Source organism: Microcaecilia unicolor, chromosome 5 (assembly GCF_901765095.1).
Source record: "Microcaecilia unicolor chromosome 5, aMicUni1.1, whole genome shotgun sequence".
Lineage (NCBI taxonomy): Eukaryota > Metazoa > Chordata > Amphibia > Gymnophiona > Siphonopidae > Microcaecilia > Microcaecilia unicolor.
In genome coordinates this window covers 237,588,767-238,010,565 of record NC_044035.1, presented here as the reverse complement: position 1 = coordinate 238,010,565, position 421,799 = coordinate 237,588,767, and the positions used below count along the sequence as shown (strand labels likewise).

The 421,799-nt window shown below is 45.9% G+C and overlaps 2 protein-coding genes across 3 annotated transcripts; one reads left to right on the top strand and one right to left on the bottom strand.

Annotated features, from left to right (window-relative positions):
* Positions 1-18,383: 18,383 nt before the first annotated feature.
* On the bottom strand, positions 18,384-251,460 carry ATP6V1A (ATPase H+ transporting V1 subunit A). 2 transcript variants are annotated; one of them, XM_030203914.1, is made up of 16 exons: positions 251,368-251,460; positions 204,050-204,137; positions 183,164-183,250; positions 154,250-154,378; positions 129,058-129,272; positions 116,301-116,438; positions 97,633-97,784; positions 95,240-95,402; positions 90,793-90,901; positions 83,263-83,385; positions 75,823-75,937; positions 73,925-73,988; positions 58,975-59,178; positions 54,541-54,635; positions 31,283-31,454; positions 18,384-19,930 (listed from the first exon to the last, which is right to left on the bottom strand). In XM_030203914.1, exons 3-16 carry the CDS (start codon positions 183,243-183,245, stop codon positions 19,838-19,840), a joined length of 1,854 nt encoding a protein of 617 aa, XP_030059774.1. In that variant the 5' UTR covers positions 183,246-183,250; positions 204,050-204,137; positions 251,368-251,460; the 3' UTR covers positions 18,384-19,837. The 2 variants fall into 2 exon arrangements, with proteins under 2 accessions (XP_030059774.1, XP_030059775.1); XM_030203915.1 differs by lacking the exon at positions 251,368-251,460 and adding an exon at positions 206,855-206,955.
* A 945-nt stretch (positions 251,461-252,405) lies between these two features.
* NAA50 (N(alpha)-acetyltransferase 50, NatE catalytic subunit) lies at positions 252,406-340,865 on the top strand. The gene is given in 6 exon segments (XM_030203916.1): positions 252,406-252,742; positions 304,816-304,952; positions 321,485-321,604; positions 332,219-332,232; positions 332,234-332,286; positions 339,723-340,865. Coding segments are annotated over 6 exon segments (513 nt in total). The 5' UTR covers positions 252,406-252,734; the 3' UTR covers positions 339,904-340,865.
* The last annotated feature ends 80,934 nt before the right edge of the window (positions 340,866-421,799 follow it).

Genomic DNA, 421,799 nt, shown 5'->3' with positions numbered 1-421,799 from the left:
TATTGGTAACAGTGAGAGATAGCACATCACAAATTAAATCCGGAAAATCACATTGTGGAAAGTATATGAATTTATTTGCATTCTGCAGAGGGAAATAAGTATTTAATCCCTCTGGCAAACAAGACCTAATACTTGGTGGCAAAACCCTTGTTGGCAAGCACAGCGGTCAGACGTCTTCTGTAGTTGATGATGAGGTTTGCACACATGTCAGGAGGAATTTTGGTCCACTCCTCTTTGCAGATCATCTCTAAATCATTAAGAGTTCTGGGCTGTCGCTTGGCAACTCGCAGCTTCAGCTCCCTCCATAAGTTTTCAATGGGATTAAGGTCTGGTGACTGGCTAGGCCACTCCATGACCCTAATGTGCTTCTTCCTGAGCCACTCCTTTGTTGCCTTGGCTGTATGTTTTGGGTCATTGTCGTGCTGGAAGACCCAGCCACGACCCATTTTTAAGGCCCTGGCGGAGGGAAGGAGGTTGTCACTCAGAATTGTATGGTACATGGCCCCATCCATTCTCCCATTGATGCGGTGAAGTAGTCCTGTGCCCTTAGCAGAGAAACACCCCCAAAACATAACATTTCCACCTCCATGCTTGACAGTGGGGACGGTGTTCTTTGGGTCATAGGCAGCATTTCTCTTCCTCCAAACACGGCGAGTTGAGTTCATGCCAAAGAGCTCAATTTTTGTCTCATCTGACCACAGCACCTTCTCCCAATCACTCTCGGCATCATCCAGGTGTTCACTGGCAAACTTCAGACGGGCCGTCACATGTGCCTTCCGGAGCAGGGGGACCTTGCGGGCACTGCAGGATTGCAATCCGTTATGTCGTAATGTGTTACCAATGGTTTTCGTGGTGACAGTGGTCCCAGCTGCCTTGAGATCATTGACAAGTTCCCCCCTTGTAGTTGTAGGCTGATTTCTAACCTTCCTCATGATCAAGGATACCCCACGAGGTGAGATTTTGCGTGGAGCCCCAGATCTTTGTCGATTGACAGTCATTTTGTACTTCTTCCATTTTCTTACTATGGCACCAACAGTTGTCTCCTTCTCGCCCAGCGTCTTACTGATGGTTTTGTAGCCCATTCCAGCCTTGTGCAGGTGTATGATCTTGTCCCTGACATCCTTAGACAGCTCCTTGCTCTTGGCCATTTTGTAGAGGTTAGAGTCTGACTGATTCACTGAGTCTGTGGACAGGTGTCTTTCATACAGGTGACCATTGCCGACAGCTGTCTGTCATGCAGGTAACGAGTTGATTTGGAGCATCTACCTGGTCTGTAGGGGCAAGATCTCTTACTGGTTGGTGGGGGATCAAATACTTATTTCCCTCTGCAGAATGCAAATAAATTCATATACTTTCCACAATGTGATTTTCCGGATTTAATTTGTGATGTGCTATCTCTCACTGTTACCAATAACCTACCCTTCAATTATGGGCTGCTCATGTCTTTGTCAGTGGGCAAACTTACAAAATCAGCAAGGGATCAAATACTTATTTCCACCACTGTATGTTCCGTATATGGCCCAAATGATCCATCCCCACACATACACACACTCTCTCTCTCACACACACACACACACACACATTGTTACAGTGTTTAACACACACACACTCCATCTCTCACAATCCCCCCCCCCTCCGAGTCTGGCCCCGCCGATCCCCCTACGTGCATGTCGACCCACCCCCCTCCAAAATCGTCACGCCTGCCCCTACCCCTCTGTCGCACACACACACAATGTCTGTCACAGACGCATACAAACTTCCTTGAGATGCCTACACCATGCTGCTGCCCTCCCCACCCCTGACTGGCCCCGCCCCCCTCCTCAAAAATCACCTACCCCTCACCCCACCCTCTCTCTGTCTCACAGACACATTCTCTGACACACAAACACACACGCTCTGTCGGTATCTCACACACACAGTGAATCACTCTCTCTCTGTCTCACACACACACTCACACATTCACTCTCTCTCTCTCACACACACAGTCACTGTCAAACACACTCTGTCAAACATACACACTCAAAGGAAAACCTTGCTAGCACCCGTTTCATTTCTTACAGAAACGGGCCTTTTTTACTAGTAATAATAATAATGATAATACTTATAACACCTCTGGATTATGCAGCATTGTACAGTGGTGATAAATATTCAAGTGAAATATGTCCCTTCACAAGAGCTTGAAATTGACTTCCTCATGGTTACAAACAGTGGCCCCCTTTACTAAGGTGCGCTCATGTTTTTAGTGCACTCTAAAATTGTGGGCGCGCTAAACGTTAGAGACGCCCATAGGAATGCACTGGCGTCTCTAACGTTTAGCATGCCCACAATTTTAGCTCACGCTAAAAACTTAAGCGCACCTTAGTAAAAGGGGGCCAGTGTCAAGTAATTTGTAGCAGTACATTACAGGACCCTGGTAGGTGTTAATCTGCCAAATAAGGAACATGCTTCCTTATTGGTAGACATACAACTGGTGGTGTATCCTGCCACACCGCTAAGGGTCAGGCCCTGCCATTTTGGAAAATGGAGGCAGGGGGTAGAGGGCAGTATTAGGGGCTGTGTGGGGTCTCATTGTGCTGGGTTCCTGGGCCAGGGCTGTATTCAGCCAGATAGCCTGAAGTCTTGACTCATGGCTTAAGATCAGTACTTCCATTTTCCAAAATGTTGGTGCCTGAAGTCAGGAACAAGTGGCCATTGCTCCTACTTCCCAACCCCAAAGGTGGCAGGAGAGAGTCATGAAGGGTCTCTAGGAGTCTGGGACCTACTGTACCACAAGGGAAGAGTTGTTGGATGGAGGGGTCGGAGTCCATTAGGCCACCAGGAATATTTTTTCATGGGCTAATTTTTTTTTTAATTTCCAGTCAGCATGAATCAATCCCTGCTCATGCACTTACAGGAACTGAATCACTTTACACCTGATGGCCTAAACAATAGCATACGACGAAAAGGAGTAGGATGGTGTGGCCTTCACAAAAACCAAGGGAGATGTATAGACAATTCAGTCTTTATTAGGAAAATATCACAAGACTCGACACAGCAGCTGTGTTTCGGCGCCTGTGTTCCTGCATCAGGAGTCTTAAAATGTCCCAAGGTTGTAAAAATGGGCATAAAATTTTCCTATATGATCAGGCTATTAAATTTCAAATCCAAATAATGCCAGTCTAATGACTTTGCGTTCTTCACCAGCAGTGTTAGCGGGAAGTGCCCATTTTTACAACCTTGGGACATTTTAAGACTCCTGATGCAGGCGCACAGGTGCCGAAACACAGCTGCTGTGTTGAGTCTTGTGATATTTTCCTAATAAAGATTGAATTGTCTATACGTCTCCCTTGGTTTTTGTGAAGGCCAGACCATCCTACTCCTTTTCGTTGTATTTGACGTAGGAATTGTGGATCCCTCCACCTTCTGTGGCCGTTCCTTGCTAAACAATAGCATGTAATCAAGATGGTGTGTGTTTATATTTTCTTGCTATCGACACCCATTTTTTAAATCCTGCAGTAATTTGCATGGCATTAATTTACTACATTTTCAGTATTTTGTTTTCAGCAGGTGCGTTTCAATACAGTATTCATCCTGAAACCGATACCTGTTTGCCAGTTATTAATGCTGCCCAGGTGTGAGGTCACACAACCCTCCCCTCTGCTAATCTGATTGCAGTTATGAGTAAACAGTGCCAAAAAGCAAATGATCATTGTAAGAGAAATTTTCCAAGCCATTTGTTTACATAAATCGGTCATATGAAAAATACTGCAAACAACATATATTTACCACATTTAGAAGGGGTAAATATCTTTAGTTACAAAGTTTCAAAGCACAAGTATGGATACCCTCACTTTCAAAATTGGTGCAAAAGCCACATAACAAAAAATACCTACAATTTGAAAACTGGTGGACAACAACTTTGCCACTCTATTGATGTTTTAATTCTGCCATTGGTTCCATCAAATTAAACAATGACAGCAGTAGCAGCAGCAAACTCTGAAGACTTCTGGAGTGCAGTGGTACAGGATTTTCAAACTTCTAGGAGGGTTTTCAGAAATGCATTTAAAGGAGGGAGTTTAAGACTGGATTTCTCCTTTGAGAAGCCTACATGGAAATTATCTTAAATTGTTGCTGGACAGATTCTGCTTTCTAAGTTAACCCCCTCTTCAAGCAGTAGGAAGCAAAGGATTTACACAGTTTCTCTCTATATATTATTAAAAAAAATGTTTTTAATGCATTTAGACACAATTCAAGTAAATGCAGCCAAACTTGGCAGGGAATACCTTTTCATCCAGAAGGTAAGGTAGGACTACTTTTCAGCAAGAAGGGAGTAATTTTATAAACCATTTCTCACATGTAAACAGTGTTGTGCTTGTTACTTCTTGGTTTAAAGTAATTAGTTACAGTAATGAAATGACTAATTTAGGAAAGTAATAGAGTACTGATTACAGTTACCTGCTTAAAGTAACTAATTGCTTTTCTTTTATCGATACTACATCTAAGACTGGTACATGAAGAGGTAAAATATCCATCTTATACACCACCCCAATGTGAATATTGCATAACTTCATCCCTTGATGCTTATTTCAAGGAGGTTTTACCAACTCATGCCAATCACATCCTCTGTCATGTCATGTTGTGCTAGTTACTCTTCAAAAGTAGCTAATTAGAGTTACTGGGATAGTGAATAAGTCAGTGGTGTAGCCAGATCTGACATTTTGGGTGGGCACTATGTATGAGTAGTGTTTCTTGGGATACTACCATCTTAAGTAGAGGAGTGTGGTAGCCGTGTTAGTCCACTCTTAAGGTTATCAATAGAAATCAAACAAAATAAAACATGGAAAAGAAAATAAGATGATACCTTTTTTATTGGACATAACTTAATACATTTCTTGATTAGCTTTCGAAGGTTGCCCTTCTTCGTCAGATCGGAAATAAGCAAATGTGCTAGCTGACAGTGTATATAAGTGAAAACCCTCAAGCATTACTATGACAGTCTGACAGGGTGGGAGGATGGGGGTGGGTCGGAGGTATGCATGGGGACATCAAAGCATATCATTGATATTCTAACAGGATGGGTGTGGATAGGTGAGGGGTGGGGTGATCAACAGAGACATACAGCTTTATGGTTTATAATGGGCTAGGAACCCCAGGTCCTTGTTAAGTCCTTTCTGTTGGGTGTTAAAATATTCTTCAAATATACTTCAAAGGTCTTGCCTCCTCTCTCAAAACACCCAGGGAGAATCTGCTACAGTACAAGGAGAAAAAATCCACAGACAGAATTCCCCTTGTAGTGACATACAATCCAGAGCTGGAAAAACTGAGGAAAATCATAAGAGATCTACAACCTATACTCCAGGAGGATGAATTACTGAAAGAGATATTCCCATCCCCACCAGTACTGGCCTTCCGACAACCACCCAACTTAAAACACAAGCTAATCAGAAGTAAACTTCCATCACAGACTGAAAAGGAACAGAAGGGCACACGTCCCTGTAATGTATCCAGTTGCAAACTATGCCAAAATATTTCACAGGACCCCACAGTTACCCACAAAGGAAAGATATTCAACATAAAGGGATCTTTCACTTGCTCATCTTCCAATGTGGTATATATCATTCAGTGTAAAAAATGTAATGAAGGATGCTATATTGGAGAAACAGGCCAGATGCTTAAGACAAGATTCAATTTACTTAGACATCATATGAACAATACAGCCAGTAGGGCCCCCACCCCGGTGGGACAGCACTTCACAGAACCAGGACACTGTACCAGTGATTTCACAGTGAGAATCCTGAAAAGTAACTTTAAAACCATACAAGAACGTAAGACCTTTGAAGTCAGAATGATTGAATATTTTAACACCCAACAGAAAGGACTTAACAAGGACCTGGGGTTCCTAGCCCATTATAAACCATAAAGCTGTATGTCTCTGTTGATCACCCCACCCCTCACCTATCCACACCTATCCTGTTAGAATATCAATGATATGCTTTGATGTCCCCATGCAAACCTCCGACCCACCCCCATCCTCCCACCCTGTCAGACTGTCATAGTAATGCTTGAAGGTTTTCACTTATATACGCTGTCAGCTAGCACATTTGCTTATTTCTGATCTGACGAAGAAGGGCAACCTTCGAAAGCTAATCAAGAAATGTATTAAGTTATGTCCAATAAAAAAGGTATCATCTTATTTTCTTTTCCATGTTTTATTTTGTTTGATTTCTATTGATAACCTTGGGATACTACAAAATAATGCCTTAGAGTGCACTTAATGATGGATTTCTAAGTAGTCTGCCCAACACCTGCACTGTATCAACATAAACCATATACATACTTAATATAAAGAAAAAGCAGAGCCATCATTTTGATTACTTACAAGAGTAATCAAAATGCTGGTTGGCGGTGGGCTTCTGGGTGGGGGTGGGTTCTTCACTGCCTAGGGCATATACCTTTTTGCCCTAAGCAGTGAAGTGCTTACCCCACCCAGAAGCCCACCACCACCAGGCAGCATTTTTGAGTACAATTACACATTAAAAAAATATGTTTATTTATTACCTGGCTCCTGTAGCTGTGTTGTGGGGCTACGGGGGAGTGCTGCTGCTGCTGTGACTGTGATTAACTCGGGAACTGCCAACCACTGAAAATTATAGACCCCACCGCAGGCATAGGCAGGCACAATGTGGACTGAGGAGCTGTGCCTGTGTCACAACACATTCAGGGCAGGCCGGCAGCCTTCCCATGCAGCACTGCGTGCAGCGCCATCTTGACATGCGCATGGTGGGCTGGGCCTTGGCTGGGGGGAGGGGTTGAGTGTGCAGTAGTACATCAGCATGGTGCATGCAACTGAGATTAACAACAGAGCAGCCGTGAGACTTTAGTGCGCCGCGAGATTACAAGAGCAGCACGGCTTGGGGGATCATGACAATGCAGTGCTGGCCGTGGAGCAGAGGACCGTGACTGTCTAGATCTAGAACAAGTTAGAAGGGCTGCCGTCTGCCAGTGAGAGTGCCGACTGCCCAAAAAAAAAACAACAGGTGGGAGGTGGAGCGGGCTGCCACAGTACAAAAAACTAAGACTCTGGCAGCTGAGCTGGTGTGCACTTTTGGCGTTTAAAACTGGGTGGGCCTAAGCCGAGATTGGGTGGGCCTGGGCCCACCCAGGCCCAACTATAGCTATGCCCCTGGAATAAGTAGTTAACTACTTTATTGTTTACTGTAAGAAAGTAAATTAAGTACAGTAACTAATTACTAGTAACTCAATATCACATAACACAGCACATAAAGCATGTTTTACAGAAAGAAAAAGGTTCTAAAATTGTACAGATGCCAACAACAGCAAGCTTCATTAGTGGTGGGGATGTCTCTTGATTGGCAATGAAAAAATGTTTGCAAATACATAATCTATAAGCAAGCATACTTTTACATGACCTGTGCTTATTTTATTTATTACGATTTATTTACAGCCTTTTTGAAGGAATTCACTCAAGACTGGATACAGCAAAAACAACTCAAACATAAGCTATAGTCAATTACAGCAGTAAAAATATTCAAACAACAATACAAAGTATGCCATAGTATGCTACATTATAATGCCAATACAATACCCAATAAAACATTTTAATAGACAGCATAGGGTGTAAGCAAAGATGGAACATAAATATAGATAAGACAGAGTAACAGGAGTAAGAACATAAGGGACTAATTTAAAGAAAGTTGCAAACGAGGTCAAAAAGGTGCTCAAACATTACCTTAGCTACTGTAGGAGTGGATAAACATATTCTGTAATAATATGTGCAGCTGGTGTCGTTCCTTGTGTTTGTGTGTGACTAGCAGGTTACTTACTTCTTCCATTAAAGGCCTGGTTGAAGATCCAAGCTTTCACCTGCTTCCTGAAGTAGAGATAGTCTTATATTAAGCAAAGTCTTTCAGGGAGTGCATTGCAGAGTGTAGGGGCTACTCTGGAGAAGGTTCGCTTGTGGGTATCACATTGTGTGATGTCCTTTGAAGAGATTGTGGTTAGGTATACTCTTTGGGAGGACCTTAGTGATCTTGGAGGTGCATAGAGGGAGATCCTGTTCTTCAAGTACTCTGGGCCATTTCCATTAAGGATCTTGAAGGTTAAGCATAGAGTTTTTAATTTGGCCCTTTATTGTACTGGTAGCCAGTGAAGGTTTTGCAAAAATGGTGTGATGTGATCACATCACTTACAACCTTCTATTAATCTTGCTGCAGCATTCTGAATCAATTGGACCTGGTGCAGATCCTTTGTAGTCAGACCAGTGTAGAGTGCATTACAGTAATCTAGCCTTTATGTTATCATGGCATGCACAACTGAGACAAGGCTTTCCTCCTCAGTGTATGGAGACAGATAGAAGCTGCTTTTGAAAGTTGCTTGGATTTGGGGGTTAGTGTAAGTGTTGAATCGAGCTGTATTCCAAAGTTCCTGACTTGTGATTTGAGGGAGGAGTTTATATTTCCCAAAAGAGATTTTGATGTCTTGTGTTAGGGACCCATAGAAGCTCAGTTTTACTTAGTTCAGGCAAAGTTTGATGTTTTTAACCCATTCTTGAATTGATGTTAGGTAGTCAGTTTATTCAGGGCTGTTCATAGATGTACAATTGAGTGACCTTTGACTGAATCAGCTTGGCTAGTGGCTTGAGGTAGATATTGAACAGAATAAGTGACAGTATCGATCCTTGTGGTACCCTACACATGGTGGCGATGAAGTGCTGCTGAACACTATTTACTGTTGCTTGTCTGATAGGATCTGAACCAGGCAAGTACTGTTCCACTGATGTTGTGCTAGCATAATATTGTGGTCCACAGTGTCAAAAGCTGCGGAGAAATCTAGCAGTACTAACACCGAGGCAAATCCCCTGTCTCAGTTTCTGTGAAGATAATCTAGTAGGGATACAAGGACTGTTTCTGTTCCATAACCAAGTCTAAATTCAGAGTGACATGAATCTAGCCAGTTCTGCTCTTCTAGCCAATCACTGAGTTGATGACAGACTGTTCTATAAGTTTTCCTAAAAATGGGATGTTGGATACTGGCTGATTACTTTCAAGCTTGTTCTGGTCAAGGTTGTTCTTCTTTAGCAAAGGATGCACCACTGCCATTTTTAATGCTATTGCCCATTAGAAAGAGAGGCGTTCACAATTTTTGTGGCACCTTCTATGAGGTCCCTGCTGCACTATCTTTGATAGGCAGGGATTGTGGGAACAGGTAGTTGCTTACATGGTCCTGGGGGCAGTTTGTGCAAAGCTGTGATTTATGTATGAACTGTATAAAAATACACATAAAATATGTACACACAGACTACATGTACACACTTACAACCTGCCTTGGATCATACCTTTATTTTTCCCTTTGAAAATATGCTAAAAGATACACATTTAATCTGTCTCTTTTAAAGACAGTCTACAATTATGACAACAAATATCTGAGAGGCTTGCTGATAAATGATCATTTGGTCCAGAATAAGCCTGGATTTTACTGAAGACTGTTAAAGGATTTTATGCACCTTTTTTTTTTTTTTAAAGCAATGATAGAGATTTGGTAATGGTTGAGGTTTGTTATATTTTGGAGGCACTATAGAATATTAAATCCTGGATGGAAAGAAAAAGAGGGAATAAGGTAGCCTTAATAATACAAGATTTATGGCAAGGATAGCAAATTCTTGTTAGTACAATTTAATTTTCATTTTAGATTAGAGGTATTATGGATATATCAACCCCAAGGCCATTTGGTGTGGGAATTAAATTGTATGTATGATTTTTATTACCAATATAGCTTTAAGGTTTTAATTGTTTATTATTATTACTTTGGATTGACATATTTATATAGATGTGCTCTGTACTGGTGTAGCCCAGAATTTTCAAAATGCAATGCTGGAAATTGATCTGATGAAGATTATAGTTGGTCTAACCCATTACAGGGTTCATACCACTGATTTGATTTTTGAATCACAATTAGGGTCAGGAAATGGAATTTTGAATTGTTATTTCTAATCAGTGGCGTAGCCAGACAGCTAATTTTGGATGGGCCTGAGCCCAAAGTGGGTGGGGCACAATATTTTCTCTGCCCTGCCCTACCGCAAAATATAAATACATTAGCTAATAAGGATCCTCAAGCTCTGTCAGCTGAAGACTTTCTTTGAAGGTGGCCAGAACTCCCTTTTACCAAACTTGTCAGGCAGCAGCAACATCCGTAAGCCACTGATGCCAGCACCCTATGCGTGCTTAGCTGTCGGTGACTCAAGCATGCTGTCACCGACTGCAGAGCTTGGTAGAAGGACGTTCTGGCCGTCTTCTGAGGAGGTCCTCCGCTGGGGAGGCTTGGGATCCCTATACAGCAAGGGTCAGAACTGGTGTTAGACATGCTAGGGCCCCCTCCCTGGTCCCCTCCGATTTCCCCACCTGCCATTACTGTCACACCAACAGACCCTCACCAAATACAGAACAAGGGATCATGTATCAGAAATAAAAATAGACAAAAATTGAACTCGGAACCCCAAAAAGTTAAACTTAGCATGTACTTCAACACTGGAGAAACAAAAACAGAAATGCATTTCCTTTCTCTTGAACATGATACAAACACATTTGCTATGTAGATTTCCCAAAGCCAACACATTCCATTTAAAACATTCAAAATACATTGCTTTTTTCTACCTTTGTGGTCTGGACATTGTATTTTTCCATCATGTTGATTGCAGTTTCTTTTCTGCTTTCCTGTCTGTCGTCTTCTAATTCTCTTTCAAGCGGCTGCTGTCCATTTGTCTTCTTTTACCTTCACTACACCTGCTTCTGACATATTGACTGTTTTTATTTTTAGCTCTTTCCTCTCTTTTTTCTTCTTTCTGCCTTGCTGTCAACTCAAATTTCACCCTCTCACTGTTCTCCTCCTTTTTAGTTTACAGCTACCTATCAGATTTTCATCTTTTTCTCTCATCCACTAGCTTTTCCATTTCCCCATCTCACTCCTTCCTCAGCCCTCCATTCCCTTTCATTACCATATTTCTATCCTCTGTAATCATTATCTTTTTATTTATTCATTTCCTTGCCACCCTCTTCCTCTCCCTCCTGGCCTCTCTCACATGGTTCCACCATCTTCCTTCCCTCCTAGCCCAGCATCTGCTCCCTCTTTCTCCCCACCCCATTCTTGTAGCAGTGGCGTAGCTATGTGGGGCCTGAGGGGACCTGGGCCCTTGTAGATTCCAGCCTGGACCCCCCCTCCTGGCGAACCTGCCCCCGCTGCCACCTACCTTCGCTTTTGCTGGCGGGGGACCCCAATCCCCGCCAGCCGATGTCCTCTCCGTCCTGCTGCAGTGAAAAAAGTCTTCTTCTTCCTGCTGTTGCATGCTGACGTCCTGTACATTGTACGTGCAGGACGTCAGACTCAGAGAACAACTCTGTTCTCTGAGTCTACAGTATCTCTTCCTGCCCTCCACCATCATGTCCAATTTTTCACCATCTATCTTCCCCTCCTCACCACCCCCTGTCCAACATTTACCATCTCTCCCTCCCCACTACCCATGTCCAACATTTCTCCCTCTCTTGTCCCTCTCCCCTCTCTATGCAACACGTCCCTCTCCCCTCCCCATGCAAGATTTTTTCCTTTCTTACCCCTCTCTACCGTATGTCCCACAATTCTCTCTTTTGCCCCTCTCCACCTCATGCCCCCCATGCAGCATCTGTCTTTTGAAAGGAGACCTCCCCCCAACTCTTCCTCTCTTCAATGGGGCACCACCCTTAACAGCCCCAGTATTGGAGGAAGCAGGCTGAGCTCCGATCCTGCATCTGCCTCCCTCTTTCTCACAGCAGCGCTTCCCAGACGCAGCCTACTGCCGCCGCAATCCTGCATCTACCTCCCTCTGTCTCAGCAGCAGTGATAACGATTCATACATGCTGCCTCCGGCTTCGTTCTAACCCGGAAGCGTCTCCTCTGCCGCGCGCCCTGCCCCAGCAGAAACAGGAAGTTGTAATAATGGGGGCGGGACGCGGCAGAGAAGATGCTTCCGGGTTAGAAGCAGGAGCCAGCATGAATCGCTACCGCTGCTACTGTGACGGAGGTAGATGCAGGACCGTGGCGGCGGTAGGCAGCATCTGGGAAGCACTGCCGTGAGAGAGAGGGAGGCACATGCAGGATCGGAGGTCAGCCTGCTCCCTCCGCTACCGTTCTGATGAAGGTGCTCCACTGCTGGGTGGGCCTGAACCCAAACTGGGTGGGCCAGGCCCACCCGTAGCTACGCTCTCCCTGTTCTTACCAACGGGCCTGGCAAATGTAGCTGGGGATAATCTGATGGACGGACAGTGAGGGGGGGGGGGATAGAGGAGGGAAGGGGACAGGGGCTGTTTTTGTCAAAGGGAGGGGGGGTGTTTGTTTTACTTTGGGAGGGGGGAAGAAATTTAAAAAGTTATGGAGACAATGGGCAAACTTAGTTTGCATTTGTACAGTGCTTTGTTGTTTGACAGGCCTTGCAATGTAGCAGAAGTGTTTTATTGCGTTTGTTTCCATACACTAATAAAGATATTTAAAAAAACAAAGAAGTGGTGCAAAAAAAAAGCTACAAAAAAGGTATGGGATCTGCGTTACAGGACGTATGAGGATAGACTTGTGGACCTGAACATGTATACCCTGGAGGAAAGGAGAATCAGGGGTGATATGATACAGATATTCAAATATTTGAAAGGTATTAATCCGCAAACCTGTTCCGGAGATGGAAAGGCGGTAGAAGTAGAGGACATGAAATGAGATTGAAGGGGGGCAGACTCAAGAAAAATGTCAGGGAGTATTTTTTTCACAGAGAGACTGGTGGATGCTTGGAATGCCCTCCCGCAGGAGGTGGTGGAGATGAAAATGGTAACGGAATTCAAAAATGAGTGGGATAAACAAAGGAATCCTGCTCAGAAGGAATGAATCCTCAGAAGCTTAGAGGAGATTGGGTGGCAGAGCCGGTGGGGGGAGGCGGGGCTAGTGCTGGGCAGACTTCTATGGTCTGTGCCCTGAAAATGGCAGATACAAATCAAAGGTATACACATAAAGTAGCGCATATGAGTTTATCTTGTTGGGCAGACTGGATGGACCGTACAGGTCTTTCTCTGCCGTCATCTACTATGTTACTAGAACCCCTTCCAGATATGGTTACTGATATAGGACACAGACATGCTTTTCAGGAAGTACAGTGCTCTAACCTGGACCTGGAAGCCCTGAGGCAGAGGGCTGATCAACCAGTGAGACTTGTAAAGATCGTAGCCTGCCTATGGAAAGGGGGCTTGTTGTACAGAGAGACTGATACTGCTGATCCTAATAGGCCCTGGACAGCAGAGGAGCAGCTTATAGTGCCCAGGGAATACAGAGAATAATTCTTATAGATTGCACATGATAATCCACTAGCAGAACATCAGGGGGTGACACGTACGCACACTAGATTGCACAGAACTTCTATTGGCCGGGGGTATCTCGAGCCATAGCTGTTGTCGAACCTGTGATGCGTGCCAAAGAATGAGTAAGACCTAAGATCACCCCCGAGCTCCCCTGAAACCTTTACCCATTATCAGTGAGCCTTTTGAGAGAATAGCTGTGGATGTAGTGGCGTCCCTAGCCAGACTGGGAAAAGATATATGTATATATATATATTGAGAGTGGTGGACTTTGCTACTAGATATCCTGAAGCGGTAGACTTATCCTCCATAGAATCAGAGAAAATTGCCACTACCCTGCTGGAAATGTTTTACCGGGTAAGATATCCACAAGAAATACTGTCAGACCAAGGGGCACAATTCATGTCTGAGTTGATCCAGAATCTGTGAGCACACTGTGGCATGAAATCTGTACATACCACCTCATATCAGCCTGAAACTAATGGGTTGGGGGAGAGATTTAATGGTACATTAAAGCAAATGTAAAAAACTTTTGTAGAAACAGGGGACCCATGACTGGGAAAAATGCTTACCCTACCTACTGTTTACATACAGAGAAGTACCTCAGGAGCCTACAGGGTTCTCACAATTTGAGCTGCTTTATGGCTGGAGGGTGAGAGGGCCCCTCGACCTAATAAGTGAATATTGGGAGGGGAATGTTGATACCTCCGACACCCCTGTAATTGAATATGTAGTTAATATGCAACAGAGATTAGAACTTGTGGGCTGTCAGATATAACTTACAGGCAAGCCCAAACTAAGCAAAAGACCTGGTATGATTGTAAGGCCTGAAATAGTTTTATGAGGGCCAGCAGGTGGCCCTCATAAAACTATTTATAGGTGGGTACCTATAAATGTATTCACTCTGCTGCTCCCCAGTATCTCTCCACACTCGTCCTTCCCTACACCCCTTCCCGTGCACTCCGCACCATGGATAAATCCTTCTTATCTGTTCCCTTCTCCACTACTGCCAACTCCAGACTTTGCGCCTTCTGTCTCGCTGCACCCTACGCCTGGAATAAACTTCCTGAGCCCCTACGTCTTGCCCCATCCTTGGCCACCTTTAAATCTAGACTGAAAGCCCACCTCTTTAACATTGCTTTTGACTCGTAACCACTTGTAACCACTCGCCTCCACCTACCCTCCTCTCTTCCTTCCCGTTCACATTAATTGATTTGATTTGCTTACTTTATTTATTTTTTGTCTATTAGATTGTAAGCTCTTTGAGCAGGGACTGTCTTTCTTCTATGTTTGTGCAGCGCTGCTTATGCCTTGTAGCGCTATAGAAATGCTAAATAGTAGTAGTAGTAGTAGTAGCAGGTGCTTGTTTTAGTCCCAGTATGTCAGAATAAACTTCAAGCTAATTGGGCAGGACCTTACAACGTCATAAGACACCTGAATGATACAAACTATGTTATATCTATGGACTCTCAAGACAGAAAACAGCATACCTTTCATGTAAATATGTTAAAGACCTATGCAAATCGCACAGCTATGGTTTTAGCTCTATGCAGCCTACCAGAAGGGTGTAAGGATAGTGAGTCCATACCTGATCTCTTAGTAGAGACATTACCAGACTGATCTGACACTGAAGAGAGACCATCTAAATGTACAGACTGTGAAAAACCTTTCAGTCAAAAGGGAGAACTAGAAGAACAGGAATCATGTATAAAAGAGACACATTTTAAATGCTCTGAGAAAGATTTCAGTATGAAGAAAGAGCTAATGCAGCACCTGAAAAATAATAAAGAATCTGGAATATATGCAAGTATAGAATATGGGAAAAGCTGTATCAATAAAGTAGACATTACAGAATATCAGAAAAACACTGAACTTCATGACCTGGTTATGACAGTAGCTTTGACTATGAAGAAAGCTCTACAAGAAATGCAAAATTTCACCCAGGAGACAGACCAGTTTCAAGTACGGAGTGTAAGAAAAATTTCAGTCACTGGAAATTATTGTCAAAGCAGCATAGAATCCATTCAGGGAAGAAACTGTTTATATGCACTTAATGAAGAAAAAGCTTTACTCATAAATCACAGCTAACAAAACACCAGAGAATAGACTCAGGAGTAAAATCATTCACATGTGCTGAGTGTGGTAAAAGCTTCTGTCAGAAGATACGCCTCACTATTCACAAAATGAAGCATACAGGATTAAAACTGTTAGTATGTACTGAGTGTATTGAAAACTTCTGTTGTAAACACTGGAAGGACAATGAATGTGGTAAAGCTGATGGCCTCTCCAGGAAGCCAGAACCACCCTGACACTGGATTATCGAGACCCGATCAGCAGTCTGTAGAGGCTGCAGTCCGAGGTCTCTCTCTTGAGGAGGGAGGGGTGACAGTACAGTGTGTTTTAAGCCTGTAAAATTGCCTTTATTAAATCTTGAAGTGTATTTCTCTAGTTTGGCCAGCAGGTGGTGCATGTTATATTTTAAGCTGTTATAAAGAACTGACCTTTCCCTTCTTTAGTTAACACAGATAAATGAAATGCCTCTAGTGATGTAACCAGCGTTTTAAAAATGTTGTTCACTGGGCTCTGATTGGCCCAGAAGCTTTTTTCATTTGAATTAGTGGCTTTTGCCCCAGTTTCAGCCCGGGAGAAGAGAGAGAGAGAAAGCTATTTGATGAAGCCCTGTAATTGGTGAGTAGCTATATGTCCTGATCTCCCCAGGAACTTTCTAGGAAGTAAACAAATGTCTAGTTAGTGTTACAATTGATCCGTATTTCAGTTACCTGTTATTGTTTGCTCACTGCACATTTTCTGTCCACTGTTCAAGTTCTGAGAATAAACACATTTGTTTGCCCTGCCTGTCTGGACTGAGAAAGAATCCTGGTGGTTTGTGTGTTGGGTCTGTGAGTGCTTTCTAGGTACTGTGGGACCACTGGGAGTGTTGCTCCAGTAATTTAGAAATTACTGGGGATAATTTGAGAGTGGGAGACTTGCCCAGAGGTGGTCGTTATCCAGTTGGTGGGAGGAAGGTGCTAATGTAGAGCACAAGTAGCAGGCGGACCTGAGCTGTGCTGGGGATAGACCCTGTAAGTGGCCACAGGGTAACCCCAGGTGGGTGGGTAGGCATTTTGTGACATCCCCCATCTTGGCAAAGTTATCTCTTTTGAAGTCTAGAACCTTCAATCTTGAATAAGCCCTCTCCTCATGTTGTTTTAATACTGAACCATCTGGTGATCGCTATATGCCAAATCATCATCCAACGTAACATCAGAAACACTCTCCCTGTTTGTAAGCACCAGGTTCAGAATAGCTTTGTTCTGCAAAGGTTCCGTTATCAACAACTGGGACAGTTCTTCCTGTAGAGAATCCAAGATACGCTTGCATCTAGCCGACCCTGCAGCAGGGGCACCCCAACCAATGTCTGGCTTAAAATCACCTATCAGTAGTACTTCACCTTTCATAGCTAGCCTGTGAATTAAACCTCTGTCCATTTCTTCTGTTTATGAGGGAGGCCTGTATATCACACCAATGTAAATACTTTTTCCATTCTCTCTTCTTTACCCCACATGTCCTGCAATTCTGTCACTTTGATATTATTCCCAACATATAATGCCACTCCTCCACCCTTTTTTCCTACCCTTTCCTGAATAGATTATAGCCCTCCAAAACCCACCAAAAACCTACTGTGCCCAAGTGTACACCACTAAATTAGCCCTTATGCCTGTCACCTATACGTGGGTACAGTAGATTTTTGGTGGGTTTTGGAGGTCTCACACTTTCCACCACAAGTGTAACAGTACAGTGGGATATTGGCATGGGTACCCTTCTCTACAGTGCACTGCACCGACTACTAGGCTACTCCAGGGACTGCTTGCTGCACTAATAGGACTTGCCATAACATCTGAAGCTGTCATAGAGCATGGTATGTACTACTTCTTTTACATCTCTGGGGGGGGGGGGGGGGACCACTGGGGGAGTAAGAGGGGGTCATGCCCTAATTCCTCCAATGGTCATTTGGGGCAACTTTTTGTGACAGTCTAGCCCAAAATGTCTAGGTTTTAGCCTTGCAGTAACAAAAGAGAGGGTAATACAGAGTACAAATATACAGCACAGACAAAAAAGCACCACTGGGCCTTCAAGAAAGGGATAATAGCCGTCCTTTTATTGTGAAAAAGACCCGACACGGGCCGTGTTTCGGCGCACAAGCGCCTGCCTCAGGGATCAAGGTGTATCTTCACAATGTATAAGCAGAAATCCTAAGTGAATTGCCAGCTACCGCTGGACGTACTTTCAATCACGCTGAGAGCTGGCTAGTATCCATCCAAAACAGCTCAGGATGTATGTGCCAATTATGATGAAATTGCAGGTGGCTCATAGGGATCTATGGGACCAAAAAAGTATAAAAGGTCTGCTACCTAAGCAGTGCCTTGGAGAAGCCAGTAGCCTGTGAAGGCATATGCCATGTGTCACGATGTGCTGCTCTCCAAACAGCTGAATGCCTGTACTGCAATGTCTTTCTGTGTAAAGCTTGCCTTTCTAAACTTATAAATCTATCCCAGTGTGTCCTTCTGATTATGGAGCTCGAGGTCAGAGTAATTAATGGGAACACGCTAATTATTTACAGGACGCACTTCAGACGAACTTCTCTAATGTGTTTCGAAAATAGTGATTTGAACATTTTTGCAAGAAAAAGGTCCATCTGCCACTTTGTGCTGTTTTTTGTACTTTGTTTCAAAAAATGAGCCCCATAATGGTTCAGTGTTACCTGTATTTTTGTTTTATAAAAATAATTAAAAAATTGAACAAAAAAAGAAAAAGAGCCCTCACAGTCTAAGGATAGCAAAACTATACATTCACCAGCCACTGGTGAACAAACAATTCTGTTTGAAAATTGGCCTTTTTATTTCCTCTTTTGTAGGATGGAGATTTTGTAGACCCGAGAATGCTTCTAGAATCCTCAAGCAATGAATAATCTTTGCTCATTAATCATCACAGACAAGGAATCAGTACATGAAGAAAAACAAGTATTTTAAATCTATATTTTATTCTTTCATGAGCTTAGGACGTTTACACTATTTTCAGGTCATGAAATTAAACCAGGAAATGCCTTTTTGTTCCTTGTTTTAACCTCTTCCACATGCAGGGATGAGGAGAGGAAGGGCACAGTGAAAATCAGAACTTCAACAATGAAAACAAAAACAGAAAATTCAAAACAGAGTATTTCCAAAGACGTGGAGACTGGCTGAATTACACCAGGCTAATCCATGACAAAATAAATAGAAAACCCATCCTCAAAACATGACTTGTAAAGTTTAATACACCATCTCTAAAGAAGTAAAACCAGTGATATTCTAAATCTTAAACTCTGCATCACAAGGTACCATGGTACAAGGTAATGTCCAGGAGTGCAACTAAAAGGGAAAGAGTTCACGAGGTCTCTCCCGTTCATGAACTAGTTTTCTTCAAATGAGAAGCATATGCAGATTACACCAATGAGCTAGGTATTAAAAGTCCACAGCCACTTTCTGTCCATTGGAAAGATAAGTGGAGGCCAATATTCAAAGAAGAGTGCTTGATCTAAACACTTCAATTTAGGTGGCAGTTTTAGTTAAACTTAGAGGCTTACTTTTAGACCTTCTGTTGATTTCTAACTTTAGACACCTGTGCTAGGCATCTAGTACTGGACATCAATGCTAAGCACCTTACTTCCCCTGGACCTACCTACTATTTGGCACCTGGTAAAAATAGGTGCCTAAATTTAGGTACTCAGAAGAGGTAGATTTTCATTTATGCAGATCTAGGCATTCTCAGGTGCCTAGATCTTTTGAGAATCTGCCTCTATGAGCCTTAAGTGACCTGAAAATTCCTGGAAACCATTTTTAAAGGTTATTTAAAAAAATGGTATTGCTTGTGTGCAATCCAGAAATGTCCTCAGACTACATCCCAAGTAACTTATTCTTGTTCTAGATGCAAAGGGAGCTCAGCATAAACCTTTTAAATATTTGTCAAGTTATCTTAAGTAAAGTTTTAAAATAATATTTCTAGAATTTATCTCACCTATGATTGCCATATGTCACAGACTGCAAATCTAAAACTCTTGGTTTCCAATGTGAATTGTTTGGTTGGATAAACTCAGGAGTGGCATCACTGTTTAAATCCTAGTGGAAGATTCTGTTCCCAGGACTTTATAATTAGCAGGTGTTATATTGCCAGCATGGGCTTCTCATTATTCTATCAAACACACACATACACATTAATTACACACTCACCACTTCTTGACAGACAGATACAGTGATACTCTCAAAATACTGGAATGCACAGGAACAGTTGGTTCCTTTTGATTTGAGGACCTACTGAGTGGGAAAGGGCACACGACTGAGTTACTGTATTATAAATATGTGAGTACACCTGTATGGATGTAGAACAGTGAGAACACAGGTAGTTTGAGATGATCCACTGAAAAATGGGAAGGAGATGATCTAATCCTCAAGACTACGGAAGGCATTCTGCATGTCCTCAAAGAGCTGGCTGTAGTCTGCCTTGATCTTAGCTTCTCCTTCTTTTGCTGGGTCCTGAAATTTAAAAAAAGGAAAGAAAATCTCTGGTCTTGAATGTAGAAAAAAAAGTTATTTTCACGATAAAGAAACCAATAACGAGTAAACACGTTAATATCACATCTAGTTTAACTGTGGATACATGTATTTTTTTGTTTGTCAAGTTTGTATTATTATCTACTTAAGTATGCTGAACGAGTAAGGTCATTTTAGAAGTTTGTATGGCAATTACACATGAAAACAGTGGCATTTACAAGAGTAGAAGGCACACAAAACGAGAACCACCAAAAAAAGTCCCACAAGTCACAAAAGCAAAAAACAAAACCAAATGAACAAAGGTAGGTAATCCAGCACAAAAATGTTCTTTATTGTGTTAAATCACATAAATCTCTGATGGTTAGGTATATGCGTACTCGACACGGGCTGTGTTTTGGCAATATCACCTGCATCAGGAGTCCATGAGTGCTGAAAAAGTATAAATAGAATAAAACATATGCAATCTTCCTATACAGTAATGTGGTGTGTCTTTGTAGTATAAAGGAAAAGTAAATCTCAACAAATGATTCTAAAAGCTTGATAGACACTCCTCTCAGGAGCCATCTGCATTTTTTTTTTTTGCAAAAGCAGAAGACATTCATATATGTAAATGCCAATTTCCAATACTGTTTATTAATCAACTAATTGAATAATACCTTTTGCAAATTGGATGTTTGTTCTGTCACCATTTTTAAGGCTATGAGAGATTCCATTGCGGGAATAATTAGTGAGTTATTAAATAGGTTGCTGGCTGAGGGAGTTGTGCCTTTGGCCTTGAAAAGGGCGTCAGTTACTAAGTAATAAGTTGGATGTGCAGATACTAATTAATTACCGTCCATTGTCTTCGATTCCATTTTTGGCAAAGGTGTTATAAAAGGTGCTGTTTCACCAGTTGCAGATTTATATTGAGTCTCATAATCTTTTGGATGTTTATCAATTTGGATCCAGGCCAAAGTGTAGTAGTACAGAAACTTTGCTAGTATCAACTCTTGATGTGATTAAAATGGATTTTGATGAGGAAGAGGTGACGTCACGGGACTGAATGGCCGCCTAAACCCGGAGCTCCGTTCTTCCCTCCTGCTTTAAAGTACCACTCACCACAAATAATCCTCTCGCAGCTCCTGCAAGAATTGCGAAGTGTTGCTGACTCTCCCAGGCTAAAGAGGATGAGTAAAAAAAGCGGCGCGCTGCATCGGGAGAGCGAGCGCTTGTCTGCGAAGCAGACGGATCGTGGCCTAGCTTGTCCCGCCTCCCCTAAGGTATGCAGAATCTCGGAGTCGAGCCAAAATCCATCCCGTGAGGAGCGCCACGAACCCGCCTCCAATCAGGCTCTTGCACAGAATTTGACCAAAAGCTTAGAGGCGCTTAGAGCCGAAATTGTGGCGTCCAAGGAAGAAATTCTTGAGCACGTGGACGCCCTGAGCGTTGATCTGAGAGAGCTTGGGGGAAGGGTAGAAGCTCTGGAGGAGCGCGCGGACGAGCTGGGAGAGAGACACGAAGAGACGGACAGGCGCCTGCAAAAACTGACGGAACAGACAGAAGACCTGCAGTTCAAATTGGACGATCTTGAAAACCGGGGACGACGACAAAATCTCCGGTTTCGAGGTGTCCAGGAGAATGGCAATAAAGAGGATGTCCCGACGGTTGTGCGTGCTATATGTGCACAGCTGATGGGCCCAGAGTTTGATGTTAGCGAGATCACTATGGACAGAGCACATAGAGCGTTGGGGCCCGCAAGGGACAACAGGCCGAGAGATATCGTGGTGCGATTCTCCACCTATGCCTGCAAAGATCAAATATGGCAAAAGGCTCGCCAGTCCTCTAACCTTGAATTTAATGGAGCCCGCGTGGCGATTTATCAAGACCTATCCTTGTTTACGCTGAGCTTAAGGAGGTCCATGAAGCCGGTCATAGAGATTTTAACCAAGGAGAAGATCTTCTATAGATGGGCATTCCCATTTGCTATTTGCTTTGACCTCAAGGGAGAGAAGCTCCGCTGCCAGTCTGTGGGTGCGGCGTGGAAGAGCTTACATGAAGCGGGCTTAGCTCCCACGGAAAGCCTGCCGATGGGGATGGCCCCTTCAACAAAAGCGCGTCTGCAGAGATGGAAGAGAGTCGAGAAAGGGGCAAAGAGCTCAAGACATCCGACCTGAGATGCAGAAGCTGGACTGTCTGGGGAGAACTCAGTTCCAAAGTTCTAAACCCCAAAGGGGGTAGGGTCGAGAAAATGTTCTAGCGAGAGTGATTTAAAAGATAACATGACGAATGGTAGTGGATGATAATGTGATTTTGTGGGTGAATGGAGGGGGGGGGGGGACGAATGTGGGGTGGGGGGATTGGGGGGAACTGTTTATACTTGACTAATAAGTTGGTTAATATAATCTGAGGTTTGGTCAGTGGGGTTTCTTCCTCCAAGTCCCAGGCAGTGCCGTATGGTGCTGGTTGGTGGGTTAAGGACAGGGGGAGGAAGGGAGGGAACAAGGGGAAGAGAGGGGGATAGGGTGGGCGGGCTAGGTGATCTTTGGGTTTGGGGGGATGGGGACAATTTGGGAGGGGGGAATTTAGCCTTAGGTTTAAGTCTTCCCTGGTCAACATGTTATTTTTCTTTTTCTAACGAAGCTTAAATGGTAGACTTTAGGATCTGCACATATAACATAAAGGGGCTGAATTCGCCATATAAGAGACACGCATTGGTGTGTGAGCTAAACTTGATGAAGCCGCAGGTAGTCTTTCTACAAGAAACCCATTTCTTACAAAAGCATGAGGGTCTTTTGTTATCTAAACAATACCGGCAGGTTTACTGTGCCTCAGATGTCACTGGTACAAAGAAACGGGGGGTGGCCATAATGTTCCATAAAGATACCCAGGTACAGATATTGCACTCCAGAAAGGACAGGGAGGGCAGATTCCTGTTCTTACATGTGTTATTGGAGTAGGAGGAATGTACACTGGCCAGTGTATATGCCCCAAATGAGATGCAGGATAATTTTTTCCTGCACTTGAGGAGGGAATTGCAGACCTTTGCTAAGGGTAAACTAATAGTGGCTGGTGATTTCAATGCCACTGTGCAGCCAGGATTGGACAGGTCAGCTCCTCCTGCTCTGATTGATTGCAGACTTTCTCGTGCTTTGAAATGTTTGGTTGATGAGATGGGGTTATATGATGTGTGGAGACTGGCAAACACTAGAGGGAGGGAGTATACCTTTTACTCAACAGTGCACCTCTCCTACTCCAGAATTGACTATATTTTCCTGGATAAGACGTTGTCGGTTGGGGTAGGGGGGGCCACTATAGGTCATATTACCATATCTGATCATGCCCCAGTCTGGGCCAATATCTCATCCTTGCAAGATGAAAAGCGGGATAAGAGATGGACGCTTAACAACTCTTTGCTACAAGACCCGGAGCTGGTGGCGAGATTTCTTCCAGTTTTGAAAGAGTATTTTGATGTCAATATGGACTCTTGTCCGTCACTGGGGATAGTATGGGATGCCTTTAAGGCAGTAGCGAGAGGGTATTTTATTAAGCAAGCTGGTCAGAGGTCCCGAGCCCAAAGGGAACGTTTGTCTCAGTGTATGGGCACACTGGGAGATCTGGAGATTAAATATAGGGAGTCCGGATCGGTGTCTGACTACCGAAAGCTTCAAGCAATGAGATTGGAAATAGCTACCTTGCAAAGAGGAGTATTTTCAAAGCACTTAGACTTACAAAGTTCCATAGTAACCTATGGAACTTTGTAAGTCTAAGTGCTTTGAAAATGAGCCCTGTAGTTACTTACACAGTAATAAAATATATCATAAACCTCATATCAAAAAACAAAACAAATCACAATTAACAAAAATTGTTTCCATAGCCATGTACTTGCCCCTCCACCTCATAAACCCGTGAAACCTCCCACTTCCTCAAACACTTTTGAAAATAAAAATGTTTTGGCTGCTTTCTAAAGCTAAGCAAAGTTTCAGCTTTACGCATTTCCACTGGCAAGGTATTCTACAGCTTAGGCCACGCAATTTGAAAAGTCATAGCCCGAAGACCTAATAAGCTAACAGATCGAAAACTTGGGACATAAAACAAACACTTATTCTCAGACCTTAAAGAACGAGTAGGCCTGTACCTTGTGAGATCTGATGCCAGCCAAGGGGAACCTGCATTACTTTGTGCTTTAAAAACAAAGGTAAATGCCTTAAATTCAATCCTGTACACAATTGGTAACCAGCGTAGAGATGCTAAAGTAGCTGTAATATTCTTCCTAATTGATTTACCTACAAGCACCTGCACCACCACATTTTGAGCAACCTGGAGTGCCGTCATCAAAATGTGGAAAAATCATGGCTTTCAAAACTGACTGAAAATTCCCAGATGAAAGCAAATCCCGCAGCTTACATAATAATCTCATTTTGAAAAATACCATCTTAATAATAGCCAATATGACTCTTCATGAACAGTGTAGTGTCCAAGCAAACTCCCAGATGCTTAATTTCATTCAAAATAGAAATCATACAGCCATCAACCTGAAAATTCAGAGGATAATTTGTCACCCCCCAGCCTTGACAGCAATAAAACTTTTGGTTTACTAATATTTAATTGCAATCTATTTGCTGTCATCCATTTCTGAATCAATTTAATTACATTGATAGGTGGACCAGAGCGTATACAATAGTGCTTTCAACCTGGAAGAAAAATTGCAAGTCATCTGCATAAAGTCTGTAATGCAATCCAAGACCACCTAACACTTTACAAATAGGTGTCGTATATAAATTAAACAACTCTGGAGATAAAGCTGAACCTTGGGGTACGCTTGACAAAACTGCTTTCCAAGCTGAAGTATCGAATTTTGTCTTAACCTGAAACACTCTGTTCTTCAGGAACGACTAGAACCAGCTTAACACCACTTTTCTCAACCTCTTAAGCAGCACTTGATGGTCAATAGTATCAAATGCCGCTGAATCTAACATGACCATAAAATACTGCTTTCCATCATCAAAATCAAATTTTTTTTAATTTATAGAAGTCTTTATTGAACATTGTTAATCAAACATAAACATTACACATCTCTGCATAGTACAACTGGAATATATAGTTCTGCTACCCCCTCAGATCCAATGGAGATTGTGTACCAAACTGTTCAGCCAACAATATAACAATAGCATGTCCAAAACTTAGTATACTTCAAACATTTTTAGTTTTACATATTAACATTCCCCTTCTATTAATCCTAATCCCCTCCCCTTATCGAACTCTTCACCTCCCTCCCGTCTTCCCAGTCTGCCATCCAATACATTTTTTTCTTTTTATTCTAAACACTTATTCAAAAAGGGGTCCCAAATTCTCTGCCATTTAGGCAGTGTTTTTCTCTTCAGAGCCGTCAATCTCTCCATTTCACAAATGTATCTGAGCTTCGTTATCCATCTCACCATTGGAGGAATCAACGGGGATTTCCAGCTTTGCGCTAGGTTCACTTGGGCAGCGTTCAGAGAGGCGCGCACAAGAAGCCACTGATCTGACGTAAGACTCTCTGGTCGCCCACCCAAAAGGAAGATCGAGGGATGCCACTGCACAGACCTACCAATCCATACCTGAAGACGTGCCCGAACACCCCTCCAGTAGGCTTGCGCTTTTGGACAAGTCCACCAAATGTGACCCGCTGTTCCTACTTTGCCACAATTTCGCTGACAGCTCTGGGATATTTGGGCACTCATATGGTGTAGCCTAGCCGGTGTCAAGTACCATCTATAAAATACCTTAACAGCGTTTTCTTGCAAAGCCACCGCCAATGAAGATTTCCGAATCTGCTTCTCAAGTGTCAACCAACTAGCCTCTGGTAGAGTAAATTGTAGCTCTTGCTCCCACTGCTGTCTATGTAGTATGGATGGTTTTGCGCACCTCATTTGACAATCGTACAGAAAAGATATCAATCCACGCGTGCGCCTAGTATCTACACACACCTCCTCCATCGGGTGAGTATCTCGCTTTAAGCAGCTTCCATAGACAGGCCCCTTCAGAAAATGGTGGAGCTGCAAATAGGCATAACGGTCACCAGACCTAAGTCCATAGTCCTCCACCAGATTCCCAAAGGGCAAAATCGTCTCTCCTACGTGCAATTGCCCCAACAAATCCAAGCCTAATCCACCAAGAACACAGGATTGTGCAGAATAGAAATTTGAAATAAATAAATAAAATAATTGCCACAGGGTGCACAGATTCAAAAAGAGCATGTTTTAGGAATGCTTGTGGTGGTCCAAAAATGTATACACATACTGGATTCTGGGAATACATGTATATTTTAAAAAATGTCCCCCAAGGAACACAATAAGTGACAGCAAAATGCTCTTTTAGTCAGGGTTTTAGAAGAGTGATTGAGGGGCAATTATGCTTAGCCCTCTGGTATTATAAATTACTTTTAATTGGCTATTCTTATTCATGTTGTTTTGAATGTAGCTCTTTTATAAGTAGTGAGAAAATGAAGTTACTCACCTGTAACAAGTGTTCTTCAAGGACAGGAGGACACATATTGCCACATATAGGTGACATCATCCGACAGAGCCTGGCATGGATGTTATCCAGTGTTCTATTATTAGAAGCTTTTAGCAGCTCCAACCATGAAGGCACATGTACCTTTGGGCTCAGCTCACTCAAACAGGACCAGAGAGTTGGATAGAAAAGCTTAGAGAATACAACCCCAAGGGGAGGAAGAGAGGGTATATGGTAATATGTGTCCTGCTGCCCTCAGAAAACATCTGTTACAGGTGAGTAACTTCGCTTTCTCCGAGACATGCAGGACATCAACTGCCACAAATGGTAATCCCTAGCTACCAGGCTCACTGAAAACAACAAACAATGGACAATATGGACTTGCAACAGGCAGACAAACCAGAAGCTAATTAAACTAAACTCTTACGTACCCTATTGTGTAGGTACAGCCTAGAACAGAAAATGGGCCTAGGAAGGTGGACCCCAAACAAATTCTGCAGGACTGTCTCACCAAACTGGCTATCATGTCAGGAATCCTGATCAAGGCAGTCTTCAGTCTGCGCATTCACATCTTACTACTATGTTGCAGCTTTGCAAATCCCCTCAATGGAGGCTGATCTTACGTGGGCTACTAATGCAGCCATGGCTCTGACATCATGAGCAGTGATATGACCAACCAGAGTCAGCCCAGCATGGATATAAGTGAAGAAGATGCGATCTGCTAGCCAGTTGGTAAAGTGCATTTACTGATGGCTATCCCCCATCCTGTTAGGGTCAAAAGTAACAAAAAGCTAGGTGGTGTGTTTATAGGCTTTAGTCAGCTCCAGACAAAAGGCTAAGGCTCGCTTGAAGTCTAAGGTGTGCAGTGCACTTTCACCAGGACGGGCATGAGGCTTTGGGAAAAATGTTGGCAGGACAACTGACTAAGATGAAATTCTAACCTGACCTTAGGAAGGAACATAGGATGTGTGCGGAAACATGATGGATCAGCTACTAGGCCTGAAGCTCGCTGATCCTGCACGCTGAAGTGGCCACCAACAAAAACAAAACGTTCCAGATACTTCAGGTGGAACGTGTCAAGCAGCTCAAAAGGCTTTCATTAGCTGGGTGAGGATGATGTTGAGGTCCCATGACACCGAAAGGAGGTTTGTTAGGGGCTTCGTCAAAAGCAAACCTCTCATGAATTGAGCAATTAAAGGCTGTACAGGGATGGGCTTTCTTTTCACATGGCGATAGTAAGAACCAACTGCACTGAGGTAAACACAGAGTTGGCTTTCAGACCAGACTCAGATAGAAGGTAGAAGGTATTCAAACTGTTTTTGTATACAGCAGGAGAAATGATCTAGGACCTGACCCTCACACCAGACGGTAAACCTCCATTTAAAATTATAAGACCTCTTAGTGGAATGTTTCCTGGAAATGAGCAGAACCAGGGAAACACCCTCATGCAGTTGAAGGGATGCAAGTTCTAAGCTCTCAAACAGCAAACAGGGTGGAGGAATGTCCTAAAGAATGAACAGAAGTCAGATATCTTCCAATAAATTTATTCTCCTTAAAAAAATCACTTGAGTCATCTGGATCCAACACCCTCCACCCTGTTTGCTGTTTGATTTTTGTGGAAGGACTTTCCCCATTACTTTTGCTTTTGTTTGTGACCCTTGTAGTTCTAGGCTCTCAATATACAAGCCATGAGGGTCAGGGATTCAAGGCTGGGATGCAGAAGAAGCCCCGTCATTCCGAGTGATGAGGGTCATCAAACGCTCCAGTTTCCATGGATCTTTGGAAAGTAACTCCAGAAGTAGAGGAAACCATATCTGTCTCAGCCAGTAAAGCAGCAAAGCATGGTTCCTCAGTCCTGCTAGAGTTTCAGCAAATTCTTCTCCATAAGAGATATGGGAGAATAAGAAGACAGAAGGTCTTTCCCCAGTTGAAAAGAAAGGCATCCGGCAGTAGTCTTCTGTGTGACCTGAGTCTGGAGCAGAACAAAAGAACTTTACTGTTGAGATGAGTGGCAAAGAGGTCCACTGAGAAAGTGCCCCATGCTCGGAAGATCTACTGGGCAATGCCCATATTGAGAGACCACTCGTGTGGTTCCATCACCCTGCTCAGTCTGTCCAGCAGACTGTTGTTTTTGCCTGTCAGGTATGTGGCTCTGAATGCCATGGCTAAATGCCCACCTGTTACATTCCAACAACTTCCTGGCATGCCTTCTGCTGGACTACTAGCTGAAGGAGTCAGCAGCCTGCTCTAGGACTAGAGTGTCTGCGAACTCCGGCACACTGTGCACCAAGTTCTTCAAGTGAAGGCTCATGTAGAGCTGGTAGGACTGTATGTGGGAAATGAGCAAAGTGCCCTAAAAAACCTACCTCCCAAAAGACTCCAGAGTCCAAGCTTCCTTCACTGGAGACACCAAGGCCCTGGAACTTCTGGCCCTTTTGAGGGCAGATTCGACCACCACTGAATGGTGAGGAAGCTGCTGCTTCTCGAATCCAGGAGCCTTTTGGACTATATACATAGATTCAGCCTTCTTGTTGATAAGGCTATACGGAGAGAGGTGTCTCCCAATTCCTCATCTGCACTGCCTAAAGGACAGGCACTGTCACAGCTTCCTTAGCAGGGGCTTCATAATCAAAGATGTCCAACATCTGGGTCTTGGGCTCATCCTCGATCTTTAACTGAAATAGGATGGACTCAACCATCTTCCTCAAAAAAGTGACAAAGGAGAGTTCCTCTGGGGGGAGACTTCCTCCTCTCCTGAGGTGGGGAGGAGTCTGAGGGTAGACCCAGGGACCCCTCTTCCAAGGGGTTCTCTGGCTCCAAGTCAGATACCCAACAGTGGACCAAATCAGACACAGCAAAGTACTCCTCTCAGGGAGGTGTGAGTCTGTGCCCATCTTGGACCACTGGACTCATGGCCAGACTGTGTGCTGGAGTGCCAAGGGATTGGACCTCTTCTGGACTCCAAGAGGGCTTCCTCCCCTGATGGGCTGGAAAGAAGCACCATCTCAGCCTATACTGGCTCAGATGCCCAGCGGGGCACTAGTATCAATGAATGGCTGACAGGTAGGGAGCATGGGCCTCTAGGATTGGCTGGGGTGGTACCATGGCCAACACCAATACCCTTAATGTCTTGACATCACATCGATCCAAGATCGGCTGCAGTTCCTCCTGTAGCAAGACTTCCCCATCGGTAAAGATGGGGCCAGTATCAGTACAGGGACAGTCTGAGAAGAAGATGGGGCCAGATCAGAGGCCTGGACATGGATCTTGGGAGGCTGAGTAAGTATCTATGCCAATGCCCTGGAGCTCCTGGCACAATGCTTCAAGGAGGTTCAATGTTGCTGTTTCTTCATCTCCGTTTGATGCTTGACATTGCGATCCCTCAGGACCAGAGCTTGAGAGACAGAAGGGAAGCGCGCCGAGTGAAGACCACGCTTTTCGTTGCCGCTGCCACTGCTGCCTTAACCCGGCACGCTTTTTCAATTTCAGAGGAGGAGGAGGGGGAGGGGGGCCCTAGTGCTGGGAGGGAGGGGGGGAGGACAAGCGGCGTGGTGCTTGGTGGGAGGAAGGGAGGGAGGCCGGCCTGGTACTGGGTGGGAGGGAGGTAGGCCTGGTGCTGGGTGCTGCTGGGTGGGAGGGAGGCCTGATGCTGGCTGGTGCTGCTGCGTGGTGGGAGGGAGGCTTGATGCTGCGTGCTGCTGGGTGGGTGGGTGGGAGGGAGGGAGGCCTGGTGCTGGGTGGGAGGGAGGCCTAGTGCTGGGTGGGAAGGAGGGAGGCCTGATACTGGGTGCTGGGTGGGAGGGCTGGCGGCCTGATGCTGGGTGCTGGGAGGGTGGCTGGAGAGGAAGGTGGCTGGACATTTGTGGCTGGAGGGGAGAAGAGGGTTGCTGGACATGGATGGAGGGCAAGAAATGAAGAAGAAAGGAGGAAAGTAAAAACATAAATGGAGGTAAGAAATGAAGAAGAAAGGAGGAAAGTAAAGAAACAAATGGAAAGGAAGCCCTGGAAACGGAGTTAAGAGAACAGATAGAGAGCAGCAGAATCAGCGACTAGGACCAATATGGATAGAAAAACAAAATCACCAGACAACAAAGGTAGAAAAAATCATTTTATTTTCATTTTAGTGTTTGGAATATGTCCAATTTGAGAATTTACATCTGCTGTCTTATTTTGCACTAGGTATACTGGAGCTGTAACAACTTACAGAAATGATTTATAATGAAAGAAAATCATGTTATTTTTTTTTCTCCTATACTAGTATAATATTTTCAATGATGTCTGTTTATATGCGCCATGGCTGGTGTAAGGGGGTGTGGCTATCATAGGGGTGGAGTCATATGTGGTGACCCCGCCCATTATGAGTACCGGCACTTCGCGATAAATAATTAGATTTTGGGTTGCTGTTTGGGCACTCGGTCTCTGAAAGGTTCGCCATCACTGCCCTAGGCCCTGAATCTGGCAATTTGTTGTCAGTCCTTAAGTAATGACCATAATTTCCTCCTCTCCCCCAGGAGTTGTGAATGCTACCTCTGTAGTATCCCCAGCCCCAGCCGACCTAGAAAGCACAAAACCTAACTTGGGAATCACACTGGGAATCATCTTCAAGGTAGTGCACAGCAACCAAATTAGCCAGTGGTTTATTTATTTTGATTTTTAATTCCTGCAAAGAGATGTGGTCTCTCTGCTTCTCTTGCTCCAGGGCACCTAGAGATGGGGGAGTTTTCTTCCCTTTGTATCCCAGGGATCTGCAGTAATGTGATGAGCAAGATGAAATTCTGCCTACTCAGTGTTATAGGGCTGAACATTGCTTCAGAGATGTATAAGACAGCTTGCTTTGTCTTTTCTTAATTGTTGTACACATACCTTGAACTTCATAGAAGATAATCTATACAGAATCTCGCCCATATGCTCTCGGATAATGGCCCATGTGATCTTATTGTCACTTTGAGCAGTAGTCTCAACAGCGCGACGAGCCATGTCATAGAAAGATATCATGTTGGACAGAATACCCACTGTCTTGTAGAAAGGACAGAACCTAAAGAACCAGAAAATATGGCATAAAATTACTGTACCATTCTGGGGCCACAAAAAATAATTTATTATTTTAATAAAACTTGTTGAGCACCTATTCAACAAAGTTCAAGACGATGTACAGAGCACACAACAAAAACATATCCACAGTATAACAAAATATATGAAAAATATGGAATAAACATGCTAAAACAGTTAAATAATGCAACAAGTATCGCAATTACCACACACAAATTGCTATACCTGAGGAAAACAATGCAAATGTTTTCTGTAGGCAAGGCTAGTGCTAGGGTTTCTGACCCCTAACCCCCATGCAACCAATAAATCAACACCCTCCTCCCTCTTTCTTTCTCACCAACCGCCCCCAACCTAATGCAGCACCTCTTTCCATACATTCCCGCTACAAACCTACCTGTCCTGTCCAGCATCTCCCCTCTATTCCCCTTTCCCTATCCTCCCTTGTCCCATGTTCAGCATATGCTCTGTGTCCCCATCCCTTCCCTATACAGTATTACCCCTCTGTGTTCCTATTCCTCCCCCTGTCCACCACCCCCTCAGGGAACCATCTCTCTTTCTCCTCTGCCCCCTCTCCCAAGTCCTAACATCTTTCTCTTTACTCCTCCCTCCTTCTGTGGATCCAATGTCCCTAACCCTCCTAGTCCAGCACCCCTCCACACAATCCAGCACCTCTCTCCCTCTCGCCTCACCTGAGTCCAGCACCATTCTCTGTCTCTCCACATCCTGCACAATCTAGCCTCTCTTTCCCTTCTCTCATCCCCCTTCAGTGTTAGCCTGGGTTGCCATCAGGATCAGCAGATTCCCTGCATTTGGCACTAAGAGCCTTCCTACAATCGCATCCCTCACGGAAACAGGAAGTTACATCAGAAGAAGCTTGCGCTGCTGACAGTGACCCAGGCAAGTTTACAGACCTCCAGATGGGGAGAAGGGAAAGGAGAGAGAGGCTGGAGAAAGGTGCCAGTCTGGGGGTGGGAGGGGGGGTTGGGAAGAGAGAGGAAGAGACACTAGGTCCATGCATGGAAGGGGGAGAGAGGTGTCAGACTGCACTTGGGAGGAGGGTATAAGGAATGAGAAGGCAAGATGCGATGCAAGACTGCAAAGGGGGAGAGTTGCCATACCTGTGGGAGCTTGTGAAAGGAAGGGAAGGGAGAGAGTAGCCTGGTGCAATAGGTAACACGGTTTGCAGTGGCTTTTGGCACCCCCGAGAGGTCAGTGTCTCCTGTCACGCTTATGGGTTGCACCAACCCTGGATGTAGACAGCAGCACAGATCAAGCACACAAGTGTAAAGTTCTGAGTATGTGTAGCTATTCCTGTATTTGGCACTCTTTTCTGCCAAATTAACTCCTTAGCTCAAGAAAGCGAAGATACATATCTGTAGCAGGTATTCTCTGAGGACAGCAGGCTGATTGTTCTCACTGATGGGTGACGTCCACGGCAGCCCTGAGGTCCGGAAATCTACCTAGCAACAAAAGTTTGCTAGAGCCTTCAGTCGCGCACATGCGCGGCCATCTTCTCGCCCTTCGCGCGGGGACACCAGTTAGATCAAAAAGCAAAGATGAAAAGAAGGAACAACTCCAAAGGGGAGGAGGGCGGGTTTGTGAGAACAATCAGCCTGCTGTCCTCACTGATGGGGTATCCCTAGCCCCCAGGCTCACTCAAAACAACAAAGAAAGGTCAATTGGGCCTCGCAACGGCGAGGACGTAACAAGGATTGACCTACGAAGAAAACAACTAACTGAGAGTGCAGCCTGGAACAGAACAAAATGGGCCTAGAGGGGTGGAGTTGGATCCTAAGTCCCAAACAGATTCTGCAGCACCGACTGCCCAAACCGACTGTCGCGTTGGGTATCCTGCTGAAGGCAGTAATGAGATGTGAAAGTGTGGACTGAAGACCATGTCGCAGCCTTGCAAATCTTTTCAATAGTGGCTGACTTCAAGTGGGCCACTGACGCTGCCATGGCTCGAACACTATGAGCTGTGACATGATCCTCAAGAGTCAGCCCAGCCTGGGCATAAGTAAAGGAAATGCAATCTGCTAGCCAATTGGAAATGGTGCGTTTCCCGACAGAGACTCCCCTCCTATTGGGATCAAATGATACAAACATTTGGGCGGACTGTCTGAAGGGGCTTGTCCGCTCCACATAGGCCAATGCTCTCTTGCAATCCAATGTATGCAACTGATGTTCAGCAGGGCGGGTATGAGGACGGGGAAAAAATGTTGGCAAGACAATTGACTGGATCAGATGGAACTCCGACACCACCTTCGGCAAGAACTTAGGGTGAGTGCGGAGGACTACTCTGTTATGATGAAATTTAGTATAGGAAGCATGGGCTACCAAGGCTTGAAGCTCACTGACTCTACGAGCTGAAGTAACAGCCACCAAGAAAATGACCTTCCAGGTCAAGTACTTCAGATGGCAGGAATTCAGTGACTCAAAAGGAGGCTTCATCAGCTGGGTGAGAACGACGTTGAGATCCCATGACACTGTTGGAGGTTTGACAGGGGGCTTTAACAAAAGCAAACCTCATGAAGCGAACAACTAAAGGCTGTCCAGAAATAGGCTGACCATCTACACGTTGATGGTAAGGACTAATTGCACTAAGATGAACCCTTACGGAGTTGGTCTTGAGACCAGACTCTGACAAATGTAGAAGGTACTCAAGCAGGGTCTGTGTAGGACAAGAGCGAGGATCTAGGGCCTTGCTGTCACACCAGACAGCAAACCTCCTCCATTTGAAAGAATAACTCCTCTTAGTGGAATCTTTCCTGGAAGCACGCAAGACTCGGGAGACACCCTCAGAAAGACCCAAAGAGGCAAACTCTATGCCCTCAACACCCAGGCCGTGAGAGCCAGACTGAAGGTTGGGATGCAGAAGCGCCCCTTTGTTCTGAGGGTCGGAAAACACTCCAATCTCCACGGTTCTTCGGAGGATAATTTCAGAAGAAGAGAGAACAAAATCTGACACGGCCAGAAAGGAGCAATCAGAATCATGGTTCCCCGGTCTTGCTTGAGTTTTAGCAGAGTCTTCCCCACAAGAGGTATGGGAGGATATGCATACAGAAGACCCTTCCCCCAATGAAGGAGAAAAGCATCTGACGCTAGTGTGTCGTGGGCCTGTAGTCTAGAACAGAACTGAGGGACCTTGTGATTGAGCTGAGTGACAAAAAGAACCACCAAGAGGGTGCCCCACGCTCAGAAGATCTTCCGCACCATACGCGAATTGAGCGCCCACTCGTGAGGTTGCATGATCCTGCTCAATCTGTCGGCCAGACTGTTGTTTATGCCTGCCAGACACATGGCTTGGAGAAACATGCCGTAACGACGAGCCCAAAGCCATATCTGGTCGGCCTCCTGACACAAGGGGCGAGATCCGGTGCGCCCCGGCTTGTTGACGTAGTACATGGCAACCTGGTTGTCTGTCTGAATTTGGATAATTTGGTTTGCAGATTGCTCGCAACTCCAGGAGATTGATCTGGAGACCTGATTCCTGGAGGGACCAAGGTCCTTGAGTGTGAAGCCCATCTACATGCGCTCCCCATCCCAGGAGAGATGCATCCGTTGTCAGCACTTTCTGTGGCTGAGGAATTTGGAATGGGTGTCCCAAGGTCAAATTGGATCGAATGGTCCACCACCGAAGAGAGTTGCGAAACCCGATGGACAATTGGATCACATCCTCTAGATTCCCTGCAGTTTGATACCACTGGGAAGCTAGGGTCCACTAAGCTGATCTCACATGAAGGCGTGCCATGGGAGTCACATGAACTGTGGAGGCCATGTGGCCGAGAAGTCTCAACATCTGCCAAGCCGTGATCTGTTGAGACGCTCTGACCACAGAAACGAGAGACAAAAGATTGTCTGCCCTCGTCTCGGGAAGATAGGCCTGAGCTGTCGTTCAGTCCAACAGAGCTCCTATGAATTCTAGTCTTAGAACTGGAAGGAGATGGGACTTTGGGTAATTTAAAACAAACCCGAGTAGCTCCAGGAGTTGAATAGTCATCTGCATGGACTGTAGACCTCCTGCCTCCGAGGTGCTCTTCACCAGCCAATCATCGAGGTAAGGGAACACATTCACTCCCAGTCTGCGTAGCGATGCTGTGACCACCGCCAGGCATTTTGTAAAGACCCGGGGTGCCGAGGCCAGGCCAAAAGGCAGTACACAATACTGGAAGTGTTGCGTTCCGAAACAAAATCAAAGATACTTCCTGTGAGCTGGAAGTATCGGAATGTGGGTGTAAGCATCCTTTAAGTCCAGAGCGCATAGCCAATCGTCTTTCTGACTCATGGGAAGAAGGGTGCCCAGGGAAAGAATCCTGAACTTTTCTCGGACCAGGAATTTGTTCAAGGCCCTTAGGTCTAGGATGGGACGCATCCCCCCTGTTTTCTTTTGCACAAGGAAGTACCTGGAATAGAATCCCAGCCCTTCTTGCCCGGGTGGAACGGGCTCGACCGCATTGGCGCTGAGAAGGGCGGAGAGTTCCTTTGCATGTACCTGCCTGTGCTGGGAGCTGAATGACTTGAGCTCCTGGTGGGCAATTTGGAGGTGTAGAAGTCAAATTGAGGGTGTATCCTAACCAGACTATTTGAAGAACCCACTGGTCGGAGGTTATGAAAGGCCACCTTTGGTGAAAAAATGTTAACCTCTCCCCCAACTGGTAAGTCGTCCGATACAGACACGTTTACTGCGGCTATGCTTATCCAGAGCCAGTCAAAAGCCCGTCCCTTGCTTTTGCTGGGGAGCTGCAGGGGCCCGTTTAGGCGCACGCTGTTGACGAGAACGAGTGCGCTGGGACTGAGCCTGAGAAGTCTGTCGGTCAGGTGGAGTGTACCTACGCTTATTATAAGAGTAGGGAGCACTCCTCCTGCCCCTGAAAAAACGTCTACCAGTTGAGGTAGATGCTGAAGGCACCCGGTGGGAGAGGTTGTCGAGGGCGGTGAACCGCTGATTGAGCTGTTCTACAACCTGCTCGACCTTCTCGCAAAAAATGTTATCCCCCCAGCAAGGTACATCCGCAAGCCGCTGCTGGGTCCTACTTTCCAGGTCAGAGGCATGCAGCCATGAGAGTCTGCGCATCACTATACCTTGAGCAGCAGACATGGATGCAACATCAAAAGTGTCATAAGCACCCCTGGACAGGAATTTACAACACACCTTCAGCTGCCTGACCACCTCCTGAAAAGGCCTGGCATGCTCCACAGGGAGCTTATCTACCAGGTCCGCCAGTTGCTTCACATTGTTCCACATATGGATGCTCGTGTAGAGCTGGTACGACTGAATCCTGGACACAAGCATGCAGGACTGGTAGGCCTTCCTCCCAAAGGAGTCGAGAGTTCTAGATTCCCGCCCCAGGGGCGCCGAGGCAAAAAATCTAGAACTGCCAGCTCTCTTCAGGGCAGAGTCACAACCATAGAGTCATGAGGTAACTGGGTCCTCATCAACTCAGGTTCTCCTTGGACCCTATACTGGGACTCAATCTTCTTAGGGATGGTGGGATTAGTTAAGGGTTTCGTCCAGTTCCTAAGCAACGTCTCCTTGAGAACCTTATGCAAAGGAGCCGTGGACGACTCCTTAGGTGGTGAAGGATAGTCGAAGACCTCGAGCATCTCAGTCCTGGGCTCATCCTCACTAACCACCAGGAAGAGAATGCTCACAGACATTTCCCGGACAAAACAGGAGAAAGAAAGACTCTCCGGTGGAGAAAGCTTTCTTTCAGGAGAGGGAGTGGGGTCAGAAGGAAGACAACAAGACTCCTCGGATGAGAAATACCTGGGATCCTCTTCCTCCCCCCACAAGGCCTCCTCCTCGGTTTCAGACAAAAGCTCTCGAACAGCAGTCCGAAACCGGGCCCGTCTCGACTCCGAGGAACGATGTCCTCGATGGTGTCGTTGAGAAGTCGACTCCCTTGGCGGCGGTGAAGAAGTTCCCTCTAACAACTTCAACGGGGAGTCGACCTGGGTGGCAGCCAAAGCTGATGCCACAAGCGGTACCAGTGTCGGGGACCTCACCACAGGCAAGGAGCCAGACGACGCTTTTGCCAACGGTACTGTCAGTGCCAGTACAGACTGGTGCATTAGCCCTTCCAGGAGACCCGGAAGAACGGCTCAAAGGCGCTCATCCAGAGTCTCTACCAGGAAAGGCAGGGAAGACGGTGCAGGAGTCAGAGGCAGAACCTGTAAAGGACGAGGAGGTGGTATCGGACTGTCCATCAACTGACGCATCGACACCTACTGAATAGAGGGGGAGCGGTCCTCCCGGCGTCGACGCTTCTCGGGTGCTGATTCCCTCGACACCCTGGAGCTCCCAGTACCATGTCGAGAAGGAGACTGGTGCCGATGCTTCTTGGCCTTCGCCCGAGGCACGGCATCAGTACCTTTCGGTACTGACGAAGAGGACGTCAAATCCAAATGCCTCCTCTGGGTCGGGTCCGAAGATGGTTGGTCCCGATGGGCCTGCGAAGCAGGAGCCTTCAAAACAGGTGGAGACCCACTCGACGGCTCACTACTTCCAGCGTGCAGCGGTATGCGGACAGCCATTACCTGCACTCCTGAGGTCGATGCTTGCTCCGGTGCCGACATCGACACCGCGGAGCTCGGTACCTCTGTCGACGTCGAAGTACCGGGCAAAGCTCCAAACAGATGGTCCCAATGAGCTTGTCTCGATGCTTGTGTCCGCTTCTTGAGACTGAGACACAATTTACAGGCAGCTGGGCAATGTTCGGGCCCAAGGCACTGAATACACCACGCGTATGGATCAGAACCCGAGATTGCCCGGTTGCAGCGACCGCACATCTTGAAGACGCTGGGAATCCTCGATGTCATGGATGGAAAAATAGCGGCAGTGAAGTCAAAGTCGTCCATGGTGCCAAAAAGAAAGGCACAAAAAAGAGAACAAACCCCAAATGGGCGGCCTAAGATGGTCGCAACGGCGGCGAAACGAAACTTAGCCGGCCCAAACTAAGAGTCTAAGGAAAACTACTTTTTTTTTTAAACAACAGCTCAACGGAGCCAAAGAAGAAGAAAAGGAAAGGAAAGAAAGGGAGAAGAAAAACGTGAAAATCGTGATGAAAAAAACCGAAGGCTTCTCAGGGTGCGCTGAGAGGGACCAAAACACAGTCTCTCTCAATCGCGGACAAAAAGAAACTGGCGTCCCCGCGCGATGGGCGGGAAGATGGCCGCGCCTGCGCGCGACCGAAGGCTCTAGGCAAATTTTTGTTGCTTGGTAGATTTCTGGACCTCAGGGCTGCCGTGGACGTCACCCATCAGCCTGCTTGTCCTCGGAGAAATAATGCAACTCTTATTGAGAGAGGAACTGTGTGCTTGATTAATCTTGTTATCTACAGAGCTCACCTGCAATAATGTTTTTTTCAGTCAACAAACAGGAACGAGTCAAGCACATAAGTAGGTGCCGCCTATGCTTAGGGTGCTCTTACCTCTTATTCTATGTGCACTGTTTAGGACAATCCTGCACAGCACTAAATTTTGTTTGCAGAGTGCAAGACGGATTCCAACAAATTGGTGATGAAGTCTGAATTAGGCAAATTATTTGTTCCTGATGGTTAGAGCCAGGTTTTTTGAGGAAGCAGCCAGGAGCTGGTCATCAAGATATGGAACAACTAGGTGACCTTGGTCATGAAAACGTGCAGCTACCTCCATGAGGCATTTCATGACGATTCCATGGACTGATGACAGGCTGAAAGGGAGGACCTTGAAACTGAAAGGAAGCTCTGGAATGAGGGGGCATAGGATGAAAGTAAAGGGGATAGACTCAGAAGTAACCTGAGGAAATACTTCTTCATGGAAAGGGTGCTGAATTTGTGGAATGGCCTCCCTGTGAAAGCGGTGGAGACGAAGATAGTATCTGAATTCAAGAGAGATTGGGACGTGCATAAGATCTCTAAGGGAGTGATAGGGAGAATAGATGGCATGGATGGTCATACTGGATAGGCCATATAGTCTTTATCTGCCTACATTTTCCATGTTTCTATGATAATAGTCCATATGAAGAATGAACTGAAAATATTTTTTGCAATGCAGATGGAGCACAATGTGTGTGTAAGCATCTCTAAGATCCAGTACACATAGCCAGTCTCCCTTTATCAAGGGGGCGAATAGAGAGAAGAGTGTTCATTTTGAATGTCTCCTTTCAGAGAAAACGTCTGAGATTGCTAGGGTCCAAGATAGGGCATAAGCCTTATGGTCTTCTTGGGATCAGGAAGTACATGCAGTAAAAGCCCTGATTCTTTTCCTGTGATGGAACCAACTATTGAATAGGAGTGCAGAAGGAGTCTGGCCTCTTCCTGAAGCTGATGGATGTGGATCTGGGATGGGTGAGATGACTGTAAAGGTTGATCTCATGGCTAAGCGATGAGCCTTAACTAGTAATTGTCTATTATACTGAGGACCCAGGAAGCTGTGATAATTTGTTCCCACTGCTGAAGAGAATAGTGAACTCAATCCAGTACAGGTATGGCAGGGTGTAGTCAACAAACTAATTTTTTTTTTTAAGCAGAGAAGGTGTGGCCTGCACTGTTTGACCTCTCTCAGCTGGCAGTGCTTAGAGAAGACAGGATGCTGCAGTTGTTGAGTAGTTATTTGAAAAGGGAGGAAGGTTCATCTAAGATATTAGTAACTCCTCTAGCTTTGGGATGCACTCATTTGTCCAGAGTAGCAGTTCTCAATAGTCCTTGAGTACAACTAGCCTGTCAAGTTTTCAGGATACCCACAATGAAAGTGAATGAGATAGATTTGCATAACATAGAGGTGGTGAAGAGAGCACTACTACTCGGAGCACCTTGCCCAAATGGTCCAAGAGCCTAGTATCTTTGCCTGGAGGTGTATTCAAGAACACTGCACATTTTCACTTTCTTCAAGGCTGCCCTAACTATGACAGAGGAGTAGGCGTGTAGAACTTTAATGAAACCAGGTGACAGTTGTATCTTGTATTTCGTGTCCATCTTTTTGAAAGCAAGCTTAAATAAGTGAAATTTGCCACATGAGAAGCTGTTCCTCTTGTAGAAGACCATGGATTGGTAAAGCAGCAGTCTTTGGTGCCTCTGTAAACTAAAAAAGATCAAAGATATCTTGCTCATTGTTCTCCTTCCTGCTGAAGTGAGAACAGTACTTCTTCTGCTATGTTTTTAATGAATCTCAGGTAAGAGATGTCTTCCTAACAAGACTCTTATTGAGCTTGAGGGGTGAAAGGATCGGACCAAATCCCTGTAGAGTAGTTCTTTTTTTTATTTTATTGTGTTTGATATACCACTGTTCACATTACAAATACAGCAAAACAGTTCATAATTTAAAATGGTCCAGAGGGACCTAAGGAGGTTAGAAAATTAAAAATGAAAGAAGAGAAAAGAGCGAAATACATCTTGGGGGGTATGCAAATGTAGTTTTGCATGTTTTATCAAGTCGCAAATATGAAGATAGTAGTAGCTGTAAGAAGGCTAGCTGGGATGAGCAAAGGGTGTGAGAAGACACGTAGGCAGGAGGTTAGAAATGTAAACTGGAGCAGAAGGTTTCAAACATCTATTTCGTAGGAGGATTCCAGAGGATAGAAATCCAAATCTAGGAAGCCCTCCAAAGCACTTTGACAAATAGTGTGTGGGGAGGAGAGTGGCAATGAATGGCCTCCATGAGGCAATGAGTGAAGTAGATAGGAGAGACACTACTGGATCTTGGGAAGGATGCATAGGAGTTACACCAGTTGACTGAGATGACACTGCACTGGGTTATTTATTTATATTTATTTGTTACATTTGTATCCCACATTTTCCCACCTATTTGCAGGCTCAATATGACTTACATAGTATCGTAAAAGCGTTCGCCAAGTCCAGTAGAGAAACAAATACAAGGTGATGTTGTGGTCGGATAAAGGTTCATGTGTTTCAAGTACCATGGGGATCGAAGAGAAGAAAGGTTATATAGTGTCCATTATGAACTTTGGTTTTGCTGTGTTGCAGAGTGTAGGCATTTATGTTGGGTCGGTGGGGTATGCCTTTTTGAACAGGTTGGTTTTTAGTAATTTCCTGAAGTTTAGTGGTCGTAGGTTGTTTTCACAGCTTTTGGCAGTGTGTTCCATGGTTGTGTGCTTGTGTAGGAGAAGCTGGATGCATAGGTTGCTTTGTGTCTGAGTCCTTTGCAGTTTGGGTAGTGGAGGTTTAGATATGTTCGAGATGATCTGGTTATGTTTCTGTGAGGTAGGTCTATGAGGTCTGCAATGTATCCTGGGACTTCACTGTACATAATTTTGTGGACCAGGGTGCAGATTTTCAAGGTAATACGTTCTCTGATTGGAAACCAGTGCAGTTTTTCTTGGAGGGGTTTGGCACTTTCGAATCGCGTTTTTCCAAATATCAGCCTGACTGCTGTGTTTTGAGCGGTTTGGAGTTTCTTTGTAGCTGTTCTTTACATCCCGCATAGATTCCGCTGCAGTAGTCTGCATGGCTTAGTGCCATTGATTGTATTAGGTTACGAAATATTTCCCTCGGGAAGAAAGGTTTTACTCGTTTAAGTTTCCACATTGAGTGGAACATTTTCTTTGTTGTGGAGTTCACTTGGCTCTCGAGTGTGAAGTTGCAGTCGATTGTAACGCCGAGTATTTTCAGACTATCTGAGATAGGGAGGATGTGGTCTGGGGTGATTATGGTTGTGGGTTTGTACGTGTTGTGTTGAGATGATAGGATGAGGCAATGTGTTTTTTCAGTGTTCAGTTTCAGTTGAAAAGAATTTGCCCATGAGTCCATGGTGTGCAAACCGAGCTTGATTTCATTGATGATTCCTGTCAGATCATGTCTGAAGGGAATGTATATTGTGACATCGTCTGCGTAGATGAACGGGTTGAGGCCTTGCTTTGATAAGAACTTGGCCAGTGGGATCATTATTATGTTGAAAAGTATTGGTGATAGTGGTGATCCTTGAGGTACTCCGCAGTCTACTTTCCACGGTGGTGATATGTTTGGATTTGATTTCACTTGGTATGTTCTGGTGGTTAGAAAACCCTTGATCCAGCTAAGTATATTTCCACCAATCCCGAAGTAGTCTTAGTAGTATATTGTGGTTTACCATGTCAAATGTGCTCAACATATCGAATTGGAGAAGTATGCTTTTGCCTATAGTTATTTCCTGCTTGAATTTGGCCAGGACAGTGACTAGCACGGTTTCGGTACTATGGAGGGGGCGAAATCCCGATTGTGATTCATGTAGTATTGAGAACTTGTCCATGTAGTCAGTAAGCTGTTTGGTCACCATGGTCTCCATCAGTTTGACTGCTAGTGGGATAGATGCAACTGGGCGGTAGTTGGCAAGTTTGTTTGTTTTTTTCTTGGTATCTTTTGGGATAGGGATGAGTAGGATGTTGCCATATTCCCAGGGAAGAGACCTTGTTGAAGCATGAAGTTTAGGTGGGATGTAAGGTCTGTTATGAAACAGTCAGGGGCGGATTTTAGTAGGTAGCTGGGGCAGGTATCCAGTTTATAGTGGGTGCTGGAGAACCTTTTGATCGCCTGTGCGACTGTTTCGATGGTGAGTAGCGTTAAGTTTGACCAAGTGTGGTCAGCTGGGTATACGCGGTCAGCTGGGTATACTCCAGGGTTTGGGTCCATGCTATCGATGACGTTTTCGGTGTCGGTATTGTCCTGAGGTCATGTTGCGTAGGTTTGTAATTTTTTCATTGAAGTATTTAGTGAGTTTGTAAGCAGATGGGATGTTTGTGTTGGTTACAGTGACCGCTGTGGTGTCTAGTAATTTGTTCACGAGTTGGTATAGTTTCTTCGTGTCTTTGTAGTCAGGCCCTATTTTAGTTTTCTAGTATGTCCTTTTGGTTTGTCTTATAGCGTATTTGTATTTTCTTTGTATCTGTTTCCATGCATTGAGTGTGTGTTCATCTTTTATTTTTTTCCATGCTCGTTCGAGTTTCCTGGAATGTGTTTTTAATTTTTTCAGTTCATCGTTGAACCATGGTATAGAGTTATGCCTACGTGAGGTTCTTGTTCGTTAAGGACACTATTTTGTCTAGTATGCTTCTGCATCTTTTATCCCATTCTGTGAGATAGTGAGTGGAGTCCGTTTGTGTTGTCCATTCGTTATTCTATATCTGTGGCTAGAATGTTTCCGGGTCTATTTGGCCTCTGGTGCTGTAGGTTGTGTGTTCTTGTGTGTGGTATAAGCCATTCTTCCACCATTTTAGTGATAGGTTTAGTTTGTAATGATCAGTCCATGGTGTTTCTGTCCATTTAATATCTATTATTAGGTTCTGGTCTGTTGGTAGTTTGTGTGAGATGAGGTCCAGTGTATGCCCTTTGACATGGGTTGCTTACATTTGTGGCCTTGTGAGATCCCATGAGTGGAGGAATTCCTTACATTCTCGTGCGTTAGTGGAGTTTGGGTCTTCTAGGTGAAGGTTGATGTCTCCTAGTATTAGTATATTGGCATTGGTCACACATGTGTTTGAGATGAAATCGGTGAAGATAGTTTGGCCTTCGTTCCAATTTCCTGGTGGTCCATAAAACAGGACACAGTTCAGGTGATCAAGCAGTGGTTTCAATGGTAAACTGGGATTGATAGATTAATGTTATGCCTCCGCCTCTCTTTTCCTTTCTGGTCCAGTGGACGATTTTATAACCTGGGGGGCAAAGATCTAGGATTATGGGGTCCTTTTGGTCATGGATCCAGGTTTCATTGATGAAGAGTAGATCAAGGTTTTCTGACATGATCCAGTCTGTTACTAGTGTTGTTTTGTTTACTACGGATCTGGCGTTGATGTAGCCTATTTGAACTTTTTGGTATGGATCAGCTATGTTTGGTGTTATGTGGATTTTTGTTAGTTGTCGTTTCTTTGTTATTATGGGTTTATTGTGGTGGTTCTTTCCCTTCTGTTGGGGTTGTCCACATGTTGATGTTCTTCCTTTGTTTTGGTTGTTATCGGTTTGATGAGACGCGGTGTGTCTGGTCAGTCTTTGGGGATTATGTAGTATGGGGATGATGTTACTTTCTGCGAATGGGGTAGTTAGTGTTAGGTGGATCAGTGATAAGGAGTAAATTATTAGGAGTAATTTGATAGTGTTCATTTTGGTGATAGTTCAGTTTGGGCTCCTGGTAGGTCGCGTTCTATAGGGTGTGTGATGAGACTTGGATCTTTGGATTTTTTTTTTAGATGAATATAGATAATTTACTCACAGTCAGGTGAATTAGGAGTGTTAGGAGCTGGGGATGGAGGCAATAGCCTCGGGCCGCGCCGCCACGCATCTGATCCCGGGCAGACGGCATCTGGAGTTCATCGCCGTGTTGCCTCCGAGTGCTTGGCCATCACCGCCGCTCTGATCGCTCAGGTATGAGGTGCCGCCGGTCGGGCTCTCGGCAGTTCCGTCTGCCTGCCCTGGAGCACCCACGCATCCTCCCTATCTCCGCTTCCCACTGTGGGCACGCTGGGTCTGGTGTCTTGCTCCAGCTGCCCTCCTGAGTCGGCAGATGAGTTGCTAGGTGGCAGGGCCGGGCACACGGTCGGAGGTCGCACGACCATGTGGTCCCAGGTGTGGGGGCTCGGTCGCCTCCCGTTGTGCTCGGTGGGAAGAAGGGCGGGCAGGAGACAAGGCTGGATACGCGAGCCCCGTCGCACAGGCCTCGCGTGGTTCCCCTGGGGAGAGGATCAGCTGCCTCTCCCTGCACCAGGGGCAGTGGCGGTTTCGCTTGCCGCCTCCGCTCGGGCCTGTCCGTTCTGCTCGCCATTTGGCGCTCCCCTTCCCGGTGCCGCTTTCACCGGAGATTGGAGCTTACATCGAAGCCCAGAGCTTACATGGAGGCGCCATCTTGATACTGATATTGAATGTTGGCAAGTTCTTGCAAATACTCCTTACATTTCTTTGAAGGGGTGAACAGACGTGGATACAGGTGAGCCGGTTGATATTGTGTATCTAAATTTACAAAAGGCATTTGACAAAGTACCTCATGAAAGACTCCAGAGGAAACTGGAGAGTCATGGGATAGGAGGTAGTGGCCTATTGTGGATTAAAAACTGGTTAAAAGATAGAAAACAGAGAGTAAAGATAAATGGTCAGTATTCTCAATGGAGAAGGGTAGATAGTGGGGATACCCAGAGGTCTGTGGCTGGGACCGTTGCTTTTTAACATATTTATAAATGATCTAGAGATGGGAGTAACTAGTGTGGTAATTAAATTTGCTGACGACACAAAGTTATTCAAAGTTGTTAAATCGCAAGAGGATTGTGAAAAATTACAAGAGGATCTTATAAGACTGGGAGACTGGGCATCTAAATGGCAGATGCCATTTTATGTGAGCAACTGCAAAGTGATGCATGTGGGAAAGAGGAACCCGAATTACAGCTACGTAATGCAAGGTTCTACATTAGGAGTCGCCAACCAGGAAAGGGATCTAGGCATCATCGTTGATGATACATTGAAACCCTCTGCTCAGTGTGCAGCGTCGGTGGCTAAGAAAGCAAATAGAATGTTAGGTATTATTAGAAAAGGAATGGAAAACAAAAATGAGGACATTATAATGCCTTTGTATCGCTCCATAATGCGACTGCTCCTCAAATATTGTGTTCAATTCTGGTCACCGCATCTCAAAAAAGATGTGGAGGGGCATAATCGAACAGGGCGCCAAGTTTTCCTGAGGGCGTCCTCGCAGGACGTACCCGCGAAGGGGCGGGGAAACCCGTATTATCGAAACAAGATGGGCAGCCATCTTTCATTTCGATAATACGGTCGGGGATGCCCAAATCTCAACATTTAGGTTGACCTTAGAGATGGTCGTCCCCGATTCTCAGCCATAATGGAAATCGAGGACGCCCATCTCAGAAACGACCAAATCCAAGCCATTTGGTCATGGGAGAAGCCAGCATTTGTAGTGCACTGGTCCCCCTCACATGCCAGGACACCAACCAGGCACCCTAGGGGGCACTGCAGTGGACTTCAGGAAAAGCTCCCAGGTGCATAGCTCCCTTACCTTGTGTGCTGAGCCCCCCAAAACCCACTCCTCACAACTGTACACCACTACCATAGCCCTTAGCGATGAAGGGTTGGGCACCTAGATGTAGGTACAGTGGGTTTGTGGTGAGTTTTGGAGGGCTCACATTTACCACCATGTTTAACAGGTAGGGGGGGTGGGCCTGGGTCTGCCTGCCTGAAGTGCACTGCAGTACCCACTAAAACTGCCATAATGGAAATCGAGGACGCCCATCTCAGAAACGACCAAATCCAAGCCATTTGGTCATGGGAGAAGCCAGCATTTGTAGTGCACTGGTCCCCCTCACATGCCAGGACACCAACCAGGCACCCTAGGGGGCACTGCAGTGGACTTCATGAAAAGCTCCCAGGTGCATAGCTCCCTTACCTTGTGTGCTGAGCCCCCCAAAACCCACTCCTCACAACTGTACACCACTACCATAGCCCTTAGCGATGAAGGGTTGGGCACCTAGATGTAGGTACAGTGGGTTTGTGGTGAGTTTTGGAGGGCTCACATTTACCACCATGTTTAACAGGTAGGGGGGGTGGGCCTGGGTCTGCCTGCCTGAAGTGCACTGCAGTACCCACTAAAACTGCTCCAGGGACCTGCATACTGCTGTCATGGAGCTGGGTATGATATCTGAGGCTGGCATAGAGGCTGGAAAAAATATTAAATTTTTTTTAGGGTGGGAGGGGGATAGTGACCACTGGGGGAGTAGGGGGAGGTCATTCCCGATTCCCTCCGGTGGTCACCTGGTCATTTAGGGCACATTTTTGTGGCTTGGTCGTAAAAAAAAAGAACCAAGTAAAGTCGGCCAAGTGTTCATCAGGGACGCCCTTTTTTTTTCCATTATTGGCCAAGGACGCCCATATGTTAAGCACACCCCAGTCCCACCTTTGCTATGCTTCCAACACGCTCCCGTGAACTTTGGTCGTCCCCACGACGGAAAGCAGTTGAGGACGCCCAAAATCAGCTTTCAATTATGCCGATTTGGGCAACCCTGGGAGAAGGATGCCCATCTTCCGATTTGTGTCGAAGGATGGGTGCCCTTCTCTTTCGAAAATAAGCCTGATAGTGGAACTAGAAAAGGTACAGAGAAGTTCCGTACTGCGGTAGATGTGCTCTATCCGCCACTTGGTGCAAGCTGCCGTCAAGCAATGCCTCCCCGCCTCCACCATCCTGCAGAGTTATTCCTCAGGGCAGCCTCCCCTCCCAGCTGCGCTCTCCCAGCCCAGTTCACTGCTCCAACACTGAGGGGGGATGGGATAGACGCACTTACCACCAACAACCTGAATCTGCATTTCCAGGAGATAAACTAGAGTGCTCCCAATGCAGATAGGTACGAGCTGAGGGTGAGACCAGAGCCAAGGCTGTGGGAGAAAGTTCAGGTCACCTGAATTGGGGGTCCACGATCGGGGTCCCTGGAGCTCAACTTGTAGCAGCCATCTTGGCCGACAGCTCCACTGGAAGTCCACCCCTGTCCATTAATAACATGATATCCAAAGCCCCCCCCCCCCCAATCACTCACAATAATCCTCACAACCCTCCCCCCAAAACAACAAAAAAAAACCCACACAAGAACAATCACCTGTAGAGTGCCCCATTGTTCCTTCAAGACACCCCACTAAAAGAATCCCATGCCCCCTTCCCTCCAAACCTCCAACCCCTCTCATCTAAACCTAACAATTCTAAAATCCTGTACCCAGACCCTCCTACATCAAATCAGATAGGCAGTCACTAAGTCTATCCCAGTCTCCCTTGTGAGGTAGATAGCTGTCAATCTTTCCATATAGAACAATAAGTGAAGACGCTGGATCCAATCTTCCAAAGAAGGTGATGTGGTACTCTTCCAACTGGAGGCAATCAAACATTTAGCCACCGCTAAGCCACAATGTAACAGTTTACCCTCCCACCAGATATGACGATCTTTGTACAATTTTAGTAAGCATGCTGCAGGAGTACAAGGCAGAGAAGCCTGGAGACCCTTCGCTAAAGCTTGCATGACCGTCAACCAGAACAGGGATATCAGAACACACCCCCACCAAATATGAAGGAACATCCCCACCCCATTCATACAGCACCAACACACATCTGAACACAGTAGGAAACATCCTCTTTAAACTATCAGGAGTGTAATACCATATGGTACATAAGCACATAAGTATTGCCATACTGGGAAAGACCAAAGGTCCATCGAGCCCAGCATCCTGTTTCCAACAGTGGCCAATCCAGGTCACAAATACCCGGCAAGATCCCAAAATGTACAAAACATTTTATACTGCTTATCCCAGAAATAGTGGATTTTCCCCAAGTCCATTTAACAACTGTCTATGGACTTTATATGCATTTTCTTGAACCAGGACAGAGACTGAAGCCTTCTGCACCTGTGTACACATGGCATCCCACTCCTGAGTTGAAAAACTACAATGTAGGTCCGCTTCCCAGCTCAGCATAAATTTATGCTTAGAAAAATCCCACTCTTTCACATATTTATACAGCACCAAAGTGGGGCAAGGAGCCTTTCTTAAAAGTATCCATAAATTCTCCAAATATTCTGTCCCGCGAGGGTCCTGCCGCAGCCAGCCCCGCTCACCAATGTAATTGTATAGTTGCATATAAGGTTAAAAAATCCCCCAGCGGCAATGCATATTTATCTCCCACCAATACATCATGAAAACTAACCAAACCCTGTTTTTCCCACCAAGCAAAAGCCCCACCCTTGCAACCTGCTCAAAAATTGGGCACCCACCTCATTACAACCAAAGAGGGAACTCTATGCATCTGACCCCATCGTTTACAGGCCTCCTCCCAAATCTCAAACAGATGACGTACAAAAAGGTTCAGTACGTCAGTACCAGCCCGGCTCCCATGGTGTCCACAAAAAGAAGCACAACTGACAGCCTGGAAAATATGATTACTCCAACTGCACAGCCGATTTGCCCTTTCCCACTTCCCTATCCAATGCCAAATGCAACTGTACTGCCATATAGTACCAATCCAAATTAGGGATTGTCCTACCTCCCTGAGCCAGGGCTCCCCATAAAACCTGTTCAGACAACCGCGGATGTTTTCTATCCCAAATAAAATGGATTAAAACAGCTTGCATCTGATGAAAAAGCTTTAGAGAAACAGGTATCAGAAGAGACTGGAATAAAAACAGCAATCTTGGCAAAATATTCATCTTTACCACTGCAATGCGACCCCACCAAGAAAGCCATAATCCTTTCCACCAGCTTAAATTCTGACGAATGCAAATTCAAATCTTATCATAATTTAGGGCATATAACCGTTGGAGGTCGCGCAGCACCTGAACATCCAGACAGCGAAACTTATGCGCTGCACGGCGAAAAGGAAAAGCTTCACGTAAACGATCCTCCTCCTCACGGGACGTCTAGGTATCCAATAATTCACTCATCGATATTAATCTTCAATCCCGCTATATTCTCATATTCCCTAAACACCTGCAGGTCATGGACGTATATCATTGGCAAAAAGAGCAATACGACGGTCAACCTCCCCCACCTGTACACCCCTATTATCTAGATGCAACCAGATCCAAATTGCTAAGGGTTCCATATAAAGTGCAAATAAAAGAGGCGAGAGGGGGCACTCTTGTTGCTTCCCCAACAAATAGAAAAGAAAGGAGTATAAGAAAATTTATACGAAGACATGTCAAAAACATTTTGAATATAACCCTCCCCCCTTCACAGATCCCGTTGAAAACTCTCCAAACCCCCAAACTCCCCTTACATCCGCCTCCCCTGATCCCCTCCTAACAGAGAGAATGCAAAACCTAGGTGCTTTAATAAAACAATATAAGCCTCATAAGTTTGCTATTGTTTTCAATAGCATTTGCTATTGTTTTGGACAAACCAATATGGCAGCAAGCCCCGCCCACTGGCTTCAGCCCAGATAATGGGCCAGATAAGTTCATGCCGCCTCCTGTCCTTAAATCTCCTATCTCAGGACTGCACAGGACTTAATAAAGTGGTGCCACTAGTAGTTCTCAGTCTCCCCATCTGCTGGTAGGGCAAATACTGCTCATTAGGAACGGTCTGGAGCAGATAAGGAAGTATATGTATGTAGTTTATAGAATATGTACATGTACCAATTCTGTCCCCAGGAATGACTATACATTATCATATAAATGTAGGCACTAGGGAGTAATTTTATAAAGGTATTATCCCATATATATGCTTCTGAGCAGGTGTAAATGTCTGTGGCTCTATTTTAGCTGCAATTTCTGCAGCTTTTCTGGAGGAATTTTATAAAAACAAGGAGAACCTATGTATCTTTATAAAATAGGCAACAAATAGGTATCTTCCTAGGTGACCTGTTATAAAAATTATCCTATATGTGTCTGTGCAAGTATGAAAGTTTACTCCTGGGTTCCACATAGTCAAGTCCCTTATAAAAAAACTTTGGTATCATGAAATAAATGGTGATAGTACAGTAAGTTAACAAGTAGCTAATTTTAATTTGTGGTGTCATGAGGAGTATAAAGTTCACCACTTCTGTTGGAGAAGGAACCAAGTACCATTATTCTCAGTGTGATATCTCCTGGATGGCCTAAAAGCAACACAAATGGCAACTCTATAAAGAACCTTCTGCTCAGTTGGTGACAGGCAATGAGAACGAAGGTCATATATAAACATCTCTTTCGTTTTCATTAGCTTAGAAAACTCATTGAAAATATCTTCTTGAAATAATTAAAAAGAGTACAGCTGATCCAAGATGGCCGCACACATCTAAGAGTAGCTGCAGTCCTCTTTCTCCTGCTATTCATTATGCCTAAAAGACGAGGCAGGGCAACAGCCCAAGCCCCCCCCCCCTCCCCCCCGCTGCCAGCCCCATTATCTGTTGGTCCGATGGATCGTTTTTTGAGAACTCATGGGCCTAGACAGGCGGTCTGGAGTGGTCCCATAATCGACGCCGGCACGATGGAGGAACATTCGGTGTCCCTCAGGCTAGAAACAATGCTGAGCCCCGACAGTAGAGCTCCACCCCCGCAACAGCAGAGAACTAGCTCTCTCCTCTAGGGATCGACGGGGCTGCCACCAGGGAGCGGTTCAGGCCCAGATTCCAGTGGGTCTCTATCACATTGTAATGAGAGGGATGTTGAGGGGCTGTTGATACCCTCTGGAGAGAGCGACTCTGCAAGTTTGGAAACAGGTGTACAAGGCACAGAACAGAAGAAGGTTCCTGAATCAACGGTGATAATTCCCCCAGAATTGTTTGCAAAACCGGCAGAGATAACTTTAGATTCATTGTGGGACTTAGTTTCCCAATTAAGACAAACTTTTCTTTTGCAAACCAATAACGTCTCTCAGAGAATTTCCTTGGTTGAACAGAGAATGGATAAAAAAGATATTGAAATTAAATCTTTGACTGAATGATTTGAAAAGGTTGAAAAGAATTTAATGAATATAGAAAATATACAAACTTTAATGGTTAAAGATATTTCTAATCTAAGGTACAAATCTGAAATCTTTGAAAATTACATGAGAAGCCATAATCTTCGATTTATAAATTTTCCAAGGGTCACAATGGTGAAACCATTGGAAATGTTAAAACGCTATTTGCAAGAAATATTAGGAATACCTGAAGTGAATTTGCCTCCTTTTACTCAAGTATACTATGTGCTGAGGAAAATACCAGATCAACAACAACAACAAAATCCTATTAATGTCTCTGCTTTGCTGGACACTTCGGAATCTGAATTAGCCATGGCGGCTACATTGGTGGCTACCATGGCTTTATTACCTGACAAGTAGTGGTTATTCCGCATGTTCTTTAAGAATAGAGAGAAATTATTTTGGGGTTTAAAAATCCTTCTATTTCCTGATGTTTTGAGGGAAACTCAGCGAAAGCGGAAACAATTTCTGATTTTGAAACCTGCTGTTTTACAAATAGAGGGTACATTCTTTTTAAGATTCCCCTGTAAATGCATAATAAGATATAATGAACTTAAATACATGTTTATGGAATCTTCTCATTTATCATCTTTTGTTGCGTCTAAAAGATCTTTAGGAGGTTAACTAGAATCACTAAATAATTACCAGTCCCTTCTTAGGTACAAATTTGCCTTAAAGTTTTGCTTTATATTCCTCTTTTTGCATTAATCTTGGATTCCAATAATGTGGACTTGAGTGTTTAGTTGTGTATATTATTATTTAATATCTTATATACAGTGGTGGAAATAAGTATTTGATCCCTTGCTGATTTTGTAAGTTTGCCCACTGACAAAGACATGAGCAGCCCATAATTGAAGGGTAGGTTATTGGTAACAGTGAGAGATAGCACATCACAAATTAAATCCGGAAAATCACATTGTGGAAAGTATATGAATTTATTTGCATTCTGCAGAGGGAAATAAGTATTTGATCCCCCACCAACCAGTAAGAGATCTGGCCCCTACAGACCAGGTAGATGCTCCAAATGAACTCGTTACCTGCATGACAGACAGCTGTCGGCAATGGTCACCTGTATGAAAGACACCTGTCCACAGACTCAGTGAATCAGTCAGACTCTAACCTCTACAAAATGGCCAAGAGCAAGGAGCTGTCTAAGGATGTCAGGGACAAGATCATACACCTGCACAAGGCTGGAATGGGCTACAAAACCATCAGTAAGACGCTGGGCGAGAAGGAGACAACTGTTGGTGCCATAGTAAGAAAATGGAAGAAGTACAAAATGACTGTCAATCGACAAAGATCTGGGGCTCCACGCAAAATCTCACCTCGTGGGGTATCCTTGATCATGAGGAAGGTTAGAAATCAGCCTACAACTACAAGGGGGGAACTTGTCAATGATCTCAAGGCAGCTGGGACCACTGTCACCACGAAAACCATTGGTAACACATTACGACATAACGGATTGCAATCCTGCAGTGCCCGCAAGGTCCCCCTGCTCCGGAAGGCACATGTGACGGCCCGTCTGAAGTTTGCCAGTGAACACCTGGATGATGCCGAGAGTGATTGGGAGAAGGTGCTGTGGTCAGATGAGACAAAAATTGAGCTCTTTGGCATGAACTCAACTCGCCGTGTTTGGAGGAAGAGAAATGCTGCCTATGACCCAAAGAACACCGTCCCCACTGTCAAGCATGGAGGTGGAAATGTTATGTTTTGGGGGTGTTTCTCTGCTAAGGGCACAGGACTACTTCACCGCATCAATGGGAGAATGGATGGGGCCATGTACCGTACAATTCTGAGTGACAACCTCCTTCCCTCCGCCAGGGCCTTAAAAATGGGTCGTGGCTGGGTCTTCCAGCACGACAATGACCCAAACATACAGCCAAGGCAACAAAGGAGTGGCTCAGGAAGAAGCACATTAGGGTCATGGAGTGGCCTAGCCAGTCACCAGACCTTAATCCCATTGAAAACTTATGGAGGGAGCTGAAGCTGCGAGTTGCCAAGCGACAGCCCAGAACTCTTAATGATTTAGAGATGATCTGCAAAGAGGAGTGGACCAAAATTCCTCCTGACATGTGTGCAAACCTCATCATCAACTACAGAAGACGTCTGACCGCTGTGCTTGCCAACAAGGGTTTTGCCACCAAGTATTAGGTCTTGTTTGCCAGAGGGATTAAATACTTATTTCCCTCTGCAGAATGCAAATAAATTCATATACTTTCCACAATGTGATTTTCCGGATTTAATTTGTGATGTGCTATCTCTCACTGTTACCAATAACCTACCCTTCAATTATGGGCTGCTCATGTCTTTGTCAGTGGGCAAACTTACAAAATCAGCAAGGGATCAAATACTTATTTCCACCACTGTATATATATATTTTTTTGATTGTTATAACACTTTTCTCTACAAATGTAAATCCTTGACTTAATGTTTTAAATTTATAAATAGATTTAAAAAAAAGAGTAAAAAAGAAAAGAAAATATTCTTCTTATTGGCTAATACCATTTGTGTCAAGTCACGATACCTCATGAGAGCCAGAAGGGAGAGGAGTAAATAACGAAGAAGTAATGCCAAGGCCTGTTGCCATGTAAAATTTAAACCCTATCCCTTTCATATTTCATAAGTTTTCATTGTGTCCTTACCCAGGACAACATACAGCAAAACATATGAATGTGAAGAACCAGTTACCCTCACCTGTCATAAGGTGTATATCCATTTTGCTGCAGGAAATCATCTTTAATCAATTTTGCTACTTCCAGTGTAATTTTGTCTGTTTCTGCCAATGATGCCTAGGAAGCAAATTAATTAATTAATGATTATTTTTTTTGCACATTTTTATACCAATTGAATCATAGCGGTTTACAAGAAAACACACAAAGTAATAAAACATACAGCAATAAAATAATTAAAAATACATAATTCAAATTTAAGAACCGTTTTCACTCTTAGATTATACTTGTCTGCAAATACTTTCAGTTATAAGGCTGGCTACATTCTGACTCCCAATTTTGTTTTAAACTGTATATAATTTAAATTAAAAACAATATACAAAATGGCCCCAAAACATACAAACGAAAAGCTGGGAGTCAGTGATGGGGAGAGAAAGGTTATCCTAAAACAGATAGAGTCAGTGTTTACATTTAAAAAAGGCAAGTGGAAAATAGCAGGTTAAAAACAGCTTGGGTTTTTTTTGGTCTAGGGTTGAGCTTGTCCTGGGTAGGGTAGATTGAAGCGGTAGATTGAACCAGTATTGCGGTTCCTACTGGTGTTCTGGAGCGATTGCAACAACAACTCTCTCGCTTTATCTGGGCAGATTGGCGCATGCATGTCACTCGAGCGGTTTAAGTTTTGGATGTTATGAGGGGGGTTTGGAGGTCCCAGATTTGCACAAGTACTTTCAGGTGGTGCAGCTGAGGGTTATTTTGGCCTTGCAGACACAGGAAGTGAAGGAGTGGGTCAAGCTGGAGCAGGAGGGAGTTGAGGACACAGGTTTAATACATCTTCCCTGGCAGCCATGAGGCAGCCAAATGGGGAAGGGAGGAGACAGGCCTTACACGACTTTACACTGTGTGTGTAGAGGGGGGTGAGAGACAAGTTGTTGGAGAGTAAACATTATTCCTGGTACATGCCTCTCTGACGGAATATGGAGTTCTGCCTGGGAAGGGATCTATAGGTGGGAGGAGGGCAGGCTCCATTAGATTGTAAGCTCCTTTGAGCAGGGACCGTCCTTCTTTGTTAAACTGTACAGCGCTGTGTAACCCTAGTAGCGCTTTAGAAATGTTAAGTAGTAGTAGTAGGCTAGTATGTGTGGTCCAGTTTTGGGATGATACACAAGGAGGGAGAGTGAGGTTTTTTAAGGAGATGAGGCAACATTATGGCCTGGAGCCTAGAGATATTTTTCTTATTTGCAGGTGAGGCATTATATGAGTAAACCCCATATGATCCTTGACCTGAAGCAGGGGATGAGTGCTTTTGAAAAGCATTTGGGTTCAGTGGTCCAGTGAGGGGCAATTTCGCAAATTTATAAATGTTTGAATAAACAGGGGACCCAGAAGCTCCAGAGTATGGAAGTTTGGGAGACGGATTTGGGGAGAGTACTGAGCCAGCTAGAGTGGGAGGAAGTCTGGCAGCGAACTAAGGGTTTAGGTGTCTCATCCCTTATAGTGGAAAATGGCTATAAAAGGTTCTACTGCATTGGTACTACACTCCTGTCTCTTTGAAGAAAATGCATGGGTTGGCTTCCGATTTATACTGGCAGGGGTGTGGCAGGCAGAATGTTTTCTCATATATTCTGTAAAGAGATCCTCCCAGAGATGGATGTAGCCTTATTGAATTGCAAGATTCTAGTTCTGGAGGAGTCGGAAGATTTACTTTTTTGTTTGTGGGTGATGGCAGTGAGGATTGTGCTGGCTGTATATTGGAAGCACTGTCATCCCCCACACAGGGCTCTAATGGTGCAGAAGATGGACCAATAGTATGACGTGTACAGAATTTCTGCCCTACACCATTTTAAACTGGGACAACAGGACAGACAGTGGCGTTGTTTCCAACTTTGGAAGTTGCATCATTTGGGGTAGGAGGGGGCAGAGAGGTTGGGTAGGTGGTGTTAGATTCCATATCTGTTAAGTGTGAATATGCTGAAGAACCTATGGTGCATTTACTACATTTTTGATTTCTATTTATGTTGAAAATGTTTAATAAAGGTTAATTAAAAAAAAAAAGAATGCATCTCAAACTTCTTAGACTGAACAAGATGACAAAACAGAGCTCAGAACACTGTTGGCAAGGATATGGTGAGAATGGGAGCTACCTACAAATCATAGAGAGTTATTGCAAGAAATAAGTAAAGGTTAAAATCAGAGAGAATCCTAATATCTTTCAACTTAACATATAGCCAGTGGGGACTGAGGATCATGAGGATAAATTAATTAGTATGGGGGACACAATGGCTAGAATGGAGGTAGCATTAATATGGAAAGAGTCCTATCTGCCACACATGCCAGCTACAGGGTGGAAATTGATGATCATTCAAAATGTGAGTGAAACAGCAGTATATAAGCAACAATGGATGCATGTGCTTTGAAAGATTTGGTTATCCTTTCAGACATTAATGAAATTTAGAAGACACGCATAAGGTGGCCGGTATAGGATAATATGGGAGTAAGGAGTTTAGAGGGAAGGGAAGAGGATTGTGATGGGTGTTTATTTACTTAACAAAAGAATACAATTATATGTATAAGCAGTGTGAGATGTTCATAGATATGAATGTTGACTATTGTAATATGCAAAACTGTGTAATGTATATTGGAAGATAAATATTTAAGTTTAAAAAAAAGGTCTGGTCAGACTAAAAGGTAGCATTCCACTGTATTTGGTCTTGATTTTTGCACCGGGTTTGCATCCACCTAGCAGTTCTACTCAAGTTCTATGTGCAGATAAAATCTACTGGTTTTCAATATCCACAGCTAAGTAAATCCCAAGTTTCTATCCTGCTCCCCCTCTCCAACTGTATATATGTAGGGCCCAATACTAAACATATTTTCCCATTTTGTGTTAAGAAAAATGCTTAGAACACAGGGACCATGGTTTTTATATATAACTAGTATAAAAGGCCCGTTTCGGTAGGCAATGAAACGGGCGCTAGCAAGGTAATCCCCCCCCCCCCCCGCAGCGTCCTTCCTGTCTCCCCTGCCCCCCCTGCAGCCACCCATCTGGTCTCAGGACCCCCTCCCCACCAACCGTCCTCTGCCCCTGCAGCCACGCATGTGCAGCGGCCCTCCTCTCTCCCCTGCTCCCCCTGCAGCTACCCATGTCCAGTGACTCTCCTCTCCCCCTGCCCCCCCTGCAGCCACCCATGTCCAGCAACCCTCCTCTCCCCCTGCAGCTACCCATGTCCAGCGACCCTCCTCTCCCCTGCCCCCCTGCAGCCACCCATGTCCAACGACCCTCCTCTCCTTTCCCCTTACCCCCCCTGTAGCCACCCATGTCCAGCGACCCTCCTCTCCCCCTGCCCCCCCTGCTGCGTCCCTTCTGTCTCCCCTGTCCTCCCCTGCAGCCACCCATCTGGTCTCAGGACCCCCTCCCCACCTCCCTCTTCCCTGTCCCCCCCCCCCCCCCGCAGCCATCCATGTCCAGCAACCCTCCTTTCCCCCTGCTGCCACCCATGTCCAGCGACCCTCCCCTCCCCCCCTCGGCGCATCACCCAAACCCCTACCCCCCCCCCAGGGCATCACCCAAGCCCCTACCCCCCCCTTCGGGCACATCAACCCCCTCGCCACCCGCAGCCGCCAATACTAACGCTGTCCGGCCGCTGCTGTGTCTCCTGTTGAGCAGCAGCGACCGGTACAAAAAGAAAAAAGCCAAAAAAAGATTTTAAACCTGAAACACGGCTCCGTAGACAGCCATCTGGCATTGGCTGTCATCTCTGCAGCCACTCCTCCTCTCCCCTCTGACGTCGCTGCGCTCCTCCAGGGTCTTCCTGCAGGGGCAGTGACATGGAGGGGAGAGGAGGAGTGGCTGCAGTGACGACAGCCAATGCCAGATGGTCTACGGAGCCGCGTTTCAGGTTAAAAATCTTTTTTTGGCTTTTTTCTTTTTGTACCGGCCGTTGCTGCTCCACAGGAGAAGCAGCAGCGGCCGGACAGCGTTAGTATAGGCGGTTGCGGGTGGCGAGGGAGTTGATGTGCCCGAGGGGGGGGGGGTAGGGGCTTTGATGATGAGGGTCGGGTGATGCGTTGAGGGGGGGGGGGGGTAGGGGCTTGGGTGCTGCGCCGGAGCGGAGGGGCTTGGGTGTTGCGCCGAGGGGGGGCACTGAGAGCTGATTGGTAGGCAGGGGGTTTTGCAGGGCAGAGGCTTTGGTGTTGCGCAGGAGGGGGGGCACTGACAGCTGTTTCCCAGGCAGGGGGAGGAGTAGGTACTCCTCCCCTTGCCTTGGAATCAGCTGTCAGTGACATCACTGACGTCAATGCATTCTAAACTGCCTAGCAGACCACCTCCAAGGGAGCCACGGTACCAGGCACATTAGAACGTTGGAGGTGAGAATTATTATATAGGATGTCCTGTGCAGCATGTCTTTTACAATAAATATACAATAAATTCAACAATAGAGAAATTTATATAAAAATCCACCTTTCCCACAAGCTGCACAATCTCAGCTAAGTCTTCCTCCTCCTGCAGGATCTCCTTGGCTTTGGTCCGCAACGGGACAAACTCAGGGAAGTGCTTGTCATAGTATTCATCCAGGGCACGTGTATATTTGCTGTAGCTAATCAGCCAGTTAACCGAGGGGAAATGCTTGCGTTGAGCCAGCTTTTTATCCAGACCCCAAAACACCTGGAATACATAGGTCACATGTTAGCAAGGTATTCAGCTCTTCTACTAGTAAGAAACTCACATAGCATACCTTGAAATATAAATGCATACTTGTGGACAGGAGGCAAGAAGTTCAATCACTACTGTCGGTCAAACATTCCAAGCCAGTTATACATTTACCAGTGGCTGGTAAATGTATAATAAGCTCGTCTATACATTTTCAGAATGTATACAGATAGTATTGGGTCAAAATTCTGTCTCAATTGCTTGATGCTGTCTGTTAAGTAAAAGGGCAGAGGGATGGCAGAGTAAGTGCAGGCTTTCAAATTATTTAGATAGCAATGATATTTAGTTGCTATCCAGATAACTTATATCAGGGCTTCCCAAAATTATTATTATTATTACACTTGTATCCCACATTATCCCACCTTTTTGCAGGCTCAATGTGGCTTACAATTCATCGTGGATACTGGAAAATATGGGTTGTGACCCCCAAAGGGGTTACGAAACCCATATTTGGGGTCGTGACCTGGGTAGGGACCTCCATCAAGACATCATTGGCCCATGCCTCCAGAGGGACTTGTGCAGTTTTTGTGGCTCTGTGAATGGGATCATGATCACAGAAAGATTGATAAGCACATGGTGACTGCACTATTTGGATATTCATTGCTGCTACCTATATGGATAGCTGAACTGAACACCTGGACCAAGTTAAACAGCACCAGTTTTTAACTTCACTTAATCAGAATCTGTCCCTGTTTTGGTTTGCTGTTGTTAAGCTTGTTCTTTGTTACTGTTTCCTTTTAATTATGCCCCGATTTCTATAATCAAATAATCTTACTGCATTATAAATTTTAAAAATTCCTAAATAAAAAAAGAATCTGCTCCTATATTCAGGACGGACAGCAGTGAGTCTGTGGAACAGTCTAGCTAACAAGCCACAAGAACACATGCAGGCCAACTGGGATTCAAAAACAAATACAACTTCAGTTTTAGCTGGCTTGCACTGCAACTAATTTAAGAGTTCACAGCACAGTTTGCAGTATTGATGAACATTTATGTCAAGTGAAAACTTCAGACATTGCACTGCAGCATATATGTAGCACTACAGTAGAAATCAACAATAACATCATGCTTTTATCTCCCTTGGATGTTAAAGTGTATATATTATTGAACAGGCTCAGGAGACAATATGATTGTGGAGTTTCTTTGTTGATGAGCACTCATTCTGTAAAGATCTTAATCTATATTGGGAAATTTTTTTCTATATGCTCCGAGGACAGCGCGATAACACTGTCTGTAGCTGAATTTGATTTACGCAATGAAGACAAGAACATACTCTGCCCTGTCTATGTCTTCTAGCTTCTATAAAATGTCCTCCGCCAGAGAACCCTAGCTACAGAAATCAGGCTGATCTTCCAGTAACCCACACACCTTGGAATCTGAAACAGTCTATATCAACTTCTATCAAATCTTCACCAAACAATAAACTTCCTTTCAAAGGCAACTTACTAAGTCTAGCCTTACATGCAACATCCACTGACCAATTCCAGAGCAACAGACAACGGTGAATTGCAACCAGATGCGCGATAATATTGGCCGAGGCTCTAATTAAGTTTGGCAAATAGGACGTGACCAAATCCAAAAAGGTTGGAAGCAGAAGATCCTTAGGCAAGGTGTGTTCCAAAATCTGATCCAGCTGCCTAGCTCACCTGAAAAAGCACGAGCTATATAACTGCCACACTACCGTCTGAAACCCTAGACCAGAGACTTTGAAGGCTTGCTTCAACAAATATTCCATTCTATGGTCCTGAGGGTCCTTCAGTGCAGCATCACCTTCCACTGCTATAGTAGTGTTCATTGTCACAGCTCAAATCACTGCATCAACCAGAGGTAGCTTAAACTGATCTGCAGGGTGAGATTCCACCAGATAAAGTCAAATCGCTTAACCCTAAAATTCACGTCAGGAATTTCCCATTCAGCAGTAACAATATCATCCATTGCCTGATGCAAAAGGAAACCTTTAGATGACTTATGGATCCTTACCGGCAAGGGGTCCTGAGAAGAGGAAGAGATGGGTGGGCACTATATCCTCAGCAAGTAGGTGAAAGCCGAGCTCTTCTTCCAAGCCTTTAATACATAGAGTGACTGACTTTACACTCATTCTAAACCTGGAATAGCGAAGTTACTTACCTGTAGCAGGTATTCTCCGAGGACAGCAGGCTGATTGTTCTCACTGATGGGTTGACGTCCGTCAGCAGCCCCAGGAACGGAATTCTACCTAGCAACAATGCTTGCTAGCCCTCGTGCGCACATGCGCGCACCGCGCATGCACGACTGTCTTCCCGCCCGCAGCGCGAGCGTGCCCCTCAGTCAAGTAGAAAGCAAAGACAAGGGAAGACACAACTCCAAAGCGGAGGTGGGCGGGTTGGTGAGAACAATCAGCCTGCTGTCCTCGAAGAATACCTGCTACAGGTAAGTAACTTCGCTTTCTCCGAGGACAAGCAGACTGCTTGTTCTCACTGATGGGGTATCCCTAGCCCCCAGGCTCACTCAAAACAACAACAGTGGTCAATTGGGCCTCGCAATGGCGAGGACATAACTGAGATTGACCTAAAAACAGAACAACTAACTGAGAGTGCAGCCTGGAACAGAACAAAAATGGGCCTAGGAGGGTGGAGTTGGATCCTAAGTCCCAAACAGATTCTGCAGCACCGACTGCCCAAACCGACTGTCACGTCGGGTATCCTGCTGAAGGCAGTAATGAGATGTGAATGTGTGGACTGATGACCACGTCGCAGCCTTGCAAATCTCTTCAATAGAGGCTGACTTCAAGTGGGCCACCGACGCTGCCATGGCTCTAACACTGTGAGCCGTGACATGACCCTCAAGAGTCAGCCCAGCTTGGGTGTACGTGAAGGAAATGCAATCTGCAATTGGAAATGGTGCGTTTCCCGACAGCCACTCCCCTTCTGTTGGGATCGAAAAAAACAAACACCTGGGCAGACTGTCTGAATGGGCCTGTCTGCTCCACATAGAAGGCCAATGCTCGCTTGCAGTCCAACGTGCGCAACTAACGTTCAGCAGGGCGGGTATGAGGACGGGGAAAAAATGTTGGCAAGACAATTGACTAGTTCAGATGGAACTCCAACACCACCTTTGGCAGGAACTTAGGGTGAGAAGGACTACTCTGTTATGATGAAATTTAGTATATGGAGCGTGAGCTACCAAGGCTTGGAGCTCACTGACCCTACGAGCTGAAGTAACAGACACCAAGAAAATGACCTTCCAGGTCAAGTACTTCAGATGACAGGAATCAGTGGCTCAAAAGGAGGTTTCATCAGCTGGGTGAGAACAACATTGAGATCCCATGACACCGTAGGAGGTTTGATAGGGGGTATTGACAAAAGCAAACTTCTCATGAATCGAACAACTAAAGGCTGTCCAGAGATAGGCTTACCCTCTACACGGTAATGATAAGCACTGATTGCACTAAGGTGAACCCTTATGGAGTTGGTCTTAAGACCAGACTCGGACAAGTGCAGAAGGTATTCAAGCAGGGTCTGTGTAGGACAAGAACGAGGATCTAGGGCCTTGCTGTGACACCAGACAGCAAACCTCTTCCATCTGAAAGAATAACACCTCTTCGTGGAATCTTTTCTGTAAGCAAGCAAGACTCAGGAGACACCCTCAGAAAGACCCAAGGAGGCAAAGTCTAAGCTCTCAACATCCAGGGCATGAGAGCCAGGGACTGGAGGTTGGGATGCAGAAGTGCCCCCTCGTTCTGAGTAATGAGGGTCGGAAAACACTCCAATCTCCACGGTGCTTCGGAGGACAACTCCAGAAGCAGAGGGAACCAGATCTGACGTGGCCAAAAAGGAGCAATCAGAATCATGGTTCTGCGATCCTGCTTGAGTTTCAGCAAAGTCTTCCCCACCAGGGGTGTGGGAGGATACGCATTGAGTAGGCCCTTCCCCCAATAAAGGAGAAAGGCATCTGACGCTAGCCTGTCGTGGGCCTGACGTCTGTAGCAGAACTGAGGGACCTTGTGATTGGTCTGAGTAGCAAAGAGATCGACCAAGGAGGTGCCCCACACTTGGAAGATCTGGCGAACCACCCTTGAGTTGAGGAACCAGTCGTGAGGTTGCATTATCCTACTCAATCTATCGGCCAGACTGTTGTTTATGCCTGCCAGGTACATGGGCTGTAGAAACATGCTGTGCCAGCGAGCCCAAAACCACATCCTGATGGCTTCCTGACAGAGGGTGCGAGATCCGGTGCCCTCCTGCTTGTTGATGTAGTACATGGCAACCTGATTGTCTGAATTTGAATAATTTGATTGGACAGCCGATCCTGGAAAGCCTTTAGCGCGTTCCAGACCGCTCTCAACTCCAGAAGATTGATTTGAAATCCCGTTTCCTGGAGGGACCAACATCCTTGAGTATGAAACCCATCAACAAGGGCCCCCCACCCCAAGAGAGACGCATCTGTAGTCAACACTTTTTGAGGCTGACGAATTCAAAAGGGACGTCCCAAGGTCAAATTGGGTCAAATTGTCCACCAAGGTAGGGATTTGAGAAATCCTGTGGACAGCTGGATTACATCCTCTAGATCCCCTGTAGCTTGACACCACTGGGAAGCTAGGGTCCATTGAGCCAATCTCATGTGAAGGCGGGCCATGGAAGTCACGTGAGCTGTGAGCTGTGATCTGCTGAGACGCTCGGACCCAGGAGACAAGAGACAGAAGAATGTCTGATCTCGCCTCGGAGAGGTAGGCATGAGCTGTCTGGGAGTCCAGCAGAGCTCCTATGAATTCTAGTCTTTGAACTGGAAGAAGGTGGGACTTTGGATAATTTATCACAAACCCTAGTAGCTCTAGGAATCGAATAGTCATCTGCATGGACTGTAGAGTTCCTGCCGCCGAGGTGTTCTTCACCAGCCAATCGTCGAGGTAAGGGAAAACATGCAATCCCAATCTGTGCAGCGCAGCCGCTACAACAGCCAGGCATTTTGTAAACACTCTGGGCGCAGAGGCGAGACCAAAGGGTAGCACACAATACTGAAAATGCCGTGTTCCCAGATGGAATCGAAGATACTGCCTGTGAGCTGGCAATATCGGGATGTGAGTATAAGCGTCCTTAAAGTCCAGAGAGCATAGCCAATCGTTTTTCTGAATCATGGGAAGAAGGGTGCCCAGGGAAAGAATCCTGAACTTTTCTCGGACCAGATATTTGTTCAGGGCCCTTAGGTCTAGGATGGGACGCATCCCCCCTGTTTTCTTTTGCACAAGAAAGTACCTGGAATAGAATCCCAGCCCTTCCTGCCCCGGTGGCATGGGCTCGACCGCATTGGTGCTGAGAAGGGCAGAGAATTCCTCTGCAAGTACCTGCCTGTGCTGGAAGCTGAAGGACTGAGCTTCCGGTAGGCAATTTGGAGGTTTGGAGATCAAATTGAGGGAGTATCCTAGCCAGACTATTTGAAGAACCCACCTGTCGGAGGTTACAAGAGGCCACCTTTGGTGAAAAAACTTTAGCCTCCCCCCGACTGGTAGATCATCCGGCACAGAAAGTGTTATATCGGCTATGCTCAGTCAAAAGCCCGCCCCTTGCTTTTGCTGGGGAGCTGCAGGGGCCTGTTGAGGCGCACGCTGTTGATGTGAACGAGTGCGCTGGGGCTTAGCCTGAGCAGGCTGTCGGGAAGGTGGATTGTACCTATGCCTATTAGAAGCATAGGGAGCATTCCTCCTTCCCCTATAAAAACGTCTACCTGATGAGGTAGATGCTGAAGGCGTCCGGTGGGAGAATTTGTCGAAGGCGGTGTCCCGCTGGTGGAGCTGCTGTACCACCTGTTCGACCTTTTCACCAAAAATATTATCCCCCCGGCAAGGAGCATCCGCTATCCACTGCTGGACTCTATTCTCCAGGTCAGAGGCACGCAGCCATGAGAGTCTGCGCATCACTATACCTTGATCAGCGGCCCTGGACGCAACATCAAAAGTGTCGTAAGCACCCCTGGACAGGAATTTGTGACACACCTTCAGCTGCCTGACCACCTCCTGAAAAGGCATGGCCTGCTCCGACGGGAGCTTATCGACCAAGTCCGCCAGCTGCCGCACATTGTTCCGCAAGTGGATGCTTGTGTAGAGCTGGTACGACTGAATCTTGGACACGAGCACAGCAGAATGGTAGGCCTTCCTCCCAAAAGAGTCCAGAGTTCTAGACTCCCACCCCAGGGGCGCCGAGGCGTAATCCCGAGAACTCTTGGCCCTCTTGAGAGCGGAGTCCACAACGCCAGAGTCATGAGGCAACTGGGTCTTCATCAACTCTGGGTCCCCGTGGATCTGATACTGGGACTCAATCTTTTTGAGGATGGAGGGGCTAGTTAATGGTTTCGCCCAGTTCGTCAGCAATGTCTGTTTCAGGACATTATGCAGAGGAACAGTGGACGATTCCTTAGGTGGCGAAGGATAGTCCAGGACCTCAAACATCTCGGCCCTGGGCTCATCCTCATTAACCACAGGGAAGGGAATGGCCGTAGACATTTCCCAGGAAGAGAAAGACAAACTCTCTGGAGAAGAATGCTTTCTCTCTGGCGAAGGAGTGGGATCAGAAGGGACACCACAAAACTCCTCGTCTGAGAAATATCTTGGGTCTTCCTCTGCCTCCCACAATGCCTCCCCTTCGGTATCGGACACGGGTTCTCTGACTTCAGTCCGAAGCCGGGCCCGTCTCAACGCTGAGAAACCATGTTCACGATGGCGATGCCGAGGACTCCCGTGCCGCTGGCGACGAAGCTTCCTCCAGCGACGTCAATGGGGAGTCCACTTGGGTGGCAGCCGAAGCCGATGCTGCAAGCGGTACCGGCGTCACAGTCCGCACCACAGGCAGGGAGCCAACCGCCGCATCTCTGGACGGTACCGACGGCGCAAACATCTCTGGCACCGGAACAGATGGTCGCAGCAGCCCCTCCAGAAACCCTGGAAGGGTGGCTCGGAGGCGCTCGTCTAGAGTGTCTGTCGAGCAAGGCTGTGGGGCCGGTACACGCGACGAAGTCAGAATCTGCCTGGGGTGCAGAGGCGGTACCGGGCTGTCCTGAGAAGCACACATCGACATCTCCTGAATGGAGGGTGAGCGATCCTCCGAGCGTTGACACTTCACGGGTGCCGAATTCTTCGGCGTCCCGGAGCTCTCGGTACCGTGGCGGGAAGGTAAGTGATGACGATGCTTCTTTGCCTTCGCTCGAAGCATGCCACCGGTACCTCCCGGTACCGATGAGGAAGACGTGGAATCCACACGCTTCCTCGGGGCCGGAAGAGGTCGGTCCCGGTGGGCCTGTACCGCAGGAGTCCTCGAGGCAGGTGGAGACCCACTCGATGGCTCACTTCTGCCAGCATGAGATGGTCTCTGGACAGCCATCACCTGCACTCTGGACGTCGATGCACCCTCTGGTGCTGACATCGATACCGTCTCCGACGATCTCGGTACCGCTACCGACGTCAACGCCGAAGGACCGGGCACGGCTTGGAACAGGCGCTCCCACTGAGCCAATCTCGATGCTTGTGTCCGCTTTTTTAAGAGATGACCAGCCCCAAGACACTGAAGACACGAAGCGTGTGGATCAGTGACTGAGATGGCCCAGCTGCACCGCGTGCACTTCTTGAAGCCGCTGGCGATCTTCGAGGTCATGGACGGAACAATTGCAGCAGCAAAGTCAAAAACCGCGATGGTGGCAAAAGAAGGGCACAAAAAAAGGAAAAACCCGTACGGCCGGCCAAAATGGCCACTCGCGACAACGAGAAGAAACTTACGGGGATAAACTAAGAAATAAAGGAAACTTTTAAACTTTTTTTTTTTTAAAGAAACGAAAAAACACAAACGAACTCGCACAGAAAAAAGCTGAAAAAGCGGCAAAACGCTGCGAGGGCTCTCTCTGGGGCACAAAACAGCCAAAAACAGCCGTAATGAGCCGCAGAAAAAAAAGAGACTGAGGGGCACGCTCACACTGCGGGCGGGAAGACAGTCACACATGCGCGGTGCGTGCATGTGCATGCGAGGGCTAGCAAGCTTTGTTGCTAGGTAGAATTCTGTTCCTGGGGCTGCCGACAGCGAATGATACATACCTGTAGCAGGTGTTCTCCGAGGACAGCAGGCTGATTGTTCTCACGACTGGGTTGACGTCCACGGCAGCCCCCACCAACCGGAACAAAACTTTGCGGGCGGTCCCGCACGCAGGGCACGCCCACCGCGCATGCGCGGCCGTCTTCCCGCCTGTGCGCGACCGTTCCCGCTCAGTTGAATGACAAGCAAATTAATGAGTAAAATGCAACTCCAAGGGGAGGAGGGAGGGTAGGTGAGAACAATCAGCCTGCTGTCCTCGGAGAACACCTGCTACAGGTATGTATCATTCGCTTTCTCCGAGGACAAGCAGGCTGCTTGTTCTCACGACTGGGGTATCCCTAGCTCTCAGGCTCACTCAAAACAAGAACCCAGGTCAATTGAACCTCGCAACGGCGAGGGCATAACAGAAATTAACCTACGAAGAACAACTAACTGAGAGTGCAGCCTGACCAGAATAAATTTGGGTCCTGGAGGGTGGAGTTGGATTTAAACCCCAAACAGATTCTGCAGCACCGACTGCCCGAACCGACTGTTGCGCCGGGTGTCCTGCTGCAGGCAGTAATGAGATGTGAATGTGTGGACAGATGACCACGTCGCAGCTTTGCAAATCTCTTCAATAGTGGATGACTTCAAGTGGGCCACCGACGCTGCCATGGCTCTGACATTATGAGCCGTGACATGACCCTCAAGAGTCAGCCCAGCCTGGGCGTAAGTGAAGGAAATGCAATCTGCTAGCCAATTGGAGATGGTGCGTTTCCCGACAGCGACCCCTTTCCTATTGGGGCCGAAGGAAATAAACAATTGGGCGGACTGTCTGTGGGGCTGTGTCCGCTCCAGATAGAAGGCCAAAGCTCGCTTGCAGTCCAATATGTGCAACTGACGTTCAGCAGGGCGGGTATGCGGTCTGGGAAAGAATGTTGGCAAGACAATTGACTGGTTAAGATGGAACTCCGACACCACCTTTGGCAGAAACTTGGGGTGAGTGCGGAGTACTACCCTATTATGATGAAATTTTGTATAAGGAGCATGAGCTACCAGGGCTTGAAGCTCACTGACTCTACGAGCTGAAGTAACTGCCACCAAGAAAATGACCTTCCAGGTCAAGTACTTCAGATGGCATGAATTCAGTGGCTCAAAAGGAGGTTTCATCAGCTGGGTGAGGACTACGTTGAGATCCCATGACACTGCAGGAGGCTTGACAGGGGGCTTTGACAAGAGCAAGCCTCTCATAAATCGGACGACTAAAGGCTCTCCAGAGATGGCTTTACCCTCTACACGATGATGGTAAGCACTAATCGCACTAAGGTGATTCCTTACTGAGTTGGTCTTGAGGCCAGACTCTGATAAGTGCAGAAGGTATTCAAGCAGGTTCTGTGTAGGACAAGAACGAGGTTCTAGGGCCTTGCTCTCACACCAAACGACAAACCTCCTCCACTTGAAAAAGTAACTCTTTTTAGTGGAATCCTTCCTAGAGGCAAGCAAGACGCGGGAGACACCCTCCGACAGACCCAACGAAGCAAAGTCTACGCCCTCAACATCCAGGCCGTGAGAGCCAGAGACTGAAGGTTGAGGTGCAGAAGCGCTCCGTCGTTCTGCGAAATGAGAGTCGGAAAACACTCCAATCTCCACGGTTCTTCGGAGGACAACTCCAGAAGTAGAGGGAACCAGATCTGACGGGGCCAAAAAGGCGCTATCAGAATCATGGTACCGTGGTCTTGCTTGAGCTTCAGTAAGGTCTTCCCCACCAAAGGAATGGGAGGATAAGCATACAGGAGGCCGGTCCCCCAATGGAGGAGAAAGGCATCCAACGCTAGTCTGCCGTGTGCCTGTAGTCTGGAACAGAACAGAGGCAGCTTGTGGTTGGTCTGAGAGGCGAAAAGGTCCACCGAGGGGGTGCCCCACTCTCGGAAGATCTTGCGTACCACTCTGGAATGGAGCGACCACTCGTGCGGTTGCATGACTCTGCTCAGTCTGTCGGCCAGACTGTTGTTTACGCCTGCCAGGTATGTGGCTTGAAGAAGCATGCCGAACTGGCAGGCCCAACGCCACATTCCGACGGCTTCCTGACACAGGGGGCGAGATCTGGTGCCCCCCTGCTTGTTGATGTAATACATTGCAACCTGATTGTCTGTCCGAATTTGGATAATTTGACAGGACAGCTGATCTCTGAAGGCCTTCAGTGCGTTCCAGACCGCTCGGAGCTCCAGGAGGTTGATCTGAAGATCCTGTTCCTGGAGTGACCATAGTCCCTGGGTGTGAAGCCCATCGACATGAGCTCCCCACCCCAGGCGAGATGCATCCGTCGTCAGCACTTTCGTGGGCTGCGGAATTTGGAATGGATGTCCCAGGGTCAAATTGGTCCGAATGGTCCTCCAGTGCAGTGAATTGCGGCAACTGATGGAGAGGCGGACGACATCTTCTAGATTCCCGGTGGCTTGACACCACTGGGAAGCTAGGGTCCATTGAGCAGGTCTCATGTGAAGGCGAGCCATGGGAGTCACATGAACTGTGGAGGCCATGTGACCCAGGAGTCTCAACATGTGCCGAGCCGTGACCTGCTGAGACGCTCTGGTCTGGGAAGCAAGGGACAGAAGGTTCTGCGCCCTTGCTTCGGGAAGAAAGGCCTGAGCCGTCTGAGAATTCAGCAGCGCTCCTATGAATTCCAGAGATTGGACCGGCTGGAGATGGGACTTCGGGTAATTTAGCACAAACCCCAGCAGCTCCAGAAGGTGGATAGTGCACTGCATGGACCGAAGGGCTCCTGCCTCTGAGGTGTTCTTGACCAGCCAATCGTCGAGGTACGGGAACACGTGCACTCCCAGCTTGCGCAAGTACGCCGCCACCACCACGAGGCACTTTGTGAACACTCGATGCGCAGAGGCGAGCCCAAATGGCAGCACACAGTACTGAAAGTGCCGTGTTCCCAAACGGAATCTGAGATACTGTCTGTGAGCTGGCAGTATCAGGATGTGAGTGTATGCGTCCTTTAAATCCAGGGAACATAGCCAATCGTCTTTCTGAATCATTGGTAGAAGGGTGCCCAAGGAAAGCATCCTGAACTTCTCTTTGACCAGGTATTTGTTCAGGCCTCTCAGGTCTAGGATGGGGCGCATCCCCCCTGTTTTCTTTTCCACAAGGAAGTACCTGGAATAGAATCCCTGCCCTTCCTGCCCGGGTGGCACGGGCTCGACCGCATTGGCGCTGAGAAGGGCGGAGAGTTCCTCTGCAAGTACCTGCTTGTGATGGGAGCTGAAGGATTGGGCTCCCGGAGGACAATTTGGTGGAGTGGAGGCCAAATTCAGGGCGTATCCGCACCGCACTATTTGGAGAACCCACTGGTCGGAGGTTATTAGAGGCCACCTTTGGTGAAAAACTTTCAACCTCCCCCCGACTGGCAGATCGTCCGGTATGGACACTTTGATGGCGGCTATGTTCCCATGGATCCAGTCAAAAACCCGTCCCCGGTTTTTGCTGTGGAGGCGCAGGGGGCTGCTTAGGCGCACGCTGTTGACGGGAACGAGTGCGCTGGGACTGTCCCTGTGCCTGATGAGGCCTTCGGGCCGGCTGGGTGTACCTACGCTTGTTGTAGGCTTAGGGCGCAGCCTGCCGGGCCCGGGAAAAACGTCCACCTGCAGAGGTGGATGCTGAAGGCGCCCGGTGGGAGAGCTTGAGGGCGGTTTCCCGCTGATGTAGTTGGTCCACCAACTGCTCGACCTTCTCGCTGAAAATATTATCCCCCCGGCAAGGGACATCAGCCAGCCGCTGCTGGGTGCGGTTGTCCAGGTCAGAGGCACACAGCCATGAGAGTCTGCGCATCACTATACCTTGGGCCGCAGCTCGAGATGCCACATCACAGGTGTCATAAATACCCCTGGACAGGAACTTTCTGCACACCTTCAGCTGCCTGACCACCTCCTGAAAAGGCCTGGACTGCTCCGGGGGGAGCTTGTCGGCCAGGTCCTCCAGTTGCTTCACATTATTCCGCATGTGTATGCTCGTGTAGAGCTGGTAGGATTGGATGCGGGTCACGAGCATTGAAGATTGGTAGGCCTTCCTCCCAAACGAGTCCAGAGTGCGAGACTCCCGCCCCGGGAGCGCCAAAGCGGTATCCCTCGAACTCCGTGCCCTCTTGAGAGCAGAGTCCACGACTGCCGAGTCATGAGGCAATTGAGGCCGCATTAACTCTGGGTCTGAGTGGATCCTGTATTGGGACTCCGCTTTCTTGGGGATGGTGGGATTAGATAAAGGTCTCAACCAGTTCCGAAGCAGTGTCTCTTTGAGGACATTGTGCAATGGTACCGTGGAGGACTCTCTAGGTGGTGATGGATAGTCGAGGACCTCGAGCATCTCGGCCCTCGGCTCATCCACAGAGACCACGGGAAAGGGAATGCAGATAGACATATCCCTGACGAAGGAGGCAAAGGAGAGGCTCTCAGGTGGCGAGAGCTTCCTCTCCGGTGAAGGAGTGGGGTCGGAGGGAAGGCCCACAGACTCCTCTGAGGAGAAATATCTGGGGTCCTCCTCCTTCCCCCACGAGGCCTCTTCCTCGGTGTCGGACATGAGCTCCCGTAGCTCAGACCTCAACCGGGCCCGGCTCGACTTCGAGGGGCACTGAGTCCTCGGTGGCGTCGTCGAGCGGTGGACTCCCGCGCCGGCGGGGATGAAGCTCCCTCCATCGATGTCGACGGGGACTCCACTTGCGTGGCGGTCGAGACCGGCGCCGCAAGCGGTGTCGGCGTCGAAGGCCTCGGCACCGGGCTAGAGCACGCCGGCGCCTCCATCAACGACGCCAGGGGCGCAAGCACCCCCGGCGCCGGCACAGTCTGGCGCATCAGCCTTTCCAGGATCCCCGGAAGGATGGCTCGTTGGCACTCGTCAAGGCCCACTGTCGGGAAAGGCGAGGGGGCCGGTGGAGGTGCCGGTGCCAGAATCTGCTCGGTTCCAGGAGACGGCACCGAAGTGCTCGTGCCCTGACTTAGCGATACCTCTACCACCAAGGGGGAACGCTCCTCCCGGCGCTGCCGCTTCCTCGGCGTCGAGTCATCTCTGGAGCCGGTAGCCACATGCGCCGTGGGCGACCGATGACGGTGCTCTTTAGCTTTCTTCCGGTGCCCGTCATCGGCGCTCAGCGGTACCGAAGAGGAGGAGGAAGATCCCCCTCGGCCTCGAGGTATTGGGTCCGACAGGGTTCGGTCCCAATGGCCCTGGGTAGAGGAAGTGACCGGGGCCGATTGCCCGCGCAGCCGCTCACCCCTGCCATCTCCGGAAGACCGGCGGCCAACGGAACCTGTGCTCCTGGGGTCGGTGCCGTTGGTGCCGAATTCGTGGACATCGGTACCGAAGATCCGGCCGTCGACACCGATGCCGTCGAAGTCGAGGGGCCGGCGCAAGTTCCAAAAAGATGGTCCCGAAGAACTTGCCTCGCCACCTGTGTCCGTTTCCGTAAACCGAGACACAAGGTGCACGTCTTGGTATCGTGCTCCGGCCCGAGGCACTGGAGGCACCAAGCATGAGTGTTGGTCTGCGAGATATGCCAGCCGCACCGACCACACTTCTTAAATCCACTCGGGACCTTCGAGGACATCGACGGAAAAATCGTGTCGGCGAAGTCAAAGTCGTCGATGGTGGCGGTAAAAAGCACACCCAAAAAAGAAATCGACCGCGCGGCCACAAGGCCGCAATGAGGCGCCCCCCGCTAAAAGTATGAGGGGAGTAAAACAAAGTTTTTTCTCTCTCTTTTTTTTTTTTTTTTAAAAAGAAAAACAGAACAAAGAAAAAACAAACGAAGAAAAACTCGCGTCTAAGGCGCGGTCCGGTTTCCGGGGCTGACAGAGAGAGAGACGAACACGGCCCTCTCCAGCGCGGAAAAGAAAAGACTGAGCGGGAACGGTTGCGCACGGGCGGGAAGACGGCCGCGCATGCGCGGTGGGCGTGCCCTGCGTGCGGAACCGCCCGCAAAGTTTTGTTCCGGTTGGTGGGGGCTGCCGTGGACGTCAACCCAGTCGTGAGAACAAGCAGCCTGCTTGTCCTCGGAGAAGGACATCAACCCATCAGTGAGAACAAGCAGCCTGCTTGTCCTCGGAGAAAGCTTGCTACACACACTGTAACTTAGATCAGTTCCTTATATCTTGTTTAACTGTACAAAAAACTTGCCTTGAGTTTAGCCACCCATCTATTTACTTCAACTGACTCTGTACCATGCATCTTGTCCCCATCTATATATCTGCACTTGGCCTCTCAGCTATTTGGTGTCCTCGGTTTCCATTATCGCCGAAAACTGGGGATGCCCATCTCAAAAACAACCTAAGGACGACCATCTCTAAGGTCGACCTAAATTTCATGATTTGTGCGTCCCCAACCGTATTATCGAAACGAAAGATGAATACCCATCTTGTTTCAATAATAAGGTTGCCCCGCCCCTTTATGGGGCCGTCCTGTGAGGACGCCCTCATGAAAACTTGGGCACCCCATTCGATTATGCCCCTCTACGGCACCTAAATGTCAGTATTCTGTATATTTAGGCACACAGTTGGGGCATAAATATAAGCAACTTGTTACATAATTGCTCTTATAATTGTGTTCTAAACGGTCAAGTCCATTATAAAATTACCCTCTTATTGATGAAAAGAATATGTCAGAATAAACCATACCTGAACAATACCAAGGGTGGCTGATGTCACAGGGTCAGAGAAATCACCACCAGGGGGAGACACCCTGAGAAAGACAAGCATCATTCAGCAATCAAAACTTTTAAAAACCAATCGGTCAATTTTCAAATACTGCAGTTGTTTGTTTTTTTTTAACCTTCTATTTTGAGGTCTAATGAGCTCAGGTGCACAGCGATTTTTTTAATTGTTAAGTTTCTTTATAATCTTTACATTGCGTATGGTGTATGATTGAGCTTTATTTCCACTGTGGTGTTTATAGCTGTATATTTTTGCAAGCTTCATAAATAATTTAAAAATCCCAAATAATCTTTTTAAGGTCAATTTTTAATCTGACCATCACCAAAAAGTTATCTATTTAATTTTATGTGGATTTTCCAAAAAGCTATCTCCATTTAAGTGGTGCTACTGAAAATTCACATATACAGTTAAACCAGGGGCATAGCCAGACCTCGGCGGGAGGGGGGTCCAGAGCCCGAGGTGGGGGGGCACTGTTTAGCCCGCCTCCCCCAGCCACCAACCCCCCTCCCCTACCGCCGCCAAGTACCTTTGCTGGCGGGGGACCCCAACCCCCGCCAGCCGAAGAGTCTTCTTCAGCACCGGTCGACTCTGGCGCCTTCACTGATGATCTCTTTCTGACTCCTTACATCCTGCATGGGGCTACATACAGGACGTGCATGCAGGATGTAAGGAGTCAGAAAGAGATCATCAGCGAAGGCGCCGGAGTCAACCGGCGCTGAAGAACACTCTTCAGCTGGTGAGGGTTGGGGACCCCTGCCAGCAAAGGTACCTGGCAGCGGCGATGGGGGAGGGTCGGCGGCAGCTGGGGGGGGGTCAAATATAGAGGGGGCCAGGGCTCAATCTGTGGGGGTCCATGCCCCCGTGGCCCCACCTAGCTAAGCCCCTGAGTTAAATAAATAAAACATCTGTGTAGCACCATTTAAAAGGATAAGTTATCTAAGGGCTGGCCAAAAAAGTTATCCATTGAAGTATCTAAACAGATAATTGGCCATTTAGGGATTCACATATTAACAGTTTATGCATTCTATCTGCTATAGGGCCTAGAGGAATAAAATGGACCCTGTGACAGATAGCTTGCATTAATGCATAGGGCGTTAGTATATGACCCTCTTACGGGGCAATTCTACAACTAGGCGTCTCCAGTTAGGTGTATCAGTGCCATATGCTGAGCACCAATTCTATAACAGCATCTGTGCACCAAAATGCTGTTATAGAATACTACTATAAACCCAAATTGGCATACCTACAATTAGGCCCAATCATTTACATCAAATTAATGGCAGGCGCAAAGGCATGCCTAAGTATGCCATGAGCAATAACTTTTAGAATTCTATAAGTTACATGCATAAGTTGGACACAAGCCAGTGCCCCTCCCATTCTCTGCTCACATGTAAGCCCCCCTTGCAGATACGCACTAAGGCACTTACATGCTACCTTATAGAATACCATATAACATTTACGCATGTTAACTGCAGGCGCCCAGTTATAGAATTGTTCTTCGTGAGGCTAAAATAGCCAAAATTAGCTGTATAAGTGGGGCACATTTTTAAAAATACCACACTGGTATTGACCAAATATATGTACGTGAACACTGACCTTTTTTCCGCATGTTTCAAATATAAGAATGGACAAAGCTCTTCAGTTTAAGAAATACACTTAAAGAATAAATTTATCTTGCACATGGTGTAAAAAATTATTATTTATGTCTGAATGAGTTACACAATGGTAACAAAAACTGTCAGCTGCTGTTGTCCAGAACACATCCTATTCCTTTTTCTGATATTACATCATAGAAGCAGATCAGGAGAGACCAAACAAGGATGAATGGCAATCTGAAGGATATAAAACATATCTGCACTTACGCCCCAACAATGCTGACACTTCCCTCCCTTTCAGGGTTCCCCAGACACTTCACTCGACCAGCTCGCTCGTAGAAAGAGGCCAGTCGTGCTCCGAGGTATGCTGGGTAACCACTATCTGTATACAAAGATAGGAAAGGGGCAAGATCAGCAAAATGTTATAATTAGGGCTGCATTTCTTAAGTAAGCTGTGAAAACTGTAAGGCTATTTCTAGCTTTGCCGCATGCTGTTGTGATTCTTTAATTTCTAATTTGTCAATTTGTATTTATTATCTTTTCATTACTTTTTATTCTTTAATTTATTTAGCGCTGCATTTTCATAAAAATTTTTAATTGTGATAAACATATATATATATATATATTTTTTCCTACTGCAGCAACTAGTGACTCTAGGCAATGGAGGGCTATGTGACTTTCTCAGAATCACAAGGAGCTGCAGAGGGAAAGAAAATAAATAAATAATATAACTTTATCATAATCATAACACACTGAGGCCCCTGTTTACAAAGCTAGTACCACTGTGTTGGCAATGCTGCGCGGCTGTGTAAACAAGGAGTGAGAGTCACTTTTTATCACTAAGCCACTAAGGAACACCGATAATCTAGATTATTAAAATTAGAGATAATCTAGACTATTAAAATTAGAGGTGATCCGATCATGATCTAAAATTAAAATTATTTTCACACCATCTCACCTCTTTTCTGGGTATTTCGTGTAGCATTTAACTTTAAAAAAGGAGACTATGATAAAATGAGAAGAACGGTGAAAAGGAAACGTAGAGGAGCGATTGCGAGGGTCAAAAATTTACATCAGGCGTGGATGCTGTTCAAAAACACCATCCTGGAAGGCCAGGCCAAATATATTCCGCGTATTAAAAAAGGAGGATGGAAGACCAAATGACAGCCGGCGTGGTTAACTAGTGAGGTGAAGGAAGCTATTAAAGCTAAAAGAAAATCCTTCAGAAAATGGAAGAAGGAACCGACTGAAAATAATAAGAAACGGCATAAGGAATGTCAAGTCAAATGCAAAGCGCTGATAAGGAAACCTAAGAGGGACTTCGAAAAAAAGAGTGTGTTGGAGGCAAAAACACATAGTAAAACTTTTTTTAGGTATATTAAAAGCGGGAAGCCGGCAAAAGAATCAGTTGGACCACTAGATGACTGAGGAGTAAAAGGGGCAATCAGGGAAGACAAAGCTGTAGCGGAAAATTAAATGAATTCTTTGCTTCGGTCTTCACCGAGGAAGATTTGGGTAGGATACCGGTACCGGAAATGGTATTCGAAGCCGACGAGTCAGAGAAACTTAATGAATTCTCTGTAAACCTGGAGGATGTAATGGGGCAGTTGTACAAACTGAAGAGTAGTAAATCTCATGGACCGGATGGTATTCATCCCAGAGTACTGATAGAACTGAAAAATGAGCTTGCGGAGCTATTATTAGTAATATGTAATTTATCCTTAAAATCAAGCGTGGTACCGGAAGATTGGAGGGTGGCCAATGTAACGCCAAATTTTAAAAAAGGTTCCAGAGGAGGTCCGGGAAATTATAGACCAGTGAGTCTGACGTCGGTGCCGGGCAACATGGTAGAGACTATTATTAAGAAAAAAATTACAGAGCATATTCAAAAGCATGGATTAATGAGACAAAGTCAACATGGATTTAGTGAAGGGAAATCTTGCCTCACCAATCTACTACATTTCTTTGAAGGGGTGAACAAACATGTAGATAAAGGTGAGCTGGTTGATATTGTGTATCTGGATTTTCAGAGGGCATTTGACAAAGTACCTTATGAAAGACTCCAGAGAAAATTGGAGAGTCATGGGATAGGAGGTAGTGTTCTATTGTGGATTAAAAACTGGTTAAAAGATAGAAAACAGAGAGCAGGATTAAATGGTCAGAATTCTCAATGGAGAAGGGTAGTTAGTGGGGTTCCCCAGGGCTCTGTGCTGGGACCGATGCTTTTTAACATATTTATAAATGACCTAGAGATGGGAGTAACTAGTGAGGTAATTAAATTTGCTGATGACATAAAGTTATTCAAAGACGTTAAATCGCGGGAGGATTGTGAAAAATTACAAGAGGAACTTACGAGACTGAGAGACTGGGCGTCTAAATGGCAGATGACGTTTAATGTGAGCAAGTGCAAAGTGATGCATGTGGGAAAGAGGAGCCCGAATTATAGCTATGTCATGCAAGGTTCCACGTTAGGAGTCACGGACCAAGAAAGGGTTCTAGGTGTCGTTGTTGAAGATACGTTGAAACCTTCTGCTCAGTGTGCTGCTGCGGCTAAGAAAGCAAATAGAATGTTAGGTATTATTAGGAAAGGAATGGAAAACAAAAATGAGGATGTTATAATGCCTTTGTTTCGCTCTATGGTGTGACCGCACCTTGAATATTGTGTTCAATTCTGGTTGCCGCATCTCAAAAAAGATATAGTGGAATTAGAAAAGGTGCAGAGAAGGGCTGCGAAAATGATAAAGGGGATGGGACGACTTCCCTATGAGGAAAGGCTAAAGCGGCTAGGGCTCTTTAGCTTGGAGAAAAGGCGGCTGAGGGGAGATATGATAGAGGTCTATAAAATAATGAGTGGAGTTGAACGGGTAGATGTGACGCTTCTGTTCACGTTTTCCAAAAATACTAGGGGGCATGCAATGAAGCTACAATGTAGTAAATTTAAAACGAATCAGAGAAAATGTTTCTTCACTCAACGTGTAATTAAACTCTGGAATTCGTTGCCAGAGAATGTGGTAAAGGCGGTTAGCTTAGCGGAGTTTAAAAAAAAGGTTTGGACGGCTTCCTAAAGGAAAAGTCCATAGACCGTTATTAAATGGCCTTGGGGAAAATCCACTATTTCTGGGATAAGCAGTATAAAATGTTTTGTACATTTTTGGGATCTTGCCGGGTATTTGTGACCTGGATTGGCCACTGTTGGAAACAGGATCCTGGGCTTGATAGACCTTTGGTCTTTCCCAGTATGGCAATACTTATTTACTTATGTAGATGTGGTTTAACTGACGGGGATGGAAAATTTGAAAAATAAAGAACCTGAAAGGTGCAAGTCCAAAACTGAATCATGAGGTTAGGCATTTAGGTCCAGATTTTTATAACAGGGTACCATGCAGAAGTCCAAAAATACACCTATTGAAACCTATTTTATAAAGGCAACATAGGCACTTACAGATTTTGATAAGACAGACTCCCTAAGCCATCTCCAATAGCATGCAAATGCCAATGCACACATTTACACCAGCTCTGAAACTGATGTAAAAGTGTGCACTCTATGGGGAAGATTCTGTATACAGTTCTACACTAATTGTCTTTACAGAATTGTAGCTTAAGTCATTTTTGCACTGAAATTTAGGTACAAGCATTTATGCCTGCCAAAAGCTAGTATAAATGCATGCATCTAACAACAGTCAGTTAGGCATGAAAAATGGAAGTATTCTATAACTCTGCGCTTAAATCCTGAGAATGCCCATGCTCCTCCTTTGGCCATGCCCCTTTTGGAGTTGCACATGAGATGAATTAGGCATGCAGGTTATAGATCAGGGACGCAGAGCAGATAGGCATGTAACTGGTAATTAATGACAATTACATTTAAGACTAATTATTATCACCAATTTAGCCAATTACTTTAATCCAATTCAGTCCAAATCAATTCTTGTATAACACTAATATCCCCTTTCCAGGGTTCAGTGCGGTTTACAATCTAGGTGAGACAAAAGCAGATAGTGTTAGTGTGAGGTATGAGAAAATTAGCTATCATTGATGTAATGTATGAGATCAAAAATGTTATAAGAAAGGATCGTGGGTGGTAGTAGGAGGTAGAAGTCATAATGGATTATTATGAAGCAGTCTTTGGGAAGAGAAAGGATTTTAGCCTCTTCCTGAAGCTGTTATCTGCTCTGATGGCAATAGGTAGAGTGTTCTATATTTTAACTCCAAGTACAGGGAATAGAGAGCTGTACATCTTCTGATATCAAGTTGTCTTTTGAAACGGTGACGCTAACCAGGGGCGTAGCCAGACTTCAACGGTAGGGGGGGTCCAGAGCCAAGGGGCACATTTTAGCCCCACCCCCGCCCACCCGCCCGCCATTGCTGACACCGACAACCCCCCGCCCCGCCCGCCATTGCCGACACCTCCAACAACTTTGACCCCCCCCCCCCCCCCCGAAGACCCTCTCGACCCCCCGCCTGCAGTCGCCTACCTTTGCTGGCGGGGGACCCCAACCCCCGCCAGCCGAAGTCTTCTTCATTCGTTTGGTTTCTGACTCTGACGTCCTGCACATACAACGTGCAGGACGTCAGACTCACAGAAACAGAACGAAGCCTTGCGATCTGCAGGGCTTCGTTCTGTTTCTGTAAGTCTGACGTCCTGCATGTTCTACGTGCAGGACGTCAGAGTCAGAAACCAAACGAAGGAAGAAGACTTCGGCTGGCGGGGGTTGGGGTCCCCCGCCAGCAAAGGTAGCAGGCGGCGGGTTGGCGGCGGGAGGGGGGTTGAGAGGGTCGCCGGCAGGGGGGTCCAGGGCCAAATCTACGGGGGCCCAGGCCCCCGTGGCCCCATAGCAGCTACGCCCCTGACGCTAATATCAGTTGTTCTTTCAGTCTGTTAGACTGGACCAGAAGTAGCGAAGCGGTCTTAGCAGTTCAGAGGTGAAACTCTGTAGGATTTGAAAAACTAAACAAACAGCTTTGAACCGGAGTCTTTCTGCTATGGGAAGCAAGTGCAGCTTGTTGAGATGAGTTAAAACACTGGTATATCTATTTAATGTATATATTAGTCTAGCAGCTGTATTCTGTATGATTTGCAGTTTTTTTCTGATATTAATACTTAATACCAAGAAATAGAACGTTACAGTAATCCAAGTGAGGTAGGACTAACATTTGGACTAGTAATGCGAAGGTTTTTTGATTGAAGAATGATCTGACTAGATGTAGCTGTCTCATTTTGAATAGTGTTTTTTTCCACAGCTGGTTAATATGGGATGAGAAGGTGGGTGGAGAATCGAGCAAGACTCCTAGAATTGGTTTCAGACTCAACTGTAAAGCTTTGACCACTGGAGAAAGATATTGATAATAGGACCTCAACTCCCTGATTTCGGAATCATAGGACCTTGTTTTTTTGTGCATTCAATTTCAGCTTATTGTCAGGGCTCAGGTGCTGACAGCAGCCATGCCATTCTCTACTGACTGAGTTGGATCTTTGTTTGATGCTGTCAATGGTAAGAGGAGCAGGATGTCATCCACGTAGGACAATAGTAGTTCATTAAGACCCAGGTGTACTGAGGTAAGAGATCACATAAAAAGATTGAACAGGGTAGGCGAGAGGGGAGATCCCTGCGGGACCCCACAGTTAGGATACCAGTAGTTGGTTGTTTTGCTTGACAGAATAGCTTCGATTTGAAAGGAATTCACAGAAACATTTGATTACAGTCCCTTTTATTCCTATCTGATTCAGGCGTTCGAGTAGCAATGTGTGATATACTGCATCGAATGCCGCCGATATATCGAATTGGAGAAGAACTACCTGATCGCCTTTGCATAGGTGTTGTTTGACATGTGTAGTTAGAACTAGCAGTAATGTTCTGTAGTATTGATGATCAGATCAAATATAACATACTTTGACCTGAGTAAATGGCTACTTAATGGTGGCATTGCAAAACAAAAACATATCAGTGTTGTAGAGCACAATTTTCTCTTTCAGATGATACTGTTCACAAGTTGATTCAGGCAGACTCTTTTTTAATAATTGGCTTTGAACTTTGGTACATTTACCATTTGCGCTGACAGTGCCAACTTTGAAGAGATCCTGCAGGGCGGTTATAGATGCTGGTTAGTTGCAAATCTGGCAGTATTATGTCCAGCACAAGCATAATGCTTGTTCAAAATTTCAAGTCCGTATCTTTGTTTGCATGGAAGTTGTTGCGGTCTGAATATTGGTCCAAATATGTTCCGATGAGTCGCGACCAATTTTGATGCCCACTTTGAGTCATAGTAACATAGTAGATGACGGCAGAAAAAGACCTGCATGGTCCATCCAGTCTGCCCAAAACAAACTCATATGTGTATACCTTACCTTGAATTTGTACCTGTCCTTTTCAGGGCACAGACCATATAAGTCTGCCCAGCAGTATTTCCTGCCTCCCAACCACCAGTCCCGCCTCCCATCACCGGCTCTGGTACAGACCGTATAAGTCTGCCCTCCCCTATCCTCGCCTCCCAACCACCACCCCCTCTTCCCCCCAACTGCTCCGCCACCCAATTTCAACTTGTTTGACTGGATTTTGCATCCATAATGTTAAAATGTTCATCGGAATTAGCATCAAAAACTGTACAGGATTTTAATTTTTTAGCCATTCTTATAAATGTGTTTGGATTTTATTAGAACCCAAAAATGGCATTTTGGTAAATGTTGCACGCTCATGGACTGACAACCTTTCAGAAAAGGGGGTCTAGATCTGCAACTATTGCAGTTAGAGACCTCAAATTTTGGGAAACTTCGTTTAACACCTGACTCACGCAACAGATAAAATTTGAACAAAATTGGAGACATGATGGTGGGAAGGTTTAGACCACTTGGCATGGAATGACCCAAGAGCCATCTAGGCACAGGTTCCTGTCAACCTAAATAGACTGATGTCTTTTTTTTTTTTTTGTGAGGAAGGCAAGAGCAGTACAGCCACAAACCCAATGGGAGTATCCTGGAGTAAAGGGAAGTTGTGGGGTAAGGCAGGGGACCTGACAAGCAAGTATGCCTTTTAAGCTGGCACCACTAGCCACCCCCCCCCCCCCCTCCAGGCTCAACTGGCCAAAATGGCCCAGGAGCCTTCCCCAATAGATGAATTCAGGAGCTGGAGAAAATTCGTCCATCACCTGCTGGAGACAGAGATATACTGAAGGAATGAGGGGCTGGACGTCCAGGGTCACTGCCTTCTTTTAGTGTTCTCTATCTCCACCTGCTGGTAGATGGATACAACCCACCAGTTTCTGGATTCATCTGCTGCTGACACTATGGAACAACATTTATGCATGTAGCATACAGAATAATATAAGATATACGCTGAAATGCCACATTTAGGCATATATATTTACGACTGCTATTGACATGTCTTAAGTGGCTGTGACTAATTGTAGGAATGTAGATGACTTACGCTAGTATTCTGTAACAGAATCTTGGTGTTCAGATGCAACATGCTGAGCGCAAATTCTATAGCAGCAACTGGTGCCCAGTTACAGAATTCTGCCCCCCCCCCCATATAGACTCTTTGAAAATTGCTTTCTAAATTACAGTGAAGTTAACATTTCTGTTGAATATTTGCTCACATAAGAGGATTCTGACAATCTGATAATGAAATCCTATTCTAGCAGTGCAGCTCTTTCTACCCTTGATCCTACAGAAAAGATATCCTTGTCCATAATACACCAACCCAAGAGACTCACCGGCAGGCATTTCAGCCAGACGGCCTGATATTTCTCGCAGAGCCTCAGCCCATCTGGAGGTAGAGTCAGCCATCATACTGACATGATAGCCCATGTCACGGAAGTACTCTGACAGGGTAATTCCTGCATCAAAAGCAAAAGACAGAAAGTCAGGTTCTAAGAATTCTCCGATGCAAAGAAATTCAGACCCATTTCTGAGAGGCAAAGTGTGCCCTTCAGACACAGAATGAAGTTGGGAACACTCGAGTGAGGGTCAATCAACGGATTCTATTCAGAACCTCTATAATTGCACACAATTGTTCATTTGGTTACAGCAATTAAAAAACAAAATCAACCTCATCTTCATTTTCATGTCTCTTACTCTATGAGGTATATTTTCAAAGCACTTAGACTTACAAAGTTACGTGGAGGGGCATAATCGAAAGGGGCGCCCAAGTTTTCCTGAGGACGTCCTCGCAGGACGTCCCGGCGAAGGGGCGGGGAAACCCATATTATCGAACCAAGATGGGCGTCCATCTTTCGTTTTGATAATACGGTCAGGGATGCCCAAATCACAAAATTTAGGTCGACCTTAGAGATTGTCATCCTTAGAGATGGTCGGCCCAAATTTTCAGCAATAATGGAAACTGAGGACGCCCATCTCAGAAACGACCAAATGCAAGCCATTTGGTCGTGGGAGGAGCCAGCAGTCGTAGTGCAGTGGTCCCCCTCACATGCCAAGACACCAACCGGGCACCCTAGGGGGCACTGCAGTGGACTTCATAAATTGCTCCCAGGTGCATAGCTCCCTTACTTTGGGTGCTGAGCCCCCCAAAACCCATTCCCCACAACTGTACAACACTACCATAGCCCCTAAGGGATGAAGGGGGGCACATACATGTGGGTACAGTGGGTTTCTGGTGGGTTTTGAAGGGCTCACTTTTACCACCACAAGTGTAACAGGTAGGGGGGGGATGGGCCTGGGTCCGCCTGCCTGAAGTGCACTGCACCCACTAAAACTGCTCCAGGGACCTGCATACTGCTGTCAGGGAGCTAGGTATGACATTTGAGGCTGGCAAAAAATATTTTTAAAGTTTTTTTTTTAGGGTGGGAGGGGGTTAGTGACCACTGGGGGAGTAAGGGGAGGTCATCCCCGATTCCCTACGGTAGTCATCTGGTCAGTTCGGGCACCTTTTTGAGGCTTGGTCGTAAGAAAAAATGGACCAAGTAAAGTCGCCCAAGTGCTCGTCAGGGACGCCCTTCTTTTTTCCATTATCGGTCGAGGACGTCCATGTGTTAGGCACGCCCCAGTCCCGCCTTCGCTATGCTTCCGACACGCCCCTGTGAACTTTGGTCATCCCCGCGATGAAAAGCAGTTGAGGACGCCCAAAATTGGCTTTCCATTATGCCGATTTGGCCAACCCTGGGAGAAGGACACCCATCTCCCGATTTGTGTCGAATGATGGGCGCCCTTCTGTTTTGAAAATAAGCCTGATAGTAACCTTTAGAACTTTGTAAGTCTAAGAGGCCCCTTTACAAAGCGGCAATAAGCCCACCATGGGCTTACTGCGCGCCAATCTGGAGAATCTGCCAGCCCATTGCGGGCACTGGCGGTAGTTCCACCCCTAGCACATGGCATTTCCGGCGCTAGTGGAAATATTCAAAAAATATTTCCGCAGGCGCTAACCTGGCGGAAATCGGGCAGTGCAATGGGTGGCAGTAAGTGCTCTCCCCCCCCCCCCCCCCCCCCCCCCACATGGCCATGCTGTGAGTGAAATCTTACTGCATGGCCATTTCTTTTTTCGGCCTTTTTACCCGCTGTGGTAAAAAGGGCCTTACGCATGGCAAAAATGGCCCCCGCCACCAGCACAAGCCCCTTTTACCGCAGCTTGGTAAAAGGACCCCTTAGTGCTTTGAAAATGAGCCCCTAGATGTTCAGCACATATAATGTAAGTAAAAAGTAACCCCAAAAATATTCATTCATAAGATACAAAATACAAATAAACAAAATACTTATATGTGCATACTATAAATACATTAACAAACTATGGGGTTCATTTTTAATTTTCTAAGCAATAAAAGTTTTTAAAAAATGTAATAAGGTGGTAGATGGATGTTTTTCTCTCAAAAACGTCAAGCTGTGATTTTCAACACTAGATGTTTTTCTCCACAGTTTGTCCAAATTTTAAGGAGGCATGCTTTGGGCGGGACCTGGATGGCACCAAAGATAGAAGTTTTGCTGCAATAATTTCTCCCTCCAACTTGACCACCCTGCCTAAGATTGCTTCTCCTAATAAAAAATAAAATAGCTTGGTCGTCTAATGGCCCCCCCAAACCTGACGTTTTCAGCATCGGCCCCAACCAGACCCCCACTAGACACCAGCAATATGTTTGCGGGGGTTGGGGGGTGGGAAGAGGTGTTGGGTTGAAAGTAAAGGGTTGATGCATGCCACACAACATGCTTGTTTGTTTGTTTTTTTACTCAATTTTTCTGTTAGTGCCTGAGCCAATCACTGTTCAGGCACTGACAGGAAAGTTGACATTTTTCACTAAGGAGCAGATTACTGCCACGATTTTAATGTGTAATTAATTTGCATGCTCATTACTTTGAGAATGCCGCAGCAATTTCACAGTGCTAGTTTCGCAGTAGAGTTTCACTCTATTGTGAATCTTTGCACATTGGTCACTCAGATTGTAAGTGCTCTAGGGACAGGGAAGTACCTCCTGAATGTATCTTACCTTGTGCTACTACTAAGAAAGGAGTAAGCTAAATCAAATCTCCTTTCCTATAAAATCAGAGGGGAGAGGGCAAAGCATGAGCATGTTTGGGATCCATTCTTACTGTTCTAAAAAATACAATAGTTTTCTTCTGAATTGAGACTGGGTTAATGGTATGTAAGCTGTACTCTCTTTCTTTGTGGAAAGATTTGTTATGTCTCAATTCCATTGATTTTGGCCTCTTTTGCATTGCTAAGATTGATTTTCTATTGTCTAATCATGTTGCACTGTCATGTTTCCTAAGGCTGTACTTACAGTGGATTTGTTTTAACTGTTTGTTTATACATCTCCCATGTCAAACATCCAGCAAAGAGATCTAGTCAATTTTCTGAAGGTCAAAAACTCTACTAAACAAATAGGCATGCCCATGTGGCTCACAAAGTATTTGTTTTAAGAAAGGAACTGACTAGATCTCATAGCTGGATGTTTGAAATTCTGACAATGAAATTTGAGTTTCCCTATTAAGGTAACATCATATGACCCTGAAGCAGGCACAAATCAAAACATGACTGTATTGGGCAGTAACCATGTCTGTTTTATCATTCCTACCTTAAGTAATTCCCTTATTTGTCCTCTTTATCTGTCTTAATTAGATTGTAAGATCTGTTGAGAAGGGACTGTCTCTTAGATGTTTAGTGTACAGCTTTGTATGTCTAGTAGTGCTATAGAAATGATAAGTAGTAGTAGGTGACTTTTGTACCAGCAAATGAATTATACATCAAAGACTTTTTACCATACTGCTTTGTTTTCTTGATTTTTTCCAACTGTATTTTCTGAATGTGGACTACAAACATGCAGTAACGATCGTAGGTCGGCTGCCACCCCGGGCAGATCGCCGATGCGCACCCCCCCTCCCGGGTGCAGCACGACCCCCCCCCCCCCCCGGCGCATCAACCCCCCCGGGGGCATCTTTAGCTGCGGGGAGCAGCCGCACGGCTCTCGGCTCCGCTGGCTCCCTCTGCCCCGGAACAGGAAGTAACCTGTTCCGGGGCAGAGGGAGCAGGGAACCAGCAGAGCCGACAGGCACGCGGCACCCCCCCCTGCCCCCCCCCCAGTAGCGTGCACCCAGGGTGGACCTCCCCCACCGCCCCGCCCTTGGTACGCCGCAGCAAACATGCTGTATATCACACTTCCTGGCAGACAATTCTAACTACTTAAAGGCAATAAGGGCAATTGAATAACTGGGCACAGAGGGGATAATTTGCTACAACTCGCCTAAAGTTGGGCACCAGGATGACACACGCTGAGTGCAAACTCTGTATCGGAAATTATGTATACCACAGCAGCTATAGAATACTAGACTAAATCCACAGTTATGCGCCTAACTTTAGGCATGAGCACTAACGCTATCTAAATGGCTGGCATAAATGCTCGCGCCTAAGTGTAGGCAATTAGGTACACAACTGCAAGTATTCTATAAGATGTGCGCTTAAGTGCCATGCATGCCCCCAACCTCCTTGTGGTTGCATCTTATAGAAATTGCATACATATTTTGTAGAATACTAAGGGCAGTTACACATGTAGCTGCTAATTAGTACCAATTATCGGTTGTTAAAGGCAATTAGCCTCTAATTATTTAATTAAATTACATGCATAACTGACATTCTACAACTTGGGAGTGCAACTTGCATGCTAAGTGTCAAGTCTGGCGCACAAGATTATAGAGTGAGGAGGCTAATGTTAGGTGCCAAGTGAAGCACATATGATAAAGAATAACAGCACTTCTGTACACAGGAGGAGCCAATAACTGGCAGTTATGTGGGTAAGTGCTAGGTATTATTCTATAACATACATGCCAAAGTCACTTAGAATGTACCTGTGAGGTGGCATACTCATGGCGGGTCATGGGCATATCACCAAACAACATGTGCAACTTTTGCACTAACTTACACCAGCCATTGACCTGTAATAAGTGGGTGTGCCTATATTTCAGTGCACCCTGAAGTCATTACAGAATTGGAGTGGAGTGGAGGAGTGGCCTAGTGGTTAGGGTGGAGGACTCTGGTCCTGGGGAACTGAGGAACTGAGTTTGATTCCCACTTCAGGCACAGGCAGCTCCTTGTGTCTCTGGGCAAATCACTTAACCCTCCATTGCCCCAGGTACAAATAAGTACCTGTATACAATATGTAAGCCGCATTGAGCCTGCCATGAGTGGGAAAGCGCGGGGTACAAATGTAACAAAAAAAAAAAATTGGCACTAAATGTGCCCCCTATGTGGTGACTAGATCTTGGCAATGAGGAAAAATAAAATAAATAGCTAAAAGTAGCATAGGATTAATCAACTAACTAATTAGTATAACAGAAATAAGTAGAAACAAGAACTGTAGGATAATATAAGTAGATTAGAGGTTAGGCCAGACACAGAACAAAAGACAGGATCTGCAATTAAATACTGCAGACCCAACCCCTCTGCTCAAAATAAAATGAGAAAGTAAGGGCTTGCCAAACCCCAAGACCTACAGATGACCTGAGGCCCTCCCTGGGTGGGGAACACAGACGGCCCCAGGCCCCAACTGGGTGGGGAGCAAGTCCTAACAACCCCTAAAAAGATGTGCACTGTTAAGATAACAGAATAACTCAAGCTAGGGCAAGCTAAAAGACAAGGATCAATCATGTGTGTCAGTTAGGTGACCAGGCATCTACTATAATAAAACTCACCCTCAACGTTCTGAAGACAACGTTCTGAAGTCACTCAGTCACTCACTGAAGGGTTCATGGATTCATGGTGGTGAAGCCACAACACTGACCATGTCTCTCTGCCCCGCCATCGCATGACGGACCAATCAGAAAAAACACCCTCAACATTCTGAAACACAAAGGACCATCACAACACCGTTCCCAGGCAACACTAGGCAATGTAAGACGGACCAATCAGAGGAAACTACGTGACAATAAGGGAGGAGCATTCCCCAGCAGAATGGCTCATTATCTGTGCAGCACGGAGAGCACAGAACCACCGCTGGAACGAGAGAAGAATATTCCTGCTGTGGGTATGTGCAAAAATAGACCGGCACAGCACATCCCACAACCCCCAAGCAAAAAACAAAACAAAAAAAAGACACACATCAACAACCTGCACACACACCGCACCCTCACACACACACAAAATAACTCTGTGACACATACACACACACACACACACAAAAAAAGCCACATGCTAGCGCCCGTTTCATTGGTTTCGGAAACGGGCCTTTTTTACTAGTATTTTTATAATGCAGGGAGAAACTTGTATTCATCAGAAGTAGGTTTGATCTGTCAGACTGCTTCTCTTTTTATTTATTTATTGTGAACACTTATACCCCACAAAATCCCACTGAGGCAGGCTCCATGTGGCTTACAACATTCAAGGAAAAAGAGTAACATAGTAATTCTAGGACAACAGCGAATAAGGCAATAAGGGGAAGGAGGGAAACAATAGGATAAAGGGATGAGGGATTACAGGAGGTCAAGCAACAGAAGAGTATGATCCATCACATAGGTAGGTCTTTAGGGACTTCTTGAACAGGCTGTGATCAGATAGCTCTCTTAACGATAATGGTAATGCTTTCCAATAATGGGGACTCATAAAGATAAAAGAGGAGGCAAACAGTAGCTTCTATCTTAAGTTTCTGCAGTTTGCTGGATCCACATCCTAATTCATGAATTAAATCATCCCTCATTCTGGTATCTTGAAAATTACTTGCATTACCGTATTTTTCGGACTATAAGACGCACTTTTTTCCCCCAAAATTTGGGAGGAAAATGGGGGGTGCGTCTTATAGTCCGAAGGTAGCGATTCCGGATCGCCCTCCCCCCGAGTTCGGGATCGCCCTCCCCTACTCACGTCAGCGATGTTCCCTGGTGGTCTAATGACGTCGGGGCAGGAAAGAGCCCCCTCTTTCCTGCCCAGCGCGCTGCTCTACGTCCTCCTCCGTCCTCCTGTATGCTGCCTGACGGTCTCGGCGATATTCAAAATGGCCGCCGAGACATTTTGAATCTCACCGAGACCGTCAGGCAGCATACAGGAGGACGGAGGAGGACGTAGAGCAGCGCGCTGGGCAGGAAAGAGGGGGCTCTTTCCTGCCCCGACGTCACTAGACCACCAGGGAACATCGCTGACGTGAGTAGGGGAGGGCGATCCCGAACTCGGACAAGACGCACCGGAGCACCTAGGTTTTAGAGGAGGGAAAAAGGAAAAATTTTTTTTTCCTATTTCCCTCCTCTAAAACCTAGGTGCGTCTTATGGTCCGGTGCGTCTTATAGTCCGAAAAATACGGTATATTGAATTTGTAGTAGGGTTCCAGCATGTCATTGAAGTAATGTGTTCAGCCCCCTCCCCCCCAAGGTATGGATCACTACCTGGCTTTACTGGTTTCAATGGCATCGATAATTTGCCTCTGGGAAGACAGGGCTCTACCTCAAGATAACTTAGTATTTCCATTATTTACAATGTATTGTAAGCCACACTGAGCCCGTAAATAGGTGGGAAAATGTGGGATACAAATGCAATAAATAAAATAAAAAAAATAGTCTAGAAAACGACCTCCATGATTCACCAGAAAGAGGCAGAGAAAGAGAGCAATAAACAAAACGTAACAATATACCGAGTGCACCAGTGAAAATACCAATAAAATTTGCATAATCTGTAAGGTGATCTGTGAAGATGCTCCTGTATTTATTTATTTGCTACATTTGTACCCCACATTTTCCCACCTATTTGCAGGCTCAATGTGGCTTACATTATATTGCAAAAGATATAGTTATGAACAGAGTATCATTTCACCAGCTCTTACCAGTATAGATGGAGGCTTCTCTGGCAGCCACAGGCATGTTGGAAGTATTGGCTACCAGGGATGTGCGCTTCATAATGCTCTCAATTTTGCCATCCACTTCCATGGTGAGCTATAAGAAAAACAAGGGCTAGTCACTTTCTGCTAGTTCAGGGAATATTTTCACATATCCAGTTACTGGTTCAGCTGAAGCCATTGGAATCAGATGTTAAATAGGAATGAAATCTCTCTCTTGTTCTGTTCTTGTTATTGCATTGCCTACTTTGTGGCTCTTTTTACAAAACAGTATAATCTCTGTCACATAGGTACAGAAAACTGGAAGCGACAAAGCTAAAATTAAGTTATTCAAACCTCCCCTTTGTCACCAGGTGAATCCTTTTTTTATTGGACATAACTTAATACATTTCTTGATTAGCTTTCAAAGGTTGCCCTTCTTCGTCAGATCGGAAATAAGCAAACGTGTTAGCAGATAGTATATATAAGAGAAACATCAAAGCATTACTTTGACAGTCTGACAGAGTGGGAGGGTGGGGGTATGCATGGGGACATCAAAGCATTTCATTGATATTCTAACAGGATGGGTGTTGGTAGGTGAGAGGAGGGTAATAAACGGAGAAATAAACAGAGAAATACAGCTTTATGGTTTATAATGGGTTAGAAAACCCAGATCCTTATTAAGTCCTGTTTGTTGGGTGTCAAAATATTCAATCATTCTTATTTCAAAGGTCTTACGTTCCTGTATTGTTTTAAAATTACCTTTCATTATTCTTACTGTGAAATCACTGGTGCAGTGTTCTGGTCTTGTGAAGTGTTGGCCCACAGGGGTGGGGGCTTGACTGGCACCGGCTATTTTCATGTGATGTCTGTGCAGATTGAATCTTGTCTTAAGCATCTGGCCTGTTTCTCCAATATAGCATCCTTCGTTACATTTTTACACTGAATGATATATACCACATTGGAAGATGAGCATGTAAAATAGTCCTTTATGTTGAATATTTTTCCTTTGTGAATGACTGTGGGGTCTTGTGAAATGTTTTGGCATAGTTTGCAGCCGGCTGTGTTACAGGGAAACGTGCCCTTTTCTTTTTCCGTCTGTGTTGGAAGTTTACTTCTGATCAGCTTGTGTTTTAAATTTGGTGGCTGTCGGAAGGCCAGCACTGGTGGGGATGGGAATATCTCTTTCAGTAATTCATCTTCCTGGAGTAGTGGCTGTAGGTCTCTTATGATTTTCCTCAGTTTCTCCAGCTCTGGGTTGTATGTCGCTACAAGGGGAATTCTGTATGTGGCTTTTTTTTCTTTGTACTGTAGCAGATTTTCCCTGGGTGTTTTGAGGGAGGAGGCAATATTCTTGGAGATTATTTTGGGGTTGTAGCCTTTCTGTTTGAAGGATGCAGTCAGGGTTTCAAGGTGTCTGTCTCTATCTTGTGGCTTGGCTGTAAATAATGGATCTTTTTGTATGTGAAGGGTGGAAGCCAAGCCACAAAATACCACCGTATCTGCTCGGACCCAGAGGATAGAGACAGACACCTTGAAACCCTGACTGCATCCTTCAAACAGAAAGGCTACAACCCCAAAAAATAATCTCCAAGAATATTGCCTCCTCCCTCAAAACACCCAGGGAAAATCTGCTACACTACAAAGAAAAAAAAAGCCACAGACAGAATTCCCCTTGTAGCGACATACAACCCAGAGCTGGAGAAACTGAGGAAAATCATAAGAGACCTACAGCCACTACTCCAGGAAGATGAATTACTGAAAGAGATATTCCCATCCCCACCAGTGCTGGCCTTCCGACAGCCACCAAATTTAAAACACAAGCTGATCAGAAGTAAACTTCCAACACAGACGGAAAAAGAAAAGGGCACGTTTCCCTGTAACACAGCCAGCTGCAAACTATGCCAAAACATTTCACAAGACCCCACAGTCATTCACAAAGAAAAAATATTCAACATAAAGGACTATTTTACATGCTCATCTTCCAATGTGGTATATATCATTCAGTGTAAAAAATGTAACGAAGGATGCTATATTGGAGAAACAGGCCAGATGCTTAAGACAAGATTCAATCTGCACAGACATCACATGAAAATAGCCGGTGCCAGTCAAGCCCCCACCCCTGTGGGCCAACACTTCACAAGACCAGAACACTGCACCAGTGATTTCACAGTAAGAATAATGAAAGGTAATTTTAAAACAATACAGGAACGTAAGACCTTTGAAATAAGAATGATTGAATATTTTGACACCCAACAAACAGGACTTAATAAGGATCTGGGTTTTCTAACCCATTATAAACCATAAAGCTGTATTTCTCTGTTTATTTCTCCGTTTATTACCCTCCTCTCACCTACCAACACCCATCCTGTTAGAATATCAATGAAATGCTTTGATGTCCCCATGCATACCCCCACCCTCCCACTCTGTCAGACTGTCAAAGTAATGCTTTGATGTTTCTCTTATATATACTATCTGCTAACACATTTGCTTATTTCCTATCTGACGAAGAAGGGCAACCTTCGAAAGCTAATCAAGAAATGTATTAAGTTATGTCCAATAAAAAAGGTATCATCTTATTTTCTTTTCCATGTTTTATTTTGTTTGATTTCTATTGATAACCTTTAAGAGTAGACTAACACGGCTATCACACCTCTCTACTCACCAGGTGAAGAAAGCACATTGCAAACAGACCTGCTTCATCTGACCTTTCATACAGAATTTACAAGGGAAAGATACAGTAATTCTGTTTTATAACTAATCAGCTGGGAGCTAACACATGGCTTTGTCAAGACAACCAAAGGAAACCTATGGAGTCCCAAAATTATATCAACATTATATCTGAAGACTTTTGTTGGTCCAGTAAAATATATCAAAGTGCAGAGATTTCAGTTTTCTCTAGAACCAACATAGTGACTACAGAATATAAATGCATCATAGCAGACAACTTTTCAAAATGATTGTGGGTGTTAAACTTAAAATAAATTACCCCTTTCTGCACACAGTGGAGTTTATTCAATACTGAAAGCGTGCAAGCACCCACAGTAGCCACAGAGCTGGTACCTATGAACTGCATAACGGCAGGCACAACTGCATTAAGTTAAATTCAAAGCAGACCAAAAAGAGACCAAAGCTGGTACCTATGAACTGCATAACGGCAGGCACAACTGCATCAAATTAATTTCAAAGCAGACCAAAAAGAGACCAAATTTGGCAACTCAAAAGGATTACTTTAGCAAACAGCTTGTCTTCTTTAAATGCCAAATAGAATACATGGTTTCTCTTATGAAATAAAGCAAAATGAGTTCAGGGCATGACATACAGGAGATAGAATTAGCTCCAGTGAACAACGGAAAATCTGCAAAAGACATCAACATCACCCGATGATCATACAAAGATTTCTGCACAGAAGAAACTGATTCAGAAGTCATGTTGTGTTGTTTTCCTGCCACTAACTGTGGCCCTGTACAAAACAGATGAATTATATAAAGACCTCAGTTACAACAAATCACCCAACATGGACCACCACTTTTTGTTCTACTATTTACATTCAATGTAATTCAATTAAGCAAACCTCATATTACAACAAACATCATCTTCTTGTGGACCATAACGTGGCTCCATATGACCCTGGGAAAGACACTTAAACCCATCACTGCTCCAGGTACAAAACCTTACACTGTGAGCCCACTAGAAACAGAGAAAGTACCTGAATGTAATATGTAAACTGCTTTGATTGTATTACAAGAAGGGGGTATATCAAGAATCTAATAATTGTTTCAATGGACATGTCACCAAAGATCAGATCTAAGTGCCCCAGGAATGTTTGGGCATCTTTTACAATTTCTTTCTGCAAGTTTTTTTCCTACTGCCGAATTTATACTTCAAGAAAATCCTGTGCAAGCTTAGAATTAAACACCACAAAAATGCTTTGCTTCAGTCTTGCAAATGTTTTGTAAAATGTCTGTCCTTTGGATAGTGTCAGGATCTGTATCAGTTTTCTGGGTAAATCTAATTTATTTTTTTATTTTATTTTTGTTACATTTGTACCCCGCACTTTTTCCCACTCATGGCAGGCTCAATGCGGCAGGCAATGGAGGGTTAAGCGACTTGCCCAGAGTCACAAGGAGCTGCCTGTGCCGGGAATCAAACTCAGTTCCTCAGGACCAAAGTCCACCACCCTAACCACTAGGCCACTCCTCCACTCCAATTTGTAGTTCAGTCTTTAAACCTGGGCCTCCCCTGCATTTTATTTTATAGTTTGGTTGTAAGTGGAAAACATTTCAAACGCATTTTAGATATACGTCAAATCAATTATCTGTTTGATCTTTCTTTCAGACACTATGGGGTAGAACACAGGCTAGTCAGGAAATGGCTTTCTGACTGAGTGGCAATCAGGTGTCACACTACAGTAATCTTTTTCTTGGTGTTCTGTTAGTAGGTGCTGTGTTCTGACCTCAGGAAAGTCTCGTAGCACTTCTGACATCTCATTTCCACGCTCTCCACAGCCAACATAGATGATGACATCACTGTTGGAATATTTGGACAATGATTGAGAGATGACTGTTTTTCCACAACCAAAAGCACCTGGAATGGCGGTGGTACCACCCTGGACACAGCTGAGTATAGGAAAGGAAAATTAAGTCACGTTACATCATTATCCAAGCAATAATTTTACAAGTTCAATCCTAAAACTTTCCATTATGGATACTTAAAACCACAAAGATGTAAGAACTTCATCTCCTCCCCTCAATACCAAAGTTCAGATATCACTAGTGGAGAATAGCATTTCATCAGACTTTCACTGCATTTTTTATTAAAGTCATTTGTGAAAAAAGAAAAATAGATGACAATAGACTCAATAAACTAAAAACATTTTTGTTCTTTTAGTATTTAAGAAGGCAATTTAAAAGTTATTCCTATGGGTAAAATAATGCATTATCCACAGAAATGGACTTTATTAAAATAAGAACATAAGAGTTGCAATACTGGGACACACTGAAGGTCCATCAAGATCAGTATCCTGTTTCTCCACAGTGGCCAATCCAGGTTACAAGTACCTGGCAAGATCCCAGAACAGTAAAGCAGATTTTATGCTGCTTCACCTAGAAATAAGCAGTGGATTTTCACAAGTCTACCTAACGCTCGAAACTCACGCTAACAACACAACTAAAAAGATGCTTTACAGCATGTGGAAACTGAAAAGGATAAGACCATACTTCCCAAGATCCGTCTTTCGCAGCCTAGTGCAATCCCTCGTGCTCAGCCATCTGGATTACTGCAACTCACTATACGCAGGTTGCAAAGAACAAACACTGAGGAAACTTCAAACAGCCCAGAATACGGCAGCCAGACTCATCTTTGGAAAGCCAAAATATGAAAGTGCAAAACCATTACGAGAGAAACTGCACTGGCTTCCACTCAAGGTACGCGTCACTTTTAAAGTATGCACATTAGTCCACAAAATCATTCACGGCGAAGCCCCAGCCTACATGTCTGAGTTAATAGACTTACCACCCAGAAACGCCAAAAGATCATCCCGAACCTTCCTTAACCTCCACTTCCCCAATTGCAAGGGCTTGAAATACAAAGCGCTACACGCGCCAACCTTTTCTCACATGAGCACGCAGTTTTGGAATACACTGCCGTGCAACTTAAGAACAATCAACGAGCAAGCTTCCTTCCGCAGATTATTGAAGACCCATCTTTTTGAAAAAAATTTACGGAAAGAAACAAAACACATAAAGTCCACACTTACTGTTCACTAATGCATCATACATTCACCTCTGAACTCTCATTCCTGTAATATCACATCACTCATACCTTTACGCATAGAAAAATATATACCATATGACTTCATGCCTTTTTATCGCCGTCTAAGCTCCCATTGTTTCCTTCCAAAGTTTCAATGTTTGTGTTCCATTGTTACATTCCTCAACGACACCTCAATTGTTTTGCATAACTCTGCACAATATAATCCATAACCAATCTGTAACAAATTGTATTTCCAACATTTAACTCATATTGTAAGCCACACTGAACCCGCAAAAAGGTGGAAAAATGTGGGATACAAATGCAATAAATAAATAAATAAAATAAAATGTCATTCTTATATGCAGATAAAAGTATGCACGTAGTTTACCTGCTGTAAAGTTTTAAATCAGTATTTTTCTCAATGTTTTTATAAGTCAACCTGAGTTTGTGATAGTTTGTTATTGAAATTCTTTGTTTTTAAAAATCTTTGATTCAAGAATCAACTAGGCTCTATGTTCATTTTTCAAGCAGTTGCTATTTAGAATAATTAGCAGGGCACAATTTGAACAATTCAAAATGATATGCTCTTATGTAAGATGCTGAAAACGTTTTTATTTGATAGCTGTGATGGTTAAAAAATTTTTTTTATTACATTATCATTATGTAAATTCCTCATCTTTGATTGAGTTTCTTTTTATGTAAACCGCCTGGAACATCCTGTTGTGATACAGCGGTATATAAAACGTATTAGATTACATTATATTAGAGAAGCATTCAAATGAAAGTATTTGTGTACTTTTCCAGATTTTCAGAGTAAATGTACGCAGGTTGTAAAGTATCTTCATGCTTTTTGTCCAAGCAGGCATTATAAAAATGTATTCTAAATAACAATTATAATTTGAAGTTACACAGTTCCTTTGAGCCAAACAAGCTTCATGTGCACCATACGATTTAATACATCAGTAGTGCATATGTAAGTCACCTTTGGGGTGGATAAGTCTAATGAGTATACTTCATGAAAGAAGTGTGTGAACAAAGGATTAAAAGTGCCACAAAATGGTATTTGGCCTTGAAGAAAGGATAAACGTTACTCACGGAAAGAGCGCATCTAGGACTCTCTGGCCAGTTAGTAGTGGATGATTGGCTGGAAGCTTCTCTGTGACAGGACGGATTTGACGGACTGGCCAAACCTGGACCATGGTGAATTTTTCCTTCACACCTTCAAATTCAAGTTCCAATACAACATCCTAATAGGAAGCAACCCAAATCCAGAGTCAATACAGCAGAATCTCCAAGACAGAGTCACTAGCAATGTTCAATACTACTGCATCAAGGACTGCAGATGTGCACACTGAGAAGGCCAACATTTTTAAGCTGAAGTCAAAGTATAATTACAAAGATTCAGAATTTATTTGTGGTGGCTTCACTGTTAAAGTCACTGCTCAGAATATTAACAAACAGGTTGCAAAAAATCAAACATTCTGATTTCTATTCAATTCTTTGCATCTGTACCCTGCTTTTTCAGTCAGTAGACTGCTCAAAATGGCTAAAAACATTCAGTGCATAAAAGTGAAGATACTTACCTGTAGCAGGTATTCTCTGAGGACAGCAGGCTGATTGTTCTCACATGTGGGTCAACGTCTGCGTTGGCCCGGGAACCGGCAAATTTTTGCAAGCAAAAAAGTACAGTTTTGCCAGAGTCTACTGGCGTGCGAACAGCGCGCACGACTTCCCGCCCGTCGTGCGAGAATGCCCCTTCAGTTAAATCAAAAAGCAGAGAAATAAACTAATAACTCCAAAGGGGAGGTGGGCGGGTTTGTGAGAACAATCAGCCTGCTGTCCTCGGAGAATACCTGCTACAGGTAAGTATCTTCGCTTTCTCTGAGGACAAGCAGGCTGCTTGTTCTCACATACGGGGTATCCCTAACAACCAGGCACACTCAAAACAATGAACACTGGCCAATTGGGCCTCGCAACGGCAAGAATATAACACAGATTGACCTGAAACAACAAACAACTAACTGAAAGTGCAGCCTGGAACAGAACAAAAATGGGTCTAGGGGGGTGGAGTTGGATTCTAAACCCCGAACAGATTCTGCAGCACCGACTGCCCAAACCGACTGTCACGTTGAGTATCCTGCTGAAGGCAGTAGTGAGATGTGAATGTGTGGACTGAAGACTACGTTGCAGCCTTGAAAATCTCTTCAATGGAAGTGAGTCAATGATGCAGCCATGGCTCTAACATTATGAGCCGTGACACGGCCCTCAAGAGTCAGCCCAGCTTGGCCGTAAGTGAAGAAAATGCAATCTGCTAGCCAATTGGAGATAGTGCATTTTCCAATGGCGACTCCCCTCCTGTTGGGATCAAAAGAAACAAACAACTGACTGGTTCAACTAGAACTCCGACACCACCTTCAGCAGGAACTTAGGGTGCGTGCGGAGGACTACTCTGTTGTGATGAAACTTGGTATAAGGTGCATGCACTACTAAGGCCTGAAGCTCACTGACCCTACAAGCTGAAGTAACAGCCACCAAGAAAATGACCTTCCAGGTCAAGTACTTCAGATGGCAGGAATTCAGTGGCTCAAAAGGAGATTTCATCAGCTGGGTGAGAACGACGTTGAGATCCCATGACACTGGTGGAGGTTTGACTGGGGGCTTTGACAAAAACAAACCTCTCATGAAGCAAACAACTAAAGGCTGTCCAGAGATAGGCTTACCCTCTACACACCGATGATAAGCACTAATTGCACTGAGGTGAACCCTTAAGGAGCTGGTCTTCAGACCAGACTCTGACAAGTGTAGAAGGTATTCAAGCAGGATCTGTGTAGGACAAGAAAGAGGATCTAGGGCCTTGCTGTCACACCAGACATCAAACCTACTCCATTTGAAAGAGTAACACCTCTTCGTGGAATCTTTCCTGGAAGCAAGCAAGACTCGGGAGACACCCTCTGAAAGACCCAAGGAGGCGAATTCTAAGCTTTCAACATCCAAGCCGTGAGAGCCAGAGACTGGAGGTTGGGATGTAGAAGCAACCCCTCGTTCTGGGTGATGACGGTTGGAAAACACTCCAATCTCCATGGTTCCTTGAAGGACAACTCCAGAAGAAGAGGGAACCAAATTTGACATGGCCAGAAGGAAGCAATGAGAATCATGGTTCCGCAGTCTTGCTTGAGTTTCAGCAAAGTCTTCCCTACTAGAGGTATAGGACGATATGCATACAAAAGGCCTGTTCCCCAATGTAGGAGAAAGGCATCTGACGCTAGTCTGTCGTGGGCCGGAAGCCTGGAACAGAACTGAGGGACCTTGTGATTGATTTGAGTTGCAAAAAGATCCACCAAGGGGGTGCCCCACTCTCGGAAGATCTTGCAGCCTATGCCCATGATCAGAGACGACTCGTGAAGTTGCATTATCCTGCTCAACCTGTCGGCCAGACTGTTGTTTACGCCTGCCAGATAAGTGGCTTGGAGAAACATGCCGTGACGACGAGCCCAAAGCCACATTTGGACGGCTTCCTCACACAGAGGACAAGATCCGGTACCCCCGTTTGTTGGTGTAATACATGGCAACCTGATTGTCTGCTTCAATCAAGATGATTTGAATGGACAGTCGATCTCTGAAAGCCTTTAGAGCGTTCCAGATCGCTCGTAACTCAAGGAGGTTGATCTGAAGACCTTTTTCCTGAAAGGACCAGACCCCTTGAGTGTGAAGCCCATCTACATGAGCTCCCCAACACAGGAGGGATGCATCCGTCGTCAGCACTTTTTGTGGCTGAGGAATTTGGAATACACGTCCCAAGGTCAAATTGGATCGAATTGTCCACTAGTGAAGAGAATTCCGGAAGTCGATGGACAGCTGGATCACATCCTCTAGATCCCCTGCAGCTTGATATCACTGGGAAGCTAGGGTCCACTGAGCTGATCTCATACGTAGACGTGCCATGGGAGTTACATGAACTGTGGAGGCCATGTGCCCCAGGAGTTTCAACATCTGCCAAGCTGTGATCTGTTGAGATTCTCGAACTGTGGACACCAGGGACAGAAGGTTGTTTACCCTTGCCTCGGGAAGATAAGCTCAAGCTGTCTTCGTGTTCAACAGAGCTCCAATGAATTCCAACTTTTGAACTGGGGTGTGATGGGACTTGGAATAAATGATCACGAACCCCAGTAACTCTAGCCCCTTAATAGTCATTCGCATGGACTGTAGAGCGCCTGCCTCCGATGTGCTCTTCACCAGCCAATTGTCACGATAAGGGAACACATGCACTCACAGTCTGCGTAGTGACACTGCGACTAACACTAGGCACTTTGTAAACACTGTGGGCGCAGATGCCAGACCAAAGGGCAGTACACGGTACTGAAAGTGCCTTGTTCCCAGCCAAAATCAAAGATACCTCCTGTGAGCTGGAAGTATCGAGAAGTGTGTGTAAGCATCCTTTAAGTCCAGAGAGCATAACCAGTCGTTTTCCTGAATCATGGGAAGAAGGGTGCCCAGGAAAACCATCCTGAACTTTTCTTGGACAAGAAATTTGTTCAAGGCCCTTAGGTCTAGGATGGGGCGCATCCCCTCTGTCTTGCTCTGCACAAGGAAGTACCTGGAATAGAATCCCAGCCCTTCTTCCCCTGGTGGAACGGGTTTGACCGCTTGGGCCTTTAAAAGGGCGGAGAGTTCCTCTGCAAGTACCTGTTTGCAAGTAGCTCCCAGCAGCTAAGAATGCACCGGGGGCGGGGGAGGGGGGGGGAGTTGATGCACTGCGGGGTGTCACTGCGCTGGGGGGGGGGGGGGGGGTCATGCTGCAACTGGGGGGGGAGGGTGCGCATCGGCAATCCGCCCCGGGTGGCAGCCGACCTAGGAACGTCACTGACTCTACTTTCTCTCCAAACAGGTTGTCCCCCCCCCCCCCCCCCCCCCTCTCCGGCAAGGAACATCCGCCATTCTCTGCTGGACTGAATGATCCAGGTCAGAGACACGCAGCCATGAGAGTATGTGCATCACTATACCTTGAGCAGCAATCCTGGGTGCTACATCAAAAGTGTCGAAAGTAGCCCTGGCCAGGAATTTTTGACACGCCTTCTGCTGCCTGACCACCTGGCGAAAAGGACCGGCTTGCTCCGGAGGGAGTGAAACAATCAAGCTAGACAGTTGCCTCACTGAGTTCTGCAAGTGTATGCTCGTGAAGAGCTGGTATGATTGAATTTTGGTGGCTAGCAAAGCGGCCTGATACGTCTTCCTCCCAAGAGAATCAAGAGTCCTAGCTTCTCTGCCTGGGGGCGCCGAAGCATAGTCCTTAGTACTCCAGGCTCTCTTGAGGGCGGAGTCCACCACCATAGAATTATGGGGTAACTGAGACCCCATCAATCCAGGTTCACCATGGATCCGATACTGGGATTCAGTTTTCTTCAGGATCATGGGGCCAGACAGAGGGACCGACCAGTTCCGCATAAGGACTTCCTTCAGTACCTTATGCAGAGGAACTGTTACAGCTTCTTTAGGTGGAGAAGAATAGTCCAGGACTGAGAGCATCCCAGCCATGGGCTCATCCTCAACTTCCACAGGGAAGAGAATAGCCATTTCCCGGACAAAAGAGGAAAAAGATAGACTCTCTGATGGAGATAGTCTCCTCTCAGCTGGAGGGGAAGGTTCAGAGGGAATCTCATAGGACTCAGCAGAAGAAAAGCACCTGGGATCTTCCTCTGACTCCCACGAATGCTCCTGTTCAGTACTGGATAAGACCTCTCTTAAGGTACTCCGAGACTGAGCCTGCCTCGACGTCGAGGAATGACATCCTCGATGGTGATGTCGAGAGGCCAACGCCCGCTCGGACTGCAGCGAAGCTTCCTCCACCGACGTCGAAGGGGAGTTGACCTGGGTGGCAGCCGACGTCAATGCCGTAGGCAGCACCGGGACCGGGGACTTCACCGCAGGAGAAGGGCGAGACGCCACTGCAGCAGATGGTACACAAGCACCCCCGACACTGAAGCTGACTGACGTAGCAGTCCCTCCAGAAGTTCTGGAAACAAGGCCCGGATGCGCTCGTCGAGAGCCGCCATTGAAGACGGTGGGGCCGGTGGAGTAGGCGGTGTCAGAATCTGTTGAGGCTCGGGAGCAGGTACTAGGCTGCTAGAAGACCGATGCATCAGCATCTCCTGTATAGAGGGGGAGTGGTCCTCTCGGCGCCAACGCTTCTTGGGTGCCAAATCCTTCGACGCCCCGGAGCTCCCAGCACCGTGTGTCGAAGGAGAACGATGATGGTGCTTCTTCACCTTCGCTCGACACTCGTCGAGACTCCTCGGTACCGATGGGGAGGACATAGAATCCTCACATCTCCTCTGGACCGGGTCCGATGAAGGTCGGTCCCGGGGGGCCTGCATAACAGGAGGCCTCGAGGCAGATGGAGACCCTCTCGACACCTCACTGCTCCCAGCGCGAGACGGTCTCTCAGCAGCTATTACCTTAGCTTCCGACGTCGATGCTCCTCTCGATGTTGACACCAACGCCCTCGGTACCGATGTCGGGGGACTGGACCAAGCCCCAAAAAGCTTTTCTCATTGGGCTTCTCGAGACGCTTGGGTCCACTTCTTCATACGAAGACACAGACTACAAGCGGCTGGGCTATGTTCAGGTCCAAGGCACTAGATACACCAGGTGTGGATATCGGTACCTGAGATGGTCCGGTTGCACCAAGTACAACGTTTGAAGCCGCTGGGTGTCTTTGATGACATGGAAGGAAAAATGGCTTTGGCAAAATCAAAAGACGCGATTGTTTCTATTATAAGAAAAAGGGCACAAAAGAAATGGAGAACTGACCGCGCGACTGTCGAAAAAGAAAGTAAACTTCAAAAGGGGGCTAAACTAAGAGTTAGCTACGGATTTTTTTTAAGGAAAAAATGAGCAAAAAAGAAAAATAAAGAAAAATAGAATTAAAGTCGTCAGACTCGTTTCCTGGGCCTTACGAGGAGCACAGAAAAAAACCCTACCACCTCGTCTGCGGAGAAGAAAAAACTGAAGGGGCACGCTCGCGCAACAGGTGGGAAGTCGTCTGCGCATATGCAGTGCGAACTGTTCGCGTGCCAAAAGACTCTAGCAAAACTTTACTTTTTTGCTTGCAAAAATTTGCCGCTTCCTGGCCCGACGCGGATGTCGACCCACATGTGAGAACAAGCAGCCTGCTTATCCTCGGAGAACAATAGTTTCACATTTATTAAATGATATGTGTCAAAATCCTCCGTGTAGTCACTCAGTATGTCATCAGGCTCTGATCAACTGAAAAACAGCATTAAAGTCACAATGGGAGCAAATGTCAATAAACTACATAGTGACAGAGTACATTGGCACATTTTTTGTCATGCATTTTCAACTAAAAAAAACTTGGGTACTACTGAGACTGCTTACTTTCTCCTTATTTATGCAGCTAGGACTCCCAAACAAAAATGATGTGTTTAATTGAAAAGTAAATTAGATGTGAATACTTCCCTCTCCCCAGTCACAACCCAAAAGCTACTAGGAAGGTACAATTATGTCTTATCTGATAATTTTATTTCCTTTAACGCAGATGAATCCAGGAACTAGTGGGTTAAGTCCGCCTACTAGCAGGTGGAGATAGAGATAAACAAACTAAAGGCAGTGATGCCAGACGGCCAGCTCCTTCCTCAGTTAGTATGTCATTCGTAAGCATTTGCCAAGGCCAAAAATATGAAACCAATAAAAACCAGAAACCATCCTCACTATGAAAAACAGAGAATCAAATAAGAACTTCGAAATAACTGCAACTTGATCCAGAAATCGGAATACTTTCCGTGTTCCCGTATCTGTCTGAACTCTGCAAAAGAGAACCCGAAAGGAAAAAACAGCCACACTGCGCGGAAAATGAAAACACCTTTGGCTGAATTAGGGAGGGATCCTGGATTCATCTGCTGCGTTAAAGGAAAGAAAATTATCAAGTAAGACATAATTTTACCTTCTTTGTCACTCGCAGCAGATGAATCCAGGAACTAGTGGGATGTACCAAAGCATTCCTTAAGTAAGGTGGGAAGCCGATGCTTCCCGCGCCAACACTCCCGCCCCAAAACTCGCATCCTCCCGAGCAGACACATCTAGCCTGTAACGCTTCGCAAAAGTATGACAGGACGCCTAAGTAGCCACCCAACAAATCTCTTCCAGAGATAAGGCCGACTCCTCCGCCCAAGAAGCCACCTGTGCCCGAGTAGAATGCGCCTTCAGGGCCACTGGAGACACCCGCCCTTGTAGCAGATACATCGCTCCAATGGCTTCCCTAATCCAGCGAGCAATGGAAGCCACCTCACCTCTTTTCGATCCTGACAAGAGCACAAAGAGACGATCCGAGCGTCGAAACTTGTTAGAGATCTGCAAGTACCGAAACAAAGCTCTCCGCACGTCCAGGAAACGTAGCGAGGCAAACTCCTCTCTTCGAAAAGGGGGAAGATAAACCGCCTGATTGACATGGAAAGCTGAAACCACTTTAGGTAGAAACGACGGCACCGTCCGGATCGACACCCCTGCTTCCGAAAACTGCCAAAAAGGATCTCTACAAGACAAAGCCTGAATTTCAGAAATCCTCCTAGCCGAAGCAATGGCCACCAAAAACATTGTTAAGTGTTAGATCCTTCTCACAAATCTTATTCAATGGCTCAAACGGTGGGGCCTGAAGGGCTCACAGTACCACATTCAAATGCCACGTGGTGCACGGTTGCCGCATAGGAGGCTGAAGTCGAAGAGCCCCGTGTAGGAAACGGACATCTGAGAGAGCTGCTAAAGAGGAACCGTCCAGTTTGCCCCTAAAACAAGCTAGCGCGGCCACCTGCACTCGAAGGGAATTATATGCCAATTCCTTTTGAAGACCATCCTGAAGGAACTCCAGAATAACCAGAATGTCCGCCCGAAAAGGTGATTCAGCACACAAAGCACTCCACGCCGAGAAAGCTTTCCACACTCGTGCGTACGCTGCTGAAGTATACTGCTTCTGTGCCCCCAAAAGAGTGGCAATGACTGGTCCTGAAAATCCCTTCTTCCTCAGCTGCCGCCTCTCAATAGCCAGGCCGTAAGACCAAAGCGGGAGGGATTTTCCATCTGAACTGGCCTTTGATGCAGCACATCGGGAGTCACTGGAAGTCACAATGGTGGCTCTGAGAGTGCTTGAACGAGATCCGTATACCACGGCCGTCGGAGCCCATCTGTGGCACTAGAATGACCGGCCCCCGATGCCGCCCTATGCGGCAAAGAACTCTCCCTATCAGAGGCCACGGAGGAAAAACATACAGTAGCCGTTGTTCCGGCCACGGCTGGAGAAGAGCGTCCAATCCTGCGGATCCTGGCTGCTGTTTGTGGCTGAAGAACTGAGGAACTTTGGCATTGCAAGCCATGGCCATGAGATCCATTACTGGTCTTCTCCAACGTTGACAGATCAGCCAAAAAGCCGAGTCCGACAACGTCCATTCCGCTGTGTCCAAAAGAGTCCAGCTGAGAAAATCCGCTTGAACATTGTCTTGACCCGCAATGTGCGCTGCCGACAGACTCTGAACATGCGCTTCCGCCCATACTAGAAGACGAGACGCTTCCACTGCCAAGGGAAGACTGCGAGTGCCCCCCTGCCGATTGATGTAGGCCACCGTAGTGGTGTTGTCTGAGAATACACGAACTGCCTGACCCTGCAGAAGGTCCTGAAAACTCCGTGGCGCATTCATGACTGCTTGCAACTCCAGACGATTTATCGGCCAAGTAGCTTTGAGAGGGGTCCACGATCCCTGGGCTACTCGATGAAGACAATGGGCACCCCAGCCCACAAGGCTGGCATCCGTCACAACTACCACCCAATTGGAAGATGCCAGAGAAACACCCTTCTGCAAATTGTCTGACCAGAGCCACCACGCGAGACTGTCCCTGGCCCGGCTCAACCAAGGAAGGCGTCGTTGATAATCCAGTGACGTCGGCGACCATCTGTTCAAAAGGAAATTCTGAAGAGGCCGCATGTGAGCCCTTGCCCATAGAATGACCTCCAAGGTCGCCGTCATGGAACCGAGGACCTGAACATAGTCCCACACTCGGGGAGCACGACGACTCAATAAGGTTCGTACCTGAGAAAGCAATTTGATCCTTCGCCCCTCAGGGAGAAACACCTTCCCCCGCTTTGTATCGAATTGCACTCCAAGATACTCCAGACTCTGAGTAGGAACCAGATGACTCTTGTCCATATTGACCACCCAACCTAAGGATTGCAACACCGCAATCAGTCGGCCGGTGACCACTCGACTCCCCTCTGCTGTCGTTGCCCGAATCAGCCAGTTGTCAAGATATGGATGCACTCGAATCCCCTCCTTCCGCAGGAAAGCCGCCACCACCACCATGACCTTGGAAAAAGTGCGTGGGGCAGTGGCCATTCTAAAAGGAAGGGCCCAAAACTGGAAGTGCTGACCCAGCACCGCAAATCTGAGAAATCTTTGATGGGGCTGCCAAATGGGAACGTGCAGGTAAGCTTCCCTCAAATCGAGAGCCGTCAAAAACTCACCTGGTTGAACAGCAGCAATAACTGCCTTTAATGTCTCCATGCGGAAGTGACGAACCCGCAAAAACTGGTTTAATTTTCTAAGATCGAGAATAGGCCGAAAAGCCCCTCCCTTCTTTGGAACCACAAAGAAGATGGAGTACCGACCTGTGCGCCTTTCGAGAGGAGGAACAGGCACGATAGCCCCTATCCGTAGCAGGTCTCGCAAACACTGCAGAACCGCTGTCCTCTTGGCCCGCGATACACAGCGGGACTCCAGAAAAAAATCTGTAAGGGGAGAGAAGAATTCTAGCTTGTAACCTTCTCGCACCACATCGAGGACCCACTGGTCCGAAGTAATTCTGGCCCACTCTGGAAGAAACAGAGAAAACCGACCACAGATCTGCTCTCCTCCGGAGTGGACCTGCACCCCATCATTGGGAGGCCTGAGGAGTCCCCCTGACGAGAGGGGAGTCCAGCCGGACGCTTCTCGTTGTGAAAGGAAGAACGCTGCCCAAAACGAGGATGCTAAAAGGCTGCATTAGACCACCCCGGGCGATACCGTCGTGTCTCTCTGAAACGTGACCTTGAGGCTCCCTGCCTGGAAGTGGGCTTGGGTCTATCCTCCAGAAGACGCAGAGAGGAAACGGTCAAGGCCATGAGTTTGGCCGAAGCACGGACCAAATCATACAAGGCATCCGCCAAGTACGCCAGCCCAATATCCATCAGCAACATCTGAGCAGTTCCCGGCATATCAGACTCCGAAATCAAATCCATGACAGAATATAGCCAACTGAGACAAGCTCTAGCCGCATAAGAACTACAAACAGAAGCTTGAAGTTTCAAAGCGGCCCCCTCAAAGGCACGTTTTAAAGAGGCCTCTAGCCGTCTGTCTAGCATATCCTTAAGTGCCACACCACCTTCCACTGGAAGAGTAGTCTTCTTAGTGACCGCCGTCACCAGGGTATCCACCCTAGGTAGAGCAAACTGCTCTAACAGTCCGCTGAAACCGGATACAGCCTGGCCATAGCCCTGGCTACTTTCAGCCCCCCATCCGGATCTGCCCACTGGGCCGAAATCAACTCTTCAATAGCTTCATGTTCCGGAAAGGCCTTAGAAGGTCGTCTGATACTAGCTATCTTGGTGTTGAGTGCCTGAGAAGCCGCAACCTCAGGGTCCTCTATATTCAGGGCTTCCAGAGCCTAAGAGTTAAAGGAGGACAACTCCTCCTTATGGAAAATCCTCACGGCGGAAGAGTCATCCGGTTGGTTAGTGAGAACACCGTCCTCCACGTCCTCTACCCCCGTCTGCTCCAAGAGAGCCACCACGGAGGAAGCTGCAGGCGACTGTATGCAGGACCCCTCCTCAGACCCCAAAGAAAGCCTAGGCTTTTTAAGGGAGGAGAAATCCTCTGGGGAAAACCCCAAAATCTCTTGGTTACCCCCAGACCCCCTGAGAGAATCAAAGGCCGAAGCTGTCGCAGCTGCGTGAGTGGGGGGCAAGGCCCTTTTCAACAAAAACGCCTGATGGAGTAGCAAAATAAACTCTGGCGAAAACCCCTCCCTCGCAATGGAGGTTGCAGCCATGGCACCTGCACCACCGCCCACAGTGCCTGACGCCCCCCCCCCCCCGACTCCCCTACCAGGGTAGAAGAAGCTTTGCCCAAAACCGCTACCGGAGCCGGCTCCGCGATCGATCGCAAAATGGCGCAAGAATCGCCAGGCTCTGGGCAGGAAAGCACGCTCTTGGGGGGGGGGGGGGGGGAGCCACCGCTCCATTGAGTCCTGCCAAATCAGTGCACCCCGCGCTGCAAAGGCCCACCGCTGAACACCATTTCCCGCATCGGGAACAGCGTTTTACCGCCTCCACTGCCGAACAGGAACCCAGCAGGACTTACCCCAGACCGGGAAAGCGTGGGAACTGACAGCTGAGCCGAAGAAAAAAAAACCTCTCCGACTCCACTTCAAGGCAGGCTCAGACAAGCAGGCAACAGAAAACAGGACTCAGACAGCAGTAACACAAACCTGCTCTCAGCAAAAACACAGTTCCCTGTGCTTCTCTGTTTCTCTTTTAAATAAATTCTATGATTCTCTCTTTTTTTTTTTTTTTAGTGAGGAGGCAGAAACGAACAGGGAAGGAAAGGCACAGAAGAAGCCTGTTCAGAGGGAATTGAAGGCGCAGCCGGAACCCAGCAATTGCGTATGTTGCCAAAGGGGACAGGGGACACCACCAGTTCGCCACCCCCCGTTCAAACTGGCCACCGGCCCAGGAGCACCCTCAGAGGCTTTGGGCCCAGGAGCTAGAGAAAAAGCTGTCCACCACCTGCTGAGATAGAGACATACTAACTGAGGAAGGAGCTGGCCGTCTGGTATCACTGCCTTTAGTTTGTTTATCTCTATCTCCACCTGCTGGTAGGCGGACTTAACCCACTAGTTCCTGGATTCATCTGCTGCAAGTGACAAGGAATTACTAATTTAATTACAGATAAACAATCATGTTGTGAAACTACATAGTTATATTTAGCTGCTGTACCTAGGGCAAATTTCAAACCCAGTGTTTTAGACACCTAACTCCATGATTTTACACTTACATCCCTTTGAAAATTGTCTTCAATGTGCTCCACCTCAATAAAATCTCAGGGCCTGATATTCAGCAGGTCTTAGTTGGGTAGACAAACTTTTAGCTGTGCTGCCCCTCCCCCAAGGTAGCTCAAGGCCCTTCCCTATCTCCCACTACACCTGTAGTATTGCATCTCCCCTTCCCTATTCCAACCCTTACTGTAGTATCCAGAATCTCCCCATACTCACTCCATGGTGGTTAGTGGCTTCCCTTCCTTACACCCTCTGCAGTGGTACTGGCATGTCAGTCAGATTGCCGACAAGAGTTGACATGCCTGGTGTGGGATCTTGAGCTTCCGTGCATGCTCCAGACCTGATGGTTCTCGCCCCTTCTCAAAACAGAAAGATCAGAGGTTGTGAACTGTTGGGCTTTGAACATGCACAGATGCTCAACGCCTTGCACTGGGCACAACAATAGTTGTGGCGGCAAGCTGACTAAAATACTGGTGCTGCCATAGAGGGGGTAAAGAAGGTAAGCCACTGAACCCATTGGAGGGAGGATGGGGAAATTCTGGACCCTACAGCTGACAAAAAGTATTTCTGAACTGTCAGGGCTACTATGCATTGTTAATTTTACAGAGGTTTGCTTATTTCTGTTCTCCAGCTCAACAACTGCAGCAATACGTCCTGGAATTTTATTTACTGTTCCTCTCAATTGTACCACGTTTTCTCAGCTTCAGTTACATTGGCCCAGCTGCTGGATAAGGCCCTCATTCTAACACGTCAGACCATGCTATAATTTGTATGTTCAAACTGAAACTGCTTTTACAAAGAGAAGAAATTAGAAAAACTCCAGTTGCAGATTTGCATCACTTTGCGACAAAAGGTTCTGCAAGCCCATCATTGAGTACTATCCCTCTGAAATCTTCACAGATTAAAGCAATGATATCTACATTAGCACATGGAAAACACTTGAGGATACAGGGCCATTTTCAGTTTCCCTTGCATCAGCAGTTCATATGGAAGAACTTACTGAATTAGAAGTGTTGAGTTTTGCAAGTGGCTGTTCCAGATGTTTTAAAATATTGAGAGCGATTGATATTTTGACCAGAAAATGAAGTTACTTACCTATATCAGGTGTTCTTCGAGGACAGCAGGTCAATCATTCTTACAAGTGGGTGACACCATCCATGGAGCGTGGTGCAGAAATGCTGTCTAGCATATTATTCCTTTAAGAGTTTGAAGCAGTCTCATGTGCATGCATGGGTGCCTTCCTCCCAGCTCGTAAGCGCGGGACCAGCAGTGCAATAACTTAGCTAAAAATTAAACTCAGCTCCTAGGGCAGGTGGGAGGGATTGTGAGAATAATTGGCCTGCTGTCCTTCGAGAACACCTGCTACAATTAAATAACCGCTTTTTCTGAGGACAAGTAGACCATATAATTCTCACATGTGGGAATCCCTAGCTACCAAGCTCACTGAAAATGTTAGGATGACAGGGGCTCGCAACAGTGAGGCCAAGTAGATCAATCATCCTGAAACTTTGTACATACTGGTTGTGAAGGTACAGAACAGAATAAAATTGGCCTAGGAGTGTGGAGATGAATTTTAGACCCCAAACAAATTCTGCAGGACTGTCTGACCAAAACGACTGTAGCATTGGGTGTTCTGCTCAAGGCAGTAGTGAGATGTGAATATGTGGACTGAAGACCATGTTGCAGCATTGCAAATCTCTTCAATGGACGCTGATCTCAAATGGGTTACCGATGCAGCCATAGCTCTGACATGAATCGTGGCATGACCCCTCAGATTTAGCCCAGCCTGGGTATAAGCAAGAGATGCAGTCTGAAAGCCAATTAGAAAGAGTGTATTTACCAATGGCTACCCCCCCCCCCCATCCTATTGGGATAAAAAAGAAAAAAAAAGCTGAGTGGACTGTCTTAGGGCCTAGTCCGCTCCAGGTAGAAGGCCAAGGCTTGCTTGCAGTCCAAGGTGTGCAGTGCACTTTTGCCAAGATGGGCATGAGGTCTTGGAAAGAATGTTGGCAGGACAACTGACTGGTTAAGATGGAATTCAGACACCACCTTAGGAAGGAACTTAGGGTGGGTGCGGAGAACTACTCTGTTGTGATGAAATTTCGTGTAAGGTGGATCTGCTACTAGGGCCTTAAGCTCACTGACCCTGTGAGTTGAAGTAACTGCCACCAAAAACAAGATCTTCCAGGTAAAATACTTCAAAGAACAGGAATCTAGAGGCTCGATAGGAGCTTGGATCATCTGGGCAGCACAACGTTGAGGTCCCACGACACAGGTAGAGATTTGATAGGGGGCTTTGTCAAAAGCAAACCTCTCATGAATCGAAGTACTAGAGGCTGTCCAGAGATGGACGTACCTTCTACATGGTGATGGTGATGATTAATTGCACTGAGGTGAACCCATATTGAGTTAGTCTTAAGACCAGACTCGGAAAGGTGCAGAAGGTATAAAAGCAGGTTCTATGTAGGGCAAGAAAGAGGATCTGGGGCCTTGCCATCACACCAGAAGGCAAATCTCCTACATTTGAAAGTAGAATTTTTTCTGGAAGCCAGTAAGACTCTGGAGACACCATCTGGGAGCTTCAAGGAGACAAATTCTATGTTCTCAACATCCAGGCTCTGAGGGCCAGAGACTGGAATTTGGGATACAGAAGAAACCCCTCTTTATGCACGATGAGGGTCAGAAAACAGTCCAATATCCATGGTTCTTCAGAAGATAATTCCAAAAGAAGCGGGAACCATATCTGTCTGGAACAATATGGAACAATTAGGATTATGGTCTACCAGTCTTGCTTGAGTTTCAGCAAAGTCTTCCCTACAAGAGGAATGGAAGGATATGCATACAGAAGACCTATCCCCCAATGAAGGAGGAAGGTATCTGATGCTAGTCTGTTGGGCGACCTGAACCTGGAGCAATACTGAGGAAACTTGTGATTGTATTGAGTAGCAAGGGGGTGCCCCACTCTTGGAAAATCTTGAAGGCAATGCCCATGCTGAGAGACCACTCGAGAGGTTGCATCGCCCTGCTCAGTCTGTCAGCCAGGGTTGCATTTTCCCACCAGGTATGTGGATCTGAGAACCATTCTGAGTTCGATGGCCCAGTTTCACATCTTGACAGCCTCCTGACAGAGAGTGCAGGGAACCCTACCCCCTTGCTTTATGACATAATACATTGCAACTTGATTGATTGAATAAGCACGATTTGGTTGGACAGTTGATCTCTGAAAGCCTTTAGAATGTTCCAAATTGCCCGGAGCTCCAAGAGGTTGATCTGAAAATCCATCTCCTGGGCTGCCCATGGACCTTAAGTGTGAAGCCAGTCTAAATGAGTTCCCCACCACAGGTTGGATACATCCGTTGTTAGCACCTTCTGAGGTTGAGGAATTTGGAATGGTAGTCCCATGGTCAAATTGGACCAAACTGTCCACCAGAGGAGAGACTGAGTCAGCTGTGAGGTGATTTTGATAACACCTGCTAGATTCCCCATAGCCTGAGACCAATGGGAAGCTAGGGAGCATTGGGCAGATCTCATATGGAGACACTCCATGGGAGTGACATATACAGTGGAGGCCATATGGCCTAACAACCTCAACATTTGCCAAGTAATGACCTGATGGTTGCTGCAAGCCTGAGAAGCAATGGCAACAAGAATGTATGGCAGTGCCAAAGGGAGAAAGGATTGCACTTGAACTGTATCTAGCAGGGCTCCTATAAACTCCAATTGCTGAACTGGTGGTCGATGGGACTTGGGGTAGTTGATGACGAACCCTAGTAGGTCCAACACATGAATGGACTCCTGAGCATGCTCCTTCAATGTGCTCTTGACCAACCAGTCGACCAGGAGGGGAAACACATGAACTCCTAGTCCACTTAGTGACACTGCGACTACTGCTAGACACTGGGTAAACACCCTCGGAGCTGACACAAGGCCAAACAGCAGAATGCGGTACTGGGTGTTTCCCACATGATATCTTAGATACTTCCTGTGACGGGGAATTATTAGGATATAAGTATAAGCATCCTATAAGTCCAGAGAGCACAGCCAGTCTTGTTCCTGAATCATGGGAATAAGGGAGCCCAGGAAACGATCCTGAACTTTTCTTTGACCAGGTATTTGTTCAGAGCCCTTAAATCTAAGATAGGACGCATCTCTCCCATCGGCTTTGGCACATGGAAGTACCTGGAATAGAATCCTCTCTCCTCTTCCCCTAGTGGAACAGGATCGACCACATAGGCCTTGAGAAGGTTGGAGAGTTTCTCTATAAGTACCTCCCTGTGCAGAAAGCCGAGGTAAAACGCTCTCAGTGGGCAATTTGGTGGCTTCTTTCGCTCTTGTAGAGCGTAACTTTGATGGACTATCTGAAGAACTTACCAGTTGGAGGTTACAAGGGGCCACCTTTCCTGGCAAAAACTCAACCTCCCCCCTACAGAAAGGTTGTCCAAGACAGTTACTTTGATGGCAGCTATGCTCTCCTGGAGCCAGTCAAAAGCTCGACCCTAGCTTCAATTGGGAAGCCAGTTGGGCCTTTTGCATATGCTGTTGACGAGAGTGAGCACACTGGGGCTGAGCTGGTTGAGCAGGGCAAGAAGAAGTGTAACTACACCTTTAAGAGTAATACGTACATTGCTCTGACCTGCCAGAAAATCTCCTGGAGGACAAGGTCGCAGAAAGTGTCCACTAGGAGAGGGTATCGATGTTATCAGTGTGTTTCTTGATAAGGTCAGTGATCTCCTTCCACCTTCTTCCCAAAAAAGTTGTCTCCTTGGCAAGTAGCATCTTCCAATCTACGCTGAACCGCTGGGTTCAAGTCTGAGACATGCAGCCACGAGAGTCTATGCATCGCTATATTCTGGGCAGATATCCTGGATGCTATATCAAAAGTGTCAAAAGCACCCCTGGCTAGAAATTTATGACAGGCCTTCTGCTTTTTGGCCAAATGGTGAAATGGCTTGGCCTGCTCCGGAGGCAAAAGTGTCTGCCAAGTCAGACAGACTGCGCACCAAGAACTGCAAGGATTGTGCAGAGCTCGTATGACTGTATATGGGAAATGAGCATTGAGGCCTGATACATCTTACACCCAACCTAATCCAATTACCGGGCATCTCTGCCTGGGGGAGCCGAGGCAAAATACCTGGAACTCTTGGCTTGCTTGAGTGTGGATTCAACCACCAAGAAATGACGAGGCACCTGTAGCCTATCAAATTCCAGTGTGCTTTGAATCCAGTACATGGTTTCAATTTTCTTAGGAGAAACTAGGACATACTGAGGGGACTCCAAATTCTTCACCAGAATGTCTTGTAGGATACTGTGAAAAGGGACAGTCACAGCCTTTCTTGGTGGAGAATCATAGTCCAGAACCTTGAACATCTCAGCTCTGGGCTTGTCCTCCAAATTAATAGGAGAATTAGAGAAGAGGTAATGAATACTCTTCTTCAGAATTTGACAATGACAAATTTGAGCAGCTTCCATAACACAGGGTAAATTGTATCTTGAGAGATATTTGAGGTAACGAGGAGTTTTGTTAGGAGGCATAGCATCAACTAGAGATAGTGATGGCCCAGTATTTCCTACCTTAGTCATTCAGTTTGAGCAGTTAAAGGAAGATTTTAACTCCATTGTTTCCACTGAAAGAAGGTGAACCAACCAGATTTAATAATCTCACAGAACAAGTGAGAATTCTAAAAAAAACAACAACAACCCAGTGACATTATAGTTCCAAAGGGGTTCAGTATAAAGATATTTCTCATGATTCATAGGGTATTTCACATAGATCTTATCTTGCTGATCTTCTTGACCCTCACAATACTGGTCAACTAATATGTTCACAATGTCAACCAACGCTTGATTCTTTCCTTGGTTGAAATCAGGTTGGATTTTACCAGTTTAATAGTATTTAGAAGTGTTGCACTGTCTTTGTGGAGCAATGTGCCCCATTTAAAAGTGATCTTAAAATGTTCATTTCTGAGCAAGCATTTGGGGAATATGTTTCATCATGCAGGGGTTAAGGGGGTGTTATTAGATTGCTAATGATTTTTATTATTTCTTCTGTTTTTATTTTTTATATATATCTTGTAAACTGCTTATATATTTTTTCATGAAAGGCAGTATTCAATAACTCTATGTACAGCACTATATTTATAATAGCACCTGATTTATATATATACATTTAAAAGCACTCAGCTGTCTGGCATGACACCAAAATGCTTTTACAAGACTACATGAAGCACAAAACTATTTTCGTTCTCATCTTCTCCCAATTTTATAGAGTTTAATGCCTTTCTCCTTTATCAGGGACAAGCAGTAACTCCAGATGGTCTATTAATTAGGTTCTATATCAAATAAAACTAAAACTTGAAAATGTGTTACCAATTGTGCATGATCAGTAACAAAGACCTAAATCTTTAACATTTGTTTGCAGTTTGAATATTAATTTGCTTTTGGGGTTTGTTTGTTTGTTTGTTTTCAACTTGAAATTAATCAAAAATCTAGCCAATTTCATCCTAAAAAAACCTACTTTTTAAACTAGGACACAGGGCACAAGATGCTCAAATGTATAGCACAAATAAATATATATCAAAAGAAGAACATGGATGTCTTGCCAGGGCATAGGGCTGTATGCAGTTCCATGGAATCCAGGAATGGCACACATGCCATGGTATAGGTGGTATACTTACAGAAGTATCATAGTGGCCAGGAGGGGCCACATAAGTTACTGTCCCCCTGTTCCGTGGCGGTAGCATGATTTTGTGTCGAATAAGTGAGTTCTCAAGCACTACACCATAAATATCTCCTCCAGTGATGTGACTGCCAACCTGGAAGTAAAGACAGCATAAACACACTGTTTGATTCCCACTAAATCTCTTTTACATAACACCTTCACATTGTGTGCAACTGAATACTACTCCAGCTAACTTTGTTTATGTACTATGGTTATAATTACACTCATCTATATAATGCTATTACCATATACAATAATTCAAGGATAAACCACATTTGCTTCAAAGTCCCTCTTCTACCAGGTTTCAAATTCAAATCTGAGAGTGAGGGATTAAGTGATTTAAGGGGCAGGACTATGTTTAAAGAATTTTATTAGAGACATTCCAAGCACACCAATTATGCAAGAGAACAAACTGACCTTTTAACATGAATGCCCCAATTTTCCAACAATTCAAACCCCACTCCCTTCCTCTCCCCCACCCATAAAACCAACCCAAAACTAGTGCTAAATCTGGAGGAACTAAGCATTTAGAATCCTACTACGAGCCACTGGGGTCTGGGAATCACCAACTCCCCTGCGTTCCAACAAACAAAAGAGAATCATGGCAGAACGCCACTGTTGTAAGGAGGGGGCATCCGCTAACAACCAATGTTGCAAAATAACCCTTTTGGCAATAATAACTACCTATTTTAAAAAAGGTCTCATCCCCTTGGGCAAAAAATGGGGAAATAGTAAAAAGGTCAAATAGTTGGTGGAGGTTTGGATGCCAAGTTACCCTCCAAATTGATGACACATGGGCGCACACTCGCCTCCAAAATTCCAAAATAGGAGCACAAGACCAAAGCATATGGCCCAGGTCCGCAGGGGAGATGGAACACTTCGAACATACATCATCGGCTCGTAATGAAGCTCTGAAGGCCCTGTGTGGATATATATACATTAGCATGATAAACCTGTAATGAATTTCTCTATACATCACACTTTCCATAAATTTCTGGATATCCAAAGGCAGGTTTTCAATTTATGCCCCTGGAGAGTAATGAACAGTTCTCTGCCCCATTTACTACCGGTAGCTAAGGTTTCATAATCAAACTCCCCTAAATTATCCCGAAGCCTAGCATGATGGTATTTAAATGAGGTAGATAATTCAGCAACCAGTCCCAGGATGGCGAGAAATTTTTCCCAAATCTCGGGAGTTACAAATTGGAAGGGAGCAATCTAATATACTGACGTACCTGAAAAAAAGAAAAGTAATCGCTCTTCCCCAAACTATATTCTTTTTGTAAACATTCTAGGGACTTAAGCAAGCCATCTTTTGTATATAACTGGTGTATATATAATAGCCCCCTGGTCGCCCAATCCACAAAATTCTGGGAAGTGGAGCCTACCGGGAAATCTACATTCCCATGCAAAGGCAGTAAAGGAGAAGACACTGCCAAAAGACCATAAGTGCGACAAACCCAATGCCAGACCCACCTTAAAGGTAACAAAAACGCTGCAAATGAGGCCGGTGTGTGCACCCGACCAGGTGGCGAGTGGAGCCAAGAACTAAAGTGAAAGGGCGAAAGCAGACATGTCTCCACCTCTGTACACGAGAAATATGAGGTATTTCGAAACCAATCCGTAAGATGTCACATGCCACTAGCTACTGAGAATAGTTTAACATTCAACAACCCCATCCTGCCCTTAAGTCTAGGAAGAAAAAGTTGAGAAGCTGGTATTCTAGCGCGTTTACCCTGCCACACATAACACGTAAGCAGATGAGTCGGCAACCTTTCATCTCTATACTTGAGAAAAATAGGTAGCATTTCCAATACATACATCCACTTCAGGACCAACACCATATTATATAGCGCTATTCAACCAGAGATAGACAACAGCAGAAACTGCCACGTCTGAAGCGTTTGCCTGGTTAAGGAACGCAAAGGATCAATATTCAACTCATTCAGATGGGTTAAATCTGAAGAGCTAAGAACACCCAAATACTTTAACGGTCCAGACATTCATGTAAGCAGAAAGTCTCCCACCCAAGACTCCCGAATCGTGGGTTGAATAGGAAAGGCCACGGATTTATGCAAATTCACTGTAAAACCAGAAATGAAACTGAATTCCTCTGTTGCATTAAGTAAACTAAAAAGGGAGTGTTGAGGATTTGTTAAAACCAGCAGGATATCGTCCGCGAATGCTAGGGTTTTAATTGAAAGGGAAAATAAAGTAATACCCATTATATCCACGTCCTGTTGGATAGTATGAAGTAAGGGCTCCAAGTAGAGGAGAAACAATAAAGGAGACAACGGGCAACCCTGTCGTGTGCCCCTATCTACCGAAAATGAAGAGATGCGTATTCCATTTACAATTAGAGATGCCCTTAGACTAGAGTAAAGTGATTGAATAGCCTGTAAAAAAAACAGCCCTCGATGCCCACATATTACAACAAAGAAAAAAGGTAATCTCAGCGTACCTTGTCAAAAGCTTTCTCTGCATCCAAGTTCACAAGAGTATCTGGGATCTCCCTCTGACTCCCACGAACACTCCTCTTCAGTATCAGATAATACCTCTATCAGGAAACTCTGAGACTGAGCCTGCCTTGACGCCAAGGATCGACATCCTCGATGGCAATGTCAAGAGGCTGACGCCCACATGGACTGTGGCGAAGCTTCCTCCACTGACGTCGAAGGGGAGTCAACCTGGGTGGCAGCCGACACCAGTGCCGGGGACTTCACCGCAGGTGAAGGGCCAGACACTGCTGCAGCAAATGGTACGGAAGGTGCAATCACCTCCAACACTGCAGCAGACTAACGCAGCAGTCCTTCTAGAAGCTCTGGAAGCAGAACCCGGATGCGTTCGTCGAGAGCCGCCATCGGAGAAGGCTGCAGGGTCAGTGGAACAGCCGGTGGCAGAATCTGCTGAGGTACAGGAGCAGGTACTGGGCTGCTAGGATACCGACGCATTGGTACCTCCTGTATAGAGGGGGATTGGTCCTCTTGGCGTGATGCTTCTCGGGTGCGAAATCCCTCAATGCCCCAGAGCTCCCAGCACCACATGTAGAAGGAGATCGATGACGGTGCTTCTTCGCCTTTGCTCGAAGCCCGTCATCAAGACTCCTCGGTACCGATGAGGACGACGTGGAATCCTCACGTCTCCTTGGGGTCAGATCCAATAATGGTTGGTCCCAGGGGCCTGCATAGCAGGAGGCCTCGAGACAGGTGAAGACCCACTCAATGCCTCACTGCTCCCAGCGCGACTTGGTCTCTCAGCAGCCATTACCTCTGCTCCTGACGTTGATGTCTCCCTCGATGTCGACACCGACATCAAAGGACTGGACTGAGGCCCAAAAGGTTTCTCTGGCTGGGCTTCTCGAGCCACTTGGGTCCGTTTCTTCATATGAAGACACAGACTACAAGCAGCTGGGCTGTGGTGGGGCCCAAGGCACTGGATACACCAGAAATGGGTATTGGTACCTGAGATGGTCCGGTTGCATCAAGTACAACGTTTGAAACCACTGGGTGTCTTCGATGACATGGAAGAAAAATGGCCTCGGCAAAATCAAAAGACGCAATTGTGCCAAAAAGTAAGGGCACACACAAAAAAGGGAAGAAACCCGAACACGCGGCCTAAAGGCCGGCCGCGTCAAGAAAACAAAGAAAACTTAAAATCAGAAAGAAAAGGGAACTAAGAAGAAAACTAAGGGTAAAATCACCTCTTACACAACCTACCCAACATCTAAATCCCCTTCTACCCCAGCTTTTGATCAACTGTATTTAAATCATGTATTGACTTTATCATAACCTTACTCTGTAAGCCACATTGAGCCTGCAAAAAGGTGGGAAAATGTGGGGTACAAATGCAATAAATAAATAAATAAAACTTCTTTTTTTTTTTTTTTAACAAAGCAAGGGGAAAAAGTGAAAAAAACTTGCGAAAACAAGAAGATTCTTTTCCCGGGCCTCAATGAGGAGCACAGGAGAAACCTGCCGCACCTCGTCGCGGAGAAAGAAAAACTGAGGTGCATGCTACAAGCACGCCAAAAGACTCTGGCAAAACTTTTTTTATTTTTGCTGTTGCAAAATGCCAATTCCCGGGCCAATGCGGACGTCGACCTGTAGGAGTGGACAACTGTAATGTAGCATCTACGGGACTGCCAAGACAACCTCTGCCCTTGTGCATAAAGCGAATGCTACATACCTGTAGAAGGTATTCTCCGAGGACAGCAGGCTGATTGTTCTCACTGATGGGTGACGTCCGCGGCAGCCCCTCCAATCAGAATCTTCACTAGTAAAGGCCTTTGCTAGCCCTCGCGCGCCGATGCGCACCGCGCATGCGCGGCCGTCTTCCCGCCCGAAACCGGCTTGTGCCGGCCAGTCTCATGTGTAGCAAGACAAAGACAAGGGAAGACACAACTCCAAAGGGGAGGCGGGCGGGTTTGTGAGAACAATCAGCCTGCTGTCCTCGGAGAATACCTTCTACAGGTATGTAGCATTCGCTTTCTCCGAGGACAAGCAGGCTGCTTGTTCTCACTGATGGGGTATCCCTAGCCCCCAGGCTCACTCAAAACAACAACCATGGTCAATTGGGCCTCGCAACGGCGAGGACATAACTGAGATTGACCTAAAAAATTTACCAACTAACTGAGAGTGCAGCCTGGAACAGAACAAACAGGGCCCTCGGGGGGTGGAGTTGGATCCTAAAGCCCAAACAGGTTCTGAAGAACTGACTGCCCGAACCGACTGTCGCGTCGGGTATCCTGCTGCAGGCAGTAATGAGATGTAAATGTGTGGACAGATGACCACGTCGCAGCTTTGCAAATTTCTTCAATAGAGGCTGACTTCAAGTGGGCTACCGACGCAGCCATGGCTCTAACATTATGAGCCGTGACATGACCCTCAAGAGCCAGCCCCGCCTGGGCGTAAGTGAAGGAAATGCAATCTGCTAGCCAATTGGATATGGTGCGTTTCCCCACAGCCACTCCCCTCCTATTGGGATCAAAAGAAACAAACAATTGGGCGGACTGTCTGTTGGGCTGTGTCCGCTCCAAATAGAAGGCCAATGCTCTCTTGCAGTCCAATGTGTGCAGCTGACGTTCAGCAGGGCAGGAATGAGGACGGGGAAAGAATGTTGGCAAGACAATTGACTGGTTCAGATGGAACTCCGACACGACCTTTGGCAAGAACTTAGGGTGAGTGCGGAGGACTACTCTGTTATGATGAAATTTGGTGTAAGGGGCCTGGGCTACCAGGGCCTGAAGCTCACTGACTCTACGAGCTGAAGTAACTGCCACCAAGAAAATGACCTTCCAGGTCAAGTACTTCAGATGGCAGGAATTCAGTGGCTCAAAAGGAGGTTTCATCAGCTGGGTGAGAACGACATTGAGATCCCATGACACTGTAGGAGGCTTGACAGGGGGCTTTGACAAAAGCAAACCTCTCATGAAGCGAACAACTAAAGGCTGTCCTGAGATCGGCTTACCTTCCACACGGTAATGGTATGCACTGATTGCACTAAGGTGAACCCTTACAGAGTTGGTCTTGAGACCAGACTCAGACAAGTGCAGAAGGTATTCAAGCAGGGTCTGTGTAGGACAAGAGCGAGGATCTAGGGCCTTGCTGTCACACCAGACGGCAAACCTCCTCCATAGAAAGAAGTAACTCCTCTTAGTGGAATCTTTTCTGGAAGCAAGCAAGATACGGGAGACACCCTCTGACAGACCCAAAGAGGCAAAGTCTACGCTCTCAACATCCAGGCCGTGAGAGCTAGGGACCGGAGGTTGGGATGCAGAAGCGCCCCTTCGTCCTGCGTGATGAGGGTCGGAAAACACTCCAATCTCCACGGTTCTTCGGAGGACAACTCCAGAAGAAGAGGGAACCAGATCTGACGCGGCCAAAAAGGAGCAATCAGAATCATGGTGCCTCGGTCTTGCTTGAGTTTCAACAAAGTCTTCCCCACCAGAGGTATGGGAGGATAAGCATACAGCAGACCCTCCCCCCAATCCAGGAGGAAGGCATCCGATGCCAGCCTGCCGTGGGCCTGAAGCCTGGAACAGAACTGAGGGACTTTGTGGTTGGCTCGAGATGCGAAGAGGTCTACCAAGGGGGTGCCCCACACCTGGAAGATCTGTCGCACTACACGGGAATTGAGCGACCACTCGTGAGGTTGCATAATCCTGCTCAACCTGTCGGCCAGACTGTTGTTTACGCCTGCCAGATATGTGACTTGGAGCACCATGCCGTGACGGCAAGCCCAGAGCCAAATGCTGACGGCTTCCTGACACAGGGGGCGAGATCCGGTGCCCCCCTGCTTGTTGACGTAGTACATGGCAACCTGGTTGTCTGTCTGAATTTGGATAATTTGGTGGGACAGCCGATCTCTGAAAGCCTTCAGAGCGTTCCAGATCGCTCGTAACTCCAGAAGATTGATCTGTAGATCGCGTTCCTGGAGGGACCAGCTTCCTTGGGTGTGAAGCCCATCGACATGAGCTCCCCACCCCAGGAGAGACGCATCCGTGGTCAGCACTTTTTGTGGCTGAGGAATTTGGAAAGGACGTCCCAGAGTCAGATTGGACCAAATCGTCCACCAATACAGGGATTCGAGAAAACTCGAGGACAGGTGGATCACGTCTTCTAGATCCCCAGCAGCCTGAAACCACTGGGAAGCTAGGGTCCATTGAGCAGATCTCATGTGAAGGCGGGCCATGGGAGTCACATGAACTGTGGAGGCCATGTGGCCCAGCAATCTCAACATCTGCCGAGCTGTGATCTGCTGGGACGCTCGCACCCGCGAGACGAGGGACAACAAGTTGTTGGCTCTCGCCTCTGGGAGATAGGCGCGAGCCGTCCGAGAATCCAGCAGAGCTCCTATGAATTCGAGTCTCTGCGCCGGGAGAAGATGGGACTTTGGGTAATTTATCACAAACCCCAGTAGCTCCAGGAGGCGAATAGTCATCTGCATGGACTGCAGGGCTCCTGCCTCGGACGTGTTCTTCACCAGCCAATCGTCGAGATATGGGAACACGTGCACCCCCAGCCTGCGAAGTGCTGCTGCTACTACAGCCAAGCACTTTGTGAACACCCTGGGCGCAGAGGCGAGCCCAAAGGGTAGCACACAGTACTGGAAGTGACGTGTGCCCAGCTGAAATCGCAGATACTGTCTGTGAGCTGGCAGTATCGGGATGTGTGTGTAGGCATCCTTCAAGTCCAGAGAGCATAGCCAATCGTTTTCCTGAATCATGGGAAGTAGGGTGCCCAGGGAAAGCATCCTGAACTTTTCTTTGACCAGATATTTGTTCAGGGCCCTTAGGTCTAGGATGGGACGCATCCCCCCTGTTTTCTTTTCCACAAGGAAGTACCTGGAATAGAATCCCAGCCCTTCTTGCCTGGATGGCACGGGCTCGACCGCATTGGCGCTGAGAAGGGCGGAGAGTTCCTCTGCAAGTACCTGCTTGTGCTGGAAGCTGTAAGACTGAGCTCCCGGTGGACAATTTGGAGGTTTTGACGCCAAATTGAGGGTGTATCCTTGCCGGACTATTTGGAGAACCCACTGATCGGAGGTTATGAGAGGCCACCTTTGGTGAAAAGCTTTCAACCTCCCTCCGACTGGCAGGTCACCCGGCACTGACACTTGGATGTCGGCTATGCTCTGCTGGAGCCAGTGAAAAGCTCGTCCCTTGCTTTTGCTGGGGAGCCGAGGGGCCTTGCTGAGGCGCACGCTGCTGACGAGAGCGAGCGCACTGGGGCTTAGCCTGGGCCGCAGGCTGTCGAGAAGGAGGATTGTACCTACGCTTGCCAGAAGAGTAGGGAACAGTCTTCCTTCCCCCAAAAAATCTTCTACCTGTAGAGGTAGAGGCTGAAGGCTGCCGGCGGGAGAACTTGTCGAATGCGGTGTCCCACTGGTGGAGCTGCTCTACCACCTATTCGACTTTCTCTCCAAAAATGTTATCCGCACGGCAAGGCGAGTCCGCAATCCGCTGCTGGATTCTATTCTCCAGGTCGGAGGCACGCAGCCATGAGAGCCTGCGCATCACCACACCTTGAGCAGCGGCCCTGGACGCAACATCAAAGGTGTCATACACCCCTCTGGCCAGGAATTTTCTGCACGCCTTCAGCTGCCTGACCACCTCCTGAAATGGCTTGGCTTGCTCAGGGGGGAGCGCATCAACCAAGCCCGCCAACTGCCGCACATTGTTCCGCATGTGTATGCTCGTGTAGAGCTGGTAAGACTGAATTTTGGCCACGAGCATAGAAGAATGGTAGGCCTTCCTCCCAAAGGAGTCTAAGGTTCTAGAGTCCTTGCCCGGGGGCGCCGAAGCATGCTCCCTAGAACTCTTAGCCTTCTTTAGGGCCAGATCCACAACTCCAGAATCATGAGGCAACTGAGTGCGCATCAGATCTGGGTCCCCATGGATCCGGTACTGGGACTCGATCTTCTTGGGGATGTGGGGATTAGTTAAAGGCTTGGTCCAGTTCGCAAGCAATGTCTTTTTTAGGACATGGTGCAAGGGAACAGTGGACGCTTCCTTAGGTGGAGAAGGATAGTCCAGGAGCTCAAACATTTCAGCCCTGGGCTCGTCCTCCACAACCACCGGGAAGGGGATGGCCGTAGACATCTCCCGGACAAAGGAAGCAAAAGACAGACTCTCAGGAGGGGAAAGCTGTCTTTCAGGAGAGGGAGTGGGATCGGAAGGAAGACCCTCAGACTCCTCGTCAGAGAAATATCTGGGGTCTTCTTCCTCTTCCCACGAGGCCTCACCCTCGGTGTCAGACACAAGTTCACGGACCTGTGTCTGCAACCGTGCCTGACTCGACTCCGTGGAGCCACGTCCACGATGGGGGCGTCGAGAGGTAGACTCCCTCGCCCGCATCGGCGAAGCTCCCTCCGCCGACGTAGTCGGGGAGCCCTCCTGGGAGGCGACGGCAGCCGGTACCGCACGCGGCACCGACGCCGGAGACCTCACCTCGGGCGATGGGCCAGCCGGCGCCACGCTCGACGGTACCGGTGGCGCAAGCACCGCCGGTACCGGAGGGGTAGGGAGCAGCAGCTCTCCCAGAATCTCTGGGAGAACGGCCCGGAGGCTCTCGTTCAGAGCGGCTGCAGAGAAAGGCATGGAGGTCGATGCAGGCGTCGACGTCAGAACCTGTTCCGGGCGTAGAGGCTGTTCCGGGCTGTCCATAGTGGAGCGCATCGACACCTCCTGAACAGAGGGTGAGCGGTCCTCTCGGCGCCGATGCCTGCTAGGTGCCGACTCCTTCGGCGACCCAGAGCTCTCGGTACCGACATGGGAAGGGGACCGGTGACGATGCTTCTTCGACTTCTTGGGACGAAGCATGTCACCGGAGCTTCCCGGTACCGACGAGGAGGACGTAGAATCCAGCCGTCGCTTCCTCGGGGCCGAGACCGAAGAAGGTCGGTCTCAGGGGGGCTGTACCGCAGGAGCCCTCAGGGTAGGGGGAGACCCACCCGAAGGCTCACCGCCACCAGCAGGGGAATGGACAGCCCTCACCTGCACTCCAGACGAAGCACCACCGTCCGATGACATCAGCAGACGAGGTCCCGGTACCACCGACGTCGATGCAGCTGTCCGATGTCTCGGCGCCGATGCAGAGGGCCGATGCCTCGATGCACTCGATGTACTGGCCGCCGAGGTTGAAGGTCTGGACGCTGAAGACGCCGATGCACTCGATACCCCCGGTGCCGATGCAGACGAAGAGCCCGAGAACAAAATGTCCCACTGGGCTAACCTCGCTACCTGAGTCCGCCTTTGCAAAAGGGAACACAGACTACAGGCCTGAGGGCGGTGCCCAGCCCCCAGACACTGAAGACACGACGCGTGCCTGTCAGTGAGCGAGATTACCCGGGCGCACTGGGTGCACTTCTTGAAGCCGCTGGAAGGCTTCGATGTCATGGGCGGAAAAATCACGCCGGCGAAATCGAAAGACGAAATGGCGAAATTTGGCACAAAAAAAAGGGAAATTTCGACCGGGGCCTAAGTAAGGCCTACCCCGACGACGAAAGAAAACTTAACGGGGCGAAAAAAACTCGAAGAAGAGGAAGGAAAAACCAAACGTGGTTAATCCAAATAATTTCTGGAATTTCTCACAGAAAGTAGTCGAAAACGACGCGCGAGGTCGACTTTTCGGGGCACGAACGGTAAAACACAACCGTACCGAGCGCGGAGAAAAGAAGACTGGCCGGCACAAGCCGGTTTCGGGCGGGAAGACGGCCGCGCATGCGCGGTGCGCATCGGCGCGCGAGGGCTAGCAAAGGCCTTTGCTAGTGAAGATTCCGATTGGAGGGGCTGCCGCGGACGTCACCCATCAGTGAGAACAAGCAGCCTGCTTGTCCTCGGAGAACACTTATGAACTTTTGCCTTACCTGTGGCATGCTCCACATTTGAATAACTACTGGACTTTTGTGAGCTTTTGCACTAACAGGATTTTAACAGGATTTTCTATTTGGACTTTGCCTTCACACTTGCACCTTTGCTTTGTACCAAAACCCCAGCTTTCATATAATGAGCATAGACTAAGACCTAGACCTGTGCAGTTTGGACTTTTACTAGTAGTATGTATTTGTTAACCAGCAGCTAAGATAACAAGTTGTAGTAGTCAGCAATTTAGGTTTGTAGAGAAGGCAGCAGGCTCTGCCAATGCAGTCTCGTGATCTATACATAGAGACTGTATTGTGTGAACGTGCTGAACACTGCAATAAGTTACATTTTCTTGCAAAGTAACAATTTCTGTGAAAGCTATGAAACTGACGTATCTTTTCTCTGTGAGAACTACAGAACTACTAATGTATTGCGCATGTGCAATTACTGCGCATGTGTATGTGTGACGTATGGTGTGTTTTATGCGCATGATCACTAATTTGTATAAGACCAAATGTCAGATGACGCTCAGGAGGCAGTATCCTGAGACTGAACTCAGTACTGTTCATTGCTAGCAATAAAGGTGTCCTGCTTTCGGAATCATTTGCCTCTTGTCTCCTGATTTACTAGCCGAGGGCCTGTTTCAGACCCACATGTGAGAATAAGCAGCCTGTTTGTCCTCAGAGAAAACATCATTACCCTGAATTTGTCAAGCATGGCATCAGCAAGTTATTTGCTATTTTAAACAATTTAAATTTAGATATCTATATTTATATCTATTTATATAGAGAGATATTTCTGTCTATAGATAGATAGATAGATAGATAGACAGATAGATAAATATGTAGATGTAGAAGTGTAATAAGGGAATAACTTTTCATAGGTAGAGTAGTAATTTGTTAGACATTGTACTCAGTGTGTCATTTGGAGGGGCTGGTTATAGGGACACCCTAGCACTGTTATATTTGTGCAGAGATTTTCTTTCTCTGAAGGTAAAGGGCCTCTAAAACAGACATCATGCTATGAGAATCAGGTGTTCAACATTTATATCCCACATTTACTAAAATCTCACTCTCAAAAATCGGGACCCCTTGGCAAATCTGCTATGTATCCTTACCAACTTTCCAAAGAAACTAATGCCACACATTCTTGCACAGTCATTCAGACCTACTTCTTGCTATGCAATATCAGCACAAAGGAAGTGTCATCTGTGAGTTTGAACAAGCTTGCTGTGCTAGAAAGGAGTAGCCTGAGACAGGGATGTTCTTAGTGCTGCAGATATAGGCAACAATGATGGAAGGAACCAGCATGAATTGGAAGGCCCAGCTGGTTTAAGACTGCAGAACTAACTTTCAAGCTTCTCTCTCTACCCCTCCTCCCCCAGCACAGAAGAAAGAGAGAGAGAGGCAAAATGGGGGTGAATGACTGCTAAGGAAGGACAAATGGTAAAGGGGGGATAGCAAGCAGATAAGAGAGAGAATATATTTATTAAAAATTTTATATATATTGTTAATCTCACCATTCTAAGTGGTTTTTGACATTAAAATACTGATATTCTATGATGTCCCTCGACAGACAGAAATACACATCACTACCCATTTCCTCCCAAATCCTGCCACACATCTTTACATACAGAGCCAGCCATCCATGACGGCCTGCAAGACACACATATGAAAGTCATGGAGTTGTAAAGTGAGATTAATCAAGAATGCCCTGATAAAAGTGGTGGATATTAAATAGAGATGTAACTTGAGAAGGGGTAGGCACATTAGTTTGGTGTAACAAAATCGACAGAGGCAGGTGGCATCTTATAGACTAACCAATGTATTAAGAAATTAGATTTTGAGAACCATTTGCCAAACCTAACTACTTATCACATAGTCACTTTATAAAAGAATGGAACTTGATAATTTTATGTTTGTAACTTAGTAATATGCTTTCTATTGGGTGAATCTCTTCATAAAAGTGGTCAATAAATCCCAATAAATAAATAAGTAAATATTATCATGCCTCTTATATGATCCTACTCACATATGTTATGTTGAATGTTTTGTTATTATTGAACAAATAATTTTAATAAAAACATTTTGGGGGGAAAAATACTGTCATGAGCAAAATATTGACCAGGTAGTATCTATACAACTCTTAATGAAGGTTTTATTTTCTATTTAAGGCGTTGCTGCTACTGAAGTGCCATCCAGGCTTTGCTGCTACAGCAGTGCCTTAACTCCACTTACCAGTTCTTCCTGCACACACACATAATCAGTGATATCTAAATAATACTTTCTGCCCTCAAGTCCTACCTTCCAGCCCCTCTTTTACTTTTAGATGATTTAGAGCACACACAACGAACCCGTATATTCTTAGAAGGTGTAAACTCCCATTTGATGTCTTTGGTCAGAGCAGACACGTTGATTCCTCTGGGAATATAGATACTCTGGGTTGAATCGCTGATATCCTTCAATGGTCGCTGGATACCATCAAAAATGGAGCCCATTATGCCAGGTCCTAGTTCCACGGAGAGAGGTTTCCCAGTGCGAAGTACAGGATCACCTACCGATACACCAGCTGCAAAGTGACATTAAGGACTACAAACTAAGATTGTAACAAGAGAGAACCAGATCTGGACTGTTGGCACACTTATATGAGTGAATTCCAGACCCAAGAAACCCTCAAATTGGTCCATATTGAATACTTCTCAAACATCTCTGCATATATATGGTAGAACAATAGTAAATTCACAAATTTTGGTTAGCTAGAAAATCAAACTTGTTGATGAGCCTTGAAGTAGGGAGTTGAGATCTACTGAGTTATGCAAAATATAGAAGGTAATCCTTACTAAGTAAGGGATGTTTCAGGTTTCAGCTGTACACTGAAAAAATATTTGCTCCTAAAAAACTCAAAGAAAATATGAAATCCTGAAATGGCCTACAGGTGGCAGTGACTAATACTGTGGTAGATGAGAGACAGATGTACAGAGCACTAGTGTGAGGGAAGGGAATAGGTTTGAAAGGTCAGGTGAAGACACAGAAAATAAGGAGATGGTGTTGGTTTGCAGTTTTTACGCTCATCTACATAGAGTGGAAGAAAACCAGAGGAGAGTCCTTAAATGGGCAGATTGGATGGACTCACAGGTCTTTTCATTACTTAATCAACTAACATGGATCTTTGAAAATATGGAACTCTAGCAACTGGGCAACAACCCCCTCCCTCCTGGTTAGTGCATAAAGCAACGAATATTCTCTGCACTTTATGAAGTGGAAAACATTTAATTTATTCTCAGGTTAAGCACTAACTAGTTTGGAATAATCAGTGCTGTAAAACAGATAATAATTTATAATGAAAAGACTTGTTGCTTACCTGTAAAGAGAAGTTACTCACCTGTGGCAGATATTCTCTTAAGACAGCAGGATGAATATCTACTGTGATGGCTGATGTTATCTGACTGAACTCTGTGCAGGAACCACTTTCCAACAACTTTGAGAAGTGTTTGAGGACAGCATATCACATATGCCTTCCTGCTTGCTACTGTCATACGGACCAAGCCAGTCTAATACTATAGCTAACAGAACACAACACCAACGGGAGGAGGGCAGGATAATGTGGATATTCATCCTACTGTCCCTGGAGAAAGCGAAGATACTTATCTGTAGCAGGTATTCTCCGAGGACAGCAGGCTTCTTATTCTCACGGCTGGGTAGGCGCCATCCCAGGTTGCCCAGTTCGGCAAATATGCCGAAGAAAAATCGAAAGTTTTTTGGAGCACAAGCAGCGCTCCATCGTGCATGTGTGAGTGCCTTCCTGCCCACAGTGCAAACACGCTGGTTCAGTTTAATACAAAAGCAAAATATACCAATTAGAAATATAAAAGGACAACTCCTAGAGGGGTTGGTGGGCGGGATTGTGAGAATAAGAAGCCTGCTGTCCTCAGAGAATACCTGCTACAGGTAAGTATCTTCACTTTCTCTGAGGACAAGCAGGCTTGCTTCTGCTCACAGCTGGGGAATCCCTAGCATTCAGGCTCATGCAAAACAACAAACATTGGTCAATTGGGCCTCGCAAACTATGAGGACTTAACATAGATTAACCTGAAACTATATACAAACTAGATGAGAGTACAGCATGGAACAGAATAAAACGGGCCTAGGAGGGTGGACTTGTATTCTAGATCCCAAACAGATTCTGCAACACTGACTGCCCAAACCGACTGTTGCGTCGGGTATACTGCTCAAGGCAGTAGTGAGATGTGAATGTATGGATGGAAGACCACATCACAGCCTTGCAAATCTCTTCAATGGAGGCTGACTTCAAGTGGGCTACCAACGCAGCCAAGGCTCTAACATTATGAGCCGTGACATGACCCTCCAAAGTCAGCCCAGCCTAGGCATAAGTGAAAGAGATGCAATCTGCTAGCCAATTGGATACGGTGCGTTTCCCAATGGCCACCCCCATCCTGTTGGGATCAAATGAAACAAAAAGCTGGGCGGACTGTCTGAAGGGCTTTGCCTGCTCCATGTAAAAGGCCAACGCTTTCTTGCAGTCCAAGGTGTGCAAGCTGCTTTGGCCAGGATGGACATGAGGTCAGGCAAAGAATGTTGACAAGACGATCGACTGGTTCAGATGGGATTCCGACACCACCTTCAGCAGGAACTTAGGGTGCATGCAGAGGACTACTCTATTAAGATGAAACTTAGTATAAGGTGCATCCACTACTAAGGCCTGAAGCTCACTGACCATACGAGCTGAAGTAACAGCCACCAAGAAAACAACCTTCCAGTTCAAGTACTTCAAGATGGCAGGAATTCAATGGCTCAAAAGCAGCTTTCATCAGCTGGGTGAGAACGACGTTGAGATCCCATGACACTAGTGGAGGTCTAACCAGGGGCTTTGACAAAAGCAAACCTCTCATGAAGCGAACAACTAAAGGCTGTCCAGAGATAGGCGCATCTTCTACACATTGTTGATAAGCACTAATTACACTAAGATGAACCCTTACGGAGCTGGTCTTGAGACCAGACTCTGATAAGTGTAGAAGGTATTCAAGCAGGGTCTGTGTAAGACAAGAAAGGGGATCTAAGGCCTTGCTGTCACACCAGATGGGAAACCTCTTCCATTTAAAAGAATAACACCTCATAGTGGAATATTTCCTGGAAGCCAGCAAGACTCGGGAGACACCCTCTGAAAGACCCAAGGAAACAAATTCTAGGCTCTCAACATCCAGGCCGCGAGAGCCAGAGACTGGAGGTTGGGATGTAGAAGCGATCCCTCGTTCTGTGTGATGAGGGTCAGAAAACACTCCAATCTCCACAGTTCTTCGGAGGACAATTCCAGAAGAAGAGAGAACCACATCTGCCACAGCTAGTAGGGTGTGATCAGAATCATGGTTCCGCAGTCTTGCTTGAGTTTCAACAAAGTCTTTCCCACTAGATGTATGGGAGGATACGCATACAGAAGGCCCCAATGAAGAAGGAAGGCATCTGATGCTAGTCTGTCATGTGCCCAAAGCCTGGAACAGAACTGAGGGAACTTGTGGTTGATTTGAGTGGCCAAAAGATCTACCGAGTGGGTACCTCACACTCGGAAGATCTTGTGGGCTACGTCCATATTTAGAGACCACTCATGAGGTTGCATTATTCTGCTCAGTCTGTTGGCCAGGTCGTTCTTTACGTCCGCCAGTGGCTTGGAGGAGCATGCCGTGCTGGTAAGCCCAATGTCACAGAAGGCAAGATCCGGTGCCCCCCTGCTTGTTGGTGTAATACACTGCAACCTGATTGTCTGTTTGAATGAGAATAACTTGATGGGACAGCCAATCTCTGAAAGACTTTAGAGCATTTCAGATCACTTGAAGCTCCAGAAGATTGATCTAAAGATTTGTTTCCTGGCGGGACCAAGCCCATCTAGATGAGCTCCCCATCCCAGGAGAGATGCATCCATGGTCAGCACTTTTTGAGGCTAAGGAATTTGGAATGGAAGTCCCAAGGACAAATAGGACCGAACTGCCCACCATCGAAGAGAGCACATAAGCTCCGGGGACACTTGGATGACATCCTCCAGAATTTCCGTGGCTTGGTACCACTGAGCAGATCTCATTTGCAGGCGTGCCATGGGTGTAACGTACACTGTGGAAGCCATGTGGCCCAACAATCTCAACATCTGTGCTGCAATGTCTGAACCTTGGACGCTAGGGAAAGAAGGTCGTCCGCACACGTCTCTGGGAGGTAGACTCGGACAGTCTTTGTATTAAGCAGGGTTCCTATGAACTCCAATTGTTGAACCGGATGGAGATGGGACTTGGGGTAGTTGATAACGAACTCTAGTAGTTCCAGCACCTGCATAGTCATCCGCATGGACTCCCAAGCACCGTCCTCCGAGGTGCTCTTCACCAGCCGTCGAGATAAGGGAACACATGAACTCCCAGTCTGCGTAGCGATGCTGCGACTACTGCTAGACACTTTGTAAAGACCTTGGGAGCTGACGCGAGGCAAAAAGGCATCCCCCCTGTATTTTTCTGCACAAAGAAGTACCTGGAGGGGGCGTGTCAAGATGGCGCCGTGAGCGGAGGTGTTGGAAGCGAGCTCCTGCCTACTACTTGCTGAATTTTGAATTATTTACCTGTTTTTTCTAAATGCCGCATACCAAGCGTAAGGGGACGACTCGGGGGACTTCCCTTCATCCCACGACGTCCACACCGGCAAGCGGAGGTTTGGAACGCTTCTTCCCCACATTGTCCCGAAGAAGCGGAGCGGAGTCCTTAGCAGGAGGGATCGGTGAAGCAAGCCCCCCGCAGGAAATAGAAGTTTCTCTCTCCCCGCCTTTCTCTACGACGCCTCCTTGCCCTGCAACTGCCTTGAGCGGGACGGGGTTTCTCTCAGAACCCGGAAAGGGTTATTCCGAGGAGCTCAGAGGGGAGTCCAACTCTGTAAAGATATCTGCAGCTGCAGGAGAGACGGAGGTGAGCCTGGGTAAGATCTGGCTGAAGTTATTGGAAATAGAAAAAACCCTGAGACAATCATCGGATGAGGTAAAGACTTTGAATTTGAATGTACAGGAAGTGAAAAACTCCCTAGATATGGCAAAACAAGATTTTTCTTCTAAGATCGAGGCCTTAGAGAGAGAGACAAAGCAAACTGAGGATTTTAAAATGGCTGTGGTAAAAGATAATATGGAACTCAGAAGAAAACTGGAACAAGTAGAGAATTTTAATAGGAGATTAAATCTCCGAATATTGAATTTTCCTAGAATATTGGGAGAATCTCCAAAAGATATGTTCCAGAGATATCTAAAAGAAAATTTAAATTTTCCCCAAGAAGTTTTTCCCCCTTTGAATAAGATCTATTACATACCAAGCACGATGAAAAAAGTTGGAACAGAGAACACTATAGACTTACAAAATGTCACAGCCATTTTGGAGCAAACAATTGAAGAATCACCTGAAAGGGGGACGTTGATAATTTCCTTTGTATTCCAACAGGATTTAAATGCAGTAATGCGTCTTTATTTTAAATCAACTAACCGTATTTTTGCTGGCCAAAAGATTTGGCTTTATCCGGATGTGACTAAATCTACACAAGAAAAACGAAAAAAGTTTCTCTCAATGAGGTCAAAAGTATTGGAATTGGGAGGTTCTTTCCTCCTGGCTTACCCCTGTAAATGTGTCATCAGGTTAAATCAAGTTAAATACATATATTATATGCCTGATCAGCTTCAGACTTTCCTAGACAATAAACAACGATAGAGTCGAGATATATATGGGACTAACGGAACCAAATTTTTCATTTATATGTTATGACTGTGTTATCTTCACTAATTCCTACCCCCCCTTTATTGGGGTCTAAGGAAGCCAATATTTTGTCTTTGTTTAGGACAATTTGCTTAATTATTATTTCTTCTTACTAATTACTTAAAGGCTGTATTACACTTTTGCAGTATGATAATTTCTGTAATAAGTATATAAAAATTAATAAAAATTATGAAACATAAGAAGTACCTGGAATAGAATACCTGCCCTTCTTCCCATGGTGGAACAGATTCGACTGCGTGGGACTTTAGAATGGCGGAGAGTTCTTCTGCAAGTACCTGCTTCTGTTGAGAGCTGAAAGAATGGGCTCTCAGTGGACAATTTGGAGGTTTTTGAAAGCAAATTGAGGGTATATCCGAGCCAGACTATTTGAAGAACCCACTAGTTGGAGGTTATGAGAGGCCACCTTTGGTGAAAAAACATTAACCTCCCCCAACTGGCAAGTCATCCAGGACGGACACTTTAATTACGACTATGCTCTGTTGGAGCCAGTCAAAAGCTTGTCCCTTGATTTTGTTGGGGAGCAGCAGGAGCCTTGGGCGCACGCTGTTGACGAGAACGAGCACGCTGGGGCTGAGCCTGAGCAGGCTGGCGAGCCGCAGGAGTGTCGTTAGTGCCCCTGGCCAAGAACTTGCAACATACCTTCTGCTGCTTGATCACATGGCAAAACGGCTCAGTCTGCTCCAGAGGGAGTACATCAACCAAATCTGACAGCTGCCGAACTGAGTTCCTCAAGTACATGCTTGTGAAGAGCTGGTATGATTGGATACGGGCAATGAGCATAGAGGCCTGATACATTTTTCTCCCAAGAGTCCAGAGTCTGCCTGGAGGAGCCGAGGCATAGTCCCTAGCACTCCTGGCTCTCTTGAGAGCGGCATCCAGCACCATGGAATCGTGAGGTAACTGAGACCTTACCAAACCAGTTTCCCCGTGGATCCGATACTGGGTGTGAATCTTCTTGGGAACCACAGGGACAGATAGAAGGGATGCCCAGTTCCTAACGAGGACTTCCTTGAGTACCTCGTGGAGAGGAGTCATCACTGCCTCCTTTGGAGCAGAGGTGTAGTCCAGGACCTCGAGCATCTTGGCCCTGGGTTCATCCTCCACTTCTACGGGAATGGAATGGCCTCAGCCATTTCCTGTACAAAAGAGGTGAAAGAGAGGCTCTAAGGTGGAGACAGTCTCCTATCAGGTGGTGGGGAGGGCTCAGAAAGAATCCCATAGAACTCGTCGGAGGAAAAGTACCTGGGATTCTCTTCCGATTACCATGAGCGCTCCTCCTTGGTGTTGGAAAGCACCTCCCTCAGGGATGTCCAAGACCGAGCCCGCCTCAATGCCGAGGACCCATATCCTCGAGAGCGGCATTGAGAAGCCAGTTCCCATCTCGACACTGGCGAAAATTCCTCCACCGATGTCGAAGGGTTGCTGGCCTCAGTGGTAGTCAACACCGGGGCTGCAAGTGGCGCTGGCATTGGAGGCTACACCGCGGGCTGAGGAATAGGCTGGGCCGCAGCAGGCGGTATAGCAGGTGCAAGCACCCCTGATACCAACACACATCGCTGCATAAGGCCATCCAGAAGCTAAGAGCAAGGCCTGGATGCGCTCATTGAGGGCCACCATTGGGAAAGACTACAGGGCTGGCTTGGGAGCAGGCTGCAGAGTCTGCGGGGCTGATGAGGAAGCAGGATCTCGGCTGCTTGGAGACGCATGCATCAGCACCTCTAGTATAGAGGGGACGCGGTCCTCCTAGCACTGACGCTTCTTGGGTGCTGAATCCCTCAGCATACCAGAGCGTCGATGGAGATCAGCAACGGTGCTTCTTGGCCTTCGCCCGATGCATATCACCCAGGCTCCTCAGTGCTGACTAGAACGACATCGAATCCTCATGTCGCCTTGGGGTCGTGTCCGACGATGGATGGTCTCATGGTGCCTGCATAGCAGGAGGCCTCGAGGCACGTGGAGACCCACTTGACACCTCACTGCTTCCAGTGTCTCGGGGTCTCTAAGCAGCCATTCCAACCATGACTCCCGATGCTGGCGCAACACTCGATGTCGACACCTCCGACCTTGATGCCAATGCCGAAGAACCGGACCTGACTCCAAAAATCTCATGTTGAGCCTCTCGGGAAACCAGGGTCCTTTTCTTCATACAAAGACAAAGTACACAGTTGGCAGGGCTATGGTCGGACCCGAGGAACTGAAGACATCAAGATGGTCTGGTTGCACTGGGTACAACGCTTGAAGCCACTGGGAGTCTTTGTGGACATGGAAGGAAAAATGGCTTTGGCTAAATTAAAAGTTGTGATTTTACCTAAAAAGGGGGAAGAAGGCACAAAAAGGAGACCTGACTGAGCCACTGGGAGTCTTCGTGGACATGAAAGGAAAAATGGCTTTGGCTAAATTAAGAGTCGTGATTTTGACTAAAAAAGGGGGAAGAAGGCACAAAAAAGGAGACAAGACTAAGCAGACCTAAGGATGGCCCGTGACGAAAAAGAAAAGAAACTTAGACATGAGCAAAAGGCTCAAGAGTCTAAGGGGTTTTTTTTTTTTTGGGGGGGGGGGGGGAGGGGAGGTTAGACAGAACAAAAGAAAAAGAGGAGCGGGTAGCAAAAACTGCCGAAAGGCACTGAAAAAACAGCTCTCTACCAGACGTCTACCTGCTCCTCTGATCCTATTCCCACCCATCTACTTAACACTATCTCTCCTACTGTCATCCCTTTTATTTGTCATATCCTCAATCTTTCACTTTCCACTGTGACTGTTCCTGATACCTTCAAACATGCCGTAGTCACACCACTCCTTAAAAAACCTTCATTGGACCCTACCTGTACTTCCAACTATCGCCCCATCTCCCTCCTCCCTTTCCTATCCAAGATACTTGAACGTGCTGTTCACCGCCGTTGCCTTGAGTGTGGTAGCCATGTTAGTCCACTCTTAAGGTTATAAATAGAAATCAAACAAAATAAAACATGGAAAAGAAAATAAGATGATACCTTTTTTATTGGACATAACTTAATACATTTCTTGATTAGCTTTCGAAGGTTGCCCTTCTTCGTCAGATCGGAAATAAGCAAATGTGCTAGCTGACAGTGTATATAAGTGAAAACATTCAAGCATTACTATGACAGTCTGACGCGGTGGGAGGATGGGGGTGGGTAGGAGGTATGCATGGGGACATCAAAACATATCATTGATATTCTAACAGGATGGGTGTGGATAGGTGAGGGGTGGGGTGATCAACAGAGACATACAGCTTTATGGTTTCATCTCAAGCTATTCTTGATCCACTTCAATCTGGCTTTCGCCCCCTTCATTCAACTGAAACAGCGCTTGCTAAAGTCTCCAATGATCTGTTCCTGGCCAGATCCAAAGGTCTCTATTCTATCCTCATCCTTCTTGATCTATCTGTTGCTTTTGACACTGTTGATCACAGCCTACTCCTTGATACGCCGTCCTCACTTGGATTTCAGGACTCTGTTCTTTCCTGGTTTTCTTCTTATCTCTCCCAGTGTACCTTTAGTGTATACTCTAGTGGATCCTCCTTTACTTCTAGCCCACTGTCAGTTGGTGTACCTCAGGGATCTGTCCTGGGACCTCTTCTTTTCTCCATCTGTACTTCTTCCCTTGGTACTCTGATCTCATCCCATGGTTTTCAGTATCATCTTTACGCTGATGACTCCGATCTACCTCTCACACCAGAAATCTCAGCTGAAATCCAGGCCAAAGTATCAGCCTACCTGTCTGACATTGCTGCTTGGATGTCTCAGCGCCATCTGAAACTAAACATGGCCAACTCTGAGCTTCTTATCTTTTCCCCTAAACCAACCTCTCCTCCTCCCCCATTCTCTATTTCTGTGGATAACACTCTCATCTTTCCTGTCTCATCAGCTCATAACCTTGGGGTCATCTTCGACTCCTCCCTCTCCTTCTCTGCATATATTCAGCAGATTGCTAAAACCTGTCGTTTCTTTCTCTATAATATCACCAAAATTTGCCCTTTCCTTTCTGAGCACACTACCAGAACCCTCATCCACACTCTTATCACTTCTCGCTTAGACTATTGCAACTTGCTTCTCACAGGTCTCCCACTTAGCCATCTCTCTCCTCTTTAATCTGTTCAAAATTCTGCTGCACGACTAATATTCCGCCAGTGTCGTTACGCTCATATTAGCCCTCTCCTCAAGTCACTTCACTGGCTTCCTATCCGTTTCTGCATACAGTTCAAACTCCTCTTATTGATTTATAAGTGCATTCATTCTGCAGCTCCTCAGTACCTCTCCACTCTCATCTCTCCCTACATTCCTCCCCGAGAACTCCGTTCACTGGGTAAATCTCTCTTATCTGCACCCTTCTCCACCGCTAACTCCAGACTCCGTTCCTTTTATCTTGCTGCACCATATGCCTAGAATAGACTTCCTGAGCCGGTACGTCAAGCTCCATCTCTGACCGCCTTCAAATCTAAGCTAAAAGCCCACCTTTTTGATGCTGCTTTTAACTCCTAACCCTTATTCACTTGTTCAGAACACTTATTTTATCATCCTCACTTTAATATTCCCTTCTTGTTTGTCCTGTTTGTCTGTCCTAATTAGATTGTAAGCTCTGTCGAGCAGGGACTGTCTCTTCATGTTCAGGTGAACAGCGCTGCGTACGTCTAGTAGCACTATAGAAATAATGAGTAGTAGTAGTAGTAGACGTGTGAGGAGCAAGCAAAAAAAGCCGCTGCTTCTCACGTTGAGAAAATGAAACTGAACCGGCACATTCACGCTGCGAGCGGGAAGGTACTCACGCATGTGCACTGGAGCGCTGCCTGCGCGCCAAAAAGCTCTTGATTTTTCTATGGCATACTTGCAGAACCAGGCGATGTGGGATGGTATCTACTCTGCTGTGAGAAGAAGCAAGCCTGCTTGTCCTCAGAGAAAGTGACGCTACTTACCATTAGCAAGTGTTCTCAGAGGACAGCAGGCCAATTATTTTCAAAACTGGGTTATGTCAGTGGGGCTCCACTGAATGACACCACCCAGTTGTGAGAATATTATGGCCTACTTATACTTCGAGAAAGCAGTTACAGAGCCTGGATGACGTCAACCAGTTGTGAGAATATTATGACTGGCTTGTCCTCAGAGAACACCTGCTACAGCTGAGTAACTGCTTTCTCCGAGGACAAGCAGAATGAAAGATCCACACTGAGAAGGATCCCTAGCTACCAGGCGGTCTGAAATAAAAAGGAGAAATTGGGTCTTACCAAATTTTCTTTCCCTTAGTTTGGCGTTTCCCAAACTGTAAGCTGTGGTACCTGGTGCACCGCAGCAAACTCTCAGGGGTGCCGTGGCACATCTTGACCTCCCTCCTGCTGCCCATAATCCAGCATCACTACCTACTTTCCCCTCCCGCAGGTCTGGAATCTGCCGCTTCCTGGTTTTTCCGCCGCCACTGCAGTGCTTTTGTGCCATTCGCAATTTACACAGGCACTCTGGGGACTTCCCTCTGCCGCGTCCGGCCCTCACAACAGGAAGATGCATCAGAGAGGGCTGGGCGTTTCAGACTGGGATGGCCCCAGAGTGCCTGCTTGTGTGAATCGCGGACAGCTCGAAAATGTAAGCTGCAAGCACTGCAGCGGCGGCGGGGGAAGGAGAAGGAAGTAGCAGTGATCCTGAACCTGCAGGAAGGAAGGTAGCTAGTGATAAAAGATTTGGGGAAGGTACAGGTGTGCTGGATTTATGGGAGGAGAGGGTTTGCAGGGAATGGTGTGCTGGACTCATGTGGTCTGGGGGGGGGGGGGGGTGCTGCGAAAAATTGTTTGGAAACTAAGGGTGCCATGAACCGAAAAAGTTTGAGAACCCCTGCCTTAGTTCCACTAGGCCAGTCAAGAACCTGTTAGTTCTGCAGGTGTTCTCCAAGGACAACAGGATGCATCTTCATACTAATGGTTGATGTCATCAATGGGGGTGGGACCCTGGTGCAGAGATGCTACCCAGCATTATTTTCCTGAAGCTTTTGGAAGTGTGCTATCTCACATGCACACGTCTTCCCACCCACCATCATCGTGCAGGACCAAGCCAGTCTAATACTAAAGCTGGATGGTATTCAACTCCAAGGGATGTTGGGCGGTGCAGTGTGAATATGCATCCTGCTCTCCTCAGGGAACACCTGCTACAGGTGAGTAACCACTTTCTCCAAGGACAAGCAGTATGCTATATTCACAATGATAAGAATCCCTAGCTACCAGGCTGTCTGAAACAAAAAGCGATAAAACAGAAGGACCTACACAAACAAGGCATAACCAACTGTTTTTGGGGTTTTTTGGACAGCCTGGGGGGTGGCGTTAGATTTTAAAGCTTAAAAAGTTTTTGAAGGACTGTCTGATCAAACAGCTGTTTAATCAGAAGTCTTGTTCTAGACAATAATGAGATGTGAATGTGTATAGGCTGATGACTACAATAATGCCCTACAAATCTATAGAGGCTGATCTCAGGGGGGCTACTGACATACTGTAGCTATAGCTCTAACTTTGTGAGTTACAGGAAAATGGAATACTGAACAATGAAAGTAACAGCTTTTCTGGTTTTCCCGAGAATTCTCCCTACCTAGAAGATGTTGTACAGAACTCTTTGATTCAGGGACCACTTGTGTAGTTGAAGAATTCTACTGAACCTGTCAAATACCTGGTTCTGAATGCCATGTTGACAAGCAGCTTGTACTTGGATGAATGCCAGTGACAAAGTCCCAAATCTTTGTTGCTTCCTGGCAAGGAAGAAGGGACGCAATCCCTGTTTGCTGACATAAAACAAGGCAACATGGCTGTCCATTTGAATTGATACTAAGCTGTCTTGGAAAAAACTCAAAGGGCACAAAATATGGCTCAAATCACTGATATGGATAACTGTTTCAGACTTTACCACATGTCTTGAGGCCATTATGAAGCCACGTGCTGCAATTAAAAAGTTGCTTAATTACTGAGTGCATGACTTGAGCTAGGGGATTTCTGTCAGGTAGCCGGCCTACTTAGCTATCCATCCACTTCCTGTTGGTAAATGAGTACCCAACCTTAGTTGAGAAATAATGATAACTAGGAAGGCGATGGAAAACCACCCTGCTGCTACGAAACTGTCATGCAAGTCATTCACAACATACTCGCATACAGGGCAGTACCTTTATCGCATACAGAGCACTACCTTTGTCTTTTTAAACTTTGGATAAGATGCAAATCCAAGTGAGTTCCCCACCGAGTGTTGGAAGTAAATGTTAGGACAGACTGATATTCCAGCATAGTAAAAGGGACACCTAGATGCAGATTTGGTATGAACGTCCACCACTGAAGCATAGTTCTGCTGTATCTTACCCTATCTGAGGGGGGCTAGAAATCCAAATGGGGAAGGACAGATCCCGAGTTGCTTCTTTCCTGCTGGAATCTTATTTTAAAATGCAACTGGCTGGTGACTTCCTTTCATTTGTATTATTATTATTTTTTGTTTTAAGGAAAATCTTTGGTTCCCTTTTTTCTTTATAAAAATTATTTTAACACTAAAGAAAGATAATCAGAATGGTACAAAGTGTTTCATACACATAGCATACATTATAACAAATTCCAAAATACAGTTTTACCTTTTCTCCCCCTCATAGCAGCTAATAACCTCCCCTCTAATCCTATTAACCTGTCACGAAACCCGGGATGGTGAGCCCTTGGGCTGCAGCCAGGCTGCAGCAGACAAGTCCTTTGGGGAGGCGCAGTGCAGAGGCGAACCAGGCACTGAATACAAACAAGATACCAGACATGGCAAAATAGACACAGCGCACTCAAGACAAGCAACAAGCACCACCAAAAAAGGTAGATAAACCACTCAGGCGGGCCGCAAGGCCGATCTGGAACCCACTTGTAGAGTTCAAGCGTATGGGCCTCACGGCCGAACTAGAACCGAATCATACCAGAGGGAAGGGAAAAGAAACAGAACGGAATCTCTTGAGCAAGTACTACTCAAGCAGTGCACACACACTGCACTAAACAGAGCCACAAACAAGGGGTCAAAAGACCCTACACACAGGCACAAAGAAACTGAAGGGGAAAAGACAACCCCACTTAGACTCACATGGTAGAAACCACAAACAAAAGATAAGAAAACCACACAGGAAGGCAGCACAGGACTGGGATTAGACCCACAGCTATAAATGAATAGTCCTAACCAAGTCAAACAGACATCACACAGAGAGGTAGCTCAAGGCTGAGCTAGTAGTCCCAGCTAAATGGAAGAGCTGTCCACTCGTGTCACACAGAGAGGCAGCTCAAGGTTGAGCTAGTAGTCACAGCTAAATGGAAGAGCTGTCCACTCGTGCCACACAGAGAGGCAGCTCAAGGTTGAGCTAGTAGTCACAGCTAACAGGAAGAGCAACCCACTCAAACGCAAAGCAGAAACCTCACAGAAAGGATTGAAACAGAAATCACACAGGGAAAACTCAAGACAAGGCCACAGGGCCAAAGAAAAGGAACACTCATGGCTATGCCACACAGCACTCAAGGAAAAAAGGAAGCCATTCATAGGAACACTCTAAGCTGTACCATACAGCACTCAGGGAAAAGGGAAGCCACTCAAAGGAATACTCAAGGGTGTGCCACCAGGCAGTCAAAGAAAAAGGGACGCCACTCAAAGGAATACTGAAGGGTGTGCAACCAGGCACTCAAGGAAAAAGGGAAGCCACTCATAGGAATACACAAGGCTGTGCCACATGGCACTCAAGGGTAAAGGGAAGCCACTCATAGAAATACACAAGGCTGGCCACACAGCACTCAAGGGTAAAGGGAAGCCACTTATAAGAATACACAAGGCTGTGCCACAGAGTCAAATAACAGACACTATAAACAAAGGGAAAAGCAAGCAAACAGGGAAAGTTGCCTTTATATACACAAATCAGGTAAGGAGCAATACTCACAAGAATCAGGAGACAAAGACAGTAGACAAATAGTTAAAGCAGGCTAAAGGGAAAGGCTGCTTCTAATACACAAGTCAGAAAGAAGCAGGGCTTACACTGCAGTCAATGGTTTAAAGCAAACAAAGGGAAAAACAAATAATGTTACCAGAAATCAGCCAGCACACACAGCCAGGTAGGAAAAGGAAAGGCAGGCAGAGACACACACACACAGCTGCACGGAAGCAAGGTAATCAAGGAAAGCAGCTAGGCTGGCAACAACCGGCTCTCTGAACAGTGAAAGGTAACAAGGGAAACCACACAAGGAAACAGGGACGTCCTTCGGCGGTTCTATGAGAAAGACGTACTTATTACTATACCTTGGACTTCTTTGATGTACCTGGTTGTTCCGTAAGTACAGTGCATGTAGTTGCGGACAGCCAGATGCAGAAAATATAAAGAACATTCATAAGTGTAAAATACAGGAACAAGGACATGTGTCTCAGAGAACTGCCGAAGGATATCCATCTTGCAAGGGCCACCGAAGGACAGCGGGCCTGTCTTTCGGCAGCTGAGGGAAATATAAGGAACATACATATTTTATTGTGTATATATGAAGAGGTTTGCACACTTGATAATGATTCAGATAAGAAAGACTCCGCACAGGTGAACACGTACTCATACAAATAAGGCCCCGAACGCATGACAACGGTCCATGCAAGTCATGGACATCCATATGACATGGTTGTCCACGTGCTGACTCATCGTCCATATATGGGATGGTCTTCCATATATGGAAGTGTGTATGCAAGGACGTCCATCATGCATGGGCGTCCATATAAGGCGATGCACACTTTCCAATGCTTGTTCACTGAGAAACATGGCGCTGCAAAGAGAGCCAAATTTCAGCGAGGCTGAAACTTTGTGATTGGGGCAGCTGTGCATCAAGCACAGAAGAATTCTGTTTAGGCACCACCACCACATGCCCCCAGGACTTTCTCCATCTAAGCCTGGAGTGAAATAAGGGACAGGTTGGAAAGGTAAGTGTTTGCTTCCCCCACTTCCTGGGCTATCAGGGCCCCTTCCTGTAGCTACACATATAAGAGTTCCCTCAGCAATGTAAGCACAAACTGTAGTCTGCATTCAAGGGTAATCAGTGATATGTGCACATGCACATTCATTAATAGAATCTAGGTACTAGAAAGGAAAAACATTCCCACATTCCTACAATACTGCACACAAACGGTACTCTCTGTCCTCATGTCCACCTCAATGACATCACCTGTACCAATGTAATGCCCCCCCCCCCCAATCAGTGCTGTGAGTCTCTCCTATTTGATTTCCAAATGAATTTGTGTGCTGAAGGCAAGAAGGGCCATCCCCTGACTCCTGGTTCACAAACTTATATCTTGCAGAAGATTTGGCATTCGGAGGGACCTTGAGTCCCTCCGGCGAAGGTTACGCAGAATCAAGCAGGAGAGCCCTGACATGATCAGAGCAGTGAGACGGCGCCTCAGGGCTCGACCTAAGTATTATAAACAGGGCACCTGTACCCATTTGTAAATGTATTTATTTAATAATGCAAATGTTGTGTACAATATCAGTTTCCATGAGGCTAATAGGTAACTAGTAAGTCATAACACCTCTGACCCAGATCAAGGCCTGAGGTTGCAGCTACCCTCCCATAAGTGTGGCTGTAACTTCCAACTAATCTCCTCTGAGATGAATGAGATGACATGCCTCACTTCTGTATCCCCCTTCCTGGGGTGGATATAGTTTCATGGTATTCTTGCCTGATATCCTGCTCTTAGTGGATGCCATAGCATGATTTGAAAGTAATGTAAAGAAATAGTGCTTCCACCCCCCTCCCCCCCCCCCCCCCCCCCCAAACAAAATGGCCATCCTACCATAGTCACAACTCAAAATGCTAACATGCTGCTGAGGAATGAGTGTTCCCTGCCAACACATCTTATAGTGTATTCCTTTTTCAGACCAGCTTCCAGGGCTCCCTGTCATGTCATCTCATGCATCTCACACCTCATGTGTCTAGCCCAGGGCTCACCACTGACCCCACCTTTGCCCATTCCTGCCTTATGCCAGCCAGCCAGCTCCTGCACTATGCAAGCCATGTTGAATGTGCTGATCTCAAGGACAATTCTTTTACATACACAGGGCGCCAGCAGCAGCAGCAGCAGCAGGAGGAGGAGGAGAAGGAAGCTGAGGCACCACCAGTGGTGGAAGAGGAGGAGGAGGTGGAGGAGGCAGAGGCAGCAACAAGCCAAGCGCCAGACCCCTGGCATGACATGCCTCCCCTTGAGGGGGATGAGGGCCCAACACCGCCCGTCCTCTCCACCCCCAGCCTCAGCCCCGTGCCTCCTGCAGCAACTGGTGAATAGCCAAAACCAGTTGCTGCAGGAAGTGTCAGCAATCAGGCTGGAGATTGCGGCAATGCGGCAGGCTAACGAGCAGCACTTCAGGGAGCAGAGGTTGCTCCTGGTGCTGCTTGTTAGTCTGCTGCACAACACCTTGCATAGACAAAGACATGGCCTCCATTAAAAGACTTTGGGGGGGGGGAAACAGAAAATCTGTAAATAGTTATATTTTTTTCATTTACCTAAATACACAATTTTATATTTTTCATATAACAGGGTGTGTGTCTCTACTTTGTGCACTACATATTATCAAATGCTGGGGTTGATTTGAGAGGAGGCAGCAATCTGGGTTACATGACAGGTGAACTGTGACAGAGAAACTTTGGTACATATGTGTGATAAGTGTGACCATACAGAAGGCCACCTGTTCCTTCCAAACTGCATGGCTGTATGGTAAAGGGGAGGAGGCTGGGTGGGCATTTCTGTTGAGGAACACAAATGCCCATCCAGCATCTCCTCCCTTTACCATAGAGCCCCACAGCGCAGAGTTGTGTAAATAATAGGTATGTTGTCTAGCACTAGTGATCTGCCAAGTAGAAACTTGTAGATAACCATAGGTAGTAGCACATAGACAATGTTTGCTCTCTGATCACCAGACACCCTTACCCACAACCAAACCACATTGGTGAGGACGAGGAAGGAGCTACAAACAGCTGGGTCATCTTTTCACATTGAATGTATCAGCAATGGTATATAGTGCTGAGGAGAAAAGGGAAAACGGTAAAAGCATTAGATGGATGTTTACTTCATCACAATTGCAATATAATACATCAGGTACAGAAGGGCACAGGCTAGGGGAATTATATAGGCACCGGGCTGTAGCCACCTGCAGGTAATTTAGAACAGCAACTGTAACCAGAACCCCTCTCCCTCACCATGACTTAAGGGCTCAAGGCCATGGTTGGCACGCACCTGTGGCCATCTTGAAAATAGTTTGCAGGATAGAATTTTGAAATGTTGTTCCATAACTATGGAGGATTGTAAGACTGTGTTGAATAATGTGGAAAAGACATTCAGTGCATATATGCTTCCCCCTCCCCACCCCCAACAACCTTCAGAATGGGTGGGCACTTCATAAAAGGGGGCTGGGGTTCACAACATAAAGAAGGATGGAACCTACCGGGGACCAGTACAGCAGCTCCAACGGCTGGACCACAGTATTGAGGGCCTACGGCGTGACCTGAAAGCACACAGTACAGCCCTGATGCAACAACAAGTGGCGTCTCCTTCCACCACTGCACAGCAACCACCGGCAAACCTGGTGAAAATACAGGTAAGATTTAAATGCAGAGAACATACAGAGAATGGGGAGCCCTTGACCATGAGGGATGTACACATCCATTCTCAGGGCCTCTCCCCCCTTCCCCACCCCACAGACAGCCACAACTGAGTGCACCAATAGAGAACAAGACATCTGTACAATGAACTGGATAGAAACAATCATGGCTCTCTGAGTGCAGTGTATTACTTGACCAGCTGTCCTGCAAGATGCAAGAACTGTTTGTTTAGCACCTACATAGCAGAAAGGGAAGAGGTGGCTGAGAGGTATGAGCTTACCTTGAACTTGTGGTAAAAGATTCTTTGCATCGCATTGGTACAATGGCCCCAAAGCAACCACCCACCGGCAAGGGTAATTTCAGCGACCCTGAAATTGAACTGCTGGTTCAGGAAATACAGAGGAGGCACATGCATATCTTTGCTCCCATGGGCCAGAGGCTGGCTGCTACAACGAAGCAGAGAGAAAGGGAGGCAATAAGGGACCGGCTCAACCGGTCTTCCACTGTGGCAGGGATGTGGAAGACTGCAAACGGAAATGGCGGTGATGTCAGGAGGAAGGGTGGCGCCAAACTCCCAGCAGATGAGACAACCCCCCTCCAAAAAAAAAAAACTAACAAACAGGTGTACAAAAGCATACAGTGGCAAAAACAAGGTTTACTATAACTGAAGCTAAAACGCTTAGAAATACCACCCCATTAAAAAATAAAACCTCTAAAGTGCAAGCACAGAGAAAGCCGTTTTAAAGAGGCGCCAATAAAGGGAATGCAAACTTCCAAATGGGAAGAGCAGCTGCAGATGTTTATCATTATCACCCTTAATCGAAATGAGGACACCCAAAACACAGAGCAGCTGGGGACACCCATAGTTCCCTACCTATAATCGAAATTAGGACGCCCAAATCGCGAAGCAGCTGGGGACGTTTAGAGATTTTGTCGATAATCAAAATTAGGACGCCCATCTCATTCTCACATGGGCATCCCTGAGAGAGTATTTAAGCGTCTTTCTCTGTATTTTCGATTCTTTGCATCACATTGGTACAATGGCACCAAAGCAACCACCCACTCGCAAGGCTAATTTCACCGACGCAGAAGTTGAACTGCTGGTTCAAGAAATCCAGAGGAGGCACGTGCATCTCTTTGCTCCCATGGGCCAGAGGCTAGCTGCTACAACGAAGCAAAGAGAATTGTAGGCAGTAAGGGCTCAGCGCGGTCTTCAACTGTGGCAGGGATGTGGAAGACTGCAAACGAAAGTGGCGCCGGCTGAGGCATGATGTCAGCAAGAAGGCTGGTGCCAACCCCCCAGCAGATGACACCACTAACTTCACCCCCATCGAGCGCATCATTCATGGGCTCTTGCCCCAGGAGGGGATCCATGGCATTGGGTTCCTTGACACATCAGCACAGCCTGAGGGCTCAGGTAGGTTGACCATTAGGAAGCTGGGGTATCTGTTGTGCTGTACTACACTCTGTTTTACACAAGTGGGGGACAGTGTGGTGCTCCTCAGTAGGGAAAGGGGGAAGAACACCACATGCAATGCAAATCACTATTCATTACAGACCATGACACAGGGAGTAGGAGGGGGGAGGGGGAGAGTGGAGGGGGAGGGTTTCCAGCAATGTGTGTGTAGGTTACCACTGTTTCACAGCTTTGGGGACCTTCCTCATCACCAAACTCTGCATATCTCCTTCCCACACCTCTGTGCTGTAGCCACTATGTCCTCTGCACTCCTTCCACAGTTCTGTCTACCCACCTGCCTGTGTGGCTCTCTTGCACATCAGTCTCTGTAGTACACTGCGCTCCTTGTCTCCAGCTCTGTACCATGTACAATGACATCTGTGCCTTGCCTGAAAATCCCATTCCTCACCATCTCTTTGCTGGGTCTTTGCCTGTGAGGCTATGTATATGAATGCTGAAAAACCAAAGTGGGTTATTTTGACCAACACACTTCCTCCCCTTTTGCTATGCAGGTGATGACAGCCAGTCGGAGGAAGAAGCTGGCTCTAGTGGCCACCAGCCCCAGCACACAGAGCAGCAAACCAGTAGGCCTGCACAAGAAACCACACAGGACCATGTGGTGGAACCACAGGACCCAGCAGCAGCAGCAGCGCCGACTCTCCCTTCACCACTTGCAGCAGAGGCTCTCCCTCCACCACCCGCAGCGTTTGCTGAAGGTGACACTGAAGAAGAAGCTGAAGATGCAGAAGGGAGGGCACCTCCTCAGCAGAGGCCATCCAGCCAGAGGAGGCAGCTACTGCGCCTTGCCACAAAATTGCTGGGCCAGAATGTGCAGATGGAAGACTACCAGCGCCAGAAATTGCAGCTGCAACGGGAAGCGCTCCAGGTGCAACGGGAATCGGTACAGGCCCAACGTGAAGTGGTACAGCAGCTCCAATGGCTGGAACACAGCATCAAGGGCCTACGCTGTAACCTGAAAGCAGCTAATACAGCCCTGATGCACCAACAACAACTGGCGTCGACTTCCACCACTGCACAGCAACCACCTGCTAAGAGGAGGAGCTTGAGATCCTCAGCATCCCCAACCACTGGTCCAGCAGCCACCACACCAGCTCCCCTTCTGGGTCCTGTGCCCAGGTTGCAGGGCAAGCCACAGAGCAGAAGATGGCCGGATTTCCACAGGGCAGCCAAGGCAGCAGGCTGCCTTGTAGACACAGAGGAGGAGAGTGGGAGCTCATCAGAGGACTCTCAACAGAGTTCCCCTGAAGCACCAGCTGCAAAGGAACACGGTGGGAGGGGTAGGAGGGGCGGGGCCAGGGGACGGGGCGTGGAAAGTGATGGGACATGCTGGGGGGTGGGGGGTGAGGGTTGGAGGGAGGGGAATATGCACAGAGCGGGTGATGGTGGTGGGAGGGGGGGTGTTGGTGTGTAAATACAGAGTGATAGAAATAAATGCCAAGTTACTCTCACACAAAACTTGTCTCGATCAGTCTTTGCCTGGCGCTGACCCCCAGCTGGTGTGTACTCTGCTCTGCTCTGTGGGCGGGAGGTGGAGGGGGCTCCTCATCCTGTTCACCTGGCGCCTGCTGCTGTGGTGGCTGTGGCTCTTCTGGGAGGGCCTGTCCTCTGCGCATTGCCAAATTATGTAGCATGCAGTAGGCCAGGAATATCTATGCCACCTTTTGGGGGCTGTACAGGAGCGCCCCTCCAGAACGGTCCAGACATCGGAACCTGTTCTTAAGTTGTCCGAAGGTGCGCTTGATGATGCCATGGGTGGTCCAATGTCTACTGTTTTAGTTCTCCTCTGACCCTATTTGTGAGTGCACTATGGGGGTCATGAGCCAACTCTGCTGTGGGTAGCCTCTGTCACCTTTGGGGAGAAGCAGGTTGAGAAAGATGAGTGTGTATTGTTTGGAGCGGGTAACTTGTGGAGGTTGGGGGGGGGGGATATTGGTTTGTGGAGTGAGTGGGAGGGAGACAGTGCTGAGGGCTGCCTGTTAGAGGAGGTATAGTTTGGGCAGATCCATGCTGCACTTACCTAGGAGCCAGCCGCCGGTGATCTCCCCTCGCTCAAACCTGCGGAAGATTCCTGAGTGCTGCAATATATAGGTGTCATGGGTGGAACCTGGGTATCGGGCACATACGTCTATAATCTCCCCCTGGGCGTCACACACAATTTGAATATTGAGTGAGTGAAATGCTTTCCTGTTCCTATAAGTGGCCTCTCATGCCCGGGGGGGGTGGGGGGTGTCTGAGTGCGACATGTGTACAGTCAATGGCGCCTATGACCAAGGGGAAGCGAGCAACGGCATAGAAGTCAGTCATGTTGTTCTGCAGGGCCTGGGGGGGGGGGGAGGTGATGTACTCAGAGGTGTGGGTAAGGAAGGCATCAAGGAACTGGGTGAGGCAGTCAGAAATGGAAGCCTGGGTGAGACCCGTGTTCACAGCTAGGGCAGACTGGAAACTCCCAGTGGCCAGAAAATATAGAGAAGCAGTGATCTTTAGGTGCACAGGGATGGGGTTGTTCCTATGGGTCTTGGGCTGCAGGAGGGGTTGGAGCTGGTCACAAATGTGCTGAATGGCAGCCCTATCAAAGCGATACCTAGTGAGACACTGCAGGTCAGTGAGGTCTAGGAAACTGCTACGGGGCCTGAAATCTCTGGGGCGTGAGTACCTCCTGCGGTGCCTCCCCTCTTCCTCCAACATGTAAGCCACCTGTACATTTAGTGCCTCCATTTTCCCACACTACAGGTGCAATGCAGTGCCACCAGTGCTCACCTCTCCCTACCAACTTAGTGAAACACAGCAGCAACAAACAGAAGCTGACACTCACTCTCCCACCACCGACAAACACCCACTACAAACTCTCCTGCCACACCCTCTAGCCACTCACTCTCCAAGCAGCAAACGACAGTCTTCACAAACACGCTGCAGCAGTACACAAGACAAAGAGACAAACAGAGACTACAAACAGGAAAGGGAATGAAATATGAACTTGGGGATAGTAAATGGAGAGGGAGAGGGGATGGGGGAGATAGAGGAAGGAGTAGTGGTGTCTGGGTTTGGGGGCTAGAAGGGGTAGGGAAAGCTGAAAAGGTAAAACACAAATTAGGCAGGTGAGGGTGAAAACGTTCCGACTACGGCACACAGACAAAGGCAACAAGTACTCAACAAACTCTCAGCTTTCTCTTCCAACAAAGCTCTCGCCACTCTCCAACTGCACAAAATTGCTAATGGGTATAAAGACGACTTCCCCCTTAGACTGGTCGCTTTTATTTCAGGTCTAACTAAGAACGCCCATGTTCCAACCCATGTGAAACCATTTCAGAAGCTGTTATACGCTGGGGGCGCCCATCTCGTAATGCCACCCATAACACGCCCCCTGTGGGGATGACCATAGATGGGCATCCTCACACTAAGGACGCCCTTATGGCCCGGTTTTGATTATTGGATTTGGGCGACCTTCTTTCACGGGGACGCCCATGTGCCTTTTGTGTCGCTTTTTGGGCACACTTTTCTTTCGAAAATGCCCCTGATAGTGTCCCATACTCAACTATCTGGGAATACCACCGCATCAGGTCAGCTGACCAGCAGACTTCTGGCGTTCCAGCCTCTTATTTCCTTTCGACACCCGCTGCCACCTCGGGTGTGCCGACATAGAGACAGGTCTAGTTTTGCCTGACATCACTGAGGATTTATCTATGTCTCCATCTGGCAATATTTCACGTGCCTCGGCCACAGACTTAATTTGATCCATGCGGCCATCTTTGTAGAATGCTAGAGCAAATGGGTGTCTTCACCGGTATCTGATGCCCAATTCATGCAAAATCTCACAGTAACCGGCTTCAGGTCTGCTCTCCTTTTTAGAGTTAACTGAAGCTAAGTCTTGGAACACTGCTATCTGATAGGAATCCCACTTGAAGTTGTCAATCTTTTGACTCACTTGTAGCATTCGCTCTCTGAGCTTGAAGTCTTGAAAGCAAGCAATTATATCTTTAGGCTGGTTATTTCTCGCCATGCCCAAGGCTCTATGGGACCGCTCCAAGAGAACCTCCTTTGGATCAATAGCCGAACCTGCCTCTTTTAGCAAGGCACTCACCATTTTCTGCACCACATCTTCAAAATCTATGTAAGCTGGAGATTCAGGCAAACCTCTAAAGCGGAGATTGCGTCTCCGGCTTCTGTTTTGCAAGTCCTCCAACTTATCTGTGAGTTGCTGAAATCCTGTGTGCATCTCCCCCATCTGTCGATCTAGGGCATTTATCCCTCTCTCCTGCTCTTCTACTCGGCCTTCCAGCTCTTCCAGATGGCTACCCAGGTCACGGATTTCTCCTTGCAGGTCCGCCCCCAAAGCCGCTAAATCTGTGCAGACCGCTTTAAGATCTGTCCATATCTCCATAAGCCAGTCTCTAAGCTCTGGAAACTTTATAGACTCCGAATCCTCATGGTCTTGTTCTGATAAAAACATATCTTGGGATGTGAATCCTTCGGCGCAGTGCGCTGGGTCCAGAGCCGCCAGTTCCATACCAGCCACGTGCTTCACCGCCGAGCTGCGAGGTTCACGGGTGTGCTCATCCTCCTTCTGCTTCCACTGAACTTTCTGAGTCCTGGGTACCCGAGTCACGCTATGAGTTATACAACAGGATGGGGCAACATCAGAAAACTTAGTGCGGGGAAGCAGAAGCCCTCGCTTCAAGCGACCATTTTGCCCGGTGACGTCACTTCCTCCGATCGTCAGCTGCTTTTTAGAGGAGACAGTGAGCTTCACATGCAGTTGCTCTCCTTGTATTGAAACTCACAAACAACTTGAATCTTTGACTTCCAACGCAGGAACTCATGCCGAAACACGGCCATGTCGAGTCTTGTTCTTCAATTGCGAGTCTCATTGTAGAGCCTGTTGGACACATGGACTGTTCCTTATGTGTTGAATTAAATGAAGCAACAATTCTAAATTTATAGGACACCTTGTTTTTTGTTGATTGGACCTCACTATACTTCGACATGCATCTATTTTTGAAGACCATCTTCTCTTTCATTTCAGAAAACAGCATTTCTTCAATTCTGACCAAATTTGAATGAGACTAACATTGATCTAGCTTGGTAATACATAAATGACTGCTCTGAGTGAAATAAAATGGCACCTACCTTTCCCTTCAGGCCTTCATGATCACAGACTATGTGAAAAGAGTGATGTTTGTCTCCCTGCCCAACCCTCCCACCCTAATTTTAGTGCCCCAGGCGGTCGCCCTTCTTGCCCACTCCTTCAGACAGCAGGGCAGTTCCAGATCTCAGCAGAACTGAAAATGTTCCAAAAAGTGAAAAATTCAACTGGCAGATCAATGAAATACTGAACATTTCTTTGTGAATAATAATATGATCACAAGTTTGTTCTTGGCATGTTTCTAAAAGGCAATGCAAGGCCATATCCAGAAGAATTTTACAAGTGGCTGCCTCCCCCCCCTCACACACACACATTGCTTCAGTGGTGGGACTGTTCAGGGAGGAAGGAAGTTAGTGAAGACTGCAGCACTGCAGGCAGGATTTTAAGGTGGGGCAGGGCAGGGACTGATAAGGGGTACGAACGCTACTGACAAACTTGGTTTAAATACACCACTGAGGCAATGTTTGCTTTACCTTTTCAGTAGAGTCCAATGATTCACTAAGCAGTACAATGAAAAGGATACAGGTTTCCTCATAGACTTGAATGGTGGCCATGTCCCCCTCTAGTCGAATAATCTCTCCTACCAGCTCACAGTGCCCCACTCGCACCAGTTCATACATAGCTGCACCTGCCATACTGGAAGCAGTGACCACTGTAGAGGAAAAGGATGAAGGAACCCCATCAAGAACTAGAGTACAACAGTAATAAATACCACTTAAGACTGTTGATGCTCACTAATCAGCAGAAAGAAGGAAGATGACAGATGATTTATCAACCTTATTAATATTTTAAATTGTATATTTATTGAATTTTAAAGAATAAGCCAAGCAATACACTTGTACAGAAAATATTTTATTCAAGACCAATTGATCTACATCAAAATATAGTTTTTTATATTACACAGTAATAATGAATTTTAATCTTACCTGTTTATTTCCTTTCCTTTGGTCCTGCCAGGCCAATCTGACCAAGTAGTGTCCCTGCTAGCAGATCAAGACAGAGAGAAAAAGCCTCACAGCTGAATTCATTCACTAATGCTGTCTTCATTATGCCTAAGTTAAAAGCTAAGAACCCATATTGTGGAGTGGAGGAGTGGCCTAATGGTTAGAGCACCAGTCTTGCAATCCATTGTCTTAGGTACAAACTTAGATTGTGAGCCCTCCTGGGACAGAAAAATATCCAGTGTACCTGAATGTAACTCACCTTGAGCTACTACTAAAAAAGGTGTGAGCAAAATCTAAATAAATAAATATTAGAAGCCCATCAGAATAGGCATAACACACTCTCTCATCTTTTCTGAACTTGCCAGTCTGAATTCTTAACTGTGAAAAATTGCAGGAACACCTTAGGATACTGGAAGACTGGGCATCCAAATGGCAGATGAAATCTAATGTGGACAAATATAAAGTGATGAACATTGAGAAGGATAATCGGAAGGTGAAGACTCTCCCAGCTTGTACACCCAAGCTTAAGTCTCTATCCTGCCATTATCTTCTAGAAAAAGATTCAAACTCTGCTTACAAGGAATCCTGCACTGTCATGAAGGAGCTCACTGGCCCTCTGGTACCTTAAAACTCTTGTTAGTGCAGGACTGAGGCAGTTGCCTACTTGATTCCTTCAAAATCAAGCCCTTAGAGACTGCCAGTCATTTTCAGGACCCATCTATAGTCAAAGTAACCCACCCAAATTTGGAAGGAACTGAGAAACAGGAAGCCTAAGCCTAAATTGAGAATGATGGCTCCTGCTCTGGTCTGCCTCATATGACTTTCCTACAGTCAAAAGTGATGAGTCTGAATTCAAACGGAAGAGGGATGCTGCCTTCTGAAAACAAATTTATGGAAATAGTATCCTACAAAGTCCAAGGGAAAGCTTGGTCAGAGACCTCAGGACTAAAATTTCAGGTTTCAAAAAGACCACCTGAAGCAGGAATCTTGCTTGATTTCCTCTTCTGAGGAAAATATTCCCTCAGAGTAGTAATATTCCCTCTGGCCAAGTCCCTTGGAAAAAGCAAGATTAGACTCTGTTCCTTATGAGAAGTATGGGTTATGCAGTCATCCAGTCTTTTCTGCACAGAAAAGCACAAAAGGAAAGATAATGGGGGGGCGAGGGGGGAGAAAGGGTAGTTAGGGACTGGGTTCTTAATAAAGGATGTACTAAGCCCTGTGAGTGTGAGTCATTTCCTTAGAGGTGGCTGGATTGGGGTTAGGAGAATCCGGCACTATTGGAAGGGAGGGAAGGGAGGGGGAGGGCGGTCGAGGGAAAAAGAGGGGGGGAGAGGGAGGGAGAGTATGAAAAAGGGGAAATCTTTGGTGGTTGGTACATGGAACGTGAATGGATTAAATAATCATGGGAAGCAGAGTAGAGTGTTTAAGGAACTGGAGAGATTGAAATGGGAAATTACATTTTTACAGAAGACTCATCTCCGACCAATGGATACCCATATGCTTTGTCGCAGGCAGTTTCAAGAAGTGGTGGCACACCAGGGTGGGGAGGTGAAGAGGGTGGGGAGACTTGCTATCTTAATTAGGCAAAATTGTGGGTTTGTCATAAACAAGGTGTTTAAGGATAAGGAAGGGAGGTGTGTGGCCCTTAGAGGTTGGTTAGAAGGTAAGGAACTTACGCTGATTAATATTTATGCTCCAAATGTGAATCAGGGGAAATTTTTTCGGAAGCTTAAGGAGGAATTGTTGGGTTTTGTGGGAGGTCATATAGTGGTGGGGGGGGGGGCGATTTTAATGTGGGCCAGGATGCTAGACTGGATCACTCTAAAGGGGGAGGTTTTCACAGTGGGCCAGGGAAGAAAGCCTTGGGGCAATTTATGAAAGGGTTGGAGGTGGTGGATTGTTGGAGACTGTTACATGGTTTACAACAAGACTACACCTTTTATACGCATGCAGTGAAGTCATATTCCAGGTTGGATGGGGTATGGGTTCACCGTAATGCCTGGCACTGGGTGGAAGAGGCGGAAATAGAAACAATTAGTGTTTCGGATCATGCGCCAAGCTGGGTTAAATTACAGGGCATGGGATTGGAGGGTCGCAGAGGGATTTGGAGATTGAATGAAACTTTATTGGGTAATGAGGAAATTAGAGAGGATGTAAAAAAGGCAATTCTGGAATACCGGCGGTTTAATGATACTGGGGAAGTGTCTGATGGTACTCTTTGGGATGCTTTAAAGGTGGTGGTGCGGGGGGGTTTTGATAAAGTGGTGGGCTAGAAGGAAACAAGAGCGGGGTAGGAGATCTCTGGATTTGAGGCAGCAGTTGATCTATTTGGAGCAGTTGCACAAGAGGTCCGGTGAGGAGCGAGTGTGGGAGGAATTAAGGGAGGTGAGGGACCAATTGATGCAAATGCAGATGGAGGAGGTGGAGTTTATGAGATATAAATTAAAGCAACAATTTTTTGAATTCGCAAATAAGTCTAGTAAAATCTTAGCTCGATATTTGAAGGCCAGAAAGGGGCGTTCTAATATACAAAAAATTCAAGGGGAGGCGGGGGGTTGGAAGTATACGGATAGGGAGATAGGGGAATGTTTTTTGAAATATTATGGAAATTTGTATAATGCAGAAGAGGAGGCTGGAGAGGAGAGTTGGGCCCAGTATTTGGACAAGATTCCTCTGCAGCAGTTAACTGAAGCTGAGCAAGCTAGGACTGGGGAACCCATTCACTTGCAAGAGGTGCAGGGAGTGATCAAGAGGTTGCCAAATGGGAAAGCCCCAGGATTAGATGGATACACAGGGCACTTTTATAAATGCTATGTACAGGAAGTGGGTGATTTATTGGTGAGGGTGGGAAATGGGGTTTTGGAGGGGGAAGGGTTTCCCAGATCTATGTCAGAGGCGGGGGGGGGGGGGGTGTTATTCCTAAGCCTGGGAAGGATCCAGGGAATTGTGGTTCGTATAGGCCTATTTTGCTACTAAATGTAGATGCGAAGATTGTGGCGAAAGTATTGGCAAATAGATTGGCTAGAGTGCTACCCAAGCTAGTTAATGTGGATCAGGCGGGATTTATTCCAGGAAGGCAGGTTGGGGATAATGTTAGGCGAACTTTGAAATTGATATGGGAAGCATAGAGGGGAGGTAGGGAGATGATTTTGTTGGTCACTGATGCGGAAAAGGCTTTTGATAGGGTCAGCTGAGGTTTTTTGTGGGGGGTGTTAGAGCAGATGGGCTTGGGGGGGTAATTTTTGTAAGTGGCTGGCGGCTTTTTATGATGCACCGAGAGCTTGTATTCCCATAAATGGGGAATATACAAAATTTTTTCCTGTGGAGAGAGGGACTAGGCAGGGGTGCCCGCTTTCTCCTCTTTTGTTTGCAATGTATATGGAGCCATTGGCAGAAGTCCTGCGCCAGCACCCAGACTTGAGAGAAATTAGGGTTGGGGGAGGGAGCATAGAATAGCCTTATTTGCTGACGATGTGTTAATGTATGTGGTCAATCCAGAGCAAACGTTGCCTAAGATATTGGAGATTCTGGAGGAATTTCAGGAATATGCGGGTTTTAAGGTCAATATGGACAAAAGTGAGATATTGGACGTATCATTACCCCCAGGGGCAGTAGGTAGAATGGGTGGGACATTTCCCTTTAAATGGGCTAAAGGTCAGTTTAGATATTTGGGGATTCAAATCCCGAGGGATCTAGATCGGGTGAGCAACATTAATTACGGCAAGATGCCCGGTCACGTGATGCTGAGGGAGCAGTAGCCACGCTTTTGCACTGCTCCGCGATCCCTGCCCGATTCCCGCCCGATATCGCCGGCAAATAGCCCCGAAACTGACTGACCTGGTTCACCACGGCTGGCTGGGAGTGCATGGACCAATATCTAGTGTCCATGTTGCCGGGAACAACAAGAAAGAGCGCAAAGCCAGAGAAAGACAAAACGGCTGGCACTAGCGGCGAATCCAAGATGGCGCCCGGAACGCCGAGAAGCGAAGCAGAGTTTTCGGCCCGCCAATTGTCGCAGCTGGTAGCGGCGGTGGAAACGGTGCTGGAACCCAGGTTTACATCGCTGAATGACCGCCTGGGAAAGGTGGATGGGCTGATGGCAACGCTAGTGAGCCGCGCAACGGAGGTGGAAACGAGGGTGTCTGCACTGGAGGACGCATGGCAGCAGTGTGACCCGGAGATGAAGAGCCTTAAAGACAAGCTACACCAGCAGGCGGAGAAGCTGGATGAGCTAGAAAATCGGGCTAGACGGAGTAATCTCCGGTTAGTGGGATTGCCAGAAACTATCCCGGAGAAAAACTTGAGCACAGTTCTGGAGGAATGGCTCGTGAAAGAATTTGCCTTGTCGGACAGTCGTGGGCCGCTTTGTTTAGAGAGAGCGCACAGGATCGGGAGACAACATCAGAATAACCAGCGCCCCAGAGTCGTCATCATAAAAGTACTGAACTATATTCATAAAGAAGAGATTCTTAGGGGCTATCGCCTGAAAAGGGAATCCCTGACATATGCTGGAGCACAAATAAGAATCTTTCAGGATTATTCAACTAGCTTACAAGAGAGGAGACGGAAGTTTCATCCAGTCTGCACCTCACTAGTGGAAAGAAATCAGCGTTTCATGTTGCTGTATCCAGCTACTCTAAAGATCCAACATGAAGGGAAATGGATCCCTTTTGTATCAGACCAAGCAGCCATGCAGTTTATTAATAGAGACCTGAACTCAGCTGGGACATCTACTTGAAAGAAAACACTGGTCTGGTGGGTCAGTCGGACATGAAAGTTATTATGTAACTGCAGAATGCAGGGGCAAGTATGCAATGTTTTGCAAGTTTGTGTTCAAGAAATTTTACTTGGTTAAAAATTGCGGTTGAAGGGTGGGGGTGGGGTGGGGATCGCAGCATGTTGTGACTCAGGTGTCATGGGAGTTCTTCAGTTGTGGGTTAATGAAGGGGGAGAGAAAGTAGGGGGGGGAAGGAGGGTGGGTAGATAAAGAGGGGTCTCTTTGGGGAACAAGGATGATGAGAATGTGGCACTGGAATTTGAACTTGGGGGAAGGGAAAACTACGCACTATGTGGAGTGGTCAGGAGGGGATGGTTCCGGGGTGGGAGCTGGGCACCCAGGGGCCTTAAAAGTATCATTGCATTTGAAGGGAGCAGAGAGGGAGTCCTGTGATCCGGGTTAGATGCATTCGGCTAGATTAATATCGTGGAATGTGGCTGGGATTGGATCGCCAATAAAAAGAGCAAAAATTTTAACTGCCTTGCAACGTCACAAAGCTTCCATAGCATGTTTACAGGAGACAAAATTGTCTGAGGAGGAAAGTCAAAAGCTCAAGCAAAGGTGGGTGGGGGAATGTTTTTTCTCACCAGCAAGAGGCCGAAGAGGGGGCGTGGCAATCCTGATCCACAAATCTTTACAATGCAAGGCCCGAGTTGTAGCCCGGGATGCTCAGGGGAGGTATATCCTTATACACTTGAACATAATGGGTCAAGAAGTATTCTTGCTTAATATTTATGGCCCAAATGTACATGATCCTACATTTTTTCAGCACATAATTCATTTGGGTCTGCAACATACAACTGCCCCCTGGCTCTTAGCGGGCGATTTCAACCAGGTGATGGACGGGCAATTAGATCGGTCAGCGCCTTCAGCGGGATAGCATTGGGTAGAGGTAGGGGTATACAACACCTGTGTAGGGCACTGAACTTAGTCGACCTATGGCGCTTGGTCAATCCCACTGCGCGCGATTATACTCACCTCTCCCGAGCACACGGTACGTGGTCTAGGTTAGACTATATTTTAGCTGAGGGTACTCTGTTCCCACAGATCGTGAAAGCAGAGGTGGGGCCAATGGAGATTTCAGATCACGCTATGATATGGGTGGATATGGAGCTAGGAGCGGGTAGACTTAGAGGACACCAGTGGAAATTTCCATCACATCTAGTGGGGGGAAGTACATTTTCAAGAACATTTTAGACAGAGATGGCAGTTGTTTGCGGACACTAACGCACAGCATGAGGATGATGCCCTTCTCTATTGGGAAACATCAAAAGCAGTTATGAGGGGGGAGGTCATCTCCTATATGTGTGCCCGGGCAAAGAGGTTAGCACAGGGTATTGTCCAGCTGGAGCATAAATTCCAGGTAGCAAAACGCAAACATTTAGCGGCCCCCTCACCCAGAAGTAGGGAAGAGATGCTGTCGTCGCTTGCGGCACTGAATTCTCTTATCCATGAACGTACTAAAAAACAACTGTTCCACCGATCATTCACTTTCCATAGATTCGGCAATAAATCAGGGAAATTGCTGGCAAGAGTAGTAAGGAATTGGGGGGGGGGGGGGGGTAATAGGTTCATCCCATCTTTGATAAAACCAGATGGCTCACGTGAAACCCGGCCTGAGGGGATAGTACAGATTATACATGATTTTTATGCATCCCTTTATAGTAACCCAGGCGAGAGGAGTGGACCCGATTTGGCAGACTACTTAGAAGATTCGGGTATCCCACAACTAACAGCGGAGGTGAGAGATCGGTTGAACTCCCCTTTGAGCGCTAAGGAAATTCAGAAAGTAGTCAAAGCGTTGAAAAGGGGTACGGCCCCGGGACCCGATGGGTACACGGCAGAATACTACCAGTGTATGTTGCCGCAACTGTGTGGCGCCCTGGTTTCCTTTTTTGAAGCCTCGGTGGAGAGAGGTGGGGTTCCGCCAAACTCCAATGAGGCGTGGATCTCTTTGATACCGAAGCCGGGGAAAGACCCAGAACGTCCGGAATCATACAGACCGATCTCTCTTATTAATGTTAATCTCAAAATTTTAGCTAGGGTGTTGGCGGAGAGGCTAAGCCCGCACATGGCCACATTGGTGGGAGAGGGACAGGTGGGATTTGTGAGGGGTAGGCATTCCTCTATTAACGTCCGTAAAGTTTGCATGGCTGTAGCCTATAGCCAAATGTCACAAGATCCTTTGCTTTTGGTGAGCCTTGACGCCGAGAAGGAGTTCGACAAAGTACGCTGGGATTACTTGTTTGGAGTTCTAGACTACGTGGGTTTAAGGGGCTGGTTTGCACGTGCGATTGCTGCCTTGTATTCTCACCCCCAGGCCGCTATATTAGTAAATGGAGCCCGTTCTGCCACGTTTCCGATAGCGAAGGGAACAAGGCAGGGATGCCCGCTTTCCCCGTTGTTGTTTCTGCTTTACTTGGAACCCTTATTGCGCACGATTCAAAGAGACCCTGGGGTTGCGGGAGTTGAGATGTCCCTCCCTATCAGTAAAAACCTTGGCATTCGCGGACGATATTCTGCTGACTCTGACAAGCCCCTGCAGGTCGTTACCGTGCCTCCTGGATATTATTGGAGAATTTAGCTTTTTTTCGGGGTTTACCCTTAACATACAGTAATCAGTGGCGTTTCCAGTGCAGAGCTCGATTAGAGAGACATGGGAGGGAGAATTTCCCCTTACCTGGTCTAAGGGGCCCTTAAAATATCTGGGAGTACTAATCCCTGCGGATTTATCTGATTTGTATAATGTGAATGTTGAACCGCTTCGGCACAACACACGGCACACACTGCGGAGCTGGCACTCGCTTCCGTTGTCCCTTATGGGAAGAATTGCACTATATAACATGATATTGGTGCCTAAGTGGACCTATGTGCTACAAATGGTGCCGTTGTGTCTGTCGCAAAAGGACGACCAGTTGGTAACGAAGTCTATATGGCAGGGTAAGAAATCGCGTATGCGAGCGACTCAGCTCTTTTTACCAAGAACAGGGGGGGGGGGGGGGGGGGGGGGGGGGGCTGGGGCTGCTGAGTATTAGACTCTTTTCAATTGCCAGTAACATGCGTCATCTCACGGATTGGTTCCGGGGATCATCCTACTTTTCATGTACTGGGGCCGAGACGAAGCTGTTTGCCCTGGAGCACTTTAGTGCCTGGTTGCATGCGACGCCGGGGAGACTTCGGACACCTCCGGCTTTTGCACCAATACTTATGCCTCTGAGGAAAGCTTGGAGGTGGGCCTGTAGGTTTTATGGTTTGTCCGCGGAGTCCTCTCCGCTACTGCCAATCCAGGGTAACAGGGATTTCATGCCGGGTACCAGCTCGGAGGAGTTTGCCAGGTGGGGCACTAAAAACTTACAGTATCTATATCAGTTATATAATGCGGAGGGCACTCTGAAAACTTCTGAGGAACTGCAGTTGGAGTATGGGGTTAAGGGACTAAATTTCTTTTCTATGTTCCAGCTACGTCACTATCTGAGATCCCTGCCGGCTTCCACTATGACAACGCAGGTGTGGGAACAATTAGTTACCATATTGGGGTTAGATGCACAATTAAGGGTCCCTCTCAAATACTATCATGCTTCATTGCGGGAACATTTGGGAGAGGTGGAATATGGTAAATTGACCAATTGCTGGAATAAAGAGCTGGCGATACACCTCCAGATGGAAACAGTAAAGGTTTGTCTTTTGGGAACCCAAAGGCTGACGGAGAATGTGACGTTGCAAGAAACACATTATAAATTTGTGATGAGGATGTATATTTCACCTCATAGAGCATATAGGGCAACAATGGGGACGGAGGATAGATGCAAAAAGTGCGCTCAATCCCCAGCTGACCTAGGACATATGTTTTGGAGGTGTCCGAGGATCCTTGGGTTTTGGCGCCAAGTTAGTCAGCATGTGTCTGGGCTCTGGGGGGTAGTTTGGAAACCAACTCCATCTCAACTATTTGAGGTGTTCAGAGTGTCACCGTTGGCTCCTCGGGGCCTTAAATGCTTCTTGAAAAAAACAGTCTTGGTTGGAAAGAAATCGATTCTCCAACAGTGGATAACCGGTGACCCGCCTACACTGCAACACTGGCGATCTAATATGATACACCTCTGCGCCTTGGAGCGTAGGGGAATAGAAGACCTATCCTCGCCAAAAGGAGACAGGCTTTGCCAAGTCTGGTCCCCTTTCTGGGACTCATTGACTGCAGTAGCGCGTAGTAGAATTTTGAATTCTTAAGTGCGACATAGAGTGGAGGGTTTGGAGGGGGGGGTCGGGGAGAGTTGAGTTGTTCAAGGGGGAGGGGAAGGGGATGGGGGTAAGGTGGGAGGGGGGGGGGAAAATTAAAATGTATTTGCACTGAATTGTATTCTACCATCATGAGAAGACTTTAGTGGTGTATGGAGGATCTCTCCAAGGGCAGTATTGTGTTTGTTTATCATTGCACCAATAAATATATTTAAACATAATTACGGCAAGATAGTGGGCCAAATTAAATCTGAATTGTCTAGTTGGAAGGGGTTGTGGTTGTCTTGGTGGGGGCGCATGGCCGTGATTAAGATGAATGTTTTGCCATGGCTGCTGTTTCTGTTTTAAGCTTTGCCGATAGAATTACCTTGAGGATCTATTAAACAGATACAAAGCTTGGTAACGCAGTTTATTTGGAATGGGAGACATCCTAGATTAGGAAGCCGTGTGTTGTGGGGGGCGCCTGAGAGGGGGGGAAGGGCGGTTCCTAATATTGAATGGTATTATTATGCGGCACAGGTGCGGATGATTATGGATTGGGAGGGTGAGAACAAGAAGTCTGGAAGTCAGGTGGAAAGTGTTGCGTTTTCGAGGGCCTTGGCATTCTGTCAGGTCCTCGAGGCAGGACTGGAGTTTGTGAGCCCTTGGGCCACTGCCGAGGAGCGGCAGCGGCAGGCAAGACCACCTCAGGACTGGAAACACAGACGAGCAGTACTTGAACTATGGACTGGAGTAGTACAAGACAGGCAACTAGATCAGATGAGACAGGAACAGCTTCACCTGCACCTAGCCACCGTTTCTCCGGAGTTGAGCTCCGAAGTGCAGGCGGCCGGCAGGACTTGCAGGATAAGGCAGGAACTGAAGATCCAGAGGACCCACCCTGGGTCTGGGATACACGAGGGCGACAGGGCACGGAACTAGACTCAGACAAGTGTGCTGCTGCACAGCCACTAGCAAGACCCAGAAGACAGACCAAGAAACACAAGGCGTACAGAAGCTAGCAGGAGCAAGGACTAGGGCAACAACACACTAGGCAGAACGGGGATCCGGGAATACCCACAGGGTAAACCCTCTAACTAGGTGGAGACAGGATACAGGAATAATCACCCAGGAAATACACACTAGCTAGACAGATACAGGATTCAGGATATACAAGCAGGGTTCAGGATATGCACACAGGATATACAAGCAGGGTAGGCACACAGCTGGGTAAGGCATGGTTCAGGGTAAAGAGAGCAAACCAGGAGTAACAGGCCAAGGGTCTTGGGCAGGCAGCACAGCAAACAGAGTAACCAGGAAGAACAGGCCAAGGGTCTGAAGCCACAGCCGTTCCACACACTGACTGGGGAACCCACAAAGGCTGAGGCTTTGCATACAGACAGAGAACAAACCCGGACAAAGGCTTCACCCCAACCCAGGGTAAGCCAGGAACAGAGGCTTCACCCCAACACAGGGTAAGCCTGGAGCAGAGGCTTCACCCCAAACACAGGGTAAGCCAGGAACACAGGCTTCACCCAAACACAGGGTAAGCCAGGAAGGACCCGCAGTCCACAGACAGACAGTGGCAGGGAAGACCCCCCACGGAAGGACAACAGAGACACAGACACAGAAAGAAACTGGGCTGGAACCCAGAGAGAGGCTAAGCAGTAGTGCAGCAGACACTTACTAACCTGACCTGGCCTAAGAGCATAACACTTATGCAAAGGCCCTGACTGCAAGCACAGCACTTCCTTATGAAGGCTCTCACTGATGAGTCACCAGCAGTAGGGCAGAAGCAGGAAGTACACAGACCCCAAAGAGAGGCTTGACACACATAGGAAGTGAGCCCACAGGAAAGACAAGCAGGAGCCATCTTGGAAGCTGGCACAGAGCCGGTGGCAGCCATCTTAGATGCTGGCTCCCTAGAGAGGCATAGCCCACACAGGTGAGGTCTAGTGAAGCAATCAGCCCAGAGACTAGAGACAAGACAAACACAAACACAGACAGAAGCCAGCAGAGCTGCTGACCCCCCAGAAAGAAGGTAAGGCTGAGGGTGGTCACGGCCACAGACGTGACAGAAAGGTCTTATAGCCCTGGTAGAGAGCTTAGCTCTTACTTATGGACCACGGAATGGGAGGGTGGGCTCCCGGTAGGGCTGTCTAATCCATATGTGAAGCATTTGTTGGGAGTGTGGAGGGTGGTTAGGAAGAGATGGGGACAGGAGGGAGGGGTTTCTACATTGGCGCCCCTGCGGTGGGAACCGAAATTTGGGGCGGGCAGGGAAAATGCTAGATTTGGGTGTTGGGAAAGTAAGAGACTGATAAATTTTAGGGCCGTTTTGCAGGGAGGAACATTACTGAACTTTGCGACATTATGTTCTAGATATGATCTACAAGAAGGTGATCAGTTTGCTTATGTGCAGGTTCAACACTTTGTGGGGAATATGGGGTGGAGGGGAACAAATATTCAAGAGAAGGAATGTTTAGAAAATTTGTGGTTATTTTTTAGGCGGGTTCCCAGACCTATATCTGTGATCTATAGATTTTTCCTGGGTACTGATGAATATTTGTTTTTGACTCCTGAGGCAGGCGTTACTGAGTACCGAAGCACGGCCCGTGTCAGGTCCATCTCATTAAAGATTGTACCACTGTTCCAATTCTGAAAGCCCTTTTGTGCTTTTCTGTGCTGCTTTGCGTACTCTTGGACCCTCTCTTTTTTGCTATCCAGTCTTCTGACAGAAGAACCAGACTGACAGAAGGGAACTCATAAGGGGAAATACTGTATCCCCCACAAATCTGAGCCCACAGAGGTTCCAAAATCTAATCTAGGCCACTATGTGAACCTCTGTGCCAACCAAGCTGGTAAACATTAGCATATAGAAGATCCCATATGGAAGACTGACCCTCTAAGTGGCCAAGGTCATAAGACAGAACGGTGAAGGATTTTCCAAAATCTCTATGGGGAAAGTGAAGGAGATTCTCTGCTTGTAGCTTCCCTCTTTGGCCAAAAAACTTGTTCCTTTGCATTTTGCTGGGTTGACTCGAGATCCACTCCAGAAGGTGCTCCATCTGACACCTAGAGGGGTAAAGGATGTTTCTGCTAGTTCTCATATTTCAGGGTGCAAATAGTTTGGATCCAACAAAATTCCACTGCATCCTGACATTTCGGGCTAAGTGGACTATGTTCTATAAGGCTGGTTTACTTCCCTCAGTACCTGAAAACTAGAAGGGCTCCCCAGTAGTAAAAGTCTCTGTCTCTGGCCTGGTTAAGGACCTAATGATTCCCTCACTAAGGCCACTACTCTTCATCAGCTGTCCCAAACAAGGACCATTCCCGTCTTTCATCAAACAAGAGTTGCATCTGAGAAGAGAATTAACTACAGAGAGTCCCCTGTTCTGTTCTGTTCAGATCACTCAAAAGAAGAGTGACATGTGGAAGATGTTTATGTGCCCATGCCCAAGGTGTTACATCCAAAGCTGTGCCCTGGAGCCTACATTCCAGAGAAAGGAGTATGCTCAGAGTGGACATGGAAAAATGGGAGAGAGAACCTGAACTTCTTTCTTCAAGGTCCCAGAACCTTACTTTCTTTAGGAGATGAAGGATACTCCACAGATTACGATGAAATAAAATCACTCTCCCAAAACTCACTCAGCCACTCCAGTGCATCTAGCAACTGAAAAGCCCCCAGAATGTAACCAACTCCCTTCTTCTGACCTGTCCTATAAAGCCAGTTGACTGAATAGGGAAAGACCAAGGATACGTTCCTGGGTAGGGAAGCCACTGTTACCATTCTGTTGGATAAAGAGGAGAGCCTGAAGCTGTCAGAGACCCAGGAAAGTGCTTCTCATAACCATTTGGAGGTAATCTCTGAAGGAAACAAGAGAATACTCCAAACAAGATGAGGACCATTACAATTCATCAGCTTCATCTTTATTTGATATATTGCAAAATCAACAGTGCATCTAAGCAGTTCACAATATAAGGCAAACAAAGAATGAAAGACAAAACACACGACAAAAAACATGAGGTACTAGAATACAATAAAATGCAAATTCAGGGTAAGTTAATTCTAAGAAGACACGTAAAGGTGAGGGAAGGCACAAAATAAACCAAATCAGAGGAATGAGGTCTAAAGTACCTGCCACAGAGAGTACAGAAATAGAGGGCAACAGAATTTTGGTTTCAGAATGGAAACTGGCCCAGAACCCTTTTTCTGCCTGTTTTCGGTTTTGGAGGAAAGGTTATTTTAATTTTCAGCCACGTTTTCAGTTTCAGCCAAAAATGACCATGTGTTTCTGATACAAGCCAAAAAGTTCTGCTTTGTCCTGTTTGTCTACCTCCCTTCAACCAAGCAGGAGTTGCTCTTCCTCCCAGACACCCTCCAGTGGCTCCCCCTCCAGGCCTATCTTCCAATCCCTAATAGTCTAGAGGTGTAGTGGGATAGGAGTGATCCCTAGTTATTCCTGCCCATTCTGGTTCTGCTCTTAAAATGGCTGCCATGATTGGGGCATCACTCCTGCCCTGACTAGACCACTTGACCACCAGGGAATGTAAGGTAGTCCGGGGGGGGGGGGGGCAGGGATACTCTTTGTGTCCTTTTTTTTTTGGTACTGCAATTGCAAGTAATGCAGTTATGCTCTTGATCATTAGTTTATATGCTTTTTATACAAAATTTTAGAAGGAATTCAAGTCTGTAAATTTAGGGTGATAAGCTTCTTAGGAATTAGCTTCCCTGTGAAATTATGATGTCAGCTGTAACTCTGAGTGTGGCGCAAAGTCAGCCACTGTAAAAGCACTGTGGCTTTTACTTTCAGTTTTCATTAGCTGTGGTCCATGTTAGTGGAAGCTATTTTGCTTGGAGGTAAAATACATTATTTCATTATTTACATGAAGGGCATTTTCAAAAGAACATCCAAGTCAAAATATGGATGTTGTGGTTTCACACAGGGTGTGGCGCGGTCCGTGTCACCAGGTCTGCCCATTCTTACACTTCCTTTTGAAGAAATTAGGAAAAAATACAAATACAAATCTGACTCAGGTCTGGGATTTATGTGAATTCTAGGACTTAACATACCACCTTATTCCAACAAGTGGGTCAAGGTGGATTACAATTTTAATAAAAACTTGCTAGAAAAGAACACCAATGTATCAGATAAGAAAGTGACAACCAATCACATCACAGAAGAAAACAAATGAGTGCAGGCGGTGCCAGACAGTCAGCTCAACACAAACTAGACATTGTGGAAAGCCAGACCAAAACAAATAAGTTATAAGGGATTGCTTAAATTTCTGAAGGGATTGTTCAGCACGTATGCAAGGTGAGAATCTCCTCATAAGGCGACATAGTGAAGATACTTACCTGTATCCCTTATCTCTTATTTGTTCTGTTTGTCTGTCCTAATTAGATTGTAAGCTCTGTCGAGCAGGGACTGTATCTTCATGTTCAAGTGCGCTGCGTACGTCTTATAGCTCTATAGAAATAAGTAGTAGTAGTAGTAGCAGGTATTCTCCAAGGACAGCAGGCCTTATTTATTTATTTATTTGCATTTGTATCCCACATTTTCCCACCTATTTGCGGGCTCAGTGTGGCTTACAATACTTTGAGAATGATGGAAGTTCAATTGGTTACAGTACGATTATGGATTACATTATGATGAGTTATAGAAGACAGAGTAAATTCAAGATATCATTTGGGAATAGAACATCAGAAGATAACAGTGGTGAGTTGAGAGGGGGACAAACAATATCGAGGGAACATAAAGGTCTAACATTTTTATTTGTGGGTAGGGTTTTAAGAGTGGTGAGCATACGGGAGAAGAGACTTCAGGATAGAGTGTTTTGGTGCGTATCTATTAGTTTGTATGGACTTCATGTGTTTTGATCCTTGCCGTAGATTTTCTCAAAGAGATAGGTTTTCAGTAGTTTGCGGAAGTCGGTCAGTTTATAGATCGTTTTCAGATTGCGTGGTAGTGTATTCCAGAGTTGTGTGCTCATGTATGCGAAGGTCGATCCGTGCAATGCTTTGAATTTTATTCCTTTGCACTTAGGGAAATGGAGATTGAGGAAGGTTCGGGAAGATCTTTTAGCGTTTCTGGGTGGTAGGTCTATTAAATCAGACATGTATGCAGGGGCTTCACCGTGAATGATTTTATGGACTAAGGTGCATACTTTGAAAGTGATGCGTTCCTTGAGTGGTAGCCAGTGTAGTTTCTCCCGTAAGGGTTTAGCACTTTCGTATTTTGGTTTTCCGAAGATGAGTCTGGCTGCTGTATTCTGGGCTGTTTGAAGTTTCCTCAGTATTTGTTCCTTGCATCCTGCGTATAATGAGTTGCAATAATCCAGGTGACTGAGTACGAGTGATTGCACTAGACTGCGGAAGACAGATCTTGGAAAGAATGGTCTAATTCTTTTCAGTTTCCACATGGAGTAGAACATTTTTTTTTGTTGTGTTGTTCGCATGAGTCTCGAGTGTTAGGTGGCGGTCAATAGTGACTCCAAGGATTTTTAAGGTTTCTGAGATTGGCAGATTTAGTTTAGGTGTGTTAATGGCGGTAAACATATTCGTGTTGTATTGGGAGGTAAGTATGAGGCATTGAGTTTTTTCTGCGTTCAGTTTCAGTCGGAATGCATCTGCCCAGGTGTTCATGATGTGTAGACTTTGGTTGATTTCGTTAGAGATTTCATTAATGTCTTTTTTGAATGGAATGTATATCGTTACATCATCGGCATATATGTATGGGTTAAGGTTCTGGTTTGATAGAAGTTTTGCCAGGGGGGTCATCATTAGATTGAAAATAGTTGGAGAGAGGGGGGATCCTTGCGGTACTCCACGATCAGGTGTCCATGCAGCAGACGTAGTTGAGTTTGATGTGACTTGCTATGAGCGTAAGGTTAAGAACCCCTTGAACCAGTTTAGGACATTGCCTCCGATGCCAAAATATTCGAGAATGTATAATAGGATTCCGTGATCTACCATATCAAAGGCACTTAACATGTCAAATTGTAAGAGGAGTATATTGGTGCCGGTTGCAATCATTTGTTTAAATTTGGTCATTAGGGTAATTAATACTGTTTCTGTGCTGTGATTTGACCGGAATCCTGATTGAGAGTCATGTAGTATGGAGAACTTGTTGAGGTAGTTTGTGAGTTGTTTGGTAACCATCCCTTCGGTTATTTTGGTTATTAGTGGTATAGATGCTACTGGTCTGTAGTTAGTTATTTCGCTTGTGTTTTTCTTTGTGTCCTTGGGTATTGGTGTGAGTAAAATGTTTCCTTTTTCTTTTGGGAAAAGTCCGTTTTGTAGCATGAAATTCAAGTGGTTAGTTAGGTCTATTGTGAATTGTTGAGGGGCTGATTTCATGAGGTTGTTTGGGCAGATATCTAGTTTGCATAGGGATTTGGCGAATCTTTTGAGCGTTTTAGAGATGAGGTCTTCTGATTAGTTCGAATTCGGTCCAGATTCTGTCTGCTGGGTATATTCCGTCTTCTGGGTCAAGACAGTTTAGGAGTGTTGTGTATTCAGTAGGGCTGGTGGGTATTTTAAGTCATAGTTGTATGATTTTTTCCTTGAAGTATTTCGCGAGGTCGTCGACCCCTGGTGTGTCTTTGCTGTTGTTTGTTACTGGTGTGGTGTCTAGCAATTTGTTTACAAGGTAGAAGAGTTTGTGTGTGTCTTTGTAGTTTGGTCCAATCATTGTTTTATAGTGTAGTCTTTTAGTCTGTTTGATGGTATATTTGTATTTCCTCCGGAGTGATTTCCAGGCATTCAGTGTATGTTCGTCTTTCTTTTTGTTCCATGTGCGTTCTAGTTTTCTGACTTGTGTTCTGAGTATTTTCAACTTCTCAGTGAACCATGAATTTGTTTTTTTCCTGTGTGATGTTCTAGTTTGGATTGGGGCGATTGTGTCTAATGTTGTCTTGCATATGTCGTCCCATTCTTGGAGGAATTGAATGGTGTCTGTATTTGTTGACCATTCGTTTTGGTAGACCTGTTGCCAGAATGTTGTGGGGTCTATTTTTCCTCTCATGGTGTATGTTGTTCGTTCATGTTTGTTTATTTCGTTTCTGTGTATTTTTCGCCAGTGGAGGGAGATCATCGCTTTGTGGTGGTCTGTCCATGGTGTAGGTGTCCATCTTGTATCTGTAAGTAGGAGAGTTGAGTCTGGGTCGAATTTGTGTGTAATGATGTCCAGTGTGTGTCCTTTTTCGTGTGTTGGTTGATTGTTAGGTGCGTGTAGATCCCAGAGTTTTAAGAAGTCTTTGCATTCTTGTGTGCCTGTTGAGGTGTCGTCCTCAAGGTGTAGGTTAATATCTCCTATTATGAGGATGTTAGAGGCAGAGACACATGTGTTGGAGATAAAGTCCATGAGTTGTGTTTGGGAGTCTTTCCATTTTCCTGGTGGCCTGTAGAATATTATTGTGTTGAGGTGTCCTTGTAGGTTTGGATGAGTGATTCTTGTTGAGGCAATCTCGAGTTGTGGTGAGGTGGATTCGCCAGTAGTTGTTATGGTAAACTCAGATTTGTAAATTATGGCTATTCCGCCACCTCTTTTTCCATTTCTTGCCCAGTGGGTGATTTTGTGTTCTGGTGGGCATGTCTCTGTGATGGCGGGGTCTGTAGGGTCGTGGAACCATGTTTCCGTGATAAACAGAAGGTCTAAATTCTCTGTGGTAATCCAGTCTAGTATGTCTATTGAGTTGCTTACTGCTGATCTTGCATTGATGTATCCTATTCGGATGAAGCGGTATGGTTCTGTAGGGAGGTTAGATGTATTTATTTTTATTAGTTGTCTGTTTCCTCGGTGATTGAATTTGTCTTTGTTGGGTTTTTTTTTCTCTTTCTGTTGGTGAGGTTTGTATGTGGAGATTTTTCCTTTAGGTTGGTTGGAAAAATCTCAACATACGAACCTCACCAACAGAAAGAGAAAAAAAAAACAACAAAGACAAATTCAATCACCGAGGAAACAGACAACTAATAAAAATAAATACATCTAACCTCCCTACAGAACCATACCGCTTCATCCGAATAGGATACATCAATACAAGATCAGCAGTAAGCAACTCAATAGACATACTAGACTGGATTACCACAGAGAATTTAGACCTTCTGTTTATGTTATAATCTCACATGTGGATAACGTAACCTGCACTGCCCAGTCCAGACCTTATATCAAGATGCAACGAACTCTGTGGAGCAAGAGACTCATTCCAGTGCGCATGCACGAGTGCCTTCTGCCTTCCTGCCCACCGCGAGAGGGTGGGACCACCACTCCAATACTACAGCATATGAAAAAAAGAGGAGACAACTCCTAGGGGGGGTGGGAGGGTTTGTGAGACTATAAGGCCTACTATCCTCAGAGAATACCTGCTACAGATAAGTATCTTCGCTTTCTCCAAGGACAAGCAGGCCTATTATTCTCACATGCGAGGAATCCCTAGCAATCAGGCTCACCAAAAACAATATCCAGTGGCAACTGGGCCTCGCAACGGTGAGGACAGAACACATCAACCAGAAACTATATACAAACTGAGTGAGAGTGAGCCTGGAACAGAACAAAATGGGCCTAGGGGATGGAATTGGATTCTAGACCCCAAACAGATTCTGCAGTACTGTCTGTCCAAAACGACTGTCGTGTTGGGTATGCTGCTCAAGGCAGTAGTGTGATGTGAATGTATGGACTGAAGACCATGTTGCAGCCTTGCAAATTTCTTCAATGCAGGCTGACCTCAGATGGGCTAATGACACAGCCATAGCTCTGACATTATGAGCCTTGACATGACCCTCTAGGGCAAGACCAGCCTAGGCATAAGTAAAAGAAATGCAATCTTAGAGATTGTGTGTTTCCTGATGGCAAACCCCATCCTGTTGGGATCAAAAGAAAGAAAAAGTTGGGTGGACTGTCTGTGGGGCGTAGTCCGCTCCAAGTAAAAGGCGAATGTTCGTTTGCAGTCTGATGTGTGCAAGGTGCTCTCACCAGGATGGGCATGAGGTCGAGGAAAGAATGTTGGCAAGACAATCCACTGGTTCAGATGGAATTCCGACACAACCTTAGGCAGGAACTTAGGATACATGTGGAGGACTACTCTGTTGTGATGAAACCTAGTATAAGGTGCATCCACCACTAAGGGCTGAAGCTCACTGACCCAGTGAGCTGAATTAACAGCCATCAAGAGAATGACCTTCCAGGTCAGGTACTTCAGATGACAGGAATCCAGTAGTTCGAAAGACACTTATCAGCTGGGTGAGAATGATGTTGAGGTCCCATGACACAGGTGGAGGTTTGACTGGGGGTTTTGACAAAAGCAAACCTCTCATGAAGCAAAACCCTTACGGAGTTGGTCTTGCCAGACTCAGGAAGGTGTAGAAGGTATTCAAGCAGGGTCTGTTTAGGGCAAGAAATAGAATCTAGAGCCCTACTCTTACACCAGATGACAAACCTCCTCCATTTAAAAGAGTAACACCTCTTAGTGGAATCATTCCTGGAAGCCAACAAGACCCAGGTGACACCTTCAGGAAAATGCAAAGAAGCAAATTCTAAGCTCTCAAGATCCAGGCTATGAGGGCCAGAGACTGAAGGTTGGGATGCAGAAGAGATCCCTTGTTCTGTGTGATGAGGGTCAGAAAACACTCCAATCTCCACGGTTCTTTGGAGGATAACTTCAGAAGAGGAAGGAACCAGATCTGTCAGGGCCAGTAAGGAGTGATCAGAATCATGGTCCCACGCTTGCTTGAGTTTCAGCAAAGTCTTCCCTCCAAGGGGTATGGGAGGATATGCATACAGAAGACCCTGGCCCCAACACAGGAGGAATGCGTCTGATGCTGGTCTGTCATGGGCCTGAAGCCTGGAACAGAACTGAGGGACTTTGTGATTGAGCTGAGTGGCAAAGATATCCACTGAAGGGGTGCCCCACGCACAGAAGATCTTCCGGGCAACACCCACGTTGAGAGACCACCCATGTGTTTGCATGACCCAGCTCAGTCTCTCAGTCAGGCTGCTGGCTTTGCCCGCCAGATAAGTGGTATGAAGGAACATACCATGCTGGACAGCCCAATGACACATCTGAATGGCCTCCTGACATAGAGGGCATGATGCAGTGCCTCCCTGCTTATTGATGTAACATATCACAACCCAATTGTCTGTTTGAATGAGTACAATTCGGTGAGATAGCTAATCTCTGAAAGCCTTTAGAGCTTTCCAAATAGCCTGAAGCTCCAGGAGACTGATGGGCTGACCAAGCACCTCGAGTGTGAAGCCCATTTACATGAACTCCTCACCCTAGGCAAGATGCATCCGTTGTCAGCACTTTTTCGTGCCTGGGGAATATGGAATGAGAGTCCTAGAGTCAATCTGGATTGAATGATCCACCACAACAGGGAGCGAGCAAGCTCCAGGGACACTCAGATGACATCCTCCAGATACCCAGTCTCTTGGTACCACTGAGAAGCTAGGGTCCATTGGGCAGTTCTCATGTGAAGATGTGTCATGGGTGTCACATAGACTGTGCGGTTGCCATGTGGCCCAATAACCTCAACATCTGCCAAGCCGTGACCTGCTGAGAGGATCAAACCTGAAAAGCCAGTGTGACTAGAGAGTCTGCTCTTGACCCCAGAAGGAAGGCCCGAACCTTCTGCTTATCAAGTAGAACTCCAATGAATTCCAATTGCTGGAGAGGGTGCAGATGGGACTTGGGGTAGTTTAAAGCCATAGTAGCTCAAGCACCTAAATAGACCTCTGCATTGAATCCCGAGCCCTGTCCTGCGACAAGGTCTTCACCAGCCAATCATCCAGATAAGGGAACACATGAACTCCCAGTATGTGTAGTGATGCTGTGACTACCGCTAAACATTTGGAAAAAACCCTGGGAACTGACGCAAGGCCAAAAGGCAACATGCAGTACTGGAAGTGTTCTTCCCAGCCGAAATCGCAGATACTTCCTGTGAGCTAGAAGTATCAGGATGTGTGTGTAAGTATCCTTCAAGTCCAGAGAGCATAGCCAATCATTTTACTGAATCATGGGGAGAAGGGTACACAGGGAAACCAACCTGAACTTTTCTTGACCAGGAATTTGCTCAGGGCGCTTAGGTCTAGGATGAGATGCATCCCCCCCCCCCCCCCCCCCATCTTCTTTTGCACTAGGAAATACCTGGGATGGAATCCCCGCCCTTCCTCCCCTGGTGGAATGGGCTTGACCGCATGGGCTTTCAGAAGGGCTGAGAGTTCCTCTTCAAGTACTTGCTCATGCTGAGAGCTGAAGTAATGAGCTTTCGGTGAGCAATTTGGTGGTCTTTGTTGCCAATGCAGGGCATAACTGAGATGGACTATTTGAAGAAAGAACCCACCAGTTGGAGATTACCAGGAGCCACCTTTCATGTAATAACTTTAGCCTCTCCCCAACTGGCAAGTCATCCGGTATGGTCACTGTTACTGCGGCTATTCTCTGTTAGAGCCAGTCAAAAGCTTGCCCCTTGGTTCAACTGGGGAACTACTGGGGGCCTAAGGCGCATGCTGTTCACATGAAAGAGTGCGCTGCGGTTGAGCCTGTTGAGACAGGTGAGAGAAGGCAGCGTATCTACATCTCTGCGAGAAGTAGGAACCCTTCTTTGACTTACCAAAAAACCTCCTAGAAGAGGAAGCAGATGCATAAGTACATAAGTATTGCCTTACTGGGACAGACCAAAGGTCTATCAAGCTCTGCATCCTGTTTCCAACAGTGGCCAATCCAGGTCACAAATACCTAGCAAGATCCCAAAAAAGTACAAAACATTTTATACTGCTTATCCCAGAAACAGTGGATTTTCCCCAAGTCGAATTTAATAATGGTCTATGGATTTTTCCTTTAGGAAGCCGTCCAAACCTTTTTAAAACTCTGCTATGCTAATCGCTTGTAATAAAAAGGATTTTAGAGATTGCTTTTCAACTCTGAGTGACCGGCAGTGCACTCGCTCATTAAAATGATTGTTTAACTTTGATTGTGTGAAAATAAGTTGGAATGTAGAAGATAAGACACAGCTCTAATTAATTTGGTATGTGAAGAGGGAGGTGGAGCCTGTTTCGAGTTCAGATTGGCCACCTGGACTGAGAAACATGTGACCACATTCCCACAGTATGGCTTGTTTACCTAAACAGAGAAACTCTCAAGTATTCTGTAATTTTGCTTAGCTCTGAACATGAGTTCTAAGCCTAATAATAAAGGAGGGCCTCTTACAGTGAAACCAGAAGCTCATCTATAGATAGATGCAGTGAATAGAACCAGACTCCTGGTCATGAGACTCTAGCTTCGCTGAAAAAGGGGCTTCTCTCAGCTGATGTAAAAAGCCTGGATGATGTAAGGACCAGTGATGTATGTATAGTGTATGTATACTGCATTTCCTGGTCAAGAAACTCCTAGTATTGCTTGGATGTAGGGACCAGTGATGTAATGATTGTTTATAGGTATTGTTTCTTTTCAGTTATATGGCTTAATTATTGTATATATCTTAATCATTGTGTATCTTAGAACCTCTAATAAAACTCTACCTAATACGAATCCAAAAGAATCCACAGTAATTACTGAGTAGTCTGTGTCAGTGAGGCAGGCTGTAAAACCAGGTCAGAACACCGCCTTTACCACATTCTCTGGAAACGAATTCCAGAGTTTAATTACACGTTGAGTGAAGAAAAATTTTCTCGGATTCATTTAAATTTACTACTGTAGCTTCATTGCATTCCCCCTAGTCCTAGCATTTTTGGAAAGCGTAAACAGATGCTTCACACCTACCCGCTCAATTCCACTCATCATTTTATAGACCTCTATCATATCTCTCCTGAGTCGCCTTTTCTCCAAGCTGAAGAGTCCTAGCCGCTTTAGCCTTTCCTCATAGGGAAGTCGTCCAATCCTCTTTATTATTTCAATCGCCCTTCTCTGCACCTTTTCTAATTCCACTATATCTTTTTTGAGATGTGGTGACCAGAATTGAACACAATGTTAGAGATGCGGTCAAACCATGGAGCGATACAAAGGCATTATAACGTCCTCATTTTTGTTTTCCATTCCTTTCCTAATAAAACCTAACATTCTATTTGCTTTCTTAGTCGCAGCAGCACATTGAGCAGAAGGTTTCAACGTATCATCAACGACAACACCCTTTCTTGGTCAGTGACTCCTAATGTGGAACCATGCATGATGAAGCTATAATTCAGGTTCCTCTTTCCCACATGCATCACTTTGCACATGCTCACATTAAACGTCATCTGCCATTTAGACGCCCAGTCTCCCAGTCTCGTAAGTTCCTCTTGTAATGTTTCACAATCCTCCCGCGATTTAACGACTTTGAATAACTTTGAGGCGTATTTTCAAAGCATTAGCCTTACAAAGTTCCATAGGTTACTAAGTGCTTTGAAAATGAGTCCCTTTGTGTCATCAGCAAATTTAATTATCTCACTAGTTACTCCCTCCTCTAGGTCATTTATAAATATGTTAAAAAGCAGCGGTCTGAGCACAGACCCCTGGGGAACTTCACTAACTACCCTTCTCCATTGAGAATACTGACCATTTAACCCTACTCTCTGTTTTCTATCTTTTAACCAGTTTTTAATCCACAATAGAACACTACCCCCTATCTCATGACTCTCCAATTTCCTCTGGAGTCTTTCAAGAGGTACTTTGTCAAACACCTTCTGAAAATCCAGATACATAATATCAACTGGCTCACCTTTAGCCACATGTTTGCTCCCTTCACTAAATCCATGTTGGCTTTGTCTCATTAATCCATGCTTTTGAATATGCTCTGTAATGTTGTTCTTTATAATAGTCTCTACCATTTTGCCCAGCAGGAGTTCGGCAGGAGAGAGAATGGATGGTATCAGTATGTTTCTTGATTTGCTCATTGACCTCCTTCACCTTCTGTACAAAAAGGTTATCCCCCCAGCATGGGGTATCCGCCAACCTCTACTGAACCACCGGTTCCAAGTCAGAGACATCCAGCCATGAGAGCCTGCACATCGCTTTACTTTGGGCAGAGATTCTGGAAGCCAGATCAAAAGTGTCATAGGTGCCCCTGGTCAAAAACATATGACACGCCTTTTGCTGCTTTGTAAACTAGTGAAGCGATTTGGCCTGCTCCAAAGGGACAGTCTCTGCCAAATCTAGCAGGTGGAGACCCACTCGATGCACAACTCCTCCCAGTGTCTACAGATCTAGCAGCTATATGGACCGATGCTCCCAATGCAATACCGAACGCCGATGCTGTTGATGCTGACACTGATGTCGAAAATTCGGTCCAGGCTCCAAAAGTCTTCTCTTGTTGAGCTTCTCTAGCCAACTGAGTCCTTTTCTTCATGCGAAGACACAGTACACAGTTGTAAGGGCTATGATCGGGCCCCAAAAACTGAACACACCAAGAATGGGTGTCCTTACCAGAGATGGTCCTATTGCATTGGGAACAGCACTAAAAGCCACTGGGAACCGAAAAAACTTCTGTGGCCAAATCAAATGACTTGATGGTACCGAAAAGGGACAAAGCACCAGAGAAAAAATAAAGGGAGAACCCAATCTAAGTCAAGGCCTAAATGCAGCCAAGAGACACAGAAAAAGAAAAGAAACTTTAAAGAAGGGAAAAAAAACTAAAAAAATAAGGAAAGGGAAAAGTGAGTGAAACCACAGTGAAAAACGCCACAAAACACTCAAAAAAGGTCTTTCTGAATCAGGCTGTGAGGAGCAGAGAAAAATGGCGCCCATTCCCCACTGCAGTAAAAAAAAGAACTGATGGTCCCGCACTCTTGAAGTGGGTGGGAAGACACTCGCACATATGCAGTGGAGCAAGTCTCTCGCTCCACAAAGCTCTTTTCAGCATGATATACACTCCCAACTGGGAAACACGGGTCGGATTACCCATATGCAGTGCGTTTTTTATAGCAAAAAAGGTGCCAGTACTCAAATGCCAGGCCACACTTCAGGGGTGGGGTGATCACTGAGGGACCCACCCCACAATGGCCAGGCCCCCTGCAACCAGTCACACAATCTATGTCAAGGTAGAATTGGTGTGTAGTGCCTGAGCTCTTTCATTATAACTTGGGGACCATGGGTCAATTTTAGCAGACAATGGAAAGGTGCTGGTACTCAGTACCTCCAAAAAAGCCTTGCCCATATGTGAATATAAGGTCTGCTTGTCCTCGGAGAAAGTAAGCAATAAACATTAAACACAGCTTAGAAAAAGAGCCCCTCAAATCGTTAAATGGACAGATTTTCTGTATAACTGTGGGCCAGGTAACGGAGATGAGTGGAGATGGCACAATTTTCCATTTAGTGGCAATATTCAGTACTAGACATATATAAGTTATCTGCTAGTTTGCTGAACTGCATACCTAAACTAAATGAACAATCCAAGGGCTGTCACCATGCTATACAGAGATTACTCCTGCCAGAATTCTGTGCCAGAAAAAAAAAAATCAAAATTCTGTACAACAAAATTCAAAATTCTGCACAAAAATTTGCTAATACTGCAAGTTTGTTTTCATAATGTGAACAATACTACCACCCCCATCCCTGCACTCACCCATACCATCCATTATTTTTCTCCAGCCTCCCATGCACCCACACATACCTACCATTATTTTTTCCAACCCCCCCCCAAACACACACACACCCGCACATACCATCGCACACCCACATGTACCATCTACTATTTCTTCCAGACCCCATACTCACCAGTGAGCTACAATAAGAGCAGCTGCATTAGGAGTACCTCTTCGGGGCAGGAAAGAGCCCCACTTTTTCCTATCTGCTTGAGCTTCTCTGTGCCGCTACCACCACTTCTTCCAAATGACCGCCAAGACTTCCAGCAGCAGCCTCTCGAGATTATCACATGAAGTCTCAGCGGCCATTTTGAAGTGGAGCACTGACACAGACAGCAGCGGGAGGGTGCAGGAAAGAGGGGTTCTTTCCTGCTCCCCAAAGAGGTCACTAGACCACCAGGATGTGTTAAGGTAGGCCTGGGGAGGGCCCACCAAGGTGAGGGGCAGGGTCGGATGGGCTGGCCAGCTAGCCAGCACCACTAAAGAGTAACAGCTAAAAAAAACTAGACCCTGTTGATGTTCCTGCAGTGATCAACAGATTCTGTGCAGCTGCAGAAATCTGTGTTGTGCAGAATTCTGTCAGGAGTAACACATTGAGTACCACAACCGACATGGATAGCTGCGCCGACTATATTATATGTTAAGGAGCTATGCTGGTAGTTAACTAACTACAGTGACGGCACCAGCTGAAAACTGACCCTACTGATAGATAGGAAGATATGACATTTTTAAAACATTAGTCATCTGGAAATAACTGCTGAAAGTATACAATACTAAAATCTTAGAACTGTACTGTCTAGTGGAAGAAAATAAGTTATCTTGTCTGAGGCTGTAATCCTAGCTTCCAAGTGGTGGGCATTTAGCTATTGCTAATCCCCTCAGAGACCATCAGAATCATTGTAGTTGGTGGCTTCCTGAAAGGCTGCATTCAGGATTACAATACTGACAAGGAGGGCTACAGTATCACAAAGGAAAACATTTTGTAAAAATGTATTTCCCCACTAGAGGGCAAAGAGTGACTACATAATCTTGGGAGCATTTCAACTTTGAATTTTTCAGTAGATAAAGATAAAATTCCACCTTTTTAACAGTGCTAGCAGTTCAAAAAGAGGGTATACTACAAATTTTTTGAAATCTCCACTTGGAAACAAATCCTAAATGATCTGTGCACTTGCTGGAATGCAATATCCAAGTGCTCACATTAGTGTAGAATTTCAAACATGTTCACAAGCTGGAGAGAAAAAAAGAGAGAGAGAAACAACTAACCTTGTATTTCAGCTTGATCAGGGTAAGATAAAATCTGAGACTCTTCTTTTCACAAGAAATGCCAAGCAGTATTCTCAAAGCAACTGTCAAGGGCCTCATTCTGAGTCACATTCTACCTCTATTACGTCAATGTAAAACTAGGCAGGTATTAAACATGGTGGGCCTCAAAGCCCATCTGCAGGTACAGCCTGCTTCAGGCTTGGGATCCTTTGCATCATCAGGGTCCAGGACAACCACTATGGTTGTGCCTGCTTAATGCTGGCCCTGAACATGAAGTGGATCACAACATGCATCAACTGAGGTAAAACAGGTCAATCCCAACTACACTGGCAGATGAGGTATAGGGATAAATATTCAGCCAGCGGTGGTGAAAGTTTTACTGACCACCGCCGGCATTATGCCTGGATATTCAATGTTGGACTATGTCCAGGCTTCAGCACTGAATATCCAGTTTATGTGGCACCCGAATTATAGTTATGTAATGCAAGGTTCCACATTAGGAGTCACCAACTGGGAAAGGGATCTAGGCATCATCATTGATGATACATTGAAACCCTCTGTTCAGGCTAAGAAAGCAAATAGAATGTTAGGTATTATTAAGAAAGGAATGGAAAACAAAAATGAGGACATTATCATGCCTTTGTATCGCTCCATGGTGCGACTGCACCTTGAATACTGTGTTCAATTCTGGTCACCGCATCTCAAAAAAGATATAGTGGAATTAGAAAAGGTACAGAGAAGGGCAATGAAAATGATAAAGGGGATGGGACGACTTCCTTATGAGGAAAGGCTAAAGCGGATAGGGCTCTGCAGCATGGAGAAAAGATGGCTGAGGGGAGATATGATAGAGATCTATAAAATAATGAGTGGAATAGGTAGACGTGAATCATTTGTTTACTCTTTCCAAAAATACTAAGGAATGGATCCTCAGAAGCTTAGTGGAGATTGGGTGGCAGCACTGGTGGTTGGGAGGCGGGGCAAGTACTGGGCAGACTTCTTTGGTCTGTGCCCTGAAAATGGTAGATGCAATTAAATTCTGGAATTAATTTCCAGAGAATGTAGTAAAAGCAGTTAGCTTAGCAGGGTTTAAAAAAGGTTTGGATGGCTTCCTCAAGGAAAAGTCCATAAACCATTATTAAACTGGACTTGGGGAAAATCCACTGCTTATTTCTAAAATAAGCAGCATAAAATGTGTTGTACTGTTTTGGGATCTTGCCAGGTACTTGTGACCTGGATTGGCCACTGTTGGAAACAGGATGCTAGGCTTGATGGACCTTCAGTCTGTCCCAGAATGGCAATACTTATGTACTTATAGCCAATTAAGTCAATATTCAAAACTTAACTGGCCACGGATTGCCGTATAAAGATAGGATTGTGTTTTATCCAGTCCCATTTATGCAGTTACTCTGGCCGGTTAAGTGCTGAATATTGGCACTTAACCGGCAAAGTGCTGACTGCCCCCCCCCCCCCCCCAGGAACCTTCCCAAAATAGCTGGCTTTCACTTAGGCGCTAACCACTAATTTTTAGCAGTGATAACCTGTTAAGTGCTGCTAAAAATTACTGGATAGCGGCAAACGAGCAATTTAACCTGTCAGCAGCCGTTTCTAGCCAGTTAAATCATTTTGAATATTAACCAGATAATGTCTACCATTTTCAATTACATTTTCAAATAGCTTCCACCTACCAGGTCCTGACACCCCATGGACATATCCAAACTTGCTCTCTCTCTCTTCATCACGGATTTTGGATAACTTGGAGAAATCCATCTTATCTGTCCAAAAATAAAATAAGTTTATATTTAGCTCATGCAGGAAAAGTGAAGACACAGATTTACCACAGTATGAGAAGCCTCAACAATTCCTTGTTATGTTATGCAGAGTATATTATTTACAGAACAACCAGGCACAAGGGAATACCACAATACAATTCAGAGAGAAACAAAAGATTAGCAGAGACAGTCAAATAAGAAATCTCATCCAGAACTAATCCAGACTACTTTCTGGAACACATGCACACACATATACATCCATGGTCTGCAAAAGTATAATTCAAAACACATCACAGATTCTTCATGCCCCCGTCCAAATCATATGTTAACAGGAAAACAAACAGAAAAGTTACGGGGGGGGGGGGGGGGGGGGGGGTGCAAACACATGCCGACAAGGTACAAACAGGACTAAAAATAATAGGCCATAGAGACCAAAAAGGGTGATGGAGTGGCAAAAGGAAAAAGAAAATCAGGTTTGCAAATGGCAGGTGATTCATACTGGCAATTTACATAGAGGAAGCACTAATCAGTGCATATTTATAATGGAATTTGTTTAATGTTTTACAATAACTAGAGGAAAAAGGGATGAAAATGTGTTTTTGAATAAGTAGCATATCAATCTTCTAAAGTCTTAAATATCAACAAAAAAACAGTAAACAAAAAACAAATACTTAAGAACAAGACTGTCATATAAGTTCCATTTATTGTATCAGCTACCCTAGAAAGCAGGTGCCCACACTTATCCCTGTTCCCAATTTCATGTGCATCTGCATGTATTTTATATTATACATACCTAAGTGCTAACTCCACCAAAACTCCACATCCTCTCCCCAAGAAAACTTGTGCTTATTCCTGGTTAAAGATGTATTACTAATACAGCACTGATCAATATCTTTTCCATTTCTCTCAATTCATAGTATAGCAGATAAGTCTTCACATATCAACCTAGAGTAGACATCAATGATAACTCATTTCTCATAGGAATCACATCCTGTGACTTACCAGTTTGCCATCAGTCTTACTCAACGTTTATTCAAATCTATTTTATTATTCTTTTTTGTATTTATATGAATTCTATTTTTTATCATTTACACCAAACTTTAAGTAGAGGAGTGTGGTAGCCGTGTTAGTCCACTCTTAAGGTTATCAATAGAAATCAAACAAAATAAAACATGGAAAAGAAAATAAGATGATACCTTTTTTATTGGACATAACTTAATACATTTCTTGATTAGCTTTCGAAGGTTGCCCTTCTTCGTCAGATCGGAAATAAGCAAATGTGCTAGCTGACAGTCTGAAAGCGAATGCTACATACCTGTAGAAGGTATTCTCCGAGGACAGCAGGCTGATTGTTCTCACTGATGGGTGACGTCCACGGCAGCCCCCTCCAACCGGAAACTTCACTAGCAAAGGCCTTTGCTAGTCCTCGCGCGCCCATGCGCACCGCGTATGCGCGGCCGTCTTCCCGCCCGAACCGGCTCGTGTTCGTCAGTCCCGTATGTAGCAAGACAAAGACAAGGGAAGACACAACTCCAAAGGGGAGGCGGGCGGGTTTGTGAGAACAATCAGCCTGCTGTCCTCGGAGAATACCTTCTACAGGTATGTAGCATTCGCTTTCTCCGAGGACAAGCAGGCTGCTTGTTCTCACTGATGGGGTATCCCTAGCCCCTAGGCTCACTCAAAACAACAAACATGGTCAATTGGGTCTCGCAACGGCGAGGACATAACTGAGATTGACCTAAGAACTTATCCAACTAACTGAGAGTGTAGCCTGGAACAGAATAAACATGGGCCTAGGGGGGTGGAGTTGGATTCTAAACCCCGAACAGATTCTGAAGCACTGACTGCCCGAACCGACTGTCGCGTCGGGTATCCCGCTGCAAGCAGTAATAAGATGTGAATGTGTGGACAGATGACCACGTCGCAGCTTTGCAAATCTCTTCAATAGTGGCTGACTTCAAGTGGGCCACTGACGCTGCCATGGCTCTAACATTGTGAGCCGTGACATGACCCTCAAGAGCCAGCCCAGCCTGAACGTAAGTGAAGGAAATGCAATCTGCTAGCCAATTGGCTATGGTGCGTTTCCCCACAGCCACTCCCCTCCTGTTGGGATCAAAAGAAACAAACATTTGGGCGGACTGTCTGTTGGGCTGTGTCCGCTCCAGATAGAAGGCCAATGCTCTTTTGCAGTCCAATGTGTGCAGCTGACGTTCAGCAGGGCAGGAATGAGGACGGGGAAAGAATGTTGGCAAGACAATTGACTGGTTCAGATGGAACTCCGACACCACCTTTGGCAAGAACCTAGGGTGAGTGCGGAGGACTACTCTGTTATGATGAAATTTGGTGTAAGGGGCCTGGGCTACCAGGGCATGAAGCTCACTGACTCTACGAGCTGAAGTAATTGCCACCAAGAAAATGACCTTCCAGGTCAAGTACTTCAGATGGCAGGAATTCAGTGGCTCAAAAGGAGGTTTCATCAGCTGGGTGAGAACGACATTGAGATCCCATGACACTGTAGGAGGTTTGACGGGGGGCTTTGACAAAAGCAAACCTCTCATGAAGCGAACAACTAAAGGCTGTCCTGAGATCGGCTTACCTTCCACATGGTAATGGTATGCACTGATTGCGCTAAGGTGAACCCTTACAGAGTTGGTCTTGAGACCAGACTCAGACAAGTGCAGAAGGTATTCAAGCAGGGTCTGTGTAGGACAGGAGCGAGGATCTAAGGCCTTGCTGTCACACCAGATGGCAAACCTCCTCCATAAAAAGAAGTAACTCCTCTTAGTGGAATCTTTTCTGGAAGCAAGCAAGACACGGGAGACACCCTCTGACAGACCCAAAGAGGCAAAGTCTACGCTCTCAACATCCAGGCCGTGAGAACCAGAGACTGGAGGTTGGGATGCAGAAGCGCCCCTTCGTCCTGTGTGATGAGGGTCGGAAAACACTCCAATCTCCACGGTTCTTCGGAGGACAACTCCAGAAGAAGAGGGAACCAGATTTGACGCGGCCAAAAAGGAGCAATCAGAATCATGGTGCTTCGGTCTTGCTTGAGTTTCAATAAAGTCTTCCCCACCAGAGGTATGGGAGGATAAGCATACAGCAGGCCTTCCCCCAATCCAGGAGGAAGGCATCCGAAGCCAGTCTGCCGTGGGCCTGAAGTCTGGAACAGAACTGAGGGACCTTGTGGTTGGCTCGAGATGCAAAGAGATCTACCAAGGGGGTGCCCCACACCTGGAAGATCCGGCGCACTACTCTGGAGTTGAGCGACCACTCGTGAGGTTGCATAATCCTGCTCAACCTGTCGGCCAGACTGTTGTTTACGCCTGCCAGATATGTGGCTTGGAGCAACATTCCGTAACGGCGAGCCCACAGCCACATGCTGACGGCTTCCTGACAGAGGGGGCGAGATCGGGTGCCCCCCTGCTTGTTGATGTAATACATAGCAACCTGGTTGTCTGTCTGAATTTGGATAATTTGGTGGGACAGCCGATCTCTGAAAGCCTTCAGAGCGTTCCAGACCGCTCGTAACTCCAGGAGATTGATCTGCAGATCGCGTTCCTGGAGGGACCAGCTTCCCTAGGTGTGAAGCCCATCGACATGAGCTCCCCACCCCAGAAGATACGCATCCGTAGTCAGCACTTTTTGTGGCTGAGGAATTTGGAAAGGGCGTCCCAGAGTCAAATTGGACCAAATCGTCCACCAATGCAGGGATTTGAGAAAACTCGTGGACAGGTGGATCACGTCCTCTAGATCCCCAGCAGCCTGAAACCACTGGGAAGCTAGGGTCCATTGAGCAGATCGCATGTGAAGACGGGCCATGGGAGTCACATGAACTGTGGAGGCCATGTGGCCAAGCAATCTCAACATCTGCTGAGCTGTGATCTGCTGGGACGCTCGTACCCGGGAGACGAGGGACAACAGATTGTTGGCCCTGGTCTCCGGAAGATAGGCACGAGCCGTCCGAGAATCCAGCAGAGCTCCTATGAATTCAAGTCTCTGTACTGGGAGAAGATGGGACATTGGATAATTTATCACAAACCCCAGTAGCTCCAGGAGTCGAATAATCATCTGCATGGACTGTAGAGCTCCTGCCTCGGATGTGTTCTTCACCAGCCAATCATCGAGATAAGGGAACACGTGCACTCCCAGCCTGCGAAGCGCTGCTGCTACTACAGCCAGGCACTTCATGAACACCCTGGGCGCAGAGGCGAGCCCAAAGGGTAGCACACAGTACTGAAAGTGACGTGTGCACAGCTGAAATCGCAGATACTGCCTGTGAGCTGGCAATATCGGGATGTGTGTGTAGGCGTCCTTCAAGTCCAGAGAGCATAGCCAATCGTTTTCCTGAATCATGGGAAGAAGGGTGCCCAGGGAAAGCATCCTGAACTTTTCCTTGACCAGATGTTTGTTCAGGGCCCTTAGGTCTAGGATGGGACGCATCCCCCCTGTTTTCTTTTCCACAAGGAAGTACCTGGAATAGAATCCTAGCCCTTCTTGCCCGGATGGCACGGGCTCGACCGCATTGGCGCTGAGAAGGGCGGAGAGTTCCTCTGCAAGTACCTGCTTGTGCTGGAAGCTGTAAGACTGAGCTCCCGGTGGGCAATTTGGAGGCTTCGAGGCCAAATTGAGGGTGTATCCTTGCCGGACTATTTGAAGAACCCAACGGTCGGAGGTTATAAGAGGCCACCTTTGGTGAAAAACTTTCAACCTCCCCCCGACCGGTAGATCGCCCGGCACGGACACTTTGATGTCGGCTATGCTCTGCTGGAGCCAGTCAAAAGCTCGTCCCCTGCTTTTGCTGGGGAGCCGTGGGGCCTTGCTGAGGCGCACGTTGCTGACGAGAGCGAGCGCGCTGGGGCTTAGCCTGGGCCGCAGGTTGGCGAGGGGGAGGATTGTACCTACGCTTACCAGAAGAGTAGGGAACAGCCCTCCTTCCCCCATAAAAACGTCTACCTGACGAGGTAGATGCTGAAGGCTGCCGGCGGGAGAATTTGTCGAAAGCGTTATCCCGCTGGTGGAGCTGTTCTACCACCTGTTCGACTTTTTCTCCAAAAATGTAGTCCGCTCGGCAAGGGGAGTCCGCAATCCGCTGCTGGATCCTATTCTCCAGGTCGGAGGCACGCAGCCATGAGAGTCTGCGCATCACCACACCTTGAGCAGCGGCCCTGGACGCAACATCAAAGGTATCATATACCCCTCTGGCCAGGAATTTTCTGCACGCCTTCAGCTGCCTGACCACCTCCTGAAACAGCTTGGCTTGCTCAGAAGGAAGCTTGTCCACCAAGTCCGCCAACTGTCGCACATTGTTCCGCATATGGATGCTCGTGTAGAGCTGGTAGGACTGAATCTTGGCCACGAGCATAGAGGAATGATAGGCCTTCCTCCCAAAGGAGTCTAAGGTTCTGGAGTCTCTGCCCGGAAATGCCGAAGCATGCTCTCTAGAACTCTTAGCCTTCTTTAGGGCCAGATCCACCACACCAGAGTCGTGAGGCAACTGAGTGCGCATCAACTCTGGGTCCCCATGGATCCGATACTGGGATTCGATCTTCTTGGGAATGTGGGGATTAGATAGTGGCTTGGTCCAGTTCGCCAGCAATGTCTTTTTTAGGACATGATGCATGGGTACTGTGGATGCTTCCTTAGGTGGAGAAGGATAGTCCAAGAGCTCAAATATTTCAGCCCTGGGCTCGTCCTCCACAACCACCGGGAAGGGGATGGCCGTAGACATCTCCCGGACAAAGGCCGCGAAAGACAGACTCTCGGGAGGAGAAAGCTGCCTTTCAGGGGAGGGAGTGGGATCAGAAGGAAGGCCATCAGACTCCTCGTCAGAGAAATATCTGATGTCCTCCTCTTCCTCCCACGAGGCCTCACCATCGGTATCAGACACAAGTTCACGAACCTGCGTCTGAAGCTGTGCCCGACTCGACTCCGTGGAAACACGGCCACGGTAGGAGCGTCGAGAGGTGGACTCTCTCGCCAGCATCGGCAAAGCTCCCTCCGCCGACGTCGTCGGGGAGTCTGCCTGGGAGGCGGCCGTAGCTGGTACCGCAAGCGGTACCGATACTGGAGACCTCACCTCGGGCATGGGGCCAGCCGGCGCCTCACTCGACGGTACTGGTGGCGCAAGCACCCCCAGTACCGGAGGGGAAGGGCACAACAGCTCTCCCAGAATCTCTGGAAGAACAGCCCGGAGACTCTCGTGCAGAGCGGCTGTGGAGAAAGACTGAGAAGCCGATGCAGGCGTCGATGTCAGAGTCTGTTCCGGGCGTGGAGGCGGTTCCGGGCTGTCCAAGGGAGAGCGCATCGACACCTCCTGAACAGAGGGTGAGCGGTCCTCCCGGTGCCGATGCCTACTGGGTGCTGACTGCCTCGGCGACCCAGAGCCCGAGACGGGAAGGAGACCGGTGTCGATGCTTCTTTGACTTCTTCAAGCGAAGCATGTCACCGGAGCTTCCCGGTACTGACGAGGAGGACGTAGAATCCAACCGTCGCTTCCTCGGTGCCGAAGCCGAAGAAGGTCGATCTCGGGAGGGGGGGGGGGGCTGTACCGCAGGAGCCCTCAGGGCAGGGGGAGACCCACCCGAAGGCTCACCGCCATCAGCAGGGGAATGGACAGCCCTCACCTGCACTCCAGACGAAGCACCACCGTCCGACGACATCAGCAATAGCGGAGGTCCCGGTACCACCGACGTCGACGCAGCCTTTCGATACCTCGGTACCGACGATGCAGGAGGTAGAGGCCTCGATGCAGTCGATGCCAATGACTTCGATGCTGTCGACGTCGATGCACTCAATGCCCGTGCTGTTGTCGTCAAAGAGCCTGAGAACAACGCGTTCCACTGGGCCAATCTCGCTACCTGAGTCCTCTTTTTCAAAAGGGCACAAAGACTGCAGGCCTGCGGGCGGTGCCCAGCCCTCAGACACTGAAGACACGAAGCGTGCCTATCAGTGAGCGAGATTACCCGGGCGCACTGGGTGCACTTCTTGAAGCCGCTGGAAGACTTCGATGACATGGGCGGAAAAATCACGCCGGTGAAATCAAAATTCGCGATGATGACGAAAGGCACCAAAAATAAGGGAGAGAAAACCCGTACCGAGGCCAAAAAGGCCGGTCCCGAAAGCGAAAGGAAACTTACGCGGGGAAAAAACTGGAAACACGGAAAAAGGGTAAAGACCGGAAAGGTCTTTTTTTTTTTTTTAGCGAAAATCGCGAAGACGTGCGAGGTCAACTTGAGGGGCACGAAACGGCGGCAAAACACGACCGTCCCGAGTGCGGACAAAAGAAGACTGATGAACACGAGCCTGTTCGGGCGGGAAGACGGCCGTGCATGCGCGGTGCGCATCGGCGCGCGAGGACTAGCAAAGGCCTTTGCTAGTGAAGTTTCCGGTTGGAGGGGGCTGCCGTGGACGTCACCCATCAGTGAGAACAAGCAGCCTGCTTGTCCTCGGTGAAACAATTTTATTCTGCCTTCAATACATACCATCCTACAATCAGATTCAAAATTGACTACTCCCCAGAAAAAGTCAATTTTTTGGACACCACGGTCTCAATCAGTGACGGCTGTATACAAACATCTATATACAAGAAACCCACAGACAAATGCAGCTACCTCCACAACTCCAGCTTCCATCCTTCACATACAAAAAGATCCATCATTTACAGCCAAGCCACAAGATACCACCGTATCTGCTCTGACCCAGGGGACAGAGACAGACACCTTAAAAGCCTGACTGCATCCTTCAAACAGAAAGGCTACAACCCCAAAATAATCTCCAAGAATATTGCCTCCTCCCTCAAAACACCCAGGAAGAATCTGCTACAGTAGAAGGAGAAAAAATCCACAGACAGAATCCCCCTTGTAGTGACATACAATCCAGAGCTGGAAAAACTGAGGAAAATCATAAGAGATCTACAACCTATACTCCAGGAGGATGAATTACTGAAAGAGATATTCCCATCCCCACCAGTACTGGCCTTCCGACAGCCACCCAACTTAAAACACAAGCTAATCAGGAGTAAACTTCCATCACAGACTGAAAAGGAACAGAAGGGCACACTTCCCTGTAATTTATCCAGTTTCAAACTATGCCAAAATATTTCACAGGACCCCACAGTCATCCACAAAGGAAAGATATTCAACATAAAGGAATCTTTCACTTGCTCATCTTCCAATGTGGTATATATCATTCAGTGTAAAAAATGTAACGACGGATGCTATACTGGAGAAACAGGCCAGATGCTTAAGACAAGTTTCAATTTACATAGACATCACATGAACAATACTGGTGCCAGCAGGGCTCCCACCCCTGTTGGTCAGCATTTTACAGGACCAGGACACTGTACCAGTGACTTCACAGTGAGAATACTGAAAGGTAACTTTAAAACCATACAAGAACATAAGACCTTTGAAGTCAGAATGATTGAATATTTTAACACCCAACAGAAAGGACTTAACAAGGATCTGGGGTTCCTAGCCCATTATAAACCATAAAGCTGTATTTCTCTGTTGATCACCCCACCCCTCACCTATCCACACCCATCCTGTTAGAATATCAATGATATGCTTTGATGTCCCCATGCATACCTCCTACCCACCCCCATCCTCCCACCCTGTCAGACTGTCATAGTAATGCTTGAATGTTTTTACTTATATACACTGTCAGCTAGCACATTTGTTTATTTCCGATCTGACGAAGAAGGGCAACCTTCGAAAGCTAATCAAGAAATGTATTAAGTTATGTCCAATAAAAAAGGTATCATCTTATTTTCTTTTCCATGTTTTATTTTGTTTGATTTCTATTGATAACACCAAACTTAAAAAATTTAACACAGACCCACAACCAATATGAATCACGTTTCACCAGTTGGGCCACATCAGGTCTTCTGACTCAGAATTAACATTCCTCTGCATTTTTCAAGACAATTCCAAGGGGAGGTGGGAGGGTATGTGAGAATGAATGGCCTGCCGTCCTCAGACAATACCTGCTACAGTAAGTATCTTTGCTATCTCTGAGAACAAGCAGGCCAGTTAATTTTCACATGTGGGAATCCCTAGCAGATGAGATGAGCTTACCTTCCAAATGGTGATGGTAGGCATGAATTGTACTGAGGTGAACCTTTACAGACGGTCTTAAGACCAGACTCAGAGAGGTGTAGAGGGTATTCAAGCAGGGTCTGTGTAGGGTACTAAAGAGGATCTAGGGCCTTTCCCTCATATCAGATGGCAAACAACCTCCATTTGAAAGAATGCCTCTTAGTGGAACCTTTCCTGGAGGCCAGCAAGACATTGGAGACAATGTCAGGAAGATGCAAGGATGCAAATTCTCAATATCCAGGCTATGAGAGCCAGAGACTGGAATGTAGAAGAGATCCTTTGTTCTGCATTCTGAGGCTCAGAAAACAATCCAATCTCCAAGGTTTTTTGGAGGATAACTCCAGAAGAAGATGGAACCAGATCTGTCTGGGTCAATATGGGGTGATTAGGGTCATGGTTCCCTGGTCATGCCTGAGTTTCAGCAAAGCTTTCTCCATGAGAGGGATTGAAGGCTATGCATACAGAAGGCCGTTTTCCCAATGGAGGAGGAAGGCATCTGACGCTAGTCTGTAGTGTGACCTGAGCCTGGACAGTACTGAGGGACTTTATGGTTATAAGGAGTGGCAAAGAGAGAAGCTCCTCTCTCAGAAAATCTTGCACGCAATGCCAATCCATATTAACAGTAACCACTTGTGCAGTTGCATTATCCTGCTAAGTCTGTCAGCCATGCTATTGGATTTTCCTGCCAGGCATGTGGCTCTGAGAACTATCCCCTTCTGAACAGCCTCCTGACACAGAGGGTATGATACCGTACCCCCTGCTTGTTGGTGTAGTACATTGCAAACTGATTGCCTGTTTGAATAAGCACAATTTAGTTGAAGAACCAATCTCTGAAAACCTTTACAGCATTCAAGATTGCCCAGAGTGCCAGAAGTTTAATGTGAAGACCTGAGCTAACCAAGCACCTTGAGTGTGAAGCCCATCCAAGTGAGCCTCCCCCCACTACACACACACCCCTGGCGGGATGCATCTGTCGTCAGCAGCTTCTAGGGCTGAGGAATTTGGAATGAAAGTCCAATGGTCAAATTGGATCGAATTGTCCAGCAGAGTAGGGAGTGAACCAAACCTGGGGTCACCAGATGACATCCGCTAGGTTCCTCAAGGCTTGAGACTACTGGGAATCTAGGGTCCACTGGGTGGCTCTCATATGAAGACTTGGCAAGCGAACGACATGCACAGTGGAGGCAATGTGGCCTGGTAACATCAACATCTGCTGAGTCATGACCTGCTGGCTGACTCAAAGCTAAGTGACAAGAGCGACTAGTGTCTGCCCTCAGTACTGGGAGAAAAGCTTGCATCTGCCGCATATCTAGCAGGGCTCCAATGAACCCCAATTAAGTACAAAAGTACACAAGTATTGCCACACTGGGACAGACCAAAGGTCCATCAAGCCCAGCATCCTGTTTCCAACAGTGGCCAATCCAGGTCACAAATACCTGGCAAGATCCCCAAAAGTTCAATACATGCTGCTTATCCCAGAAATAAGCAGTGGATTTTCCTCAAGTCATTTTAATAATGGTCTATGGACTTTTCCTTTAGAAATCTGTCCAAATCCTTTTTAAACCCCACTAAGCTAACCACCTTTACCACATTCTCTGGCAACAAAGTCCAGAGTTTAATTACACATTGAGTGAAGAAACCTTTTCTCTGATTAGTTTTAAATGTACTACTTTGTAGCTTCATTGAAAGCCCCTTGTCCTAGTATTTTTGGAAAGAGTAAACAAATGATTCACGTCTACTCGCTCTACTCCACTCATTATTTTATAGACCTCTATCATATCTCCCCTCAGATGTCTTTTCTCCAAGCTAAAGAGCCCTAGCCACTTCAGCCTTTCCTCATAGCGAAGTTGTCCAATCCCCTATATCATTTTCGTCACCCTTCTCTGTACCTTTTCTAATTCCACTATATCATTTTTGACCAGAACTGAACACAATATTTAAGGTGCGGTCGAACCATGGACCAATACAAAGGCATTATAACGTCCTCATTATTGTTTTCCATTCCTTTCATAATAATACTTAACATTCTATTTGCTTTCTTAGTTGCTGCAGTACACTGAGCAGAGGGTTTCAATGTATCATAAACGAAAATGCCTAGATCACTTTCTTGGTCAGTGACTTCTAACGTGGAACCTTGCATTACGTAGCTATAATTCAGGTTCCTCTTTCCCACATGCATCACTTTGCACTTGCTTACATTAAATGTCATCTGCCATTTAGACGCCCAGTCTCTCAGTCTCGTAAGGTCCTCTTGCAATTTTTCACAATCCTGCGATTTAACAACTTTGAATAACTTTGTGTCGTCAGCAAATTTAATTACCTCACTAGTTACTCCCATCTCTAGATCATTTATAAATATGTTAAAAAGCAGCAGTCCCAGCACAGACCCCTGGGGAACCCCACTAACTACCCTTCTCCATTGAGAATACTGACCATTTAACCCTTCTCTCTGTTTTCTATCTTTTAACCAGTTTTAAATCCACAATAGGACACTACCTCCTATCCCATGACTCTCCAATTTCCTCTGGAGTCTTTCATGAGGTACTTTGCCAAACGCCTTCTGAAAATTCAGATACACAGTATCAACTGGCTCACCTTTATCTACATGTGTTCACCCCTTCAAAGAAATGCAATAGATTGGTGAGGCAAGATTCCGTTCACTAAATCCATGTTGGCTTTGTCTCATTAATCCATGCTTTTGAATATGCTCTGTAATTTTGTTCTTTATAATAGTTTCTACCATTTTGCCCAGCACCAACGTCAGGCTCATTGGTCTATAATTTCCCGGATCTCCTCTGAAACCTTTTTTAAAAATCAGCGTTACATTGGCCACCCTCCAATCTTCCGGTACCAAGTTCGATTTTAAAGATAAATTACATATTACTAACAATAGTTCTGCAAGTTCACTTTTCAATTCTTCCCCATTACACCCTCCAGGTTTACAGAGATTTCATTCAGTTTCTCCAGCTCATCAGCTTTGAATACCATTTTTGGCACTGGTATCTCTCCCAAATCTTCCTCGGTGAAGACCAAAGCAAAGAATTCACTTCACTGGCTTCCGATCAGATACCGCATTCAATTCAAGCTTCTCCTTCTTACCTACAAATGCACTCAGTCTGCTGCCCCTCACTATCTTTCTACCCTCATCTCCCCTTACGTTCCCGCCCGTAACCTCCGTTCACAGGATAAATCCCTCCTCTCAGTATCCTTCTCCACCACCGCCAACTCCAGGCTCCGCTCATTCTGCCTCGCCTCACCCTATGCTTGGAACAACCTTCCTGAACCCTTACGCCAAGCCCCCTCCCTGCCCGTCTTCAAGTCTGTGCTTAAAGCCCACCTCTTCAATGCTGCGTTCGGCACCTAACCCTTGCCGTTCACTGAATCCAGACTGCCCCAATCAAACCGACCGTTCACTTGTCTATTAGATTGTAAGCTCTTTGAGCAGGAACTGTCTCTCTTTGTTAAATTGTACAGCGCTGCATAACCCTAGTAGCGCTCTAGTAATGTTAAGTAGTAGTAGTAATTCCCTGATTGCCTCTTTTACCCCTCGGTCATCTAGCGGTCCAACCAATTCTTTTGCTGGCTTCTTGCTTTTAATATACCTAAAAAAAATTTTACTATGTGTTTTTGCCTCCAATGCAATCTTTTTTTCAAAGTTCTTCTTTGCTTTCCTTATCAGCAATTTGCATTTGACTTGACATTCCTTATGCTGTTTCTTATTATTTTCAGTCGGATTCTTATTCCATTTTCTGAAGGATTTTCTTTTAGCTCTAATAGTTTAAAATGAACCCTCATAGCTCTAGCACCTGAACAGTTTCTCCGCATAGACTTCTGAGCATCGTCCTTCGATGTGCTCTTCACCAGCCAATCATCCAGATAGGGAAACACATGGACACCCTGTCTGCATAGCGACGTTGCGACTACCGCTAGACATTTTGTGAAAACCATGGGAGCTGATGCAAGGCCAAATGGCAGGACATGGTACTGAAAGTGATGTGTTCCCACTCAAAATCCGAGATATCTCTTGTGCCCTGGAAGTATCGGGACACGCATGTAGGCTTCCTTTAATTCCAAAGAGCATAGCCAATCTTGTTCCTGAATCATTGGGAGAAGGGTGCCCAGGGAAACCATCCTGAACCTTTCTTTGACCAGGAATTTGTTCAGGACCCTGAGGTCTAGGATATGACGTATCCCCTTTTGTTTTCTTTGACACAAGGAAGTACTTGGAATAGAATCCTTTCCCTTCTTCCCCTGGTGGAATGGGTTTGACCATATGGGCCTTTAGAAGGGCAGAGAGCTCCTCTGCGAGTACCTCTTTGTCAAAAGAGCTGAAGAAAGATGCTCTCAGGGGACAATTTGGTGGTCTCCATTGCCAATGCAGGGCGTAACTGAGATGGACTATTTGAACAACCCACCAGTCAGAGTTTACAAGGGGCCACCTTTCTTGGAAAAAACTCTGTTTCCTTCCCACCGGTAGATTGTCCGGGACAGTTATTTTGACTGCAGCTATGTTCTGCTGCAGCCTGTGACAAACTCATCCCTTGTTTTGACTGGGGAACTGGTGGGCCTTAAAACGCATGCTGTTGATGAGAACGAGCAGAGCATGCTGGGGCTGAGCTTCCTGAGGTGAGAAAAAGGAATGTACCTACACCTTTGTGAGTAGCAGGGACCTCTCTTCGATTTGCCCAAAAACCTGCTAGGAGTGCAGAAGGCACTCGCTGGGAGAGAGTGTTAATGGTATCAATGTCTGAGACCTCCTCCATCTTTTTTCCAAAAACGTTATCTCCACAGCAAGTGGTATCTGCCAACCTCTGCTAGACCACTGAATCCAAGTCAGAGACATGTAGCCATAGAGTCTGCGCATCGCTATACTTTGAGCAGAAATCCTGGATGCCACATGAAAAATATCATATGTGCCCCTGGCCAGGAACTTGCAACTAGCTGTCTGCTGTTTGGCCAGCTGGCAAAGATTCGACCTGCTGTAGTGGGAGAGAATCTGCCAAATCAGTCATACTGAACACAAGGTTCCAAAAGTAAAGGTTTGAGTAGAGCTGGTAGACTGGATTTGGGATATGAGTACTGAGGTCTGATACATCTTACGCCCAAATAAGTCCAGAGTTCTAGCTTCTCTGTCTGGGGGCAACAAAGCAAAGTCTCTGGAACTTCTGGCCTGTTTGAATGCAGATTCCATCACCAGAGAATGATGAGGTAACTATGGCTTATCAAATCCAGATGAACTCTGAATCTGATACAAGGTGTCAATCTTTTTGGGGAGGACAGGGAAAGACAGATGGGAAACCCAATTCTTCACCTGAACATCATATGAGATCTTGTGAAGCAGAACAGTCACAGCCTCTCTAGGTGGAAAGTCGTAGTCCAGGACCTCGAGTATCTTAGCCCTGACCTTGTCCTTCGTCTCCAACTGAATTGGGATGGCAGCCACCATCTCCTTCACAAAAACAGGGAAGGAAATACTCTGGTGGACAATTTCGCCTCTCCTCTGGCGGGGAGGGGTCTGATGGAATACCATAGAACCTTTCTTCCAAGAAGTACCTTGGATCATCACCAGATGCCCATGAGTGGTCCATATTGGAATCAGCAAAAAAACTCCTCATGGGAGGGCTGAGACCTTGCCTGTCTCGGGTAGGAGGAACCATGTCCCTGCCTGGAATGGTGTTGAGATGCAGGCTCCATTCTTGAGTCTGGTGAAGCTCCCTTCACCAATGTCGAGGGAGTACCTGCATGGGCAGCTGTCAATGGTGATAACAAGAGGCACCAGAGTCGGTGACCACACGACAGGCTGAGGGCCCTGCAAGGCAAATGGTAGAGGCATGGCTGGTGCAAGCACCCCTGATGTCAATGCACTCTATTGCAGAAGCCCGCCATGTGCTCTTGGAGCATGGCCTGGATCTGTACATCAAGTATTGACATCGTGAAAGGCTGGGGCGTCGGGTCACAGACAGCTTGCTGAACCGTCGGTGTCGACTTGGGTACTTGGTCCCAGCTACATGGAGACTCCATGCAGGCACCTCTTCAAAGGGAGGGGAGCACTCCTCCCGGTGCCTATGCTTCTCAAGTACACTATGCATCAAGGGGGATCGATACTTATGCTTCTTGGCCTTTGTCCGATGCCGAGTACTGGCAACCCTCGGTGCTGATGAAGATGTCGTCGAATCCTCCCATCTCCTTGGTGTTCAGTCAGATACTGACCGGTCCTGAGGGCCTTGCACAGTGATCGGCGTCGAGGCAGGTGGAGACCTACTCAAAGCAGGTATAGGTCTAATAGCCGTGTGGACCGATGTACCTGATGCTGGTGCAAGCACCGATGTCAATGTTGATGTCAACATCAACAATTGGACCTGGCTCAAAGAATATAGTTAGTAGAGTTATGGTTTGGCCCCAAACACTGGATACACAGAGATGGTCCAATTGCACTAAGCACAGCGCTTAAAGCCATGGAAACCTTCGATAACATGGAAGGGAAAACAGCCGTGGCTAAATGAAACAAATTTATGGTGATGAAAAAGGGGGTGATCACCAAAAAAGTAAGTGATAGCACCCAGCCGACATTCAGATCTAAGAAGACCTTGTCAGCCCGAGAAAAATAAAGGAAATTTAAGAGAGGGCAAAACACACTAAAAATATAAAAGAGAGGAGTAAAATAAATCCCGAAAAAGTAAAAAGGCAATGCTAGCCAAAAAAAAAGCACCAGGGAAGGCACCAAAATAGTAAGTTGAAAAAATGACGCTGATGGACCCACGAAGAACGTGTCTTCCCCTCACTATAGATGAAAAAAATACTTCTGGCCCCACACTTGCAAGTTGGGCAGGAAGTCACCTATGCATGAGCGGTGGGAGCGCTGCTGAAGCTCTTAAAGCTATAGTACGCTGGGCAGCATTTCTATACCAGGTGCCATGGATGACACTCACTGGCCTGCTTGTCCTCTGAGAAAAAAAATCTTTCTAAAATTTGTTTTTGGTCATTATTATCATGGAGCATTCTTTTGTTTTTGTGTTGTTTTACAAGTTAAACAGCTGTTCCCTATTTAACCGTTCCACCTCACTCATCATTTTATAAATTTCTATCATATCCCCTTCTCAGTCATCTTTTCTCCAAGCTGAAAAGCCCTAAACTATAAATAAGGGAAGTGTTCCATCCTCTTGATCATTTTGTCACTAGTCTCTGAACACTTTCTAGTTGAACATCTTTTTGAGATGGGGCAACCAAAGACCACCTTCACCTGGAGACCATTCCACGCCTCCACCACACTTTCTGTGAAATAATACTTCCTTAGGTTACTCCTAACTTAGGAGTCCTAAGCCTATTCCCTCTTAACTTTGTCATATACCCCCTCATTCCAGAGCTCTCCTTCATTTGAAAAAGGCTCTCCTCCTGTACATAAATGCCCTTGAGATATTTAAACGTTTCTATCATGTCTCCTCTCTCCCTCCTCTCTTCCAGCGTATACATGTTGAGGTTCATAAGCCTGTCCCTATAATTTTTGCATTCAAGACCGCTTACTAATTTCGTAGCCGCCATCTGGACCAACCCCATCCTGTTTATATCTTTCAAGGCAAACGCAGGCAGTAGAGGCCAATAGCACAATACTAGCATGCGCGTTTGCTCCCACTCGATGATCAGAGCTGGTGAGCATGTGTAACAATGTGCACGTGCTCACTGGCTCTGAACACAATGAGCATGGAAATGCATGCTAAACAAGGCATTACGTATTCCTCCCCTATGCTCAGCGGGCAGCGGGCCAAACAAGAGCGCTGCTCCCACGGCAAACCCTACACCAGCTTGCAGCAGGTGTTCGCATTTGCAGAGCATTGGGGAGGAATGGAGAGCCCCGTCCAGCATGCATCTGCATGCTAGCTGGCCTCCCCATTCCATCCCGGACAGACGACCCGATACCCTGCCCCTAAAACACCCCTGGTGGTCTAGCATCCAACTCCCCCCCGACACAGCAACCCCCAACCACCCGATAGAGGCAAACCCAACCCCCTCCCCCCAGTGGTCTAGCATCCCCCGAGCCTCCCACCCATGTACCTCACAATGACGGAGGAGGGTGTAGCACTCCCTCCTCCTTCCAGCGCCCCCTCCAAAATGGCAATGCCTTGCCCAGTGAATCCTGGGATACGCTGGGCGGGACTTCCCTACCCAGGATGTACAGGGCAGGGCACCGCCATTTTGGAGGGGGCGCTGGAAGGAGGAGGGAGTGCTACTCCATCCTCTACTATTGCGAAGTACATCAAGGGGGTGTTCCGGAGGGCACTAGACCATCGGGGGGGGGGGGGGGTCTTGATCCCTCTCTGTCCGGGGGGGGGGGGGGGTTGCCTCTGTTGGGGAGGTTGGGGGTTGCTGTCAGGGAGGGGAGTTGAGGAGCTGGAGGTCTCATGTCTGGAGTGGGACGGGGGCCTCCAGCCCTGTTTGACAGGCCCACGCTTTTTTTGACAGTCTGGACCTATCAAATAACTCCTGCGGAAGGATTATGCATTGGCAAGCATAATCCTCCCGCAGGATGATCAAAATTAATAGCGCGCATAAATTTGCATGAGATTAGTTTTGATCATGAGGGTTTTAATTCCCCACACTGTTCTGGCACTAATTCTTCAGCGCTGTTCAGAACAGAGGGGGGAATTTGATTATCGGGGCATAATAGCTTTCAGCGTTCCTGTTAATACAGTTTCCATTCTTCAGTTTATTAAGCAGATATGTGATCATATGGATAAAAGACTTCCAAACCACAAAGTGCAAGAATGGTTTGTTTTTAATAAAGAATGCTTTGCTTCTCCATCAAACACAGATAATTTTACCTTTAGACATCAACTGAATAAAGTGCATTATCGTTAACCAAAGATGAAACTTCTTTTGGAGTGAAACTCTGTTAATAATATTCAGAATTTAAAGTCTTTTATTAAGCTGCATTAGGCACTAACATGCACCTAAAGCAGCAAAAATGGCCTACCTTGGACATGCTAAAGCGTTTCATATTCGTTTTTCCATTTGATGCTCTAAGCAAATATTAACTGCTTTCCAAATGATGGGGGGGAGGGGAGTATTAAGATACAATAAAATCAGTACCTCTCAACATGTAATAACAAAAAGTTTAAAAATCAAAATGAAATGATAAACTGGAAAATAATTTCAGAATAAAGTGATTTGGACTCTGGTACAATTAGGGTTGGGGGAAATTATCAAGCTACTTTAAGCGCTTTTAGTCACATTATTTGCCTCTTAATGTATCTTAAAGGGCACTAATGCAGCTTGACTGTAGTTATATTTAAGTGGCCATGGGTTACATAGTAATGAGATGCAAATGCATATAAAGCAGGATTTTTTTTACTATGTAAATACCAGAATGTGACTCTGCCTCAATAACACAATTGTTATTTTTTCTTGCCCACAGGGCATCATGGACCACTATGAAAAGTGCTAAAGCACAGAAACAAGCTGATGGGGCAGTGCTGGCTCATATGACATTTCAATGTGAAAATCTTAATCCTTTTGGGACTCTATTTGCAATGACATACAAAATTATTACTCTCAAATCTCTTGCTATCTCAAACTCACTACCAAAATAGATATTACTATTCTGTACCTTTCATATGGACAGTGCAGATATTTATCTGCCATCATCTACTATGTTACTATGTTGTTATATTTATAAAAATCTCCTAGGTTTATCTAGCAAATATAGAAAGGTGATGGATTAAAAAAGGGTTGCTTAAAAATTTACATATAAACCTGGAGCTTCCTTGACAAAATGTATAAAGACACAATGAGATTATATTCTTATTTTTATATTAATCTGTAATAAAACCTGGATGCTTTAGTCATGTTATATTCAATATACTAATTGATTCCGATGTTTTGTATAATTTTGGTTATAATATTTTTGTGACTGAACAAAACTTCATTGAAAATTATTTGAACTAAAAAAAAATCCATTCAATTTATTTATTTGATATATTGGCATTCACATCAAGTATCAGGTGGTTTATATTCATGAATTATATAGTACAATTTGGATGTGTATGAACAGTAGAATAAGACATTAAGATTTAGAAATAGTCTCAAAAAAATGTAGGCTTTTAGGTTGGATTTGAATAAGGACAGACAAGGAGCATGATGCACCAACCCAGGAAATCTATTCTAGACAGACAAAACAAGGTGGAAAGAACAAGATTCTGGAACTGGCAGAGAAAAAAGGGCATTCCTCAGCACTGAATATCTGATTTACCCAATCTTCTAAGGAGAGTGTCCAAGGAATGGAACAGTACTAACCCAAAGCCACCCTCTGCTCTTTGTTATGAAGAAAGAAGTGAAACCATGCAAACTAGAAATTAGGTATGACATGTTCGACTGCTAAAATTTGGTCTCTGGTGATTCTAAATATTTAGAATCTTGTCGTTCTCTGTAATTTGCTGTCAGACTATACTACTTTGTTACGCAAACTTTTCTCTAGTTAAGTTTTCTTGAGGCGTCAAATTCTTGTATTTTTAAGCTTTTTTGTATTTCCATTACATTGTTCTTGCTATTTCTGTTATTTGTGAATTTTAAAATTTGCAAGAAAATTCATGGACTCAAAAAAAAACCAAAAAAAAAAACCATGCAAACCATACCCATAGTCCCAACTATTTTGATTTAACAGAAAAGAGTAATTAATTATATCATAGTCTGTTGACATATCAAGTAAGATAAGGCCAGCAGCACCTCTCTCATCAAGTTCACAATGAAAACTATCTGACTGGGTAACCAAGACCATCTTGATAGTCTTTAAGGCAGAACCCAGATTGGAGGTCATTAAGAAAATTAAGGGGGAGGGAGCTATCAACATAGGCTACTGTTAAGATGGGTTATTTTGCTGTTAACCCAGGTTATTAGTAACTAGGTCTCATTGCATAAAATGGGATTTGTGCGAAAATATCATGACTTAGTGGTAAAACAACCCATCTTAACAGTATCCCACATTGATTACTGATTTATTGAATGATATTAAAGAGGAAGGGTAGTTTAATTGATCATTTTTCCCAGATGAGAAATTGCAGAAATGAGCTCAAAATTCTCCTTAAGGCTGGTATCCAAGGTCAGCTTTCCAAAGCAGGATTTGAATAAACCTGGACTCGGAGACCTAACTATCCACGATAGACAGGGACCAAGATTCCAGGTAGTAGTTCTCAACTTCCTTAGAAGAGCTGTCACCTGGTCCAAATCTAGGATAGTAAATGATTCTCAACATTAAATTAGATTGCTAAGCTGAGAATTAGAAATCTAGAAATCTATTTTCCCAGACCTGCTGTGTCTCTTCACATGGAGGGGTTTTCCTGGTTTTATGCTTACTGCTTCTCTTAAGGCAGCGGGGGTACTAGCAGCTGCTAAAGGCTAGCTCCCTAGCACTCTTTCTGCTCTTCACTTCCGCTTTCCTTTGTGTCCCTACTTCTGCCACTTCATGGTAACAACCGTGGCAGAGGGTGTTCCCTATAGCGCTCCTCTGCCTTGTTACTGCCTCCCACCAATGACATTTCTTTAGGGTGGCAGTAGTGTTTGCTTGTTCTGCTGTCTGCCGTCTGCTCCTGCCAACATGTTCTCACTGGCAATTAAAATCAACTTGCCTGAAGAAATTTGGCAAATGAATTTTTTTAATCAGGATTTTACAAAGTAAAAGATACACAGATAAGATAAATATGCAATGATGTGGTGTTACCTTAATTAAATGAAGTTGTTTGTTGCTTATTTGGTTGTCTTAGGCTACAACAAAGACTACAATCCCAGGAAGAAGGCTTCAGTTTCAGCTGCAAGTAGAAAACAAATGGTTTTTTTTTTTTGTGAAACAGACAGCAATCCTTCAGTTTTCAAATACACATAAGAACAAACAAGTTTAAGTATTAATTTATCAAGCTGTTCTGCATACCTTGCAGTTCCTTTTCATACCTTTGGTAATACATCACTGTGAATGAATGGAAATCCTTAGCCACCTAAACTTTTTACATGATTCCAATGGCAAATCAATTTCAGAATCATACCATTAATGAGACTCCTCAAAAAACATCAGCTTTTCAAATAAACTAATGGCAAAAGAATTTGAGGGATTTTAACCTGCATCACAGAACCAATGGTTCATTTGATGAGGCATGAGTATAAAGCGAAGGTACTCATCTGTAGCAGCTGTTCTCCAAGGAAAGCAGAATAAGTAGGACAAGTATTCTCAAATGTGGGTGACGTCGTCGATGGATAAATTCTAGAAGCCTTAAGCAGGCCCCCACCATGCATGCATGAGTGTCTTCCTGCCTGCCCAAGTCGCATGGGTCCTGCAGTTGGTTAAAAAAGCATAAAGAATGCAACTCCTTGGGGAAGTAGAAGGGTATGTGAGCATACTTGCCTTGCTTCCCTCGGAGAATACCTGCTACAATTGAGTAACTTCACTTTCTTCAAGAATGAGCAGGACAAGTTTCTCACATGTAGGAATCCCTAGCTACCAGGCTCATCAAAAAAGCAAAGATACTTACCTGTGCTGAGACTATTGAGAATGCCCATGCCCAACAGCGAGCTCCTGTTTCGCTCTATGCTTCATTAGGAGCCGGACCTCACGTCTTCTCACAGCAACTTCCAGAGCCACAAACTGTGTGCTGTGAGAAGACGTGAGGTCCGGCTCCTAATGAAGCATAGAGCGAAACAGGAGCTCGCTGTTGGGCGTGGGCATTCTCAATAGTCTCAGCACAGACCACAGCTAAGTACCTATGTTGTACCTTTTTTGCACAGTATAAATAATCAAGTATAAGTTACCAATACAGTGCCATAGAGGTTTTTGGACTAATGAGGATTCTCGCCAGCGTGAGCTCTAAATTTAGCCCACGCAGAGCAAAGTGGTCAGCTGTTTCATTCAACCAATATCAGCTGTTATCGAGTTTCTGAAGTCTTTTCCTCTATATCCCTAAAGATTATAAGTGTAATAGAGAGTTTATCTTGCCTTAGGTGGAAATTTTGGTTTATCTTTTTAGGCAATGTTTGAAAAAAACGCACAAAATTAAGCTATTAGGATGTAGAAGGAGCCAGCATTTTAGTACACTGGTCCCCCAGACATCCCAGGAGAGCAATGAGGCACCCTAGGGGCCACTGCTCTGGACTTTGTATAAATGTTCCCAGATATACATCTCACACATTGCTCCCTTATCTTGTCTGCTGAGCCCTCCAAAACCCACTACACCCAACCGTACACCACTACAATAGCCCTTATGGATGAAGGGGGCACCTTTATGTGGGTACAGTGGGTTTCTGATGAGTTTTGGAAGACTCACAGTTTCCACCACAAGTGTAACAGGTAGGGGGAGATATGGGCCTGGGTCCACCTGTCTACAGTGCACTACACCCACCACTAAACTACTCCAGGGAACTGCATGCAACTCTAATGGACTTGGCTATAATATCCGAGGCTGTCACAGAGGCCGGTGAGTATTATTTTTATTCACATTTTTTGGTGGTGAGAGGTGGTCAGTGACCACTGGGGGAGTAGGAGGATGTCATCCATGAATTCCTCTACTGGTCATTTGGTCATTTAGGGCATCTTTTGGTATCTTATTCGTTAGAAAAACAGGTCTAGACCAAAACATTGAAGTTTTCACCTCAGACATTTTTGTTTTGTTCCATTATGACTGTAAAACATTCAAATGTTAGGCACACCCTAAATCCACCTTTGAAATGACCAACATGTCCCCTTGTGATTTGGATGCACTGCAGATGAAATGCATAGACCGACGGCTGCAGAACATGTTTTGAAAATACCGATTTGGATGTTTTGAGAAGAAATCAGTCCAAATGGTGCTTTATGACACTTTTTGAACACTTTTCTCTTTCAAAAATGAGCCCCCACAGTAACCTATGGAACTCTGTAAATCTAAGTGCTTTGAAAATGAGCCCCATAATGTAAAACAAAACACCCCAGATGTAAAAAAATTAAAACAGGTGTTTATTGGATAAATCAGAAAACCAACACCTTCCCTAGTACTCTCACCTCACCCCTAGCTTGTCTCCTACCCTTTCTATTCAGTTTGTGCGTCTTTTCTGCCCTGATAACTCTGAAGTAACTCAAATAACAAATTTGATTCCACTCAAAAGGTACCCTGTAATAGTATCAGTGCCACAAAAACAGATGAACATTGATTTTTTTGTTGCTCAAAAAAAATCCTAATTATCTGGAAAGCAAACACCTAAATTTACAATTTATCAACACACAAGCACAGAAGCCCTAATTCTAATACATAAAGTAGAAACAGTCACAAAAAAATATATTGCACGCACGCATGCACACACACATACATACATGAAAAGGAAATTCTTTTAAAGTCAATTTTGCCCAATGTGAATTGAAAAGTCTCATAGAAGATACCTTTTTTTAGCCACAGCAGTTTAAATTATATAAGAACACTTTGAAAGTGAGAAATAAGTCTACACAATACTCATACCTGAATTAGAAAGCAAATCAATTTCTCACAGATGCAAAACTGTACCTTACCTTGCTTTATGGGAGGGAAGGAAAACAGCACAAGACAAGGAAAAATGAAGAGAATTATAAAACCGCTTCTTCACAAATGCCTCTTCATTACCCTATGTGTGCTGTAGTAAATGAGGAAAATTCCATCTGTCAGCTGAGAAGCATGAATCATCCACTAGTTTGCCATCAATGAGGAACTAAGACACAAGCCAGGAAGCTCTTTTTTGCCACTTCCTTCCCTGATTCCAGGCACAGTTCACCATGTTCAGTAATTAGAAGACCAAAACCCCTATAATGTTAGAACACTCATCAATATCAATACAAACCTGATGCATAATTAAAGTTTGCCCACCAATCACATAAAACTCTTGGCAGCCCAATCAGAGCTATATGTAACCTCTTTTGTTTATCTGTATCACTAATAAATCTAGGTTTTGCTGTACTGTAAAAGCTACCTCAATTTTGTACTGATTGTTCTCACTGAAAAATCTAAAACTGTTTTTGTGGGATAACAAGATGTAACAGTAAGGAAAATATACAGTATTTGCTGTATGTATTTTTCCCCTTGTTGTTCCCTAATAGTGAATCAGTGTCTGTATCTAGCTGATGGCTGGAAGCCTTCTTTTCTCGTAATTTCTAGAAGGGAACCTGGAAGGAGAAGGTGGACATTCTGAAGGGGTGTTGCTAGTGACAGTAGTACACTCCCCTGAAGAAGATTTTAAACTCTTGACTTTGCCACCAAAACCTGTCTTTGGAACATCTCCCGCCACTGACCAGAGAGAGAATTAGCCCATCTATACCCAGCCGGTTAGACATTAACGGCACTTACAAGAGCAAGGATTCAAAGGCTACTTGGGCCCGGGTAGGCTGATGATGTTCAGATAGGTTTTCTTTTACAAAGCCATGCTAGAGATTCTTGATGCGGTAAATGAGAGGAAGCACATTCAATTCCTATGGGCTTCCTCTCATTTTCCACACGGGGCAAGTGACAGGTCAGAAACCCAGTGCTGGCTTGCTATAGTGAGAAGGTGTGGGGACCCTTCCCATCCCATTCAGTCTCATTGAGGAAGGAGTAAGGAGAACCTTGGGATGCTCAGCCCTACCATCCAGGCAGCCCATAAACCACTTCCATGAGACCCTACATATGGCAGAGTAGAGAAAATTTAAGGGTAAAACCTTTTATTGTACCAGGCTACAGCAGCAAAGATATCTGTTAATGTGTGTGACCGTCAGCTTGTTCAAGTGTGACATCTTACTGAACTATGCTAATAATTATGGGCTTCTTTTACAAAGTCGTGCTAGCAATTCCCGTGCGGTAAAATAAAAGGAAACCCACAGGAATTGAATGGGCTTCCTCTCATTTGCCACACCAAGAATTGCTAGAACGGCTTTGTAAAAGAAGCCAATCTGATCACAGCCTACCTGGACCTGAGTAGCCTTGAATTTTAAGAAGAGTGAGTAGGAGAGAAGGATATCCACTGCATATAAGTTGCTGTTTGAATTAACTGTGACTTTTCAGCTGTGCTTCATCAATCCCTTTTCCCTATAGTTTTAAACTGAAAATTTGGCTAGAGGTAGCAACGTAACAGCCAAAAGTATAAAAAGGATAGAAGCTGGTCTTGAACTGTTCTAAAAGATAGTTATTCTCTGCTCTTGCCTGCTGGAGAGGTAGCACAGCAGTTGACATGAATCAGGTGTGAATTAAGGTGTGAGGAAGAACAGTTGCTAAGATTACTAATGGCAATTTGATTACTGCTTCAAAGGCTTTGTTTGAAATAGTCTCCTTAGAATCCAAACTATACAGATAGGAAAGGTCCCACTCAACTTTCTTTCTTAGAGGTTCTGAGAGAAGAGGACATCTCTGTGGGTAAGTGACATTATTCTATTCTGACCTTGGTAACATAAAGATAAGGGTTTAAAAGAGGAATTGTACGATATTGATAAACACAGTAGGGAAATCTTGACTCATCAATCTATTCCATTTCTTTGAAGGGGTGAACAAACATGTGGATAAAGGTGAGCCAGTTGATATTGTGTAGCTGCATTTTCAAAAGGCGTTTGACAGAGTACCTCAAGAAAGATTCCAGAAGAAACTGGAGAGTCATGGGATAGGAGGTAGTGTCCTATTGTGGATTAAAAACTGGTTAAAAGATAGAAAACAGAGAGAAGGGTTAAATGGTCAGTATTCTCAATGGAGAAGGGTAAATAGTGGGGTTCCCCAGGTGTCTGTGCTGGGACCGCTGTTTTTTAACATATTTATAAATGATCTAGAGATGGGAGTAACTAGTGAGGTAATTAAATTTGTTGATGACACAAAGATATTCAAAGTTGTTAAATCGCGAGGGCATGAGGACCTTACGAGACTGGGCATCTAAATGGAAGATGACGTTTAATGTGAACAAGTGCAAAGTGATGCATGTGGGAAAGAGGAACCCGAACTATAGCTACGTAATGCAAGGGTACACGTTAGGAGTCATCAACCAAGAAAGGGATCTCAGCGTCGTTGTTGATGATACGTTGAAACCTTCTGCTCAGTGTGCTGCAGCAGCTAAGAAAACAAATAGAATGTTAGGTATTATTAGGAAAGGAATGGAAAACAAAAATGAGGATGTTATAATGGCTTTGGATCAGTTCATGGTACGACCACACCTCGAATATTGTGTTCAATTCTGGTAGTCGCAACTCAAAAAAGATATAGTGGAATTAGAAAAGGTACAGAGAAGGGCGACGAAAATGATAAAGGGGATGGGACAACTTCCCTATGAGGAAAGGCTAAAGCGTCTAGGACTCTTCAGCTTGGAGAAAAGAAGGCTGAGGGGAAGTATGATAGAGGTCTATAAAATAATGAGTGGAGTGGAACGGGTAGACATTAATCTTTTGTTTACCCTTTCCAAAAATACTAGGACTAGGGGGCATGCGATTAAGCTACAAAGTAGTAAATTTAATACGAATTGGAGAAAATGTTTCTTCACTCAACATGTAATTAAACTCTGGAATTCTTTGCCAGAGAACGTGGTAAAGGCAGTTAGCTTAGTGGGGTTTAAAAAAAAGGTCTGGACTGCTTCCTAAAGGAAAAGTCCATAGACCATTATTAAATTGACTTGGGGAAAATCCACTGCTATTTCTGGGATAAGCAGCAGAAAATGTATTGAACTTTTTTGGGATCTTGCTAGGTATTTGTGACCTGGATTGGCCACTGTTGGAAACAGGATGCTGGGCTTGATGGATCTTTGGTCTGTCACAGTGTGGCAATACTTATGTACTTATGACTCCATTTTTCTTTGCAGAGGCTGGTGCATCATAACATTGATCAAACCACTTCCCAGATAATCTGTTGGCTTCCTCCAAACTTAAATGTGATTCTTATAGAAAACAGATTTCAGAGTTGGGCCCCTTTAAGTAAAGAAGGATCTTCTTCCTTTTTATAGAATTAGAGATATCTTTAACATTTAAAAGGTTAACCTTTATCATAATAAAAGCAGTTAAAACTGATGACTGCTACAATTTGAAAAAGCATCATTATGAAAAAAAACAGACCCATGTAAGTGAAATAACAGAGGAACTTAAGAACAATAAAACAAGGAAAAAAGAGATGTTCAGGTTCATGTGCAACCAGCAGGAGCAAATAGGAACTCCTTTGCCAGAAGTCTAAAAAATGTCAATAAAGTTTGTCAGCCAATAGCAGAGTATGCAGTATTTCTACAAAGAAGGCTTAAGACATCAGACCTGAATGGTTATTTATAAATTTTTGCAGTGCAACAGGATCATCAAAAGTTTTTGTAGCACTGCAGAGTGTAACCCGCATCCTGGTAGAATAAAATAAGCAATATTGGGTTCCCAATACCTTCAATTTGGAGTGCAGATCCATGAAAAGCTTACGCTTTTTTTGTGGTTTGTCTTTTATACATCAGGGACAAAAATCAAATTATAGCCATTGTATTATAAATCTTTCTTTGCTTTTGCAGCTTGCAATATTTGAAGCGCATATGTATAGCTCTCAGAGGTCGGAGTCTCTGTGCCCTGGGCAACGCTTCTGATCACCAAACCATGAGTAGAGTGCCTATTATATATCAAGATATTGACACTTTACAACTGACAAGGCTTGAAAGGCCTGACAGTAAAAACCAAAGTAAAAACTGAATAATTGCTAGTGAGCTGAAGACACTTTCAGCAGGACGGGTGTGCCTGTGAAGGAGCCTTCAGCACTGCATTTGATCAACCAGCAAAGTTAGGCTTGTGAGGAGAGCAGATTGGTGTAAGCTGATCAAACCAGAAAGGAAAAATTAATCTTGTAACTTTGACTGAATCAGCCTGGACATTAACTGGTCTGCATACAAACAAGCTTTTTTAACTAAGAAAGCAATATCTGAGACTACTGAAGTGTATATATTAGAAGAGATGCTTGAGAAATGTAAAGATTTTGTGGAAGTCCAAACCCAGGCCCAGATGCATCAACCAAACGTAAAAAAATCAAAATCGTAAAAGTACTTAGCGAATTTAAAAAAACGAAGAATGCATTAAAAAAACAGCTCAGAAATGTTCGGTGCGGTATTGAAAAGTACAAGGTATCATACGTCCATAATCCCCGTCGGTAAAAGGCCCCTAAAGCATGCGCAGAGCAGCCAAGCGTTATGCTGGCTGCTCTGTGCATGCCACTGTCAAAACAAAAAAAAACAAATACGTGGCTCCCAAAATAAAAACAAAACTCAAAAAAGGACCGGGAGGGGGCAAAGGCGCTCGTCAAGAGCGTCCTGTTTGAACGGCCTTCCCCCCCCCCCACCCGAGGTCGCCGCTGCTCCCCGCATTATAAATTTAAAAAGCAAAACGAAGAAATCCTTACTTTAGAAGCCCCAGCCGGCCCCCCTCCATTCCTCTGTACTCTTCTGTCAACAGCTCCGCCTCCTGACTGACACCCTCCGCCCTGTGCCCCGCCTCCTCCACGGGTCCTCGCCGCAATTCTCCCCCTCCATCGGGCCCCCTCCCTCTTACCGGGCCCGTGCAGCGCCTTCACATAGAGATGAGAGGCGCTGCACGGGCCCGGTAAGAGGGAGGGGGGCCCGATGGAGGGGGGCATGGCGGCGAGGACCTGCGGAGGAGGCGGGGCACAGGGCGGAGGGTGTCAGTCAGGAGGCAGAGCTGTTGACAGAAGAGAACAGAGGAATGGAGGGGGGCCGGCCGGGGCTTCTAAAGTAAGGATTTCTTCGTTTTGCTTTTTAAATTTATAATGCGGGGAGCAGCGGTGACCTTGAACGGGGTGGGGGGGCAAGGCCGTTCAAACAGGACGCTCCTGACGAGCGTCTTTGCCCCCTCCCGGTCCTTTACTTTTTAACTTCTGGATTGCTTGCAGAGGGAGCGGGGAGCAACGGCGACCTGGGGCGTCAATAAAGGATGCCCCTGGCGCGTGTTTTCACCCCCCTTGTTCTTTTTTTTTTTTAGTTCTACATTAGAGTTTTTAGCCGGAGAGCCCTAACGAGAGGTACAGACCTCTCGTTAGATTTCTTGGCGTTTTCCTTCGTTAAACCAATCGGAAAACGTTAGTGCATGTCATTTCAAAAGGGTTTCTACACTAATTGCTCATCTGCATTCCATTTTCGTTAGCTGCTACGGTCCTCGAAAAATGGGCTTTAGTACATGAAACGGTTGGCAATTTCTTCAATAAAGGGTGGTTAAAGGGTTGTTAAAGTTTTGTGCATCTGGGCCCCAGTGTTCAAGCGCCAGCATTCATCGCTCTCCACATTCCAAAGAGCAACTCAGCCAGGTACCCTACCATTGTCTTGCAAGTACCTTTCCCTGATTACGAGCAACCTCCCCCCTCTGGGCCAACCTGCCAACTACCAAAGACAGCCAGTTGCATATGTGACACCTCCCTGTTAACTACCTTGAAAGTGCTCCGAAATTCCCCCCTCCCTCTGCCTCTCCTCTGTCTCTAGCCAAAGCCAGAAAAAGGAGCCTGTTGATACTCTCAGCAAGGAGAGTGAGAAGCAATTAGTTGCTATGAGACAGATTAAAGGAGGACCCTGATTCGAAGCTACTCTCCCCCCTCCAATCTCCTCTGCTCACTAACTTATCATCGAAACTGGACCCAATACTGATCTCAACAGCTGAAAGGCAAGCTAAACTAACACAAAAGACCAGAACACCAGATCCCACACCAAAAACCAAAGCCCTATCAAGCATTCAATCATCAGAACACAGTCCTAATATTAGCCACAGGGAACGTATACCATAATGAATACCCTCAAACTACTCCTAATAATCTACTCCTTAACACTGATCCACATAACACTAACCACCCCACTTGCAGAAAGCAACATCATACCCATACTACACAATCATCATAGGTTGATCAAATACACCACACCTAATCAAACTGACAACAACTTAAACAAAGGAAGAACTCTTACATGCGAACAACCACAACAGAAGGGAAAGAAGGGCTCAAACAAACTCACCTTAACAAAGAAACGACAACTAACAAAAGTCCACACAACACCAAACACAGAAGACCCACTCCAAACAATCCACGTGGGCTACGTCAACACCAGATCCGCTGTAAATAAAACAGCAATACTAACAGACTGGATCATGTCAGAAAACCTTGACCCACTCTTTCTCAATGAAACTTGGATCTATGACCAAAAGGACCCTATAATCCTAGACTTGGGCCCTCCAGGAAACAAAATCACACACTGGACCAGAAAAGAAAAGAGAGGTGGAGGCATAGCACTAATCTATCAATCCCACTTTACAACCGAAACCACTGCCGAGTCCATAACACCTCAACTTGAAATTGCCTCAATCAGAATCCACAACAAAACCCTATGCGATCATTTAAATTGTGTCTTGTTTCACAGACCTTCAAGTAATTGGAACGAAGGCCAGACTAACGTCATGGAATTCATTTCAAACACACGTGTAACCAACTCCAATATACTAGTATTAGGAGACATCAACCTTCACTTAGAAGACCTGACCTCTATCAACGCACAAGAACGTAAGGAATTCCTCCGTTTATGGGATCTCAAATGGCCACAAATGCAAGCAACCCAAGTCAAAGGACACACACTTGATCTCATCTCACACAAACTTTCAACAGACCAGAACCTAACAATAACAGATACTAAATGGACAGAAACACCCTGGACCGACCACTACAAACTAAACTTATCCCTACATTGGCGGAAGAAGGGCTTACTGTTGGAATGTATTGTATTTTTACATGCATTGCCTGTCACCTATTATTTCTCTGTGATTACTCTGTGACCTCTGATGTGAATTACTTAGAGAGGTCACACAGCTATGCAACTTCCTGTGGGGGTTCAGACACAGCAGATGCAGCACATGGAGCACATGGAGCTCATGATCTCTCCTAACCTGAGAGGATCTATGGTGGTGTGAGCATCCATTACCATCTAAGCACATGGAAGGAGCTGATAATACAAATGTATAGTAATATGTATATATAAGCCTGTCTGATTATAATCTAACTGCAAACTGTGAGTAAACAGATGTTTTGTTACTTCAACTTTAAAGTGACTCAGCAGTGAATTATTCAGGGGTGAATGAGAGAGAGATGAAGAAAGAAATTAACATTTCTAAAGCTGAAGCTGTGTGTACTAAAATCTGCTAATTATTTACTACAAATAATCCAACAAAAAGGGTTATGGGCCCAGGGCTCAGGAATTGAAAAAGAAGAGAAATATTACCAGGCAGAAAAAAAGGCCACATTTTTCTCTTAAGTTTTAAAGGAAAGATTCAGTCTGTCTCTCTCTCCCCCCACACAGCAGACAGAAGGCTAAGAAAATGGCTGAGGGAAGAAATTCACCATTTTTCTATTCTCTCAAGGTGCCTAAATTAACTGAGTTTAATTATCAGCAGTGGGAACTAAGATTCATATGTCTCCTTCGAGCAAAAAGATTAGATATATGCTTAGACCAAGACAGAACAGCTGAAAATATGGCTGAATGGGACAATGCAAACTATTATGTGAAGTGCATGCTTTTGGAAGCTCTCTCAGAGAAACAAGCCATATTAGTGGAGGGAAAAGATACACCAAAGGACATTTTATATAAACTGAGAACTATGTATGCAACTACATATGCAAAGCAGCAACCAATTTGGTTGGCAGAGTTGAATGAAACCAAATTAAGGGATAAAAGTAAATGTAATGATCACATTATGCATCTTATGTCTTCATTTCAAAAGCTAGAACTTTCTGGAATTCCCATGTGTGATGCATTGAAAAGAGCATTTCTTTTTACCTCACTATCAAAGAAGTTTGATGTTTTTAGGTCTGTAAATGAGGCCATTGAAGGGCAATCTTTTGAACAGGCAACATCAAAACTAAGGCAGGAATGCATAATAAATGATTCTGAGGAGATGTGTTCTCAAAGTCAGTCAGAGAGAAATGAAACAAATTTCTTGGCAAAGAACAGAGGAAGGCGGAGCTATGGGAAAACTCCACCCAAGGGCAAGCTGATTTGCTACTCATGTGGAAAGGAGGGACATGTATCTAAATGGTGTAAGGAAACACAAAACACTCCCTCTAGCTCACCTAAGCCAATGGAACTAAAGAATTCTCAAACCAGGAAATGTATGAAGGACAAAGATAAACACAAGGGCTTTCTAATGGCAGAAAAATCTTTGACTATGGTAAATAATAATTCAAATGAAAGTACTTGGATTTTGGATTCAGGGAGCACATGCCATTTAACCAATTGTAAGGATTTCTTTCAGGAAATGTGTCCAGAGGAAGGTATTCTTAAAACTGCAAACGCAGGGACTGCTAAGATCCAAGCAAAAGGTATTGGATTCTTAAAATGCAAAGTGTCTAATGAAGTTAAAGAAATTCCTGTAAGTGATGTCTTGTATATTCCCCAAGCAGTTTGCAATATGCTTAGTGTATCTACATTAGATAAGAAGGGATTTGCGATTCATTTTGAAAACAGTAAGTGCACAATCTCTAAAAATGATGAAGTGTATGCTGAAGCTTTTATGCATAATGATGTTTATAAGCTGAACATTTCAGGTGAAGCCTCACATATGGCGCAAGTAAGGAAGAATGATGGTAAATGTAGTCTGGAAATCTGGCACCGCCGCCTGGGACATCGTGATTCTAAGGTGATCCAGGATCTTTACAGTAAGCAACTGGCCACCGGCATTCAGATAAGTGCAGATGCTGGTAAAATGGAGAAATGCATAGACTGTGTTACTCAAAAAGGTGTGAGACCCTCATTTCCTGCATACACAGGAAATAGGAGTAATAAAGTACTGGACTTAATACACAGTGACTTATGTGGACCGTTTAATATCCCATCATTGGGAAATAACAGATTTGTGCTAATATTCTTGGATGATTTCTCTAGATACTGTGTGGCCTATTTGCTGAAAGAGAAAAGTCAAGTCACAGACATGCTGAAGAAATACGTAGCCATGGTGAGCAATAAATTTGAAAGAAAACCAAAGGTTCTTCAGACTGACAATGGTGGTGAGTTCATTTCACAAAGCATGCGCACATTTCTAGAACAAGAAGGCATTCAACATATCACAACAGTAGCTTATACACCAGAGCAAAATTCTGTTGCAGAGAGAAAATTTAGGTCACTTGTGGAAATGACCAGATGTATGCTGTCAGATAGCAATCTCCCTAAAAGACTATGGGGGGAAGCCATTCTCACAGCAGTGTACCTACAAAACAGAATGCCAACTAAAGGCGCTGAGCGCACACCACATGAGACATGGCATGGTAGGAAGCCAAACCTGTCACACATAAGAACATTTGGAAGTACAGCATATGCTCATGTACCAAAGCAAAGAAGGCATAAGCTGGATTCCACAACAGAAAGGGGCATTTTAGTTGGCTATGCTCCAGGACACAAAGGATATAGAATTTTGAATCTGAAAACTGGCATTGTTGGCATAAGACATGTTACATATTTTGATGAAAACAAAAGGGTTGATAAAGGCTGGATTATCCCAGATGAGCCTTATCATCCAGAATATGAAACTAGAACCATAATAGACATGCCAGTGTATATAAATGCCATACCAAGGCAGATGTCTGAAAGCAACTCACCTGTATCTAACGAGGAACAGGCAGAGGAAACAGACACAGAAAGGATCATTGAAGAAGACAGTACAGTTGGAGAAGGGGAATCAATTGGAGAAGAACTCTCAGATTTAGAGGATGCGGAAAGGTCAGACCAACTTGTTGTCAGACGCTCATCCAGGGAAAACAAAGGTGTTCCACCCCCAAGACTGTCTTACCTAACAAAGTCAGCAGAAGCTCAAGAGCCCTTAACATGGGATGAGATTGAGAAAATGCCAGCAGAAGAAGCTGCTGAATGGCATAAAGCTGCACAAGAAGAAATTGATGCATTGGATAAAAATAATACTTGGATTCTTACAAAATTACCTCCTGGCAAGAAAGCTATAGGATGCAAATGGGTATTCAAGTTAAAAAGGAATGCACAAGGAAAAGTGGAAAGGTATAAAGCCAGATTAGTGGCAAAGGGATATCTTCAAAAATATGGAGAAGATTTTGATGAAGTGTTTGCACCTGTAGTGAAACACACGACAATAAGAACACTTCTGAGCATTGCAGTCTCAAAAGGCATGCAAGTCAAACACATTGATGTGAAAACAGCGTTTCTTCACGGAGATATAACTGAAGACTTGTACATGGAACAGCCAACAGGTTTCATAAATACAAAACAAAGACAGCTAGTGTGTAAATTAAACAAAGGTCTTTATGGATTAAAGCAAAGTGCAAAATGTTGGAATGATAAATTGCATGAAATATTGACAAATTTAGGATTTAAGCAAGGTGAAGCAGATAAATGCTTGTACACTAGGTGCACAAATGGACAATATGCATACATTTTAGCTTTTGTTGATGATCTGCTCATTGCAAGCAAAAGTGAGCAAGAGTACAAGGACATTGTAAAATATTTAAACCTCAATGTTGAGATAAAAGAACTGGGTAATGTGTCATACTATCTTGGTATAGAAATTGAGAAACAAAATGATGGTTCTTATCTTCTAAGCCAGAAGCAGAAAATAAATGAGCTTATTGAAAGTTTAGGTATGCAAGATGCCCAAGTTGTAAGCACTCCCATGATCACTGATTTTCTGAAGGATGAAACAGTAAGAGAACCTTTACCAGATAACATCCAATATAGATCAGCCATAGGTAAGCTTTTATATCTAGCTACCACATACAGGGCTGATATAGCAAATGCAGTAGGAATTTTGAGCAGAAGGGTCAGCTCACCTACCAAATCAGATTGGACTGCAGTTAAAAGGATGGTAAGGTATTTAAAGGGTACCATTGATTGTAAATTAAAGATTTCAGCCAATAGTAATCCAAAACTAATATGTTACTGTGATTCAGATTGGGCAGGGGATCATTCTGATTATAAATCCACAAGTGGATATGTGTTTATGTATGGAAATGTACAAATTTCATGGGCCAGTCATAAACAAAGTATTGTGAGTTTGTCTTCTACAGAAGCTGAATATGTGGCTGCATCGGAAGCGTGCAGAGAACTGATGTGGATTGAAAAACTTTTACTGGATTTCGGAATAGCTGAAAAGAGACCAATCCAGATAATGGAAGATAATCAGAGCTGCATCCGACTGTCACAGAATGACAAGGTTCAGTCACGCACCAAGCACATCGCAACGAAATACCACAACGTGCGAGAGTTGGCGAAAGAAGGGGTCATCAGTCTACAATATTGTCACACCAGTGAGATGACAGCTGACATCATGACCAAACCGTTACCCAGAGAACATTTTGTGAATCTGCGTATAAAGCTTGGACTTTGTATGAATAAATAATTGCATGACAGTTATGCATGAGAAGGGGTTTGTTGGAATGTATTGTATTTTTACATGCATTGCCTGTCACCTATTATTTCTCTGTGATTACTCTGTGACCTCTGATGTGAATTACTTAGAGAGGTCACACAGCTATGCAACTTCCTGTGGGGGTTCAGACACAGCAGATGCAGCACATGGAGCACATGGAGCTCATGATCTCTCCTAACCTGAGAGGATCTATGGTGGTGTGAGCATCCATTACCATCTAAGCACATGGAAGGAGCTGATAATACAAATGTATAGTAATATGTATATATAAGCCTGTCTGATTATAATCTAACTGCAAACTGTGAGTAAACAGATGTTTTGTTACTTCAACTTTAAAGTGACTCAGCAGTGAATTATTCAGGGGTGAATGAGAGAGAGATGAAGAAAGAAATTAACATTTCTAAAGCTGAAGCTGTGTGTACTAAAATCTGCTAATTATTTACTACAAATAATCCAACACTTACAACGAACAGAAGAGCACACATCCTACAGCACAAGAGGTCAAGTAGACACGAAAACATTCTGGCAACTGATAAACAATAACGAATGGACAGCACAAATAGACTCCATATACTACCTCATAGATTGGGATAAAAGATGCAAAAGCATACTAGATGAAATTGCACCCTTACGAACAAGAACCTCACGAAAGCATAACTCGACACCATGGTTCAACGATGAACTGAAAAAGCTAAAAACACAAACCAGGAAACTCGAACGAGCATGGAGTAAAACAAAAGATGAACATACACTCAGCACATGGAAACAAACACAAAGAAAATACAAATACGCAATAAGACAGACCAAAAAATCATACTATAAAACCAAAATAGGGACAAAGACAAGAAGAAATTATACCAACTCGTGAACAAACTCCTAGACACCAACTTGGTCACTACCACGAATACAGACATCCCATCTGCAGATAAACTTGCGAAGTATTTCAATGAAAAAATTGTAAACCTACGCAACACGCTACCTCAGAACAACACCGACATTGAAAACTTCCTTAATGAGTTGGACCCAACTATTGGACAATACCCGGCAGACCGGACCTGGTTAAATTTCGCCCTCTTTACCATCGAAACAGTTACCCAGGTGATTAGTAGGTTTTCCAACACTCACTGTAAACTAGATACCTGTCCCAGCTACCTAATGAAATCCGCCCCTGACCGCTTCATAGCAGCCCTCACATCCCACCTAAATTACATGCTTCAGCAAGGCCTCTTCCCTAAGGAAAATGGCAATATCCTACTCACCCCAATACCAAAAGATACCATGAAAAAAAACACAAATGAAATCACTAACTACCATCCAGTAGCATCTATCCCGTTGGTGGTCAAACTGATGGAAAGCATGGTAACCAAACAACTTACAGATTATATAAACAAATTCTCAATATTACACGAATCAGTCAGGTTTTCGCCCCCTCCATAGCACTGAAACAGTGTTGCTCACTCTTCTAGCCAAATTCAAGCAGGAAACAGCAACAGGCAAAAACATCCTTCTCCTCCAATTCAACATATCTAGTGCATTCGACATGGTAAACCATAATATATTAATACGATTACTAGATAAGTTCGGGATTGGTGGAAACATACTTAACTGGATCAAGGGATTCCGAACTACACGAACATTATCAAGTAAAATCAAATTCAAACATATCATCACTGTGGAAAGCAGACTGTGGAGTACCACAAGGATCACCGCTATCACCGATCCTATTCAACTTAATAATGACCCCACTTGCCAAATCCTTATCCAACCAAGGCCTTAACCCTTTCATATATGCAGACGATGTCACAATATACATTCCTTACAAAACCAAACTGACAGAAATCACCAACGAAATCAAGCTCAGCCTGAACATCATGGACTCATGGGCAAATGCATGTCAACTAAACCTCAATAAAGAAAAAACGCATTGTCTCATCCTCTCATCCCAACACAACGCGGACAACCCCACAAGTATCAACACCCCAGATCACACCCTTCCTATCTCAGACAGCCTGAAAATCCTCAGCGTTACAATGGACCGTAAGTTAACACTAGAGAACCAAGTGGCATCCACAACAAAGAAAATGTTCCACTCAATGTGGAAACTCAAAACGCATGAAACAATTCTTCCCAAGGGAAACATTTTGCAACCTGATACAATCAATGGTACTAAGCCATGTAGATTACTGCAATGGAATTTATTTGGGATGTAAAGGTAAAACCTTAAAGAAACTTCAGACTGCTCAAAACACGGCAGCTAGGCTTATATTTGGTAAAACGCGATTTGAAAGCGCAAAACCCCTCTGCGAAAAACTACACTGGCTCCCAATCAAAGAACGCATCGCCTTCAAAATCTGCACCTTGGTTCACAAAATCATCTACGGCGAAGCCCCGAGATACATGACAGACTTGATCGACTTACCAATTAGAAACACATCCGAGACTTCCGGTGACGTCATGACCGAGAGAGGTTGAGCAGAGCGATCTCTCTAGCTACTATCCTCTCTCTGAAGCCTTTAAACCATAAAAATAAAACCCCAACTTGTATCTATCAGCGCATAAGAGAATCCATGGACTGGTGCCTGATTTTCTACACTCCCTGGACACGCTATGGCGATGAAAAGTGCCCAAAAAGACAAGCTCCATTCCAGGGCGGGAGACAAGAAAATGGCGCCATCTGCAAGCCCGCCCAGACCGACGGTCTCATCATCATGGATCGCGGAGATTACAGCTGAGATGTCGACAGTGATGGATGACCTATTAGACCGACGGCTGGCCCCAATAGACACTAAACTCGAACGGGTGCAGACTCAACTTACAGACCTTTCAAAAGACTGTGCAGCATTCCAAACGAGGGTCAGCGAAGTTGAAGATCGCGTCAAGGAAATCGAAGGCACGCAGAAACAACTGCAAGATAAGGTGCAGGCATTTGAAGATAAAGTTGAGGACCTCGAGAACAGGTCCAGAAGAAACAATATTCGCATGGTAGGCCTGCCGGAGAGCATACAAGAACGGGGCCTGGAGTCTTTTTTTGGCAAAATGGATCGCCAAGGAACTACATCTCCCAGAAGCCCTGGGGACATTACGCATTGAAAGGGCTCATCGACTGGGTCACAAGGGCACAGGCTCCAATAAGCCTAGAGTAGTCATTTTACGCTTTCTGGACTATGGACAAAAACAAGAAATTTTACAACAGTTGCGTGCTGGGAAAGCTCTGTAATTTGAGGGGACACCAGTCCGGTGTTTTCAGGACTACTCTGCCAGAGTGGCAGCAAAACGGCGCTTATTCTCGGGGATTTGCTCCAGATTATTTCAGAAAAAAATCCGTTTTGCGCTGCAGTACCCGGCAAAACTACGCATTACGCACAATGGAGCAACTAAAATCTACGAAACAGCAAGCGCAGCACAGGAATTTTTGCAGCAACTAGACGCAGCCACTCCAAATGACCGCTGAGAGGGGGAAACAGACACCACACGCTGAAGGAAGTCCGGAGGGTGGAGGGACAAGGCGCTGGAGAGATGGTATATGAGCATGTCTTGGCATATTGCACGGATATCGTTACAGAGGTTAAGCTGTGGGTAGAAAACAGCGAAGAGACTGCTAACATGTTAAAGTTAAAGGTTACTGTTTAAGTAGTTCAAAGGCCCAATGGAAAGACAGAGTTGAAGTTGGACTGCAGGGCCTATAATGGAGTGGGTTTGGACTCTGAGAGACATTTGTCTAGATCTGTTGGGATTTTACAATGGCTTTAGGAGGGAGGAGGGAGGGAAGTAGGAAGTGATGGTCCCTATTAGTGGGTCCGGATATAAGGGGCAGGGGTGGGGTAAGGGGAGGGAGAAGGGGGGATTTGGGTTAAAGGGGAGGGGCGGGGCGGGTGGGAGGCGGATGGTCAAGGGCGCAGGTTCAGGCTCAACGCCTCACAATAGGTACGGGGAAGCGAGTTGGGGGGGGAGACAGTGGCTGGGATGTCCCCCTCCATTACTATTTCAGTTTCTTGGGGTGCTGAATATTTCACTAAAATCAGTATTATGGTAAACATTATATCATGCAACGTAGGCGGAATGAATTCACCTATAAAAAGGTCTAAGATCTTGCAACAATTGAATAGACAACACACTGATATTGCTCTTCTACAGGAGACGCATCTGTCTCAGGTAGAACATGCCAAACTCAGCACCTGGTGGGTAGGAGAGTGTATAGCGGCGCAGGTGCAGGGGAAAAAGGGAGGTGTGGCAATACTGTTCCGAAAGGAACTCGCTACGGCGATAAGCCCATTTTTAGTGGACACCATGGGACGCTACGTTATATTGGAGGCCACAGTGGGCAGGCAAAAATTGTTAATATGCAATATCTATGCTCCCAATAATTATGACAGAAAGTTTTTTCAAACAGTGATAAATTTCCTCCTTAATCAACCACACACAGAGATTATAGTGGGGGTGGGGGGGGGGGGGGGGACTTCAATGCTGTCTGGGACCCATCCCTGGACAAGTCAATTTCTGGCAACTCTAAGACCTACTATAACAATAAAGGCCTGTTACAATTGAGCCAGCTGTTAGATTTGACGGATGTCTGGAGGGTATTTCACCCGGGAACGAAAGACTATACCTACCTTTCAAGGGCCCATTCGACACAATCCCGTATTGATTATGTCTTAACTTCACGTCAGATGTTTGGGGAAATTATAGCGGCAGAGATTGGACCTTATGCGATATCTGATCATGCGTGGGTTAAGTTGGAATGGCAGCCACGGGGTCAGGGCAAAAGGGATAAAAGGTGGCAATTTCCTGTAGAGCTTTATACAGACCCCATATTAAAGGGTCGCTTGCAGGCCAGTTGGGAGACATACGTAGCACATAACCAGGAACATTTGAACGACCCTGTTTTGTTCTGGGAGGCAGCTAAGGCAGTGCTCCGTGGGGAAATTGTAAGCCATGCACATTATGTCCGGGCCTCGAGGGACCAAGAAATTTTAAGACTGAGCAAACAACTTTGTCATGCGAGGAAACGGTTTGGTGAGACACATGTGGCAAGTCATAAACAGCAGGTGTTGGGTCTGCAATCAACGCTGAATGAACTCTTACATGGGCGCGCTCGTAAATCGCAGATTTACTATCATTACATGCTTAATAAACACGGGAACAAAGCGGGCAAATTAATGGCCAAGTTAATTAAACCAAAGGGAGGAAACAGGAACATTCTTACAATTCGGGGGAAGGGGGGAAGACTTAAGAACTCGGACAAAGATATTTGCGACACATTTCAAGCTTTTTATAAAAACTTATATGCCCCCCCCAGAAGATAAAGGTCTCAATAATCAGATGTATCTAAATAACCTTAATCTCCCTAGGCTCACACAACGAGAACGGGATCGTCTTAATCAACCACTCACAGAAGAAGAAGTGACCTTGGTAATAGCGCGGAGCCCATTGCTGAAGGCCCCGGGGCCAGATGGTATGCGTGCCGAATTTTACAAATTGATGGGAGCAGGCATTATACCAAATTTAACTAAATTCCTAAACCAGGTGATACAGTCAAAGGCCGTGCCACCTGAACTGAACAGGGCGCAAATAATAGTGTTGTTAAAACCGGGGAGGGACCCAATGGAACTGACATCATACCGACCCATATCTCTGTTGAATTATGACACTAAGCTGTTGGCAAAAATTCTAGCCAACAGACTGGCAAGACTGCTGCCCTGTCTAATACATGAAAGTCAGGTGGGCTTTGTGGGAGGCCGGGCAGTAAGCAAGAACCTGAGGGCCATTTTAACATCCTTAGAATACTGCTCACACAATGGCCTGGCGTCACTGTTAATCAGCTTTGACGCCGAAAAAGCCTTTCATAATGTGCATTGGGCTTTTCTTTTTGACACACTGGAAGGCTATGGCTTCTCTGGTAGGTTTGTAGAGGCAATTCAAGCTCTCTATGCCAACCCTAGCGCAATGATGTGGGTTAATGGGGTGGAATCATCAAGTTTTCAAATTAAGAAAGGGACCCGACAGAGCTGCCCTCTATCCCCACTTCTTTAGGTTTTGGTGCTTGACCCGTTTATTAGAGATATTATGGAAAATCCCTTGATCCAAGGAGTGAGCATGGGCACACAAACATTTAAGATTGCAGCTTTCGCGGACGATCTATTGGTACACCTCACATCCCCGAAAGAATCGTTAGAAACGTTGTTAGAGACATTTCACGACTACGGCGATTATGCGGGCTTTCGGATTAACTTGGACAAGTCCGAGGCCTTGGCTTCCCTGGTAGTGGATAGAGAGGAATGGGGAAGCAACTTCCCTTTACGATGGGCACAACAGTCCTTTTTAATACCTTGGAATTAGGCTTACAATTAGGCGGATATACATCAATTAAATGTCAAGGTTCTCTTAGAATACACCAGACATAAGTTAGATTCCTGGAAAGGGTTGCCATTGTCCTTAATGGGGCGGGTTCACCTGATTCATATGGTGATTTTTCCACGCTGGCTGTATGCCTTACAGACACTGCCCATCCACTTGTTGAAGAGAGATTTGAAGTGTGTAAATCGGCTGTGCTGCCAGTTTTGCTGGGCAGGGAAGAGGGCAAGGCTAAGACAGGACTTGTTAATGGGAGGTTGGAGAGAGGGTGGCATAGGCTTCCCCGATTTATTTTTATATAATCAAGCGTGCCTACTTAGGCATGTGAGGGATTGGCTCCATGCAAAGCACTACTACACGCCTATATCATTTGAACGGGCCTTCTTCGCTCCTCATGACATAATTGCCCTATTCCATCTCCCATGGCATAAGATACCTCCTCGCTTCAAACAAAGCGTATTGCTCCACCCCCTTCGAGCGGCGTGGCAGTGGTGGGTTAGACAATTGGGGGGACATCCGAATGTTTTCGATCAAATCCCGATCCGGGGCAATCTAATGTTCGAAGTCTGAATTGATAACCCGACATATAGGAACTGGGGACAGAAAGGCGTCAGAAAGTTGGAACACCTGTTGCAAGAGAACGGAGCACTGCTACCATATGAGGCCTTACAGGGCAAGATAGGGTCCGACTGGGGGAATAGGTTTGCATATATACAAATCAAACATTATATGCAGACGTTGAATCAAGACGCTTTGGGAGGGCGTTTGGGAGGAAAGTTACGGGAGTTTTTCGCTAAATTGGCGGTAGAGAGACACGCGATTTCCGACTTATATGGGGCCCTGGTCCGAGACAGACCGTCAAAACAATATGATGGCATAAAACTTAAATGGGAACAGGATCTTGGTTTCTCATTGGCGTCCTGGGACGTGGCTGCAACACTGAGGGGGATACGACAGTTAGTTATGAATGAAAGACTGAGAGAGTGCGGATATAGGATGATCTTACGTGGATACATGACTAAAACACAGCTGGCTCATATGTTGGGGTCGGAGAGTGCCAATTGTTCCAAATGAGATGGCGGTCCAGGCTCGTTCTACATTGCTGTATGGCAATGCCCAAAGGTGAGGGCATTTTGGCAACGAGTTCGTGCATTTTTGATAAGGCTAGGCAATAAAATCCATGGAACTGAAAGACAATCCTTGTTAGACCAACCTAGGGCCTTTACTCCCTTAAAGGCGCCTGCGGCTCTTCTATGTAGGAAGCTGAGTTTGGTGGCTCACAAATGTATTACGCAATACTGGACCTCCACAGAGGCACCTGCCTACTGGCACTGGAGGAATCAAGTACATCTTCTGGCCTCGTGGGAAGCCCGAGATGCAAAAAAGTCAGCCAAACGTAAAAAGCAATTCCTCCAGGTTTGGGCCCCGTACATACGAATGCTGAGCCCTAGAGGGAGAAGTTTGCTTGTTAACACCTGTTAAGTACTGCGGAGATCTATCAGAGGCTATTGAGGATACTCCCAGTTTAGCTTTGTTTATTAAAAAGGGAGAGTGGGAGGAAGGGGGAACAATAAGATTAAAAAAGGAATTTACAGTCTAATGGGTGCAGGGAAGGTAAGACTGGATCAGATGCACTATGCGTTTACAAAAGTGTCCTTAACAGAGGGTCTATTGGTGAAGGGCTATCAGACACAAGGCCCTTTACCGCTTGCGATGCATTATATTGAATTGTAGTATGACTCCTGTAATAGGTTATCATTTGGATTGTCGTTGCACCCACTTTATATCTTGACAAGTTTATTACATAGATTCAATCACAAGGGAAATAAAATACGGGGGAGGAGGGGGGGTTAAAACTAAAATGTTTGAGGACTGTCAGTAATACTATATATCTGTTTATTTTTGCCATGTTCCAGCCTTGAAATAATAAGATTGTTTTGTAATTGTTGTGCAGAGGAGAAATTGTGATGTATGACTTGTCATCAATAAAAAACGTTGAAACATAGAAACACATCCGAATCAACACAAACTTATCAAAATCTGCACTACCCAAGCTGCAAAGGACTTAAATACAAATCAACTTACGCATTCAGTTTTTCCTACATAAGCATACAACTGTAGAACGCATTACCAAAAGCCTTGAAAATGACGTACAATCACCTAAATTTCCGGAAATCACTCAAAACTAACCTGTTTAAAAAGGCATACCCTACTGATCCAACGTATCTGAAACACAACCAAACTAAAGCACGTAATAGACATAATACAACTCTTCCGTTCTACAATTTCCTAATGTGGCTGTGCCACATGAACTTTATCATACCACAACATCACTTTGTATTTGTTCACACCGGAGTCTGCAAACGCCTCTCCGGTACTATGTAAGCCACAATGAGCCTACAAATAGGTGGGAAAATGTGGGATACAAATGTAACAAATAAATAAATAAATAAATATCTCAACATTTTAATAACAATTGTCCTAAGATATTGTTTACCCATCAGGGGCCTAGAAGGTACTCGATGCGCACAATCCACCTCTAGTGGAGGGTCAAATTTTATCCAGAAGCTGAGGAAGCAAAATTTGCAGAAAAGAAATCATGTTTGTACCTTCAGAATATTCCACTAGACAAGTATTATTTCTTCTCATTCTGTTCACGATGTCCTCCAGTTCACTCTGAAGTATATTGAATGTCTTCAGTCATCTTTGGAACTCCGTGGCTCATGATATTATTTGACCTTACAATTTCCTTCGCCATTAAGGATTAAATACAAATCTATATTAGAAGCTTCTTTTATTTATCAAGCTGCTAAATAGTGGAATAAACTATCAAATGTCATCAGCCATCAGTTTAACTATGGTATTTTATTTCAAAGTTAGCACTAACTTGACATTTATGTATTACTAGTGGAAAAGGCCCGTTTCGAAAACAAATGAAACGGGCGCTAGCATGTAGTTTGTTTTTCTGTTATTTTTGTCTCTTGATATTAAGGAATATAAGTGTTTTTAAAAAAGACATTTTTTTTGTAAAAAGTTGTATTTGTATTGTAATTCTTTGTAACATTTTTTACATTTCATTGTAAACAATATGTTTTGTATAATGTTTGTTACAATCATGTAAGCAGTGCAATGATTAGTAGACGGTGAAACGTATTGTGAAAATGGCGGGTGAAATACCGGGAAAGCAGCAAAGAGGAAGGAAGTGAATGAAATGAATGAGTGCAGATGAGTAGAAGCAGAGGAAAGCAGTATGTTCGTTTGGTGGACGCTTTATTCTGAATTGCGGACACAGAAAGCAGCAAGAGGGTGAATTGCGGACACAGAAAAAAATGTCCCAGCATAGCAGCGGGGGAAATTTGGACACAGAAAGCAGGAAGAAGCAGAGGGGGAATTGCGGTCACAGAAAAGAGCAAGAAGTCGGTAATACGTTGTTTTAATTTTTGAAAAGTAAGTCCGTGTAGATGAGTAGAAGCAGAGGAAAGCAGTATTTTCGTTCGGTGGACGCTTTATTCTGGGTACTAATGTCCCGGCATAGCAGAGGGGGAATTGCGGACAGAGAAAGCAGCAAGAAGTAGAGGGTGAATTGCGGACAGAGAAAATAATGTTCCGGCATAGCAGAGGGGGAATTGCGGACACAGAAAACAGGAAGAAGTTGGTAATATGTTTTTGAAAAGTAAGTTCGCGTTACCTTTGTTCGAAGAAAGTAAAGGAAAGCAATGTTGTTTTTCCAGCGTTGTTCGGCTCGTGTTACCCAGAGGAGTGACCCCTTTTGCGTGTAATGCTACTCCTTTCTTGTGTAGCAGTTGGCTGTGATAGGTCTATCATCCGTCCTTGCATTCCGTTGCTTGGCAACGATGGAGGCGCACGTAATGAGTGAGCCGTTCGCGTGTAAGCCCCCCCCCCCCTTCTTTTGTTTGAGTTGTTTGATAGGTGCATGAGGCGTGATTGCATTCCGTTGCGTGGCAACGGCGACTGACGCCTTCGCCTCAGACTCTCCTCCCTTGTTCTATTCCTATTGGTGTGACGCTCATCCGTGTGTGTCGCAGCTGTGACGCTCGTCCAGGTCATGGCGGCGCACAGATGTACTGTGCTTAAAAGTGGTTACAGAGCTTCGAACATACGAACTATAGAAGCCTCAGAGTGTGGTTCAGAACGTTCAGGGTGCTTTTTATGTCCAGTTGGGGCGTGGCGTAGGTCGCAGATGGGGCTTGGCTGAGGGCGGTGGTGAGTAGTCCGAATAGCCTTCCCTACCAGGAGGACTACAGCAGTTCAGGGCTTCACTGCCACAGTTGGAGGGAGCTTCAGAACGTTCAAGGTGGGATTTATTTATATAGATGTGTATTTAAGTCTATATCTGATTAGGTTAATGCTGATTGATATTGTTAGGACACAATTTCTTTTTAAGGTTTTAAATAGTTATAATTCTATGATTATGTCCTATTTCTTTATTGTTAGCCACATTGATTCATTGTTTGGTTATTTATAGCATATAAATATTAGATGTAGATGATCACGTGGTGCTATGAGCTAAGCAGCAGTCGGTTGCTTGGGCTCCGGAACCCTCACCCGCAATTTGCATAAATTAATGATTGCAGTCGAAATATCTTTTCACAGCGAAACGTGTGAACCCCACATGGATAGATATCTTCGCAGCACACCCGCGATAAAGGCTCCGAAGACCGCTAAAAAAGAGAAAATCAAAGTCGCGGTCGGCGAAAACAAAATGGCGGACGGAGCACACGAGGCTCCGGTGGTGTTCTCGGAGGTGCAGCTAGAACAACTCACCTCCGCAATGACAAGAGCGTGGGAGCCGAAATGGGCAGCGCTTGACAGAAAGCTGGAAGGGATCCAAACCGCGCTGGCAGGTCTGCAAACCCGCGTGAGCGACGCCGAAGTGCGAATAGCGGCGATGGAGGATGAGGCGCGTGCATACGGGCCGGATATAACCAGTTTACAGCAGCAGATGGAAACGCATGCCTCTAAGTTGGAAGATCTGGAGAATCGCTCCCGCAGAAATAATATACGTCTGGTGGGACTCCCTGAATCGCTCCCGGAACGTAATCTGGAGGTATGGCTGGAGACGTGGCTATCGAAAGAACTGGCCTTAACAGATTCTATGGGGCCAGTGGTGGTGGAGCGGGCCCACCGAGTGGGGAGAAAGATGGAGACGCAGGGAAGACCCCGAGTGGTGGTAGCGAAGCTGTTAAACTACAGGCACAAACAAGAAATCTTACAGGGCTTTCGCATGAAGAGAGAGACTTTCAAGTATAACGGGAGGAACGTTTTAATATTCCAAGATTTCTCAGCTGAGGTGCAAGCAAAGCGTAAGCAGTTCCACCCACTGTGCACTGCGTTAATTAACAAAAAAATCCGTTTTGCACTACAATATCCAGCACAATTAAAGGTGCAGCTACAGGACCAATGGCATACATTTCCGACAGTGGAGGCCGCACGGAAATTCCTCCGGGACAAAGATATCACGGGAACAGGACAAGAACACGATAACAGGCCTTAAAACAGAGGGGGCACAAAGTTTGGACTGTACGTGAGTAGAGAGAAAAGCAATCTACATATATTTGAACATGGCGGGTGGGGGTCACTAGCCGAAAAGCGTGATTCAGTTCCATAGCTAGGTGAGGCCTAGAATATGGAAAGGGTGGTAGATAAAAGGGAGCATGGGAGGGTGGGTTCGGGTGGGGGGAAGGGCAGTTGGAATGGGAGGTTATTAAATATCACCAGATTAAACGTGCAAAGAAGATGGAGATATATGGAGTTAGTTGATGCAGGTACACACACTGGAGCTCAGGGGTTGGTCGCGGAGGCAGTTTTAGAAACATCATGCCAGCACGGATAATAACGTGGAACGTGGGGGGGATTAGCACCCCCACAAAACGTTACAAGATCTTGCAAGCGCTGCGAAGGCATAAAGCAGATATAGCTTGTCTACAGGAAACGCGACTGAATGGCCAGGAGCATACCAAATTGAAAAAGACCTGGGTGGGAGAATGTTATGCAGTAGATGCGCAGGGGAGGAGAGGGGGCCTGGCGGTCTTGATTAGGAAAGGGCTCTCGTGTAAAGTAGATGTGTTAGCTCAGGGCGGACAGGGGAGGTATCTTATTTTGAAGATCTGGATACAAGGAGTGGAGTTTATATTGGTAAATGTATATGGCCCTAATGGGTATGTACCCGGTTTCTATGCGGCCCTGGGAAGCGCCTGTTTGCAGTATAAAACGGCAAAATTGATGGTGGTTGGGGATTTGAATATGGCCTCAGACCCTGAGATGGATACCTCGAGCCCCACCTCTCCACATTATCAAGGACAAAGGCGTAAAGATTTCAGTGCCTTCCGGAGGATGTTGGGGTTGGTGGATGCCTGGAGGATCCTACACCCTGGGGATAGAGAATACACTCATAGATCACGGGCGCATGGCACATTAGCCCGTTTGGATTACATACTGTTGGAGTCCACCATGTTTCCCTGGGTGCAGGCCGCAGAGGTGGGTCCCGAGGAAGTCTCGGACCATGCGCTGATGTGGCTGGATATGGCTGCCCCGGCGGATAGGGAAGGGGGTAAGGGATGGCGGTTCCCGGCATATTTGCAAGGAGATGTGCGATTTCAGACATATCTACAAGAGAAATGGGACACATATTTTACTAATAACGGGGTTCATACAGAAACACAACCGGTGCTGTTTTGGAATGCTTCCAAGGCAGTGATACGGGGAGATATTATCGCGTACTGTAGTGCCCGGCGCAAGCGACAACAAGCTAGTATTTTACATTTAGAGAAACAATTCCAGAGGGCTAGACGCACACACATGCGCAAGCTCACTCCTGAGTCATTAGAAAGATTGAGGGCGGTTCAGGTGGCGTTGAACACCCTTCTGCATGAACGAGAGACACGATCTGCTATATACTATAAATATAAATTAAGTAGATTTGGGAATAAAGCAGGTCCCTTGTTAGTAAGAGTAATTAAGACCTGGGGGGGATCTAGGGCCATTGTAGCGGTAAAAAATCAGGCGGGGTCATTGGTTAATTCTAGGGAAGAGATTGCACAGATATTTGATGAGCACTATGCCAAGCTATATGCAGTCGGGCCAACAAGCGAAGTACAAAGAATAGAGCAATATTTGAGGAAAGCTGGCTTGGATAGGTTGACCGAAGAAGAGCAAGAGGGATTAAATGCTCCTTTGACCTTAGAGGAATTGAAAAGAACGATTAAGGGGTTAAAGCTTAGATCGGCCCCGGGCCCAGATGGTTATACAGGGGAATATTATAAAATGCTGGCTCCGGAAGCGTTGGTTTCCTTGTTGGAATATTATGAGGGTGTAATAGATGCGGCCAGTTCCCTCCATATGCAAATCAGGCTTTGATTACATTAATTCCCAAGCCGGGTAGGTCACCAGACAGAGCAGATGCATACCGGCCGATATCATTACTTAACGTAGATATTAAAATCTTAGCCAAAGTGATGGCCGAAAGACTAGCTGATTGCCTACCTCGCTTAATAGGTACTGAAGAAGTAGGGTTTGTGAGAGGTCGACAATCTACCCAAAATGTTCGCAGATTACTTATGGCAATGGCAGTGTGCATAGAGAAAGCTGAGCCGGCTTGGATACTAAGCCTAGACGCGGAAAAAGCGTTTGATCGGGTACAATGGGGTTACCTGTTTCAGGCGCTTGAACATATGGGTATTACTAGCAAATTTCTAGAAATAATTAAGGTTCTTTACTGTCACCCCACGGCGCGAGTGCTGGTAAATGGCATGAAAGGTAGTGAATTTGAAATAGAGCGGGGCACGAGGCAAGGTTGCCCCCTCTCTCCCCTGCTGTTCATCCTGGCATTAGAGCCTCTGCTGCGCACGCTGAAAGCAGAACAAACAGTTGAAGGGGTCCAGGTGGGGGAGCAGTCAATAAAAGTGCTGGCATATGCGGACGATTTGCTGCTAACGTTGACCAACCCACAAAGATCTACAGAGGTCCTATTAGAACATATTAGGCAGTATGGTCATATATCAGGATTTAAGTTAAATTTATCAAAATCAGTGGTACTGCAGATAGGGAATGCGGGGGAGGGGGGAGTAAAGGGAGGGCAGATACCTTTCCAGATAGCTCAAGGTAAATTCAAATATTTGGGAGTCCTGGTTTCCGCAGAGAGGAGGGAACTCTATGATCTTAACATACAAAGACTGCTAACGGATACAAGAAATAGTCTACAAGCGTGGACAACACTGCCTCTCTCTTTGTTGGGCAGAATAGCCTTATACAACATGATAATTGCCCCGAGGTGGCTATATGTCCTACAAACAATGCCATTATACCTGAATAAGAAAGACGAGAAAAAACTGGACAGAATGATACAGCATTACTTGTGGCGGGGCAAATAAGCTCGACTGCCGATGAAGGTACTATGCGTACCAGTGGAATATGGAGGATTGGGACTATTGAGTGTGCGGTACTTTAATGTGGCCTGTGGAATGAGACATATAAACGATTGGTTCCGAGGACTAAGCGACTTCTCAGATACTACTGTGGAACTGAGTTTTACTTTGGGGACCCATTTTAGCAATTATCTGCACTCGACTGGGGCACCCGTACCGCAGGTCTTACAACAAGCCTTGATTATGAGAACAGCGGCAGCAACCTGGAAATGGGTTAGTAGGATGCATCATTTTTCAACAAAGGTCTCGCCATACTTACCCATTTGTGACAATCTGGCCTTTGTACCAGGTAGTATGTATGGGACATTTAGGAAATGGAAAAAACGGGGATTGGAGTACCTGCTGCAGGTGCTAACCCGGGAAGGGCACATGAAATCGTTTGAGGCCCTGAAAACAGAATACGGCCTTCTTGAGGGAGAGCGATTTCATTATGAGCAGTTAAAACATTATGTGACATCTCTGCCCTGGGAGCACCTAGCGGAGGATGTTCAGGAGGAACTTGCGTTGGCTTTCTCCCTGGAGGCCCAACATAAAGTGCCACTCTCTCATCACCACAGGCACATAAAGGATACTATGCCAGAACCAGATTATAAAACTTTATCCCGACAGTGGACGACGGACCTGGGGACAGACATTGCACCAGCGTTGGTGCGGTCTCACGTACTATCAATCAGAAGGGTGACATATCAGTCTACACACTGGGAATTACAGTACAAATTTGTTTTTCGGCTGCATATTCCCCCTAGAAGAGCGTTTTACATGGGTCTGTCGTCCTGGGGGGAATGCCCGAAGTGTGGAACAGAGGGCGCCAATTTGGGACACATGTTTTGGACATGCAAAAGCATAGAAGGATTCTGGAAGGCCACTATTAACTATGTTAATAAAATTTGGCACCAGCGTTGGAGTTATGATCCGGCTCTACTGTTTGGCCAACCCCAGCTGCGGCAGCCACTGGCGAGGGGCTTTACAGCATTCGTAGCAAGAACTGTGATAGTTGGCAAACAGATTATTCTAACGGAGTGGTTGACTACTAAAGCGCCCTCCCTCCAACAATGGCGGTTGAAAATGTTGTTAATGATGCGGATAGAGAGGGTGGAGATTGTTGACTTTGAATCACGGGCAGGGGAAAAATTTCAGCAATTGTGGGCACCTTTCTGGAATACATTAACTCCATCAGCACGAAGTTATTTACTGAATGTATGAATAAAGTGATATTAGTACAAGGGAGGGGGGAAGGGGGGGTGGAGTAGGGGGGGGGAAAGGGAGAAATGTAAAAACTCCATTTCTGTAACAAAATAGTTCTGTTACTGTGTATTTGGTTTTAATAAATATGATTTAAACATAAATATTAGATGTAATATATCGTGCCCCAACATGCACTCCTTGAATAACGGCAACCTTGCATTTAATTGGGTAAGTTGCTGCTATATCTGATTTAATATCAGAAGTATTTTAAAGGTTTTGTTGCATGAGATCTTTCAGAAGTTTTAATCCTCTGTGATTATCGCTCTTGTCAGATGGAAGTGTGGCTCAAGGCCTTCTCCAGAGTAGGCGGTTCGTGCTTTGAATGTTTCATTGCGGAGTGCGCAGAAAATAAAGCATCATTTTAGATTTATTAGACATTGCAATCTGGAAGTAAAGAAAATCAAATTTGTGCAACAAAATGTGCGATTAGTGGTTGACAGATAATGATTTTGTGAATTGCTAAGCGACCATACCAGAAATGATCACATGACTCCCCATCTAAATTTCATCCCATTCTGTTATATTTTCAGAGTTATTTTGATCCGAATAGACAGACATTCTCTATCCCTTGTGTATAATGATTTCCTACTTTTGTTGGGTTTAGAAAAGAATAAAAACACCACACATAGTTGTCTTTGAAAAATGTCAGCAAGATCTTTAGCTCTGCACTTAGACAAGCTATTTACAATTGCCCACACTATGGCTGTGCTCGCTTCCCCCCAGAGTTCCAGATTTAAAAATACTATAAGCACAGGGGGGAGAAGCACAGGTAGAAGAAGGCAAACGGGAGCATGGACAGGGAGGGACATCCTCCCTGCAGACCCATCTCAGATGCCCCGTTCCATTGCACCACTGATACCCTCACCCTATTGCCCCAGATTCATTCTCAGACTAGTCCCCTCTCATGCCCTCATTGTGCATCCACACCCTTCTCCTTCATTCCTGACACATAAAAATAGATAGATATGGATATACACATAGATACACACACACTGTGATGAGGCACTGCAATCCTAGCGCTTCAGAGCAGTTTGGATCTTGCCCCACTTGCAAGTTTGTAGGAGACCAGGCTGTTTAACTAGCCCTTCAGTGCCGTAGACAGGACATGACCTCCAAGCAAATGCTTGAGCCCATCTGCCCCTTTAGCTCACATCAGAATCAGTAGACCCTCTTTCATATACTACTTATCACTTCTATAGCGCTACAAGGCATACGCAGCGCTGTACACATACATGAAAAGACAGTCCTTGCTCAAAGAGCTCACAATCTAAATTGGACAGGCAAACAGACAGAACAACTAAGAGGTAAGGGAATTAAAGAGGTGGGGATAAAAGGGTACAGGGGAAGTGAGTAGTGGTTAGGAGTCAAAAGTAGCATTAAAGAGGTGGGCTTTTAGCCTGGATTTGAAAACGTCCAAAGATGTATACACTGTCCAGTCAGGGTACGGTTCTCTCCTCCACCCTCTGGACTCTTCTTGCACCCGCAACTTCTGCTCCTACATGGAGACAACCAGCACTCTTGTTGCTCCAAGTCTCTGATGCTTCATCAGGCAAAGGTACACCAAAGAGGCTATTCTTAAATTCTTGAGCTTAAGCAAATTGATCCATTCAAACTCCACCTCTTAGGTAAACTGCCTTTTTTCCCCAGAAAAAAAAAACTGTTCAACATACCAAACTCCTAGCCCTTCCAACACTCCAAACCCCAATATCCACCCACATACACTCTCCACTCCAGACATCTCTCAATTTCTACACATACCGCAAACACCTCCCTTCCATTCACCAACTGCAGCTCTGAAGGAGACCCTCCAAGGTGGCTCTGTATGTGAGAGACATTATCAGAAAAGCTAGACAAGGATCTCATAGAAGATATTCAAAAGATTGGTATGAAAGGGGAGGTGCTACTGTTGGGAGATTTCAATTTGTCTGATGTGGTTTGGTCATATTGACGACCCAGCCTAGAGATTGAAGTACTGAGACCACTCTGGCTGTAGCTTGAAAGCTCTCTGTTGCAGAGTCTGTTCTGATGAGCCAGTCATCTAGGTACGGGTGAACCCTGATACCTTCTCGCCTGAGCAAAGCAGCTACTACCACCATTACCTTCGAAAAGGTTCGGGAAGCTGTGGCGAGGCCAAAAGGCAAGGCCCGGAACTGGAAATGTTTTCCCAACGCCGCAAACCTCAGAAACTTCTGGTGCAGGGGCCAAATTGGTATGTGCAAGTAAGCTTCTTTCAGGTCTAGAGACGTGAGAAACTCTCCTGGCTGTACCACAGCAATGACGGTTTCCATGTGGAAATGCCGCACTCTCAGGGACTTGTTTAATTCTTTTAAGTCCAGAATAAGGCGAAAAGACCCACCTTTTCGCGGCACCACAAAGTAGATGGAGTATCGGCTGTAGCCGTGTTTGGCAGGAGGTACCGGGGACACGACCCCTAACTGAATCAGACCTTGCGAAGTCTCCTCTACCGCCGCCCATTTGGCGGCAGAACCACATCGGGACTCCACAAACACGTCTCTTACTGGGGCGTTGAATTCTATTCTGTAGCCATCTCTGATCAGGTCCAGAACCCACTGATCTGAGGAAATATTGGCCCACTCCTCGGCAAAGAGGGAAAGACGTCCTCCGATGACAGGAAGCGAGGAGGGGGCCGGCACATCATCATTGAGAGGGTCGCCCCTGAACGCCAGGCCTAGAGCCGGTGGCTGCGGAACGCTTGTCCGAGCGAAAGGAGTTCCTCTGCTGAAAAACGGGCACGAGAAGTGAACCCAGCAGAACGCCCCAGGTGGTACCTTCTAGCTTCACGGAAGCGAGGTCTATAAGAGGAGTGGACCGCCTGGCCCTTGGAGGAAGGCCTCGGCCTATCTTCGGGCAAGCGCTGGGGTTTAGCATCTCCCTGGCCTTTAACAATTTTTTTTCCAACTCCTCACCAAATAGGAGAAGGCCTTGAAAGGGCAACTTCACCAACCTTTGCTTAGAGGCCATGTCCGCTGCCCAATGTCGTACCCAAATAAGACGGTGAGCCGCCACTGCTACTGCCATTTGTTTAGCCGAAGCTCTGACAACATCATAAAGGGCATCAGCCAAAAAGGACAAGGCCGACTCCAGCCGCGGCGCCACATCCGAGAAGGGCTCCGCTCCATCTCCGGGCTGTTCCACTGCCTATTGCAACCACGCCAGGCAGGCTCTAGCAGCATAACAACTGCATGCAGATGCCCGAACAGTAAGACCTGCAATTTCAAAGGACCGTTTAAGTGCTGCTTCCAGCCTACGGTCTTGTATATCCTTCAGGGCAACTCCTCCTTTCACAGGGAGGGTAGTTCTCTTTGTCACCGCAGTGACTAGGGCATCTACTTTAGGCATTGCAAAGCGAGCCAAATGCTCCTCACGCAGAGGGTATAATTGCCCCATAGCCCTGGAAACTTTCAAAGGTCCCTCGGGGTCAGCCCATTGAGCAGAAATAAGCTCTTGGTTGAAGTCATGCAAAGGAAAGGCTCGAGCAGGCTTTTTGGTACTAGCCATCCTAGGATTCACAGAGGAGGCCGTGCCACTGTCAGGCTCTTCAATAGAAAGGACCTGTAGGGCATCTGAAATAAGCGCTGGCAGCTCATCACGGTGGAAAATCCTCACCGTGGAGGGATCATCCAGATCCTGTGGTAATTCTGCACCTGACTCTGGCTCCTCAGACCACGAAGGCCTGCCAGAACTTTCCGAATCCTCACATCCCGACCACGGGGGGGGGGGGGGGGGGGGGGAGGGGGAAGGAGGTGCACCACAATTTGAAGGGGAATTAGCCCTTCTACGCTTTTCTTTATGCCAATTATCAGGGAAAATAGCCTCAGCAGGCAGTCCCAGGCCAGAATCCACCGGGGGGGGGGGGGGGGGGGACAATAGAAGGGCCTCAGACGACCCTTGAGGGAGAGCTCTTTTCAGCATGTATGCTTTATGCAATAACAACACAAAATCAGGGGAGAAAAACTCGCCCTGGGCACCCAGATCCCGTCCGGGGCTAGCCGCTCCCTGAATAGCCTCAATTCGAGGTCCCCCCCCCCTGGGCTCAGGGCTCTCCATCTCTATGGAGGCCGCACCATGCAGAGAATTCAAAATGGCGTCCGCTGCCAGCTCTGAGCGGGAAGAATCATCGCTCGCCATGCTCGGGCCAGCTCTTACACCTGTACAGCACGATTTACAGAGCCCCGCTGCTGATTTGCGCTTGCCACACCGGGAACAGCGCTTTACATTCTCTGCAGCCATCGCCGAAAACGGCGGGAAAATTCAAAATGGCGGTTTCACGCCAAAAACACCCCGATCGCGGGCCCACCCCGGAGGAGTTAGAAAACACTCTTACCTCACCGGACCGAGTATCACAGCTCCGGTCCCATAGAAGAATCAAAGGAAAACCTCTGTTCCACTTTTTTTTTTATAACGCTGTGAGGAAAGCAGAGGTAATAAGAACTCCGGAGGCTCAGATGAGTGGGAAAGGCAGGGAAAGGCGAACCAATGTGCCTGCATCCACTGAGTGGGAAAGGACAGGGAAAAGCAAGCTACTATGTCCACATCCACGGGGGCATGGGTAAGGCAGGGAAAAGGCTAACCTATGTGCCTTCAAAGTGAAGCTGCTATAGCCTCTAACACCCCGGCTAACAACTGGCAAGCCAGAAGCCACCCCCAGGCAGATTTTTGATGGAGCTCGAAGAAGCTGCAGCCATCCTGCTTGGGGAGATAACTGAAGAGACAGTGGAGCTGGCTGGCCATGAGGCACTGTGAAAAGTTGAGTGCTCTCTATCTCCCCCTGCTGGTTGATGGACACAACCCATACGTAATGGCTTCATCTGCTTGATGACAAGGAATTCAATATTTTTTTATAACAACAAAAGGAAGAATATCGTGGTTTTAAAGCACCAATAAAACACTGAGTCACAGTTTGTCACTTCGCCAGCAGCAGCACAAGATAGAAAACTGGACTGGATCTAACCCCTTATTAAGATAAGTGACTTTGAATAATCTGTCAATGCTGAATTAAAATTGACTAGTTGAAAAATCAAGCTGAATTTAATCAGCCAATCAGGAAAGTTAGGCAGGTCTGGTGCTATGATGGTATAAGGACTAATGGCACTCTTGGTCCAAGGGGCACGAAAGCGTAGTGCTAGGCTGTTATCCTGTAACATGTAAGAAGATGTGGAGGAGTGAGGGAAATCTGTCAGCTCTAGGATTCTGCTGTATAGACAGGGGACATGTTGTGGTATTGGAGCCGGGGGGGGGGGGGGGGGCTGATGACCACATCCCTCTTGCACTTTTTGTGTGTCTCTTATGACTGAACTCTCTTTGCTACTCTGGTATTTCTTGCTGGTGCTGTCCGGGAGCCCTTTTTCTTGCTTCTCAGGGATGAAAGGCAAAACCCAAGACTAAAATAAGCAGAGGCAGAGGAAAAAAGCTACACACGGCTTTCATACACTCAGTTTTATATGCGTGTATGAAAGCCTTGTGTAGCTATTTCCACCTCTGTAATTTTTACTGATGTTGAAATAGTGAGCAGTTCTTTCCGGGAACTTTTGTACATCAGCCCCTGAGACAGCACAAGTCAGTGACTGGCATAAAAACATAAGAGTAGTCATATTGGGTCAGACAAGTGGTCAATATAGCCCAGTATCCTGTTTCCAGCAGTGGCCAATCCAGGTCATAAGTACCTGGCAGAAACCCCAAAAGTAGCAACCTTCCATGCTATCAATCCCAGGGCAAGCAGTTGCTTCTCATATCTGTCTCAATAGCAGACTATGGACTTGTCCAAATCTTTTTTTAAATCCAGATATACTAACCGCTGTTACCACATCCTCTGGTTTTTTACTATGTAAGCAGCTATGCTTATCACAGTTTATAATATTCCTCTCACGTTTGTAATGCTTTTTATTTTACTATGTAAGCCGCATTGAGCCTGCTGTATGTGGGAAAGCGCGCGGTACAAATGTAATAAATAAATAAATAAATAAAGAGTTCAAGAGCTTAACTATTCATTGAGTGAAAAAATATTCCTTCTATTTGTTTTAAAGGTATTTCTATGTAACTTCCTTGAATATCCCCTAGTCTTTTGGAACAAGTAAAAAATTGTTTTACTTCTACTCGTTCTACATCATTCAGTTCCATCCCCTTTATCATTTTGATCACTCTTCTTTGAACCTTTTCTAATTCCATTATCCTATATAATAAAAAGCACCTCCAACATTCTGAAGCTGACTCTGTAGCACTGTAGGGTTCGTAAGTCTGTAGTTCAGCATTTCATTGGCTCTCACTGTCCCCGCCCTTACCAATCAGACAGAACGGAACTTGGAGGAGGGAAGTGGAGTGGATTGAATCTCTAACAAACAATCATATACAGGGAGGTACGAACATCAGTGGAGGCAAGTGCACAGAACGGAAGGGAAGACAAACATTTAATCACTTTGTCACTCACACACATCACATACACACACACACACTCAATCACTCTGTGTATCTCTCTCTTACACTGTCTGTAAAACACACTGTCTGTAAAACACACTGTCACTCTCAGTCTCTCACATGGGCAACTGTATGTTGCATTCTCACGAGTAAGGAGCTCTTCTGATGTGATTGTTAAACTGATTGAAGGGCCTGAACAAGGAAAACTTTTACCACATTGTAACACAGTTTACACAAAAAATATTGTATATAAAGAAATCTTACACATGTCAACAACAATTATATTCAGAATACAACCGTGGAAACATTAATGGCAGGAACTCATTACATTGCTAGCGCCCGTTTCATTGCGTTAAGAAACGGGCCTTTTTTACTAGTATCTTAATAAACTAAGGTGCAGTATAGGCATCTTAGTAACCACCCCTCCAAGTCTACTACAGCAAAATCTCCTATTTGTTTTTTCTCATGTGAAAACCTAAAAAAAAAGTGTTTCTATCGTTCATACTTTCAACCACCTTCCAACAAAAACTGAGGGCCTCTTTTACAAAGCCACACTACCCATTCTCGGTGCGGCAAATGAGAGGCAGCCCGTTCAATTCCTATGGGCTTCCTTTCTTTTGCCACATGAAAATCGCTAGCACGGTTTCGTAAAAGAAGCCCTGAAAGAGGTAAACATACAGAACAAAAATCACAGATTAGGAATTTGATTGTAAACTGCTTACATGAGATATTGATAACCAGTATTCACAAAAGAAAACTTTAAACTGTTTCTACTTAATTTTCTCTTCTATCATTGTCTTCCTCTCTGAACTTTACCACCTTCATCTTGTCTTCTTAGTATCTGGGGGCTTAAATTATTGGCATGATTATTTATCTAATGTTCCAGATTAGAATATATATTTGTTTTAAATTTTATTCTGTACTATTTTGGCTTACCAATGTTCCTGAGCTAATTATTTTGAGTATGTTATTTGTTTGTCAATTATAAATACAAAACCATAACAAAAGCTTGACACGCTATATATAATACTAAACAAAAATGCAAGTAATGTAAATAAAAAAATAACCATGAAACACACAGAAGGTACAGACCACCAATAACCTAGAAGAACACTAACAGACTGTCCAGTGCATTGGGATTTATATTTAACTGTCCATGACACCAATAAAGTGTATAAAATGGTTTATCTGAATGGGAAACATCTTCGTGCAGGGCTGAAAAAACTGGGAAACTGAAATTTGGTACCTACTGCCAGATAGAGAAGCCAGAGTCAGGAAAGTGAGGAGAAACAATGGCCACCAGCCAAGAGGAACAACTCTGTTGGTGAATGCACCAGCGGCTGATCGTATCACATGAATGGTTATTTTGGAAGGCAGAATGTCTTTTCAATTATAATTTTATTGATTTTTCACATATCTGACCAAGACTCAGCAGTTCACTCCTGATGAAGGCTCGTTTAGCCGAAACACAGACTGTGTAGAGTCTACGTGTCTGTGACTTGCTTTATTAAAATCACGTTTTCAGCACTCTGGAGTGTCTTGATATATTCTTTCCTTCCACCCTTGCGGTTGTTCAGTTTGATTGTCTGTGGAAGATGTTTAGTTTTCTCTTTGGGATTTGGACTCCAGCTGAGAGGACCAGTGGTAGGCCAGGGTTGAAAAGTACAGCAGCTGATAGGCTGACAAAAAGGACAGGGAGGGGAGAGGAGGTGTCTTGAATCCAGAAGCAAGCAAGCAATAGCTGTCAAGTGGCATGGAAACTAGCAACAGCAGCTGCTGAGGTAGGGACAAGCACTAGGGTCCTGGTCCCTCCTAGAAGGAAAAGCAAGATGCTGTGGCAGCCCTAGACTGAGAAGAGGGGAGGGCATGGAATCTGCAAAACAAGTTAAGTTTTTACTGCTGTAATTGTCTATTGCTCATGTTTGATTTATTCTTATTGTACACTGCCTTGAGTGAATTCCATAAAAAGGTGGCAAATAAATAAATAAAATAATTAATTTCTCCTCTTCCCATTTCAATATCTACAAAATTTGGCTGACCCTCAAATTTTCTTAAAAATGTTTCCATCTCCAACTTCTTGTGCTGTATACTGTTTCTCTATGTCTCAAACCTGCTTTGTTGTGTTTCCTCTGCACTGTATAATTTGAGCCTAACAAATATACATGGCTAATGTTCATTACAATTTGGGCCAATTCTGGAATGGGCCCATTGGCCTTAGCAATAGATTTTTCAAGCAATAAGGATGAAGCTCATAAGCTTGACACAGTCAGTCCCACAGAAAGTTGCTTTCCATCTCAAGTGGAAACATTACCTATTACTCAGTGAAGAATCTTCAGTTTTTCCAAGTTAGTGAAAAACAATTCATTTGTCATAAGTTAAGAAAAAAATTATTTTAGTTCTTCCCCATTTCCCCGAACACTGAATTTGTGCTTCATGGACACTGTAGGCATTTCTGATTCATATCTTATGACACTGGCTGGGAAGGCAATATTTAAAAGCTTTAAAGAAGCATAGCAGACTTTAGTTCATTCCATCTGCTGATACTACAACAATATAAATAAATCAATACTACTCTGTATGCATACTACTAATAATTTGAAGGACCATCAGAAAAAAAAAGTTAGCTAAAGCAGCAACTTCATCTGTGCTGTCCACAATCAGCTAACATTTTCAGTCCATCAATCCCTTTTAAAGCATGTACTGAAACCAATACAATCAGAAAAATATAAGCATTAAATACTATACTTTTTATAATTTTTTTTCATTGCTGGACTTCATCTATTAATATTTTTTTTTAGTTTTTCTTATGCAAACTAAGATGCCAGCACATTGCTGCAAGTAACTCTCTCTGTACACACTAAACTCTGACAGATAATGCTTAAATCAGCAAAGTTGTATTTATCTCAGAGACGATCCTGATTATCACTCCATGTCTGCCCAACAGACCTGACTCAATGTCGAGTTTCATTGAATTACTGCTTCAGGGTCTAAAGACTTTCTATTCTGTGGTGAAACCGTTGAAAATATCAACATGTTCCGCCAAACTGCTAGCATCTGCTGAGCTACATAATATTTTATGTAAACGCCCTTTTTTTTATTGAAAAAAAGCAGGAGTGATGTATGTCACAAAGTAAAACAACTTTATTAATTCAAATACTGAGCAAAAACTATTCTTACTTGAGTACTAGAACACAAAATAATTATGATTGTAACGGGGTTTAGGGAACACTGCCCCTCACTCTTAAGAAAAGTCCCTCTCTATCTAGCCTGGGCCACCTTAAGAGCACTGACCCCACCCCGGGAGGAAGTGAGCCAGGAAGGGCAGAGTCAATACCTGGGAGTTTAAAAGACAGGACCAGGCTGGGGTTAAGGAGGCCCGGGGGAAGAAGAACTGAAGCCTAAGTCTACGCTGTTATAGAATACATTTAGCTGCTGTAATCTGGCTGAGGTAAGCTAACGTTTGCTTCTTGTTAAGACTTGCAAGCCTTGCTGAGGTCTGGCTGGGGCCAGACCTGAGTCTCAGAAGACCTGAGAATTTACAGGCTGTGTTTGGGGCAGGGTAGCCTCACCAGCCACAGATTGCTTGGCCTACTAGCCAGAGGCCTACTCAAGGACTGTTACTAACCCAGAGAAACTGTTGCATCTGAGAATCCTGGCTTGTGATGTAACAGGTCCCAGGAACCAGGTGAATAAAATTTTCATATTTATATACCTTGTCAAGCATAGTTATTCCCAAGGCCACCCCCATATCCCTAGCCCAGGGTCTCATAGTGATATAGAATGAATAATTAAAATTTACAAATGGTTTATAAATTTTCTGATTTATTGAATTTAGGAAGTTTTTTTTTTTAATTGTTACATTTTTAAAGCAGCACCCATGTCCACCTTCATGCCAAGATGGTCTTTCCACTGTGGCTCCTTGAGAACCTAGGCAAGTCACTTACCCCTCCATTGCCCCAGGTACAAAACTTAAGATTCTGAGCCCACTAAGGACAGAAAAAGCAAATTTACTCACCTGCAGCAGGTGTTCTCTCAGGACAGAAGAACTCATTCTCACATGTGGGTGAAATCATCCGATGGAGCCCAGTGCAAATGCACTTCCCAGATTCTGATAATAGAAGCTTTTGAAAGAAACACACTTGCATGCATCTTCCTGCCTGTATGTGCCACTTGGGACCAAAGCAGTCTAATACAAAAGCTGAGAGAATACAACTCCTAGAGGAGCAAGACAGGTATGTGAGAATGAGTGTTGTGCTGTCCACGGAGAACACTTGCTACAGGTCAGTACCTTTGCTTTCTCCGAGGACAAGCAGGACATCTTATCTTCACATGAGGGAATCCCTAGCTACCAGGCTGACTGAAATAAATGAGGCTTACAACCTTTTTTTAATTTCTTTGATCAGCCTGGAACAAAAGCAGAATGGGCCTATGAGGGTGCAGTTGGATTCTAGACTAAACCGGCTGTCGCATCAGGAATTTTGTTCAAGAACAGTGAAATGTTTGCAGCATTACAGATCTCCTCAATGGAGGCTAATCTTAAGTGGGCTACCGACCTTCTAGATTTCACCATCACCTTTTCTAGCTGTTTGGCCTTAAGATCATCACATATGATCACAACCAAGTCCCACTCCTCTCATGCACAAAAGATATTCACCCCTAAACTGTATCGTTCCCTCAGGTTTTTCCAGCCCAAATAAATGACCCTGCATATTTTAACATTAAATCTTAGTTGCCAAATTCCAGACCATTCTTCAAGCTTTGCTAGATCCTATTCCTCATGTTATCCACGTCATCAGGGGTGTCTACCCTATTGCACATTTTGGTAACACCCGCAAAAAAGCCAAACCTTACAAGACAGCCCTGCAGCAAGATCACTTACAAAAATGTTAAAAATAACTAGTCCAAGAACTGAACCTTGCAGCATACGACTGGTAACATCTCTTTCCTCAGAGTGAGCTCTATTTACCACTACCTCTGTCGCCTTCAACTCAACCAGTTCTTAACCCCGTCAGTCAATTTAGGACTCATACCGAGGGCACTCAGTTTAGTTATTATTCGTCTATGCAGAAACATGTCAAAGGCTTTGCTAAAATCTAAATACACCACATCTAGCACTTTTCCTCGATCCAACTCTCTAGTCACCCAGTCTGACAAAACCTGCCTCTAGTGAAATCTTGTTGCCTTGGTCCTGTAATGCATTGAATTCCAAAAACTTCATTATTCTATTTTAAAAGTGTTTCTATTACTTTATTTCCCACAACTCAGACTTACAACTCCGTAGTTCCCAACCTCTTCCTTACTTCCAGTTGTGGAGAGGGACCACACGTGCCCTTCTCCAGTCCTCCAGGACCACTCCTGACTCTTTTCTATTCATTCAAAAATGTCAGCCAGCAGAGTCAACAGAACTTTCCTAAATTCCTTCTATACATTCAGATATATGCCATCTGGCCCCGTCACTTTGTCCACCTTTAGTTTAGCTAGTGCCTCACGAACACAGTCCTTTGAAAATCATTCAGGGACTACCACACCTCCATTCTTATTTATATTTGTCTTCTGCAGTCCTGCTCCCAGCCCTTCAGCTGTGAACACAGAACAGACATATTTATTAAGAAATTCTGCCTTATCTTTATCAGATTCTACATACTCCTCCCCTTCACCTTTGAATCTTGCAATGCCATTTTTGCACTTCCTCCTATTTTTAACAAATATAAAAAATGTCTTGTTCCCCTCGTTTTACTATATAGGCTATTTCTTCTTCTATTTGCATCTTTGTTTTCCTGACTACTCTACCAGCTTTTCCAGATATTGTTGCCTGTCTTCCTCTTTCTCTGATCACTTGTAGATAAAGGCTAACCTCTTTTACCTTACCTTTTCAGCTACTACTTTTAAGGACCAAAGCAGCCTTCTTTTCCTTTTATTTTTATATACTTTCCTTACAAAAGGTTTGATGCCCTTACAATAGCTCCTTTCAGTTTTGCCCACTGATTTTCTATTTCAAGATGTCCCCATCCAGACAAGAATCTCCACTTTTGAATGAACCCTCTTCACACCTATCTTAATATTAAACCACACCATCCGGTGGTCACTGGATGCAGATGATCACCCACTATAACATTAGAAACACTCTCTCCATTCGTAATCACTAAGTCCAGTATTCCATTACTAACTGCTAGAATAGTTCTCCCTGTAGAGAATTAAGGGGGAAGAGAGTAGGTTTTCCTATGTTCTAATTGTACATTCTTGTTTAGTTGAGCCCCTGAAGACGATACAAGCGAAACGCATTAGAATGCGTAGGTTTTGACTTGGACTGAGCACGGGAACACTACAGACTGTTCAGTAGCATTGGAGAGAAAGGAAATGTCTACAGATTTATTTACGAGTACAGAGAAATGCAGCAGGAAGAGGAGAACTGCAGTTAAACAAGCATATATTACAAAATTGCTTCAAGATAAGTGATTTGAAAACCAGTATTGAACTGCTAGAGTCAAGGTCCTGACAAGTGATGCGACAGAATCCATCACAAATAATTGTGATAAGAGACGATTTGGTTATCTATAAGGTCAAAGATCTATAAAAGGAAAGAAAAACTTCATATAATCCATTTGAGGACAGCAGGGAGGCAATTTCATTGCAGTTTAATGTGTAAAAAAATCTCTGTATCTCGTTATAGAGCTAAGTTGTGACAGTTATGCTGTGTAGTATGAATGAGAGTGTATGAGTGAAGAGATAATAGGAAAGCTGAGTAAAATGCAGTAGGCATTTACGTGGAAAAAAACAATATTGATTAAAAAGGAAGTTTGATATGAATAAATCAAGGTTTTGATACATATATGTAGTTACTGTGTTAAGGAATTGTATTGGTAGTAACTAGATTGAAAATTTGAAATCTCACAGAAGCAGAGTTGATTATACATATGTAGAGAATCCAGGATCTCACTATTTCTAGAAGGCCTTGCAACAGGGAAACCTCAAATCAACATTTGGCATATTAAAATAACCTATTAGTAGTAAGCCCCCTTTCACAGCTATAGTTAGAATGTCTTCAATTAAACCTTTGTTCATTTCTTTCATCTGTGAATGCAGCCTGTATAATCACACAATGTAAATACACTTTCCATTCTCTCTTTCCAGATTGACCCACAGTGCCTCTTCCTTACCCTGTAGATCCTGCAATTGTGTAGCTTTAATATTATCGTTAACATATAATACCACTCCCCCTCTTTATCAGCCAATTATCTAGATAGGGAAACTCATGCACTCTCCATCTGCATAGCCATGCTGCAATGACAGCCAGGCATTTTGTGAAAACCCTGGGAGATCTTGCAAGGCCAAAGGCCAAGACACAGCACACACAATGGTGCTTCCCTACTCGAAATCTGAGAGACATCCTGTGGCTGAGAGGTATCTAGATGTGAGTGTAAGCATCATTTAAGTCCAGACAGCATAATCAATCATTTTCTAAATCATGGGGCTTAAGGTGCCAGGAAAACCAACCTGAACTTTTCTTTTATTAGATACTTGTTCAGAGCCCTTAGATCTAGGCCTTAAACACTGGAGACACCAGCAGGGGGAGATAAAGAGCACTCAACTTTTCACAGTGCCTCATGGCCAGCTAGCTCCACTGCCTCTTCAGTATTTGAAGCTTCCAAAGCAGTATGGCAAACCGCAATGGGAATAACATGAACTTTCCTCACAGCGAACGATGGCCCCTTAACAAGGGCATGAACTCAAAAAAGGAGGGAATGAACTCATCCTCCTAGAGGGAATAAACTCGTCCTCCACTTTGTATAAACGGAGGGAATACTTGCATCCTCCTGGAGGGAATAAACTCATCCTCCCAAAACATGAACTGGAGGGAATGAACTCATCCTCCTATAACTGTAACAAGAACCCTGAAGACTGTTTTCCAACTCCCCAAGGAAGGAATATAACTTCAGGAAACAAGAACAGCACCTAAAATCAGAATCACTGCAATACAGACAATCATACAGGGAGGGCTCATGGCTTCATCTGCTATGACTAAAGGAAAGAAAATTATCATGGTAAGAACCTAATTTTCCCTTCCTTGTCATCAAGCAGATGAAGCCATTACGTATGGGATGTAACAAAGCAATCCCTAGATAGGGTGGGAACAAGCCACACCACGCGCTAGCACCTGTGCTCCAACACGCACATCCCTCTTGGCAGCCACATCCAGCCTGTAATGTCGGGCGAAAGAGAGCTCAGAAGCCCATGTTGCAGCACTGCAAATCTCATGAAGAGATAGTGCTCCAGTTTCCGCCCAGGAAGAGGAAATCGCTCTTGTGGAATGTGCCTTAAATGCTTCAGGCGGAGCCCGGCCAGACAGCAGATATGCTGAAAAGATAGCTTCTTTGAGCCAATGGGCAATAGTGGCTTTAGATGCTGAAGACCCTCTGCGAGGACCTGCAAACAGCACAAAAAGATGATCAGAGTTCCTGAAAGAATTTGCAATTCGCAGATACTGCAACAGAGTCCTGCGCACATCCAAAAGGTGCAACTGCCCAAATGAATCTGGAAACTCCTCCTCAACAAAGGAGGGAAGAAAAACAGGCTGGTTTAGGTGAAACGCTGAAACCACCTTAGGCATGAAGGCAGGCACAGTCCGAACTCTGAGTTGGGCGCTTCAGTCTTTGGTCTAACAAGATGAGTGCCTCCACCTCTTTTGAACCTACATTCCTGTAGCCACTGATGCTGATAACACTGCACCAATGCATCTGCACTGCTGAAACACTTACTGCATAGTAAAGAGCTCTTCTGTGTGGTAACTGTATATATAGTAACATGTATGTAACATTCCCAACAGTTAGCACATAGGCTCGGCACTTATGACATGCTAAGTGCAAAACCTGACAGCATTTTAGTAAAAGGACCCCTAACTTTTTATTAAAATGGAGCACAGAAAAATAAAAAAATAAACAGAACCAAAGACAGGAACATTGATTGCCAGGTCCAACCCCCCCCCCCCCCCCCCCCCCCCCAAAAACAACAACCCTGTAAAATAAACACCCATTTTAAGTCTCCCATTCACACAGTTTGATGGTAGAGCCTTACAGGCAATATGTTTCAACACAAATTCTCATTTAGTAGTCACTGTTTATAGCAGCATTCCTCATACTATGGGGTGCAACCCCAAATAGGAAAGTCCTCATCTCATGCCTGGTATTGAGCCTGTGCTATATCTAGATCTGTACTGGCTAAACAGGAGGCAGGGGAACACAGCAGCATCTCAGCTGACGCTACAGGATGACCAAGAGCATTGGCACAGACAGTAAGGTATAGGGCTGGAGAGTGTGTGTTCCACTGTGGCAGCTAAAATAAGGTCATGATCACAGAGACGTTTGATAATTGGTGCCTTACAGTGATCAGTCAACTGCAGAGTGAATGTTTACTTTTTATAAACTCTATCTAAATACATCTATTTATTGGACACTGGAGTAGTAAGATAACTTTAAAAAAAATCTGGACTCCTAACAGAATTCCACTGTGTTGCTCACCAAAATATGATAAAGCATTGGGTAGATTAAGGAAACAGATATAAAATTCTCTAAAACGATTTCATTATTCAGCTTCTTTACTTGGCAGTTAAATTGATGGAATAGATTCTCTTATTTTTAATATCTGCAGTGCTGATATATATCTAATTTTTATTAAAATTTCATTAAACAGGCAACCAACTAACAAAAACCGCTAGCAAAAATCTGCCCAAGATTACAAACATTTTCTCTTTAATATGAGTAAAAATGGTGTAGGGAAAAGCAGTTCCCACCCCCGAAAAATGGTGCAAGCAAAAGCAGTGGAAAGTATGCCTAATCCCATCCCCTATAAGGATTTCCAGCAGTCACACTGCAGACCTTAGAAAATTATGAGTGAGCTTCCAAAACCCACAGAACAAGTCACGGATGACATCTGAACAGACCTAGGTGTGGGCAGCTCATGCACAGTTTTTTTTGTTTTTTGAATGCAGAACAATAACCTACATAACAGGCCACAAGAGAATCCTGTGTACATCAGACACCAGCCCTCAGCAGAACCCCAGTATGAGTCTTCCTGACAAGCTAGAGCAGCCTCCAATCTCCTCCTGAGAAGCTAACTCCAACCAATGGCCAAACGTCCAAGACTCTATACTCCAGTACAAGACGGTATCTAAATACGTGAAATACCTGTACTTACCGGCACGGTTTACTGGACCACAGTGGCTGTCAGACTCCCGTTCTTCTCCCCTTCCCCCTCCCTCACCACCCAGCCCAGGGCCGCAATCAGCTGACACTACCTGCACCGCCTCCTTCATTGCGCCACACGTCCTTCCCAAAATGTAAATACTAAATTAAAAAAATAAACGTTCTAAATAAAGTTTATTTTTGACTCCTTCTACTCATTTAAAAGCTTTCTATATTTAATGTTTGTTATTATAATTTACATGGAACAGGAATGACGTTGTAAAGGATATGACGTCATCCTTGACTGTCGCGAGTTCTATATATCCCGCCAATTTACCTTTTTTTCAGAAGCAAAGTAGAGGAGTGTGGTAGCGGTGTTAGTCCACTCTTAATCAAAATAAAACATGGAAAAGAAAATAAGATGATACCTTTTTTATTGGACATAATCAAGAAATGTATTATGTCCAATAAAAAAGGTATCATCTTATTTTCTTTTCCATGTTTTATTTTGTTTGATTTCTATTGATAACTTTCAGAAGCAAGAAAGGCGGCTTAGGCTAGGCTTCTCTTCTGAATTGTTGTGACTATGTGAAGTATATCTAGGTCGGAGCTGATTGGTTTTCTTTTTAAAATTCTGAACAGAACAGTTTAGAAAAGAAGGCAGTTCCTTACAACTCCACCACAAAATATGTTTAACTTAGTGAAATCACTTTACTCTTCATTATTACAAATCAAATAGCATCCCACGCCAAATTCGAAAATGTGAGAAAATAGGTTGTCACACAAATCCTATAAATATTTTTTATATAATTCTTAGACAATTTATAGGCTTATTGGAAAGACGCATATTTATTTCTCTAAAATACAATTTTATCGAGCTGGAGGTCAAAGGTTAAAGATGCTTGCTGGAAAGTGAAGCTATAACTACGGGCGTGATATGCAGGTGGGAAGCTTACTGTAGGGCCCTTGGAATGAGGTGAGGAAGGGAGTATGACACGACGAGCTGGAGGTGCGATCCAGGCCGAACAGACGTAACGGCGGGGAGCGCGCGCGTATACGCAAGCCCAGGGCGTGAGAGACTCAAGGCTAGAGTGAGAGCCTGAGCTTGTGTGTCGCGAAGAGGGGGGAGGCGTTGAAGCCGTAGCAGTAGTACTGCCACACCGTATATACCCTTAGCACCACCGCATGTAGAGGAAAGGATTGGGGAGATAGGCCACCCATCACTCCTCCCCCTTTTATATTGGTGGTGGTCACTCATAACCTCGCCAGTTATCAACCGAGGTGTTCGTTCCCTGGAGCAGAGTCGCCGCCGTCGCCTTTTCTTCAGATCTTTCTCTTTGCGGTGGGGGGGAGGGAAGGAGCTGAGCTCCGGCGCACAAAATGAAAGGGTGAGTTCCAAGTTTTGCTTCATCCTTTTCTATACTCCCTCTCCATTTCCTTACGGGCACTCGGGTAGCGGAGGAAAATTTTCTGTTTTCTTGTGTTTCTTACTGTGTTCCTCCGAAATCTTCTCGCGGGGCCAGTGGCGGTCTCCGGGGAGAGAGGGGGGGGGGGTGGATCTGTTGCCGAAAACTTGTGAATTCTCCGTGGTGCTGTTGTACTGGAAAGTGCTTTACTTCCTATGTCTTTGAAGATTGTAGAGAGCAACTTTATGATTTTATCAAAACGTATATTTTTGTTGGACGAGTGAATGAGGATTTTAGCGTTTGTTTTGCTGTGCAAACTTTATGGCTGAAAGATTGTGTGAGGGTTGGGAGGTCGTTTTGAAATCGTTTAAAATGATTATCTTTTTATTAAAGAGACTTGGAATATAAATTAAGGGCGGGGAACGTTGACGTTTCTTGATGGTTTCTTCAACTGTTGAATGTAGGGAAAGGAGTTTGAACTAGGGTAGGGGCCTACAAGTCGTTTTTTAAAAATTGAACTTCTGCTCTATTCGAAGGGGTTAATGGAAGAGAAAAAACGCAAGCAGAGTTCTATTTTTAGTTGTAGCGGTGCTTTCAGACTTTTTTTTTTTTGGGTGCACTTTTTTTTTTCTATTTGTGGTTGTAGGGTAGGTGGGACACCGGAAGGCTCTTTTTATAGCTTATCCAATCCCACGTGTAAAGAGAAATCTGTGGATCTCGCTGAAACTATGCATGGGTTCCCCGAAATGGAGCTAAACCTGGCTCCGGCTTTATTTAATTGGGAGCTACCTGACGCTCCCGAGTAGCTCTTATGGCCCATTTTAATCCTCTTTCCCACAGTACTGAGTGGATTATAATTAAAACATAAGAATAAGGTACACTGTAATTTGAGATAATAAAACTATGAAATAATTCAAGTACAGCAATTTATTTTATGGCGTGAGAAACTTTTTTGAAAGAAATGAGTTGCTTTGCTGATAAACTTCCACATACCTTTTGATCTCTGTCGTATTGTTATAGTAGGCTCTATATGAATTACAAAATGGATACATCAAGTTGAGATTTTTTTTTGTATCTAATCTGGTTTGGGGGGGGGGGGGGTCCATGAGGAGCTTAGTAAACGCTACACTGTACATCAGTGATTTCCAAACTACTTTCCTTGCACTCTGTTCAGGGGTAAGGGTACCTGCAGCAGTTAGGTTATAAAATCTGTTTGAACATTCTAAATTGAGGGTTCCTCGTTGTATGGAAAAATATTTAGGGATTATCACAATAAGTAGTTTGGGAAACACTGCTGTACATCCTGTATTGGTGTTATGTGAGTTTGCAGGGTTGACATAGGTATTTGAAAAAAAAGATATTGGCAGTTTCATACCCACAGCAGAGGGGACTTCAGTTTAGCATAGTATGTTGATACTGATACCTTAATTTTAGACTGTGCTGTTAGTCCACTTTCTTGAAGAAGAGGGGTAAAACTATGCTTTCTTGTCTTCCCCCCCCCCCCCTTTTCAAGGTGCACATAGCGAGGGAGTGCAGCTCAGAGCTTCCCAAACTCTGGATCAGTATCCCAAAATCTGCTTTTCAGAGGTGCATCATTCTGCACCTTGGGAAGAAGGGGTCACAATTTTATTTGACTGCAATCATGGGATCATAGCCACAAAGACTGATAAGCACTGCTGGGAAGTGGTACTACTACTACTATTTAGCATTTCTATAGTGCTACAAGGCTTACGCAGCGCTGCACAAACATAGAAGAAAGACAGTCCCTGCTCAAAGAGCTTACAATCTAATAGACAATAAATAAAGTAATCAAATCAATTAATGTGAATGGGAAGGAAGAGAGGAAGGTAGGTGGAGGCGAGTGGTTACGAGTCAAAAGCAATGTTAAAGAGGTGGGCTTTCAGTCTAGATTTAAAGGTGGCCAAGGATGGGACAAGACGTAGGGGCTCAAGAAGTTTATTCCAGGCGTCGGGTGCAGCGAGACAGAAGGCGCGAAGTCTGGAGTTGGCAGTAGTGGAGAAGGGAACAGATAAGAAGGATTTATCCATGGAGCGGAGTGCACGGGGTGGGGTGTAGGGAAAGAAGAGGGTGGAGAGATACTGGGGAGCAGCAGAGTGAGTACATTATAGGTTAGTAGAAGAAGTTTGAACAGGATGCAAAAACGGATAGGGAGCCAGTGAAGGGTCTTGAGGAGAGGGGTAGTATGAGTAAAGCGACCCTGGCGGAAGAGGAGACGGGCAGCAGAGTTTTGAACCGACTGGAGAGGGGAGAGGTGACTAAGTGGGAGGCCAGCAAGAAGCAGATTGCAGTAGTCTAAACGAGAGGTGACAAGGGTGTGGATGAGGGTTTTGGTAGAGTGCTCGGAAAGAAAGGGGCGGATTTTACGGATGTTGTAAAGAAAGAAACGACAGGTCTTGGCAATCTGCTGGATATGAGCAGAGAAGGAGAGAGAAGAGTCAAAGATGACCCCAAGGTTTCGAGCTGAGGAGACAGGGAGAATGAGAGAGCCATCGACAGAAATAGAAAACGGGGGGAGCGGGGAGGTGGGTTTGGGGGGGAAATGAGAAGCTCGGTTTTGGTCATATTTAATTTCAGGTGGCGTTGAGACATCCAGACAGCAATGTCAGACGAGTACAAAGCTCTGTGGGGTCAATCAGGAAGAGCAGAATTCTCTTGTGGCATAATAGCTAGTCACCTGTTAATGCTATGAATTTTTTAAAAAGTAAAAACATTAAAATACCACGATACAAAAGCTATTAAAATATAAATACCCTTTATCAGATTTGGGCAATGTTTTTCAGCAAAGTACCAAAAACAGTGCAACTACCCCCTTGGGAGGATGTTGGGGGAGAAGGGAGCTCACAAAGTGCTGCCATTCTAGTTAGGAGTGGTATGCTAGGCATGAGGTTCTTATGCACTTGTGACATTGCTGACCCTCTGCTCTATATTTTCACATGTTTTATGAGTTCTGATGAGCAATTTTTTTCCAGTACAGATGTACTAAAGCTTTATTTTCTTATTTTACCAGGCTCATAGTAATATATGCTAATTGTAAGTACCAGTTGGTCCACCCAGTCTGTTCAGCTTTATCTACCTACATTTTATTTATTTAGATTTTGCTCACACCTTTTTCAGTAGTAGCTCAAGGTGAGTTATATTCAGGTACACTCGATTTTTCTCTGTCCCAGGAGGGCTCACAATCTAAGTTTGTACTTTTGGCAATGGAGGGTTAAGTGACTTGCCCAAGATCACAAGGAGCAGCAGTGGGATTTGAACTGTCCACCTCTGGACTGCAAGACCAGTGCTCTAACCACTAGGCCATTCCTCCACACATTGCTTTAGACATCTACCTCCCTGAGACATTTTTTTCTCAAGGCCAACTTTTTTTTACTTTTAATCTTACAGTTCCAGGTAAATGAGAATGTTTCCTTGTCAAAAACAATGCTTAGGCCAGTGGTTCCCAAATGTGGTCCTGGGGGCACCCCAGCCATTCAGATTTTCAGGCTACCCATAATGAATTCATGAGATAGATTTGCATGCAGTGGAGGCACTGCATTCAAATCTCTCTCTCTCTCTCTCATGAATATTTATTGTGGGTATCCTGACAACCTGAATGGCTGGGGTGCCTCTAGGACCAGGTTGGTTTAGGTACTCTATTTCTGTTAACCTAATCTTTCCTCATCTGTGACCGTGCAAAGTATAGAGTTACTAGGACATATATTTCATCCATCCCCGCCTATCCCCAATGGACTGTAGCCCATACCCGCTAAGATCCTTTCCATCTCCTCCATCCCCACTTGTACTTGCAGGAGTCTATGCTATTATGTACTTGCTTACAGCTCGCCGTTTCCTTCCAACCCCAACAGCATACGTGATTTTATTTATTTATTTTGGATGGTGTTCCAAGCATCATTCTGGTGCTGTAGTTGCTCCTCGGTGTACTCCAAGCCTTATTCTGGGGTCACCAGAGATTGACTACACACCCACAGGAATACCATGGTAACTTCTTCCATCCCCATTCCTGTGCACTCTAGTGTGAAGCATGCTTAAATTCTGTCAGTTTTTGTTATTACTACCTCTACTGATAAGCTATTCCAGCCATCTTTTTCCTTTCTAATAAAGAAATATTTTTTGGACTTCACACTTAGTTTTACTGTGGAAAATTAATGCTTCACTTTAGTCATGACCCTCATTTAACAGTTGGAATGTTTTGTGTGTAAGTATTGCTTTACTTATCTGCTATGGTGGGGCAAAAGGTAAGGTCTTATTGGCAGTGAAAGGAGAGGGATCATTTCAGCATTAGTACCTGAAACATGGAGGGGGGAGATACTGCCCACCCATGTTCACTCCAAATTATGTACATAGGTTTTAGCTCCTTTTGTGTTGAAGTGCCTGTCATTTTTGGGAGCCCTTGTCTCAATTGCATCAGTCTTCCGTCCCTACAAAAGTAGGGATTTACATAAGCACCGCCATACTGGGAACAGACCAAGGGTCCATCAAGCCCAGTATCCTGTCTCCGACAACGGCCAATCCAGGCTTCAAGAACCTGGCAAAACCAAATATATATATATATATAATAATGTTCAATGGACTTTTCCTTCAGGAATCTGTCCAAACCCCCCTTAAACTCCGTAAGGCCAGCTGCTGTCATTATATTCTCCGGTAACGAGTTCAAGAGTCCCTACACACTGAGTAAAGAAAAACTTTCTCCTATTTTAAATCTACCGTAATCTAGCTTCATCTTGTGTCCCCTGGTTCTATTATTTTTTGAAAGTGTAAACAAACGCTTCACATCTGTCTGCTCTACTCCGCTCATCTTGTAGACTTCTATCATATCACCCCTCAGCCACCTTTTCTCCAAGCTGAAGAGCCCTAACCGTCTTATCCTTTCCTCATAGGGAAGTCGTTCCATCCCTTTTATCATTTTCGTCGCCCTTCTCTGCACCTTCTCCAATTCTTTTATATCTTTTTTTGAGATGCGGCGACCAGAATTGGACACAATATTTGAGGTGCGGTTGCACCATGGAGCGATACAACAGCATTATAACATCCTCATGTTTGTTTTCCACACAGCAGAAGTTTCAAGAACTAGCACAATATTATAGTTCATAAGTCCTCCTTCCTACAGGTAATACTGTTCTTATGCACTGAAGCATACTATTAGCTTTTCCAGCTGTTTAATTTTACTGATACTTCAGGTCATTTGTTTATCATTATCACTTATTAGGTTTTGATATACCGTCTTGATTGCATAACAAGCCAAAGCGGTTCATGTAAAAATCAAATCTTAAAAGAAAAATGAACTCCATAAAATGACACACCCAAGCATAAACAACATTGCAGTTCTGAGACCCAGAGCAGTATCTTCAAGGCTGCTGCTACCATTGGGCCGACAAAAGGGATAGGGGCCGGCAACAAGATTAGTTATTGGTCAATTCAAATTCCAACTCAAAAAATGTGTTGAGCTTTGATCTGAAAATCTTTTAAGGGTTTTCAGCATGCAGTGATGATAATTTGACAGTGCAGGTGCCAGAAACAAGAAAGCACTATGCCTAGTGGATTCCCACATGCTATGGATAGGCCAGGAATAATTGGTCTATGGTCATCTATTGAGCAGAGGAAATGGGGAAGTACATATGGGATTGTGAGGGATGCTAAATAGTTTTCCTGAGTATAAATCTTTGCAGGTTAGAGTGAGGATCTTTAACTCTGAACCCTATTGGAAGACAATGAAGGTGAAAGAACAAGTGGATAATATCAGTGTTTTACGCAGCAGAGTACATGACCAGCTCTATTTTGTAGTATCTGAAATCTTTTAATTCATATTTTGAGACACCTGCATAAACTGTGTTGCAGTAATAGTAGCAAGAAGCAATGAAAGCATGGAAGAGAGGGTATATAATGAGGTTTCATCTAGGTAAGGGTGGATTGATCTTGGTGCAGTCTGAAGAAACACCATTGCATCACTGATGAGGTTTGTTGCAAGAAAGAGTTTCCTTGTCACTTGCAGCAGGTGAATCCAGAAACTAGTGGGTTAAGTCCGCCTAGCAGCAGGTGGAGATAGAGATAAACAGACCAAAGGCAGTGATGCCAGACGGCCAGCTCCTTCCTCAGTTAGTATGTATCTATCTCAGTAGGTGGTGGACGGCTTTTTCTCCAGCTCCTGGGCCGGTGGCCAGTTTGAGCCGGGGGTGGCGGATTGGTGGTGTCTCCTTTGGCAGCATACGCAGTTGCTGGGTCCTTACTGCACCTCAAATTCCCTGTTCCTTTCCTTTAATAAAAAAAAAAAAAAATCATAGAATTTGTTTAACAGAGAAGCACAGGGAAGTGTGTTTTTGCTGAGAGCAGGTTTGTGTTACTGCTGTCCAAGTCCTGTTTTCTGTTGCCTGCTTGTCTGAGCCTGCCTCGAAGCGGAGTTGGAGAGGTTTTTTTTTTTCTTCGGCTCAGTTGTCAGTTCCCGCGCTTTCCCGGTCTGCTGGGTTCCTGTTCAGGGGCGGGCAATGGCAGCGGAGGCGGTAAAACGCTGTTCCCAAGGCGGGAACTGACATTCGACGGCGGGCCTTTGCAGCACGGGGTACGCTGATTTTGCGGGACTCGACGGAACGGTGCCCTCCAGAGAGCGTGGTTTCCAGCCCGGAGCATGGCGATTCTCACACCATTTTGCGATCGGTCGCAGAGCCGGCTCTGGTAGCAGTTTTGGGCAAAGCTTCTCCGCTGGTCGGGGGGGGGGGGCATCAGGCACTGTGGGCGGTGGTTCAACTGCCATGGCTGCGACATCCGTTGCGGGGGAGGGGTTTTCGCCAGAGTTTTTTTTTTTTTGCTACTCTGGGTGTTTTTGTTGAAAAGGGCCTTGCCCCCCCCCCCCCCTCACGCAGCTGTGACAGCTTCGACCTTTGATCCTCTCAGGGGGGGGGTCTGGGGATAAACCAAGAGATTTGGGGGTTTTCCCCAGAGGATTTCTCCTCCCTTAAAAAGCCTAGGCTTTCTTTGGGGTCTGAGGAGGGGTCCTGTATACAGTCGCCTGCAGCTTCCTCCGTGGTGGCTCTTGCGGAGCAGACGGGGGTAGAGGACTTGGAGGACAGTGTCCTCACTGCCCAACTGGAGGACTCTTCTGGCGTGAGGATTTTCCATAAGGAGGAGTTGTCCTCCTTTATCTCTCAGGCGCTGGAAGCCCTGAATATAGAGGACCCTGAGGTTGCGGCTTCTCAGGCAGTCAACCCCAAGATGGCTAGTACCAGATGACCTTCTAAGGTCTTTCCGGTACATGAAGCTATTGAAGAGTTGATTTCGGCCCAGTGGGGGAATCCGGATGGGGGGCTGAAAGTGGCCAGGGCTATGGCCCGGCTGTATCCGGTTTCAGCGGATCGTTCAGAGAAGTTTGCTCTACCTAGGGTGGATGCTCTGGTGACGGCGGTCACTAAGAAGGCTACTCTTCCAGTGGAAGGTGATGTGGCACTCAAGGATATGCAAGACAGACGGCTGGAGGCCTTTTTGAAATGTGCCTTTCAGGTGGCCACTTTGACACTTCAAGCTTCTGTTTGTAATTCTTACGCGGCTAGAGCTTGTCTCAGTTGGCTACATTCTGTCATGGATTCGTTTTCGGAGTCTTATGTCGGACGCTCCTCAATTGCCCCTGATGGATATTGGGCTGGCATACTTGGCGGATGCCTTTGTATGATTTGGTCCGTGCTTCGGCCAAACTCATGGCCTTGACCGTTTCCTTTCGACGTCTTCTGTGGCTCTGTCATTGGGCCGCAGATATGGCCTCTAAGCAGCGACTTATTAAATTGCTTTTCCGAGGGAAATTGCGTTTTGGGGAAGACCTAGAAAAGATTGTTAAAGATTGAGGGATTCCAAATCTCACTGTCTCCCAGAGGATAGAACCAAGTCTGCGCCCAGGCATGGAGCTTGGAGGTCATGGTTCAGGGAGTCGCGATGGTATCGCCCTGGGCGCTCCAACGCAGCCTTCCAGCATTATCGTTTTGGGCAGCGTTCTTCCTTTCACAACAAGAAGCGTCCAGCTGGACCCCCCCCCTCCTCACGTCACGGGGCTCTGGCTCGATCCTCCCAATGATGGGGCGCAGGTCCACTCGGGAAAGAGCAGATTGGTGGTCGGCTTTCTCTTTCTTCCAGGGTGAGCCAGAATTACTTTGGATCAATGGGTCCTCGATGTAGTGCGAGACGGCTACAAGTTAGAATTCTTCTCTCCCGTCACAGACTTCTTTCTGGAGTCCCGCTGTTTATCGCGGGCCAAGAGGACAGTGGTTCTGCAGTGTTTGCGAGACCTGCTAAGGATAGGGGCTATCGTGCCTGTTCCTCCTCTCAAAAGGCGCACAGGTCGGTGCTCCATCTTCTTTGTGGTGCCAAAGAAAGGAGGGGCTTTTCAGCCTATTCTCGATCTCAGAAAAGTAAACCAGTTTTTGCGGGTAAATGAGAGCGTTCGTTTCCTTGTCAAAAACAATGCTTAGGCCAGTGGTTCCCAAATGTGGACCTGGGGGCACCCCAGCCATTCAGATTTTCAGGCTACCCATAATGAATTAATGAGATAGATTTGCATGCAGTGGCATTCAAATCTCTCTCTCGTGAATATTTATTGTGGGTATCCTGAAAACCTGAATGGCTGGGGTGCCTCTAGGACCAGGTTGGTTTAGGTACTCTATTTCTGTTAACCTAATCTTTCCTCATCTGTGACCGTGCAAAGTAGAGAGTTACTAGGACATATATTTCATCCATTCCCGCCTATCCCCAATGGACTGTAGCCCATACCCACTAAGATCCTTTCCATCTCCTCCATCCCCAAGACAATGTTCAAGCGGATTTTCTTAGCCAGACTCTTTTGGACGCAGTGGAATGGACGCTTTCGGACTCAGATTTTCGGCTGATCTGTCAACGTTGGGGAAGACCAGTAATGGATCTTATGGCCATGGCTTGCAATGCCAAAGTTTCCCAGTTCTTCAGACGCAAACGGCAGCCAGGATCCGCAGGATTGGCCGCAACAACAGCTACTGTATGTTTTTCCTCCATGGCCTCTGATAGGGAGAGTTCTTTGCCGCATTGGGGGCCGGTTGTTCTAGTGGCCCCAGATGGGATCCGATGGCCGTGGTATGCGGATCTCGTTCGAGCACTCTGAGAGCCACCATTGCGACTTCCGGTGACTCCCGATCTGCTGCATCAAGGGCCAGTTCAGATGGAAAATCCCTCCCGCTTTGGTCTTACGGCGGCTATTGAGAGGCGGCAGTTGAGGAAAAAGGGATTTTCAGGAGCAAGGAGCAATCATTGCCACTCTTTTGGGGGCACATAAGCAGTCTATTTCAGCAGCGTACGCACGAGTGTGGAAAGCTTTCTCGGCGTGGTTTGCTTTGCGTGCTGAATCGCCTTTTCGGGCGGACATTCCGGTTATTCTGGAGTTCCTTCAGGATGGTCTTCAAAAGGGATTGGCATATAATTCCCTTCAAGTGCAGGTGGCCGTGCTAGCTTGTTTTAGGGGCAAACTGGACTGTTCCTCTTTAGCAGCTCACTCTGATATCCGTTTCCTACGCGGGTCTCTTCGATTTCAGCCTCCTCTGCGGAATCCGTGCCCAGCATGGCATTTGAATGTGGTACTGCGAGCCCTCCAGGCCCACTGTTTGAGCCGTTGAATAAGGTTTGTGAGAAGGATCTAACACTTAAGACAGTGTTTTTGGTGGCCAATTGCTTCGGCTAGGAGGATTTCTGAAATTCAGGCTTCATCTTGCAGAGATCCTTTTTTTTGCAGTTTTCAGGAGCAGGGGTGTCGATTCGGACGGTGCCGTCGTTTCTACCTAAAGTGGTTTCGGCTTTCCATGTCAATCAGGTGGTTTATCTTCCGTCTTTTCGAAGAGAGGATTATCTGGGGGAGTTTGCCTCGCTACGTTTCCTGAACGTGCGGAGAGCCTTGTTTCGGTACTTGCAGATCTCTAACGAGTTTTGACGCTCGGATCATCTCTTTGTGCTGTTGTCAGGATCGAAAAGAGATAAGGCGGCTTCTAAGGCTTCCATTGCTCGCTGGATTAGGGAAACCATTGGAACGACGTATCTGCTACAAGGGCGGGCGTCTCCAGTGGCCCTGAAGGCGCATTCTGCTTGGGCACAGGCGGCTTCTTGGGCGGAGGAATCGGAAGAGATTTGTCGGGCGGCTACTTGGGCGTCCCGTCATACTTTTGCGAAGCATTACAAGCTAAACGTGTCTGCTCAGGAGGATGCGAGTTTTGGGGCGGGAGTGTTGTTACGGGGAGCGTCGGCTTCCCACCCTACTTAAGGAATGCTTTGGTACATCCCACTAGTTCCTGGATTCATCTTCTGCAAGTGACAAGGAAGGTAAAATTGTCTTACCTGATAATTTTCTTTCCTTTAACGCAGCAGATGAATCCAGGATCCCTCCCTAGCTCAGCCGCTGTGTTTTTTTTTTTCATTTCTGCGTAGTGTGGCTATTTTTTCCCTTTCGGGTTGTCTTTTCCAGAGTTCAGACAGATATGGGAACACAGAAAGTATTCCGATTTCTGTATCAAGTTGCAGTTATTTCGAAGTTCTTATTTGGTTCTCTGTTTTTCATAGTGAGGATGGTTTCTGGTTGTCGTTGGTTTCATATTTTTGGCCTTGGCAAATGCTTACGAATGACATACTAACTGAGAAAGGAGCTGTCTGTCTGGCATCACTGCCTTTAGTTTATCTCTATCTCCACCTGCTGGTAGGCGGACCTAACCCACTAGTTCCTGGATTCATCTGCTGCATTAAAGGAAAGAAATTTATCAGGTAAGACATAAATTTACCTTAGAATCCAGGATTACCAAACAGAGATATCTTTCAAACAGGCCTGTAGTAGCATAGGAAGAGAATATCATCTGCGTAATAAGCACTAATCCTATGGGTTTGAACTAAAGTGGCTTCACAGGGCCTTTTCTCTACCCGCCTCTCGACAGTGCTGCTTATGCTATAGTATTTATATATTGGTACACTCAGAGCCAGTAACAGCAGAGATGCTGTAGCCCTGGGCCAAGAGAGGCCAGGACAGTCAGACAAGACCTGCTTGCATCTGTCATGTGGTAGAGCAGGCTGGCAGGACACAGCCAGCTGCTGAGCAGGGATCATTTTATAGAGTGTAAATGTGGACTTATGTTGGTCTTTTTCTCTGTGTGCACTTAGTAAAAATTAGAGACTCGCAAATAGCGAAGGATGCACAAAAGGGATCTCATGAAAATGAACTGCACGGATCCCCCTTTGTGCATCACTTGCTGTTTGCAAGGCGCAGTTGTCAAATGCATTTGACACTTCTGGAACCCTCCCGACCCACCCATGACATACCTGCTGCTCACCCCCCCCCCCCCCCCCCCCCCCCACTCACACACACACACACACACACACACACACACATATTAATCCCTTTGTGTGTGTGTTAATTTCCCTAGTGGTCCAGTGAACTGGACCCCTTCCCCTCACCCCCTCCCTTTCCCTTTACAATAGCTCCTACTTCGGGCCTGCCCAGAACAAAATGGTGGCACCAAGGCCCTGCCCACACTATATAAGTGTTTGTTTTGTTTGGGGTTTTTTTTTCCTTTTATGGTGCTTAGCTTTGGCCAGTACAAAATTCACTGGCCAGGGTCTAGGCGTTGCCATTTTGTTGCAGGAGGGAGGAGCTGTTGCTCCTGTCCTGTCTCCACCTCTTGTAAAGGTGCGGGGGGGGGGGGGGGGGATCAGGAGGGGGATTTGCAGGGAAGGGATCCAGTTCACTGGACCACCGGGAAAAAAAAAAAAAAAAAAAATCATGGGGGGTGTTGGGATCCACTGCACCACCAGGAAAAATAAATTTGTTTGTTAAATTATGGCTGCTGTGGAGCTGTGCATCCCCCCCCCCCCCCCCCCCCCCAGAATACATTTACATGGGGTTCTTAGTGGCTGCTAACGGCACATGTTAGAGCCACTGAACACCCCATTTGTGCGTTACTAGCTACATAAACGTTTGCTTTAGACTGGGTAGCACCAGTCTAAAGCAAAATGGCACGGTAAGCTTTGTGTGTCTGGCAGTTAGAATCCTCATTTCTTTTTAACTTCTCTCAGACTGGGAGGACAAATCTCTTTTCATGTAATGGGCTTTCTCCAAGGATAAGCAGGTTTGTAGATTCCCAAACGTGGGTGACATTGACCGCGCTACTTGGTCCGGGATCTCTCAAATTATAAATAGAGCTTTGTGGAGTTCAAGACACATTCCAACATGCATGAGCCTTCCTGCTCACCGTGTGAACACAGTCTCAGTTCTTTTTCTACTGCGGTGATTTGGGCATGCTTTTTTACTGTCTCTTCACATCGCTTGGTCCTAAAGAGCCTTTTTGTGCCTTTCAGCTATTTTTCATAATTATTTTTTCTTACATTATTGTGTTCCTGTTGTGGAACCTCCTTTCTTTGTTTTCCTTTGTTTTTGTTTTTATTTTTATTTGTTTTATTTTCTATGGGTTTTAAGTTTCCTTTCTTTTTTGTCGTTAGGCCACTTTTAGGCCTCGACTTTGGCCAGGGACTTTACCTTTTTTTGTTGTGCCTTGCCCCTTTTTCAGGCACCATCGCTTCGTTTAATTTAGCTGAGCAAGCTTTTCCTTCCATGTCCACGAAGGTTTCCAGTGGCTTTAAGTGCTGTACCCAGTGCATTCTTGGTGTCTGCAGTATTTTGGGCCTGACTATAGTCCCATTAACTGTGTTTTCTGTCTTCGCATGAAGAAGAGAACCTAGATTTCCAGACAGGCTCAACGTGAGAAAATCTTTGGAGCCAAGTCCGGTTCCTCGATGTTGAGCGTCGCACCAGGAGCATCAGTAAGCATGGCTGCTGTTAGACCCTTAGACATTGGGAGCAGTGAAGCATCAAGTGGGTTTCCACCTGCTTCAAGGCCTCCTGCAGTGCAGGGCACCCGGGACTGTCCATTGTCGGACCTGACCCCGAGGCGACGTGGCTTCAATGGCGGCACTGAGGAGCCTCAGTGACACGCTTCAGATGAAGGCCAAGAAGCATCATCATCAGTCGCCCTCGACGCATGGTGACTGTGCCAGTCTCGCAACAGCCAAGACCCTGCTTCCGCATCGACACCAGGGGTTCTGCAACTTGCACCTGAACCGGCACCCCAGCCTTTCTCGGTGTGGACCCTCGATGAGCGCCAGGACCTTGCTCCTTGAGCTGCTGGATGGCCTGATGCAACGGGTTGGATCGGGGGTGCTTATGCCTATCTTGTCTTCTGTTGTGGCCCGCTTGGCCCTCAAACTTCGGTGCAGGCTCCGGTGTCACCCAAGCCGGCACTCCCTCAACATCTGTGGAGGAAGCTTTGCCGAAGTTGAGGTGCGAACCGACTTCTCAACGACGTTCTCGAGGGCATGGTGTTTCTGCATGTGAGGCAGGTTCTTTGTTGACACTCCCATCAGTAGGTATTGTCTGACACTGAAAAGGAGCACTCATGGGATTCAGAGGAGGATCTAAGGTACTTCTCGTGGATGAGTCGTATGGAATTCCCTCTGAACCCTCCACTCCATCTGAAAAGAAAAAGTTTTCTCTGGAGAGCCTTTCATTCTCTTCTTTTGTAAGGAAATGGCTGATGAGCTATTTCCTTTCCTTTTGGAAGTTGAAGACGAGCCTAGGGCCAAGATACTCGAGGTCCTGGACTACATGTCTCCTCCTAGGGAGGCTGTGAGTGTTCCTCTCCACGAGATACTCCAGGAAGTCCTAGTCAGGAGCTGTGGGTCTCCTCTGTCGGTCCCGGTCATACCCAAGAAGATAGACACCTAGTATCAGATCCACAGCACACCTGGCTTTGATAAACCTCACTTATTGCCTCACAATTCCATGGTGGTGGAATCCACTCTCAAAAGAGCCAGGAGTTCAGGGACTATGTCTCTGATACCCCATGCTGGGGGTGGATAACTTTTTTGGAGAGAAGGTTGAAGTCACTGAACAAATCAAAAAAAACATACTTATACCATCTCTTTCTAGACTTAACTATAGCTCGTTTACTGCCTGATGGCTCTTCAGCAGGACTCCCTTGGGCTGCTGTTATATAAGGGTCCCTGGGGACTTCCGGTGACGTCATGAGCTAGGGAGCAGCGTGCTGTCGAAGCTCTCAGACCCCTGACTCCACTACAATCTAAATTTCGCAAAATAAAACCTATGGAGCGACTTCATTGTATGGAAAAATATTACAAAGTGCTTCCGAAAGACATGGATCAAAAATCCGCGAAAAAAGACAAACCTAAAACAGGTAGCGGGGATGCCAAGATGGCGGAGGAACCCGCGATTGTGGGACCTGCGTTTACTGAAAATCAACTCCTGCAGCTTACCCAGGCGATCGCGAAAGCATGGGAGCCGAAATGGGAAGCAATGAATACCAAAATAGAAGCTTACCAGACCACATTAGACAGGATGGGAATCCGGGTAGGAGATCTGGAGGCGAGAATTTCAGCCGTTGAAGACGATACCCGTGGATTTAGCCCAGATATTATAAATCTACGACGCCAGCTCACAGACCAAAGAAACTTGTTGGATGACTTTGAAAATCGAGCACGTTGAAATAATATACGGATTGTCGGGCTAGACAAGGCGCTCCCAGAAAGAAACCTTGACACGTGGCTGGAAACATGGCTCTCAAAAGAGTTAGCGATCACGGATACGATGGGACCGCTTGTTGTAGAAAGAGCACACCGCGTGGGCCGCCGAACAGAGGATCGCCAAAATAACCGCCCACGCGTGGTTGTCGCGAAAATACTAAATTATCGCCATAAATTAGAAATTCTTCAAGGATTCAAGCACAAAAGAGACGCTGAAATACAATAAAAAGAATGTGTTGATTTTTCAAGATTTTTCTACTCTAGTTCAAGAGAAGCGGAGGCAATATCATGCGATTTGTTCAGCCTTGGTACTCAAGAAAATCCGCTTTGTATTACAATACCCAGCCCAATTAAAAGTGTTTATACAGGACCAGTGGAAAATATTCCCTACAGTATCAGATGCGAAAAAATACCTCGCAGAAAATAACATCATTGATGCTGTTTGAACATAAGTTTATTTCCACTGTGCAGGAGCGTTCTGTGGGAGTTGCAATGTATTGAACCTTAAGAGTAAATGTATGTATGCATATTTGGTTAATCTGTGGAGTTTGGGGTCTCTAATGTTCACTGAGGTCTTTATTTCAACACCTGACTAGTTTAGGTGGATGAAGAAGGGTATATGTGGGGTTGATGGGAAGGGGGAATAGATTGGGGAAAAATCTTTGGCAGATGGTCAGTAAGAAATGTTTGTTTAGAAACCTGTCAATAGAATATTTATGTGCACAGACTATGAGAATTCTGACAAATTAAAATATGTGCTCAATGAACATGGGGGTGCCCTTATGTGGTGGTGATGGTGGGAATACTAGTATTACTTTCATGGTATGCCAATTAGAATAATATCCTGTAATGTGGGGGGTATAACGTCCCCTATAAAGCGGAATAAAATTTTAACGGCCTTAAAAAGATACAAGGCTGATATAGTATGCCTTCAGGAAACAAGACTTAATGATGTGGAACATGCAAAATACAAAGATCATGGGTGAGGGAATGCTATGCAGTAGCAGCCAAAGGGCGCCGAGGTGGAGTGGCGGTATTAATCAGAAAAGGACTAGCATGTAAAATATCGGTAGTGGAGAAAGGGAAGCACGGGCGTACCCTCCTTTTAAAGGTATGGATGCAGGGCACTGAATTTTTATTAGTAGGGGTGTATGGCCCTAACGAATATGATCCAGGGTTTTTCCGATCACTAGAAAATAGTTGTATCCAACATAAAATAAATAAATTGTTAGTATTGGGTGACTTTAATTTAGTATCTAATCCAAGAGAAGATACCTCAAATCCCACTTCATCGCATTACTTAGGACAGAGGTCGAACGGATTGAAAATGTTCACAAAAACTCTAAACTTAGTAGATACCTGGAGAGTGATGCATCCTGGGGAAAAAGATACACACATAGATCCAGGGCACATGGCACCTTAGCGAGGCTAGATTACATATTCATAGAAAGATCTATGTTTTCCCAGATAAAGGCAACCCATATAGGACCGGAAGAAATATCAGACCATGCATCAGTGTGGTTAGATCTTGAGGTCACAGGCAGGGGTGCTGGAGAAGCAGGATGGCGATACCCAGCATATTTACATAATGACCCCCTGTTTCAGAAATACTTGGCAAATAAGTGGGGTGACTACGCCTTTAATAATAGGGAACATGCACAAACAGACCCATCTTTGTTTTGGTCTGCCTCGAAAGCAGTCTTGAGAGGTGACCTCATAGCCCATTGTAATATTAGAGGAAAGCGTCGGGTGGCAAACATTCTGCGCCTAGAAAAACAACTAGCGAAAGCTAAGAGAATATATGCACATAAACATACGTTAACTGCTTTAGAGAATATGAAAGCAATCCAAATAACTCTAAACACCTTATTGCATGAAAATGAGACCAGATCCTCGATTTATTATAAATTGCAATGTTTTGGTAATAGAACAGGGAGGTTATTAACTAGCGTTATCAAAAATTGGGGTGCACCTCGAGTGGTGGCTGCGTTAAAGGATGATACAGATAAAATTATAGTCACGCAAAAAGAAATCGGGCAAGCTTTTACTAAACATTTCACCTCGCTTTATTCGGCCAGCGCTCCACCAGAACCAAGCTTGGTACACAAATACTTAGACAAGGCGGGGCTCACAAAGTTGACGAGTGAAGAATTGACTGTGCTAAATGCACCATTGACCCTGGGAGAACTGCAACAGGCGATTAAGAAATTTAAATTGCGCAAGGCACCAGGACCCAATGGGTACTCCGGGGAATATTACAAAAGCTTACCCCTAGAAGCACAACTTGCATTACTAGAATATTTTGAGGAGGTGATAGATAGGAGGGGCTTCCCCCGCTATGCCAACTCAGTTTTAATCACATTAATACCAAAACCGGGAAGACCACATAATAGAGCAGAAGATTTCCGACCAATATCTCTGTTGAACGTAGACACAAAATTGTTGGCAGGAATGCTGGCGGAAAGACTTGCAAAATATCTGCCCAAATTAATTGGAATGGAACAAGTTGGCTTTGTTCGAAACAGGCAAGCCACACATAATGTCCACCGCCTATTATTGGCGATGGCATCCAGCCAAGAGGGGAAGATCCCATCAGTAGTAGTGAGCCTAGATGCTGATAAAGCATTTGACAGGGTAGGGTGGGAATACTTATTCCATACTATGGAAGCTATGGGGATTACAGGCTGGTTTCTGCGGGTGACTCAGACTCTTTACTGCAAACCAGGAGCACAAGTGTTAGTTAATGGATTACGAGGAAGAGTTTGAGATTATGAGGGGTACTAGACAGGGTTGCCCTCTTTCACCTTCCCTGTTTGTGATATCATTAGAACCACTTATACGTACACTCATGAAACAAAGGAACATTACAGGAATCTCGGTGGCAGGACGGCAGGTGAAGGTATTGGCTTTCGCTGATGACTTGCTGTTGACTGTCACTGATCCATCTAGATCAATGCGAGTCCTATTAACTGAAATAAATAGATATGGGCAACTATCGGGTCTTAAACTACATTTGTCTAAATCGTCAGCGTTAGAGGTAGTTAAGGGAGATAACCAAGATTGGAAGAATAATTTTCCCCTTACTTGGGAGAAGAGATTTATTAAATATTTGGGAATCCGCATTCCAGATCAGTTGTCACAGCTATATGAACTTAACTTACAAAAATTGCTTACAGACACAAAATTAAGTTTACAAACTTGGAGTGCACTCCCGGTATCGTTACTAGGGAGAATAGCATTATTTAATATGATTATAGCCCCCAGATGGATTTATTATTTTCAAACTATCCCACTGTATTTGAGGAGAAAAGACGAACAGATTTTGAATCAGCAGCTACAGACATTTCTTTGGAAAGGGAAAAAGGCCCGTTTATCTGTTACTACTTTAAGTATACCAGTGGAATATGGAGGGTTGGGACTCTTAAATCTCAGCTATCTTAATGTTGCTAGCGGAATGAGGCATATAAATGACTGGTATAGGAATACCAGTGACTACACAAATACAGCCCTAGAATTGAGCCTTACCCCGAAGTTACATTTTAGTAATTACTTACATGCTACAGGCGCACCCATGCCATATACCTTAAAATACTCTGGGATTATGACAACAGCTAGAGCAGTATGGAGATGGGTGTGCCGATTACACCACTTTGATATAAAAGTGACACCGTACTTACAAATCTGTGATAACTTTGCTTTTGTACCAGGTCAAATGTACTCTGTATTTCAAAAGTGGAAACAAAAAGGAATAGTATATTTGTTACAAGTGGTGACTAGAGAAGGCTATATCCGAACATTTCCAGACTTGCAAAACGAATATACACTATTGGACAGTGATAAATTTTACTATGGACAGTTGAGCCACTATGTCTCTTCATTACCATGGACATTGATGACAGAAGATGTTCAAGAAGAACTCTCTTCAGCTTTTACCTTGGAGTCACAGCAGAGAGTACCGATGTCGTATCATCACAGACATATACGGGATACAACCCCAGAACTGGAATATCGCAGATTGCACACTTATGGACTGGGGGACTTGCAGATAACAGTCTTGGAACAGCAGTTGAAATCTCATGTCCTGCAGATAAGACGAATCACAGATTTTGCGACCCACTGGGAATTACAATACAAAACAGCTCTACGCTTGCACATCCCACCAAAACGGGCATTCTATATGGAGTTATCGCCCTGGGGAGACTGTGCAAAATGTGGTGCCCCAGGAGCTACTCTAGGCCATATGTTTTGGACTTGCGTTGGTATACAGAAATTTTGGAAACAAATCATAGCCTGTGTCACCAGGATGTAGAGACAATCATGGCATTATGAACCACTGCTGCTATTTGGACATACAAACTTGGGGGTGTCCTCAAAAAAAAAAAAAAAGGATATGCTGCATTTATACAGAGAGCGATAATTGTTGGTAATCAAGCGATCCTGGCGGAATGGCTATCTTATAAGTACCCTACATGGCAGCAGTGGCATACTCGTATGGTGTCTCTATTACGTATGGAGCGCATGGATATAAGGGACTTGGAGTCAAAGATTGGAGTAAAATTCCAACAGCGTTGGAGTCCGTTTTGGGACTCAATGACAACGGCAGCACGCAGCCACATACTGAACTATTGACTAATCTGCTATGATTCAAAGGAACGGGGGGGGGGGGAGGGGGTTAGAATGGGAGGGAGAGGGGAGATAAAAGTTTTCAAAAGGATAAAAGATAACCAAATTCAGATATATAGTGACTGCTGTCAATACAGATGTTCTTGTTATTAAAGTTTAAGAGAAAAGGCGATAGCACTCGCTCATAATATGTACAACCATATGATGAAGTTTTGCTAAATACCTGTTTTAAATATATATTGAAGAATTGTGTAAAATGTGATGTAGACTATGACTACCATTCAATAAAATAGAATTAAACATATAAGGGTCCCTGGTGGCCAACAGCCTACACCACTGGCTCCCTGCCAGTGCTAACCAGAACTTTGCCTATAAGAAAGGGCTCAGAGACAGTGCTCCACTATAAGTAGCTAATGCAGTCAGAGTCAAGGTTAGGGTTCCTCTTTAACCTTAAGGTGACAGTTGTCCACCTCCAGTTCTTCACTCCCCACTCCTCTGGGAAGATCTTTCAAGGATTATATAAAAGTTCTGGTACCTCTCCTCGGTCGTCAGGTTTCTTTCATTCACTTTAACCACTGGTTATCAGGCTGAAGTTAATATGCAAATTAGGTGGTTCTTAGACTCTTAACAATATCCAAATTTGCTTCCTCTAGCCTTTTATATCCACTTTGTGGGGGAATGTCGTCTTGACACTAATAAGTCATCAAACACTCTACAACTGAGTTCTCTTTAGGAAGAATTGGAGTCTGTTAAACAGCCTCCTCCCCCGGACAGGACTTTTAACTTCCTCCATAACTTTACAGTCCTGTTCATCACTGCCTGGCTGTTAAGTCAGTTCTTAAGTCCATGGGCCCAGTGTTGTCTCACACTGGGATGCCCAACTAATTACAGATTTCTTTAAAACAACTTTAGGGTAACTTCTTTGGTCCAGTTGGACTAGCTTCTTCTTTGGGGTCCTTGCCCCAAGATTCTCGGCCCGCTTCAGTCAGCTTCTCCTCCAACTGCAGAGTCTGGGCCCCTTCTCCAATCTTCCTCCTGGGAAGTGCGTTTTTATGGGGCTGTTAATATCTTCCACACCCTTTCCTGGCCCCTCCTACATCGAGAAGGGCCTAGAACCTTCTTAACGAGGTCCACCATTTAAAGGGGAAATTGCCTCTTTTTACCTCTGGGACGGGGCCTCCCTCTTGCCTTTTAATCCTAAAAAGGAGCAGACCATTTCCCTTCAGCCTACTGTCTTTTGGCTGTCAGATGGCACTCCCTCTAGTGTCCATGCCTGGTCATTACATCAGCATTTTACTGGGAGAACTCCCTCTGGTGGCTGCTTCAGGGTAGGGCATGACCTAACGTTATCACAACAGACCCTGCTTGAATATCTTCTATACCTATCAGAGTCTGCTCTCAAGACCAACTTGTAAGGGTTCACCTGAGTGCAATTAGTGCTTATCATTGTGTAGAAGATAAGCCCATCTCTGAACAGCCTCTAGTTGCTTCATAAGAGGTTTGCTTTTGTCAAAGCCCTCTGCCAAATCACCAGTGTCATGGAATCTCAACATCGTTCTCACTCAGCTGTTTATAGCTCCTTTTGAGCCACTGAATTCATGGCATCTGAAGTACTTGACCTGGAAGACTGTTTTTTTGGTGGCTGTTATTTCAGCTCGTAGAATCAGTGAGCTTCAGGCTCTAGTGGTGGATGCACCTTGAGCTAAATTTCATCGCAACAGAGTAGTCCTCCACACTCGCCCTAAGTTCCTAACGAAAGTGGTGTCTGAGTTCCATCTGAACCATTCGACTGTCTTGCCAACATTCTTTCCCTGACCTCATGCCCATCCTGGCGAAAGCAGCTTGCATACCTTGGATTTCAAGAGAGCATTGGCCTACTACATGGAGCGGACAAGGCCCCACAGACAGTCTGCCCAGCTTTTTATCTTTTGGTCCCAACAGGATGGGGGTCGCCATAGGGAAATACACCATTTCAATTTGGCTAGCAGATTGCATTTCCTTCACTTATTCCCAGGCTGGGATGGCCTTGGAGGGTCATGCGACGGTAGCCCACTTGAGGTCAGCCTCCATTGAAGAAATTTGCAAGGCTGCGATGTGGTCTTCAGTCTGCACATCACAGTACTGCCTTGAGCAGAATACCTGATGCGACAGTTCGGACAGACAGTGTTACAGAATTTGTTTGGGGTTTAGAATCCAATTCCACCCTCCTAGGCCTATTTTATTCTGTTCCAGACTGCAGTCTCATTCAGATTGTATTTGTTTTCAAGTTAATCTGTGTTATGTCCTTACTGTTGCGAGGCCCAGTTGAACGATGTTTGTTGTTTTTGGTGAGCCTGGATGCTAGGGTTTCCCCAGTTGTGAGACTGTAGAAGCCAGCTTGTCCTTGGTGAAAGCGAAGATACTTGACCTGTAGCAGGTATTCTCTGAGGACAACAGGCTTCATATTCTCACAATCCCTCCCACCTCCCCTTGTAGTTTTCTTGATTGTTTTTTTACTTTATTTTTGCTATAGTATTAAACTGAGGAGACCGCGTTTTTGCGGCTGGCAGGAAGGCAGTCGTGCATGCGCGGTGGAGCATAGCTCGCGCTCCACAATGCTTTTAGCTTTGGCAAAATGCTAGACCGGATGATGTGGATTGGCGTTCCCCACTTGTGAGAACAAGAGGTCTGCTGTCCTTGGAGAATACCTGCTACAGGTAAGTATCTTCGCTATATGGAGTGTTGCATTCCTTCTGTAAATCAGGCTCTGTATCCTGTTTTGAGGGGGGTGGGGTCTTCTAAGTAGCCACAGACTTCTTTTAAGTGCTACCTATGCCCTAAACTAGTGTTAATGGTAAACTCTAAAATGGCAACTTTTAAATACTAAACTAATCTCCTAACTACTTTTGCTAAATAAGCAAAATAACTTTAATTCTCCAAGGACAAGCAGAACTTACATTTTTCACATATGGGTGACGTCTCTGGAGCCCTGGTGTGAATGCTGTAAAGTGTTCCTACAGCTTTTGTAAGCCTTTAGCAGACCCACCAGTGCATGTGCGTGCCTGACTTCCATGGGACTCGGTTTAGTCTTCTCAGCAGAGCTCTACAGATGCTTTTTACTCGTCCTGTTGCATGTTTTTATCCAGTGACTTTTTTTTGGGGGGGGGGGGGATGTTCTGGCCTTTCTACTCTCCTGTTCATGTAAGTAGTAAAGAACCTTTATTTTGTTTTTACTTCTGTTCCCTTTTTGTAGCACTTTTAAAGTTTTCCTTCTTTTCCGCTGCTGGTGGCATCAGTTGTGGGAAAATTTAAATTCAACAAACTTTTTTTTTTCAATCATTGAGCCACTTTATTCATTTCAGCTGTTTTTCCGAATATGTTCAAGAAACCTTCCAGTGTATTTAAAAAGTGTATGAGGTGCGGTAGAACCGTGACTGGCACTCACAACTGGTGCCTGCTCTGCTTCAGTCCTAATCACCAGCCCTCACTATAAACTCTTATCAAATACAGAAAAGAACACAAATGTAGAGATGCCTAGCATAAGATCTTTTGGCATGCTGGAGGGGTGCTATCCAGTCTTTTGCATTGAGTGTCACATGTATGATTATCTCCCAGTTGGTGAGATGTCATGTGTATGTGCCCGATGCAAAGAGCTCCTAGCTCTCGGAGAACGTGTCAGGTGCCTAAGAAATAAGATGAGAGAGTTAGAATATATTGCACTAAATGAAAAATTAGATATAATAGGTATCTCTGAGATCTGGTGGAAGGAGGATAACCAGTGGGACACTGTCACACCGGGATACAAATTATATTGTAGTGATAGGGTGGATCGAATTGGTGGAGGGGTAGCATTGTATATTAAGGAGAGCCTTGAATCAAATAGATTAAAAACTTCTGCATGAAACAAAACACTTCTTGGAATCACTGTGGATTGAAATTCCATGTGTAAAGGGGAAAGGGATAGTGATAGGAGTGCACTATCGTCCACCTGGTCAGGATGAACAGACGGATGTAGAAATGTTAAAGGAAATTAGGGACGCAAACAAACTGGGCAGCACAATAATGGGTGATTTCAATTACCCTGATATTGACTGGGTAAATGTAAAATTGGGGCACGCTGGGGAGATAAAATTCCTTGATGAAATCAAGGACAGCTTTATGGAGCAGCTGGTACAGGAACCGATGAGAGAAGGAAAAATTCTAGACCTAGTCCTTAGTGGAGGGCATGATCTGGTGTGGAGGAAATGGTGCCGGGTCCGCTTGATAACAGTGATCATAATATGATCAGATTTGATATTAGCTTTGAAGTAAGTATACATAGGAAATCAAATACGTTAGCGTTTAACTTTAAAAAGGAGACTATGATAAATTGAGAAGAACTTGAGCAACTTCGAGGGTCAAAAATTTACATTAGGCGTGGATGATGTCAAATACACCATCCTGGAAGCCCAGGCCAAATATATTCCGAATATAAGAAAGGAAGACTGAAGACCAAACGACAGCCGGCATGGTTAAAAAGTGAGGTAAAGGAAGCTATTAGAACTAAAAGAAAATCCTTCAGAAAATGGAAGAACGAACCGACTGAAAATAAACAGCATAAGGAATGTCAAGTCAAATGCAAAGCGCTGATAAGGAAGGCTAAGAGGGACTTCGAAAAAAAGATTGCGTTGGAGGCAAAAACACACATAGGTAAAAAAAAAGTTTTAGGTATATAAAAAGCAGGAAGCTGGCAAAAGAGTTGGTTGGACCGCTAGATGACCGAGGAATAAAAGAGGCAATCAGAGAAGACAAAGCCGTAGCGGAGAGATTAAATGAATTCTTTGCTTCGGTCTTCACCGAGGAAGATTTTGGTGGGATACCAGTGCCAGAAATGGTATTCGAAGCTGACGAGTCAGAGAAACTTAATGAATTCTCTGTAAACCTGGAGGATGTAATGGGGCAGTTCTACAAATTGAAGAGTAGCAAATCTCCTGGACCGGATGGTATTCATCCCAGAGTACTGATAGAACTGAAAAATGAACTTGCGGAGCTATTGTTAGTAATATGTAATTTATCCTTAAAATCGAGCGTGGTACTGGAAGATTGGAGGTGGCCAATGTAACGCCGATTTTTTTTTTAAAAAGGTTCCATAGGAGATCCAGGAAATTATAAACTGGTGAGTCTGACATCGGTGCTGGGCAAAATGGTAGAGACTACTATTAAGAACAAAATTACAGAGCATATTCAAAAGCATGGCTAATGAGACAACGGCAGAAAGACAAAGCAGGGTTCACACTTTCCACAGCAATCGAACACAACAAAAAAAATGGGGTGGAGAGGGCCCAATATCAAGAGATCAGTCGCCACACACAAGGGTAAGATGCTCCAGAAAACCCCAGTTTGAAACCGCAACGCGAACTGGCACGACGCACGGGAGAGATTGAGCAGCGCATGTCAGACTTAGAGGATTCCTCTGCCCGGACGCCCCCGATACTCAAACAACTGCAGGAGACGGTGGAATAGCTGACAGCCAAGGTGGACGACCTCGAAAACAGGTCTAGAAGAGCTAACCTAAGGCTGATCGGTATCCCGGAAACGGTAGGCGATAAAATCCTGGCGTCTGAGTTGGAAACCTGGCTTAAACAAGAATTTGCTTTATCTGACCACGCGGGGCCTCTATCCCTGGAGCGGGCGCATAGACTGGGACTTGTGCGCGAAGGGAACAACGCTCCGCGTGCGGTGATCGTGAAGGTTCACAACTAACTGCACAAAGTAGAAATTATGAACGGACTAGTAAAAGAAACCCGTTTCTGATGCAAATGAAACGGGGGCTAGCAAGGTTTTCTTCAGAGTGTGCATGTAGGAGTGTGTGTGTCCCTGCCCTCTCTCCCTCCCCCTCCCCCCTCCGAGTCCAGTCCTTCAGTGTTGGTTCCTGCTATTCTGTGTTTTTGTTACAGAAAGAGTGAGGGCATCTCTCTCCCCTCCCCCCTCTGAGTCCTTCACAGTTTCGTGGGATTTCCTGCTGTGCTGTTTTCCTTCACTCATGGGGAAACCGGATATCTCTGGCGCTTCACACTTCCGGCTGGAGGCTTCAGTGGTGCCTTTTATATATATAGATATCGCCTGAAAAAGGAAACCACAAATTACAAAGGAAATCTGGTGAGGATCTACCAGGATTATTCAAGCTCGCTACAGGAAAAGAGTAAATATTCACGCCATTGTGTAGCCGCTTACACCACCTAAAGATCCAATTCATGATGATCTACCCTGCCACATTAAAAATCAAGCAAAACGGGACTTGGCGCTCTTTTACATCGGAAAAAGCAGCCAGTGACTATGTCAGTGGATTGGAGAAAACCGAGAACAACGCCAACACTGGCTGACCGACAGGTCCTGGACATTAGGAACCAATAACCTGGCTACAGGATGGTGGTCATTTGCAGGTTTGAATGATAGTGTGAAGGTTATATGCAGCATATAAATTGTTGGAATTCTGGAGGGGCTCAGGGGCCTTAACATTTTGGTGACTCCGATATGTTTGTAAGGGGTAAGGGGAGAGAGGGGGGAAATTCGTGGAGGGGGCTGGGAGGGGTTAGACATAGGGAGTAGATCAGTAGGTGGGGGGGAGAAATTACTAATGCTCGCGACGGGTGGAAGAGTGATTAAGGGTGTAAAAAGATCTCCCAAGCAGCTTATCAACTCTCTGAGGGGGGGGGGGGCTGGGCCTCCAGGGAGCTTACAATAAATGTTCCTTTTCCTTTGAAAACATTAACAGGGAAGCGGAGGTATTAGTCGCCCGGGTGTAAAGATCCTATCATGGAATGTATCGGGCATCACATCACCCGTGAAACGCTGTAAGATCCTGGCCCAGTTGCACAGACAGGGTGCAGATATTGCATGCCTGCAGGAAACTAAATTGACCGATGCAGAGCATGAGAAGCTATGCCAGATGTGGGTGGGTGAAAGCCACTTCTCGGGCAATAGAAAGAGTGGGGTTGCAATACTAGTAAAAAAAGGGGTTACCTTGCACAACCAAATTAGTATATAAAGACACGGAAGGCCGCATCGTGCTACTACAGGTTAATTACCAAGGCCAGAGATTTTATCTCTGTACAATATACAGCCCAAATTCCTATATCCCTGGCTTTTTTCAGTCCCTCATAGCACTGGGGTCGCAATATACTGACCTCCCCTGGGTATGGCCGGGTGATTTTAATCAGGTATTAGAGCCAGCCTTGGCTAGATCATCGCCCACAGCCATCCAGGGGACGGGAAGAGGAAAGGGGATACCAGCGCTCTGTAAACATCTTCACTTAATTGACCCGTGGCGGACCTTTCACCCCACTACAAAGAATTATACACACCAGTCTAAAGTTCACCACTCCTGGTCTAGAATTGAGTATATATTAATATCGCAATCCTGGTTCTTTAAAGTTCATTGGGCTAGTATTGGCCCCATGGAGATTTCAGACCACAACATGATCTGGGTGGAACTGGATCTAGGGGGGGAGGTAAGGTGGGTAGTTGGTGGAGATTCCCCGTTTACTTGTATCGGGATAAGCAACTCCTAGAGCACCTATTGGAGAAGTGGCAAATGTATGTGGACACGAATCTAGCTCAGTGTGCCTCACCAGTGGTGTTCTGGGAGGCCTCTAAAGTGGTTATGAGAGGGGAAGTGATAGAGTTTCAAAGCGCTAGGAAAAAACGTCTAGCAGCGGGTATATTGAGGCTGGAAGCAGCATATGCGAAGGCAAAGAGGAACTATTTGCGTAGCCCAACAGTGATCAACAGGGACTCAATGTCCGTGGCCTTAGTAGCACTTAATTCTCTTATCCACGAGCAGGCCAAGAAAACACCTAGTAACACGTCACCTAAACTTGCAGCAATTTGGGAACAAGTCGGGTAAATTGTTAGCTGGGGTAGCTAGAGCATCTGCTCCCAAGCGATTTATCCCTGTAATTGAGAATTCTAGAGGTGATAGACTCACCTAGCTGCAAGATATAGTAGAAACATTCCATGAGCACTTCCTAAACGTGTATGCTTCCCAGGTCAGATTCCAAGGCCCATTGACTAGAGATTACTTAGAAGATTCAAAAATGCCTCAGTTGTCAGAGGCGGCCCGTCGAACGCTTTTGGCGCCGCTCCAACTGCAGGAAGTGCTTAAGGTACTGAAGGCCTTGCAGCTGGGCTCAGCCCCAGGTCTGGATGACTTCTCCAATGAATACTATAAAATGCTGACGCCACAGATCTGTGGGGCCCTGGTAGATTACTTTGACGCAGTAGTGGCAAGGGGAAGCTTTTCGCCAAGGGAGAATGAGGCACTGATTATGGTAATCCCCAAGCTGGGTAAGCCTAAAGATCAAGTAGATTCATACAGACCCATCTCACTACTTAACGTGGACATCAAAATTTTGTCCCGTGTATTGGCGAACAGATTGGTGGCGCACATCCCAGAATTGATTGGAGAACATCAAGTGGGGTTCATTAAGGGCCGTCAAGCAGGTGCGGAAAGCCCTCCTGGCAATGGCGTATGGGCAGGCTACGGGTGACCCCCTTTTATTGGTCAGTTTAGACGCGGCCAAAGCTTTCGATAGTCAATTGGGATTACTTGTTTCAAGTACTCGAATACATTGGGCTGGGCGGCTGGTTTTTGGAGGCGACGTGTGTGATTTACAAAAACACAACCGCACAATTACTGATAATGGCACTGAATCCATCCCTTTTAGAGTAGAGCGTGGCACTAGGCAGGGCTGCCCACTATCCCCCCTTTTGTTTCTCCTATACCTAGAGCCTCCCCTGACATACAGGGGATTCCTCTACAAGGAAGTTTGCTAAAAGTGCTAGCCTTTGTTGATGACATGTTTCTTACTCTTACCCAACCAAAGACCTCAGTGTCACGACTTCTAGAAGCCATAGATGAGTTTGGATTTTTTTCAGGTTTGCAGTTAAACCTGCAGAAGTCATTGGCTCTTCCGATACAGGAGGCGGTAAACTTGGAGTGGGGAGGTTCGTTTCCATTCCAATGGGCTACAGGGGCACTTAAATATCTAGGGGTCTATATCCCGAGAGACCTAGCGAAAACATGAAGCCCCTAAAGAAATGTACACAGGAGGTTTTGCAGGGATGGCAGGCCCTACCATTATCATTGAGGGGGAGAATCACTATGTATAATATGTTTATCTTCCCTAGATGGACATAGTCTTCCAGATGATACCCGCTACACTGGGGTTTAGGGAGGAGAGGTGACTACACAAAACCCTCATTGTCTTTCTCTGGCAGGGCAAGAGGGCGTGAATCGGTTTAAAGAAAATCACAAGATCCTGTTTAAAGGGGGGGTTGGGACTGCTTGATGTAAAACTTATGGCAACTGCATGCTGCCTGCGCAACCTGTCCGATTGGTTTCGTTCGAGAGAGTTTTTTTCTTGCTCTGGGGTGGAGACCTCCCTGATGGCCCCAATGGGGTTTGCTTACTGGCTTCATGCCCCGTCTGAGGAACTACCAGCACTGGGACTGTATGGATTTATTTTGAACCCCTTACGCAAAACATGGAAATGGCTGGGTAGGACTTATGGGTGGAATGGAGCGGTTTCCCCATTGCTTCCTATCAAAGGAAATTTAGCATTTCCAGGTGGGGGGGGGGAGGGGTAAATCTGCTTTGTTTAAGAAGTGGGATACCTGGATACCTGTGGTATTAAATATTTGTTCCAGGTGGTGTCCAATGCGGGGACCATCAAAACTTTCCAGGACTTGTGTGAAGAGTTTGGGCTAGGGCAGAAAGACCTTTTCCAATATATGCAGCTGAGCCACAACATTAAGACACTGCCTGTGTCAGATCTCACGCAGAAAACGTGGGACTCTGAGTGATCTATTAGGACTGGAAGCCCAGTTAAAAGTGCTGCTTCGGTACTTTCACTGCCACCTTGGAGATCTGCAGGAACCTTTGGATTATACACAAGTGTCGCACCAGTGGCACCAAGAGCTGCGGTGGAAACCTGATCCAGAACAGATCAAACTTTGCTTGAATAGTGTGTATCAGGTGACAGAGAACGTGACATGGCAGGAAATGCAATACAAATTTGTCATGAGACTATACATTTCACCACATAGGGCTTACAGAGCGACCCTGAGGACCACGGATGATTGCCCAAAATGTGGTCAGGCGGGTGCCTCCCTAGGACATATGTTCTATTTTTGTACAGTGGTGACCGCATTCTGGACAGAACTGGGACAACAAATATCACAAATGTGGAAAGTGAAATGGCAACCAGCACCGGGACAGCTGTTTGATGTTTACAATGTTTGCGGCAAACCGCAGAAGGGCCTTAAAGCCTTTTTGAAACGAGCAGTCCTGATGGGTAAAAGGAGTATACTACAATTGTGGCTGAAACCAGAACCACCTGGAATACCACAGTGGCGAGGAATTATGATGCAATGTTGTATGCTGGAAAAGAAGACAGTGGGAGACCTGGCTTCAAGGAGGGGAGATCAATTCTGCAAAATTTGGCTACCTTTTTGGGACACCCTAATCCCCGTTGCGAGAAGCAAGATTTTGAACTGTTAAAGGACTGTCTCGGGGGGGGGGGGGGGGGAGATAGAGTGGGAGGGGAGTAGGGGAGGAAAATGTTGTAAAATCGATGACATTCCTTTTGTGGTGTTCCTCAAATGCCGTGTAACATGTGATATGGTATATTGTTTGTATTGCAAACAAATGTCATCAATAAAATAGTTATGAAAAAGAGGGAATTGAGTCAAATAAAACAAAACATTCCACATGAAACAGATAAGCAGCATGGAGTCATTTTGGATAGAAATTCCATGTGAGAAGGGAAGGAGTATTCTTGTAGGGCTGTACTGCCGTCCGCTAGTACAGAAAGAATAGACGGATGAAGAAATGTTTATAGAGATTAGTAAAGTTGGCAGAGTGGGCAACGCTATAATGGGTGATTTCAATTACCCCAATATTGACTGGATAAATGTTACATCAGGGAGTGCCAGGGAGATAAAATTTCTAGATGTAATAAACGACTGCTTCTTGTAGCAACTGGTCCAGGAACCGACGAGAGGAGAAGCCAGTTTGGTTCTGTTCCTTGGTGGAGTGCAGGGCATAGTTTGAGTAGCTGGCAATGTTGGGTCCCCAGGGAAACAATGATCATAACATGAAGAAGTTTAAGCTACTATCTGGTATGAACCCGCAAAGGAAATCTACTGTAGCTGCATTTAATTTGTGAAAGGGCGACTATAATAAAATGAGGAAAATTGTTAAGAAACTAAAAGGATCGGCTGCTTAGGTTGGGACACTAAATCAGGCGTGGAAATTATTCAAAAATACCATCTTGATAGCCCAGTTTAGATGCATTCCGTGTATTTGCAAAGGTGGAAAGAAGGGAAAAAGACAGACAGCATGGTTAAAAGGTGAAGTAAAAGGGGCTATTACAGCCAAAAGATTGTCCTTCAGAGAAAGGAAATAGAACCCAAATGAAGAAAATAAGAAGTAACATAAGCACTGGCAAGTCGGATGCAAAGCATTAATAGAGAAGGCTAAAAGAGAATATGAAGAGAGACTTGCCGCAGAGGCTAAAACTCACAGTAACAACTCCTTTCAGGTACATCAGAAGCAGAAAGCCTGTGAGGGAATCTGTGGGACTGTTAGATCATGGAGGAGGACAAGGCTATAGCGGAGAAACTGAATTTATTCTTTGCGTCTGTCTTTACAGAAGAAGATGTAAGAGATTTGCCTGTACTTGAAATGGTTTTCAAGTGTGATGATGCGGAGGAACTGAAAGAATTCTCGATGAATCTGGAAAATGTGCTGAGCCAAACTGACAAATTAAAGAGTAGTAAATCACCTGGACCAGATGGTATACATCCAAGGGTACTCAAAGAACTCAAGCATGAAATTGCTGAGCTTCTGTTAATAATATGTAACCTGTTGAAATTGTCCATAGTATCTGAAGATTGAAGGGTGACCAGCATAATGCTGACTTTTAAAAAGGGTTCTAGGAGTGATCTGGGAAATTTATAGACCAGTATGACTGATGTCAGTGCTGGGCAAAACAGTGGAAACTATTATAAAGAATAAAATTACAAAACATGTAGACAAACATGGTTTAATGGGACAGAGTCAGCATGGATTCAACCAAAGGAAGTCTTCTCTCACCAATTTGCTTCATTTCTTTGAAGGCGTGAATAAACATTTGGATAAAGTTGAGCCAGTTGATGTAGTGTATCTAGATTTTCAGAAAGCTTTTGGTAAAGTTCCTCATGAGACACTCCTGAGAAAATTATAGTCATGGGATAGGAGGCAAGGTTCTGGTGTGGATTAGGAATTGGTTATTGGACCAAAAACAGAGGGTAAGTTTAAATGATCATTTCCCTCAATGGAGGAGGGTGAACAGTAGAGTACCACAGGGATCGGTACTGGGACTGGTGCTGTTTAACATATTTATAAATGATATGGAAATCGGAAAGTCGAGTGAGGTGATTACATTTGCAGATGACACAAAACTATTCAAGGTTATTAAAACACATGCGGACTGTGAAATATTGCAAGAAGACCTTAGGAAACTGGAAATCTAAGCAGCTAAGTGGCAGATGAAATTTAATGTGGACAAATGCAAAGTGATTCACATTCGGATTATTTTTTCCAATCATAGTTATTTGATGCTAGGATCCACCTTGGGGGTCAGCACTCAAGAAAAAGATCTAGGTATCATCGTAGATAATATGCTGAAATCTTCTGCTCAGTGTGTGGCGGCGACCAAAAAAGCAAAGCAAACAGGATGGTAGGGATTTTTAGGAAAGGGATGGTAAACAAGACCAAAAATTCTAGAATGCCTCTATTGCTCCATGGTATGACCGCACCTTGAGTATTGCATTCAGTTCTGGTTGCCGTATCTCAAAAAGATATGGCAGAATTAGAAAAGTCTAAAGAGGTTAGGGCTCTTCAGCTTGGAAAAGAGACGGATGAGGGGATATCCTGAGTGGTGTAGAACGAGTAGAAGCAATTTGGGGTGTGGTTCCCCCCCTCCCCCCCATTCCAAAAGTACAAAGACTAGGGAACACTTGAAGTTGCACAGAAATATTTTTTCACAATGAATAGTTAAGCTCTGAAACTCTTTGCTGGAGGATGTGGTAATAGCAGTTAACGTATCTGGGCTTAAAAAAGGTTTGGACAAGTTCCTGAGGGAAAATTCCATAGTTTGGTTTTGAGACGGACATGGGGAGGCAACTGCTTGCCCCAGGATTGGTAGCATGGAACGTTGCTAATGGGTTTCTGCCAGGTACTTGTGACCTGACTTGGCCACTGTTTGGAAAATAGATGCTGGGTTAGATGGACCATTGCTCTGACCCAGTATGGCTACTCTTATGTTCTTATGTAAAGGGCCCATACTTCAGTCCTATCACCCAGAACGTGTTCAAGGGTCCAGTGGTCCAAGGCAGGCACACATTAAGACAACTGATGGGGAGTACTTTGCTAATACAGACTGCTCTTGAGTCATTCCGTGTCAAGTGGACCAGGGGTCCCCACCTCACCATCTCAGATTTTGATGAAATTTGGTACATAGTTTCTTTATGATAAAAAAACTAAGCTGTACAAAATTTTAGTTCAAAAGACTAAAAATTGGAGGTTCTAGGGAACCTCAAGTAAAGGGTTGCAAAATGTCGCCTGAGCAAAAATGACATTTTGGGCCAACTTCCAGAAGCTGTAAAACTGGTAGTAGTACAAGGGGTATATTTGGAGAACCTGCACTACTTTTAGGGCTTAATGAACTGGCAAAACCCCATGTTCCTAGTTCTCTTACATTTTGAATGGTTTAGGCTCAAACTTTGCCAAAAAAAACGGCAAAAATCAATTTACAGCGATGTTGAGGCTGCTGTAGTTTCTAAACTAGTTGGCCTTTCAGGTTGATTTTTGGTAGGTGTACTAAATGCACGGCTGTAATGAGGCATTCCAATTTGCAGCACTTTCCTTCAAGTGGTTGAAAAATTATAAGCGTTCAAAGTTGGTATAAAAAGCATTTTTGCCCATTTTGGGCTATATTTGATGCCCTTGATCTCCAGTGGGACAGCTTCAATATTCTTTCTTTTAGCACCATTAGAGCAGATTTCCTTCTATCAGAATATGTAGTTTTCATTTTGGAGTCTCTTCATATAAGGATTGCAAAAATGCCCTCAAATGTTAGCGGGCAGCAGCCTGTGATTTCTTCACTACACCCTTGATACAAGTGTAGTAAAAGTGATTCTTCTTTCAAAAAGCACCAATTTTTTAAAATAAAGAACACATTGTTATAAAACTGTATTCAAGAAAACTAAAAAACAGGAATGTTTTTTAGGATGTGGAAGGATGAGGCCAGGTTTCATAACAGGTTTAAAGAAAACTGCAGTCAGTTAGGATGACCGACTTGGCCAATTATGATTGGTGAACCCTGTTGCAAGGCGTCTGAGTGTCTGTTGCTGGTGTTTCTTCACCCTTGCTACAGTTTGACCTCTTAGTGAACTGTAGGCATCAAAGTAAGCCTAGCAACAGACACTCAGGAGCCAGGAGGTACCAGAAGCATACAATTGGGCAATGAAACAAACAATTCTGCCTTGCAACAGGGTTCACCAATCATAATTGGCCAAGTCTAACTGGCTAAAGAAGTTTTCTTTAAACATGTTATAAAACAGTGTTCAAGTAAACTAAAAAACAGGGTGGAAACCATTGTATACATATTTCTTGTTGAAGAAACTCGCACCTGCACCGACAGGCTCATTTATATTGAATTAAATGCCACAAATGAAGATATTAATCACTTTAGACTGAAGTAAAATTTTACCCATTGAAAACCTGATTGCAAGAATAAATGCGTTTGTTGAACTGACGCTAATGGTTATCAATGGATCCAGAAAGATCAGATGAATTTCCACTTTGCTCAGTTGGCTGTTCAAGTACATCAGAATGTCATTTACTGACATACAATAAAAATAAAGGTTTGAAATTAATTGAAGAGCTTCTGCCTGATCAACAGAAGTTGTTACAAGAGCGTTCTGGTCAACTTTTCGATGCTGGATCAACTATTTGCCTTCATCATGAATCCTTACTGTTGAAAAAGTTTGAATTTTTGCAAAGAACCTGCTGTAACCCATTTTCCAAAGGTGGTCATAATGCAAAAAGGGGCTTAAGAGTGCTGGATGACACACTAGCAGCCCAGCTAAAGGCCTTAACAAGCAAAATATTTGTGCCGGGTCAGAAACTGTCCATCTTGTCGAAAAGACGTCAGTAACAGAGCTGCTGATTCTTTATCATCATCAACAACAGCAGATGATGAACACAGTGACATTTCTGGCAAGTTGAACACAAGTTTGACATCTCTTGGTATTTCTCCATTAAAGTTCAAAAAAGTCAGCAAGCGTGATGTACGAGGCTACACCAAGCGCAAAATCAGGCGAGTGCAAAATACTTTGAGTCATCATCTTGCAGTTGCTGGTGGCTTAGACCTAAATGAGTTTGAAACTCAACCTTCTACCAGTCAGAAATGTGACAAATGTTCTGATTATGATGACCTGCTAAACGAGTTGAAAAACAAAGTCCAAGTTTCAGCAAATCATGCAGAAAAACTGCAAATACTAACTTTAGCACCAAACAGCTGGTCTATTGAAAGAACTGCCTCAGAATTCATGGTTTCAACTAGAATGGTTAAAAAAGCAAGAAATCTGAAATCAGTTTGTGGAATTCTGGCAAAACCAGACAAGAAGAAAGGTAAAGTTTTACCAGAAGAAACAGAAAAAAAAATTCTTGGCTTTTTTGAAGATGATGAATTCAGTAGACTGTGCCCAGGGAAAAAAAGATTTTGTCTCTGTCAGAACTGGCACTGAAAAAAATTCAAATGCAAAAGCGCTTGCTGCTTAGCAATCTAAAAGAAATGTATGTTGCATATCGTACTCGAAATGGGCCAGAAGTGGGTTTTTCCAAATTTTATGAGCTAAGGCCAAAATGGTGTGTTACTGTTGGCTCATCTGGTATGCATTCAGTGTGTGTTTGTGTCATTCATCAAAATGTGAAGCTTATGCTTGCTGGAAGCCATCTGCTGAACGAAGATTACAAAGCACTGATGGCTAAAACTGTGTGCAATTTGGAATGCAAAGAATGCATGCTTCACAGGTGTGAAATATGTCCAGGTAAAGATGTGCTTGAAAATTACCTGACAGAAGTGTTCAGTGATGCTGACCCAGGTGAAACAATCGAGTTTAAGCAGTGGGTTCATACAGATCGCACCACACTGGAGACCAAACAGATGTATGTTGATGATTTTGTATCTGAGCTTGCATTGAAAGTTTCAAACCTGTCAATTCACCATTACATTTCCAAACATCAGACACAATACTTAAAAACTGTTAAAGAAAACCTAAATCCTTGTGAAATTGTTGTTCTCTTGGACTTTGCTGAAAACTACTCCTTTATTGTCCAAGATGCTGTTCAAGGTTTCCACTGGGAAAACAGTCAAGGTACACTGCATCCATTTGTTGTGTACTTCCGTGATGCTTCAAGTGAAATTCAGTGCATAAGTGTTTGCATAATAAGTGACAGCTTGCGGCATGATGCAGTTGCTGTACATGCATTCTTGGAAAAATTAATCGCGTTCTTGAAAAGCAAAATTGGATAAAATATGTAACATACTTTCCATATCATCATGCTGATCAATCCATAGACTGGTGGGTTGTGTCCATCTACCAGCAGGTGGAGATAGAGAGCAATCCTTTTGCCTCCCTATATGTGGTCATGTGCTGCCGGAAACTCCCCAGTATGTTCTCTATCTCAGCAGGTGGTGGTCACACACAGCAGCAGCTCTGGCTAGGTCTCCAAGCTTAATTTTTAGGTTTTGTTGAGTACCTGGGGTTGAGGGCTCTTCTTGAGCAAGTGCAAACCTGGTGGCGCCAGGTCCCTCCTTTTCTCCCCCCTCCCGCTGCCTCCGTTAAAAAAAAAAAAAAAAATTTGGATGTCCTTAAGGGCGTTTATTTCAACGTTTATTTAAACGTTTATTGCAGCTACTCACTGGGACACCAGTTCGTTACAGCTCGGAGCGAGAAGCAGGTAATTTTTACCTTTTTATAGCGGGCAGGGCGTTCCCCGATCGATCTCCACGTGGCCTATGGCGTCGGAGGGCGAGGGCGCGAAGAATCGCTCCCCGGACCGCGTGTGCGCTTCTAGCGGGGATGCGGGGGTCTTAAAGTCTGATTCGCCCTTGTTGGGTGTCAGTTTGGAGACCGGTCAGTGTCCCGGTTCTTCCTCCGGTGTGGCAGTTTTTCCCGCCATAAACGCCCATCCCCCGCTGCTCGCCTCCGCCATCTTGGCCGGCCACCCTGCTCGGACGGCTTCTTCTTGGGCCGCCCTTGAGCTGGGAGACGTTAATGCCATAGCCGCCCTTGATTTGGGCGACGGCAAAAAAGCGGCTAAAGTTAAGCGTTGTTCTTCCCGCGTGGCTCCTTCGCGGAGTGTCGCGCCGGACACCATCTTGGATGCGCAGCATGTTTCTCCCCCGCTCTTGCGAGCGCCGGTTGAGGGTGCGTCTAGGGCTGTGGCCCAGGCTGCTGAAGTGCACAGTCTGGGGGGGGTTTCTCCCCCGAGTTTATTTTGCTGCTGCATCAGGCCTTCCTTATGCAAAACGCTGCCCCTGCTCCCTTGGCCGATAAAGGGGTTGAGGCCCCCGGAAGTAAACTCCCTCGGGTGGATTCCCAGGCCTTAGAGGACTCTGTCTCCTCTGATGTAGATGAGGGCAGCGTATCTGAGTTCTCCCAACGGTCCTTTGGGGATTCCTTGGAGGAGACGGATTCCCGCTCGGATGGAGCGGATGACCCCTCTGCAGCGTGGATCTTTCGCTCAGAGGATTTGACCAACCTGTTAGTGCAGGCCATGAGCATTTTGAAGATTTCCTCTCCAGAGGACGTCTCTCCCTCAGCCCCTGTTGGCTCCGCCATTATGCTGGGGACGAAGCGCCCGCCTAGAACCTTCCACGTGCATGATGCCATGCGCACTTTAATTTCGGCTCAATGGGATGTCCCGGAAGCGAGCCTCAAAGTGGCTAGGGCTATGTCCCGCCTCTATCCTTTGCCTGAAAGTGAACGGGAGGCCTTTCTTTGGCCTACCGTGGATTCTTTAATCACTGCGGTGACTAAGAAAACGGCGTTGCCAGTGGAAGGTGGCACGGCCCTAAAGGACGCCCAAGACAGAAGATTGGAGGTGGCCTTAAGGTCGTCCTTCGAGGCAGCTGCCTTAAGTTTGCAGGCCTCAGTTTGCGGCTCCTATGTGGCCAGGGCGTGCCTGACGATGGTGCAGCGGGCTTCCCCCTCGGATCCTTCCTTGAGGGCTGATTGGCCGGCCCTGGAATCGGGCTTGGCTTATTTGGCAGACTTACTGTATGATGTCTTGAGAGCCTCGGCTAAAGGTATGGCTCAGACAGTCTCTGCGCGGCAGTGGCTTTGGCTGAAGCATTGGTCTGCTGACCACGCCTCTAAGTCCCGCCTGGCCAAGTTGCCTTTTAAAGGCAAGCTGCTCTTTGGGGTCGAGCTGGACAAAATTGTGACCGATCTCGGCACGTCTAAGGGAAAGAGGTTACCAGAGGTCAGGGCTCGGGCCAGTGCTCGCCCCGGTAACTCCAGAGGATGGTTTCAGGAAGCCCGTCGGTACCGCCCGGGCAAGTCAGGCTCCTCTGCCCCCTCTTCCTTCAAGAGGAACTTCTCCTCCAAGCAGCATTCCTTTCGCAGAGGTACGCCCTCCGGTCCTCCCCCAGGGTCTCGTACCCAATGACGGGGTCCTGGTCCATGGCCCAGTGCAGATTGGAGGACGCCTGTCCTCGTTTCTGGGCGAGTGGACCAGGGTAACTTCAGACGCTTGAGTGCTGGAAGTCATCAGAGACGGCTACAAGCTAGAGTTCTGCCGACCCTTAAGAGACGGGTTTGTACTCTCTCCCTGCAAGTCTCCGGTCAAAGCTGTGGCAGTGCAGCAGACCTTGGACAATCTGATCCGCCTGGGTGCGGTCGTTCCGGTGCCAGAAAATCAGCTTGGCAAGGGACGTTACTCCATTTACTTTGTGGTACCAAAGAAAGGAGGTTCTGTCCGGCCTATCCTCGACCTCAAAGGGGTCAATCGGGCCTTGAAAGTTCGGCACTTTTGCATGGAGACTCTCCGCTCTGTTATAGCAGCAGTGAAGGCAGGGGAGTTCCTGGCATCCTTGGACATCAAGGAAGCGTACTTGCATATTCCCATCTGGCCTCCTCATCCTCTGTGTTTTGCAGTCCTGGGCCGACACTTCCAGTTCAGAGCCCTCCCGTTCGGGTTGGCTACTGCTCCGTGGACCTTCTTCAAAGTAATGGTGGTCATCGCGGCCTTCCTGCGAAAGGAAGGAGTACAAGTCCATCCTTATCTGGACGACTGGTTGATCCGAGCCCCCTCTTATGCAGAGTGCGGCAAAGCTGTGGACCGGGTGATTGCTCTTTTGAGCTCCCTGGGGTGGATCATCAACTGGGAGAAAAGCCAGCTGCGCCCGACTCAGTCCCTGGAGTATCTGGGAGTTCGATTCGACACCCAAGTGGGCAGAGTGTTCCTGCCAGACAATTGGATTGTCAAACTTCAGGCTCAGGTGGACCAGTTCCTAGTAGGCTCTCCGCTTCGGGCTTGGGACTATGTGCAGCTGTTGGGCTCTATGACGGCCACGATGGAAGTAGTGCCCTGGGCCAGGGCTCATATGAGACCACTACAACACTCTCTGCTGCAGCGCTGGACTCCGGTGTCGGAGGATTATGCTGTGCGCCTTCCCTTGGACCCAGCAGTGCGCAAGGTGCTGAGCTGGTGGCTGAAGACAGACAAGTTGTCTGCGGGGATGCCTCTTGTGACCCCGGAGTGGATTGTCGTCACGACGGACGCCTCTTTGACGGGCTGGGGAGCCCACTGCTTGGGAAGGACAGCGCAGGGGCTCTGGTCTCCTGCAGAGGCAAAGTGGTCTATCAACCTCCTGGAACTCAGAGCCATTCGGTTGGCGCTTTTGGAGTTCCTCCCGGTACTGGCGTTGAAGCCAGTACGGGTCCTGTCGGACAATGCCACGGCTGTGGCCTATGTCAACCGCCAGGGAGGTACCAAGAGCGCCCCTCTAGCCAAGGAAGCCATGAATCTATGCCAGTGGGCGGAAGCGAACCTGGAACAGCTGTCAGCGGCCCACATTGCCGGAGTCATGAATGTCAAGGCGGACTTTCTCAGTCGCCATACCTTGGATCCCGGAGAGTGGCAGTTATCGGCTCAGGCGTTCTTGGACATCATGAAGCGCTGGGGCCAGCCGAGCCTAGATCTGATGGCGTCATCGGCCAATTGCCAAGTGCCGCGCTTTTTCAGCAGAGGACGGGACCCTCGATCTCTGGGAGTAGATGCTCTTCTCCAAAAGTGGCCGACACAAGAGCTTCTCTATGTGTTCCCGCCCTGGCCCATGTTGGGCAGGGTACTAGACCGGGTGGCAAAGCATCCGGGCCGGATAATCCTGGTGGGTCCGGACTGGCCCAGACGTCCCTGGTATGCGGACTTGATCAGGGTCTCAGTGGACGACTTTCTGCGGCTGCCAGTGGAGCAGGACCTGTTGCATCAGGGTCCCGTGGTGATGGAGGATCCCTCCCCCTTTGGTCTTACGGCCTGGCTATTGAGCGTCTGAGGAAGAAGGGCTTCTCAGACAAGGTCATCGCCACTATGCTGAGAGCGAGGAAGCGCTCTACTTCTACTGCTTACGCCAGGGTTTGGCGTACCTTTGCAGCGTGGTGTGAAGCAGGCTCACTTTCTCCCTTCACTGCTCCAATTTCTTCAGTGCTGGCGTTCCTGCAAGAAGGTCTGGAGAAAGGCCTGTCGCTCAGTTCCCTTAAAGTCCAGGTAGCGGCTCTGGCTTGCTTCAGGGGCCGCCTGAAGGGTGCTTCCCTGGCTTCGCAGCCAGATGTAGTACGTTTTCTCAAGGGAGTTAATCACCTGCGCCCTCCTCTGCACTCAGTGGTGCCTGCGTGGAATCTCAACCTGGTGCTAAGAGCCTTGCAGAAGCCGCCTTTTGAACCCTTGTCGAGGGCATCTCTGAAAGACCTGACGTTGAAAGCAGTCTTTTTGGTGGCTATCACTTCAGCCAGAAGAGTTTCCGAGCTCCAGGCACTCTCATGTCGAGAGCCTTTTCTGCAGTTCACTGAGGCAGGAGTGACTATTCGCACAGTGCCTTCCTTCCTGCCCAAGATTGTTTCTAGCTTCCATGTGAATCAGCACCTCTGTCTCCCTGCCTTTCGTAGGGAGGACTACCCAGAGGAATACTCTGCTCTCAAATATCTGGATGTGAGACGAGTCATCATCAGATACTTGGAAGTGACCAATGATTTCCGGAAATCGGATCATCTGTTTGTCCTGTTTGCAGGTCCTCGTAAGGGTCTGCAGGCTGCTAAGCCTACAGTGGCAAGATGGGTCAAGGAAGCCATTGCAGCGGCTTATGTGGCCGCAGGGAAGGTGCCGCCTATCCAGCTGAAGGCTCACTCCACTAGAGCTCAGGCGGCCTCGATGGCAGAGGCCGGGTCCATCTCCTTGGAAGAGATATGCAAGGCGGCAACTTGGGCATCGGCCCATACATTCTCCAAGCATTACCGCTTGACTGTGGCGGCACGGGCGGAGGCCCGGTTTGGAGCTTCAGTGTTGCGGTCAGGGATTTCAATGTCCCGCCCTGGGTGAGTACTGCTTCGGTACATCCCACCAGTCTATGGATTGATCAGCATGATGATATGGAAGGTAAAATTATGTATCATACCTGATAATTTTCTTTCCATTAATCATAGCTGATCAATCCATAGCCCCTCCCAGATATCTGTACTGTTTATATTCTGGTTGCATTTCAGGTTCAAGTTTAGTCTTCAGTTCCTGTTCAGGAGGACTTCGTGTTCAAGTTTTTTCAATTGGATTCTTCAAGAGTTGAGACGAGTTTGTGTTACAGTGAGCTGCTGCATTCCTCTCCCCTCCGTTTTACGGGGCTGGATTGAGACATAAATTCTGCCGGCGCTCCCTCCCGCTTCGTGCGGCTGTAGGGCAGCTTTGTACCCCTCCCGCTTCAGCGGTGTTAGGGTCAGTCAGCTCCTCCCGCGGTTGCGGTTGCAGGATAAGCCAGATCCCCCCCCCACATCGGCGGGGTGGTGTCCCTCCCCCGCTCCGCGGGGATGAGCTGGACGGATTCCCCTCCCCTACTTGTGTGGGGATGAGCTGGGTTAATTCCCCTCCCCCGTTTCGGCGGTGGTGAGCTGGGCAGAGTGTCCCTTTGTGGGTGTAATTCTCTAAGTGCTGAGTCCTGCGGATGGAGCTTGGATATCGACATACTGAGGAGTTTCCGGCAGCACATGACCACATATAGGGAGGCAAAAGGATTGCTCTCTATCTCCACCTGCTGGTAGATGGACACAACCCACCAGTCTATGGATTGATCAGCTATGATTAATGGAAAGAAAATTATCAGGTATGATACATAATTTTACCTTAGTGATGGCTCAGCTGCACAATACAAGAACTTCAAAAACTTTGCCAACTTGTGCTATCATCAAACAGAATTTGGAATAAGTGCACAGTGGAATTTCTTTGGCACAAGCCATGGCAAGTCACCATGTGATGCCATAGGTGGTACAACAAAGCGACTAGCTGCTCAGGCTAGTTTGCAGCGACCTAAAAATAGCCAAATTCTCACAGCACAAGGCTTGTTTGAATTTTGTGATCAAAAAATAAATAAAATCAAGTTCATTTTTGTTTTCAAGGATGAAATTGAATCTTCAAGATCCGCACAAGAGGAAAGATTCAGTAAAGCTTCCACAGTTGCTGGAACTCGTGAAAATCACCAGTTTATTCCCATTGACTTGAACCAAATTTCAGTCAGTAGAGTGTCAAATGATTCCTCCTCATTTGTTGTCAAACTTTGTCAGTCAGATGACCCAGTGAGTGTACCTGGCATAAATGTGTCTCAACTTCAGCCTGGGCAGTATGTTGCCTGTGTTTATGTCAACAAATGGTGGATTGGCAATGTCTATGACATCATTTGAAGAACATGATGCCTTGGTCAACTTTATGCATCCATGTGGGCCTGCACGATCATTTCATTGGCCTAGCAGAAGAGATTCTTGCTGGATTTCTGAACAGCATATTCTAGCAGTTCTTCCAGTACCCGCAACTACAGCACTTGGACGACAGTATACATTTCCAGAAATAGCAGTGAAACTTATCAGTGAAAAATTCTTGTCACTTCAGCACTGAGGTTTTACTTGGGAACCATTAAGACACCCCCATTAGGCTTGAGAAACTAGGCAAAGACAACCAAATGAGGCTTGGGAACCTCAAGTAAGATGCCAACCTTCAGGCTTGGGAACTTGTGCCAAGTGGCTGGACTTGCCTGGCTATCGGGCGTGACCTCTTGGCGATGAGGTTGCCACTTCCTATTGAATTGGTAGTGGCATAGCCACCATGGACCAACGCATGCTTAAAGCAACTGCGTGACTTATACAGCAATTAGAAACATCGATGGGCCCTATATCCGTTTCATCTATCATTCAACAATACTGGCCAAAAAACACTTTTTTTGCAATCCTTATATGGAGAGACTCCAAATTGAAAACTACATATTCTGATAGAAGGAAATCTGCTCTTTCTAATAGTGCTAAAAGAAAGAATATTGAAGCTGTCCCACTGGAGATCAAGGGCATCAAAGATAGCCCAAAATGGGCAAAAATGCTTTTTATACCAACTTTGAACGCTTATAATTTTTCAACCACTTGAAGGAAAGTGCTGCAAATTGAAATGCCTCATTACAGCCGTGCATTTAGTACACCTACCAAAACCAACCTGAAAGGCCAACTAGTTTAGAAACTACAGCAGCCTCAACATCGCTGTAAATTGATTTTTGCCGTTTTTTTGGCAAAGTTTGAGCCTACATAAGTAATGCCATACTGGGAAAAGACCAAGGGTCCATCGAGCCCAGCATCCTGTCCACGACAGCGGCCAATCCAGGCCAAGGGCACCTAGCAAGCTTCCCAAACGTACAAACATTCTATACATGTTATTCCTGGAATTTTGGAGTTTTCCAAGTCCGTTTAGTAGCGGTTTATGGACTTGTCCTTTAGGAAACCGTCCAACCCCTTTTTAAACTCTGCTAAGCTAACCGCCTTCACCACTTTCTCCGGCAACGAATTCCAGAGTTTAATTACACGTTGGGTGAAGAAAAATTTTCTCCGATTTGTTTTAAATTTACTACACTGTAGTTTCATCGGTATGCCCCCTAGTCCTAGTATTTTTGGAAAGCGTGAACAGACGCTTCACATCCACCTGTTCCACTCCACTCATTATTTTATATACCTCTATCATGTCTCCCCTCAGCCGTCTCTTCTCCAAGCTGAAAAGCCCTAGCCTCCTTAGTCTTTCTTCATAGGGAAGTCGTCCCATCCCCGCTATCATTTTAGTCGCCCTTCGCTGCACCTTTTCCAATTCTATATCTTTCTTGAGATGCGGCGACCAGAATTGAACACAATACTCAAGGTGCGGTCGCACCATGGAGCGATACAACGGCATTATAACATCCTCACACCTGTTTTCCATACCTTTCCTGATAATACCCAACATTCTATTCGCTTTCTTAGCCGCAGCAGCACACTGAGCAGAAGGTTTCAGTGTGTTATCGACGACGACACCCAGATCCCTTTCTTGGTCCGTAACTCCTAACGTGGAACCTTGCATGACGTAGCTATAATTCGGGTTCTTTTTTCCCACATGCATCACCTTGCACTTGCTGACATTAAACATCATCTGCCATTTAGCCTCCCAGTCTCGTAAGGTCCTCTTGTAATTTTTCACAATCCTGTTGCGATTTAACGACTTTGAATAACTTTGTGTCATCAGCAAATTTAATTACCTCGCTAGTTACTCCCATCTCTAAATCATTTATAAATATATTAAAAAGCAGCGGTCCTAGCACAGACCCCTGAGGAACCCCACTAACTACCCTTCTCCATTGTGAATACTGCCCATTTAACCCCACTCTCTGTTTCCTATCCTTCAACCAGTTTTTAATCCACAATAGGACATTTCCTCCTATCCCATGACCCTCCAATTTCCTCTGTAGCCTTTCATGAGGTACCTTGTCAAGCGCCTTTTGAAAATCCAGATACACAATATCAACCGACTCCCCTTTGTCCACATGTTTGTTCACTCCTTCAAAGAATTGAAGTAAATTGGTCAGGCAAGATTTCCCCACACAAAATCCATGTCCTCGGATGTGCTCTGTAATTTTGTTTTTGATAATAGCCTCTACCATTTTCCCCGGCACCGACGTCGGACTCACCGGTCTATAATTTCCCAGATCTCCCCTGGAGCCTTTTTTAAACCTAAACCATTCAAAAAGTAAGAGGACTAGGAACAGGGGTTTTGCCAGTTCATTAAGCCCTAAAAGTAGTGCAGGTTCTATCCCTCTTGTACTACTAAAACTTCCAGTTTTACAGCTTCTGGAAGTTTGCCCAAAATGTCATTTTTGCTCAGGCGACATTTTGCAACCCTTTACTTGAGGTCCCCTAGAACCTCCAATTTTTAGTCTTTTGAACTAAACTTTTGCACAGCTTAGTTTTTTATCATAAAGAAACTATATACCAAATTTCATCAAACTCTGAGATGGTGAGGTGGGGACGACCTTTAAAATTGGTCCACTTGACACGGAATGACTCTCTTGGGAAACTGACAAGGAACCAAAAGAATCCTCAAAGGAGGGTTCTCTTTGCCTTCATACCTTCTGCACCCCAAGAAAGGAGACAGTCTTTCTTCAGAGGAGCTATTGTCATTTTTTAGGGCAATAGCAAAGGCCATTCCATTTAAGTTGAAGATTGGGGATGAGTCCAGGGTGAGGTGTTGGACATCCTTGATTTGACACCCCCTCCCCCTTCAAGAAGCTGTTACAGTGCCTATTCACAACATCCTTATAAGTCCTCATAGATGAAGAATTAGGAGACCCCTTCTCAATCTGAAGGTAGTCCAGATGGCTCCCAAATTCAAGAAACCGCATCTTCCACATCATTTCATGGAGGTCAAATCTGCTTTCAAAAGAGCCATAAAATCAAGGATCTATGCTTTAGCTCCCCCAGACAGGGATGTTCATACTCTGGAGCCTTTGGGAGGAATGTATTTGAGGGCTCCCTCATTTCTCACATCTAGTCTTACCACCTCTACACAAGTGTTTACTTAAAGAACTTGGTGTGCAGATCATTCGAGTTTGCGGACACTCCCCACAAAGCTTTGCCAGCTTGCAAATAAAACAGAAGCACATAGCTTGAGCAACATTTGATACTTTTGACGTGAAGACTAGGTTTTCTGCTGTAGGTATTGACACATGTAGATTCTCATGTATCTGTGTCTCTGACCTCAAACCAGATGTTCATGAAACGGTGGCCAGTGTCCCTTGCCGAGGAGAGAATCAAAGATGGAAGATTTCTCTTCTTTATAAAAAAAAAGTGTCACAATACCATCAAGTCCCCTGTCTTGGCCCATTCTTCCTAGAGCCTCCATTTTTTTTCTAGAGGTTTTTAGGTGGAAGTCAAAAGAGTGCCCACTACTCTAATTTCACTCCCTTGCCCCTTCCTCTTCAGCAGACCCAGGCTCCATGCTCCCACCCTTGGCAGCAGCAGACCCCAAAGTTCCAGCCAGCAAATCAGTCTAAGCAGGGGATGAGGTTTTGTCTAGCTCCAGCAGTGTGTATCAAACATATAAAAGGCAAGTGACCGTACTCACTTGCAAATGCGCAGTAGAGACTTCCCTTTCTGTCCCGCCCCTGCGTCAAGACGTGATGATGGGGCGAGGGGGGCGGGACAGAGAGGGAAACTGCGTGGAAGGGGAGGGAGGGAACCGCTGACGTCGCCACCAACCCCCTTCACCCGGCCCGGGCCCTCTCTTCGTTATTCAACTTACAGCAGCGCCGAAACAGCAGCAAGCAGCTCAGCTTCAGCTCCCGTCGGCCTTCCTTCCCTGCCTGTGCCCCGCCCTCGCCGACGTGACGTCACACGAGGGCGAGGCACAGGCAGTGAAGGAAGGCCAACGGGAGCTGCAGCTTGTTGCTGTTTTGGCGCTGCTGTAAGTTAAATAACGAGAGGGCTCGGGCCGGGTGAAGGGGGGGAGGGGGCGACTCCGGGGTGGGGGGGGCGGTAGCGGCTACCTTGGGGGGGGGGACATGGGAGGTCTCAGAAGGAGGGGGGGGGGACCTTGGAGCTGGGAGGGCTGGACTGAAGGGGGCCTTCCAGCTGGCTGGGAAGAAGGCACGGAGGGGGGGGGGGGCAAGGGGCCTTGGAACTGGGAGGGAGGGAATGGGGCCCCTTACAGTTGTGAGGGAGAGCAGGGGGCCTTGGAACTGGGAGGGAGGGAAGGGGGCCTTGGGAGCTGGGGGGGGGAGGACCTGGGGCCTTGGAACTGGGAGGGAGGGCGGGCAGGGGGCCTTGCAGCTGGGAAGGGGGGAGGACTGGAGCCTTGGAGCTGGGATGGAGGGACAGAGGGGGCCTTGCAGCTGGCAGGGAAGGAGGATGGCAGGGGGCCTTGCAGCTGCAACGGGAGGGGGGCCTTGGGAAAAAAAACATTCCAATACGCGCCCGTTTTAACGGGCTTAACGGCTAGTCTAACATAAATGTACCCAACTCGGACGACCTACCAGTTGGAAGGAGATTGAATTTTATTTCCAAGAAAGGAGGCCCCTGGTAACATCAGACTGGTGGGTACCTCAAAATAGTCCGGTGGGTTACACCCTCAGTTGTTATCAACTCCCTCCAAATAGCCCACCAAGGGTGTCAAAACTCAGCTCGCAGCATCAGGGAATGTCCACAGAGAAACTGTCTCTCCTTTTAAAAGCCTACGCAGTCTAGCCCATTCCACCAGAGAAAGCGTGGAAGGGATCTATTTCAAGTAGTATTTGTGCCAGAAAAGATGGGGTAGATTTTGTCCCATACTAGATCTAAAGGCCTTGAACAAATATTTGGTCAAAAAAAAAAAAGTTCAGGATTTCCCTGAACATGTTTTCATGATTAAGGAAAATAAATTGGCCTTGCTCTCTTGCCTTAAAAAGGTTGTTTGCACACACATGTAGATAAGATCTAATCACAGGAAGTATCTAAGATTAAAAGTAGAGAAACGCCACTACCAGTATCATGTTCTTCCTTTTGGCCTCACATCTGTCCCAAGAGTATTTACAAAATGTCTTGCTGTAGTTTCATCATCGGTACACAGACTGGGATTGCACATGTGTCCTTGTTTCCCTATCTTGATGATGATTGGTTTGTAAAGAAGCACATCAAGGGAAGGTGCTCATGAATCAGTGCAGAGAACGATTTGAGTTTTGGAGCTACCAGGGATTTGTAATCAACTGTCAAAATACCATCTCCTAGTACTACAGTTGGAGTACATTGGAGCCCTGCTGGACTTGGTTCAGACTTGAGTCTACCTTCCTCGAGTTAGGGTAGATGCACTCACTTGCATTGCTCATCAGGTTTGCAGCAACCAGCAGGTCATAGCTCTGTAGTTGTTGAGGTGGGTAGGCCATATGGCCTCCACTGTGCATGTCACACCCATGGCACACTTCCATTTGCAAAGCGCTTAGTGGACCCAGTGTTCAAGCCACAAGGAATCTGAAGGATGCCATCTTGATCACTCCAGAGTTGTAGCAATCCTTCATCTAGTGTGTAACTTGGAGCAATTTGACTTTGGGACTTTCATTCCAAATTCCTCCTCCCAAAAAAATCCTGATTACAGATGTATCCATCCTGGGACGGGGGTGCTCATGTAGATAGGCTTCACACCCAGAGTCACGGGTTCCCCCAGGAGATCCAACTTCACATCAGTCTAGAGCTGTGGGTGATTTGGAATGCTCTAAAGGCTTTCAGAGATCCGCTGTTCAACCAAATTGTTCTCATTCAGACAGTCAGACTACCATGTACTACATAAACAAGCTGGGAGAGGGGAGGGATCTTATCCCTTGTATCAGAAAGCAGGATGTGGCAGTGGGCCCCCACTTACGGCATGGTGCTCAGAGCCACATATCTGGCAGGAATAGGCAACAGACTGAGCAGGGTGATGCAACTACACGAGTGGTCTCAGTCTGTAAGATCTTCTGAGTGGGGCACCCCCTCAGTGGATCTCTGCCACTGATCTCAACAAAGACCCTCGGTACTGCTCCAGACTCGGATCAAATGGCAGGCTAGCATTGGATGCCTTCTGTATATGTATCCTGCAATCCTTCTAATAGGAAAGATGCTCTACTGAAACTCAAGCAGGACCAGGAAACCATGATTCTCATTGTGCCTTATTGACCGCAGTAGATTTGGTTCCCTCCTCTTTTGGAGTTGTCCTCCAAAGAGCCTTTTGAGTTTTGAGTGTTTTCTGATTATGCAAAACGAGGGCTCTTCTACATCCTAACCTCCAATCCCTCACCCTTGCAGCTTGAATGTTGAGAGCATAGAATTTGTCTCCCTTCAGTTGCCTGAGGGTGTTTCCAAGGTCCTGCTGGCTTCGAGGAAAGACTTCACTAAAAGTGTTTTACTTTGAAATGGAGGTTTGCCATTTGTTGTGAGGCCAACACCCTAGATCCTTTCACTTGCTCTACACAAACTGCTTAGTATTTTCTACACCTCTCTTTGTTTGGGTTGAAAACCAACTTTGTTAGGGTTCATCTTAGTGCAATTAGCACTTACCATTACTGTGTGAAAGGTAAACCCATCTTTGTACAGCCCTCTAGCTTGTTTTATGTGAGGCGTGCTTCTGACAAATCTCCCCCTCACCACAATCAGACCTCCAACAGTGTCTTAGGACCTCAACATTGTCCTCACCCTGCTGATGAAAGCTCCTTTTGAGCCACTTGATTCCTGTCATCTGAAGTACTTGACCTGGAAGATCTTGTTTTTAGTGACAGTCACCCAGCTTGCAAAGTCAATGAGCTGTAGGATCCACTTCAGAGCCGCAAGGTTTCATCATAATAGTATCAGTGCAGACAACTTCCTTCCTAAGATGGTGTCTGAGTTCCATCTTAACTAGTCGGCCTGCCAACTTTTTCAAACCTCATGCCCATTCTGGCGAAAGCGCACTGCACACCTTGGACTGCAAGCAAGCTTTAGTTTTTTATTTAAAGCCCATAGATGGTCCATCCAGATTGCTGCCCCCATCCTGTTTAGGTCAAAAGAAACAATCCGTAAACACACCTTGAGGCATATTTTCAAAGCACTTAGCCTCCCAAAGTTCCATAGAAACCTATGGAACTTAGCCTCCCAAAGTGCTTTGAAAATATGCCTCCTTGTCTGTTTGGTTAGTAGACTGCAGCTTTCATTTATACCCAGGCTGGGTTGACTTTGGAGGGTCATGTCACAGCTCAAAATGTCAGGGCTGTGGCTGCATTGGTAGACTACTTGAGGTCAGCCTCCATTGAAAAGGTTTGCAAAGCTGAAACATGGTCTTCAGCCCATGCATTCACTTCTCATTATTAGCTTGAGCAAAATACCGGATGCAAAGCCAGTTTGGTTTGGTTTGGCGTCTAGAATCCAACTCCACCTTCCTAGGCACATTCTCGGTTGCACCTTCACAACAGAGCTGTGTTTTCCTGTTAGTAGTACTAGTTCTGATTGGCCTTCCTGTTGAAAGTTTCTTTTTAGTGTTTGGTTTTTGGTGAGCCTGGTAGCTATAGATTCCCACATGTGAGAATACTATGTCCTGCTTGTCCTCACTAGGAGTTGCGTTCTTTATGCGTTTTATCCAGCTGCGGGTCCTGTGCGAAGTTACAGACTGCTGGGCAGTGTCCGCACCAAGGGTGTCGGTGACATTGCCCTCATGCAAGAATACTTGTTCTGCTGTCCTCTGAGAACATCTGCTACAGGTGAGTAACTTTGCTTTTGTGTGCTGTTAGTCCTCAGCAGCTCTCCTCAGTTTTACTTTCTGTTCTGTTTTCTGAATGGCTCAGATGTTACTGAGAAATTACACGTCAGTTCTTAGACATTTAATGGTGTTACTTAGATGTTAATCATCTTACTGTTAGTGCCATGTCGGAACTGTATGATAAAATTATAAGCACTGGAAACAGCCTCTGATTGGATGAGCAGGTCACACTGATTCCAACAGGGCCAATCGGACAATGGCTATCACATGTCATATGAACCATGGTCTCAGATATGAGGTCATGTCAGTCAGAGCTGTTATGCGACAGTGTTGCATTTTAAGACCTTCCAAGGCTAATTTTAGCTTGGAAAGGCCCTAGCAGTCATGTATATAGCAAATACATTATAGAGAACAATTAGCGCTTACCATTACTGTGTGGAAGGTAAACCCATCTTTGTACAGCCCTCTAGTTCGTTTTATGTGAGGCATGCAATGGATCTATTCACTCTGGTAGTGTGGGTTTGGCTATAGTCACAGTCCAGAGTGCACTGCAGGAGGAAACAATGGCAGTTTGGTTTATAGTGGTTTAATTCACACCTCGGGTGCACAAAAAAGGTATGGACAGATGTTAACGCCTGAGGATACCTGCAAGGTGCACTTGGTTGTTGCTGTATTCTTTTTTTGAAGCAGTGTAAGACTGATATGCTGTCTAGAGGCTATGCAGCCTTTGCAGAGCTGTTTTGCAGGGTGCCTTGTCTTGCCTTGGTCAGTAAGGTTGTATTTTTGTACATCCCATTCATCTGAACTGGTCTAGTAGGATGAAAAGAAAGGTGAAACATTTGTACCTGTTAATTTTCTTTTCCTTTGAGTCCTGCTAGACCAGACCAGTCCAGTTCTTGCTGGAAAACGACAGCACGAAAAGTAATTCTGTGATTTGCCTGCTCTGTTCTGTGTGTTTTGTATATAGGTGTTTCATGTTTTTGTTGAAGTGTGTTTCAATGGTTCTCAGTGGGGTGCAAAGTTTCCTGTTCTGCTTAAATTTGCATTGAGTCGGTGAACTCTGGAGTGATTGCAGGTGGACTTACTATTTTGGGGGACTGCTCCTAAAGAAGAAACTATTCAAAATAAGTTCTGCCCAGCAGCTACCCTGCTATTTAAGATAAGTGCTAGCTTGAATTTTTTTGCTTTCAGCATTTGAATATTTTATGGTATTCCCCCCCCCCCCCCCCCCCCCCCCCAAAAAAAAAAATAAATTTTTTTTTGTTGCTAATTTTTGTTTTTAAGTTATATAGGGCCTAAACTGCGCTAGTGATTTCCCAGCGTAGCAAATGAGAGGAAGCCTCTTTCTGCACAAGCATTGCTAGCGTGGCTTAGTAATAGAAGCCCATAGTTTGAGCACTTGCACATATCATTTTTGTTGTATGATTTAAAATGCACGCCTTGTGGAGAGTTATGATGTAAGCAGTTCATGCCTTTCTGGAACCATAGAAATGAAGGTTAACAAACAAATACATTTTGAATGATATTAACTCCAATATATTATCACCTACAGAATGCATATTGACCTGTTAGTCTACATGGAACCATAGAAATAAATGTGGCAGCCTTGTTGCTTTTCATGAAACCCTTGGAAATCTCAGTCATGTATCTTACAGTGAATGTTACTTCCATTGTAAGGGTCAGACTGAAATTGTAGATTTTCTTAATCCCATAGTGGTACTTCTTAAATTTTGGGATTTCCTTAAGTTTTAAAAACCATTCCCATATCTTCTGCATTCTTTCCCTCTCACCCTTTCTGCCATGGAGTTTGAAGTATCAAATTGACAAAGCTTGGCTTGGGTCCATAGTCTATGTTGTGTTCCAAAAAATGTATGGCATTTAATTTGCAACCAAGGACCTTGTGCTGTATCTGAAACAAACTTTCCAGGCAGTAACTGATAACTTATTCTATTTTGAGCTATAAGGGTATTAAGCATGTTTTGCTTTGTTCCAGTAGCCGGATTGAACTGGGAGACGTGACGCCTCACAATATAAAACAGCTGAAGAGGTTAAACCAAGTCATCTTTCCAGTCAGCTACAATGACAAGTTCTACAAAGACGTATTGGAAGTTGGGGAGCTAGCAAAACTTGGTACCTTTTTTTTTTTATTATAGTAATATTTAAGTGTATCTGCATGAGCCTATGTAGCATGTTAAATTTCAGCAGAGATGATCTAGAGCTAAGATTACCATTGGGTTCATAGGGAGAGCCTGTTTAGGATTTTTGGCCAGCATCTAGTTGGCTTACCTCTTAACATAGTTAAGGAGAATTGAGGTGAGCAGAAAAGCATGGAAATAAATTCATGTGATTTAGAAAAAACCTATCCTGAGCAGATTCATCTTAGCAGTTCTGAGACTTTTTTTTTTTTTTTTTTTTTTTTGCTGAATATACCCATATATGCAGCTTAGTGCCTTCAGGGTTTTACAGAGGAAAGGCTGACAAATGGGGTTATGAGTGAGTCTGACATTTCTTGCCTATTTCTTGTCTGTATGTGTGTGTTTTCATTTAATGTGAAATTTGTTGCTAGAAAATGTCAAAACAGGATAGCTCAGTTGGACAGGTTCTTGGAGAAAAAGTCCATAAACCTATTGGGAATGTATATTTCAAAAAGTCGCCTATTGTCCTCTGGGTGCAAGCAACAAGGATTGGGTCTGTTGCTTAGGATCCCGATCAGCCACTGTCAGACAGGATACCGGGCTCGATGGACTTCTGATCTGACCCAATGTGGCATATTTTATATTCTTCACATATTAATCAGAGTTTAGGCCTGTAACTCGTTACTACATAAAAGCTTTCCAGAGGAAGAGGGGAGAGAGAATATTTATTGCGCATTTAGATAAAATACTTTTAACTAAGCTGTGTCCAAGATGCTGTGTCCAAGACATCTGAGCTGTAATTCGTTTCTCCCAGTAATCCTTGGGCATTTCTCTGGGCCTTGAGGAGAAGATGAATTATACAGCATCAAAGGCAAGTAGGAAATTGTCTTGTAAAAGAGACTTGTGTTCACATTATGTAGGTACCCGCCATCACAGTGATATTCAAGACAAGTAATTTGAATTTCTTGAGTATATGGAAATATAAAGTTATAAAAGTCATATGAATTTAAGAAAATTATTTTAAAAACTCATACGGAAAAAGAAGATCGGACTGATGATGATTTAAGGTGTTCCACCTACTTTCACAATTGGGGCTTGTCCCCCTGTGGAAGATAACCTCTGGTCTGTTAAATTAAAGATTGTGAATGGTTAAATTGGTTAAAGTTGTGCAGTGACAGTATTTTGAGTGGCTTTTAAAAGAGACTGACACTCCCTTATTAAACACTCCCTGATTAATTATATCATAGTTGTTGATATTGTGCTTACATATTGGAAAAATTCACAAGGAATCCTTCAGAAAATGGAAGAAGGAACCGAATGAAGAAAATAAGAAGCTGCATAAGGAATGTCAAGTCAGATGCAGTCATTAAGTGAACGCAATACACGAGGTGGTACATAGAATACTGTTAAGCGTGCTAGATAATCCGCAGTACCCTCATGCAGGGCCTTGAATGCTGGTGTAAGGATTTTAAACTGGATCCAGTAAAATACTGGAAGCCAATGAAGTTTATGGAATAGTGGCGTAAAATGATCTCTGCGAGAAGCTTTGCAAAGAAATCTAGCCACTGTTTCTTCAGCGTCAGTAGAAGATGAATCCAGAGACTTTTGGTTGTGTCCATCTACCAGCAGGTGGAGATAAGTGCTGAACTGCACTGCCTTATAGGATGGAATGCTCCCTGGTCAGTCAGTATTCTCTGTCTCCAGCAGGCGGATGGATGGTCTCTCACAAACTCCTGGTCTCATCTGTTGGTGACTCCTGTTCTAGGTATCCCAGTTTAGTAGAGCTTAGGGCAGCCATTCCCAACCCAGTCCTCAGGACACACCTAGACCCATTGGGTTTTTAGGATATCCACAATGAATGTATGTAATAGATTTGCATTCTCTGCCTGAATTACATGCAGATCTAACTCATGAATATTTACTGTGGATATCCTGAAAACCCGATGGGACTAGGTGTGCCCCGACGACTGAGTTGGGATTGGCTGGCTTAGGGTGTCCAGCTAAGCGGTTCTGGCTTTATGGGGTACACATGTTCACCCCAGGTCCCTCTCCCAACCCCCCCCCCCCCCCCCCCCTCCAGCCCTTTCCTTGATTCTCCTTTCTTGCATTCTTTAAAAAAAAAAAAAAAAAGAGGAGGAACAGTGGCTTTCTACTAGTTTTGCTTCAGCTATGGCTGTTTCTTGTAGAGGCTGAGTTTGCTCTTTCTAGCACCTGGGTGCTTCAGCAGCCGCCATTGCTCAGACACGAGTGGGCTTCAGACAAACTGGCCTGCCGGGATACTAGTTTCCTCAGTATTGGGGTGAGTGTGGCCATAAATTTACTTTAATTTCAAGTGGTGTTTTTTGGAGAACTGCATCGGAGCAGTGCCTTGTGGTTTTCTGGCACTGGGGCGCCTGTTATTCTACTTAGTCTGCGCAGGAAACTGGGGCGAGGTTTCCCTCTGAGTCTCTGTATACGTGTGTGTCTTCAGCCTGCCTTGGCCATTTTGTTTGGGCTGCTGTAATTCCCGTGTTTAGACTGCTGTGGCAGTTATGTCAGCAGGCATTGTGGGCATTCTGTCAGCCCTTTCCCCTGAGCATTGCTTTCGGTGTGCTGGATCGCGGGGTCAAGCCCTGTTGTGGTGGTGTATGTTCAACCATGGGGTCTGCCTGGTTTCTGACGGCAGTAAGCCTCTATGAGAATCTTTATCTTGTGTGGTGGTAAGCCTGAGGTGCGGGTTCCCCCTCTCCTTCCTTAGCGAGAGACAGTACTCCCAGTTGCGCTTCAAGCGTTTACGGGTCTCAGGGACTGTTTCAGGAGGTGCTTGTATCACAGTTGTTACCTCCCATGGTGGGCTTCTTTTGTGCTCCTTTTTTGCTTCTAGAGTCTGTTTCCAGAAATCTGGCATCTGTCTTTCTGTCCTGTTAGATGTTGCAGAGGTGTTGTATTTTGAGAGCCTCTTGTCAGTCTTCTATGCCCGGGACTGTCCACCATTTCTGTTGCCACCTGTGAGGCGTCCTGCAGAAGGGGGAGGATTCTCACTTACTGGAGTGGTGTTCTTCGCTCTCCGTTTGACACTTTGTTCCTGGTCATGGGTGACCAGCGAGGTTGTTCAGCCTTTTTGTGGGCTTCTCCATGAAGTGCAGTGTGGCCAAGTGCAATTCTTTGCTGGCGGCTAAAGCCGAGTCTTCCACCTTGCTGTGGACCGGCGACATAGTTCTGCCAAAGGTACAGGGCAAGAGTCTCGCCCGCCTTCCCTAGCAGTTTCCCACCTTCTCTTGGAGTTTATATTTTTCCTCCTTGGGCAGTACAAGTGTCCTGTGTGCATTCATTTCTATCAGATTGAAGTTAGTAGTGTATTTCGGATGTTTGGCTCCAGGTCTCTATAGGTTAGAGCATGTTTTCCTGCACTCTCCTGGCCTCCTTCGGGGCAAGGGGAGAGGGAGCCTTTCCTCTGCTTTGCAGAGATATCTTTTTTGTGTGGCCAGGTCTCTCTCTCTCTAGTTTTTATGGTGCTCGCCTCTATTTCCACTGGGGAATCTCCTGCTTCTATTTCTTGTCCTCAGACAATAAGTATAGCTATAATGGGTCAGAACAATGGTCCCTGTAGCCCAGTGTTCTGTTTCCAACAGCGGCCAAGCCTGGTCAAGTACTTAGCAGAAACCTATTTAGTGACAACTTTACATGCTACCTATTCTAGGACAAGCAGTAGCTTCCCCAGTTCCAGTTCCCTGGTCAGTTGTTTTCATGCCTGGGACAGATTACTCTGTGCTACAGGGCTCAAGTTTGGCACAGTGGTGCTGCTTCCTGGTATTACTCACTGCCACGGCCATGTTATTAAATACTGGCACTGGCCTCTGCTCTGGCTGCAGGGTTGCTGGTTCTGTGTCTTTGTCGTTTAACTGCTTCTATTGCAGTTGCACATCTTTTGTTTGTATTGGCCTGCTACTGTTTTTCGTTTTGCAGGGCTACCTCAATGCAGAGGCATGGGATTATAAGAACCATGCCTCTACGTGGGATACTGGGTCAGATCAGTGGTCCGCCCACTATCCCGTTTCCAAACAATAGCCAAGTCAAGTCACAAGTACGTGGCAGAAACCCTCTGCTTTCCTCACAGCGTTAAAAAAAAAAAAAAAAAAGGAAGAGGTTTTTCCTTGCCTTTTTCTGTGGGACCGGAGCTGTGATACTCGGTCCAGTGAGGTAAGAGTGTTTTCTGACTCCTCCGGGGTGGGCCTGCGATCGGGGTGATTGTGGCGCGAACCGCCATTTTGAATTTTACCGCCGTTTTCGGCGATGGCTGCAGAGAATATAAAGCGCTGTTCCAAGTGTGGCAAGCGCAGATCAGCAGCGGGGCTCTGTAAATCGTGCTGTACAGACGTTAGAGCCGGCCCGAGCATGGCGAGCGACGATTCTTCGCGCTCTGAGCTGGCAGCTGACGCCATTTTGAATTTACCACATGGCGCGACCTCCGCTGAGACGGAGAGTCCTGAGCCCGGGGGCAGGCCTCGGAGTGAGACTGATATGAGAGCTACTAGCCTCGGCAGATATCCGGGTGCCCAGGTTGAGTGTTTCTCCCCTGATTTTGTCTTATTAATGCATAAAGCATACATGCTTAAAAGAGCTCTCCCACAAAGCCCTGCAGGGGCCTTTTGTAATGCCCCCCCCCCCCCCCCCCCCCCCGGTGGATTCTAGCCTGGATATGCCCTCTGAGGCGTTATTCCCTGATAATTGGCAGAATATGAAGCGCAGAATGGCTCATAACCTTCAGAGAGTGCTGCACCTCCATTCCCCCCCCCCCCCACGTGGTCGGGCTGTGAGGATTCGGAGGACTCTGGCAGGCCTTCATGGTCTGAGGAGCCAGAGTCTGGTGCAGAAGTGACTCAGGATCTAGACGATCCCTCCGCGGTGAGGATTTTCCACCGTGATGAGCTGCCAGCGCTTATTTTTGATACCCTGCAGGCTCTCTCTATTGAGGACCCTGACAGTGGCTCAGCCTCCTCTGTGAATCCTAGGATGGCTAGTACCAAAAAGTCTGCTCGAGCCTTTCCTTTGCATGACTCCATCCAAGAGCTTATTTCGGCTGAATGGGCTGACCCCGAGGGACCGTTGAAAGTTTCCAGGGCTATGGGGCAATTATACCCTCTGAGTGAGGAGCATATGCCTCGCTTTGCTATGCCTAAAGTGGATGCCCTAGTCACAGCTGTGACAAAGAGAACTACCTTCCCTGTTGAAGGAGGTGTTGCCCTGAAGGATATTCAAGACCGTAGACTGGAATCAGCACTTAAACAGTCATTTGAACTTGCAGGTCTCACTATTCGGGCGTCTGCATGCAGTTGTTATGCTGCTAGAGCCTGCCTGGCTTGGTTGCAACAAGCAGTGGAACAGCCTGGTGATGGCTCCTTGGCTGGAGTCGGCCTTGTCCTTTCTTGCTGACGCCCTTTATGATATTGTCAGAGCTTCGGCTAAACACATGGCAGTAGCAGTGGCGGCTCACCGTCTTCTTTGGCTACGGCATTGGGCAGCGGACATGGCCTCTAAGCAAAGGTTGGTGAAGTTGCCCTTTCAAGGCCTTCTCCTGTTTGGTGAGGAGTTGGAGAAAATTGTGAAGGGCCTGGGTGAGGCTAAACCCCAGCACTTGCCTGAAGATAGGCCTCGGCCTTCCTCTAAGGGTGCGGCGGTCAACTCCTCTTACAGACCTCGCTTCCGTGAAGCTCGAAGGTACCGCCCGGGGCGTTCTGCTGGGTTCACTTCTCGTGCCCGTTTTCAGCAGAGGAACTCCTTTCGCTCAGACAAACGTTCCGCAGCTGCTGGCTCAAGGCCTGGAGTTCAGGGGCGACCCTCTCAATGATGGTGCGCCGGCCCTCTCCTCGAGTCCTGTCATCGGAGGACGTCTTTGCCGAGGAGTGGACCAACATTTCCTCAGATCAGTGGGTCTTGGACCTGATCAGAGACTTTTACAGAACAGAATTCCACGCCCCTGTAAGAGACGTGTTTGTGGAGTCCCGATGCGGTTCTGCTGCCAAATGGGCGGCGGTAGAGGAGACTTTGCAAGGTCTGATTCAGATAGGGGCCTTGTCCCCAGTACCTCCCGCCAAACACGGCTGCAGCCGCTACTCCATCTACTTTGTGGTGCCGCGAAAAGGAGGGTCTTTTCGCCCTATTCTGGACTTAAAAGAATTAAACAAGTCCCTGAGAGTGCGGCATTTTCACATGGAAACCCTGTGCTCCGTCATTGAGGCGGTACAGCCAGGAGAGTTTCTCACGTCTCTGGACCTGAAAGAAGCTTACTTGCACATTCCAATTTGGCCCCCACACCAGAAGTTTCTGAGGTTTGCAGTGATGGGGAAGCATTTCCAGTACTGGGCCTTGCCTTTTGGCTTCGCCACAGCTCCCCGCACCTTTTCGAAGGTTATGGTAGTAGTAGCTGCCTTTCTAAGGCGAGAGGGTATTCGGGTCCACCCGTACCTGGACGACTGGCTCATTCGAGCAAACTCTGCTGCAGAGAGTTGGCATGTCACAGCCAGAGTGGTCTTAGTACTTCAATCTCTGGGCTGGGTCGTCAATTTGGCCAAAAATCACCTGACCCCCTCGCAGTCTCTAGAATATTTGGGGGCCAGGTTCGACACAGCCATGGGGTATGTGTACCTACCCGAGCAAAGGCGGTGCAAGCTTCATAAACAGGTCCGTCTGCTCCGGAGGATGCCCCACCCGCGAGCTTGGGACATTGTCCAGCTGCTTGAATTGATGACGGCCACCATGGAACTGGTGCCCTGGGCGAGAGCGCACCTGAGACCTCTACAGTATGCTCTACTCCAAGGATGGTCTCCAGTATCTCAGGATTATCAATGCAGACTCTCTTGGCTCCCTGCGGCCCGACTCAGCATGGAGTGGTGGCTCTCAGACAGCATGCTGCGGCAAGGAATGCCGCTGGCGCTCCCCGATTGGTGCCTAGTAGTGACAGATGCCAGCCTGAAAGGCTGGGGTGCACATTGCCAAGGGAAGTATGCCCAGGGTCTATGGACACCCGAGGAGTCGGAGTGGTCCATCAACCACCTAGAGTTGAAAGCGGTGTTTCAGGCGCTTCTGGCCTTTCAAGTGACCCTGGAAGGATTGGCTGTCAGAGTGATGTCGGACAACACGACAGCAGTGGCCTACATAAATCGACAAGGCAGCACTCAGTGCAGAGCTCTAGCCGCGCAGGCCGAACAAATTTGCCACTGGGCCGAGCTGCATCTACAGTTTCTGGCAGCAGCTCACATTGCAGGTCAGAGCAACGTGCATGCCGATTATCTAAGCAGGCATCAGATCGATCCAGCGGAGTGGGAACTTGCAGACGAAGTATTCCTGCAGATATGTGCCAAGTGGGGCAAGCCCGTGATGGATCTAATGGCGACAAGCACCAATGCCAAAGTCCCGTGCTTCTTCAGCAGACGGAGAGATCCTCACTCGGCGGAGTTGGATGCCTTGGCTCAACCCTGGCCTCCAGGCCTACTGTATGTGTTCCCTCCGTGGCCCTTGATAGGGCAAGTGCTCCTGCGGATTCGGCTGCATCCAGGAGAAGTGGTTCTCATCGCCCCGGATTGGCCCGGGAGGCCTTAGTATGCGGATCTCCGACAGATCCCCTTCAGTTACCTCTGGTTCCTAACCTGTTGTCACAGGGTCCAGTGACCATGGAGGACGCCGGCCGATTTGGTCTTATGGCCTGGCGATTGAGAGGGCGCAATTGAGAGACAAAGGCTATTCCAATAAAGTAATTACCACTCTCTCCTGCAAGCCCGCAAGCGTTCCACTTCCGTGGCTTATGCCAGGATTTGGCGCAAGTTTGAAGTCTGGTGTGCTTCTAAAGAGATCACACCCCTGCGGGCTCCTGTCTCGCCGATTCTGGACTTTTTGCAGGATGGTGTACAAAAAGGCTTGGCCTATAATTCCCTGCGGGTGCAAGTGGCAGCGTTGGCCTCCCTGCGTGGCAAGGTTGAAGGCGTGTCTTTAGCTGCTCATCCAGATGTGGCACGGTTTCTTAGAGGGGTGCTTCGGCTCTGTCCTCCCGTGTGTGCACCTTGTCCAGCGTGGAACCTGAGGCTAGTGCTGAAAGCCCTTCAGGGTGCTCCCTTTGAACCGCTTCAGCGTGCTTCAGAGAAAGATTTGACACTGAAGGCCGTCTTTTTAGTGGCCATTACTTCGGTGAGACGGGTGTCAGAGCTCCAGGCGCTGTCCTGTAGAGACCCTTTTCTGCAGTTTTCGGAGTCCGGGGTCACGGTTCAGACCGTGCCTTCCTTCTTGCCTAAGGTGGTTTCAGCGTTTCACTTAAACCAACCTATTTTCTTGCCCTCCTTTGTCAAGGAGTTTCCAGAATTTTTTGGGCAATTGCACCTGTTGGACGTGCGCGGGACTCTGCTGCAGTATCTGCGAATTACTAACTCTTTCAGGACCTCTGATCATCTGTTTGTTTTGCTATCAGGGCCTCGCAGAGGGTCTCCAGCATCTAAAGCCACTATTGCCCGCTGGCTTAAAGAATCTATCGTTTCAGCTTATTTGCTTGCTGGACGGCCTCCACCAGATGCCTTTAAGGCGCATTCCACTAGAGGAATTTCCTCTTCTTGGGCTGAAACTGGAGCACTCTCTCTTCAAGAGATTTGTAGTGCAGCAACATGGGCTTCTAAGCTCTCTTTTGCCCGACATTACAGGCTGGATGTGGCTGCCAGGAGGGACGCACATTTTGGAGTGCTGGCGGGTGGTGTGGCTTGTTCCCGCCCTATCTAGGGATTGCTGTGATACATCCCATCTGTAATGGCTGCATCTGCTTGATGACAAGGAAGGGAAAATTAGGTTCTTACCGTGATAATTTTCTTTCCTTTAGTCATAGCAGATGCAGCCATGATCCCTCCCTGTCTGATTGCTATCTACTGTATATCTATTTCAGGTTCTGTTTATGTTTCCTGGAGATTCCGTCCTTGGGAGAAAGTCGGAAACAGTCTTCAGGATTCTTGTTCAATTAAAGGAGGATTACTTAATTCCCTCCAGTTTCATGTTTTGGAGGATGAGTTTATTCCCTCCAGTTATGTCTCAGTGGAGGATGAGTTTATGCCCTCCGGGAGGATGTTTCATTCCCTCCATTCTGAGTTAATGCCCTTTGTTGTAGGGCCATCGTTCGCTGTGAGGAAAGCTCATGTTATTCCCATTGCGGTTTGCTATACTGCTTTGGAAGCTTCAATTACTGAAGGAGAGGCAGTGGAGCAAAGCTGTTATGAGGCACTGAAAAAAGTGTGCTCTCTATCTCCCTCTGCTGGTTGATGGACACAACCCATCTGTAATGGCTGCACCTGCTATGACTAAAGGAAAGAAAATTATCACGGTAAGAACCTAATTTTCCTTTTATTATTAAGTTGCATATTTGCTTTTTATACATATTTATTTATGGTTTTATTAATAGACCCCGGAGGCAGACATTGCTTGTGCCGAAACACGACCCTTCTTGGGTCTTATCACAATAAAGGACTACTGTTGTCTGTCTTGAAGGCCCAGTTGTGCTCTTTTCTTTGTATGCTTTTCGTGTATACTGTATTACCCTCTCTAGTTTTATGTCTGAAAAGCTCCAGCGGTGTTCAGTGTGCCTGCGGCGGATGATCGCGGCTTCAGGGGTATGTAAATATTGCACAAGCCGACAAAACTGATGGGGAGGTCGGTCCGTCGAGATCTATTCCTCCGGCGGCCACCACAGTTATCAGAGATTCGGACGGACGGTTCAGAGTTGCCGCCTGCTTCTGTGTTGGCAGGAAGCACCACCATTTTACCTTGCGTGTTGCCGACGGAGTGGCCTCCTGCACTGCAGTCTGCGATTTTAGAACAAGCAAAGGTGGCTTTCTGTGCCTCAGGGGAGGGGGGGTTCCCGCCGGAGTTTGTTTCATAGACGTATAGGACCTTTTTACTGCACAAGACCAGTCCTCAGTCTACTCCCTTAGAACAGGCATTGGAAACAGGCACATTGCCTACAAAAGCGTCCCAGGGAAGCCTGGGACTTAGAGAAGAATCTGATTTCTGATCATGACAGGAAATGACAGCTTTGGAAGATGCTGACTTATTTGGGAGAAGGTATGATCTCTGATGAGACTGGTCTGATGGAACAGGGTGAGGAATCCCTTCTCCCAGGAGAGGGGACCCGTCTGTGGTCTGGATTTTTCACATGGAGGATTTGCAGGAGCTGATTTCTTTGGTGGCTACTATCTTGCATTTTGAGGAAGAACAGCCTACAGCCGTGGAGGGCCGTAAGGTAGATCTTCTGGTGAAAGGTATTCGAAAGCCAGATAAGACCTTTCCTATGCATCGGGATATAAGGGATATTATTCAGGTTCAGCGGGATGTCCCGGATTCCCCATTTAGGCTTGCTAGGTCTATGGTTTGCCTCTATCCAGTTCCAGATGCTGACAAGTCCCTTCTTAGGTCTCTTGTGGTTGACACGGTGGTCTCGGTGGTTACTAAGAGAAATACAGTCCCCGTGAATGGAGGCATGGCTCTTAAGGATGTTCAAGATAGGTGTATAGAAGCTTTCTTAAAGAGCAGTTTTGATGTCTTCGCCTTAGCAGTTCAGGCGGTTATCTGTGGTTCCCTGGTGGCTAGAGCATGTTTCTGGTGGTCTGAGTGGGTACTGGATGATAGGGCAGTGGTAGATGCTGAGGTAGCAAAAATTGAGATGGGCTCCGTGTTTTTGGCAGGTTCTTTGTAAGATTTGCTCAGAGCCTCGTCCAAATCTATGGCTTTAAGTGTAGCTGATAAGCGCTCGCTGTGGTTGCACGGTTGGTCCACGGATGCAGTGTCTTAAGTCTAAGTTGAGTAAGTTTCCATTCCTTGGATCCTTTATCTTTGAAGATGATTTGGACAAATTAGTCCGTAGTCTGGGTGATACTAAGGTGCCTCAGCTCCCTGAGGATAGGCCCTGGGGGTCGAGTTGTACCCCGCTGTGTAGCAGAGGGCAAGGGCGTGATTTTCGTCGGTATAGGCCAGGGAGAGTAACTCTGGCTCAGTGGTCCCAGTTTTTTCAGAGGGGTCAGTCCTTTCATGGGACTTGCAGAGGAGGTCGTGAGTCTAGAGCCTCCTTGCAGTCTTCCTCCCATCCTTCCCAATGAAGGTGTCTGGGTCCAACCTCTAGTTCCTGTGGGAGCTCGGCTAACACAGTTTTATTGGAGGTGGGCCCTGATTACCACCGATCAGTGGGTGCTAGAGGTTATTTGAGATGGGTATGCCTTAGAATTCTCGCAGCATCTTCCAGATGCCTTTGTCGAGTCTCCCTGTCGCTCCCGGCTCAAGGTGAGCACCATGCTGGAGACTCTGGAAAGGCTTGACTTACGAGCTATTTGTCCGGTTCCCGCCTCGGAGGTCAAACAAGGTCATTATTCCCTTAAATTTGTCGTTCCAAAGAAGGAACTTTCCGACCAATTTTGGATCTCAAGACTGTCCTTCAGGCCCTCAGTCTCCTCCTTTGTATGGAGACTCTTCGGTCAGTAATAGTGGCAATCAGGTCCTGGGAGTTTTTGACGGCATTGGATCTGGCAGAAGCATATTTGCATATTCCAGTTCAGCCCCTGCACCAGCATTTCCTCCATTTGCGGTTTTGGGCAAGCATTACCAGTTTCAGGCTCTTTGGTTTAGCTACAACGCCTCACAAATTCACGAAGGTGATGGTTGTGGTGGCTGCGCCTCTCAAGAAAGCGAGCATTTTGGTTCATCTGTACCTGGATGATTGGTTTGATCAGAGAAAAATCATATCAGGAGAGCTTGCAGATCACTGATCCGAGTGGATCAGTTTCTGCAATCCCTTGGTTGGGTGGTCAGCTGGTTCCGTCGCAGACCCTCGATTACATAGGGTGTCCTTCGAATACGGCTCGGGGGCGAGTATATCTTCCCCAGTCCCAGATTCAGGCTTTCTTGCACAAGGAGGTGCCCCAGTCAAGGGATTATTTTCAAGAGTTGGGGTCTATGGCGGCAATGATAGAAGTAGTTCCGTGGGCCAGGGCACGCATATGAGGCCCCTTTAAAGATCACTTTTATCCAGATGGTCTCCACAGTGGGATGCCCTATTGATGAAATTGCCTGTGAGGGTCTGGGAACGCGCCACCCTTTGGTGGTCGCTTTGGACGCTCAACCTGACCAAGGGATTATCTCTGGATCCTCCCCAGTGGATAACGGTCACAATGGATGCCAGCCTCAAAGGTTGGGAGCTCACTGTCAGGGTCAGTATGTGCAGGGCCTGTGGTCTCGGACGGAGGCTTCCTGCTCGATCAATTTCTTCGAAGCCAGGGCAATTCGATCAGCGTTGGAAGCATTTTGCCCTCTGCTGCTGAGCAAACCAGTTCGCATCTTATCGGACAATGCCATGGCAATGGCGTATGTCAACCGGCAGGGGGGAACAAAGAGTCTTCTATTGGAAAGAAAAGCAGCTCTGCTCATGAGTTGGGCAGAGAGCCATCTGTCCGCTATCTCGGCAGCTAACGTAGCAGGAGCAGTAAATGTTCAGGCAGATTTCCTAAGCCGTCACACTCTGGACCCGTGGAAATAGGCTCTCCGTCCAACAGCTTTTCAAGCGGTGGTGAATCACTGGGGCCTTCCCGTCATGAATCTTCTGGCTTCAAATCTCAACGCAAAGGTTCCTCAATACTTCAGTCGACGCAAGAACTTCAAAGCAGGCGGAGTAGGTGCTCTGCTCCAGCCCTGGCCGTCAGGGCTTCTGTATGCCTTTCCTCCATGGCCTGGTTCATCTAATTCAAAGGATAGAAGCCGCACAGGGGTAGGGTAATCTTGATAGCTCCGGATTGGCCTTGCAGGCTGTGGTATGCCGATCTAGTGTGCCTTCACTAGGCCCTCCGCTCAGGTTGCCGGAGTCTCCCGGCCTGTTAACACAGGGATCGGTAGTTCGTCCAGACCCGGCTCGATTTTGTCTTACGGTTTGGCTCTTGAGTGGGCTAGGCTGACAAAAAGAGGTTACTCTGCCAATGAAGTTGCCACGATGCTTGGGTCATATTGTCGTTCTACTTCTCTTAATTACATTAGGACTTGGCTGCTGTTTGATCGCGACATTGCTCCGTTTCGGGCTTCGGTTTCTGAAGTCTTGGATTTTTTACAGCATGGTTTTGAAAAGAGTTTGGCTCTTTCTTCTCTTAAGGTTCAATTAGTGGCAGCATCTTGTTTTCGAGGGCGTGTTCAAGGTAAGGCTTTATCTAGCCATCCGGATGTCTGTCGGTTCCTTCGGGTAACGAGTCGTCGTCTTCCTTCTAGGGCTCTCTTCTGCTTGGGATTTGAATCTCATCTCAGTTCTTACTAAGCCTCTGTTTGAGCCCTTGGCCTCCTGTTCTCTTAAGGACTTGACTCTGAAAACAGTAGCCGTTGCCTCGGCTAGGAGACTTTTGGAGTTGCAGGCCTTTTCTCGTCTGTCTGCATTCTTGGAGTTCTCTAAGGAGCGGGTAGTTTTACACCCAGTTCATTCTTTTCTCCCTAAAGTATTGTCACGTTCTCATTTGTCTGTCTGTAGTTTTCCGGTTTTGGGTTCTTCCTCTGGTTCAGAGGATCAACGTTGCTTGAGGTGTCTGGATATCAGAAGAGTTTTGAAGCACTATTTGAAGACAACTGAGGAATTTCACCACTCAGATCAGTTCCTGCTAATTGGGAGCTCCAGGAAAGGTTTAGCAGTACCTAAACCTACCATTTCTTTTCATCTAGAAATGGTACAGGAGATAATTGCATCCGCTTACCTTCTTTCCGGGAGGACTATCCCGAATGGAGTTAAAGCTCCTTCTATCAGAGGTCAAGCTGGGTCATGGGCAGAGCGTTTCCTGGTACCTCCCTTGGGGATTTGTAAAGCAGCTACATTGTTGTCTTTGCATTCATTCTCGCAACATTATTGATTGGATGTGCAGTGTCATCGGGAAGCTGTGTTTTGCACTCATGTTCTCATGGGATTGCTCGGAAAGAGAAGGGATTGCGTGTCCTTCGTGATTGGTTTGTTTTGGAGAATTATCCATTCAAGCATTTGATATGCTTTTGGAAGACTCCTGAAGAAGGTGCTACGGCGCCGAAACATGCTGTGTTGCACAAGGACTCTGAAGGGAGGCATGGTGGTCTATCAGACGTCTGGAACTTCAGGTAGTTTGTTTAGCCTTGCTGGCATGTCTCCCTTTGGTGGAGGACAAGCTGATTTGGGTGTTCTCCAACAACGTAATTATGGTGGCTTACATCCTTACATCAACAGGCAAAGGGGCACACGCAGCTTGGATCTGGTGCACGAATCACAGCTTCTCCTTCAGTGGGCAGATTCCAACTTACAGCTGCTGTCAGCAACTCACATTGCGGGATCTCTGAATGTTCAGGTGGACTATCTCAGCAGACATACCTTGGACCTCGCAGAATGGGATCTGGTGGAGTCGACTTTTCAGGAAATCATGCTCAATTGGGGTCGCAGGTTGTGGATCTCATGGCGACTTGGCGTAATACCAATGCCCTTTGGTTCTTCAGCAGATGGAGGGAGTTTGGAAGGAAGGAATCAATGCTCTTACTCAGCTTTGGCCCACAGAGGTACTCCTTTATGTATTCCCCCTCCCCCTCTCCCCCCCCCCCCCCCCCCCCCAGTCCATGATAGGCCAGGTGCTCTATCGAATTTGGTTCCACCAAATACAGGTGATTCTGATGGATCTGGATTGGCCACATCACCCATGGTATTCAGACTTAATTCGATTGCTAGTGGATGATCGTCTTCCTCTGCCAGATCTACCTGGGCTGTTAGTTCAAAGTCCAGTTCAGATGGAGGATCCCCTCCCGCTTTGGTCTTTTGGCCTGGCTGTTGAGCAAGTGAAACTGAGAAAGAAAGGTTTATTCTCCACAGGTTACTGCTATTCTTCAGACAAGTGGTGTATCTCGACTGCTTATTCTCTGGTGTGGCAAATCTTTGAAGCTTGGTGTGAGAAGTGTGCAGGATGGCCGTACGTGTGGTTTGGCATACAGTTCACTACAGGTTCAGGTTGCTTCATTGGCATGTTATCAGGGCCGCCTTTTGCATTCTTCTTTGTGGCTCACCCAGATGTGGTGTGCTTTCTGAAAAGAGTAAATTGGCTTAAACCTCAGATTCCATTCTGGGCACAGAGATCGAACCGAGATGGTATTGCGGGCCCTTAAAGCACCGTTTGAACCTTTGCACCGGGCTACTTTAAAGGTTCTCACGCTGAAGACTGTTTTTGTTGTTGCCATTGCATCGGTGCGATGAGTTTTCAAGGTCCAGTCATTGTGTCAGGAACCCTTCCTCCATTTTTCCCTGGAGGGAGTGATGATACATACTGCTCCCTCCTTTCTGCCTAAAGTGATTTCATCTTGTCATCTGAATCAGCTGTTTTACTGGCTTTAGGGAAGAGGCTCTCGAGAACTTGCTTCCTTGCGTCTTTTGGATGTTCGCAGAGTTCTGCGTTATTTAGAGGTCACCAACAAAATCCACCAGTCAGACCATTTGTTCTTCTGGCAGATCCCCGCAAAGGGAGGGTGGGGTGGCGTCAGAAGCCACAGTTGACCGTTGGATCAAGGAAGCTATTGCTTCAGCTTATTTATTAGAGGGTAAACCTGTTCCGAGTCATTTTGGTGGGCAATATACTAGAGCAGTTGTGTCCTCTTGGGCAGAGGCCCAGATGATCCCATTATCTGACATTTGCAGACGGTGACATAACTGTCGCTCCACATCTTTTCCAGGCGTTACTGTTTGGATGTGGCAATACGCGCAGATGCGGACTTTGGAGCAACAGTGATTTGTTAGTGAGCTTCGAGTTCCCACCTTACTTAAGGTATGCTTTTTTACATCCCACACGTCTCTGGATTCATCTACTGCTGATGCTAAGGAACAAAAAATTGTCTAATTTTCTTTTGTTTAGGTGCAGCAGATGAATCCAGAGGCCCTCCCTGTCTCATCAGTTCTGCAAAGTTATATTCTTTGTTTGGGGGTTTCTGCTGTTGATTTCTGTTATGAAGTTAGGTGGTGGTCAATATAATTTGATGTAAACACAAAAGAACACAAGTCTTCATGCACTCAAAATCACAAAGGACACAACAAAGATATGGTATGGTCTCTAGACGATGCTTAGAGTCCACATTTATTATGTAGCTTAAAAGACTCGACACAGCCTCTCAAGAATGTCTGGAAAAACCATAAATCTGTCAATATAATATCAAATCAAAAACCTGGTATATTAACACCCAGTGCTTGAAGTCCAGAGCTATACACAGTCAACAGTCCCATTTGTCTGGATTGGTCTAGCAGGATTCAAGGAAAGGAAATTAACAGATATTGATACACTTCACTATAGTTCTTCATGTGCTGTCTGTGCCCTTTAGTCAGAAATACTTTTGGTTTTGATATTTGTTTTTGCAAGGGTGAGCTATTCAAAGTTAATGCTAGCTATAGATAAATTTTTCAAGTTTCAGTACTGTCTTAACCATGTTCCCACCAGCAGTTTTGAAAATTCACATTTTGGTAGATCTGCAAAAGCTGCGCTTACTTGTTTTGTTGTTTCATCCTCTTTGCAGCTTATTTCAATGACATTGCAGTAGGTGCAGTATGCTGTAGGGTTGATCATTCCCAGAATCAGAAGAGACTCTACATTATGACACTGGGATGCCTGGCACCATACCGGAGGCTAGGAATAGGTGAGAGATTCTGCAGCTGCCTGTTCTACAATTGTATTATACTGATCTAGCTGAAATTTCTCTTTTGCTACATCTTTAAAGTACTGTATAGCTGAGTATTTTGTCTTAAGACTTGTTTTATGCTTTTTGTGATTGAAAAGTGCTTTTCTTTATTTTTTTTTTTTTTTGGGGGGGGGGGGAGGGTATATAAATTGCTTCTCAGGCTGGCATTGTAAGGTATTGATTAGATTGTACAGCCATGATTACTGGAAATTGTAAAATCCCTACTTCTCAATATATGAGCTTGCAACTTGTCAATATGCAGTTCCTTGTTGAACTTAGTATTTGGGTCAAAAAATGTATTACTGACCATTGTCAGAAGCATAAAGAGTGGCCTGCTTGAAAAGGTGAGGGTTTAGATACATAGACTAAAATTGTAAGGGCCGGCCCAATATAGAGAGCCTAGATCTGATTCCTGACTTAAGATCTTTTGCTTCCTGGATAGGGTGGGGCTGGCATTGCTACCAAGAATTCACACTCATAAAGGGAGGAAATCCCACTTTTGTCACCAAACAGGCTGAATCGGTTACTCAAGAGGTGTTGAGACAGAGCAGAGCTGTCAGAGCTTAGACCCTAGTTCAAAAGGTTCACAGCCCAGAGGGTATAGTAAGGGGAAGGCAGTATCTGAGGCAGTGGAGAATTAAATGACTTGTCTAAGATCTCAAGGAGCAGCAGTGGGATCTGAATCCTGACTTTCCTGGGTCTCAGCCTCCTGGCTCTAACTATTAGGGACAGATAATACATATTCCAAACTAGTTTGATAACTCAACAATAAACTAAAAGGCTAGCAGAGCTGAAGCCTGGTTGCTATTTGGCAACCTACCAAAAATATTCATGGGTAAATCATTTTATGGTTGCCACTAACCTTAGGATTTGTGTTATAGTGCCAATGACTATCACTATTCATGCAGCCAACATGAAGATCCTAGACTGGGAATTAAGAGCTGACTGGGACCAAGTGTTAAAGTACCTGCATAAATAAGCGTTGGAATGGGGGGGTGGAGAGAAGCCACAAATGCCATGGCACCCTCAAAATGTTTCCACCCTGCCTCTCTCACTGAGAGGTATTTAATCCCTTACCTTGCTCCCCTAGGGCAGCAATTCTGTCATCTTGCATAAGAGGAAACGTGTGGTTGGACGGCTTTACGGCATCGGCTGCCACCCAGGTCGACTCCCCGTCGACATCATTGCAGGGAGCTTCATTGCCACCAGCACGGGCGTCGACCACTTTCTATTCATTTGTCCGGGAAATGTCTGTGGGCATTCCCTTCCCTGTGGTGTCTATGGATGAGCCCAGGACTGAGATGCTCCAGGCCTTTTCAGGAGGTGGTCAGGCAGCTGAAGGCGTGTCGTAAATTCCTGTCCAGGGGTGCTTACGACACTTTTGATGTTGCATCCAGATCCGCTGCTCAAGGTATAGTGATGCACAGACTTTCATGGCTGCGTGCCTCTGACCTGGACAATCAAGCCCAGAAGAGGCTTGCGGATGTTCCTTGCCAGGGGGATAATATTTTTGCGAGGAAGTCGAGCAGGTGGTAGAGCAGCTCCACCAGCGGGAAACCGCCCTCGACAAGCTCTCCCACCAGGCGCCTTCAGCATCTACCTCAACAGGTAGACATTTTTTCCAGGGAAGGAGGAATGCTCCCTATGTTTATAATAAGCGTAGGTACAATCCACCTTCCCGATAACCTTCTCAGGCTCAGCCCCAGCGCGCTCGTTCGCCTCAACAGCGTGCGCCCAGACAGGCCCCTGCAGCTCCTCAGCAAAAGCAGGGAAGGGCTTTTGACTGGCTTCAGCTGAGCATAGCCGCTCTAAAAGTACCTGTGTCGGATGATCTACCGGTCGGGGGGAGGTTAAAATTTTTTCCGCAAAGGTGGCCTGTCATAACCTCCGATCGGTGGGTTCTTCAAATAGTCCGGTTAGGGTACTCCCTCAATTTGGTCTCCAGACCTCCAAATTGCCCACCGAAAGCTCAGTCCTTCAGCTTCCAGCACAGGCAGGTACTTGCAGAGGAACTCTCCGCCCTTCTCAGCGCCAATGCGGTCGAGCCTGTTCCACCCGGGCAAGAAGGGCTGGGATTCTATTCCAGGTACTTCCTTGTGCAAAAGAAAACAGGAGGGATGCATCCCATCCTAGACCTAAGGGTCCTGAACAAATTCCTTGTCCAAGAAAAGTTCAGGATGCTTTCCCTGGGCACCCTTCTTCCCATGATTCAGGAAAACGATTGGCTATGCTCTCTGGACTTAAAGGATGCTTATAAACACATCCCGATACTTCCTGCTCACAGGAAGTACCTTCGATTCCGTCTGGGAACACAGCACTTCCAGTATTGTGTGCTGCCCTTTGGTCTCTCGTCTGCGCCCAGGGTGTTTACAAAATGCCTTGCAGTGGTTGCAGCGTCGCTACGCAGACTGGGAGTGCATGTGTTCCCTTACCTCGACGATTGGCTGGTAAAGAACACCTCCGAGACAGGAGCTCTATAGTTCATGCAGATGACTATTCAACTCCTGGAACTACTAGGGTTTGTTCTAAATTATCCAAAGTCCCATTTTCTTCCAGTTCAAAAACTAGAATTCATAGGAGCTCTGCTGGACTCACAGGTGGCTCATGCCTATCTCCCCGAGGCGAGGGCAGACAACCTTCTGTCTCTTTTTTCCATGGCCAGAGCGTCTCAGCAGATCACAGCTCAACAGATGTTGAGGCTTCTAGGCCATATGGCCTCCACAGTTCATGTAACTCCCATGGCTTGTCTTCATATGAGATCGACTCAATGGACACTAGCTTCCCAGTGCTATCAAGCTGCAGGGAATCTAGAGGATCTGATCCAGCTGTCCACAAACTTTCACAATTCCCTTCGGTGGTGGACGATTCGATCCAGTTTGACCTTGGGACGTCCTTTTCAAATTCCTCAGCCACAAAAAGTGCTGACAACGGATGCATCCCTCCGGGGTGGGGAGCACATGTAGATGGGCTTCACACCCAGGGAGCTTGGTCCCTCCAGGAATCGGGTCTTCAGGTCAGTCTCCTGGAGTTGCGAGCGGTCTGGAATGCTCTAAAGGCTTTCAGAGATCGGCTGTCCAATCAAATTATTCAAATTCGGACAGACAATCAGGTTGCCATGTACTACATCAACAAGCAGGGGGGCACCGGATCTCGCCCCCTGTGTCGGGAAGCCGTCCAGATGTGGCTTTGGCCGCGCCAGCACAGCATGCTTCTCCAAGCCATGTATCTGGCAGGCGTAAACAACAGTCTGGCCGACAGATTGAGCAGGATAATGCAACCTCACGAGTGGTCGCTCAACTCGGACATAGTCTACAAGATCTTCCGAGCGTGGGGCACCCCCTCAGTGGATCGGACAGCCTTTAGTTGTTCGCTTCATGAGAGGTTTGCTTTTGTCAAAGCCCCCTGTCAAACCTCCACCAGTGTCATGGGATCTCAATGTCGTTCTCACCCAGCTGATGAAACCTCCTTTTGAGCCACTGAATTCCTGCCATCTGAAGTACTTGACCTGGAAGGTCATTTTTTTGGTGGCTGTTACTTCAGCTCGTAGAGTCAGTGAGCTTTCAAGCCTTGGTAACCCATGCTCCCTATACTAAGTTTCATCATAATAGAGTAGTCCTCCGCACGCACCCTAAGTTCTTGCCGAAGGTGGTGTCTGAGTTCCATCTGAACCAGTCAATTGTCTTGCCAACATTTTTTCCCCCGTCCTCATACCTGCCCTGCTGAACATCAGTTGCACATATTGGATTGCAAGAGAGCATTGGCCTTCTATGTGGAGTGGACAAGCCCCTTCAGACAGTCCGCTCAAATGTTTGTTTCTTTTGATCCCAACAGAAGGGGAGTTGCTGTCGGGGAAACACACTGTTTCCAATTGGCTAGCGGATTGCATTTCCTTCACTTACGCCCAGGCTGGGCTGACTCTTGTCGCGAGGCCGCCATTTTATTTCTATATTTCCGTCTGGTCAGGCGATGGCTGCTGAAACAGTTAAGCGCTGCTCCCGCTGTGGTAAAAGCAAGTCAGCAGCGGGCTTTGCAGTACGTGCTCCTTGTACGCTCGTGCTAGTACGGGCATGGCGAGTGGTGATTCTTCCCACTCGATGGAACTGGCAGCGGGTGCCATTTTGGAAACGCCGTGTGGCTCAACCCTCGCTGTTGTGGAGGTGTCTGAGTGCGGGGGGGATGCCTCGTTCCGAGGCTGCTAGAGGAGCTCCTTCCCCCGCTTCTCCTAATTTGGTGGCAGAGGGCCAGGGTGTGAGTTTTTCTCCCCTGAGTTTGTGCTGTTTATGCATAAAGTCTTTATGTTAAAAAGAACGTCTGACACTACGATGTTGTTGGCTGCGGAGCTTACTTCTTCCCCTGAGCATTGGACCGACACTTAACGTAGACGGGTAAATTCCCCGTCTGAGAGTGGCGCATCTCCCTTTTCCCCCCTGTGGTCAGGATGTGGGGAGTCTGACGGGTCTGGCAGGCCCTCATGGACGGATGATCCAGGTGAGGGTACCTGTTTGCCACAGGACTTGGATGACTCTAAAGCGGTACGGATTTTTCACCGCGATGAGCTGCCAGCTCTCATTTCTGACGCCTTGCAGGCCCTTTATTGAAGATCCTGCCGAGGGCGAGGCCTCCTCTGTTAATCCTAGGATGGCTAGTACTAAGAAGCCTTCTAGGGCTTTTCCTTTGCATGACTCCATCCAAGAGCTTATTTCAGCTCAATGGTCTGACCCTGATGGGCCTCTGAAGGTAGCCAGGGCTATGGGTCACCTTTATCTTCTGAGTGAGGATCACGGCCCTGTTTGGGATGCCTAAAGTGGATGCGTTGGTCATGGCCGTGACTAAAAAGACCACTCTCCCGGTGGATGGAAGGGTCGCATTGAAGGATATGCAGGACCGGCGGCTAGAATCAGATCTGAAGCGGTCCTTTTAAATCTCTGGCCTTTCCTTAAGGGCGGCTATTTGCAGTTCTATGCAGCTAGGGCTTGCCTGTCCTGGTTACAGCAGGCGGTTTGATCAGCCCGAGGATGGTGCGGGTGCCCTCTCTGAGGTTGGCCCGCATATGGAGTCTGCCCTGTCCTTTTGGCTGATGCCCTTTATGATCTGGTCCGAGCTTCGGCTAAGCAGATGTCTGTGGTGGTTTCTGCCCGCCGTCTTCTTTGGCTGCGGCATTGGGCAGCTGACATGGCCTCTAAGCAAAGGCTGGTGAGGTTACCCTTTCGGGGCCTTCAGTTATTTGGAGAGGAATTGGAGAAGATTGTTAAAGACCTAGGGGACTCTAAATCCCAACGGTTACCTGAGGATAGGCCGCGGCCTTCTTCCAAAAGTCCTGTTTTTCCCTCCTCTTGCAGGCCACGTTTCCGCGAAGCTCGCCGCTATCGCCCGGGGCGCTCTGCTGCGTTTTCTCAACGTGCCCGTTTTCAGCAGAGGAACTCCTTTCGCTAGGACAAACGTTCCGCAGCGGCCGGCCAATGGCCAGGAGTTCAGGGGCATTCTCAGCAATGACGGGACGCCGGTCCACTCGTAGATTCCTGCAGTAGGGGGTCGTCTTTCCCTCTTCTTCGAGGAGTGGACCAAGATTTCTTCGGATCAGTGGTCCTAGACCTGATCAGAGAAGGCTACGGATTGGAATTCGTTGCCCCAGTGAGAGACGCTTTTATAGAGTCCCGATGCGGCGCTGCCGTCAAACGGGCGGCGGTAGAGGAGGCCTTTCAAGTCTTGCTGCAACTCGGAGCGGTGGTTCCGGTGCCTCCGCCGAACGCAGCTGCAGTCGCTAACTCTATTACTTTGTGGTCCCTTGAAAAGGCAGGTCTTTCAGACCAATCCTCGACTTGAGTCAACGAGGCCCTAAGTACGACACTTTCGCATGGAAACCCTGCGCTCAGTCATTGTGACGGTTCAGCCAGGAGAATTTCTCACATCTCTGGACCTCAAGGAAGCTACTTTGCACATTCCTATCTGGCCCCCGCATCAGCGGTTTTCTCGGTTTGCGGTGTTGGGCCAACATTTCCAGTTTCGGGGCCTTGCCTTTCTACCTAGCCACAGCTCCCATACCTTTTCCAAGGTGATGGTGGTGGTAGCTGCCTTTCTCAGGCGAGAGGGTATCGGTTTCACCCATATCTAGACGACTGGCTCATCAGGACGGATTCAGCAGACGAGAGCCGACTCGCCACGACCAGAGTTATAACGGTTCTTCAGACTCTGGGCTGGGTGATCAATTTGCCCAAAAGTCACCTGACCCCCTCTGTCTCTCGAGTATTTGGGGGTCCGTTCGTCTTTCTCCCGACCAACAGGCGATGCAAGCCTTCAGAATCAGGTCCATGTGCTCCTGCGGATGCCTCGCCCTTGAGCTTGGGACTTTTTTTCAGCTCCTGGGGTCGATGACGGCCACCATGGAGGTGGTTCCCTGGGCGAGAGCTCACATGAAGCCGCTGCAGAGTGCTCTGCTGCAGCAATGGGCGCCAATCTCCCAGGAATACCAACGCAGACTAATGGGGCTTCCTGTGGCCCGGCACAGTATGGATTGGTGGCTCTCCGACAGGATGCTGCGACAGGGAATGCCGTTCGCGCTCCGCTCTTGGTGCCTGGTGATAACGGATGGCAGCCTTTTGGGCTGGGGAGCTCATTGCCAGGGCAGCTCTGCTCAGGGTCAGTGGATGCCCGTGGAAGCGGAGTGGTCCATCAATTGCTTGGAACTGAGAGCGATATTCCAGGCTCTTCTGGCCTTTCACAAGACTCTGAAGGGACTTCCTGCCCGAGTTCTGTCAGACAACATGACAGTGGTGGCCTACATCAATCGTTAGGGCAGCACGCAGTGCAGGGCCCTGGCCACAGAAGCCACTCAGATTTTCCTCTGGGCCAAGCTCCACTTGCCTCTGCTGTCCGCAGCTCAAATAGCAGGTCAGAGCAACATGCAAGTCGATTTCCTCAGCAGACATCAAATCGACCCGGCAGAATGGGAACTGGCAGAAGTTTTTCTTCAGATTTGTTCCAAATGGGGGACTCCTGGATTGGATCTATTGGCATCAAGTTCAAATGCCAAAGTACCTCGCTTTTTCAGCAGAAGAGATCCTCGCTCGGTGGGGTTGGATGCACTGGCTCAACCCTGGCCCTCAGGCCTCCTGTATGTGTTTCCTCCTTGGCCCTTGATAGGGCGAGTCCTACTGCGGATTCAACTGCACCGAGGATTGGTGATTCTCATCGCTCCGGATTGGCCAAGGTGTCTGTGGTACGCGGATCTCCGTCGGATGCTGGTGGAGGCTCCACTTCCTTTGCCTCTGGTGCCGAACCTCCTGGTTCAGGGTCTGGTGACTATGGAGGATCCCTGCCGATTTTGGTCTTACGGCCTGGTTGTTGCTGCATACATTTGCTGGGCTTGTCGGGTGGATATTGTGGACATTCGGGAGCGGAGGAGTATGTTCAGCACATCGATTTTCCAGGTGACAGAGCCAGTGTCCCACCGTGTTTAGGGATTGCTTTTGTATATCCCGCATATCCTGAAATAGTGGGAAGTAATGTATTAGGAGAAATTAGAACTTACCTGTTAATTTTCTTTCCGTTAGTTCTTAACACTATTCCAGGAGCTCACCCTTTTACCTGTTTCTGGAGCAGGTATTTCTGACTTGTGCACAGGCTGTAGCACGGTTGTCTCTCTCCAGGGACTCCGGGAACCTTCCAGGAGTCCAGTGGTTTGGTCCTTTTAAAGTTGTTGAAGAGGTTTTTTTTTGTGGTATTCCTTCTGCTTGTTTAGGTAAATTCTGGAGGACTGGGACAGCTGAGTTTTCCATCTCCACCTACTGGTCATCAATAGATATAATTTTCTTTCCATTAGTTCATCACACTATTCTAGGACATGTGGGATAGTTATGAGGTAAGCCCTAATTTCTCAATTTTCCCCATAATTCTCTTAGGGTCATGATCCCAGTAGTGTGTGTGTGTGGGGGGGGGGGGGGGGTTCATACAGTGATGATATTCTTACGAAATTTCCAATGAATGAGACACATCACCAGTTTTACCTTAGGGTTTCTTTTTATTTTCTGCGGCCCACTAGGTCATCTTAGACCTCAGGCACCCAGTCAGGTAAACCTTTTTTCAAGATCGAGCTGTTTGACTTTGCTGCTTTTTTCAGACATAAATATCCCAGAAAACTTCCAGTGTCTTTAATTATACCTGGTGCAACCGGGACCATGTCCATCAGGGACACTCATAATTGGTGCCTGCAGTGATTTCTCCTCTTGTAAACTCAGTTTGCGAATGTGAAGGAAAGGCATCACTAATTATGAAAAGCAGCATAAAAAGATTTTTGGTGCCAAGAAGTTTGGTCCATCAGCATTGGAGCCTGTGGCTCCAAAAGCTGCATTGGATGCTGGGGTTGCCGTACATTAGAGGTTCTCAACCCAGTCCCCAGGACACACCTAGTCAGGTTTTCAGGATACCTACAAATAATATTCATGACTTAGATTTGTATGCAGTGCCTCCATTGTATGCAAATCTCTCGCTGATAATAGTCATTGTGGAATATCATGAAAAACCTGACTGTGTCCTGAGGACTGGGTTGAGAATCCCTGATTTACACTTGGGGAGTCTCAACCTTCCTTAACATAATGCATGAGATACCATTGATTGGGCATCCTCTGATCCTTCCCTTGAAGAGCAGTAAGAATTCATCCTTGTCTGTACCCAGGAATGGTGATGAGGTGCATTGGGTAGAGGCTAAGAAGCATCTATATCTGTCCCCTTCAAAGTGCCCCCAACTTTTAAGGGCAGCTCGCCCTCCATATCATCATACAGGGTGTGACAGCTTCAAACTGATTACGTCAAGCATGACTAAGTCCACCTTCATAGGCTGTTACCCGCTTTGGGTTAAAGAGGGATAGAAATGTAAAAATAAAGAATCAGAGACTGAGCTACAAGAGGGCCTGGCATGGCCAAAATGCTTAGGAATTCTTAAAGGTGCCCTGATGACAGCACCACACTGAGACCAGCTGCTCCAATGGGAATACCAAAGATCTAGGCCTTCTTTAATCTGTGTTCTTGGTACTTCTCTCTCCAAAGAACATCACAGTGCTTGGCAGTTCTTAAAGGTGCCCTGAGGTTCGTGAAATGCCAAGACCATCCACTCCAATAGAAGCTCTAAATGTCCAATCCTCTCAACAGAATTCTTTGTGCCGCTTGCACACGCTTTCATAGGCGAGTAATTTTAAATTTGCTTCTACAGCAAGTCTTTTTTTTTTTCTCTCTCTTGGCCTAATTTTATGTTGAAAGAAGATGTATTACCAAGAGAGAACCTGAGAGACCAAATATATATATATGGCAGAAAGATACAGAAATAGCTTCTGTTGTAGTGATTTAAAAGAAAATCCATGTACACCTGTACATGTTACACCCTACGAACTCCAGAACAAGCGCTTTTGCACAGTTCAAGTATTAAGATGACAGACAGTAAATTTAAAGGATTGAGACTATATTCAACTAATGTAGTGAGATTAAATCCTACACTGATAAACAAGGAAGGAATCCTATGGAGAAAGTACTGCCCAAAGAACTAGGTAAGGAACGTAGGCCAACCAAACACGTGGGATTCCAGAGGAACATAATGTACAGTACTTGGTGTTGGAGCACAGTAAAGCTCTGAGACTGAATAGCCTTATTTATAAGAAGGGCCAAAATACATAGTGAAGGGGAATAGAGGAGTAGTCTAATGGTTAGAACAGTGGGCTGAGAACCAGGGGAACCTGTTTCAAATCCCACTGCAGTTCCTTGAGATCTTGGGTAAGTCACTTAACCCTCCACTGCCTCTGGTACAAACCTAAATTGTGAGTCCTCCAGGCTCAGAAAAATACCTACTGTATCTTAATATATGCTGCTTCAGTAGCTTTCAGGTTTGCAGGCAATATAAGAAAAAAATAGTGTTTGTGAACTATACCACAGAACAGTGGTTCTCAGCCCAGTCTGCCTAGTTTTTCCATTGGTCTGATTAAGTAGCCAAGTGGTTGGAGCACCAGTCTGACTTCCAGAGGAGCCGGCTCAAATCCCACTAGTGTTCCTTGTGATCTTGGTCAAGTCACTTAACCCTCCATTGCCTCAGGTACAAAATTAGATTGCATGTCCTCCAGGGACAGGGAAATACTTGGTGTACCTGAATGTAACTCACCTTGAACTACTACTGAAAAAGGTGTGAGCAAAACCCAAATATGAGAGTAGCATGTTTTGCCTATGTTGTGCACAAATTTCTCTCTTTTTTTTTTTTTTTTTTTTTTTTTGGGGGGGGGGGGGGGGGGCGGGCGTTATTCTGAAAATCAGATTGGCTGGGTGTGCCTTTCTGTTCTTTTTGGCTACCAACATTTATATACATGTTTTTCAACATCCTTGTTGAAAATTGTATGCTTACATCTGCTTCATAGGGTGAGAGAAGAATAATAAACTAGTGAAAGAGTGAAAAATGTGCTATTGCAAGGCAGTTCAGTACCTGTTCAATGATCAGTTTTCTTTTTCAAAGATTGGATTTGATTCTCTTTTCTCATGGTTGTTTTTGAGAGGATGGCAAATGTGACTTCTGCTCATGATGTGTTTCTTCTTTGGTAGGAACAAAAATGTTGTAATCATGTCTTAAACATCTGTGAAAAAGATGGCAGTTTTGACAACATCTATCTGTGAGTTCAAATTACTTACTTTTTTTTATATTCATACTCTTCATTAGTTTTTAGAACTGAAGTTAAAATGCCAGAAACAGCAGCAGAACTTGAAGCAGAAAGTGCTAGTGTAGCTGCAATTCATTTCATTTATTTTGAAAGAATTGCAAACCTATTCTGCTTTTTACGTAGTATTGTACCTGTTCTATATACTTGGAGGCTTGGGAGCTGTTCAAGTAGCTGGGAAAAACATTTCATATTCACTGTTGTGGAAGGCATTGCAAGATTAAAGAAATGGTAGCTGACAACACATCTTCACACAGTATACAAATCCTCTACAGCAGATCGGCTGACTCGAGATGTATACGTTCAACCTGTTTCCTTACTGGGAGGTATTAGGCACAAGATCTGGCTCAGTTGAAATGGAAGCTGACATAGTGACTAGGTTATAAGACAATAGTCAAACTAGGTTGATGCATACTGGATTTAGAGCAATTACATTTACAACGCACAACAGTCTACCTTTTTCCTGAGGTCCTGTAGGTAGCTGGAAGTTGACCATTGTAAAGCCAAACTATGTCACTTTCCTTTTCTCCATCAATTATTTTGATTTGCAAAAAATTTTAGGTTTAGGTTTTTCGCCAGTTTGATATGAATTCCTCCCATCACCCTCTCCCCCCCACCCGCCCGGCCCCTTGGCAATTGGCACATCTTAGTCCGCGCAAACCAGGAACAGGAAATTGAAGTCGGGGGCAAATGGCGGCACAACAGAGCTGGTACAATGGATTATGATGCACATGTAGTATAGTGGAGTTTGGTTGGGTTTTTAAAAAGCTTTTTTAAGATGTTTGTTGTGTTTATGTGATATAGCAAGGCATGGGCAGGGGCTTCCTCACATGCCTTGTCAGGCTTGAGTAAAACAATCCAGCAAACATACAGTTTACAGTTTTTTTTTTCCCAACAGAATTAATTAAATCAGACTCCCTAAACAGAACTCACTGTTTTCCTTCTCTCCATACTTTTCCTCACTCCTGTTCAAACACAGCATTCCATTCAGACAGACAATAATCAAATATCAGTGTATACCTAAGATTAATAAAGAACACAATCAACATTACAGCTGTGATTTGTCACTGATAGAACTCCTACCCTATGGGACAAGAAATATCAGTATTCCTTTCATATAGCTGGAATGTTTGCCATCTATCTGGAACATCCCCTTTTTTCCTCTATCGCCAAAATGAGCAATAATACTTTCCTTAACTTAATTGGTAGGGGGGAGGGGTGCAGGATCACCATCAAACGAGAATGTGCGTTTGCGCTAGAAGGAATTGCTGCCTAAGAAAAAATAAATAATATTTTTAAAAAAACTTTTGTCCCTAGTTTGTAGAAGGGCCAGCCCCACTGTGTGAAACCAAATGACATTTCCATCATTGTTTCCTGTGCTGTATGCCCTGCTTCCAAAACTGTTCATTGTGCAGGCACGTCCCAAAGAGATGCCCCAGCGAGGCTGATTCTTGAACACATTTTCAGGCATATAGCATCAGCCATACTTTATTAAGCATGCTGGTACATAAGTAGTGCCATACTGGGAAAGACCAACGGTCCACTCTAGCCCAGCATCCTGTCACCGACAGTGGCCAATCCAGGTCAAGGGCACCTGGCACGCTCCCCAAACGTAAAAACATTCCAGACAAGTTATACCTAAAAATGCGGAATTTTTCCCAGTCCATTTAATAGCGGTTCTATGGACTTGTCCTTTAAGGAATCTATCTAACCCCCTTTTTAAACTCCGTCAAGCTAACCGCCCGTACCACGTTCTCCGGCACACGAATTCCAGAGTCTAATTACACGTTGGGTGAAGAAAAATTTTCTCCGATTCGTTTTAAATTACCACACTGCTATCTTCAACTCATGCCCTCTAGTCCTAGTATTTTGGATAGCGTGAACAGTCGCTTCACATCTCACCGATCCATTCCACTCATTATTTTATACACTTCTATCATATCTCCCCTCAGCCGTCTCTTCTCCAAGCTGAAAAGCCCTAGCCCTTCTCAGCCTCTCTTCATAGGAAAGTAGTCCCCCATCTCCCAACTACTCATTTTCGTCGCCCTTCGCTGTACCTTTTCCAATTCTACTATATCTTTTTTGAGATACGGAGACCCGTACTGAACACAATACGTCAGGTGCTGCTCGCCCCATGGAGCGACTACAAAGGCATTATAACATCCCGCACACCTGGACTCCATACCCCTTCCTAATAACACCCAACATCTCTATTCGCTTTCCTAGCCGCAGCAGCACACTGAGCAGAAGGTTTCAGCGTTATCATCGGCGACGACACCCAGATCCCTTTCTGATCCGTAACTCCTAACGCCGGAACCTTGCAAGACGTAGCTATAATTCGGGTTCCTCTTACCCACATGCCTCAGAGCTACATAAATCCACATCATAAATTTATACTCTTTCCTGATGCTTTATTTTTATCTAAGAAGTTACCGAACCTAAATCCCTCTGCCACCTATGGAGGAAAATGCAAAATCCCATTTTAGTTTACTGTGACTAGGCCAGCTATAGTAATCAGCCAGTCCGACTCTTTTTATGTCACATCTGAAAATATACCTCAGTTCTCAACCGCCTCCTCAACATTTCTTCCAAATTCAAAGATCAAATATAATGTCACAACTGAAACATCAAAGAATTCATTTTGAGGAATTTGGAATTTCTCCTTTAATGAAGCAAGCTAACAGTATCACCTCTTCACCCAGCATGTCCTTCACCAGTTTACTGCCACCTCAAGCGCCCCCCGTTTAAAGGGATAAGATTTTATCCCATTTAACTTGTATTGGTAGAAAAGGTACCCCTACCCTTCCCCATGTCAACATCTTTACTAATAATTATCATACTGTCCTCCCCACTCGGAGCACTGCAAATTTTTTAATGGAGTACTGCTAGAAAAATCATTCTGGAGGATAAATCCCAAGCTCCATGGATGAACCAATTGCTGCTCAAGCTTCAGTGTTGTAAATTATAAGGTTTGACCAAGCCACAATATTTGTTAAGCCAATGGCTATATCTATACAGTCTTAAATCAGCAGGGCCGGTCTTAGACCGAGGCGGCCGCATAGGGCCCCGCGCTTAGGAGGGCCCCGCGCGGCGCGCCTCAGTCAGCCTTGACCTAGTTCACCCGGGGATCGCCGCCGCTCGTCCAAACTGCCCGCCCTCTTCTCTCCCCCACGATCGATCACCGATCCCTTTCCTTTTTCGCTTTTAAATTTACCTCCAGTCCGGCAGCGTCAGTGAAAGCGCTCCCAGCCAGTAAAAGCGCTTCTCTTCGCTGTGTCCCGCCTTCTTCTGACGTCATGACGTCAGAAGAAAGCGGGACACAGCGAAGAGAAGCGCTTTTACTGGCTGGCTTTCACTGACGCTGCCGGACTGGAGGTAAATTTAAAGGCGAAAAAGGAAAGGGATCGATGATAGATCGCGCATCGTGGGGGAGAGAAGAGGGCAGGCAGGGGAAAGAGAGACGTGGATGGGATGGCAGGGCTCAGGGAGAGAGGGGAATTGCTGGATACATGGGTGAATGGAGGGGGCCAGGGGAGAGAGGAACAGATGGGAGGCAGGGCCCAGGGAGAGGAGAAATTGCTGGAAATGGAGGGGAAGGGAGAGGGGACAATTACTGGATGTGGATGGAGGAGGGCAGGGCCAGAGAGGGCCAAGGATGGACTTGGATGGGATGGCAGGGCCCAGGGAGAGAGGGGAATTGCTGGATACATGGGTGAATGGAGGGGGGCAGGGGAGAGAGGAACAGATGGGATGGCAGGGCCCAGAGAGAGGAGAAATTGCTGGAAATGGAGGGGAGGGGAGAGAGGAGAAATGCTGGATGTGTATGGAGGGCAAATTGTTGAATTTAAGGGCTGGATCGGAACACTTGAAGGCAGATGCTGAAACTGGAGAAAGGATAGGGACGGGGGCTACAGATGGTAGACAGAACACATAAGGACACAGGAGGATGGTGGACACGGTGAGAGAAAAAATATCAAACGGAAAGAAGACACTGCTAAAACAGAGAACACTGGGACCAAAGCGAATAGAAAAACTAAATGATCAGACAACAAAGGTAGAAAAAAAGTATTTTATTCAGAATTTATTAATTGGAATATGTCAGCTTTTAGAAATGTGCATCTGTGATATTTTGCATGTAAGTTTCAATTTTTCTAGTATTGCTGCATGCTGAGTCTGACTTCTTGAGGTAATTTTCCATTCAGTATTTTGCCTTCATATTTGTTGTCATGTGTTTTTCATGTGTGATCAAGGTACAGTATCCTGCTAGCGTGTAGTATTTGCAGCCCTTTTTTTTTTCACAAGGTAGTGTATTGGTGTTATAGAGCCTGGTGTAATTACAGTTCTGCCTTTCCATGCATAAGGTTGTAGCTCGTCCTGTCCTTGGAATTAGTGCTGTTATGGTTTGGTAAGGTTCTGACTGTGTTTTTGCACAAGTTTGTGTATAGTGTTTTGCAGTGGAGAGATTGTGTGTCCGCACCTCTGACCCCCCCGGGGTTATGAGATTTGAACTACTAATTGTGGACTTGAATAATTTCTTGGGAGGGGGGGGTTTCATGATAGCATTGTGCTTATTATTTCAATCAGTTTTTCTGTACAAGTTTAGCTTCATTTGTCTTTATTTGAAATTTCATAAATAAAAAAATTTTCTGAAAACTGAATAATCTTATCAATGGGTGGGGGCGGGGCTAGGATGGGGCCCCACCAAATTGGTCTGCATAGGGCCCCGCACTTGCTAAGACCAGCCCTGTAAATCAGGTGTTGTTGATCTACCTTTAATCATTGGTAACATCAAGAGCTTTACTGGAATATGTGTGTTCTTCCCTTGCTACAAAAATCTATCTAGTCCTGCTTGAGTAGCTCCTAAATCTATCATAGTACAAAATATAGGAAATAGTAGCAACATATAAACCCATTGTGGAATAGTGATGATTCTATATATACACACCCATCCATCCCATCAAGGAAAGTGAAAGGTAGGGTTACCATATGGCTCTAGAAAAAGGAGGACAGATTGAGCCAGTCTGGGTTTTACTTCCATTGCTTTCAATGGAAGCAAAACCCGGACTGGATCAATGTCCTCCTTTTTCTGGAGCCATATGGTAACCCTAGTGAAAGGGCTTCCCATCTCTCAAAAATTGTAACATTAACTTTATATAAAAGGCAATATACGAAAGGAACATAAATACTTGAAAATGCCCTTTGTTCGTTTAAGGAGAGACTAGCCTTGCCATTCCGGTGCCTCAGTTTTTATAGGCACTGCTTCTAATTTCAGAAGATTCCGTCTTAGTCCAGCATAAGAGCTACATTAATGGAACATGTTTAACACCACTGGTAGCATTGTTATCTGACAATGTTATTACAAATGACATTATGTTGCTACTATGACCTTTTCCAATCTCCCTTCTTATTCCTAGTCTTTAACTGATAAGCCTCTAAGATTCAGGTATCATGGGGTGCTTTCCAAGCATGGAATTCAGTGTGATCATTGTTTTGTTAATCTTTTCTGGGAAATGACCATCTTCAGTCGTAGTAGAAAAGTAACATAGAAAAGTAAAGGCAAATAAAGACCATATGGCTTATCTAGTCTGCACATCATGCCATCTATTCTCCCTATCACTCCCTTAGACATCCTGTGTACTTTTCCCAAGCTCTCTTGAATTCAGTTACTGGTTTCATCTCCACCACTTCATGGACCAGCCTCCTGGTGGAATTACCTTCCTTTCCGTGAAGAAGCATTTCCTCAAGTTACTTTGAGCCCTATCCCTTTCACCTTCATCCTGATCCCCCTCGTTCCAGAACTTCCTTTCAATAGAAAGAGACTCTCTACCTGTGCATTTATGCCGTGTATGTATTTAAATGTCTCTATCATATCTCCCCTCTCCTGCCTTTCTTCCAAAGTATGCATATTGAGATCTTTGTCCCCCATATGCTTTATGACGAAGACCACTGACCATTTTTGTAGCCGCCCTCTGGACTGACTCCATCCCATTTATATTTTTTGAAGGTGTGGTCTCCAGACATACACAGTATTCTAAATGAGGTCTTGCCAGAGTATTATACAGGGGCGTCATCACCATCTTTTTCCTACTGGCCATTTCTCTCCCTGTGCATCCAAGCATCCTTCTAGCTTTTGCTGTTGACTCTTCTTGTTTGGCCACCGTAAGATCATCTCTTATGATCACATCCAAGTCCCACTCCTCATCGGAGCACAAAAGTTCTTCACTCCCTAAACTGTACCATTACCTTGGGGTTTTTGCAGCCCAAATACATGACCCTGCATTTTCTAGAAGGGAGAGGATTATTTATCGTCGCTATTTAATGAGCCACATACTGAAGAGCTACAGTATGCCCTTTGCTGTTATGAGGATTTGTTTTATTAGTGTAATCTTCCTGATCCTTTGCCCCTTGGAAAGACTCTTCAGCCCTTGGAGATAAACTTCTTTGGCTGGAATAAGAGAGATAAATCTGACTGGAGATAAGGTGTGCACTGTTCCAAACATCTTAACTTGGGTTGCTCTAAGAATGTCCACATGTTACTCAGATTGTTCTGGGAACCCTAGCTCCTCACTTATTCGAGGAACTCTGAGGGCTCTGGCTCCGCAGTGATTGAAAGCCATCATGTCCTTGGTACATATTCTGGGTAAGAAGGTTCTGATGTAACACTAGTCAGGAGTGCCTGCCAAGGAGCAAATTCAGGCTTAAGTTTGTTCTGCTTCAAGTCACTGTCCATAGAACAAATTGTAGGAGGTTAAGCTCTGTATTATAGCTATATAGGCAGGGGGTCTAACCCTTACATTGGATAGGTGATGTTTCCAAGATGCACACACTTAATGGCTGCCATAGATGCAAGGTACTGGTGTGTTCTTGCTGAGTATGTAAAGCACTCTTAGAGCTACTTCAGAGAAGTTTAGCACTAATTACCAGGTATCATACTTACTCCCTCACGGTTTCTATCTTTTAATTGTTTCTCTTTGTGCCTTTAACCCCATGATTGCAGCCAGATAAAATTGTGACCCCTGGAGATGCAGAATAATGATACACCCATGGAGAGCTCACCTAGTTTGTGACCTCAAAGACAGGTTTTGTGACCCTATTTTGGGGTCCTGACTACACAAGTTTGGAAAGTGCTGGACTAGAGTATAAAGGATGTAGAAAATGTTTTTGGAATTAATTTCTGTGGTCTTTTTGCAGCATGCAGTGTGCACTGTAAATTCTTTATGGGAGCAGTGAAGGTCAACCTCTCTGATAAAAGATAATCGCATTCTGTTTTGTTTTTTTGAGGGGGGGGTTAATATCTTATCTACATTTTACAGAATAATGTAACTAAAACATCTGCCCAACCCAGGCCTCATTCAGTTCCTGCCTAACTAAATTCTCCTCTTCAATCTCAGGCATGTCCAGATCAGCAATGAGTCAGCAATTGACTTCTACAGAAAGTTTGGTTTTGAGATCATTGAGACAAAGAAGAACTATTACAAGAGGATAGAGCCAGCAGATGCTCATGTGCTGCAGAAAAACCTTAAATGTCCTTCACTTGGCCAGAATACAGATGTGCAAAAGACCGAAAATTAAAAACAATAACAGTGAACACTTTTTCTTGCACTTGCTTGTCGCCAAATAAGGAAAAGAGGCCGGTTGAAATTTTTTTTTTTCTCCTCCTTTATTGTATACTTTTCATTTTTGCTGTTCTTCCTCACTCCCTGCCCTCTTGCACATAAGCAAAATGTTACTACTTCCCTGAACTGTTTAAATCAATCATGTACATTTTAGTTGGATTTTTAAATGTGGTTTTATTTGCTTACAGGGTGGAGGTAAGTGGTCTGGTTTTTTTCTGTTTTGTTTTTCATTTTTGGGTGGGGAGTGCTAAGTAAACCTGAAAATTCATATCATAATACACTTATAATTTTTCAGGTGTCATTTTTATAAGTAATTATTTTTGCTGCTTTCACATTGAAGGGCAGAAATTAAACAATCTATATTAAAAAAGAATATTGCAATATTTAGACCTTTAGATTCACAGAGCAGTACATTTTAGGGCTTGGGCGTTTGTGCGTGTGTGTGTTGACTAGCTGGGTATGCAGATGTATTTGGGATGCATTGCCTTTCATTCCACTTTTCAGCATCTGCGTACCACCTTAGGACCTGAATATTTCAACACATTAAAATGATTGTTTTTGGCTCTGGTTTCTTGTTCGTGGTTTCCCATGTTCATTATTCTCTACCGGTTAATACCACTTGACAGTTCTATTTGGCATTGTGACCTTTCAGAGAAAAGAAGGCTTAAACTGCATGTTTCTCTTTCACAGAAGAGCATATAATGTGTTTTGAAAAGTAATCCACAGAAAATAACCAGTTGCTATTACTTTATATCTGAAAGATGGAACAGAGTAATAGTATTGCAGCTGTTCTACCTAAATTGTTAAGAATATCAAATTTATTTGGTTTCTTGTTTGCAGATATCGTTTATTCTTGATCTTTACATTTTCTTTCTTGTATTTTACACTTTTGGAATAAAAAGTGTGTACTTTACAGTCGCACGTGGCTTTAGTTAAAATTCTTTTTTCCTGATAATGACTTACAGCCATTCATGGGTTACATGTGTCAATGTAACAACTGCATTGGACTCTAAAGGTAGTACAGCAATTTCCAGACCTTGCATATGTCATTTTGAGAGAGGGAGGAAAGACTTAAGAACTCTCTTGTCCTTTAAAAGAGAAAAATACACATTTTCAAATTGTAGTTTGAACTATTCAATAAAATGTTCACCAGTATTGTAGCTTTAAAATCACATTCTTGCTTGCCTTCATTTTCAAAGGAAGTCTAATCAGCTAGACTTCTTTTCAAAAATCTCATATTGTTGTGCTTCTGATTTTAAGTGGCTCATACCAGCACTCTTTCAATTTAACCAGTTGCTCACATATGTCTTCTAAAAATAATTTAATAAGGGAACTCATGCCTTCTAGTGTGTTGCTGATCCTTCACTTAGAATTTATTGTGATTAGATATTTCACTGTCCCTACTCCTCCTTTTCTCATATAAAGAAAACTTGTTCTGTACATGGAAAGGCAGTGTTTTGACTCCCCCCCCCCCCCCCCCCCCCCCCATTTTGTACAAATGCATAGCTTGGTATACTAGTGTTACATGAAGGCATGTGCCATTTTTGTTTCAGCTCCATTTCATGGATTGAAAATTGTTTGTTACAGGACTTATAACACTGCCTTAAATAGTCACCCAGGTACCATAATTTGTGACAGGTTGAATGTTGCCCTACAATAACTCGTGAAATGCTTCTAGAGATGTACTATTATCTACTATGGATCAATTTTCTGCTGTGCTGCAGGTGGACTTTATAGACTTGTCATCTCTTTCAGTCTTTCAGAAAGAGGTGCATTGATGTAGTTTGCCAAGAAAAGCAGGAGTGAAACTGGAATGAGGGAGCCGTCATATATGACATTCACTTGGAGACTATTATGGATTTTAGAATTATTTAGAATAGACCAAAGCAAAATAGCTGCAAGACCTGGTCAGGATTTCTGTTGGACCTTAAGAGTGATGTTTAAAGTATCAATTTTCCCTAAAGAGACTTTTATATACATATCTTCTAAATTTTATATATGTAAAAACTCTTCAATTTCTAAAGGATGGATATATTAAGTCCCCCCCCCCCCCCCCCCCTTCCAAAGGAGTCATGTACTTGAAACTTTTCCTTCATTGCTAATTTGCTGATATCTGTATGCAGGGGTGTTTTCCTTTCTAATGGAATTCAGCATTGCTACCAGTACTGAATACTGATATTAGAGAATAAATCTGTCTGCAGTGTGTCTTTAGGTTGCATAGAAGTGCACAGAAGTTGCTGATGGAAATTTAAAAAAAAATGTTTTTAAATGCTTCTAGTGAATGAAATATGGAATATATTGTGTAGTTTTTAGCTTGTGTTAGGGTTCTATTTTTTGCTAATTTTTAAACTTGCACAGTCTTTTGAACCTTAAAAAGAGGGGAGGGGTACTCTAGAACTGTGATTCTCGGCCTGGTGCTTGGGACTGGCTGGCCAGTCTGATTTTCAGGATATCCACAAAGAATATGCATATAAGAACTGTATAAAATAGGGACAGTAAGTATAGATCTCTCATATGCAAATTTATATTGCCTGTCAGTCTGGTTTTCAGGATGTTTACAGGGGCTGGGTTGAGTATCACTGTTGTAGATTTGTCAGCTTCCTAGTTTGATTCTTTTTCCTCTCAATATTATAACTAGGTCTTCTATCCTCCTTTTCTCGCCCTGTTGTGATTTTTTTTTTCCTGAATAAAAGGAGTTTTATTACCATGCTTTAATAAAACCACAGCTTTTGATGTTTGTGCTCCACAGTGCATTTGTAACTTCGCCATAGGAGTCTATGAGTCTACGCAGCAGCACTCTGTTTTCATGTAACTAAAATAGTGGGGTGTGAATAAGGATATCATGAAACCTTGCCACAGAAATTTATGTAGGTCCTATAGGAAAAGGGTTTTAATGGTTTAAGGTGCCCCCTTAAATTTTTCTATTACTGCTGCTGTGAAAAGTGATAGAGGTTTGGTACACCAGGTCATCTCTACATTCTAGAAAATATCTTCAGACCAAACAGGATCTGATCACAAAGCTAGAGTCTGTGGAAAGAAAATTAATATGGTGTGAAAGATGTGAGTGAAAGTTACAGTAGTATTAAAATGGGGAGATGAGCCTTCTCAGTAGATCCAATTTGTCAGAGTTCCTAGAGCAGGCTGTCTAAGTTAAGTCCTTGAGGACTGCAAACAGGCCAGGTTTTCAGGATATCCTTGATGAATAAGTGTGCATGAGAGAGATTTGCATGCCCACTAAATCGATTGTATGCAGGTATTTCAGTATGTTCTCTAATGATATCCTGAAAACCTGGTCTGCTTGCAGCCCTCGTGAACAAGCCTGCCCTAGAGCAATAGTATTCATTCCCAGTCCTCAAGGGCCACAAGAATCATGTTTCCCTAATGACTGTGTGAGTGGAGAAGTAGCCTAACGGGTTAGTGCAGTGGACTGAAATCTTGGGGAACCGGGTTTGATTCTTATTGCAGCGCCTTGTGACCCTGGACAAATCACTTAGGGGCACTTTTACAAAACATTATCGTGCACTAAATGCTAAGAATCCCATAGATATAAAATTGGCTGCTTAGTATTTAGTGCACACTAACCTAAGGGCCCCTTGATTCTCCATTGCCCCAGATACAAAAAATAAAAAGATTGTGAGCCCAGTAGGGACAGAAAGTGCCTTCATGTAACGTGTACAATCTGCGTGTGTCTAGTAGTTTTGTAGAAATGAATAGTAGTAGAGACATATTGTAATACCTGTTATCTCTGTTGTGTGCAGTATAATGCATATTAGGGATGGCCTTCAAACCGGACCTGTTTTGTGGTCTTTGAGGGCTGGGAGTAAATACCACTACTCTAAAAAGGATTCATTTGTTATTGTAAAATAGGAAAACATGCACGTTCCTGAAGAATTTTCATCCAGTCAACTGGCTTCATAAATTAAAAGAACTCTCTGTCCCTAATGGCTGTGGAAGACTTGTCTCATAATGGCTGTGGTGTGTTAAATGTGGCCTTGCAATTGTACCATTGTTTTAGTTTAAATTAGACACTGAGCTAACCATGCCCCATAGCAGGCTGCATCTTATTGTGAGAGATGTCGCTTCATAATTTTGGAGCAAAAGGTTTGGTGTTGCAAACATTCTTTACACCAGTCTACCAATGGATCTAATTTCACAGAAATACCATTTTACTTTATCCTTTGAGTGTTTGCTGCACATTTGATTTTTTTTTTACTCTTGGTTTTGAAAAATAGAGTGCATTTGGTTTACAATAAACTTGAACATATGTTGATTGGTCACTAATAAAATTGTAGGGAATTACCTACTGGATGGTGTGATCAGATGTGGAAAATCCACTGTCTGGAGTATTGCACGAGACTAGGACAATTCTTCCATGAAGTATGGTGTGCCATGATGGAAATGCTAGGGTATCTGAGCAGTGAGGTAGACACAGTGGTTTGTAATGCAGATTGGGAATATAGTCATAATCTTTATCCACAAATTTTCAGGTGGGAATGTCATCTGTGTGACACAATACTTTTCAATAAGCATTAACGGGAAAATGATTATTTGGAGTATATTCTTAAATTTTGTTGGAGTTTTTTTTTTGTCCCGATAGTTACAACTGTTGAAAGTTGGCTTTCCTTTTATTCAGTTGCAAGATTAGTGGTGTGATGTCCATCTTTGGCAGAAATAGTACAGCCACAGGTGCCATTGACTGACTGTGGGTTGGTATATAATGTGCACACTGCTGAAAAGTAACTGTTCAAAACTAACTGGTATCTTCTTTAGCACAAGAATACAGTTATTCTTGAAATGTAGAGTGCAAAATATTTGAACCTTATTGTGTATTAAACATTTGTTTCCTTTTCTACAGTATGAAATGTTTTTGTCAGCACATCAGACGTGACATCTTGGGCTTTGCTGGACAATGTACAGCCTTGACCTAGCACTTGCCAAACATTTTAAAATGTTGAAAAACTTGAATTATTTTGCCATCTTACTAGACCAGGCCAGACCAGTAGATTGGTATCCCCAGCTATCAGATGGAGACAGAGAACACTGAGCTTTAGCTGGCATCACTCTTATAAGGATTGGTGCTTACCTAGATCTTATCAGCAAGTTGTGATACCAAGCAAGTAGAGGGTTGTAGTCTGGGTACCAGAGGAGTGATTTTGGCCTAGCTTCCCATGACTCAGCCTATGGTCCTGGTCCCTGTAGTGTATGGTGGTGGTGGGGGGGTCTTAGGTACGTCTCCTACGATTTGGTCTGAGGGCCTTTTCCTAGTTTCGTGGAGTTGCCCAACAGCCAGGAGCTATGAGGCCTGTGCCAAAGATGAGTTCCTGCATCACAATTAGGTGGTATTTGTTCCTTCCCCTTTCCCTTGTTCTCTGTGATCTGATCCTTGTTTTCCCCTTCTCTACCCCCCCCCCCCAACCCCTAAATTGGGTAGTTTAAAAACAAAAAGAGGCTAGATGGCTCTTGCAGCACTCTGTGCGGCAATGACATCACTAGCAGTGAGGGGTAGGAATGGGACTTGCCTCTGTAGCCATGATGTGCGATAGGGGCTGCTGTGCTTGCTAAGTTAATACTGCAGCAGGATCTTTTCTGACTTGACTTGCAGTCAAGCTGAGTCATCACAATCAACAAAGAAGTCTGAAATATATTGTGAGAACTGCATTGTCCATTGGTCTTAAAAAGATCTCAGTAATTAAAAAAAAGCTCTCTTTATGTAATAAAATACTGACCCCCCCCCCCCTAGTTAGCTTAATTTAATCATTGTTCATTAAAAAAAAAAAAACTCCATCTTAATTTACAAATGTTTTCCAAAACTTTTATGTCTGTGTTCTAGTAAAACCCACAATATTATCCAATTTAAATATCATTCACAAATCCCCTCCTCTCTGCAATCAAATGACAAAATGATAGTATCCAAAATATCTACAAAAAAAAGCACATATTTATAGAAGCACTTTCAAAAGCATTGTAGAGGCCTTACCAACAGGGATGCCTGTTTTGCCTTCCAGCTGTGTTGGGGGATTTTCAACCTTTAATGATTAAGGTTCCAAGATGGCTGCAGAGGGCTACATATGCCAACAGCAATCTCTCTGGGGCAGGATCAAGTGATGTCATCAAAGTAATTCAAACATTTCTTTAAAAATACAGTTCATGTCACTAAAATATTTATAAAAAAATTTTAAAACTCCTTCCATTCTACAGCTGTATTTAATGCACATACACACACACACAGTTAATGTGGCACATTATGGGGTGCTTTCAGAGGGTGCTTAGCTCCCTGCCTCTCTGGGCAGCCAGGTGCCATTCCCTGCAGAATAAGGGTTGTCTAGGACAGGGAATGGTGCCAATGTGGGGATTCAGGAGCCCTAAAGCCTGCCAATGTAGTGGGCAAGGACTGATTTAGAGGAAGTAGAAAAGGGAAACTTCTCCCAGGGCGGGAAATGGGTCCCTTGTCACATGTTTTAGGTGTGAGGAGCTAGGGTTATTTGTAGCATGGGTGGTTTTCCCCACATTGCACAGGTATTGATGCAGGTAGCGTCAGATGGGGACCTAATTTTGGAAGGCCTCACAAGGCTGCAGAGGTCTTTTTTTCCAGCTTAGAGCTCTGCGCCAAATGGTGCTTTGAGTGGAATCACCACAGGCAGCTCTGGAAAGCTGAGATGACACTACCCTCTGCCTCAGGTGGAAGTGGAGCAGTTGTTTTGCCTACTCTGTGTGGATGCCCTGATGACAGTGGTGAACACTGAAAATCACTATACCAGTGGAGGGCAGCCTAATCTTAAAGGAAGCTCATGACTTACCAGTGGAGATCTTCTGAAGCATGCCTTGTCTCATTTACACAGGGGCGGTGCAAGCAGCAGTTTACGGTGACTATGTGGCATAATCCCTATGATGATTTCAGCAGTTCCCAGTGATGGAGAAGGTGTAACGTGTTTTGAATCAGCAGTGGCCTTTTTGACAGACATGTTGTATGATTTAGTGTAGATAGAGGCCAAGTTGGTAGCTTCACATTAAGGTATGTAGGGAGAGTCTGGCTCTGCCATTGATCTGTGGATGCAGCCTCCTTGTCTTTGCGAGCACCTCTTTCGAGGGGAACTGCTTTTTGGAGAGGATCTCCACTAACCAAGATCCTCTCCAAAAAGCAGTTCCCCTTGAAAGAGGTGCTTGCAAAGGTTAGTGAAGGATCTGGGTGAGATGAAGCCCCAGGGCCTTCCCAATGATTGCACACAGAGCTCTGGGAGAAGTTCAGGGCTCAGATACCACTCTAAGGATTGGTAAGTGTTTAATTCAACCAGTTAATCATTCTCTTTCCCAGCCTATGGGTCAACATGTTTTAAGAAGAGCAAGTCCTCTTTTGGGCTGCCCAAAACAACTCTAGGACCCTAATCTCTACAGCCAAGGGTACTTAATGAGGATCTGCAGACTTGGCCTGAGACACAACAAGTCTGTGGTGATGTCTTTTATCTCTCCGGGGTTCATATCACATCAGACTGTTCTGTCCTTGAGATGATTCAACATGACTGCACTCTTTGACTTTCAGAACCACTACCTGATGCCTCTTTAGTTTCCTGCTGTGGCTCTCTACAAGAGAGCTTGACAGTAATCGAGACACTGGCCCATCTTCTGCTGCTGTGAGTGATTCCAGTACAACTGGAGGAGTAATGCTGAGTTGCTATTCCGTTTAATTTGTAGTCCCCAAGAAGTCAGAAGCAATTTGGCCAGGTTGGCTGTACAGATTTCTAGTTGAATGGAAACACTCCATTCACCCCATCTGACTGCTGTTTTGATTAAGTTTCTCTCGATCTGTCTGAGACATATCTTCACGTGGAATGCTCACCAAACTTTTCTACGGTTCTACATATTAGGAGAGCACTACCAGTTCAAGGCTCTTCTGTTTAGTTTTGTCACAACTCCAAGGATGGTGGCTATAGCAGCCTTTGTCAGGGGCGTAGCCAGACAACAGATTTTGGGTGGGCCTAAGCAAGAAGTGGGTGGGCACCAAATGTTCTCCCCCCCCCCCCCCCCCCCGAAAGATATCTTAGCTGGCAGGAAAATGCTTCTTTCCACCTTGGCAGACTGTAGCAGGCATGAGCTGAAAACGGAACATGCGCAGGTGCCAGTATCATGGAGAGTAGCGTTTTCATTACAATCGGGGGGAAATCTTCAGCTGGTAGAGCTTGGGATCTCCACTAGCTACCGCTAAACATGTGCTACTGTTGGGTGGACCTGAGCCCTAAGTGGATGGGCCCTGGCCCACCTGTGGCTACGCCACTGCTTTATGTGCAGAAATGGCATACGAGTACACCCTTATATTGGATAACTGATCTGAGGTGAGGCTCGGGAAGCAGTGCAGGCTATGCACAGAGGAGTCCACATGTTGGATGGTGAGCTATGCCTAGAGCTCTTGTGTTCTCTGCTTCCTGGAGTACCTCTAAGCTCATTTTTAACATGTCAGGGGGAAGGGTTTTCTGACCAAGAGGTATGGAGGAAGCACAGAGGACCTGGGATGATCTTCAACTCCTAGGTTCCATGGCAGTGGTGACATTAGACCTAGTACCCTGGGCAAGAGTTCACATGAGACCTGTGCAGAGGTTACTTTTGTCAAGATGGTCTCCTTGGTCACATAGTCTTCATATGACCCTTACACTGTCAGTTTGAATGGAGCTGATGTGGTGAAGGGTGCTGACTAAACTTGCTCAGGAGTGTGGATTTGAGACAGCTTTCCTAAGTGATGATCATGACAGATGCTAGTACAGTTGAGCATGTTGTCAAGGCCTGATGGCACAAGGACAGTGGTCAAATCAGGAAATGGCCTAGACAGTCAATTGCTTGGAGACCAGGGCAGTTCCTTACCTTGTTTTTATGGATAGTGGTTTCTTCCTTGCATCTAAACTACTAATCGGTTTGTCTCCTGGCTTTCTCCGAGGACAAGCAGGCTGCTTGTTCTCACGACTGGGTGACGTCCGCGGCAGCCCCCACCAACCGGAAAGAAGCTTCGCGGGACGGTCGGCACGCAGGGCACGCCCACCGCGCATGCGCGGCCGTCTTCCCGCCCGTGCGCGACCGCTCCCGCCAGTTCCTTTTTTTCCGCGCCTGGAGAGAGTCGTGTTTTGCGCTCTCTCTATTCAGCCGCCGGATCGTTCGATCGCGTATACGCTGATCGTGTTTTTTTCTAACTTTGTTTTTCGGTTTTAGTTACCGCCCGGTTTCCTTTTAAAAAAAAAAGAAACCCTGCGCGTGTGGGACACGCGCTCCCTTTTTTCCCTCGCTTCCAGCGGGGACGCCACATTGCGGCCTAGTGGCCGCTCGGTCGTTTGTTTTTCGTGGTGTGATTTTAGCCACCATTGACGACTTTGACTTCGCCGACGCGATTTTTCCGTCGATGTCCTCGAAGGTCCCGAGTGGATTTAAAAAGTGTGGTCGCTGCGGCCGGCCGATCTCGCAGACCGACACCCACGCTTGGTGCCTCCAGTGCCTCGGGCCGGAGCACAATCTCAAGTCGTGTTCTTTGTGTCTCGGTCTCCGGAAACGGACCCAGGTTGCGAGGCAAGTTCTGCGGGACCGTCTTTTTGGAACTTGCGCCGGCCCCTCGACGTCGACCTCGAAGGCATCGGTATCGACGCCCGGCCCTTCGGTACCGGTATCGATGCCCGAGACATCGGCACCGATGGCAGCGACCCCAGGAGAACAGGTCCCGTCGGCCCGCCGGTCTTCCGGTGAGAGTGGGGGTGAGAGGCCGCGTGGGCAGTCGGCCCCGGTCACGCCCTCAGCTCGTGGGCCGCGGGACCGAACCCTGTCTGAACCCGGTACCTCGAGACCGAGGGGGATCGACCTCCTCCTCCTCCATGCCCTCCGGCGCCGGTGACGTGCATCGGAAGAAAGACAAGAAGCGTCGTCACCGGTCGCCTTCGGTGCATCCCGATGTCGGAGAGGAGACGACGCCGAAGCGTCATCGTCGTGAGGAGAGGTCTCCGTCGGTTGTGGAGGTACCGACGCGTCGGGGTTCCGGCACCTCGGTGCCGTCTCCTGGCCCCCAGCAGCTTCCGGCACCGACACCCTTACCGGCCCCACCGCCTTTCCCGGCAGCGGGCCTGGACGAGTGCCTCAGAGCCATCCTTCCGGGGATCCTGGAAGGGCTGATGCGCCAGGCTGTGCCGGCGCCGGGGGTGCTTGCGCCCTCGGCGCCGATGACTGTGGCGCCGGTGAGCTCTAGCCCGGCGCCGGGGCCGTTGACACCGCCGCCGCTTGCGGTGCCGGTCTCGACCGCCACGCAGGTGGAGTCCCCGTCGACGTCGATGGAGGGAGCTCCGTCCCCGCCGGCGCGGGAGTCCACCGCTCGACGACACCGAGACCTCGGTGCCTCGACGTCGAGCCGGGCCCGGTACAGGACTCAGCTACATGAGCTAATGTCCGATACCGAGGATGAGGACTCGTGGGGGGAAGAGGAGGACCCTAGATATTTCTCCTCAGAGGAGTCTACGGGCCTTCCCTCGGACCCCACGCCTTCACCGGAGAGGAAGCTCTCACCTCCTGAGAGTCTCTCCTTTGCCTCCTTTGTGCGGGATATGTCTATCAGCATTCCCTTCCCCGTGGTCTCTGTGGAAGAGCCGAGGGCCGAGATGCTCGAGGTCCTCGACTATCCATCACCACCTAGAGAGTCCTCCACGGTGCCGCTGCACAATGTCCTGAAGGAGACGCTGCTCCGGAACTGGGTGCGACCATTAACTAACCCCACCATTCCCAAGAAAGCAGAGTCCCAGTACAGGATCCACTCTGACCCAGAGCTCATGCGGCCCCAATTGCCCCATGACTCAGCGGTCGTGGATTCTGCTCTCAAGAGGGCACGGAGTTCGAGGGATACCGCCTCGGCGCCCCCGGGGCGGGAGTCTCGCACTCTGGACTCGTTTGGGAGGAAGGCCTACCAATCCTCCATGCTCGTGACCCGCATCCAGTCATACCTGCTCTATATGAGCATTCACATGCGGACCTATGTGCAACAACTGGCGGACCTGGTCGAGAAGCTCCCGCCGGAGCAGTCCAGGCCTTATCAGGAGGTGGTCAGGCAGCTGAAGGCGTGCAGAAAGTTCCTGTCCAGGGGTATTTTTGACACCTGTGACGTGGCATCTCGTGCTGCGGCCCAAGGTATAGTGATGCGCAGGCTCTCATGGCTGCGTGCCTCTGACCTGGACAACCGCACCCAGCAGAGACTGGCTGACGTCCCTTGCCGGGGGGATAACATTTTCGGTGAGAAGGTCGAGCAGATGGTGGACCAACTGCATCAGCGGGAACCGCTCTCGACAAGCTCTCCCACCGGGCGCCTTCAGCATCCACCTCCACAGGTGGACGTTTTTCCCGGGCCCGGCAGGCTGCACCCTATTCTTTTGCGAAGCGTAGGTACAACCAGCCGGCCCGAAGGCCTCGTCAGGCACAGGGACAGCCCCAGCGCGCTCGTTCTCGTCAACAGCGTGCGCCTAAGCAGCCCCCTGCGCCTCCACAGCAAAAGCCGGGGACGGGCTTTTGACTGGATCCACGGGAACATAGCCGCCCTACAAGTGTCCGTACCGGACGATCTGCCGGTCGGAGGGAGGTTAAAATTCTTTCACCAAAGGTGGCCTCTCATAACCTCCGACCAGTGGGTTCTCCAAATAGTGCGGTGCGGATACGCCCTGAATTTGGCCTCCCTGCCTCCAAATTGTCCCCCGGGAGCTCAGTCTTTCAGCTCCCATCACAAGCAGGTACTTGCAGAGGAACTCTCCGCCCTTCTCAGCGCCAATGCGGTCGAGCCCGTACCACCCGGGCAGGAAGGGCAGGGATTCTATTCCAGGTACTTCCTTGTGGAAAAGAAAACAGGGGGGATGCGTCCCATCCTAGACCTGAGAGGCCTGAACAAATTCCTGGTCAAAGAAAAGTTCAGGATGCTTTCCTTGGGCACCCTTCTGCCAATGATTCAGAAAAACGATTGGCTATGTTCCCTGGATTTAAAGGACGCATATACTCACATACCGATACTGCCAGCTCACAGACAGTATCTCAGATTCCGCCTGGGCGCACGGCACTTTCAGTATTGTGTGCTGCCCTTTGGGCTCGCCTCTGCCCCACGAGTGTTTACCAAGTGCCTCGTGGTGGTAGCGGCCTACCTACGCAAGCTGGGAGTGCACGTGTTCCCATATCTCGACGATTGGCTGGTCAAGAACACCTCGGAGGCAGGAGCCCTCCGGTCCATGCAGTGCACTATTCAACTTCTGGAGCTGCTGGGGTTTGTGATAAATTACCCAAAGTCCCATCTCCAGCCATCCCAGTCTCTGGAATTCATAGGAGCGCTGCTGAATACCCAGACGGCTCAGGCCTACCTTCCCGAAGCGCGGGCCACCAATCTCCTGGCCCTGGCTTCGCAGACCAGAGCGTCTCAGCAGGTCACAGCTCGGCAGATGTTGAGACTTCTGGGTCATATGGCCTCCACAGTTCATGTGACTCCCATGGCTCGTCTTCACATGAGATCTGCTCAATGGACCCTAGCTTCCCAGTGGTTCCAAGCCACAGGGAATCTAGAAGATGTCATCCGCCTCTCCACCAGTTGCCGCACTTCACTGCTCTGGTGGACCATCCGGACCAATTTGACCCTGGGACGTCCATTCCAAATTCCGCAGCCCTCGAAAGTGCTGACGACGGATGCATCTCGCCTGGGGTGGGGAGCTCACGTCGATGGGCTTCACACCCAGGGTCTGTGGTCCCTCCAGGAAAAGGATCTACAGATCAACCTCCTGGAGCTCCGAGCGATCTGGAACGCACTGAAGGCTTTCAGAGATCGGCTGTCCTACCAAATTATCCAAATTCGGACAGACAATCAGGTTGCAATGTATTACGTCAACAAGCAGGGGGGCACCGGATCTCTCCCCCTGTGTCAGGAAGCCGTCGGGATGTGGCGTTGGGCGTGCCGGTTCGGCATGCTCCTCCAAGCCACATACCTGGCAGGCGTAAACAACAGTCTGGCCGACAGACTGAGCAGAGTCATGCAACCGCACGAGTGGTCGCTCCATTCCAGAGTGGTACGCAAGATCTTCCGAGAGTGGGGCACCCCCTCGGTGGATCTTTTCGCCTCTCAGACCAACCACAAGCTGCCTCTGTTCTGTTCCAGACTTCAGACACACGGCAGGCTAGCGTCAGATGCCTTTCTCCTTCATTGGGGGACCGGCCTCCTGTATGCTTATCCTCCCATACCTTTGGTGGGGAAGACCTTACTGAAGCTCAAGCAAGACCGCGGCACCATGATTCTGATAGCGCCCTTTTGGCCCCGTCAGATCTGGTTCCCTCTTCTTCTGGAGTTGTCCTCAGAAGAACCGTGGAGATTGGAGTGTTTTCCGACTCTCATTTCGCAGAACGACGGAGCGTTGCTGCACCCCAACCTTCAATCCCTGGCTCTCACGGCCTGGATGTTGAGGGCGTAGACTTCGCTGCGTTGGGTCTGTCTGAGGGTGTCTCCCGGGTCTTGCTTGCCTCTAGGAAGGATTCCACTAAAAAGAGTTACTTTTTCAAGTGGAGGAGGTTTGTCGTTTGGTGTGAGAGCAAGGCCCTAGAACCTCGTTCTTGCCCTGCACAGAACCTGCTTGAATACCTTCTGCACTTATCAGAGTCTGGCCTCAAGACCAACTCAGTAAGGAATCACCTTAGTGCGATTAGTGCTTACCATTATCGTGTGGAAGGTAAAGCCATCTCTGGAGAGCCTTTAGTCGTTCGATTCATGAGAGGCTTGCTTTTGTCAAAGCCCCCTATCAAGCCTCCTACTGTGTCATGGGATCTCAACGTCGTCCTCACCCAGCTGATGAAACCTCCTTTTGAGCCACTGAATACCTGCCATCTGAAGTACTTGACCTGGAAGGTCATTTCTTGGTGGCAGTTACTTCAGCTCGTAGGGTCAGTGAGCTTCAAGCCCTAGTAGCTCATGCTCCATATACCAAATTTCATCACAACAGAGTAGTGCTCCGCACCCACCCAAAGTTCCTGCCGAAGGTGGTGTCGGAGTTCCATCTTAACCAGTCAATTGTCTTGCCAACATTCTTCCCCAGGCCGCATACCCGCCCTGCTGAACGTCAGTTGCACACATTGGACTGCAAGAGAGCATTGGCCTTCTACTTGGAGCGGACACAGCCCACCAGACAGTCCGCCCAATTGTTTATTTCTTTCGACCCTAACAGGCTAGGGGTCGCTGTCGGGAAACGCACCATCTCTAATTGGCTAGCAGATTGCATTTCCTTCACTTACGCCCAGGCTGGGCTGACTCTTGAGGGTCATGTCACGGCTCATAGTGTTAGAGCCATGGCAGCGTCAGTGGCCCACTTGAAGTCAGCCACTATTGAAGAGATTTGCAAGGCTGCGACGTGGTCATCTGTCCACACATTCACATCACATTACTGCCTCCAGCAGGATACCCGACGCGACAGTCGGTTCGGGCAGTCGGTGCTGCAGAATCTGTTTGGGGTGTAAATCCAACTCCACCCTCCAGGACCCGAATTTATTCTGGTCAGGCTGCACTCTCAGTTAGTTGTTCTTCGTAGGTCAATTTCTGTTGTACCCTCGCCGTTGCGAGGTTCAATTGACCTGGGTTCTTGTTTTGAGTGAGCCTGAGAGCTAGGGATACCCCAGTCGTGAGAACAAGCAGCCTGCTTGTCCTCGGAGAAAGTGAATGATACATACCTGTAGCAGGTGTTCTCCGAGGACAGCAGGCTGATTGTTCTCACCTACCCTCCCTCCTCCCCTTTGGAGTTGTGTGTTTCATCTTTTGCTAGTCATTCAACTGGCGGGAGCGGTCGCGCACGGGCGGGAAGACGGCCGCGCATGCGCGGTGGGCGTGCCCTGCGTGCCGACCGTCCCGCGAAGCTTCTTTCCGGTTGGTGGGGGCTGCCGCGGACGTCACCCAGTCGTGAGAACAATCAGCCTGCTGTCCTCGGAGAACACCTGCTACAGGTATGTATCATTCACTTTTTCCAAGGATGGAGATGGTTGGGAGGTGCTGCGCACTCTTTTGGGCACATGTTCCTATGTTAACTGAAAGTGTCGAACCATTTTGGAAGTCGGTTTGTCTTTTCATACTGCACAGGGGTTTGTGCAGGTAGAACTAGATTTCACCTTTCAGCTCAATCCTCTTCTCTATCAAAATAATTTTTAAAGAGATTGTCCCTTACTACCAACTTGATTGGCACAAACTTGGATTTATCTTCCATTAAATTCGTTTTTACTTGGGATATCTACAATGTTGGTCAGATCTATAGTACAGCTTTCTACAACAGAACTTTTAATTCAAAGTTGGTTGTTTTGTTTGTGTTTTGTTTTGGGGGGGGGGGGGGTTTAAGTGCTCGTTTGCTTAAGGATTGCAGTTTGGTTCACAGCACTCTTGTGTTGATTGAGCTGTGTGGTTACCTGTGATTTATTTCTGGAATCTGTCTCAGTACACTAACTGGCTCATTTTCGAAAGAGAAGGACACCCATCTTTCGACAAAAATCAGAAGATGGACGTCCTCATAGAAACGTCCAAATTGGTATAATCAAAAGCCTTTTTTGGCCGTCCCAACTGCACTCCGTCGCAGGGACGGCCAAAGTTCAAGGGGGCATGTCTGAGGCGTAGTGAAGGCAGGACTTCGGCGTGCCTAACACTTGGATGTCCTTGACCCGTAATGGAAAAAATGAAGGATGTCCCTGATGAGCACTTGGACGTTTTCACTCTGACCTATTTTTCTTACGACTAAGGCACAAAAAGGTGCCCGAAATGACCAGATGACCACCGTAGAGAATCGGGGATGACCTCCCCTTACTCTCCCAGTGTGTCTCTAACCCCCTCCCACCCTCTAAAAACATCTTTCAAAATATTTTGTGCCAGCCTCAGATGTCATACTCAGGTCCGTGACAGCAGTATGCAGGTACCTGGAGCAGTTTTAGTGGGTGCAATGCACTTCAGACAGGCGGACCCAGCCCCATCACCCCCACCCCACCTGTTACGTTTGTGGAGGAAACAGCAAGCCCTCCAAAACCCACCAGAAACCCACTGTACCCACATCTAGGTGCCCCCTTCACCCGTAAGGGCTATGGTAGTGGTGTACAGTTGTGGGTAGTGGGTTTTGGGGGGGGTGGGGGCTCAGCACACAAGGTAAGGGAGCTATGTTCCAGGGAGCAATTTATGAAGTTCACTGCAATGCCTCCTGGGGTGCCCGGTTGGTGTCCTGGCATGTCAGGGGGACCAGTGCACTAGAAATGGATGTTTCTGAGATGGATGTCCTTGGTTTCGACAATCGCAAAAAATCAGAAACGTCCATGTCTAGGGATGACCAAATCTAGGGACAACCAAATTTAAGGATGTGGACGTCCCTGATGGTATTTTCGAAACGAAAGATGGATATCCATCTTGTTTCGAAAATACGGGTTTCCCCGCCCCTGGATCGGGACGTTTTGCGAGGACGTTCAAATTAAAACTTGGACGTCCCTTTCGAAAATGCCCCTCCACACCTTTTTTCCAGGAACTCTACTTGATGTAAATTGAACACATTGCTCTGACATTCAGATATTTCTGTATACATTTTTTTTTCAATGTAAAGCAGGTAAAGGAGAAGACTGGCAACCAGGTGTTGCGAGCATTATTCTTTATAAGCTCTACCTTGACATGCCAATGCCAGTAACAAGAACATTTGGTTTTCTTTTGTGAGAATGCATTTGTCATTTATATTCATCATAAAGTTTACTTTCTTTTAAATCACTTCAGCTTGATTCTGTAGTATATATTGATTGCATGTGAGTTCGTAAGAATGGAGAAGCAAGCAAAAATCTATGCAACACCTGCTGTGTTTACTCTTTCCATTGTAGTACTTAAATGCAGGTGGCTCTCAAATTTTGCAGACAGTGTCAATTTTCCCATTTGGGTTTAAGATGCAGTGTTCCCATTCAGAGTAGGTTTTCAGTAAAAAAAAAAAAAAAATTTAGCTAACCCATCTGCAATGCAGGGAGTTGGTAGAAATGTATATACATGCATATACATGCCTTTATATGTAGGGGAAGGAGGTACTTCAGTGTCCACTGAAATAGTGTTTGAAAGTGGTTTCTTTTTATTGAGGGGGGGGGGAGTAATTTCTTGATATTTGAAGTACTGGTTATGTAGTAAATCTTTTTGTTTTGGGGGGGGGGGGTTGCCACATACATGCTTCAACATTGCAACTATGCACAGTTTTAGTAGTTTCTTATGTATTTGCTGTGTTCTTGATCACACGGCTGGGGAAAATGCCTTGAACTGAAAGTGGCTGTAATGTATGACTTCACAATAAAACCAGAATTGTGGGCATGCTAGTCTACATTGTATTGTACATTTTACTGCTGCGTTTATACATTCAGAAAATTGTCTTTTGTTAGGGTTGGGTGATCTTTTACAATAAGTTTATATCTAGATTGTTGTGCAGTGGGAGCATGTTTTGATCTTTTTTTTTTCATTGTTAAAACAAAACAAGTACAGTTCCAGAATAAAAAAAAATGTACTATTTGAGCTATGTCAGAAGTGGCGTGTATAATTTGTGACTTGTTTTAATTTCAGATGTTGGCAGTTACAAATATTCCCCACCCAATTTTAAATGGAAGCAAAGAGTTGAGACCAACAGCTTAGAAAAGACAGTGGATTTTTATTAATGGCTGTAGCAGTAAGTCATACCAAAACATTCCAAAAGATTCATTATACAGATGCATGCACGCAATTCCATACTCCCTTCGCATCAGCAGCGGATGAATCCAGAAGTTAGTGGGTTGTGTCCGTCTACCAACAGGTGAAGATAGAGATCACAGACTTGAATCCAGTGTTCTCCGAGGACGAGCAGGCTGCTTGTTCTCACGACTGGGTTGACGTCCACGGCAGCCCCCACCAACCGGAACAAAAACTTCGCGGGCGGTCCCGCATGCAGGGCATGCCCACCGCACATGCGCAACCGTTCCCGCTCAGTTTTTTTTGATTCCGCGCTGAGGAGAGACGTGCTACCGTCTCTCTCTTGGTCAGCTCCAGAAACCGGATTGCAGCCTAGCCGCGTTCTTTTCTTTTCTTATCTCAAAAAGAAAATGTCCCCTCGTCGTCTTAGCGCGGGGGCGCTTCGTTGCGGCCTTGTGGCCGCTCGGTCATTTCTTTTTCAGGTGTGCTTTTCACCGCCACCATCGACGACTTTGACTTCGCCGACGCGATTTTTCCGTCGATGTCCTCGAAGGTCCCGAGTGGATTCAAGAAGTGTGGTCGGTGCTGCCAGCACATCTCGCAAACCGATACTCAAGCTTGGTGTCTCCAGTGCCTTGGCCCGGAGCATAATACCAAGACGTGCACCTTGTGTTTTGGATTGCGAAAGCGGACACAGGTGGCGAGGCAAGTTCGTCGGGACCAACTTTTTGGAACTTGCACCAGCCCTTCGAGGTCGACGGCCGGGTCTTCGATACCGATGTCGACGAAATCGACACCGACGATGGCATCGATCCCAGGAGCACAGGTACCGTTGGCCCGCCGGACCTCTGGTGGGGGTGAGCGGCCGCGCAGGCAGTCGGCCCCGGCCACTCCCTCTACCCAGGGCCATCGGGACCGAACCCTGTCAGACCCGATCCCTCGAGGCCGGGGGGGTTCTACCTCCTCTTCATCTCTGCCACCGAGCGTTGATGATGGGCACCGAAAGAAAACAAAGAAGCATCGGCATCGGTCGCCCATGGCTCACGGGACTGCTAGTTCCGGCGCCTCCAGAGATGAATCGACACCGAGGAAACGGCAGTGCCGAGAGGAGCGTTCCCCCTCGGACGAAGAGGTGTCGCTGCGTCAGTCCATGGGTGCTTCGGTACCGTCTCCTGGACCCGAGCAGCTTCCGGCACCGGCACCCACACTGGCCCCCCTGCCTTTCCCGACAGCGGGCCTGGACGAGTGCCTCCGGGCCATCCTTCCTGGGATTCTGGAAGGGCTGATGCGCCAGGCCTTGCCGGCTCCGGGGGTGCTTGCGCCCCCGGCGCCGTTGATGGAGGCGCTGGCGTGCTCCAGCTCGATGCCGAGGCCACCGACGCCGCTTGCGGTACCGGTGTCGACCGCCACACAGGTGGAATCCCCGTCAACGTCGATGGAGGGAGCTTCATCCCCGCTGGCACGGGTGTCCACAGCTCGACGCCACCATCGAGGACGTGGTTCCTCGCAGTCGAGACGGGCCCGGTTCAGGTCTGAGCTGAAAGAGCTCATGTCCGACACCGAGGAAGAGGCCTCATGGGGAGAGGAGGAGGACCCCAGATATTTCTCCTCAGAGGAGTCTGAGGGCCTTCCCTCCGACCCCACTCCTTCACCGGAGAGGAAGCTCTCGCCCCCTGAGAGCCTCTCCTTTGCCTCCTTTGTCAGGGATATGTCTATATGCATTCCCTTCCCCGTGGTCTCTGTGGATGAGCCGAGGGCTGAGATGCTCGAGGTCCTCGACTATCCATCACCACCTAGAGAGTCTTCCACGGTACCGTTGCACAATGTCCTCAAAGAGACACTGCTTCGGAACTGGCAGAAGCTATTATCTAACTCCACCATTCCCAAGAAAGCGGAGTCCCAATACAGAATCCACTCTGACCCAGAGTTAATGCGGCCCCAATTGCCTCATGACTCAGCGGTCGTGGACTCTGCTCAAGAGGGCACGGAGTTGGAGGGATACCGCCTCGGCGCCCCCGGTGCGGGAGTCTCGCACTCTGGACTCGTTTGGGAGGAAGGCCTACCAATCTTCCATGCTCGTGACCCGCATCCAGTCGTACCAGCTCTACATGAGCATTCACATGCGGAACAATGTGAAGCAACTGGCGGACCTGGTCGATAAGCTCCCTCCGGAGCAGTCCAGGCCTTTTCAGGAGGTGGTCAGGCAGCTGAAGGCGTGTAGAAAGTTCCTGTCCAGGGGTATATATAGCACCTGTGATGTGGCATCTCGAGCTGCGGCCTAAGGTATAGTGATGCGCAGACTCTCCTGGCTGCGTGCCTCTGACCTGGACAACCGCACCCAGCAACGACTGGCGGATGTCCCTTGCCGGGGGGATAACATTTTCGGCGAGAAGGTCGAGCAGTTGGTGGACCCAACTACACCAGCGGGAAACCGCCCTCGACAAGCTCTCCCACCGGGTGCCTTCAGCATCCACCTCTACAGGTGGACGTTTTTCCCGAGCCAGGCAGGCTGCGCCCTACGCCTACAGCAAGCGTAGGTACACCCAGCCGGCCCGAAGGCCTCCTCAGGCACAGGGACAGTCCCAGCGCGCTCGTTCCCGTCAACAGCGTGCGCCTAAGCAGCCCCCTGCACCTCCACAGCAAAAGCCGGGGATGGGCTTTTGACTGTATCCATGGGAACATAGCCGCCATCAAAGTGTCCGTACCGGACGGCCTGCCGGTCGGGGGGAGGTTGAAAGCTTTTCACCAAAGGTGGCCTCTTATAACCTCCGACCAGTGGGTTCTCCAAATAGTGCGGTGCGGATACGCCCTGAATTTGGCCTCCACTCCACCAAATTGCCCACCGGGAGCTCAATCCTTCAGCTCCCATCACAAGCAGGTACTTGCAGAGGAACTGTCCGCCCTTCTCAGCGCCAATGCGGTCGAGCCCGTACCACCCGGGCAGGAAGGGCAGGGATTCTATTCCAGGTACTTCCTTGTGGAAAAGAAAACAGGGGGGATGCGCCCCATCCTAGACCTGAGAGGCCTGAACAAATACCTGGTCAGAGAGAAGTTCAGGATGCTTTCCTTGGGCACCCTTCTCCCCATGATTCAGAAAGATGATTGGCTATGCTCCCTGGATATAAAGGACGCTTATACTCACATCCCGATACTGCCAGCTCACAGACAGTATCTCAGATTCCGCCTGGGGACACGGCACTTTCAGTATTGTTGCTGCCCTTTGGGCTCGCCTCTGCCCCACGGGTGTTCATGAAGTGCCTCATGGTGGTCGCGGCGTATCTACGCAAGCTGGGAGTGCACGTGTTCCCATATCTCGACGATTGGCTGGTCAAGAACACCTCGGAGGCAGGGGCTCTCCGGTCCGTCCAGTGCACTATTCACCTCCTGGAGCTGCTGGGGTTTGTGATAAATTACCCAAAGTCCCATCTCCAGCCAGTCCAATCTCTGGAATTCATAGGAGCTCTGCTGAATTCACAGACAGCTCAGGCCTTTCTTCCCGAAGCGAGGGCCCACAACCTCCTGTCCCTCGCTTCCCAGACCAGAGCGTCTCAGCAGGTCACAGCTCGGCAGATGTTGAGACTCCTAGGTCATATGGCCTCTACAGTTCATGTGACTCCCATGGCTCGTCTTCACATGAGATCTGCTCAATGGACCCTAGCTTCCCAGTGGTGCCAAGCCACCGGGAATCTAGAAGATGTCATCCGCCTCTCCATCAGTTGCCGCAATTCGCTGCACTGGTGGACACTTCGGACCAATTTGACCCGGGGACGTCCATTCCAAATTCCGCAGCCCACGAAAGTGCTGACGACGGATGCATCTCACCTGGGGTGGGGAGCTCATGTCGTTTGGGCTTCACACCCAGGGACTGTGGTCCCTCCAGGAACAGGATATTCAGATCAACCTCCTGGAGCTCTGAGCGGTCTGGAACGCACTGAAGGCCTTCAGAGATCGGCTGTCCTATCAAATTATCCAAATTCGGACAGACAATCAGGTTGCAATGTATTACATCAACAAGCAGGGGGGCACCGGATCTCGCCCCCTGTGTCAGGAAGCCGTCGGGATGTGGCGTTGGGCCTGCCAGTTCGGCATGCTTCTTCAAGCCACATACCTGGCAGGTGTAAACAACAGTCTGGCCGACAGACTGAGCAGAGTCATGCAACCGCACGAGTGGTCGCTCCATTCCAGAGTGGTACGCAAGATCTTCCGAGAGTGGGGCACTCCCTTGGTGGACCTTTTCGCCTCTCAGACCAACCACAAGCTGCCTCTATTCTGTTCCAGACTACAGGCACACAGCAGACTAGTGTCGGATGCCTTTCTCCTCCATTGGGGGACCGGCCTCCTGTATGCTTATCCTCCCATTCCTTTGGTGGGGAAGACCTTACTGAAGCTCAAGCAAGACCACGGCACCATGATTCTGATAGCGCCTTTTTGGCCCCGTCGGATCTGGTTCCCTCTACTTCTGGAGTTGTCCTCCGAAGAACCGTGGAGATTGGAGTGTTTTCCAACTCTCATTTCGCAGAACGACGGAGCGCTTCTGCACCCCAACCTTCAGTCTCTGGCTCTCACAGCCTGGATGTTGAGGGCGTAGACTTTGCTTCGTTGGGTCTGTCTGAGGGTGTCTCCCGCGTCTTGCTTGCCTCTAGAAAGGATTCCACTAAAAAGAGTTACTTTTTCAAGTGGAGGAGGTTTGTCGTTTGGTGTGAGAGCAAGGCCCTAGAACCTCGTTCTTGTCCTGCACAGAACCTGCTTGAATACCTTCTGCACTTATCAGAGTCTGGCCTCAAGACCAACTCAGTAAGGAATCACCTTAGTGCGATTAGTGCTTACCATCATCGTGTAGAGGGTAAAGCCATCTCTGGAGGGCCTTTAGTCGTTCGATTCATGAGAGGCTTGCTTTTGTCAAAGCCCCCTGTCAAGCCTCCTGCAGTGTCATGGGGTCTTCACGTCGTCCTCACCCAGCTGATGAAACCTCCTTTTGAGCCACTGAATTCCTGCCATCTGAAGTACTTGACCTGGAAGGTCATTTTCTTGGTGGCAGTTACTTCAGCTCGTAGAGTCAGTGAGCTGCAAGCCCTGGTAGCTCATGCTCCTTATACCAAATTTCATCATAACAGAGTAGTGCTCCGCATTCACCCTAAGTTCCTGCCAAAGGTGGTGTCGAAGTTCCATCTTAACCAGTCAATTGTCTTGCCAACATTCTTTCCCAGACCGCATACCCGCCCTGCTGAGCGTCAGTTGCACACATTGGACTGCAAGCGAGCGTTGGCCTTCTATTTGGAGTGGACACAGCCCCACAGACAGTCCGCCCAATTATTTGTTTCTTTCGACCCCAATAGGAAAGGGGTCGCTGTCGGGAAACGCACCATCTCCAATTGGCTAGCAGATTGCATTTCCTTCACTTATGCCCAGGCTGGGCTGGCTCTTGAGGGTCATGTCACGGCTCATAGTGTTCGAGCCATGGCAGCATCGGTGGCCCACTTGAAGTCATCCACTATTGAAGAGATTTGCAAAGCTGCGACGTGGTCATCGGTCCACACATTCACATCTCATTACTGCCTACAGCAGGATACCCAACGTGACAGTCGGTTCGGGCAGTCGGTGCTGCAGAATCTGTTTGGGGTTTGAATCCAACTCCATCCTCCAGGACCCGAATTTATTCTGGTCAGGCTGCACTCTGTTAGTTGTTCTTCGTAGGTCAAATTCTGTTCTGCCCTCGCCGTTGTGAGGTTCAATTGACCTGGGTTCTTGTTTTGACAAGCCTGAGAGCTAGGGATACCCCAGTCGTGAGAACAAGCAGCCTGCTTGTCCTCGGAGAAAGCGAATGATACATACCTGTAGCAGGTGTTCTCCGAGGATAGCAGGCTGATTGTTCTCACCTACCCTCCCTCCTCCCCTTTGGAGTTGTGTTTTTACTCATTCCTTTGCTTGTCATTCAACTGAGCGGGAACGGTCGCGCACGGGCGGGAAGACGGCCGCGCATGCGCGGTGGGCTTGCCCTGCGTGCGGGACCGCCCGTGAAGTTTTTGTTCCGGTTGGTGGGGGCTGCCGTGGACATCAACCCAGTTGTGAGAACAATCAGCCTGCTGTCCTCGGAGAACACCTGCTACAGGTATGTATCATTCGCTATCTAGGATGGGTAGCTGTCCAGCAGGCAGACGGACTGCGGTGCTTCGACATCTGCCGGATTCTGCTAATCTGTAAGTGACTAATGAATTTCCCAGATCAGGCCAGCAGTAAGTCATACCAAAACATTCCAACAGATTTATTATACAAATGCACACAATCCCATACTCCATATCAGCAGCAGATGAATTCAGAAGCTAGTGGGTTGTGTCCATCTACCATCAGCTGAAGATAGAGATCACGGACTTGAATCCAGTGATATAGAATGAATAGCTCCCCAGCAGGCAGATAGACTGCGGTGCTTCGATGTCTACCTGATTCTACTACCTTATTTGCAAGTGACTAATGAATTTTCCAGATTGGACCATCTGTTTGTCCTGCTATCGGGGCCCGGAAGGGCCTCAGCTTCCAAAGTGACCTTGGCATGCTGGATTAAGGAGGCTATGATCTCTGTGTGTGTACTGGCAGGTCATCAGGCCCCGGTGGCATTGTGGGCACATCCTGCTTGCGCCGTGGTGACTTCCTGGGCTGAGTTAAGAGTTTCCTCTCTGGAGGACATCTGTCAGGTGGCCACTTGGGCCTCTCTTCACTCTCACTAAGCATTATCGGTTAGATGTGGCGTTGTGCCGGGATTCATGGTTTGTAGTGGTTCTTTCCATGGGGTCATTGGATTCCTTCTTCTACCCCCCCCCCCCCCCCCCACCCCGGGACTGCTTTACTACATCCTGCTAGTTGATAATTTCCTTTAATCACATCAGTTGAATCCAGCATCTAACTCTCTCTGCTGTGTGTTTGTGAAGTCTCCCCCTGTTTCTCCTTGCTGTATTGTAGGAGTTGTGGTGGGTATAGCTTTGGCGCCAGGTACCTTTTTCTGTATACTAGAATATCCCAATAATGCCATGAATAATTCCAAGCAGTTTACATATTAAACAAGAGTGAACATGTTCCGATGTTAGATATTACTCAGTTAAGTACAGTAAGGAGGAAAAAATATCAACTAGGGACCTATTTCTATACATTGAAATACTTCTGAAATAAAGTCTTAAGTGACTTCCTAAAATATAAATGATTTCCTATCAATCTAAGTTTGAATGGTAAGGAGTTCCAAAATGTTACTTCCTTTAAGAAACAGAAATAGGCAATAATCCCTTAAATCTAGCATTATGTACAGATAGGAAATACAGCTGACATTGTCCTCTCAAACTATCACACTTACAATCAGTGGAAATAGTAACCATTTTTATAATTTCTGTTGGACTATAGTATTTTGCATTCCCCTAGGTTAGATAAACGGGGTGGCGGGTTAGCCATCATCTTTAAAAAAAAAAAAAAAAAAAAAAGATTTTTCATCTTGCTTTAATAGATTCAGCAGTTTTACCTGGGTTGAAATATATGTTTTGTCAGTTTTAGGATGGTTTATCTTCTTCTCTGGGTTCTGTAGGGTTATTGTTCATTTATCATCCCCCAGGTTCATGGGCTTTAAGTCCAAGACACTTTTTTAAACTTTTGTCATTTTATTGAACTCAGTGTTCCAGATTTGTCACTCTGGGGGATTTAAATCTGCGTTTAGAACTGGACTCAAACTAGGTTTTTTGGATTTATGTAACTTAGCTTTCACTTCTCAACCTAGTACACATGAGAGAGGACATTCTATAGATTTCATGACTTTCCAGCCAATGCAATTGATTACTGATGTAGCCTGGTCAGCCGTTCCTTGGTCTGATCAATTTAAAGCTGATTTTAATTTTCATATTTCTGTGACCTCTACTTTTAAATATCAATCTCAGTGATTGGTTAAAACTAGAGGAAGAATAGATTGTAATGTATTTTGGTTTCAGGTTTCTAGTAAACTTGATACCTTGGAATCTGATCTGATTACTCAGAACAGAATTGGGACGAAGCTGTAGAAACAACACTGGACTCAATTGCTCCTTTAAGAACTCAAACTAAGATCATCTAGAACTGCTCCTTGGTTTACTGAGATTTTGAGAGAGAATAGGCAGGAATGTAGGTGATTAGAGAGAAGCTGGCGGAAACATTTAGATATTTCTACAAAGTGTAGCTGGAGAGCTGCATTTACGGTAAGTCATACAGATTTCTTGTTGCAGAGGCAAAGAAGGTTTTCTATGTTAAAATTGATGCCAGTCCTGGAAATTCTAAAAACATTATTTCAGATTGTTGATAATATATTAGCTCCTCCTATAGTTTCTGTATCTATTACTAAGTCACAGCCTACTTCTCAAGAGCTTGCTGATTTTTTTTTTTTTGTAAAAAAAAAAATAGAATTAGTTCACAATGATCTTTTACAAGATCAGTCCTGTATATCTGCATCATACATTTTATAAAGATCTGATACATTGGGGGAGGGGAATCAAGATGGCTGCCGCACCGGTCAGTTGTTGAGACGCTGTGTGAGACTTTGAGCTGAAGTTTTTTCCTGCTTTCGAAATGCCTCATTCTAAGCGCAAAGGGGTGTTGAGATTAGCGCCTGCACCTACCTCAACCTCACCTGCCCAAACATCCGTGGAGCGTTTCTTCCCCAGGGCTTCCAGGCTTCTAGGAGGAGAAGATTCCATCGCAGGCGCGTCTGGAGAAGCGGACTCCCCGCTGGGAGAGGAAGTCTCCCTGTCTCCACCATCCGTCTCACTGATCCCTCCCAGCCCGGCGTCGAGGGCAGCCCTGGTGGGAAACACCGTCGACCTTGGAGATGCGTCGATAGGGGCATCTAGTGAGGACCCAGGCATACAACTGATGATTCGGGGCGCTGAGGGAAGTGCCTCTTCCACAGCGCAGACCTCGGAGGTGACCCTAAAAACGCTTAAAGTGATGTTGGACCAGATTACTATAACACTACAAAAGACGTCTGATGATGTACTTAATCTTAATACTAAATTTGAAGAACTACATAAAACTGTAGACTCTGTTAAAAATTATCTAACGACGCAAGTTCAATCATTACAAAAAGAGGTGGATACTTTAAAAGACTTTAAAAGTGTGGTCGCTAAAGACTCTCTGGATATTAGACATAAAATTGAACAAATTGAAAATTTTAACAGGCGCCTAAATCTCCGCTTCCTGAATTTTCCCATAGTAGCGGGGGAAACTCTGATAGATACCTTCCGGAAATATATGATAGAAATTTTGAAAATTACTCCAGAGGCAATACCCCCGCTAAATAAAATATATTCAATTCCTAGGTCTAGAAGTGGAGAATATGGCTCTGATAAAGATATTCCAGACTTACAAAATATTTCTGATATTCTGGAACAATCCTCGGATACTATAATGAACAGAGCTACAATAATAGTGTCAATGGTTTTTGAGCAGGATTATAACACCATCTTGAGGCTTTATTTTAAAAATCTTAAAGCTCAATTTTATGGCTCCAAGGTCTGGATTTATCCAGACGTCACTAAGTTGACTCAACAAAAAAGGAAACCGTTTCTTGCTATGAAACAGAGGACAATAGATATAGGAGCCTCCTTTTTTTCTCGCATATCCATGCAAGTGTATAGTTAGACTTGGTCAAACAAACTACACTTTCTTTTCACCGGATCAACTTAAATCGTTTTTGGAATTGAAACAAGTGAAATGAAATATAACCTAGAATAAGTCAGCTTTTTCTTATAAATTTGATAATGTTTCCTGTATTACTTCTCTAACTCTTTTTCCCCCCGTATATGATTTGTGGTCTAAGGTTTTAAATTACTATGATTGACTGTATAAACATTTTAATTATTGAGTTCTGAAGGATTAATGATGATAAATAAGATATGAAGTGTTTGGAATACCCTTATTATTATTTTGACCCTGTATTTCTGAACAAGGTTATCCTTGAGTATTGTAATTAAAATTATAAATAAAGAATTAAAAAAAAAATCTGATCATTCTATTCAAGCATTCCTGTTAAGTTTGGAAAGCTTTTAGTCCTATTACAGCTAAGGATGTTAGGGGGGTCTTTTACTAAAGCTTAGCTCGAGTTATCTGCAGCAGGGCCCATAGGAATAAAATGGGCCCTGCTACAGATACCTCGAGCTAAGCTTTAGTAAAAGACCCCCTTAGTTCTTTATTGGCCAAACTTACTAATTGTCGCTGTGTACTAGACAACTGTCCTTCTTTACTAACTTATCCTTCAATGAATATAGTTTTTTGACTTGTTAATTTCTTTAACAATTTACTAATTTTTGGTAAATTTCCTCTGAAGATAAGACACGTATTGCACTCGCTCCCATACCAAAATCAAGAGATTTAGATCTGGCCTTTCTAGTTTCAGGCCTATTGTAGGGATCCCTTACTTTCTAGGGGAACTGTTTACTAAGCTGCGTTATAGACGCATTAGCATTTTTAACATGCACACGCGTTAACTGTGTATGTGCCTACAATATCCCTATAGACATCTATACGTTTAGCGCGTGCACTAATTGTAGGCGCATTAAAAACGCTAATTCTCCTTAGTAAACAGGGCCCTAAGTTATTGGAGACTTTGGTCAGTAAGCAGCTAACTCAATATATTGAGTTATTTTCATGTCTGCATCCTTCACAATTTAGTTTTTGAACCCAACACCGCACAGAAACCTTTTTATTAACATTGACATCAGTTGTTTGCAACTACTTATGTAGGCATAAACATTCAACATTTATTACTGTTACAATATGACATTTCAGCTGCCTTTGTCTTGGTTGCCTATGAACTGTTGTTAAGATTAAGGACCCTGTTTACTAAGCCATGTTATAGGCTCTTTAGCATTTTAACGCACTTTAACCGTGTACATGCATACAATATCCCTGTAGGTGCCTACACTGTTAGCATGCGTGCTAATTGTAGTCACGTTAAAAATGCTAACATGCCTTAGTAAAGAGAAGTGAACTAGGTTTAGCTAATTCTGTGTTGAATTGGTTTAGTGAGTTTCTGAGCAATCATTCATATTTTGTTTGGAAAAATGGTGTTTTATCTAGTAGTTGGCGCTCAAATTGTGGAGTTTTGTCTATATTGTATAATCTTTTTATGAGTACCCTTGGTTCTATTCCTCTTACCAATGGAGCAAGATCATTCTATGCTGATGATGACATCTTGATGCTTGTGCCAGCTTGTACTTCTATGGAGGACACATTTGATCTGGTTTTAGAATGTATGAATAGAATCCAGTGTTGGGATCTTGGAAATATGCTTAAATTAAATCCAACTAAAACTAAAGTGTTCTGCTTCTAAACTCTTTGTTGACTATTCCTGATACTATTCCACTGTGAAATGATAATTTAAAAATCAAAAAAGGGTCCAGGGTTTTGGGAGTGATATTGGATTCTTCCCTTACTTATGAATCTGAAGTTAAGAATTTATTGAAATGAACATTTTTTTCAAATGAGACAATTGTGACTAATTAGGTCTTATTTTTCTAATTAACATTTTGCAATATCAGTCCAAATGCTGGTTTTATCCCATTTGGACAATTGCAATTCTCTTCATGTGGCATTGAATGCTAATCTTTAAAATTACAGATTATCCAAAAAATAGCTGTACATCTTGTTTTTTTAGCTGAAAAAATATTACAGTATTTCTCAATATGTTAGAAAATTACATTGGGAGCACGGCCCTGGGGGAGGAGGTCACGTGACAAGATGGCGGCACGTTAGTTTGTGGTCTGTGAGCTCCTGAAACTTGTTTCCCATAACGTTACCTTCTTATCCGAAATGCCCCATACCGAGCAGAAGGGATTAGAGGCGAGACCTCGAAGCCTAGACCCACCGGTGGGCAACAGACGATGGAGAGAGACGCCACAACTACATCTACCCCAATATCCGGGAGAAGTCCTGCTGCCTCGTCGGAAGGAGACCCTCGGGGCTTGGAACTTTGATGTCACCTTGTCTCCCCCGGAACTCAAACCGCCGCCCCAACCCGAAGGATGCCCTCTCTAGCGTGAGACTCTGGGACCGGAAGTGGTGACACAGGGCCCCACGTATCGAGGAGTGGAGGGGCAAAAACCGACGGAGGGAAAGGAAGTTTCCCTTCCTGAGCAAAGAGCTCCATTTTCTAGATCTGGGACGGTGACGCTGGAGAGTATCTGGAATGCTCTACAGCGTTTGGATACTTCAGTAGCCAATTCCACGAAAGAAATTTCATCACTTGTAAGTAAAGTGGATTTGCTTTCTAAAACTATGGAAAATACAAAGCAAGAATTTAATTTGCAGGTGTTGGACTTAAAACAAGAAATGAAGAACTTATAGGAATTTAAAGTGACAACAGCAAAAGATAGGACTTTTCTCCATCGAAAATTAGAACAGATTGAAAACTTTCATCGTAGATTAACACTACGTTTTTTTAATTTTCCAAGATCCTTGGGAGTTAGCCCACTGGATGCATTTAAGAAATACTTGTTGGAAGTATTACATTATTCCCCTGAAATGTTTCCACCAATAAACAAGATTTACTATATACAACCAAAGAAAGTATCTGAAGTACAGTCAGATCCAGGGGCTCCCAAACGACCAAAAAACAAAGATATTATGAATCTAACTGATTTTCTAGAAACTTCTATGACCGAAGACTCTGAAAGACTGACATTATTAGTGAACTTTGTATTTGAACAAGATCTGGAGGCGATTAAACACCTTTATTTTAGAAATGCAAACTCACTTTTCTTGGGAAAAAAAATATGGATGTTCCCAGACGTAACTAAATTAACCCAGGAGAGAAGGAAAGCTTTTCTGTCTCTTAGGGCTGAAACTACAGCTCTGGGAGCATCCTTCTACCTCAATTACCCCTGTAAATGTGTGGTTAAATTCCTAGGGATAAAATGTGTTTTTTCAACCAGAACATCTTAGTGAATTTGTTAAAATTAAAAAATTGGCTACTGGGTAGATTTAGTTCGATGATATCTAGATGGATAGATGTGTGCTAAGCTATATAATTTGGTCTTTGCTTTAAACTTCTCCTGTTGTATTTCCTTCAGGTGGCCTCCTAATATTGTGGTCTAAAGAGGACAAAATGTTATAATTTCTTCTGGTTAATTTATTAATGTTCTTTATATATTCTGGTCCACATTACCAATGCAAGTTTATGTTTGACTTGTAAATGTATTATAAAAGCATTAAGAAAAAAAAAAGAAAATTACATTGGCTTTCCGTAAGGGCACGTATTATTATTAAATCGGTTTGTATGATTTTCCATTTTCTAAATGGTAGTACCTCAGAGTTAATTTTATGTTTTTCTGATCTTTTTCTCTTCTCAGTTGCGTGAAAATTTCATACACCATTAAATGCAGGAAGTTTTAGTAAGACTGAAAAGCCATTTTTTGGTGATGTTTTCTTTTCTAGCTTTTACGATTGGGAATGCACTCTCTTTATCAATTAAACTTGAGGCTGGATATATGCTACTGACAAATTCTGATGTTCTTTTTATTATTTTTTGTAGCTCCTTGTGCTGTTAATAGTTCTCTTTGTTAACCGCCTTGAACGCTCCTGCTGGGACTAGTGCAGTCTATAATTGTCAGATTAGATTAGATAGTATGGTGTGGTGTACAAGTCTCAGATTTGATTAGATAGTATAGGGCCTCACCATGCAATATCCTAAAAAGAAGAGTCACAAGTTTAAACTGTACCCTCAGCTCCACCAGCAGTCAGTGCATATCAACCAAATATGGTGTAACTGAACCAAATCAGCCTGGTTTCTGTGTTCTATATTATCTGCAGATTATGCATTGAAGCTTTGATGCAAACGGAAAAAAACACTGTTAAAATAATCAATCCTAGAGAGGATTAAAGATTGAACCACTAAGCTGAAGGTGGTGAAATATTTCTTAATGTACTGCAGTGTTTTCAACAAGAAGAGATTTCTTAACTATTGTTTATGAGATTGCATATTAAGCATATTATCGTTGTACACCAAGTACCCCTGTTGACTTATCAAAGTAAAAAGTCTGTCTCAATATTAAATTATACCTAAAAGGATGATCCACGGACCCCAACCAGAGAAATTTTGTCTTTTCCTTTGGCAGTTTAAGCATATGAGCAGTGATCTAATTTTCTATTATAGTGACACGTTTCATAATGTCGGTAAGTGTTTCGGACCAGTAAAATAAATAAATGGGGCACAAAATCGAAATTAAAAAGTCAAATTGGCCTTCTAAAAAAAACAAACCTCCCAATTAATGTAATAAAATATATAAAGTGAGTGATAAGGAGAGAGCCCTGTGGAACTCCACAGGGCGGTCTCCAATAAGCTGAAAATCCCTCATTCCATTTTACTGAATAAGACCTGTTGGGAAGAAAGCCTTGAAACCACTTTAATACAGATCTGGAAATTTCAAATTTGCTCAGAGTAAACAGGATTTCATGATCAACCAGATCAAAAGCACATGAGAGGTCAAATGGGATTAAAATGACACATTTGCCTTGGCTCAATAATGTTTTGCCCAGGGCAACAGTCGAACCAACCATGGTTTCTGTACTATAAAGCCTTTGAAATCCAGATTAGGAATAGTGTAAAATATATTTATCTAGAGATGTTTGAAGTTGTTGAATAACAAGACCTGCCATTAGTTTTTGTTACAAGTGGTGTAGAACTATAATTACTAGTCTCATTCAGATTTCCATTTGAGGTTTTGTGGATGGGCGTGAGAAAAATACTGCCTTTATCTGATGGAAACACCCTCCTGAAACTGACTATTAATCCACTGAGTCAATAGATGTAAATATAATGGAGAAGCATAGATTAATCCTGCTGATGTACCCTTTGTAAAACCCTAAAAAAACTTTTATGTTAAAAATGCTAGTGGAACCTCACATAGAGAAGCTCTGTCAGAACCCATAGAGATAGGTGATGAAGAGAGCAGCCGTAGGGAAAAATGTCAAGTTGTATTGTCTTCATCCAGCCAATGTAACCTGTTAGGGAGAGACATGATGCAAGCTTTAGGCATCGCTGTGGTCCCCACTGTGAAAGGATTAAAAGCATACAGACTGGAAACTTATGTTCAAGAAGCGAATAATCCAATCTATTACTTTTATAGCCTTGACCTGCTTCCTAAAGGACCTGTGTCTCTCTCACTCAATCCCTTATGGATAAACTCAAAACGCTTGTTAGTCCCACAGTAGACCTTATGGATCCAAGTGATTTGCACTGTACCTTTTACAACAAGTATACAGGACCTGACCTAAATTATGAGAAAACTCTTTTTTTGTCTCCAACAGACAAGAATATACATTGGGAAAATGTTCTGGTGTAATGACGGATATGGGGGAGTTAGTGTAACAATAGGAACAGACCTAAACCCTCAGAAGTTGTATCGATCTCCTTATGAGCCTCATATCTCTCTTACTAAACCTAAAGCTGGTAGGTGGCAGGACATAGGGAACTTCATTACAAAGTGTGTTAACAGCCAGGGGTGGGAGCCAAGAGAAAAAGGAGTTGAATATAATCCAACCCTGAAACCTTTCTCACAAACTCTGAACTGGGTGACAATTGCGCAGCCTGAAGTCCATCTCAGGTAACAGACCCAACAGAGTAAAAACATGACAACTACTGACCCTCACTCCTGATAGGGAGGAGGCTCTTCAGGGGATCCCAGATCATTTGTGGTCCAAGGGCAGCGCAGATGTGGGCCTAATAAAAGGGGCTCCCTCAGTAGTAATTACTCCCAAAACTACTTTCAGACCCCACCAAAGACAATATACTTAGAAGCCTGAAGCAGTTGAAAGCATTTGCCCCATAATTGGGGAGCTGCTAAAAGCAGGAGTCCTGATACCCTGTCCAGACTCCCCATGCAATACTCCTTTGTTTCCTGTAAAGAAAGCCCCCCCCCCCCCCCCCCCCCTTCATCAGGCTGGAGAATGGTACAGGATCTTCAAGCAGTTAACAAAGCAGTGATCCCACAAGCACCCACTGTACCTGACCCTCACACTTTACTTAATGATTTAAAACCCGAGCATAGATTTTTCTCTGTTGTAGACATTGGCAATGCCTACTTTAGTGTGAAGGTATATCCAGATAGCCAATTCTGGTTCGCCTTCACTTTGGACAATAAGAGGTATACATATACTAGAATACCTCGGGGTTACCTTGAATCTCCCACCATCTTTTCCCAGGCCATGTCTGCAAATCTTGCCAAATTCACCCCACATTGTTACAGCCAAATTCTTTTGTATGTTGACATTGTGTTAGCCTCAGATACTGAGGAAAGATGTAAAAAAAGATACTCTAGCCCTACTTACACTTTTGAGCCAACAAGGTCATAAGGTAAATCAATCTAAACTTCAGCTGTGGCAACCTGTGGGAAAGTATTTGGGCTACAACCTCTCACAGGAAGGTAAGCATTTAGATGACGAGAGAAAGACAGCAATCCTACAGGCCCAAAAACCAATCACTAAAAGACAAATTATGTATTTTTTTTAAGCATTACTAATTTTTGTAGAAGCTGTATTGCAGGGTATACTGAGCTCTCAGCTCCTCTTACAGATTTGATATATGACACCCCCTTGGCAGCCTCTGATGTTATCATGTGGAATGAGCAGGCTGAAGCTGCTTTCGTAAAGATCAAACAAGTGTTAGTAAGCTCTTCAGTCCTAGGACTGCCAGATTATTCCAAATCATTTATCCAAACTGTAGACTGTAAAAATTGATTAATGACATCCGTCCTTACCCAAGACCAAGGAGGAAAACAGAGACCCTTAGCATACTACTCCACCAGGCTAGATCCTGTAGCCAGAGCCCTCCCACCCTGTGTGCAAACTGTCATTGCTGCAGCAATGGCAGTTCAAGCATCGGCTACGTTAGTGTTATTTCATGTTCTCATACTCAGAAAGTTCCACATGCAGTTGCAGTCATTTTATTGCAAAATAAGATCTCTTATTTATCCCCCTCAAGACATTTGTCCTGTATGACTGTCTTATTATCTCAACCTCACTTTGTTATAGAGCGATGCACTACCTTGAATCCCTCTACTCTTCTGCCAACACCTGTAGATGGTGAACCACATGATTGCTTACAGAGATTGATGAGAGAGTTTTACCAAGGGCGGATTTAAGAGACGCCCCTTATTCACCCAGCGACCTGACAATGTTTGTAGATGGGTCAAGCAAGCACAACACCGATGGCTCAAATGCCACTGGTTACGCTGTGGTCACGCTAGATAACATTTTAGTAGCTAAAGCCTTGCCAAAACATTATTCTGCCCAATCAGCTGAACTGGTTGCACTCACACATGCCTGTAAGTTCAGAAAATATAAAATTGTAAATATCTATACAGACAGCCAATATGCTTTTTCTACAGTGCATGTATTTGCACAACAATGGAAGAATAGGGGGGTGGTTACGTCCACAGGAAAGGAAATAACTCACAAAGAATTGATTTTGGATCTTTTGGATGCTATCCAACTACCTAGTAAAATTGCAATTTGCAAATGCTTGGCCCACACTAAGAATACCGATGAGATCTCCAGAGGGAATGCTAAAGCAGATCTAGCAGCAAAGGAAGTGGCATCGGAAGATGCTGCCTTTACAATAGGGACAGCTACAGATACACTTCTTGATTTAAGTATCCTAAGGGATATGCAGAAATCTTCTCCCCTAACTGAAAAAACACTATGGAAAAACAAGGGGGCCACTATTAAGGATAACATCTTCTTTTGTCCCAAAGGGAAATATATCCTCCCTCGAAACCTTGTTAGATATGCTGCCTTAGTGAGTCATGGGCCTAGCCATGCCTCAACAGGAGGGATGGTACAAATAATATCTAAAACATTCACAGCATATGGGTTTTCAAATTACTCTAAAAAAAATTCTGTGCTGAATGCCTTATCTGCCTGAAAAACAATGCACAGGGTAATCTCAGACCACACAGAGGTACTTTCCCCACACCAGAACACCCTTTTCAACACATCTGTATGGACTTTATTGAATTGCATAAATGTGAGGGGAAAAAGTACTGTCTAGTGATAATTTATATGTTTTCAAAATGGGTTGAGGTTTTTCCAAGCCATAAGCCGGATGTTTTAACAATTGCAAAAGCCCTGGTGAAAGAAATAATTCCAAGATATGGCATCCCTGAAAAAAATATATAGTGATAATGAACCCCATTTTGTAAATTCTACTATCACTCTGATGGCCAAACACTTACAAATAGATCTTAAAAATCACTGTGCTTACCATCCCAAGTCAGCTGGGCTGGTAGAAAGACATAACGGAATTTTGAAAGGAAAACAATGGCAGAGACAAGAAAGAATTGGATATACTGCCTACCATTGGTCATATTACATATGCACATTACCCCTTCAGCTCATACAGGACTCACACCCTTTGAGATATTATTTGGCAGGCCATATATAATACCACGATTCAAACCCTTCCATCGAGATGATGAGGAAGCCGAATACACCTTGTCACATTATATGAAAACAATGTTAACGAACAAGGAAGTGTATTCCGCTAATTTTGTTCCAGGTTAATCCTTGAAGCCAGGAGATACCGCTGTGAAGCCAGGAGATTGAGTACTAGTGAAAGTGACCAAGAAGAAACACTGGTACAGCAACAGGTGGAAAGGCCCCTTCCAGGTCCTCCTGATTACACCGACAGCAGTCAAAATTGCAGAAAGGAACTCCTGGAGTCATCAAACTCACTGTAAATGGATTCCTGACCCGACAGAGAACTCAGGACTGCCCTAAACCACATTCTTTCGGGGCCAGAGTCCGGTTACAAAGGGGGACCCATCCAATAGGGAGAGTTCATTTCAACTCCCGTGAAGAAATCAACAGGCCAAAAGAGATATAGAGGGGCATAATCGAACGAAAAGGTCTATCTCCATGGGGGTTTATCTCCGAGAAAGTGTCCGTGAAGGGGTGGACCGAACCGTATTTTCGAAAAAAATAGACGTCCATGTTTTATTTGACAATTTGTGAGCTGGGCGTTTTTGTTTTTCAGTGATAATAGAAAATGAAAGCGCCCAGCTCAAAAACGGCATTTGTTCGTGGGAGGGGCCAGGATTCGTAGTGCACTGGTCCCCCTCACATGCCAGGACACCAACCGGGCACCCTAGGGGGCACTTTTACAAAAACAAAAAAAAGGTAAAAGAGCTCCCAGGTGCATAGCACCCTTCCCTTGTGTGTTGAGCCCCCCAAATCCCCCTCAGAAACCACTGCCCACAAGTCTACACCATTACTATAGCCCTAAGGGGTGAAGGGGGGCACCTACATGTGGGTACAGTGGGTTTGGGGGGGGGGGGGGTTTGGACGACTAAGCATTAAGCAGCACAATTGTAACAGGTAGGGGGGGATGGGCCTGGGTCCACCTGCCTAAAGTCCACTGCACCCCCTAACAACTGCTCCAGGGACCTGCATACTGTTGCCAGGGAGGTGGGTATGACATTTGAGGGTGAAAATAAAAAGTTGTGAAACATCATTTTTTGTGGTGGGAGGGGGTTAGTGACCACTGGGGGAGTCAGGGGAGGTCATCCCTGATTCCCTCTGGTGGTAATCTGGTCATTTAGGGCACTTTTTGGGGCCTTATTCGTGAAAAAACAGGGTCCAGGAAAAGTGCCCTAAATTCTAGCTACAAACGCATACTTTTTTTCAATTATCGGCGAAAGGCGCCCATCTCTGTTCGGGTGATAACCACGCCCCAGTCCCACCTTCACCACGCCTCCGACACGCCCCGTCAACTTTGTACGCTTCCGCGATGGAGTGCAGTTGAAAACGTCCAAGTTCGGCTTTCGATTATACCGCGTTATTCGTTTTTGGGAGATAAACGCCTATCTCCCGATTTAGGTCGCAATATAGGCGTTTTTGTCTTTCGATTATAAGCTGGATAGGGTACTATGGCAGGCCTGAACTCTGAAGCAGAGATTGAAATGAAGCATACTATATTTGGGCTGGTAAAAAGGGAGACACCCCGAGAAAAGTCCAGAGATATTTCAGACCGGAATTGTTGATTAATTCTTGGAGGCATAGTGGGAGTCCTAATCACTGTATTAATATTCTTCCTGACAGATAAAATTAAGTACAGTACAGCCTTTCAGGTTCCGAGAGGAAAAAGACATTATGGCTCAGCGAGAAATACACAAGACCCAACAGATTGGGAAAATACTGGGCTACAGGTTAAACCTTTCAACCTCACATTTTTTTTTAGGAGAGACCTCCACAATAGAGGTAGATTTCTGCACCCTGATAGAAAATAAATGTGACAACCAAGAATATGCCTCCAAGCTAACAAAGGCAGATAAATATATCTGTTATGTCCCTGTAAATACGGCTAGAGGCAATCAATGCATAGCCTGGAAGTTTGTAGTATGGAATACTGGACCCTCATGTGGAAACAATTTGCCTAAATACCTGGACTCCACGGATCTACAAAAGAGACTTAAAATGATTAAGAAAGCAGCCTCCGAGCGCACCTCTAGAGAAACATGTGACAAGCTGCTAATCACCCTTGAGGAGCCAAAGATAACGAATCAGCGGCTTTTTGCTATAGGAGCATATATGTCCGGAACACACCCTGTGGGACATTTTTTTAATCCAGGTAAAATCATGGATGGCAAATTAAACCAGAAAAAGAGAGCTGTCTCCTGAGGTACGACATTTTTTTAACATTACTTATGAAGAGAAGCTGGCTATGGAAACTGGTTATGCAGATAAGAATGAGTGGCTTGAATGGATAAAATATACTGCCCTCAAACTAACAATCAAATTGCATCGCTTGTGCAAAAGCAAGACCCTCACTGGGGACCACACCTTTTTGCCTAGCCCACAACAATGACCATGAAGGCCTCCAATGTATCATCCAATTGTTCCATGGAAACTATGACCCAAAAGAAAGGCAGAAATGCACTATGCTGTCCTTGTTATTTCCACCAGTGAAATGAACAGAGGTACCACCTTCAGTTAGTGCATATCCAGGAAACTATACCTGTTTCTTCAGGAAAGGACCAGCAGGAAGAAATTTAAAGGAAATGGACAAGGACTATTGTCAGACTACTATTAGTGTTGAAACTTAAACTGCTCCACCCACTGGTTCCTGAATCAAAACCAAGGAATAACAGATATATGGTGGATGTGTGGGGATAATGAAATTCGAGCCATGCTACCCATCTTGTGACACGGGACTTGTACCCTGATTCAATTACTTATGCCATTCCATCTACTAACCACACAGTGAGAAAAGAGAGAGTATCTTGGAATAGGCCATGAATCTAGAAAACATTGATCAATAACACCAAAAGGATCCTTTGACACCAAAATATACATTGATGAAATAGGAGTTCTTTGTGGAGCTTCTAATGAATTCAAAGCCAGAAATCAGATTACAGCAGGATTTGAATCAGTATTTTTCTGTTGGGCCACACTCAACAAAAATGTTGATTGGATCAACTACATCTATTACAATCAACAGAGGTTTGTGAACTATAATCGAGATGCTATAAAAGGCATTGCAGAACAGTTGGGCCCCACATCACTTATGGCCTAGCAGAAAAGAATGGCACTGGATATGTTGCTGGCAGAGAAAGGTGGAGTCTGCAAAATGTTTGGAGACTTCTGTTGCACATACATACCCAACAACACCTCACCAGATAGTAGCATCACCAAGGCCCTTGATTAATTGACTGCCTTATCCGAAGAACTGGCAGAAAATTCTGGAATCATTGACCCCTTTACCACATGGATGGAGAACTGGTTTGGAAAATGGAGTGGACTCATATCTTCAACATTAGTATCAATCGCTGTAGCTGCAGCCGTCTTGGTTACTTGTGGATGTTGCTGCATTCCCTACCTCTGAGGATTGGTTCAAAGATGGATTGATACATCAATGACAAAGGCCATGTATCAACAGATCAAAGATGTTCCTAAACCTCTCAATGATAAATGTCAAGTGATAAATAAGATTCGCACTAGATTAATGCTTGAGAAGATCCAGAAGTCGCCATGAATCTGTTGAACTGAAACCAAAGGGTTTAACAGAAGATAAATGACTCCAGGACATAGTGTGCCATGATTATATGCAGGAACATCAGATTTTTTATTGTTAGCCTTTGGAAAAGGTGGAGTATTTTCCTTGGAAAGTCAGATACTGGGAATAATGTGCTGAATAGATTATTCCATCCCATTGTGGTGGTATTGATTGGTCAGTTGCTCACTGTGATACTAATGATTTGGCTAGTATGCTGGGGTAAGAGAAAATTTCACCAAGATCCAGACGAGGCTATAGTGTTTTACTCTAAATTACCATATAGCATTAACTTGGGAACAACCTATGTCCCTGAGCAGTTGGAGATGGAGCTGGTCTCTAGGGGTGGTGCATATTATGCTTGCGTGATTGAAGGCATGTGATTGTGATTGCAAGCCTTACTAGAGCAAAGCCAGACTCTGCCCAAAGCCACCAGAAACCTAATGGAACAGATGCCCAATGATGAAACTTGATGAAAGAGTGAATACCTAGCAACTATATGCAAGACATGAGCAGGAGCAAACAAATTTAAAGTGATGAGTTCTTTGTTTATAAGAATCACAATTCCTATTTAGTGACAGATTCCAAGGTTCAAATATCCACCATTAAAAGGCTCACTTCTCCAAAAAACACCTATGTAAGCTATTTGTTTGTTTGAATTCCACTCCATGTCAATGTTCAGATTGTATTTTTTACTTCTAACATACAAGAACATCATATAGAATGAAAAGGGAGGAAGTGTAATAGAAATCAAGCCCCCAGCATACCTCAGCTTCCTACCTCATCATATCCTCCCTGAGGTTCATCATCCACCCTCACCACGGTCTGCCAAACATTACTGTTTCAGCAGCGCTAGTGGTAACACACTGCCTGACCAACCCGGAGCGTTTTCTCTGCCAGATCCCACCCACGCGTAAGCAGGAACTTGCATCAGTGGGGCAGAGGTAAGGCTCCAGGTCGACCAGGCAGCGTGTTACCGCTAGAGCTGCTGGAAAAGTAGGGTTTGAAGGATGGCTGGAGAGGGAATGGAAGCTGAGAGAGGTAGGACTCGCAGAAGAGCGGGAGGGAGATGATGCTGTGTTTGGATGAGAAAAGGAGACAGCATGAAGTAAAAAAAAATTGAAGATAATTAGGTTAGTCTGTTTCCCCTTCCCGTACAGCTGTCTTCACTGTTAAACCCCAAATAAAATCAAGCAAACTTATGAGCTGCTGCATCCACGTTGTAGTTCTTGTTGGTAGCATTTTAATTTAATCTCACTTATATTTTCAAACATGCCAGCTTGTAGTAGTCATTTGTTATAAATCGTACTCGGTGTATCATTTGGAAGGGCTGGTTATAGGGACACCCTCTTGCATGTGTTATATTTGTGCAGAGATTTTTTTCTCTTGGTAAAGGGCCACTAAAACAGATATGTTTGTTATAAGAATCAGGTGCTGCATCCATGTTGTCGTTCTTTATTGTTGGTAGCATTTTAATTCAATCTCACTTATATTTTCAAACATGCCAGCTTTTGCAGCATACAGATGTACACAGACGTCAGAGGAAGTGTAGTAATGGAATAACTTTTCATAGATAGAGTAGTCATTTGTTATAAATCATAATCAGTGTGTCATTTAGAGGGGCTGGTTATAGGGACACTCTAGCATGTATTATATTTGTGCAGACATCTTTTTTTCTCCTGGTTAAGGGCCATTAAAACAAATGTCATATTATAAGGATCAGATGCTCAACATTCATAGTTTCCATCTATTTATTTATTTAGTTAGTGAGCAGGGCCTGTCCTTTTATGTTAAATTGTACAGCGCTGCGTAACCCTAGCAGCGCTATAGAAATGTTAAGTAGTAGTAGTAGTTTATTTATGACATTTAACCCTGTTATTGGTGCAGAGATTTTTTTTTATCCTGGTAATGGACTTCTAAAACAGATGTCATGTTATGGGAATCAGGTTCTCAACGTTCAGAGTTTCTATCTATTTATTTACTTATTTATGGCATTTTATCCCACATTAAACATGAATTAGATTGGAACCTGGGAGCATTAAAAAAATTCCTGAAGAGAGTAATGCATTGCCCCCCCCCCCCCAGCTCTCTCCATGGGTATAGCCAGCTCTGCAATTTGGGGGGGGGGGTGCAGAGGTGGACTGGAGAGACAGCCTGTTGTTAAAAATTTACCAGCACACCACTGGCTACTCTGGAGAAGGCTCGCTTGCAGGTATCACATCCTATAATGTCTTTTGGAGAGGGTGTGTTTAGTAATAATCCTTGAGAGGACCTTAGTGTCCTTGGGATGTGTGTAGAGGATCATCCTATTCATTAGGTACTGAGGCCATTTCCTTTAAGGGCTTTGAAGATCAGACATAGAGTTTTACATTTAGCCCTGTATTGTACTGGTAGCCAGTGAAGTTTTTGCAAATATGGTGTGATGGTGGTCACATCACTTGCAACCTTCTATTAGTCTTGCTGCAGCATTCTGAATCAACTGGAGCTGGTGCAGGCCCTTTGTATTCAGACCATTGTACAGTGCATTACAGTAATCTAGTCTTGATGTTATCATGGCATGCACAACTACCCGAACTCTTCCCCAGAGTCCAAGTCAGTTCTAAGATACTCATCTAGCTGTATCCTGAAATCTATTCAACCACTGACTGTGTGATTTTGGGGAAACTGAAAGTATGGCTCCCAAATTGACAAAAATCTCTTCGGTCTTTTTGGATGGTAATAAGCTCCATATGACTCCCGTAGCATCAACACATGGAACTTGTTTCTCCAATACCAGAAAGTCGAAGGCTAATCCTGGATCCAATAATTTAGTATACATTTCTTTTCTACAATATAAGCTTTACCCAAGAGCAACTTTTCCCCTCGTCCTAAGCACCATATAAATTAGATTTGTTAAAAAGGTGCCCCTCAACCATCTGCCTCAGTGGATTTCCCAGTAAGTATTGTAAGTTAAAAGTGCTACCTAGAAAGTGTGTATCCTTCTGCATTGTCAAATCAGTCTGTAAAGCCTATTTGCATTCACATGTATACCTCATGGTGAAACTTTATCGTTTAGCCCTGTTACATTTGTTCACAAAATTGTTGCTTTTACCTTTGTTTGACCTAGAGAATGACACGGGGATGGGGGCCTGCGGTAACTGTGGGGACGGGGATAGGGACAGAGACTGCGAGGACAGGGCAGGGATGGGGACAAGCTTTGTCCCTGTGTCATTCTCTACTGTGAAGCATGTTAATGAACTGGACTGTTATTTATGTTTGAGTGATGCAATGATATTTTGATTTTTTTTTTGGAAAAACAAGCAAACCTGCTGGCCACACCTGGCAAAATTTGCATGGGGGTTCCTGTACATTCCTGCTACCAGCACATCTTCTGAGAAGACATCTTCTATTGCAGGAAGGACTGTGGAAGACAGGAGAGCTAGACTGAAAACTGAGATTTTTGATGACTTATTCATCCACAGATTAAAAAATCATAATAGTGCTTTATAGGGCAGATTTCTCCCCTGCTAGGGCATACAAAGTGGGTTGTATTTTGTACCCCTGGACATTTTAACAGGGTGGATTAGGATTCCTTGGGGTAGTACAAGTAAGCCATTGTTGGGGTTGGAAGGACAGAGGGTGGTGGTGGTGTTATTATAGTTACTAGTTGTTGTTGTTGTTATTATTGTTTTCTATTTGTGATTTATAAACAACAGTTGTACAGCATATTGTTCCTTTTTATACTTTAATAAAAATATTTCAATATAAAATCATTAATGTTTGAGGCTTCTGCAGATGAAGACAGAGCCCATGGGGATGGGGTGGGGTCAGAGACAGAACCCTCAGGGATGGGGCAGTATTCGACATACTGCCCATCAATTGGTTTTCTGGGCAGTTTACAATAATTAATAAGAACATGTAAAGGAAAAGTGAATATACTTACCTGAAGTAGGTATTCCCCTAGGAGTATTTGATATTTCAATATAAAATCATTAATGTTTGAGGCTTCTGCAGATGAAGACAGAGCCCATGGGGATGGGGTGGGGTCAGAGACAGAACCCTCAGGGATGGGGCAGTATTCGACATACTACCCAACAATTACTTTTCTGGGCAGTTTACAATAATTAATAAGAGCATGTAAAAGAAAAGTGAAGATACCTGTAGCAAGTATTCTCCATGGACAGCAGGCCTTATATTCTCACAGATGGGTAACACGGGTCCGTGTTGCTGGGCCGGAGCTTATAACAAGCTTAAAAATAGGTCTTTGAGCACGAGGCATGCTCCACTCCACATGCTCAAGTGCCTTCCCACCCGCTGCGAGAGCGTAGGACAAATGTACAATATAAAGCATAATAAAAAGGAGACAATTCCAAGGGGAGGTGGAAGGGTATGTGAGAATATAAGGCCTGCATCCTTGGAGAATACCTGCTACAGGTAGGTATCTTTGCTTTCTCTGAGGAGAAGCAGGTCTATAATTCTCACAGATGGGAATCCCTAGCTACCAGGCTCACCAAAAACAACAACCAGTGGTCAATTGGACCTTAGAATGGCGGGGGCAAAAAAAAAAAAAGTAACCTAAAACTATGTAAAATCTGAGTGAGAGTGCAGCCTGGAACAGAACAAAACAGGCCTAGGAGGGTGGAGTTGGACTCTAGACCCCAAACAAATTCTGCAGAAATGTCTGTCCATAGTGTCGCATTGGGTATCCTGGTCAAGGCAGATGGAATGTGTGGACTGAAGGCCACATTGCAGCCTTGCTAATTTCCTCAATGTAGGCTCTCAGATGAGCTACCAATGAAGCTATGGCTGACATTGTGAGCCCTGACATGACCTTAAAGGGTCAGTCCAGCCTGGGCATAAGTGAAATAAATGCAATCTGCCAGCCAATTGGAAATGGTACATTTCCTGATGGCGACCCCCATCCTGTTGGGATCAAAAGAAACAAAAATTTGGGTGGATCGTCTATAGGGCCTAGTCCACTCCAAGTAAAAGGCTATGGTGTGCAATGCGCTTTCACTAGGATGGGAATGAGATCGGGAGAAGAATGTTGGTTAGACAATCAACTGGTTCAGATGGAACTCTGACACAACCTTAGGTAGGAACTTATAGTGTGTGTGGAGGACTACTACGTTATGATGAAACTTTGTATAAGGTGCATCCCGCTACTAAGGCCTGAAGCTCACTGACCCTGTGAGCTGAAGTAACAGCCACCATAAATATGACCTTCCAGGTCAAGTACTTCAGATGACAAGAATCAAGTGGCACATAAGGAGCTTTCATCAGCTGGGTGAGAGCGACATTGAGGTCCTATGACACAGGTGGAGGTTTGACAGGGGCCTTTGCCAACAGCAAATCTTTCATGAAGCAAACAACTAGAGGCTGTCCAGAGATAGGCTTACCCCCTACACGTTGTTGATAAGCACTAATTGCACTGAGGTGAAACCTTACGAAGCAGTGGCGTAGCAAGGGCGGGGCGGTGGGGGCGGACCGCCTCGGGTGTCAACGGGTAGGGGGGGTGCATCCGTCCACCCCCCCCCCGGCGCAGCGCCTCCCCCCCCCGACACGGTCCCCACCTGTCTACGAGCTCCATCCATCTGCAGCGCTGCTGTAAAAATCGCTTTGTCGGCTCTTCCCTCACTCACTGTGTCCTGCCCTTGAGGAAATAGGAAGTTACGTCAGAGGGCGGAACACAGTGAGTGAGGGAAGGGCCGACGAAGTGATTTTTACAGCAGCACTGCAGATGGATGGAGCTCGTAAGGTGGGGACCGTGTCGAGGGGGGGGGGGGGGTGCTATGCCGGTGGGGGGGGGGGGGTCCACACCGGTGGAGGGGTGTCGTGTTGGTCTGCACCGGGGGGGGGGTGCAGCGGCGATCCGCCCCGGGTGGCAGCCGCCCTCACTACGCCGCTGTTACGAAGTTGGTCTTGAGACCAGACTCGGAGAGGTGCAGAAGGTATTCAAACAAGGTCTTGTGTAGGGCAGGAAATGGGACCTAGGGCCTTGCCCTCACACCAGACGGCAAACTTCCTCCATTTGAAAAAATAACACCACTTAGTGGAATCTTTTCTGGAATCAGCAAGACACTGGAGACACCCTCAGGAAGATGCCAACGGTCGTTCAAAAGCACATGGTTCGTAACAAGATATCTTTCAAAGATATCACCAAAACAGGGAAGATAGGGCATCTCAATAGCGAGGATGCAATAGATTTAACAAAGTTTCATAGGTTTCTATCAGGCTTATTTTCGAAAGAGAAAGTCGCCCATATTTCGACCCAAATTGGGAGATGGGCGCCTTTCTCTCATGGGCGCCCAAATCGGTATAATCAAAAGCCGATTTTGGGTGCTTCCAACCGCAGTCTGTCACGGGAACGAACAAAGTTGACAGGGGCGTGTCAGAGGCGTGGTGAAAGCGGGACTGGGACGTGTTTATCAGCTGAGGAGAGACGGGCGTGCTCGGCCGATAATGGAAAAAAGAAGGGCAGCAGAAGTGAGAATTTGGGCCGGTTTTTTTTTTGGACCCTTTTTTTTCACAAACAAGTCCCCCAAAAGTGCCCCAACTGCCCAGATGACCACCGGAGGGAATCGGGGATGACCTCCCCTGACTCCCCCAGTGGTCACTAACCCTCTCCCACCAAAAAAAAAGAACTTTAAAAACTTTTTTTTTGCCAGCCTGTATGCCAGCCTCAAATGTCACACCCAGCTCCATCACAGCAGTATGCAGGTCCCTGGAGCAGTTGTTAGTGGGTGCAGTGGACTTCAGGCAGGTGGACCAAGGCCCATCTCCCCCCTACCTGTTACACTTGTGCTGGTAAATGGGAGCCCTTCAAACCACCCCCAAAACCCACTGTACCCACATCTAGGTGCCCCCCTTCACCCATAAGTGCTATGGTAATGGTGTAGAGTTGTGGGGAGTGGGTTTTGTGGGGCTCAGCACCCAAGGTAAGGGAGCTATGGACTTGGGAGGTTGCCCGGTTGGTGTCCTGGCATGTGAGGGGGACCAGTGCACTATGAATCCTGGACCCTCCCATGACCAAATGCCTTGGAGTTGTTCGTTTCTGAGCTGGGCGCCTTTGGTTTCCATTATTGCTGAAAACCGATACCGCCCAGCTCAAATCCGCCCAAATCCGATGCATTTGCCCAGCACCAACCGTATTATCGAAACAAAAGATGGACATAAGTACATAAGTACATAAGTAGTGCCATACTGGGAAAGACCAAAGGTCCATCTAGCCCAGCATCCTGTCACCGACAGTGGCCAATCCAGGTCAAGGGCACCTGGCACGCTCCCCAAACGTAAAAACATTCCAGACAAGTTATACCTAAAAATGAGGAATTTTTCCAGTCCATTTAATAGCGGTCTATGGACTTGTCCTTTAGGAATCTATCTAACCCCTTTTTAAACTCCGTCAAGCTAACCGCCCGTACCACGTTCTCCAGCAATGAATTCCAGAGTCTAATTACACGTTGGGTGAAGAAAAATTTTCTCCGATTCGTTTTAAATTTACCACACTGTAGCTTCAACTCATGCCCTCTAGTCCTAGTATTTTTGGATAGCGTGAACAGTCGCTTCACATCCACCCGATCCATTCCACTCATTATTTTATACACTTCTATCATATCTCCCCTCAGCCGTCTCTTCTCCAAGCTGAAAAGCCCTAGCCTTCTCAGCCTCTCTTTTTCGAAAATATGGTCTGTCCCGCCTCTTCGCGGACCCGTCCTCGGAGATAGTCGCCCATGGAGATGGGTGTTCGCGTTTGATTATGCCCCCCTCTATGTAACTTTGTAAGACAAAGTGCTTTGAAAATACACCTCCAGGTGTCTTTAAATAAAAAGCACACAGATTTTCAAGATTGTAAATTATCACTGTCAACTGCTGAACAAGATGTCAATAGGAATAACAAACATAGTTTGAAATGTCTATATGCAAATGCCAGAAGCCTAAGAAATAATATGAGAGAATTAGAATATATTGCACTAAATTAAAAATTAGATATAATAGGCATCTCTGAGACCTAGTGAAAGGACGATAACCAGTGGGGATACTGTCATAACAGAGTACAAATTATATCATAGTGATAGTGTGGATCAACTTGGTGGAGGGGTAGCATTGTATGTTAAGGAGGGCCTTGAATCAAATAGACTACAATTTCTGGAGGACACAAAACACATCTTGCAATCCTTATGGATTGAAATTCCATGTGTAAAGGAGAAAAGGATAGTGATAGGAATGTACTACTGTCCACCTGGCCAAGATGAACAGACAGATGTAGAAATGTTATCAGAAACTAGGGATGCTAAGAAACATTATTATTGTGGGGAAACAGAATAATGGGTGATTTCAATTACTTCGATATTGACTGGGTAAATATAATATCAGGGCATGCTAGAGAGGTAAAATTCCTTGATGAAATCAAGGACTGCTTTATGGAGCAGCTGGTACAGAGGCCAACAAGAGGAGAAAAAATTATAGACCTAGTCCTTAGTGGAGTGCAAGATCTGGTGCAGGAGGTAATGGTATTGGGGCCGATTGATAACAGCGATCATATTATATTTGATATCTGCTCTGGAGTAAGTACACACTGGAAATCCAATACGTTAGCATTTAACTTTCAAAAAGGAGACTATGTTAAAATGAGAATGGTGGGAAAAAAAACTTAGAAGAGCAGCTGCAAAACTAAACAATTTACATCAGGCATGGATGCTGTTCAAAAATACCATCCTGGAATCTCAGGCCAGTTGTATTCCATTTATTAAAAAAGGAGGAAGGAAGGCCAAACGACAGCTGGCATGGTTAAAAAGTGAGGTGAAGGAAGCTATTAGAGCTAAAAGAAAATCCTTCAGAATATGGAAGAAGGAACCAACTGAAAATAATAAGAAACAGCATAAGGAATGTCAAATTAAATGCAAAGCGCTGATAAGGAAGGCAAAGAGACTTTGAAAAAAAAATTGTGTTGGAGGCAAAAATGCATAGTAAAAACTTGTTTAGGTATATTAGAAGCAAGAAGCTGGCAAAAAAATCAGTTGGATCGCTAGATGACCGATGGATAAAAGGGGTACTCAGGGAAGATAAAGCTATAGCTGAGAGATTAAATTAATTCTTTGCTTCAGTCTTCACCAAGGAAGATTTGGGAGAGATACCGGTGCCAGAAATGGTATGCAAAGCTGACAAGTCAGAGAAACTGAATCAAATCTCTGTAAATCTGGAAGATGTAATGGGGCAATCTGGCAAATTGAACAGAAGCAAATCACCTGGACTGGATGGTATTCATCCCAGAATACTGACAGAGTTGAAAAATGAACTTGCAGCACTATTGTTAGTAATATGTAATTTATAATCAAGCATGGTATTGGAAGATTGGAAGTGGTGTCACGTATGTGAATGTTTCCTTGTTTGTGCTCACCTCGCCTTCTGGTGGCCAGAAACGGTAGCTGCTATGGACTGTCCCCCATTCCAGACTTCAGCTTAGTCCGGTCCGGATCTTCTGGACTGCCAGACTTGCTTTTCCTGTTTGTGCCTGAACAGCGCCCGTAGCTGCCTTGTGATTCCTGCAGCTGAGCTTCAGCAACTGATGGGCTTTATTAATCACCTGGAAACTTCTGTGTTTGCCTTTGCATTGTCTAAGGTCCCTGGTATGTTTGAGTGCTGTGTTGCACTTCTGCCTAGTCTGGTTTCTTGTATTAGTTTCTTGTCTGATTCTAGTTAGTCTCTGTGTAGTTTAGCTTAGGTTCATTGCTTGTTTCCTAGTCTTGGTTCTTGTTTGTATTTCTGTGTGTAGTTTTTGGTTTGTCTGTGTTCTTGCTTAGTGGCTGCTTGGCAGCTTTCAGTCCTGATTCTTTCCTGTCTGTGTTTCTTTCTTAGTGGCTGCTTGCAGCTTTCAGTTCCTTAGCTTGTCCATTTCCTGCATTGTGTAGTATTGTCTGTCTGTGAGTCCTAGCCCAGTTTCCTGCCTTGCTGCCCATGTTTATTCCTTTCCCCTCTGACCCTCAGTCCCTGTTCAGCCTAGTTGGTATTCAGTTCCTGCCCTGTCCGGTAAGTCCTGCCAGCCGCCTGCACCCAGGGGCTCAACTCCTGAGGAATGGCGGTCAAGTGCAGGTGAAGTCTAGCTGTGCCTGTCAGAGTACTGCCTTATCTCTGGTGTGGGGTGGTTTTGCCTGCCACTGCTGCTCTACAGCAGTGGCCCAAGGGCTCACGAACCTAGTTTCTGCCTTGAAAACCTGACAGGTGGCCAATGTAATACTGATATTTTAAAAAGGTTCCAGGGGTGATATGGGAAATGATAGACTGGTGAGTCTGATGTTAGTGTCGGGCAAAATGGTAGAGACTATAATAAAGAACAAAATTACAGAGCATATTCATAAGCATGGATTAATAAGACAAAGCCAACATGGATTTAGTGAAGGGAAATCTTGCCTTACCAGTATACTACATTTCTTTGAAGGGGTGAACAAATGTGGATAAAGGTGAGCTGGTTGATATTGTGTATCTGGATGTTCAAAAGACAATTGACAAAGTACCTCATGAAAGACTCCAGAGGAAATTGAAGAGTCATGGGATAGGAATTAGTGTTATATTGTGGATTAAAAACTGGTTTAAACATAGAAAACTAAGAGTAGGGTTAAATGGTCAGTATTCTTAGTGGAGAAGGGTAGATAGTGGGGTTCTGTAGGGCAGTGGCATAGCTACGTGGGTCCAGGGGGCCCTGGGCCCCCATAGATTTGACCCTGGACCCCCTGGCGATGACCCACTCGACCCCCCTCCCACTGCCAACCCGCTGTCGCCTGCCTTTACTGGCGGGGGACCCCAACCCCCGCCAGCCGAGATCCTGTTCTTCTCGCAAAAGGCTTCCTTCTGTTTACGTGCAGGATGTCAGAAACAGAAGGAAGCCTTTTGCAAGAAGAAGAGGACCTCGCCTGGCGGGGGTTGGGGTCCCCCGCCAGCAAAGGTAGTTGACGGCGGGTTGGTGACGGGGGGGGGGGGGGGCAAAGTCGGCAATGGCAGGGGGGTGTCGGCAGCACCGGGGGTGGGCTAAAATGTGCCCCCTCACCTCGGGCTCTGGACCACCCTCCCGCCGAAGTCTGGCTACGCCCCTGCTGTAGGGTCCTGTGCTGCTGCTTTTTAACATATTTATAAATGATCTAGAGATAGGAGTAAGAAGTGAGGTAATTAAATTTGCTGAAGACACAAAGTTATTCAAAGTTGTTAGATTGCAAGAGGATTGTGAAAAATTACAAGAAGACCTTATGAGACTGGGAGACTGGGCATCCAAATGGCAGATGACATTTAATGTGAGCAAGTACAAAGTGATGCATGTGAGAAAGAAGAACCCGAAATATAGCTACGTGATGCAAGGTACTAGTTGTAGTAGCTAAGAAACTGGATGCTTTTGTAACACCTTTTATTGTATTAATATAAGAATTATCCAGAGAAGATGATATCCATGTTATGTATGTTCCTTCTTCGCATTACCATCACTGTATGTTATTAGCACTGTTCCATGAGGACATTTGCAGGACCTGGGATTGAATTTTGCCCATTGTCTTTTCAGACTGTTAAGGATGAAGATTCTGTAAAAACAGCATTCCTAGCCCATTGGCAGGGATGATGGACTTCAAGTGGCTGTTTTTTTTTTGTGATAAATTATGTAAATTAGTGTGTTCTTGAATTAAATGTATGCAGATATATCTCATGATTTTTATTTGAGGAAGTCCTGAAAGCCACTCAAAGGCTGGACTTTGTCATTTATGCCCTAGAAGGGAGAAAATGTGAGCCTTCACATTGGTGACACCTAGTGACCAGATTTAGCTTGAATGTGTGCTGTCTTTGGGAGCAGCTGTGCTCTCTGGCCCCTGGCCAAAGGGTAAAACTGCAATGGCTGGGCTAGAAGAGAGAGTTGAAAATGAAAGGCTTTTGGTGCTATAAACTGGCAGAAGAAAACCCTGGGTAGTTGAAAATGAAAGGCTTTTGGTGTTATAAACTGGCACCGACCATCATTGATGATACGTTGTCATCAATTATGATTTATTTATTTACTTCTTGCATACTTATGTAGGAGAAACTGGATGCATATGTGGATTTATATTCAAGTCCTTTGCAGCTGGGGTAGTGGAGATTCAAGAATGTGCATGCTGATCTTTTTGTGTTCCTAGTTGGTAGGTCTATGAGGTCTGACATATAGGTCTGGGCTTCACTGTGAACGATTTTGTGGACCAGGGTGCAAACTTTGAACGCAATTCGTTCTTTTAGAGGTACGTTGAAACCCTCTGTTCAGTGTACGGCAGCAGCTAAGAAAGCAAGTAGAATGTTAGGTATTATTAGGAAAGGAATGGAAAACAAAAATGAGGACGTTATAATGCCTTTGTATCACTCCATGGTGCGACCGTAACTTGAATACTGTTATTCTGGGCCCTTGAGCCCAGGCTGAGGCCTAGTATATGATTTTGGCCAAGGCCTAGGGTAGACCGAACAGACCCTACGCATCACCCCAGCCACCAAGCCCCACACACACACAACAGCTAACAGGTACCACCAGAAAATAGGAGACAGAGCATTCAGGTAGGCCTCACGGCCGATCGGGAACCCACTTGCGCAGAGTTCAAGCAAACAGGCCTCACGGCCAACCAGGAACCCAGTCACACTCTGGGAGGGGAGAAAGAACAATGAAGGGAAGGGACTGAGCACAAGAAGCACACAGTGCAGGGTAGAGACACAAGGAAAAGGGTGAGAGACAGAACCTCTAAAGGTAAACACAAGGCTGTGACACAGGGCAATCAAGAATACAGGAAGCCCCAGAAGGGAACAGTCTAGGCTGTACTATACAGCATTCAAGGGAAAAAGTGAACCAACTATAGGACTACACTGTAGGCTGAACCATTCAGCACTCAGGGAAAGGGGAAGCCACTCAAAGGAATACTCTAAGGTATGCCACTAGGCACTCAAGGAAAAAAAAAAGGAAACCACTCATAGGAATACACTAGGCTATGCCCCACAGCACTCAAGGGAACTAGGCTGCACCTTACAGCATACAAAGATACAGGTAGGGTTACCATATGGCTCCAGAAAAAGGAGGACGGATTGAGCCAGCCGGGTTTTACTTCCATTGCTTTCAATGGAAAGCAATTGCACCAGCCGGGTTTTACTTCCATTGCTTTCAATGGAAAGCAATGGAAGTAAAACCCGGCTGGCTCAATCCGTCCTCCTTTTTCTGGAGCCATATGGTAACCCTAGATACAGGAAACCCTACAAGGAACACACTAGGCTGTACCATACAGCACACAAAGAGAAAGGAAAACTACCTATAAGAATACACAAAGCTGGCCCCACAACACACAAGGGGAAAGGGAACAGTAAGCAAACAGAGGAAGCTGCCTTGACACACACAGACCAGAAAAGGAGAACTGCTCACCGGAAACAGGAGACAGATTCAGCAAACAGAGGGCCAGATGCACTAAACTTAACGAGCCATGAACGAGCAAGTAGTAAACCGTGGCATGCACTAAAGGCTTCTCCGAGCCATTTTCCAATCACAGTAGCAGCTAACGAAAACGGAATGCAGATGATCCAAAGGCTATTGCAAGGCTTTTATAATGAGATGCACTACCGTTTTCCGATTCTCTTTACCGTGGAAAACCTAACGGGAGGTCTACACCTCTCGTTGGAGCAAAGGAAAGAATCGGAAGAAAAAAAAAGTGTCGTCAGGGATGTACTTTTTGGACGTCCTTCACCTGTAAAAAAAACAAAAACCCCACTCCAAAAACGTTCTTTTTGGACGTCCTTTACAGCTCAGGAGGACAGCAGCAGCAGCAGCAGCAGAGCCCTAACACAGCACTCATCTCCTGTACACACACACACACAGAAGGGAGAGGGGAGGGGGCGCTTCATCACAGTCATAAAACAGGGGGGGGTTGTGGTCGCTTTGCACTACTGCTGGATCAGTGTTAGAGGGTTTTCTGCTATGGACCTCCGGGGGTGCTCGTCAGGGACGTCCTTGTTAGGCACTTTAGAAGGACGTCCCTGACAAACAGGACGGGCTTTTTTTCCAAGGGTGCTCGATTATGCCCCTCCTCCAGGTCTCAGCCAATCACAGCGCGATTAGCTGCCACCAGTGACAGCTAAACGCGATGTGATTGGCTGAGAGAGACATGGAGGAGGGAGCTGTGCCTTTTTCTTGGATCCCGGACTAGAGCGATCTCTCCCGTTACAGCAGCCGCTGACAGGCTGAAAGTTCTGGGCAGCCGACTGGATCACACATGGAGAGAGGGAGGGAGGGAGGGAGCCAGGACACCTGGGGCAGGAGGAAGGGACGGATCAACTGAGAGAAAGAGACCGTCACAGACAGGGAGGGAACGGGGCAAGGAGTAGTCACAGAGATGCACAGGAAACCAGAGATAGTGCTGGGGGGCAGCTAAGCTCTGCACATGCTCGACCGGCTAACTGGCCAACTATTTACCGATGGAATAGAGAATGCAAATGAGCTACAACGAGCAGCTCATTTGCATTCCTTTTCCTTGATGCATTCCCGTTCCTTACCGATTAACTAAGAGAATTGGGAAGGGCTTTAACGATTTTGTAGTGTATCTCCCCCAAAGAGAACTAAAACCAACAAACAGGAGCAATATACAAGGACAGGGGAACTGCCAAACGGAGGCAAAACCACAGGGAGCAGAGCAACAGCTCAGCACAAAAAGGGAACAGAGAGAGAGAGAAAACTGAACAAACAAACTGGAACAATATAAGGCACACGCTTACCACAGACAGAACTACGTTAGAGCAGCAGAAAGCAGACCAGGTTTAGGGGAGTGAGGCAATCAAGCTCATGCTGGGAATACCCAGCACACAAACACACACACAGAATAAACAAGCACTGAGGAGAAAGGCTAAACTCCAATGTGAACACAAGCACCCAAGCGCTTCAGATGAGCAAACAAAGCAATCAACATTAAAGCAAGGATTGTAGGGAAGGGCAGGCTTAAATGGTTCAAGCTTCTGACATTCTGGTCATCGCATCTCAAAAAATATATAGTGGAATTAGAAAAGCTGCAGTGAAGGGCTATGAAAATGATAAAGGGGGTGGGACAACTTCCTTATGAGGAAAGGCTAAAGTGGCTAGCGCTCTTCAGCTTGGAGAAAAGATGGCTGAGGGGAGCTATGATAAAGGTCTATAAAATAATGAGTGAAGTGGAACGGATAAAAATTAATCGCTTTTTTACTCTTTCCAAAAATACTAGGACCACAGAATGTGATAAAAGCAGTTAGCTTAGCAGGGTTTAAAAAAAGGTATACCTTCCTAAAAGAAAAGTCCATAAGCCATTATTAAGATGGACTTGGGAAAAATCCACTGCTTATTTCAAGGATAAGCAGCATAAAATGTACTGTTTTGGGATCTTGCCAGGTACTTTTAACCTGGATTGGCCACTGTTGGAAACAGGATGCTAGACTTGATGGACCTTTGGTCTGACCCAGTATGGCAATGCTTGGGTTCTTATGTTAAATTCTAAGCTCTCATCATCCAGGCTGTGAAGGCCACAGACCGGAGGTTAGGCTGCAGAAGAGATCCCTTGTTCTGCGTGATGAGAGTCAAAAAACACTCCAATCTCCACGGTTCTTCAGAGGATAACTGCAGAAGAAGAGAGAACTAGATCTGCTGGGGCCAGTAGGGATCGATCAAGATCATAGTCCCACGGTCTTGCTTCAGTTTCAGCAAAGTCTTCCACACAAGGGGCATGGGAAGATATGTGTACAGAAGTCCTGTCCCCCAATGAAGGAGAAAGTAATTCAATGCTAGTCTGTCATGGGCCTAGAGCCTTGAACAGAACTGAGGGACTTTGTGATTGGAATGATTGGCAAAGAGATCCCCTAAGAGGGTGCCTCACACTCGGAAGATCTTGCGGGCAACGCCCATGCCAAGGGACCACTCATGTGGATGCATGATCCTGCTTGGTCTGTCAGCCAGGCTATTTAATTTTCCCACCAGGTAAGGGGCCTTGAGGAGCATCCCATGCTGGTGTACCCAATGCCACATCCAGATGGCCTAGTAACACAGATAGCATGATCCAGTACCCCCTTGCTTATTTCTGTAGTACATGGCAACTTGATTGTCTGTTTGAATGAGTACAATTTGTTTATTCAGCTGATCCCTGAAAGCCTTTAGAGTGTTCCAGATCGCCAGAGCTCCAGAAGGTCGATTTAGAGATCTGTTTCCTGGGCTGACCAAGCACCTTGAGTGTGAAGCCCATCTAAATGAGCTTCCCACTCTAAGTGGGATGCATCCATTGTCAGCACTTTTGTGGGCTGTGGAAATTGGAATGGGAGTCCCAGAGTCAAACTGGATAGAATTGTCCATTAAAGTAGGGACTGGTGGGACTCGGATGACATCCTCTAGGTTCCCCGTGGCCTGACACTACTGGGAAGCTGGGGTCCAGTGGGCAGTTCTCATGTGAAGATGTGCCATGGGTGTCACATGAACAGTAGAGGCCATGTGGACCAACAACCTCAACATCTGTTGGACTGTGACCTGCCAAGCTACTCAGATTCGAGTGGCAAGGGTGACAACAGCGTCTGCCCATGCCATAGGGAGAAAAGCCCGAGCTGTGTGTCTAGCAGGGATCCAATTAATTCCAATCGCTGGACAGAGAGCAGATGGAACTTGCTCTGCGGGGCACAATGGACCCGGTTTTGTGTGAGGCCACTGAGTGGTAGCTGAATGAAATAATGAGCCGGTGGTAAGTAGTAGTAGTAGTGGCTGTATATCGGGCTCGGGCTCTGTGTTGGAGGCACTTGGGGAGAAAGTAAACTGGTGAATGACGAACATGCAAAGATAGACACTTAGGCTCTAGCTTTGTGCCTCTCCTTGGTTGGGGCAGGCTCTTCTTTGGCTGTAGCGTGAGCGCACTGTGCCACCAGTTCAGCCGCTTCTGCCAGTAGGAGCACAGCCCCAAGCTGGAGGTGATCTTCATGTCATCTGACCAGGATCTGAAGCAATGGCAGAACTTCAAGCAGGACATGCCCAGGTTGGTGCTGCCTTTCAAGAAGAAGCACCGTAAGATGAGACTGCCATAACCCAGGAGGGGGGCACTCCTCCTTCACTCGCACCTCACCCCAAACATGTGGGGTTAGTCGGGTTTCTGCAGTGTCCACTGCTTTCTGTGGTCCCTGGGGACAGGGGATACAGTGAGTGTGATCCGTGTTCGATTACCCTAAGATGAGGAGGGTATTGCTGCAATCAATACACTATGCTGCTGCTCCTCACTCCTCCCTATTGCACTGTTCTGATTTAATCGGGTTTGTGATCTTGGGAGGGATGGGAGTTGAGGCATTGCATAACAATAAAGAAATTTATTTACTGCACTGTGGTCCCTCTGTTCCCCAGCTTCTTCCCTTCCCCTTCATCTCTGGGGCTTAGTAATTCTGGCAAGGAAGTGGTCGTGACATGCGCTGTATTGCATCTCTCGGGACGCTGCAGAAGGTCAGCCTCTTGGAACGCAGGGTGGGTTGACTGCTAATGGAGAATGGTGGTGGTGGTGTGAGATCTGTCAAAAATATGGGTTATTGAAAGGTGGCTTTGGTTACTGCCAGCTCTGAGTGTTTCGCAGTTGGTGCAAATCTCCGAAGATAGTAGTCTATGAAACATTGGGCTTAAAATATCTTGAGGACTGTTATCTTATGCATTTATTTATTTATTTGGATTTTGCTCACACCTTTTTTTGGTAGTAGCTCAAGATGAGTTACTAGGTATTTCTGTATGTTTAGCTTGTTATAGAAAACAATATGGGCTTAATCTGTTGATCAGCAAGTTATAAATTACAGACTAAACCTAGCAAACTTTATTTCCAGGTTCAGCTCTGTACAGTACTCAAATACAGTAGTATTATAAGAAACTGACATACTATTGCTCAGATAAGATAGAGTAAGACAGAGATCTTATTTGCTGAATCATTCAAAATTGTCTAAATAGTGTAATTTGTGTAATAGTTTTATGTATGCCAAACGAAATGCTGAGGGCCAGATATTTCCTGTAGCTTTATAAGAAAAACTGGAAGACCCCCCCCCCCCCTTACATAGCTACTTTTTGGTGTCAAAACTAAAAATATTTTGAAAATATATAATTTATTATTATATACCTATTTTAGGTGTCAAAATTGTTAGGCTATTTTTGGGCACGAATCGGGCTGGAAAATATTTGGCCACCTGGAAACTCTGTTTGAAATGAAGAAAAACATCTCTTCCCATGCCGAGCGTTGGGTGCGCTAATACAATTGGACAATGCTTATTTACAAAGTCGTTGTATTCTTACTCTCTGTTTGAAAGATGGATGGGTGATTGTTTACAGTGTGAACAGATGAGATAGCTTCATGTACAGGTCAAACAGTGGCTTCCACAGGACAATTTGTGTGTTGACAAGTTAATGACAACTGTGTTGCACTGTTAGTACAGATCATTCCATTTGCCACAATAAATTAACTGTTGCCATTTTTTCTGATGCTTATGCTGAGAGAACAGATGTGATGGATTGCAGATGGAATGCCCTGTATTGCCGCTTTGGCAGTAATGGTTTCAATGTAAAGCATTGGAGGGCATTCAGCCAGTCTGCTTGATCATTCCAGGTTTTTACTGTTCTGTTCATTGTTACTCTGGTAATAGTTAATACAGGCGTTTCCATTTCCCACAGTAAAGTGGGATTCTTAATGGGCGGTGTGACATGGGATGTGGGTGGAAAAAGCACCCAACGGAAGGAAGGACTTGAGTAGATGAACAGGAAACTGCATGGCAAATCACAGATGTTGTATGAAATGGTAACAAATGTATAGCATGCAAACCAATTCCTGCTCTATTATGTGATCCTCACACAATCCTCTATGCAGGAATAGTGTAACACAGCTAGACAAGATTGAAGGGTGGCCAATGTAACGCCGATTTTGTAAAAAGGTTCCACAGGAGATCCGGGAAATTTTAGACCGGTAAGTCTGATGTCAGTGACGGGGCAAAATGGTAGAGACTATTATTAAGAACAAAATTACAGAACATATTCAAAAGCATGGATTAATGAGACAAAGTCAACATGGATTTAGTGAAGGGAAATCTTGCCTCACCAATCTACTACATTCCTTTGAAGGAGCGAACAAACATGTGGATAAAGGGGAGCCGGTTGATATTGTGTGTCTGGATTTTCAGAAGGCGTTTGACAAAGTACCTCATGAAAGACTCCAGCGGAAATTGGAGAGTCATGGGATAGGAGGTAGTGTTCTATTGTGGATTAAAAACTGGTTAAAAGATAGAAAACAGAGAGTAGGGTTAAATGGTCAGTATTCTCAATGGAGAAGGGTAGTTAGTGGGGTTCCCCAGGGTTCTGTGCTGGGACCGCTGCTTTTTAATATATTTATAAATGACCTAGAGATGGGAGTAACTAGTGAGGTAATTAAATTTGCTGATGACACATACACCAGGATCCTGGTGTATTCGGGCCTTCTGATCGAAAATACACCAGGATCCTGGTGTATTCATTCCTTCTGATTGAAAATAGACGGTGTATTCATCTCTTCTGATCGAAAATACACCGGGATCCTGGTGTATTTTCGATCAGAAGGGCCGAATACACCAGGATCCTGGTGTATTTTCGATCAGAAGGGCCGAATACTTGGTGTATTTTCGATCAGAAAGGATGAATGCAGCCCTTTTGATACCAATTACACCAGGATCCTGGTGTATGCGGCCCTTCTGATCCGATATACACCAGGATCCTGGTGTATGTGGCCCTTCTGTTGAGAAACAGAGCTGAATCTAGGTGTATGCTGCCCCTCAGACAATGAATACAGCTGGATCTAGGTGTAAGCAACCCTTCCAGAAAGATTTGGACATATGCAAAGAGAGTTTCTGCTGTGTCTAGCAGGTACAATAATTTTTAATGCTGTTTTGCTGATTTAAAATTTTATCACTGTAGGAGTGGCAGCCGGATCTGGCCTGCATCGGTGCCGGATCAGGACTGACGGGACTACCTCAAGACCTGTGCATATTTAATCAAGGACTTTGGCTTCTTTATACCACATTCCAAACCAGAACTTTTATATTCTCTTGTACTGTGCCTTAACTACAAACTGTCAGCTCCTGCTTGCAAGATACCAAAGATGGGAATAACTGTGAGACAGGATGCAGGTGCAGTAGATAACCGCTTGTAACATTTAGTAGCCAAGGCTTGCACACAAAATCAGCCTGCACGTAGACGCTACATGAATAAAAGGTAGTCTGGGAGTGTCGCCACCCCCACCCTGCATCTCTGAGCCTTAAAGCTCCATTGAGCCTTATCAACTCTGTGAAAGAAGCATTGTGTGATTATGTGTATGTGTGCTAAAACAGGGCGATAAGTTTCGTTTTCTTCGCCAGTATCATTTCAGTGTTATGACGTGTGTATGTACTGTAAGAACTACAAGAACTACAAATGTTTACTGCGCATGCCAACTGTGATGTATAAGGGGCCTAATGCGCAGGCCCACAGGGGAGGTATAAATGTAAGTGTCAGCTGATTTCTGACACACATTATCCTGAGACTGAACTCAGTGCTGTACATTGCTAGCAATAAAAGCTGTCTTGCCTTTGGAACCAGTTGCCTCTTGTCTCCTGATTTACTAGCCGAGAATCCTGTTACATTTTTGGCGAGCTAGCCAGGAGTATATAGAGGGAAACGGATTATATTCTTTCCCCTCCCCCACCGCACAGTTGGGCCGGGTGATCGCCCCCCCCCCCCCGAGCGGGTGGTGAGTGGCCACCACTGAGTTCAGTGTCCACCCCCGAAGGAGGGCTGATAGACACCGGCTGGCTGGCGGTGGGGTTGCGTGGTTCCGGCAACACACCTTTCCTGAACTCCGGAGAAGAGCGCCGGCAGGCCACGTCCGAAGACAGCAGACAGGCGAGTATACTCTGGGTAGTTGACCGACCCGGTAAAGGGTCGAAGAGAGGCTTGATCTCCCTCTTAGCCAGTGCCGAGTACGGACTAGGTCCCGAAACCCACTAGGCTCTGGGAAGAAACCGAATGGGAGGGTTTCTTGTGACGTGTGAAAGTTGAGTGTGTGGGCCTGCAGTTCCGGATCGGGCGACCGCACTCCGGTCAGGCCGACTGTTGACCCTTTTGTGTCCGGTGATTCGAGACCCCTTACTCCTCCACCATCCTTTTCCCCCTCTGTCTGTCTGCTATCCTTTGGCACTCAGGTTAGGATGGGCGGGGGTGGGTCTACTCCGTTAGATTTAATGACTGAACACTTTAACGAAGTGTTCGACCAGGAACAATGCAGTAGGGCCGGGATGATACAGCGATGTCAATTCATGTGGCCCGGTCTAGGGAGATTTGTTTATTGGCCGCCGGAAGGTTCATTCGAATATGAGAAAGTAGCTGCAGTCATGAACGTTGTCATAGTCGAGGGAAACCCAGGCTGTCCCGAGGATATTCCATATGTGGAAGGGTGGCTTAACGTGGTCCGGAACCCGCCGCCATGGGCCCAGCATAAGGTGGAAAAGGCCGCACTTATGGTAATAAGCCAGAGGAAGGGTCACAAGACCAAGTTGAAGGCCCAACCCACGCCCAAGACCTTTAAATCCCCGGCGACGCTTGCCGTCGCGAAGGCCGTAGAAAACACTCCCAACACTGAAACCACACCCAGTAGTACCCTCCCAAGACCCCCGAAGGATATCCGAAATAAGGCCCAGAGCCCCCAGAACCCTGAAAAGGATCAGAAGGCCCCTATACTAAGTACGGCAGAGGCCTATGAGGAGGACCCAGCACCACCCCCTTACAGTCCGCTATACCCCAACCTTACAGACTTGACCGAGGGCCAGCGTACCGTCGAGGCCTCTGCCCCAGGGTCGGACATAAGTACATAAGTACATAAGTAGTGCCATACTGGGAAAGACCAAAGGTCCATCTAGCCCAGCATCCTGTCACCGACAGTGGCCAATCCAGGTCAAGGGCACCTGGCACGCTCCCCAAACGTAAAAACATTCCAGACAAGTTATACCTAAAAATGCGGAATTTTTCCAAGTCCATTTAATAGCGGTCTATGGACTTGTCCTTTAGGAATCTATCTAACCCCTTTTTAAACTCCGTCAAGCTAACCGCCCGTACCACGTTCTCCGGCAATGAATTCCAGAGTCTAATTACACGTTGGGTGAAGAAAAATTTTCTCGGATTCGTTTTAAATTTACCACACTGTAGCTTCAACTCATGCCCTCTAGTCCTAGTATTTTTGGATAGCGTGAACAGTCGCTTCACATCCACCCGATCCATTCCACTCATTATTTTATACACTTCTATCATATCTCCCCTCAGCCGTCTCTTCTCCAAGCTGAAAAGCCCTAGCCTTCTCAGCCTCTCTTCATAGGAAAGTCGTCCCATCCCCACTATCATTTTCGTCGCCCTTCGCTGTACCTTTTCCAATTCTACTATATCTTTTTTGAGATACGGAGACCAGTACTGAACACAATACTCCAGGTGCGGTCGCACCATGGAGCGATACAACGGCATTATAACATCCGCACACCTGGACTCCATACCCTTCCTAATAACACCCAACATTCTATTCGCTTTCCTAGCCGCAGCAGCACACTGAGCAGAAGGTTTCAGCGTATCATCGACGACGACACCCAGATCCCTTTCTTGATCCGTAACTCCTAACGTGGAACCTTGCAAGACGTAGCTATAATTCGGGTTCCTCTTACCCACATGCATCACTTTGCACTTGTCAACATTGAACTTCATCTGCCACTTGCACGCCCATTCTCCCAGTCTCGCAAGGTCCTCCTGTAATCGTTCACATTCCTCCTGCGACTTGACGACCCTGAATAATTTTGTGTCATCAGCGAATTTAATTACCTCACTAGTTATTCCCATCTCTAGGTCATTTATAAATACATTAAAAAGCAACGGACCCAGCACAGACCCCTGCGGGACCCCACTAACTACCCTCCTCCACTGAGAATACTGGCCACGCAATCCTACTCTCTGCTTCCTATCTTTCAACCAGTTCTTAATCCATAATAATACCCTACCTCCGATTCCATGACTCTGCAATTTCTTCAGGAGTCTTTCGTGCGGCACTTTGTCAAACGCCTTCTGAAAATCCAGATATACAATATCAACCGGCTCCCCATTGTCCACATGTTTGCTTACCCCCTCAAAAAAATGCATTAGATTGGTGAGGCAAGACTTCCCTTCACTAAATCCGTGCTGACTTTGTCTCATCAGTCCATGTTTTTGTATATGCTCTGCAATTTTATTCTTAATAATAGCCTCCACCATCTTGCCCGGCACCGACGTCAGACTCACCGGTCTATAATTTCCCGGATCTCCTCTGGAACCTTTCTTAAAAATCGGAGTAACATTGGCTACCCTCCAGTCTTCCGGTATTACACTCGATTTTAGGGACAGATTGCATATTTCTAACAGTAGCTCCGCAAGTTCATTTTTTAGTTCTATTAATACTCTGGGATGAATACCATCAGGTCCTGGTGTATTCATTCCTTCTGATTGAAAATAGAAGAACCTTCCGAAACCTTCCGAAACCGAACCCGCAGCCCATGGAACTCTCAGGAAAAGTCAGAGAGTCACTAAACCAATAACTCGATTTCCCCAGTCGAGCCCGATAAGTGCACTTCCTCCAATCTGACGAGCGGATGCCGCCGACCTGTTTCCGATCCGTCAGTCAATGACTTACACTCCGACCCCGGAAGGCCAACCCGTCGAGTCAACAGTCTATACTCACGTCCCTTTCTCTAGTTCTGACCTGTATAACTGGAAGGCACATGGACCTTCCTACGAACAAAAGCCTGAGCAGCTCATAGAACTTGTGGAGGGCATAATATACAGTTACAACCCGACCTGGGGTGACCTCAGACAGTTGAGTGCCCACGTCCTGACCACTGAGGAACGCCGCCTGCTACAACAGAACATGGAAGAAGCAGGCAGAAGAGCCCACCCAGACGAGGCGCAGATAGAAGACCGCTTAAGGAGGGAGGTGCCCACCGCACGTCCCGACTGGGATTACCGGACTGAGGACGGCCAGAACCGCAACCGCCAATATCAGCAGGTCTATCTAGCGGCCTTGAAAAAGGGAAAACAGGGAGGGGAAGTGACGTCACGCTACTGAATGGAGCAGTGAGAACGAAGCTCCCGCAGAACAGCACTAAAAGAAGCATTTAAGTAGCGATCCTTACCCCGCAAATCGGCTGAAAAGCATAGCGACTGACTGGTGAAGAAGAACGAAATCAAAGGATGTCGCAAGCGAAGGCAAAACTCCCGGACCTAGCAGTGTTCTCATATCAGCAACAGAAAGGGAGAACGGAACAAAATGGCGCCCGCAGCACGAGGGAAGAACAGGAAAACACAGAGCGAGCACGCGATGAACCTTCAAATGAAAGAATGGAGGTAGAACCAGAAATATGGGCGAAGCTCTGCTCATGGTTTCAAGAGATCAAAACGGATCTCAAAGAAGTGCGAAGGGACTTTGCCCAGCTGAGCGCGGAGCTGCGAGGGGAAATCACTGAGCTAGGAAATCGAGTCCTGGAGGTAGAAAACGAGCAAGAGGAGCAGGGAGAAGCGTTAAAAGCTATGGAGCAACAATTGGAAGAGAGGAAAAATGAAGCCAGATACCTCATAGACAAAGTTGAGGACCTAGAGAATAGGAGCAGACGCTCCAATATAAGAATCCGGGGGATACCTGAGGTGCCTGAATTTAACAATTGTGAAGAGGTGGTGAGATCCATTGCAGCGCAATTATTATCTACTGAATCTGAATGCTATGATAAAACAACAATAAGCATTGAACGCGCCCATAGGGCACTGGGTGTGCGAAAACAAAACCAGCCGAAAGATATAGTGGCATGTTTTACAAAATTCACAGTGAAAGAAGCAGTGATGAAGAAGGCAAGAGGGGCGGCCCCTATAACTTGGGAGAGCTACCCGATTGAATTATACCAGGACATATCAGCATTGACCCTTAAACGAAGGGGAGAACTCCGCCCGTTGACTGCACAGTTGAGAGACGAAGGAATATCATATAAATGGCAGTACCCATTTGCCTTAACCTTTTTTCAAGAGGGAAAGCAAAGGAGAGTGGCGTCAATTGAAGAAGCGCAGGAGTATCTGAAACGAAGGGAGACTACAGAGGATCCTCCACAAGATGGGCAAGGAGCGGTAGTCTGCCCTCCAAAACCTAAATGGCAAAGGGTATCACAAGGCCGAGGACGCCTCCGACGACAAATATCGGGCAAGCAAGTGCATTCACGAACGGGAAAATGATATGGACAACAGACTGACTGGATGATCGATCACTGGAACAGGTTGGCAAAGAACTATATCAATAGGAGGGGAAGGAGAAGTCTCTAGAGCGAGCTGTGAGACGGGAGATGACGTCACTCCTCTCAGCTAGAGGCATGTACCCAAAGGAGAATGGGACATGTCTTTTGTGTGAAAGGGGGGGAAGGGGGGGAGGGAAGGGGGGGGGTCAAGAGGGGAGTATCTGGTGGTTGCTGACTAGGCTAGCTTATAGGGGAAAGAAATGTATAACATGTTTCAATGTGTGACCTGGAATGTTAAGGGCCTCAACTCACCCATTAAGCGTAAGCGCATATATACAGAACTGTTAAAAATGAACGGTGATATAATTATGTTGCAAGAAACGCATGTAAAAAAATGTCATGAGAAAATGTTAGCCCACAAAAGATATCCAGTAATGTACCACGCTGCGAACAGGCAGCATCATAAAAAGGGAGGAGTGTTGGTGGCCTTCTCAGATAAACTGCCATGGCGCATTATTAAAACAGTAGAAGATAAGGGAGGCAGATATCTTATGGTGATAGCCTCACTGTATAATACTCAATATACATTTATGACAGTGTATGCACCCAATGAAGGGCAAGGTAAATTTATAGAAGAACTTGAAACAGTGATACAAGAAAACATGCAAGGCCAATTATTAATGGGTGGGGATTTCAACCTGACCCTGAACCCGATAATGGATAATTCAAAAGGGCAGGTGGGATATGCTAGAAAAGATAGAGAAAAGATCTCTAGTTTTATGCATAGATGGGGTCTAATAGACTTATGGAGGGTGTCACACATGCAAGAAAAAGACTACACATACTATTCAGCACCGCATAATTCATACTCACGGATTGATCTCTGGCTTGGGGATGGGCTGGTGGCCAGAACTGCTCAAAAAATAACAATAGGCATTCGCATATGGTCTGACCATGCTCCAGTCCGGTTGACTATTGAGAGTGGACATACAGAGGGAGGCAGAAAGTATTGGAGGTTGGACGAAGCTCTACTTCATGACCCGGAGAATGTGGGAAAGGTAGAACAATACATAAAAGATTACATTGAGTTTAATGATGTGGCAGAAGTCCGCCCAGAGAGCCTATGGGAGGGGTTAAAGGTGGTATTGAGAGGGCAGCTGATCTCCCTCAGGGCCCACTTAAATAAACAAAAAGCAGCCAAAGAGAGAGAACTTAGAAAGGGGATAGCACAGCTAGAACAGCAACATAAGGCGAACCCTGAAGGTATAAATCTCCAGAATGAACTTCATAAATATAAAATGCAGCTTAATGAACTGCAGTTGGCAGAAATGGCGAGTCAATTGCAACAAGTTCAACAGGAGCAATATGAGCTGGGGGATAAAGCAAGTAGATTGTTAGCAAACAAGCTGAAAAAGCAGATGACACGAAACCATATTCATAGTATCAAAACACAACAAGGCCAGGCAGTCACGGAAACAGGGGATATACAAGAGACATTCCATAATTTTTACACAAGTCTCTATAAATCAGAGGTGGACGCTACAGCTGGGGAGATAACTACATATCTACAGGGGGTAGAGCTACCACAATTGACACAGGGAGAAAGAGAGCGCTTGTCGGAGCCAATAGGAATAGACGAGATAAAGGAAGCAATTAAGAATTTGCCACATGCCAAGGCTCCAGGGCCTGATGGGTATCCCGCAAGATTTTATAAGCTATATGCATCGCTGCTGGCCCCACTTTTGCGGAGACTGTTTTTGGCATATGATCAGGCACAAGAGTTGCCCTATACGTGGCGGCTGGCGGCAATCACCCTTCTGCTTAAACCGGGGAAGGACCCGCAAGAATGTGGGTCATATAGACCTATCTCCCTACTAAATGTAGATTATAAAATATTTACAAAAATATTAGCCAGCAGACTACAGGTGATGATGCCCAGACTGGTACATGAGGATCAAGTGGGATTTATTACAGGGCGCCAGGCATTTGACAATACTAGGTGCCTACAACATCTCATTCAGCAGGTCGGGGATGAACAGGTACCGGCAGTGGTTCTCTCGGTTGACGCTGAAAAGGCGTTCGACCGAGTAGAATGGCCTTTTCTTTTTGCGACACTTGAGAAGATCGGAGTGGGGGGGAGGTATCTAAAATGGCTGCAGCTCTTATATCAGGCTCCCCTGGCGATCCTGAAAGTAAATGGGTCTTATTCTGAGCCAATACATCTTAAGAGAGGTACTAGACAAGGATGTGCAGTGTCACCATTGCTGTTCGCACTAACAATGGAGCCATTAGCATGCACTATCAGAAGGAAGGAAGGAGTTAAGGGGATAGTGCGTGGGAAAAGGGAACATAAACTGATGTTATTTGCAGACGACATCCTTTTGACGCTGACAAGCCCAGAAACTTCCATAAAACAGGCCATAGAGATAATGAAACAATATGGGGCGCAATCGGGCTTCAAGGTAAATATTAATAAAACAGAGATTCTAAATCTCACAGTCCCGAATCAGGAGGTAGTACGGCTCAAAGCTGATCTCCCCTTTATATGGGCCACTAAGTCTATAAGGTATCTCGGGATACAGGTTACTCCTAAGTTGGAGGAATTATATGAGGCCAATTATCCTCAAAAAGTGAAAGAACTATTTGGTGAACTGGATAGATGGGAAGGTTTAAATATATCCTGGACGGGGCGCATTAATGCGATAAAAATGATTATTCTACCAAAGATACTATATCTTTTTATGGCACTACCCATCCCTATCCCTCGAAGCTTTTTTAAGCATTTAAACAGAAAAATGTTCGCTTTTATATGGCGAAAGAGACCACCGAGGGTGAAACGCAATATTATGTACCAACCAAAAGAGAGAGGAGGGATGGGAGTGCCCAATTTCCCATTATACTATCAGGCTGCCCAACTAAGAATTCTAGCCGATTGGCACCCGGCGGTTACCAAGAAATGGCTGCATTGGGAGAGAGCATGGTTGGGAATGAGAGAAATAGGAGACATTCTATGGTCTTTGGACAAGGAGCTTGGGAGTTTAGGTAGAAGGGCGCCCATAGGAATTAGGCACATTTTAACCACATGGCATCAAATTAGGAGGAAATGGTTTCCTGAAAGAAAATACTTTCACAAGACAGGAATAGGTAGGGCTCCTGGGTTTCCGCTTGGAGGGTCAGAAATTAGCTACAAACAATGGGCACGCGCAGGGCTCTACAATTTAGGTCAATTATGGGATGAGGACAAAGTGGTAGACTTTCCAATATTGCAGGAGGAATACGGGCTGCAAGCCAGAGATCAAGTATATTACTGTTGTATCCGTAATTATATCCTTAGCAAGGCACGAGAAGAGTTGGAACTGGGGAAAACATCTCTAGAAAATGCATTAGAGAAGGGCGGGGGTAGAGGGAGCATATCGCGTCTATATCTAGCTCTGTTAAGTCATACTGACCCCCAAACAATGTATGTGAATAGATGGGAAACAGCATTGCAAACCACAATAACTAAAGACTGTTGGAAGAGAGGATATAGGTATCTCTTTAAACCATCTTTGGCTCAGAGTGCAATCGAGAATGGATATAAGATATATTACTGGTGGTATTATACGCCAGAGAGATTGCATCGTATATATCCAGAGGTATCAGCAGACTGTTGGCGAAACTGTGGAGAGAAGGGAACATTTATGCACATCTGGTGGGAATGCCCCAGAATACTGGATTATTGGAAGGCAATTATCACAATAATTTCTAAAGTGATCCAGCAACCCTACCCATGCAAGCCCGAAAATTGTTTGCTCCATATCAAGCCGAGCTCAACGACGGGGGTGCAGCATAGACTGGCGACACAATATCTGGTCGCGGCAAAAATTGCTATAGCAAGAAATTGGAAAAAACAACAGTCGCCGGATATGCAAAAAGTGTTGCAGAGAGTGGACTTTCTGTATCAAATGGCTAAACTGACAGCTATCAGAAGAGGAAGAATGGGACCCTTTGGCAAATTATGGCAGTCCTATGAACAATTTAAGGAACAGCAAGCAGCACCACCATGATACGGGAGGGGGGGAGGGGGGAGGGGGAGGGTGGGACGGGAAGGTATAGGGATAGTTTCAGATGTTAGACAAGTAAACCAGACATGATGTGTAATGTTGTTTTATTATCTAGCTTTGCGTAATGTAAGATAAATCTATACCAATAAAAAAAGAATTGGAAAAAAAAAAAGAAAAAGGGAAAACAGAAAATCACCAATATGGGAAAAATCCACAAAGTTGTCCAGCAGAAACATGAAAGCCCAGGGGATTTTCTAGAACGCCTTCTGGAAGCATATCGGAGACATAGCCCCATAAATCCCGAGGATCCAAAAAATGTCCCCACAGTGGTTATGAGTTTTGTCAGTCAGTCGGCGCCGGACATTAGAAAAAAAACTCCAGAAGACCGAAGGATTTGAGGGGATGAGCATAAGCCAACTGAAGGCTATAGCTGATCGTGTGTTCGGATACCGCGACCAGGAAGAGAAATCCGAGGCCCGAAGAGAGGCAAGTAGACGGATGCGTGAAAATGCAGATGTACTGGCTGCTGTGCTGGAGGAGCGCATGGGATCGAGGCAACGCGGCAGGGGAGGAGGCCGAAGAGGCAGAGGGGCGAGGTCCCCTATAGGACGGAACCAGTGCGCCAATTGCCGACAAGAAGGACATTGGAAGGCGGACTGCCCGGAGAAGCCACGAGACCAGAACCGAGAGGTGGCAGACGATGACCGTCCAAGGGGCCCCAGACAAGGGCAACGAGGCCGAGGCCGGGGACGCATCGAACAACAGGAGTGGCAGATGGCCCTCGATGCAGCCCAGTGCTACCCAGCATGAAGTGACCGGGAGGGCAGAGTCCCCACTGACCCTCTGGTGGAAATCCGGGTGGGGACACAACTAATGAGGGCCTTATTAGATACAGGGGCCCAACGATCTGTCATCACCACTGCCATAGCCCCTCCCACGAAGGAAACCATACCGATTGTGGGAGCTTCAGGAAAGTCCCTCACAGCCCCGCTCCTGAAGGAACGTCATGTCCAAATTGGAGGGACGATGGTGTCTCACCAGTTCATACATATCCCTGAGTGTCCAGTCCCCCTGATTGGCCCGGACCTACTATGCAAGCTCCAAGCCACCTTAAAATTCAAGGCCACGGGAGAAGTGGAGACTACACGCCCCCCTGATTGCAGGCACCGCCGACTGCCGCTATTCCCAGGATACCGCCTTTGCACAGCAGAGGAGAACCCTCATGGCTGGAGTGCCCGGCGTGTGGGCAGAATCAAACCCTGGAGGACTGGCGGTCAACGCCGTCCCCATCTGGATTGAACTAAAACCAAATGCCCAGATCGTCAATCAGGGGCAGTACCACATTCCCTACGCTGCCCGATACAGCATGCAGATGTACCTACAAAAACTCCTACAACAAGGGGTCCTGAGGCCAGCCAGATCTGCCTGGAACACCCCACTGTTGCCAGTCAAGAAACCAGGGACATCAGAGTACAGACCCGTCCAAGACCTGAGGAAGGTCAACAACCAGGTGGCCGACATAGTTGCCCTCGTGCCTAACCCGTACTCAATTCTAGCCCAAGTGCCGGTCCAAACCAAGTGGTACAGTGTCATAGATCTGAAGGACGCCTTCTTCTCTTTCCCTCTTGCTGCTGATAGCCAACAGTTGTTTGCCTTCACATGGGAAGACCTGCAAACTGGGATCAAGCAGCAATTCACTTGGACCCGACTCCCCCAGGGGTTCAAGAACTCACCCACTCTCTTCGGAGAGCAACTTGCCCAAGACCTGAAGTCATACCAGTACGAGTACGGGCCTGTCGTCCAGTATGTAGACGACCTGTTGGTGGCCCGGGAAACGTAAACGGACTGTGCAGAAGCTACCCTTTACCTCTTGAAAACCCTGGAAGCCCAAGGGTACCGAGCCAGCCGAAAGAAGGCACAGATATGCGAAATCAAAGTTGAGTACCTGGGATTTCGCCTCCGAGAAGGAACCCGAAGGCTCGGTACACCCCGTACCCAAGCTATCTGCAACCAACCCACTCCTACAAATAAGAAGGAACTGCGATTGCTACTGGGAGCAGCCGGATACTGCCGGATCTGGATCATTAATTTCGCTGTTTTGACCCAAGACTTATACACCAAGCTGAAGGGACCTGAGCTCGAGGCCCAAACCCTCCAGTGGGAGAAACACGAACTGAAGGCTCTTGAGGACCTAAAGAAGGCCCTCGTGGCCCCGCCAGCGCTCGGATTGCCAGATATGACTAAACCGTTCCACTTGTTTGTGGATGAGAAGAAGGGTCTGGCACATGGGGTCATAAGTACATAAGTACATAAGTAGTGCCATACTGGGAAAGACCAAAGGTCCATCTAGCCCAGCATCCTGTCACCGACAGTGGCCAATCCAGGTCAAGGGCACCTGGCACGCTCCCCAAACGTAAAAACATTCCAGACAAGTTATACCTAAAAATGCGGAATTTTTCCAAGTCCATTTAATAGCGGTCTATGGACTTGTCCTTTAGGAATCTATCTAACCCCTTTTTAAACTCCGTCAAGCTAACCGCCCGTACCACGTTCTCCGGCAACGAATTCCAGAGTCTAATTACACGTTGGGTGAAGAAAAATTTTCTCCGATTCGTTTTAAATTTACCACACTGTAGCTTCAACTCATGCCCTCTAGTCCTAGTATTTTTGGATAGCGTGAACAGTCGCTTCACATCCACCCGATCCATTCCACTCATTATTTATACACTTCTATCATATCTCCCCTCAGCCGTCTCTTCTCCAAGCTGAAAAGCCCTAGCCTTCTCAGCCTCTCTTCATAGGAAAGTCGTCCCATCCCCACTATCATTTTCGTCGCCCTTCGCTGTACCTTTTCCAATTCTACTATATCTTTTTTGAGATACGGAGACCAGTACTGAACACAATACTCCAGGTGCGGTCGCACCATGGAGCGATACAACGGCATTATAACATCCGCACACCTGGACTCCATACCCTTCCTAATAACACCCAACATTCTATTCGCTTTCCTAGCCGCAGCAGCACACTGAGCAGAAGGTTTCAGCGTATCATCGACGACGACACCCAGATCCCTTTCTTGATCCGTAACTCCTAACGCGGAACCTTGCAAGACGTAGCTATAATTCGGGTTCCTCTTACCCACATGCATCACTTTGCACTTGTCAACATTGAACTTCATCTGCCACTTGCACGCCCATTCTCCCAGTCTCGCAAGGTCCTCCTGTAATCGTTCACATTCCTCCTGCGACTTGACGACCCTGAATAATTTTGTGTCATCGGCGAATTTAATTACCTCACTAGTTATTCCCATCTCTAGGTCATTTATAAATACATTAAAAAGCAACGGACCCAGCACAGACCCCTGCGGGACCCCACTAACTACCCTCCTCCACTGAGAATACTGGCCACGCAATCCTACTCTCTGCTTCCTATCTTTCAACCAGTTCTTAATCCATAATAATACCCTACCTCCGATTCCATGACTCTGCAATTTCTTCAGGAGTCTTTCGTGCGGCACTTTGTCAAACGCCTTCTGAAAATCCAGATATACAATATCAACCGGCTCCCCATTGTCCACATGTTTGCTTACCCCCTCAAAAAAATGCATTAGATTGGTGAGGCAAGACTTCCCTTCACTAAATCCGTGCTGACTTTATCTCATCAGTCCATGTTTTTGTATATGCTCTGCAATTTTATTCTTAATAATAGCCTCCACCATCTTGCCCGGCACCGACGTCAGACTCACCGGTCTATAATTTCCCGGATCTCCTCTGGAACCCTTCTTAAAAATCGGAGTAACATTGGCTACCCTCCAGTCTTCCGGTACTACACTCGATTTTAGGGACAGATTGCATATTTCTAACAGTAGCTCCGCAAGTTCATTTTTTAGTTCTATTAATACTCTGGGATGAATACCATCAGGTCCCGGTGATTTACTACTCTTCAGCTTGCTGAACTGACCCATTACATCCTCCAAGGTTACAGAGAATTTGTTTAGTTTCTCCGACTCCCCCGCTTCAAATATTCTTTCCGGCACCGGTGTCCCCCCCAAATCCTCCTCGGTGAAGACCGAAGCAAAGAATTCATTTAATTTCTCCGCTACGGCTTGTCCTCCTTGATCGCCCCTTTAACACCATTTTCGTCCAGCGGCCCAACCGACTCTTTGGCCGGTTTCCTGCTTTTAATGTATCTAAAAAAATTTTTACTATGTATTTTTGCTTCCAACGCTAATTTCTTCTCAAAGTCCTTTTTTGCCCTCCTTATCTCCGCTTTGCATTTGGCTTGGCATTCCTTATGATCTATCCTGTTACTTTCAGTTGGTTCTCTTCTCCACTTTCTGAAGGATTGTTTTTTGGCTCTAATGATTTCCTTTATCTTACTGTTTAGCCACGCCGGCTGACGTTTAGTCTTTTTTCCCTTTTTTCTAATACGTGGAATATATTTGTCCTGAACCTCCAGGATGGTGTTTTTAAACAGCATCCACGCCTGATGCAAGTTTTTTACTCTGCGAGCTGCTCCTTTCAGTCTTTTTTTCACCATTTTTCTCATTTTGTCGTAATCACCTTTTCTATAGTTAAACGCTAGCGTACTTGATTTCCTAGTTTCACTTCCTTCAATGCCAATATCAAAACCGATCATATTATGATCACTGTTATCAAGCGGCCCTCGTATCGTTACCCCCTGCACTAGATCATGAGCACCACTAAGGACTAAGTCTAGTATTTTTCCTTCTCTTGTCGGCTCCTGAACTAGCTGTTCCATGAAGCTGTCCTTGATTTCATCAAGAAATCTTATGTCCCTTGCGTGTACAGATGTTACATTAACCCAGTCTATATGCGGGTAATTGAAATCCCCCATTATTATTGTGTTGCCCAGTTTGTTTGCGTCCCTGATTTCCTTTAACATTTCCTCACCCAAACAGTTGGCACCTGGCAACGACCAGTAGCATACCTTTCCAAGGGCATGGACAACGTAGCCAGAGGTTGGCCGGGGTGTCTCCGAAGCATTGCGGCTGCATGTCTGTTAATACACCAAGCCAACAAACTCACCTTTGGCCAGATGCTCCTCGTGACAACGCCCCATTCCATCCGTGGCCTGCTCGAGAGCCATGGGCCCGGATGGATGACCAACTCCCGACTAGTCAAGTATCAAGCCCTCCTATGTGAAAACCCGGAGGTGCAAATCCAGGACACTACCAACCTGAACCCTGCTACCCTTCTCCCTGCTCCTGAACCACCACTCCATGACTGTGAGGAGGTAATGGGCACTGTACATTCTAGCAGACCTGACCTTAAAGACCAACCCTGGCAAGGTGGAGTTACCTTGTTCACAGACAGAAGCAGCCAAGTGATCGAAGGGACTCGGAGAGCTGGCTATGCCGTATCCGAGGATCATGTGATCGAGGCAATGGCCCTGCCACTCGGGACATCAGCCCAGAAGGCCGAACTGATCGCCCTCACCAGGGCCCTCCTGTGGGCAGAAGGAAAAATTGTGAACATTTACACCGACTCCAAATACGCCTTCCTCACCCTCCAGGTACACGGGGCCTTGTACAAAGAGAGAGGATTTTTGACAGCCAAGGGAAAGGGGCTTGCAAACGCCACTGAGATCTGCCAACTACTCGAGGCTGTATGGAAGCCAAAGAAGGTAGCTGTGATGCACTGCAGGGCTCATACAGGCCGGACGGACCCCATTGCCCGGGGAAATCAGCGGGCGGATGATGCAGCCAAAAAGGCAAGTCAACTCCCTCATTCCTCTGACCCCGTGCTTTTCGTCCATCTCCCCACAGAGGCCCCCATCTATGCCCCACAAGAAACCGAATGGGCCCGGCAGGAGGGCCTGGAATCGCGCAATGGGTGGTGGCTACTACAGGATGGCCGAATATGGATACCCGAAGCCCTGGCCTGGACAGTGGTCAGGGAAGCCCACAACCGCACCCACCTGGGCAGAGACGCCTTGGGACGCCTGCTCGAGAAGACCTACTACATCAACAAACTATCCCTCTGGACCAAGAATGCTTCCAGTAGGTGCACAACTTGTGCCCGGAACAACCCACGGACAGGACCAGGTCCTGCTCCCGGAAACATCCTCCGAGGCACCAGCCCATTCCAAGTCTGTCAAGTTGACTTCACGCACATGCCCCCGGCCCGGGGCTACAAAGCTATCCTCGTGGCAGTGTGTACGTACATCGGATGGATTGAAGCCATACCCACCAGGACGGAGATGGCTAAAGAAGTTACTTCCTTACTTATTCACCACATCCTGCCGAGATACGGCCTCCCCAAACAGATCAACTCTGATAACGGGCCTGCATTTGCCAGTGAGGTGACCCAGCAACTCAGTACTAGATTGGGCCTCAATTGGAAGCTGCATTGCGCCTGGAGACCTCAGAGCAGTGGGGCAGTGGAGAGAGCCAACCGATCCCTGAAGAACCAGCTAGCTAAACTATGCCAAGAAGCCAAAGCCAAATGGCCCAACCTGCTCCCACTAGCATTGCTGCACCTTAGGTGCACGCCCAAAGCTACTGGTCTCACCCCTTATGAAATGATGTACGCCAGGCCACCACCTCTGCCTTCCTTTCCCGACTCCTTGCAGATACAGGGTGAGAGTTCCCTAGTAAAACAGCTGAAGGCCTTATGCGATGTAGTGCAGGACATCCAACAGTACACTGAGAGTACACCAGTTTCGGGTGGGAGATGAAGTGTGGGTGAAAGAATGGGACGAGTCTGACTGCTTGAAGCCCAAGTGGAAGGGGCCCTTCCTTGTCCTCCTAACCACCCTGACCGCTGTTAAAATTGCAGGAAGTCCAGCTTGGATACACTGGACCAGGCTGAAGCCAGCTGCAAGAACCGACAGCCCCCCCGGAAGGTGGACAGCCCATAGCCACCCAGACACTCCGCTGCGGCTAACCCTGACGAGGCGGTGAACTACTTCCATGCCTAGCCAAGAGCTCAGCCCCTGGACATTCTGTGCTCTAGGCTCACTGTTTATCGGAGCGGTCATCCTAAGCCTCGTCCTCTTCCTGCTGCAACAACTTGGATACCTCTTCTCCCAACCATGATGCTCGCCCTGCTCTTCGTCCTCAACTCCTGCCCAGTCCCGGTGGAGATGACTACCCTTAGCTCAAACTGTTCCGAGTGTCTGCGACTGGTGCGTCACCGAACGGCTGAAGGATACAACCTTACCACCACACTCATCCACCAGTCCCTTCCCCAGAGAAGGGCTGCAACCCCATCGCTTCCTGCGTTATCACTACACCGGATGGCCCTATGCAACTTCACCGGTGCCTCCAGAAAAACCTATCTGCCACAGCCCGGTCAAGCCAAGATATTACAATGTCACCCTTAGTGTGGGGCTTCCCCAGTACGTCATGTCTATGGGAGTCCAGGGAGACGGCATCTTGTATTACGTAAACTCTACCCTCGTTCTTGCAGGTGGTGCTCAAACCGTGGCCACCCTCACCTTTGACGTCTGCGGTGCTATGGACAAACACCCCTTGTCCCACAAGTGTGGAAGCCAAGCTTGGCGCAAGGTCTATGCAAATGATCACAAGTATGTTTGCCCCCTTACTCTAGATGGAAGATGTGGTTCTCCTTGGTCTTGGCTACCCTGTGCAGCAGACACCCGGACCTCAGGATGGGAAAGGGTATGCGCTTAAACGGGGGGAGGATATCCCGGATGTACTGGTCTGGGTGAATTTCGCAGAGGTCCCGGCAACACTGTCCTCCTGGACTGGCCTATCAGAGAACATGGGGCCCCCTGGAGAGAAACCTGGGCCCTCGGCATCGATGGGGCCGGAATGGATCCGCTTACTTACATCACCATACGCCAGAGCCTCGATGCTAAGCCTCCCACACATTACCAAACCACTGTCGTGGGATTCCAAGAGTTGTATGATGAGATCGCCCGCGCTGAGCACGTGGCCACCCAGTTCCCTGTTTCACCCGAAGCCCGGAACATGTTCCTGAACCTGGCCGAGAACATAGCCCTCTCCCTCGGAATTACTAACTGTTTTGTCTGCGGCAGCACTGATTTGGGAGAGCAGTGGCCGTGGGAAGCCAAGGAGATCACCCAGCACATGTGGAATGCCCTGAATTTCACCAATATCACCTTTCCTCACCGACCCCGCCCATATGAGTGGGCGCTGAGAACAAACATTATAGGTACCCTGTGTGCCAGCCGAGCCCCCGGTAAACGATACTCCGTCCCGGTCGGTGACTCGGCCTGCACGGGAGTTATCCTATACAACGGTAGCTCAACCACCTGGTGGCATACAGACAACCAGTCTATGCCGACACCCTTATGGACTGAACTACCTTGAACAACACATGGACACGTGGGGGTAACACCTCCATTAGATGGATAGCCCCAGAAGGGTACTATTATATATGCGGTCTCAGGGCCTACGAACAGCTCCCTGCCCGCTGGTTTGGTACCTGCCTCCTGGGCACAGTACAACCCAGCTTCTTCCTCCTACCCCTCCGGGTGGGTGAGACGTTAGGAATCCCCCTCTATGTCGAACAGGGGTATAGGAGTAGAAAGAAGCGGTTTGCCCGAGAACCCAAGGTCCAGATAGGTGATTGGAAGGACACCGAATGGCTGCCTGAACGCATTGTCCACTACTACGGGCCAGCCACCTGGGCTGAGGATGGAACATATGGATACCGCACCCCCATCTATATGCTGAACCGTATCATTCGCTTGCAAGCAGTGCTCGAAATGCTCACGAATGACTCTGCTATGGCACTTAACATCTTGGCTAAACAGAACACCAAACTGATTACTGCGGTTTACCAGAACCGCCTAGCCCTTGATTACCTGCTGGCATAGGAAGGGGGTGTATGCGGGAAGTTTAACCTCAGTAACTGCTGCCTGCAGATAGACGATCAAAGTCAGGTCATCAAAGAGATCACCGACCGCATGGTAAAGCTGGCCCATGTCCCGGTACAAACCTGGAACAGTGCCTGGGACTGGATGTCTTCCCTCACCGACTGGCTGCCCAGTTCAGGGGGACTAAAGGGCATCCTTGTCATGGTGGGCCTATTCTTCTTGTCCTGTTCCCTTATCTCTTCCCTTCATTTTCAGGTGCCTTCGCTCCACCATGGAGACCATTGCTGACCACCGTGCTGCTGCCCATATCATGGCCCTACAGATGTACTCCCCCATCTCGGTGACCGACTTGGATGAAGCAGACATTTCTTCCTCTGAGGAGACCTAAGGACCAACTCCCTTGTGACAGCAAAAGTCCGGCTACAAAGGGGGGGGGGGGGGCTCCCATAGGGACCCTCCATCTCAACCCCGGCGAAGCAACCAACGGCTGCGCAAGGGCCTAGGGCCCTCTTATTGCCTCCTCATGCTAACTCTCCTTGTCTCTCTCTCTTTTGCAGCACTCTTGAAGGTGATACTTTCCACCGAAGCGGGTTTCAAGTATCAAAAGGGGGGAATTGTAGGAGTGGCGGCCGGATCTGGCCTGCATCGGTGCCGGATCAGGACTGACGGGACTACCTCAAGACCTGTGCATACTTAATCAAGGACTTTGGCTTCTTTATACCACATTCCAAACCAGAACTTTTATATTCTCTTGTACTGTGCCCTTAACTACAAACTGTCAGCTCCTGCTTGCAAGATACCAAAGATGGGAATAACTGTGAGACAGGATGCAGGTGCAGTAGATAACCGCTTGTAACATTTAGTAGCCAAGGCTTGCACACAAAATCAGCCTGCACGTAGACGCTACATGAGTAAAAGGTAGTCTGGGAGTGTCGCCACCCCCACCCTGCATCTCTGAGCCTTAAAGCTCCATTGAGCCTTATCAACTCTGTGAAAGAAGCATTGTGTGATTATGTGTATGTGTGCTAAAACAGGGCGATAAGTTTCGTTTTCTTCGCCAGTATCATTTCAGTGTTATGACGTGTGTATGTACTGTAAGAACTACAAGAACTACAAATGTTTACTGCGCATGCCAACTGTGATGTATAAGGGGCCTAATGCGCAGGCCCACAGGGGAGGTATAAATGTAAGTGTCAGCTGATTTCTGACACACATTATCCTGAGACTGAACTCAGTGCTGTACATTGCTAGCAATAAAAGCTGTCTTGCCTTTGGAACCAGTTGCCTCTTGTCTCCTGATTTACTAGCCGAGAATCCTGTTACATCACCATAATGGAAAATGTAAGCCATATTGAGCCTGCAAATAGGTGGGAACATGTGGGATACAAATGCTACAAATAAATAAATAAATAAATAAATAAATGTTATATGTTCATAGGGGAAGCTTTAAAATAAATGACATTTCTGTCAAATTAAAAAAAAATGACACATATAGGCATTAAAACTTTTGCAAGTATTATTATAGAGGACTATCTTTATTGTCATCATGAAGAAAAATGCAGGCATCTAGCTCTCCACTGAAAACCACAATACAGCACTGGAAATAACAAAGCAGCTTCTGTAGTACTGACAAATATATTTTGAAAATAACCCTCCCCCCTTCACATACCCTTGAAAATTCCACCAGTCCAGCCCCCACAACTCCTCTTAGATCCCCTTACAAGAGAGAATGCAAATCTACTTTGCTATTGTTTTTGACAAACGGAGATGGCTGCTGTAGGGGGACCGGCTTCAACTTTATAGTCATACTGTCTCCTGTGGACCAGATAAGCTCATCCCATGTCCTCATTTAACCTCAAGGAGATAAGAGTTTTCAAGTTTTGGCACAGTATAAGACCAGTGTTGCCAGGTGGGCGGTTTTACCGCCCAATTGGGCGGTTTTCCGCGACCCGCCGCGGGAAATTTTTGCCCGCGGCGGGTTGCGGTTTTTTGGGCTGGTTTTTGTGCTTCGGGCGGTTTTTTCGGCCGTGGGGGGGCGGGGTTAGTGACGTTTTTGGGTGGGGTTAATGACGTTTTGGGCGGGGTTAGTGACGTGGGAGGCGGGGCCGATGACGGGGAGGCGGGGCCGATGACGTGAGAGGCGGGGCCGATGACGGGGAGGCGGGGCCGGTGACGTGGGAGGCGGGGCCGGTGACGGCGGGGGCGGGGTTGATGACGCGGGGGTGGGGGTGTCAGGGGCGGGGTTTGTGTTTGGGCGGTTTTTGGGCTGTTTTTTGGGCTCCAGTGGGCTGGAAAAAAATTTTCCACCTGGCAACCCTGTATAAGACATCACAAGAACAAAATATAAGAAAACCACTGGACTGCATTAGGTGCTATTAGCCCGTTTAGTTATGTTTAAACAAAAGAGATCTGCATGAAACAAAATATTTATTTTTATTTGGAGTTATAAAACCACTTGCCCCTGAAACATGTTCCAAAACAGAATAATCCATTTGTACATCTAAAAATCAAACTAAACAGAATAATCCATTTGTATATCTAAAAATCAAACTTCTATTCCATGTGCCCCAGTGAAAGGAGAGTTTAATTCTACTTCCATTTAATTTCAATATATTCCATCATCTTTATAAACACCAGGCTTTCCAGGCAGATTACAACAGTTAAGATAAACCCATTAGGAAACAAGATATCCTCACTGAAATCTGGTCATCTATATTGCACAGAACAGTGAAGAAAAATTACTACAACTACCATTTACAATAAATTTTGAAGATTTTTTAAAATGATATTCATGGAGGCATATTTTCAAAGCACTTTGGGAGGCTAAGTTCCATAGGTTTCTATGGAACTTTGGGAGGCTAAGTGCTTTGAAAATATGCCTAATAGTAACATATAGTAAATGATGGCAGATAAAGACCTGAACGGTCCATCCAGTCTGTCCAACAAGATAACTAATTTTACATGGTTTGTAATATTTTATATGTATATCTGAGTTTGATTTGTCCCTGCCTTTCTCAGGGCACAGACCATAGAAGTCCGCCCTACACTGGTTTTTATTCTCCAAATGCTGGTGTTGCACCCATGTCCGCTAAGATTCCATAGATCCATTCCTTCTAAACAGGATTCCTTTGTGTTTATCCCACGCATGTTTGAATTCATTTACTGTTTTCATCTCCACCACCTCCCACGGGAGGGCATTCCACGTATCCACCATCCTCTCCGTGAAAAAATACTTCCTGACATTACTCCTTAGTCTTCCCCCCTTCAACCTCAATTCATGTCCTCTAGTTCTACCACTTTCCCGTCTCTGGAAAAGGTTCGAATGCGGATTAATACCTTTCAAATATTTGAACGTCTGTATCATGTCACCCTAATTATGTCTTTTTTCTTCCACCTTGTAAGACCTGCCAATCCAACTGAAACAGCTTTACGCTTGTTACAGATGGATCAACAATAAAGAACTACAACGCAGATGCAGCAACTAATAGGTTTGCTTGCTTTGTTTTGAGTGAATGGCAATGACGGCTGCGCAGGGGAGTGGAAATAGAGATTAACCAAATTGGCTTCCTTGCTTACAGTGGACTAGATAGGCTCACTTCCACTCCTGTCTATTAAACCTCCTTGCAGCAGCTCATAGGTTTGCTTGCTGTGATTTGAGTGTATGGTAATGACGGCTGTACAGGGGAGTGGAAACAGAGATTAACCAAATTGGCTTCCTTGCTTACAGTGGACTAGATAGGCTCACTTCACTCCAGTCTATTGCACCTCTTTGTTTAACCTTCTAAAAGATTTGTGCAGTGCTGGGTTATGGCTGGTAATCACTGCATACTGTAAGCAGTAGCGGCTTATTTTAAGCTTGAGAAAGTCTGATCCACTAAGTTATGCCCCCTGTGATGTAATGTTACCGTCGCATGGAGGATGGCAACTTTTAAGGAGGACAAAATTGATAAGGTAATCAATAGAAATAAAACAAAATAAAACATGGAAAAGAAAATAAGATGATACCTTTTTTTATT

Bases quoted from the DNA above. Each gene is read 5' to 3' on its own strand.
- ATP6V1A (XM_030203914.1), bottom strand. From the start codon at position 183,245: ATGGATTTCTCCAAGTTATCCAAAATCCGTGATGAAGAGAGAGAGAGC. The intron at 129,273-154,249 runs GTATCCTTTTCA...GTCACTTTGCAG, and splicing joins TCAAGTCTATGAGGAAACCT to CTGGTGTATCGGTAGGTGAT. The intron at 75,938-83,262 runs GTGAGTCTCTTG...CTTTGTATACAG, and splicing joins TCTGGCTGAAATGCCTGCCG to ATAGTGGTTACCCAGCATAC.